This window comes from Pogonomyrmex barbatus, unplaced genomic scaffold (assembly GCF_055798465.1).
Source record: "Pogonomyrmex barbatus isolate J1 unplaced genomic scaffold, ASM5579846v1 scaffold1, whole genome shotgun sequence".
Taxonomy (NCBI): Eukaryota; Metazoa; Arthropoda; class Insecta; order Hymenoptera; family Formicidae; genus Pogonomyrmex; species Pogonomyrmex barbatus.
The window spans coordinates 25,194,032-25,770,747 of NW_028297098.1; the positions used below are offsets into that span (position 1 = coordinate 25,194,032).

Here is a 576,716-nt window from a genome sequence, read left to right on the forward strand (position 1 = left end):
CTCGAGATAAATTTTCAATTTGTTAATATACGTCGCGAGAATAACTTGAGAGATTATTTCTTACTTGCGATTGAAAATTAGAAGTCGTCTTCAATCGGCGAAGAATTCGCATGGTCGACGTAACGTTCGAGGCGATTACTACATCAGGAGACGGCGATCAATTCTCGGCGGAGAAAGTCGTGGGAAGAAGTGCCGAATGGATCTCCCGAATTTAACGGATGAGAGACGATGCTTAGAAATGAATATGACGACACCATAGATGATCGAGTCGAGAAATAATGAGATTTAATTATCCACACTAATCACACATTGAAATACGTTGTAATTAATTACAACAGGAACATCTTTAAGACTTAAATTGTTACTGCGGGAAAGAAAAAAACGTTATTCTCGGGCTATCATGTATCTATGATAACAAATTGTACAAAAAAAAAACTAATGACCTGAAATAAAAGTGGAAAACGCATTTTATGATTCTCGCTAAAAACGACTCTCTTCGTATTTCATAGTATTTCATAGTTTTACGTTAAATGTTGATAAACCGGTGACTCGAAATCTGCTGTAACTTCCGGCGCGGAAGCGACAAGGATTGCACATGCAAATTCACTTTCGTGTAAACTAAAAATTAACAGTGTACTTATACAAGCAGCATTAGCTCCTTTCGTTATCCTAGCGCTATTCGCAGCAACCTCCGGTCGCTGCAAACAAGTGTACGAATGTTACGATATCGACATCAACGCTTAGCGCCCACGAATAATCTAAACAATCGTATATTTATTATAACGATAACAATTTGATCGGTTACAACAAGACGCATTACATCTTTTAGAGGAGGAATATCGTCGCCGTCCTTGTCGGGCGCATAACGACAATAACGATGACAACGAAAAAGGAAGGAATAAGAAGGAGTGAAGGATTATTGACACGGGAGGAGGAGGAGGCATATGGATGTGTCTACAGTTTCTGCACGATGTCGAATTTGTCCTTGAAGCCGATCGTCTCCTTCTTCGGGTCGTACTTTTTGCGCTGCGCCAGCATCTCCCTAAGTTCCTTCGCGCTCATCGTCAGATTCAGGCCCTGAGATCGGGGAGGCTCGCTGTTGTTCGCACCATCCCCGACCCCCAGGCTACCGTTACCCGTGCCGTGCACGTGATTCACGCCGCCGTTGCCGTTTTCCCGCATGTTGGACGATTCTTTGCTGCCGGTCGTCGTCTGCGCCATGACGGTGCTGTCGCTATGCGCCGTGTCGTTGGAGTTGATGGACTTTTGCGTGCTCTGAAACAAAAGGAAAAAAAAAGAGATACGAGATTGTTAAAGGGAAAACTAAAATTAAACAATTATTAATTAAATACTTAAATTAACAATTATTAATTCATAAATTTGTAAATACAATTTATAAATAAATATGAATGTATAAAAATATAATTTAAAAATACACATAAAATTAATAAAAGTAAAGAAAAAAATGTAGAAAAAAATCAATTTTAAATCCGAACAGTCAGTTCATTAAATAATAATGCGTGAAAAATAGAAAATTCTGTATAATAAATAATTTTAAATGTATATAAAATAAAGAAGCAATATCTCTATTATATATTTATCCGCCAAGTAGTATTTAGACATCATAACAAGTATAAGTAGACATGAAAGTAATATGCGATTATAATCAGAATTAAGATAGATAGAAATCGAATTTCATTACGTGCATGTTTCAATTTGTGCAACTTTGTTATTAGCGCTAACTTTTTTCAATTGGCGAGTCGCGATTGTAACTTACTGGAATGATATCCAGATAAAGATCGCTCGCGCCACGTCCGCGTTGCGAGGCAGGCAGAAACGGAACGAGACGAGATATTTCTTTTAAGCCGAATGACACTGCGGTTTTTTGACGTTTCGCTCGTATTGGTGCGCAACCTTCTGCGGCGCGCAGCAAAAAACTGCACGCCGCATAATACGGTCGGATTCACAAACGCCTACCGTACCGGCTTTAACGAGATAGCGAGTTTCCGCCCGTGATATTTCGCGATCGTATCGCGCCACTTCTCAGCCAGCATCGCACCCGGCGAGTACGCCAGTTCGGGATAAAGATCGCTGCCCGCGGAGGGATACTCATAATGACCTTGGATCCTGATGCAACTCTGAACGGTACTTAAAGGAATTCCATTACTCGGCGTCATGCACGACGATGGAGAGAGAGAACCGGTTTTCCCCGTGCCGCGCGAACCGTTTAAATCCCTTCGAAATAATGTTAGTCGGCTATCGCCGCGGCCGCTACAGTCCTACATACTGGAATTTCACGTACGATTGGCTTTCAGTACTCCGAATTATCGTCGCACAGCTGTGTGATTATTTTATTTCGCGATACGAAACTATCCCGTGACGTACCCCTTTGCTTTCCTCGTAATAAACTGCCCGTCCCGATAATTAAAAGCGAGTGTATAATTAAACTAATTGGTGTAACAACTAGACACAAAACGAAGACAGATAACAAAATTTATTTGTGTAAGAATATTACTAAAACGTTAGTGTAAAATACTGAAATGTCACATCATTTAATTTTAGAACTTCTCTCAATTTCAATATCAACAATTTAATTGTAGCAAAATTTAATTGTAACTTTTCAGGTTTCGTTTTATCCGGATCTATACAAAAATGATATTAGATATTAAATATTGAAGCGCCTAACATGATTTTTTGTTCCACGATATATATAGAATGTTTCCAGTAACTTAATCATCTAAAATATTTGCTTTTTTAATAATACAAAAAAATATCAAAGGGAAAATTTCTTCGTTTCAAAGAGACAAATATCATGATAGGCGGCAATTATTTTTAGTGCTTATTATTTTACGAGATTTCGAGAACGTCAACATTTTTTTAAATTATATAGAAAACATCCTACATTTAAGAAATCAGAGTCAAGATAAATAACAAGGTCGATTCGTAGTTACTTTTGCACACGGTTTCTGCATAGAGACTTTATGTGACATTATCGCAATATCTTCGGTATCTTCGCTCACGAGACTTTCGCGCGCATTGCACACGACGTTTTTATTCCTCGCTGCTATTGACGCAACGGTCCTATAAAACTGCAGAAATCTGTGCCATGAGACAGCGGCGACCATGAACGAGCGCTTCGCATGAGTGACATTTTTTTTTTTCTTTTGTGAACTCAACCGAAACACTCAACATAATTTTCTGTCAAAGTCCATATTTTAAAAATCCACGGGATTTTACCGGGATCATACTTCAAAATCTTTGAGTCAAACATAGAGCACCGTCGTAATCGTACGCTGTTCTATTTTTAGTACAAAAAAAAATAGTAATTATTTTTGCGACTACCGCTAAGTAGAAGAATAATCGGCGAGTTTTTGCTATCGACTATATGAATTCACCTGTGCTCTTTGAAGCAAAGCAACGTATAATTTTTCGCACGTACACGCTGACGCAAGAATAAAAATCGAGGGGGGGGGGGGAGGGGGAAAAACTAGTATCGCGCACACATATCGCGAAAAAAACCATGCTTTTATCGCCGCAGACGAGTATTTAATTATATCTACACGCGCGAGAAAACGTGGTGCAAAATGCTCGTCAACTCGATTCCTTCTCGAGAGAGGAATCCCCCGTTATCTGCATACGTATTCAGGTGAGACGTGCGCAGATTTTTGGCACGCTTTCCTCTAAAATCGTTCTAGAACGAGACACGGAAATCGAATAAGATCGAGTAACGGAATTCGATATGTCTCCCTCGCTGTCGCCATTGCGTTATACAAAATTTTATTTTCGATTTGTATGTTAAAGGGATAAATGGTAACTTGTAAGAATCCAAAAGGGATGATTGTCGACAAAATGAACATTACAGATATATCTCAACTGCTCGTTAAAGTTGAACAAAGAAATGCTTATATACATCACAAAAGCGATAGATTTACATTGGAAATTGGAATATAGCACATTATTCTGCATTTGTGCTGGTCGTATTACGCAAAAAAAAAAACAGGAAATGTCCCATTTCGGTATGGGAAAATGGCAGGATGGCTATTAATTGTGTATCGGGAGCACAATTTGCAATATCACAATTTGCAGTTGTATATAAAGTTCCTCGAAGCCTCTATTATGTAATCGATCCGCGCATCATTGGCAAGAGTCCTTTTAACAAGATGACATATAAAACACGTAATAGACGACATTTAGAGAGAAATGTTATTTTATAGATAAAAATATAAACTTGTAATTTCCATAAATAAGATAAATGATTCTGATTGTTGATGATGATGTTAAAATAATTCCAATTATTAAGAAAAGTATATAATTTTTTATTTAATAATATATAATTTTTGTTTAATTGTGTTATGTATATCATAAAATTTAGATTTTTCTGAGAGAATTTCACATAAATTATAACTACCTACAATACAGGGAGAATCTCTTAATCGTTTGCCTCCCACACATTCCATTATCATAACTGGTATGGTGTTAATTTCATGAAAGAATGAAGTTTTCTGTCATCCGTTGTTTACATATTCATATCTTCACCTAAATAGAGGATAATTACCTTGCATTATATCTTTACAAGAATTATAATATATCAATAAGAGAGATTTTTTTTCTCATAAAAAGATTACACATCATGTAATCTTTTAAATAACGTAAGTATAAATTTTTTTTAAATTTTAAATAATCCTGCGTATGAATTTTTTTCTTAAATTATTGATATTTATAGTCAAATTGCTATATATTAAACACAATAGTCTCTTTATTATTAAGAAGCGTTATTTTTTTTCTACAAATTAAATCTATACGTAATATGATCGTGACGCATGCGATCATATCTGAACGAATCGAACATGAATGCAGAATTTACGTAACATCGTAAAAATCAACGAAAATGGAAATTCGTTGGGAAAGTAGAAGAGCTTTTTTTTTTTTTTGAAATGTGCGCGCATTTATTTGATAACTGTTGAAAAAAATCTTCGGCTTACAAAGCTCGCGGAAATTAACAAAAATTAATCAACGTCACGAAACCGTTGGCGCGTCCTCCAAAAACATTATTTCCTGCGATTATGGCGTAATAGCTCGCATCCGAGAGTCGCTATTGTTACACACGCTGGTGCAGGTGCACCTGTATCGATAACTACCTAAGCAAACAACAAAGATATTCCCGAGCGTGTAACTCCTGAAACGCGAAAAATAGCGTTGTTGAAATTTGCAAGTTTATTGAAGAAAAAAACCGTACAAAAATATGGCAAGAACCGAAACAGAGAGAATAAGAAAGAGAGAGAGAGAGAGAGAGAGAGAGAGAGAGAGAGAGAGCTTGCAGATTAAAAAGCCGCAAAATCTAAAATTCTTTTTATTTGTTATCTTTTTATCTCTAATTTATGACACTTGTCATCTTGAAAATATTTTCCTCGAACGATAAATAATTCTTGTATTTCCCGATGGAGCAATAAACGCGAAAAAGATATTGACTATTTGCACCGCAGGATATTAATATTCTGCAAAAAAAAAAAAAAGCGAACCATCACCGGCTTTTTGATGCGAGCTCCCCACGGTAGCTGGAATGACTCACTCCCCACCACGTGGTACGATAAGACACGTATATAACTACCATGAATTCGTTCCATTCGAGCGATTCTTTTCCTCCTTGAACGCAACTTTGCTGCTATTATTGCATTGCGTATCAAGACGGGGATTTTCGCATAAAACTGAGAGTTGTTGAAATTACCTTCCCGAGATCGAGAATATCTGCGTTGTCCATATCTTCAAGGAACAAATGGAAAATTCGTCTATCAGATAACGTAATTTACAAATTTGCTCCAATACTAAAGGCAGAATTTTTTTAACTATCAATTTAATATCGCTAAAATTAAACGACTCTATCTAAATCGACCCTGCAAAACTCATAATTGATATACAAGAATTATAAAACGATATGTTAGATTTACGGCGGTGCCGGATAAGATTAAGCACCGTTCGATCGTCAAACGAGCGAGTTTTTCGCATTCAAATCGACCGAGATTTTCATTAGCTGGAATCGAATGGGGCGTTGCGAGGGAAAGCATCGTGTAAGCATTGTTGGGATAAGATTGCAACAATTGTGAAGGCTACGATAACGATATCAACGAGAACGAGAGATAGGGGAGATACCGGGAGAGACGTCGTCTCCGGCGACACAGAGAAAGAAGACAGAGGAAGTTTCTATAAAACGAACTTTACGCATCTCGCATGTCCTCGTGTTCTCACGTAAATACGGGGGGAATCGTCACAAGTCGTTTCATAATTATGTCGCTTTAATTAAAAGGGAAAGGTGTTTCGCTATAAATCATTTATTTCATACTTGCATCACTCGAGACGACAGCGTTACTTTAAATGATAAAATAATTAGACTTTAAGAAAGATACATTAATGTTTCGCATTAAATAAATGTTAAGTAGTATTTTGCAAGTATTTTCTAAACACATAATGTATTCCGATTATTAATTTGATTTCATCATTTCCTGAATATCATTTCCTGAATATTCTTCTGCTGCAATGCTCATCTGTTTGCGATTTAACTTGCAGGAAAAATAGCACTTCGAATATATCTCACGAAAATATATTCTACTTTTACAAAGTGATTATTCTTGGCAGAACAATGTTGCTGGCAAATCTAAAAATTTTGCCAGATCTGAAAATAATTTTATCGAACCATCAAAATTATTATGTAAGTGATGATATTGCAAAAATTTTTGATCTTTTAGCGATCAATTTAAACATCTATATAATAATTTTGAAAGCTCAATAAAATTATTTTCAGATCTGTATCGAGCCAAACTTTTATTTGCAAAAATATTCTTTCCATGTAGACACTTTTAAATTCAAGGCATTAAACTCTGAAATCCGATGACGTGTACTTAAAAATCAGCCAATCTTACAACGCTCTTTCCTTTGTATCCCCTGCGCACTGTGATGTTGCCAATTCCCATAAACGAGACGAAATCCCCGAGTGATGTTCAAGGGTTAAACGAAGCGAATAAACTGCGACTCACGAGCGATTGCCTTTATATAAATGAATCACTGTCTAGACAACAACGCGTATACAAGCGATATATTAATAACGTACACGTCGTCACTTTCGTTTCCATCTGCAGGCCGGAATTGTCGATTCAGACGTCACGGATTTAATATAGCGATTTGCGAAATGCTGATTCCTACGCTTTTTAAAACTTCAAGCATCACATGATGATCTAATCCGCATTGCAATCATTCGGAATGCATTAGATGCGTGAGTGTATGGAAAATATTTGTAAAATATTTGCTCCTCCGTGTGAACGACGTTTTAATCATTGTATGTTACGTACTTTATTTTATGAATTTTAATATTTAATCGTATTTCAAAATTTTTATATTTCTCGATGATAAAAACTTCGCAGCAATTAGCATTTATTAAATTTTATTAGAAGCTTTTATAAAAATATTAAAAAATAAATCTAAAAGAAAATTAAATATTTCAACAAAATAAAACAACATTAAATATTTCAGTTTTTTAATTGAATTAATTTTTAAAAAAGTGACTCTCTACTCTCGACTATTCTCTCGAATATTCTTCAATCAAAACAATGATTTATCCAAAAACAATAAAGAGTCTCTAGTGTTCGCTAAAAGTCAGTCATTACGCGCGATCGGAAGCAGGAAATATCAAACGATAATTTTTATTGTCATGTACAGATCGAGAGTCCGTCCGTTGGCACGTGCAAATCAGCAAAGCTTCCGCTTATTCAGCATGATTCAATCACATTTCATTCATCCCCGTGGCACAGTTACACTCGTGAATATACTCTTCGCGAAGTGGCATGATGCCGGCTCATGATGATCATTTAAGCACGTGCCGAGGTATAATTGCGTATTACTTTAAAACGTAACGATAACGAAAATCATTATAAAATGACATATAACGATTGCCGTAAATAACAATTAGGAATTGTCAGTAAATACATATAAATACAGAAGACACGATCTCTAATAAATTAAAGGAGTAAAACTTAACTTCTTTAACGGGTTAATTTATTATTAATTTATTCATAGTCTAATACCAATATGACAATGATTATAATATAGTTGACAATTAATGGGGAGAAAAAAATGCCGATGAAACGCTTCTTGCCACATTGGAATGACGATGGATGGCAACGTTCCGTCAATTGAACCCATCTCATATTCTAGAGAACGTGATAGGGGTTATTCGCATTCTTTTCACGTAATAAATACACGCTTACGACACGCGAGAACGCACACGTACATGACGTATCACCTGCTAATTAAAACGACGATGCGACGAATCGCGAACGCGTGAAAACCAATCACTAGATTTGCGACTGTCGATTGTACCACTTGATATTTCATACAACGTATGATCGATATATAATGTAATTTCCTTTCCGTTAATGCGCTTATTAACTACTGAGAAGTTCAAACGTTGATAATTCACTCGCGCAACTCGCAACAGATAACGCGAACCGATAGCCAATGTTACCAGCAGGTTATAACGAGAACATGTGTGATTCAGTGTGGCCTAGAAATAAAAGAAAGGGTATGCCACAAATACGACACGTTCGTCCTTCAGCGCAATTCGTCCTTCTACCTTCAAGTTGAAATACAATTGATTATGTCCTCATTCTAAGATACTTATCGAGTGCAACGCGATGTAACGCTCTTCTATTACGAAATGAGGAAAAATGATCGATGAAGAAAATCACCTAGAGAAAACGGCAAACGCCGTTTCAGACACTACGTACATTGCACGTTTTATACATGACGAGTCTTCTTCGCATTTCTATCTTACGCGCGATCCGAGCAAATACAGATGTTACCAAAGGTGTGATGGCATCATCAGCTCGGTTTGAATATACGGAAAGAACACTTTTACTGGCAAAACTAAAAATTTAGTCAAATACAGATCTGAAAATAATTTTATTGGATCTTTAAAATTATTATGTATTCGAATTGGTTGGTCAAAAAGATAGAAAAATTGTTGCAATATATTATTATGATGCTTAAGCATTCTACATAATAATCTTGATGGCTCAACAAAATTATTTTGAGGTTTGTATTTAATCAAATTTTTGGATTTGCTAGAAAAATTGTTCTTTCTGTGTAACGTTTATTTATGTAAGCATAGGGTAAATGTAATAAAATTTTATTGCTGACGACACAACACAGATAGACGACGGCGAAAATGACCTGACGCGAATACCGACAGATTATTTACCAAGTAGCAATTTATATCAATTAACCTCTTTGTCCCCAATTAAATCAGCTTTAGTGGAATTAACACGAGTCACGAGACAAAGACAATTACGAACAATGTTATTGGATTTTAATAATATAAATTCTTATTAAAAATAAATGCGCATTTTCAAAGAATGAATAGAAAAATGAAAATCAAATTGTGCAAGATAAAAAGATTACATAGACAAATTATGGTATAACAAAAAAAAATCGCAGTATTAAAGATTAATTATTTCTACAACAATGAAATAAAAATATGGTTTATAAATGATGATTTATGAGAAAATAGTGTCATAATCATATCTTGCAATGTCATAAATTTATACTCAATCTTAAACGAAGATGCACATACTTTTAATACAAATAACGACTTTGACATCCAGCCGCCGTATATAAATTAAGAATTATAGCATGAATTTTTACTTTGACATATTTATTTATCTCTAATCGATAATTGATACCAAATCATAACTACAATCACATAACTAATATGAATAATTATCTTACGAATATTTCCAAAAAACATGTTAGAGATATATGGATTATATTCTAAAGATTTTTCGCAACATCTAACTTTTGTAAAGTGAGTCATTTGAATTAACATAACTTTATCTCTCGATCGAGGCCGCATCTTTTCACATAACTGATAATAATGAAAGAGACGTGACGCGACGCGCGGTGAGAAATCAGCGCCGAGATAATCGCACACCACATTGGCGAAGGAAATAAAAATCGCGATTTCTCATTTTATTAGTCAGCTGATGCGCGCAAAGAGACGCGTCATCGCCGAGAGAGAATGCATCGATGGGAAAATAAGTCAGATGTCATTACGCTTGCGCAACCGTTTCCCCTGGGAAAAAAAATTTTTTTGACCGATCTCAAATTATTTCCTGCCTCGCGTCATCAACTTCGCTCGATAATTCTACGCAAAAGCACGACCCGGTACGACGTTTCTTATCGTCGTAACTGTCATGATTACCGCGGCGCAAATCGCGGCAGAACCGATTACGATCGTAAAAATATTTATGAACCTGATCTCCGCGCGATCAGCCTTCCATAAATATCAACGCAAAAATGGATATTAATGCGCTCACATAAATTGAAATCAATCGCGCGAAGTAAATATAATATTTAAGGATTGTAAGGTTCGTCGCGCGCGTGCGCCATCGTAAAGTATTAAAGAAAGTAATGTCATATGAAGTAAGAACACAAACTTTGTACGATTATACCGTTCACGTGACACGCGTGGAACTTAACGAGACAACTTTACGAATAAATTATCTGTCAAAAATAAATGTTAAAAAAAATGTTAATAAAATTTGCAACAATTAACATTATGTATAAGTCGTGTTATATATTGATTTTCGCAAAATATCATAAAATAGCCAACGAGGGAAAGCAAGAGCACATCTCTTTTGTACTATATTATACATAGAATTTCTATTCCGACTACTTTTACTGCAACACATCGATCATCGAAATAGCTAAAAGAGCACAACGACGGCAAGACTGTTCCGCGGAGAAATAACTAATTATGACACGATGACGCATGTGTATTCAATAGCGCGCACCTGCTTGTATTTTATAAAAAGTCTGTACCGCTATAAAACCTGAATGTTGCACACGGCATAAAAAATAATATGACGAATGCGGCGTTCAACAAATAATTATTAATTCGATGTATACGAAAAGAATAATTTTGCTAAAAATTTAATCAGATGTAAAAATAAATTCATTAGGCCACCAAATACGTAAACCATTCAAATCAAAATCAACTATTAAAGTATACAAATTTTTTGCAGTATTATCATCATATTTAAGCGTTTTTCTGTATCTGGTCAAGTTTTTAGGACACTTCAACACAACCGTTCTTTTTTCCACGCATCTCCGAAATAAAAACACTTAAAATATATATCAAATCACACATGTCAAGATATGAAATACAAGAAAATGTATACAAACAAAGTAGCCTTTTTTGACAACCGCGGGGAGCTAAATCGTGAAATCTTGAAGCAATATTTCGTTTTCGTGCACCCAATATAAAGTGCCTCGTACTATTAAACAGCTGCTAAGATTATCGATAGCGATGCACGCGTCGCATGCGTGTCAGGATACTTTCTAGCGTGGACGAACGGACGTAAACATGCGGCGGCGGCGGCGGCGGCGGCGGCGGCGGCGGCGCGACGCAACAGCGATGGCGACGACGAATCCAACAGGTAGACCCATGGCGCGACTCGGATAAATTCCACGCGAATGCCACGGATTCCTTCGATACGGGCGCGTCGTCTCCCGGGAGACTTTCGCGGCCGAAGAAAACGCCGATTAACGCCGAGGCGTTCGCCTTAAACACGCGCTAACCACTTTTCTCCTTCCTTCCTTTCTTTCTCTCTAATTCGCCTGAATACATTTCACATGTTTTCACCCACGGCGATAAGAACCGAGAAAACACAGGCAACGAATTGCCGTCTCTCCGTCTGGAGAATTTTCGTTTCGTTTTCAATTGTTATTATATATATATATATATATATATATATATATATATATATATATATGAAAGTGAGAGGAAAAGTAGGAAGAGGTTTTTTACTCGCTATTGTAAATCTTGGTGGATTGAATTGTAAAAACAAAAGTGACGTCCACAAAAGTGCTGTCCACTGGTTGATTCCCTCGTTCGCAATGAGATTCGCACTTATTTTCGTATATCTTTATTTCGCGAATTTGAATATCAATGCTCGCATTTATGTTTAGTCAAAAGAACCGCCTGCGATTTGCAAAACGAGTCATTCAATGCCATTCATTCTTTTTACGACTCGAATTTCGTAATTTGATGAATATCGACATACGCATTTATTCCAAATAACCTTGGGAGCAATAATTATCTCTCTCTAGAAAAAAAAATGTTGGTATTCTGCAAGTACCAAATCTTTTTCATTGCATCTCTGAAGAGAATCATTTATTATTTAACATTGTATATATTTGCGAATCCATTTACCAAGTAAAAATTAATGAATCCTAAGATAAGATTAGATTAAAACGTATTGAACTATTCGAGAAATGCTAAATCCCTTCCATCTATATCATCAAGGCAAAAATAATTTATCGTTTACGCGTATACACAATAACTTGCTTAGCAAATTTAAACTAATAAATCAAAGTCAGTTACGTGACATAGCGCTTAAATTGTTAAGAATGATCGAGATGCGTTTGCAAACACGTTTCATCGTCAGTATATCTTTTTATAATTTATTTTAGTTAAAAGTTGTATTCTCTAAGAGAGGCGGATAGTTGTAATTTTCCGTTAGAAGAATAACATTATGCAACAGGAAGGTTTTCAAACGGCTTGTTGAAAGGCATCGATTTCGTTATATATTTTTTTATCTCTCGATTCGCAAGATTGTGCAAATGCAAATTAAGCAATTAATATTCTTACGCGAATTAAAAGCAATCTCGAATTTTGGGTTATAGCTCACCGCACATATTGTGACCTAATAAACGATTAGTTTATCTCCGCAACTATGTACATTTCTGTAAGAGTGTGCCTTTATCTGAATATCTACGCGTTTAAATATCGTTTGAAAATTCTGATATCGAATATTTAGCTTAGTCAAGGATATCCATTTTTACAAAAGTAGATTAGCTTTATTCTCGCTTTAATTTACTCTTCCTTTTTCTAATTTTCACTTATTTAATTTTTATTTCCATCAATTAACTTAAATTTCAATTTACTCTGTTTTTTTTTCTATTTTTTTTATGTCCCTCTCTACCTCAATTTAAATCAATTTTAATCTCGGTTTAATTTATTTCTTATTTTTTTCTAATTTTTATGTTCCTTTCTACCAAAGTAAATTCAGCTTAATTTGTTCTTTATCTTTTTCTAATTTTTATTTTCATACACACACATTTTTATTCAATTAAGATAGATTTTAATTTTAATTTATCTCGATATAATTCTTAATTTCCTCTAATTCTTGGAAAAAAAATTAAACCAAGATTGAAATTAATCTACTGGATCTACATCTAATAGACATAAAGTAAAAGGAAAACCGGAAGTAGTCTTCTCTTACCTCGTCTGCGGAGCAGTTGCTGCCATCGGAGCGATCCTCCACGTTGTTGGGATTCCTCTCGGGCGTCTTGATCACCTTGATATTCGGCATGGTGCCCTTGATAACGATGTTATTCTCCCTGAAATAATCGTCGGCCTCCTGGTCCACCACGAGTAACTTGGTCTCGTTGGCGAACGCCTTGATGCGCTCGACCACCTGGTTGTGGGTCTCGTTCGCGATGTCGATCTCGTTAACCTCGATTATCCGGTCGCCCTGGCGCAAACCGGCCGCCTGGCTAGGCGAACCCTCGTCCACCTTGCCGATGAACTGGCCGTTCTTGCCCTTCTGCGCGTGCAAATTGAACCCGTAGCCGTTGAAATCGTCCCACTTGACGATGTGGCAGAGTCGGGCGCACGGCACCTTATCGTCCTTGAAGGAGGACATCGCGTCGCGTCACGTCGCGTCGGTCTCACTCTCGATCGCGACAAGGAGGATTATAAAGATGCACGCGAATCCGCGCCGCTGCACCACCACCAGACAGCACCACTGCACCGCACCGAGGAACGCGCGAAACGCGAGAGTCACGCGCGGACCGTGACGTGACGTGACGTGACGTGACGTGACGAGATGAGACGAGACGAGTCGAGACGGGCCGAGGAGAGCAGCAACAGCAGACGCGCGCGCGCACACACGCTCACACGGCTGTCGAAATACGTATGCGACCGAGTCACGGCAGGCGCGAGCATAAGGAACGACGAGGCACGCCGAAGGCAGCCGAAGCGTCGCGAACGGGCCTCTCGGCCTCGGGCCGCCGACGAACTGCCGAGTGATCACGAGGAATGCCGAACCGATCCGAACCCGATCCGACTGCCGGAATTTCGATGATTTTCGCTCAATTTCTCTTGTTTTCCTTCTTATTCGTTTTCATTTATCCGTTAATGCGATAAAGTATCAATTCCTGTCGATACTCGACGCTCATTTTTAGCGTCAAAATAGATCACGTAATTAACGCAGATAGTGAAATTTGAATTGATCACGTGATCTATTTTAAAGTTAAAAAGGTACGTCGAGAGTCAACATGAATTGATGCATACCTTTACTCACATAATAGAATAATCCATCGATTGAATATCATCCCTCCTGAAGTTCTCCTCTTAAGTAAAATTTGAATCGCGCAGAATGCTCCGTTCGTCGATCGCGGCTCTCGATTCGCGTTCATTTCATAAATTCCACAAAATATATCTCACTCGATGCACAATTTATGTCTATCAGAAATCAGGTCCGTTGATGCGTTTCTCAAACACAAATAGCGAAGAAACCCGAGCAACGCGCATTGAATTATCAAAGTAAAAAGCGCGAAAAGATATAAGGGTACAACAGCGAGCACAGGTGAATGGCGTAAACTGTCATGGCGGCTACCCCTCGCGGCGAACGCACAAAGCTATGCGTGCTACGCCAAGGCCGCGTCGGTCAACAAAAAATGAAAACAAAACGGGCTCGCTTTCACGATACATATTCCGAGAAGTAAATCGTCGAAGTTAGTGTTTCTAAACTACGCGTTTTCGCCGGACGTGTTTTCTCGTACTTTTATTCAGATAATATAATGTTGAATATTATAATTTCTATTATAAAGAGAGTTCTCCGCACAATGAAGAAAATATTAGGTACAGGAATAAATATTAAATGTTGTGTAAAGAACTATGCACAATAAGCAACGAAAAGTTTCGTGTTAGATTTTTGTGCCTGTTTCTTACTCCAGATAATTTTGATTGCACGTAAAATCTTGATCTCGAAAAAGAGATCCGCGAAAAATATCAACGATAAATGAATGCAGCAATAATCGTCACGAGAAGAAGCAGCGCGTTAAATCGAACATAACGGCAAGTCAACCGTTACATTTTCTGTACATCCCGAGATTTCATTGAATACGCAAATGCATAAAAATATACGAGAGCTCTGCTGAAACGCGAAATGCGCGGTCACGTTTCTCCCAACGTGGTTTTGTGATTAATTACCGACGCGCGTCCAACAAGTATGTTGATTTGACTCTTTTTCCACGAAACGCAGACGATTGAATCGCGGACGATCGTAACGCAAGAGCATGACGTAATCGCGTCGGCGTAACACTGTGCGATTTGCGCAGACACGGATGCATCACAATAAAAGATGAGTAAAATACAACAGCGCGACAATAAAAGTGGGCGCGCCATCGCGCAAAAGAGATTTTTTTTTTTTTCATGAAAAGTATAAATAAATGTCAAACAGTTAACGTGTTACGTGTCTGTTGTTTATCAAGACATTTAGCCAAATATGCTGCAAACAGATTTTACAAAGCATGTGCCACAACTTGTTAGACAGAATCTATTAACAAAAAAACAATGATAAATCGACTGCGAGAGTCTGCTGTTTTGTAATCATTTGAATGATATAATCCGTTTGATTGTTTACGAAATAACAAATTCCGCTCGGTTTCTATTGGCACGATTATGTTAACTCTCTCTGTTGGCAGAACACAAATTTATAGAATACAACAGCCAATCTGCAATATTTCGCTTGAATCTGCTGGCAAACTGTTGTTATTATTTTGCTCACTGAAAAAGATATATATATATATATATATATATATATATATATATCTTAGCTGACAAAATTGGCAAACTAAAATTATATTATAAACTGAAGTATTGTATATTCGATTATTATGATTTTATATAAACCTGTGTGGTCCCTCTTTTTTAATTGTACTATTAATAAAAAAATATATCTTTAAAAATAATATGAATTGTTTAAAAATTGTGGTTGAATAAAATTATCGTTCCGACAAATTCTGTCTTTAATATGCTCGATTTGGAACGGTTATGTCACCTTTATATTCTTCACAAAACAAAAATTGGTGTCGATCGAAAATGTACCGGCCATTTCGAGCCGAAGACTTTATTAAATGATTACGAAATGACGAGCACAATAGTGCACGGCAATTATGGTGTGGACTATCACCTCGCTACTTCCGTTCTTCGGCAATCTTTGCGGGCAATCGCGCGGAATGTCGTAATAAGACGTAATAAAACCGCTTAGTGCAGTTTTGTAACCGCAATCATCTTCTCTGAGCTCTCCACAAATATAGCGGACAAGCCTAACTTTGCATTGCAAGACTTATTAATTTAACGACATACGTCGATTAACAGAATAATCTCGAAATTAACCGATCCTAAATTGTGGAGAATTCCGCTGTTTTGAGGCCAAACATTGCCATGTTTATTACGATTAATTTATATTCGCGATAATAATTAAAACAATCATTTTCTACGCTAATCGATCACTGATTATATCAAATGTTAATTAGAAGTACAACAGCGTTGTGACATGACCGTCAATGACGTTACAATCACTTGTCTTAGCATATTCGTATTACAAATCTATGTCAATGAAGATAGATATTGCACAAAGATAAACATATAATGTGAGATATGTCGAAAAAATATCAGGTAACCATTATTTCATACGTGGATACAAAACTTTACGTCGATAATACGACAATTTCGTCAAGTGAATTTCGTGCGACCATAGTTGAATCCGTACGATCATTTATTTTTTAAAAAATAATTATTCTTATTTGATATATCTTTTCATCGGTCTAAATCATCGGTTTTTAACTATAAATGCAAAACGTTTTAATAAAATAATTCGTTATTTAGATTCTCAATACTAAAATAAAACTGAATTCTAAGAAGTTAACTATTGCTACGTATTATTAAGATTGTTGTCACTCTCATTGTTTTTCGATAAAAATCGTGCCGCTTATTGTACGGTTATTATTATAATACAAGAATCCGAGACACATGAAGTGTTTCTCAGGATTGTGATAGCATTTTTATCGACGTGGCAATCACAGTCCGCGAATAAGTTAATTAACGCTTTATTCAGGATATGGTTAATTAGACGTATAAGAGATGAATGGGAAATCTGGTACGAAGGTCAAAGCTGTGCAATTAAAACTAATACACGTATATATTTTAATATTAGATAGTATCACTGTTCTAATACTTTTTTTCATTATATACAATTGTCGATGCAAGGGCGGATCTAGTTATCCATCTCTATCCAGAAGAGAATGTTGTAATATAAAAATTTCAATTTTTTTAATTTCTTAAAAATTAAATTATATGCTACAGCAGTTCATTATTCAATAAAATGGAACAAATTAATTAAATACAGAAATGTTCAGTAAATATCCATTTTTTTTCAAAGTTTAATTATGATTTTCATTTTATGAGTTTAATTATAATGATCAATCCTGATTGAGGATTTTTATGAGCAAGCTTTGAGCCTATTTTTATTCTTTCTTATTTTTTTTCTCCTTCTCTCTTCAATTTCCTATACACATTTACTTAATTTCAAACGTGGTAAATCGTGTGGAGCAAGTATAAACAGACCAGAAACGAACACACAACGGATCCCGTACGATCCGCACCTGGCGCGCGTCGATCGCACGGCGGACGCACGTAGCGGTTGTTGTTCGAAGAGGTGCGGCGGCGGCGCGACGGCGGCGCGACGGCGCACAGTGCGGCGGCGTGGCGGACCACATTACAGCGAAGCACGAGGCGCGAGAGACGCGCGGTGAACGTTCGGCTACCGACGTGACTGGCCGTGGACTTTCGGTTCTCGAGCGAGCGAGCGAGGCAGTTGGCCGTCAGTCCGCGAGACAGGACCGCGTGATGCGAATGTGTCGTCGTAGTCCTCGTTCGCGTAGGAAGTTCGAGACGCGCAACGGCGAGTGTCCCGAGTGATTCGGTGAGACCGAGCGACTGAGAGGGAAGCCGAAAACGTCGAAAATGTGGAGCCCGACGCACGTCCAGGTGACAGGTGAGTGAGAAACGATCGCTGTTGCCTCGATGAGAAACGACGTTCCCTCTCCCGTCCCTCTGCCCGTCCGTTGCTTCGACAGGTGGTCGGACGCGCCGCGATGGAATGCGTAGCCGTAACGCGATTATTATTGCTCCTATGCGTCGCGCGCGAGCGCGATAGATGTGTGTTCGTGTATGTGAGGTTACGTGTCTCTTTCGCGGAAAACTAGGCGAGCGAAACCCTCGCAGCCTCGTCGCTGTCCTCGCCGTCGCCGCTCAGGAATGTATCCGCGGCCGTCCGAGCCCCGTTGCCGAGAGGCGGAAATCGGAATGTCACTTTGTATTCATTTACCGCACGGCGGACATATGAACGCCAAAAGCGTAATTATAACGACATTAACGAATTCTAAAAAGAAAAAAAAAATTACGTACGGAACTTGATAGATCTTCGAAAAACATCCTGTTTTTTTTTCCTTTAAAAAAAAAACAATTCCTCGCAGGAATTTAATCTTGCTTCTTCCAAGATCCCAATCTTATCGATAACGTAAACGCGATATCGCGATTTAGCGTCGTTCGAGGATGCGTCATGAGAATGATCTGGTTTATATCTCTCGTTATCTTAAATCGGGGAAGACGCGTATACAAAGCGAAGGAGCGTGCACACGCGAGAAATATACCGTCCCGCTGCTTCGTGATGTGTCATCGTGTCATCGCGCCATTGCGCTGCAGTGTGCGTATTAAAACAAAATAGAACGAAGAAAGATAAATGTGTATTTAAGGATCATCTAGAAATGCGTCGTTCTGTCATACTCCAAAAATTTCTCTTTTCGTTCATTATATGCATTATTTGAGATCTTTTGTTTAACAGTTAATTCTCTTTAACTACATCTTTTTTCCTTGTGACAAAAATTATGCGACCAGTAAATGAGACGTATTGATTAAATTATTGAAACTTGAAATATATGATGTGTCATAATTTTTAATTAACTTTAGTATTAAAATTTAAATGTAATGTAATTTTCAAGTCAGATGACATTAGAAAGTTAGTAATGAATATCATAATTTCTAATTAATTTTATATGACTCATAATTCATGTCATAATTCACTTATTTTGTATATATTTACTATTTCATTTATAATCTTACATGTCACATAAAAAATTACAAATAGATGCGCCTAAATTTTAAGATATTAGTTATTTTTTATTATAAATATTTTTGTTATAAAATAAATATTTTATTATAAAAAAAATTATCTATCAAGATGGAATCATGGAATTCTATCTAATCTAAAGTGGATTTTATATATTCAGATAATATAATTTTCCATAATGATAAAAGAATGTTCTCTAAACACATACACAGAAATCTCACGATGTTAGATATTTTTATTGTTGATAATTTGTAAAACATTATTAGTGCTAAACAGATTAATGAAAGAGATATATTATTTACCTCTTTTATTTTTATCTCTTCTCCTCTCTCATTCCCTCGGGTCCTCGAGATTATCGTAAGAGGATCATAACTTTTTGCGCGATTCGTAACGACTTCTAGTGGTAATTTCAATTAACTCCGACAGCAATTAAACGCGATACAATTATGCGGACGTCTCGCGGTGTTGCGAATAAATATTAGCTCGTAGAATATCCTGAACAATAACAGGATGTTTATCTGGAAAAATCTGGAAAACTTGGGATTCTCAGGGAATTTGTTTATGCCTTGAAAAATCAGAGAATCCATAAAGAATTTTATTGAAAATTAAGAAATTTTTTTTGAAGTTGCTTTTTCTATATAATATTTTGTCTTTTTATTATAATTGAAAGTTTATCGACTGAATTATTTAATTTAATAATTTAATAATTATTAATGATAAGTAGCGTTATGATATTGCTACTCAAAATAGTTGTGTTATTTGTTGACTATATCTGTTGTCGGTTTTTCATAAACATGTGTATATCGTTTAAATTTGGTATTTTGGAATCTCTCCTTTCTTTCTCTTGTTATCTTTACCTTGTTTCTTCTGCGACAATTTGATCGCCGGTGATTATAGTTTTCTAACTTTCTTTAGCATACAGTTTGCACAAATGCAAAAAAAATTTCAAAGTCAATGCTATTTTACTGTTTAATCTATTATAAAATAGGCTTGACATGGAAATTTTTCAACTTATGAATAAAATTATCTTATACGTGCGATAAATGTTGTAATGTCAGTATCGTAAGGTTTATTCTAAACATAAGAATATATGAGCTTAAACTTATTATATTATTTTTGTATCGAAACAATAAATTAATCTTGTTTAATTCCAGGGGAGAGAATAGGAATTATTGATTCAATATTGTTTTATTTTCATATTGCGTGAAATAATGATATAATGATTTAATATGTCAATAATATTTTTGGTCTTATCAGAAATTCTTTAGTCAGCAAAAGTTATGACAAAAAAAAATTAGACTTAAATCAAGACAAAGACAGTTCTCATACATAAGCAAGAATGTCTTAAAAATTTTACTTTTGATTTCATTGAATTTATATTAATGTAAGTATTACTTTCCTCAACTCAAGATTAAAAATCTTCTATATGAAGATTATAATAATCTTGCTTATATAGAAAAATAATTATACTTGTATCCACACAAATTAAAATTAAAATTTTTCTAAGAAGGTTATGATATTCTTGCTTGCTATATATATATATATATATATATATATATATATATATATATATATATGAGAATATCCGTCTGGATTTAAGACTAATTTTTTTTTCTACACACCGTTCACCGCGAATTGATCGTTAGATAAAAGCCGTACCTTGTTACCAAGAGCGCAACTTAATTTGCGAAAGCGTACTCGCATTAGAGCACTTGTCCTCTTAATTAACGAGCGCGAAACTTTTACCTTCGGGCATTGGTGGGTGTCAAATCGAGAATATCTCCGCTGCGGCCAAGTCGTGCACAGATGAAAGAAAAGTAGAACGTCTCGAAATACCAGATGCGAATTTAGAAATATCTCCCCAGAATAATTCGCGACATTTCCCGGGGGAAAGACCAAAATTAAAATAAGTTTTTATACAAAAAGGCGAAGATAAGCAAACCTGTGAAAATAAGTTTTCATTTTTCGTCTTATAAAAACACGTAAAAGATATATGTTGCAAAATTTATAATAGGATAAAAAATAAATAATTCTTGTGCCACATACTGTGCCAGATAATTATAAATCCTCGTCTCGCAATTTCTTCAAGTGACAAGTTCTCAGCTCCTTCGATGCAAAATAGGCAACGTGTGAAAGGATGTTTAGCGGCTATTTGATGCTCCCCTTTTCCCCTGCTTTTGCGTGTTTCTCTAACCGGACCGAATATGCTTTCGAAGACATTCAAATCGACATTCAAATAAATAAAACTTTATATCCTAAATCTGTCCGATATAAAATTTACAGAGTTACTCAAAAAGAACAGTTTTGTTCAGATATCTGCATAAAATATATCTGAAAATTAAAAGATATTTAAAAATTTGGTCAATAAATCCGAAAATAATTTTAAGTCATTGAAATAATTAACATAAAACATTTAAATTGATGATTAGAATATAAAAACATTTTTGTAGTGTTATTATGAAGCTTAAATACATAATTATCTTGATAGATCAACAAAATTACTTGCAGATCTGTAGATCTGGCCGAATTTTTAGATGCTTTAGCAAAATTATTCTTTCCGTGTAAAATAAACATTCTTATAAAATTAATACGGCACGAAAAAAAAATTCAAAATGAGATTTGGAAAATCTTCAGAAATATTTATCGAAGGATCGGTCAAGAAACTTAAAAATCGCATGTCGTCGGATCATCGCGGCCACGTTGCTGAGACTCACGAAGCGTTGAAAAATGCTCCTATCAGTTACCTAAATGGTATTTGACTGGCTTCATGTCAAGGGCCTCTAATCCAACCGTGAAAAAGGATGCAAGTTGGTTCTCTTCGATGCACGAGAAATCGAGGAATACATTACCTCATGCGTCCATTACAGTTCATCGCTATTGCGCGTGTGAGAACGAGGAAGTGCTTCTGACAGTTATTCGGTAACGCTTCGTGTTATGAACTAACGGATTACGGGATGTCGAGAGAGAGAGAGAGAGAGAGAGAGAGAGAGAGAGAGAGAGAGAGAGAGAGAGAGACATGCGGTTTCTTTCCCTCCTTTTCTTTTATCGCAGTCGTTCGTTCAATAATTATTTTACGAGATCTTGCCGGGATTATTATGTGGATTCAGATTTCAAGTTCGACAAACAATGATTTACACATTACTGTAAAGGTCAATGTCATGATAACTTGAAGCAGAAAATAATATCGAGAAAACAATCAAACAAATATTTTTTTCGATTTTCTGCTTCAAGTTCTTGTCTTTAATTTTGATCTCGTTGAAGATGAGAAAAGAGTTGTTTGTAGGGCGATGAAATTGCCGGAAAATCTGAGTCTGAGAATGCTGCAATCGTGTGATTTTATTGTTTAAATTCCATATTTCGGTTCAAGGTTTCATAGAAATTGCACGAAGACTTAATAAATGATACGGTGAATCTCTCTCTCTTGATTTCAAGCAAATTTCACGATGCATCAATTTCCACGATGCATCATTTTGCATACTGATGCATAATGAAATCTAATAAAATTTAATGACCAATCAAGTTCAATTATTTATTAAAAAGTATAAAATAAAATTCTTGATCTCTTACTTCATTTTCGAGATTTATTTATTGTGATTGTGAGATGTTAAACAAGTTGTAAAATGCAACCTGAATGCAAACTGAATATATCACTCATAACAATACATCACTAAAATATCTGCTATATTTAAATTGATAATCTTTATACTTAACAACACTATTGTGACGTTAATATTGAAGGCGTAAACGATGATATAAAAAAATAGATGAGGATGGCAAAACGATGACTGATTTCTTGCTATCGCGAAATCATATCGGGGCGGTAACTGATATATATATATATATATATATATATATACGTGCAACGTAGCTTTTACTCTGATATAAGCAAGAACGATTACGCGTGAAAGCCATAACATGAGATTTTCTCGTGGCCACAGGTCGAGGAAAGTCGATTGAAGAAGAAAAAAAACTAGATGTGTGAGAGCTGTTAAAGAAATCTGTTTTCACGTTTGGCTTACCGCCTCGTTTTACGGCATTAATATTTAAATGCCAGCATGCGATATAAATGATTGAACATGCAACATTTTTGTATGCATATACCTGTTTATCTATTTGTGAGTTATAAGCACGTCGTTAATCTTAATGAAATCTTTACGAAACAGCTCGAAACTGAAAGATTAATCCCAACTAAATTATCTTATTCAGTTGGCAATTTATGTCGCAAGTGTCTATTTTACGTGAGCTTGTTAGATAAAAGTAACATAAATTTCAATACATCTAAACGACACCTCACTCGATATTTATTCTGTATTCATCTGCTGACATTTTATTCTCTTTATTTACAGTTCAGAGGGCTAAGGACCTGCTGACTAAAGGAAAGCACAGTGAGTATGATGCTTTTAACTTAATTGCACTTGCAAATTTTTTCTTACTAATACTCTCTTTCCTTTCATTTATAAGAGTATAAAGTTCAAGTTTAAAATATCTGAAAATTATTTTATTAATTTATAAAAATCTCTTCAGCCTCCTAATATCCCGTGCGTTTTTTTGATGAGGCACTCTGCACTCTGCACGATAACATCTCTTAAGATCTCTCGATAACTCTCAACTGTCATCCATTTTCTCTCATTTATTGATACGCGTGCATCGTCACGTTTCTTACCTACCTACACGTTGCTCGCGTGTTACGCCGATACCACGAGTGACCTCGTATTCCGCGGCTATTTTAGGTCATGAATCATCCGATTTTCGCTGGCAAAGTGATTCGAGTTTGCAAAACAATGCGCACAAAAATTTTCATACACACGTCGTCATATCAACAAACACATTGCACCAAAACCCGAATATCGTTTAAGGTGATACGATACATGATCCCTCAGCAAAATCAAAGTAATGCGATTCGCTGCAAAATCTTGTGCCACTTTATGTGCCGATTACGTTTTTTACTGTAATGAATACGCGTCGAGGTTTTTTTTTGAAAAGAGTGTAAAATGAAGATGTGATATTCATCCAAATGAATTCAAACGCGTTGAGAAATAAAAGTAAAAATAAAAGGATTTATTTCATACAAAAGATTTAGCAACCAAGATCCTGCTTGCCGAGAAACCGACTATGTTACTTGCTGTTATTTGTTAAAAATAATAGGTTTATGACGTAAGATAAATTCTAAAGTCTTTTTGTTGAATTTTCTTAATTGAATTTTCTTAACTTCCATTGATTTAAAAAGAAAATGATTGAGATGCAGGACTTTCACGCGCGTGCACATTTTAAAATTTTTACAAGTTGGCGCTTCAGCCGCAACCGATATACGACGTGAATGCGTATGCTATCTCCTCGACCTAATAATCAATATAATTGCGAGAGGAGTTAATGACTTCTCGATGCGCATTCGCGCTGTATATGCGTTGTGACATTACTATATTTATTAGCTGCAGCGGTAAAATAAGTAAACGCAACGCTGCTAACGAGAGAACGTACATGACTAATGGAAGGTTTGCATCTGTGGAAAGATATAAATTAGAAGCGCTTCGATAGTCGTCATATGTTATCAAACTAAATTACGTTCCATTATCTGCACCTGCGAAGGGGAATTGAATTATCCCCATTTCATATATCAATCTCTATTTAAATAATAATTGAATTCTATCGTATGTATTATTAACACGCGAGCCAAAGGCGCGCAAACCGATCAACGTTTTTCAATTAATAGCATTTTCGAGAGATTAATGACGTCACATGCTCTACTTTAAGTTCTAACATCACTTCGGATTGGGTTTAAACCCTCTACAGGGTCGAAAACGCTATCAGATGAATCGAGCTCGAAGCTTCTTCTTCCTTTTTTTTTCTTTTTTTTTTTTCTTTTCACCGCGAGCTCCCACGCGTTTCTCTACGGCGATTGAGAGCAGACGATGTCATATTCCACCGGGTGAGATCTCTCTAATTCCCGTTACGCACATCTCGTTAATCTTCCGACCTGGTCGACTGACCTCTCGCCCACGTCGTGACGCGACATGTGCCAAATTGTAAAACGTGTGTACGCAGAGAGCAACGACTGCTTCGTGACGATCGCGCTCGGTAAGGAAAAGTACCAGACATCGGTGAAGGAGAAGGCCACCAAGGACGTGGAATGGCACGAGGAATGCGAGCTGCTGATCCCGGAACAGGGGAACACCGCGGAGATCGTCCTCACCGCTCTGCACCGCAACTTCCTGGGTGTCGACGAGTTCCTCGGCACCGTCAGCATACCGCTCTCCAGCTTCGACGTGTACGAGAGACCTAGGAACAGATGGTGCGTCCGCGATAGCGTTAATTGCAAATTGCGTTTCATGCAAATCCCCCGCCCCCTCCCCTCCGCTTTCCCGCTCTCCTACACTTCACGCCCACAGAAAAGTCGCTCGGGAAAGAGAAAACATCGCGTTTTACGGTGTACCGCCTATCTCACTCTAATTAGCCACATTCCTTTTTGGATTGTTGCTGCGCGATGCTATGATCGACCGTTCGCCTTGTGTGGCAATATTTTTTACACAGTTAAATATGTGTACTTTCTTTTGGAGTTCGCACCTTTTATATAACTCATCCCTGTCTACGCATACTATTTCGCGTATATTCATTTTTTCTTGAATTTCGTTTTTACATTTTTGCAAACAAACAAATTCACGATATTTTACACATTTATGAAAATGTCACATATGCAACTGAAGAAAAATAATCAATGTTACAAGAATGTGAAATTTTTTTTTTATGACTATACGTGCGTTTTGCTCATTGTCAATCTGAAAGAATAAATGCGCTTGTATTATAGGTACGCCCTTAACAGTAAACCGGGCAAAGAAAATACAAAGGAGAGAGGCGAGCTCGAAGTGAAGATCGGTTTCATCGTGAAAGCAGGAAGCTTGACCGACTTAAGTAAGAAAGAACGTCACAAAAGCTCCTTGGGACAATTGTCCACTGCTGCGCAGTCGATTGGTGGCAGTTTGCTCAGTATCGGCAGCCTTGAAAAACGTAAGGGCCTCAAGAAGCTAGCCAAGTCGATCGGAAATAAAGTCAAAGGCAAGAGCAAAAATCGGCTCGATGGAAATAATCTGGATGAGAAGGAGGAACGCGAGTTCAGAATTACGCGGCAGGAACCGGGTGAGGCTGATCCCGGAGTTATTAGTGAAGACGAAGATGAATTCACGGTAAATGAGAGCAAGCTTTATTCTAACGATATTATCGATATTTATATTTAATGAAATCGTATTCAATATTTGTAATAACGATACATTAAAATTAATTAATGTGTATTAATTCTGGGAAGCTTGACGAGTAGGAGACTTGATTAATTTTATTTTTCATTTGATAAACTGTAAAAGTATATAAAATTAGGGGATGTAGAAAGGGGATGTATTTTTTATTAGATACAATCTCAATAATTTTAATCTGTTACAGTTCGACGATTTGTCCCACAAAAGCTCGGCTTCATCGTTAAATGCGCCTGTGCATCCGGCTGTTAATAATGGCAATGCAAATAGCATCTCGAATGGTTCGCAGAGCAACGTCTTTAGCGAAGTGAACACACCATCCGCGCCAATCAATGCCGCCCCAAGTAAACCACCGCGATTTGTCATGAGCGCGTCTACTACAAATCTATCAAAAGTCGACAATTTAACGAAGGATGACGAGTGGGGTTTGAAGCTCTATGGCAAGCAGGCGAGCAGCGTGCCTAAAAGGTAAAATGTTTGTCTTTAAGAAAAATAAATAAATAAAAATAGAAAAAATAAGAAAGGATCAGTAACGCCTTTTATGATTCGGTAAATTCTTAATAATGGAATTGTTACATTAATAATAAAAATATAATGAATAAATTTATCAAATGAAACATATAAGCAATGAAACAATGTTATATATATGTTCATCAGATGGGAGAGCAAACCTAAAATTGTGGTGGACGAGCTACAGGATAAATGTGATGTATCACCCATTCGTTCGCCGTCACCAATCACATCGAGATTGAAAGATCTTCCGGAACCACCCAGTCCGGCACCAAGAGAAATTCTTCATCCGAGGAACAAAGATGAGAAACTCGTTGCGAGCAAAGAAAAACTTTTCGCCAGTAAAGAGAAGCTCGTGAAGGATGATAAATTAAAAGATAAGAAGGATGATAAACATGGTCCGTTAAGTCTCAAGGAAGAAAAACACGTGAAGAAAGATAAGAAAAAGGACAAAGATAACAAATTCAAAGATATTAACGACGAGAATCACTTGTCTTCCGAAAGAATAATCATTGGCGGTGAGGACGCCGTTAAAAATGCCGCAAATTCTCGTTTACCACATGAAGTTCTCAACCAATTTGAGGGAAAATCAAGAGAAGTAAATATCGAAGAATAAAATTATTTTTTTAGGTTTAATTAATTGAAACTTTTATTATTTTTTTTATTAAGTACATTCATACTCATACGCATATATTTCATTTACAGGATCTGATAGAATTGGCATTGCAATTGCAAACGCAAGTCACAGAAAAGAATAAGAGACTCACAGATCTGGAGGATTATATCGATGCGTTGCTGTTACGCGTGATCGAATGTTCTCCACGATTACTTCAAAATCCGTATCAAAGGCGATTATCATCTCCTGGCAATCAGTAGATCGTTAATGTGCGATGATGAAATTTTCCTATCTCCACTTGGGAGTCACTCTGTTTTAATTCCTTAGTGATACTTTTATCTAGACATGACTGACAAGTGGCTATTTGTTATTAACATCGCTCTATAGTCTAATTTATTTTCTTTTGTATATGTTAATTTGAAGAAAAAGTTATAACGTTCTCGCAGTAGCGTTGCACGAAACCCCGTATTTATTTATAAATCCCGTGAGAATAATTATAAGAAAATGATAATAAGTAAATAGGAAATCATTTACTATCGGAGATCGACTTATCAATATGAACAAAGAATAGATATGAATGCCAATGAAAATGATATGCATTTCACATAATTGCCCGTCTTCCCAGTAAATAAAATCGTCAAAAATTTGTGTTCGTTCGCGATTGAGATTTCCGTCCAATTGACGTTTGTAAGAAAACATAAGCGAACACGACTGTATCTCTTTTATTACTATCTACTATAAGTTATTTATATCTAAGAATGCATTATAATAAAATAAGTAAAAGTCCTGAAATAGCGAGATACTTTGTGAGATGAAATACAGGAAAATACGTGCCTTTCGCCTTGTACATGTATGCACTCGCATTAAATCCAATCATGCCTTATTAATTAGGATAGTTATATTTAATTACAAACATTATTGAATAAAAGTAATATATGAATGTACATTTCAAGTAATACATATAAAACAATGAATTTTAAATATTTAAACGATTATGCGACTTATTTGAAAATATTTTTAATTAAAAATTTCCAATAAAAATAAACTTCGATTTTTATATCTTCCATGCGTTTTGCTATTTTAATATCTCCATCATTACAAAATTTTATATATTGACAAATTGATTAATTTACCATTTTAAATGTTTCTACTATTGATTAAAATTGATCGCGGCATACATTATTATTCGCTAAAGAAGGAGAAAACAATGCTTAACAATGTTCAACAAACGTACCCTAAATGAAACAGTAACTGTATGATAACAGATTAAGTAGAAGATATTTAATGTCAATGTTCATCAATACTTTATTCTACAATGAAAAAAATTACACAAACATAAATAGATGCGTAATTGATAATTAATAAGCATATTGTTGATCTACGAATTGTAGAAGTAGCACATGTGGATGGACACATATCAGAATGGGACTCGGTGTCAAAAAATGGAAATGACTTATTTAATTCTAAGATGCTAAAATGAAATTTGGGAGCTCTAGTGAACGGAGATAGTGTACATCGACGAGGTATTGTTAAAGACGGTCGATCATGGGAAAATTTTTGTGACTGCTAAGCGGGTCTGGAGATAATTGAAAAATAATAATATTACCGATCGTTTTGACTGAGAATAACAAAGGGAGGATAACGTTTATTTATTACTGTTATTATGACGGATTTAATTTTAAATTAATAATTCCTTTTACGACAAATAATAAATAAATAAAATAAATTTTAAAATAAATTTCTAAAATAATTCTAAATAAATAATTCTAAATAATTCTAAAATAAATTTTTAGGTGTACAAAAATAATTGTAAAATGCAAAGTTATTCTAATAATTTATTTTTAGTGTTTTATTTTAAATAATTTAATTTTCATGACATGAATTTCGGAAAAAAATGTAAGAGAACTGCAAAAGTTTTAAAAATACTTAAACTGAAGCAAAAATAACATTGTTTTTTCGCAGAAGTCTCCATTCTTTGCTATTTCACTTTTTTTTGCGTGTTATTATTAATAATAGAGTATTATAGCTCTTTTGCATATAATAAAATAATCGTGCATCATGCGTATACTAGCTAGTAAGACAGAGAACGTGTGCGTATTAAATGTTCTGTGAGCTTTTAATTTCTGCAAAAATAAAGTACAGAAAAACAGAAAAAAAACAAAACATACTTTTTTGATATCAGTAAAATATACTAAAAGGGAAATATTTTAGTTTAGTTTCAAATAAATCTAAAAATCTGCGGATAAAACAAAATATGATATTTTATTTAAATTAGATGCATTCCTTAATTTTACTTTTACTTGACTCTAACAATAAGTAAACAAAAATTGAAATGTGAATGAAATTGTCACATAATGATGAAATTCGCCGATGAAAATCCATATACATATCAGGGATCCGGACCGAAAAAAATTTTCCATCGGATCCATCAGTCTGCCCAATATTTCAGTTCGGTTTTCAATTTTCGACTAAAATGACGATTACGATCCGATTATTGGTTTCGGTTTATGTCCGGTTTAGATCCCTGATACATATTGATACATTCAATAGTTATGTAGTTCTCTGATCCATAAATTTATTCCTTTATTGTTGTAGGTTGCTGATCTAAATCTTTGTAAGTTTTTCTTTCACTAAACTTTAAATACATATTTAGACCATTTCATTGTAAGTGCAATGAGTATACACTAATTTAGTTACAAAAAACATTCCTAAATGTTGTAAATAGGCCTGTCTTTTTTAATTGAATTTCTTATTCCTTTTCCTTCTTTATCCTTACGCATTAAAGAAAAAAAAAAAGAGGAAAAACAAACTATGTAAGTTCAATAAAAAACCTATTGTCACATTTGATTTGTCATTCTTGAGAGAGAAAGAGAAAGAGAGAGGGGGCAAGAGAGGGGGAGAGAGACAGAGAGAGGGGGAAGAGAAATTTTGGAAGATAACGTGATTCATCGATGATTGAACAAATATCGAAGCAAAAAAGTTCAAAAGAAGCTTAAGGAGCTAAAAGAATACCATTCAATTTTTCAAAAGTAAAAATGAATATAGGAAGAATAAAATAAAACATGAATAATTTAAACATTTATAGATTAACATTAAATGTTTTAACAATAGAAATGAAAAGAGACATCCCCACTTCTTAAACGGATTGAGAGATGGAGATAAACGGAAAAGAATAGAAGAAAATTATTTTAACCACTTATCCATGTGACAAGGTTGACAAATGTAGTTGGAAAACGTGCAGAGAAATTTATAAAGTAATGACAATTGCTCGCGTACTTATTTTAATGAAAATAAAATCGTTATTTCATTAAATTCTATGATATATCTAAATATTAAGTTGGTGCAATATTAAATATTAGAACAACATTGTCTTATAAATATAAATATTTGTGCAGTATTTGTCTATTGCTAAAGATATGCATTAATTTTGGGCAAGAATAATATATTAATGATTCAACGATGACTCAATCAATGTAAAACGAGAAAAATTATTTGCAGAAAGTAAAGATAAAAGAACACCATTGAATTTTCAAAAAGTAAAAACTGGACTGTCGCACAAGCATAACTTTTTAGAATAAAAATATAATAATTTTAAATACAATAATAATTATATATAATAATTTTATTTATAATAAAAAATTATTATAAATAACTTAATACGTCACACAATAGTGGCACATAAAAAATCGACCAAATCTCCATCTGTCGACTATATGTAAAAAGACTTTTTCTCTAACTCAATATTTTGTTATATTAATCCTTGCTCTTTTTTACGAATGTACAGATATTATTATATGGATGGAAGCTGCGCGTACACTTGTGACATGGCAAACTATACATTGTATCTTTGAAAAGTTATTCATGTACGAAAGAAATAATTTCGTTTGTATTTATTTCCCTGATATAAATGTATAGGAATTTCTGATGTTTGATAATAAAAACGGCATCAAAATTATCTTCTTTTATTTTATTTATTAATTTAAATATGATTTCTCGAAATAATTGTAAAATAATTGTTTAAGCTGTAAAAGTGTTAAAAATATTCCGTTTATAAGACATATATATAATAAATTTTAATAATAATATTAAGTAATACCAATCAATCAAAAAATCCTATAGTCCCTATGTTGATAAAAAGTAACGTAGCTAATAAAATAAATTATAACTAGTTCTTATGACAAACAATAAGTTGATTTTCTCTCTTGTTGTACGTACACATTCGTAAAATTCATTGACACGGCTTGCCTACAAAATCTGTCTCTAAAAGATTGCCCCCACCATTATTCCCACTTTTCAAACATAAGAATGGAAAAGTGGGGAACAGAAAAGAAGAAGAGATTTAGCTTAACATTTGACTACGCCACATGTTTCAGAAATATAAGCGACAGTGCCGTGATATCATTTATTTTAATAAACAGAAATATTTTAGTGTGCAATTATATTAATTGTTATTGTTAATTATCCGAAAGTTGACAAGTTTTAAAGAGATGGAGATAGAAATGGAGATAGAAACAGTAACATTAATACTGAAAGGGATACGATTCAGAGTCAGTAAGCAAAAACTAATTCACAAAAGTCAATTTTTTGCCGTGCTTCTATCCAAAAATTATATTGATTATCATAAAACGGAACATACTATCTTGTATGATATTCCTGTAACTATAATGGAGGTAAGTTAATTCAAATTTCTCTTTGTATAATATTCGTATTTTTTAATTTAAAGTTAAAAATCCGTCCACGTGGTTCTATTAAAGATTGAACTTAAAAGATTGAATTAAATAGTAGATTAAATACAAATAATAATCTTGATGCTGTAAGAACATAAAAAATAGATCACAAAATTTTATTATATTTACGGTGAATTAAATATCTTTTTGAATAAAGCGTATGCCTTACTTAAAAATTTCAAAAATTTCGTAAAATATTTCATTTTAGAGCAACTTATTTTAACTATATAATATAAACAAATAAATATATATATATTTTTTTTTATTGCCATTTTTTTTATCTATAATAGAATATACTAGATCGGATTCCAAATGTATTTTGTGTATACATGTATGTGTATATGTCGTGCGTTTTGACATGCGGACGTGCATGATAGAAATGCTAGAATATGCTAGAATATGCTAGAGTCAATAGAGTATGGTAATTCAGTTGAATGATGCATTTTTTATATGACGTGTATGTATGCGCACATGCACGACATATACACTTACACATTTATGCATATACAACATGCATTTGCATTAGTTCTAACATATTCTATTGTAGATAGAAAAAATTAGTATAGTCAAAAATTAATATAATATTAATTTTATATATATATATATATATACACATAGATTCTCTAAATTTTTAAATTTTATAGATTATATGAAAACGCTAGAATAGTTTTGTATCTGTATGTGTGCGGGCGCGCGCGCGCGCGTGTGTGTGTGTGTGTGTGTGTGTGTGTGTGCGCGCGCGTGTGTTTCGTGTGTGCGCGCGCGCGCGCGTGTGCGAAACATTATATTTTATTAAAATAAATTATCTTGTTGTTCAATCCAAATACAGAGACAATAATTTTGTAGATGTTTCTTCATTGGATTGAGTATAATCACCTTCCCTCCCCCCCAAAGAGAGAGACTAAAAGGAAAGTGTTTAAGGATTTATATATCTTATTGGAAATAAGTATCTTATTTGCAACAGATGAACTGATAGAACATATAACATACATTTTTGAACAACGATATATGACACCAGAATATCTACTTGATATTTGGTTACGTGCTGAAGAATTAGGAATTAAAATTTTACGAGATCTTTCTTTGTTAACTAGTTTAGATCGTTTTGTAGAGCTACCTCTTGATTCGCTCTTTAAATTGAAAAAGAGTGATTTTTTGAAGTTAATTGGTAACATTAATATTACATGCACAAAAGATTATTTAAATCAAGTTTCTAAAGAATGGGCAGATTATAATAAGGTAAACATAATGATTACATAAATAATATTTTATAAATTTTATTTCAATATCTTAAAAATAATATAAAAATTATAATAATTTTTTATTTAAAGTTGTACATATTTCAAATTATAAGACATAAGTTTAAAATATCCATTTTGATCTGTTTGATGTAATATGCCATTATATTTTATTATGCATTAACACACTTTTTATAACTGTCTCTTCGTATAATAAAAAATTTTTAATACAGGAGGAACTTCTTATAAATATCATAAAAAAAGAACAGAAAAATACTTTTCAAGCAATTATAACCTCAGAAAATTCTAATATAAACAGCGACTTTTCTATATATTGCTGGGATGGTAAAGAATTCTTTAAATTTACCTCTTTCAAATACCCTAAAAACATTATTGGAATTTGTAATCGCACCCGCCCGTTGGAAGGAGAAAGGATTGTTGCTAGAGGTATGCTATCTTTTATCTTATCCTGTTTTATCTATCCTATTTACTACTTTACTTACTTTACTTACTTTAATATTTTAGGACATAATTTGTATCTTCTTGGAGGACAATATACTTGTGACGGAAGTTATAACAAATACATATGGCGATATTCTTTGATTTCAAAAAAATGGTTTCGTCAGACAGTGTAAGGATTCTAACAATAAAATAGATGAGAGATCGGTGTAATTATAGATAGATAGATTTACTAAAAGAGATCTTCTCTTAAAACAATTTTCATTAATATTTTAGAATGCCAATTAACAGAAAAGATATGATCGCTACATTTGTCAAAACTAAATTAATAATTCTAGCTGGTATAGGAGAACATGGAAGAACAGTTAATCATGTGGATATTTATGATGTACATACAGGTAATTTTAATATGTTTGAATATATTATATTAGTATATTAAGGATATATTAAGGACTAATTTGACTCTCCTTATTTCTTTTATTTAATTTTTTAAATGGCCTTTAACTTTAAATAAGTTAAATAAAAAAATGTATGTAGTATTATAGTGAGAGTCTTTAATGATTTGAATATACATAATAGTCCGTAACAAAGATTATTATGTATAATTTTTCAGATACGAATTATATCGGATTTTTACTTTTTATAATTATCTTTCTTCGTGAATATATTCTCAACTGAAATTTATCATAAGAACACAAATTATTTTGTTATATTAACATAATTAATTAAAATTTGTTTTACCAATGCACAGATACATGGATAAAAGATGAGTTTTCACATATTTGGAGAAGTAATACTAAACATTTTGTTATAAATGGAACCTTGTACATTTTCGATAAAAATGAAATTGATTTTTACATTAGTATTTATTCATCTGAACTGGGTTACTGGCAATACTTAAATTTCTCGATAATTAACCCTTTATCTTCATTTATTTATGAACTTGACATTCCAGAAAAAACCCCGTTACTCACATTTGACAATGCAAGGTGTCATCTAGGTAAATATTATTATACAATTTATGCATTACATGAGTGTAAAAAAAAGTAAAAATTTATTATGTATTATATTTCTTGTTGCAGATACAAAGAAAAGAGTTTTAAATGTTGCATGCAACATGAAAGATTGTAAACACGTCGATTTCAAATATATAAATAAAATGGACGAGATAAGTCCTATTAAGTTCCCTTTCTGGTTATGGCCGAAATATATTGTAGATGATAAGCACAGATTAAATATGCACATGACATATGATATAGACTTCTTCGAAGTCAAATCATCAAATAACGAAAAATGTATAAAAGAGACTCTTAACTTACCGATAATAGCATGTTGCAATAGTATATTCGATTGGGATTTGTATAATAGGATTGAATATTCATTTGATAATTTGCATTTGCATTGCATTCCCTTGCATAACTTACCTTCATTGTACTGTAAATCAGAATTTTTCGATCTAATAGATCTAAATCAGCTGCATACATCATTATTAGGATTTACAAATTGATTTATGTTTAATTAAGAAATAAGCTTTACAGTTTTATTGTTTATTACTACTGTATTTTAAGTTTGTTAATAATAACAACGCAATTGCGATATAAGAAATTGTTTCTAATTTAATTTAGATAAAGTCAAAAATATTCAATCAACATGATTATTAAAGTTTTTATTAGCATATATGATTTACCTTAAGGATAATGTATAATACTTGAGTTATACTTTAAATAGGTGCAACATATATACAGAACTTATGCTATACTCTATTACCAAATATAAACACTTATTAATAATTTATTAATTATTAATGATTTTGAAAGCAATTATAGAATTTGAAAAAATAATTTTCAGAAACTCATAGATATATGATTTTGTTAAATTTCAAAGTCTTTCTGCAAATCTTTCTTTTTTTTTTTGATGTGCAGTCTTCTTTGCTATTGTTATATTATTAAATTTTATGATAAATTTAAATAGGTGCAGTCAAATTTTATTATTTATAAAAAAATTATTGACTTAGAGTGTTAAATTATAAGTCAGATACTTTTATTGTATACTCCTCGCGTATACTGGCTCGCCTTTCTCGCGGAATATAAATTGATAATTATAAATTATTAATTCACTTTTATTTAAAATACATTATTTTGTATTGAAATCTTTGAAAGTTTATTTTTAATTTAAATCCTAATTTAATTACAATTATAAGTGTTAATAAATTTTTTTTATTTACATTATTTATTGAATTTATTGTTACTCATATTATAATTATTATTTTATTAAATTATGTAGATACAATATCTAGTATTTAGAATTTATATCATAACAATTTATGTAATATTGGCATGCTGATTATGCAAGAAATTTATTATCTCGTTTGAATCTCACGTCATTCATTTTGAATCTTTTACACGAATCGTTTTCACCCGATTCAGGCTGAGAAAAAGATTTCTTTAGATTTAGCAATTCTATTTGTTTGATTTGAATTTATTTAATTTAAACAACGTAATTTTATATTAAAATTGAGTTTGTTGAATTAAGAGTTTTGTTGTTTTGTTAGAATATATTTTGTTTAATAGAAAGAACGTCATTATTTAAAGGAAATAAAATTTATTTTTGAACTAAATAATACTTTGTTTGGCTAGATTAAATATTGTTTTAATGAAAGAAAGAGATTCTTTAATATTGTTAAAGCATAAATAAAGAGCGTAATTGTTTTCCAAATAATTTATTAAATAAATATTTTATTTAAAAAGAAAAAAGCTGCTTATTATTTGAAAAGTCGAACAATCGAATTAATAGAATTAGTAGAAATAATAATTGATTTGTTTGTACTATTTCGAAAGATAAATTTCCTTGAATCTAACAAAATTTATTAAATCTAAAGAAATCATTCTTTCTATGGTGATATTTAAATAAACAGTTTCGATCATACGCGAATAATACGAACGAATCATATGGGCCTTAGATTTTTTTTTCTCATTGAATATATTTTTCTTTGAATATATATTAATTATGTAGATCACAATATTTTTATTTTTCTATTTTTATTATTGCAATACTTTTATTAGTCCATTTTCTTAAGTTCTTTTTATCATATGTATTTGATTTTGATTTGCAATTGATTTTCTTTATTTTAAATCGAAGATTAATCACGCGTAGTGTAAAAAAAACGCGGTATTATTAGTATATAGAAGTTATATTACTTCAAAAGTTTTATATAAATTTTATAAGATTTTATCATAAATTTTAATATTTTATTAACATTAAATAGCCCTCGCGACCATCGTGCGCGCGTCGAACAAAGAATCTGTCGACATAATTAGCCGGTAATTGAAGGAGTATACCTCTTTTCTTATTTCTGGCTATATGTGGCCAAAAGTTTTGACTATGTGGCCAAATCGACGATGGAGCAATGTGGCCAGGAGCAACGAAAGGTAGATCCAATCTGGTCTGAAGACTCACAAAAGGTTAAATGTATATATATATATATATATACATATATTAATTAACCAAAAATAAGTAAATAATTAATAAGATTTTTATATGTGCGTTTGCACGTAATTGGGGGGAATGATAAAGTGCTCTCTATGTCTGCACTATAAATAGTACTGTACTATCTATAGATAGTACTACAGTATTATAGTACAGATAGTAGACAGTACTACTGAAGTACTATGAAAATTCGGGTGGGAAAGAATTAAAACAATAAGGAAATGTTATAATTTCAAAATTAATAATTCTATGATAAATTTATTTAATTTTATTTAAATAAATTCATCATAGAGTTATATTTACAATTACATTTTTTCATATAATTTAATATAATTATTTCATATAGTTACATTTAAATGTAATTATAAAAAATTAATAAACGATAATTAAAAATAATACGGATAGGTAGGAATACTAAAAAATTCCGGTTAATAAAAACATGTTAAATTAGGAATTAAAGATAAAGCTACATTTCAAATGTTAATTATTAAATTTTAGTTGAGAACAGAATACGGGTAGGTAGGGATATAAATCTATATAAAATCTTCAAACGAGTAGATAGGAATATTAAAAAATTCGAGTAGATAAGATAATAATTTAAGAATATATGTTTCAGTCGGGTAGGGATGCTAAAAGATTCGGGTAGGTAGGATAATAGTTTAAGAATTTGTTTAATTTAATAATTTAAGAACTTGTAAATTTGTTCAAAAGATTAATTGTAAAAAGAACAAAATATAATAAATAACATTTGATTGGTACTTTAAACGCCTATATCTAATATCTTTTTTTTTAATTTAAATTCATGACATAGACACACACACACATTTATTCCTTTATTGTTGTATTAGGTTGCTGATCTAAATCTTTGTAAGTTTTTCTTTCACTAAACTTTAAATACATATTCAGACCATTTCATTGTAAGTGCAATGAGTATACACTAATTTAGTTACAAAAAACATTTCTAAATGTTGTAAATAAGCCTGTCTTTTTTAATTGAATTTCTTATTCCTTTTCCTTCTTTATCCTTACGCATTAAAGAAAAAAAAAGAGGAAAAACAAACCATGTAAGTTCAAAAAACCTATAAAAACCTATTATCACACTTTGATTTGTCATTCTTGAGAGAGAAAGAGAAAGAGAGAGGAGGGCAAGAGAGGGGGAGAGAAACAGAGAGAAGGGGAAGAGAAATTTTGGAAGATAACGTGATTCATCGATGATTGAACAAATATCGAAGCAAAAAATTTCAAAAGAAGCTTAAGGAGCTAAAAGAATACCATTGAATTTCTCAAAAGTAAAAATGAATATAGGAAGAATAAAATAAAACATGAATAATTTAAACATTTATAGATTAATAAAATGTTTTAACTATAGAAATGAAAAGAGACATCCCCACTTCTTAAACGGATTGAGAGATGGGGATAAACGGAAAAGAATTAAAGAAAATTATTTTAACCACTTATCCATGTGGTTGACAAACGTAGTTGGAAAACATGCAGAGAAATGTATAAAGTAATGACGATTGCTCGCGTACTTATTTTAATGAAAATAAAATCGCTATTTCATTAAATTCTATGATATATCTAAATATTAAGTTGGTGCAATATTAAATATTAATATTAAATAAGAATAATATATTAATGATTCAACGATGACTCAACCAATGTAAAACGAGAAAAATTATTTGCAGAAAGTAAAGATAAAGGAACACCATTGAATTTTCAAAAAGTAAAAACTGGACTGTCGCACAAGCATAACTTTTTAGAATAAAAATATAATAATTTCAAATACAATAATAATTATATATAATAATTTTATTTATAATAAAAAATTATTATAAATAACTTAATACGTCACACAATAGTGGCACATAAAAAATCGACCAAATCTCCATCTGTCGGCTATATGTAAAAAGACTTTTTCTCTAACTCAATATTTTGTTATATTAATCCTTGCTCTTTTTTACGAATGTACAGATATTATTATATGGATGGAAGCTGCGCGTACACTTGTGACATGGCAAACTATACATTGTATCTTTGATGAAAAGTTATTCATGTACGAAAGAAATAATTTCGTTTGTATTTATTTCCCTGATATAAATGTATAGGAATTTCTGATGTTTGATAATAAAAACGGCATCAAAATTATCTTCTTTTATTTTATTTATTAATTTAAATATGATTTCTCGAAATAATTGTAAAATAATTGTTTAAGCTGTAAAAGTGTTAAAAATATTCCATTTATTAGACATATATAAAATAAATTTTAATAATAATATTAAGTAATACCAATCAATCAAAAAATCCTATAGTCACTATGTTGATAAAAAATAACATAGCTAATAAAACAAATTACAAACAATAAGTTGATTGTCTTCATTATTGTAATATACATTGTCATAAAATTTATTAACACGGCTTGCCTACAAAATCTGTCCCTAAAAGATTATCCCCACCATTATTCCCACTTTTCAAACATAAGAATGGAAAAGTGGGGAACAGAAAAGAAGAAGAGATTTAGCTTAACATTTGACTACGCCACATGTTTCAGAAATATAAGCGACAGTGCCGTGATATCATTTATTTTAATAAACAGAAATATTTTAGTGTGCAATTATATTAATTGTTATTGTTAATTATCCGAAAGTTGACAAGTTTTAAAGAGATGGAGATAGAAATGGAGATAGAAACAGTAACATTAATACTGAAAGAGATACGATTCAGAGTCAGTAAGCAAAAACTAATCCGCAAAAGTCAATTTTTTGCCACGCTTCTATCCAAAAATTATATTGATTATCACAAAACGGAACATACTATCTTATATGATATTTCTGTAACATCGATGCAGGTAACTTAATTCAAATTTCTCTTTGTATAATATTCGTTTTTTAAAGTTAAAAATCCATCCACGTGGTTCTATTAAAGACTTAAAGGATTAGATTGAATTAAATAATAAATTAAATATAAATAATAATCTTGATGCTGTAAGAACATAAAAAAATAGATCAAAATTTTATTATATTTACGGTAGATTACGGTGGTTTAAATATTTTTTTGAATAAAGCGTATGCTTCATTTAAAAATTTCAAAAAAAAATCTCGTGAAATATTTCATTTTAGAGCAACTTATTTTAATATAATATAAGTAAATAATATAAATAATAAATATAATATAATATAATATAAATAATATAATATAAATATAATATAATATAAATAAATATATATATTTTTTTATATAATATAAATAATATAATATAAATATAATATAAATATAAATAAATATAATATAAATAAATAAATATATATTTTTATTGCCATTTTTTTATCTATAATAGGATATACTAGATCCGATTCCAAACATATTTTGTGTATACATGTATGTATATATGTCGTGCATTTGTGTATGCGATCGTGCGTGGTAGAAATACTAGAATATGTTAGATCCAACAGAGTAAATTCAGTTGAATGAAGCATCTTGTATATGACGTGTATGTATACGTGCATGTATGACATATATACATGATATGCATATATTTGCATACAACATGCATTTGCAATTAGTTCTAGCATATTCTATTGCAGATAGAAAAAAGTAGATAAAAATATATCTAAGTATATAGATATATTTTATCTATAAGAATAGATAAAAATTAATATCTTTTTAATGACTTATTTTTTTCATAAATGCAACAATTAAAAGATTGCAATTACGATATTTCTTAAAAATATTTCTTAAAAATAGATTTACAAATTTAAAAAAAAAAAATATATATATAGATTCTCTAAATTTTTAAATTTATATAGATTATATGAAAACGCTAGAATAAATTTTTTGTATCTCTCTCTCTCTCTCTCTCTCTGTGTGTGTGTGTGTGTGTGTGTGTGTGTGTGTGTGTGTGTGTTTGCGTGCGCGTGCGTGTGCGTGTGCGTGTGCGTGCGAAACATTATATTTTATTAAAATAAATCATCTTGCTGTTCAATCCAAATACTGAGACAATAATTTTGTAGATGTTTCTTAATTGGATTGAGTGGGATTACTTTCCCTCAGGAGAGATTAAAAGGAAAGTGTTCAATGATTTGTATGACTTATTGGAAATAAGTGTCTTATTTGGAACAGATGAACTGATAGAACGTATAACATATAATTTTGAACAACGATATATGACACCAGAATATCTACTTGATATTTGGTTACGTGCTGAAGAATTAGGAATTAAAATTTTACGAGATCTTTCTTTGTCAGCTAGTTTAGATTGTTTTATAGAGCTACCTCTTGATTCGCTCATTAAATTGAAAAAGGATGATTTTTTTAAGTTAATTGGCAACATTAATATTACATGCACAAAAGGTTATTTAGATCATGTTATTAAAAAATGGGCAGATTTTAACAAGGTAAATATAATAATTACAAAAACAATATTTTATAAATTTTATTTCAATATCAGAGAAATAATATAAAAATTATAATAATTTTTTATTTAAAATTGTACATATTTCAAATTTTAAGACATAAGATTCAGAATACCCATTTTGATCTGTTTGATGTAATATGCTATTATATTCTATTATGCATTAATACGTTTTATAACTTTCTCTTCGTATAATAAAAAATTTTTAATACAGGAGGAACTTCCTATAAATATCATAAAGGAGAAACAGAAAAACACTTTACAAGCTATTGTAACCTCAGAAAATTCTAATATTAACAGTTTTTCTATATATTGCTGGGATGGTAAAAAATTCTTTAAATTTACTTCCTTCAATTATCCTAAAAGCATTATTACTTGCAATCACACTCGCCCGTTGGAAGGAGAAAGGATTGTTGCTAGAGGTATGCTATCTTTTATCTTATCCTGTTTTATCTATCCTATTTACTACTTTACATAATATTTTAGGATATAATTTGTATCTTCTTGGAGGCCAATATACTTGTGACGGAAGTTATAATAAATACATATGGCGATATTCTTTGATTTCAAAGAGATGGTTTCTTCAGACAGTGTAAGGATACTAATAATAAAACAGATGCGAGATAGGTATAATTATAGATAGATAGATTTATTAAAAGAGACCATCTCTTAAAATAATTTTCATTAATATTTTAGAATGCCAATTAAAAGAAAAGATATGATTGCTGTATTTGTAAAAAGTAAATTAATAATTCTAGCTGGTATAGGACAACATGGAGGAAGAGTTGATCGTGTGAATATTTATGATGTACATACAGGTAATTTTAATATGTTGAGAATTATGCTCTATATGAATATATTATATTAGCATATTAAGGACACTAGCTTGACTCTCATTATCTCTTTTGTTTTATTATTTAATTTTTTTAAATGGCCTTTAACTTTAAGTAAGTTAAATAAAAAATGTATGTAGTATTATATGTGAGAGTCTTTAATGATTTGAATATTCATAATAGTCATAACGAAGATTATTATGTATAATTATGTATTTATTATGTATAATTTTTCAGATACGAATTATATCGGATTACTTTTTGTAATTATCTTTCTTTGTAAATATAATCTCAACCGAAATTTATCATAAAAACACAAATTATTTTGTTATATTAATGTAATTAATTAAAATTTGTTTTACTAATGCACAGATACATGGATAGAAGATGAGTTTTCACATATTTGGAGAAGTAATACTAAACATTTTGTTGCAAATGAAAACTTGTACATTTTCGAAAAAAATCGCAATGGTTCTTGCATTTATATTTATTCATCTAAACTGGATTGCTGGCAATTTTTTAATTTCTCGATGAATAATCCTTTCTTTTCATTTATCCATAAACATGACATTCCAGAAAAGACACTGTTACTCATATTTGACAGTGCAAGGTGTTGTGGTAAATATTACAATTTATGCATCATATGAGTGTAAAAAAAAATATTTAAAATTTATTATGTATTATATTTCTTTTTGCAGATACAAAAGTAGCTGTTTTAAAAGTTGCATGTAATATGAAAAATTGTCGATTACACATCGATTACAAATATATAAATATACCATTTAATCATATAAATAATTTTAAATATTACTCTTTATGGTACGAACATAAGCTTTTAAAGAACAAGTACAGATTAAATATGAACTATAATAGTATAGACTTCTTCGAAGTATTATCAAATAAGGATGAATGTATAAAAGAGACCATTAGCTTCCTGATAGCATGTTGCAACAGCACATTTGATTGGAATTCATATAATAAAATTAAATATTCATTTGATAATTTGCATTTGCATTATATCCATTTACATAATTTACCTTTATTGGATTGTAAATCAGAATTTTTTAGTTTAATGGATCTACATCACTTGCGTATATCACTACTATGATATACAAATTGATTTATATTTAATTTAGGAATAAGCTTTAGCTATAACCTTATTGTTTGTTACTGCTGCATTTAAAAACAGCGACACGATTGCGATATAAAAAATTGTTCCTAATTTATAGAGCCAAAAATATTTAATAAATAGGATTATTAAAATTTTTATTAACATATGTGATTCATCTTAAGGATAATGTATAATATTGAGTTAAGTTTTTAAATAAGTACAACTTATCTATCAAAGTTACATACTCTGTTAAAATTAATGTACTTTATTATCAAAAATATTCACTTATAGATAAGTAAATATGAAGTTAATGTATTCTACCTCTATATAATATGAAGTTAATTACTCTGTTACTAAATATATTTATTTATTAGTAATTTATTAATGATTAATGATTTCGAAAGCAATTATATAATTTGAAAATATTAAATTTTCCGAAACACATAGATATATGATTTTGTTAAATTACAAAGTTTGTCTGCAAATCTTTCTTTCTCTCTTTGATGCGGTTTTCTTTGCTATGTTATTAAATTATGATAAGTCTAAATATTAGGTGCAGTCATCAAATTTTATTATTTATAAAAAAAATTGTTAGCTTAGAGTTAAATTAGAAGTCATACATATATCGTATACTCCTCATTGCTCTTAAATTGAGACTGATATATAAACAAGTAATTACATTTAGTAAGTTTTCCAAAAACAAAACATAAATAATTTAAATATTTTAACATTTAAACATTTTTATAGACTGACAAAGTATTTTAATATTGGAAATAGAAATCTCGATCGCGCGCGCACGCGTATGTGATCTATGTGATGTTTGATAATAAAAACAGCATCAAAGTTATCTCTTTTTATTTTATTTATTAATTTGAATATAATTTCTTGAAAAATTGTAAAATAATTGTTTAAATTGAAAAGTGTTAAAAATGTTCCATTTATAAGACATATATAAAATCAATGCTTTTAATAATAATAATAAGTAATACCAATCAATCAAAAAATCCTATAGTCCCTATGTTGATAAAAAGTAACGTAGCTAATAAAATAAATTACAACTAGTTCTTATGACAAACAATAAGTTGATTTTCTCTCTTGTTGTACGTACACATTCGTAAAGTTCATTGACACGGCTTGCCTACAAAATCTGTCCCTAAAAGATTATCCCCACCATTATTCCCACTTTTCAAACATAAGAATTGAGAAGTGGGGAACAGAAAGGAGATCTAGCTTAACATTTGACTACGCCACATGTTTCAGAAATATAAGCGACAGTGCCGTGATATCATTTATTTTAATAAACAGAAATATTTTAGTGTGCAATTATATTAATTGTTATTGTTAATTATCCGAAAGTTGACAAGTTTTAAAGAGATGGAGATAGAAATGGAGATAGAAACAGTAACATTAATACTGAAAGAGATACGATTCAGAGTCAGTAAGCAAAAACTAATCCGCAAAAGTCAATTTTTTGCCGTGCTTCTATCCAAAAATTATATTGATTATCATAAAACGGAACATACTATCTTGTATGATATTCCTGTAACTATAATGGAGGTAAGTTAATTCAAATTTCTCTTTGTATAATATTCGTATTTTTTAATTTAAAGTTAAAAATCCGTCCACGTGGTTCTATTAAAGACTTAAAAGATTAGATTGAATTAAATAGTAAATTATATATAAATAATAATCTTGATGCTGTAAGAACATAAAAAATAGATCACAAAATTTTATTATATTTACGGTGAATTAAATATCTTTTTGAATAAAGCGTATGCCTTACTTAAAAATTTCAAAAATTTCGTAAAATATTTCATTTTAGAGCAACTTATTTTAACTATATAATATAAATAAATAAATATATATATATATATATATTTTTTTTTATTGCCATTTTTTTTATCTATAATAGAATATACTAGATCCGATTGCAAATGTATTTTGTGTATACATGTATGTGTATATGTCGTGCGTTTTGGCATGCGGACGTGCATAATAGAAATGCTAGAATATACTAGAATATGCTAGATCCAATAGAATATGGTAATTCAGTTGAATGATGCATTTTTTATATGACGTGTATGTATGCGCACATGCACGACATATACACTTACACATTTATGCATATACAACATGCATTTGCATTAGTTCTAACATATTCTATTGTAGATAGAAAAAATTAGTATAGTCAAAAATTAATATAATATTAATTTTATATATATATATATATATATATATATATATATATATACACATAGATTCTCTAAATTTTTAAATTTTATAGATTATATGAAAACGCTAGAATAGTTTTGTATCTGTATGTGTGGGTAGGTGCGGGCGCGCGCGCGTGTGTGTGTGTGTGTGTGTGTGTGTGTGTGTGTGTGTGTGTGTGTGTGTGTGTGTGTGTGTGTGTGTGTGTGTGTGTGTGCGTGCGTGTGTTTTCGTGTGTGCGCGCGCGCACGCGTGTGCGAAACATTATATTTTATTAAAATAAATTATCTTGTTGTTCAATCCAAATACAGAGACAATAATTTTGTAGATGTTTCTTCATTGGATTGAGTATAATCACCTTCCTTCCCCTCTAAAGAGACAGACTAAAAGGAGAGTGTTTAAGAATTTATATGTCTTACTGGAAATAAGTGTCTTATTTGCAACAGATGAACTGATAGAACATATAACATACATTTTTGAACGACTATATATGACACCAGAATATCTACTTGATATTTGGTTACGTGCTGAAGAATTAGGAATTAAAATTTTACGAGATCTTTCTTTGTTAAGTAGTTTAGATTGTTTTGAAGAGCTACCTCTTGATTCGCTCCTTAAATTGAAAAAGAGTGATTTTTTTAAGTTAATTGGTAACATTAATATTACATGCACAAAAGATTATTTCAATCAAGTTTTTAAAGAATGGGCAGATTATAATAAGGTAAACATAATGATTACATAAATAATATTTTATAAATTTTATTTCAATATCTTAAAAATAATATAAAAATTATAATAATTTTTTATTTAAAGTTGTACATATTTCAAATTATAAGACATAAGTTTAAAATATCCATTTTGATCTGTTTGATGTAATATGCCATTATATTTTATTATGCATTAACACACGTTTTATAACTGTCTCTTCGTATAATAAAAAATTTTTAATACAGGAGGAACTTCTTATAAATATCATAAAAAAAGAACAGAAAAATACTTTTCAAGCAATTATAATCTCAGAAAATTCTAATATAAACAGCGACTTTTCTATATATTGCTGGGATGGTAAAGAATTCTTTAAATTTACCTCTTTCAAATACCCTGAAGGCATTATTGGAATTTGTAATCGCACCCGCCCGTTGGAAGGAGAAAGGATTGTTGCTAGAGGTATCTTGCTATCTTTTATCTTATCCTGTTTTATCTATCCTATTTACTACTTTACATAATATTTTAGGATATAATTTGTATCTTCTTGGAGGACAATATACTTGTGACGGAAGTTATAACAAATACATATGGCGATATTCTTTGTTTTCAAAAAAATGGTTTCGTCAGACAGTGTAAGGATTCTAACAATAAAATAGATGAGAGATCGCTGTAATTATAGATAGATAGATTTACTAAAAGAGATCATCTCTTAAAATAATTTTCATTAATATTTTAGAATGCCAATTAAAAGAAAAGATATGATTGCTGTATTTGTAAAAAGTAAATTAATAATTCTAGCTGGTATAGGAGAACATGGAAGAAGAGTTGATCGTGTGAATATTTATGATGTACATACAGGTAATTTTAATATGTTTGAATATATTATATTAGTATATTAAGGATATATTAAGGACTAATTTGACTCTCCTTATCTCTTTTATTTAATCTTTTAAATGGCCTTTAACTTTAAATAAATTAAATAAAAAAATGTATGTAGTATTATATGTGAGAGTCTTTAATGATTTGAATATACATAATAGTCCGTAACAAAGATTATTATGTATAATTTTTCAGATACGAATTATATCGGACTTTTACTTTTTATAATTATCTTTCTTCGTGAATATATTCTCAACCGAAATTTATCATAAAAACACAAATTATTTTGTTATATTAACGTAATTAATTAAAATTTGTTTTTCCAATGCACAGATACATGGATAAAAGATGAGTTTTCACATATTTGGAAAAGTAATACTAAACATTTTGTTATAAATGGAACCTTGTACATTTTCGATAAAAATGACATTGGTTCTTACATTAGTATTTATTCACCTGAACTGGGTTACTGGCAATACTTAAATTTCTCGATAATTAACTCTTTCTCTTCATTTATTTGTGAACTTGACATTCCAGAAAAAACCCCGTTACTCACATTTGACAATGCAAGGTGTCATCTAGGTAAATATTATTATACAATTTATGCATTACATGAGTGTAAAAAAAAGTAAAAATTTATTATGTATTATATTATATTTCTTGTTGCAGATACAAAGAAAAGAGTTTTAAATGTTGCATGCAACATGAAAGATTGTAAACACGTCGATTTCAAATATATAAATAAAATGGAGCGGATAAGTTCTGTTAACCGTTTCCGGTTATGGCGGAAACATATTGTAAATCATAAGCACAGATTAAATATGCACTTGACACATGATATAGACTTCTTCGAAGTCAAATCATCAAATAACGAAAAATGTATAAAAAAGATTCTTAACTTACCGATAATAGCATGTTGCAATAGTAAATTCGATAATAGGATTGAATATTCATTTGATAATTTGCATTTGCATTGCATTCCCTTGCATAACTTACCTTCATTGTACTGTAAATCAGAATTTTTCAATCTAATGGATATAAATCAGCTGCATACATCATTATTAGGATTTACAAATTGATTTATGTTTAATTAAGAAATAAGCTTTATAGCTTTATTGTTTATTACTACTGTATTTTAAGTTTGTTAATAATAACAACGCAATTGCGATATAAGAAATTGTTCCTAATTTAGTTTAGATAAAGTCAAAAATATTCAATCAACATGATTATTAAAGTTTTTATTAGCATATACGATTTATCTTAAGGATAATGTATAATACTTGAGTTATATTTTTAAATAGGTGCAACTTATATACAGAACTTATGCTATACTCTATTACCAAATATAAACACTTATTAATAATTTATTAATTATTAATGATTTTGAAAGCAATTATAGAATTTGAAAAAATAATTTTCAGGAACTCATAGATATATGATTTTGTTAAATTTCAAAGTCTTTCTACAAATCTTTCTTTCTTTTTTTGATGTGCAGTCTTCTTTGCTATTGTTATATTATTAGATTTTATGATAAATTTAAATAGATGCAGTCATCAAATTTTATTATTTATAAAAAAATTATTGACTTAGAGTGTTAAATTATAAGTCAGATACTTTTATTGTATGCTCCTCGCGTATACTGGCTCGCCTTTCTCGCGGAATATAAATTGATAATTATAAATTATTAATTCACTTTTATTAAAAATACATTATTTTGTATTGAAATCTTTGAAAGTTTATTTTTAATTTAAATCCTAATTTAATTACAAGTATTGTTAATATATTTTTTTTATTTACGTTATTTATTGAATTTATTATTACTCATATTATAATTATTATTTTATTAAATTATTTTGATACAATATCTAGTATTTAGAATTTATATCACAACAATTTATGTAATATTGGCATGCTGATTATGCAAGAAATTTATTATCTCGTTTGAATCTCACGTCATTCATTTTGAATCTTTTACACGAATCGTTCTCACCTGATTCAAGCTGAGAAAAAGATTTCTTTAGATTTAGCAATTCTATTTGTTTGATTTGAATTTATTTAATTTAAACAACGTAATTTTATATTAAAATTGAGTTTGTTGAATTAAGAGTTTTGTTGTTTTGTTAGAATATATTTTGTTTAATAGAAAGAACGTCATTATTTAAAGGAAATAAAATTTATTTTTGAACTAAATAATACTTTGTTTGGCTAGATTAAATATTGTTTTAATGAAAGAAAGAGATTCTTTAATATTGTTAAAGCATAAATAAAGAGCGTAATTGTTTTCCATATAATTTATTAAATAAATATTTTATTTAAAAAAAAAAAACCTGCTTATTATTTGAAAAATCGAACAATCGAATTAATAGAATTAGTAGAAATAATAATTGATTTGTTTGTATTATTTCGAAAGATAAATTTCCTTGAATCTAACAAAATTTATTAAATCTAAAGAAATCATTCTTTCTGTGGTGATATTTAAATAAACAGTTTCGATCATACGCGAATAATACGAACGAATCATATGGGCCTTAGATTTTTTTTTCTCATTGAATATATTTTTCTTTGAATATATATTAATTATGTAGATCACAATATTTTTATTTTTCTATTTTTATTATTGCAATACTTTTATTAGTCCATTTTCTTAAATTCTTTTTATCATATGTATTTGATTTTGATTTGCAATTGATTTTCTTTTCTTTAAATCGAAGATTAATCACGCGTAGTGTAAAAAAAACGCGGTATTATTAGTATATAGAAGTTATATTACTTCAAAAGTTTTATATAAATTTTATAAGATTTTATCATAAATTTTAATATTTTATTAACATTAAATAGCCCTCGCGACCATCGTGCGCGCGTCGAACAAAGAATCTGTCGACATAATTAGCCGGTAATTGAAGGAGTATACCTCTTTTCTTATTTCTGGCTATATGTGGCCAAAAGTTTTGGCTATGTGGCCAAATCGACGATGGAGCAATGTGGCCAGGAGCAACGAAAGGTAGATCCAATCTGGCCTGAAGACTCACAAAAGGTTAATCAATATATATATATATATATATATATATATATATATATACATATATTAATTAACCAAAAATAAGTAAATAATTAATAAGATTTTTATACGTGCGTTTGCACGTAATTGGGGGATTGATAAAGTGCTCTCTATGTCTGCACTATAGATAGTACTGTACTATCTATAGATAATACTACAGTATTATAGTACAGTTAGTAGACAGTACTACTGAAGTACTATGAAAATTCGGGTGGGAAAGAATTAAAACAATAAGGAAATGTTATAATTTAAAAATTAATAATTCTATTAATTTTATTTAAATAAATTCATCATAGAGTTATATTTACAATTACATTTTTTCATATAATTATTTCATATAGTTACATTTAAATGTAATTATAAAAAATTAATAAACGATAATTAAAAATAATACGGATAGGTAGGAATACTAAAAAATTCCTGTTAATAAAAACATGTTAAATTAGGAATTAAAGATAAAGCTACATTTCAAATGTTAATTATTAAATTTTAGTTGAGAACAGAATACGGGTAGGTAGGGATATAAGTCTATATAAAATCTTCAAACGAGTAGGTAGGAATATTAAAAAATTCGAGTAGGTAAGATAATAATTTAAGAATATATGTTTCAGTCGGGTAGGGATGCTAAAAGATTCGGGTAGGTAGGATAATAGTTTAAGAATTTGTTTAATTTAATAATTTAAAAACTTGTAAATTTGTTCAAAAGATTAATTGTAAAAAGAACAAAATATAATAAATAACATTTGGTTGGTACTTTAAACGCCTATATCTAATATCTTTTTTTTTAACTTAAATTCATGACATAGACACACACACACACACACACATTTATTCCTTTATTGTTGTATTAGGTTGCTGATCTAAATCTTTGTAAGTTTTTCTTTCACTAAACTTTAAATACATATTCAGACCATTTCATTGTAAGTGCAATGAGTATACACTAATTTAGTTACAAAAAACATTTCTAAATGTTGTAAATAAGCCTGTCTTTTTTAATTGAATTTCTTATTCCTTTTCCTTCTTTATCCTTACGCATTAAAGAAAAAAAAGAGGAAAAACAAACCATGTAAGTTCAATAAAAAAACCTATTGTCACACTTTGATTTGTCATTCTTGAGAGAGAAAGAGAAAGAGAGAGGAGGGCAAGAGAGGGGGAGAGAAACAGAGAGAAGGGGAAGAGAAATTTTGGAAGATAACGTGATTCATCGATGATTGAACAAATATCGAAGCAAAAAAGTTCAAAAGAAGCTTAAGGAGCTAAAAGAATACCATTGAATTTCTCAAAAGTAAAAATGAATATAGGAAGAATAAAATAAAACATGAATAATTTAAACATTTATAGATTAATAAAATGTTTTAACTATAGAAATGAAAAGAGACATCCCCACTTCTTAAACGGATTGAGAGATGGGGATAAACGGAAAAGAATAGAAGAAAATTAATTTAACCACTTATCCATGTGGTTGACAAACGTAGTTGGAAAACGTGCAGAGAAATGTATAAAGTAATGACGATTGCTCGCGTACTTATTTTAATGAAAATAAAATCGCTATTTCATTAAATTCTATGATATATCTAAATATTAAGTTGGTGCAATATTAAATATTAATATTAAATAAGAATAATATATTAATGATTCAACGATGACTCAACTAATGTAAAACGAGAAAAATTATTTGCAGAAAGTAAAGATAAAGGAACACCATTGAATTTTCAAAAAGTAAAAACTGGACTGTCGCACAAGCATAACTTTTTAGAATAAAAATATAATAATTTCAAATACAATAATAATTATATATAATAATTTTATTTATAATAAAAAATTATTATAAATAACTTAATACGTCACACAATAGTGGCACATAAAAAATCGACCAAATCTCCATCTGTCGGCTATATGTAAAAAGACTTTTTCTCTAACTCAATATTTTGTTATATTAATCCTTGCTCTTTTTTACGAATGTACAGATATTATTATATGGATGGAAGCTGCGCGTACACTTGTGACATGGCAAACTATACATTGTATCTTTGATGAAAAGTTATTCATGTACGAAAGAAATAATTTCGTTTGTATTTATTTCCCTGATATAAATGTATAGGAATTTCTGATGTTTGATAATAAAAACGGCATCAAAATTATCTTCTTTTATTTTATTTATTAATTTAAATATGATTTCTCGAAATAATTGTAAAATAATTGTTTAAGCTGTAAAAGTGTTAAAAATATTCCATTTATAAGACATATATAAAATAAATTTTAATAATAATATTAAGTAATACCAATCAATCAAAAAATCCTATAGTCATTATGTTGATAAAAAATAACATAGCTAATAAAACAAATTACAAACAATAAAGTTGATTGTCTTCATTGTTGTAATATACATTGTCATAAAATTTATTGACACGGCTTGCCTACAAAATCTGTCCCTAAAAGATTATCCCCACCATTATTCCCACTTTTCAAACATAAGAATTGAGAAGTGGGGAACAGAAAGGAGATCTAGCTTAACATTTGACTACGCCACGTATTTCAGAAATATAAGCGACAGTGCCGTGATATCATTTATTTTAATAAACAGAAATATTTTAATGTGCAATTATATTAATTGTTATCGTTAATTATCAGAAAGTTGACAAGTTTTAAAGAGATGGAAATAGAAATGGAGATAGAAACAGTAACATTAATACTGAAAGAGATACGATTCAGAGTCAGTAAGCAAAAACTAATCCGCAAAAGTCAATTTTTTGCCACGCTTCTATCCAAAAATTATATTGATTATCACAAAACGGAACATACTATCTTATATGACATTTCTGTAACATCGATGCAGGTAACTTAATTCAAATTTCTCTTTGTATAATATTCGTTTTTTAAAGTTAAAAATCCATCCACGTGGTTCTATTAAAGACTTAAAGGATTAGATTGAATTAAATAATAAATTAAATATAAATAATAATCTTGATGCTGTAAGAACATAAAAAAATAGATCAAAATTTTATTATATTTACGGTAGATTACGGTGGTTTAAATATTTTTTTGAATAAAGCGTATGCTTCATTTAAAAATTTCAAAAAAAAATCTCGTGAAATATTTCATTTTAGAGCAACTTATTTTAATATAATAAGTAAATAAGTAAATAATATAAATAATAAATATAATATAATATAATATAAATAATATAATATAAATATAATATAATATAAATAAATATATATATTTTTTTATATAATATAAATAATATAATATAAATATAATATAAATATAAATAAATATAATATAAATAAATAAATATATATTTTTATTGCCATTTTTTAATCTATAATAGGATATACTAGATCCGATTCCAAACATATTTTGTGTATACATGTATGTATATATGTCGTGCATTTGTGTATGCGATCGTGCGTGGTAGAAATACTAGAATAGTTAGATCCAACAGAATAAATCCAGTTGATTGAAGCATCTTGTATATAACGTGTATGTATACGTGCATGTATGACATATATACATGATATGCATATATTTGCATACAACATGCATTTGCAATTAGTTCTAGCATATTCTATTGCAGATAGAAAAAAGTAGATAAAAATATATCTAAGTATATAGATATATTTTATCTATAAGAATAGATAAAAATTAATATCTTTTTAATGACTTATTTTTTTCATAAATGCAACAATTAAAAGATTGCAATTACGATATTTCTTAAAAATATTTCTTAAAAATAGATTTACAAATTTAAAAAAAAAAAATATATATATAGATTCTCTAAATTTTTAAATTTATATAGATTATATGAAAACGCTAGAATAAATTTTTTGTATCTCTCTCTCTCTCTCTGTGTGTGCGCGTGCGTGTGCGTGTGCGTGTGCGTGCGAAACATTATATTTTATTAAAATAAATCATCTTGCTGTTCAATCCAAATACTGAGACAATAATTTTGTAGATGTTTCTTAATTGGATTGAGTGGGATTACTTTCCCTCAGGAGAGATTAAAAGGAAAGTGTTCAATGATTTGTATGACTTATTGGAAATAAGTGTCTTATTTGGAACAGATGAACTGATAGAACGTATAACATATAATTTTGAACAACGATATATGACACCAGAATATCTACTTGATATTTGGTTACGTGCTGAAGAATTAGGAATTAAAATTTTACGAGATCTTTCTTTGTCAGCTAGTTTAGATTGTTTTATAGAGCTACCTCTTGATTCGCTCATTAAATTGAAAAAGGATGATTTTTTTAAGTTAATTGGCAACATTAATATTACATGCACAAAAGGTTATTTAGATCATGTTATTAAAAAATGGGCAGATTTTAACAAGGTAAATATAATAATTACAAAAACAATATTTTATAAATTTTATTTCAATATCAGAGAAATAATATAAAAATTATAATAATTTTTTATTTAAAATTGTACATATTTCAAATTTTAAGACATAAGATTCAGAATACCCATTTTGATCTGTTTGATGTAATATGCTATTATATTCTATTATGCATTAATACGTTTTATAACTTTCTCTTCGTATAATAAAAAATTTTTAATACAGGAGGAACTTCCTATAAATATCATAAAGGAGAAACAGAAAAACACTTTACAAGCTATTGTAACCTCAGAAAATTCTAATATTAACAGTTTTTCTATATATTGCTGGGATGGTAAAAAATTCTTTAAATTTACTTCCTTCAATTATCCTAAAAGCATTATTACTTGCAATCACACTCGCCCGTTGGAAGGAGAAAGGATTGTTGCTAGAGGTATGCTATCTTTTATCTTATCCTGTTTTATCTATCCTATTTACTACTTTACATAATATTTTAGGATATAATTTGTATCTTCTTGGAGGCCAATATACTTGTGACGGAAGTTATAATAAATACGTATGGCGATATTCTTTGATTTCAAAGAGATGGTTTCTTCAGACAGTGTAAGGATACTAATAATAAAACAGATGCGAGATAGGTATAATTATAGATAGATAGATTTATTAAAAGAGACCATCTCTTAAAATAATTTTCATTAATATTTTAGAATGCCAATTAAAAGAAAAGATATGATTGCTGTATTTGTAAAAAGTAAATTAATAATTCTAGCTGGTATAGGACAACATGGAGGAAGAGTTGATCGTGTGAATATTTATGATGTACATACAGGTAATTTTAATATGTTGAGAATTATGCTCTATATGAATATATTATATTAGCATATTAAGGACACTAGCTTGACTCTCATTATCTCTTTTGTTTTATTATTTAATTTTTTTAAATGGCCTTTAACTTTAAGTAAGTTAAATAAAAAATGTATGTAGTATTATATGTGAGAGTCTTTAATGATTTGAATATTCATAATAGTCATAACGAAGATTATTATGTATAATTATGTATTTATTATGTATAATTTTTCAGATACGAATTATATCGGATTACTTTTTGTAATTATCTTTCTTTGTAAATATAATCTCAACCGAAATTTATCATAAAAACACAAATTATTTTGTTATATTAATGTAATTAATTAAAATTTGTTTTACTAATGCACAGATACATGGATAGAAGATGAGTTTTCACATATTTGGAGAAGTAATACTAAACATTTTGTTGCAAATGAAAACTTGTACATTTTCGAAAAAAATCGCAATGGTTCTTGCATTTATATTTATTCATCTAAACTGGATTGCTGGCAATTTTTTAATTTCTCGATGAATAATCCTTTCTTTTCATTTATCCATAAACATGACATTCCAGAAAAGACACTGTTACTCATATTTGACAGTGCAAGGTGTTGTGGTAAATATTACAATTTATGCATCATATGAGTGTAAAAAAAAATATTTAAAATTTATTATGTATTATATTTCTTTTTGCAGATACAAAAGTAGCTGTTTTAAAAGTTGCATGTAATATGAAAAATTGTCGATTACACATCGATTACAAATATATAAATATACCATTTAATCATATAAATAATTTTAAATATTACTCTTTATGGTACGAACATAAGCTTTTAAAGAACAAGTACAGATTAAATATGAACTATAATAGTATAGACTTCTTCGAAGTATTATCAAATAAGGATGAATGTATAAAAGAGACCATTAGCTTCCTGATAGCATGTTGCAACAGCACATTTGATTGGAATTCATATAATAAAATTAAATATTCATTTGATAATTTGCATTTGCATTATATCCATTTACATAATTTACCTTTATTGGATTGTAAATCAGAATTTTTTAGTTTAATGGATCTACATCACTTGCGTATATCACTACTATGATATACAAATTGATTTATATTTAATTTAGGAATAAGCTTTAGCTATAACCTTATTGTTTGTTACTGCTGCATTTAAAAACAGCGACACGATTGCGATATAAAAAATTGTTCCTAATTTATAGAGCCAAAAATATTTAATAAATAGGATTATTAAAATTTTTATTAACATATGTGATTCATCTTAAGGATAATGTATAATATTGAGTTAAGTTTTTAAATAAGTACAACTTATCTATCAAAGTTACATACTCTGTTAAAATTAATGTACTTTATTATCAAAAATATTCACTTATAGATAAGTAAATATGAAGTTAATGTATTCTACCTCTATATAATATGAAGTTAATTACTCTGTTACTAAATATATTTATTTATTAGTAATTTATTAATGATTAATGATTTCGAAAGCAATTATATAATTTGAAAATATTAAATTTTCCGAAACACATAGATATATGATTTTGTTAAATTACAAAGTTTGTCTGCAAATCTTTCTTTCTCTCTTTGATGCGGTTTTCTTTGCTATGTTATTAAATTATGATAAGTCTAAATATTAGGTGCAGTCATCAAATTTTATTATTTATAAAAAAAATTGTTAGCTTAGAGTTAAATTAGAAGTCATACATATATCGTATACTCCTCATTGCTCTTAAATTGAGACTGATATATAAACAAGTAATTACATTTAGTAAGTTTTCCAAAAACAAAACATAAATAATTTAAATATTTTAACATTTAAACATTTTTATAGACTGACAAAGTATTTTAATATTGGAAATAGAAATCTCGATCGCGCGCGCACGCGTATGTGATCTATGTGATGTTTGATAATAAAAACAGCATCAAAGTTATCTCTTTTTATTTTATTTATTAATTTGAATATAATTTCTTGAAAAATTGTAAAATAATTGTTTAAATTGAAAAGTGTTAAAAATGTTCCATTTATAAGACATATATAAAATCAATGCTTTTAATAATAATAATAAGTAATACCAATCAATCAAAAAATCCTATAGTCCCTATGTTGATAAAAAGTAACGTAGCTAATAAAATAAATTACAACTAGTTCTTATGACAAACAATAAGTTGATTTTCTCTCTTGTTGTACGTACACATTCGTAAAGTTCATTGACACGGCTTGCCTACAAAATCTGTCCCTAAAAGATTATCCCCACCATTATTCCCACTTTTCAAACATAAGAATTGAGAAGTGGGGAACAGAAAGGAGATCTAGCTTAACATTTGACTACGCCACATGTTTCAGAAATATAAGCGACAGTGCCGTGATATCATTTATTTTAATAAACAGAAATATTTTAGTGTGCAATTATATTAATTGTTATTGTTAATTATCCGAAAGTTGACAAGTTTTAAAGAGATGGAGATAGAAATGGAGATAGAAACAGTAACATTAATACTGAAAGAGATACGATTCAGAGTCAGTAAGCAAAAACTAATCCGCAAAAGTCAATTTTTTGCCGTGCTTCTATCCAAAAATTATATTGATTATCATAAAACGGAACATACTATCTTGTATGATATTCCTGTAACTATAATGGAGGTAAGTTAATTCAAATTTCTCTTTGTATAATATTCGTATTTTTTAATTTAAAGTTAAAAATCCGTCCACGTGGTTCTATTAAAGACTTAAAAGATTAGATTGAATTAAATAGTAAATTATATATAAATAATAATCTTGATGCTGTAAGAACATAAAAAATAGATCACAAAATTTTATTATATTTACGGTGAATTAAATATCTTTTTGAATAAAGCGTATGCCTTACTTAAAAATTTCAAAAATTTCGTAAAATATTTCATTTTAGAGCAACTTATTTTAACTATATAATATAAATAAATAAATATATATATATATATATATATATTTTTTTATTGCCATTTTTTTTATCTATAATAGAATATACTAGATCCGATTGCAAATGTATTTTGTGTATACATGTATGTGTATATGTCGTGCGTTTTGGCATGCGGACGTGCATAATAGAAATGCTAGAATATACTAGAATATGCTAGATCCAATAGAATATGGTAATTCAGTTGAATGATGCATTTTTTATATGACGTGTATGTATGCGCACATGCACGACATATACACTTACACATTTATGCATATACAACATGCATTTGCATTAGTTCTAACATATTCTATTGTAGATAGAAAAAATTAGTATAGTCAAAAATTAATATAATATTAATTTTATATATATATATATATATATATATATATATATATATATACACATAGATTCTCTAAATTTTTAAATTTTATAGATTATATGAAAACGCTAGAATAGTTTTGTATCTGTATGTGTGGGTAGGTGCGGGCGTGTGTGTGTGTGTGTGTGTGTGTGTGTGTGTGTGTGTGTGTGTGTGTGTGTGTGTGTGTGTGTGTGTGTGTGTGTGTGTGCGTGCGTGTGTTTTCGTGTGTGCGCGCGCGCACGCGTGTGCGAAACATTATATTTTATTAAAATAAATTATCTTGTTGTTCAATCCAAATACAGAGACAATAATTTTGTAGATGTTTCTTCATTGGATTGAGTATAATCACCTTCCTTCCCCTCTAAAGAGACAGACTAAAAGGAGAGTGTTTAAGAATTTATATGTCTTACTGGAAATAAGTGTCTTATTTGCAACAGATGAACTGATAGAACATATAACATACATTTTTGAACGACTATATATGACACCAGAATATCTACTTGATATTTGGTTACGTGCTGAAGAATTAGGAATTAAAATTTTACGAGATCTTTCTTTGTTAAGTAGTTTAGATTGTTTTGAAGAGCTACCTCTTGATTCGCTCCTTAAATTGAAAAAGAGTGATTTTTTTAAGTTAATTGGTAACATTAATATTACATGCACAAAAGATTATTTCAATCAAGTTTTTAAAGAATGGGCAGATTATAATAAGGTAAACATAATGATTACATAAATAATATTTTATAAATTTTATTTCAATATCTTAAAAATAATATAAAAATTATAATAATTTTTTATTTAAAGTTGTACATATTTCAAATTATAAGACATAAGTTTAAAATATCCATTTTGATCTGTTTGATGTAATATGCCATTATATTTTATTATGCATTAACACACGTTTTATAACTGTCTCTTCGTATAATAAAAAATTTTTAATACAGGAGGAACTTCTTATAAATATCATAAAAAAAGAACAGAAAAATACTTTTCAAGCAATTATAATCTCAGAAAATTCTAATATAAACAGCGACTTTTCTATATATTGCTGGGATGGTAAAGAATTCTTTAAATTTACCTCTTTCAAATACCCTGAAGGCATTATTGGAATTTGTAATCGCACCCGCCCGTTGGAAGGAGAAAGGATTGTTGCTAGAGGTATCTTGCTATCTTTTATCTTATCCTGTTTTATCTATCCTATTTACTACTTTACATAATATTTTAGGATATAATTTGTATCTTCTTGGAGGACAATATACTTGTGACGGAAGTTATAACAAATACATATGGCGATATTCTTTGTTTTCAAAAAAATGGTTTCGTCAGACAGTGTAAGGATTCTAACAATAAAATAGATGAGAGATCGCTGTAATTATAGATAGATAGATTTACTAAAAGAGATCATCTCTTAAAATAATTTTCATTAATATTTTAGAATGCCAATTAAAAGAAAAGATATGATTGCTGTATTTGTAAAAAGTAAATTAATAATTCTAGCTGGTATAGGAGAACATGGAAGAAGAGTTGATCGTGTGAATATTTATGATGTACATACAGGTAATTTTAATATGTTTGAATATATTATATTAGTATATTAAGGATATATTAAGGACTAATTTGACTCTCCTTATCTCTTTTATTTAATCTTTTAAATGGCCTTTAACTTTAAATAAATTAAATAAAAAAATGTATGTAGTATTATATGTGAGAGTCTTTAATGATTTGAATATACATAATAGTCCGTAACAAAGATTATTATGTATAATTTTTCAGATACGAATTATATCGGACTTTTACTTTTTATAATTATCTTTCTTCGTGAATATATTCTCAACCGAAATTTATCATAAAAACACAAATTATTTTGTTATATTAACGTAATTAATTAAAATTTGTTTTTCCAATGCACAGATACATGGATAAAAGATGAGTTTTCACATATTTGGAAAAGTAATACTAAACATTTTGTTATAAATGGAACCTTGTACATTTTCGATAAAAATGACATTGGTTCTTACATTAGTATTTATTCACCTGAACTGGGTTACTGGCAATACTTAAATTTCTCGATAATTAACTCTTTCTCTTCATTTATTTGTGAACTTGACATTCCAGAAAAAACCCCGTTACTCACATTTGACAATGCAAGGTGTCATCTAGGTAAATATTATTATACAATTTATGCATTACATGAGTGTAAAAAAAAGTAAAAATTTATTATGTATTATATTATATTTCTTGTTGCAGATACAAAGAAAAGAGTTTTAAATGTTGCATGCAACATGAAAGATTGTAAACACGTCGATTTCAAATATATAAATAAAATGGAGCGGATAAGTTCTGTTAACCGTTTCCGGTTATGGCGGAAACATATTGTAAATCATAAGCACAGATTAAATATGCACTTGACACATGATATAGACTTCTTCGAAGTCAAATCATCAAATAACGAAAAATGTATAAAAAAGATTCTTAACTTACCGATAATAGCATGTTGCAATAGTAAATTCGATAATAGGATTGAATATTCATTTGATAATTTGCATTTGCATTGCATTCCCTTGCATAACTTACCTTCATTGTACTGTAAATCAGAATTTTTCAATCTAATGGATATAAATCAGCTGCATACATCATTATTAGGATTTACAAATTGATTTATGTTTAATTAAGAAATAAGCTTTATAGCTTTATTGTTTATTACTACTGTATTTTAAGTTTGTTAATAATAACAACGCAATTGCGATATAAGAAATTGTTCCTAATTTAGTTTAGATAAAGTCAAAAATATTCAATCAACATGATTATTAAAGTTTTTATTAGCATATACGATTTATCTTAAGGATAATGTATAATACTTGAGTTATATTTTTAAATAGGTGCAACTTATATACAGAACTTATGCTATACTCTATTACCAAATATAAACACTTATTAATAATTTATTAATTATTAATGATTTTGAAAGCAATTATAGAATTTGAAAAAATAATTTTCAGGAACTCATAGATATATGATTTTGTTAAATTTCAAAGTCTTTCTACAAATCTTTCTTTCTTTTTTTGATGTGCAGTCTTCTTTGCTATTGTTATATTATTAGATTTTATGATAAATTTAAATAGATGCAGTCATCAAATTTTATTATTTATAAAAAAATTATTGACTTAGAGTGTTAAATTATAAGTCAGATACTTTTATTGTATGCTCCTCGCGTATACTGGCTCGCCTTTCTCGCGGAATATAAATTGATAATTATAAATTATTAATTCACTTTTATTAAAAATACATTATTTTGTATTGAAATCTTTGAAAGTTTATTTTTAATTTAAATCCTAATTTAATTACAAGTATTGTTAATATATTTTTTTTATTTACGTTATTTATTGAATTTATTATTACTCATATTATAATTATTATTTTATTAAATTATTTTGATACAATATCTAGTATTTAGAATTTATATCACAACAATTTATGTAATATTGGCATGCTGATTATGCAAGAAATTTATTATCTCGTTTGAATCTCACGTCATTCATTTTGAATCTTTTACACGAATCGTTCTCACCTGATTCAAGCTGAGAAAAAGATTTCTTTAGATTTAGCAATTCTATTTGTTTGATTTGAATTTATTTAATTTAAACAACGTAATTTTATATTAAAATTGAGTTTGTTGAATTAAGAGTTTTGTTGTTTTGTTAGAATATATTTTGTTTAATAGAAAGAACGTCATTATTTAAAGGAAATAAAATTTATTTTTGAACTAAATAATACTTTGTTTGGCTAGATTAAATATTGTTTTAATGAAAGAAAGAGATTCTTTAATATTGTTAAAGCATAAATAAAGAGCGTAATTGTTTTCCATATAATTTATTAAATAAATATTTTATTTAAAAAAAAAAAACCTGCTTATTATTTGAAAAATCGAACAATCGAATTAATAGAATTAGTAGAAATAATAATTGATTTGTTTGTATTATTTCGAAAGATAAATTTCCTTGAATCTAACAAAATTTATTAAATCTAAAGAAATCATTCTTTCTGTGGTGATATTTAAATAAACAGTTTCGATCATACGCGAATAATACGAACGAATCATATGGGCCTTAGATTTTTTTTTCTCATTGAATATATTTTTCTTTGAATATATATTAATTATGTAGATCACAATATTTTTATTTTTCTATTTTTATTATTGCAATACTTTTATTAGTCCATTTTCTTAAATTCTTTTTATCATATGTATTTGATTTTGATTTGCAATTGATTTTCTTTTCTTTAAATCGAAGATTAATCACGCGTAGTGTAAAAAAAACGCGGTATTATTAGTATATAGAAGTTATATTACTTCAAAAGTTTTATATAAATTTTATAAGATTTTATCATAAATTTTAATATTTTATTAACATTAAATAGCCCTCGCGACCATCGTGCGCGCGTCGAACAAAGAATCTGTCGACATAATTAGCCGGTAATTGAAGGAGTATACCTCTTTTCTTATTTCTGGCTATATGTGGCCAAAAGTTTTGGCTATGTGGCCAAATCGACGATGGAGCAATGTGGCCAGGAGCAACGAAAGGTAGATCCAATCTGGCCTGAAGACTCACAAAAGGTTAATCAATATATATATATATATATATATATATATATATATACATATATTAATTAACCAAAAATAAGTAAATAATTAATAAGATTTTTATACGTGCGTTTGCACGTAATTGGGGGATTGATAAAGTGCTCTCTATGTCTGCACTATAGATAGTACTGTACTATCTATAGATAATACTACAGTATTATAGTACAGTTAGTAGACAGTACTACTGAAGTACTATGAAAATTCGGGTGGGAAAGAATTAAAACAATAAGGAAATGTTATAATTTAAAAATTAATAATTCTATTAATTTTATTTAAATAAATTCATCATAGAGTTATATTTACAATTACATTTTTTCATATAATTATTTCATATAGTTACATTTAAATGTAATTATAAAAAATTAATAAACGATAATTAAAAATAATACGGATAGGTAGGAATACTAAAAAATTCCTGTTAATAAAAACATGTTAAATTAGGAATTAAAGATAAAGCTACATTTCAAATGTTAATTATTAAATTTTAGTTGAGAACAGAATACGGGTAGGTAGGGATATAAGTCTATATAAAATCTTCAAACGAGTAGGTAGGAATATTAAAAAATTCGAGTAGGTAAGATAATAATTTAAGAATATATGTTTCAGTCGGGTAGGGATGCTAAAAGATTCGGGTAGGTAGGATAATAGTTTAAGAATTTGTTTAATTTAATAATTTAAAAACTTGTAAATTTGTTCAAAAGATTAATTGTAAAAAGAACAAAATATAATAAATAACATTTGGTTGGTACTTTAAACGCCTAATATCTTTTTTTTAATTTAAATTCATGACATATAGACACATACACACACACACACGCACGCACGCACGCACGCACGCACACACACACACACACACACACACACACAAATCTATTTATTATATTTTGTTCTTTAAATATATTCTTGAGTTAAAAATATAAAATGTAAAAGCGCTGTACTTATTTTGTACATAATTATATATTTTTTATTTTTCTTATATTTTATTATTATATAAACTGATTTTCAATATAGTATATATGATATTATATAAAATATCATATAATATATAGTACGATAGATTTAAATATAAAATAACAATAAATTATAAAAATAATTGTACAACATATAATTATGAAGGATTTTTTATAATAATAAGAAAATATTTATCATACATTGTTTTTATTGCATATGTATATGCATGTATATATGAATATGAACATGTTGATAAATGTATATTAATATTAATGTTCACCAATACTTCTACAATAAATAAAAAACGTGCGCGAACGTAAATAGATGCATAATTAATAAGCATATTCTTGATCCACGAATTGTGGAAGGAGCACGGAACACACATCAGACTGTGATACTTTATCGGCAGGTGTCAAAAAATGGGAGTGACTACTTAATTCCAAGATGCTAAAATAAAACTTGGGGGCTCTAGTGTACGGAGGTAGCGTGCGAAGGATGAAAAAGGCCGGAAAGGACGTTCTCAGGCTCCTCTTTGTTAGTGACGAGCGCCGCGGCGGTATTCGTGTTCGTTCGAGTATGCACGCGTAGCGTGGCCGAGGAGTTTCTTTGTGCGTTTCGTGTGCGATTTTAGGACCAGCTCGTCGTCGAAGATCGCACGACGATGACAGACGGCACCGGGAACGAGGACTCCGCCGCATTCAATTCCATATCCGGTGAGTGATCGTAATTCCTCCTTGATTGAGCCATCTCGCGCGATACCGGCCTTTTGAGGTTAAAATTGGTTAGAATTGTCACGGAACAAGGCGTTTCAGATAAACGCGCGCGTCTCCCGAGAGGGTTTTGGCCATCAGATAATGTCAGTTAATTAATTCAATTTATCTTTCACTGCAGCAGTAATTTCAGGGTGATTTTCATTCGCGCTGAATTCACATAAATCTGCGACGATGATCGCTCGTTGGAGCGAACGTTTTGAGTTACATGGTTATGCTATACCCGATGTATTCTTTGTTCGTCGCGATTTCATTTACGCGTAATCACCGCATTATTTCGTGACAGTACCTCATATCTTTTCTCTTTGAGATGTATTTTGAGACTAACACATTACAGATCCAAGCAAGACAAATACGTACAGCGGTACAGCGGGTGCAGTAGTTTTGTATTCAACCGCACAGGCATGGCGAGCCCAATTCCACCGAAGCCTCACATGCTCCAGCGTTTCAGAATCGTCGGACGAAGAAGAAGATCTGTCTCAATATCAATTCGAGGATGATCTTGAATATCTTAGATCATTAGATCCAAGAGATTGGAAGGATCAGGACCATTATGCTGTACTAGGCTTGAAAGATCTCAGGCACCGAGCAACCGAAGATCTCATTAAAAGAGCCTGTACGTAAAATATGCTTTGTAAATAAATATAGAGTATAACATCTCTGGGTTGATAGTAATTAGGTTAGATATGTTTGCCTGAATTGCAGACAAGCTGAAGATATTAAAACATCATCCTGATAAGCGCAAGGCAATGGGCGAGGAAATCCGACCAGACGATGACTATTTTACATGTATAACTCGCGCCTGGGAAACCCTTGGGAATCAAGCAAAAAGACGAAGTTACGATAGCGTGGATCCTTGCTTCAATGATAATTTGCCGGACGAGAAGGATTGTCGGAACAATTTCTACGAGGTGTTGGGTAAAGCTTTCAAAGAGAATTCACGGTGGTCCGTGAAGAAACCCGTACCGCGACTGGGTGGACCACTGATGCCACGAGAGAAGGTAGAACAATTCTATTCATTCTGGTATGACTTCGACTCCTGGCGCGAGTATTCGTACCTCGACGAGGAAGACAAGGAGAGTGGTCAAGAGTAAGTACGACGAATCACATCAGGGTTTTCTTCGAGGAAAATTGCAGCATAGCGTTTTACGACGAAATTAATTGCAGCCGGGACATGCGCAAGTGGATCGAGAAGAAGAACAAAGCGACGAGAGCGAAACGGAAAAAAGAGGAGATGGCGCGAATACGTACTTTAGTGGATATGGCTTACAATATAGATCCTAGGATAAAGAAATTCCAACAAGAAGATAAGGAAAAGAAGAATGCTGTAAAAAGAGCGAAGCAAGAAGCGGCAAAAGCCAGACAGCAGGAAGAAGAGAGAATAGCCCGGGATGCGGCAGAGAAGGAAAGATTAGAAAAAGAGAAAAGAGAATCCGAGGAGAGAGCAAAACAAGAAGCGTTGAAGCAGGAGCGTGAGGCTCAAAAGAAAGCGTTGCGCAAAGAGCGGAAGGCACTTAGAGATTTCTGCAAGGCAAACAATTACTTTGCTGAAAGCTCGGAAGAGAGTCTTCGACATATGGAGAGCGTAGAGAAAATCTGTGAACTGTTTAAGCTGATGCAGCTAGAAGAAGCAATGAAACAACTTCAGACCAATGGCAGAATCGCATTTTTGGGCATCGTCGAAGAAGCTGAACGGAGAATCGAGGCAGAACGCCGCGTGAATGTAATCAATAATGATGCGAGAAATATGCCCGATAAACAAACCAAAACTTGCACCGCACCCTGGAGTGAGAACGACTTGCAACTTTTGATAAAAGCGGTCAATCTATTTCCCGCCGGCACCAATCAACGTTGGGAAGTAGTAGCAAATTTCATCAATCAACACAGCAGTTCTACTAGCGGAGCTACGCGAGACGCCAAAGAAGTGTTGGCAAAGGCCAAGAGTTTACAATCAATCGACTTTAGTAAATCGAGTCTGAAAGAACAAGCGAATAAAAAAGCCTTCGACAATTTTATTGCCGAGAAAAAGAGCAAAGAAGCTATCGAGGAAAGAATGCCAGCTGTTACAGAGCGTCTGGACCATCCAATTGCGAACGGCGTCGCCGTTGAACCTAAGGAAACGAAAAAAGAATCGGCACCGTGGACGCCAGGTGAACAAAAACTCCTGGAGCAAGCGCTAAAAACTTATCCCACGACGGTCTCGGATAGATGGGATCAGATCGCAGCGTGTATACCCACTAGGACGAAAAAAGAATGCATGAAGCGATATAAGGTAAGCATTGAGAGAAAAGATATATAACCGATATTGTTATAATCGTATGATACTTTTGAAATTTTATGTAATCTCAAGATAAGCATATATAAAAGAATTTGTCAAGATTTTTTTTAAATAGAAAAGAAACAAACATTTTAGATAATTAAATCAGACACAGTGTTATTTAATGGATAAGGAATCAAACCATGTTTGTTTCTCTTTGTTGCAGGAACTAGTCGAGCTCGTAAAAGCGAAGAAGGCGGCGCAGATGACGAAATAATATTAACTGCACGCTAAGCTTGAAATTTCCTTCTAACTTATTGAACTTTAGTTCAATTTCGCGATTCCAATATGATGATTGTTTCATTCCCTGAAACGGAATTCTTCCCTAGAAAATTATAATCGAAATTTAAGACTGGACGAAAGAACTTTAGCTTATTCATTGAGTGCCAGCTCGCGTGCATACTTGTGCCTTGCTACAGCCTATACGTGCACGAATTAATTGCACGGCATACAGAAAAATTCGACGTGTTTCGTTCAATCGACTCTGCGACACATTTTATTCCTACGCGCTGTACATTCTGAATGTACCTTTGAAGTCATGCTACTATCCAATCACTTCCGTGATGAAGCTTAAAATTTAGGATCTTCTTTCCTTTGGCAATATGAATATGTATTTCATGACCGACTTACACTTCATATTGTAAGTACTGTAAAATAAAAAGGAGTTACTGCCGTCGTAGGAAGAGACAGTGGCCAGAAGAGAAAGCCGGACTTTATAAATAAATGAGGATGTTTTGAAAGCGGCTGTTGGATGGAAACGCTCGTCGACTAAAGTGTTCCCATAATCCTCCACTTTATAAGTACGTATCCTTCATTTATCCTGATTATAATTCCTTCATTTGTCATGAAATCTTTTGAAAATATTATTGAATCCGAAGAAAAGGAATATATTTGTTAAATTTAATTATTTTTCTTATAATTTATAAAAACAATTTTATCTCTGATATATTTGTGAATGATATTTTATGAATCTTTATATAGCTATAAGATTTATAAAATATCACAAAAAATATTATTTTTCAAGGATGATATGATATAATTGGATTTCACGAAGAAATTTTGTTTCAATCACCACGCGCGTGCGCGCACATTTAATTTTATTTCCTATTTTTCTTGCTCCATATTCCAACATTTTAACTCCCTATTTTGAAACATACCGTTTCTTATATAAATTTAAACGAAAGCGACGAAATATAATCGAGATACGTGTTTTTTCGACGAATCCGCAGCGTATGGACCACTAAAGTCTACAACAGGTAAAACAGAATGACGAATGTAATTATTGTGCGCTTTGTTTCATTACTACATACTAAATTTTTTGTTTTTATCAGGAAAGCATTCCTTGTTACATTATCCGGCGTTATTATTATCAATTAATGTATTATTAATCAATAATTATTACTATTAATATTAATTCCCGACTACTAATGCCAATTTTATTTCAAACGAATTCGAGCATTATTCATAACAAAATAGATCGAGAAACTTTAATCACAGTAAAAGATTGGTCCTGCTGAATTCTGCATCCCCTCTGCACATTTTATAAGATTAAGAAAAAATATTTTGGAGTAAATTCTTTTTCGCAAATCTTATATCTAGTTTTCAAATTTATCTCGATTGATTGGAATCACGGTTTTTTTTTTTTACAAATTTGTAATTTTTCTCTTGGTTTTAATTACACTATTCTTGGTCATCTTCCCTGATGATTTTTTAGTATTACAAAATGGAAAATATTGGTCTTTCTATACACGAATATTCATATTTACGATAAATAATCGGTAATCCGATATATATTTCTCGTATCTTCTTTGATTTATTATAACTTATTATTATTTATCGTAAGTGGAACTCTATGTATTTCATTGTTTTTGTTCCATTGTTAAATGATACAAAAAGATGTTAGAACATTGAAAGATCGAGCATTCTATTGTACATAAACGAAACCGCGTTTGTTTCGCAAAATAGCCTCTTCAATTTTAAGTCGCAAGAAAATCAGTTTACTTCTCGCCTAATTATTTTCATAATTTAATCGCCAAATGATCATCTTGTAAGATCCAACAACGATATTTCTCCTGAAAACTATTAAACTCTAATGAAATATACGCATGTGCGTGTCTACATATACATGCGTGTATTTATCGTCGAACGTAGATAATGAGCGAAAAGAACATAGATTGCACGGGGGAGGTTTTAATTGCTATGACAATTTTTATTCAGACATCATAAGATATAAACAGACTTCGGATTTTTTTTAAACATTAGTGGTTCTGGACCGTGTGGCGCTCCCTTTACTTTTTTTTTTATTTTATATCTCTTCCGTCCGCGAGAGACGAGAGGAACAGACGGCGATCTATATCACTTTACAGAGCGTAAAAAATTCTGCTGCTACTTGTGGTCGTGTTTACGGACCCATAGTCTCTGTAATTTACACTTACTGCTTCAGCATCGTCCAACTCTTCTCTAAAAATTTGGCATATATATGTGTATATACATATAGTATACATATAGTATACATATAGTATACATATAGTATATATATATATATATATATATATATATATATATATACTATATACTATATGTACATATGTACTATATGTTTCGTAATAAGGTTCGTGTTATTACTTAAAGTAAAGAAATTAAATGGAAGGAAGGACAATTAATATATAGAGCGTCAAACGTGGGATATGCAATGCAATCGACGATTAAGGAGGGAAAATCGAAGGTGAGGGACGAGAGAAAAAAAAAAATCTTCGATCGTAAATCGCACGATCTACGAGTGGATCGTCGGTGCAAAACGAGAGCACTTTGGCTTACATTGTTAGGACAACGCACCGTAAGAAGCAACATACGGAAGAAACGTAAGGCGAGAAAAACGGCAAATTTGCCATACATGGAAAAATTCACGAAGAGAAGATGTGTGAGAGAGTGGAGTTCGCATTGGTCGTAGACAAGCCGAGAAGGCTGCCGAGGAACGTGGTTCTGAAAGTATTCCAAACTAGTAATCCGTATAACAATAAACCGATTTGTCAATCGCCCGATGTTCGCCCGAGATCGGCGAAGCTCTAAGTTCTGAGGTCTCCTTCGTTAAAGCATTAGATTCTAATTGGTTCTACACGTTCTCTCCGCGTTAACGCTCGTTTTTTTTTCCTCCTCCTTACTACTCGACATATGTATACAAATGGAAAAAAATCGAAGCATTACGCGACAAATCTCCAGAACCACGCCGATTGACGAGTACTTATAAAATTTACGAGAGCTTAAAAATTTGTCAACGTCTATAAGTTAACATTTACGTAATTAGTTTTAATGTCTATTATCATCCTCCGGTTCCCAATCTCACGTTTCTGCGTACCCCAAAAGTCAGTCGAACGACACACAAAACGCGATTTCTACATATTGCGATCGGGTTTAAAAGTCTGAGATTGCATTGTTGCGGCTGTTGCGGTTCTCTGTCGATTGTATTCTTTTACGAATAAACTCTTTGTGCGTGAAAGAGGACCCGCGCTATTTCCGAACGATTTACTCCAGAGATTTCTCACGGAGACGGGTCTTAAATTATCTCGAGCAACTTTTCACTTCTACTGTCTTTCATATTTTACCTCAATTTCATACCATTAATACTTTCGATATATCCAATTATACATTATATGTAAAAGCTGAATAATTTCAAGTTATTTTATAATTTTTATTTTAATTGACTTAATTCCGTGAGTAGATTTTGAGTAGATGTGCTAAACGTCAAATTTTGTTTAGTGTTATTAATTTTTCACAATAGACAGAATATTTTACAACAAAATATTTTCAAATATCAGCCGATTGAAGCGAAATTTTCGGTTTATCTCATTAATTAAAACCCACCGTAAATTTTTCGCAAGCGACACGCGTCCCCGGAGATGAGATTGTTGGGAATCATGAAATGGCTTTTTATAAAGCCCTCCGTATCGTTGAGCATGCACCTGAGTGGATGTAATCGTGGGTTAAGAAAGAGAGAGAAAGAGATTCGTGATTTAGATCCTCGCGTCGTCACGTCCGAGTTTACATTTTTTGTAATAAAAATCATATATTGAATGGCCGCGTTGTTTCCCCAAGGGAGAAAAGATCCGCGTGCGTCCCATTTACTCACCATCCCCGTTATGTCCCCGCCCACCCTTACTCTCGTTTTGTATAGAGATTGCCATCTAGAGATATATAATATATATATATTTTTATATATATATATATATATATATATATATATATATTAATATATAATCTCGAATCTCTCGCAGCGCTAGTTTATTGGCCATTCATCCTCACGTATCTCAGCGGAAATATACGCGCGCAACGGTGCTATGTACACAATTACAAATACGAATAATAATATCTATATATCGTCACAACATATCGTCAGTAGTGTACAACACACTCGACTCGCAACTCTCTCTCTTCGCGCAATAATAATTCGCAATAATAGTCATTTACTTTGTCTAAGTTGATAAAAGTCTTTCTCTGGTCCAAAAGAAGTTATAGATACTTAGGCACTTGTTATCTCATCTAGAATCCATATACGTACGAGTCATGAGTTGTAATCATCGTGCTAGTAACCGGTAATTATCAGAACAAGGGCAACGAGATTAATCAATAATGAGAACAATAAGAGCGATCATCCGCCGACGTGTTATTTTTTTTTTCAACCTCCTTTAACCCTTTACGACTCGAATTTTTTATTATAGCATTTTTTCATTCGACTCCCTCCGTTCGCGCTTATTTGTATAGAAGAGAGATTTTTACTATCCAATAGGAAATTGTGGTAGGTGTTTGGTAAAAAGTTCTCACGTCAGATTACACTTATAAGGTAATAATAAATATTCTATAAAGTGTCGTAAAGAGTTAAAACAGGTAATGAGTCTTGTAAAAGAAGGTATTAGATCGCTATAAAAAATAGACGAATTAAGATAATTGAATAAGAAATTCACTTCTCGAACTCTCGATTAATTATTGCCAATTGTATGCTTCTTATGTAGATCGTTAAATATTATTTCTATAAATTATGAAGCCAACTTAATAAGATTCACAGTGTGAGAAATTTACAATTTCCCACGAGTTTCTTTTATTTTAATTCGTCTACCTTTTACATGTGGTACACGTGGCACTCGCCCTCGGTCAAGACGACTCGAAAACCGAAAAACGGAGATCAACGTTAAACGGGAACAATGGTGAATCTCTAGAGGACTGTTTCTAGAGAAATAAACTCAATTCCGCCGGGAGCTCTCAGGTCCCAGGATGCTCCGTCGATCTTAATCTCGCGATCGTTCGTAAAACGACGTTTCACAAAACAAAGCTCCGCGCCGCGACGACTCCTGGATCGTCTTGACCTATCCACCCATCGCGGCGAAAATACATCTCTTAAAGCCTAATATATTCTTGTACCTAAACGAACAGCAACTTGCCTCGCTCGATCGCGACTTGCGCGCAACCCGCGCCAAGTGATGATCGCGAGCGATTCGCGTGACTGAAAAGGATGCCGGGTGAACATCCGCGCTTGATTAGAAAATATCCACTCGAAACGAAAATGCGCGTTTATTGGGTTTGATCCGAGCGTGTCACGCGGAATGAACATCTCGACGCCGAGCGGTCGCCCTTCGCGTCGCGACTTCGTCCCGCTACTTCCTCCCCCTCTAGACTAAACCGGCATTTTGTGCTCTCGAGTGGCATCTCTCGGTCCTAACTACGTATACGCTATACATATTCAGAACAGTTTGTAAAACGTCCTCGTGCTCCTCGAGCAACAACAACAACGGCGATCGAATCCACGCATGGGTCTGAATCCATCGAGCTCGCGATCGATTCAGATCCCGTCGGTGGTCCTTCAATGGTGATTCCTCGCAGTTACTTCATGTTAACTGGCGACCTCGATCATTTGGCGACTACTCCCGACACGGGGGAGTAGGGAGTTTTCGGGTTACGTCGTGGTGGACGACGTGGTTCGCGCCGTGGCGAGTGGCTTTTCGTCCTGCTAGGACGGCGGTTGTCGCTGTTGCTGTTGTTGCTGCTGCTGCCGATTACTGCTGCGACGACGGTAGCTGGAAGAGTGCAGCTGACGGTAGACCGGCTGACTCGGTGGCTGCTCCTGCAACGGCTGATAGCCAATGCCGGTCGTGGTCTGATGTTGCTGCTGGCTGCTCCACGGGTGCAGCTGTTGCTGCTGTTGCTGCGGCTGCTCCGCGCCCTGCTGCAGCTGGTACGACAACGGTTGGCCGCGTCGCTCTTGCAGGAGCAACTGATGCGCGGCCTGGTCCATCTCCTCTCGCGTCATATCCAACGCTTCCTGCATCTCGCGCGACGTGTACCGCACGAAGTCCGGGTCGCAATACTTGCCCAGACCTTGCTCCACTAGAACCTAAAAAAAAAAAAAAAATAATGCGAGAGACATTTTTAGAAAGATGAAGCTGGATCCATCGTTTGTTTAGTGTTATCCTCGTTCTCCAACTCACCCGACCGACAAGGCTCTCCGCGCTTCCGATGACCTCAAAGTTCGGCTTCCGGTCCGCGGGACTTCCGGGCATACTGTGGGACAGGCGCTCTGCGCCGACGCTTCCGTTACTCTCTGTGGCCCAGGCAACTGACGAACGAGGAGAGCCGTCAGATTGTTAGCTCGAGTCAATCACGCCCTGCCTCTTTATCGCTTTCGATTCGCTCTTGCCGAAAAGGCATTTTTGCATTAGCGAGCATAGCGCACACCAAAACTGATTTAGTGACATACTGTGCCTCCTCTCTCAAGCTTAGCGAGATTACTAATGTGTCAATCGAATTGCAGTTAAGAGTAAAGCGTTAGGTGATGAGACCGTGTTAGGATGTTAGTTCGAAAGCTGACAGAGCGCGTGCTTCGAGCAGCGGTTGACCACCTGAGCAACACTTTGCTTCGTATCCACGTCTCTCTTCGTATGTTCTTTGTATGTTCTCCCTCTCGGGAGATTTCATCGTGCAGGGATTACTCGAATGAAAAATGATTACCTCACATGTCAAATTGTCTGATTTCGTAACTAATGTCAGGTACACTCAATTTTCATTCGAAAACTATTTTAGCTTGGACATCAAGATAAATTTTGATTACTAAATTAATTTTTTAACTAAGACAGAAATATATCTAATAACTTTGTGCCTTGATAAACATTATCTATAAAAATTAAAGGATAAGAATAATCAGTGAAACCAACGTGAATATATTTCAAGGAAATGAATTTAACAAAATCTTGAACATAACGAAACAAAAGAATTGTTGCTCATATTTGAGCGTGCATCAACGTACTTTGTTGATATCAATCCTTTGCGATCGATAACTTTTAACTATTCGACTTTTATTTTTATCTTGCAAAATATTGGCTGATGTGATTCCGTGTATAATTCATTTGCAAAAATTAAAATAATTTGCAAAAATTTGAAATAGACAGGATTTAAGTCGGAGCGCATTTATATTATGATTACAATTTTTCAATTTACAAATGAATCTCGTTCAAATTCAATCGCAACTTGTGTCGATCGCTTTAAAAAAAAAAAAAAAAAAAAAACTTCCAAATATTTTGCAATGTACGATCGCAAAGGATCGATTTACGCTTTAGTCACCTCTGCCGTGGTAGGATGCTCGGTGTGACAAGCAGGAGGCGCAGACACGCCATTGCCGCGAGTCTACGTCGGCGAGGAAGCTGGCCACGGCGATCGCCTGGTTCTGTGCCATTTTAAGGCCATTAGCAACGGTGCACGTACCGGTCGCGGATCCCGCCGGCTGGCCCGCCGTCGTGGCGGCCGCAGCGGCTGCGTCCCGCGACCGGAAGCTCGCCGGAGCCGATTTGCCGCCGGCGGTCGCGGCGTCGCGACGAGCCTTAGCCCGGCGCTTCGACGACCGGCCGCCCAGCACGGTGACATGGGGTTTCCCTGTCGTGCCCCGCACCACGCCACCCTCCGAGTGCGGGTTCCACCTGCCGGAATCGCTCGATCCGCTTCCGGTTGTCGTGTCCTCGTCGTCACAATCATCTACGGCTGCGTGCGAGGACACGGGGACGTTTTATCAATGGGGTGCAAGCCTTGATCGCGCCTATCTTCTCGTAAATCAGACTTATCGTGCTGGCAAACGCGACGAAATTTTGTTTCAAGAAATGTACGATGTATAAAAATAATTTTGCCTTTTTACGTCGCCAACTTTGTTTTAATTTTTCATTATTTATCATAGGTTTTATCTTTTTATAATTTTGTGAATTTACTCATTTTCGCACGATGCTAATCATCACAACAGTTTTAATACGTAATACGGAAAGAATAATTTTGCTGGCAAATCTAAAAATTTGACCAGATGTAGATGTCTGAAAATAGCTTTTAAAATTATTACAATGTACAATGTATTCAAATTGGTTGCTAAAAGATCAAAAATTATTCATGATCCAACAAAATTATTTTCAGGTATTTTCTGACCGAATTTTCAGATCTGCCTGTAAAACTGTTTTCTCTATGTAGTACTAACTACCAATTTTTTTCACGACTTGTTTTGCTCGTAAATATTATGTAATTCAAAAAAATTTTACTTTAGATTGAATAAATCCTAAATGAATGAATTAGAGACTGAGAGCAAAAAGTATCGAGGAAAAGTCTCCTTGTTGATGCCAGCAGAGCGACGGCGGGGGCTGTTTTTGCGTGCGAGTGAACCGACGTTCCCGTACCGTGATTGCTCCAGACTGCGCAATCAACGCAGCAACCCCGCGACGCATAGGTATAATAACAGTTCGTTCCGTTTGACGAGGAAGCGGGGCTTGAGCTCGTCGCGGTGGTCGAGGTGTTCGCGCTCGTGGTGCACGACGCGGTGATCGTCGTCGTCGCGACACTCGACCCGCTCGTCGTGCCGGCCGCCGCGGATGCTGCTGCGGTTGCTGCGGTGGCTGCCGTCGCTGCCGTTGCTGCCGCCGCTGTAGCGGCGGGGACGTGCACGGCGGTGCCGGTGCTCGGGGTGCCGGTGGACGAGGACGGTGGATTCCGTCGCGGCGGAGGCGTGGGTGGCGTCAACTGCCGCTCGATTCCGTCCTGAAGACTGCACGAGCGTGCACACGCACACACGCGGGGTAGGACGGCGGGGAGAAGAAAAGAAAAGCGTAACGGCCGATCTTAGTACATTAGTGCGTATACGCATGGCAGATCCACGCACCCCCTCAAAAGCCTCGAAATATATATATATTTTTTTTTTAAGTATATAATAACAAGGATGCTCTGAATAAAAGTCTAAAACGAGGCAGACAGAATTTGTCATCTACAAGAGCACAAGCATTCAAGAGAGAGAAAGAGAGAGAGAGAGAGAGAGAGAGAGAGAGAGAGGGAGAGAAAGGAAGAGATAGATATTACAATAAATTTATTTAACTCAAAATGGTAAGTAATAGTTGTGTCTGTAACAAAATTTCTCCCTCTTATTATTTCAGATCTCTCGTTTATTATTTATTTTACTTTTAATGGATTTAATTCAAGATTAAAGAGAACGTGTTTCGTTCAGTGAAATAATTGAAGATAATTTGAAAAATAATATCTCGGAGGAATTTAATATTCTTTATGAGTTGGCCTAAATTATATTTTTATCGAGGCGTTTGGAGGCGCTCAACAAGCATTATCGTCAACGTGTAACGAATAATCTACGATTATTAGTAGTACAAACAACATGCGATCAGCTGAAACAAGAATGTTACCACACGCGGGACGCAAACGCATCTCTCTCACATCTCGAAATGCGTGTGCGACCCGCGCGTCTAATTTTCCTCGCAGCCTTGCAAATCGATTCCCGTTTAACTGGAACGGTTATATTTTTTTTTTTTTTTACGGGAACATTATTCTCAATTCCCTGTAAAATCATTCAAACTGGTTGAACGGGATTCCGACGGCGTGATTAATGAAAGATACATGCAGCCGCGCAGAGCAAGCAATTGCGAATCAACAGGAAGAAAAAAAATGAAAAGCCAGCTACTGATCGCCCTAACTTGTCTTACCATATTCGCTATTGGGATGGAGATAGTTACCGCTACCCGATCCACTGAAACGTACGATAGTAAACAGAAAAGCGAAAGGGACAATGAGAAATGATACGAGTCGGCGATGATACGAGTCTAAGAGACGAAACATAACTTGTCGCAAGTCGCAAGAAAAACTTAGCTAAAATCGACAAAACGTTCAAAGGCCGCGTTATCTGTAAATCGCGTCGCGATTTTTATCGTTCTGTACTCTATCACGCAACTACAACAATAACAAAAAAAAGAAAAAATTAAATAAAACGTGACGTAACTGCAGCGTGTTTTTCTCGAATTTACTGAATTTACGATCACACGGCCGATTAGAAAGTCAAATCGATGAGCGTTGTGCATGCACTATGACATGATGTACCAAGAGAAAAAAAAAGAGAGGGAGAAAGAGAGAGAGAGAGAGAGAGAGAGAGAGAGAGAGAGAGAGAGAGAACGAGATCATCGTAGAAAATAATAACTATCGATTACACACGGACGAGTAGTAGGACATGGTAATCTAACAAAGGGATATTCGCTGCAATTTGTCGCTCGCTCGCTCGCTCGCTCTGTACGCCTTCTTGTACTTACTCGACCACTTTGTACGTGCTCTGCTGCGCCGGATTGCCGAAAGCAGCGAGCGGCCTTAGGGGTATGTTCTCCTCGACGCCCGTCAGCCGCAAATCGGTTCCCATCTGGTTCATCGCGCCGTCGCTCAGACCTCTGTACGATCATTTTTTTTTTTTTTTTACGAGACGGTATTAATTATAACGTTACTAACGTCCTAATTAATGGAGCTATACGGCATAATTAAACACAGTTTGGTAAAATTGTCGAAGGCACCAGAGAAGGTAGCAACACTTTAGATGTCGTGAGATTTGAAAACTTCTAAGAATAAATATTCTTTTTATTTAATGTCTTTTTTATGATTGGATCACGAAGTTTGCTATATGATTAGAAATTACTTTAATTCTCTCTTGTTTTCTCTTAATACTTTGATTATCACAATATTAAAATTAAATTTTAATATTTATGATAAAATAGACGCGTAAAATTTTAAGATATATATAATTATTTCTTGAAGATTTCAGACATTTTGCAAATAGAAATAATTGGTAAAGATATTAGAAAGTACAAAACAGCGTCATAGAGAAATTAATTTTAACTTTGCTCATGTACTCTATAAATTAATTAAAATAATTAATTATTAAAGTAATTACCCTGCTATATTTGGCACAAGTTGGTTAGCGATTTGTTTAGTGGCATCCGTGATGGCGGTCCTCCGTAACGAGGCATATGGTAGAAAATCTATGGAATTGGTCGGGGAAGCCTGTAAAAAAGTTTTTAATCAGAATTTAATTCATAGGGGAGAATTTCGCGATCGAATCATTACGTGCCTTTGCAGCAGCGGAATTAACTTTCAGCGATTTCGCCCTATGAAAACCGTGGTGCCCTTTTCGCATGCTGGACCACACACTGCCAAAGAGCGAGTGATTTCTCTGAAAATGTCAAATAATTTTATATGCCGTTATGGAAATTATTATTATTTGAAAAGTTTTTCGAATATAAAATACAATGATCTCACCCTGTGCATAGGTTCCGGATTGTCGTCGAGGAGTTCTTCCAAATTACCAGAAATCGCGCGTTTCAATTCGGGGCCAGCTTCGTGTAACGTTCTCAATCCAGCCTTAAAATTTAATTAAGATTTAACATTTAATAATTATTTAACGAGATTTAACAAATTCGATTTTTCACAAATCATTTAACCAACAATATTGCATGAGAGCATGATCCACACTAGAATTCTAAGTACGATTTCTTCTAAACTTTCAATGAAATCACCTGAAGGGTCACAGTGTTGTGACAGTCTCTGTCACCATCCTTCATTTCTTGTTCCTTGCGTTTCTTGAATCGACGGAAATAATCCTGGATGAGGAAGGTCGCATAAAACTTGCCGACCGTCACCTCGTCGTCCACTGGACAGATCGATCCCAAGTGTAAATTTAATTTCGCGAGAGAAAACAAATTTCACGATGGTTTTTCACGATGGAGGAAACGCTTACCTCCGGGCGGTGGTACGACTTGATCCAAAAGCTTCGGGCTGGTCCTCTTCCAGATCTTCTTGATCACCGCCCTGAGCTCGGCGTTCGCGTCGTCGATGTTGCCCTCCGTCTTGATTCTCAGTGACGTTCTCACGACGGCGAACAAAGTCGCGTTGAATAAAACGGTGCCGTCGCTGTTCAGCGGCATGTTCATCGAGACGAGTCTCTGAATTTTTAACCCCGAGATTAGGGAAAAAAAAAAAAGAGCGAAAAAAGAGCGATTCCGCTAATTTAAACTTTACAGTTCGAGTTCTTTTTGTTCGTTCATTAAATTTGAATACGATGTAACAATTTCTCCAGAATCTGACACGAACGAAACGATGTCACTCATTAGATACGACGGGAAAGTAAATTAATTTTATAGATAATAAAAATTAATAGATTATAAAATAAAAATATAAACGTACGCAAGCCATTTATGGGAAAATAATATTATTTCTTGTGTCAAATATAAAATTGATGCGCTGTTATAGATCGACAGATCTGTAATTATATAATTATGTTATTAGTTTTATTTACAAACCTTGCAAGCTACTCTGTGGGGACACAACTTTCCGAAGCCCAACGGCGGCGATATTTTTCTTAGTAACGTTACCACGTCGAGATGCTTAATGCGCCCCTTGGCGTCGGGATCGTACTCGGACCACAGGCGAATAAACTCGTCCAAGTGGTGCGGCCCGAGAATCGACCAATCTCTCGTCAAATAATCGAAGTTGTCCATGATAACGGCGACGAAAAGGTTGATGATCTGTTTTTCGCGAGGTACGCGCAATTAAATTTTCCAAAAATCCAAATAACAAAATTAATGCGAAAGGAAAGTAAAAATAGATAAACTTACGAGAAATGAGCAGAGCACATAGAAAGATATGAAGTAGGGAAATGCAACGTCCGATCCGCAGGTGTCCAACTTGTGAAAATCGTCACTCATGGGATCGCATTTGACGACGTGCGGTTGCGCTGAACAAGCCATCATGATTTCTTGCCACGCCTCACCTACGGTCGCAAACATTTGATCGATCATGATTCTTTTCAGTGATAATATCTTAGCTTATCCTTGACGACTGTTTGTATAACACGTTACTTGCATTTCCATATAATAATATCGTTAAAGGTTATTATTGTAGTACATTTCTGCTAAAACGAAAACTAATCCGAAAAAAACTCGATTAAACTTTCCATCTCTAACATAAATATTTAAGGTTGTCAAATAGAAAGTCAAATAAAATTGGTGGTACCTGTCGCCGATCTGAACAGAATTAACACGGCTTGCGGAAAGGACTGGAAGTTATTGTTGCGATTTATCTCCGTGTTGTCATCTATCGCGATCTTTCCGAAGACCTGAAAAAAAAAAACGCTCCTTCGAATCATTGTCGTTTATGCGCTTTAAATGCGCGTCTTTCCATCGATCCATCGGCGTTGCTTACCTGCATGCCTATCACAGCGTAAATGAAAAAGAGCATTATGATGAGAAGGGCGACGTAGGGCAGAGCCTGGAAGGACTTGATAAACGTCCATAAAAGGGTTCGAATGCCTTCCCCTCTGCTCAGCAGCTTGACCAATCGCATTACGCGAAACAGCCTGAAGAAATTGATGGAAATGATGCTGGATCCAGGCTGCAAGGATGACAAAATGGTTCACGCTGACCGTTTCACTTTCCGCCCCTTGAATGTAATCGCGAATATTGCTCGCTCGGGTGCTCGATCAAAGTCGAGCGCAACGGATACTCACGTTAACTTCCGAATAAACGATATCGATGAAACTTCCGAGCACGATAATAAAGTCAAAAACATTCCACGCATCGCCGAAGTAATTCTGCAAATTAATAACTTCGACTTACGGGCGAACTTCACTTACGGGCGTAATTAACACTTAAACGCTACAAAGGTACACATGGTAGTGAAATGTAGTGAAATTTTAAATGAAAAAAATTCATAATAAACCAAGACATAAAGATAATTTTTGCACCTTAAATCGAAATGCGGCCAACTTGAACACAAACTCAAGGGCGAACACGGCGGTGAAGATCATGTTGAGAACGTCCAGGGCGTCCGTGTATATCTCTGGTTGCCGATAGAACTTCATTGCGAGCGTCACGGTATTGATCATAATTAGGGTAAATATCGTGTACTCGAACGGTTGGGAGGTGACGAACCACCAGACTTTGTACTGTATTCGATGCTTTGGTATATATCGACGCACTGGCTTAGCTTTTAGCGCAAACTCGATGCAATTTCTCTGCACAAGAAGGCTATTGTTAGCTCCATAACATCGCGATTCTTGTGTGACCCCAAGATACCTTTTTAGTTCTGGCCACCTTTGTTCTCAAAGGAAAATATAATTTCCCATTTTTGTTTTTAAGTTTATTATTTTCTATTAAATTTCAGTCATAAAGCTAGTAGGTACTGCATTTTCCTCAAATACTTAAGTTTAAAGCACTCCTGATTCACTCATCCGATTGATGAGAAAACACACGATAAAAATTCTTGCAAAATATATACTTAAATAGAAATATTTTTCAATTAAACAACATTTGCAATTAATAGAATAAAATAGATTTATAAAATATATCGAAAACTGTTTCTTTGTTTTAGAGAGAGAAATTAAATCATTTAATTCGACAATTGTTATAGCTATGAACTTGGCTTATTTCGTTTATGCATAATTTATTTTCAACTTATACGGATATTTATTAATTAATGAAAAGGAGAATTTATTGTATTTTTTACAAGTGATTCTAGGATTCTAGGATTTAGAAGTTGTAAATGTTGCTTTATTGAAATATACTTCCATTTTAATATATCCTGCAAGAATTTTTATTGTATATTTTCTCATTTCTAATGAAATAATCTCAGATAATACTGATGATTGATCAAGAATCTTAATACGTAATGTGTTTTCTAAAGCTTTCTTATTCTAAAATAATCTCAACTTAATTGAAAGATAAAAATATCCTTGGGGTCATGGTCTCGTTATCAATAATACTATTATAATTTAATCGTAATAGCTAAGCTACTAATTCGTGCGACAATTCACCTGATTTTTATCGAGCTCGCAATTTTTGTACTCTTGCTCTCCCTCGTTCTGGAAGGTGACAATAACGAAACCGACGAAGATGTTCACCATGAAGAACGCGATGATGATAATGTAGATGATGTAGTAGGCGGCCACTATCGGCCGAAAGTTATGAATTGGTCCATGATCCTCTTGGTTCGAGTCGATTGACCATTCTAACAGTCTATTAAACAGAAGCAACGTTAATCCGATATCTTGTATAGAGAAACAATATCTATTTATTCCGCTAACATCTCGTTATCTAGCAGAATCGAGCGTTTATTGAAATAATTTACAAAGGATAAAATGCTGGTCGACACAAAGAACAGTAGAAATAAAGATTCGAGAAAGTAACGAGAAAGGAGAAAAATATAAGAAGCAAGTTCCCAAATGAAAATTTTGTTGTACCGACACTGAAATTGCTGTAAAAGCAAAGTTTGCATAAGTAACCTTCTGTGCTGCATTTAATGACCCACTAGAAATCCCATTAGAAATCTCGGAACAATATTCGTTGCTAATGCAATACAAAATGTACTTACGATGGCCAACCTTCGAAAGTCGAGACCGTGAAGAGAGTCAACATTGCCTTAGCAACGTTATCGAAATGAAAACGTTGCTGCTGCCATTCTCTCTGTTTTACAACCGGCCTGTTAATATTACCGTCCTCGAATTCCAAATAAGTACCCCTGGAAAAGAGAGTTTCTTGTACCGTATTCAAGTGATCTGTTCGATTAAGTTACTGAGAATTTTCGTTAGAAAAATTGTCCTTTTATCAAATATATATATTTTTCAATTATATTTTTAAATTGCACATTCTATCGTCAGCAGATTATTATTACATGCAAGGCTACTAAAAATTTTGAATATTCATAATTTGTATCGCACTTCTTAAAATTCAAATTAAGGATGTATTACGTGTTTCTATAATTTTTATATATACAATGAAAAAATTATGAAAAATTTACAGATTATTACAGATTAAATTGCATTTAAAAATAATACAAAGATTTAACAACGGTTTAGAATCTGAAAATTATTTAAATAAATAAGTAGAAGTGTGCTCTAATGTAAATAAGAAATATAATTAAGAAATAATGACAAAAAGCTTATTTTTTTTATATAAATACTTTAAGTATTCAAGATTATTTATGTAATTTTTTGTATTACTTTTAAATGCGATCTAGAAAAATCTAATTTTTTTCAAGATTTTTTTTTATTAAAAATAAAAATAAGTGTAATATATCTAAAGTTAAATTTAATATATAATTGAATTTTCAATATATAATATGAATATTTTCAATATATTTCTTTTATTAATTTATAAACATAATCATAACTTACTGGCACGTCGCATTCGTCATTTTCGATGCATCGGTACAATAGAAAAACTTGCCCTACACAACACAAGAAGTCCATCAGTTTCGATCGCCGTTAACGCGTCCGTAAATACAGAACTAGAATTTACGCAACATATTAAAGCTGCGGACGACACGCTAGCGTTCTTGAAATTCAATTTGACGCCGTTCAAGTTAAAGTACGATTACTTATCTCGCGAATTTGCGTTTACGTACACGCATACGTATGACCGTTCAAACGCGAGATCAGAAATACGAAATATGTAAATGTGTTTTACACGTCGTTACACAAGGCTATCTCTGGGCATGTCGCACGCGCGAATTAAAATCTCAAAGATCGCCAGCATGACAGGTCGCACATCAGCTGTGAATCGGCCATTCTTGCAATAGCATTGTCAGCGGCAGCAACAGCGAGACGTGATCGAGCAAGGTAAGAGGGTGTTAACGTGAGGCAAAAACGTGGTATGGAAAAAAGGTACATTCCTCGTCGGCACGTGCATACATATGTACAACAAGGTACGGAACGATGCGGGGGATTGTTCTCCTCGACGATTTTCGCGACCACGTCCATGTGTATAAATAAGCCGTTTTCGTCGCACTTGGTAATTGGCACACGGACATTGAGTGCATAAGCACGCTGAGGGAGAGGTGTCGGTGAACAGGTCCTTCGCCCTCCCCTCCCCTCCCCCCCTCCCCCTTCGCCATGAAACCTGCGTCGCGACCATGTGGACAGAGGGAGGCGGTGCAATAAATGCGGGGAAACACCCTCTCCAACCTTCCGAATTCTCGCGTTGATCTTAGGACTTGATCTTTCACGCGCGTTTCACTTCCGTAATTTTCGCAGAGATAACGATATGCAAGAACCTCGCGCGCAGCTTTGACAATGTCAAAAATATCTTCGTACTGCGAAGATTATCAAATTTAACTTTCAGGGCTCTCTTATTTAAAACCAATTGAAACTAATTGAAAACTAATTACAATTAATTAAAATTATTTTCTTTTTTTTTTAGATTCGTAAATATGACCGCAGCTTGCGCGAGGGAAGGTAAATAATAATATTAATTCCAGGTAATTTGATTTCGGACAATTCGCGAATTCGTCCCTTCGTAGAGACGACGCGTCGTTTTTTCCGGAGAAAGAGACGCTCGGAATGTACGGCGGAGGTGGTGTATTTCTGGCGGGCGCTATTATTGCACCTCGGCGGTTTAAACAGCCGCCGAATTTCGTAGACTTGCGCGATGTAATAACGCGCCTCGTCACGTAATGCTCTCTTGATGAAAATCGTCGTTGTCTACGTGACCGCTCCATTATCCGTCGACATGGGCGCGCTCGCGTGGGCTCGGACACGACATGGGAAAAAAAGCACGAACAATGGGCCACCGTGACGCGCCAAATTGTACTAATTGCCACCTACGTAACACGAGCTGGTGCGGGCCAAAAATAACGGAACAGATCGGAACAACACAACACAGCCCACCCATTCTCCCGCTGGCAACAGCTGACGATTTAGCGGATCTTGCCTTTCCCCTCCTCTCCCCTTCCTTCTTTTTGTCCATAATTGCTTGCAAGTAAAAAAGCACAGGCGTCGTACGTGGCGCGGCTCGTGCAGAAGCATCGCTATCGTCGTACTCGACATATATATCTTCCTATTCTCTTATCTCGGTTACGTTAGCGTTAATTATTCCTGTACGTCATATCTACTGACTCAGATATCGTGCTTCACGTATCTTTCCTGTTTTTTTTTTGTGCATACGTTTGATAAAAAGCGACGTTTACACGTGAGAGAGAATATTTCCATAAAAACGTTCCTGCGGCTTGTAGAGTGGACGATCATTATAAGGGACATGAAAATATTCATCGAACATTGTCAAACGATATTTATAATGCTCGAGAAAATGCCGACAAATTTAATTAACTTCCATAATGTTACTCACTCTCTCTCTCTCTCTCTCTCTCTCTCTCTCTCTCTCTCTCTCTCTCTCTCTCTCTCTCTCTTCTCTTTAATGATTACTAGAGAAACCTAATGGATCGTTAATTTTACAAGACTATCTGCTCCGATATTAATTTATTTTTAGAGAGGATATTGTCTCGCTATCGTTTTAACAAATATTTTTCCACGTTTCAATAGTTCCCTCAATTTTCGTCTTCGCGGCAGGAACGTTTCGATACATGTGTATAATTTTAACGAGAAGACGATAAAATATGAAGTGGCAGAAATTCGTGAGCGTGAAATACTCGCGAATAATTATTATTCGAATGTATGCTAATTAATCTCGGCACGTGACGCGTTAAATGTTGCGTCCAACATCGACGACCCAGTGCTCCGTTTCGTACTAAATTTATCGCCTTCCTAAGAAATATTTAACTGATTGTTCCATCCTGCAAAAATGTCATATTTCCGTCGTATATTTTCCGCCGGATGTCATTTAATCAATACGGCTTTGTCATCAAATCGAACATACTGAACATATTTTATTTTTTTTCTAAATAACAATTTTTTTCATACAGTTAAATGAAATACATGAAATATAATTCGTATTCTGGCAAGATAATATTCTCGTGGATCACTCCACGAAGATCTGGGAAATCATATTCGCGATCAAGATAGACAGGAATGTGAAAATTCCGCGACTTGTAAATCCGATTATCATCACAATCGCCTTCCTCGCCTCGTATCGGAACGACCGTTCGCGCAGTTCGGAAAGAAAGAAAAGAAAAGAAAAAAAAAAACAGGTATCCGACAAGTCCCATGCAACATGTTGGGCGAACCGTAACCACGAGGTATCTGACTTCGTCATGTCTCTGTTGAATATCTGCTCTTCCTGTTACATCGCCACGATGCAAGCAGACTCATTTGTCACTGTTAATAAGCTCGGGGGAAGCAGAATGAACAGAATTTCGTTCGTCGCGTTTAATCGCGAATTTCAATGGAGTCGGCAGTTTCGCGAAGGCGGCGCGCGATATCGATTTTAAATCCGTCTACACGGCAGTCTCAGGCGAATCTTATTCCTGCTTCCGCAGTGTGAATATGAATGTATGTAGCAAAGTCGGCGGAGTCTCTCGCGCAAAGTACACGGAAGTACGTCGGCAACTTCTCTCTGCGTACATCCCCAAAGGGAGCCACCCGCTAATGCATCTCGAGTCTCGTCCCGGGCCGCGCCGTGTGTGTGTAACTTTAGCGCTATTTCATACTTTGCGATTATGAAACACAACGCTGTCTTGCGAACATCTGCGTGATCTCTCTACTACTCGAACAATCTATCTTTCATCTAAACCCTAGATTCCAGTACAGTCTCTACGCTTCTTCGTGGAATCGTGTGAGTCGTGGAGAAAACTGATGTCCGGCCGTGGCAAAGCGAGACGATTGATTTTCCACTTTCGCGAAAACGTAAAAGAAAAGAAAAAAAGAAATTCGCCATTTAAATGAGAATTTTAAATGAGAAAGATCGAAGATTGTTGCAGATACTTACTTGCAATAATTTTTATAAGAATATGCGTCATTAGTGTCTTTTTATTAATTATAAATGTGAGGTAAATTGATAACGAATTCGATGATAACAATGGGAATCTTTATAAATCCACTTTCGCTATTAATTTGTTCTATTCCGCCTCGGAAAGGCGTGCCGTGAACTAAATTCGCCTCGTTCTGTCACGTCGTCGCGTGTAACTCGTGGTTTCGGTGCACGTGGACGGCCAGCATGCACTACGATTAAAGCTTCATTCTCACATATAGCGAAACTGACATGCCTGGTTAAGGGGTATCTATAATAAACGAGGAGGGTGGAGTACGATATATGACGATATATGATATGCGTATCGTTGGTTGTGTGACGAATATAAATAAAATAGATATATGTATATTTATATATGTATGTATACACACACACACATATATATATATATATATATATATATATATATATACATACAGTATATATAATAATTTGCACGTTGACGATAATTACACGACAATCTCGCCTGGTTTTTCTTGGTTAAAAGCGTTATATTGTTAATAATAGCGTTACCGTGCTCGAGGGTGTGTCGTAAAAGGACAGACAAAGAGAGATAGAGAGACAGAGAGAGAGAGAGAGAGAGAGAGAGACAGAGAGAGAGAGAGAGAGAGAGAGAGAGAGGGGAAGGGGCAGGGGACGGAAGGGAGAGAAGAGAGATATCAACAGCAACGAGACACATGTGCATATGTCCGTAGGATAATCCGTCATCGTTTCCACGTTCTTCCGGCCGTCAGAATCGCGCGCGATACCACGATAATTAATGATCGACGGCACGATGATCGATACGCCGCGCGGATAATCGGATAACACCCGTTCCACGCAGAGGCAGAGATATAATTTCGCGGCGGAAGGACCCTTTCGGAAAGGAAGTTTCCTTCGTTGGAACGTGTCCGCGTAATATCGTTCGTCGCGTTATTGCATTAGAAACTTCGCAACGTGTTCTGAGTAGCTTCCGATACTGTAAAATGTACCTTGCTGCTGATACGTTCCCTCGCACGGTTTGGGGTGAAGTTAAAAATAAAGTGAGACGAGAGAAGGCTCGCGGAGCAGGCTTAGGCAAACTTTATGAATGTGTTAATCTTTTCCAAATGATAAGGCAAATGTAAAAAAGGTAGTGTTGTAAAATATGCTACGTGTTTTTTTTTTTTTTTTTTTTTTTTTGCTAAAGATTCGTAAAAAAATTGAAGATTGGGAATCACGATATTGTAAAATGCCGTGAAAAATTTCCACGGTGAACAGACAAAGGAAATTAATTTTCTATCATTATTTTTAATTATATTCTCTTTTTTATTTCTTTTAACAAATAATAATAACTCTGATTTTAAATTGAAATAATTTACGATATATATGACAATATTAATATTATTTCAGATAAAATTATTCAAAAAGTGACCAGATACAATTCAATATTATTTTGTGGTAAAAAATGAGACTTATTTGAGAAAAAAAAACATTTAATATTTTTTATAATTAATTAAGATTTTGCGTTACTAGGTGACGACTATCTCGCACTATTTTCCATCACTTTCCGTATTTCGTTAAAGAAAATTCGGTCGACGAAGGTGTTCTGCCGGAAATTTGCCGTCAGGCGACGGAAGTGAACGTGAGTGCATGGGAAGGAAGATAGACAGAAGATAGGGAGGAAAGAGAAGACAGAGAGAAAGAGAGAGAGAGAGAGAGAGAGAGAGAGAGAGAGAGAGAGAGAGAGAGAGAGAGAGAGAGAGAGACAGAGAGACAGAGTGTGGTAACGCAATCTCGTTCTCTTAGTAAGCTTTCTAAGTGGATGGCTGGATGTCTCTTTACCTTAAACAGCTGTACCCCGATAACAGCGAACATGAACTGTAGGAGATAGGTGACCAACATAATGTTGCCGATCGTTTTAATGGCGACAATCACACACTTCACTACGTACTTTTTCACGTAGCGTTTTCGGTTGCGGACGAGCAGGGCGAGCGAGCACAGCGGGGAACACGTGGGGTGGTGAGAGAGTGAGAGAGAACAAAAAAAAATAGAGTAGCATTAATTTAGGGTGGCCGGGTATCGTCACTCCAAGGGGCTGAGGGGGGGGGGGTTGATCGGGTGGGCGGGGCGGGCGGGTAGACAGTTAGGGATCTGTGGGGCCATTTGGGTGATGGAAGTTCTCGCCACGATTTCGATTTCTACTCTCGTTTCTATTGCACTTAATCGTCTCGTTCGCGCTTTCAGTCGCTCGTTTAGCGTTCAGCCTCGCTAGCTCGATTATACTCTCTTGTGCGATGCCTGTGTTTTTTTTTATTCTACAAATTGCTTACGCGCGGCGATACACGACTGATCAATCACTTTGGAAGCTGCGCAGCGTTTCTCTGCTGCCTCTCGATTCTTCTCTTCTCTTCGGAGATCTTCGATCTCTCGTTCTTTTATCTCTTCGGTTCTGTTTTTTTTTTATTCTTTTTTTTTTCTCATCGTGAACTAAGCCCTCGCCATCCATCCAACCCATCAGTGCTAGATGTTTTTTCTCGGCAATGCACCTATGGGATTTTTTTGAGCGGGAAACCTCGATGTTTCCTCGAAAGTTGATTTTACGCATAATCAAACCGAGTATGCTTGGTAAATCGGCTACGTTCGTGGATCATGCGGGAGATCGCTCGTTCAAACTGCTTCTTGATGAAACTTGCATTTGTCGCTAGTAAACAGTTTTCATTTCAAATACATATCATAGACCTCGAAAATTGAAAGTTAAAGTTGAAGCAATCTAAATGAAATTCTACGAGGAAACCAATTCAATAATGTCATAAAATTATATTTACATTTTTAACAATTCCATACAAAAAAAAAATCTATGCTCTAAATTCTGCAAAATGTATTCTGCGGTGCGAAACACATCATCTTGCCATAAATACAATTGTCAAGTATTCTTTCTCTCGTTCGAGTTTAAACGTCGTCGTATATTTTTATACGGAAGTCCGACATGAATAGGAATATGCTATTCTTAATTTTCGAGGGTGAGATCCCGATCTCTTCGTGACGAAGACCGCGTTTTGGCATGTGAGACTCTTTGCGAAGATTCTTACTATATCGTAAAAGTTTCATCCCGGACTCGCCCAGATATCAGGTGCCCGCAACATTTATATCTTTTCTCACGCCTGCACATTGTAATCGTAGCGCGCACCCTCTTTGGGCGACGCATTGTCACCCTCTCTCGTAGAATGAGAACTCGAAACCAGGCATTCGCGAATTAACTCGCGGGGCTAGCTTGCTCTTAGCTACTTCTGTGACACCCAATACTGCGTCGCATACTTGTGTGTGTAACATGTGTGTGTGTGCGTGTGTGGGAGCATGTGATGGTAGGGCGATCGATACACATGAAACTACGAGCGATATATATATATATATATATGTATATATATATATATATATATATATATATAGAGAGAGAAATATATGTATATATATATATATATAGTATATGTATATAGATATAGATAGATAAAGAGAGATAGAGATAGATAGATATATAGATAGATAGATAGATAGATATAATGTCGGGCTGAACGACTTATCTCCGCTTAAGATTAATATATATATATATAGTCAGAACAAGCTAAAAAATATACAGAGATATTCTAGAATGTCAACTATTCTACCATCTTCTATGTGTTACTTTATGTTTTCCTTTATCGTTATACTAGTAAGCGCCGAATTCCACATTCCGATATCCTCGATCAGCTTCGCGAATATTATCTTTGTGCGTGTGTCTGTCGTTCGTGTTTGTTGACGAAAGATCGTATCCTTTATCGAGAACTTTAATATCTCTTGCGAAGCATCGCGATGCTCTTGTTCGCGAGCGTTTTAAAAAGCTCCGTAGTCTCTGTACTTGGAAAATTAATAGCTATTTGAGGAACTTCACAAGGAAGAAGCGAGCAAGTTCGATAAAGGATTTACCGTGATTGCAGAACGATCGTCGCAGAAGTTTTGCGGTGGATACGTAAATAAAATTGAATGCAATTAAATTCGATTTGCAACGCCGGATTTAGCCTGACCGACATTGATTCGCCTAGCCGCTTCCATCGAGCTCGCAAATAAGCAAGTTTACTCTATCCGACTTCACTCGAATTTCCTAGTTCCATCGATCTCGAGTGTCCCGTCAAATAAATATTTATTAAATATTGAGTTTGAAAATCTTAATTTCATTTTTGATTTTGCACAAATTTGCCCTTAATAATCATCATCAATTTTAAAATATAATAGTCCGCAAAACCATTTTGTATTCCTTTTTTTTTTTTTTTTTTCATCGTTTTAATAGCGGAATGCCTTGTGACAGCAATCGTAGCGTTTCACATTGAAAGTGAAATGAAATCGGACAATCGGGATCGACGATCTCCAAGTCTATGAAAACGGACGGAAAAGGAAATTGCCGTGGTGCTTCCTTTTGCAGCAATTATGGGTCTGTGCGCGCTTGTAGGGACCGCTTTTCGTGATCTTTTCCCCTTTCGATTGTCCGGCGGCGAAAGTCCCGCGACGAGTGGAGAACTTACGAGAAAACAGTGCCCTTTTTTCCTCTTCTCCTCCACCTTTCTCTCTCATGTTAATGCAGCGGCACACATCACTGCAATGCTTAACCGGCACAAGCATGCAAATCTCAAACATCCTCTACTACCAGTCTTAAAATCACGAAGTCTGCGTGAGTCTTTTTTTTTTTTTTTTTTAATTTCTTTTTTGGTAGGTGAGTAGATGTGTGCGTGTAAAAATATAAAAATCAAAGGAATTAGTATACTCTTGGAGGACTGCTTGTATATCTCGTGTAAATGCGAGTATATGTGTATGTATATATGTGTGCGTTTATATATGTAGGGAAGGCCGGCACCGCTCGGCAACGTTGAAAAATTGCCTTGAATAAAAGCAGCTATATATTTTTATAAGCAGATTCTTCAGTTTATATTATATAGTATATACAAGATCTAAACGCTAGATACTAACGTCATTAGAATCATTTTGCATATTTTTCTAAGCATGTACGAAACGTACATCTCAAAAAAAGATGAAAATGTTTCAAATATACCGAGACAGCATATATTCCTCGATTTTCTGTTAATTTAATTTCATAATTTCAATTTTCAGAGTACCGATCTGCCCCTTAAATCTATAGTGCATCAAAAAATATTCACATTCTCATACAAAATCATATAAGCAATTAAATTTCTTATTTATTTAAAATAATTCTTATAAGTAAACATTACGAGTGCGATCAAATTCTCAAATTAACAACTATAAAGAGTAATTAATTTTCAGACTTGTTTTTATTTCTGTAAAAAAAGTTAACTTGCAAATATTTTATGGTAGGTTATTTGAGACATTTATCACTTTGAAACTTATTTCATTCATATCGCCAAATCTTTGTTCTTCAACTTTTTTCCAAAAAGAAATCACATGAGATGACGATCAGATCGCACGATTCTTTTTCTTTTTTATAATTGTTAATTTAACCCAAATGTTTAACTTTACATAAAAATTTCCGGGAGTAAAGGTCGAGTATTTTTCATGCACTATAAATATGTGTGATGTGAGAAAATTGACATGTGAATTTCTGTGCATGATTGTTTCGTGTCGTCTCAGCAGCGATGTAATCTATCAAGTCTTCGAGCAGCAAAAGTCTCATGATGGCAAAAGGGAGAAAGAGAGAGAAAGAGAGATCTATAATATATAATATAGGAGGTATATCGTAGGTGTCCAGTTGATGGGAGTAAAAAACGAAGAAACGAAAGCCAATGCCGAAAGAGCAAAGGCATGTTAGGTTTTGCGTAAAGCCGCTTTTCCTTTCTCTTTTTTTTTTTTGTTTACACTCGACGATCCTCTGATCTACTTTTGAGTTACTGTCTCATCTCCCCCCCCCCAGTCACTCGTTCACTATATATGCATTTGTATATTAAATTACATCGGCGTGGCACGAGATTTATCATAACGAGACAAATGGAGTAATTCAGATAAATAACAATTGGATAAACGCGGTCTGTCATCGATAACATAATTATCACAGAACAAATATATAGTTTATAATCAATGGAAAAATATGAAAACAGTAGTTATCAATTTTTATTTTCATTAAAAAAATCATCATCTTGCTTATTTTGCTCAAAAATTTTAATTGCTTCATTTGATCTTTTATTTTGATCTTTATGTATATCAAATTTTTGCTTTTCGCAATTATTCGCTGCATGTAAACTATTTCTTATTGCTACAATTATTTTTGCTTTGCATATAATTATTTTTTTAAAATACAGAATAATTTCTCACAAATTGCGTTTATTAAAATATTCTAAACAAGATGCAGAAGTTCTGAATGCAATAGAAATAATCGAAATTAAACTGAAGCGATAAAGAAACATATACATAAAAAAGTTTTGTAATTAAAAATTGTATCAATAACAAAACTGTCCCTTTAATTCTAAATAAAATCATATATTCTCATATATATTGAAAAAAGTGTTATGAAGTGCTGCGATATTTCTCGGATCGTTTTCATTTTTGTGGATAACAGTTCCGCGAAAAGGATATTTGTTTTTCTTTTTATTTATTTATTTTTTGTTCTTTACAGATTCAATTTTAATGCAATTTCTGAAAACTTGTTCGAAACAACATGTGTGTTGAAATAATTTTATCACAATTTCAAATTATAGAATCGTGCATAACCAAGGAAACACTAGATTACATTTCACATAAATATCGGTGAAAACTATTATTCCAAATTTGTTTTCATATCAAGCCAAGGAAGAGAGAGAGAGAGAGAGAGAGAGAGAGAGAGAGAGAGAGAGAGAGAGAGACAGAGACACACACGTTATTTCTACTATATTTAAACATAAATGCAGCACCATAACGTGTAAATAATCTGACTGACTCGACAAAGTCTGTCGGATAAATTTTAAATGAAACTCGCGCGTTCGTCCAAAGTTTTAAGGCACTTAGCCTTGGGCTAAGTACTTGATGCAGCAAAATAAAATTCAATGAAAGTAATTAGGCATTCAAAATTACGATAATCTACATCGCATTTTATTGTAAATTTTATCGTATACTCTTATAGCGTGACACACTTTCCATTAATAAAGAAAAAAAAAAAAATAATAATTTTCTCTCCTCTATTAAATTTTCTAATTTTAAATAGACGTCGATTTAGATTTTTATAAACATATTATCTAAAGGAATAACGTAATGGCAAAATAAACGATTCGATATCGGCGTCGAATCGAGTCGAACGAGCTACGTCGATGTAAAATCGATTTATCGGATAACAAAGGCAAACGGTCAAAGCTGACTTCCGGTAAACCGGGAGCTTCGACACAAAAGATCTTATGTACAGTGGGAATAAAGAAAACACAATCGTGGTCTTAGTGAGGGGTTTCGGGGAGACAAGGAGTCTAATTATGAGTAAAGTTACACGCAAAAGACAGCTTGTTTCACAGGGGAGGTACCCAGAGGTGCATCTGTCAGAGAAAACAACATTCGCTTTGCACTCGCGCCCCTCGACGATTATTTTCCACGTGTCATTCCTGCGCGCGCGCGCCCGCGCGCGCACACACACGCATCGATCGTTATCGATGTGTCGGAGATATAGATGTTCTCTTAATTGGACGATGCGTTCGTTAATTCCGCAGCTTTGCGCGGAGCGTCACTTCATTCACGCGAACCAGCGATCCATAACGATATTGCTGTAGCAACGAAATAGGTTCTCTACGAAAAGCTTTCTGTGACAATCATCATGAGATGAAACTTACGCAAAATATACACACACACACACACACACGTGTGTCAGGTGCGGAAAACGGTGATAAAAATCGTAAAAATCACGTGCGCGTGTTAAAAAAATCTGCAAAACCCAAGGAGCGGTGCAGGGGATTCATGGGAAACACATAATTATCGATGATGAGAAGATTTAGTTCTAATTATTAAGCGGAAGCTTGAACGCGCGTGTCATCAGTCTTCGATGTCCACTCGGGAAACAGTCTTGGAAAATCTTTTCCAGTCACGTGTCTTTCTCAGCGGAATTACTCCGACAAAAAAATTCATGCGAATTTGTAACAGCTTGTAAAATTAATCGCGCGGTCCGTGAGATGTAACCGCGCGTCTTTTGCAACAAGGGCGGAAATAATCGTCGAAGAAACTGCCGAGCAAAGGCGTACCAAGAGTACTAGGCAGTAGTCGCAGTAGTAGTGATGAATTTGGTGATGGTGAATTAAATTTATGGCTTGGCTGCATTTGAAAAATGTGTGGATAAACGAATGAACAAATACCGAAGTCGGATCTTGAAAAAGAGAAAGAGAAAGAGAGAGAGAGAGAGAGAGAGAGAGAGAGAGAGAGAGAGAGACAGAAAGACAGGGGTGGATTAAGGCTGAGATTTTTAAGAGGGTTTCTGAGGGGGTGTTTGTAGGGTATCGACTGGTAATATTATGCCACTCTAGTATATACTATATAAGAGGCTCGGAGGAGAGTTTTTCTCGGGGCCGTGTCAGTATCAGGGCCCGATAATCCTACCTTGAAGAGCTGTACGCCAATGACGGCGAACACGAACTGCAGGAGGCTGGTGACGAGGACTATGTTTCCGATAGTCTTTACCGCTACGATGACGCACTGTACTACGTGCTGGGTTCACAATATTAATTACAATATATACTCGCCCTTTGTGATAGAGAGATGGAAATTACAAGTGTCGCGCCGCGCCTATTTTCATATCTCGTCATCTCTAATACTGTACATTGTCGCCGTCAAATTCGATTCGTTCTCTTCGTTAGAGATCGAACGAAATATGAACTCAAGATTTTAAACAATAACACATAAGTTTGCATACTCGAGATAAATTTCTTTATTAAATCTATGAAGTACGTCTTTTGATATCTTTTCGCAACGTAGAAATTTATGGAGGTATTGTCGCATTAATTTCGTATATATCGGTCCGGGAAATAAATTAAATAAATAATATTTCATCGATTTTTTTTTTTTTAGTAAATAAATTCTCGCTTCATAGGTCGACTCTCGCGTAACAAGAATTCTCGGGATGAAAATATCTCGCTTCGTCGTTAACGCGATTTTTTCGACGTTATCTCGGCGCTCTTCCGCCATTTTTTTTTTGCGATCAACGTCGAACTAACGGGAACGACTCTTTAATCTAGCTAGCTGTGGACATTACGGTACATTATGCCTCTGTGGCGTTATTGTTACGAACTACGGTAGGGCGTATGCTGTGAATTGGGCCAGTTTTAGCGGACTCTTAGAGATAACTGAGACAAAGATGAAAGAGATATACCTTTAATCCCTTGGCGCGATTGATGGCACGCAGCGGCCTCAGTACGCGAAGCACTCGAAGCACTTTGATGAAAGAGAATGCGCCGCTGCTATATACAATAAACAACAACGCAGTCAGATATGATAAAAAAAAAAATTATACCTCTAGAGCGAGGCTCTTTGTCTTTTGGACACTTAAACTCTTTTTAACAAAATTCTGCTTCTCTAACAACATTCATCTTTCGTTCTTTTTATACAAATGTCATGAAAAGTAGCATGATTATAATTGATCGTAAAGTTGTAAATCTTAATACTTGATTATAATTATACATTATATAATTATTATATACTACCATAAGATAAAATGAATATTATACCTGACTGTCATGGAAATGAGAGAGGAGCAAACGACGAGAAGATCGAGCAGATTAAAAGCCGACCGGCAGAATGCGCCCTCGTGGATAATGAAGCCGTATGAAATCATTTTGAGGCAGATTTCGATTGTGAAGACAATAGTGAAGAAGTAGTCAAAATAGCTCAGCATCTGTAACACAAATCAGTTATTTCACATTATCTATCTTAAAGATTTAGTTAGCTAAGACAATCCCTTGAATTTTAACGCGAACTGAATACCTTATTTCTTTCCGAGGAAGTTGACAGTGGATCCTCGGCGGCCAACATGGCGGAGGAAATCATAATGCAGATCAGTATCACGTTGCCGAAGTAACTGTGATTGCAGAACCAATGGCAGAATACGCGAAACCTGCGAAACGCAGAGTAAGAAGAAATACGATCAAGAGAGGCTGATTGCAAAGCGACATTCGAGAAATATAAAGTTTGATCAAATTATTTTTTATCTCGGCGACCGAGATGAAATATACTTCAAAAGGCTTCTGTACCTATTCGTGTTAGAAAAAATGAAGAATGCCGAACCGGCCGGGATCGGTTCCTTTTTGGTGGCCATGTTGTACTCGGACATTCTTCGTGGTCTAGCTGTCACTGTCTGTCCGTCATCTGGAAAAGAAATCAGTCTTTTTCCTTGTTTTTATAAGTATCGCATTATATCTTATCCGCCTCATAATTCTGTTAATAGGAATTCTGTTTATCGAGATCTTAAGACGATAAAACGAGATCAGTTTTTGTTATTCAATTCCTGAAACATAGAAAAGTCAGACTAACGACCATACCTGGCATTTCCTCTGGCTCAGTTTCTCCTTCCTCCTCGTCTTCTCGCCTCTTTTCTAGCCACTCATCCTCCACTTCCTCCTCCTCTTCGTCGGACTCAACGTTGAGTCGCACTTTGTGCGTATTCATATCTTCACTTTTCTCCGACCTGCGTAATTAGAGATAATTGTTCAACACAAATGCTTTTTTTACAATAAATGTCACTTTACGGACTTGGCCCCGCCAATATAAATTTCTTAAAAATATGTCGGAATATAGAAGAGATAATTAAATTATTTAAACAAAACATCATCATGTATTTCAGGAGAAAGAAAATAAAATTATTTTTTCAAAAATATAATATTTAATAAAAATATTGATTATTTTTAATAACATAATATTGAAATCTAATAATATTGAAAATCTGATATAATAATATTGACTAACCGTCAATATTATTAAGCTTTCAAACGAATTTGGCTTAAAGATAAAAAATAAAAAAAGAGAATGCATAATTTATGTAGTGCATAGCAATAATAAATCACAAACGCTGCATGTTTTTAATCCCTGAACCTTCCGTATCCCCTCGAGCTTTACTTCTATTAAGCTGGAACCCTTACTATCGCAAATCAAATTTGCACTCATCAAAATATTGAGTATTATTTATGTGCTACTTTGTTGTTCTAATTTGAATTTTATTGCTCCAGCCATTTAGCAGAAAATCACATTCAAAATTGGAGGGCCAGCTGAACCCCTTATAACAAAGTGTGTGTGTGTGTGTGTGTGTGTGTGTGTGTGTGTGTGTGTGTGTGTGTGTGTGTGTGTGTGTGTGTGTGTGTGTGTGTGTGTATTGGCGGTGGTAGGGGTTCCAGCTTAACAGAGGTTCAAGCTTTACAGGTAATAATGTTGCATAAGGAATGATGGTAACGTAATAATCTCCAATCTCGTTAATGTAATAACGCATATAGTTACGTTACAACTTCTGTCGCGTTATGACAGAGGCTTACGTTTCGGTATCGAGTGCGGCCTCGTAGTCCTCCATTGTTTCGTTAGGGTCGTGTTCGAGATCTGTGCCGGCACCCTCGTCCTCCCCACCGGTCCCCTCGCCACCATCGTCGCCAGCTTCACCGCTGACTTCGTCCCTTGTCGGTGAACCGCTACGAGACTTATTCTTTTCCGCCTGCATAGAATAGAGAAGGGTGGTTATTTGCCAAGTGATTCGATTTGATCAAAAACAATAGTCGATTGCACAATTAGTAGCAAGATGATAAATCAGCAGTAAATTTCAGGAAATGGAATAATATTTAACGAAATAAAATAATTTATGTATATAAAGCTGTAAAATTAAAAAAATTTTTCTCCTACATGTTTTCTATAAATTCTTAAAGTCCGTAAATTCTTAAAATTCTATTATAATTTATGAATTACATAATTTCGTAATAATAATATCAGGATATTGTCTAATGTATTAAAAATCAGGTCTATATATTTAAACTAATTGATGAAATTTTTAATTTGATGAAATTTTTAATTTGATCTTAATTATGACTTGAAAAATTTATCGAAGGATACAAAATTTAGTTTTGGATTTATGTTAAATAATGTTGATTAAACTATCTTTCTCGGACTAATTACATTCTGTAAGTAGCGCATATTGTTTTCCGACGATTAATATCGTTATTGTGTAAAGCTCTTTCTACATTGTTAATGCATGCATTCGCAAATGTTAACATAAATTAGTACACACACAAATATTTGATTTATTATTATATCGTAGCACATTTGCCAAATTTGCGAGTTAATTACATTTCGTCATTGTAAGGCCAAATTTGTTCATTGTTTACAAGGAAACATTTCATTAATATCACTTTCTACGTTTTGTAAAATCGAAAGACAAACGCGATATTAATATTCGCAGTAAAAAGTTCGATGTAAGCGAGAGAAAGAGGAGAGGGGAGCAATAAACTTTTTTATTAGCATGATCCGATTGTAACTCGAAAGTGCAGCTGCTGTTATGATGAAGCTATAAACATTTTTTACTGCTTATAAAATTGGCTATTGGTAAATAATTTAATTTTGTATATTCAATTTTATACATCAGCCCCATTTTTATCACCAAAAAGGGAAATGTCGAGAGAAATTATATATTTTAACATTATAAACATACAGTCCGGCAGTTTTCGGTCAAGGACCTCTTGATGTCTAATAATTATATATATATATATATATATATAAATTCAAAAAATAATTATTATGATAATTATTATCATGACCAAATAAATCTGTTTTGTATATTTCTACTGTTAAAATTTTGTCGGCCTGTAAATGTTTATATATAAATTATATGTTCCTCTATACAATTGTGATAATTACAAAAAAATATTTGATATATAATAATTAAAAAACTGTTAAATATGTGCGAAAACTGTGCATATTAGATAACGCGTGAGATGTATTTATGAACGGAACGGGCTGTACGTTGAGAAATACACGCTTGAAACGCACGCGACCATAATTTTCGCCATGCAATCAACAGTTTTTCCACAATGTTGTTTGGTCGTTATATACCGGTGTGATTAATCAGCTTTCGAACTTCGCTGTTGCGGTTTTAAACTATCTTACGAATAAAATTGCGTTGCGTAACTTCGTGAATTGCAACGGCTGCACATTCGATGAGGGAAGCCCGGTGTTGCACGTTCAATTCTCGAATATCTCCGTGTAACGTTCGTACTAATTTGTCCACTACAATTCGCTCAGGTCAATTTTATGGCCTTGGGATAAAATTAGAGCTCGAGATTGATGAAGTTGTCGGTCGTTAAAGGTAAATAGGATTCTATATACTTGACTCTGGACATTATTAGGGTGTCTCTCGTTACAAAAGAACTATGTCCCTCTCTCGGCTGAGATTCAATATTATTATATATTATTATCGGGACGATCACTCTCGCGCGGTGGAGTCTTGTCGAAGAGAAAGAAAATCGGAGCGGCCCTCTTTATCGCCCTTTATATCGCGCGAGCGTTAAACGCGCGACGTTCATTTACTCTCACTCGAGGATAAGCGCCGTCCTGTCGACATCGGCCTTCAGCGTTCATTCGAGCGGGCTCGCATTGTCCGCAATACGTATATCGCGATATTCATTTCTCGCAAATGTCTTGCACATAAAGACGCACTTCTCTCGAAAGACCGAATTAGCCTGATCGTCTATGGAAATCCCGCGAGAAACGACTCGCTGACGAGAGAGCTGACGCGATTTTGCAGTAAGGCGATGCGCACTCGAATTCATCGCTTTCCACGGCCTTTGATATCAAGATCCTTCTTACATCGAGAGACAGCGCGATTATGTTTTTTTCATTAATTTAATGGAAGGAGCGGAAAGTATGTCACTGGAATAAAGAAAAAAAAAAAACAAGCTGCTATATAAAGAACATTCCGATACGTTGTTATTACAAATAGCAGCGGGAGTTATTAAACGTACTGTCTCTGAAAAAATATAATTTACATTTTAAGAATATGTTTTTGTCAATGAGAAAATCCTTATCTGTCTCGAAAAATGGAGAAAAAATAATTTTCTTAACATTTTGGCAAGCGAGTAAGGCGAATCTAACGAAGCATTGTATAGATATCAAATTTTTATTATGTCTGGCGCTCACAAAATTATCGGCAATCTACTACATTATGTGTCTATGTACGTTATCGTATGTACGATCAAACTCACCTCTTCCTCGGCCTCCTTTTCGATGGCAGTCAGGGACTCCGCATCAGCGAGATTGTCAACGGCGATAGCCAAGAACACGTTCAAGAGGATATCTGCGTTGCTATCTTCGTCAAGGATCGATTAAAATTTATTAAATCAGACCGAATCGATATATTACACTGAGCGAGTTGACGCTCGCGAGACTTAATGCGAGAGGGGTAGGGAACGGGGGAAGGGTTGTTTCGTCGTCTTTTCGATAAAGGATACAATTGCCGCATATGAAGAGGATAATGAAATAAACGCAGGCGAGAACGCCGATGCTGGCGACGCCGCCGTAAGCTCGAATCCCGACGTACATCACAGCGTTCCAGTCCTCGCCGGTTAATATCTGGGGATGCAGAAGCCGAGCGTGTTTAATTATTTTTAGAGCGAAAAAAATAGGGACGCAGAAATAAAGGGGTGAAGTCAAAGTATCTGTAATAAATCAGAAGGGCGCAATTTCGCGAACGCGATTTTATAGACTCGCGTTCGAGGTCCTCCTCGTCGACGACGATTACGTACCTGAAACACGGTGAGCAAGCTCTGCCAGAAACTGTCAAAATTGTGACGTGTCTTCTCCTCACTGTCACTGAAATTGAACTTTCCACCGAAGACCTATTTAAAGGATAGATATCGAAGAATAAATCGAAGGACGTTCGTTACGTCGTTACGAATGTGCTTCGCGCTAAAATCTACCTGCATGCCCAGAAGAGCGAAGATCACAATGAAAAGGAAAAGCAGGAGCAACAGTGAGGCGATCGATTGTATCGAGTTCAGTAAAGAGGCCACTAAATTCGACAGTGATCTCCAATATCTGCAAGTAAAAGGATAAACACGACTCGCACATTTTTTTATCGCGCATTTCCTCTCGAATATGAAATTTTATTTTGCTGTTTTCTTTTTTTTTTTTTTTTTTTTTTTTTTAAATATTGTGTCCACTGTTACGTGATGAATACTGATGACTCAATCTTGCAAATTACGTCTCGAAGAGATTTGGTTCTCTACTTACTTTGTTACTTTGAATACCCTGAGCAGCCGGACGCAACGGAGTACGGAAACGCCAAGAGGCGGCATCACACGTGAATGTGTAAGTATCATTTCGGTGATCGAGCCGATCACGACGAAGCAATCGAAACGATTGAACAACGAGACAAAATAACCCTGCGAAGTAAAAATTAAAGAGGCCTCAGAATTAAAAGATACTTAAGACAGAGTGTTATGTGGTTATCATGTGTTATCAGGTGTGTTTATGTGTTCTTTTACTCAACTTATATATTACATTTATTCTAATTTTTATATTTACAATGAAAAGATTATGAAGAATCTACAGATTATTTTAAATCACACTTAAAAATAATACAAAAAGTTTAAAATCTGTATCGAAAATTATTTAAATAAATAAGTATAAGTGCGCTTTATAATGAAAATGTAATTAAGAAATAATTTTTTAAAAAAATCTCAATTTTTTTTTATATAAATAGTTTAAATATTCAAAATTATTTATTAAAGTTTCATTGCGAGAGTTAGTTATTCTATAAATAAAAATTAAATTTTTATTAAGGGTACAAATGAACTGAGTGGTGGTACAAATAAAATTAAATTTTTATTTGTAAAATAAACTAAAAAAAACTAATCTCTGTATCGCAATAAAATTTTACATTAATCACCTGGAATACTAAAAATACTCATATATAAAAAAAGTTGAGATTTTTGCCATTACTTCTTAATTATATTTCTATTTTATATTTAAATAATTTTTGATCCAAGTTTTAAACTGCCACAAATTGTTTGTATTTCTTTTAAATGCGGTTTAAAATAATCTATAATTCTTTCATTTTTTCATTGTAAATAAAAATAAATGTAATATATCCTTAACAAAATATTCACATTTATTCTTATCAATAAAAACATATATCATGAACATGAAATTATAAATAATGTGTATGAATATCAATTAATTCAATAATGTCATATCGATGTTTATTGATTTCACCGATATTCCAACACCAAAAGGAATGTGTATATATCGCTCACCTGAAATCCTAAACTGTACATTTTTAACATCATCTCCATGGAGAACAGTACGATGAAAAACATGTTCGTGATCTCTGGTGACAAAAGAAAGAAACACGCGTTACGAAACGCATCGCTAAAGGGACGGATTTATAATTAAAGGCGAACAACAAGTCGGTATTATTTCCGCGGAATAAGGGGGAGACGATATTTACCTTGAAAGCGGTCCAACCAATGCGGCTGATTGTAGTGCTCCGTGGCGAGAACACCGGTATTCAAGAAGACCAGAACTATGATGAGCCAATAGAAGACCTGGGACTTCACAGCCTTTCTGCAGGCTCTTCGCATTCGCCTGTTCACTCTGCGAATATTCCCCCGTTACAATACGTCGCGTAATTCAAACTTCACACTCGCTCGTATACACAAACGCTTCGCGAATCTCCGAATAATCTTGTCAAATAAATGACGCTTTGATCTCTACCATTTCCTTGATACGCGCAACGGTGCTTCGATGAAAGAGCTTTCTGAAGTCTATCATTGAGAACTCGTCGAAATATCCGCGACCATGACCATCGCGAGAGACTATTTGTTTCTTAAAACGGTAGATTTTGAACGATTCTAAGACCGATCGATTTTAAGCGATTTACGAAATCGCGATTACCTCTCCAAGTCCCGTTTCTTCTTCTTCCAAACGGATTCCTGTTGGATTCCTTCCTCGTCACCCTCCAATTGGTCCGTGCTCTCTATTTCGTTTTGCTGCTTAACTATGTGATATTAAACGTTTAAACTCTCAGTCAATTAATTAGATACTTTCAACTAGGGAGGAAAAGTTATATCATCGCGTGAAATTGGATTTGGTGTGAACTTTTCAAATTTAATTTACACACTCCCACATGCGTTTACATAATTGCACGAAATATGTCGCAATTAAACCAAATTCATTTCTTTCACCAAAATTATTATATATATATGTATATGCTTATCTTCATATTTTCTCTTCCTTACACGAAAGAAATAATTTTGTTACAAGATCTAAAAATTTGCCAGACAAGGATTTGAAAATTATTTTTGTTGGGCCATTAAAATTATACGAAGCATTTAAATACAATGAAAATATTGTAAAAATTTTTTATATTCTAATAATTAATTTAAACTCGAACAACTAATTTGATAACGTAGCAAAGTTAGTCTTTCAGATTTATATTTAGCAAAATTACTCTTTCCGTATATAAAAGAAAAGTATCATATAAAATTGTTCCAAACTATCTTCATTGAATACGCTTAGCTTCAGCTCTCTTACTTCTCTCTCTCTCTCTCTCTCTCTCTCTCTCTCTCTCTCTCTCTCTCTCTCTCTCTCTCTCTCTCTCTTTTCGCGCATACATACTTTTTCCATCTTGCATTTTCGGCTCGTCGGTTTCCGGCTCGATGTCCTCGGCCTGCGTTATCCAGTCGAGGTAACCCCTGAGATCGTCCTCAATCTGCTGTTTCTCCCTAAGCTTGTGAAAGTCACCACGCGCCTTCGCCTTCTCTCTCTCCTTGGAAAATTCACTGCACCAAAGCGGGACAAGTGCATGTACAATCGCGTCGCGTCGTGATTAGAGGTACGGCGCGAGAGACGCCGCGTAATTGGAACATTCAAAGGCAATGAAACGGAAATCGAGGCGGGCGTGAAAAGGATCTTCTTTATTTGCCCGCGCCTCTTCGATCTCGCTCGAACGAGGACGAGCGCGGTGTAAATGCGTGTCTATTCGTATCGAGAGACATCCAGCGAAACGCGACGACGTTTGTCCTCTGACGTTCACAGTTTTTTTCCTTTTATGTTATGACATGCAGAATGGTAGCGATCCGCGATGCCACTAAGGATCTAATTATCCTGGGACGCTTCTTGATGAACGACTATTTCGATAAAACTCTTTCTAATTCCAATATGAATTTTGATCGTGATTTTACATGCAATGTTATATTTTCGTTAAATTAAAGATCATTTTTTTGAAGCGCACGATTAAACAGAATTATTTTTGCAACGTTATTATTATGCGATTTTTTTTTTTTTATCAAATCAAGGTATTGAAAAACATACGTTTTTATCTCGATCAAATTCTTTTCGATTTCAATACGAATTTTAATATATAAAATATTGTACTTTGTTAAGTTAAAGATAATTTGAAATGCATCCAAAATTATTTTTGAAACGTGATTTTTTTAATCTTTTTTTAATCGAATCGAGACATTGAAAAACATGTGCTCTCGATCAAATACCTTTTCAATATGAATTTTGATATGTAAAATGTTACATTTCATTATAAGTTAAAAATAATTTGAAATGATTATACAGAATTATTTTTACAGCGTGATTATTATGCAATATTTTTTTTATCAAATTTCAAGGCATTGAGAAATGTGCGCTTCTATCTCGATCAAATTTTTTTCTTTATAAATATAAATTTTGACGTGTAAAATGTTACATCTCGTTAAGTTAAAGATAATTTGACACGCGAAATTCATCAAAATTTGTGACTGCTTTTTGATTACTATGCGATATTTTTCTATCAAATCCCGAGACATTGAGAAACATACGCTCCGCTGTTTCGTGGACGTTTTGACGACTCGAGCAGTGATCTCGAGCAGAGAAATGTATCTCAAACGTGCATTTTGCGATGCTTCTGATAATGAGAGTGCTTGTGCGCGCGGCGTTCAGCGGCGGATAAAACGTAAAAAGGGAAGGAAGTTAAATCGCGCTTGTCATCGATACCGTTTTCACGCCTCGATTGACCATGTATCCTTTACCGATACGCAATGGAGTGTGTGCGTGTGTATATGTGTATCAACCTAAGAAAGAGATATTTTTATCTCGTCTCTCCCTCTCTCTCTCTCCTATTATCGAGGATTGCAGAACTCCGTCAGGATAGATGTCATAAGCCGCTTCATCGGATTAGAGCGATCCTTCAAGGATCGCTCTAGGGATCGCGGAAATTCAAAAGCTTGTTATCCTGTATCGGTAAATGTCGCGTTTATCTATATGGACAAAGTTTGTGATTTTCAACTTATTATTCACAATATTTTGCGAGACTTAACTTAATCAAGTACGAATCGCGAGCTACAAATTTCGTTCTATCTTTTTTTCCACGACGAAAGCCGTCCGTAGAAGAGAATGTTTCTCTCGACACTTACCCGGACAACACACCGAGAATTAGATTCATCACGAAGAAAGCCCCAAGGATGACCATCGAAATGAAGTATATCCACTGCCACGAACTTCCCATCGCATCCTCGATCTAGATAAAACGCAATTACAAAGAGACTTAGCTTCCCGAAGAATTCTTATTTCTTCGCGTCTTATTTAAAGTTAGCGTGTGTCTTTGCAAAAAAAGAAAAAAAGATAGAATAACCGGGTAAAGAAAAATAAAATAAAATTGGCGACGTGCGCAACGAACAGAAGTGAATAGCGTGACGCTATCGGAAGGTGCTTCTTTTCGTTCGGAATTTGATGATTGTTGCGTGAACATTTACGCGCGCAGTGACTTTACGTTATAAAGCACATCCGTCCAGCCCTCGAGGGTGACGCATTGGAAGACCGTGAGCATGGCCAGTCCGAAGTTGTCGAAATTCGTGATGCCGAAGTTGGGGCCCTCCCAGAACCTATTGCTGCAGTGGAAGTCGGGTCCGACTCGCGAGCACTGGTAGCCCCCTGTGCCACAGGGTACAGGATTGTCCATCATCTCGTCTGCGATATAAAGGGGAATCGAATCTTTTAATCCCTGGCTAGATAATCCCTGGCGACCACGGAGGGATAATAAGGTCGGCACACTCCGCGGTGTTTCAAACTTCTAATTAGTTCGCTCGAGCCGGTCGAGCGAACGGCTTTGACGTGTATCGTAATATCGCGTTAAAATGTTTGCACATTTTTCTACGTGTACCTGTGTGCAAAGCGGCTGGAGACTAGTATCTTTTCTCACCAGCACGATTTATCGGCCTCTTCCCCGATATTGTACCTACATAGATTGATTAAAGGGGTGCTCTTTTAAATACGCGGCACCATTAAACTCTAAATTACGTTAGGCCAGCGTGGCAGTTCACGTATCTGCATCTCTTATCAAATTAAAATAATAGACATAATTGTTAGCTATTTGGCTTCCCCCGTATTAATGGCGCATAAATAGGACAGAGAGAGAGAGAGAGAGATATTGGTAGAGCGCAGCTAAAATACTGATTAATTAATATAAATTAATTTTAACTTACTAAAGTAATTATTCTAATTGATTATTAATATTATTAACATTGGTGCTTAATCTCTTCGTGCTTTGTCTAAATATATAAAAATGGTATGACGTAATATACACACACAAGTATAACCGAAGTATTAAGTAATTAATGCTGAAATGAATTCTACGTAGCTAAGACAGTCGCTTCTAATTGTCTGATTAAAATCAAACTTGGAAGGTTTCTGCGTGCAGATATAAAAACTAGGACGGATAAGGCTTAGAAAGTTTTAGATTTAGAAAGTTCCGGGTGTAAAAGAGCAAACTTTGATGAGGACATTGCGAATTCTCTTTCTTATTGCTCTCTTTCTCTCTCTCTCTCTCTCTCCCCCCCTCCCTCTCTCTCATCGCCCGGGCTCGACGGCATCCGCACGCTATTTTACGCATTCCTGTGAATCAGCTGTTTGTCGCGCGAGGGGCACGCAAGTCGCGCGCGCGCCTCTCGCGCTAATAATAATTAGACGTTAGTTTCGCGTCCATGTCTCGGTTGAATCATATCTAAAATAGCCGTCCCGGCGAAAAGTGTGTTTCGAGGCTAAGCCTCAGGAGTTCCCCTCGGGGAACTGCTGCCGTCAGATTCTTCTTCTCTCTGGCTCCGACGCATAGTCGATTTTTTTTTTTTTTTTTCAATCGTCAAGAGATGACGCTTAGAAATAACTACTGAATTGCCCAATAATTCAACCTGTCCCGCGACATCTCGCATCGCCGTTCTCATTAACTCTTTACGGCCACCTGATGGCGAGCAAATGCGGATAAATTTCTTGTAATTTCAATTAATATAAAAAGATCTTGAGGTAAATAGATGTTCTCATAATTATTTAAATTATTATAAACGAGTATTATCTTTTAGATGTACAAGAAAGAAACGATCATAGTTTTTCTTAGAAAAGTCACATCATATAAAGTGACAATATTTTTACCCATGTATATGTACTTGTCTGTTATTAAAATGTATATATAAAATCTTTCGAGGATAAATATTTGTTTTAGAAAATAATTATAGCTTAAATTTTAAGAGGAATTTAATAGAACCACGTTAAATGCAATGCACAATTAATTTTTAAAAATACCAAAATTAAATTTCTTTAAAGTTTCAAGAGGTTCAGAAGATAATAAAAATTTAAAAGCATCGATTCGCGATATGTTTGATGGAAGAACGTTGTTGTCAGGCATATCGTCCATAAAATTTTTCTCGGAGAATTCTTGAAACACGCACTTACCAGTTATGTTGTGCCTGCACGTTCTGTGCATCTTTCCGGAAAACAGCTCGAGGCCGATGATGGCGTAAATGATGATGACGAAGAGAACTAATAAAGCAATGTGCAAAAGTGGTACCATCGCCCTCAAAATAGAGTTTAGGACCACTTGAAGACCTAGACAGATGAATTTATCTCTATCAATTATATAATTATTACTAGCATTAATCTTCTAAATAATACATTCGAGCGAAAAAATGACTGTATGATTTTATTAACATTTATATATTTTAATAACCTGATCTTTAATGAATTTTTAATCTCCCTTATCTTGCGTAAATGAAAAAAGTTCAATTACTTTATATCAATGTTTTGAACGGAACATCTTACTTGGAACACCGGAAACCAGCCTGAGAGGACGCAGAACACGAAACGCCCTTAAGGCCTTGACGTCAAAGCCCTCCTTCATGAGTATCGTCAGCACCGTGCTTATCATTCTGCAAGGAGGAACGCAAAAAATGTTTCCATGCAACAGACGAGGATTAATGACTCGACGATAAAATGGAGACCTGATAGTAAAGGCTGCAAAAGTCATTTTCCCGGGACGTAATTTGTCCCTGAAGAAAAGAGCTTTATGTATCAAGGCTAATAGCACTATAAACACCGTGTGGCGGCATTTACGAGAACATTTATGAGAACACGTAAAAAAGGATGGGGAGGAGGAAAAAGAAAAATTTTCCCGTCAGCAAACGAGACTTTCCCGTTAAGAAGGAGAAAATACGGTATCTTTTTGTCTCCGACGCGTGCAAATTTTTCTGTATCGCGCAGACGCAACGTTATCGTAAACGAGCCGAGATGAAGGGTGAATCGTCGACCAGAAGGAAACGATCGAATCCGACGAGACAATTTCCAATATTATCGGCGACCGCCTTTTCCACGTACATTAGACTCCGTGTCATTTGAATAATGGCCCCCCCACGTAATGGTCGATTCGAAGGGGAGGGGGAGGGGAAGGATGGATGTGCCGCATGTTCTCCCTCGTGGGATATTAAGACGGATCGATTCGCCGTGTCGTTAACCGACAACGATGAAATTATCGGACGGCCGAGGAAGCCGAAGTGTACGTGAAACGCCCGTTTCCGAAACAGGTAATTACGCCTGTCGATTCGAGCCCGCCGTGATTCGGGGTGGATTTCGCTGGCGGAAATAAACTCGCGTCGCGGATCATTAACTGGGAAAACAACGAAGGGTTGGCCGATATGCTCTGTTTATCAAACTCCTTGGTGTCTTACACGCGCGTACGTGGGCTTCCCTTTATTCCATAAAAAAATCAATGATCTCGCGTAAATAGGGTACCATTATTATATATAGCATGCCACGGGTAGTATCGTAATAGTAATAATTGCGTAAAGGGGTGCCGGAATCCCTCTTCCCCCCTTCCCCGCGCCGACGTCCAATTGGCTTGTACAATAACGCATGGCAACGAATGTTTTGTAATCGCGTTTAATGATTTTTGATACCCTTCGTCAACGCAGCTTCCGCAATCCTTTTTCTCTCTTCCTCTTTTTTCCACGTCGAGGAGGGGTAATGGCGTTATTTTCATTATTTTCAAGAAGGCAAAGCGTCATTTCGTAAAATTTCCAGCGATAATTAGCGGCGTATAACGGCGTGCGCGTGTTAACAATGTAAATTCCACAGTGTAGAAGCAATCCGCGAAGTACTAATTGGTGGTGGGAGTTGGGGGCGTTCGAAACCATGCGAAAAGGGTCAGGACCTATTGGGGCATTATCGACTTAAGCGGCACTCGTAAAATTTCAATTCCCGATTCCCGCGTTGTACACGGGATTTAATTTACACGCATGAGCCGCGACATTATGCCAGCCGGTTGGAGGTGGAACGCGTGCGCGAGCGCACGGGATTATGTACCGCCGATTTCCCAGCCATTACGTGGCCTTTGCGATAATTCGGGGGCCGCCGACGAGGAAGAAATTTCCGTGTAATATTTCCTTCCTTTCGGCGCCGCCGCCGTCTTCGCTCTCGTTTGCGCGCCGTCAATTTCACTTTATTTACGCTTGGCGAAATACACGGCCGGACCGACTCGGTTCGTAAAAAGCTCGGCGCTTAAATCAATTTTATTCCCGCAGCTTTAGACGCTACTCTCCCGCTCCCGTCGTTTTTTACGCGAAATAAATACGACGCGCGGTGTTTGTCTCGTGCGGCGCGCGAGCTTCACAATTTTCAGTTCGCTTTTTTTTTTTTTTTTTTTTTAATATACTACACGAAAACACGAAAATACAACTAACTTCGCGAAGAACAGTTTCGCTCAGGTGCCCCCGGTACAATCGATATATAATAGAGCGAATGCGAAGGGGCTTTATTATTTATGAGGCTCGCTTTTAACTCCCATAAATATTAAAGGTCCGTTGATAAAAGCCTTCCTACATTATTGTGACAAACAGCGGCGATATTCGTTTTATTCATTTTGTTCTGCGCATCATAATATTCATTTATAATTATAATCAAACGGTATATTAGATTCCGCGGGTGGTGTAACGCGTCTGTCCGTTATGTTCAATGCTGTATCTACGACAAGGAACGTCAAACTCGAGTTGCATCACTTATCGCTCCGCGTCTTGGCGTTCACCAGTGAACGTCACCGACAATATGTGCACTGGGAAGATATCACCAGGTGCAAACTATCCGCTACCGAAGTGTATATGATCGCCACGCATTATCGATTACGTCGGCATTCGGTCCAATTAACTTGAATCGATACAGCTGCTATATCATCAGCTGCTATCTTCGTCAATACTCGCCCACCAGATTCCACTCGAATTCGGGGAAAAATAGTTATTATTAAAACGAGACGTTGTAGGTATTACGGTCCTACAAGGACAGGGTGATTTTCTTCCCATTCATTAGAAAATACAGATGGGAAGATAAATCTGAGGTGGGACTACCGAAGGTGGTTAATATCTCTCCGGAAATACGAGAATAAACATGTAGAAAAAGTTTTACATTACTCGATTTTGTTATAATTTAATGTTAAAATTTATACTATTAATAATTTAATTAAAAAGTCGGGCGGAATTTTTAGCATCTGTTAATCTTTTAATTTTAGAATTTATTAAATAAATTCAAGAGACATATAATTTTCGATCTTTGGAGTCGAAAGCTACCTCTTTCTCCCGTTAATTCAATATTGATTAAATTTTCTCAAAATTAACCAATAAAAGTTTAAACAAATTTAGTTGTAGACCTGTAAACATTGTAGATCTTGTTTGAACCAAAAAAAAAGATTATTTAATTCTGTCGAAAAGGAGACCATATCACGAATCTATTTCGGTTCTGGTGTATTAAAGTCAGCCCCAAAAAAGCCTAATTCCATTTATAGACAGAAAGGGATGCAAACGTGTGTGTAGTGTGTTTCAAGGTTGACGTACTCACCCAATCACGACTATCGTGAAATCCAGCAAGTTCCAGCCGTTGCGGAGGTAAGCTCCTGGATGCGCGACGAAGCCGTAAGCTATGATCTTCATCACGCACTCCACCGTAAAAATCACAAGAAAAACGTACTCTATCTTCTCCTGCAACACCAGAGGAGAAGTCGCCGTGAAAAATATGAAGGGAGGTGCACTGGCGTAGTAGATCGATCGCCACTAAAAGAGCCTTTGAGGGAAGTTAACAAATAGAAAGGCTCTCCTCGCGCTGTCGGCCTCGGCGTCTCGGGGAGGCCACGATTGATAAGCGTCAGGACGATAAGACACTTTCGCAATTTCGACTGTGTCCCCTGCGACACGTTCGCTCGCAGGGACGTCAACGAGGAGGCAATTAAAACGAGCGGCGGAAACAAATGGCGGGCGGGTTGCAATTAGAAACGCACAGGACGACGAGAGGACAATGTTTCGAGCGCACGTACGCGAATGTCTTCGTTAAACATTTAAAGCACGAGTGTCGCGGTTGCAGTTGGATTACGGCGAGTTACGACGTGAACGTGATCGCCATTAACCGCATTGGGGGGGGGGGGGGGTGAAAGGGGTGTCGACGCGCACGGCGCGATATTTCCTTCCGGGGACTCGGATGTAATATTTTTTTTTAATTCACACAGAACGCGGCATTGCGTAACCTGTTGCTCTCTTCTTTTTTTCCCGGAATTTACCCAGGCACAGTTAATTAGACGCTGCACAGCAAGAGAGTTACGCAATTCTTTCCCAAATTTCGAAACTTTGACCAACTCATTACACGAAATTAATTAGCTACAAGAAACGCTACAGCTCCCCGAAACTTTTCTTACTCCACGCGGTTCTTTTGAATAATCGATTAGGAAGGATTAACAAAATTGACAATCGAAAATGAAGTGAAATGAATCGAAAAATGACAATCGAAATGGAAGTGAGAAAGTAGGATTTATTATAATTTTACAGAACGTATAGATTTTACAAAGCGAAGAATATAAAAAAATAAAAAAGTGCACAATACGTTATACAAATAAAATAGAACATTTTAATTAGAAGCGAGAGAAAGCGCGAGAACAGATGTGCGTCTTATAAAATTGGTATTGACGAGGATAGGATTAATTTTTCGATCGCTTCTTATTTGTTGGTATCAGCAACACAGCCGACCATCGCGCAAAAGGGTTAATCGACGCATGGGATTTGCGGCGGGCAAGGCAAGAACGGCGGCACAGGCCTTGGTGAGAAAAACAGGCGAAACAAAAGGAAGAAGCGGCGGGTTAAAAATAAGAGCTGAAGAGTGCTCGCTTCTCTCGTACACATTAGAGGGAAAAAAAACCGCCGCGCGGAGAGAAGCCGCGCAGGATTGGTGGATGTTAAAAGGGAAGTTGAAAGGAACGCGAACGCGCGACCACAGAGAGGGCACGAATCCTCGTCGCCTCCACCTTTCCCCCCCCCTCTCGCGCGGCATCCATTACGTTTAATTCCCGAAATCGATCGATTATTGGCCCGCTGAAATAGGCTCGAGCGCGCATTATATCGCCGACCGCCCGTGTTGCTCGGCCATGCGTGACACGTGGGCGCCGTTACATCACTTTGTAAGACATGAAAGTAGAATATAAAAGTAGAATGTGAGGAATCTTTCCGAAAGTTTTTTTTTTTTTTTTTTTTTGATAGTGATCTGTATTCTTCATTACTATTGCTCTACTGCGAATTTATCTCCCTCTGGGAACATCAACACTGTTATCTAGCACTTTGAAGGAATTCTTATCGCGATCCTTCGAGGACTCGTTTTTGGCAAATTTTAACCTTATTTTTTACTTTCTTATCCTTTTTTTTCACTGAGAAATATGTGCCGCTTGTTATTTTATTGAGCGCTCAATGAAAATAAATAAATCGTCAGTTGTCCGATTGATAGATTAAATAAGCTTCGTTGAAAAAAGATATGGAAGGAGAATATTATTAATAAAATTATAAAAGGAAAAAAATGGAATATTAATATAATCGTACTTCTCATCCATCACTCATCACTTTCTAAATTCCCTCGCAATAAATTAAACCCCGTTAATTAATTGTCTATCTCTTCTTCGAATCGTACTTCTTCTATACACGTTCCATTACTGCGCGGGTATTTCTCATTAGGGAATGCATTGTAGTGCATTTGTATCGCGTGCCATTTTCTACTTGGTCACACGAGGGTTGATACGTACGCCCGTCATATGAGCGAAATATGAGAAGAGCAGATGGTAAGGCCAGGCACGTAGGTATTATGCAAGTGTGTTCGCCAAATAATAGATTCGTCGCTGCGATATTAAGTGCCAGATCGCGTTCGGATTAACGAATATTTTATCGCGTGTGAGAGATGAGACCGTTCGATTTATCCCGCACAATTTCGCAATTGCCATACTAAGTGCCATTTTAAATATAGCAGCTATAGTCGGAGAGAAAGAAAAGAGAGGAAAGAGACGGAATTTTTGAGATATCCCTTCTAGGTGTCTCCTTATCGCGATTACTTTATAACGAAATGTGAGATTGATTGACGTCGTCTGTCTCGCAATCATCGAAATTCATCGCAATTAAAAAATAATATTTATATGAATGGAATATCGTTTTATATATTTTTTTAAATTTATGCATAAATTAATGCGGACAGAGAAAAGTTAAATCTTTTTATCGAAAAGGTACTACATATATTGCGATTTTCATTCTAATATAGCTTCATAATCTTGTGGTGATAAAAGACATTGAAGTTACTGGAGTTTCATCTCAATTGAGTCGAGAGGCGAATGAAAAAGTTTTTAAAGAAGTAGAAATCGATCTTAAGATTTGCGACTTTTTGGAGTTGGCGACTGAATTCGAATCTTCGAAGGCGTTGTTTGCCGTTTCCCGTTTCCCTGATGACGTTAAGAGAGTGACATGACAGTGTGTAAAAAGAATAAAACGTAAAAAACAGATTTAATAGAACGTATATTTCCGCAAAATCTCGATACGATAAACAATCGCTTACAAAAAATTGGCTTTTAATTATTAGGAATAAATGCCACGTTTTATATGCGCAATGTTAATCACTTCGGAATCACGTGTATCATTTATTGTTTATGTTTTTTTTTTTATATTCTCCATTCGTTTTACAAGTATATTTATTCTCGCGCGGTCTCGGCGGGAGCTTTTTAAAAAACTAAATTAACAGACGTGTAATTAATATTTTTATATTTGATAATTAACAAATGTTACAAATTGTCACGGTCGATTTCGAGTTTGTACAGGCAGCTTTCTGCGAATTTCTCGTTAGCCTAATCTCGACAAACTTTCCTCCCGGTATTAATTAGCGCGAGGGATGCCCTTTGAGTGACGCAAAACGAAGTCACACCCTTTGGCGAGGCACGGCACTAACGACGGCGATCCCCACTTTAGCACGCGCATAATATGACGCAAAACTGAATTTCGAGTCGTTATCGAGCAGCCTCTCTATGTACACAGACGAGTGGCAATCCCTACGTAAGTTCTGTCACTGCGCCCGAGTCCGAATCCCCGGCGAGTCTTATCTGCGAACGAGAGCTCGAGCAGCTCCCGAACATCCGAGCTGCAAATGACTTTTGAAGTGTCCGCGATCGGGGAGGGAAGGGGATTAGTCTCGATTAATTCTCGCGCTAAAGCGGCCTACATGTGAATTGTGCCTTCCAATTATAGTGCGCTGGGGCGCCATACACGCCGATGTTGAGCAAGATTGAACAATTATTGAACTTTCAGCTCGAATAAGTTTCATGCCACCAACCCTACATGCCGTCTCGGAATCGATAACTCGATAGAGGTTTGTGTGGTTCGTTGAACGGAATCGCCACTCTTATTGTTGCAGGAGGTACCCTTCGGATTAGACACCACACACACATACACACACACACACACACACACACACACACACACACACACACACACACACACATATGAATGATGAGTAAAATTGCTTTATTTCACATTCGAAATCGCACAAAGAGTTTCCCGACAGTGTTATTCATAAATTCCTATTCACTCACAATTATTTTTAACCTTTTTCGGGATTTCTATTTTTGCACATACAAATAGATGTTAAAATGATGTGCAATACATGGAATTTCTGATTCTCTTTTATTAAAAAGAGGAATTTTATTACTACCAGAGAGATCGGTACGGGTTTATTTAAACATTCGGAGCAATATTGAATATCCTTAAAAACGAGAATGATAATGGCGCATAAGCTTGCTGAATTACTCACCAAGTACTGATTGGTCAAATTGGAATCGCCAGCTGGATACGGCGTGTAAACGGCCAGAGCGACGCAGTTTGCAAATATCGTCATAAGGATGAGCCACTCGAAGGGTCTGCGGAGAGTGACGTTAATAAAATCGAGTCAATTAAGGAAAAATAGGGTGTTTATTCGTGTTAACCCTTACATGTGTTAACCCTTTCGTCGCAGATCGCCGCCCTATATTGACCCTAATATCATCAGCGTACCAAACTGGAATTAGGGGTCAATTTCGAGAAGAACGATTTAATGTCAAACGCGTTATTAATGTCAGGTTCGCAAATATCGTTGATATCGGACGCGATTTCTGAACTTTGATCTTTAATTCTCGGCGTCTGGCCGAGAAATTATCTCGAGGCCGGGCAATTATCTCATTAATTGCAAAAGAAGTGTACGAGAGAAAAAGGATACTTCCACTCGACGACGCTGATGCACATCTTCCTAAGAGGGTTGGTGAGGGCCAGACAAAAGAGCGCCCGTACGGGCCTGTCGGGCGGCGGCTTGCCCCCCCGTCTGACGGGTCTCTTCTGGGCCGACTTGGAGGCGGCGCCGACGGCTCCAAGGCCCGTCTGCGACGGTGGCGGTAGCTGATGATGCGTGTTCCCCAGCTGCGTCGCATTCGACACACCACCGACATTAGGTTGCTGGCCGACGATGGGGGGGGTCGCGATGGAGGGGGTCGCGGTAATCGGCTGGGCCCCCGGCAGCCGAGCGGGTGGGCCCAACGCCGAGCCCCCATCCCCCCCCGCGCTCATCGGTCGGTGGTGTCGAGCTCCGTGCTTCCTGTGCTACGACGACGATCACACGTCCTTCTCCTTCTCCTACGACGACCCTCCAGAGATTGGTGCCTAGCCACGCAGATGGCGGCGATCGACGCCGATCGACGCGGTGTCTCAGAGGCGCACCACCACGCGCTGCAGCTCGCCGGCATGCTACGGCACTCTGCTGCTACGAAGCTCCCTCCGTGACCTGCGACGAAAGGTCGGGGTTCATAAGAGAGGACGATAGAGATGGAGATAGATAGATAGAGGGAGGGAGGGGAGGGGAGAGAGAGAGAGAGAGAGAGAGAGCTCTTTCGACCGCGAATGAGGAGTGTCCTATAAATTGTAATTATTCATGAGCTAACACCGCGATGCATTCGCGAGCCAATGTGCGTTCTCGCGAAAGCATTTCCGAAACGCACACGTAACCACTGTACTTTCGAAGATTTAGTAATATTTAATTTCGAGTTCTCGTGTTGCAATGAAAATAATTGTATCACTTGTATGCGAGTCAAGAGGAAAGGGGTGGGTCTTTTCGTAATGCACTTTGTCACTTTGTATTATTTTATAGAGCTGCTAATAATTATCGCAATTATTGCACTATGACTTTTTTGGTACGAATTGCATTACATAATTAATTAAATTGATTCAATCCGAAAAATCGGATAAAATTTCAATTTTCTTTTTCAATATATTTCAAAATTTGGTCAAAGACAGAAAATGATTTTGTTATTATTTAGAATAATTATAGGATATTTATAAGCACAACAATAATACCATAAAATTGGTGATTTTTTTGACAACTAATTTGAACATCCTAAGGAGAAAAAGTCGTTGGTCTTCCAAATCCACTTGCGATATTTTATATTTTATATTTTTCTATTGGACATTAAACGTGGCAAGAAGAAAGTAAATTAAATAGAAAAAGAAGAAAAAAATAGGAAATCTATCATATACCCAAAGTAGTCGGCGACCATCTCATGCGTTTTATTCGGGAAATGCGAGATATTCCAAGCAATTCGAGAATCCTGTTGATCTCAAACGACGCAATTATATCTTTGACTGTGCAAATCCGCCAATGGAAGTAGTATATACAATGCGTCGGGGGTCGTGCAGCTTTCGCATCCGATGCAGGCGGATATAATGCATAACGGCGCGGGCTTTCGATTGCACCGCGGGTGCAATAAAAAGATAACGGGGGACTGCCGAATGAAAAGAACTCGATTATTTCGGGCTCAGCCTTCCGATATCCCGGCGCTGCCTATCAGCCGCGGTATTCTCTTCAGAAAAATCTGATCATTTATTTCCCTCGATTGCGAGGAACGTTGCGAGGAGCGGCCTGAAAATTTGTTACGCCCTTAATAGAACAATAAGATTAATTCGCCTCCGAGATTCACGCGATTGTATCTTTGGTTTCCATATTTTCCCCAAAGCAATAGAGATTATCTCGTTTCGCTTTGCGTCAGAGCTGCTTTATGTCCCAACGACGACAAATTGATTATTTTCTTATTAGACTGTGACTAACTCATAAATCCTCTCAGCGTATATTATTGATTACAGCGAGGATGCAACGAAAATTAATTTATCTCCGAGATTCACGCGGACATAATCTTCGGTCTTCATATTTTTTTAAACAATGGACAGAACATTTCAATTCGTTCCATATGCAATATGTTCTACATATGTTTTGCAATATGTTCATTTCAATGATGACAATTGATTATTGGACTACAAAATTGTAAACGACCTGTACCTGTGTGTTACTGATTGTACAGTACGCGAAAAGACGTGAAAGAGGATAGGTTGTCATTGTTGTTAGACGGACGTGGCTGTAATGAAAAATTGCGAGGCGCATTATCTAGAGGCACATTTATTTCACCCCTTTCAAGTTCCTCCGCCGGAAACGGCAAATCCCCGCGTAAATTGGATCGCACGCGGTAACACGACAATTACTCGCGATAGAAATCTATTGTAACGTTCGCGTTACGATACGAACCGGTCGATGCTTTCTCGTGGTCCCGCTATCGCGCCACGATAAATCGCTCGTTGCGGCCGGAACCGTCGGTTGCGGTCGGGCGATTTTTCGCGATTTAACGAACGTTAGCGTTAGCTTTCCGAGCAATTTTCTTCGTCGCGGCATTTAAGGTCAGCACGATCGGTTCACGATCCGATCCATAATCCGCGGCCCTCCGTCGATCGTCGCCGTTCATTAATCCATTAATCCGCGCCGCGCAAAAAACGCGGAAACCCTTTTGAAATAGGACTTCGGACTGATACGGTAATTCTACCACAGACGACTATATCTCTTCGGACGCACGTGGCCACGTTAAAATATTTGCTTAAAACCTCGGGAAACGATGAATTTCAGAAACGGATGCATTACTAAACATCGGTGCACGAGTGAAAAAGTAACGACACAGTTGGAGAAGAGATTTATAAAAATATATATAATTAAGAATATATAAATATAAATACGTTTTATTTACATATATATAAAAATATGGAATAAATGTTTATGATTTCTATTAAAATGCTTGATGGCATATATTATTTTCTCATTGTGTTATTTTAAAACTTTACTTAGTACGTTCTCTCTCTCTCTCTCTCTCTCTCTCTCTCTCTCTCTCTCTCTCTCTCTTTCTCTTCTCTCGTGAATCAAACATATATTATACACTGTTATTTATTTTACCAGCGTTTTATAGCAATATTATTTTGCCATTTTATATTGTAGCGTATTTTGTTTTATTATTTGTGAATCATTAAATCTCTCGACTTTCCGTTTGCTCCTCTGTCAAAAGTCAAATTGCAAATGGCACTAAAAAACGTTTTACTGTTGGGAAGTAACATGTTACTTTTTTTTTGGTAACGGACTAGTAATGGCATTACTTCTTTTTTTAATAACTATAATGTAATTACTTTTATTATTTTTTTTCAGTAACGAATTTAATAGTTATTTTTATCGTTATTTTTTATATTTTAAATCTATTTATGATTTTGTATATTCAATGTTCGATATACATAGTCTGTTGTTATTTAAGATTTAAGAATTTTTTTAAAGTCTGAAGAATTATCGTAAACCAAACAGATTTTATAAGTACCACTTTTTACAAATTTGTAATCAGAGAATTGAGAATTAAAAAAATATAAATTTGATATTTATGAATTTAAGGAAAATTACAATTTTTTTTATTTACATTTTTAGTATTTTTAAAATTCTCTTAAATTTTTTTGTAAATTGTCTTGCGAATTTAAGATAAAAAGGCTTATTGTTTTTACATCGATAATTTAACAAAAATATGAGAAAAATTAATTTTTTATTTAATCTGATCATTTTAATGTCAAAAAAGTAACGGAAAAATATAATGATAACGGTATCGGGTTACTTTTCAGAATCAATAATTGATAACGGTAACTAATTATTTTTCTCACTTGGTAACGAATAACGGCAACGAGTTATTTAAAAAAAAAAAATAACTTTCCCAAACCCTGCACTTCACCCCCTCATGTCGTATGTCGTATAGCGGATACAACCTTCGTCGCCGAGCGAAACGTTCATCCGAAGGAAAATCGTCGCTACGGCAAGCGAGAGAGACCGGGGGCCTGGGATTTATAGCCGAGTCCGCGTGCTATATTTAGTGAGCCTAAATACTAGAAAGCTCTAACCTACGGGCGAGTTTCTCGCCTCGTCCTGCCTCGCGACACGTCGTGAACTTGTTTGTGATCTAATCGTCTCTACCGCCTCTACTTTGGGCCACAATGCGGACTCCGCTCGGAATTCCACGGAATACCGGCGGTAACGAATTGTACGCCTCGCGTACGAAATATTCCCACGGCGTATCTCGTTATGGCGTTTTGTTTCGAGCCACTTTGTCCCCGGGGCATTGTTCCTGGGAGCAAACGGCGCATCTCGGCGGCATAATTCCTCGCAACTTCGCGAAAGGGGAAGGCAGCATGCGCGTATCATCGTGGAAATTATTTAAACCACGCGGCAGGAGATCGGTCCGCGCGTGGAGGGATCTTTATCTGTCGATCGATTCGACGATCCCTGAAATTTGTGACCCGCGTCAAGAGAATCCCGTGGTTCAGAATGACGAAATAGAGTGCGATAGGCATGCCATTTTGCGTAGATTTATAGATAGCAGGCACACGTAGCTAGAGATGAGTCATACAGTTTCCAACGTTTGACGTAATTCTACAAAACCCACGTCGACGTGCGCACCGCTAATTTCTTGGTTTAATAGTTTTTAATTTTTGAAATCATTCTATCGTCATAGAATCGCATAGTCGCAGAATCGAGAGAGATGGAGAGGGAGGGGAAGAGTCAGTCCAATTTTTTTATTAATATTTAATTTATATAAAATATTTATCTCCTCCGTAATTTCTATTTAATAATATTATATTTAACGTTTTATTCAATATAGCGGGTCAGATAAATCCAGTTGTAAATATGTAATTTAAGCGCGTGAAAGCGCATAATTAAATCAGCATCAGATTAATCTCGCGATTAATTTAAGCGCGACATATTTAAAAACTTAAGACTATACTTTGTAACGAATTACGACAAATTACTTTTTCTCTTTTTTCCCCGCTTCGCGACCAAATTACTTACGAATCGGGAATAATTTATACATATAATTATACGCATATATAAATCGGAAAGGCGAAAACAAGTTTCGTAGTAATTCAATGCGTCAAGATAATGTAGGATTTACATGGCCTATATATGTTCCATATCATTAAACATTAACGTAGATACACGCAATCAAAACTGATGCATAATCCGCGTCCAAAGTGCGGGGCAAATCTTGAAAGCGTCATTATCCGACCCTTCCAACTTGCACGCTCGTAGCATTTAACCAAGATTGATCTCGTTAGATTTTCCGTTATTCCCTTGATACCGGCTTCGTTTATCCGCATCACTGCCATGATTCCGCATTGTCCACTAATCCTATCATCCGCGTCTTCCGTACGCGGTTCACGATACGTATTCTGTGTGATACGTGCGTGTGTGCGTGTGTGTGTGTGTGTGTGTGTGTGTGTGTGCGCGCGCGCGCGTGTGTGGGGGGTGCGCATGCATGAGTCCTACGTGCATATACATCTCGTTTTAAGTCGCTTCTGCGAACTTAAAACGGGCGTTTGCTGAATTATGCAGCGGGAATTTTCGGCCGTGCGAATAAATGATTCACGGAAAATTTGCGAACAGTTTCGGAGTCACCGAAAACTCTCGCAGCTGTCGGGGCGTGCGAATTTCCCGCGGGCGCATCGACGACGCGACGACGATGCGATGCGACGCGACGCGGTGTAACGCGACTCGATTTGCATGCGACACACGATCGGGAGTACGAACGTTCGAAATTTGCGATCGGATTTAGATGCGGCTGCACAGACTTGAGTTAAAGTTTATCTCCTGATTTATGCAGTTATTCTCTTAGATTATAAAAAACAAGCGAAAATAAGTATTCTTTTTTTACAACATATGAAATTTGTTCTCTGTTTCTGCATTGATCTGTAATAAAATTCCTTTCCTCGCCATCACCCAACTTCAAATCTATCTATTTTATTTTGAATACATCAAATACTAATTCAGCTACAGAAAATAGATCTCTGATTATCGTAATGAGGTTATTATATCAACTTGATTATGATTTAAAAGACTTTTGAGATATTTAAATATTGCCGTCAGCAAAATCACATGATTAAGGAAAGTTTAATTTACTTGTCAAATGCACAATTTATTTCGGCTTTGATCTCATTTTAATATTTTGTTACATTGTGATTATGTCAATATTATTTTACTTTATCATAAATATAATAGAAAACCGTGGAGCATTTTGCATATTTATTTTACATAAACATCTTGATTGTCATGGGCGTATCCAGAGAAAGGTTCAAAGAGTTCAATCCCCTTTTCGAAATTAAAAAAAAAATTAAAGTTATAATTTACAAAGCCTAATATTTTTCTCATTCAAAATCAAGAAGATATTGTAAAAAAAAAAAAAAAAAACGAGGAGATATTCTAAGCTTCAAAAAAAGCTATTCAAAGAAAATGAAAAGAAGAAAGAAAATATTCAAAAAAGCAATTCATTAATGCAAAAAACTGTTCATGTGCTAACAGAATTGATAATCCCTCTCCGCCCCCCCCCCCCAAAAAATCTTAGATACATCGGTTGTAGTGATTTATAGAATAACGATTGAATTGCGGCAAGTAACCCCCGGAAGAAGCTACCTGTTAAAAGAGAAATGCGGCGTGCAATTTTCGTCTGGCGGCGAAAAAAAGTCTGTCGCCCGAAGCGGCGGCGGCGACCGATCGATCGTCTTTGCATCCGCGAATAATACGCTCCGAATGAAAATCACTTTAACGAGACGCTGTCAATCGCGGTCGAGTGTCGTTCGATATAGTGTATGCACTTGCGTACTCTTCTCTATCGATGTGAGTTGGTATATCGCGTTAGAAGTTCTCTCTGAAGCGGCACTCCCGGGTATATTTTTACCTCTAGACTTCGTGTCCGGGCATTCGTCAAGATCATCGAACCGCTCTCTTTTATCTGTCGCTCGTAATGCGATTTATAATTCATTTTCTCTCTCTTTCTCTCTCTCTCTCTCTCTTTCTCTCTCTCTCTCTCTGTTGTTTATTTCTTCCTCTTTCTTTCCCCTTCTCTTTCCGTCACGTATAACAATCTCTTTTACTGCTTTGACGTCGCAGTCGCAATCAACAACACTCGGAATAAATGCGCATGCAATGATTTAGTAAACTTGATTTACATTTAATTCCGATCATGTAATTTTGAGTCCGAGGCGATTTTAATTAACGTCGTTGATGGCTTTACAACATTTCACGTGAACAGAATGTATGAATTAATCATCTGGAAAGAATGTAAAAATAATTCTTTCTATTCTCGGAGAATTATTCGCTTTGAGACCGCGCGAAAACAACTTCATAATGGTATTACATATAAAATCCCATTTTTGAATTTCAAATAACTGATAATAAATATAAATTGTTATAACAACAATAATGAAGCAATAATGAAGAAGTTACGTGACGGCGAGCTGTGGCAAAAAAAGTCACCGTTAATTTTCTACAATTTTATTTTTCTGTCAACCGAAGCGCAGCGCAGAGTACCGTGACATTTGCATTTTATTTAGATAAACAAAGTAAAAGGCGTGCAATAATGATATATTATAAATAACCATCGGCGTATTCCTTCACAGCCGCAAAAAGATCGTGCAGTTGTATATTATTCGCATTATGGCATCATACGCGCGCGCGCGCGCGCGCGTATGTGTGTGTGTGTGTGTGTGTGTGTGTGTTTTGTGTGTGTTTGGTGTGTGTGTATATCGTGATAGGTGCGTACATATTCCCTGTCATTTTATCGGAAAACTCATTCGAGGATCTCCGTTTGTCGATGACGTTTATCCGAGGCGATAATATGTCACGCTGATACCTCTTGCTTACGTATACATAAATAGCTAAACACTTGACGATGTCGTACCTCTTTGCAACGCGAGAAATTTATTCCATTCATTACAGTTTTATTAAATCTTGAACTCCATTTATAAAACATATATAATTATAGAGGAATTTGATATTATTTGTAAGTAATATTAACAATTTTATAAATTAATCAATAAATGTATTTTAAGAAAAATACTAAATAAAAAAGAAAAATGATATTCTTAATCAATTATATTGCTAATTATGTAAAGATTAAATTTTCTAAATCTTTTTGTTTTTTCTAAAGCATTTTGTTTATTATTAATACTCCAAGTCTCGCAAATTTCATAAGTCTCTTGGCGAGTTGTGCGAAAATTTGATTAAGACTTCCTAATAAACGGTTAAAGAGAAATTATTTGTCCTAATAAACAAATCCAACTCTGGATCTAAAAGAATGAATAAAAAAGATCTAACACCGCTTCTGAGAGAAATATCTATAAAAAGCGACAGTGTTTGTCGTGAACGGGTGAAATAACAGGATGCCGATGGCAAGAGGGGGGATCGCCTATGTGCACGTACAAAACCGAGTGGGAGGCATCTAAAAATAGCTCGAACTCTGGGTCACGAAGCCGAGATCATTTGGGACGATCTAGCCTGCGATACTCCGAGAAATGGGCGTTTCGCTTCCCTTCCTAAGGGAGAGACGCACGTGACGACACGTAGGTGAGTGATTGAGTTTGCAAGGGAAACGATTATGGACGGAAACCGAGAGAACTATGGATGACGTCAAATAAATCACAAGGCGGCGATAAGATCGTTAATTTGCGTGATTGAGTGGGATTTTTTTTCAATCCTAGCAAACAAGTAAATTATATGCATTAACCGTTCCAAACGCGGGGGGCTTAATTTTTCCGCGATCATCCCTCTTTCGGAAGTCGTGAAGGATTGGCACGTCGTTAATTTAATGTTTTTTAAATGAGCTGAATAATTTACATAGCCAATCTATTCATCTTCTTCGTACATATTTATACATTCTCTCAAATTGCAATTGAATTAAAAAATTTTATTTATTTTCTCTATTTGCCCAATTTACTTGACTTTTTCTAATTTTACTGATAGAAAAACTCATAAAAATCTCATAATTATTATCTATTTATATATATATATATATATGTGTGTGTGTGTGTGTGTGTGTGTGTGTGTGTGTGTGTGTGTGTGTGTGTGTGTGTGTGTGTGTGTGTGTGTATTCTTAAATGGTACTAAAAAAATTTCGCTTTCTGACGGTTTTCCTTCTAAGGCGACAGTCTTAGCCTGAAAAAAGGAGAAAAAAATATAATAGCACAGATCCTATCGAGTTCGCCGAGTGAACGAGCAATCGATTATCTTATTAAGCCCGAGAAAATCTGTGTCACGTGCGCGATACGAGCGCGATTTCGCGTCGAGCTGTGGAGCGCATTTAGGCGCAAGTAATTCGCGTTCGCTCGGCACCGATCCCGAGATCTCGGGATTTCGGCTTTCGGCTTTCGCGAGCGGAAGCTACGCGCGCGTCCAACCGAGCGGAAGAGTACGGGATTTAACTTGGCTATGAAGTTGAAGCCACGGCGGAATTCGTGGCGTTTCGCCGATAAGTGCATTCCATGCACTCGCGCTCTCCTTCGCCGTTCGGGCCGATGAAGGCCCCGACGTTATATTTGCCGTCGCCACTTTGTAGCGAACATTACTACAAACTGCATTTTGGCAACCGACATTTGCATAATGTTGGCTCGCGGAACCAGATCGCGCAAATATACACGCCTCATGGCTTATTTCCGAATGACATCGCCTAATCCGTCGAAGAAAAGTCCATTTATCAAATTTATATATTAGCGCGATGATGTCCTCTCTACTTTATTTCTCTTACGTTTGCGAAAATAAATCTCCATGAAAAGGATGGTTTTGTTTGAGGGATCTAAAAATTTGACCAGATCGGAAAAATAATTTCGCTGGGTCAAGATAATATGTAGAACGTTCAAATTGCTAGAACATAAAAAAGCTTTGCAGCATAGTTATTATATAAATTTTTTAACAAAACTATTTTTTCTGTGTATAGAGCGAGTTTTTCAATTTGCTTAAGCAAGAGAAAAAGTTAAAAGTCAGTCTATAGATTCGTAACAAATTTTTTAATATTTTAATCAAAATTATATGTTAATACGAAAATTAATTATACCTTTCAATTTGTGATTTTTGCAAAAACAACAACAAGTTTATTATAAAGTTCCTCTGCTTCAGTAAAAAGCAATCTTGTTGAAATATCTAAAAATCTGATCAAATACAAATTTAAAAATAATTTTATTGGATCATTAAAGTAATTATAATTAAAGAACATTTATATTGATTGTTAGAACGTTAGAAATTTTTGCAATATTATCGTCATATTTAAACTACATAATTATTTTAGTGATCCAATTAAATTATTTTCAGGTTATTTAAGAGAAGCTTAAATTTTTAGATATTTCAACAAAACCATTCCATGTGTCTTTAATGTTTTTTCTGAGAGCGTGGCTTTTCCGCTTTTTGCCACTAAAAAATTGCTTGTTTTGCAATTTTTACCATTTTTATTGGATCGATCGGGTGTCAAAGTGCATGATATTCTTTTTTCCCCCTTGAGGACAATCAATCCTTCTTGCCATTTCCCAAACGGGACTACCTAAAGTTCATAGACGATGCGCGCGTTATCGGAATGGCTTGACCTTGCTTCGAGAGTCTTTTCCTCCCCCTCCTCCTCTTTCTCCTCCTCCTCATTCTCGCCGATCCAAATGTCGGTTCTCTGTCTCATTTTCCCATTATCCACATTCCCATTTATCTATCGTGCCAGCCGAGTTCAGTTAAAACTATCGGCGTACTTTAGCTTAGCTTTGTCTTCATTCCAAATTTTCCTACGGACACGGAATTACTTTTTCCATTACATTCCGCGCGTTTCTTGAGAAACTAAAACGCGAAAACAGTACAATGGGAAAGAGGAATTGCGGGATGTAGAGAGTAAGAGTAGATTTGGGAAGACGAAGGAGAAGACGTGGCTTTGCGTTCTCGCAGTCGCGGCCCTGACAGCGGTTGTCAACCCTCCGAAGCATCGACCTACTTTGCAAAGTAGGCGTTGTAGGTCCTCCCGTATCGAGAAACGGAGTTTCGTCACGTTATCTTCCGGCGGAAACGCGGCTTTCGTATTCGAAGCGGTTTGTAAGATAACTCGCAAGTTGCGTAGCGACTTGAAAAGGTCATTGTGGAGGGAAAAAGGTCAGACGAAACTTCATTGCGTAAGGACCATTTGTATTAATTTCTTCTTTTCCTCACCCCCTCTTATCGCTCTTTTTATCGCCATAGAAATACCCGTTTCTTTACGTAATTGGCACGCGGAAGCCCCGCACGCATTTCGCCGTGAAGTTTTCTCCTTTGCTTCTTCAAGTGGTCTTACGTATTAATTTAAATTAAAAACATTCAACATTCCATTTGCCACTTTTGCCGCTCGGCTTATCATCTTTAATCGCGAAGACTTGCTCGCTATACGATTGCATTGTATTGATAGCATAGCTATGGAAACATCGATTTATAGTTTAGCAAAATTTAATTTCTTAAGCTCAAAGTCAACTTTCGAACGATTTATCTATCCTCCCATGAGTCACCTGTTAGCTATGCGAACAATATGAAATTTTTTTAACAAGAATTTCATAAACTTCTCGAAGATAAAAATTACGCGGTATATGCGGTGTAATTTAAAGGTGCGGATTAACAATTTAAATGCGACTTCTTTTTCATTTTGATTCGCTATTTTCTCAGCAGAATTAGTCTCTTATATTCCTCTTACAAATTCTATCGTCGCCCACCGGCGATTCTCCGGAATAGAGCCGCGAGAGCTTCCTTCCGCCAAAAGTCGATCGATATCTCCAAGGTGAAATGTCGGCGGTCTCGAGGTAGCAGATCGCGCTGACAGAAAAGGAAATACTATTTCCTATTCGATTAGCTCGTCGCGACGGCGACGGCGGCCGCAGGTGAAAGACAAGCAACATCTTCGATTTTATCTGCATCGAAATTTGGCTGGCATTGAATTCGTTTCGTTCACGGAAAGTGGTGGCAGTAAAAATAACAGGACACGCAAGCGTCGACAAAAACGATTCTACATAATATTTTTCTGGAATATCAATTTTTTTATATTGTAAAAAGTACCTCCCTAATTTTTAGTTATAAATCTATAGTATCACAAATTTTGAAAATTACGTCATGAAGAAGATATATAAAAAAAAAAATAGAAATTTAATAAATTTCTAACTAAATTTCTAAAAACCAAGTATTACAATTGTTAATTTAAATTTCCATATATGTATCTTTCAAAATAAAAGCTTTCGATCTCTGATTTTTATGCGACAAATGTATGTGTCTCGTTTCCAAGTTTACGATGCAACGATAATCCAAAGATAAACGGCTTGGTAAGGCGCATCAAGCGGAAGGGGAGGACGGAAATTTATAATCTCCGCATTATGAATTTAATTGTTGCGCAGAATTTCCCGGGGTCTTTCAGCCGCTTGTCGTACGATGACATTTAGAAAAAAAAAGTATGTAATTCCATCCGCATAATATCGCGGATCAGGCCTCCGCGCGCTCAAGGATTATGTTAAAACGTCGCATCCGTCTAGGTATCATATTTTTCCGAGACTTCATCGAACACCGAGTTAAGATATACCGACGTCGCTTAATCGGCCAGTTAGCCGAGCTATTATAAAAATCCCTCCATTAACTCCGCCTCTCTTAAATCATGCTGAAATTGAGCTTAACGCGCGCGATATCGGTTACCGTCGTGATAAGAGAACATTCTTCCGATACGGTTTCCGCGCAAATCAGAGCAAGTCCCGATCATTAATCTCGCCCGCCATTTTCTTACAATCTAATCTAATTCAATTAAAGTCTCCCTCTAATGATGATTTTCAATGTAGGCTTAGCGACAAACGCGTGGAAGATTAAAGTCTTTTTTCTCAGCGGTAAAAGGACAACCTCTTATTTATCGATTTAAGAATCTGTTACATCTTTACATTTTTATAATTTTTATTATTTTTACAACGAAAAAATTATAAACAACATTCAACTTACATTCTAAAATCATTGTAATTTAAAAATACCAAAAAGTTTAGTGGCCATTTAGAATCTGGATCAGAAATTATTTAAAATTATTTAAATTATTTTGAATATTATTTTGAATACTTAAAGTACTTTAAAGTACTTATATAAAAAAATTGAAATTTTTATATAATTATTTCTTAATTTTGTATTAAAACATATTTTTATTTAATATAAAAATAATTTTTGATCCAGATTCTAAACCGCTGCAAAATTTTTTGTATTGCTTTTAAATGCTTTTAAATCTAAAATAATCTACAGTTTTAACTTTTTTATTGTAAACAAAAATAGGTGTAATACATCCTTAAATCTCAGGAGACATGATTTTATTTGTGCTTGAAAAAAGGTATTTAACCGTAAGAATTAACTGTAAGAATTGTGACAGCAGTTCTGTGAAATATTAATCAGAGATAGCCGCTGAATATATAAATTTTTATTTAAAGTTAACAGTTTTCGTACCATGCAGCTTATCATTTAAATACGCGATTTAATTTCTAATGATATTCATTAGATGGGAACTTTTTACGGCGTCCATGTCACCGCCGTCGACATGTTGGCAATTAATTTGTCAAGAAAACAGAAACACGGGTGGGTTCTGAAAATTCTATCGCCGTCGCGTGTCCGACTTACGTATCACGCCTTTTTACCACCCCATGCAAACGGCCGCGAACGTTATGCGAACGCTTTTTTAGCGATTCCCGCTGTCAGCCACGAGGATAAATTCCCATTATTCTCGAAAAAGCTCCTCCCAACCCTCGGCCGCGCGTCGCGCGAATGCGCGTTTGCGCAACGAATTTTCGCGCGAATGAAAAAAATTCGTAGTTTTAATGACGAGGTCGTTTCCGCACTGCGTCTTAAAAAAGACGCCCATATCTTTCTTTTTCGTATCATTAGATTTAACAGCGGAGCTCCCTTCGAGACGGTCGCGAGTTTACTCGCCGTTTCGCACGGAAGAGCGCGCCGTCTGATGGTCGAGCGGGACGTAAAAATCGCGGAAATTTTCGCTACTGTAACAATATTATGCATGCGAGGACGTAGTCGCGATCTACATGCATAACACGTACACCCTGCTGGCGCCGTATGCGATTCGCGATTCCCGAGGTCAACAGATCTCGCTCTCGCGACCCCGAGGATATTGTTTGGCGCAAGACGACGTCGAATAATTTACTCGTTCAATTAACCAATTTAATTATTAGACTTGCATTACATTCGAATAAGCGGGACGTTATCAGCTACGAAAAGATTGATTCTTAACTCTGATGGATCTCTTGCGGTGAATCCGTTGTCTCGGATCGTCCGCGAGCCAGCAACCGGTATAATTTTTTTGTTGCAAATGTAATTTTTACTCTCTTCATCGGGACGGAAACATTCGCATTCGAAACAAAATTCAAACGACCGTGATTCTCGACTAAATTGGCAGAACGATGCGGTTGACACGGCGATCCAGTCCCGATCTCCGAAACAGCTCAGTTGATTGACCTCGAAGCTAAATTTGCCTAGCGATCGCAAACTAAACAGGCGCGTACCTAGTTACTAGACTATCGACATATTTTGGCTCACACTGTTATTAGGTAAATCTGAAATGTGTATATATACATAGTACGGACAGTTCACTAAAATCTGCATCAAATAGCTATATGAAATTTAACTTTAATAGCCACTTTCGTTCGCCCCGGAAGAGGAGCCTCTCTCTTTAAATAATCCCTTTGTTCTCTCGTTAAAACCCAGGGCATTTTTCCCATCTATGAAATGTACATCCCTAATTTACATAAAATAAGTTTCTGAATTCTTAAAATTCACTTGGAATTCGTTACGCTGCGTTTTAACTATGTGGAAAGTCGATTAAGTCCGAGGTCTACGTGCCAAGAAATTTCGCAGCTAACAGTCGCCACTGTTTTTACAATGTGTGATGATTATGCAAACTCATTTTCATGAGTGAAAGAGAGGGGACAACGGAGAGAGAGACAAAGGGTAGGGGGGAAAGGGGAAATCGACCGAGTTTTCTCGGTCCTTTGTGCCCGTTTCGCCGCATCGCTAATCGGAAAACGGATGCAGCCGCACTGACGGGACGGAGTTTAGCCGATGAATCAAAACATAGTTTGTGTGCTGGGTAATGTATCGCGCGAGGCTCGCCGAGTATGTAAAGAAGCTGCTGGCATCGCACGTAGTAGTGGTAGTTCGAACAAACTGCATATTGATAGAGCGCGCCGTGCCTCTCTCCGTCTCCCTCTCTCCCTCTTCCTCTCTCTCTCTTTCTCTCTCTCTCTCTCTCTCTCTCTCTTTCACGGCGACACGTGTCGGCGGTGCATAGCGAGCCGAGTAAATGCATCTGTCATTAGAGCGCAAAATAAGCGCTACCATCATCGGCGAGCTCGTCATTGGCTCGAATTGGCCGAAGAGACGCTTCTTCTCTCTTGGACTGGCGCAGGCAGACCGAAAGAGACGGAGGATTGAAAATTAATTCTGTTTCTCGGTCGAGTATAAACGAGAGAATAATTTTTTTCATATCTCTTCCTCCGAAATTGATACGTTATAAATATATTTATTTAACGCACCGGTGAACGCTTTGAGTGAAATACCCATTCTCTGTTAGAGAATATTTTAATCATCAGTTTTTAATTAATATTTATTAGTCTCCTTGTTATCGTTAAGATGTTATTATCATTCTGTGCGATCTCTTTTAGGTTGATAGAAATTCAATTTAGATGGAAGTTATTAGTATATTAATTTGATATGCGTCAACATTACATGTTTAGCCAACGTTATATACGCATCTTTTGATACATCTCGTATAAATATCTTCGGGACATGAGCAAATACAAGTCAAGGAGGATGCTGCGTCGGTTCTTCATAATAAGTACAATGAGTACATGTTCTTTATTCTAAAGGACAGTTCTTTTTAGGTTGTTTTTTTTTTAGATTTTTTTTATTTTCTCAATTTTGTCCTTTATTTTAACCTTTTATTCTTCATTTTACGGGAAAATTTTTTCTATTTAGCGTTTCAATGCGTAATGTCATAACAAGTAAATTTTTTAAATAAAATACATAAAATATAAATATATATAAATATAATTTGTCATGTATTAAATTTTTAACTGAAATTATTCAGATTAGATTCGTCTTTATTTTTTATCATTTCAAACTATCAGGAAATTACACAGTATCTCATTTTTTGATGTACTACGTAAGAAAATTTCATAATGAGCAGATTTCTGCCACAAACTGATTTGGAAAGTATGTAGAAATAAAACTCTAAAATTTCAAATCTATCTTTCTAAAATTCAAACTTGCCCTTTATTTTCTCAAAGAAATATGGATATATCACCGTAAGACAGCCACGCGTCACCACCGTGGCCAAGTAGAAAAACACGAGAGTCTATTGCGTCCTGTTTGTGTGCCTGTGATATTGAATTATCGGACACACTCGGATTTTGGGAGATGGAGCGTAATGAAATTCACAAATTTGTCTCGAGACCGCACAATCCCCTTTGCGAGGGCGCCTCTCGGGCCGACCGCGCCGCCGACTTAATGAAATTCATTAATCCAGCCGGCGCATTCCGCGAGGGAATTCGCAAGGTCACTTGGGCGATCTGAGCTCGCGTTTTCAATGGCAAAAGAGAGCTCCTTATCCCTTTTAAGATTAACTTCTTTTAAGCGGCGATGCCATTCGTTCTCTTTGAAGACGCGACGTGGACAGTTTTATCATACCTGATCTTGCTTTATTATACCGTCCTTGCATGCTGGACCGGCGTGGCTTGGCGTGACGACTACAGATGGCATTTCGTATGAAATGTCAGTATAAAAAAGCATAAAGGTAACTTTGTATGTGATAGGAAACGAACGCGAGATGCTGAACGGTATGGGAGCTTGCGCTTTGAAAAGTAGAATATTTGCGTATTCCGAAAGATTTATATAATCATTAAACACTGTTGCAAATATTGTTTATAAATATAATTATTTATTATGATACATAATATATTTTTTATTATTCATTATAACGCACTTTTTGCACTTTGAATTACAACTCTAATTTGATTGATTGAGAATTATCGCGCCGTTAATTAATTCTGTCGTATAAAATATGATGTCATATCTCTTCCCTTAATGAAAGCTGGAAATCCCTTTCTCTTAGTATTGCTCAGCTTCTTCTAGCTATATATAATTTGATGTGCCACGATCTTGTGATTCTTAATTTGAGTGTGCCTCTTTAATTTTTATGGAATTTGTTCCACGCAAGAAATCAGGGATTTCGTAATGACTGGAGTGTCCGAAGAAAATAGGAAATCGATGTTGTATATTTCGTCGAATTCCTCTTCGTTTTCTGATAAATTATAGCTTTTAGTCGAATTAATTGAACGCGCAACGAAAATATAGCGGACGTCTCGCCGACGCCAGCAAACGCGAGATTCGGCAGAATCTAGTTAAAAAAAAAAAAAAAAAAAAAAAAACAAACAAAAACCTTATCTCGATGTAAATTTCGCGGTATAAACGAAACGTTTATCGTAAAACCGGCGCGCGAAACTTCGGAAATGGGGCCGATGCCGTTCTTCTCGGAGCTGCAACTTTCAGGGCGCTTTTTCGCCGAGCTGTTTATGAAACGAGTGTATTTGGCGAGTGAACATCTGCTGCCTGCGATCCAAACTCTTGAAATGTGCTCGAGCCCAACCCTGCACACGTCGTTCGATTGTCTTCGTTAATGATCTGTCAGTTAACAATCGCGAGATATTATCAGGAAGGAGAGTTCCTTGCAATTGGAATTTTTTTAAATTTATCTATATTTATTACTTTATAATTTTATAATTATTTAAATTTATTATTTACAATTTCTCTAATGGTCCGTTAAAGTTTAGGCGATGTTTAGAAATTGCTAGAACGTTAATTTCAATTATAGTAGTATAATTGAATTAAAAGTTCTAATTGTTTCTTCGAAAGAGCTGGAGGTGTTTTGGACGTGATTGTTATACTCCTGTCTCAGTAAATGTTTAACATTACGAGAAAATGGAAATCGACGCTTTTACATACGTTTGTAAAAAAAAACTCATTTAACGTGTACTTATTTGAAATATTCTTATTATTTATAATATTTCCTGTCTTTACGAATAATTCTACCTTCTTATCACGTTATGATTGAATTTGTATAACGTGTTGCTATTCAATGATCAATAAATATTTAATATGCAACGAAATTAAAAAACGGAATGTCGATATTGAAATTCGAGGATCAGCGACCTACTTCATGTAGTCTAGTCAAATTAAACAATTTCATAAAATGTTAGAGAAAAGATACGATGGTCTTACATAATCTCACGAATTTCTTTTGGACGATGCAACAATCGAACAAAAATGACCGAAGGAAAACGGGAATTTTTAACAATTTTTAAAAATCACAAGACAAGACACAGAGTCCCTCGTGTTCGCATCAATGAAAAAGCAGAAATCATCATTCCAAGATGAGATTGATTTTAATCAATCTTCAATTCCTCCCGAAACCCACCGAGATCCTCATTATTTTAAAGAAAAATCGAGTCCAATTCTCAAATCACATCGTCCATATATAAATTTGTTAACGTGCTTTCTGAGCATGCTCATTTGTGGGTCACGATCTTCGCGGATCTCGAAATTGATCGATTAGCATGTTCCTCTTTGCGCGTCTCCTCGAGGCGATTCCAACGCATGTAGTCCGAAATCAGCATCGAAACGACACCTCGTAGAGTCTCGTCGATCGACGTCAATGATCCCGCGATGATATTTTATCGCTCTTTAATTTTCATCAGCACTTCCGTCGATCCTCGACGCCGAGAGAGCTATCCCTCCGTCGATCTCCTCGAGGATGAGAAAAGACAGAAGAGGGGTGGGAAGGAGGGGAGGGGGAGGAGGGGACGGCGGGATCGCACTTACCACATATCTTCCTCGGCGGCGGCGGAGCACGGCGGATTTCGTTGCGTATCACGTGAGCCGCCGGGCGTATCCGCTCGTCATATCCGCGCGTTCACTCGCACTCGCACTCGCACTCGCGCGCGGCCCCGCGAGATCGCTCACTGCTGCCGCGCTGCCTCGCCGCGAGAGGAGATTCGCCCTTTCCCTCCGGCTTCTAGCCTCTGCCTTCCTCCCGGCCCGCTCGCGCCGGCCCCACGACCCGGCTCCACTTCCGCGGCTTACGCAGGGCGCAACGCACCCTCTTCGCGTCCGCGAGGCTTCGCTCCCTCCTCTCCCGTTCCTTCCGCACGCGCGCGTCGCGCGTGTGTATCTCGCCTAACAACACCTCCCTCGTGGCCGCTCGCTACCTCCTGGACACAGCGCGAGAGCACCCACTGTACTACAAGACCAACACCACCATCGCTAACACCACCACCATCACCACCAGAGGCAGCAGCACCGCCACCACCACCACCACCACCACCTCCACCACCACCACCACCACCACCACTACTACCACCACTAACACCAGGCACGACGACCGGTACACAATTATGACGAAAGACGTGGGGAAAACCGAGCGCGGGCGCACCACCGTCACACGTTCCGCCACCACTCCTTTTCACTTTTTCTATCTAGCTCGCTCTCTCCTTCTGCTTATTTCTCCCTCCCTCCCTCTCTCTCTCTCTCTCTCTCTCTCTCTCTCTCTCTCTCTCTCTTTCTCTTTCTTTCTCTCTCTTTTCCTCTTTACGGGCTTCCCTTTCCGTTCCTCTTCTCGCCAACGTTCTATCTCCGTCCCGCCACCTCCTTCTACTATCGCGGTCCCTCGGTTCTCTCGGCGCGGCCTCTCTCGCCTCGTGTAAACTTATAAATAGATATCTAGGTGCGTTCTATTATATTTATATATATGCGGCCTCTCTTTCTCGCACATACGCGCCGACGAGAGAGAGAGAGGGAGAGCGCGAGCGCGACACCGCTCTCTCGCGAGAGGTAAAGACCGATCCCGCGTGCGTGCGTGCGTGCGCGTTACGCGCTTCCTCTACATATACGGCATCTTCGAGATGAGCGGCACGCACCCTTCTCAATGTAACGGACTCTCGGTGCACGCAATTCCCGGTAACGAGACTCCCGCCCGGCGCGCTCGAGCGCTTCCGGCGCGCGCGGACACCGAGAGGAAGAAGAGATGTTGTCGCGCTTGACGACGACGTCGTTCGACGTTCGAAAGGCGGCGTCTACGATCGTCTCCGAGTCGGATCAATCCCGGATTTCCTTCCCTTCCTTCGGACGCCGCGCTTTTCTCGCCTTCGTGACGCCGGGAAACGACGAAAACAACGATGCCGACGACGGGGAAAGAGAGATCCTCGTCTCTTCGAGTCTTCCTCCCTCGCGCGGCGACCCGACCGCTTCTCGTCTTTCTGCCCTCTCGCGCTGCTTCCCCCTCGGCCTCGCCACCCTTCGCGGCTCACGGCGAGCAACCCCGATGTCACTGCACCGCTTTCTGTCTCGCTCGAGCACCCGCACGGCCAGTGCTCCCTTCTCCTATATATACGCGCATTCCACCGTGTTGGGATTTCGCCCCGCGTACACGTTTCTTCTCGGTGGCGCGCGCCGGGGTGGTCCCAAAAGTCCGACGAACGACTCCCCGCACGGGGAATAACGACGACGACGACGACGACGGCGTTGTCCGATCGGGGCGGGCGAAGAACGGGGAACCCGTTTTCCGCGGACGCGACGCACAGGCTGGACGGCGACGGCGACGGCAACACGACGACAACGGCACACGACGGCACTCCACGCTCTCTGCACTCGGATGATATGCCGCCGGCACGACGCCAGCGACGCCTGGCGTCGCGACGCCCACCCCCGCTCCCGGAGTCCGGTGTGCGAGACGCCGCGAGACGATGCGAGCGCGTGTGAGCGATATAGCCGACCATACCGAGGGTGGCGGTGGTAAATGTGTTGCCAGAACCCCTGTGCCGGAACAGTGGCGGATTTCAAGCGGGGGGTACTTGGAGAAAATTGACGAGTCTCTCTCTCTCTTTTATTTTTATGTACATTTTACTCGCCAAATTTACATCGGGATTTATTATCAACAGGTTTTAACAATAATTTCTAATTGCGATATAAATCCTTTCTCTCTTCGCTATTTTCACATATTGACAATATCAGTGATTATTGCTGATATAAATCAAACAAGTGGACAAAATTATGCAAGGAAGAACGCTAGTAGTATGTGATGTTCGTAGTCAGGCATAATGCACTTCAAATGCTTGCTTTGTAATTTAAATTCCGGATTTTTTTTTTTTTGCCATTTCAAGAGTCCAAATTTTTATTGCGTTTGCAATATAATTGTTAGTTGTATGAATTATAGAGATATAATTATTAGAAGATTAATAAAGAGATGTTTGAATTAAAATACATATGAATGAAAAAGAGATTCCAAAATTTTATTGTGAAGCAAATATATCAGCTTTTACTACTGCGTTATGTCTGACTATTAGTATCACGTGCTACTAGCATTCTTTCTTTTTACCGCTTATTTGATTCTTTCTAGTATAAAAAAATCAATATTTTCACTTATACTTTATTTATTATATTTATAAGGATATTCTTGTTCTAGAATTGATAATGATAATTTATAATTGTTTAATAATAACTACACGATATAAATCTCTTCTTTTTCCACTCTTTTCATATTTTAATACTTCTTTTCTTGCATCTAATATATCACCATTGTTACTAACTGCTAATGGCATCCGATAAGCAGTAAGGATTATATAGATAAGAATACCAGTAACACATAACATTCAGTAGTCAGACACAAGGTAGTAAAACTTCATATATCACTTCGCGCAACTCGGCGTTTTTCATTTTTTTCATTTTTCTATCTAGGCAGACTTTTATTACTTGTTTAATATATTTATGAGATTAATTTTTGCCATAAATGTCAAGATCAGTGAAAAAGTTTGAAACAGAAAACTCTAAATTAAAAAGAAACAAAAATTTTATTTTATAGCTATTATTTAGATATTATATATATATATATATATATATATATATATATATATATATGTATATTAATGTGGTATGAGGTCAGATGTATAGATTATATAATTACAAAATTGTATAACTTAATGCAAATTGCATAATTACCCAATTAACGTAAATTTTTCCTTGAGCCAGTAATTACCGTTATCAATATCATTGTCGTTGACAAAGTTGCCGGACAAAGTTACGTTCGCACGTTATTCCACAACGTTATTCGTACGTTATTCGCACGTTTCTTCACACAATTTTCAAATTCCACATCTTTGATATATCTTGACACGTTCTTTTCCGCTAAACTAATTCTTTTTAAAAGGAAAAAAGAATCATAAAAATCCCTTCGTGAGATTTTTATTAATTAGTTTGCGTAAGATTGGTGCTGAAACGAGAGGAACGTGAGAACGAGACAGGAGGAAAATCAACGAGATACGTACGAGATACGAGACGATGGACCACGCGTGCGAGAGAAAACGCTTCCTCGATGAAACGACGACGATGATGACGGCCAGCGGAAAAATTTATTTTCGACCCATTTCAGCCGACCCACTTTCCCGACGTCGCGCTCGCCGCGTGAGTTTACTCTTCGTGATTCGCGGGGCACAGAGGCGGATGATTTAGCAAAGAACTTCGCGCTTTGTCGCGTCCACCGTCCACTGGCCATCCTCTCGCCCTTTACGACGAAACGCGAGCCTTCGTACCTCTCAAGACGGAAAGAGAGAAAAAACGGCAAAAGTAAAAATTAATTACGTATGTGGGCGATGATATGGAAATTAAAATAAAGTTCCTATGTTTATACACGGAGAGAACAGTTTTGCTGGCAAGGCCGGATACAGATCTGAAAATAATAATTTTGTTGGACTATTAAAATTTATTATGTAGGACGCTTAAGCATGAAAATAATACTGCAAAAATTTATAATGTTCTAGCAACCGATTTAAACGTCGTACATAATTTTTGAAGGTCCAACAAAATTATTTTCAGATTTGTTAGCAAACTTGTTCTTTCCGTTTAAGTTCTCGTTCGTAATTGTTTTCATATGGAATATGAGATTTAAGTAACTTCAGAATTTCTTTTTTTTATGTATAATTAAATATAAAATTTTTTGTGTCTGCATAAAAATATTTGGATTTTCCAAAATGCGACCATTGCTTTACGTATGCGATGAAGTAGGATGAGTTTCGTAAAAAGATAAAGTTGTAACGACATAAACATTTACGTTTTTCTGCGAGTTTTGACCCTTGTTTGGGTCCGATCCATTTTAAGGTTGTAAATTCCGATATTTAACGTTACACGAGAGGGAAATTTATTTGCTAAATGGGGGATCGAAAAGTGGATAAGCCTCTCGCTTTGTTTCCACCTCACGTACCAATGCTTCGTTCCTAATCTTCTTATGTCCCAAAAGAATCGTCCGAGTCTGAAATAAAAATTCTATTAAGCAAGAAATATTATTAGAATCGGTATCAAATAAAATAATTAAATTAATAATAAACGCAATGTGTGAGATTAAATAAAAGTAACAAAATAAATTTCGGAATAAGAAGTTTATTTACAATAAATCTTTTTATCTTTTTATTATAAAATATCAATTTGAATTTTTACATGAAACATGATCTTTTATTATATTACTATTAAAAGTTATCTTATGAGTAAGATGATAAAATTGACATGCTCTTAAAAGCGTAAATTTTCAAAAATTCTAATTTATTTATCAATTTTTCAACTTTATAAATTACAAGACTTTAATAATTCTGAAAATAATAAATCATTACCTTTATGGCATAACAGAAATTAAGAAAAATTGTTAAGTCTTATAGTCATTATCTTACTCCACTTTTTCCTACTAATAATATCTTTTTATTTGAAATAGCGCGCTGTTCGTGGCGGATTCAAGAAAATCTGAGGAGAACGTTGAACGTAAAGTGAAACATAACGTGAAAATTAAATGAATTTTATATAAATTTTCCAAATAAAATTTTATTAAATGATAATCGCTCGTAGGAGATGCACATGCATTATGCCTCAGGGAAATCAGGCTAAAACGTGAAAAACATTGTAACGTTACGTTTATTGTCGCAGTTACTACGTAACATCATCGCGTATACGATGGGATGCGTATTTTTATAGGGTGTGCGATCGATCATGAAATTACGCCGTAAGAAATATCAGTTTATACGGACAGTTTAAGTCCCGCCTCGACTCCGCCACACGTCATCTTCTTCTCCTGATATTATGTAAAGTCGCGGGGACAGAAATATTATCTGTAAAAAAAAAAGAACATTGGCCACGCGACAAAATAAAAATCGTCTCGCAACCAATATCCGCTGCGAAAGAAAAAAAAAACCTGGGGCGGATAAAATATTAATAATTGACATTGAATTTGATTGATTAACGTAACGGTCGGGAAAAACTTCCAAGCAACGTATTACAAAAATAAAATACGAGTATGTTAATTGTAATTCGAGATTGTGAATTACAAAACAGATGAGGTATCGCTGTATATGATAAGGGAAAATATTTCCGCGGCGGAATGATTTAATTAAAATCAGCGTGGATAATTGCCACGACGTCATTTTCAATGTCTCTCTCTCTCTCTCTCTCTCTCTCTCTCTCTCTCTCTCTCTCTCTCTCTCTCTCTCTCTCTCTCTCTCTCTCTCTCTCTCTCTCTCTCTCTCTCTCTCTCTCTCTCTCTCTCTCTCTCTCTGTCTAAATCGCACAAAATATTGACGCCAGCGTTGCTGATCGAGCGGCGGGACGTTTGTTTCATTTTGATTAGTTATCCGATTCGATTTATCAATTCAGCGCGTTCAGGAAACAATGACGTACGTTAATGAGTTCGTCAACATTTCAACGTCCGGCCGTGCGGCAATTATTTCTAGGAGGACGAGCCGCGAAAGTTGCGGGTCGGTCCCCGGTTCGACGAGCGTGCGGTTTACAGCCTCTCCGTGTTTTCCCTAAATATACGATCGGTCGGCGGATAACGTCCCTGAATGGCACGCGGGGCACCCGCCGCCGAGATCGACCCTCTTTGCGCGCGACCCTCGTTTATCTGCGACACGACGGTGGTACACTTGCGTCGCATAATGGGATATCATGTAGGTCACACCCGACGAGACGTGTGTGCGTGTCGACGCAACGGCATTCGCAACGCGGCCCGCCGCGGCAGGCCGTCACGCAATAATAGGCGTCACACAGACCGGGGATTTAATATTATCCGACGACGAGGCGAGCGCCGCGCCGCCTCCCCCGTCTCTTCTCGCCGGTGATTCTCGAATTTCGATCCTCGCGCAGAAAAAAAAAATATCCGTCTATTAAGTCAAGACGAATATTCTCATACATAAATAAGAATATTAAAAAACTTGATAGATCGACAGTTGAACTCGATATATGCACGAGCGAGGAAGAGTTAAGGCGACAGTCAAAAGCGAGCTAAATAAAAGATCAAACAAATTTTTAAAGAATATTATCTTCTTAAAAATTGTTCTCTTGGTTTGATTGAATTTACATTGATGCAAGTGTTATTCTTGCTCAACTCAAGACTACGAATCTTCCATATGAAAATAATATTCTCACTTATTTACGAGAATATTGATACTCAATCAATATAAATTCAATATAAATTCAACCAAATCAAGATTTGATTTTTCTAAAATTTTTCTAAGAAGATTATAATATTCTTGCTTATATGTATATGAGAATATGTATATGATGTATAGTTTCTTGATTTAACACTAATTCTTTTTTCTATGTGAATTGACGCTGAACGAACAGCCGGAGAGCGTTTCCAATCGCGTTTCCGCGATTCTGACGGGATTAAAACCGACGGGATCCGATCGACCCGACAACGCGAACGGAGGAGGAGAAATTAATTTACCACGCTGGCTACAAACGAATTTAAAATTTATCTCGATCAGAAGGATCGAAGCTGTCACTTCTTTTCGCTTATATAACAGAAAGTTTGCGTCGCGATATCGAATCGCGTTATTGGACCAGGGAGACGTTACTTTCTTCAAATCGCGTCGGGAAACTTGAAATAAATAGAAACTCGAAACGACGAGGGATAAGATGCAACTTGGAAAAACTTAAATGGATGTCGAACGATTCTCCTCGCCGGACGCGTTCCTCCCACGAGATGACTTATGCAGAGAGCAAAATTAGATAATTATACAATGTTGTACAAACGCCAGGCGTTTTATGCGTCAACTGGTGTTTCTTGGAAAGCGTTCGCGACATACTCTCGGCGTTACACACGCGATCGCTATTTACTGCGAGGATGATGCATGTGTAACGCGTTCCCGGTTCGATTGGCGACGAGAGAGAGAGAGAGAGAGAGAGAGAGAGAGAGAGAGAAAGAGAAAGAGAGAGAAAAACAAGTCCCCGGGAGCCGCGTTAAATTCCGCTTTCCGCAGCATTCGCACCCGCAGAATGCGCGCGCGGCATGCAGACATCGTGGTTTATTCCCTATCTGATGAGCAGTCAATTCGTGAGAATGAGTCCTATCGACTGGTCTCTTGTTCGCGCGCTTTGCAATAATAGAGGAAAAGTTGGTCGAACTGTATCGACTTTCCGGAAAGCCGGTGCGAGCCGTGTATTTTAGTAGATGACGATACATTGTTACCGGGTATCCCCGCGAGTAAACATTATTTATCACTTCTAGCTGGCCCACTAATAAAGCATGATGATAAAATACGACGAACACCGCCTAAGTGGCGTCAAACATATCGATGACTTGATCGATTGAGTCTAATTTTGAGCAAAGTTTATTGTCAGAGCACTCCCAGGAAATATTATGACGTCTGGAAGTCATTTAAGAGACGTCTTAAAATTTCTAAGATAACTTGTAGACTGCTAGAAAGAAGATATTTATATATATATATATATAATCTTTAAGTCGTCTTAAGTGATTCTGATTCACGACATCTTTGACACTGTTTTAAGATGTCATGAAGAAATCTTAATTGGAATCGCTCTTTTAAAAGAATATAATCTCGATCGGTGTGATACAGTTTTAGTAGAAATATATCTGAGCGGAAAGAGAAGCTAAAAATTGCTTGGGAAATCAGAATATCAATAATTTTATATTGCTGCGGACGGAAAGAACAATTTTGCTGGAGTATCAAAAATATGACCAGATAGAAATATGAAAATAATTTTATTGAACCATTGGAATAATTAGGACATTCAAATTTATTGCTAGAATAACAATTGTTGCATTATTATCATCATGCTTTACATATATAATTATTTTTTGCCTGACAAAATTATTTTTAAATTTATATACAATTTTCAGATTATTAAAAATTGTGTACACATAACATTACAAAATAATGTTTTTATAATGAGAATCGCAAAGCATTGCAGAGTGATCGTCAAAAAATCCTTAAAATTTTAATTTATATATTCAACTTACAATTAGATATTATTTATTAAAATCACAATTAGATAAAATATAATAACGTTTATGATTTTCTATTTAATAAATTTTATTATTAGCAGAAAAAATAAATAAACTTATGTAAACATAATTAATAGAATAATTTTTTGATTTTTGGAACTTAAAAATTTTTTAGAGGCGATTTTTTATTGTGAACTTTTTTGTGTTTTTTATTCGTAAGAGAAAACTTACTTTTGCAAGAAGTTTCCTCAAGAACATTGCTATAAAGGATAAATTCTTACAATTTGCAGATTACAATTTACTTCACCTTTCAGATAAAGATTAAATTGAGTATAAAAGTCTTATGCCATTTAATGATTTTTGTAATATTATTAATAAGAAAAGAAATTAGGATCCACAAATGCATCTGCGCGAAGAAACAGCTCGGTATTACACATATTCATAACTACATAAAAAAAAATGTTCTTTTTTTTTCAGAAATTATTTTCACATGTAAATATGCTATATAAATATTGAAATAAAATATACATATAAATATTGAAATACAATTATAGTGTTAAACAAATATAATTCATGCATCAAACAAATATAATTTGTTTATATGAAGAAATTTAATATAATTCTACTAAGAAAAATATATTCTTGTTCAATAATCATTTCAAAAGAAAGAAATATTGGAGAAACAAAATATTATCTTTAAAAAAAGAATTATACTTTTCAAAAATTAAATTTAAATTATTTGTGTTGGGCTATATCTTCCTTTTAGAAATAGTTTTACATCATTGATTTAATTAATAATTGATTTAATTAAATTATTAAAAGTTTTTACAACGATTTATCGAATTAATCTTATTTCAAATAGCTTAATATCATTAGTGTCACTAATAATTAAAATTGTAATTAATATTTTATCAATTCTACTGCAGTAAAAAGAAAAATTTTTATATTGTTGGAAAAAAAACAATCTAATTTTATTTTTAAATTAAATTTTATTTTTAATATTCTCTATTGGACAAAATTAAAATCTTAATAATCGTTAAAATCTTTAATTTAATTCTTTTATGTACGATAAAAGAATTTATAATCTTAAATTTTTAAATACTTTAACACAATTAAATATCTTAAATTTATATTTATATTTTTATTATAATTGAATTGTACTTTTTATGTTAATTATAATTGTCATTACAATTACATTACAATTACAATTAAATTATGCTATTTCCATGATCCTTTGAAATGTCTGTAAAATTCATCTTTCTTTCACTCAACAGAATCAAATAAAGAACTAAATAAAAATTCATATTTTTTGATATTTCCAAAGAATCATTAAAATATATTTCTGTAAATTTGCAAATACTACAAGAAAAATCAAATTTTCGATTTGAAATTTTGCATTTTTTTAGGTAAAGTAACTATTAATTTTACTAATCATCGATAAAATCATCAGTGACTTTATTTAAAAGTTACAAAATTTAAATAAATTTTAAACCAAATTTAACAAGAAAATTTAGAATAAGACTCAAAAATGATATTGATATGTATGATCTCTCATTTAATTCTCTTAAAAAAAAAAAGGATAAATTAATAAAAAAAGATTACTATTTTTCAAATGTTTCTTTTTATTAACAAAAAATGGAGAATGAATAACTGAGAGGATGTTATTACGTTTATGCGATTCATTTATTATGGTTCCTTAATCCGTAGAAAATAATAATGACAATGTACATTTCTATATATCTTTCGCTCAACAAATAAGGTAATATGTATAATTACAATGTACGCGCCGCGCGCGGTCGCGAGTCTTCTATGAAAGAAAAGAAACTCATCTTTCTCTTTCCTTCCTTCCTTCCTTCCTTCCTTCCTTCCTTCCTTCGTTCCTTCCTTCCTTCCTTCCTTCCTTTCTTTCTTTTTCGGGCTACTCTCGGAGGAGACTCACAAAATATCGTGCTCCTCAATTCGTGCCCGAAATTCGTCTATAACAATGATCGTTAGGAGTGTCTCGCGTAGGGGATGCGATTTACGACTCTTCTTATATTCCGTGCTCTCACAAACGATTAATCCAAACGTACGAATTAACATCATTGTCCTAATGGCAGTGAGACAAAAATTCTGCCGATAACGAATGAGGGTTAAAGCGTTTGCTAAAGGGCTAAAGGAAAAGAAAAAAAAAAAAAAAGAAAAAAAAAAAAAAAAAAAAAAAAAGAAAAAATGAAAGAGAACGACATCGACGCTGGTTCGGGAAATAAATCGCGACGCAGAACTTCTGTTACGAATAGAAACTCTTCGAAAAAAAATTTCCTTATATATCCCAGAAGATATCCGTTCTCTTTTTTCCTTCATCGTCTCTTCCTCTTCCCTTCCCTTCTGAGAAAAACAAAGAAACGTTTCGAGTCGATCGCGTATCGACTCGTCGCGTATCGCAATCACAATACAAATCGCGAATAAAGAGAAAAAAATATCGAGTGGTAATTTTCCCTCGTGTGCATCTCGTAGAAAATATTCTCGAAATGGGCCGCTACAAACATGCAACAATATCGTTAACAAAGCATCCTTACGATTACACGATGAGTGAAGCTACGTCGGCGAATAATCTTCGAATAATGTCGCGCTTATTAAATAATAATTATATAATCATTTATAAGTCCTTGACCTTTCTGAAGCGATTTTTAAATTATATTAAAAGCAATTTCCATTATATTTTGTTCAACTTTAATGCGAATCAAGGAATCAATTATATATAATACAGATAATTACTTTTTAAAAATTTTAATCAAGAATCAAATAGTTCAAAAGAACATCCCTTTTTTTCTATTTATTGTTAATTAAAAATTGATTCAGTTATCAATTGCGATCAATCGTTTAGTGATATAAAAATTAATCAAATGCACCAATATTCTCTATTATTAACAATTAATTTTCTTATCAATTACTATCAATTGTTTCATAATTTCCAGTCAAATTTTAGATTCCGAATAAATCAAGCAATTATTAAATTATTAACTAACATTACGCATTCAATCCTGAATGTTTATCAGAAAAATTGCAATTTGGCAAATGCAGCGTTTATTTTTTTTTTTTTAATTATTTTTCTGATATAGAGGTATGTATGTATAGTAGTGTATATGTGTGTATAGGAAAATAAGATTAATATCTTCTTTCTTTGTAGAATCTACAAACAATTATACAATTTCTCCTTTTTTCAAAGAAAGGAAGATTTGATTCAACGAGGAGAGATTAATCGTTCAGAAATTTAGCAAAATAGCATATATTATAATTAAAAAAACAATAATTTAGATGGATATTAATTAAAATTAGCTTAACTATCATGCACTTTTAACCTCATACAATTAATTTGTTATCGTTAAATGAACAATAAATAATCAATTTATAAATAATTTTTCTTGCGTTCTGCGTGTCTAATCTATATCGTATTCGAGTAATTTCCTTTAGAAAAAAAATCAATGACCTGTACAATCTATGTATTTGTCTTTGCGGTACGTAATTTTCATTGCTATATACAACACAATGCAAAGTCATTTCTAATTTTCCAGAGCTCATCCGACAAACGTACCTGACAAATTTTCTCTTTATTATTACTTGCAAATAATTCGCATACCAAATAATCGAGATTGAACACGAGTAACGGCCCATTCGACAAAATGAGAGTTTTAACTAAATCTCGACATACAATGAACAAAGGTGTCGCATAACTCTTACTTCATACAGAGCTCCTTTCAAACTTCTGCGATATCACATTTCAGATTTTGAAAACTTCAATAATTTCTACCGTGAGTGTTCTAACAATATGAGGAATATCCACAACGGATATCAAATTGGAAATGAAGTAATATCGTTTTGTAATAATTTTCTTGAACAGCGAAGATTAATCTCGATTGTATTATCACTTAGGACTATTTTTATTCCTGAAACTTTTGAAAAGGCAATACCACTTCCTTTCCAATTTGATAAGAAGCAAAACTCGTATTTTACATTTTTCCATGTATTGAATTAGAAAAAAATATGATATTTTTATACTTGATATGGAATAAAATTGCGTTTCAATTTACATCGATCAAATTTCAAATAACGCGAGTTTCACTTCTCTAATCCTCGCGCATCGTACTTTCGTTCGCGAACAAAAGTGATGTGGAACAGATGGCAATGTCTTATGCACAAGGGTCATTTCGACTCCTCATTTGCAATGGACATTCGAATTCTAATGGCGTGTAATATAGCGAAAACGATGTGCCGCGCGAATGAGACCCTCTTCCTTATAATATTTTACTACAGTATCGTGTGACCGGTGTATTCCGTATACAATGATATATGCAATGCGATGCCTGCCTGCAACTCGCATCGAAAGACATTGTAATACACCGAAATACAGAATATATATATAATATAAATTTCTTATAATATATATATATATATATATATATATATATAAGCAATATTTACAAGGTTTTCCACATGATATTTTTGACCCTTTGTTCGAGAATAGCGATTATAATATAATGCTAACTAATATTTAGCTAAATTTTTTTCTTTTAATCAGTTAGATAATTATTATACATAGTATAAGTATAGGGATCTCCTCCTCCTTCGTCCTTCTCCGTTTTGGAGTACCACGCAGAAAGTAACGATAATAAGAATTATCTTACGAAATGATTCGCTACTGAGAGACAATTTGAGATACAGTTTGTAAGAGTTAACTCGAATACGCTTATATCTCACGAAATACGAGATCGATACAATCTGTTGCATATACGGTATAGTTCATCAGGAGACAACTATCTAAAGGAAAAGAAATGCGAAAAGAAATAGAATTTTTGAAAATTCTGTAACTCGATATACTTCTTCATCATAGATGATACTTTAAATTTCGAAAAATAACAGATACACTCAATTTGGCTCCAATAAAATCAATAAGAATTATCTATTTAGAGTACGCTAAAGCACTTTATCAATCTCTATGGAATTGTGTACAACGTTTGGATAAGTATTCACGTACTATAGCTCTGATTTGTACGATATTTTACTCTACAGGAAAAACATGTACTCGATCTAAAAATTCTTCCATCTACACGTTTTTTTTCTCGTTTACGATATCTCGATAGGCCCTCAGAGATTCGTTGTTATTAGAAGAATAAGATATTACTAGAAGATTTAAATAACGAAGATTACAAGAGAGGAAAAGACAGGGAGAAAGATAGATGAAAGAGCGAATGAGAAAGATAAGGAAATAGTGATACTAGCTCTAACACTAAATCAAGTTTCATCGTGAAAATTATCTTCAAGTTCGATATGAACTCGCTGTCACATGTCGTAGGACGAGGAGGCCTAACTTGTCCTGGATGATCTTCAGTTTTTAATTATATTTAAAAAGATAGTCTATATATCGTAATGAAATTGATATTACACGCGCGTCATGACGATGGGGGCATGTCGAGGGAGGCGGAAGGAATTATAGCTGTTAAGAGTGCGTTAGATCGATGGTGCGCGTCTCGTTGCCGAGAATCAAGCGTAATCTTTTCATGGGCGGCGGCGGTGGATCGAGATTCAACTCGCGTGACTTCTTATGCCGTCTTTCGCGGTCTCTGCTCTTATGCTTCTTCCGGCGTTTGCGTCTCTCTAATCCCTCGACGCGCAACACCTCGTATTCAGGCTCGTAACTATCCTCGCTTAGACCGCTGGTGCCGGACTCAACGATGTCGTCCAGCACTGGCGATCGCTTCATGCGCAACGTCAACTTTAATCGACCGCCGGTTCTCTCCGGCGTCACCGGGCAAACTCGACAATCGCTCGAACTGCTTGTTCGCCATTGGCACTCGGACGGGGTTGATTTTCGCGTACTGCCATTATTTTCGTAGGCTGTCAATCTGAAAGAAATCCCTTCGATTTAATTTCAACTTGACTTAAGAAAGATCTTATCAAAATACAGTATCTTAAAATACTAGAAACTCTTAATTCACATCAATATTTTAAACAATGAAAATAATTTTTTAATGCAATGAAAACGTATTCATCACATACTTACCGTTCCAAGCTCACTTCAACATCACAGTTTATTTTAGACTGAACACCGCTGTTGGATTCTGTGCCGTGTTCGCTTTGGGACACAGTTGGAGGCCACGGTTCCTCCGGAACCAACACCGGTGGTTCGGCTTTATTGTACTCGTCATTGCATTGCACCTCTTGCACAGGCGACACGGTAATCGAGGCGTGACGGGAGTCGTGTTTGCCGCGTCTGATTATGGATAATATGCCGATATCCTCTAAATTGCTCTCCTTCTCACTGAACTCGTAGATATCGCCCTGGATACCCGAGTCGTCGTCGGCTTCCCCTATCTCGGCTGTCGCCGATCTCTGTCGATCCCTTCTCTGGCTTTTGATAGATTTGTTCTTGCTTTTTCCCTTGCTATGACTCTTTAAATCATCCTGAACACCTTCTGTCAACATCCCATATTTCGACTTGGCGCTTGAAAGTCTCTTCTGTGATTTACGAGACGATTTCGAAGATGTGTCTGAAGCGTGATCTTTCCGTCTAGATGTTGATTTCTTCATTGATGCAGAATCGTGATTGTCGTCTAAATTTCTATGGCCGGTTAGATCGCTATTATAATTCATAGTGTCTACGTTATTGAAGATCGCTGTGTTATTTCCATCCGTAATATTTATTCTGGAGTCCCTCTCCGTCGCGCATAACATCGCCATTCTGGATCTGATGCCAGTATCGATGCTCGCGACACACGCGTCACTTTTCGTCACAATGTTCTTCTCTTCTTCCCCAAGATTTGAAACTGTATCATTATAACACTTTAACACGTTCTTGGTATCATCTTTCGCCTCTACGATTCCTTCAGAGTTTAGTTCACAAAACTCGACACTGTCCGAGCGACCCGTTGCCAACATGATCGGACTTTCGCAACCTTCACTTTCCACTTCCTTCTCCATAGCGTACTTCCGCACTGCAATTACCTTCGTAGAATTTATATCGCAACATTCGTCATCTGATCGGGAGCTCGTCTCATGTAAGATATCGTTCTCTTGGAATTCAGATTGCAACGTTTTCTTTTCTTCGACTGGCAACGAATCGTCGTCCTCGAACTCGCAAGACGACTCTTCGTTTGGCGTCTTACGATCATTTCGTTCGTCCGTCGAGGAGAGTCGTTTACCGTGGGATCTGGAACGTTTGTTAACGCTACTTGTCCGCTCAACGGTATCGCAAAGATTGTTCTCGTTTTCCTTATGCCGCACGGGCGATAAAGAATGATGATAGTCCCTCGAGTGACAATCCGTGTCCTCGGGAATCAATTCCGCGGTATGTAAGCGTGATACATGAGCTTGAGAACTGGAACTTAATCGGATTGAATCACAGGCGTTTGTACTATAATGTCCTTTTTTGTAATTGGAAGAATTAACGTTATCTATTGCCTCAGGATCGACTTCCGCGGTGAGATTCGGTATTCCCCGTTCGTCTTCCGCCGAGTCGCCATCACCGTTCAACTCCCCGGTATCTTCCACCTCCGTCAATCGCAGCGGACAGGCATTTTCGTTCGATTCCTCCGCCGTGGTACACCGTGGTTGTTCCACGCAGAAATCGCGGTCTGCCTCCGATGCGTTTGGCAGATGATGTTTTTGTAATCGCGAATATAAACTTTCCTTATGCACTGGTACTCTGTCAGAGTCATCCTTTCGATGACCTATATCCACTACTTCCGTATCTTTCACAACGGGATTGTTGAGACAGGGTGATGCAGATTTCATACCGACTTTTCCTTTCTTCGACTCCGTTCTCTTGTGAAGTCTACAGAATCAAAAAACATAGAATCGGTTTAAAATTAAACATGTGTAAAAGTGAAACATAATCGCACACAACATAAGAATCAAATAAATTACCTAGACGCTCTGAGCGATTGAGTATTCTTCATGACACTTCCGTCACCAGTACTGCCGTCAAACTTGCACATTTGTTTGTTCCGGAGACTCCTCGTGACAGAAGTCGCGATCGCAGAGGGATGTGGTCGAGTCTGCAGCATATTCTCGCCGTTGTTGATTGTCGGCTGCTGCTGATTGATATCAGAAAAACGGCAGCCTTGCGCAATCAGCAGTTCTGCGTCATATTTGGTGAGCCCTTTGCGTCGCAGCTCCTTCATACTGAGAGACTGAGGCGCGACTGCCGCATTTCCAACCAGAACTGCATTTCTTTCGGTGAGAGCAGTATCAGCTTGCTGTTTGTTTCTATTTAATGGCTGCTGTCGATGTTTAGTTCGATTGATTCGATTATCTGTTTCTCTCAGACGATAACCTATAAAAACGGAAAAGTAGATGAGTGATGAACGTTAGTATTTTTTTTTTCTTGTAAATAAATCTTCAGCATACCAGACGACAGTTCTTCGCCCGGTTTTTGACTCGCGAAAGCGCCGGTTCCTCGCCTCTCGCAAGTCTCACATTCACAGTAACAATTGCCATCGCCGAAGAAATCTTCCCCATAGAAACATGTGATTTCCTCGCCCACCTCGATATCACGCAACACCTTGACACATGCTGTGTCTCGTCCCGTCGCCACAAACTGCAAAGTTAACATTCTTGAGTTTATATAATAATTCTTACGCAATCACGTTTAAATTTCAAATGTTCATATTATTACTTACCTTACAGTTCGCTCTACAATCATGGTTTATATATGCGGCTGGTCCTAACCACAATTGAGCGCAATTCTTTCGACAACTAAACATCACAGAGAAGTCATTTTTCCCAGGATGCAACAACGCAGCTTCCTCCTAAAAATATTAAAAAAATAAAGATGTGTATTAAAATAAAGAAAAAAAAAATAGAAATAATGAAAATACTACTCGATAAAATTTTCCTTTTTTTATATGTTTTGCAAACTCCTTTTTCACCTTTTCACTAAGTTCTGCTATGCAACCGACCAGGCAGGAAATTTTATCATGCTTCATCCATTTCCGAGTGGCACAGATTTTAGCACCCTTTTGTCCCTCTAGGCTGTATCTATAGCATGGCTCTATGGCAAAGCCGGAATCCTTATCGAAAACTCGCAGGTATCGTTTGATCTGTAAGAAAGGAAAGAACTATTACATACATTTAAAAATTGTTTGTATAGTGATAAAAGATCTTTGTAAATGAAACAATTTAATTTCAAAATGAGATCACATATGATCACATATTATTGTACATCTATAACTTACGTGATTTTCTAAATTGATCTGCTGTTGTTTGGATTTTGTATGGGGAAGCCGTGCACCCCAATCTCCACCCATTAATTTCTTGTATGTTTTCTCATAATTTTGAGTTTGAATAAATTCACAAATAATTTTCCGGAGTTCTTCTTTGTTTGCCTTCAATGGTCTGTACCTGTTGGATAAAAAAGAATTTTAGTAAGTAGTTGCATATAACTTGTGAAGTGATGCGTCAATTAAATCAAATGATTCCGACAATACCTAATGTTCATTTTATGTGTGGTAAATCCTAGATAGGGATCCAGTACGAGGGACGTTGCCAAGTCATCATTGTCAGAGAGCTCTTTGGGTGTCATTCCACATCCTCCACCTCCACTGTTGGGTTGCATCTTTGCACCCACTGTGCCACCTAACCTTCGCTCCTGCTTTCTTACTGCAGTTGCTGAGGTCTGAATCGACAAGCAGTAATCCACCACCATTCTGCGACGCTGACTTTCACTGAAAAAGACAGACACGACAAAATAGAATGATGATAAGAAGATAAAGAGCGCTCAGAGAAAGATAAGGCGCTTCTCTTTAATTAATCGCGTTAAACAGATTTGTTCCCCACGCGTATTTAGGTTAATGCATTTCATTAGAGGTTAATATACCCCAGCGCAACTCTATCGAGACTTCAGGTTTGGCGAGTTTGCACGTTGCATCGCTATTATTCCACGCAGCTCCTCGAAGCGACCAAGCTGATCAATCGGAAGAACACCATCGTGGTCGTGCTCCAGTCGAGGCCTCCGGATGACTCCAGATTCACGAGCAGAGGACGCAAATGAAACACGATCCAGAACGCTACGCGTTCGATTGCACAGCATTGTCTAATGTTGCCTCGAGCGACGGCTCTATCCCAGAGAGATCTAGCGACGTTTCTCAAAGAGACATCGCTCCGCGCCGTCCGATAACATCGCGCCTCTCCCAGCGTAAAGATCTCAGCTGTTACTCAGGTGTCAGAGACACCCCGCTCGGAAGACCCCCTCCCTCCCTCTCCCACCTCTCGAGCGCACACGCCCGACTCCGGGAGGGCGAATAATCCGAACAGGCTGAACCTGAACCTGAAATCGAAGCCGAGGACGAGCCAAGCCCATCGAAACGAGCCAAGCCCATCGAAACGAGCCAAGAAACTTGCCAAGATAGAGGGGGCGCGGGGAGGAAGGAGAGGGGAGGGAAACGTGCGGCGTGCCCGAGTCCGCGAGTCGCGGGGAGGATTTTCGCTGTCTCCCGTCCCCGATCCCGTGGGATGCGGCGTCGCCTCACCTCACGATCGGGGGGCATCGGGGAACTGTCCCCTCCTGTCGAGAATCAGCGCCACGGAGACAGCGAGACGGGACGGAGCAGCAGCCTCGTCGGGTCCCTTCGTATCGACCGGGCGGCCTATAGGTGGTCTATAGGCGCGCGTCGACATAACGGTTCTCTCCCTCCCGGAGGAGGAGGCCGACTCTCGTCGCGGCGTCGTTCCTCGGCGACAGCGACGGCGAGCGTCCGCGAGAGCACTAGGCCCTAATGGCGGAGGCGGAAGAAGGTGCCAGGCATGCCAGGCCGATGTTCCTTTTTTCTTTTAGGAATACACAATTTATATATATATAATTGTGTATGTATATATATATATATATATACACACACACACACACACACACGCACACATATCATGCATATATGTGTACATACATGTATGTATATGCGTAATACATAGGCGCGCCAGCTCACATACCATATACACACACACACACACACACACACACACACACACATATACCAGGGTGGGTATCGTCGTTGCCGTCGGCGATGACGCGCTACTTACCGCGAGGATGCTCTCCCGAGAACGGACCTCTCGCATCTTGCGGTCGGTCGGGCGCCGAAAGCTAGAGCGGTGCGCCGACGTGCCTCGCGCGTCGCGGCGGAGACGCGCTCGCGGTAGCTATCATGGCTGGGCAGTATCCGAACGTGGAGGCTCGGGAGGATCGCCACGGCACAGCGACGGGGCACAGCGCGAACACGACACGGGACAGCACGGCACGGCACGGCACGGCACAGAACCGAACGACGACACACAGCGCGATGGAACGCGACGCGACGCGACGCGACCCACAACGCACACTTTCCTTCTACTCCGAGACTGCCGTGTGCGTAAGCAACGTCGAATATGCGTTCGCACAGTGCCCACACTCTCGTACGTGCCCTCTCGCGATTCGGCGACAATGAACGACAACGACGACGACAGCGACGGCGGCGGCAGCGGCGACGACAACGACGACGACGACGACGTCGGAGCCGTCGGCTCGCGTCTCCGGCGACGCGCTCTCGATTCTGCTCCGCTTCCTCGTGCGAGAGATGAAAGAGAGAGGAAGAACACAGAGAAAAATAAAAGGAGATAAAAAGAGAAAGAGAAAGAGAGGACGAAAGAGAGGCCGTGGGTATCAGTCGCGGCCGCGAGGCGAATTCATATTTTGAGGTGTCGACGCGACGTCGTGCCTGTCGTCGGGATCCTGCGCCTCCCCGCCACCCAGAACTACCAGTGAATTCTAAGCTAGGACCCTTGTTGTACCTTTTTCCTCCGGGCGTCGCGACGTTCGTCGTTACAACCCGCGCGTATCCCCGATCTCGCGGAAAGTTCCGAATTCCCGCATGAAACGATCGCGGATCGTCGGGATTCCGAGATCATTCTTGACCTAGGGAGTCGGCTGAAGGGAACGGCCTAGGGATTTTTACGCGCGATAGAAAGGCGGTCCTGCGTCTCCATGACGACCAGCCGCGTATCCTGGCAGCGTTTTCCATCTCTTTTACACTTTCACGTTACCTAGCAACTAACGTCGAGATGCTAATCGACAGATTTTCCATTTGTTTCGTGGAAGAGAACCGATTATTCACGCGGTTAAAACACGCTTCTTTTTTTAACCGTTTAAAAATTTTACACTGTATTAAAATAGTAACAATTACAATAATGTATTATTTTATTTTACACTTTATTTTATTTTTTACTTTAGAGTTACAAGAATGTTTTTCTTTTATATAAACACATGAAAACAATTTTATTATTATTATTAATTATTTTTTCTGAAAGATTAATTTTAATTTCAATTTGATTTAGTTTTTATTTTTTTTAATTTTAAGAATTAAGAAAAGAATAAATTAAGATTATAATTTATAAAGAAAGCTGTGGTACAAATAGACATCTGCTTTTACTGATTTATTGCAGCCATTTTGAATTATGATGTTGGAATCGAGAAAACATATAATGAAAATTCTTGCAAACTACATTAAAGTAAAAATATTTTTCAACAAAATAATATTTGCATACACAAATCGCCATGGAACAGATTTATAAAATACACCGAAAACTCCTCTCTTTATAAAAATAACCATACGTATATATTGCAATTAAATTATGACTCTGATTAGGCGATTCATTTTTATTGCCGTTGCAAAAAAATTCATTTTACAAATTATCATACATCATCTTAAAATATGAGATGCAGAAATTTTCTATTTCACCTAGAAACACGGATGAAAAATAAGACTCCGAGTCACGACAAGAATTCTTCCATCAATGTGCAAGGGCTCCGCGATCCCTTGAGCCGGACCTACTCATCGATGACAAAACCGCAGGCCGACGATGTGCCACTTCTTTCCACCTCCACCTCCACGATTATATAGCGCCTTGCGGGAGGCGCGATCGCCAGTATTGCCCGCTGCGCGTGGCTGGCTGGTAGTTTGTGGTGATTGTCATTTATTTTATCGCACGAAAGAATCACGTGGCCGTGGTTGAAGGAACGTGGTTTGCCCCCCCGCACGATGACGAAAGAAAGCGCCGGCGGAACAATCGGCGCGGAAATGATCCACGTGCCGAAGAAAAGCGGTCGTGGAAGCGTCAAAGACGGCGCAATCGACTTCATCGCCGGTTCGCTCGGTAATATCCGAATGTCCACCACGTGGTTTTTCCGTATCTTCCCGTTTATATATTCGCGCACTCACCCATGCCGAGATAACCGAGAGTTCCCGGACGAAATAAGTTTAATAACGATTAAACTCTGATCAATTTAATCATCCTTAATAGCATGATGTAGATTCTTCGAATGTTCAAGACGCCATAAAAGAGAATTGCTCATGTATTTTTAAGATATATGTTATACATAAAAAGTGTATCTACTGAAAATGCCTGAACCTTTGGAACTGTGTTTCACAACTTTTTTATCTAAAGAATATTTACATTTCAGTATATCTAGGTTGGATAAGTTTTTTTTAACTAAATTAAGTTAAAGTTAAATGGTATATAAAATTAATTCAATTACATTACAAATTAATTAACTTGAATCAAAATAAGATGATAATTACATTCTATTTGCACTGAAATTTTGTAACTCAATCTAATATTAAAATAAAATCCCAGTGTGTATTAAAAAAGAAAAAGTTGGATATATTCAGTATAATTATTTGTACAAAAAGAATGTGATATGAAAAAACGTAATCTACTTTTGAAAATCTTCATTTTCAGAATCAATACAATAATCAATATATATATATATATATATCAATACACATATATATATATATATATATATATATATATACATATATATATATACATAAATATCAATACATATAATAATTAAGTTAACTGATAGAATAGCTGTAAAGTTTCTAACTGCATGATATATTGTTCTTTTATTCAATTTCGGAATAATTTCGATCAAATTATAATTAATTTGGACAATTATTTTTTAAATTTATTATCATTCTCTTAATTCCTCAATAAAATTAATTCTTAATCGTTTGATAAACAACAGGAAAAACTTGGAACAACGGATTACGTTGATTGATTGAAAATTTTTCTATAATTTTCCTTTGAATTAATTACTGATTAAATCACGTTTTAATCCCAGTCTCGATTTAATCTTAATCTCTTTGTCTATGTATTAAATAATCGATTACTTTATAAAATCAATTACTTTATATTAATATTGATTGATAAATTAATCAATATTTAATTGAAATTATTTCTATTTTTTTCATACATTAACAAGAAATCGATTATCCAAACAACATAAACAAAATAATAATCCAAAAGAAAGTGATCAGAAGTTAGGTTAATTGGAGTTTTGTCGAAATTACGAGCATACAAAATTTTCAGACAGCATACAGGATTTTTAATTTGTGATAATTATTATTAATTATTCTAAAATAAACAATAAGTAAAAAAATAATAAAATCACAACGATCTTAAAAAAAAGAAAAAAAATCACCTGTAGAAATAAAACGCGTGCGAAACGTGAAGATTGACTAAATTTTGTTATGGTATAGTGCGCATTTTTTACATACGTGCATTTTTATATACGTAACACGAACTATAGATAAATATGTACATTGAAAGATGATCATTGGAAGTACAAAAGTATCTTTGCAACTTTAAAAAGTTGTTTCAAATCTTGTAAAAAATTTCTTAATTTTCTCTGAAATTTTGAACAAGTAAATTTGAAAAATCCGAAAATCTTTAAGAAATTTGTTTTAAATAGTTTTTCAAAAATTAGTTTTTTTTTAAACAAAATTTCTTTGAATCTTGATAAATTTTAATGAGATTCTTTGATTTTTAAGAATAAAGAGAATTTCTGAAATTACAAGTTCTTTCAGAAAATAAACATCTCTTAAAAGAAAATTTTTCGTTTCTTAGGAGAAAGCATCTATTTGAAATTTGTCAAATTAATAAAAATTAACTTAGATTATTATTGATGTATCTGAAATAAATTCGATTGCACTCTTTGATCTGCTGCAGTTAATGACATTGTTTGCCAAATTTATCGCTATTTATCATAAAACTATATTTTAATATATTTAGATAAATAATATATAAACATTTATCTGTAATAAATTCGATGAGAAGATAACGTTAGAATTATCAGTTCCGTTATCTCTACGTAAATAGCAGATTGATAAACCACTCAACTTTTATTCCGAATCGCTTTAACTGGCACGAGATCGTATTCCTATGTTTCAAGACTGAAAAGCGATGACTACACTTTACGTTATCAAGAACATTACATATCTATTTTTGCATTGCAATAAGCTATTTACAAACTATAAGCAATTTCTCCAATATACGAATATACAGTTTATATTTTTCATCCGCTTCGTCAATATTATAAAAAATGCTCACTTGCTGATAAACTAATTAAAATAGATGAAATTTTGTAAGAAATGAATATTATAACAATAATTATCTATAATATTTAACAAACTTAGAATTTGTATCAAGATGAAAATCCTTATTCTATTGACAATTAATTAAGCAATTCTTATCTCGGATATTTTTTTCACACATTCGACATCCGCTGAGTAAACGCATTGAAAAATATTATAACAAGTATCATTAAGCTACTTAATTACTCAATCACAATTTTTACGAAAACATCAGATTATTTTATTTGACAATGTTTCTGTTTTCATGCACAAACAAGATTATGCCATTTTTATTTAACAGGTGGTGTAGCTCTTGTTTATGTAGGCCAACCACTAGACACGGTAAAGGTAAAGATGCAGACCTTTCCATCCATGTATAAAAGCATGGTGAATTGTTTTCTGCGTACGTTGAAGACAGACGGTATCGCGAGGGGTTTATATGCCGGAACGATTCCGGCAGTCGTCGCCAATGTAGCCGAAAACTCAGTACTGTTCGCAGCATATGGTGGATGTCAAAAGGCAATCGCTCATTTATCAGGTAAATCGCGAATGGTATAATCCGTGATTTTGTAAAGTACTGTTAAAGAAGGTTTCTATTACTGATTTCTAATAGATCTAACATAATATGTATATAACAAAAATTTTAATTCAATGATTAATATTCCTTTTTTACAGGTGTACAAAACGTGAAAGACTTGAGTTCCTTCAGCAACGCTTGGGCCGGCTTTTTTGCCGCATTCTTCTCTTCGTTGACGCTGTGTCCAACGGAACTGATAAAGTGCAAGCTGCAAGCGATGATGGAAGTCGAACAAGCTACCGGGAACAAATCCAGGGTGAATAGTGTCCAATGATGGCAGCTCTTACTTAATACATCATTTTAAATATTTCGATGGTAATTTGTGAATGATACCATCGTTATTTCTCAGAGACCTCGCGTAGGACCGTGGAGTTTGACGAGGCAGATTCTTAGGGAGCAAGGTGTAAGAGGCCTGTTTACAGGTCTCTCATCGACGATAGCCCGTGAAATGCCAGGCTATTTCTTCTTCTTTGGTGGTTACGAGGCCACGAGGAAATTGCTGGCCGCAAAGGGTCAAAATAGGGATGATATCGGGTGGCAAAAGACGATGGTGGCCGGTGCAGTCGGTGGCGCGTTGCTTTGGCTAGCAATATTTCCAGCCGATGTCGTTAAGAGTAGAATACAGGTATGTTTTCGGCACTAAAAAGATGCATATCATAATAAAGCTGTAGCGCAAAGAAATGTTTCTCAATATTTCTCATCTGTTTTACTCAGGTGCAAAACATAAAAACGCCTGCCTTGATAGTTTTCAAGGATATCGCACGACAAGAAGGTATCGGTGCACTGTACAATGGATTAACGCCAACTTTGATAAGAACAATACCGGCGACTGCAACACTGTTCGTTACCGTTGAATATACAAAGAAATTTATGTACAATTATTTTTAAAATCGACTTTTAATACTTTCTATCGAATCATTTATTCTGAATGATATATGAATCATGCATGCGAATGAAAACTCAATGTAATATAAATATAAAAGGATAATGTATATATATATATATATATATATATATATATATACACACTGATAATAATACATTATAGGAAGTATTTTATATTACAAGAAATATTTTTCCTAATAAAAGATATATAAGATGTCCCAGTTTACGATGCATTTTATGCACTATTACCTGTTGGACGATTCTGAAGCAATATTTTTTCGAAATACAAGTTCTTTAATGTAATTACATCGTTCCTGTGGTGATTTATCATTCCACATAAAATATGGTATCTGTAAATTTGTAAATTTATTTTAATATTTTTATACTACACTTCATTATTTTAATTAATATAATTTGATTTATCTCGATCATTCTAAGAACATTTAAGACCAATTCTACGAGTGCCAGTGCCATTTGTGATTAGCATTATACTTGCGTTATAATTGTAAGGAATTTTAATAAAATTATAATAAAAATTTATTATAATAAATTATAATAAAATTTGATTAATGAATTGAAACTTTGTATGTATTCCAACGTTCAAAAAATTATGAAAAATATGAAAAATATTTACGTTTTTATTTTATGAAAATATTTACGCATGTATTATTTTTTCTAATAGATTATGTTTATTATCATTTCTTACAAAACTTACCATGATCGGTGTGTAGCCAATTATGGATAATTGCCTCAGTTTTGCGGCTAATGCTCCAGTAGGTGTCTGATAGTTTGTTTTCTGGCAATTTCTTATTAACTGTCCATGAGCAGCCATGACAAGAGCAATCCATCTGTTATTCGAATTTTCTTTGTCTACGCGTTTAATAGCATTTACTTCAAACTGCGAAAAAAACTTTTCTGATGGCACAAGTTGATTTTGCTCATCTAGACAAAAGACGATATCCTGTGGTGTATAATGTGGTAGTGGACGAATTTGTAATATGTCCGATGTGGTATTGAATAATTCCTGTTAAAAAGAGATGCTCATGTAAGATACACGTGCAAAGGAAAAGATTATTCTCAAGACGATATATATGTACCTGGCATGTTGCCAATACGGTTGTGAAAAGGACATTTGTCCGTGTAGATTCCGTTGAGGTTTCAAGATGAAAATCATAATATTTCTGTAATAATAAAATTTATTAATATATCTTTCCTCGAATTGTTGCATATAATAAGCGATTCGATATAAGTGATTGTTTCTTTACATACCTTCTGTAGGAAATCACGTATATTAGGCTTAAGGAATGGTCCGTCGTACTCGGGTACTTCTATTTGTAAGCTGTAATCCAGTACACAATACTCACGCGAGATATAATGATAGTTACCACGACACGTTTTGATTACAAATTCAGGTGCCATAACACGTTTGATCAGATCTATGGGATATATATTTTGTATCGACAGATACCCAAAAATACGTGAAACTACATATGGAAACCTATCGCGAGAAAATGTCATAAATAGTAGGAAAAATGGAATATAACTTCTAGTTCAAATATAATTTAACTCTCTATAATATTTTAATTTAACTCTGTAGTCACATGTTCATATATTTTTAAATCTCATTTCACATCATACATATTTTCATCATAATTTAACGCAGTATTTTCAATATTTTCTTGTATCATTCTTTGGTAACAAGCAGTTTGATTTTATAATAAAAAAAGATCAGAAGACTGATTTTTATAATAAAATAAAAATTTTAAAAATGAAAATTGTTAGTTTATATTCCAAGACCAACGTTTGCTAGTTATATAATTTTCTTTAAACTGAAAAAAAATTTGAATTACAGAGAGTTAAAAATCGTTTTATAACTGGACAATAATTACTTTGCTATCTCCTTTGCTCGACTGGTGTCCCAAGTAGCTCTCAGATCTTCGATCACGTTCTGGTAGACACTATTGCTCGAGTCGATATTAAGAATAGAAAAAGTGAAAAGCAATCTCTCAAAGTCCTTCAATCTCGCGGTTTTTACTTCCTTATTTAATCTAGTAAAAGAATTGCATCATTCTTGAGCGTTACTTATTCTGATTTTTATTATTAATAAAAATTATGGATGCAAGAATAAATTTACCTTCTGATGACTCTCTCCGTGAGTTCTCTATCATACAAGGCAACTCTTCCAGCTGCTTGCATGATATGCGCCAGAGACATTAGTGTGTAACGCGGCTCATATGACGTTAGAGCCTTCAGTAAATTTTGAAGACCTTTAACTTCGGTAAGTTGCATGCTATACCTGAAAATAAAACATTGAAAATGGAACAAGTGTTTTTCAAATTAAGAAATACTCGGTATATTGAATTCACCTTACTAATTTAACAATTGCCGCGATGCTTACAGCATTCACCATGTCGATCTCGGCTATAGTCCGTTTGATAATATTATCTAGGAAATCCCTGCTCTTGATTTTCGTGCTAGTCTTGAAAAAACCTAATGATGCTACAGCCAACTCATTAATCGACAATTCGTTCATACACTGCTCCAATTCATACTCTAGCTCGTACATATTTATAGGAGGCTTCCGGTATATATTTAGGAAGAACAGAATCTGAACTAGTTGCTGAGGATGCAGTTTATGTGGTTTATTGCCTAACTTCCTAATAGAATGCCAGACATATTGATAATTATATAATCCATATGAATTCTTGGGTGTTATCTGATATATTATATCACAGAGTAACAATGTATTTTCTATGGACAACTTTGGGAAACGTATCATACATTCTCTATCTACTCGTACACAGAAATTGTTGTAAAAATCGCATGTCTCTAGATGGTTGCTGAATGGTACCAAGTGTCGCATTATTGTCATCAGTTCATCATTTGTCAACGATTTCAAATTCAGTGCGTTGAAGGCATCCGCATATTTAAATGGTTCAATCTTCTTTTTGTTACGGCAAATGTTATAAGACAACTTCTTGATGGCCGATACTATCTCGGTACCTGTCATCAAAGACCAGTTCATCTCCAAAAGCGCCAAAGCCTCCTCGTTCGAGACCTCGGCGTACGTTGTGCTCGGCCGCAGCACGATGTTCTTGTACTTCATCGAGTTCAAAAACAGAGAGTGAGCGTACTTGTTCTCCGAGATTCTCTCCGGCCTATCGACGTCCGTGTCGAAGTTCGCATCAACGTAGTCAACCTCGTTGGTGACAACGGTGGCAGCGGGCGTTGTGTAATTCTGGCTTCTTTCCGATTTGATCCACGCCGTGCTCGGGATATTGTGTTCACATCTCGATGACGCGCCGAGCACAACCCTGTGCGAGTAGCTGCCGTTATCGCAACCTAACCTCAACAGCGACAGGTACACTCCTCGCAGATGATGAAACTTCCGCACGAGCACGCTCATCGTGAAAAAGTGGGCAGTAAAAGATACCGCGGATCCTCCCTGTGAAGAAATGTTTCGATTAACACATCAAAAGAGACAAACTCTATTTGAAATCTGAATCTTTGATGACTGACGATCTTTCCTTCGTTTAAAACTTAACCTCAAATTTTACATGTGCTATTCGCTCTGACATCTTCTACACGAAATATGAAGCTCGTGATGATCGCGTATTTATCTTCCTTTGCGGATAAATTACTGTTTTCATTTTTGGTTGGTTTTCTTTTTCTAACAAGGATGATTTTAACTCCTGCTGAATCGTATTGACAATCAGTTAACTTAATTGACGATTTATTTTTAATTTAAAGTAAAATTTCTAAGTATATTATTTGTTCTAATTTACTTCCTTTCCACATAAAAAAATGATAAAAAAATTAATAATAAATTTTAGATTATAGAATTATAATTTTATTTAGAGAAATATTAATTTTATCTTATTAATAAAATACTATAGACATTGTTTGATAAATTAATTATAATTTAATTAATATTTATAAAAAAATACCATTGATTTTTTTTTATTTTAATTCTAAGAAAATAAAATAATGTTAAATTTGTAATATAATAGTCCGTAGAAATTATTAACAAAACAATCTAAGAAATCGTCAGAAGAGTTTTCTAATAGAAATCACAGATTTCTAAAGCAAATAAAAAAGTAATTGTTTCTTTCATAAACAAAACTTATTTTTCCGAAACGACATTACTTTTTGTGAAAATATTTCCACTTACTTTTCTCTTTAAAAAAATGTTGTTAAGTTAGAAATAAATAAATGTTTCATGAAAAAAATAAGTGAATAAAAATAAATTGTATCGTAGACTCAATCTCCAAGTTCAAACAGCATAAATTACGAATGAAATATTGTAAAATTTGCTTTCTAGCTTATTAATCTTTAATTTATTATAGAAAAGATAAGAAAACAATTTAATAATCTAGATAAAGGTAATGGCAATAGCAACATGGTGAAATCGTAGGCTTCATCTTTTTAAAAAGACTCACAATTTTCACAGCAATAAATATATCGATGACGTGATCGAAGTTTATTGGTTGTTGTGCGATGCAATTAGTACGTCTTTTAGCTGCTGCTCAAAAGTATACACGCATAATGTAACAAACCTCTTTTTTTATCAAGTATATACATATACTTTATTTGAAATGTTAATCGAAACAATTTGAAACAACATATATAAACATCGTTTTACATCTCTTTATGTACAATAACTCGATTGTGGCCGATCACGTGCGGATTATCTTATTATGCATGCCTTATGTATGGATGCGCATACATATTTAAAGGCAATTATAACTATAGACTTCGACCCTTTCAGTATGAAAAATAAATATTCGCCAGATAACAATCGGAAATTTAATAACGCATGAATAACATGAAATTTTATCTTGCTCAATTTAACTTTGCTCAAATTATTAATAGATGCACACGTGTTGAAATATTACAGTGGATGAAAGGGCAAGAATTAAGAATAGATATAAATCTATCATCATAATTACTTTTTGTAAAATTAATCTAATCAACACCGTCCGATACTATTTAAAGCGTTTGTATTTCTACGTTTGCGAATATAACACGGTGCTGAAAGGGTTGACGCGAAGGGGCGTCGTAATTAATTCGCAAATGTTGTAATTATATCTTCTACAAGATCAAGAGTAAATTGGCATCCTCCGTTGTGCGATTCAGGTGTTTATTATCGAAAGATCAAAGTGCTAACAACATGCGTGCATGCACGTAATTTATCACTGCCTATTCTTGCGAGAGGAAATGAGAAGAAAAGAGAAGAGACGATATTAGAGGAAATACGGCGCAATTAAGCCGGATATAATAATAATAAAAGGCAATCGAACGGACGAGATAATATGTTTGAAAAGTTGTCGATCGGTCAGTCATTTCTGTGCGAATCGCGTCGACATAAATTTTGGTGATCGCCAAATCAATAGTCGTCCACGTATAAATCCTTCGGCTCCACCCGTATTCTATCCTTGCGCGAATGGATGGAGTTGGATTCAGAATTGGAAGGATGAGCCTCGTTCTTAGAAGGAGTCTGAAATAAACGAGAAAAGGATCTATTAATTAATTTTATTTAAATTAATCCGCATCAGTCGAAATTCTACTTTAGCTTTAATCAATTTATTCATTTATCATTTTCCTTAATAGGCATGATTCTTATCGAAATTTATAAAACAGAGGAAAATTCAGTAAATCTTAAATAATCTTTAGCGGAGAAACGAAAATGAGTGTGAGAGAGAGAGAGAGAGAGAGAGAGAGAGAGAGAGAGAGAGAGAAATAGCTATTTGATTTTATAATTTATAACTATTCTGGATTTGATTTTAATCATTTATTGAATTATTAATAAGTGAAACCTTTAATATTAAACAAATTATAATTATAATTAAATTTTAATTATCTCTGTAAAAAATTAAACGTCAATTATATTTTTACATTTTGATAGAAATATTATAAACTGAAAATTAAATCGGAGATAAATGATTAAATTAAATTCTCTTCTTTTTTTTTCCTTTCTCTTTCTCTCTTTACTTACTATAAATGCTAGTGTTTTATTAATCTGAACGAAAGATTCTACTTACGTCATCGAGAATTGCAATCAAGAATTTCATTCTGGGGAATCTGCAGTCACCTTCTTCGCAATTTACAGCGCGCAAAACGGGCAAGGGTGTTAGGCGTTTTCTCAGCTGTGAACCTCGGCACGAGGGATGATAGGGTTCTTGTCTAAAACAGGGCAATCCCGTTTACAGTTTACGCGATTTCATTTCGAGAAAGAGAAAGAAACTTAAGAATGCGAACACTTACTCGCAGTCCACTGCGCTAACCCAGGACTGATAGTAACAGAGAAGAACGGCGAAGATAATTATGGATCTCTGCACAAATGTCTGAAAAAGATCAAGAAAAAATATTATAAAAAAAAAATAAAACAAACCAAGACCGAGCAAAACATAATTTTCTAATTAAATTTATTTGTACAAAAAAAAATCAACGGGACGTTTTAAATTCATTTAATTCCAAAATTAAGATTACACCATGTACTTTGCGTTTGATTGTGTGCAAGAAATTATGGATTTGTCATAGGAACTTGCAGTTCCACTTTGCTCCTTAGCTCGATCCTTCTATTTATTAATAATTTCGAAGTTATTAATTATTCGCTTAAAAGGTCACGGTACACGCGTCCGTACGTAAGGATAATAATCAAAAGTGTCGAGAACGATTCGTGCGAAGTTAAAATCGATAAAATTTTAATGAACTCATAATGAGCTTGTAGAGGAAAGTGCGGCAATCAACGCTAAGCCGATTTCAAGCCGGATCGACGTGGCCAAATTGACACGCGGCATCGACACGGAAGTGAGAGGACCGCCCTTTCCCGGAGGGAGGGGGGGGGAAACAGCGGATAAAATACGATCGTTTCCTCGAAACGCGGAAAAGCAGCTCCTTACGAGGTAGCAAAAAATAGTATCCTTACGAGGTAGCAAAAAATAGCACACGTCCTAACGAGTGGTCGAAAGGTCAGTTTGTTTGGTCCCAAGATCGAGTCGATGGACCACGCTCTCTACCACAATTTATCTGCCGATGCGAGCGGAAACGATTGCGGAACCGTCGCCGTTCGCGTCGACCAATTTGCAGTGTTATTATTTCTTTCCGAAGACACATCGACAAGAATTCGCCTCCCCCTCTTCCTCGGACTTCGCTCCCGTTTTCCGTTCGCCATCGCACCGGGCTGAAAGGGGAAAGGTCGAAAAGGGGACAAAGTCGCCGAATGAATTTTGAAGGCGCGCGCCGCCCGCGCACAAAGCCGTGTTCCAATTTTGAATTACATTTATCAGTTAAATTATCGGTATAATATTCGCGCGGATATATCGCGTATTCCAACGGTATCGTGTTCGGCCGCGTCGGAGCGACGTGCGCGTTTTACCCGCGTTACGCAATCGCACCGCGGATGGGCCTTGATCGTTGCGTAAAGTTCGCCGGGAAAACTATTTCGTTCTCCGACTTTGTTCCTTCGCCGCGACGTCGATGTAATCTATATTTACGCGGGCTACGTGACTCCGGGCCTCGTTTATAACGTTGCAGCTCCTTGCAATGGAATCCTTATCGCGACGCGAGCATACATTTATAGACGTCAAATAGACTTGAAATAATTTTCTGGATTTTCCTCCGTCAAGAAAATTCGGTCTCGTTGTAAAAAAATCCACAAGACCTCGATTTGCGATTTTGCAAATTTGCAAATCACAGTTGAGTGTCGAGCGCGATCATTTTTCAAAAATTTTCCTCAAAAAGGAAAATTAAGCGAATAGAATTCTTAATTCTTAATTCCGTTGTAGAATGTCGGGAGGTGTTATTTCTGAAGAAAAGAAATACGAGTCGCTTTGCTTTTATTTTTAATTCTTCCTGATTTTCCGAGAAAACTACTTAAATTAATGATATTCGAAGAAAGAAATCTACAAGTGGAGAGTGTAATAGAAATAAAAAAAATGCGACGCGCACGCGATAAAAGATGTTTTTTCTCGGCGTAAATAGGAATTCGGTAGGATTCGGTAGGTTACCGCTTATTTACTTTAATATATTTTCGCCGTCCTCGATCAAGTTCACGTTATTGTCGGTCCTCAACCGTGATTGAACGAAATTGAACGTACAGATCACGTAGCACACACGTCATAAAGAGGTCTTCTCTCGTAAGAGCGTTTTTAGAATATGAGAAAACGATTTTCCCTGGTTCTCCCGCTTAAAGCCACGGCATAAAATATCGCCGTCGATATTATTTCCCGATACTCGCGTTTATAGTCGAGCAATGAATAAATATGTTGCATCTCGCGAGCAGCTCGTATTAATTTCCCTTTCTTTTCTCTTCTCTCTCTCTCTCTCTCTCTCTCTTTTTTTCTCTTCTTGTCTGAATCTTACAATGGAACATTTCGAGCGCGAACGTTTTCCTTTCGATCGCTCTAAAGCTGGCGAAGACATATTCTTATTACTTTGCTTTTGCCAAAGTAATTTAGAAAAAATGATAAGTGAAAAGATTTTCATCATTGAGCTTTGCGTGTAGAGATTAAAAATTTTTTTTAAATTACCCCTTAACGAGAAAGAAAAGCATGTTTCATAATTTTAAATGCTTGAGAAATATAAGAAAAGCAAGAAGGGTAGGCATTTCTGTCGTGATGTTTTCTCGCTATAGAAATCCGTTCAACACTCATACGAAACTACATGTACACGAATATCGATAGGTGATAAACGGCAATTAAGTCATTTTCAATCGCGTACAAATCAGGATATTGCTAGAAGTATTTCAAGCCAAGACGCGAAGGATCGGAAGGAATTAATCCTCGCCGGTAAGAGAGTTTTCGGCAACTCTATATATATCCGCAAATTTATAGTATTCCTTTTCAGACCACCAGAATCGAAATTTTTCTTCTGTTTTCGATCTCAATTAGAGTTTTTACATTTACTTGGATTCTCTAACTAATCATACCGTTTTACTTATTGCCTAACTCCTACTTAGAAGCTAAAATTTCGATGTAAAGACAAATTTAACAAAAGTATAAATTACTTAGAATAAATTATAAATAGAATTATTGCAGGAGGAATCGAACATTATGAACAAGTTGTAAAAGATTTTTTCACGTTCGATAAATAAAGCCGAAACTTTCCCCGCTCTGAAATTACAATTATCTAATTAAAATAACTTTGATTAAACGTGAGTTGCGTCTAATTCTGATCTCTCGCCATTCCGGCTGATTGTAATCGATGAATAGTATCGTATAATCTTCGCTTAGGGGATGATATGAAATATATTTCAAAGTTCGCATTCTTGATTACTATCGCACAAGAAGTTTCCACTATATAACAGTTTAATGTAAATGATATGCGAGATGATTCTTAATATTCTGATAAGAGACGCGAGATAATGTCTTAATGTCGCTTTCAGGTATATTCTCCCTGTTGTCCCTGTGGCACATAGTACATAAAATGCCATATTGTTGTAATAGACGTTAAAAGCATTTTATAACTTCATATTTAACACTAGAAATACCGAGCATTTTTGGCCGTTTTTATTTGTTGAAATTGATATTTTTTTCTAATAACGAAATTAGGATGAAAAAATTCTTTTATCTTAATATTCCACTGGAATAAAGAAAACAATTAATAAAATAATTAAATAAAATATTTTATTAATAATATTATAATAAATGTAAATATATTTTATTAATAATTAATAAAAAGTTAAAAAATTTAAGAATCACATCTTTAATGCATGAGATTTAAAAATTAAAATTAAAATGATATCTTTCTCTCTCTCTTTCTCTCATTTTTATAGTTATATAAATATTCCAAAAGAATATCTTCATGTAAGATATAAATTTTTTAATAGATTTAAAATATTTAATTTTCCGTGAAAACCGCTTGATGAATTATAAACATTTCGCAATAATTCCATTCCTATTCTGAATCTCAATCTTATTAAGTAAATCATAATAAAAATCTAAAAGCGATGCACGTTCATTCATGTTTCTCTCTACGAATGTGTGGGACATATGTGTGGAGATATATGTGTATCACTTGATGTATTCGTGCATTAATATAAAATTTATCAAAGGGCCCACTCGATGGGAATAGGCAGCATCGACGACGGGATAGGCACGATAATAATGTCGCATTCAGCCGATTTTAGTTAATTGGCGGCCATCGTAATTGCGGAAATTGTGCAAATGGATTGCTGTGCGTTTAATAAGTCTCGATAACTCGACAATCAATTCGAACATGTACATTCTTGATACCTCGAGTATCAAGAATCGTCTCTTCTCCTAAGAAAATCCCAACTTTCAAAAAATAATAATAAAACATTTTATATACTATTATTCTATCATTAGCGATACCGTAATATAAAAATGTTGGTTTCATTAAACAACCTTCAAGAGAATGTAAGAGTCATAGTTGCAATTAATTTCAATAAAACTCTAAATCGTCAGCGTTATTCCATATAACACCCAAAGAATTCGAAGAACGAAACGTGGAATGTGGATCACCTATTGTTGCAAACGAGAACAAACACCACGTGCATTGTCAAATAATTAGACAATGATGTTTGTCAAAAGATAACATCTTTATTAAAGAGCGCCGCGTTATTAGGACTTTCAAGTACGACTGCCAAGCAAACGAAGACAAATACAAATTAATACGGCGTCACGTGATCACGATATTCGCGCTTCCATCCTTCAGCCATAGTTCAGCCTTGAAGATGATATTAATTATTAAACAACACACGTTGTGCGTGGACCACACGCTGAACTCGCATCTGTCTTGGTTTATGCCGCACGATGCCGAGTGTCGACCACTCATCCTCATTAATCCGGGACGTGTGATCCTATTTTTTTTTTTTTTTTTTTTTTTTTGAAAACAGCGTTAATCCCCCGCAGTCTTGTTCGGCTCATTTGCGAAACATTTTGCTACGCAGAACGCTAGCGTAGGACGCCAGATTTGGGACGACATTTGTTCTTTGTCAAAAGGTCACAATAGTCACGCGGTACACGGATATCTTTCAATCACCGGGGAATAATTTATGTTCGTTATTCGTCCAAGCGGCTATGACAATTATCGAATGGGCGAAATACGATCGTAAACTAATAATGATTTCAGCGGTATAACGGCACATCGTACGAAAGCAGGTGTTCATGTTTGAGTTTCAACGCGATACTGTTATCAATTCGTAAAAAGTACGACGCGAGTAATAATAGTTGGCCAGCAATCTCTCCCCACGCTGCCATCATCAATTTATTTAGTTTTTACGCATCTCTCTCGTTATTCTAGCAAATGATAAATTTTTACAAAGCCGGATACGTATGATAAAAGGAGGCATCTCGAATGTGAAAGACATTCGGCTAATAATTATATTATTACGCTTTACTGGGAAGAACAGCTTTGCAAAAATACCTAGACTTTGATACAGAGATATGAAAATAGTTTCGTTGAGCCATAAAAATAATGACGTAGGATGTTCAAGTTACTTGGTAGAATATGAAAAAATTTTGCAGTATATCGTCATGCTTAAGCGCATAATTATTTTAATGGCTTAACGAAATTATGTACAAAATGATTTCTCTGCGCACACATTTCATCTCGCCGCATCATATTGATAATGTAACACAACAATTTCCTTTTATTTATGTATTCCCCCGGTTATATTATCAAGTCGCAATAAATCGTGTCGCAAAATTAAATGTGTATCGCGATGAGGAGTGTCTTGTGAATACGAGAGGTACGCGCTAATAATTATTTACGATACTACATTTTCCATCTCGCCGCACCGTATTAATAATGCAGCGCGATAATTTTGAAAATGAGCCAAAAAAGTGCTCGATACAAATTCGATCCTACGCGAGTTCATTAAGCCATTATTTAATCAAGTATCGTCGAAAGGCAGCCTGATTAGATGCACTGTAAACAGCAATATATAGAATGATGCGCGAACCCGAATGAATGTAAATACATAAACAATAATATGCATATATTTGGCAATCATAAGCGGCGTCGCAATAAACGGCGAATTAAATCCGCGGATGATCAAACATGACATATTAAGACAGGTGAAACGAGATGTATTTGCGTATTTCTGATTTTTCCGAATTGCGCACCGCAGAGACGTGAACATTTTGTCCCGAAGCTTTTTTTGCTAATAGAATAAAATAAATTTACAAACGACTGGAGCTTTCCTTTTATCGCGACGTAGCTTTAAAAAGTCCCGCGTTCCCTCCGCTTCAACGATATATGCCAAAAATATACTCTGTCATTCAATTTGCGATTTTTCATTCACGGGCGTAGGCGAACAGAAAAGTTAATTTTTTTTTTTTTCACCGACGGCTCCATTTTTTTATTAATCGGAGCATCTTGCTCCGAGGTATGCCGACTTATCAATATCAGGGGATGGATGTGTGTACAGGGTGTTCGCTCTTCCTTTTTTCTGTCCGATGCTTTTTTTATTCGTCCTCTTATTGTTTCTTTGTGCCGATATCAATTACCAAAGTTTGGGGGGGGATGATCGGAACGCCGAACGAATATACTCGTTATTTTCGAGGGAACCTTATCCACTGTTTGTGCATGCTAATGGCGGGGGCGCAAGAGTGGATTTACAAAGTAAAGTGTCGTGTGTGTGGAAATTGACACAATTTTGTGCGGCTTTCAGGCTTATCTGCCCGCGATATTAACGCGGACGATTTTACGCCGGCGCGTCCCACATCATGGGGGGGGGGTGGCTCTCGCGCCCCGCGAGTAAGTTGTATTACATTTTCCTCCCCCGCGACGCGTATCTCTCAGCGCCAATATTGTTTCGCATTGCAGCGTAATTTATGAGGCCATTACGCCCGTCTTTCGTCGCGATTTATTCTTCTTGCAGCGCCAGGGAAATAAATTTTTTTCCCCGTATTCCGTATTTTCGAAAACAACATTTCCTCCCTTAAGTGAATTTAATCGTTTCGCGGAAGTTCGCGCTGCGGTAACAAATTGGTGTTTCCACCCCTTCTGGCATGGAGCCGGCGGCTCGCAATTGTGCTCATACGCGGGCTGTAACTTACGCGATGTAATCCGCGGATTATTCCGCGATGATCGCATCGTCATCGAGATGAGGGAGAGCGCGAGCGAAATTTGTCGTGATGCGGATTTATCGTAATACATTTGCCTCCGAGAGAGATTTTAGAAACGTGCCTTTTGATAAATTTAAAGACAATTTTATGTTGAAGACAAAGAATGTTCGAGGTAAAAGAACATTGGCAGAGATCACGGTTGGCGTAACGCGAAACGGAAGAGTCATCGCGAACGATCACGTTTACTTTTATTTTGAAAATTTGTCAAAGAATCGACCTTTAAGATATCATTCTGCATGTTCGCTATAAGAAAACGCAGTCAGCCCAATCGTGAATCTATCTTCGTATTCGTTATATTTCCGCAAACGAAAAGGGCAGAAGGCTCGTTCGAGTTTTCAGTCTTCGCATGAAAGTGGCATTTTGCATCACCGAATATGCATAAAGGGGCAGGGGGCAGGGGATATAAAGAGATAAGTACGACGAAACGCTATCCAAGTACGTACACGCTTTCCGTAATTCATAAATATTTTACAATTATTCGTCGTCTGAAGTTTCCCCCTTCGGACAGAGTGAGACGTCGTCGCGACTTTTTATCGACTACTTAATGCCGTCAAAAAATTCCGACTCAATTCAGCAATAAATTCGCCCGTGCGTTCAATCGCGGTTTTATTAGCGAGTTAATGATACGCGTTTTCGAACTCGTATCATCGAGAAAGGGGAGGGAAACGAGATAACAGCGAATAGCAGCGAATAATGTGAGAGTGAAGAGTTCGAGGGAAGAGAAACACAGGGAGCCGGGGTCGGAAGCGGGACAGGTCGGAACGGCGGGGTGCGAAATACTCCCCTTTCCTCGAGGGTTGCACGCGAGGGGAAACGAGAGGGACCGACGGATCGCTTGCGGTTATGTCTCGGATGTGGGACATCCTGGCGTCTTTCCGTCTGGTAGAAAAAGCGGATCTTATACTTTTTGTTCCTCGCTAATTCACTTCCGCTTCGTCCCCAATCGTCATTGATCTGTCGAGTTCGATTCATCGATCCGGTTTTTTTTCTTCGTCGTTTATCAACGCGACATGATCAAATAATGTCGCGTAGCAGCAGATCCCGTTTCTTCGTTAATTACCTAATAATCTACCGAGCGATATGCCACCCTTTCTTCTACGATCCGATTTCGTTCATATGCGATAAAGGGTTTGCCATCGTTCTTCGGCGGGATGGTTCCCCTAGACGCGAATTATTGAGCCTTACAGTGGTGAGAGAAGGGACGATTATTGCTCCAAAACTTGCCTCGATGTGGGATTATTTTTCCCTAAAAGTCGATCAGTCGAATTAAATCGGGGTATTTTCTCGTATATCTGTTCTCTCGAGACGAAATGTCAGACATCATTATTTCCCGCATAAAATTTTAGTCACTTTCGTTTGTCATCGTCTACATCGTTGCACGCTTTATCGTTTCACTTTAGCTTATTGTCAGTGCTCAACTTCCACTCATGCACGCACGCGCGCGCGCTCGCGCGCGCGCACACACACACACACACACACACACACACACACACACACACAATGACAATAACATAGACAATAATACATATTCCACAATTAAAGGATTAATGCGGAGAAAGAACGTCCGCTAAATTATTATCCTAGGAGAAACAGCCGACGAGGCCGTATCGTCGGGAATTTAACGAAAACGCTTGTCGTAAAATCACGAAATGCCGTTTTCGTTCACGGTCGCTGGCGATACACGTATATACATATACACTTAACTGGCAACGAGTAAAGAAACTTTATGCATTCTCTGGCGACTACTCGGACCAGACGTAATGTCTCCAGCATCCGCAACGGTTACATTTGCCCTTTGATACGCGTATGCGGTTCGTTAGTTCCGGTCAGAAATATACACACGATATCCAACTTGCGAAACTACCTCGCAGTTTTGATACGTGACCAAGAAACATAAAGGACAAAGAGATTTTGACGACAAACGTTGATCTTCACGTGCAATCAAAGTACTCGAGAAATGTAAAGTTATCTCCCGACAGCATTATAAACATGTGATTAATAATATATAATTAACAAACAACTATACTTTGTAATATTTCAAATAAATGAACTTAATGTTAATGAATTTAATAATTAATAATTAATATACAATGTGGATTTTTAGGATAATTTGTTTCACGAACTTACAATTTGTTTCACGAATTTACAATTTCAACTGTAATTGCACGAACACACCCACACACAGAGGTATGTTATTTGTTATTTTATATAGAGAATATTTTTTGAAGAATTGTTTTTTTGGATGTTACGTACTATATTTCTTGATTGGAAATCGTTGATTCATCATTTTCAATTGTGTTTAGCAGGTTTGCGAAACGTGACATTTCGCGTACCATAGGACATATTGCTATAGCCGACGATGATATGTCAAGTCCCGTAGTCTATTCGACAAACTGTTGCTGCGAACGCGATGACACACATTGTCAGAAGTCTTGCCCAATCAACATCCATTTTACGTCAGATTTTCCCCTTTGACGTGATTCAATTCACAAAAGTGTCGCGAGCTCCATGACAGAACCGTTTTAATGTGTGATCCCCTTTCGATCGGAAACGTAAAGAAACGTCCCAGCGGGGCGAAAGACAGATTCACTTTGTTCTGAAAGCACGATGCGCGATACATTTTTTTTTTTTTTTTGTAAAGTCAGTTTCCATTTGTCAAGTGTCAAAAGATAAATGATACAGAAATATTTCAACCCACGTCTCCCGCTCGTCTCGTCGCGAGTGCAACGTGAATGAATGGAACAAATGGATGAGATACGATAGCCCCGCGCGTAATCAGAGTAAATTTACTTCGGCTTCTCGAAAGCTCGCGTGCGTGTACTTTTACGTAGAAAATTATCTAGTTAACAACCCTACTCTCGCGGAATGCCATCGATATCTACTCGATCGGTCGGCGAGAGAGATGGCAATTCGTGAGTTTCGCGGACGCACGTTACAAGTGCATCAGCGGAACGAGATGCACTTTTCCGGTTTCAATCGCTTTCTCGCCGTGAATGTAAAACGAAAATCTAAAAGAGCGCATCTCGAGGATCGTATATATCCCGCGTCCGGTCCGCAATGCGATCGACTAATCTCTCAATAAACTAGCCGCTCCGCGGACCTTCTCTCCGCGAAGCTCTCTACGATTTCTGCCACCAATACAATTCGATATTGAAGATTCGATTGTTCACAGAAATTTAATGTTAAATTTAAAAGGAAATTATCCGAATTCTCAAAGAAAACCATGAGCACAAGGAAAGCATCGCGCCGGAATTTCTCTTACTTCGCCTTCAAGACATTTCTTCCTTTTCTTCTCTGTTTTACAGAAATCAGTCTCTTGTCGCAATGACAGAATTCAAAAACGAATTTTTTTCCATTTCATTATGCAAATTAAACTCATTGCAAATTAAACACTTGGCCAATATTTACATTATTCTGTTATCTTCGCTCGTATGAAAAAAACGAAATGTGTTAAAAGAAGAAGAACAAAAAGAAACGAACGATGGGAAGAAACAGCGTGAAAAAAAAAAAGACGCGTTTCAGTTGCGAAACGGTATTAATTGACGACTTTAATTAACTTGTAAATGATACTCACAATCGTCATTTTGCTGATAAAGGTATCTTCGTCGATTCTGTGTAACCACGATATCACTGGTCTTGTCTGTCTTCGGGGGCCTTAGCCTTCTCTTCCTCTTCTTAACGAGGCGCGGATCTCGTTACGAGTGACGGCTATTGCTGGACGATCGGTGGACCGTGGAGCGGGGATAACGCTCGGCGATGGTGGTTGGTAGCAGGGGGTACGTTTCGGTACCGCGAAACAGTCAAATGAGACCAGAAAGAGCTCTGAGACTTTCGAGGTCAGAGGGCGAATGATTGGTGGTACTCGCGCGGGCTACATTTATACCGCGGGCTCGCTCTCTCTTTCTCTCTCTTTCTCTGTCCCTCATCCCCCTCGCTACTCTTTCCCACCCCGTGCTCTCTCTCTCTCTTTCTCTCTTCTACCCCCCCGGTTCCTCATGGAGCTCGTGAGAGAGCAAGAGCGGATCGGCTCTCTCTGGTGGGCGCCACGTATCCACCACCACCGTCGCCAGTGGACGTACGCATTCCTCCTCTGCTCATCCGAGGGTGCGTATCCTTTTACGTCACCGCGATTTCCGAAAGGTATAAGATCTCAGGGAGGGGACGGGAGAGAAAGAGGAAGGGGTTGAATTTTCGTTCGTGCAAAACTGAAATGAAAAGTTGCGACCGAAGGATAGAGAGACGTGGTTGTTGCAGCTGCGAGGGCGGGCGAACATACGTTTGGACACAAACGGCTCGTAAATAACATCTTCCTGGGGGTTGCAAGGATTTTCATTATCGTAGCGTGAAGAGTGAATCCGCGTTAAGCAGCGAAGTATGTTGTTTCCTTCGTTTCCATCGATACCCCGAGGCTTGTCTTTTTATCTAGCTGTTGCGAAAATTAGGTATTCCCGTGTCTTTGAATATTTTCCTATTGTCGAGAAAACCAAGATGAATTTTATGGTTTTGACTTTGACATTTTTGTCTGATTACGATTAAAATAGCGAGGCAAATATTCGCAGTCAAAAATTAAAGCAGTTTTATTATTCGGTTCTTTTACGAAATGAAAAAACTATCTCTTTTACGAAATGAAATCAAAACTATTTCTTTTACGAAATGAAAAAACTATCGCTCTTGTTGCAAGAAATTTCATACTTTTTTTCTCCACATTTTCTATCGTTTTAATATTTGGAAAAGTGTTCTTTTTTGATATGCTCAAAACATCACGCCATAATTATTTCTAAATTACAATACAAAGCGATAAAACTTAGCTTTTTGCTAAAGACAATTTTTCGTCTTATAAAAAATAGATATTAGATAATGTGAGAGAAAAAGACAGAATATATATCTTTGAAAAACGGATATTTCTTTAAATTTTCTTTTCCATCTTTAACTTCAGACATTTTCCATTTTTCCACTTTCAAAGATCGAAAAATCCAATTATTTTCGAGTCTGTTATCATAAAATTGCGATACCCTCTTATCGGGGTCACGCCGACGTAATGGCCCGCACTGTCCGGGTTTAATCGTAGTAATTGCAGGCAAAGATTATGATAGATCATAGACTTATCTTGAAGACGTATCGTATACTTCATCGCCGAGACATGCGTGATGGCCGTGAACGCGCAATTAAGACGCGACGAAGAAAACGCACTCCCACGCATACGCAGTGGCAGAAGATACCCCGCGATATCGATGCGATCCGCAAGCGGAACGCAAAAGCTTAAGAATCGCAATCTCTCTGATCTCTCGCCGTTGCGAGATTTGTACACACAAGCGAACGTTGATTTCACAATGTATACGTACGTAATCGCAATTCCATTCACCGCGACGCAAGAAAATACAACGAGCTCTCTGCCAAAGCAGAAGCGTTTCCTATTCTTTTCTCTTTTTTTTTTCCCCTTTTCTTTTTTTTATTTTCACCACCGTCGTGCGACGTCATACAAATTTGCCAGGAAATTCACGAAGTATTTTGTAAGCGTGCATACGCGACGGGATGAGATCACTCGTGATCTTCTACAGCGAACCGTGATCTACATCAATATTACTGTTGACGGATACATCCTCATTATTACGGATTCGGATTTCTTTTGACTGTCCTCGCAAAGGATCCGCATTAATAACCACGAGAATCTGCTCAACAATGAGGGTAATTAATATGCATTCATGTGAATCTTTTCGAGTAGCAAGATTTGCAAGACAAGTGTCGATGGAACGCGAAAGATGAATTCACGTTCACGATTTGTATCTGTCTTGTCTCTGGGAATATACCCCAAGTAGTACGAACAAACGTATACGCCGACAGGTAGTACGGCACACGAAACTATATTGTAATTGCGAAAAAATTGCTACGTATACAAATTCACAGGGATTACTATTTCGGGACGAATTTCGCAACAACGTTAGAAAGAAGATGGAAAGGAAAATGCACATTATAAGACTCTAATATAAACATCAAATAAAAAATAAGACAAATGAGAGCCAAGCGGAATAAAGAGGACGTAAACGTTATTTCTTTTTTTTTTAATTTAATAAGTAAAAAATGTTAAATACGAAAACTCGGATCGAAACATTTCTATGCAGATTTCTATTTGTTAGTGTTACGCTGTACGTGTGTGTGTGTGTGTGTGTGTGTGTGTGTGTGTGTGTGTGTGTGTGTATGTGTGTTGTGTTATTTCTTTTTCTTAATTAATAAGAAATGATTCGAAATTGAAAGATTTTGACAGTCGCGCTTTGAAAAAAACTAATTTGCTTGACACAATGAAATTATTGTTTTTGTAAACATAATTTCATTTGCCTATCTCACTTTTTTATTGTATATCGACTACTACCTCATTGATTTGACAAGTTATGATCGCAATAATTCAGGCATTCTATCTCATTGATTTGACAAGTTATGATCGCAATAATTCACGCATTCTCCCAATGGCTAGCTGGGTTAATTAAGATAAGAGACCGTCTGTGTATTAGGCTTTGTGATCAGACGGATGGGATTTTTAGTACCAAGGTCCTATCGCATAAGGCACGCATGACATGCAATTGCATTTCGATCATAACGACGATTATAACGAACAAAATCGTTGATTTTAATTAATTTGATAAACACATCAATCGTAACAATAAAGCAATAAAGTGTAACATATAATTATAATTGAAACCGCAAGACAATTCCATCTATCTATGAATATATAAAAAAATATGTCACAATTTCGGTACAACACGTCGCCAATAAGGCATCACGATAAAATTATTAATTAGAAATGTAAAGCAGTTTGTATTTACGAAGGTATAATCACGCAACGATTCCGTTAGATAAAAGACATAACTAACCGGTCGCTGGATATATCAAACGAGACTGTTTATCGTTGCGAAATTCGTTTTTACTTCTCACATCGTCCGATTTGTTATTCTTGTCGATGGAATAAGTCTGTTACTATGTTATGACCTACTATGTTATGTTATTAGATGACAAATAAAAATGGATTCGTATTTTTTCGCGAATGTTCATAATTTCCACTTTGATTTTAACAATACCGAGTTTATTTTATAAAACTGCTGTTGATCTTTTTCTTAAAGCAAACTAAATTATTTATTTATAAAATTACAAATACTTTTTTGTTATTACATAAAAGACTTGGTTTACAAATAATTATCAAGAGAAATATACAATTTAATTATCTTTTCTATATTTAAAATTACACTATTTATACACTAAGCAAGATTTATATTGATATTTATATAAATAGACACATTAGAAAAAAATTATTCGGTCCTATGAATGCCTCAAAAATATCCGATGTATCAAAATAAGCAGCGGAAAGAAATATATCGGCGAATACTTAAAATAAAATAAAAGTAAAATAAAATAAAAGTCAGTTTTATATATCGTTTACGATAATCTTGATCTCAATTCTAAATGTCTTTATTCTATTGTTCGGTGATAAGTATCTCTCTTTGAATGCCATGAGAAATTGACAACGAACAAAGGGACGATCATTAATAGCGAATTGCGTCCCCGACAACGCGAGACGGGAAACAGACTTCGCGGCGCCTGTCGTTTCTAATTCCAACGAAGGATCCGTATATAATTCGATATTCATAATCAGAATTATTAGGTGCGGAGGCGCTTGTTCTCGCGACAACACGAGTACAATGCCTTGTCAAAGTGTTTCGTATCCTTTTACAACATTTTCCCGATTCGCTACAATACGCCGGCGGGCATTCCGGCAGCTTGCCGATCCGATTAATATCGCTTTATGCCGTTTTTATCGTAATTATTGAGAAGACGCGCGCTCTCAAAGAGAGGCTTTCCTACCTCGCGATGTTGCTCCGCTTGTTTTTTTATTAAATGCCGAGCTGCATAATTGCAGCTCCGAGACAGAGCGACTTATAAATTTACATGCAATTAGTAACCATACAAAACGAAAATGGCCGCACGTAAATTATTACGTGTCGCGAAGTTTTTTATAGACACTGAAAAAAATCTCGCGGATAGTCATAACGAAAATTATCTTAAGATATGAAAAATTAGCTAAAGTGGAGCAATGACTGGCAAGCGCTGCGATATCGCATATGTTTTGTATCTAATCAATATAGACGATGGAGATAGAATTTATATCTGAACAATTTGTCAAATTTAGTAAAAACATCTCTCTACGGTCAAATAACAGCCACTCATACTTTTTTTATAAAAGTGATTTGATTACGAGTGATTTGATTGAAATTTTTTTGCATATATTGTTGTTGCTATAAATTTTGCTATAAATATGCGACAGACAATTTTCTAGCAGATACAAAAAACAATGATACATTTTAACTGTAATATTTAGACCAACAAAATATGTTTTTGAGTGAACATATCGTTATAACTCTCTTGTCGATTTTTAAGTTCTACGAATCCTTGATAAATAATTCTTCCTTCATTTATAAACGTCAATAACATAAAACTTTTTTGGATTAATACATCGATTTTAGAAAATAAATGGAGATATTTTTCTGTCTTTTACAACTCCGTTCGCATCAATATCGTTTTACTTCGCCGTAACCAAGAGGAATTATTCAGAAATATTGATAGACAACATGAATGTCGTACCGCTGGTTTTGTTTCCAAACTTCCGCAAATATCTTTTGATTCCACTTAATATGCGAAGAATATTCCTTTCCGCAAGAAAGCAACTTGCTTCTGTCTCTTATCCGTCAAACGTTAGAGTTACTATGCTTACAAACTTCATAATTTCTATACTAAATTCGTACAACGATATTAGATTTCTCAGATACAGCAAAAGATGTTGTCACGATTCAAATTGCGAAAGAAATTAATATGCAAGATACATATCTCTCTTATTAAAAATAAAAAAAGAGAAAATATTATGATGATTTAAAAACAATTTTAAATTTATTAAAATTTTAATTAATAATTTCAATAATTTTATTTAATTAATAATTTCTGACGTTATTAATTAAAAAATTTATAACGTTATTAATTAAAAATTTAGGAATATTAATGTATTGTGGATTAATCAATGACTAATCTGTGCATAACTTAATATACAATAAAGAAAATATTTAAATAAATAATACATAAAATTCTATTTAAAGTTTAGAATGTTTTCTTCGTGAATTTGTTTATAATGAATAAATAATAATAAATAAGGTATAAAATCATTCATTTAATCTTATTTTCGGATTTAATGTACATAAATGTTCATATTTTATTGTAAATTGCAACAAACATTCCTATTTCTCTTCTTTTTTTAATAAAAATTATATTTTTTGTTTCCCCATGATCCATAAACCGGAGCAAGAACAAAAATGCAATAGCAATCGAAATGTTAAAACTTGAGCTGCTTTCGTGATTGTATAACCACGGGATAATTTCGCTCTCCGGACTTTCGTAGCTTCTTTAATAAGCGAGAGCATTGTAACACGCCCGCGATTTTCGTCAAACGCTGGATTCAGCATCCGATCTCGGTTATGTAACCTTTCGCCAATCAATAGACCGATTGACAATCAACTGTTGAATGACTGCCGATTACAGTACGCGCGATAGAAACGCATCGATCGCGAACCTTCGCCTTTCCTTTATCACCTCTATCGATGTACTTGTCGCGAAACTTAATCGGGATTATTATATAAGGCTGTAATACGGGATTATTATATAATGTTGTAATGTTGTAATTCTCCGAATCATCGAAGTTCGCCATTTTAAACACCTTTCGCTCTTCTCGATCTCTTAATCAGAATTTTGTTCTTCCTCTCTTCTGAGGAACTGAGAAATGTCAAACTTGCTAAATATCAAAAATCGCAATTAACAGATGTTGACATTAAAATGGCAGAGATTGCCGGTGTTAAATAATTGTATCTTTTAGAACGATAATTAGTGTTAGTATTACAATTAATTCTCTTATAAAGCGACCATTTTGGAATAATTAAATTATATGATAACGTCGATTAAAGTGCAATTCTACTAATGTAGATTAGCTTTAATCACGGTTTAATTTACTCTTTGTTTGTTTCTAATTTTTGAAATTAAAAACATAAAAGTTGAATTAAACCCAGATTAAAATTAATCTATATTGATGAAAAATGAATATAATAATATTATAAATTTTTATAAATTAGTAATATTTTAGGTTAAAAATTATATTAAGAATTTTGTTTCATTCGCTACGCTTTAAATATCTTGATTTTCATTTTTATTCGATGTTACGTTTCTCGTAGCCTTGAAAAAAATTTGTCATCGTGGCCACACAAAGGATTTCCTTTCCTTGACGTCCTTCCTGTTTCCCGATGAAGCAAATAAAAATTGAAAAACGAAGAAGCCAGGATATTTTTTCAATGGAACGAGGATCAATTCGCAGACTTCTGACAGATAGTTTATGTGTGTGTGTGTGTGTGTGTGTGTGTGTGTGTGTGTGTGTGTGTGTGTGTGTGTGTGTGTCGCGTGTTTATAGCTGTGTGGCTGAGCTTTGCGTGGGTGTTGGCGCCGGCCGTTCATTCTATGCGCATCGTGAACTTTATAGATTCCCGGAGCCGAACGGTTCCTACGTAAATCCTGTGGTTTCTATGTAGATCCTCGTGTCCTCTAAAAATTGCGACGTCACATTCGATCCTCCTTCGGTTCCATTATCTACCGAGAGGGATTGACAAAAAGATGATTACGGCGGCGCGATCGCGCACGGCGCATGACAAGGTCGACAAACTCGATACTCATGATCGTGATAATAACGATGGATTCCCGTCGAAAATTTACGACGTTATTTCGCGTAGCGATCTTTTATTAAGAGACTTACGAGAAACGCCGAGACGAGAGTGAAAATTAACAGACTAAAGCTGATAGTCTTCACTCAAAAAAAAAAAAAAAAGTTTCGCTGATCCAGCTGGAATTTTAAATGTTACAGTTGAAATGTGTCGTTGTTTGTTGAATCTGCTAAAAAATTATTTGTCATATGTAGAATTTATAGTAAGTAGCAACATTCTATGCAACATTCTATGCTAACATTCTATGTTTATATGCAAGAAAAAAAATTTAAGTCTCATAATCAAGTCACTTTAAAAGAAGTGTGACTGGCTATTAACTGATTAAGTGTCATAGACAGACTTTTTTGCTAAATTTGACAAATTGTTCAGATATAAATTCTGTTTCTATTATTTATATTGATTACATGTATATTGAGATAATAAACTATATGCAATACTTGTCGTCGTAATAATACGCAATGCTTGTTAATCATTTATCCATTTTCATTAATTTTTCTTATCTAGATAATTTTCATTATAAATGTAGGATTATTTTTTTCAATGTTGCATCTTATAACTACATTTGAAAAAATTTTCGACACAACCCGAGAACAACTTTGAGCTTTTCATCGCTCTCTGAATGTTCTATGCTTTTTTAGAAACTGAAAATTATCGTTTCGGGAAAAATTAAGAAAATTTTGTCTAAGATGATTTGATAATCCTTGCTTTATTTTTTTATTTTAGTTTTTAATTTAATTTATATATCTTATATATATCTTATATAATTATATCTTATATAATTTTCTTTTATGTCGAAATTAATTAAGTAATAAAATGTCCCAAATTCTCTATTCCTAAGTAGAGGCACGGAAGGATATCTTACATGAACCCTCTTGCAGGTCAACGTTCAGAGACGTGAATCTACAAGTCAAACACACTGCAGATCTCCAAATGTGAGTGAATGTCCCGAAAAGAATGACACACCCTCTGTGAGATACGTATGATGTCGGTTTTTTAATTTTGATCAGATAATTTAATTTTCTTTATTATATATTAGATAATTTTTCTCTATTATCAGGAATAGGATTTTGCACGAATTTATATCAGTGGGAAGAAATAAAGTTTCACAAATAAAAAAAAAGAGCAAATCAATAAAAAAAACTCATTTAATTATTGTTATTGATTAAATATTCATACAAATAAATATATAGGAAAATGAAAACGTAAGCAATTAATAAGATAATATATAAAATGCGCCAAAAAAATCGATACATTCGAATATCTCGTATTAAATAAAGCAATGTTGAAAAAAAAAATTCAAAAGTTATAAAAAAAATAATAAAATTTTAATTTTGTAGTTTACAGTTCTCTTTGTTTATAAAAAATTCTAATTTTTGGTTATTATTTTTTTTCCTATATCTAATTGTGTAATTTAAAATTGTAAAATTACATTTCTTACTTAATTTCTTTCTTACTTGCTTTTGTATTGTGATTTATGTATTATAAATTTTGTCCTTGTTACATTTTAAAAATAGTAATCTAGTATATAAACGGAATTTTTTAACAAATAAGATATATGAAGAATATATACAATTAATGCCACGAAAAGAATAGATTGACTTTCTTTTAGTTTTTTGCTGTGATTGATTTACGTGTTGTATTCCGTTGTGAATTTCTGCGTAATAGGACATCAGTCTAAAATTATATCAGGCAGTCAATTGTGTATTTTGAAAAGATGAAAATTACAAAAATGAGGAAATAATTCACTAGACCATTTGCAATTTCATATGTCGGAAGCTAATTTTGAAAGTAATTTTGAAAGTAAATTTTTCACTTTTGTAATTTTTATCTCGTTTCAAAATACAATCGTATCCCAGATTACAAGTTGTCAATTACGATATCTTATTAATGGTTTTACTTTAGCCAATCATAATACTAGACTATATTCCAAAATTCTAGGGTGTGATCCACATGCTGCTATAAATAAGCATTCGAAGCATTTGATTAACTAATCAGAATAAAAAATATTATGAATTGATCGATTTAAAAATGCTTTGAAGCATTTTTTGTACCAGTAGATCGCACTTTTAATCGATCGGTAGAACAAACATAATGCCGGTATTCATAGTCAGTTCTTATGTTAAAGATTATCTTAATATTCGAATTCGAAATGTAATACGGTCATTTCATTGGCTGAACAGGATCTTAAAGGCAACCTGAGATCTGACTTAAGATCTTAAATATAAGAACACTATAAACTATAAATACCAGCCCATGAGTATTCTCTTCACATTTGACTATAGTCAATTTCTTGAAGCTTAAGGCAGCGGCACACGATGCTTTTTTATCTGCTGGTTTGCTAGCGGAATTTGCGTGTTTGCTGAGCTCTTGTCTTTGATTGGTATATTCTTTTAGATCTAAAAAAATATACCAATCGAAGACAAGAATTCAGCAAGCATGCAAATCCAGCTAGCAGGAAAAAAAGCATCGTATGCTGCTGGCTTTAAATCAGCTATTGTGAATCGGATTTAAGTCTAGCTTCAGCCCCCAAATACCCGCAGATGGCATATCGATCGAGGAAAAAAACCGCCATCTCGGGTACTGTGAGTCGAACTTCTCCCTTTGCCGTCTATTGTCGTCGTCACAACCAAAAAGAGAGGAGGGACGCACCTGTATATGCGTAAATCAAGGAGATTGGGGATCAACGCGGACACAATCGTGCGAAGAGGGAGGAAATTCTCGTGGCGAAGAAGAAGGGGCAACGAAGGAGAAAATTAGAGAAAACTACGAATTCATTTGACTTCACTTGGGACGAGAGACAAATTGTGGTGGACGCTTTCTCCAAATCGACCTTTCCGTAGCTGCGATCGAAAAGGTGAGCATTCTTTCCCCTATTCATCTAGATTATTTAACGATGTACGCGAAACAAAGGCGCCGATCGATCGACTGCTTCGAGGATGTGATGATAAAATCAGGTTGACGAAACAACGAAAATAACAAGTAATAAAATGGCGAATCCAAGTCGCACAAAGAGAGCTAGGTTAAGTCGGTATCGTCAACGGTGAGGCTCCACTCGAAAATATTTTTTGCTCGAATCAGCAAGGGGATAAACTCGCTCTCACGTTAATCGTTCTCACATGTGCCGAAAAACGGAAGTCGATTTCAGATAGATAAATTCTTCAAAATCTCGCCCATTTCAACATTTGTTTACTTAAATGATCTTGTGTTTTCTTTTTTTATATTTTTCGTTTTTACACTTGAGACTTCGGCCACGTGGAATTTCGGACTATCGTCAAATGATTTCGAAATGGTTTTTGTTTTATTTAGATTAAATCCATAATTTCTACCTGATCAACTTCAATCTTGGTTTAACCATATCTTTTTTTCATCTTAAGAATTAAGAATTAAGAAAAAAAGAGTAAACTAATTCGAGATTGCATTTAATCCAAATAGGCAAAAAGAACATTAGAGAAAATCAAATTTATATTCTCAGTTGGAGACAGAATAAAAAATAAGGACTAAAAATATTCTAGAACATTCTAAAAATATTCTAGAACATTCTACAAATATTCTAGATCGATTCAAGACAATACTTTGATGTATAACCAGATTTGTTTCTATACAGATGCCTAACATAAAACTGCAGAGCTCCGATGGTGAGGTGTTCGAGGTCGATGTCGAGATAGCTAAATGTTCAGTCACCATTAAGACTATGTTGGAAGATCTCGGCATGGATGAGGATGAGGAAGAAGTTGTGCCATTGCCAAATGTTAATTCTGCGATCTTGAGGAAGGTTATACAATGGGCAACTTATCACAAAGATGATCCACCACCTCCAGAAGATGATGAGAATAAGGAGAAGCGCACTGATGATATCAGCTCTTGGGATGCTGATTTCTTGAAGGTGAGTTTTGTTGATCTTGATTAAAAGTAACATCAAATGTAATTAAATTACCAGTAACATGATATTAATGATTATAATAAATATTACTAAATGTAATGATTTATAATAAATATTATATTTTTTATAACATGAATTTAATATGAGTTACTTTATGTGATTAGGTTGATCAAGGAACTCTCTTTGAACTGATCCTGGCAGCTAATTATCTCGATATCAAAGGACTTCTAGATGTTACATGCAAAACTGTCGCTAATATGATCAAAGGCAAGACGCCTGAAGAAATTCGTAAGACATTCAACATCAAGAATGATTTCACGGCTTCCGAAGAGGAGCAAGTGCGCAAGGAGAATGAATGGTGTGAAGAAAAATAGATGGAAACGCAATCTCTTATGACCATGGAAATGTTACTTGAATGTTGAATGACCTATTTAACTCATTTGTGTTCTTAGATCTCGAATTTTACCGGCGTCTCGTTAATTTAATCAATTTCTCTCCAATGGTGAATTCCTTTTTTTTTTTGAGGAGAGATAAAAATTATAATTGTGGTCAAAATCAAATAACAGTATCCTAATTTGTACCTTCTATTATGTAGGTTCATTGTTATTTATTTCAACTAAATAAAGATAGATAAATAATTGTAAAATATTTCATGGAGTATACGTTTACACTCTACTCCTCAGAATCTAGAATGACACATATATTGCGTATTCTTATTTCGATTTATCCCAAGCAAGCTTCTAGCGCACGATTGTAGGCAGCGCTGATTTTATATAGTGATAATATTATAAATCTGTATTTAAGAGCATATTGTATACATATGGTTTAATGATATTAAATAAATTTAAAAGTGACTTTTATATTTTGTCTTGTAAGTACTTCAAAAATCAACTTGATTTCAAATATAAGTATAAAGAATTATTCGAATTCGAGCAATTTAATTTTATATTTTCATATCTTTTGCATTTATATGCAATTGAACAGTTGATAAGTTGAGAACCTTTGCCTCTTAACCTCGACGTCAAAACATAACCTGCAACGAGGCTTAATTTGGATAAATGCTTAATATTTCCTCGTTTTATTTGTTTCATAAAAAAATTTATTTTATTGCGTATTTATTTTAAAAGTTTATTTTAATGCATATTTAATTATTGGAAATATTTTATTTAAATGTATTAGTGAATATGTTAAATATATACGATGAATCAAGTGAAGCAAGTGAATATCAATTTAATTTATACGTGTTTGCATTAATTTATCTTATTATTTTATTATAATAAAATTAATTTTTAAATGTAGTCTAATCTAGTTCTTGCTCATCAAGTTTTTTTATATTGTTTCAGCTAATCGTAACAAAAAGTTAAAGGTACAAAATGATAAAAATAAGCAAACTTTGCATAATTTATGTGATTGGCTTTATCCTGATAAAACAGCTATTGAATATCATGATTTAGAAAACATTAAGATTATAAGCTATAGAGAATTGCGAAAAGCAAAAGAAACAATTTTGAATCATTTGAAATGCATAGGTCATCCTGAATTTATAGGTATCGATTCTGACATTTCAGAATATTGTGTGCCTTCTTTAATGCTTGGGTAAGGCATATTTATTTATATTAACTATATTTAATTAGAATATTTATCATGAATTTTTTTTTGACAGAATTCTTGACAGCGGACATGCTTTCTTTAATATACCTGCAGATTCACTGGTATATGCAGAGATATTTACTTCTTTGAATGTAAAATATATTTTTACAAAATGTGTGACACCTAACAAAGAGATCATATGTAAATTTAATATTTGTGAGCAATCAGTGTATTTAGTGAAATTAATGAACGTCCAAAAAAGTATCATTAATAGAAAATGGTATCATTTTGCATATGCAATTACTACTTCGGGATCAACTGGAGCACCAAAAGTAGTCAAAGTTCCTCATACATGTGTATTGCCTAATATTACAGATTTAAAGAAAATCCTGGATATAACGAATTCTGATAAAATTGCACAACTAACAAATTTTACTTTTGATCCTAGTATCATTGAGATTTTCTTGAGTCTTTATTGTGCTGCAACTTTATTTATGATTTCAAAAGCATTAGTAAACGAGACTGGAAGGTAAATATCAATAAATCCGTGTAATAAATGCCAAAAGAAAGAAAAGATGAGATCTGTAGTATAAAAATACAATTTTTTTTAGACTTTTAGAGGAAATGTTCCATGGTTGTGTAACAGTTCTTCAAATCACTCCATCGCTTCTCTTCCACAAATGGTCCACACAACGTTTAAAAACAACAATCTTAGGCAAAGATTCTAAGTTAAGAATACTTTTGTTGGGTGGAGAACCGTTTCCTAGTATGAAATTGCTTTCGGAAGCTAGTCATCCACAAAATATGACACAATTGTTTAATATCTATGGTATAACCGAAATATCGTGTTGGTCTAGTGTTAAAGAAATTATTAAAGACAGTGTAGATGAATCTTGCCTAGGCGAACCTTTATCAGAAACTGTATTTCAAATAAAAAATGAAGACAATGAAGTAATAATTAAGGGCGAAGGCACACTTTATATCGGTTAGTCTTTAATATGAATATATATGTGAAATATTTTTTGAGAAATTTAATCTTATATTACTTTTAATTATTTTATATTAATCACATTTATATTAATTATTTTTGTTTTATACGTTCAAAATAGGAAGTAGTACTAGGATCTGTATTGTTGGGAACGAAACAGAAGAAAATTTGGATAAACTAGTTTTTCGCAATACTGGCGACGTTGTTTCAGTAAGCTCTATTTCCAAATTCATTATTGAGAAAAAAAATTTTATTAATTTGTCCAAAATTTTTAAATGATAGATGAATGATAGATGAAGAAATGATAAATGTGAATCTAATAATATTAATTCTTGTTTCAGATAGACGACCAGCGTAGAATACGCTTCAAAGGAAGACGAAACAATATCGTAAAAAGATTTGGAAACAAGGTGAACTTGCGAGAGCTCGAGAGAGTCGCTACGGAATTGAGTTTCGTACGAAACTGTGCTACGTTCTGGAATGCGAAGAGCCACAAATTATACTTATGTTTGTCTATCACAGACACGAAAAGAGAAATTTCTAAGTTGAAAGATGACATAATGTCGCATTTAAAAATATTACCAGCGATCTATAAACCTGACAAGATAATTATAGTAGAATGCTTTAATTTTACTACTAGTGGAAAGATCTGCCATGCGTCACTAAGACAAATATGCAGGGATTCCGAGACGGAAGTTATTAGTGCTAATGATTTGAGTGCTGACGCGGATGAAATATTTGAAAATTTGTGGAGTAATCATATGAAATCTAAAGACGCTGGTTTTTTAGCATCAGGTGGTACGTCAATAACAGCGCTTCAGATTTCAAGCGCTGCTGCTGAAGTCTTTAATATAGAATTCCCTGAATTAGTTGGCATGTTGCTAAGAGATTGTACATTCGACAAGTGCTTCGATTACATAAAAAGTACTTTAATTAGCCGAAGTTGCGACAAAGCTATCGATCGATCTATCGATGTTTCTCTTCATGATCTTTCTAAGAAGATAGTTAATACAGAAGATTATGTAATAAAACAATCATCTCGAAATAGTTTTCCATTATCTTCGAATGAAAAACATTCTCATCAATGGTACAAATGCAGAGGAAAAATTTACGGTGATGAAAAACACATTAAATCTCGTCTAGAACATATATCAAATATTGAAGTAGTAGCAACTTACAATTTGCAGAAATGCGTTGATGCTTCACCAACTATATATCGTTATTCTCAGTAAGAACAAATAAAATTTTTTAATATCGTTTTACCTATTATCGACATCTAATAATTGATAATTCGTTAAATATTGAATTAAGATTATTATAAATGAATTAAATTCAATATTAAAATCTGAGTATTTTCGTCTTCAATATTATGGATTTAATAGAATTTTAAAAGGAGAATAACAATAAGAATTAACAATAAGATAAATATTAGAATAATTGTTCGTGTTGATTCAATAGAGTAACTTTAAAATAAAAATCAATTATTTAGTAAAAAAAAAAATTATGTATTAGGAAATATAAAAAATTTGTAAAAATTAATTTTAATATCCACGTATACATTTTTAATAGCCTATTATTGTCTTTATATATGGAATTTAAGTTTATTGCATTTATCAAAATTTAAATAGAAGGAATTTCTCATTGTATATCTTTGCATATTGATACTTCAAGAGATACGGATCTAAAATCCAAAATAATGCATACACATATAATGTTGCTTAATTTTTAGATCAGAATTGTATGCAACAGTCGGTTCACATTCCGGAATTATATGTACTATTAATCTACTAAAAACCGATAGTATCCCATACGAAGTAAAACTACCAGACAGGATAGAAGCTTCCATTTTAGTTTTAGCTGATTTTCGCGGAATTGTTGGTAAGTATTGATAATCAAATGCTGATATTTAATAATAAGCGACACAATGAACATTTTTAATTGCAGGCTGTTACGATGGATGTATTTATTGTATCCATTTAAAAACTGGTAATATAATATGGAAGTTTCAAACACAAGATATGGTTAAATGCACGGCGATAATGTGTATGCAAGAAAATAAAATATTTGTAGGCTCTTATGATTTGCATGTATATTGTCTTTCCATAGAGGTAGGTGGCAGTATTGAATGCAATATTTTAAAATTAATCTTAATGTTATCTCATATCTTAATTATTAGTTGAAGCATATAATAAATTAAAAATTCCTGCTTTATCTGCGAAATATATCATTCCACAGGATGGTATTCAAATATGGAAAACTAAAGCGAGTCAAGGTGGAATCTGTGCGACCGGCTGCTTGCATCAACAATCGAGTTCGGTTCTTTTCGGAACGTTAGATGGTTCGTGTCTGGCGCTAGAACAATCTTCGGGACGTATTATATGGAAATGCAAACTGCAGAACCCGATATTTGTTGCGCCTGTGGTTCTTCAGACTGGATACGCTCTATTTTGTTCAGTCGCTGGAGCACTGCATTGCTTCGATATCGAAACCGATTGCCAGGTAAAGCATATTTTTTTCTATTATCGCTCGATATGTTCCATGAATTTTATTATTACAGATGTGGCAATACATGATATACGGCAATGTGTTTTCCTATCCAGTAATATGGACTCTTGAATCTACCGGCGATGAGTATATCATTTTGGCTAGCCATAACAAAAATCTGTATTGTCTAGAAACATCACGGGAGATAATCGAAAAAAACGAGCCGAAATTGAAGTATACATTACAATTGCAGTCGTCAATTTTCGCGACCTCTTGGTGCGAAGATGGATATATATTTGTAGCGTGCACAGATGGAATCTTCAAGATATATGATCTTCCGGAAGGCAAATTGTTAGCGACCAAACAACTTCCCGGCGAAACGTTCTCCTCGCCGGTTGTTCATAATGATATTGCTGTCTTAGGATGTAGAGACAATAATCTGTACGTTTTGAAATTTGGATAAATGTAATATAATATATGAAAATTTATACTGGATGCGATTATTATATTAGATTCCTCGCAATCTTCGAGCTTTAAGACTGGTCGGAATTGCAAAGGTACATGGTTAATACAATATCGTTTATTCCATTCAGCTCTCGTGTGTTACAAGTTGATGGATAACGACGAAACGTATCCGTTGCAGTTGAGACAAGTGTTCGTTATCTGAGTGTACCCGCTTCCCATCGGATTTTCGTATGCAATGTGAAATTGTGTGCGCCCGTCGTAACCCATGCGAGTGCAAGCAAAATGTAAATCTAAGAAAACGATGATTCATCTCTTCTTCTCCGACGATATACATACGCCGTTCGTTAATTGATCGATGTGCTCATGCAAACGTTCGCGCGCTCACTCGTCCTTATCAGATATAGTACGATATAGTAATGACGCCCATGTTTATTATGTAAATGAAATAGTCCGGATCTCAAGCTCACACGAAACAACAATATTTCAACGACTCCATTTTCTCATATTTATATATATATATATATATGTATACATATTTTCTTTTTATAATATATAATATATTTATATACTATATATAGATCTATAATATATCTATAATGAAATGCTTGGCCGCTCCGGATATCCTTCTTCGTTTACTTATACTTCAATATCGATCTTTTCATTTATCTTTTTTCCTTTCGTTTCTTCTTTTTCTTTCATCTGCTCTCGATTTTGTCTATTTTGCAAGCGTGTATGAGCATGCGACTTTTCTATTTCTAATTTTGTTTCTGAACGCACGTTGAAGATACCTGTCTAATCGTGCTGTCGCAACAGTTACGATTCGTTTCCTAAACGAATATTATTTTAACGGGAAAAACGGATTTGGAAGATGAAACATAATTACAATTATATACGCGAGTACACATCGAATAATGCATTTTACATCTCTGCTATGCCTAATTTTGCTACACAGACAATAAGCAAAGGAAAAGTCAATGGAATATTTTTGCCCGCCATTTGGCGATTCGTATAAAATTATATCATTGCTCGATTACTTTGTTCGAAATGATAAATGCAACTTAGACAATCTAAAAAAAAAAAGTTTAAATACAGATAAACTTTATCCAGATTCACATTAACCTCTTCAGAAATTCTTCAGAAATATCTCGTCTATATCTGTAGGAATTAGCGGTGCTAATCTAAACAGAGATATGACTTACATTGTATCATTGTCAGTTTAACAATTATATCGTAGCTATTTTATAGCAACATAATGACATTGCTACAGTACCTGCAAACTTTTTCTGTACAATTTTAATCTGCCGATGAACGTTTCTCTTGTATTTTGATACGTTAAAATATGATACATAGGTATTGTATATACGCATTGTATGACAAATATCTTGGTTACCTTTATCTTTGTTTTTTTTATTATAATTTTTTGTTCAAACGTATATTGGCAGATTGGATTCACATTTCGTGTAAAATATAAATTTATAAGAGGATGTTACCTTATATAATCCGGTGTTCGAAGTCGTAGAAATAGAGTCCGAAAGTTTTTTCATGTGAATGTGGAGGATTCGTGCGCTTTGGACAGGACTGTGTCGCAGGAACGGCAGGACGAGATTAGGACGAGATAAGATAATAAGACAGAGAGAGATTAGTAGAGAGGGAATTTAGCCAACTTTGCCTTTGTTTCATCCTCTATCAAAGAGAATCTACATAATTAGGCACAGGTCTGCTCGCAGCTTGACTTATTCTGTGGTATCTGCCTTGAGACACTGTCGCATGCCAACGCAGTCAGCAATCGTCGAGCGATGTTTTCCCCTTTTTTTTTTTACTCGAATACGTTGACGTTTCGATTTCTCCATGTGATGTATATAATGCATGCACGCATTCTGTGATTACGGTTACTGATCCTCGTCGCCGAGTTCATGCTTGACCTTATTGAAGTCGAACTCCTCACCGGTGGCGCGCTTGAATATATCGAGCACATCTAAGCAGGTGGTTTCAAAATGAGTAGTGGCATCATAGCTAGTGGATATGAATATCTGGCTGTTGAGACCATCGTCCACTGGAACCATATAATCGGAGATGCTGACAAATTTCTGCCTAATCGGACCGAGTAAGTCTAAACCGGGTTTAATCTCGGTTTCCGGATTCTTCGTTTCCACTGTGGTCGAGACCATGGCGATGAACCAGCCTTTTGCCGCAACTTGATGAGTATGTGATACGAGAGATACATATATATCAGAATTGCGACCGACCTAAAAAACAAAATTGTTTAATTTAAATTATACAAGAAAAAGCTTACAAATATTACAATGACACATTCACATTTATGTTAATAATGTCCATTTAATATAGATTAATTTTAATCTTAATTTTTTAAGTTACTTTGTTTTATTTTTTTTCAGTTCTCATAATTGAAGAAAGATAAAAAATAAATTGAAGTACACGTTGAAAAAATTAAAATTAGTATTATTAAATTTAAATAAAATTGTTATTAAATTTATTATTATTAATGTACACATTGATAAAAACGAACATAGGTAACTTGAATAAACTAAATGAAAAAGTTTCGTGTTAAGTCTTACAATTGAGAAAAGTTTTTATAATATGCAATTTAGGAAGAAAGAGATTGAAAGAATTTGAATCATCAGAGTTCGAAAATTACACACATGAGATAAAATCTATTGTCAATTACCTGCTTTTGAGGAATGATGATTTGTGTAGATAATGCGTCAGCTGTGTTTGGTATAGGATGATCCATGAGACATATGCATCTTATTACTTGACCAACCTTCTTCACGCGATCAGATACGTATGTGGGATCGCAAAAAACTTGTTTGCATTGAGCTACCTCATCGCCGGAACGAACACCGACCACCTGCGAGACAATAATTAATTTCAATGACTTGTCTTAAGTTTAATGGCAGAGATACGATAAACACAGCCACTCACCTTGCCGTCCTTCATGACGATTTCATCAATCGGCTTGTCCAGCATGTACGTGCCACCATAAATGGCGCTAAGTCGCGCGAAACCCTGAGGAAGTTCACCTAGACCGTACATCGGATAGAGATATGGCGATTTTCCATATCGCGCTAAACTATCACTATATAGCTTGATCCTTCTGATGGTAGTTATCGCAGTTTGGCTTATGTAGTCATCGTCCCTGATTAAAAACGCAAACATTAATATTCTTTAACAGACGGATATAAATATTTAACAATTTTATATCTCTATAAAAGACATTTTAATTACTTGTTCTACAAAACCAGCCTTCCTTATTATTACCTGTATAATGCTAACGCGTGACCAGTAAAATCCTGCGTGTTTTTATCCAGGCTAAATTTGCTGTATAGAGCGCTCATGCTGTTATTGAACGGGTCAAAGCCATCCCACGTCTTTGGATCGTCCTCCTGCATATTCTGCACCCACATGAGGAAGCTGCGGAATCGTCGCTTCTCGAATAAGCCCATCAGATCGCTGGATAGAGCCTCTTGCTGATCGATCGGTACCTTCGAGATCTTGCCCGACTTGTATACGTACGAGCCCTCCACCGATTTGAACTCCAAGTAACGTGTCACGCCCGTGTGAATGAGCAGCTTGACGAGAAGACCATTCGCCATCAGGAATTTTGGTATCAAGTCAACGTTCCAGTCTCGACCCCGGCCATAGCTCTCGTCCGGCGATGGGGCCTTGAACTTGCTAAATAGGATAATAAACATGATAATTAATAGCGAATATCTACACGCAAGCGCGATATTTTTTAATTAATCTACCTAAATTATAAATGTATACTATATTATGTCATTTTGAAAAAACATTATGGTAAATATAATAAGACTTCATAAAGCAAAATTAAATTACATTTAATTAAAGTAGTTGCTTTTTACATGGTAATTAGGGACATTAAAATATCTCTTTCTGCTTTTTAATTCCCTTATGGAACTTGTTGCGAGAAAATTTTGACCTACAAAGTCTCAGGAGAAATATGTAAAAAGGTTAAAACTATAAAATATCGACCAATTCGACGGTTTTCGAGTTTCCATCACCCGTAATTAAAAAGATCTTCAGCCGGACTTCCGTTTCCGTGTTATTTTATCTGAGAATTTTATCTGAGAAACCGCAAGTGAGGATTATCGGCGAACATTATTTTTGCATTCGGTTTCGCCGTGTCGAGGCGTTAATGTTATTTGCGAATATGAATCCGTTGCATACGCTGACAATTCGTTGATAAACGATGATTAAGCGATATCGCGGATTACACGACGCGAATTCAAGGACGTCAATTTATTGACAGTGATAGGTAGATTAGCCGCGTGCGATAATTCATGAGAGAAATCGTGGTGGTCGCTTTTCGTTATTGGCTTCTCCATACCAGTGTGAGTTCGTAGAAGCGTTACAACATAAATACGTTCCGCAGTCATCCGACTATATCCCTCGCCGATTATCCTCCGCCGATATCGATTAATTTTATTTCCGTCCGGATTCATCCCAAGTCTCGTTTAAATTCGTCGTTAAAATTCGTCGATACGCGGAACGAACGTCTCAATCGCTTCTTCTCCCACTTGTTTGGATTCATTAAATCCGCGATTCGCGATTGTAATAAACGGAAAGCCACCGAGGACTCGCGTGTCGCGACGTGCGTTTCTCGCGTTATTTTTTTTTTTTTTTTTTTTTATGCGAGACACGTAATTACACGCAATCTTCGGAACGGCGGTCGTTCCGCTTTCCATCTGCATTCGGCACGAGTCAAGTCCTCCTTCTCTTCCTCTGTCTTCCTTTCCTCGATGGACTTTCATGCTCGCGCGGTTCTGTACAAGAGAACTTAACGGAGTGTCGAGTGTCAGCAAAATAGGATATCCGCTTTTCAGGTGACACCTCGGTACATCTCGGCAAGATATAGTTATGTATGAAACACAGAGAGAAAAAAATAGATAGATACTGTTACTTGTTAAGCATTCTAGAATTGTATCTTCTCATTGCGCTACAATAGTATACATAATGTACAAAATGTAGAATATTGGAAATCAAATTCATGTAATGAATAATGAAAAATTAATATAAATAGAGAAATTGAGAAATAATAGAGAAGAAATAACGAGATAACAGAGAAAAATAAATATAAGACAAAATTTAACAAAGATGCAAATAATAAATATAGAAGTAGGATTTCTATTCAAATCTATAAAAAAACTTTCTGAGAAAATCCACATTTTTTAAATATTTTGTTTAAAACAAAATTGTTAAATATAAATTTAAAATAAGTTTGTTTTTGTGTGCGCGCTTTTTTGTTTGATCAAGGAAAATCTCTTATATTTAAATATTAAGGCTTGTCACTCTATACATATAGAGTATATATTTTTTATATATATTTTTTAGATATATTTTTTTATAAATATTAAGTTATACATAAATAAACACAATGTACGCATGTATTATTAACTTGAACAATTGATGAATTATCAACAGATTTATTTTAAGAGAAATTATTATTAATCATAACATTTTTTTCTAAGAGGAATAAAACAAAATTAAATTGAGAAATAAAATTTCCAAAGATCCATTGAGTTGCAATAAAGCTCTGTGAAATTTTCAAGAATAGAAAAAAAATTTCTTGAAATCCAAGTTTTTCCAGAGAGTAAAGATGTCATGAAAAAAAATGTATTACTGAAAGTGTTCGCAAGAGAGGAAAAAAAAAGAGAGAGCTAAGAAGCAAAAGACTCTAATTACGAACTTTTGACACTCCATTGCATCTTTTTTACATGAATTATCGTGAAAAAGTGTCGCGAAAGAGTTCGCGGAATAGGAAAAACGGAACAATGTTATCTCGAGCATTATCTTTTTCCTTTGTTATCCATCGCGATGACGTGGCGAAATAAAAAATCCTATCTCATGTTCAGCTGTCTATAGAATGTCATAGAATGATCAGCTTCCACCGCAGAAAACTTCCATAAATAAATAAATAAATAAGAGCTAGCGAACGCGTACTGGAATATTGTTGCTTGCTGAAATATTCAACATTAAATGTTAGAAAGCAATGATAAATAATAGCTTTCGCCACGAAATTAACCCAGGCTTGTTAATGGCCGAGCGATTGGAAGCTGGATACTTGGCGCAACGCGGAAATTACGTCGCCAAGAAAATTGCACGTGAAACCGGAGGAGAGAAACGGAGAAGGACGATGAAGGTAATTGGCACGATGATCTGAAGTTCGTGTTTCCTACGTGATTAGTAATGATAAACAGTAGTATTTTGCATGGAATCGTTGACAATTATGGCAAAATATCTCTGACACGCGCGTGGACACGATATTCTTGTGAAACGTGATCGTTGAAACGTACGTTGAAATCAAAATCGTCGGTTTTGTTGTTGTACACTGTTACTTATCGTGAATTTTTCAGTAGTCGAGGATAATGGGACAAACGTCGAAACAAACAACGCGCTCTCGTGTATCGATGGGAAATGCAAATTGACGAATTATCAACAACTCATAAGAGTAAAATTGTCAAAAATTTTTTGAGGGGTAGAATTTAAATTTAAAGACAAAATTAGAAAAAGATTGATTTTATATATATATGTGTATATATATATATATATATATATATATATATATATATATATATGAAATCATATATGTATTAACTGTATATCGAGAACCAATCTTACATAGAACAATTGAAAATCTGCGGTAGAAAGCGCACAAATATTACTAATATAACTTTAACAATTTTTTTCTATTTTAAAATGACAGAGAAAATTAAATAGAAAGAGGAAGTAGAAATAAATGCTCTGATGAGCAAATAAGAAATTTATTGATTAGTAATCTGTATTTTGGTGCGGAAAAGAGAAAAAGAGAGGAATAAAAAGTGCAGCTGAGAAATGTCAGTGCGAAATACCGCAATGAGGCGCGGAGGAATTTAGAATCGGGATGAAGATCGACGGGGATCGCCGATCGCCTTCGACGAAAGGTAAGAAGGAATCTCTTCATCAAGGTGAGTTTAGAATTGAACGCGGGATCAAATTATCGCGTGGCGAGTGTAGAATCGCAGACGATTTCGCGACGTTCGATCGAGCGGTTCTCTCGGAGGGGGCGGACGCTCTCTCTCACCCTCCCTCTCCTTTCTATGCTCGAGTGTAACCGTCGCGAAGGCCGACGGTACCAAACTTTCCGCTGTTCGTTCGACTGGGGTCGGTAGCAACGACCGGAATTCGCAATTAGCGCCGGAGTTGAACGCGCAGCGCTCTGTTGTCAAATCCCGACGTTTATCGCCTCTTCCTCTTCCCTTTTTTTCCCATGTATTTTTCTATTCGTTTTATTTTTATTTCCGGATAGGAGGAAAATAAGTAAAAAATTCTCCTTAATTTTCTGCGCAGCACTCTCTCTTTACTTTTTGTCTTTCAAACGTTTCCAACGTCAACGTCTAATATCTAATTGCGAGTGCAGAGAGTGTAACGCGGTGCAACGCGCGTAAAAACGGAGAAGTCGATGTCAGAATGAGAATTTATTTCGCGTTCCCATGGGAGGTGTGCGTGCTCGCGAGAAACGATCCCGTTGCGATTTTCAGACGGACGCGCGCGCGTCCCGACGGTCGATTCGATTAATCGTAGAAGGAAAAAGAAATGAGAGTCAAACGTGACCACCGCGTTCGGACGATTCACGCGCGCGGCGGGAATGCGGGCTCGAGAATCGATACGTCCCCCCCCCCCTCCTCCCGCCCGACCCGCCGCGCCGACATGTGGCGCACTTCCGACGGTACGTGATGCCGTTTTCCCCGTACATATTTCTTCCTCCGGCCCTCCCATCTCCTCTCCCTCTTTCTTTCTTTTTTTCTTTCCACGTTGCTTCCTGCGGGTGCCGATCGACATGATTTTGATCGCGGAAGAAAGGGAGATCGATATCCGCAATTGCGTCGTGTCACGTCACCCCAGCTGTCGACGATGACGGTTTCCCGCCGGGGGTGGGAGGTGGGAGGGGGCGGAATAGGAAGGCGGGGAGAGAGGGAAAGTAAGATGGACTCGTGTAACGTAAAACGTTCAGAGATATCCGTTCGGAGTCCTTTTCCGGAAACCTTTTCCCTCTAATTTTCTGAACTTTCGTGTTGCTTTAAGAGAGAAACAGGAAGGGGAGAAGGGAGAGAGAACGGGTGCTCACCTGAAAAGATCCTCGAGGGGCGTGATGGAGGCCGACTCGCCGCCGTAGTACTTGTTGCGATCGATGTGAAGCACTCGTTTACCGCTGACAGACAGCATGCCCGAGAGGATGCACTCCTTTAGGCCGGTGCCGAGGACGATCGCATCGTACTCTTCATTCATGTTTGCGCCGGGGTGAAGAAGCCGAGAGACGAAAAGAGAAAGACAGAGAGAGATGAGAGCGGTGCTCGATTAAACGGCGATCGCTTGAACGCCCTGAAGTCTGCTACTACTGGCGAACTCGCCGTTTCTTTCCCTCGCGATGTGGCTCTTCTTTCACCCTAGAATTCTCTCTCGCTTGTCGCGTGTCCCTGCGACGACGCGCGATCAAAAAGACGCTGCCTGGCGCGGTTACTACGTGACACGACACGACACGGCACGACACTGCACGGCGTGGCGCGCGGAGCGGAAGGAAGACCGAGCTCTTTCTCGCTCTGTCGACGGCGACGACAACGACGACGACGACGACGACGGCGGCGGCGGTGACGGTGACGGTGACGGCGACGGCGATGGCGGTGGCGCGGCGGTGACGTCGACTTTTCCCCTAGATTTGCGTGTCACGCCGACGCATTGCGAAGCGGCTCTAAAGAGAGCCTGAAGCCTTTATTTAATCCGCGCGATCGATAGATGTAGGATTACTTGTTTTTTATTGCAATTTAAAAAAATATATTTTTTATGATTTATATTTTAAATCCTCTTTTATCGATAAAAGTGTCTCTAAAAGTTTTTAAGCCATTTTTAGAAACACTTTTATCAATAAAAGAGAATTCAGAATATGAGTCTATATGTATATTATTTGAAACGTTATATGAATAAACTCGAATTATAAAGCAATTAACGTGTAAATAAAATAACATAACTTTTTTCTAAAAGGAAATATGTGTAATTAATATTTTTCATAATGAATAAATAACTTTTGATCATAAATATTTCTCGACCACAAGAAAAGAACTTGTAATTTATAGAAAGATTTTGAATTATGTTGAGTATCGAATGTATAATTTAAAAATATATAAAATATAAAAAAGTTAATAAAAAATTAATTATACGCATCAAATTAATAATTTTAAAACAAAATTTAAATTCTAGATATATTATTTGGCATTTTAATATTAACAATACATTGTTTCTCTGTATAAGAATTAATGGAAATTTAAAATTAAATAATTTTCAAACCGTTAAATTTTTGCTTAGCTTGTATAAATAGTTAGAATAATGACAGAATAATGTATATAATTTGAATGTATATCTTTTTGATAATGTTTTGATATGTAATACATTCTTAATATATATTCTTAATTACAATTTTATGGACGGAAAGGTATTATGGAAAAGGGAATTACGCAAGATAAGAAAAATCAGAATATCATCCGCAATTACTGCGATAACGAGCTTTTTTTCAGTTATTTATAATGAAAAAGTGAAGAAAAGGAAGATTTATTCTGTCTGAAGATTTATGATGTTTATCATATTATCTATTAGCATTGCATATCGCGAACTAAATTTACTTAATTTAACAGTCAGCTATCAAGGTGTATAAATTCGTTACATCATAATTGTAATTGTTATATATCTTATTTAAAAAAGATACTCTCGCAAATCTATAATTAACTGAAAAAATTAAATGGTATAATAAAAAAAAATATTATTTAGAAGAAAAGAGTGATGCTTGCGGAATTTTGTCAAAAGGTATAATACATTTAATAATAAGTAATCCTTTATTATATATTAATATGTAGGATTATAATTTTTTACTGCATAGATAAGATAGATAAGGATAGATAAGCGACTAACATTGGGTTCGACTCCAACCAATCAAATTTCGAGTTAAATGTCATTTTTGACGAACGCGGCTTGCGCTTTTTAGTGATATTTCGCATCTACATCGTTTCCTAGGGCCGTTTCGTTCGTCATATTGCCCGTTCTGTGATTCGCGTCGCTAGATGTCGCTAAGTTCACGGTAATTCACAAGCTCTCGGCTGAGCTCGGCACGCTGGTTGGTGCGGACGTCAGTACGTGCACAACGATAGGGTGGAATAGGTGCTTTCGTCGGTCATCCGGGCCGTCGAACTTAACGGAGCGACGTCTGACGCGATCGCGCTTATCAGTCGCGGCAAATTGGCCGCGATAACGCGCCCGCGAAACGTCGAGGTGAGTTCGCTGATACGCGAATTTTGAAAATTACTAAAAGAGAAGAGAAGAAAAAAACGAGAGAGAGAGAAAGAGAGAGAGAGAGAGTGTGTGCGTGCGTATGTGTGCATGTAGAGAGGAAAAAAAATAATCCCACGCGTATCCGATCGCGTTCGTAAGTCGTGCCTCCACGGAGAGAAGATCTGCGCGTATGCGGAATCGATTTTTTTTTTTTTGCCAGGTGTTTGTCGTCCGCGTATGTGATTCATTCCTCTCGCCGCGGACTTTCCCCGACGGGCGCGCGGAGAGATGCGAGAGTGTCGAGGTGGCTCCGAATGAATTCGGAGCAAGACGTCATCGGCTTTCAACGGGGCCACGTGGACCACGTCGGGAGCCAGGCAAAATGTGAGCTCTCTCTCTCTCTCTCTCTCTCTCTCTCTCTCTCTCTCTCTCTCCCTTCCTTCCCTCTCTCTTTGTCTCTTTTCTTTTTAACCCTTCCGCGCGTTACGCGGCCGATCGCGCGCGCAAGCGCGCGCGCGCGCACAAACTTTTCCCTCTTTTCCTTCTACGACGTCTTTCACGGGAAAGTCAGCCGTGCTATGGGGCCGCTGGTTTCCGATCATTTTCCCCGCGAGCGAGATCGCACGATTTTACCACGTGAGAGTGGGAAACAGGTGGGACCACGTCGATTTCGGAAAGATCGCGATCGACGATCAAGCGCGCTCGCGCCCGGTTTTTGAGTCGCGAGTCGCGACAAGCTAGGAGTGAAAGGTTTCCAGTGAGAATTAGTGATGGATCTAGCTGGGATTACGTTTAGATAATTAGCCTTTGTAATAGACGGCAAGGATATTCCGAGGAAGACACGGCGTAATTTGAAGTGATTCCGGACCCCGGTCTATTCCCTTTAAATCTCATGGAATTTAAACGAAGTCGCGGCGGGATTGGTCGGACTGAAAAGGCAAACGCGGCAGGGAAAAGCTTAGCAGTTTGCAGCGTCGTAAAGTAACGGTTAATTCGCCTGAATGCAATCGCGTAAAATTGCCTGTCGGCTCTCTTAGCAGGACGGCATTCTTTCGCGTAAATTGACTCGACTGCTGATCGGGGCTGATTCCACGCTATGTGCCAATCGATCCCTAAAATATCTCCCGACAGTTTTGCGAATAGCTATATAATGCCAAGCGCAAATATAACGTAACGTTATTCATAGTGCCTGACAAATGAAATGAAGAATTATCTAGGATTGTCAGCAGTCAGGGAAAACCGCGGGAGAACTCAGGGGATTAAAATATAGTCCGGGAAAAGAGAATTAAGAAATTTCTTAATTTAACATAAAATTAAATTAATATCAATTCTAAATTTAAACTTTACATCTTTGAAAATTAAAATTTTTTAAATTATTTAAAGAAATATTGTAAATATTTTTTATGATTTTTCAGTTTTGCAGTGAGCGATTTATAAAAAGTCATTAGCAGATATAATCAAAAGTTTCTTTTATTTTATCATTTTCCATTTATTTCCTATATTTGTAGTTAGTAAAAATTTTAATACCCCTTTTTTATTTTGTTAAGTGCTTCTTTAACACTTCAGGGAATTCTTCTAAAAAGGGGTGTAGAGACGAAATAAGTAGGAAAAATCAGAATATTTTTTTTCTGTTTCACGTTAACAGTATTGTTATCGTCAATAAAAAATACGACAAAATAATATGTAATTAAAAAAATAGTACACATATCCGGAAAGAATGATTTTCTTTGAAGTTTCTAAAAATTTGACCAGATACAGATCTGAAAATAATTTTGTCGATCCATCCAAGTGATTACGTAGGGTCTCCAAATTGACTGCTAGAATATCAAAAATTTTTTCATCACGTTTAAACTACATCGTACAACTTTGATTATCCAACAAAATTATTTTCAGATCTGTATCTGGTCAAACTTTAGATACTTAAGCAAAATCTTATCATATATTATGATAAATACAGATTCTTCTCCAGTTTCGTGCCACCAGAGAACATTCATTTAACTCTGCATCCTATTTTATAACATTTGCCTCGCGTAAAAATGTCGGTTTTATTATTTCCCAAGAGAGAGAGACGCCTCGTCGATTTATTTCGCTGACAGGACGTAATAATACATGCGAGTAATGTTACATAGTTTCGCCCGAAAAAAAAAAAGGATCGATTATGTACTCCAGTAAGATTCCAGCAAATTTCATGTTGCGTGTACACGTTTCGGAGATCGTATTAGCATGCTTATCGCATACGCTCGTTATCAGTCGACTGATTGAAACGAATGTCGAAGAAAATTGCGATATTACCTGGAACTACGATGTTATTGAACACTAAATTAAAAAATATCTTTAGCTTTACATACGAACGTTCGTTCAAGTTTAATAAACAGCGTAAGGGAGTGTTGCATTATTGACGATTAACTATCGGCTATTAAGACTGTTCGGGAATTGTTAATGTCATTTAGACAGGTCCGAAGGTTATATAATTTGAGTTTCCAGTATTTCCCTCACGTACGTAATCGAGTAAACACATTAAGTCCAACGAAAATTTCAATAAAATACGTTACTACCGCACGCTATGGGATATGTCTTAGGGATCCCATCTGGTTTCCGTTATGTATTTTATCCAGAGGAAAAGACGGGAAGAGAGAGAAAGAGATTTTGCTACACGTGTTGCGTTTATTTCAATGTCGATCAAAAAAGTCACTCTTCCGTTTAACCGAGGAGAGATGACTTGATAAATCTCTTCGTATTATCACGTTAAATATCTGGATATCAAAGTCGCAAAAAAAATAAACTCGTGAGTAGGATTAAAGATCTCTGATCTTTAATTTTAGATCTCTCTTCGGAACGATCTTGTCAACTTCCGTTCTTTTAATATTCTTGGATAACCGATGTTATTTTTCTGAGAAAATGACCTTTTGAAGTTTCTTCTTCGAAAACACGTATCTTCAAACGAAATTTAGATTATCCAAAAAAAAAAAAACCTCGATTATTAATACATTTTCAAAAGCAAGATTATTTGGATTGTCAAAAAAAAAAAGCAACTCGGCCATCTTTACGCGAGAAAATTTAAATGCTGCGGAGAATCTTGATCGACATATACATAGACAATGGATGTATTGTTTAAGATAATTGGTAGTCATTCACGCGGTAATTAATCTCGATTTCGAAATTAATCTCGAATAATCCTCGGTGATCGATAGGCGATACCGCAATTCTCTATTCGCTCCGATCATCATGATGACAACAAACGGCGCATAAAGCGTGATTAAAGGAGGCGGTAACGCGAGTAAACGGGTGACCCAATTTAATAGCCGCTCGATTTTTTTCTACCCTTGATGCTCTTCGTTTACATTCGGCCGATAGCGATTTGCGCGCACAGAAGAGAAGAAGGGTGCTGCCCGCGCCCATCGATCGTCCACCGGAATCTCGTTCATCGCACTGCACGCACATGCGATCGCGCGATTGCGTGCATTAGCGCATGCACGCGTGAACGCACGAGGGAACGACAATCCGTGACACGCATCTCCTTCCCCCCCTCCCCCCCTCCCTCCCTCCTCGCCTTTCTTCGAACTTGAATTAGACATTACATGAGCGCGATTTAAAGCTCCCCGGTGAACACAATAAAAGTAATGGAAGTTGGATGCCAAAGGACGAAAAAAAAATCAAATTTACCTGAAATATATCTCCAGATGTATTTGTAAGATTACGTTGTAATCTCATTAATCGTGAAAAAAATTCTGAGCTTTAAGTATTATATTGCGTTGCGATAATATCGTTACACGGCGCTTTTGTATAGCACTGCTTTTGTACACGGAAAGAATGGGTCTGCTGGAAAATGGCATTTCATCGGATACAGATCTAAAAATCAATTTGTTCAAAATAATTATGTAGGACGCTTAAGCATGACGATAATGTTGCAAGAGTATTTGATATTCTAATGTAATCAATTTGAAAGGCCTACTAATTATTTTAATGGCCCAGGAAAATTATTCTCAGATCTATATCTGGCCAAACTTTTAGATACTTCAGCAAAATCATTCTCTTCGTGTAGAGGATTTTTCCTCTACACGAAAAGAATGATTTTGAATGACGGTACCCGTTTGAGCTTGGAAGATAGATGGTCGAGATAAAGATCGGAGACTGGTGGGAAATAGTTCAAGAGAACGGAGTAAACGATGTCTCTATCAATCGAAGCCAGCTCGATCTATATTTCTACATATCTATAAGCTCATCAAGCGCATTAATCTGAACGCTGTTCTCGTGTCGTGCTGCAGTTGTTCAATACCGATGTTCGAGGTCTTTAACGTCAATAAGAAATCAGGGAGAATGACGGAGCCTATTCTTTGTGTTAAAATCGCGAAATCGATCGCTTATCGAGCGCTATCGACGGCAAATCGTCGGAATCATTAGCAAATACATCGGGTGAAGGATACATCTTTACATTGGACGCGCAAATGAACGATAAGCGTTCATCGGCGATGTTCCTCTTCATATACGGGGTGTGATTGTATTATTGGATATAATTTCACTTCCTTTTCGGCGAATACTCGAATACGCAAATCTCGAATCTACCTTTCGAAGTGGATGCTATACCTCGATGATTTTTGAGTGGGAGGCTATTAAGATTAATCTCCGAGTGCCGTACCAGTTACGAAACGGAATCTAAAAATAACGCGATATTTCGGAGAGCGCTCTAAGTTTCTGCATCTTGCAAACTTTGTAAGGTTTTTCTCTCGGCTAATGCACTCGCTGCGCTTTTTATTTACAAATATGGTTTACTTTGGTTATCTCTACAGGATATCCGATATGCATTCTTTACACGTATGACGTTTTCCATGACCCGCGCTGCTCGAGAGAGATCCGGTGTCTTTCGTCGTCCGAGTAAGAGTTACAAAATTATGCCGAAACCATAAATCTTGATAATAAATTCCGGATTTCGATAAAATAGGATTTTAAGTCTGATTTTACGCTTGTTTTCGATCATGCTGCTGGGTTCTCGTGTCACGGAATTTATCATTTATCTGGAAATTACCAAATATTGTCGCATCACATTACTAATAAAACAGACAGGAATCGATGAATAATAAGTATAATGTATAAACCAATAGATTGTACAGAAATATCTGCTCGATAAGATCGATTTGATTAAATAATTATTAATACAGGTTCGACGAACGTGCAGCATGTGATTTGTGACATCTGATTATGATATATGAGGGCTGTGATGTAATTCTGAGCAAACGTTACAATGTGCCAATTTTCCACATTTAGTTTTAATATCAACGGATATCAACGTTCTTAAAGGTTCGCGCCGATAGAGAGCTTAGATAAAATTTCGTTATCATTCTTGTATTAATTCCGATATTTGCCGATATCAGCGTCATCTAAAACTCCTCCGCTACAATGGTATAAAATATACAAAGTAAATTAACATACTAATATATAAGAATTAAAATATTAAAAATTATTTTATTCGATGTTTATATTTTGACATTTGACACTTTGACGTTTTAACATTTTTGTATTTTTAATTTATCCAAGTGTCCGTTTTTTTTCAATTCGAGGAAACACACGCCGCGAAATAATTGCGATACGAAACTGCACGATTGCGTCAAACACGATTCGCGATTATATTTGCGTTTTCTGTTTGGAAGGAACACGCGGCGATGCACGTACGATTGTTATTCCGGATACGTATAAGCGCGAATGATTCGTCAGTCGTGGGAATAAGCAAACTCCCGTGAGGAATAATACGAACGTATGGACTTCGAGCCGAACAGTTGCGCTGAAAAATACCACGTACCATTGGAGCGAGGACACGAAGACGAGTTATCTTTCTAGTACCATCGAAGATTGAATACCTGCTATCGTATTGATTCTGATTACAATACATTTTCACCTATAGTCGCGGAGAAAGATGTGGCAGAATATTACATCGTGGGCTAGACCGTAAATCGATTACCAGCTGTGATAATCCTTCACATGACAATCTCTCGTATGACATTTTATTTAACGATGTCAATGATACGCCACTATTTTATCATTAATGTGTCAACTATACTTTGTGTTAGTATTTCGATACCAAAGTCCAGAAAATGCAAGTTCAAATGCAAGTTTTTAAATATTCCCAGATTTTAAGAACTTTAATTTCGAAAAATGTTCGTGAAAAATATATATGCTTTGAGAAATTTAATGAATTCGTAACGATTATATTTTTCCTTCAAAAACTATATAAAATGCAAAATATGCGAAAAATTCTTGGCATTATCTACAGCTTATCTGTGAATTCATTATAAAATTGTTCATTTCTATTCTAGACTTTCATTGCGTTTTTTTACTTAAAATGAAATAATTCCGATCGAAATCCGAACGGTTTCGTAATTATTACGAAAAACCCTTTCCCTTTTTTTTATTCGCCAAGAATAAAACACACATTTTCCATAAAATATAAATTAAATTCAAAGCATGTATCATTGCTGAAAATCTGCTCAGGAGAGTCAACCGGTTCTCGCTATACCTTGCAGATATTTGCTCTGCACTTGTCTCACACGGCCTATGAATATTTTTTTTCCGCATCGCGGTATGTACGCAGATGTGCCAGCATGTCCGAGGACGACGCGCAGGAAGCAGCCAGCGAGGAGATCGAGAGACAGGGATCCCTCTACGTGTTCCCGAATGCAAGCCGTCCGAGCTGCACGACTTCGTCGTCGTCGTCGTCGATCTCGACGGCGCCTCTCCAGCCGCCGCCTCCGCTGTCGTTCCTTCACGATGGCACGAGCACGGCGAGCACGGCGAGCACGGCGATGACGACCAGCGTTACCACGACGGTGACGAGCACGTCGACGAAAAACAGCAACGGCGACGAGGACGAGGACGCCGTAGAGGAGGTCACCTCGCCGGCCAGGAGGAAACCCTTTCCGAGGACGCACGCGAGATCGGCGAGCCACGGTGGTGTCCTGGCGGATTGCACGACCGGATGGCAGACCTACGGATCATTCCTGGGCCGGCCGTTGACGGCGGTGGGAAGCGCCACGTCCGCTGGCCGACCGTCGGCGTTGAAAAAGCCGGGTCACCAGAGAGCCTTCAGTCAGGGTCAGGTGGCGGACGTGACGCAGGGCCAATCGGCTGTAACGGGACATCACCGTGTCGGCTCCAGAACGGACTTCATCCTGCCGCCAGGCCACAGGGAAGACGGCAGACCGCCCACTGCCGGCAGAATGCCTTCTTTTCGCGGCCATTCCCGTCAGGCGTCCAGGTACGAAGCGCGTACGAGAGCACGCGATTTATTATTGCCCCGAGTTGATAAAGCACGATCGAGTAACGGAATAATACTAACAATAGATAAATAGAAATCTACGAGGCAGATGTTACACTTACACGCAAAATCCAAAGATAAGCTCTGTATTCAGCCGATATGTTTTTTTTTTTTTTTTTTTTTTTGATAAAAAATTGAAAGAAATTTAATCGTTGGTAATCAAAGTAAAGTTTTAAAAGTCTTTGAGAATCTTTTATATTTAGAATTATAAATTAAAAGAGAGATAATAAAAGATTTTATTCATCAGTTTGATATAATATAAAAATACATATAGAAATATTTGAAGAATCAGGCAATAAAGAAAAAAATATGATTTCTCTGAAAAAAAGTTTTGCTAAAGTATATAAAAATGTCACCAGATATAGATATCTAAAAATAATCTTCTTGGGAATAATATTAAAAGCTTTGACAATATCATCATACGTAACAGCTCTTCAGCAAAATCGTTTTTTCCGTAAATACAAATTGCATGCAATCTTACGCTGCATGATCATTAAAAATATATTGAGAGATAATTTGCATTTTTCATCAGCAATAATTAATCTATAATAGTATCGACCGTTTAACTTTTAAAGAACGATCTCAGAATCTTTTTTTTTGAAACCATCAAAATTTTGCTCCGAAAAAGATAAGTTTAATATATAATAGGATATAAAATATGACATTAATTCGAGACATTAACACTAATTCTCGCAAGACTGATAAAATTTTACAAATTCAATGAACGGCACTTTTTGCACAATAAAATGCGATTTTTCTTTCGGAATATACTTTTTGCACAAGAGGCAAGACTTTAAACGCAGACTGTCGTGACTGTTTGCAGATCGGAGTCTATCTATACGATAAGACGTAGCGTCGCGCCTCCCTGGTGGAGGAGACTATGGGCTCATTGTTTCGGTCCGCTGCCGGAGGAGCCCCGTTTAAGGACAATAGTGCCGAATCACTTAGTTCCCCCGAAGACTCCGAAAAGACAGCATCCCAATGGAGACAGGGTGGACAACAGGTGAGAGAAGCAAGAATCATTTGCCCCGATTTACGACGATCGATTATTTCGCTCTTCCCCTTGCACGCTTCCCCTCTCACGTTTCTTCTTCAGGGTACGCACAACGAAGTACACGGCATTGAGCTTCCTACCTCGTAACCTGCTAGAGCAGTTCCACCGCGTGGCCAATCTGTACTTCATCTTCATCGTGCTGCTTAATTGGGTGCCGGCTATAAACGCCTTCGGCAAGGAGGTCGCCATGATCCCCGTGGTGTTTGTTTTGGGTGTCACGGCGCTTAAGGACTTCTTCGAAGATCGCCGGCGACTCGCCAGTGACCGACGTGTGAACAATTCCACCTGCCGCGTCTACGTTAGGTGAGTCGAACAAGCGAGTATAACATTTGCAGCCGTATATACGGCAAAGCCGTAGCGTACGGATCGTCTAAGTACGACCTGCCCTCCTTCTTCCCCTCTCGAAACTATCGTGGAAAAGCATATAGATATAACTCAAGTTTCACGAGTATCGTAAAAAGAGCTGATATAACATTACGCGTCTGCTGCGAATTATTTGAAAAGTTCGATAAGAGATGTTAACGTCGAACGTGCGATGAAATGCGTGGAAACAATAATGTGTCTATTACGTGTCTGTTATAGGAAAAATTTGCACGGAAACAGCACTTTTGTTAAAGCATATACAATTTTGGCTAGATATAGAAAATAAATGTGTTGTATCATCAAAACGATTATGTACGACACTCAAACTAGTTGCTGTTAAAAATTTTTCTACATTATCACGCTTAAGTGTTTTACATAATTATTTTAACGGTTCAACGAAATTATTTTCAAATCTGTGTCTAGTCAAAATTTTTAGGTACTTTAGCAAAATATTCTTTCCATGTATAGATGTGATTTAGAAAATTTTTATAAATATGATTTAATAAATATTTTAAATGAAAAATCTGAATTGTAGCAGGATTAATGTTTAGCAGGATAAAAAAAATAATTTCTTCCGCAACATTGTTTAGAAAATTTGAAATTATTTTTTATGGTGCTCTGTGGAAACACTATAAATAATTCTTTATATCATGTAAAAATTCTTATCTTCTTTTCTCTATTCTTATATCTAAAAATTATATTTAAATTGCACTTTCTGTCTAATTATTGCGAGTAATTCTCAAAGTAAAATCCGAAGAGTGAAGTAATAATAAGTAAATCCGTAGGCTCCAGCTCTACTATCGCATTATGCACGGAGAAGCTTCGTTGAATGAAAAGTTGAACAGGGACGTTTAATTTTTCAATCGGTATCGGCCTTGCTCGTTTATCCTTGCTCGTGTTGCCGCGCGAGTCATTCCGTCGCTTCAGTTAGAATCCTTGCGGCAACGGAATCCGATAGATCGATTCCAATAAAACCGACAATTCCAGATATGTAGGTCATGTACATGCGAGCTCGCGCGCACCAGCGAGCGAGCGAGCGAGCGAGCGAACGGTCGGCCGGCGGTTGCATTGCGGTCGAACATGGTTAAAGAAAGTGTCCCGTACCGTTCTTTTTCCGCGAGACCGCTCCGCCTGTCGCACAATATGTCGTTCTAATATGTCGTTCGCGTCAACATTGTTTACGTTTAATGCCGATCGACGTCGCCGCGCAGGTCGCGAGGTTGCGAAACCTGGCTGCAACGGGATCGCCATCCCTGGCGGGCGAACGGCACGCTTCGGATAACGCGCGTGTCGCGCGTTTGACAAGCGGTTAACGTTTGTCGCACGTCAAGTCGTTCGCCATTCGTCATTCGAATAGCCGCGCTCATTTTCGCGGCTCGCGCACGTCCGAAAAAAATTGTCCCGGCAAACGATCGCGTCACGAAAGCCGGAGGCTTTGCCGCACACGCGATCGAATCAGGGAGAATTCGTCGCGGCCGATACGCTTGCGCCGATAAACACCGTATGTACGCATGCCACGTGGGTTAGTTGCAGCGTAACGTGAGGATGGCCTGAGTACAGGCCATCCGAGAGGGGAACGAACGCCGAAATATCCGTCTCGTGACTTGCAACAATTTCGGAGGATGATAACTGGGTCTATTAACGCTAATTTGAATTCTCTCCTATTGAAATGAAGTCTCTGCGTTTTTCAGACTTGTAAAATGGGTAATTCAATCAAGGAATAATTGGGTGTAAAAATTATTATAGGATCTTCGTCTGGAACAACCTGGGAAATCTGGGGATTCTCAAGGAATTTATTTATGCCTTGAAAAATCAAAAAAATTCTTTGGGAATTTTATTAAAAATTAAGGAATTTTTTAAAATTGTGTTTTATAACATTTTGTTTTTATATTATAATTGGAAATTTACCGATTGAATTGTTAATAACAGTAGGACTACCTACTAGAATATACTGATTTTATGATTAATCCAATATTCAGTATTGAAGACGATTTCATGTTAGATATAATTTTGTTTAACAAGATGAATATTTATAAAAGTTGAATTTTCTATCAGTTATATATTATGTAATTATTTGTTGTAGCTTTCGAAAATAAAGTTTGAAAATTTTATGCAGTATAAAATATTTATTTTTTTAAGTTCCTTAGTTTCAAAATTTTTCAAATTTAGATATAGAAATTTTAATGATACTTAATTTTATTTTATAAATTATAAATTTTTATAAATGGAAAATATTAAAGATTTTGCATTATAAATATTTAATGCATTATAAAATACATGTAAAAATACTTTCATTTTACTTAGAATTTTTAACAAATTGCTTTACAAATTAGAGAATTCTTAGGAGATTTTTTTTTGTCAGGTTTGAGTAAACATCCTTTATACGATCATTTTGATTATTTACAAAGATTAGTGGTGTACATATTTTTATCCATTTACATCAAGTTTGTTTTGATTTATGTAGATAGAGAAAAATTGAGATATTCGTAAAACATCGAGAAAAAAATAATTTCTTCATAGTTAAAGTAACATTCTTAATTTACGTTCTGTCCGTGATTTCATGTAAAAATTAGCAATGAGTTTCCTCGTATAATTATGCTCAATTGCAATTACAAGTTGGTCTGCCTAATCGTATTTGTTTCGATCGTTCATGCGAACGTGGGCAGTTTCGCGATCGTCACGAACCCTCGTTCATAATGCAACATAATCGGAAAATTGATCGATGACCTGGCAATTCCGATACGACGTCTTCCAACAAAGATTTCGTCGGTCGACCTTGCCCTTCGACGTGTCCTCCTCGCGTCATACACGTCGATTTCCTTTCAATATGAATTCGTATTCCCGATCACAGCTCGCGATACGATATCGCTTTTATAATTTGTACGATGGTCTTGATTTCGGCATGCAAACCGACATCGAGATATGATAAAAAAAATATCGTTAATATATCACCTTATCGTATGACAATGAGATAAAATATTTATGCGTTTACGCGTTTTTAAGAGAAAGTGTTCCGATCTACATATATCCGGCGTGATTATTACATGGATCTCTGCAGGCGCGACGTGTTACTTTGCCGATGCATTTGCGTGTTCTCTATCAAAGGAACGATCGATTCAAAAATTACGTTGGCGGCTGTTCGGCGACGGCGATTCTTCGAGTCGTGACTACACGCGCCTGCTAATCGTTCAACTCTATCGTTTCTGAACGTAACGTATCCGCATAATAGTGCGAACAACTTCGTTCTCGCTTTCTCTCTCTCTCTCTCTCTCTCTCTCTCTCTCTCTCTCTCTCTCTCTCTGCCCGTCTCTCTTTCCCTCCTGCACTCACGGCCAGGTCGATTCTAATCCGTCTCGTGCACCGAAGGCCTTGACATTCGTATTTATTGCCATTACCCCTTTTTATCTCGTCTCACGACGAGTGCCATGCAATCTGTCGATTCCGCTTGTTAGACTATCGGCGACATTTTTTTTTATTGCAATTATGTGCCTCATCTTTCACGCCCTCGACAGTAATATACCATATTTTTCGGAAATGCTTACGCATATATACATATATGTGTACAACTTGAATCGGAAATTATAGTTTTCTTAACTCGCGAAATCAAATCTATTCTATTTTTTTTCGTTAATAACCGATTTAAATAATTTGCCATTTAATATAAAATTTCTCTCTCCATTCGCATGATTTGTTCAATGAAACTTTTAACAATGATTGTATAATAATTTATTACATAATTTACTACATAATTGTTATTTAATCTATATCTCTGTTTAATTCAACTCTTGATTTAGTTACTTGTTTCTCTATATGATTGGCTTCAAACCTCTGAAAATGAACTATTCTATTCCATAAATCCAAATATCCACAAATCAAGGGACGTAATAAGGTTTCCGTATTCTATTTCAACTTCATTAAGATTTTATTTTTAATTTGATAACAAAAATTGATAATGAAATACTCTCTCTCATGTCCACTTCTGCGAATGTAGATTAATTTTAATTGCGATTTAATTTATCTTTTATTTTCTTTTAATTTTAAGAATTTAAATGTAAAAAGGTAAATAAGGAAAGGAAACAAAGAAAAAAGGAAAAGAAAATAATAAATTAAATTGAATTTAATCTACATTGATAGACATAAACACGTGGAAAGAACAGTTTTGCTGGATATAGATTTGAAGAATAATTTTGTTGGGCCATCAAAATAATTATCTAGATATGTAAATTGATTAATAGGATATAAATACAAATTTTGCAATATTAAATACATAATAATTTTTATAGCCCAACAAAATTATTTTTTCAGATCTGTATCTAATCAAATTTTTTTTCCTACAAGAAAACTGTTCTTCCGTGTATGACTCCCTTCGACTTATGATCGTTCAATTAAATTTATCACGATTTAGCAAGAATGGCTTAAAATACTATTCCACGAACGGATCACCAGAGAATAAATAAAAAGAGATGAAAATTTCTCCGGCTATATCGGGACAAATGTTGCAAGCATTGAATGCGAGCCGCTAATCATCGCACATGCCTCGCCTATTTGACATCGATTGTGCGAAATGTACAACTATTGACCTTCGCTGATAGTTTCATCGGCATAACAGACGCTGAGTATGCCATCACGTTGGAACTTCTCCTAAATCCGAAGCCGTAGGACCGCCTACTCAACATCCCACTTTAGAAGCCTTCCTCCCCGAGAATTATTGTCGAAACCAATATATATATCCGACATATCCGACCGATATACCCCAATATATATTTCGTAACATAAACAACTCTGGAATATCATCCGACATAGTGATCATGTTCTCCCGGCCGTTCTATTTGCGTATTGTTACCACACAGTTGCGTGCAGGATTTCGGTCGAATCTGAGACAAGTCTGGTTAAAATCGAGGCGAAAAGGCATTGTATTCGACCCTTTTTTTTTCCTTTTGTAAAGCTTTCGGAGCTTGCCGTTAAACCGGCGAATGATGTCATTGGTTACGTCATTACGAGAGAGTATCGCGATGCGGGTGTGAACATATGTACGTAGTGCGTATATGTTTGCATCTTAGCTATCGCTTCTCTGAAATGCGCTCGAGGTCCTGAAATATCGATGAGTGACAAGCAAATCCGTATATAGACGTGATTTCGTCAGATATTCCGGACTTGAATGCAGCCATTCGGCGGAAAGGAGATAATTATAAATGTTTGAACAACGCGTTTTAACTGCAAATATAATCTCTTCCGCTCTCCAGCGCGTGAAACAGGATGAAAGATTTATCATAACTTCTTTCATTAAGCTGGAGTGAATTTTTTTTTAATTTATTCATAAATATTAATAGTTTGTCATTTGTTTTAATTTAATAAATTTTAGACTTATCAAAACATACGTTCATAGCTTTTAGCCAATTTAAAAAATTGTAATTTAATAATATTTTTTTAATTTGGAAAACATCTTGCAAAAAAAATAGTTACGTGTAAATATAAAAGATTTGTAACAAAATTGTTTCCATATAAAAATTAAATTTAAAAAAATTACAATTGTTATAGATAGATGTAAGAAATCTCGTATCACACTGATTACCTCATGATCATTTAAAATCATAATCGTACTCGAAAGTCGAGTAACAACAATATTAAGAGAACGGCAAGATGCTAAATTGACACACTTAAAGTTTTTCCGTCAGGAAATTCTGCGAATTTTTTGATAAGAATGAAATATGTAATATTGCTAAGTCCTTGAGTGACTCGTTATCACTTGTAATTCTGGCGCGGTTAAAAGTTGTTATCCTGAAATTATTCTGCGGGCAGCGATAACAAACGCGGTGCCACCATACGTGATGCGTACAATTGACAGAATACGTACAACTGGAAAAAAATATATATGTATAATCCGGGAAAATCGGCAAATTTATTTTAGGAATTGCTAAATACGGCAAATTACAATTACGGCGAATTAATCGCTCCGCTTGAATATCCTGAGAAACGCAGTTATGTCGCTTACGTAACACACGGCATCGTGCAGAAAAACCTGTTATGTATTTTATCAGCCTGTTACGCCGGATGAACATGGTTTTTGCATGGTTTTGGCATTGTCATATATCCGCGGACGAATTACATGGAATCAGAAATTAGATTTCTAGCTCGCCATTTCTACATCGCGTATATAGCGATGATTATAACATCAGACAGACGTTGCGTATGTAATGACATAATTAGCTCATTCGCGCCACGAATGCCCACGTCGTTCTCTCGCGAGGCACAAATCCATGACAAAAAGGAAACACCGTTTAATCGTGACACCGATACGATACGCGATATGCGTAAGACGTTCATTTACAATAATTTACGTCATACTCGACAAAAGAGCAAAAGAGCGAGAGCGAGAATGACGGGAGTCTCTCTCTTTCTTCCCATTATCCTCCAAGGCGGAAGAATTTGCATTATTTAGTCTTGTCTAATGTCACACGACCTTGCGAAGACGAGCGATATTCTCTCGAAAGAAATTCCGTTCGCCATCGCGAATTCATCGCGTTTGAAAACGTCGGAAACGATTTGTCCTCTTCAAGAATCTCGCCTCGCGGCGAGGACCGACAGGCTCTCGAAGGTCATCTTTCCGATGATCGTCCCGTCGTCGTCTCAATTTCGTTCCGATCAAGCGAGAATGGCGTTCAAGGTCGCCCAACCTTGGGCATCATTCCCTCCGTGTGTTTCAATTAAGGAAATACCGTAACCAGCCGTTTCGTCACACCGAGAGCGTACTCGAGAAAGAGATGAATCTATCTTTTGAACACTCGAATTAGTCATGCAAGGTCGCCCCTAAGCCTATCCGTCGCCGACAAGAAACTCGGAGAATAATAGGAAATTATATTTTCACGAGGTTTTTTCGTAATTTGGTTTCGTTTCGCGTATCAATATTTCGTGTATTAATCCTTAGTTATTTAAGATATATATAGAAAGTCGGTTGAAGTCTAACACAATTCATAGACAATTCATGGTTTAATATTCGATATGTTCAATTAAATCAAGAGAAAGGTCAACAAAGAATTTTTTATTAACTTTTTAATCTTCCGTATTGTTCGTTATTCACGATGATATCAAACAGATCAATTTTCCGTTTCGGTCGATGTGTAAATAATAATTACTTATTGCTAAATGAATTGCATGTCTCACTAAGCAAACGAAGTTTGTTTCGATCTTAACAACATTTGCGTTCGAAGCTGCAATGTTCATTTTTGCGGTGACGACAGCAGCGTAGCCTTACGAATTTTCTTATGCGATACGAGGATTTGTCGATTGCTTTCGTCAAATAAGATCTTGTGTATAACTTCACTCGTCGAATTTAATTCCGTCTCGTGCAAAAAAATAGATAATTTTTATTTTGTTCTAATAATGAGATAATAATATAAAAGAATTATTTGAAATAAATTATAATTAAAACGAAGAGATTAATAATCGTAATAATAGAATAATGAAAAAATAGTAATTATAATAACGAAACTAAAACCATTATTGTTATTATATATAATAAATATATATAAATTTTTTTATCTCACATGTAACAATATGTATAATAAAAAATAGATATCAAAATTGCTTGATCAGTTTAGTGAAAACTGGAGCATATTAATGAGACACGCGCAAATCCAGCATATTAAATGAAACAAACTGCGTTCTATTAGGGAAAATTTACAGTCTCTCTCTTAGTCATCGGGCGTACAATCAGATCTTTATTACGAAGTTGTGCCGCAAAATGTAATTTACGTAATAGCAAAGTGATGAAATTGAGAAGTATCACAGAGTAATTTATTTATTCGTATAAACTTAAACTTTTTAATTGTATTATTATTTAATTGCTCGTCGCAACGCTGCAGAATTAATCTTTCAGCGTTCTCCGACGCTAACGTTTAAAACTAACCGAGTAACGTTTAAAACTAACCGAGTCGCAGTTTCTTGACGAGATTTCTCGCGGTTTCGTTGTAGCGAGGGCGACAGATACGTGAAGGTGGCATGGAAGGATGTCAAGGTGGGTGACCTGGTTCACCTCTCGAATAACGAACTGGTACCGGCCGATCTCTTGCTTCTGCGAAGCAGTGATCCTCAGGGATTAGCTTACCTCGATACGTGCAACCTCGACGGCGAGTCGAACCTGAAGCAGCGCCAGGTGGTCAGGGGTTTTCTCGACCTGCAGGATACCTTCCAGCCTTCCAAGTTCCGATCGGTAGTCGAGGTCGATCAGCCAAGCACTAGAATATACAGGTAAATACTCAACAGTTATTTATTCTGACATGTATTAAAAAAAATATAAAAGCTATTTTACTTTTTCGCCAAATTTCCAAAAGGCCACTTTAAACAAGTCGTCGATTTCGATAAAACTAATCTGGCCGTTTTTAACACGTTTTATTGTTCGCTCTTTATAAGGGGAACCTTTGATTGGATGTTTTCGCGATTTATTTGACAAGTGCTAATTGCAAAACGCCGTTTATTACCATGATAACGTTTAAACGGAATTAATCAGATTATCAGAGTGATCCCATTGACGCGTCTGTTAGGTTTCATGGCGCCGTGGTGCACCCGAACGGCGGCAGGGTGCCCGTATCGACGGAAAATCTTTTACTCAGGGAATGCGTTTTAAAGAATACAGACTTTGTCGAGGGTATAGTCATATACGCCGGTCACGAGACCAAAGCGTTACTGAACAATGGTGGACCCCGATACAAGGTAAGCGCCAAAGGAAATGAATAATTCAACTGACAATAATCAAATGATTGAATAAATAATACACATAACAAACACTAAAAGTATCAAGCAATCTCATTTCTAATCATTTTTAAATGCTTTCAAATGCTTCCTTTTTTTCGTATTAAAGATACGATTTTGGAATATTCTGGAGCTTTACTCTTTTTGACCTGGTTCACCTCTCGAACAACGAACTGGTACCGGCCGATCTCATAAAAAATATTGAAGTTTGAAAATTTGGAAGTCTTATTTTCATTACCAGAAAAACTATATACTAAAATTACCAAGCAGTCTCTGATTATGAAGCAGTTTCTGATTATTTTTATTCCTTAAATTAATATCTTTTATCGTATTAATAATAAAATTTGGAAGTCTTATTTTCGTTATCAGAAAAAATTAATTGATTTAAAAAAACTGAAGATCCGATTAAAGATGAATCAACAAAAGTTTGAAATTCGCTTCTAGTATTAAAGAGATGTCTTTCTAAGATTTCAACGCACGCATTTTAGCGTTCCCGTCTGGAGAGGTACATGAACAGGGATGTGAAGTGGTGCGTGGTGATACTGGTGATTCTGTGCGTGATCGGCGCGTTTGGCTGCCGATTCTGGCTATCTGCGTACACAGGTTTGCCGGCGGTGCCGTTTCTGCCGGTGCTGCAGGAGCCCACTTACGAGAGCTTGCTGACCTTCCTGACATTCATCATAATATTCCAAGTGATGATACCGCTGAGCCTGTATGTGACGATCGAGATGGCCAAGGTGGGTCAGGTGTATCACATCGGTCACGATCCGGCCCTCCACGACACGGAAACCGGCCGTAAGGCGGAATGCCGCGCGCTGAATATCACGGAAGAATTAGGCCAAGTGAGTGCGGCAATTTATATTAAAGTGAATTTTGCACGGGGTAAATATTTCATATATACGATCGATATTATGAAAATTCTATTTTCTCTCTGGAGAAATAATATTGCGAATTATGAAGACAACTGTATATCCTAAAATTAACATTTCTCTCTTTTATATTTGATAAATGACAATCGATTTAATTATAATTATATTTCAAAAGTATAATCGTACTTTATAATTCTCAGCATTTTTTTTGCATTGTTTTCTTGAACATAAAAATTTTGTGGAGAAACATGCAATGTATGAGATAGATGAATTAATAAAGAAAAGCATAGAAAGCAAAAAATACTTTGAAAAATTAAATGTTTTTCGTTTTTAGAAATTGATGGAACATTTTATAAATTACTTAGAATTAAAAAATTAATAATAACAGTTAAAGACTCTGTGTAAAAATAAATCAAGAGTATAAACAATAGATTATTCGAGCCGAAGTTAGATGGCAAATATGTTAAATATATTTTAATAAATATTAATTATATTTTAATAAAAATTGATAAAAATTATTTTTAATTATTGGATAAGATGTAACCATACGAAAATAAGTCCAATGGAATGAAGACCAACCGTGAAATTTGACATGGATGGGAAACCATTCTCACATCCATGTCAAATTTCACGATAACAGCTCCTGAGATATTTTACTTTATATTGGTTGGTCTTCATTCCATCAGACATGTTTTTGTATGGTCACATCTGATCCAATCGTTAAAAACAATTTTATCAATTCAATTTTATTTAAGATGAATATTGTGACTCCTTTCTCATCTACTTTTATTTTATGTCTTGGACAACTGTAAAGCGCTTCGAATTTTTATTAACCAAATTTGACATGTATCAGGAATAATGTTTTATTTATTTTTATTTAATTTGTCTTTAATATAATTGTTTTCGAAGATGATTACATTGAAGATCGAAACGTTTGCGTTGCGGTAATGAATTTTTTAACGTTAATATTTATTAACATATATTTATAGTATTGTCATCTAGCTTCGGCTTAAATAGTCCGTTCTTTACACTCTTGACTTATTATTTAAAATATTATTATTGTGAATGACAGGTACAGTACGTTTTTTCCGATAAGACTGGTACCCTTACGGAAAACAAAATGCTATTTAGAAGATGCGTGGTAGGCGGCCAAGATTATTCGCACATGGGCGACAACGAGAATCTGCTTCCGTGTTCGCGACTTAAGGAGGATTTGCTCATAAGTACATTTCGACATCGCTTACAGGAGTTTCTTGTTGTCTTAGCCACGTGTAACACAGTTGTTGTAAATTCTCAACCGCATCACGATATTATGAACTCTAGCGGAGTCATCGAGGAACCGCAAAAGAATGGAACTGGTTCTATGAGGTTCGTATACGTTAGATCAATGACAAAATAAAGAGGGATAAAACAAAAATTCATTTTATTTTTAAAAGGAGGACAACTAATTATTAGTTAGACGTGTGTGATTATTGATCATATTTAATCTGGAGAAATTATATTAGTCACATTTCAAGTATTCCTTCACGAAATTAATACTGAGGTATTCGACAGAATAATGGAATCGGATGCGAGCTCATTTCCGACTGCGAATTCTCCACCGATACCGCTGTCTCCGAGCAATAGAGCTATCCGAACCTTATCTCCAGTATCACCTGTAATCAGTACGGTAAACACGTTTGACGACACTTCGAAATTCCCGTTTAAAATTTCCAGGTTGGTAACAACAATAAACACACGAAGATACGCGTGACATAAAGATATTTAACAAAGCGATGTCTTTGCAGACCAAAATTACTGAACGTAACAGCAATACCGAGTCTGGGGATCGGACTGGGGATGTTGGGGCGGAAATTTTCGCCAGATGGACCGAAAAGACGCAGTCCGGAAACAAAGAACGGAGACGAACTGCTGCAGAGTCCGGCGATCTACGAGGCGGAAAGCCCGGACGAATTGGCGCTGGTTCACGCGGCGCGCGCTTACGACGTCAAGCTGCTGAAGCGGACGCCTCGTAGCGCGATTGTATCCTTCCCGGACAAGTCGACGCTCGCGTTCGAGATACTTCACGTAGGTGGTTATGAGCATTGCAATTCATTCGGACGGATGTAAACGTGTTCACTCGAGTTCACGAGTTGTCGCTTCTTGAACGCTTGCAGGTATTGCCGTTTGACTCGAACAGGAAATGCATGTCAGTGCTGCTCAAGCATCCTCACACTGGCGAGATAGTTCTGTACAGCAAAGGCGCCGACACGACGATGCTTCCGGCACTCGCGTCGAGCGACGAGAACGCCGTCAGCTCGGCGAGTATACGACACTACTTGCAATCGTACGGACGTCAGGGTCTGCGCACGTTAGTGATGGCGAAGAGAACGCTGACGACACAGGAATACGAGATCTGGCGGGAGAAGCACAACGAGGTGGAGTTGGCGACGGAGAATCGCGAGCGTCGTATACGCGACTCATACGCGATGCTGGAATCGCACTTGACATTATTGGGTGCGACCGGTATCGAGGACAAGCTTCAGGCCGGTGTGCCCGAAACAATGGCCGCTCTGATCGCCGCCGGGATTGTCGTATGGGTTCTGACAGGTTCGTGAAGAATCGCTTGCTTTCTCATCGAGCGTGCGAAACAAACCATCGGTTTGACATCGGCACAACATTATTTTTAGTACGATCGTAGAGCTCATCGTAGAGATAGATCTACGAGGCGTTTCGCATTAAATCACAAATGAATTTCTTTAATTTCTGTAGCCAGCTATTTCCACTTATTATTACATAAATGCTGTTATGTAAAGACGATAGATAAAAAATGACGGAGGCAAGCGTATCGAAAGCCAATGAGAAGTAAATATCCCGTCGGAACCAGTCCGCGTTCTTGAACGTAATTAGCGCGCGTTAATGCGAGTCCCACGTCATACCATACGCTCGCGTTTTCCGTTTCAGGGGACAAGCCGGAGACCGCGGTGAACGTGGCGTACTCGGCACAACTCTTCTCGCCAGCCATGCAACTGCTACAGCTGCAGGCAAGATCGAAATCTGTGGCCGAGGCGCTCATACACGGCTATCTGGAAACAGCGCGCAAAGAGAACGTAAACGGTCATCCATCGCAGCCAACGGACATGATGGGCATCGCCGATCCTGCCGGCATGTACAACCGCGATTCCGCCGAGAGGGATGCGCACAGAATCGGCAGTCCGTGGCCACGGCAACGCGCCCTCGTCGTAGATGGCAAAACGTTAACCGTGATCCTAGACCCGCGATCGGGCCTCACCGGTCCGTTCCTCGAACTCACGAAAACTTGCTCCAGCGTCTTAGCCTGCCGCGCCACACCATTGCAAAAGGTAACGATGATCGACGAAATCAGATTAAAATAAATTGTAATTTGTAGCTGAGCGATGGAGGATTAACATAATTCGGTTTACATTGCAGGCATACATAGTCCGCATTGTTAAAAAGCAATTAGGAATGAGAACGCTGGCAATCGGCGATGGTGCGAACGATGTTAGTATGATACAGACTGCCGATGTGGGTGTCGGCATCTCAGGGCAGGAAGGTACGCAAGCGGTAATGGCAGCGGATTTCGCGATTTCTCGATTTTCCATGCTCAGCCGACTCCTCCTTTTACATGGACATTGGTGTTACGACCGCCTCGCCAGAATGATTTTATATTTCTTTTACAAAAACGCCACCTTTGTCTTCCTCATATTCTGGTTTCAAGTAAGTATCGAATAAAAATGAATATGTAAAATGAATATGTAAAATGAGTATGTAAAGAGAAAGCACGTAAATATAAAAGTAAATAAGCGACAGAATGTACATGAAAATAAGAGAAAGAAAAACTGCTTTCCGCAAAATAGTTAGTAATAGATAAAAAGTTTATCGATATATCAAGCAGAAATGTCTATAATAATATCGTTTTTTTCTCTTTTCCCGCAGTTGTTTTGCGGCTTTTCCGGCACCGTAATGATAGACCAAATATATTTAATGCTATACAACTTGCTGTTTACTTCGCTGCCGCCTCTCGTCTTGGGCATTTATGATCGAGTTGCCAAGGCTCGCGTGTTACTTTCAGCGCCGGAATTATACACAAGGGTACGCCTAGGATTGGTATACCAGCAACATTCCTTTTGGCTCACGATCATCGACGCTTTTTACCAAAGTATCGTCATATTCTTTATTACCAAAGAGGTTGGTGATATTTTACTCGCTAGAAATGATCGTCACAATGTATCGTCTCGGTCTAAGTATACAATAAATGTTTATTGTCTCGCTTCTTTTAGGTTTATCACGATTCAGTTATCGACATATGGGAGTTCGGAACGACCATCATGACAGCGTGTATTGTCGTCATGCTAGCTCATGCTGGTATAGAAATTAGGTCTTGGGTAAGACGAAATAAAGATAAATATATATAAGAGAGAAGAGAAATATGTCTCGGATGTTATCGTGACGCTATTTATTTCAGACTATAATCCATGTTGGTGCCATCTTCGGTTCCTTGGGCGTTTTCTTCGGATTCTGCTTATTTTATAATGCCGTTTGCGTCAATTGCATGGGTCTACCTGGATCTTTTTGGGTAATGGAAAAGGCCTTTACACATCCTACATATTGGCTGACAGTGGCACTTACTTCTGTTCTTGCCTTAATGCCTAGGTATATTTGTCTTATATGACTAATTTCTGCAATTGTGTAAACAATATTAATTCAAATCTTAATTCAATATTAATTCAAAGATGAATCTTCTGGTTCTCCAGTTTTTATATTTAATCGATTTTAAATTTATCTTCTGTTTTTTACTTCATTTTAAACTCTATTTAAAATTCCGTATGTTTAAATTATTATAAGTCTTATATATATTAGTCTGCATAATTTTTATATAAATTTTTTATAAATTGTCGTATTTTTTTGCTATATATTCCGTATAAATAAATTATTATAATTCTTATATATCAGGTTGTATAATTTTCGTACAAATTATATAGTGTTACAAAAAAAGAAATAGCATTTTATTGCTATTTCTTTTTCAATAATTTAACAATTGATTTCAATGGATATCTCACTGCTTTTTTTTTATAAATTAAGGTTGGTATATAAGGCGATACAGTCCACTATCGTACCAGATAGTATGCACATTGCCTCACGGCGAATCGACGCAAAAAGCGATGACCAAATTCTTCGGCAGCGTATTAGCAGTCAGAGAGGCGAAGTCAACTTCATCGCTGGATGGTCGCGTTCTTCGCAACACGCTACTATCAGGTATACAGCATCACTTATGCCTAATTATTCTAAACAATATCTATGAATTCCGCATTGTTCGCTCGCTCAAGTGTCACGTTATCATTAATTATTCATTACAGACCCGGCAGCTACAGAAGCAAAAGCAACGCTCTCACAACTATTGTCGCGTGACAAGTACAATCACATCGAGATGAAGTATGTCCATCTCATTAACCCGGAGAATCGACCCAACCGATCGCCGAAAAAAGGGGGAAAGGAACCGCTTTTCGCCCTTTCCCTCGAAAGCCACGCGTTCCTTTACCGATTAGCAAGGGAATCTTCAAATCTCTCAGAGCCGTATGCATTGACAATCTTGATTAATAATTAACTATATTAACTATCTCTGGTTGACGATTCCCTTTGTAAGATCATAGTTGTAGTTCTAATGTACATATGAGAAAAGAGCTAGTTAAACCATAGTTCGTGTTACTGAGTGTGGAAATTCACGCTCATCACCACGGAACCAAACGTAGATTATTAAAAAACGAAACCTCATCGTTCATGATGCAATGCGCATCATCGCTTGCCCATGATGGCGTTCTCGTTATCGACATCGCGATAACAACTAACATTACATTGCCATTTTTCGGGTTCGAGTTATCGTGGTTATCGCTGATTTAAAATCCAGTGGCCTTAAATCTCAGATCGTTCGTTGCATTTAATGGCTGTGACTTCTAGGGACCAAGACTGTGCGTTATAATTGCGTTGAAGGGCGGACTGTGCGTTGTAATTGCGTCAGACAGGCCGGATTCGAGTGAAAGTCTACGCTGCGCTACTTCAAGTATCTCCTCTTTAATTTTATTTTTCTTTTCAATCTAGAACTTCACTCGAACACAAACCGCAATTTCTACTTTCGCGAACATACCATATGAAAGACCAACGTTAGACACAGGCAAACGTATAAATATCATTTCTAATTTGTTCATATATCTTTAAAATAAGTGTACAAAGATGTTGTAAAGATGTTGTAAAAAGAGTAAAAAGATGTTGTAAAAAGAGTAAAAAGAGAAACGTTTATATGTATATATCTATATATATTATTCCGCGATGCGTATTTTATGACCGTTATAAAGAAGAGACAGATTTTATATATTAAGCCGATTTATTTTTTAAGTAAATTTTTGGTTCATCGTCGTTTTAGATATCGCATCGTTTGTAAAATGAAGCAGGAAACAGGCGCGGATGCGTAAAGAATGACCGTGCCGAGTTTATCCTATTTCCGGTCGATCGACGAAATCACCTGGAACACCCCGTAAATTATGACATAACAATGGTACACATATGTTTTTGTTACACTAATTGTTATGTCATTACCAGTTATAATATCAGAGAAAATATGAAATAATGAAATCTTTTAATTTGGATAATGCATATTAAATGTTACACTGATAACACGCTACCCGTGCTATCTTATAGTATTTTGATAAAGATCGGATTATTGTTGTGTGCGTTTACCAATGTAAGGAGAGTATTAAAAGAAAAATATTAAGAAAAAAGTCAACTATCAACTTGTCTACATTTCGTTTCTACTAATCCATTACTTTTTTATTCAATCGTTCTATACAAAGCTAATCAGCGATCCATCATCGCTTAATTAATATATACAGTAAGTTCCATCAGCAAATTTGACGAGCCTCGAGTCAGAGCAAACGAAATGTTTTTGCATACATTCCCATGTCCATATATAAATATTTTTTAAATAAAAATGAAAACTGAAGATACAACGTTACGATCGATTATATAAAGAAGTCTCTTTAACACTCAACACTCATTTTTATCAAAATAGATCATGTGACCATTCAAATTCTACAACCTCGATTATGTGACCTACTTCGATATGAGCGTCAAACGTCGATATGAATTGATATCTTTGAAATTCAAAAGGTCTGTTCTTTTCTTTTCTCTTTTTCTCCAATACAGAAAGGAAAAGAAGAAAAATAAACTATGCAAGAAGTTCAGCTAAAAAGAATAGATCAATAAAAAAAACGAATAATAAAAAGAAAGAGATTTTAAAATAAAATATCTGCAAAAAAATTTTTTATATAAGAATATATATATATATATAAAATTATATATAAAATACGTCGATATATGTTTATATACGTCGACATATGTTTATATTATACGTCGACATATGTAAGATTTTTGTTTGGTGTAAGAAAAATAATAATAATAAATGAGAAGACATAAAAAATAATTAAAAAGATTTTAATCATAAATTACTTTTAATCATAAATATATATGATTATAAATGGGCAATTTTTTCTAATATCTTCAAATTTGATTCTTTTGTAAAAGAAACAATGCGGAAATTATCCTTTTAATTATTTTGTCTTCTCATTATTACCATTACTTTCCTTACACCAAATAAAAATTTTACAAAAAAACGAAAGAAACTAATACGAACATATATGGACATATTTCGTATGTAATTACATATGTTCTTATGTGGAAAATTTATTATGAGTTTGAGAAAGAGATTACGAGCGTGATTCGCGGAATTAACTTCACTCTAATTAACTTCGCGTGATCGTACAAGATAATCGATAAACGAAGCTATTTTACTCTGAGAACCGCGTTTGCAAACGACTGGCACACAGAGGCGTTTCACAAAGGCAGGGTCAAAACGAATAGTCCGACTGTGAGCACCACTGACTCATGCGGAAATACGGGACGACGGAGGGGATGGACTGCGGAGGTTGAAAGAGGAGGGTACAGGGGATGTCGTTGGCGTGTTGCGGCGGCGGTTGGTTCAGTGCTGGCTGGTGGTGCCGGATAAACGTTTGGTCGTTTGTGTAACGACACGACACGTGGAAATTCCCTCGCGAACCGTGCGTCCGTTTAATCCGATCCGAAATCACACGCGTCGTTACGCGCACCGACGTACAATAAATCCGAGTTTCGTAGAATAAAACCGAGAGTGAGGATTGATCCCCAGAAGGCAAGTAGAGAAAGGCCGAGAGGATTCTAATGCTAAGCCCCAGCTGCGTTACAACTCGCTCTTTCTCTTTGTTACCTGGAAATCTTCCTATTGGTGCGAGCGAGGAAGAAACTTGCCTTTTTTATATTGGCATCCGCGTTAGTACTTGGAACGCTCGTGGTGTATAATTTGTAATCGGTTTGTAATCGATTATTATTGTGATTATTAATCTAGGAATGTGATATGACAGCTGATTCCAGCGAAGCGCACGCGGCGCGCGAATTTTATGACACGATAGATATCGTTACACGCGAACCAAGGTCGAAAATTGCCTGACAGCACTCGGAATCGACATATGTTCTCGTTTCGTCGCAAAGAGTAATTTTTCGCGAAATGAAATTTTATTTCGCAACGTCGGGATTTAAGCTGCGATGATTAAACGCGCGAGGAATGACGTTGACGTCTAGTAGGACGTCGGCGTTTAAAGCGCACGATAAGACATCGTTTTGCAAAATGGGAATCGACTCTGTAATTATCTCTGAAGCCGCATGTAACATGTAAATAATATTACGTTGCTTATTTCCACGCGTTTTTCCTCGCTTTGCGACTCGCACTTTTATGACGCGCTGATGACAGTCGCGTCATAAAAAAGTTTTAGCCGGTGGATCTAGATTACGCTGGGAGTGAAGTTTAATTTGCTAATTAGTAATCAATCATGAGTAGGTAGCGTTCTCGGTTCCGTCATGCAATGACGTCAACCAACAAACCCGTGATACTTCCGAGGATCGACCGAGACTGGCGGTCGCCGGTACGGAATGTACCTCGGTATGGTGCAATACATACTCGTGGTGATAACGACATATGCATTCGAGGCCGAGTACTGTAAGACAGAATACGCCCCCAAGAATGTAGATAAATTGAAAGAACTCGAATTAATTATTTTCGCGAATGAATCATTACTCCGAGAATCAGATCCTTTAGGCGGTAAAATAAAAAAAAAAAGTGAAATTGTATTTTTATTCTTTTTCCGTACTGATCAATCTACACCTACACATTTACAGAATTCTACATACATATCTATCTGAATCTTTCTTATTGATCGTTCCCGGTCGAACTAGTGCAGTTACAAATGTGAAATGTGGAATGAATTCAATTCGAACGTATTTTAATTTCTATTAAAGAACTAATTTTTGAAAAATCTTATTCATCCTTATGGAATTTTTTAATACCTTAAGGACAAAATTAATTTTCTAAATTAGAGATTTGTAAATTAATTAATCTCGAAAAACAAATGTGTAATTTTTCATAGTGTCTTTCTTTTTACGTGACTTTTATTAATTGGTCTATTTCTTGCAGATTGGGAATCGATTTCAAGGAAGTTGAAGACACGGAATCGCTTAATAAGTATTAGCATGCAACTTATCGCACGAGGAAACATCTATTCTTCAATTGAGAAAATTAGAGAAGCTTGATATCTACAGAGAAACCATTTAACAAACGACATAATTACTGTCCTTGATGCGGACGACCTTTAATATTACATGAAATATGTCTTAAGAAATTTCAAACAAATTTCTGTTAGTTTTGTCAAATATTTATCTTCGAGGAGACCTCAGAGATATCGTGGGAATATTGAAAAGACATTTAGTTCCTGTCAGAGAGGAAATCTTTCTTCTCTCTCAAGATAGAATCCTAAGAAGATATAATTTTTAATAATATCTGGTTTGCAGAAATAATCATATAAACAGATATAATCATATAATTCTGTAACGTTAATAAATGTTCATGCTTCAAAAAAAAAAAAGCAGTGATATCAACAAGGTGACAATAATTCAGAATTTTCTGAAGTTATCTCTGAGATAATAAATTCTCACGCGATTGTATTCATAACGCTAGACAAGTTATCGAAAAAAATTTTCATCAAAAATTTACGAACTTGTATGTTGGCCTGATAAACGTATGATAAAAGACGTTGATAACAGCACGTAATAAATTTAAACGTGACGAAGCGAGGAGAAAACTATGCCAAATTCATGCCACTGTAGAAGATTAATATACCGAGCGTCCGAAACGAAGAAGAGTCACAAGCGAGAATAGATTTTTCAAACAATAGCTCCATTGACAGTGGCGATTCTCGCGAAACGCGAAAAGTGCGTCTATTGAAGCTAACGAGTTTGTCCCGCCTCCGCCGATACAGCTTACATAATCGCGTCAGAGGCGGTCCGATCGTGTGTTAACGATGACCTTGATGATCTCTCACCGGTGGACCGGCGGCTCGGCTGCTTCAAGGAAACGGAGCCGGAGATGATGCCGAAGACGAGCTGACACCGGTCATTCCGACGAGAGGACGAGACCTCTCGGTACTTTGGGAGATGCCACGGGCTTTCCCTCAGCGAAAGTGCGAGCGTAGCACGAAGAGTTGAGTAAGAAAAAGAGGGTCACCACGTGGGACACGATTCACGTGCCGGATGAGAGATGACGGTCAGCTACACTGCCGAGGTAGCCACTTGCAGGGGCTTCGGTTGCTTCCTCAAGTTGCTGCTCAGGTGAGAAACTGAGGATTTGCTGACATTTACGAGATTGCTTCGAGCCAATTATAATTAATTCGAGTGTTTTATTTGTCAAAAATTTCGAGCTGCTCTTTATAGAGATTGTGTCATTAAAATTGTTGGGATTATTACTCATCATTATTTCTTTCTCGATATTTATATCTCTCTCTATATTTTTCCTTTTATTTATTTTAACATGAATTATTATATATAAATTATTATTTTTGAATTTTTATCCCTCGTTTCGACGTCATTATTATTTCTCACCTCATATTAATATTACAACTTCATTCATACTTACTTTTTTTCACATTTCTTTTTTTTATTTACAATTTCTTATTTGTAACACAAATTAATGTAACGTAAATATAATGAATGATTGTGCTTTCTCATTTTATTAATTGTTTCGCGTAGGTTTGATAAACGTTAATAATAATATTCACGAGTGAGCCGCGAGTGTCCCTGAAAATAGAATCGCGAATTACATTGGAATATTTCCAATCGCAAATAGCGGGTAACATAACATATCTCCACCTCTGTGTTTGCAAAAAAAAAATAGTCAAAAATAGTCTTTGTCACGCAAAATTGACACTTCAAATCGTAATGCCGCTGCCAGTAGCGAGGAGCTAACAATAAGCGAAGGTACATAGCAAAATTATGGACTTTCCGCTCGATAACAACACGCGAGCAACATTATCGCGTTTTATCGCTATGCGGTTTTAATATCTCGTCAGATCCTAAAGCGCACTATTATCATCGAGATCTTTGTCATACCGCTAAGAGATCATCACTCGTTCGACAGATGGGTCTGCTTCCAATTTACGAGCCGCGCGATTTGTTTCAGATGGCGGGCGAGCGTTTACAAACTCGTCTGGCTCGATTTGACGCTCTTCCTCTTCCTCTACTATTTCCTGTCCGGCATCTACCGATTGCTGCTGAATGAGGAGCAGAAGAGGGTGTTCGAATCCGTGGTGGCATATTGCAACGAATACAGTGACCTGATACCGCTGTCGTTCGTCCTGGGTTTCTATGTCAGTATCGTCATGACCAGGTGGTGGAATCAATACATGGCCATACCATGGCCCGATTCCATCGCGGTCTTCGTATCGGCCACTATACACGGGAACGACGAACGCGGTCGTCTAATGCGTCGTACGATCCTTAGGTATCGTGTAATGTAAAGTTATGCACATGTAAAGAGGTGCATATAAACTACAACCGATTTAAGTTTCAAAGGAAAGCATCTAATGTGTTATAATTCTAAGTTCTTTCTTTCAAGTGATAGAGAAAAAAAATCAATTATTCTTCTAAAGTGTACACATTGTTTATTATAATATTAAGTCAAAAATAATTGAGTCATAAGTATTTAATTTTTATACGTCCCGTAGATAAAAGTAGAAAAAATTATTAAAGTAAAGTTTACGTAATACCGAACGGTTCGTTTTGAACGACTCTGTACATATGACTTTAATTCTAATAGAAATAAATTTTTTGCTTTCCCCTCAGGTACGTGTGTGTCTGCCTGACTGTGGTCTTAACGAATGTTGCGCCGCGCGTCAAAAAAAGATTTCCCACTCTGGAGCATTTCGTGGAGAGCGGCCTCTTATTGGAGAACGAGCTGTCGATATTCCAAAGTCTAAACGCGAAATTCCCAAAGCCGAGCAAGCACTGGCTGCCGATAGTCTGGGCTTCCAGTATCGTAACGCGTGCCCGGAAGGAGGGTCGAATACGTGATGACTTCGCAGTTAAAACTCTCATCGATGAACTTAACAAGTTTCGCGGAATGTGCGGCAGTATATTACACTACGATACGATTAGCGTCCCGTTAGTGTACACTCAGGTACAGGGCTAGAATCTATTTGAATCGCGAGAAATAATGTTATCTAAAAAGAAATGCAATAAGAATATATAACATTTAATTAAATAAAATAAAACGTTTAATGCGCATCTCTATCAATGTAGATTAAATCGAGAATACAAACGAAGAAGACTATTCGAGCCGAATCTCGGGTTTAACCTTTTTATCTTTTTTAATTCTAAAGATTAGATTAAAAAATAAAGAATAAATTACCGCGTATCGAATAAATAAACCGAGATTAAAGTTAATCTACGTTGGATTGAGAAAGTCGCGTAATTTATTGCAGACTTACCGCGATCAAATCGTACATTCTATTTTTATAGGTTGTAACATTAGCCGTGTATACATATTTCTTAACCAGCGTAATGAGTCGTCAGTGGGTTCAAAAATCAAACACGACGATCGATCTGTATTTCCCGATATTCGCGACGTTGCAATTTTTTTTCTACATGGGCTGGTTGAAAGTAGCCGAAACGCTAATCAATCCGTTCGGTGAGGATGACGATGACTTCGAAGTAAATTGGTTGATCGATCGCAATTTACAAGTAAGAACTCTTTTCTCTTATTACGCGCACCTTTGCTCTATTTCTTTCTCTCTGAAAATAAATTCAGAAATAATGCCGCTATTTTTTTCGTTTTCAAGGTAAGCTATCTGATTGTTGACGAGATGCATCACGAGCATCCTGAACTCATACGCGATCAATATTGGGATGAGATTTTCCCCACGGAACTCCCGTACACTGCTGCAGCACAGCCCCGCGAGGAACCTCCTGAACCCTCAACAGCCGGTATACAATTGTCTGCCGCTCAACAAGAATTGCAACCGTCATCGGTCAAAATTGACGATATGGTACCGGATGATCAGAAATTTCGTTCCGACATCGCCGACGATGCCGCGTCGGGGATACATTTCACCGCAAGTGGAAAGCTGTCCCGGTAAGCGCAGATTATATAATTTTATATATCTTAAATAAATATAATTTATATTCTTATATTTATATATAATATAGAATATTCTTTATTTCATTTTAAGAAAGAGACATGTATTTATTTACGCATTATAATTTTTTTAATGCAAACTCAGAAGCAGCACAGAGAGTACTGAGAAATTAATAAGGTAGCTTTTATTTATATCTTTCACGACATAGAAAAGTAATGTCCATTTCTACCAATATAAATTAATTTTAATCTCGATTTATTTTCTTATCTTTTTTTTTTTAATTCTAAGGATTAGAAAATAATTAAAAAGTAAATTGAATCGAGATCAAGAGATTAATAAGAGATTGATAAAAATGGATGATAAAACATAAAACTTAAAGTTCAAATATATATACTTAATACAAAGTAATAATATTTAAATTTTTGTTTTAATAGTAAACTTATTTATAATATTGGTAATATTAATTATCGGAGTTTTGTAAAAAAATATAGTTAAATCAAGTTAAATCTTATCTCTCCAATTCTAAGTTTCGCTAATTTTTTAGAAGCGCCAGCAGAATGAGTAATCGAGATCGCACTATTAGTAGCGGTTCGACCTCTAGCAATTTGGGTGAATCGCTCACGAGGGTAAGCAGCGTAACTAGCGTACTTAAACGATTGTTCAGTAAGGATGATAGAACGGACGGAAGTGCCACGAATATCGCCAAAACATCAGGAAAGATGCCGAGCTCGAGTTCAGCGGCATCATTGCAAGTACGACAATCCCAAGGTAAGTCTTTTGTTAAGTCTTTTGTCGCGTTAGGACAACATGACTGCGAACGAACACGTGGGAATTTTGTAGCTGCAGGTGGCTCCATGAGAATAGGCGTCATCGAGGAAGTCGACGAGCAGATGACACTTACATCGTTAAAACAATCAAACGACAATAGGCCCCATGTACAAAGTATCTTTGCGCAAGGACCGCCACCACCGAGTGATCCCGTTGACGTTCCAGGTGTCGCACAATCTTACAAACGTGAGACATTTTCTAGGAGTGCACCCGCACGAGCAGGAACTTTGGCTGCAGCGAGTAGTATAGAACCTTCGCATGAAAGACGAGATTTTAGGTTTGTAATAAATCCGAAACCGATCCGAAGAAAAAGATTTTCGATAACTGAAAATGTGCAAAATGATCCAAATATGTGGTGATTTTATGACACAAAATCAGTCGAAATGATTTTTTTCTCGCTATACAGTCGATATACATTTCTAAAAAAAAGGACTTTAAAAGTCGAGAGGAACAATCATTTTTACATTTGAAAAGACAAAATATACACGAAACAGTTCGTTCTAATTTAATTTCCAAAATATATACACAACTTTGTATATAATAAGCCAATATTTTCAATATCTCAACTAAATAAAAATATTGAAAAGAAATAAAATTATTTTTTAAAAATAATCTTATTTATTACTAGTTATATTTTTTATTTAATTAAGAAGATCGTAAAATTATATTAAATATCAGTCAGACGCATGCATATTCAATTCATTTTCAAAATCTTCTTTTTCGAAAAGATCTTATTCAAAAAGAATTTACTTTCAATCATTTTAATAGATTTAAAAGTTTTAATGCAATTAAGTTCCTTTAATAATATATTTTTTTAGGTCAAACTCGATTAGAGGCTTGAAAGCTATATTTCGCATTGTCACGGGATCATCTTCCTTTTTCATAAAATTCTTTATTTTAACCGTAGGACACAGGAATCTACACAGTCGATGAGATCGAGCGCTACTTATCCGGCGAGTTTTCCTGGTAGTGGAATAAACGATGATCTGTCCAGCATTACGAGCTCTTCGACAAGTTCCAGCGACAATGCCGAAAGCGAATTTACGAAATTGAAAACTGAGAGGAAAGAACAGAGGCGTAACCGTAAGCTCGCTCGAAGTGCTAGTCGCTTAAACGATGACGAATCGAGAAGTCTTCCCGATTCGGAAACTCTTTTACTAACGGAATTAGCAGACGCATCGCGACTATGTATGAAGAAACGCGACGAAAGCGATCAAACTTAGAAAAACCTTACCTTTATCTTATCGACGATTCACCTAAACAAGCTTTAATTGCAACAAAAGTTGTTCAATCGAAGTAAAAAAATAATATGATGATACGTTATCGTGCAAATGGTGGATTTGTTTCGCGCCTTCGATGTACTTATAAAACATTATATTATGAAACAAATAATAATTTATAATTGTCATTATCAAACGATGATGATTATTATACGCATATAATATTATGTGCAACAACGAAACGTTTATAAAGGATTAGAATATTTTTTACATGAGTATATACGCCGCATAACGCCGCAATATCGTCGTGCGAAAGTTCTTCGCGAAAACCAGTCGAGGAAAAGTTTCAATTGCAATTTAATTATAAGTGAGGAACACAATTTTTTTTTTATTTTTTTTTAGTAAGAATTTAAATACAGCGAGGAATTTAATTAATTTTGATTACAACAGTTACGCACAAGATATTTTTATAATTTTTCTCGAGCAAAGAAGAGGCGTAAGATCAGACTGAAAGATGTTTATTAATGAAAACTTGTTAATGCTCAATCAAAAATATTTAATCCAACCTTTCGATTCGAAACAAAGCAGATAATAAGAAAGTGGCTAGTTTCTGATTATATTCTAGTTTTATATCGAAGAAATTACGAGAACTTCATCTTTCGAAATTATAAAGATGAAGGATTTTTAATGTACACAAATGAAAAGAATCTTTAAGCGAAATTTATATTAAAATACTTTTATATTTAATTTTTATTTCCTTCACGCGAATTCTCGCGAATTTAATTCTCTTAATATTGCACACCACTGTGTCTTATAGCTATACGCATAAACGACTTGACTGTTGCTGGTAATTTTCGATTAACATTCCACGATGTACACGATTTGTTACGGTGCTCGTACGTAAACCGTTTGTTTCGCAGTATTATAAAGAAATAAAGTATTTTCGATAAAATATAATTGATTTTTTCAATCTTACGAATATTGAGTCTTCATTTTGTATATTTTAACTGTATTACAAAATAAAAGTGATACAACAAAGTGATACAACTTTTTAGTTCATTCTATGCTAGATCGATTCATGTTAAATCTATTTATATGTATTGCAAATACATAGATTTTCTGATACAACAAAAAATCAATAAAAATAGAAAAAATAAAAATTTAGTAAATAAAACGTTACTATATTAAAAAAAAAATGTTTTCAATATTTATTAAAACTTATCAAATATTTAACTCGATACAAAAGTTTATCGTATTCTAGCAACTACGATCGCACGAAGTATGCTTGATGAAACTGTCACACAAATGACGAAAACTATATCTTCGTACAACATGACGGTTGTCGGATTTTTTTTTTGACATATTTTAGATATTATCTTCATCGAAATTTATTTTCTTATAAATTAGAAGTCTTAATTTCCATGCCAACCTATGAGAATTTCAATATACGTCAGTACTTCATTCAACTCAGCATTATCGTTTGCATTTATGAACAAAAGAGGAGGTCGTTTCCCGAAGAAGAGAAATTTCCCGATCAAAAATTAAATACGAGACACTTCTATCAGTATCGGTAATGCAGCTAATTAGAATGACATACATGTACTTAGCGTTGATCGTTGAGCATTGCTCCTGCTTGCGACGTAATTTGGTGAAACATGCGAGGAGAAGGATCGACGCCAGATACAGACACAAAATATTGAAGCACTGGTACACTACGTAAAGCACTCGCGATGTCGCGCATAAAGTTTATTTTTAGATGATAACATTCACGAAAAACACGGAACGGCTCTAATGCAACTCCGTGAGTCGCCATGGTGCGTTCGTAACTGACGCGATTCAAATCTTATGGCGCTGATCAACGTCGCAATCAATTAGAGAGGGGATTCTATCAATTTTATTAATATACAGACAATAGACAGCAATTTTTGCGTTAATGAATTGCTTTTTTGGATATTTTAAAGCTTAAAATATCTCATCGTAGTTAAACGACAATCATTTCGAAATTGCGAATTAATTAAAAGACTGCGATTCATTATAAGAGAGAAATTTAAATACCGCGATATATTTGTTTCTCGATGGAGTCGCGAGATGTCACTGAGTGTCCGTCGAACTCGTTGCATTCAGACGCAGAGATCCGCAGACGCACACGATGAACATATCGCGGAATGTTTTCGAGATTATATATTGTATAATCATAATTTAATTTTATATCGAAATAACGAGAATGAAACGAAATAAAAAAATATGTAACTGTAATTCGATAATTTATCATTCAAGGAAGGTTAAATGTAAAAAAGGAGGTATTATAAAAGGAGGTATTATAAAAAATTACGGAAAATTTTTCGAAAATTTTTGAAATAAACAGAAAAATTAAAAGCTTATAAAACTGAATGATGAACTGATTTTTTAAAAGAAAAAAGTGATGTATATAATATAGATAAAAAACGATACTATAAAATAATAACTTGATCAGTCACTTTTAATTAATGTTAGTAATTTCTCAAAAGACGAGTAAATTTAAAAAATGAAAAAATTAAATTTTATCAATGACAAGTTAAAATTAATATTTGCAAGTCTTTTAAAAGTTACAAGTAAAACTCAAGATAATTAAAAATAGAAACAAAAATTATAAAATCTTATCAAACTATAAATATCATTAATCTATTATAAATCTTATCAAAGTGAATGAAAATCTAACTTTGATATCTTCATAGTAAATTTATATTCATTAGAACAATTTAAATACATATATCAATAATGGCATATAACCTGCGAATTCTATCAAAACTAAAAATACAAAAACTAATGTTTTAATATTACACTATCATCTAGATTTCTATTTTTTTTTTCTAATCTGTACTACTTTTTTTTATTTTTCCGTTTCTTCCTAAAAGTTTCCAGTAGTCAAATTCGACAGAACATTTCGCAATTATTACAAATTTTCTTTTAGATCTAAAACAGTTATAAAATAAACATTCTACGGAAACCGCAGCAAATTTTTTTTGTAAATTTTAAAACTTTGTTTCCGATGTGTCAGACGTGGGGGGGGGGGAACCTTTAGCCGGCCGCGCGTTTGCGCTCGGGCAGTTTCGGACGGCTTCGGGCGCGATCGCGCTCGGACAGTTTCGGGCACGGTCGGACGTCGTCGGGGTCAGGTGGGACGAGCGAGCGGCCGATAATACGGCAGTGCCTCGGCGAGAGGCGCCGCTGTCGTATTGTTACGTGGAGTGGGAAATCGAGAGGGGCTCGCGCGGCTGCGAGCCGAGCCGAGTCGAGCCGAGGCCGAGAACCGTGTGTGCGCTGCCGGATCGTAGGCGCGGAGGAGCAGCAGCGCGGCCCGTGCTGCTCGTGTGTGCCATAGGGGCCACTGCCAGACACGATACGACACGGACACGGACACGGAGCCACACGACACGATCACACAGTAGCGCGCGTTCGTTTACAAGATGGCAGACGACGGCCCGTCCGCGGCGGAGGACGCGACCGCGGCGGTGGTGACGGGACTGGGGGACGGTGATTCTCGCGTGACGACGAGGGAGCGGCACAAACGCGCGGACGCCACCAAGCCGATCGTGACTGCGGGGCCGTTCCTCACGTCGGTACAGGACGCCGCCTCATCCGCGAAGCAGCGCGTCGTTGGGCACGAGGACGCCTCGGCCGTCGCGTCGTTCCCGCACGAGGCGGACGATTATCATCGTTCGCACCACGAGTGCCGTGTCCATCGTCATCAACAGCATTCTCACTGTCTCCGTCACTCTTACCACCATCATCCATCGCCTCATCATTATCATCATTACCATTTTAATCCCCATCGCCATCAACTCACCAATCATCGCGACAACGGCGACGACCGCGTCGGCGGGGATTCGCCGTCGTCCGTCGACACGACTGGGCCGACCGTGACGAGCGACGACGACGAGGAGGAGAACAGCAACAGCAGCGTCGTCGTCGTCGGCAGCGGCGACGACGGCGGCGGTGGTGGCAGCGGCGGTGGCGGCATCGGTTTCGGAGCGCCCTGCGGTGGCGTCGGCGTCAGCGTCAGCGTCGGCGCCGACGGCGGTGGCGGCAATGGCAGTGGCAGTGTCGATCCGTACCACTGTGATGTTAGAATCGACGAGATAGTCCGGAGCGTCGTGGTGGAGAACCGCGATCGCGACCGCGACGACGACGGCATCGGCAACGGGAACGGCAGCGGCAGCGTCGGTAGTGACTGCGACGGTGATAGTGGTGACAGTAGTAATAGTATTAATAGTAGTAAAAGTGGTGCTGGTGGTGTCGCGGGAATTATGACCGGGAATAATCATAATAATAATAATAATAATAATAATGGTAACATCGCGACAACGCGCATCGGTGTCGAGGATGCCGACGGGGCGGCCGACGGCACGTCGTCGTCGTTGTCGTCGTCGCCGTCGCTGCCGCCGCCGCAGCAGCAGCAGCAGCAGCAGTTGCTGCCGCGATGCTCGGCACCGAGCGCGGACAGTGCACCGGAAGTGAACGACCGCGGGGATCACGACGGCGGGAGGAGAGCGAGCATCGCCGTCGCGACGCGGGAGATGGAGGAGAAGGAGGCGGCGACGAGAGTGACCGAGAACACCGCGGTCGCGTCTGTGAAGACGGACAACGACGGCGTCGCCGTAGCCAGACACCAGGGCAGTCCGTTCAAGGGACAGGTTAGGATGGCCGAGGATACCCTCGTCGGGCCCTGCGGCAAGAAGCGGTGCGCGGATCGATACGACAGCTCCGAGAGCTCTGACAGGTGAGTGAGCGAGACGATAGAAAGAAGAGAGGCGTGCGGAACATGAGAGCGAAAGGGAGAGAGGAGAAAGAAAGAGAGAGAGAGAGAGAGAGAGAGAGAGAGAGAGAGAGAGACATGGTGAGATAGACGACGCGAGAGGGAAAGAGAGGGCGGGAAAAGGTGGGAAGGAGGGAGGACATGGTAGATCTAATAGATTCTCACGAATCGGGGACATACGAGTCTGCGAGATTCCGAATCGCCGATCGTACGAAACGAACGATCGAGTGAACGAGCGAGCGAACGGATGAATGAATAATGTATCCGCGTACCCCGGAACTTCGAGCGTCGCGATCTCCATATCGGAACGCGCGACGAATTTTGTTTTGATAGGGAACAAAAAAATGGAGAAACACAACAGTCTGAGCCGAGATTTGTACTAGCAGCGAGATTTGTAAACAAAGCGCCGTACGAGAGGCGAGCTCGTAATAACAACACGTAGCCGCGCGTTCCGCGAACGAGCGACTTTTTTCTCTCTCTTTTTCTCTATCTTTTTCTCGTTCTCGTTCTTTCGGTTTCCCCTCGACTGCGTTCCGCGAAACAGAACGTTCGCGAACCGAGCGTCGCAGAATCGGATTCGCGCGACTCGCTCTCGATTCGAGCTCGTCGCGACTCGATTTCGTTCGCGATGTCGCTCCACGACGGCATTTCCCGCCCCGAGGAGAACATCGTAATTGGCGCGAAGCCGGAGCAGAGGAGAACCTCAACGGGGGTCGTTGTACCGCGGTTACGCGACCGACGGCCGTGTCTGCTGCTGCTGGCTGTTCGATCTCTCTCTCTCTCTCTCTCTCTTCTTCTTTCTCCGTCTCTCTCTTTCTCTTTCTCTCCCTTCCCCTCTTCGCATCTGTGTGCGTGTCTGCCGAGCGTGTTTATAGGTACGTAGATGCCTGCGATCTTTCGTCTCTCTTTCGCCCGTCGCTCCCGTTTCTCTCTCTTCTCTCTTCTTCGACCGAGCTTCCGTCCGAGCGACTGATTATTTTGGTGCATCGCGCGTATATCGAGCGCGTCGCCCACTGTTTTCAGTCGCTCGCTGATTAACGCGATGCCAACTATAAACAATACCGCGCGGTTTTGCAATACGAAGAACGTTAAGGTCTCGTCATATGCCGATTAACGTGAACGCGTCACGTTCCGTAATCAGTAATGCCGTGCCTTCGTCGTACCGAGAATACACGATTGAATCGTGCTCTTTATACTCGCTGTGAAATCATCATGGATGATATTGTAAATTTGCATTATGATTTCGAAAAAGTTAGCTTTCAGTTAGGCAAAGTTTAATCCTTGGTTTTTTTCTCTCAACATAGATTAACTTTAATCTCGGTTTAAGTTATTCTTTATCTTTTTCTAATTCTCAAAGGTAAAAGTTGAAAAGTTCATCCGAGAACTAAATTAATCTACATTGATAAAAATAGACATTTGTCGAGTAATCCGAAAATTTATAATATCTTCGAGCGAGAGTAACAAATTTTTGAATTACATTTTATATATCATTTCTTTTTTTCTGTGTTGGAATGAGATTGGCATTTCTAATCTTGGCATTACATCGCGTATTAGATAATGCAATTTTTTGCACCCATGTTTTACAAATTTTTGTTATGCTTTTTTTATTTTCATCTTAGATCAATTAATTCTTATTCATGCGTTTCTCAAAATGATTCGCGATTCAATTTCTAAAATTAAATTAAAAAAAGAAAGACAAATAGTCGATTCAAAGTTAACTTCGCGAAGAGTTTAACATCCAAGTCGCGGCTTTCTCGCCTTCCTTGCGCTTTTTTATTCGAAGATCTCGCGCGCTTTTATTGGCCGCGGAAAAGTCGGCGTGATTAAAGCGGCGGAGAGAAGCCGCATCTCTCGAGAGTTCCCGATTAACGAGCCGACGTTGTTGGTCTCGCGGGTTAAGGTGATGCCGATATTCCGCCTGCGAGCGCGAGCGAGGGAAAACGGGTCGCAATAAAAGTTTAGTGTCCTAACGGTGCTTCGCCGTGGTATACTAAACTCTCGACCGTCGTGTCTACGTAGAAAGTCTTGGCTCCCTCCTCGAATAACCGCGTTATTGTTCCTCGGTACGCGCCGACACGGAGCGGCGCGGTAGCCGACGTCTTCCGGCGCGACGCTACGCCACGCGCCAGCTTCCGCGTATCTCGCCTCCGTGCGAAATCTCGCGATTGCCTCGACGATGCTCCTCGTACGAGGCTGACACATTTTTCGCGACCTCCGTAACCCCGCGCCACAATAGATTCCGCATACATAATCACGTAATGGCCGTACGTTCTTTATCTTAAAGGATGGTCTTTTACATTTTTTTCATTTTCTCGAAACTCACCCTTGTCTTTTATTTTATGGGAAATTCCTTTTTAATTAACGTTCTGTAATGTTCGGTGTCGCACTAATGAATCAATTTTTTAAAAATAAAATATATAAAATGTAAATATGAATTTTCTTGCGTTCATCATATTTTCAATTTTTTGAAGTAAAATTGTTCAGGCTAGATTTGTTTTTATTTTTTTTTTATTATTTCGAGCCTATTTCAAATTTAAATCAAGGATTCTAACACAGTCGAAGTAATTTCAAACCATCGGAAAATTGCCAGTATCTCATTTTGGTATATAAGAAAATTTCGTAACGTGCAAATTCCGACGGCCACAAACAAAGTTTGGAAATACGTAAAAACAAAGCTCTAAAATTTTCAAATTTGTCTTTTATTTTCTCAAAGAAAATACAGTACGCACCGTACGCATGTGCATTTCACATACTGTAAATACTCTCAAATTCTGTTTCGTCTTTTGTTTTCTGATGTTGGATATTAGAATAAGAAAGGATGTCTCGAGGGAAGAAATTCTTAGAGATAAAGAAAAAGTTTTAAATTAACAAATATGATATATCTTTATTAATATACCGTTTTAAGTTTTTACATTAATTATGTTACCTGGGTTAGTTTTCCTTTTGTGCTTTCAGGTTGGATCGTGACGTATCTCTCACGAGAAGTCGCGATTACGATACATTTTTCTCTCGCGGCATATCGCCGCACGTTTTCGTCTTACTTTACATATACAAGTTTGCGAGCTGATAACCGGACTCATTCAGATAAGACAGCCGACATAGTATTTACATTTAAAATAACGGTTGAGTCAAGTTGCTCATGTTTTGCATTCCTAAGGTACGCAACAGTGTTCACTAATGTCTTTTCCTTTACAACAAACAGATTTCTCTTAGATCTCTCCTCTCCTCTCCTCTCCTCCCCTCTGCCTCCATGTTTGACAGACATTGTCTGTCTCTGTCATTCTCTTCTCGCATACATTATTCTCTTTCTATTTCCGATTTAGAATCCAACATACTATTTCACGCGTAAAATAACGTTTACAATAAATTTACATTTTACCTATAACTTTATATTTTATCTTGTCTTTTAGAACACTTAATTTTCCTTCTCTAGTCGAAGCTTAAATATGTATTAGTTTTACTTCGCATGCAATAGGCAGTAAAGTGCACGCTGTCGCGGTGCTTTGACCCCGAAGAAACGAATTCGCATAATAAATTTGCTCTATTCGCAAATTCCGAAGGGTCACGGCAGAGTTCCGTCAGTCCATCCGTTGTTCGTTCATTCCTTCTTTCGTTTGTTCGATCGTTTCGTTCACTCGGCATGATGTTTGGTCGGCAGCGTTCGCGTTCTCTCGTCAGGCGCGCATCTCGCGACGGGTATTATTTTTAGAAGAATCCAAGTCCGCGTTCGTCGGTCGGTCGGTCGGTCGGTCGGTCGGTCGGTCGGTCGGTCGGTCGGTCGGTCGGTCGGTCGGTTCCTCTGCCGGGTTTACGCGCCGTCGATTATGCGTCGCTCCCGACTTCACCTGTGCCCGTAACTCGACGATGGGATACCGGTTGCAGCATCTTCCTACAAATCATTCTTCATCTCGAGTTCCTCTCCGAGAGGCCGCGAGAGTTCTGCTAATCTCAGCCTTCTAGAGCGACATGACGTTTTACGAACGTATACTTCCGTGCATCTCTCGATCCACTTTATCTGGTTTAGTTACCATTAAATTATTTAAATATATAAACATTCTTGGATAAAAATTATGAAGAGTGAAATGTCACGAAACTATCTCTTTGTGAAATGAAGGGGAAACGATTCTTCGCGGAGAAAAACTCTTATGTAACTGAGAAAGCTCAGCGTGTAGTTTCGGAAAGAAATATCTGAGGGAATTTTTATTTCAAAAATTTTGTGAAAGACGGTCATTAGTAACTCAGAGCCACTTCACAGTTGAATGTTCACTTAATAGTTGTTACAGACCTGAAAAATCTGAAAAATCAGAAAAAGTTATAAAATCAGGAAATTCAAATTGCTCAGGGAAAAATTAGAGAAAGATATAAAGAAAATCTAAAATTTTGAACTTTGCTCTTAATTCCTTTAAATATTCTTTTTTATTTTATTTCTCTTTTCTATCTTTTTTCAATATTTATTTATTTTTTGTTGACTTAAAATTTGCAGGATTATGTTACTAGATTTCTTTAAGATTGTATCGCATCTAGTAATAAGTTTCTTTTATTTCTGCTTCTAGATATTAAAATTTAATATTGATCATGAAAAATCTACTGTCGTCTATATAAAATATGAAAAAGTCAGGAGTTTCAGAATTCATTTTCTGTGTCAACTCTGCTTAACATTTTGCAATTTTCTTCACCACAGTCCGATTAGTGATAATTAATAATGATATGGTAACATGTTTAATTCCGCATGATATCGCAACGAGGTCAAATCGATCCTCTTTGTATATTTAATTCAATTTCCTCGTTCTCGGTCGTGTTTCTGTTTTAGGCAACTCGGGCTATTAGACGCTGGCTCGATCAATTCTTGGCTCGTACGCGCTGGCCGTTCCGAATAAGCTGACCTATCGCCCTGTAAATCCGGTGGAGCTTATAAACACATCGCTTGTAATAAGCGCCATTAATTACGATGCCGCAAACGCAGAAATCGAGCCCGAGCGGCGCGTCGCGTCGTCGCGCTACCATAATTCATAATCATTTTCCTGCCATCTGCTTAACCCGCACGGTTCGAGCTTTCGACGGCGACCTGCATCACCATGCAAATGTTTTATGCCAGATTTTATCTCTTCTCTTCCTTCCCCACCTGCGTAAGAGCCACGACCGATGCTAATTTATTCCTTCTTCGTTGCGTGCGTTAACCGCGCGTCGCTTTTACGGTCTGCTTCGCGATGTAATTTGCATCAAAAGCAAATCCGTTTTTTCGTAACGCCTTTCGCGAACGCATCATACGCAAATACAGAGTTGCACGAAACGTACGTGCGAATTTCGTAATATCATAATATCATTACGTACGTTTTATACTAGATAATTGAGTGCGGAGTGTTATTATCGTGTGTGTGAGATACACTGAGTGATGTGTAAATGTGTGTTCAGTGATCCGCTAATAATCTGCGATAATTGATCTGTTTTAATTTCATTTACCTCACATTATTTGCAACTTTTTCTATTTTTGTACTTCGTCTTCAAATGTCCGGGATGTTCGAATCGATAGTCTACATAGGGAAAAAGATTTCCTTTGCAGCCTGCAATTCTATTCGTTTGATTTGAGTTTATTTAATTTAAATAACATCATTTTATATAATATAATTAAATACCACTTTGTTGAATTAAAAGTTTCATTGTATTATTAGAATGTGCCATGTTATTTAATTATTATTTAAAGCAAACAAAATTTGTCTTTAACCTAAATAATATTTAAATTAAATATCGTTTCAATAGCAAAAAGAACTTTTTTAAATTGTTGAAGCATATAAAAAGCATATTTTTTTCAATAATTTATTAAACATTTATTATTTGAAAAATCAAACAATTGAATTTATTGATTGGTTTATTTGGACTATTCCAAAAAAGTTTTCTTTGAATCTAACAAAATTTATTTTTTATTAAATCCAACGAAGTCATATTCTCTCTGTGATACACGCATATATAAAGTTTAGCTATGGTGCATTTTTTATCATCACTCTGCAGTTTGCGAAATAATAACTGATCCACGTTTATGTCAATTTTCTCCGGAAAATTACCCACGGCAATCGCTTTCTCGCGCCGATCGTAGCCTTGCTTTATGGCGGAAAGTCCGTCGTCCAGCCCAATTCTGTGCATGCACACGCGGTCGTAACACGTCGTCGTTCGTGTATGACTTAACGATGCGGTGGCCGAGAAAATGGAACTAATGGTCTTAAGCTTTCTAATCGTCGATTACGACATTCTTCGCGAAGACCGCAAGGCAGCCAGGCAACGTTCGCTTACAAGAAATCTTAACGCCGCCTCCGCGCGGCGTGTCCGCCTCCTCTCTCTGTCTCTCTCTCGCTCTTTCTTCCTTTAAATTCCGTCGTTTTATGCACCGTTCGGGACTTGCCTATTTTTGCTCGCCCACACGAGACATCGTAAAGCGCGGCTAAAGCTGGGCAAAAATGCCGGTGTTCGGTTACAGCCAGACTCGATTGTAGAATCGGAGAGTGAAAATGACACCTCGCCCCGTCATCATTGCGCTATAATAAGATCGAAAAATACAAAAACATCGGGCATATACTTTTACACGTATTTAGCGCTGAAACAGTATATTTCTCAGCTAAGCACAATAAGCTTCAAAGTAAATTGAGCCACTTTGAAAAAATTCCAAGATTCTTCATTATTCGCGCATATTTTTTTTTTTTTTTTTTTTTATATCTCCCTTTATATTTCTTGATACTTAATTGAGTGGGTTTTATTTTCGCGCGTTAATTAATTGCTGGCGCGAATCGGCGTAGCCACTTCAGATTGATAAGTAAGTCCCGTTAAGTTTGACGGATGCCCGGAATTGGACGCGTCTCTCTTGTGTTTCGAGTTGACTTTCACGCGGAGGAGACGGTGCCGATGACCGTAGGAATCGCGCGAGAGCAGAGAACGCGCGATGCGTAAGCGGTGCCGAATCGGCAACAACCTTTACCTTCACTTCGGCCCGCCGTTCCGGATTGTTCCGCACGTTCCATTCACGAATTTCACTTTCACGGCCACGGCCGCGCGACGACGACGTTCTCGCATTCGTTTCGAGTCGCGCGCCGCGCGCGATGTGCCGAAATGTTAAGTGCGAACATTGACATTCGCCGTGCTGTTCGAACAACGCTATAAATATTTTGTGCGCGCAGAACGCGAGATAACGCGAGCCTTGGCCTCTAGAAGCCAACCGCAGCAAGTTTCGATATCTCTCAGATAGTTGGCTCGTATTCGGATTGTAAATTCAATTAAAATCTGAGGCACTTTTATATCCAACAGTTAAGATGAAAAAATTATAATCCTAAGAACTATTATTATGAACTCAAATTTTTATCAATTAATCTACTAGAAATCAGAATCGTCGAGAAAAATATTTTAGAATATATATATATAGAAGGATATAAAGAAATACTATTATAAAATACATAATACATTCTAAAATGTTTTATATGGATTTTTTATTTTTTTATAATCTTATTTGTGACCACCTTTTCCATGTATTTGCGAGATTTAAAGTCGCTAACTCGCGATTATCTACCGGCATAAAGTAGTGTAGCGCCGTTTATTACGCTGACCCGTAAGCGAGTATGCCACACAAGTACGTTGCAGTTGCGGATTTAGCAACGAAGTACAGAAGCGTCGGTCTCTCGAAGTTTAAATCACTGTGCAAAGCAAACTCGCATCACGACAATTTTGTAACGTAAACGTACAATACGCCTCGCGTGCGCCTCGCGTATTGATTTTCCTCTCCGTATACGCGGCTCGCCCATCATCGTTTTTCCTATGAGAAAACTTCGGCAGCCGAATACACACAAGCCCGCGCCGCCGCGATCTAAATATGCATATATTCCAGGGTTAAAGTAACAAAGTCCGAGTCAGATTTAAATATCCCTTCGTGGTTTTCGTGGACAAACAAGTATCCTGTTGAGGATACTTAGGGTAACTCTCCGCCAGTTTATTTGCCGAGACCTGAGAGAGAGCGAGAGCACAATAAATCGGTATCGTCTCTAGAGACGAGGCTCTAGTGTTTGTCTCAAATGTTTGTCTCGAGAGAACGAGATTTCCGTGTTCTTCGCGGGACAGATAAAATTAACTGGTGTCCAATTACGTGACGTTATTCCGATTCAAGGTACGAATAATGTTTATATTATGTTTATATCTTCGTAATTTGCCATCGAAGAAAACAATTTTCAATATTTTGATGAATCTTTGTATTTTTTAATTCGAATACGCTGAAAATGTATAACGCGCAATCTGCAAAAAGAAGTTTAGTAAATTCATCGCTAAAGTAGTCATAAATAAAATTGTGTAAAAAAACAAAAAACAAACATTTTATAAAATACACAATATTTTAATTTTTACAATATTTTAAAATACTCTTTAATTCTAGCATTTTAATTAGTTAAACTTTTTGAGGATTAAACTTTCCATTTTCTTTTCTACTTAAAAATAACGAAATACGATGTTACTAAATACACGCGTCCAATATTGAGCGTGAAACATTTCAGAACAACTCGTAAGTCTCTGCTTTTCACTCCGTTATACATGTACGTACATTATTACAGTCCGTTTCTACCTACTCAGTATTTGCGAATTTGCCGGAACGAAATTTTACCTAAAATCGCTATTCTCCCAGCCAGTCTTTTTTTCTATCGACGATAAATGGCCCCCCGTATCGCCCCCTCCCCAGATTCGATGGAAAAAAATTCAGCTTTCCTCGTGATGGATACGCGCGATGGATAGATAGGCGGATGCTCGTTGTTGGCGATAGCCGGCACAGCAACGATGCACGTATATGCATCGGTCGTGTTGTTGGATCAATACGCGCCTAAGCCACCGTGCTTACTGCCGCGTTTGACCCTCCATCTGTGCAGCAACAAGTTCTTCGGGCTTATAACGGGTGTCCCGCTGCGGTCTTCACCCTAGCGACGGACGGGGCGATCGCACCCCTCCGGCTCCCAATTAAGGCCCGCTTCTACTCGCGCGGCGAGCGGGCAACCCCCTCGCCCAATGCAGACGAGAGGAGGATCTCTTCTCTCTTGTCTCCATCTAATTAAAACGATCGCGCATTAATTGCAATTAAGGGCAACTTAGCGCCGGCCGGAAGCGCCGGTGGACTATCATGTGTGCCGTGCGTGTTCGCACCGCCCTGCTATTAACTGCAATTGTGGCAAACGCGAAAGGAAGAGGAGAGGCTTTTATAATTACAACGTTGAGTTGTGCCATTTTGCCCTTATGATTTATCGCTCGTAATATTCATAATTGGTTTAATATCTTTATATTTAATGTTATCCGAATTTACATCCGCACGGAGGATTTAATATTCTTTTTTTTTTTCTTTTCTTACGAATTGAATTTTGCTTAAAATGTTAATGTCTCGGAAATCAATAAGAAAATGCGATATGCGATTACGATTTAACATAATTTATTTTAGTACAGCTATTGATCGTCTTATTTATTAATTCCTTATTACGTCTCTGTATTGGTTGAAATATTTAAAATCATAGATCGATGTTAATTGCGAACGAAACAATTCCGCGAGAGCGTTCTTCATTGAGACGTTTAGCAGGAAATCGTGCTTCGACCCTCCTCGTCAGGGACTCGAGCAATCTGTCTTTCATCCCGTTTATGAGAAAACGCGCTTTCGCGATGTCGCGATTTCGGGAATCTCGCGTAGAAAAGCTTTCGCCTGGGTGGCGGCCACGTGGGCAGTGATTAATTGTGACAAGGCGCAAACACACCATACACGCAATATACACGCCTCTCTTTCTCTCACGCATCTCTTTCTCGTCCCCGCGAAAGGCCGGGCGCACCCGCATACGAGACGGACGCATACGCACAGGCACACGCACACGCGAACGCACACGCACACGCGTACGCGCCCGGCGGACTATGGATTACGTGTGCGTGCATGCGCGTGGGCGTGCATCGACGACGCTCTCTCGCTCTCTCGCTCTTTCGCTCTCTCGCGGGCTCCCTCGATTAGAGAATAGCGCAGTCGCTCACGAGCTACCGCGTCGCGTATGCAATCTCGAGAGCGCGCGGGAGGGCCGATCTCGAGGGCACGCGAGGGCAGCCAGGCGGAAACGGGGGCAGAAATGGAAATCGCTGCCGAACCTCGAAGTAGCAACTGCTCGCCGAACGATTGCATCGGCCGCAATCATCCGGGTGGCGCTAATCTTTTACCGAATCTTTCCTTCGCTTGCGCAGGCCTATGTGCAGCCGTAACTACAATGTAGGAAGGAACGCGCGATGATTAATGCTTTTTTGGTTGCATAACCCGGAACGTCGATGCGATTCCGCTCTGTGGATCCCGTGGCTGGAAAGAACGCGAAAAACCATCTGGAAAACCATCTGTATTTTCCCTACCTTTCCACGTACCACGAGTTTTTCATAGGAAACTTTGTTTTTTCGCATTTAATTATTTCGCGTGACTGGAAAAGAACCGCCTATAAATAGCACAAAATTATAATTACAGATGTTATTCTCATTCATGCGTTTGCGTCGAATGGTCTCATTAGAGATACGTGTCGTTTCTAACGGACAATGTATTAGTCTCCGCTTACTCTTGTTCGTCTAATATTGAATGTCAATGTTAATGTAAGATGAGACTTAGACGGCGGCGTTTAGACGCTAAACATTGCGGCGTGGAACACGACCGCCTGTTATCGATACCGAACTCGCAACTGCCGATCCCGTTGCGCAGTTGCTCGGTGCGGTTTCGTTAGTCGATCATTTTGCAACGGCTCGTAGGATTACCAGAGAGGGAAAAAAAAAGAAAAGACGAGAACTTCGCGGTGCTCCGTCTCTCTTTCTCTCTCGCGGGAAGAGGTTGTGTGTCGAGCGGCTTGCCTCTAGATCCCTATCTCGCCTCGAACGTCACGATTAATGTGTCTTACACGTGCACGAACGGGATCTGTATGTACGTACTGTATATATATATATATGTACGTATTATCACGTTACTCCCAGCTGCAACCTAGGCCTAGGCCCGCGCGCCTAGGTCCGTTCTTGCATTTTGCAAGACGCACGTTTTCGCAACCGACTCTCTTTCACGGACGTTGTCCAGCTCGCTTCTAGTTTCCAGCTCGTTCGCCTACTTCTATGTGCATATATATATATATATATATATATATATATATATATATATATACACACACATGGGCGCCGACAAGATTTTTTTTGCATATCTCGACGAAAATATTCTCGTGGACCCCTCGAGCTTGTTATTATCGATCACGAAATTTTATAGAAAAGAGAATTTTTCACAGTTATATGTTTTAAAATGAAATATGTATCTTCTCATAGAGAATATTTAATAGAAACAAATATTGAAACTTGTTCCGATATCTAGAATATATTACTTATCGAGAATGGTAATTATTATGATCGATGACGTCTATTACGCTACTAGAATGTAACTACTATTAAAATCTCGCCGTTCAACGAGTTTCGTTATTATAGATTGCGTATACGACGCTATCAACAAGTTTGCTCCACAAAACCTTCTATTCTGGAAGACAATGCACTTCGTTTAAAGCTCATTGCCCGTCCTGGAGAGTAAACGAGTCCATCGCGGCGCCCATGCGATATATCACCGCTCTCAACACGGGAATGACCCAGTATAGCGTACTACGCCGCGCGAGAATTGCCCGAGCGATTTCACTCTCTAGGAATGAGATGAATACACTTTGCGATCGAGGGAATTGAACTTTCACCGTTACCGCAGAAATGTTTACTCGATGGATAACGCGGATTATGTATCGCGCTCGCGTACGCGCCACCCACGCGTCCCGTTATTCCTCCCGCTGTGATTAATAAGGTAGAAATGTAATTTTAACCTGCACGATACTAGAAATAGACTTCGACTTGATCGAAGAAAATTCTCTCGGTGGGCGTTTAACGCTAAATACGTTGCGCGTTTTATATCTTGGTTGCAATTTGATTTAACTTGAACAATTCTTATTTAAGAAGCTTGAATCTTATTTATGTCTTTTTATTTCAAAAACATAATTTTATTGAAGTATTTAAAAAATTTGGCAGATACAGATTTGAAAATAATTTTATTGGACCACCGAAATTATTACGTAAGACATTTAAGAATTGCGAGAAAATTTCAAAAATTGTTGACATTTTAGCAATTTGAACGTCCTGATAACATTCTGCAATAATTTTTATGGTCCTGTTAAAACTTATTTTCAGATTTTTGTACATATCAAATTTTTGGTTTATTTTAATAAAACTGCTTTTTCCACGAGTAATTACATTTTTTTTTTAAACCAGTATTAACAAATGTATTTTTTTTTTCATACATTTATGTGAGACATTTTTCGCGCAACGCGCTTCGCGGCTCGCCCAGTCGCCGAGGCATTTGGGATCCGCTGGATTTGATCGTGAAATCCTTTTCCAAGCGCGATTCACGAACGCGAATACGGGAACGAGCGGTAGGATCGGTATTGCGCGGCCGTTGCGTAACAATCGGAAATGGGAGCAGAGGCGATGTAAATGCAGCGCGCGCTGCGCCGACGGGAAAAATGTGGGTGAGCGTTTTGCAGACCGCTGCTAACTAGACAAAGGGACCCGGCCTCTCGCTTCGGGAATGTCGGCCGCGCGGCTGAAATCTCCGATCCAATTAACTGTATCCCTCCCGCCGTCCCCCTCTGGTTTCCTCCCGTGTCTTCTCTGTTCTCCGATGGCGCGCCTCGGACTCTCGTTGCGCTGCTCGCCCGATGCACGTCGCGGAATATACGTGCTATGATAATAACCAACTTATTTTATCCCTCTCTAGTTTGTTCCGAGTAGTTCTTTAAAAAAAAAATGACCATAGTTGTAACTTTTACTTTATCGCGTGGCTCGTGCAATACAACGTTCGATTTTTCTTTTTTGTGTTCCAGGTAAGTGAAACTCGCCGTGGATATCGTAAGTTGTATCATGCGAATTGAATTCGACGAATGTTATAAGTGGTATAATGCCCACTCGGAGGTTTAATATGTTCCGCGCTTTAGAATTATCTGCGATTTCTATTCTATTTATCTATTCGGATTTTTTTCGATTCGTCGACAATCATCATCTCGCACCTTGAGTTCGCCTAAGTTACGAGTTAGAGTTTTTCGATTTCTCGCCTAATATTATTACGAATTTCTCCTCTTCGATCGCTCTCGTATTTCAGCTCTCGTATCGAGCTCTCGAAAATCGTCGCAGACATTCGAAGATATCCCTTGCGGGATAATCCGATATCACTTCCCCATTTTTCTGCTTGCCTTGCTGCCCCTTTCTTGCCTCTCCCTCTTCCCCTTGCTTCCTATTGATGCGAAGATCGGAAGCATCCCGATAATCTAAACCGAGACGCCTTTAGATGGAGACTGTGGATGCTCTCGAGAAGGAGTCTGATCTTCTCTCTCGCGAACGGCAGGACGAAGAGGATTCTAACACAAAAATGGTGGGAGGACCGGTAGGGATGCAGGATGGAGGAGGAAGGGAGGGATCCCTAACACCGCTATTTATTCTCCGAGAGAGTCTCCGCGTCTCTCCCGGTCCGGCCTCTACGCTCGATTTCGCGGTCAGAATTTGCGGAATGTCCGTAGCTGGAACCCGTCCATCCGGTTTTTTAATTGCAAAAAGGATCCGCCGGGACTGGGGGGGCAGCAAATCGCCGCCATACAAACCCGCTCTCGGGACCTTAAGTCCGCCGACAGGACTCGACTCCTTCGAACGCGCGGGAGACGAGTCCTCTGAAATCGCACAAGCGACGTGCTTCTTACGAGAATTTTTCACGATTATCGCGTTGTAATCATACAGACTTTGTAAAAATCAAAGTACAATCTCTTGACACTTCGTTTTAGACCTATTTTTCTTTACACAATTATTTCGAATTATATATTTAAATTAAATCAATATATATTCTCCAAGAGACATAATAATTTATTTTTACGAATACATGTATTAATATCATAATCGAAATATCGTTGACGTTTATACTAGAATTATGTTTATTAGGGAGAGCATGAATTTTTAATTAATATATTATTATTTTAGTTAATTATTATTTTAGTTAAAGAGGAAATAAGAGAAAATAGTTTGATGATCCGAAGAAACATGATTATAAGATTTACGTAAATCATAATTCAGGGTTTTAGTGAATCTCGTTAATCCGCACGGACATGGGTAATAATTAATATTAACAAGTAATAATTATTCCTGTGAAAACATTATTATCATCGCGGCGTTGTGCGTGGGCGTGAGATGAGGTATATAATAATAATAATACCAAAGATAAAATAGTCGTAAAAAATTATCTTCCATCCATGGGCGCGCGTATATAACGTGTATGAACATGTTATAACATATTTGTAGATTTTAATTTTATAGTTTTTTTCTCTCCTTTTCCCGTTTTTTTTTCCATTTTTGTTTTTTTTGCTCTCTTTTACGTGAAATATTACCGGTACATACGTTTGCACTTTCTTGCAATTATTGTTTTTCAGGGGTAGATTTATATGTGTTATTAGTATCGCGTGTCCAAAGGGATTTTGTCACAAGGCATAATAAATCTGCCGTTTCTCTCCACCTTCTGCTTTCTTACTCCTTCCTCCTTTTCTCGCTATCTCTCTTTGTCGCGCTCACTTCTTACTTTGTATCTCTTTCGAGCTTGGACGGTTTAAGTGTTGCGGTTCGGTAACTCATGGCGATGGTTCATATACCAAAAGGATATCACCAGTGGATCGCGCCGGATCAGGTTCCCCGACACTACCACTCTTACGCTCCCCTAAAACTGGTTTCGTCATTTAGATCCGCCCCTTTCGCGAGTCCTTTTGCCTTCATCCGGCCGTTTCCTTCGGCGGCTCGGCGGAGATCAGCACCAGGAAGGATACTTTAAATACCCCGCGAGAGGCGAATGTTATTTCTCGGACTGTTCTGCTCTTAAATCGTCATTTCACGGCGTAATATATTGTTCGTAATGATCGCGCTGAGATATCGAGTTACTAAAATTTGTGGTTTTGCTCAGTGCATTAATTATCGACCTGATAATACCCCGTCGTGTCATTAAAACTTCCATTTTATCCGTTAATTATGCATACGAAATATCGTAAATTATATGTCGCTATTTTTTGATTCGGCTATTTTTTCATATCGACAAATACAACTGGAACCAGTTTAACTTAAGATAATTTAGCAGAGCGTTAAAAATTGTTTCTCTCTTACGCTATATTAGAATTGCATTTGTATGAGTATCATAATTTTATTCAATATTCAATTTATTATCTCCTCGCAATATATATATATATATATATATATATATATTGCGAGGAGATAGTAAATTGAATATTGAATAAAATTATGTAAATAATATATAAAATATATTATATAAAATATATAAAATAAATTTAAAAAAATATATATATTTTTTTAAATCTTAGTTTTCCATTATTCTTGTATATATCAATTTCGTATCTATTTTATCACAAGGATGTAGAACGTTCCAATATTTGAACGTTCCAACAGAACAAGCAAATATAATAATTGTTACACGAAGAAGAGAAACAATACTTCAAAACTTCAAAACATTTGGCTTCGAGAGATTATCATAATTGTGACAAGCATGAAAAACAAGCAAATTTAAGAGGGGCGGAGGGAGGAAGGAGTTGGCGCAAGCGATGCGTCGCTCTTTGGGTGATTGAACTTGGCTCTTGGATTTGGACAAACAAGCCGAGGCGAGACGAGATGAGACGAGCATGTGCATGTGCATGTGCATGTGCATGCGTGTTTTGAAGGGTCTCGTGCGAGAGATGTTTCGTTCGCAGTATCGATACTTAGCTCGCGGCGATACATCGTCGCCGACGTGCTTTTTTTTTCGCGAATCGGCAAATGGATTATCGCGCGCGGTCGTAGCCCTTGACAAATTTCGTTATCAACGGCACACGTCGTAAAATTCCGAGCACTCTCGCTTTTTTTTCTCCTCCACGCCGCCGTGACCTCGCCGGCATCTCGGCGTTTCGTGAGGTAGTCCTCCTTTCGGCGTACAACACAAGTGCCCCTTATCGCATGCACTTATCTCAATTCGTGCCTGCGGCTCGTCAGGTCTAAATTATCGTCACGCGTATGCGTCTTCTTGCGTCCCTGTGTGTGTGTGTGTGTGTGTGTGTGTGTGTGTGTGTGTGTGTGTGTGTGTGTGTGTGTGTGTGTGTGTGTGTGTGTGTGTGTGTGTGTGTGTGTGTGTGTGTGTGTGTGTGTGTGTGTGTGTGTGTGTGTGTGTGTGTGTGTGTGTGTGTGTGTGTGTGTGTGTGTGTGTGTGCGTGCGCGTGCGTGCGTGCGTGCATGCGTATGCGTGTTATACGTTTTTTTTTTCCGTTTCGCAAACGTGTGCTCGCGAGCATCGGAGTTTTCGTGTCGCTACCATCTAGTTTCATTTTACGGGTATATCATCTCTTTGTCATCGTGACATTTTATTTTCTCACTGTCGCCCACGCAAAGAAATATGATCAAGATTGTACGCTCGTAAGAGCTGAATGTCCACGTCAGTTCGCTTCCTTTTCATATGAAAGTTATTAAATATATATTTATCGAATTATAAAAACTGCCAGTTCCATTAATAATTTTTCTTTTATTCTCGTGTAAATGTACGTGGCTCGTGTAATTTCTCCTTCTAGTCTTAGTTTCACGCGTGCTTCTAGCCCGTAATTTGTCGCCTTTTATTAATTATTCAATTACCACACGTCAAGCCTGGAAAATGGGTCACAGAACTGATATATATAATTATTTTAAATAATGTATTTGCGTATAACCGCAGCCCACCGTTTCCGATTCTTCTACGTCAAATTGACAGGAGAAAGAAAACACCTGTCATCCGCGAGTAATTGGACGTGAGTATTCTAAACATTCTCTTGCAACGTGCACTTGTGCGATATCCGCTTTTTCGACCGCAAACCTAACAGCAACCTGTCGGTTCTTTCACGAACTATTATCTTCCATTGACCATGCCAGTTGGTCGATCTCTACAAAAGTGCAGCATCCGGCGAGAGATCTGAACAGGCGGTCAGTAAACGACAACGCGAGTTTACTGGCCTGGCCACTCCTCGAAGCGTAAAACGCGGAAAAAAATCTCTCGTTTCTGTCTGATTGCCACGAAAAAATGCGAGTCTCTCTTATAACGTTTAGAATACAAAAGCTCTTCGGCGGGCCATTATATACTACGTATAAAAAGAAATTACATTTATTTAAAATATTTATTTAAAAATATTTATTTAAAAAATATCTTTATATATATAGGATGGGTTTATTCCACCTTTTGGTTAAATCTTCACTTACTCTCACTCTCTTTGGCATTCTCTTTTTCTTACTCATAGCTTTATTCGGTAAATAAATTTATGCGAAAATGGAATAACCAGCTCTTAATGTTGTTTGCAACAATAATCTTTTGTATTCTTACGAGATTGTGCAAGCAATTATCGTGTGATATTTTATATTTTGATTATCTGAGTTATAAAAAGATTATCTATTTTTAGACAATTTTTTTTATCAGTCGAGTATTCCTTTAATTTATTGCAACTCCAATATTAAAGTGTAATGAATAAGTACTAAGTGTAATGAAGTTGTATATTAAAGTGTAATGAATAAATAGAAATTATTTAATGAATATAAGTGATAGTCTTTAAATACAAATTTGATAGATCATATTGTTTTAATTAGTAATAATAAGTGTATTATAATAATAATAATAATAGGTAATCCGTTTGAAATTACATTTTGACTCTATATTTTTTCTAGTTTATGTCGGTTCATCATGTGAATTATAATTTTTTTGTAATCACGGTCATGTTAAACGTTCTCCGTCTCTCATTGCCTTGTTCTCTGCCTTTTATCTCAGAATCTGCTTCCGCAGGAATTTAATAAACCGCATGCCACCGAGGCGCACGGAGATCTTATGAATTTTATTCAGCGCGAACATCAATATGATAATTATTAATGTTTTAATTAACATTGCTGTTAACGTTGCTATTCCACATAGAATATAATTGAAATTAATGTTCTAACGATCTAAACAAGCAAACTGAAGAATATATTTAATTGCAAAATTACGATGTATACGATATCCAGTCAATCCGGTTTCTTTTTTATAATCCGGACGGATAATGAATTACTAATAGACCGGCCATTTTTCACCCAATCTAACCGTCAATAATATTTAAAATTTGAATTTTAAATGTAAATAAGTAATAGAATTGCATGAAGTGGGCATTAATGCTGACTTATATATTCTCCGCGCCATCATATATTCCGAAATCATTGGAGCGTCGATTTAACGTAAAAACCAGACGAGAGCACATTTGATGCCCAAGATTGTGTCCGGGAAGCATAAAAAATTACGTCACACAAGAACGATCCATCGAGCCTGGGATGTGTGTACGATATCACGGCACCCTTATCCCCTGCTTTCCCTCTCTTTCCCTCTCGTGTCATTTTTTTCGTTTTTTTTCGCTCTTGCTCATGTAAGGCGAGTGGAGCGGACGTGCAGGAGAGAAAAGGGGCACCCTCTCGCCCTGAAAAGTGTTCTGCCCTAGGAGGCTGGCCTTTGGACACAACTAATCGATATAGGCCGTTCGATATGGACCTCGGCATAGTACAGCCGAACGCAAAAGTTCTCCCAGCCCCCGTTCTCGATACCGTCGTTGTCGTGCAATATCGAAGTCGGCCATCGCAAAGTTGTTTCAGCAGCTTTGTCCCGTTTGTCACCGACCAAAGCCTCGGTTTTTAGACATCCTTATTTTGCTGTCAGACGAAACAAATTAATGGAGTTATCTGTTTAGTTCTGCCGGAGACAGAGACAGAGAGAGAGAGAGAGAGAGAGAGAGAGAGAGAGAGAGAGAGAGAGAGAGAGTTAAGAAAACGTAAAACACGTGAAGAAGGTAAGATCCGATCGATTTCTTGCCTTTTCTCTAAGAGACACAAGAAAATGATCATATTTATATTTACAATCATATTTATATTTCTTTGAAATCAAAATTATAATTATTTTCTTACATCTAAATGTCTCGTGTTTCTGTGCACTTTCTCGACTTTGCCTTTTCTGTCTTGTATCCGACGACTTGTGCCAGCATTATTAGTTTTCGACGGGATTGACGTTTTAGTTGCAACGGAATCGCATCGCGATGTAATTGCGATCTATCATTTATTAACGCCGCGATCTCGCGATCTCCCGACGAGGAACAACGGCCATGTGCTTGCGTTGAAAGTGAGATCACTGACAATCAAATTGCAGGTACCGAGTAATAGCGAGTAGGCGAGTAAAAGAAAGAGAGAGAGAGAGAGAGGGGAGAGGGAAAAACACCGTGATATTAAACCGACACCTGGCCTCGCGCCGCACCTTGCAAACCCGGTCCCTTCCATTCTCTTCTTTCCGGCCCCCGCCTACCCCCCTTCTGGGCCCCTTCTCGCACTCGCCTAGCTCCTCGCCTCGTTCCGCACCTTCGTAATCCCGTATGTCGCAACTCGCGCCAGATGATTTCCGAGAGGACGATACCTGCATCGTCGAAATTTTCGACTTGTTACGTACGTATATATTCGCGCACACTCGTCCCGGGCCCCGCTATATTGCGAGGCCGTACCCTGCGGGCGTCACGCAAACCCTAAAAAATGATCGCGCATAATTCGGTGTCTTATGGCGAGCGGGCGAGTAAGCCACAGGTTCCGAATTCGGTTTCTCTGGTTGTAATATTTTTTCGCTCTCTTTCATTTTCTTTTCATCTTTCTGGATGCACGCGAGAGATCCCCCTCTCCCCCTTCCCCTCCCCAAGCTTCCTCATGGTTATTCCTATATGTAAACTTTATACGAATAAAAAGGGGTTAAATCTCACGTAATTTTAGCGATAGATATAATTTGATGGTTTGCTCTTGGAAATATTTCTTTGTATTTTTTCGAAGATATAGATTTGCGATTCAATTCAAACATTACTTTCCTATCACGTTTCTTCTGCAGAGTTCGTATTCATAGGATACGCAAGTTGAGCAAAGATTTTTCTAGTCCATGATCCCTCCGTATCTAGAGCGCACACGAACGCCGCAGGACATCCCAAATGGGATTTCGAGTTGCTGCCTGGCTATCGTCACTCATCGTTAGCTGCGCCATGAGATTCGGTCCAGAGGCGATGGATTTGAGGGGGGGCTCCGGGTACAATGCACTATATGAGTCATACGTGACGTGCGTACACGCATATAAGCGGAGAGAGCCCCCCTTTCTGGCCATCATGGTTTCGCCCTACGATCGAACCTATCGTTGTAGTGTTGATAAAGTTAAATGTCACCTCTTCCGTTCTCATTCTGTTCTTACTAATTCCAATTTTGTGGAATAAAAGTGATTTTATTTTATATGTATTATTTTGGAAATTTATATAGAAGTAGAAAAGATAGATGATCGAACGTATTTTAAAAAAGATATCAAATTAATGGATAAAATTCTCAACATTAAAAAAATCATAGATTAATTAAATATAAAAATCTTGCGCTAATATTAATATAGTGATTTCGAATTAATCAAGATATTTTAGTCTATCAGTCGAGATAAAATTCTACTAAATATTCACATAACAACAAAAGGATAAAATGAAATTTTTTTTTTTTAATGTTATATTTATTAAACGAAGTGCATTTTCTGCAATAATATACATAAAATACAATCTCGTATGGGGGGGCGAAACCTACTTTTATGGTTGCCATTTCGAGTACCGAGCGTGTGAGGGATGGTCCGGGATGAACGAAAAGAGTATCGCCCGGTGCATCTCGTCGTCCCTGGAGACACCCTGCGACAAAAGGGTTGCAACCAGGGGTAACACAAGAGAGGGATTTGTCAGTGGGATCTGCAGCTTGGGAGAACGAAGGAGAAAGAGAGAGAGAGAGAGAGAGAGAGGGAGAGAGAGAGAGAAAGAGTGAAGGGACAGGGAGAAAAAAGAAGCGGTTTTAGGACCGATGCTGCGAGGAAAATGATGTGCGGGCGAGGGGAAACGACGTCACCGCAGGGGGTGGCTAATTTAATGACTGCCGATTGGCTATGCATAGAACACGCGGATGGGTGGGCGCCCGTTTATTCGTGCGTATGCTCTCCCCGCGTGCGTACATTGCGCGCGCGCGCGCGCGCGCGCGCGTGTGTGTGTGTGTGTGTGTGTGTGTACGCGCGTGGGTGTAAGCGCGCGCACGCACTTGCATCAGCGATGTCTGGGTTTCTGATCTGCCGCTTGCACTTCGTGGGCGAACAATGACGCAGCTTTAACTGGCGATCCACATGTTCCCGCACCGGAGTGCAATCTATGAGAGTTCCACCTTTGATTGACATTTCTATAACACGATTACCTACGTCAGGTTTGGAGTGTACCGCATTATATATGTTGAGTAGCTCTCTCAATGAAATTTTTATGAAAATTTTATATATATATATATATATATATATATATATATATATATTTGAAATATCTCTGCATTTTGCTAGAGACATACTAACCTCATGACTTTTATGACTATTTTATCATGCGAACGTCGTGCATTATATTTATAACGATCATAAAGTAGCCGGGAAGTTCGTATTATCTGCGCCGGGAAAATGTCAGCGTTATTATGCCAGTAGTGGTATTATTCCTCTCGGTAGAGGAAAGTGTTATGATAATGATTCATTCACGGCTTCCGCGTTTACGTCCTAGTACACATAACCGCGTATTTGTAATACATTTATATCCCACCTGCGCTCATAATCGAACGACATCGTTGCGTGTATTCATTATGCACGATTATATACCGCCACTCGTCTAAAATAAAAAGCTCCTTGAACAGTGACTCTATTATCATTCGAAATGACACTGATGGCAATCAGTTTTTGTTTCAAGCCGGGTATTTCTTCGATCAGGTATATTACCGTGAGTCATTAGTTATCTACGGACGCAAGAAATTTCCCTGCTGATTGCAAATTGACCGGTGATCTTCGTGGAATACACGTGCGTGGACATTTACATAGATATATATTTTTGCGTAACGGTTGCAACATCGTTTTCCTGCGTATTTTCCTACCTTGAAAATTAAAGAGTAAAACTATATGATAATCAAACACAAGTTGACGATTTTTAATATTTATTTTATGTTTATTTTACATATCTGAATGACGTAGTGACTGAAGACTTATTTTTTAAAACGAATATTCTGGTATTACTGACTAAGCTTTGTCGATAATATTTAAATAAATTTGATTTATTAGAAGAATATTAATATAGAAATGACATGTATTAAGTTAAATTTACAGGATAATAAGCAAGCGAGAGATAATAAATAAAAATGAGCAATTTGTTTTAATGAAAGTCAACAGTCGCGAGTGTTTATTGAAGTAAATTCCAAATTTTCTTCTCTTCATATTTGTTTATTTCCAGATTTGACTTAACAGCCGACAAAAATATCGAAGATTAACGGGGATTCTTGTTTACGGGGATCTCGTAACTCCATATCGTGCATCGGAAATGACGTGAATTATTTAAAGAAACCAGATGTATAGTGAGACAAAGTGATGGCAACGGATTATTTAAAAATGCAATGTTTATGCTTACATCATGCCTTTTTCTTCTCGCACGCGTCGTCAGAAAAGTTTCACGTTTTATCACTCTTTTTTTTTGCTTTAACACGTGTTCACAGCTGTCCTCTTTAATCGCCGAGAAGTGTACTATACAGAATCAAACGCGTTATGCAATTCCATCGATCGGCGTTATTAATAGCCAGTGTCGTTCCTTCCGCGGAGTTATTGATAGCGAGTTATTTTTCACGTAATAAAAGTTTGTCCCATGAGCCAATACTTTAATTATACTTATGTATTTTGCTGGTTTTATCGGATGTTCGTTATCAGGCTTGTTAGTATAATAAAGTAAGTAATAAAATATGAAATAAAACGCGATAAAAATGCGAATAATTTCATTAAAAGTTTCATCGACCGTGTTTTTAAACAGGCAAGCAAGCGAGTAAAATAATGTTTCTTTAATTTATTAACGAATTATTTTAGATATTAATCGATAATATTATACATAAACATAAATACTTCACAACTTGCAAGCTTAATTTCTTAATAAATATTCCATTTTTTCTTAGCGTGAATCAAGACATTAAGAATTTTATATAAATCTTATAAAATCAATAAAAAAATTTTTTATGAAATAAACTTTAGGAACAGAAATGGCTGACAGAATTGTATTCATTAATTATCTTAAAAAACTTTTTTTCATAGCGATATATTTCGTCTACATATTTAATCACGAAGATATGTCAAAAGTTGAAAGATTGCGATAAATGATAGTTTCTCTCGATATCTTTGTCGATAAAAAAATAGATATCAAATTGGTCTAGAAATCTCGTAATTAAGATTCTTTTCATGGAACATTCTATAAATATACGAGTATACTTGAATAACGAACAATATCGATTAATGTCTATTTTTACGCCGTTATATTCAGTTTGAGCTATTTCGGGGATGAGGGAGACTGTCAATAATCTTCTAAGATGTATAAATATATACAAATTATTTGCCTTGGTAACGAGAGAGTCACGTTAATTCATAGAGATTTATCATAAATCTTATATCGTTATACCACCGTCATTTTGATTCAATCGTCAATTTGTACGTATTCACAATTTAAGAGGGCCGACAATAATTCCAGAGTCACCCTGGGCTGTCGATAACACTGGTCTCTAATAAGGAAACATAAATCACTCGCGGCTCACAATACCGCTAGTTTGGCCGAGTTGGGAGCGACTGCGTTGCTATTAACAAAAATTCGATTTGCGTCGAACATTGATTATCAATCACCGTTTCGGGAATCACGGCGCCGATGGTTGTTACCGTACCTCGATGCACTTCCATTATGGCGGTGCTCGGGGATTAACAAGCCGAGATTTCCCACACGTTTTTGCGAGGGGAAACACACCCGCTCATTCCTCCCTCTCGCTCTCCCATTCGGGCGAATTATTTTAATTTCGAGGGTTGCGTTTACAAACGCAACGCTGTTCCGCGACGCACAGGCAGCGTCACTTTTCTTCTCTTTCATCTTCCATTACCTCCCTTTTCCCGCTGGATCTAGCGTTCGATCGCATCTCTCCGCTCGCGCGATCATGCTTATTTCACTAATGTGATTTATCCGTCGAAAATCAGGAGCGCGACAGGATACTAACGTATGCAAATCCAATTATTTCTCGGAGTCGATACGTCGCACGACCGGATTACGATTTGAATATTAAGCACTTCTGTTTTTCATAACGCGACATGATATGCAATAATATATTGAAATGCGTTAGGCGAGTACTCGCAATTCTCTCGCGTTACATCCAGGAAGAACCATTGTACGCTGGTGCTTTTAACATATTTCCAAAAAACCGAATTTTTTTAGACCGAATTATGTAATTACGCACGTAATTAGGGACATAAATATCCTCGAGACATCCTCGTTTAATCATCCGCGTTCTCGTCGTCTCCGTGCGTCCTCGGAGGATTCGTCATCCCACGGACGCGAAAATCATTCTCCGCTCCCATTTTTGCCAATTCGCCGATGGCGGTGTTCTTTTCACGAGATACGCGTGCGGGGCTTTATCTTCCCGCGCCATGTGTCGACGACGTAATTTCTGGGACAGGTTTTGTAAGGGCGGACACGTGCACAGCAGCCGGATCGTGCAGAACCCCTCGTGATATTCGTCCTCGTTCGCGTGTCGCACATTCGCACGAGCGTCACGAATGCTTCGCTTTGTTAACGTTCGGTGTCTCAATCTGATATATTCTGCCCAAATTCTGCTATTTTTCACATTCCGAATGTACTTTCAGAAGGGATTATTCTTCCTAAAGATTTTCCGAAAAAGAGAAAATCGATTCGTTGTCTTGATTTATTGTGTCTCACACATACATACACAAAGTCTGAAATTATTTACAATATAATGGAATTTTATTATAATTAGAGATATTATTGTAAAGGAAGAGATCCGTTGTGTACGACGATAATTCTATATTATTCCGCTAAAATATTTCGCAAAGAGGAGCCGCGTGTAGTATGCAAAATGCTAACGCGGCAATTATCTCTGTATGATGTAACACGGGGGTATTTTTGTCGCTCGGAACAAATTTTATTAGTTCGGAACATAGATCGTTCGCCGATAGGCATTACCATATAGTAACACAGGGCGAGATTTAATACGAACAATGCGAACGGATGCGCGAGACGTGGAAAAATGATACCGGCAGATACGCGGAGGTGTATGGAAAGACGATCGGGGCGGGGAGGGGGAGAGGAAGAGAGAGGCGCCTGGTTTCTCTTACGACGAGACACCGGTCAGTCATTATTCCCGCACAATTGTAATTCCGATGTAATGTGTCGCGGGCAGCTGCGCTTCTCGGCGGCGCTCCTTCGAGCGCGCTTGCGATTATCGTCCTTCGATCGTACGATCGCGTAATATCGCGGCGGATCTGCCGTGTTCTCTCCGAAGCCGAGCTGAGGGAACAGCTGGAGGAAGTGTCATGCGCTCGACCGGCCGCAAGAATGCTGGTAATCGTGCGGCGGGCGGCACGGCCAGACCGATGATAACGATGACGAGGATACCGCGATCCTCGGTACGAGAGCTTATTTAATTGGCCCATCGCACGATAAATAGCTTCATTAACGCTGGGAAAGAGCGAGCGGAGTAAATGGAACTTTGTCGGCGCTTTATCGCCCGGCTCGTCGTAAACGCTCGATAAAGTTTGCGAGAGGGTTTGCAATTAGTAAAATGCGCGAGCGACATAAACAGAGCACCGGGGGAGAGGAAGGAACGGGGCGTTCTCCAAAGAGCGAGAACGATGAGCGGCGGGTCCTGGTTACGTTAGTGAAAGTAGAATGGATCCGGTGTTATATTTAGAATATATATAAGGCATATCTATCCTTTTACTTTCAAATCGTAGAACGCGACGTCGCTCCGAGCCGTTCATTAAAGATGCACGAGCCGTTAAATATTCACGACAATTTTTATAACCGTACTTTGTAAAGGGTGAACTGTGACGTTTGGCGGCTTGTAAAATGTGCCGTGTGTCATCCGTCTGATTAGAATTTGCACGCGGGCTTTATCGGGACTTAATCTACAAATTGCGAATACACGGGGAGAAAGTGATTGTAAATTGGGATGGCGTCTTTTTCTCCCTCTTTGTTTTTTCTATCTCTTTCTCTCCCTTTTCGGACACGGTGGGATGGCGGTTCGACGACCGTGTATCCGATCTGCGTTTGATATCTTATTGCATGCCCGCGTGCATGCGTGCGTGCTCGCTCACGATACGAAACACGGCAGGAAGCTGTCGGTTTAGATAAGATCTGGAAGAACGAACGAACGGGGGCCCCTATAAGTACCTCGCGCACATCCCTCCAGTCGTTACACCCCATAAAACGTACCCCCGCGCGCAATAAGCGACGCCGACCCTCCTCTCAGCGGCAGTGATTTCGTCAGGTTGCGATGCCAAGAGCACACCCGGTATACGTGACAAAAAGATAATTATTGCGCGTTACGTGATTAGCAGCAATGTCGGTTACTCTGAGTTGTGTAAACAAAAAAGTCAAATTATACATTCAGACTTTAACCGTGTGTCATTATTTATTAGCGATAATCTGAATTTATTTCTACGTAGATTTTGTTCTAGTATAAATGATTGCAATTTGCAAGATAATGACAAAACATCTTGTAAATTCTATTATAATTTTGGCTTTTAACGATTTCAGCAAAATTATGAGAAAAAGTAGAATTATCAAAGATTTTCTATTTCTGCGTCAATTTTATTATTTCATATCATTTTTATTAACAGCGTTACTCTCACTTTTGTGAAATAATAATATAAAAAAAAATATCGTCATCAATGTATCACGAAATATTTTTGTACAAGCCATTAAGTGTCATCTGAAAATATTTCACAGCGGGAGAAATTAAAAGTGAAATATTTTTCTCGGCGCGTTTGAATATTTTTTTGTAAACACACTTTGGCATAGAATTGAGCAAAAGCTGCATTGGGTGAAGCAGGGCCGCGAGTCTAAGCGCGCGTGCGCGAAATGCGAGATTAGGACGCTGTGTAGAGGAGACCAAGAGGAAGCCAAGAGAGGAGACGAGGAACGAAAGGGAGGAAGGTGAGAGCGATCGAGTGAGAGGAGGATAGGTGCGAGAGAAAATGAGAAAGATACGTGGGTGGACGAGCAGGCAGGGGTGAAAGGAGGAAGACAGGGGAAGGTGTGCTAGACGTATCGATCAGACCAGGGGCGGTAAGGTTCTCGTCGGGAAAGGTGGCGGACTATAGGGCCCATGAGAGAGGAAAGGGGGGGGGGAAGGGAAGCATCCTCCTTCTTCTCTTCCTCTTTCTTCTCCCGCTGTCCCCGGAACGAGAGGAACTTCTTCAGGGCTGATGGGTGCGGAAGCGAGACGCTAAGAGATCTCTTTTCCCTTTTGGTTCTTGTACCTTCCGTCCGTTTTTTGTCCCGGAACACCCGAGAGAGTCTTTCACTTCCTTCGTTGCGACGTCGTCATTTTTTGTCGACTGCTTGCGACAATTTTTATGCGTAATCTTTCGAAGTAACTAACGAAGAATTATAAAGGAGTATCGAATAAGCAATAAGCGTAATTTGTTATTGTACAAAAAAATATATATATATATATTTTTTTTTCATATTTTTAGACAGAATTGCTGATTTTTGCAATTATTTCTTAATAATCTTGTAACAATCGATCGTTATCAAGTAAGGTGAGAAAAGTAGAGTTGAAGAAATCAGAATGAAAGCAGTTAGAAGGACAGAAGTAAACTTGAGCGTAACACGAGGATGCCATTTGCCGTGTCCTTTTAACGGGAAATCAGAAACCAGTCTCGCTGGAAAGAATTAAGATCGTCGCACGTGGCTACTTTCGACTTACGGGCGCGCGACGCATGGGTGCACGCTTGCTTGTGGCATAACTTGCAACTTGTCGTAAGTAACAGGTGGTTTCGGCCGCTGACGCCTGCAATTATCGGCCACGAGTGGCCGATAGCGATTAAACCCTTTCGCCGCATTTACGATCCGCCCGAAAACCGCTTGCTCTTGATTCCCTGATTATATATTCACCGAAATATCTCGCCATTTCCGTTGCAGGCACTCGCGGGAAACACGCCTTTTCTTATCCCGAGCAAAAAGAATTTCTCTGTCCCATTGTACAATTATTAAATTCTCGAAGCGGTTTAGTACCATGTTTCTGTAGTTTTTTTTTGCTTGTATCTGATCACTTTGTTCTTATACATTATGGTAGTTGTTACATTTATAAGCATTGAAAATCTGCGATATCTGTTTGCATAAGTTCACTGCAATTAATTAGCAAGAAAATTATACATGTTTATTTTTTTTTTGTTTCTAATGCTCTTTTTGTTATTTTTAAGTAGGTGTCACAGAAAAGTCTGCATTCCTATTTTTTATTTTCATTTCCTGCGAATTGATAAAAGTAATAAATTTGGGAGTAGAGCGATAAATTAGCTCTAAATTAGCACTTAATTATTCGAATTGTTTTTTAATGATGAAGATCCAAGGGGATTCACGGGGATAATAATCAGATATAAGTGCTTTGAACTATGAATCGCGCAGAAAATTTACGCGTGCATCTAGATGCGTATGGTACGTCCCTTCGCGGCGGAAAGCCACACCTTTGCTGCGTGGGCTGATACGTTTCCGGTATGAGCGGGCGCGACGTTACGCCGCCGATTGCGACCTCATCTCGAGGCATGTATTACATTATGGTATCCCATAACATTCAAGTTCCACATTTCTGCTCAGAGTCCCTATTTCATCTTGAAAAGACTAAATCTCCTTTCCATCAGTATATAGATTAACTTTGATCTCGCTTCAATTTTTACTTTTTATCTTCTCTAAGAATTATTTACAGGTAGAAGAAGGTGAATTTAACCGAGATAAAAATTAATCTACATTGGTCGAAATGGAGATAAGAATTCTCCCGATAGTTTATACAAAGAGTTTCCGTTTATCTCTCGAGACGTGCGCGTTATATGCGCGAAATGCCGCGCACCGAACGCGTATATCCGACGCGAGATATCGCGATATTCTAATCCGGTAGTGTCGTGTGACCGGCGGTGTCGTGTGTCGTATAATAATAATATTGCGCGAGGTCGATCGTAATCCCGCGCGTGCAGCCGTATAATCGGCGTATCGGCTACTCGATCCGCCGATTCGATTAATTCGCGTGCTTATGACAGCGCAATTGCTGCTCCGGCGCACGATGACGGGAAGCGAGCCCCTCTATGAGAGGCAGAGATTGAAAACGATGCAATTCCAATCGTGACTCCAATCTTCGATGCTGTCTTTGAGTCCGCGTATCGAGTCCGCGTATCTAATAACGATGCATCCGTAGCGATCGTTTGTGATAAATATATTGCGAGCCAGTTCCGCTCTTCAAAGAGACCCGTGAGACCTCTCTCGTTGCGAGATAGAGATCGTCTTCGCACGCGACGACATGGAGATCCGGATCCCGAAATTATGCCGGTTCGCTTCGTTATCTGTCGCGCGGAATCGATACGCCGCAGGATCGTTTCCTCCGTCGACGTTCGCGTATCGAGAGGCGGCTTTACCGTTAGCGTCATTTCGATTCGCGACGATGCTCGTTTTAGGCATTTCCGATCGGAAGGCACTCCGAATGCTTGCCTTCTGGCTGCTCGCCATCCCGTCGATGTTCGTCACGCACCGACATTTTACTGTTACGCGTGGCACGACGACGCGGTGTACGCACAAAGAAAGACAATCGCGATGCGGACTATCGGATCTTTTTTATTCCGCGACGTTCTACGATAAATACAAACTACACAAAAAAACTTAAATGGAGAAAAATATTGTCACATGTAAGCAAGAATATATTATAATTTTCTTGAAAATTTTAATCTTGATTTCATTAAATTTGATGCGAAAATTATCTTTGCTCGATTTAGGATTAAAAATCTTTTATATTTTAGAAGATTATAATATTAAGATTAAAATCTTCTATATGGAAATTATAATGTTCTTGTTTATATATGAAAATATATAGTTTTTTTAATTTAAAATTGATATTTTTTCTGTGTAATATTGAAATAGAAATTGAGCATTTCACATAAAACACGTAATAATATATCGCAATGTTTAAAATAATAATAATAATTGTAATGGTTTTTATTATTTCTGTACACATGATATTTCTGACGCAAACGTATTTCGAAAGCAGATCAGAAACTGGTAAAAAAGATTAGGTAACACATGAATAGCGACCGAACTTGCATAAGAAAGTCTTAGAATAAATATGTGTATACAAATAGGAAGGTCTACATTTCGATTATGCAGTTTAAAACTCTTTTTTTATATCCATTTCTGTTAATGTTAACTTTAATCTCGATTTATCTTTTAGTTCTTATCTTTAGTTTATCTTTTTTTAATTCTTAGAATTGAAGAAAGATAAAAAGTAAGTTGAATTGAGATAAAAGTTAATTTATATTGATAAAAATAGATATTAATTGTCCTTAAAACATTTTTAGAATATTGGAACAATATTTTGCTTCTATTTACTAATTTATTTACTTTCGATCGATCCAAAATTAGAAAATTTTCTCTTATTGAGTTAAAGTCCAAATAACATGTATCGTGTCGTGCATGGTTATTATAAAATATTATTAAGGAAATATTGAAATAGCATACAGCTACTTCTAATTCATCATCATGTTAGAATAATTCTTTTCCATTAGAATTATCACTTTTTCATTATTCTTACTTAAAATGTAATTGCTTAAACGCAATTTTTCCAGAATAATATATTATTTTTCTGATACAGAAAATTGCATTGTATATTCCGCGCAAATTCTGTGATTTTGTATTGAGAGTAAAATATGCATTATATTCTTTATATATTTACAATAAAAATTTATACATATCTATCTATCTATCTTTGAAAATCTTTCTCTTGGCTTTATCCATTGACGGTTTATGGAATTTATAATCGATACGCAGATAAATGCAAAAATAGTTGATGTTATTAATAACTTATCATCTATTTATAGTAAAGATTAGATTAAGATTAAGTTCTGAATTAACTTACTAACATTGTCATTGTGGACAGAGCAAAAAGTGTTTTAAAAAATCGCTCCGTTGCAAAGAAAAATTTGTTACTTCTTTTCTTTTTCTTTTATCACCAGGCACGCTAATGCCCATTTCTCGCATTTCTTCCTTTCCCCTCTTCGAGTATTTACATGAGAAAAGCATCGTTAAATTAGGCGAAACCCTCAGTTACGTTTCTACTTGTGTTCTTTATCCGCCGAAAATTTTTCTCTTCCGCCCGGCCTCGACTCGTTGTATGCAGCTTTCCGAGGAATTAGTGTCCAGAAAATTATCATAAATTATTCCACGACATGCGCGACGTATCCCTAACGCCTCAGCGAGTCGTCCATAGTCGTATTTACATATTTATGCGTCGAAAGGGGGAAAAGGTAAAGATACGGAAGAATGAAGAGAAGACAAGCGGAAAAGGAGATAGCAGGGGGGGAAAAAGCGGATGAACTGCCTCCCTCTCTTTCTGTCATCTTCCTCCTCCCGATGGCGAGTTAGTCCTTTCTTCAAGGCGATTTCCCGGATCGAGTGCTTTGCCGGCACTCTGAATAATTCACCAATTTTTCTTGCCTTAATTTCGTGCGAGACGTGGCCCTTCCGGTATCGCCGCGTTTTACCTTTGTTTTCCCTCGTCGGCATGCGAGACGTGCGAGATCTCGCGTTTTTTATCCGTTGATTCTACTCAAGAGAGAATAGGAAATTTTACTATTATTTATAATTTAAATATTTCAAATACTCCTATTCAAAAGTTATCGATTTCAAATTGATAAAAATTTAAGAGTGAAGGAAAGACAAAGTTGGGACGTCGAAAATTTTTTACTAATGGTGTGGTTTGATTAGAAAAATATTGAGAGAGACGATTTCGCCGAGAAATAAGGTTCCGTTGTTTAAACTTTCGTTCCTCAAAATTCACTTCTTGAAATCGCCGTCGTTTATGTCGAATCGAACATTCGCGATCATGGACGCGCGAGTACCGTTTTGCTTTGCACGCACGCATTTTTTTTTTTCCTTCACGTCCTTCCGCTCTCTCCCCCCTTTTGCGTTGATATTCCACGGCGAAACAATGCCTTTGTCCAAGGTCCTCGGTTATGCAAACGCGTTTGCACCTTCTGTTCCGAAGGCGGCCGCGGCGACGAGCGCTCATGCGCGCGGTTTTGCATCGCGCACTTCTGAAGTATTATGTAAAAATGACCTTGGACGAGTGCAGAGGTTTGATCGGAGGCACGGCTCTCGTCATGGCGATATTACGCGATCGCAATCCTCGGCTTCTTGACTCTCTGACGTAACGGACCCGTATCGGCGCCGATTAACCGGCTATCGAATCGCGAACATCCCCGCTCGTATATATGTACGCGTTCTCGGAGCAGTTGCTCGTACTTTCTCCGAGCAGGTCGTTACGTGATACACACAATGAGAATTAAAAAGACGAATAATAGGCTCTACTAAACTAACTAAATTTTCGCTAGTTTAGTAGAGCCTATTATTCGTCTTTTTAAAATCTTATGAGCGAGATCTATGCATTTATTATGCAAATGCATAATAAAGATAGAAAATTTTCTATTTCGTCACTATGTTACTATATACGACAAAGAAGCCTTTTTTATTTCTTTTAATAATTTATATAACATTCTTAAATAGAAATACATGAATCATAATTACCTGCTGTAATCTGAACGATTAGATATCATTCGTTTCGATAAAAAAAAAAAAGACGGTAAAGAAGATTAAAAATTGACAAAATGTTTATTTCTATTTTGTTTCGATTTTCTATAATAATTCAACACAAATATTTATCCTTTCTAATTGTCACAAAAAAATAATATAACAATATGTATGTCGTGATAATTGTACTCCAATTTTAAAAAGAAGAAATAGAAGGAAATTGATATTGATAAACGATGATATTGGCGTTTGGAAAATAGGTCGCCCGGATAATAAGGGTTGTGGCGATTGTATACCTATGTGTAAGGCATCACGCGTTTCGTTCTACGACATAGAGCGCGAGAACGGCTATTCGGCGTTGCATCGAGCTTATGAGAAGAAACGTTCTCCCTCTGTCGACGTGTCATTAGGCACAAGGCTAGAGTGAATGCGCGACTTCGTTGCACAAAGGCAGCGGCGCGCGCGACGGAGACGGCGCGACTGCACGCGGTAGGGAGAAGGAAGAGCGGGAGAAAGAGAGAGAGAGAGAGAGAGAGAGAGAGAGAGAGAGAGAGAGAGAGAGAGAGAGAGAGAGAGAGAGGATATACCGCGCCGTTTCGTTCTCGCATGCGGCGTATCGTCAACCTGGAAGCAGCTGACATTGAGTTAGATGACGATTATCGCGTGGCACGATACTCGTAGAATCGTGAAAGACAGGCGAGAGATAAAAAGAGAGAGAGAGAGAGAGAGAAAATGCGCGCGAAGGAGGGAGAGAGGGGAGGGGGAAGAGGAATAGGAGGCGACCTTTGTTAGAAACAGTGCCTGCTCGGACGACTAGTGGAAAGTGCATTTTCAAGCCAAGGCTGTCAGTCCCGCAACCGTCGTGCCTGCATTTTTGCGTTCCTCATTATCGCAATGCTCGCCGCACTCGCTCGCGGTCACGTCCGATTCGCCTCGATAATCATCGATATATCCATGCGTGATTAGATCGGGGCCTTCGCTCGATCGAGAGACCAACTGCACCGTCGTGGCCTTATTCAAGTCTTCTCTTTGTAAAAATAGAGGCGATTTATCGAAACCCGTTTCAAACGCATTTTAAAGCCTAAAACATTTGAAAAATTATCATTTTTGAAATTACACAATCGTTCGAAAAGTGCGATATAAAAGGCTCGACTCACTGCTGTTAAACTTAAAAATTGGACGTTTCCGATTCATTTCTTTTCTTTTCTAATCGAATCGGTCTCGAACAGTTTGTAGCCGTCAGTTGTAGCCGTAGGAAAAATATACTAACACTCGCGGTACAATGGACCTGTATGAGTAATCATCCTGACGGAGAAATGAATATGATATTCTAAGATTAATGGTATTTCTATCTCAGTGCAGCTATGCGGGATAATAAGCAAACATAGGCGATAACGAATAATGTTAAACTTCGCTTAATATGTTTGCTATGATGACAGCAGTACGATAAAGCGACTTTAATATCGTCACTTGATATATCAATCTCGTTGAAACTGGTAAGGGATATTCGTTATCGCGAGTCGATATCAGGTGTGTGAAAATTGAAAGAAATCTCTCCGGGAATTGATTTCGCGCGATTTTTTGCTTTTTCTCCTTCTTTCTCGCGTTAGCAAAAATATTAAGTCAAATTCCCGCGAGAACACCCTGCTGAAAAATCGTCGTCGGAAGAGATAGACGGAGAACGCCGGGCTATTTATTTCGATCTCTTACAGCGCGGGCTGGAAAAGTTTCGCAACCTTAATTTCAGTAAGTGCCAGGAAGTGTAATGTCCCGAGCTTCCTAGGTGCACACCCGCGCAACGTATCTCCATTCAAGAGCTATGCAATTTTCTAATTCTCCCCGCGGAGTGCCGCTGCATAAGTACGGCGATACGTCCGATTACATTATCGCCAGGGGGGAAGAGAGAGGGGTGGAGGAGCGATAAAAGGGCAGTACGATGTATGATCGCAGGATTCTTATAGACGATGAGAAGCGAATTCGAAGCGCAGCGTGGCCATTGTTCATTTCTGTCGAATTTATTTCTCGCGTCTTGAAAACGTCAGGAGACATTGACATGTAACGTAACTCTGACGTGTAACGCATTTTTTTTTTATTACTTTCGATTTTTTTTTATATTTATGAAACTATGAAAATTATGCTACTGGAACTGTCATTGTTTTTTTTTTTTTATTTAAAACTTAATAAAGCGTGTCACGGACACGACTTTATGCGTGAAAAGTAAGAAAATTTGTTATTTTGAAGTTTTGTAACTTGTCACGTGAATACGATTGCACTTTTCTCTTGGATTATCGAAAGTATAACTCATCGCTTGGTTTTCTTCTGTTTCAGGTAAGAAATGGTTACACAATCAAGCGAGCAGGAGGAGGAGGAAAAGGGGAGGAGGTCGCGCATCATGGCATTCTGCATTTCGAACATGATTCGACTCGGGCCGACAACGCGAGCGTGATCGATTAAGTATGTCGTGCGCTGTGAATCGCGTTCTCCAGGTATGCATTACTGTCATATGCGTGTGACGGACGTGTGTGACTCACGGACACAGAGACGGAAGTGTTCAATCGATGGTGCGATTGATGGACATACACTACTATGTACACGTACGACAGACGAACAGATCGCGACGAACACATCAATTCCGCACCTCGGTACTTGCGTTCCGATTAAAGGTTGTCCCGCGGCCTCGACATTTTCCTTTAAGGAAATTCCGTCTGCGTTGGAAGAATTCCAACATTTTATGAAAGATAGACGAATCAAGATTGATAGTACGTTATTTTCTCTACGACCCCATTCATCATTCGTAGGAAAATTTCAACAAACATCTTAACGTTAGTTATTTATATATATATATATATATATATAAAACATTTGAAGATGTACGTTTTATATATATAAAAGCAAAAAATGCGACAGAGTATCTTTGTCCTTTGTGATATTCACAATTCGAATAATTGAAATCTAACTTCTGAAAGGACGTCGGTCCAATTTGTTGGAGGGATTTTCGAATGATTATCCTTAACGTAGATTGTTTGCTTGAGATGGCCATCATGTTTTTCCCTTTCAAATCTTGCAACAACCGTTTCGGTGACTCGATGAGAATTACCGACGAGTCGACCTTAAGGCTCCGGTGACGTGACAAGGACTTTCAAGTCTTTCGCGGAGCCCGATTAGGCGACCCCCTTGCCGAGCTGCCGATCTTGGATCTCGCGAGGGGGTAGAAGGGGAGGAATAAGGTCGTCTCTCGATCGCAATCGCGATCGCCGCGATCCTCCGCGGTCTTTCTGCATGCCAAATTAGTATCGCTTAATTTATCGAGATTTACGATCGCATTTCCTTGATCGAGATTGCAAGAGTCACCGTTGCAAAAGTCACCAAAACGCGTGTCTAACAGATTGCATCGCCTGGTCGTCACAAAAAAAGAAAAAAAATAACGACACGAGTTTGACGTCGACGAGAATCATTGACGCAATTCGCTAACGTTGAATACAAGATACATATCGCGAAGTTATAAATAATTCACTTCTACAACGCTTTTTGCAACTCTTTGAAATTCTAAATTACTTTATAATTCGTAATTCATTAATAGCAAAGGATATAATTCCACGAATTCTTAAGATTGCTTAAGGAAAAAACGATAACTATCGCTTTTGCAACTTAATGAGATACGAAACGTTTATATTATAATGGAGAAATTGCTCTGATATTATGTTGCTCTGGTATTATGAAATTCATCAATGCGGGCATATAATAGGATTTTAGAAAAAGACAGTGAAGTAGAAATTCAAACATATATATGTAGATATATGGCTAATCACGCAAGTAATCAAAGCTATTTTTCAAGCGCTTTATTGCACCAATAAACTTGACGTAAGTTATGAAATCCACGTGGCAGTTACGGAACCAGTAGTTATTAGTCCGACAAGAAAATGTTTCCGCGGCCCCTAATGGAAAATAAACTGCGAGAAAAACAGAATTGATATATTTGAGATTACAATTGTCTTATTCGATAACTACGGTACTCGTAAATACATTCCGATTAACATATCCCGGCGCTGTCTGTAACTTGTTAAGTAAGTGTTTTCGTTATCTTTCTATTTATCTATCTCGCGAAAGTTAAGTAGTTTTGTTCGAATTTGTAATCAGCATTTTTTAATTTACGCGAAAAATCCATTGAAAACAAATTAATAGTTTAGTGTACATCTTATATATCTTATCGATAATAACAGTTAATTTTTAATTATCAATTTTTTTTTATTATCTCACAATCAAATCAATTTTTGATAGTATATATTCTGAATTTAATACTAGAAGTACCGAGCAATTAATTATTTCTAACAACTTTTATTTTCTAGATTAATATCTTTTTTTATGAGTTTTATAAAATTGTATAAACACAAAAAACACAATTTTTTAATTTTCCAACTTTTTATCAATTATTCTCTTTTTATTGTGATGGAATATTAAAGCCAAAATATTTGAAAATTCTCTCTTTAATGATAGGAAGGAGTATTAATTTTTATTTTTAATCACTTTTATTTTTTAAATCAATATTTTTTTTATTAATTTTTAGATAAAATTTTTAGATAAAATTAAAGATAACAATTTTATAAATTTTATTAATTATTCCTACATGCTGATGGAATATTAAAAAATAAAAAAAATATTTAAATTCTTCCTGTAATACTAGAAAAAAATATAAAAATAAAAACGATAAAAAAAAACCACGTGATGCTCTAAATGTTAACAAGTTCGTGAAATATGTTGTTACAAAAACTTTCTTTTTCTATATTGAAAAGTGGTGTAAAAAATGTAAACTATATTAAAGCAAAGAGGAGGGAGTTGACCGGAATTTCAGAAGATGCACGAAACATCGAGTTTCCGGTTCTCTACCGGAAAAAGACCGAGAAGATCAGATTTTCCGCTTTAATTTAACAGTTTCACATTTCGGTCGGCTAGGTTCCACATAACGAGCACCGTAGAATTCTTTCTAAATCGAGTACACGGCGGAAGTGACCGTGCATGCCGCCACGGCGAATCGTCGTTGTGTGTATCGCGTATACAAACAGTTTGTACATGACGAAACGACGGTAATGGTATCGCCGTTAATATCATTATCTATTCCGCACGATCTTCTGCTCCGGTCGATGCGACCGACGTCCTGGACGTCGTCCGCGTTCTCTTTCTCTTTCATCCTGCCGTCTTTCGCAACGCGCCGTGACGGCGGCTCACGATGCGGGCACGATGTAATTATCTCAATCATAGCTGCAACAATCGTTACGGCGACAGCCATTAAGATAAGCCGCGCAGATAATCGCTAATAATTTCTTTCGCGCGGAGCGCACCGCCAATGTCATTCTTCCCGATCTCGATTCAGTCCTGATAACGCGACATAACAGATCGCGCATCATCGCATAATAAAGATTTCGATACGTCAGATTTTTTTGTTGCAAACTACGTATGAAACTAATCTGCGGATGAGATACGGATAGAAACGAGAGACAGACGGACAGACAGACAGACAGACAGACAGACAGACAGAGAGAGAGAGAGAGAGAGAGAGAGAGAGAGAGAGAGAGAGAGAGACGGATGTGAGACGTGATAAATATAATATTCGCAATCCGATAAAGGTTCGCGTTGGAAATCTCTTTCGTAACGGAAAAATTCTTCTCGCATATAAGATTATCTTCATAAATAACTCGAATCACACGTGCGTGTATGTTAATAAGCCGATCGCGATAAAGCGATCCGATGAACTTTTCCATTATCTCCGCTACGAAAGATCGGTAATTTCTCAGAATTATAAATACGTATATATATATATATATATATATATATATATATATATATATATATATATATATATGTGTGTGTGTGTGACATCACGCCGATAAGGATTTTAAAATCAGGTCCGTTTGCACAGAGATAAGGTCTTTTGTCAATTTGCCCTATTCTCTTTGTCCGAAATGGGACGGCCAGGGTCTTTCTCTCTCGGCAAACGCGAGAAATTCCGCTCGTAAGTTTACGTTAGCCGGATGGAGGCGGCGAGATCCCTCGCGGGAGACCTATCTGAGCCTTTTTAGAGCGTTATCGGGAACCTTCGTCGCTCGTCGGGCCACGCATGGGGCCGCGTGCAAGGGGCACGTAGGGCCGCGGACAGAAATAAAACTGTCTCTCGCCCTTCGCAATGGCGATCCACGTGGGACGTGGAGCGTTGCTCCGCAACAGCTCGTTAGTCGATCTTTAAAGCTCGCTCGTTAATTACTGCCCGCTCGCCCCTCCGCTCGTCACTGCCGGTGACTTCTGCCAGTCGGAGCGATCGCGACGGTGTATCGCGGGTCCGATCGACGCGGCGCGGGTAATGACGGCGTGGATAACGGCATGAAGCGAAAAGCTGAGTAAGTAGGCAGTGATTAATAAAGCGTTAGGAAAGCGCGATTCACGCGCAAATGGAATTCTCTCGCGCGGCGCGCACTGCGTAATTTCTTTCTTTTCTCCCTCTCTCTCTCTCTCTCTCTCTCTCTCTCTCTCTCTTTTTATTCTTTCTCTTTTTTTCCCTCCACGATGATCGCGTAATTGCATTTTCCTTGTATATTCATCGCGATATCAGCATCGCTGATATGTTAATCATTGTGCAAGGGCTCGTTGCACGTTCATTGCACCGACAATGCAGGAAGGAGCTTCCTTTAATTACAGTTCTTGCTCCTTCCTTTCCGACTCTCGTTTCAACGTCGATCTACCGTCTCATCGGAGAACAATGAATGAATAATTTAGCTAATGAGTAATTCGTATGCAAAGATGGAACTCGGGAATACGTGAAACTTCGGTGCAGTCCTCTCTAGGAGAGAGGCTAATCCCAATGCTTCTCGCATTTCTCAGAATGAAATGTTTTTAAATGGAGTATTCAATTTTACTCGTTTTTTACATTTTAAGTATCGTGACAGTGACTGATAGTGACCGATGAAATGAGAAAATTTTGCCGCGATCGTATGCCGGCATAAAGCAGATATCGGGCGTCCGGTATGCGAATTTATCGCGGACTTTCCCGCGTTCGCACTCGCACGATCATTGCGGTTCCGTTGCGTAAGCGTTGCATATCTCGCGATGTGCGCGCACAGAGTTCCGTGAGATAGAAGGAGAGACACGTGTTTCGCGAACAGTGGCGTAGGATTCTTGACCCTCAACAAAAATAGCCGCTTTGAAACTCCTTAACCGGTTTAAAGAATTTAATTTTCCGTTTTAAAATTTTGCATCCGCAAAAATTTTCCGGAAAACTAATTGTACGCGAAAAATCCTATACGCGTCCTTTTCCCCGTTCGAAGTTTTCTTTTTTTAACTTTCCTTAATTGTACGTGTGTTGCTCGTATCGCACAATTATGAGATCTTTCGATTTTAATGTGAAAAAAAGGTACTGATATCAAAAAATCAGGAATTAGAAACAAAATGACTCGGCACTTTTAATGTAAAAAAATTTAGTTACACATTATCTCATCCTCCATTAAATATTCTACAGAGTGTATAGGAGGAAAAAAAAAGTATCTCATACATATGTAGTAGCTTGAGTACATAACAACGTGCTATTGAGTACACGTATCGTAATTTCGCGATAATTTTCGCGTAAATAGCTTCATTGAAAGGGCAAGAGTAATGAGAAAGAGTGAGGAAGATCCGTATTTGCTACCAATTATTTGCTGTCGGGCAATGTGATTTAACAAAGACGCACATACAAACACACACAAACACGCGTATACAGAAGCGGATGAGCACTTACCTGGGCCAACCCGGCGCGACTTGCGGCGCGATATCACCGCTTTAATTAAATTCACCGGCGCGTATGCGTGTTTCGGCCGCGTGCTGCACATACACACAGACAACAGCCAGCATTTTATCATTTCTGTCTCTCACTCTATCCGTCTCTCTCTCTCTCTCTCTTTCTCCCTCTCTCTCTCTCTCTCTTTCTCCCTCTCTCTCTCTCTCTTTCTCCCTCTCTCTCTCTCTCTCTTTCTCCCTCTCTCTCTGCATTTTTAAAAGTACGGCTCACCTGTCGCCGGAATGTAGGTCGCACGTCTGCCGGCTTATTCGCGCGGACATTATCACCGATTTCTTTTCCCCTCCACCCCCTGTCGCTCTTTTATGCCGCCTTCCCCCTCGCTTCCGCTTTGTTTGTCCTCCTCTCGTGCCCTTTGTTCCTTTTGTCATCGCGTTTATCTTCGTGTGGTACCCGGTTTTCTTTTCTTACCGCTGCTCGCTCTTTTTGTCCGATCTCCCGACATTCTCAAACCTTTTCACACTCCGCGAGTTTCGCATATCGTTGTATGATATTCTTTCTTTTCCGCTATTACAATTGTCGTTATCAATAGGAATAATACTTCTGCTGCCTGAAAGTCTGAAACGTTCCAAAAACTTTCCATTAACGTGTGATATATTTTATTCTGCTTTCTCCTTTCTCCCCAATATTTTTTTATTGACACGATATAAATAACTAATTGCTGCAATTGTCAATTTAAATATTTTCAAAAGTTCTCTCTCTCTCTCTCTCTCTCTCTCTCTCTCTCTCTCTCTCTCTCGCTTTCTCGCATCTGTCCATGTACCTGTATTCGAATTCGATTAGTGAAGTTCTGGTTTCCGTGAAGACGACGACCACATCATTTGTCATTATACTTTATGGTTCTTGTTTTCGTAAATAAAGAAGAGCCGAATTTCCTTCTTTCGTCCCCGATGGACAGCTGTTTTCAGGGTTGTGTCGAGCATCTGCGAAGCCTGAGGCACATTCAATAACAAGCGTCGTTCTCCAACGCAGTAGATACCCGCGAAATTGGACCGGAAGAAAACACGTTGGACCGCTAGGCGGTCGGCATTTCGATTATAAAACAGACAAAGGAAAAAATTAAACAAATTGACACAAAAGTGAGGAACAAAGAGAGAAAGAAAGTAAATTGAAAATAAAAGTTCCTTTGTTATTATTATTCTGCTTCTTATTGTTAAGTTCGAATATAGGAAGTAATAACAATTTGCACGTTGACGATGATACGAATACGGTCTCGCAATTGCAATTCGCATGTCGTTTTGATTTCTTACGATTTTCCGCCGTGTGCTATTGTTCCGTGATTGCGATTGGATTCAACAAACTTTTTCTCTTCCTGAATTGACAAGCGCGTGTCGCAATCGACATTTCATTCGTCGTACTCTCTATTAACTCTCTTTATTGCTATTGTATTTTACTCTTCCTCCTCGTTTTCATTCTCTCTTTATCTTTTCCATCTTCTTTCAACATCGAGTCAATAATACCGCACGCAGATTCTGCGCATGCTAACACGGCCGTACGTATTCCACGTTTGTATAACTTCCTTTACAAAATTGAAAAGAATATCTAAAGTACGTAGAGAAAAAAATCGTACCGCTGGTATAATTCGATTTTATTACCTTTTTCTCTGAAGTTGTCTTTTACTTCCTGCGTTTCAAGGGAACACGGAAAGAATGGTTTTGCCGAGGCAAAGTAATTTTTTTGGACCATTAAAGTAATTAAGTAGTAGGACTACTCAAGCTGATTGCTGGAATATGAAATATTTTTTTTCAATATTATTTTTAGGTTTAAGTGTCCGATATAATTATTTCAGCAAAATTATTTTTAGATCGTTTCTTTCGTGAAGATATTACGTGTAAAACGAGCAAACGCGAGAAATTGAATATTTGCAATCACGTTTTGCAACTGTTTATTAATATCCTTAATGTCCCTTATTAATATTCGATGCATCGTAATTGCATCGATCGTTAAAATGAGCGTCCGCAAAACGCGATGGTAAATGTTATCTCTTTTGTATTTGTCCTGTTTTGCGTGGAAACATCTTTTATTTGCAATTGCATTGAATATTAATTGCGCCGAGGGATCTCCTCGTCGTTAAGCTAGGTGTATTTAATTTATTTCTATTTGATATCGTTGCGCGCATTGTGCATGCGTGCCACGCATAATGTAGCAGGCGTATCCCCTCGGTTTGATATCGGATTGCGATCGCTGAATCCTACGACGTTTGTTCGCGGCTAAGCCAGTGGTCGACGATCATTGTAACCGAGAGGGCCGATTGACAGCTCGCGCGTACACGTAATGGCCATACGTCTCTATGTCTGATTATCGTACTAGTTACACGATGCTCTCGATAGTCCTATAAATAGCATGCGTTATCGGTTAGCGGACGGTCTCAGCCTGAAAGTGGCCCGCATGAACGTGATTAAGATCACGGAATTAAAACGTGATATCCCGATCTTGAGTTCAAGAAAGAACAGTTTTGCTAAAAATTCTAATAATCTATTCTAAAAATTTGCCCACAGATCTAAAGATAAATTTGTTGGGCCGTTAAAAGATTTTTTGTCAATAAAATTATTTTTAAATCTGTCCCTAATCTAATTTTTAGATATTTCGGAAAAATTGTTCTTTTCACATAATATAAGAGCTAATATCTAATATAATGTCTATAAGAATTTATAAAAAAGAAAACATGAAGAATTATAATTTTGGAAAATTCGATTCTCGTATGATGTATATAAATACATTTTTGACGTTATTCATTATTTTTTTTTTTTTTAACTGTATCGCATTCGTAGACAGAAGAGGCCTTTGCGTGTTCTGAAATTTGAGTCCGATAAAATTTCTATGACTCCAATTCGCGCTCACGGCGATGTAAACCTATAGGTAGATTGCAAGTTCGTAGCTTCCGAGTTTCCGTGTCGCGATTAAATATTCAGGGCTCACCATCAAGTCCGCACGTAGCAACGACGAATATCACGGGGTGTTTAAAGATGGCGGATCCGATGTTTACCGCGTCGTGGGCCGGGTGGTTCCCTTCTTCCCGTTTCACCTTCCCGTCGAGGTGGTGCAGCTTACGTCGTTTTCTACCTGAAGGTAGAGACCCGGCAAACGCGCGTAAACACAAAGAGGAGCCCTCTCGCACACCTACGAGCACCACCACCGTCGTTGCCACCACCATCACCATCATCATCGTCACAACCACCATCACGACCACCTATGTCCCTATATGCGCGCGTTCTGCAAACGGTCGTAGGCACCAAACGCGCGTGTGATGGTGGTGGCTGCATCAGCTGTCGGCCTTGGTAGGGTGCAATTACCCCGGCAAAGAGCACGATGACGACGACGAAGAAGAAGAAGAAGAAGAAGGAGGAGGAGGAGGAGAAGGAGAAGGATGACGGAGGAGAGAGGAGAAGAGAAATAGAGAAAAGCGGAGAGTGAGAAAGAGAGAGGGAGAACGAGGAGGAACGGTGCGCTCCAATACCGAGACCACGCCGGACTTCGAACCCAGGATGGACCTGACTACTAGTCTATCCATTCTTCTCTCCTTCCTTTTCTCCTTCCCTTCCCCTCCTCTCTTTCTCTTTCTTTCGCTCCTATCTTTCCTTTTCTCTCATTCTCCTTCCGTCCCTTTTTCGCGCTCCTCGTTCCTCTTCCCGCGCATACACGCGACCGGCTAAGGAACTCTCCCAGCGTGTGCTTTTCACGCTAGATTCCTGCGGTTGATCCTCGATAGAGCGGACCTCGACGGAAGCCACCGAGCGCGATTCCATCGGCGGAATTTTGCGGCCCGTGTCGTCTCCTCCTCGTCTTGCGCGCCGTTTGTGCAGCGGTGCGTCCGATGTCGCGATCGCACGAGAAACAAGTACCGGTTATCTCCCCTCCCCCTCCCTCCCTCCCTCACCCCTCTTCCGCCGCGGTAGCGCGTTCGGCCCTTGTCGCGATCTTTCAGCTGTGGAACGATCGGTGTCATTCCGTAACTCAGTAGTAGAAAGGTAAATACTCCACATCTGCGAGAGCGTGCGTTTTACGTTTTGCCTCCGCCGAGCTGAGGATCAGGTTATTCCAGTTCCGAGATATTAACACGTCGTACAGTTTAACAGTTTATTGATGCTTTATATTAGAAAATCCCGCGTTTCCTTTATTTGTTTACGGCTATTCTTATTAAAGAAACGTAGGAATGCGATTATCGCTTCCGCGTATTTTATTTTTCATTTATTCCGCCGCGCGCGCTAATACGTTACTCTGTACTTGGTGCGAGTACCCTCGTAATCGCGGATCGCACTTTAATTACATTGTTCGCAAACGGCAAGTAGCCGTTGCCATGTGATACCGCGCCGGGGTTCTATCGTTATGTAAAACCACGATCGTTAACTTGTAAATTTACGTTGCGAAACTATGCAATTCGACGAGAAAGGCCGGGGCGATACGCACATTTTTCGTTTCGCTGAAAGCTATCGGAGTATTCGGAATACGTTTTCGCCTACGGCCTCTTCCCATTTTTTGATCGATAAACTTCGCGAGTACACATACTCCCTATGCTACATTCAGCGGCCGATTTTTCCGCGAGACAAAATTATTCTCGCAATGATACAAATCGCGTGCGTGCTTTTATCTGAAAATGATAGAAAAGAGTCGTAACCGTTTACTATATCTTGCATTGATCTATCGTGTCAAGATTGTTTTACTTCCTTTTTTACCTCTAATTAAATTCGAAGATGGACACGACTCGCATTATCGCAAATGTTACAGTTGACAGCTGATTTAGCACAGTCTATTTCTCCAAGAATTCGAAGAAGTTTATTTAAATTTAATTTTCTACTTTAACAATTCCAACTCGTCGAAAAAGTGAGTTAAAAGAGAGAGAGAGAGAGAGAGAGAGAGAGAGAGAGAGAGAGAGAGAGAGAGAGAGAGAGAGAGACTGGCACTTTATCTAAATTCTCAATTTTGATTATGACTTTTAAACTTGTTGAACGCATCTTTGCTATCGTTCACAATCACGCTTTGTAATTATTCTTCGCCGAACGGTATTCGAGATTTTTCGATCCGAGATTCTTGCCTCCTTTTCCAGTGCTCGCGAACACAGTTTCCTTCTCGCTTCTTAACCTTGGCCAACGTCACCGGGGATCGGCACGGGGTCACGACGGGATCACCTGGACGCACGCACACGTAGACGCTCACGCGGGTTAAAGAACCCATGGCGACGAAGTGAGCCTCTATGTTGCTCGTACACGAGCTAGCCCCTAGCGGCTAGCTCGCGCGAACCGCTTCGGCTGGTCTCTCGTCTATCGACTTGTACCGCGAGCATACACGGCGTTTCACAAGACTATTACTTGAATATTCCTTGATGGATTTTTAATCGACTTCCCGCGAAAGTTGTCAATTAGTCACATTCGTAAGGATTTAACATGAAAATTGGAGCTGTCTGGTAGATAGCTGTCTGGAGATAAGCTTCATGGACCGGAAATTAATGACAAAAGGTATTTTGATTTTATCGAGCTGTCGCAACGGATTTTACTTCAAGGGAGATCTAATTTGATCATCAAAATTGTTAAATAAATGCCGAGAACTTGTAAGAGCGCGCGAGAGAGAAGCGCCCGTGCGGAAAGTTAAACATGGTTAAGAGACTTCAGGGACCAAGTATTAATTAAAAGTCTTAGTCCACTTAGCCGCGTTTTGACTTAATTATGAGAGACTGAACGGATTTTTGTTGGAGTGAAATCCAGGGTTTGTGAAATGTTCTGTAGCTCTGTGTCGATTTTTCTTGTCGAGAGAAAGGACTTGAATCCGATGATAATATCGGCGATGACACCCACGCTGGGCACGTAACCCGCACTTCTCTTGGGGTTGGACACGCAAGGGTGACCGGCCGTGCGTGTACACACGCACGCACGCACGCACGCACGCACGCACGCACGCACGCACGCACGCACGCACGCACGCACGCACGCACGCACGCACGCACGCACGTACGCATATATGCGCGTATCCAGGTACTGGGGGAGGTCCTAAAATAGCAGAACAAACGGCGACAAAGCTTCTGTTCTGGAAAAAATCTGGGCTGATATTCTTCTAGCGCGAATGTTATACGAAATTTTTGTTAATGATATATAATATTTTGTTTCTCTGCACAGAAAGAAAAAGGTTCTGCATAAAAAATTTGATCGGACAGATCTGAAAATAATTTTGCTGACCATTAAAATAATAATAATGTAGGATGCTAAAGTTGGTTGCTAAAATATTAAATGTTTATGCAGTATTATCCGGATGTTTATACGTCCTATATAATTATTTTCATAGTCCAAAAAAATTATTTTCAAATCTGTACCTGCTATGTTTTAGCAAAATCATTTGCGTAACTTTAAATATTTGGATTTTTAGTGTAAGGATAGTATCAGGATATTCTTCGCATTAAATAATACTATTTAATGTTCATAAAGATAAATTTTAACGTACCAAATAAGAGCTAAAAATTTCTAGAAAGGAATCCACTAAATAATACATAATCCTAAATAATATAAAATAATAATATAAAAGAATATATATATATATATATATATATATATATATATATATATATATATATAAATTGCTACTTTACTAATCTTTTCGTGAATTCCTCTATTTTATATACTACCATAATCTCTCTCTTTCTCTGACAATGACAAATCGCGCTAAGCAACACGGTGAATACGAGCCTGTTACTTCTTCTCGCCACACCCCGTATACACGTATATTACCTCGCGCACGCACAAATTAGTCCCTCGGGAGTAGCGACGGAAAGAGAGAAAGAGAGAGAGAGAGAGAGGGGAGGGGAGCGAGAGGGAGAGCGAGCTCGGTCGATGACGTCGATTCGCCGTTGCCTGTTACGACACGCCGCAGGAATTCATCCGACGAAGCGAACTCCCGCGTGTTATTCCCGCCCGATAGCGTTCCTCGCGCCGATAGCGAGAGAGAGCCTTCAGCTCCCTCGTTCTCAGGGCGAGATTAGACGCGGTTATTGCGCGATAGCCGGTCTCTCTTGTCCCGTCGAGACGCGCGTTCGGCATGCTCGTCGCGATCGGGAGACGCTCGCGATCGCGTCGAGCGGACGATCCGTCGCCTTGGTTGCCGCCGTGTCAACTTCTTGTGGCAGTATCCGGGAGGATAGCAGCGAGTGGAAAATAAAGCCGCAAAGTGGTCGCCAATTATTTTAATGATCTCATCTCTACAATCGGTGATCTTACGATGTGTGCTTGATATATTTTTTTTTTAAGCCGAGTAACGTGATGATTTTCTCGCTGGTAATTGTAATCACCGGAGGTAAAAGGATAATTGTTCGCGTGTTGCCGTCGCTCTTTCCCGTTGCTAATTAATTACTCTTGGCAATTAATAGTAATTGTATAAGCATCGCGTATCCTCCCGCGTCATTTCATGCCGAATGGAAATATATCAATGTCTTATTAAATTTAAGCGTCCTGTCCGCGAATCGTCGGCTCGCGATCGGTCGATCGATCGATCGATCGATCGGTCGTTCGCAATCAGTTTGCCGCTCGTTCGCTCGCAGGCTCGCCGTAATTACTAATTACACGGAACGCGCCTCTTCGTTAGGTCCGGTCGGAGATCCTGTTTACGCGCTTTTCGCAAACGCGCGCGCGATTCGCGCACTGGCTGAAACGGATATTTATGTCGTTATTACGCGGCACATTATCTCGTTAATTTCAGCTGCTTCCGCGGCCCATTAACTATGCATCTACTCGTTCCAGGATCGAATTTGACATATTCGCTTCCGATTCGCGATTACAAGGTAACAAATTGCGATTATATTGCGAAAATATCAGTCTCGTTTTCCAAATTGACACATCGACGTTGATACGTCAATTCTTCGTCGATTCTCCGGCGAAGCGGATTTATGCAAAACTAAATTACGAATAAATGCAAATGAACTAATCATGACAATTCACATGCTTTCGCATGTGAATAAAAACTTTACATTGACTAATGCTGAAGCGCGCTTAAATTCTGGACATACATTTTCAGAGTGGCAGTCGTGATGTTCAGGGAATTATTATTCTGTCGCAATCGAGCAATAAAACGTTAGCCATTATCCGCGACTTCCACCCGCGTCTGATAATTAACGCGAAAATTTAATCCGCGGTAATTCTATCTCGCGATCTTTTTCCGAATGTAATTCCCGATGAAAAAACACCGTTGCACGTACGTTATCAGGCTCGCTACAATTTTCGAGATGTCTATACTCCTGTGAAATATTTATTTTTCGTCGCCTATAGACTCTTTCACGAGCGGCTCCCCCTCGAGGGCTCTTCCTTCTCCTCCCACGACCTCCTCGCACGACCGCGTATCGCCGCCTTCATAATCCTGTGCGTATCCAACTCTAATTTCCTCTTTCGTCCCCCTCCTCCCCCTCCCTCTGTCCCTTAGTGGCCGCGACCCCGTGCGCGATACATTATTCATATCAGCATCCAGACAGAAGCACGTTTTGTCCCTGCTCCGCTCCCGCGCACGGCTGCGCGCGGTACATCCGTATCGTACGTGTACTAGAAAAAGTTCCGCCGGATACAGGGAAAAATCCGCGTATCATGCCGCGTGTATTTTCTGAATGACCGTAACGCGATTTATGCACCTTCCGTGAGAAAAAAAGAGGGAGGAGGGAGAACTCCCGCAATTTTTTCGGCTTTCGCGATATATCCAGCTGGATTCCTCTCTCTGTCTCTCTCTTTCTCTCTCTCTCTATTCCGATGGTGCATTATGTTTAGACAGGCATATCGAGCCGTGCGACGTGTATCTCTCTATCTTTCTCTCTCGTCAGATAATAACGCGCGTAATCTTGGTGTAGGCATTATCGTAACGGCGATACATCGTACGACTGTAATGTTCTTGCGCGCGGAGCGCAGATTTATTAGCACTAAATGCCGCGCTGTAAGTAACGCTGTAGTAAGGTGCGTGCAGTACTCTATAAAATCGCGTCACTTTTATTATGATTCGTACGAGCCATCAAAATTTCAATTGATGCACGTCCTTATCCGCGCGAACGAAGATTCTTGCGCTTATCCGCTATCTCTTCTATCGGCCGTCTCGTAAATCCCGATAGCGCTCGCTCGATTAAACTCGGAGCTATGTTTACTTCTTAAGCGAAGTGATACATACGAGTTTATCTTAGATCTGAGAGTGAACACCGTTATTTTAATGCCAATTGGCAATTGAAAAGAAAAAACTAGGAAGCCAATAGTAAAATTCTGTATAAAATCGCTATTAATTTATCACTACCGGTAATCATCATGCTGAAACTGTTACTAATATCGTTGCTATTACAATAATTACATTTAGATAAATGTTCATTAGTCCGCAGAATTTAGTCAAATCAAATGAGAGAGCAATATCGCGAGAAATACAGAGTTAAAAAAATATAATACAGCGAGATAGATATATATATATATAGTCGATATAAAACAAGATAAAAATATTTCAAGCGGACTTCAACAAAAATCGAAGGGAAAAGGGCAACGACGAAAATCGGAACCGGAAAAAAAATCATATCTGCTTTGGCAACCAAATATATCATGGTGGTTCTCTCACGCACGCGCTGCCGCGCGTACACGCACGCACGCACGCACACACGCACGCACGCATTTTTACTCACACACCGAACGCGCGGTGCATAGTTGCAGCAAGTGGGACGCGCGCGGGGATCGATGCCGTGCGTCAGTGCGTGGCCGCGTGCGTGCGTGCGTGCGTGCGTGCGTGCGTGCGTGCGTGCGTGCGTGCGTGCGTGCGTGTGCGCCGTTCGCGATGATTCGTTACGAGGGAGGTTCCTGTGTGTGGGTCTAGAATGTGTCCTTGGCCGAAGTGCGTTGACCTTCCGTCGTGGCCGCGCGATGGTGTCCAGACTTCTACTTAGAGCGGGCTAAACCTCCGCCGGGAGAAGTTGGATCTCCCTCGTTCTCCTCGATGGTTTCTTCTTTCCTCGGTAGAAAACGCGATTTCATATCGTCGAGAGGCGAGCGTTTTTAATTCGAGATGTGTATCGGTGAAAAATTGTCCACGTCGCGTCTACACGCCGAAGTTTGCCGTCGATGCGTGGTTGATGCGTCTTGGAGCATCCCGTTTCGTTTTCCAAAAAAGTTTCCTCATCGAATAAGTTTTTTGTCGAAGTTATTAGCGTAAAATTCTGTTTCGATTAATTAATTATGTGAGAGAAAAGAAGTTCTGTAGATTTATTCGTGAATAATTTAAGCTGTTATTGGTGAAACTGAATACCGCTTACAGATGTTAAATGATACCATGCATCGGAGCGTTAATATTTTAGTAAGGGTACTGTCTACTCGATAGTACTTTAGAAATGTTGATACTTGCGATTACTAATGTTACATGTAATAGCGAATACACACCGTATTATAAATTCTAGTAATATGGTATGGCGATAATATCCGCTCTGTAATAAAATATTAGTTATTGATTCAGCTGTAAAAAAATAACAATTATTCTCTCTTCCTTGTGTACATTAGATAACATTTTAAAATATTATTCGGGAGAAATATTTAACAAATAAACAATATAATCTACAATTAATGATTAAGTTAATGGTAATGTTAGACCAATAAGAAGAACCAGAAATGTGGAGAAGATAAAAAGTATTCTTCTTAGTATTGCACGGGGGCTGAGAAAAATCCGATATGTTTGATTAGCTCGCGTGCTATCGCTGATAGCGAATGCGATATCCGACGTGCATTTCGAAGGTCGATAACCTTCGTGAAAGTGAGAACGGGAAAAAAAAAAGAGTAAGAGAGACGTGGCTTAACATTCGATCGGCGCTATAGACATTCGCGGAACAACTTGTCTCCGCGAACAGTATGTCGCCTTGGACTTGAATTAAATCGAAAGTGGTCACGTAACGGGCATCCACCTTGCAGCCGAGTATCTTCGCCCCTCGTCGACTTGCGTCGTAACACACGGCGGGAACGTCATTTCCGTGAATATTAACGATGCGGAAACGATAATTCGTACGTAGTACACCGCGAGGTTTAATTAAAGCTACGAGTGTATCTCGGAAGGTACATTTTTTTCAACATTTTTCCCGATACATCACACGGATATTTATGGGCAAATATATCAGTAGATCGAAAGTACATTAAATTAACAAATTAAGCCCTTTTGTTGTCGTTTAAAGATGTATTACATTTATGTTTATAATTTTTTTATAATTATAAAAAAATTATGAAAGACTTGCAGATTACTCTAAATCGTGCATACATTTAAAAATTATACAGAAAAATTTTGCGGTTTAAAAAAATTGGATAAAAGATTATTTAAATAAATAAGCAGAAGTGTGCTCCATTGGAAAAGTAATCAAGAAATAATGACAAAAATTTCAATTTTTTTTATATAAGTACTTTAAGTATTCAAGATTATTTCTTAATTATATTTTTGTTAAAATATATTTCTGCGTTATATTTAAATAATTTTTCATCCAGATTTTAAACCGTTGCAGAATTTTTTATATTACTTTTAAATGTAATCTAGAATAATCTATAATTTCATAATTTTTTTCATTATAAATAAGAAAAAATAATACATTTTTAAAAACCGTACGTTAAAATAACTTTGCAGTTTTTTAATGTGTGATATAAAATAGATATATCATCGATCGAGTGAAAAGAAATATATTATTTCTAACGCCATTTATATATAAATCGTCGTTATTTGATTTTTCAAATAAGGATAATAAATTGCATTATGATGAATAAAAGATGCGTCACTCTTAATTATCATCAACGCGGATTATTAGAATAATAATACATATTAACCGCATTTTATATCGCGTAAGAAGTAAAGTCAAACGGAAACCGATTCCCAAGGGATGACTCGAAAGGATATTTGTCATCTTGAGATAATTTGCAAATTGCAGTAAGATTCGAATCGTGATGATTCAAGCGAGCACGAGACATAAGAATGCGGATTACAAGCGCGCATTGAAAAGGATGTTACGATATGTCATCAAATACGAAGATAATGGAATATCGTAATTCGTAATCAAGTATGATAACATTAGGATATCATCTTCCATTCACAATTTACTTATGTCGCGTAAAGATGAAAAAAAAAAACACATCCTTTAAATTTCACTTCTATATTGCGTAGTGAACTAATTGTAACTACATTTTTCATTACGCATTTATTACAAATTGTATCATATGTTTTAATACATAATATTTGCACGTCGCGTGTTACGTTCTACGACACATTCTTCGGAAATGACTTTACTGTTGTGCCAATCAGAGCGTCGAACGACTTGAACCGTAATATTATCAGGGGTTAAGTGCAGGAACGAGGAGAGGGTTTAAAACACCTTGTTAAAGTGTAGTGTTCCCACTGTTCGCGCGCGCTCACACACACACACACACACACACACACACACACACACACACGCACACACACTTGGGTGCATCGGCAGGTTAGAAATTCCACGGCGCAATTAACTCTCGCCGATCTAGAAGAGGCGAAACGAAAAGGCGAGCCGAGCCGATGAGATCTCGCGTCTCTCAAATCGCTCGAATCCTGAGATCGCGATTCCGGGAGGTGTAGCTCGACGTCTTGCATTACGTCGCCATAAATTTTCCGCGATCGAGAGGTTACCGCGGATTTGCATCCGGCGATGGGAATCGTCGTCGGCCATTAATTAATTTTGTTACACGCGCGCTCTCCGCCGAGGTAACGGAATTAAGTTACATAATTTATCGGCTCGTGACGACCGGCCGATCGGTCGCGGTTACGCATTGGCAACGCCACGAGTTATATACCGCGTATACCGCCACCGGCGTGAGAGCAGAGAAAAAAAAAAAAAAGAATCCGAGCAAAACCGATCGATCGTTATTTACAATCGACGAGAATTAGCGCGGAAGCAATTCCACCGGAGGTGTCGACACGTGCTTAACGATCACGCCGTCTGTACGGCACGTCGCATTCGATTAACGAACGGAATGCCGGCGATAAATTTCGTTATCATTCCGTTTGACGCTTAGAATTGTACACTCGACGATAGATAAAAATCAATATTAATTGAATTCGCATCTTTCGAGTAATCTCTATTAAAAATGTACACGATAATGGCCGATACCAGGCGTAATAACAATGCGCATGCATATAATTATCACGATCATAGAATGTAATTATTGTGTAATAACTCGTTGGATGAGAGAAAAATTTCTTTGGGTTCTCCGGCACGGGGAAAGACGAGGCCGCATCGTCCGCAGGTCAATCACGATCGCGTTGCGAGAAAATCAACGTTTATGACAGCGAAATTGAGAACGTGTTATTAGTTTACGGAGTAGTGGAGGCGAATGGAATTATAGTGACTCACGAGATTGGCTCATCGTCGATGATACGCTATCGCGAGTCGACAGGGATAGTCGCGGGGACGAGCTAATTCCGACTTATTGTGGAAAATCGAGACAGGTGTCGAAATACATTTGAAACGTGTCAACTGAAAACCGTCTTACTTCGCATTAAGTAATATCAACATTTATTTACTTTTTGCATCTCTGTATTCGTACTGTGTCGTCATTCGTGTTGCGTAAAATTCAGCAGTTTATGTACACAGAAAAAAATTAGTCTTAAATTAAGATTACTATATATTTTCATATATAAGTAAAAATATTGTAATCTTGATAGGAAAATTTTAATTTTGATTTGATTGAATTTGATATTGATGCAAGTTTTGATATTTTCATATATATAAGCAAGAATATTATAATTGTTATATAAAAGATTTTTAATCTTAAGTTGAGCAAAGGTAACATTGGTGCATCATTCCAAATTCAAAATTTCTAATCAAAGCTAAACTTTTTAAGAAGATTGTAATATTCTTGCCATAAAAATATTTGATTTGATTTAAGACTATTTTTTTCTGTGTACACTCACCTCGCGAGCGACGATCGTTTTTCCAAAGTCTACGTCGATCGTTTTTTCGACTAAGTCGAACTCTTTCAAGATTGGTGAACGCGACAAGGCGCGAGCGTGTAATTATCAATTTTTAATGGCGTGCAAACGAGAAACGTCGCCGAATATGCAATATCTTGGAGTTTTAACATTTCTCTTGCGCTCTTGGCTTGTCGTCGTGGCGTCCGTCCAAAAGGAGTAACTCGCGAATTTCACGATCCACCCGGCGGTGTAAAATTTCTCCGCGAGTGCAATAATTCTGCGAATCGCCGTTTCACCGACTTGTTTAAGAACACGTTGAATCCGCGGCGGTTAAGTGTTCAACGACGAAGGCAGCCAAGTATAGCCCCCGCGCTCGCGTAATAAATAATATCGCGAGCTTTAAAAGTGGCCGCGTGAACTTTCTAACGTCACGTCAATTGCGATCATTACGGCATTCCGAGCGTCAAAAGTATCGAGGAAGATCGTCTTTCCTCTCCGTTCGAATCCGACGAGCGATGGTAACGTTCGACGTTTCCTTTATTCGCGAGTTTTTTCACGGAGAGTCTTGCAAAAGCGCGCGTAATACGCGTGTATACTCTCCTTCGTCCTTCGTACGTTTCAGCCCACACGAGATGCCATAAAGAGCCGATACCTTGGAGCGACGACGATAACCAGCGTGCAAGGCAGAAATAAGGAAATATTACGCGCGCAAAATAGAATGTCAAGTATTACTAAAAGTAGCCGAGTAGTCATTGGCTGTTCTCGACGACGTGGCAGTCACGAGAGCTGACGCTCTCGATAACTAGCTCTTGTCGCGCATGTTTTTTTTTTTTTTTTTTTTTCCCCTACTAGATTATCGCGATCCGAAGGGAATTTCGAGGAAATTCGATTCTCTCGATTCGCAATTTCCTCCGCGCTGCAATTGCGGCGAGCTGCTGCACTCGCTCGCGAGGTATGGCGGCACGCTGGAAAATGCCACGGTTGCGACTCGCGCGCGTTCCACTATCGGCCGCGGTTACGCAATCGCGGATGGAGCTTACCTACGCTATATGGGCCAGGGACAAGCTCGTTTCACATTGTATCACGACTCGTGCGGCGCAGCAGCGACAAACGAGCGTTTCTTCGCCGCGAGAAGAGATTCTTCCTTCCACGTACAGACGTGATGGAAGACGCGAGTGAAGCAAGCCCATCTCGAGAGAAGGCGGGAGAGAAGGCCGCGATCGCGTGTTCGTTAATCACCATCGATAATAGATTTCCTCGGCGAATTTGGAATTGATTTTTTTTTTCTCAGAGCGACAGAATATCGAGTTCTTTATCTTTTATGTTAAATGCTATAATAGGTTACTAATCAAATTTTTATTGAAATAAAATCGTTTTTCAATTTGACTAACTAACGAAGAAATCAAGACGCTTATTAATATTTCAAAAACTCAATTCCCGGAGGGTTCTTTAATCTAAAGTAATTTAAGATACCCTCTTCAGTAGTTTTCCAGAGGATTGGAAAATTGAGATTTGTAAGGAATATTTTTTTCTAAGATGCTGATTGCGTGTAAGGAATTATTGTGTATCTTAATAAAATAATTTTATAAAAACTTTTTTATGTCACTGGATTGTCGCGATATAAATTTTTCGTCTACGGTATATTGCTTCGTTTCTGGGACGATAACATCGTCCAAGGGACAAACGCGGAATTCCGTTGTCGCCGTTAGCTTCTCCCGACCGGAGGAGCACGCGTCGAATTTACGAGTCACCGGCGGAAACGAATGACTTCCATATTTTGCAAGGAGCGCATTAAAATTCGCGCGTTAATTGTCGGTGATTATTAACGCGGCCTTCTGAAGCGCGCCGGCGGCGTCGCGACGAATGCCACATTACTCGCCGCTTCACGGGACATTTAATAAAATTGTAGTGACTTGCCGCGCACGTAGTTTTCCATTTGAAAGCGTCGTTAACGGCAAGATATCAGAATTTTTTTTCGGCGAACGCGTACACGCGCATGTACACGGAAGACGTAAAGTTGCGAGGTGAAAATATTTTAATTGAGAAATTCCCGGTGGGATATAGGCATTCGACAAACACAAGTTCTACAACCCCTTGACAATATTTTATTTTACGTATCATTATTTTTTTAATGTGGAAAATGTAATTTTACATAGAAAAAAATGTTAGTCTTAAATCAAGACAAATATTCTCATATATGGGCAAGAATATTATGATTTTTTTTTTCTTTTTAAAAATTTTAATCTTGATTTGATTGAATTTGTATTAATGTAAGTATATTACTTTTCCTCAATTTAAAAATTTTGTTAAGAAGTTTATAATATTCTTGCTTATATATGAGAATATATAGATTCTGACTTAAGATCAATTTTTTTCCTCCTTACAAGATTTAAATTGGATATTTAAATGGAAATTTAAACAAAAATTATTTTTTAACGTTCTGTAAATTGTCGCAAATATTTCTAAGGATAATTCCGTACATTCTCAAACGATCTTGTAAGCATGTCGAACCATTTGCAACGATCCGTACCTTGTCCCTTTCGCTGGTCTCGTCCGAAGCATCTCCTCGGATTACTCGTCGTCGGGTTGTCCGGAGGAGGAAAACTCGTTCAACGAGGGCGCCGTATCGGCGCGCGCGACGAGGTGGAAAAGGAAATGACGAAGAGTGAAAAGAAGCGGCGCGAGAAAGTCGGGAAAACCTGTTTCTCTAGGCGAATCTCGTTCTCTACGCGCACGAGAGAACGAGAGGAACGGAACAAATACGACGTGTCGTCGTTCCCGTCGGTGGCGCGGAACAACGGCGAAACAACGTTGCATTGTAACCCTCGGCGGGCTGTTAACCCAGGTCAGCGAGTGCATTCGCACACGCGACACATGCGCGTCCCTTCCTCCGGTTTCTTCCTCAATATCTCGATCCGCGCCACTTCCTCTTCGCCGTCCTCAAATCCGCGGACGACTTCGCGTATCGATCGCACGCGGCTTGGACAACCTCGGTGGAAACATCACGCGGCTGCGACCGAAGGAAGTTCGGCCTCGCGAGATTGTCGACTTTCTCGAATCGCCAACGTCGAGACGAGGAGTTTGCGAAGACCGCCGATTTTGATGGCAGTCTCTTTAAATTCAGTCTCTTTGGAAAATCATATGAAGAAAAAACGAAGAAAGAGCTTGCAGAGGAAACTCTCGACTCCATTTTTGACTCGTGATTAAGTCAGGTTTTCCGGCACGGAAGGGTTAACGTGAGTTAAGCCTAACATACGGGATTCCTCGCGGCGAGGCGTGTCGGAAGCGAAGCGGTTCGTCCGGGTTTCCTGTCGGTCTCACGATACGAAATCGCGCCGCTTCTGCACCTGCGCACCTCAACCCTGCTCGACACGCCGTCCGGCGCTTCCTAGTGCCTCCGAGCGCCCGTGCTCTCGCAAATCTTTTTGCTCGCCAAATAATAATGTCGCTATTAAATGCAGACAAGATTGCCCCTCTGCGATTGGAAATCTGCGGATTTTTCCGTGCGTGATTCGCTCTTTCGGGAAAAACAGGACGTGGCACCGGAATCGCGGCGGATTCTGTTGCACCCGATAAGATCGTCCACGTCGTTTTTTTTTTCCTCGACGCTCGTTATAATTTCTCATTGTTCCGCGCGCGATGCACTTTTTCCACGGTCTCGCACACCCGCGCTGTGCCTCCTGACGCGATTGCGAAAACGCGCGCGCGGCTGTATTCGCATTTAAGTGCGCCACTATAACGCATTCAAAGGGTACCGGTGTCGTAATCATTTAAAGCCATCGCCTGAGTTACGGTCTATGGTCAGTCGTATGCGAACGTGCTTAGGCCATCCGAGGAGTCTCTTCTTTTTCTCTCTCTCTCTCTCTCTCTCTCTCTCTCTCTCTCTTTCTCTGTCTCTCTCTCTCTCTCTCTCTCTCTCTCTCTCTTCCTCTCCGTCGTCCCTCACGCAGCCCATTACCGTCTCGAGCAAATTTACTAGGTACACGTATTCTCATTACGAACATTGCTATTCGGACGAGACATTAGTGTATCAAACGGTACATTCGTTCTTACGGACGATTCCGTCCGCCTGTCTGTGGAATTCCAGGCGATTATGCGTAGTAAATTGGAGGGACTTGGCAGTCAGAAGCAACGGTTAATCGAAATTATATAGCGTCTACGATCGATCGGAAGTAGATCTCTATCTTCGCGCAATTAGACTTCTGCAGTATCGTTGGATGGCTCTGGCTTCCGAGACCTTAAAATCTTTCGCCTTGGACTTTGAAGAACTCTGTATCTTAAAACCGTATTTTAAAACGTATCTTAAAACAATATCCGCGACTTTAGAATTCATATATACGTTGAACTTGTAAATCGTTGAAATTCTTAGGTAAATATCGGAATCTGGATTTTTCTGACTTGGTCACCTCTGGATTCTTAAATGCCTCTGACGTTTTCATGAAAGGAGAGAAAAGGAATCTTAAAATATGTATACAAGGAATACATAAAAAAAAAAACAATTTTGCTGGAGATCTGAAATTTTGTTGGAACATTAAACTAATTATAGGACATTCAAATTGGTCGCTAATATATAAAAAAAAATTTGGTATTATATTATTATATTTAAACATTCTACATAATAATACACAGAAAGAAAATTAGTCTTAAATCAATAATTTTCTTATAATCTTCTTAAAAATTTTAATCTTGAGTTGATTAAATACTTAAATTTATACAAGACATATTTTTATATAAGTATTTATATATTTTTGTATAAGTAAAACTATTATATTTTTCATATAAAAGAATTTTAATCTTGAATTAAGTAAACGTAATACTTATATAATATCAATATAAATTGAATCAAATTAAGACTAAAATTTTCCTAAGAAGATTACAACAAATTCTTACTTAAATATGAGAATATACAGTCGTAATTTAAATTCTTCTGTGTGTACATATTTCGATGATCCGCAACAAAATTACTTTTCAGATCAGTATCTGACAAAATTTTTATATTCAACACAACAAAATTGTTTTTTTTTTCCGCGTGGTGTATTTCGCTCTCCATATTTTCCGTGATAAATGCGCTTTCATGATACGGTACTTTCGATGGATGGCGTGCAGCTTCGCGTGGAGGTCTCGTAACAGAGAATCGCCTCATAAGCATTACGTGACGATGCACCAGTCACCTCGGGCCAGCCGGGGCTCTCTTAGCGAGGCAGCACCGGCACCGGCAGCCGCCCGGCTGCACGAGAGATCTTGGGGCAGAACTTCGGGGTCCATTGTCTCCGTTAGTTTCTCGCTCACGCCTGGGAAGCTCGACGGCGTGGGCCGAGATGCTCGCACGTAGTTTCTGTGTTGTGTGTGGGCGTCGACCCGGTCTCCTCTCGAGAATGGCATTTCCCGATATACACATACACATACACATATACATACACGCGAGCGCGAACGCCTTCCTCGTCGTTATCCTGCCGAACGAGCGGCCCGAGTGAGATGTTCCATTGCTCTCGAGAGGGAGGAGGGGCACTTATCGACGACTCCTCCTTAACCCTTCCGCCGGCGTTTTTTACGCGCTTCTCCGACTCCTGTTTTGCATCGTTATCCCGTAAGTACGTCCGTCGCGTCGTCTCGTGATTTACAGTTCTGTCCGGGTTTTATTAGCGCGAGGCTCTCGTCCGGTAGCCGCGGCGTCACGCTGATGAAGAAAGTAATCTCTGGAATAAGTCGAATCGGGCATCCCATGTCTTATTCAGGGCATACCTGATCGTCGCTGCATTTTCCAGCCAATTACGGAGCTAGCCGCATGCGGAGATGCACTTTGAAACTCGTTTCGCCTACGCACACTACGTTCATGTTGAACACGTTGAACAGTATCCCGAGGATTGACAAACAACTTGTACTCTCCTCGCCATGAAATTGTCTGAGGATGCGTTGCTCTCTATAAAGGTAAAATCGCCGTAACGCTAGTAAAGTATTTAGCCGTCTTCCTATTTTCACTTTGTTTAGTTAGTCGGTGGGTTAGCGCTGCGTTGGGTCTTCCAGGTAAGACAGCCTGCTGGTTCTATCTAAATACAATAGAAACAATTTGTACAAACAATTCAATATTTTTAGGAAAAATTTGTCAGCTGAGAAATTCACATTTTATGTGAATTTTATATTTTAAATTTTTCCCCGAAATAAACGGAACTCGCGAGCGAGTCGTCTTTCCACGAAGAGTCGAAAATTGCGGCAGGATCGAGACGACTTTAATCACTTAGCGCGAGGCACCCTTTTGACCCTTTTGGTCTTTCTTCCTCGGAGCTTAGCCCTCCTAGCGAGCGTCTCTCGGTTCACTTCTCTGAAATTTTAATCAGCACCACGAGCCTGCTCTCTCCGCGATTCGTCGTAGTCGTAGGGTCGGAGATAAAGGCCACGCCGAGACGATAAGAACCGACGATAAAGGGTTGATAGGGATGATAAAGCCAAGAGGAGAATCTAAGCTCCCTAAAGATCAAGTTTACGTTACTGCGCTTAAAAATTGTGCAGGTGCCTGTTGAAAATAGCAGGAACGTGATTAAATTTAGAATTGAGAGCGCAGATTTACCTTTTATTAATTAATCGTACTTTGAAAGTCAACTTTTTGTAAGAAATATGTTAAAATATTAAGTGACACTACAAGAATGACAATCGTTGAGATAACAAATTAGCCTTTAGGAAAGGAAGTCATTACCTACCCTTAAGACTGGATGCCACAACCAAGGAATAAAATTTTTTTATTCAAGAAAAATTCTGAGAATTTAAAAATAAACCCCTTAAAGGCATTAAGTCATCGACAGAGTTGAGGTTTTTTAAAACAATTTTCTTATTTAGGTTGATTCGTACTTCCGACGGGCAGAGCGAAATGTGACATGATTAATCGAAGGAAGTGAATACTTATTTTTATCTTCGCTACCTACATTTGGCTTTTCTGCGATTTCTGTCTTTCTCTCGTTCTTCAAGCAGAATGACTCCCTCCTAGCGAATATTCCCGATCACACACACGAGAGAGACCGTTTCCGTGACCGAAACAATTTCCATGCCAGCCCCTTTGCGAGGCTGTCCTTAAACAAACCGATTGCCTAAATGGGGATTAATTAGGGGGATGATTCCACAGCGAGGGGACAATACTGTTCACGCGCGAGTCGACATTCGCGTGCGTTAAGCGCTTTTCAGACGATACGCAAGCCGGATGTGACTGTTTGCACACCACGGCGAGTGATTTCCTGTTCTTGACGCATGCGAAACGCGCGGTTTTAATGCGCACGAGAGAGAAATCGGATGCGAGGCGAGGTGAAATGATCGTGATTGATCGGCAGTATGCGTTGGCAATTATTAATCCGCGGGACGCCTTGGAAATATTTATTCCGTAATTATCGATCGTCAATGCGCCATAAATAATCGGGAGGCTTTTATATAATTGCTTGCGCTTTTTATCGACTCGCCGACACTGTTCTCGACACCGCGCAGACGATCCGCGTGATTGATAATTAATTACGCAAGACAAACATCACGGTCGTAATAACGCATTAATGTACCTTCAATCTCCGGACTATATATATGTATATATATATGTATTTTTGCGATTAAAGCGAGTTTCACGCCCCGTTTTCGTATCTCGATAATCTTAATGAGAAAATCGAGCGGCGCATCTGTCAAAAATACAAATTGCGGCGACGGTGATTGTGAAGAGAGGAAGAAATATTGCGACTCGATGTCATCTCCTCGTCGGTGTATCGTCGAGTTTTCCTCTCGTCGATTAGTACATTTGTACACATTTGAGAGAGGAGAGTAAGGATTCCACGCGCTTAAAACGGCTCGTCGATATCGTTCCCCGCGAAGCCGGCAAACCCAGCCCGACGTGAGAGTACAAAAGGGATTTACCGGCGGGTGAGTTGCGGTTGTACACGGGGATGGTACTCCGGGCTTTCGGCTCTCCCTTTGTATCTCCTCCTCTGGCAGGGTGAGTCCGGAGGACGGGCGAATTATCGTTCGATTTGTAAATCAAACGATCTCGCGAGCCGCGGAACACTGGGAACGCTCTGACAAAATATTTTATTGTGATGCGACAAAGGCATCGCTAACGACCTCGGTAATCGAATACCCCTCGCCTGATCTAATCTAGTCTCAGAAGTGTAGGGTCTAAAGATAAACTTGTCGGTAATTATATTTATCTCTGTATATCTAATACGTCATAGACGTAATTATCGCGCCTTGAATTACTTTTCTACAATATAATATAAATGATATTAGAAAAAGTAGAAAAAAAATCATGAATGTGTGTGTGTGTGTGTGTGTGTGTGTGTGTGTGTGTGTGTGTGTGTGTGTGTGTGTGAGAGAGAGAGAGACAAGATTAAAAAATATTGCCTTATTTGCACGCAGTGCGAGCACGCCAGCGATTTTACAAAAACATAAATCAATTAATATATATACATTTTTATTTATGTTAATTCAAATATAAATAAATGTATATATAAATTAATTTATATTTGCACACACACACACACACAAGCATCTGAATTGTGAATCTCATAATGGACTTTCGTACGTGTGCTAAAACCTACAGATCTATGAATCTCGCGATCTACACAGACACGCGATGTTTCCTCGCTAAAGTCTGTGAAGAGTCAGAACGAGTACACATTCCTGTGCACTTCCTGCGAACTTCCTGCGGCCTAGAGATAGGATCGAGCATGAATTAGTACATCGATTTCACACTCTTATTAAGACACACGTTTTCCGATAAGCGCGCGCACATACACACACACACACACACACACACACACACACACACACACACACGGAAGGATGGATCTCTTGTCGATCGAGGTGTATGGACGGCGCGACGCGGCGATCGTCTATGCAAATATTATGCAAGCGGCGCGATTGTTCGATCTGCTTGTGTGTGTTATGTTCCGCGAGCGGCTTATGCAAATACATACAGTGGCGTATGCAAATCGCCGCCGTGGACTTAATGCGTGCTCGCAGCCACGCGTGTCCTCCTCGGCCCGCTGCCGGATCCTTCGTTCGTTTCATTTGTCGCTTTCGCAATTATCGATCGTAACGTCGCCGCTCGACAAGTGTCATCGATCTACCTGCGAATGTCCGCTCGCGTAACGTTGCACGTCCGCCAAGTACTAAGAAACATGAAAATATATTTCTGTGTTATATGTATCTTTTCTTTTCCCTTTTAAAAAACAGTTTTTTATATTGTCAAAGGAATTCGATTCGCTAATAAAGAGGACGCCAAAGTTTGTTCTCTTAGATTTTTCGCCGGGGGGGGATTGAAATATGTTATAGTGCTGTACTAAAGCCATTGTACAGCAACTTTACTAAAGCCATTTTAGCAACTCCCAAACATTCGCGAGAAAATCGAGTTTAAAGTTTTCCGTAATTTATATATCATGAGTTTTCGACATCTTTCGAGCTCAGTGACGTAACTGGATGCACAAGGCACTTGACTATTTTATAGCGAAAACATTACGTGCGATAGTTAGAATATTGTTGTTTCAACTTTGTTTGTTTTTAAATCTGAATGGACAGATTATTATGCAACATGTTATGAATAAATGAGCATTTATGTCTGTTTTTTATATTTATTTTTTATTTAACATTGCTGAATATGAAAGGAAATCGAATATTTTATATATTTGTCAATATTTGATATTTATTTTATTCAAAACAGTAAAAAATCATGAATTACTTAATATGTTATAAAGTTTTTATTAAGTATTATTAAAATTTTATAAGAGATTTTAATTATTAAAATTTATTCAAACACATATATTTTATTGCAATAAATAAATATTAATAAATCAGCGAAAATCATATCAAATTCTTTGAAATATCGTGTTGTTCCATGATTTTTAGGATAAATTTTAAGAGGAAATTCCATGAACAATAACAATATTACATTATTCATTCTCGGTCTCTTTGGAATATTTGGACGGATTATACGTTTCTAGATGATACTTATAAAAACACGTAAAACATATAATTTTTGTACAATCAAAATATTTGATAAATCTGACATTTGCACATATTTCTTTTAATATTGGAATTGAGAAATATACTTAACTAAAATTTAAAAACATAAACTTTTCATTAATTTATTGCGATGCGTACCATGCATATAATATCATTGGTTTAAAAACAAGAGCGTTTAATTGATTAAAGCACGAGCTTTATTGCATCCTCTCCAGTACCGATTTTGCATACTTCACAAGAATTCGAGCACATAGTGGCTATAAAATTTAATATTGTTTAATAAATTATGCAATAAATCTTTTGAAATCTTAATTATTTGTTCAACTATCTATAAATGTTGATTCTAAAATGGTTTTCCTGATGTTACTATTTCAATTTCTGGTAGTGCATATATAAAAGAGGACAAATGCTCATTTATTTACGATATGTTACAAATAATCTGTGCGTTCAAATTTAAAAAATGTACGTTAGTGAGGGGACAACACTAAAACCATACCAAATATAACTTGATCTACAATACATTTATCACTATACTATATTGTAATAAGCCAAAAAGTAAAAAGATGTAAAAATATTATTTTGCTATATTTATCTATTTTTTTCCCTTTTAAAGAAACAATTTCTGATTGAGTGAGAAAAGTTTAATTTATCGAACAAATTTCTCAATTTATTTACCATTAGACTAATTCTTACATCTTTTTGTTATCGTAGAGTTGGCAGCTCATGGAGGCTAATATAATAATTCTCATAATTATGTACGTGAAACTAACATAGTTATAATTTCATTTTTTTTTTTTAATCAGCTTGCACTCCGCAACTATCACGCACGCTGTAAAACAAGCCGCGCTTTGTGTCATCGTCGTATCATCTCGCGTCGCTCTCATGTCACTCACGCTACTGCACCGCGATATTTTGTGTCATTTGCTATCCTTGCTGCATCGCCTCGCCTCTCCCGTGTTATTCCTACGTCGCGCATCACGTCACGCATTGTTTAGTATCAATGCTGTGCCACTTCGCGATACTTCGCATGTCTCGCGTGTCACTTTATGTCGCTTTCGTGGCATCTCCTGTTACCATCGGTGTGATTTCCTGTCTCGTTACGTCTGTCCGCGCGCGATTCCTCTCCGTTGTCGTCCCGCAAGACGCTCCCGTCGCTTCCCTTTTCTTTTTCTTTCTTTCTGTCGCCTTACGTGTCGCTCTCAGCACCTCGCCTACTTTGTTCACATTATCATCGTGTGCTGCATGAGGAAAAAAGAACTGTAATATGAAAGTGGAGTTTACGCTGTAATAAATATAAAAAGAAGAAAACGCATAGGATATTGAAATTATACGTTGACATTTTATTAATTTATTATCATATTACACAGAAAAAGATTAATCTTAAATCAAGAAAAATATTCTTACATAATATATAAGCAAGAATATTATACTTAAAAACTTTAGTTTTGATATGATCAAATTTTTATTGACGCAAGCATTATTTAATTCAAGATTAAAAATTTTGAAGATTACAATGTTCTTGCTTGCATATGAGAATATTTATATTTGCATACTAAGATTTTTCTAAGAATATAATATTCTTGCTTATATGTAAGAATATATAGTCTTTCAAGCTAATTTTTTTGTGCAGTGCACTATTTTAATGACAGTGCTTTATCAGAGAGAATAATAATATTCTACAAGTTTGATGCTCGCAAAATGTTCTCGCTTTCCGTGATACTCCTGCGATCGGGAAAAAGATTGCCGAGCGAGGATGGATATTTACCGAGTATAAATCTTGCCCGACAATTACATCGCTCGATCACGTGCTCGAACTACCTTTTTCTCTCTCCTCCTCTTCCTTCCCCTTCGTCATTAATTGACCCATACCTTGGCATCGCAATTTCCGAAGGAGCGTGAGAGAGCGAGCGATAATTATAGGAAAAAAAGGTGAGGAAAGGGCGAGCGGTCGTCTAGAAGCGGAAGTGGCCGTAACAGGACGGAAACGCCCTTGCGTTACGTCACGTAGCGTAAACGTTACGTTCGACGATCCGTGCACGTGCGTGTGCCGTGCGTGTACGCGTGCCTGTGTGTACGTGTGGCAATATGTCACTTGTTACAAGCTACGTACAACGATACCATGTACCTACTTCGTCTCCGAGTCGGGGTACTTCCGCAAAGCGTGCCAACTCCGAATTGAATGCGCCCGATGCGCCTTATCCGCACGCGCGGATTTATTCTCGTCCTAACGGACCGTCATTATTTAATCGCATTTCCATGGAAACTTAAGGAAAATTAATCTCCTGCTTTTTTTTTCTCCTCTACTTGCTTGTTCATTTCCGCCAATTTCCCGTCTGTTTTCATTCCGTCTCTTTTTCCGTTTACTTCTGTCTTCATTAAGAGCTTTCCCTTGTCTCTCTTATCGCTTCCTTATTTTTTTCAGGCTTCTCCTTTTCCTTTTGCCTAATTGCATTATTTATGTATATCAACCTTTAAAGTAATACTTATAAACATCTGTCTCATCTTATTCTTCAGAGTTTCTTAAAAAGCCAAGCGTGAAATTTATCGGCGTTACAAATTGGGGTGATTAAGTAAAAATATTTATTTCTTAATAATTTTAAAATCTTTATTCGAAGTATTATTTCTTACTTAATTCATATATGGCTGTAAACGATGCAGCTAATCAACGTCTAATTTAGCATTTAAAAAATCTAATTTTAATTTCCACGTTTCGTGCACTGTGTGCAAAACATACGATTGACATCCTTTGTTCCAAGTGACTGATTATCATAAATTATCATATCGATGTCTTTAGTATTCCGATGTATTTCGAAAAAAAAAAAAATGCGTGTTCAAAGTCGCGACGCGAAATTAATTCCTCGTTCGGGATCGTGTCAACTTTAGGGATTATCACCGACCGCGGCGTTCTCGCATAAGTGAACGGGGCCCACGTGCACAAGGCGCGCGCATTCTTGCACCCGAACCCCACATTTTCAATGAGGCCGAGGTTGGGAGACGAGTTCGTTCCCCCGTCGCACGCGTGCACTCCTCTACCTGAGCCGTGCGCGCGTGCATACACAGTGACTCAACGCGAACAGGACTGCGACGTGACGCGACGAAGTGGCAGAGAGACGGGGAAGGGAGCCATCCCATCCTATGGGATCTCCGGCAGGATAAACCGACCCTCCGGTCATCGCCATCCCTGTCGAATAGCTCCCTTTCCCCCTCCTCTCCTCGTACCTAAACCCAACGCTTTCTCTCTTTCGTCCCCTCATGCGTTCTCTCTCTCTCTCTCTCTCTCTCTCTCTCTCTCTCTCTTTCGCTCACTCACTCACTCACCCCAACATGTATGCATCGTGTAGGTACCCCTACAATTCGGTTTCCATTCCAGTCTCCTCCGTGCCGGGATAGATATAGCACACCATGCGCGAGTCTACGAATTCTCGTTCTCTCCCTCCCTTTACACCCGGCCCTCGTATAGCGTTCGAACACGCTCCGATCGTAGCGGCGAACCACGTTTATATTGCACGCGCCGTGCAGTTTCCTGGAAAGTTAGCGTATACGCATAAATGAATTGTGCCGAGGCGCTTAGTGCACGGAATATCGCCATAAGCACGCGACTCGTCCTCCCGCCGTAAGCTAATTCCGCGTGAAACGCCGTGAAGCGATTTTGGTGGCCGTTAACGCACGCGTGCGATCGCGAGGCTCGCTAATTCCGGAGAGTGATCATTCGCGGTTCGCGGTGTGACGATTGTGAAAAGTGCCGAAAGTGCCGAGAAAGACTTCTGGGTGTGCGCCGTCGGTCGAAGTCCCGGGAATGACTCGCTTGATGCCGAGACAGGAATTTCGAGTCTCGAGGAGTTCTCCATTTGGGAAGCCACGACGATCGTTTACGACGCACGTGAAATTCCGAGGTCCCCGAATATCGTTTCTCCCGCGAGCTTTTCCGCGCTTTCCGCCCCACGCTGATGGATGACGGGAGCCAGCTGTTTCCGAGAAGGGTGAGCCGTTTCGAAAGGTCGTCGCAAGCTATTTCATCGATCGATTGCACGTTATAAAGGGTGTACAAAGCCGAAGAACTCGTCTCCTTCGAACCGTCTGTGGCATGGTGCAAAAGTAAGCGTTTTCGTATTTCATACGTGCGCGAATACGAATTGGAATTTCATATCGAAATACATTCCTCTATATTTACCCAGTGTTCGGGTGATCCGCTAAATTTATTTACGTCTCTAAACATATGTGACATGTATTTTAATTGGATTTCTATCAAAAGATTAATTCTAGAGAGAAATATTTTACGAAAGTGTTGAAAATTTAAATATCTTTTTGCTAAAATTGATGTACGCTAAGATATTGATTTGCCCTGCTTCACGTTCACCTCGTGTGTACTAATAAAGGATTTCATTATAGAAATAAACGGAAAAGTGTGAAAGAGGAGGATGATGATAACTCTAAGATTCAAGTAAAATCAGCTCTAATATAAAGTTGACGAAAGGCTTTTAGCTCTTATTATTTTTATCACAATAAAACACGCATTTGCTGTCGTATCGATCATAATGGTCCGACGAGTCGTCGTCTACCTACCGGCTTACAATTTTGTACCACGTTGCCTGAACCGGTGAGAAATCGAAATGCTGCCACGCCGCGGCTTTTTCAGCTACCCTAAACCAATAAAGCCACCCCCTCCTTTGGCCGGGCTCTGCCGTTTCGCTCTTAAGAGAGAGCAGCTGTCCCTGCCTGGCTCGACCTTTTTCTGTTTCCACCAACATTAGCTTCAAGAAGGGCCTTAGCTTTTTTCCCAGCAGCTTCCTTCGAATTTTGCTGTATTTTCGAGAAGAATGGGCGAACACGCCTTGCACTTGGTTGCACGTGGTGAATTTCCAAATTGTCAAATACTGTTCCTAAAGTAATAAAACGTCACGGCCATTGGCTGTAATATAATGACTTTACGACGCATTACATCTCTCTTAAGAAAGAAAGTTATGATAAATATTTCAATAATTAAATTTCTAATTGAAATTCAAAAGTCACATCCAAAGTCGACCGGAAATGGCATGCATAATAAATATTTCATGTTACAATATATTTAATTGTGTTTGTATGAAAGAGAGAGAGAGAGAGAGAGAGAGAGAGAGAGAGAGAGAGAGAGAAGAAATTATAAAAATGACAGAGGAAGTATAGAAGTAATTGAAGTGATAGAACACGATAGAAATCTTGTGTTATAAATAAATTATTATATAATTTTCCTAGGTCGAAGATCTTAAAAATTATTTAGAAATATTATTATCACAAAGTTATTGGTTTTTCTTTAGTTTAAGAGCTTTCGTTAAGCCGACGGCACGACAGCATTTGCATTCTCATAATTTAATTTTTTCCGTGCGACTCTTACAAATGCGTGTCATCTGGATTTCTCTTTTCTCCTCTTTTCTCCTCTTTTGTTTTCTCTTTTTTTTTTTTTTTTTTTTTGTATGAAAAATAATACCATTTCTTGCGGTGAATACCCGTGGTTTCGGACTCTTCTTTCGAGAACAGCCAGACGGGATTGGCATTCGGTGTTCAGGATCTCTCGGGGACTAATATCTACGATCTTCCGGGTCCCGACCTCGGCGTAATTTCGAATTCGAAATGCGTGCAGGTCGCAAAGAACGACATGCCTCGGTGCTCACGTTTTATCTTCCTCGAAATTGTTAACGAAATTACACGTCAAATGTTATCTCGTGTAATCCAGTTAGGATTCTTTTCCGCGAATCCCATATGGAACATTATGAACAGCTGTATACGCGCGCGCGCATACACATACGAACACACGCACATATGATACAATATGATACAAAAGCATTGATGTCATAATTGCCGCGCCCGCATCCGGAATTAATTATTTTGATGTTTATCTTTACTACGTCGTAGACCAGTTATTTGTTTTTTAATTATTTATTCATCACGGCGGTATATGTTAGCGTAATAATATTGCATAATGCAAGTATGCAAATTTGAAGTATAGACAGCTCATACGCGTGAAGCGGGTATAATATAGATCTTAATTGCACTTGTGATAAAAAGTTTATATCATATTTCTACCAGCAGATATTTTCGTAGATGCATATTACCAAGAAGACAAACTTTTTACATATTTTAGGTTAATTAGAAATTATGGAATTACAGGAACTGTAATAGACTGTAACTTTCGATCATTTTTTTTTTTTTCAAATTTTTTTTCAATTCAGAGATGATAAGCTGAATGAAAATTTTGTCGATAGGTCGAGGAGGTTCCGAACTATAAAATATTGCACGCATGAATTGTTTTTCTACACTTTAAAGTCATGTTTACAAGTTGTCGTCGTACACACAAATACGCAAACAAAGCGCTTTTTATCTTTTTCCTTTACTCGGCCATGGCAAAACGGCCAAGTGCAAGCCGCCGGCAAGGTTTCTCTTCAATAATGAACTTGCGCCGAAGTTTCGAAGTGACGACGATGAGAAGTGAGGCTCGAAGGGAGGCGGAGAGGTCCGACTACTTCGGTGCAACGAAACTGAGAGGGAAAAAGAGACACCTTTCTCCCACATTCTGTTCTTGTGCCTCTCGTCTTCCTCCTTCTTTCTTCGAGTCAGTGCTTCGAGTTTGAGACAAGGTTAGTATGTCGTACCGAAGCGCACTGCAGGATTTGGCAGGCCATAAGAGAGATCGACCAGAAGGATAACGGAAGAAGGGAGATTAAGCCGAATCGGAGGAAAATAAACGAACGTATAGCATATGAAACGACAAATGCCTCGAACGAAGTAAGATAGTACTCGACAAAATGGCCCTGCAGCTGGATTTTTCACCAATGGGCACGCTTCGACGCTGGATTGATTCCAGAATCCGATAGTCGTCTGTCTGCCAGTGATACGCGATGCGTTACTTCATTCAACGCCCACCGGATGTGCGCTTACTTCCTAGTATAAAGCAACATAAACGCGACTGAAACAATACTCGTTTTTTTTTTTATTAATTTCTAATTCGTCTAAAATATAGGAAAACCTCATTCTCTTAAATCGAAATAATTTTTCACATTTAAATATTTTACAATTAGTTAAATATATAATACACAAAAGTATTGCTAAGTAAAGATTGAAATAAAGATATCTTTCTAAGTAAATTTTCATTCTGCAAAAAAGAATAATTTTACTCACTTTTTAATATAAATAAATATCTTACAATAAATATCTTTATTAAATATCTTATTTGCAATGCAGAACGCAAAGAAGTATTACGTACTGAAGACATATTTTTGGACGTAAACCGCCAATTTGTGCAACAAGAGTAATTTCACTTAGTATAATTAACGAAGTAATATAAACGAAATTGAAATGATTCTTGTTTCCATAATTTTCTTAAAATCTCTAAAATATGAATAAATTTATTTAAATAAACAATACGGGATTCAAAGAAATTTTGTGCGCCGATCGAAGTGGGACGCAAATTTTTATTGCAAATTTTTACTTTGCAACGACAGGGGTAATTTCACTTCGGTAAACGCCACTACATTATGCGTTCGCGTGGCATTAATTATGGACAGTATGTTTCACGAAAGCTCGAGGGAAGCTCCGAGACAGCGAGGTCAATTTTCAAGCGAACGAAGTTATTCTTCTTTTTTTCCCGAGGGGAAGCGAGAATAACTTCTACTTCAACCTTCAACGAAAGGGGTAGATTTTCGTCGTTTTCTCTCGACGAGCGCACCTGTGTGTATTTTTTTCTCTTTCTTTACCCGGTAAAAGTGTTATATCGCACAGCGCGAAAAAACACAACTAAATTATAAATAACGTAGATAGTCGAAGTATAATTAACGCGATGAATGCTTAATCGTGGCGCACGTATATTCTTAAAATATCCCCTTTGCATATGTCGCTTTTTTACACGAAATCGAGTATGCAAGCCGCGATCGACTGCCGCATTCAGCCTGCCATACATATAATGTATATTTAGAATATATGGCAAAGATGCACACGGTGCGATATAAATATTTATAGTTTATAATACGTACAGTCGATATCGCGTTATCTATATTCGCTTCTTTGCGACTCTTAATTATTTTTCTAGCATTCATTACTCGTGATAAATATAAGTATCTTTCTAGTAAATTAGCGATCGTATAAATCTAACAAAGAATCATGAATGTAATATGTAATTTACGACCAACAAATTGAATTACTTATAAAAATTCCGTTTATTTAAGCTTCTATCTCGGAATTCTTTTTTTTTTTTTCGAATGCATTATTTTTATTAAACGATTACGAAAAAGATTATAGCAATATTCAATTAAGATTAATGAATCGAATTGTTTAAAAAGTAAGCCTTTTTTAAGTTTCTATCTCAGAATTTCTATTTTTCCTTGTCAAATATTATGTTTACAAATCTTTTTTTAATAACCTACGATCATGAAGAAAGTTAAGAATTATAAATACAACATTCAATTACAACTAACGAATCGAATTATTTAGTAAATCTTTTTTCAAGTTTCTATGTCAAAATTTCTATTTTTCTTTTACAGATGCATTATTTTTATAAACATATTTTTAATAATCAGTGATCAGAAGAAAATAAGAATCATAAACGCAGTGTTCAAGTATGAGTCGAATCATTTGAAAAGTAAGATTTGTTTAAGTTTCTATCCCAGAATTTTTCCCTTCTCTTCCAAATGTATTATTTTGTCACCCTTCGTGCGTCTTTCCTTTCCACCGCGAGGCCATCGCGTTTCTCGCATTTTTCACACGTCTACGGCACGTCTGCGCAACGATTGTACAACTTTCTCGGCCTTTTTGTTGTACTTTACACACACACACACACACACGCGTGCGCGCGCGCGTGCGCGCACGTGCGAATTGACGCTGGCAATCTTTTCCTCCTCCGTGCGTGCGTCGTGCACACGCGTCCAGTGCTCCTGAAATATTTACGACTTACGTTCCAAAGTATCGGGATCGCGTTTTATGAAGTAGTAACTGTTCGCGCGAGTAATTTGCGAGCCTATCGTGGGAGAGCCTCCCCTGCGCGAAATTGTGGCGATTACAGCCTTTGCGAGACTTCACTTTATGTCGTGACAACGGCACGACCGTCATCGCGGCAAACATAACGTTTGCCATGAAGATTCGTTATGCTCGACTCTCGTTGAGCCTCGTGTAAATATGACGAGTCGCCAAGTGCGACGCGTGCAACGCTCCAGCGAGTGCGGCGATTTGCGTTTTTTTTTTTCTATTCAACGAGAGTACAAGAAAGGCTAAACCTCAAATATCTCACGATGCGTGCGTATAAATAACGTTGCGTAATTATTTAATGCAGTCGTGGCGCTCGCTGCAAAAATTCCTTCATAAACGGCCTTGCGTAATGCACCCAGTACTTTCATAACGTACGCATAAAACATTCTCTTAATTTAAACTTTGCACGATGCAATTTCTCTCTCCTCGGCTTGCTCCGTTCGGTTCTTCGTGAATGCCCCGTGGATAGAAAAAAAACGCGCGAGTGGTATTGATTAATAACTCTCTATAGGAGCAATCAATCTGGCAAATGACTGGGAAATCTCGTTCGCGTAAGCATAGCCAATTCCGCGATCTGAATTCTACGCGAGGAGAAAAGCGAAGGGAGAAGAGAAATAAATATCAATGCTCTTCCCGTGGTCCCGAAGGTAGGAGGCGGCGGAAAGAAAGCAATAAAGAGGATAAACGAAGGAAAAAGAGGAATCGATAATAGGCACGGCGATTAAACGTTTAAACGAGAATCTTCTCGAGGTCATTTCGACACCCCCGTGCGCCCCCCTTCCAGGGATATTCAAATCGGATCTTAATGGCGTCCGATCACGCGATGATTTCTCTCGGTTCACTCGTGAAACTACGGAAACTCCACCCACGTCATGAAATTCCGACACGAGGGCCCGCGAAATAGAATCGCGATCGCGCCGGGATCCGAGTCCCGGATTCCGCGATGGAAATTGCGAGCGGCGCGGATGTAGTCGCGGAGGGAACAGGAAGTCCCGAAAGTGCAACGGCGCGTTCGCAATTCCCCGAGGCGTTTTTAGCTTCACGCTCCATCGCCCGTGACGCGGCGACCGGAATAAAACTGGCCGAATCGCGGCGACGCGAATTTGATTAGCGGCAAATCAGGCCGCGAGACCCGAGATCTCGCGATTACGTTAAATCGAAGCCGAATTATATTCCGACTCGACTTTAATCGGATCGAAATCGAGAAATTGGGCCGCGGACGGTTCTATAAACGGATCGCGAAGATTAACACTTCGGCTTCTCGAAACCTTTATGCACCGTGGACACATCCGTGAGAGAAGAGGACACGCGAAATCGCGTGGGCACGTAGACTTCTTCTAAGAAATGTGTCTCCATCCGTTATAACAAGTTAACAGGCTCGCGTACTTCGAGAGTCCGTTGCAGCCTCCTATGATGTACAACGACCACGAATGTACACGGGGTGATCCGCAAATACACGGATCTACGAAACAAGCGTTCTTGCTAGAAAAAAAAACAGAATTTTCTACTGAAGTATTTAAAAATTTGACCAGATATAGATTTAAAAATATAAATTTTATTGGGTCATTAAAATTATCATATAAGATGCTTAAACATAATGATAATATTGTCAAAATTTTTAATATTCTGCACCATGCTTTGAATCATTTTGAACATCCTAAATAATTAGTTCTGAGATTTAAGAAAATTATTTTCAAATCTGATCACGTCTTGCGTCTGCGAGATATGCGACTTAGACATAATATGATTATATGCTCACGAAAAGAATTACCTGAAAATTTGGCCAGATATGAATCTAAAAATAATTTGATTTGAAGCCATCAAAATTATTACGTGGAATGCTTAAGCATGACAATAATACTGTAAAAATTTTTTATACTTTTTTTACATAATTAGTTTGATGACTCGAATTACTTTCTCAAATCTGTAAAATCTCTGTTAAATTTTTAAATATTTCAGTAAAAATGTTTTTTTTTTTGTCCATGAATGAGCGAAACTTTCATAAACAGTAACAGAATAAAGACATACTAAAACCGTGAATAATAGGTTTAACACAAAAAATAAAACATCAAAGTTCACCTAAAATTAATTAAGGCATTTTCTGATCTTTTTTGGTTTAGTCTGATTTCTTTGATGTTTGATTGTGAACCTCGATAGCGTTCTGTTTGATCTGTAAGTTAGGGGAAACATACGACTTTTCTGGGACACCCCGCGTATACGCCCACTGCTTTTCATCATTTGTACGATATACGTGTGTGCGTGTAGGTGTGTGTATGTGTGTTACGTGCGAGTGGTGTGCGATCGACGTAACGGTTATTCGCCGAAAGTGAGTCTCCTGTGTCTTCCGAGTTACTGTCTCTTTCTTCCACCATCTCCGCACGATTCTCCTCGAGTGTGTCATGTGAGAATTTACTTTGTTTCTCTCTCTTTCTCTTTCTCTCCTTTCGATTCTTTGTAGTCAATTTAGAATAATGTCTACGTAAAGAGATTTCAAGATTAAACGAGCCGTTTACATATTAGCGACATTTAAAAAGAATATTTCATTAAGAAAGAGTTAGTCATCGAAAGAAATACCAGACACCTTTTTCACGCATAAATACATATTTGAAAACGCTGCCTTTCGTAACATTTCTATTGTTGACACCGTCGTTTTCAGGTCGAGTCCTCAATTTTTATCTCGGATTTATATTTTCGCCGCGTTTCTCAGTGTCTCATTGAAGAGACGAACTGCTTCCGTCTTATGGAAAAATTGTACACGCACGCAATTGTAGAGGTTTGCCTGCATCGAAGGAATGCCCGAAGGATAGAAAAAGAAAAAAACTAACTGTCGCACAAAGAGGCTGTCATTAAATTAAGTGCTAGTGACATCGGGACATTTTGTGTACGAAGGCTAAGGGATTTTACCGCAGGATTTTATTGTGGCATTATACGACCTCTCTCTTTCAAATGAAAACCTATATGTCGCGTTTGCCCTTCCCCTGCACTCACGCATTAAACCGTGCGCGGAAAAAGACGCGTAGGGCCGCGAGATGAAAGGGCAGCTTTCCGGAGAAGAAGCGGGGTAGCGAAAGTCGCATTCGATCCGGAGGGACTGCCAATCAGTCATCTTCCGCCCGAGGGTGATTTTGTTCGCCCGTTCAGGCAGGAGGAGGGTGTCAAGGGTCAGCGACGTATATATATTGGACCAAGTCTCGCGATCTATTGTCACTGAGAAAGGGAGGAAGGACGAAAGCAATACGAAAAGGATCCAGACTCGGAATGAGTCTCAAGTTTCAACGCGTTCGCGTACGAATTTCTTTCTTGGAGGGATAAAAACGAGGGGAAGATTTATCTTGCTTGAGAAAATGCTGCTTCCCGACGATAATTGTTCACAAATTGTAGCATCAAAAACTTAGGATTTTGAAGGCAATAAGCAGAATAATAAAAAAGTAAATATGCAAAAAATAAATATGTACAATAATGAAAAAGAATAATTAGAAAACAGAACGATAAATAATGCAAACTCAAAAATTTTCTCTACTGTATAATTCTGACGGATATCCAGAAATTTAATAATAAAACTTTCTGTATTTATAAAAGAGAGATAACGATGAATTTTTTGGCAAAAGATTTTGCATTTTATAAAATTGATGTGCTTAATTTATATAATTTTATTTTTATATCTCTAGATATATTGATTCAAATAAAATAAATACATTAGATATGTAAATTAATTTGGTATCTTCGGTATCTTCAATTTATTTATTCCCAGTGAAATAAATAAGTCATCTTTTTTGCATAGAAATTTAGCAGTTGATTGAAATATAAACCGAAGTTATAGAAGATAATGACGACTATATTAATAAATAAATATTTTCATATTATTTCATATTACATTTGATTCGTGAATAAAATTTGAAGAATTTCATAAAAGAAAGCGCGCCGAATTACTTTACACACCTAAACAATTATATTTTCACATTCGCAAGAAAGACCTATTCAGACACGTACGTTGACGAGCGGAATTAAATTTATATAATAATTATAATAAATCAAAATCACATGCGAGGATTATTCGTATCCGGTTGATCGTGTGATTGACGGCCGCGATAATATCGGAACGATATCTCGCGCGCGTGCCGTCGTTGCGTTACGTTGCAAAATGTGTCACCTGTGCCGATATGCGTCCGCATTTCGAACTGCACTTCATTCATCCCGCGCGCGTCCGTGACTTCACGGATTCCAGCAGCTTTCTCACGCACGTGAGCACACACAAGACGCCGGTCGCACGTGTGACTATTTTCGCCGCCGAGCGTTCGCCGCTTTTTTTTTTTTTTTTTTTTTTTTTCCAGGCGTTATGCAGCTCGAGTCACGTTAATTCGCTAACTCGCACGTACGCGAGGCCACGCCACGTCACGCCGCGCCACGCCGCGCCGCGCCACGCCACGCCGGACACATCGAGCGGCGCTAATACATTATGTAAAGCCTCGAGACGATTACCGGTTGAAGTCTAATTATGTACGGCGCGGCGAAACATCTTGCTTGAGGCCGTTGCCTTCTATTCCGGCAGCCTCTTTGCTGCCTGTCGTAAAGGGTATAAGTTAGGATAGGATAGTATTGGCGATCTCGCCAAATTTAGCGACAGCGAAAACCATTAGAAAAGTTAAACCGATAGATAAAATCTGAACAAACCCTTTTCTTTTTTTTTTACAAAGATTTATTTATTTATTATCTCTCCTTTTTCTTGCATTTCGTCATGATAAGAAAGACTTTTATAATTACACTTATTCTATTTGGATCGATAACCGTGTATCTAAAAATATATTAATAAAATTATACGAATTAAGTCAGTTTCAGTTCAAAAACGCAAATCTCTTGCTACTGCCTATCTTGATAATAAATCACGGCGTGAAATCGCTACGTGAATACAGTTTCTGCTCCGCTTGATATTTATGAAAGAGGTTGAAACTTAGAAAGCCAGCGAGAAAAAGAGAGACAAAAGGGAGAAGAATTCTTCACGGTCCTCAAAGTATTTTCAAACGGTCCTCCAAACGTGTCCGTCCGTCTGTCCATTCAATTTCCAAGTCGAGTTACATCGGACCCCGACGGCCCCGCGTCCAAGGAGCGACGGGCAGGTTGACGTTTTGTGTCGAGCCACCCGCTGTCGTGTCCCTTCCCAGCGATTTTCAGTGGAAAGGGCGAAATTCTATGTTACCTCGTCTCGTTGCGCGCGCGTACACCCGCATGACCGTGGCCAAGGGCCGGCGAAATGGACGTAGGTCAGTTATGCGAAAGCTGCTGCCGCGCGTGATAAAATCGCCCGCGTCCGCCGACGCCGTCTGTAAATATCATTTATTTCCGTCATTATCGCGCGCGCGCGCGCGTGTGTTATGCAATTAATTAGGGATGTATAATGCATGAACGTCTGCATTAACGCCGATGGCAGTCTCTCTTTTCGCACACGGCGCATGCGAGAGGAGCCCGCGATAAAGGCGGCTGGCTGCGTGAAATCAGTTTCGCACGCAGCACACGTTCATCTCGCAATCGCTATAGCGGTCTGAAAATGAGATTATGCTTATTGTCGTTATTGTTCTTCGTACCGGAAGAACGCGGTGTTACGCTTTTCCACGGAGAATCGCGTAGATGACTAGGAAAATGTATTTTTCAGAGGCCTATTAAGGTCTCGTTTCATTTCGTCATTTGGTTTTTTTTTTTTTTTTAAATTACTCTCTCTTGATAGATGCATCATTAGTATTTTATTTGTTACTGAAATTTTTTCCTACGTGAAAGTTTTGTGGACGAAGCTCTGTTTTCATATTCATTCGCTGAAATAGTAATCATAATGAAAAATTACATATGTATGAAATTCTTTTAGATTTTCTTTTAGATTCTTTAAATTTTTATTTAGTTCTTTTATTAAGTCTTATAATATACATAAATATATAAATATACACATGCACACATAAATGGAGAAAGGATATTTTTGTTAACAAATAAAAAATTTCGCTAGATATAGATCTGGTTTAAAATAATTTTGTTGGACCTTCTAAATTTTTATGTACGACGTTGAAATTGCTTGCTAATAGATTACAAATTTTTGCAGTATTATCATGTTTAAGTGTACATGATAATCTTAATGATTCAACAAAATTATTTTTAGTATGACCAAATTATTTGTTAGCAAAACTCTTTTTTCCGTATAATATTTCACCAGCGATGGATAGAGAAAGAGCAGAAAGGAAGATATTTTCATTTTTCAAAACATGTATTTGTAATTGTTATCTTATCCTATATTTGGAGTACTTTAGAAATCATTAACTTTAGATTCCATTAACAATTAATGAGAATGTAGTTGTCCCCAGGTATTTCGAAATAAGAATTTTAAGAAAACACATAATTGAGCCAAACAACATAAAAGCTAACTCAGGTCTTAGTACTAAATTTTGTTTATAATCAAGAATAAAATATTAAAAAGTACAGACATCGTTTCGATCTTACACCTTCAATGTAATTATAATAAACAATATTTAGCACCAAGGCACTCTTTTACGCTTTTAGCTTTTACGCTTTTTGATTCAGTTATTTGTTTTGAAATCAAATAAGCATTTCCTCTTTAAGAATTTTAATTTTACGCATTACACGTCAGAGAGAGAGAGAGAGAGAGAGAGAGCCTCTTTTACAATAATTTATGCGCGGGGGACAGTGCGCAGTCGGAACTCGTTGCGGACAGCTTGAAATTCGGGACGGGTGATTCAATGGGCGAGGAATGAAAGACGAGTCGATAAACGACATTGCGTTTCTCTCTCCGCCAGCGGGCGGAGGCCTCGAGAACTAACTGACTTACGCTTACGCGTTGCGTAAAACGCGTGCTATCGTTACGTGGAGAGGTCAGTGTCTCTTTCTCTCGACGGGGACATCGTGATTCGCGGCGTGACGGACGCCGCCCGAAATATCCACCAGGCGGAAAGTCGGGAGAGGAAGATCGACGATCGGCCGGCTTTATCCGGATCGCACGAGAGAACGCGGCGCCGGGGAATCCGTCGTTTTTTCCTCGTTTTCGGCCACTTTATAGCCGACCGGATAATTTACGGCCGCAGATACGCGCGATGAAACGGCCGCGAACGCGGATTTTTTGCGCGGAGACACAGCGGAGCTGTGGCCTATTCGTGAATGCGAGGTGGGAGACGCGTGCTCGACAGTTTTTAGCCCACTTTTTCGGGAGGCGGTACAATAATGCGGAAAATTACAGGATAAAACGCGCCATTGTTCGCGCACGCATTAAACCGCGTGTTTTTGTGTTCTATTTAGTCGTAAATCCGGCTGTTTGATCTTTGTCTCATGCCTAATGGCGAATGGATTCGATATGACAAACGTAAATTTAATGTAAATCAAAGAAGCTTTTATGCCCATTCTACCAATGTAGATTAACTCTTTAACCTCGGTTTAATTTATTTCTTACCTTTTCCTAATCCTAAAACTAAGAAAAAAGTGTAAAATGTAAGCTAAACTGGCAAGTCTTGGGAAACGTCGGACGATTTTTCTTAAATTTTTTAACGTCGGTTTCTTTTTAATGTCAAAACATGAAGAAATCTGTCATTAATTTTAGATTGACTTTTTTCAATTAAAGAAAAAGATTTTTCGGAAATAAATAAAAAAATATTTAAAAATTTACTTGTGAGATCAGTGTTAATTCTATGTTGGTATAAATCTATATAATTATCATTGTCTCTAATCACGTACAAATGACAATAAAATATTTATTAGCGTGATACAAGAAAACAAGAATATTTTTGACTTTCACTCTCGGACGCACACAGAACAGTGATAATCCGCCGTGAAAATTAAATTAAATTAAACCGCCGTTACAAAATTCGGAAATAAATTTCCCAAAATACACACCTTTGCGTCGCTCTGCGTCACTCGCGTGTGTTTCCTCCCGCATCTCTCGATTTGCCTGCAAATTGCCGAAAACGGGTCGTCGAGCCGCTGATACCAGAGCCCCCTCAAACGACAGCGAGGGGAGGCGGCCGGGCCGATTGCCAATGTCTGGGCCTGTAATTAGGTTTGCGTTGGTGTGTAACGTCATTACTCGGTAAGCTTGCAATTTCCTCGTGGCCGCTGCCGCCGCCTCTTGTCGTCTCCGACCGATTCCCTTCGTGGCGTTTCGCGGTCACCACGAAAGCTGTTTACTTGTAGACCGAGAGCAATCGACCGACCACCGGACTTTGCTCGCTTGGAGACCCCGGAGAAGGAAGAAGGATGCGCGTGGCGAAATGATGTGGACTATTCGGATAAACTGTGCCATCGTTTTGTAACAGAGCGGCGGGGGGTGTACGCGAAGTTTCTGCCAGCGTAATGATTAGCGGTTAGATATTGTACAACCTTCTTCTCGAGTGGAGAACTTAAAAGCGAGACATTACGCTGTTTTAAGTACGGTGTAGTAGGTGGGGATATCGCATTAAGAATTTACGTCGCCGTAACAAATCATGTAACGTCGTCTTGTTACGAACCGCCGACGGTCGGAGAATATTCAATTTCTGACAGCAGATTTAAAAGATACATGTATACTATGTATGGTTTTGCTAAATATATCTGAAGCAGGTTTATCAATTTTTAAAAACAATAATAGTAGTTTTCTACAATTAAAAAAAAGTTCCGCATTTTTTTAATAAAGTTGATTTGATTTCAAAAAAAATTGAAATATAAAATGTGTGAAGTTTCAAAAACAGTTTTCTCTAAAGAAGCTATCGAATTTACAATACGCATTTACTAAAAAATAAAAAGTTTTTCCACATTATTATTATGTTTAAATGTCTTACATACTAGTTAGTAACTAGTTTTCTGTTACAACGACAAATTAGCCTTCAAATCTGTATCTGACCAATCTTCAGATATTTCAACAAAATCGTTCTTTTTATATTTATTATCTTAATGATTTGTTATAAAAGATATTTTGATATCGCTAGGCATTAATTCTAGCTCCTGAGGCTTGTCCAGAAAAAAAAATCTCTCACATTTTTGTCCATTGATGATCCATGACATTTATTAAACGAAGAAATTTGTTATTTCTTGATTCTAAAAGATATAGTGTGATATAAATGTAATACATATTTTGTCGGTGTTACTAAGGCAGAGTTTTATAATCTAGGTATTGTGTAATAATGCGTAGCTCAGCATAAGAGTGAGATATAGTCGGCTAGATTCCGGATTCGATCCCGACCCTCGTCCCACATGTATGGGATTTTCAAAAGACTGGTTATTAATACCGTGCTTTCCAGATGATTAGCAGCTTTGGAAGTACATTAAATAAATATAAAAAAAAATTGAGTGAGACTATAGTAACAATCTTTATGTTTACAATGGAAGACTTTCGATATTTAGTGGGAGACAAAGACGAATGATTTCTATATCAAGTTATCTCTTACTGAAAGATACCTTTGTATTATCTTGAGAATATCTCGTAGAGAGATTATAATCTTCAGTATTGAGACATACGACTAGGGAAAACGTGCTATATGATTGAAAATATATATAATTAAAATCAATGTGAAAATAAAATTCTTTTTTTTTTTTTTTACAAAAAAAGATAAGATATAAATATAATCTTTCTCTTATAATTGCCCTATGTTTGTCTCTGTAATAAATATTATTTAAACGATCTGAAAATTTGATAATTTTATAATGATCTGATTTGAAAGTTTAATAATTTACATTCTATAAATTTAAATTCACTTAAAATATCCTTAAACTTTTATATCATTGCTTAAACTCTTAATTAAAATTTAATAAACCTTACTCTAGTATCTAATAATCATGCTATATAACGTTGATTTTTAAACACTGAGCTAATAGACGGCAAGATAAGTGGAAATTTCAAATTTCTGCTCAAGGAAAAAACTTCGACGTTTCGCGAAGGTGAATTTTCTCCCTCGAGGGTTTTTCCCTTACGATCTACTTACATTGTCGCGTCTTCACGTGTTGCAGTGGCGTCGCGGTGTCTTGCGGGGAATGCAGCAGCAGCGGCACCAGCGATATCACGGAACCGGGCTCGCCGTGCAGCACCAGCAGCGACGAGGGGGTAGCCGCGATACGCGGCACGTCCGCCAGTCCGCTGCCGTCCCTGCCCAAGCTGGCGCCGTCGTCGCAGCTCGGCACCAGGCCCCAGTGGCCCTGGACCCCGCCGTTGGCGGCGACCGCCTGCTCCACCACCGCGTACAAGAGGCTGAGGGGCGAGCCGGAGGCTGGCGCCCTTCCGCGCTCCGGCGCCGCCGATCCCACCTCCAGGGGGGCGGTCAAAGGGAACGGAAAGACCGCGGGCGGCCAGCACCACCACGAATCCCAGGGCAAGATCACGGAGTACTTTAAGACTCAGATTAAGCCGCAACAGCCGAAGGTTGGTACGAGGTGAAAAATAAAAGTAATAAATGTGTCAAGAGGACTACGAGTATTTTAGACGAAGTAATGGGACAGAGAAATAAGTCTCTCCCCCCCCCCCCCCCCGCCGTTCCCCCTCGTCTTCCCTTGATCAGAGCTGGAAAAGTCATGTGAAATGGATAACAAATGAGTTTTCAATTACCATAGATACCTAGCTTTCAATCTCTTTGTATTCGAAAGAAATTCTGTACGCTTTGAGTCACGTTTGGTTAGGTTTCGAGAAGTTCGAGATTTGACCTGCAGTAGTTAGTTTGTTTGAACAGGTCGGTACAGTTCAGTCCAGTAAGAGTTGTATCAAATTCTGAGATTTTTCATGGATTTCGCTTTCGAAATCGATAGAAGATGGCTCTTCATTTGATTTAAACTTTGGTAAAATTTTTAATTTAAGGACTGTAAAAATATACAAAATTGATTTTGCGCGGTGTGCAAGAATCCCCATTTATTTATTTATCATACGATATTTGCTTTACGACTTATGTCACCTGAAGTAAAAGTCTAAAGGATGCCCGCTCCTTATCTAATCGTAGCTTCGATAGAATTTTAATTCGAGATATACAGGAATATATAAAATTAACCGTTGTAAGAATATACAGTTAGCGATATCTGATTTGCGATTTGTGGAAATCAGCTGGACTTAAGGTAAAGCGACGGAAGAAAGTGCTTCTTAATTGATTAAAATTAATATTGTGACGGAAGTGTTGAAGATATCGATCAGTTTTGCTTCGCGCGAACACTTCAGATACAGGCTCGCCTTATCGGCGTTTATCGGATATTGAATTAGCCTTTTTTAACAAATCCACGTGTGTAAAGAATGGCCTTTTCCAATAGATGATATTAATTCGCGGAAACTGCTCTCATCCTATCGATCGTTAATTTAACGTGGCACGTATTCGATAATTCGCACTCACGCTGCATCGCATTTAACGCTAAATGTATCTCGTCATCCGTTTATATTACAAGAATAAAATTATTATATTCGGCAAAACAAATTGCTGCTTGCATCACAGTTGTGAAAAACAAGAGGCGAAACGAATTATTCGATTGTCTGAAAATTTAATTAGATGTAGAATGTTTAAACGTCACAAATAGTATGTTTAAATGTGACAAGAATACAACAAAAATTTTAGATTTTTTTATCAACTAATTCTACGTTGTTATTTCGATAATCCAACCAAATTAGTTTTAGATTTATGTCCAATTAAATTTTTATATACTTTAACAGAACCCTTCATTTCATGATTTTGAATAAAAAAGTAATACGATTGATCAGCAGTACGATTTTTTATCTTGCTAGATATCTATTTTAATTTTGTAATTATGAAATATTTAAGTTACGGCAATAAATGCTGCAATTTTTGCAACCAGTTTGAACCTTCTACATAATTAGTTTAATGACTCAATAGAATTTTTTTCAGATCTGTATCTGAGGAAATTTTTAGATACGTCAATAAAACTATTCTTTTCGTAAATTTAAAATTTGGGATTTTACAGAGTATTTTATAATCTAACATCTTACAATAATTAGACGAGTTGAATTCCTTCTGTCTGGATGACTTTCGGTATTGTTATTATCGTGACCCAAATAATAGATACTTTTAGCGCCTTTATTGGTTTTTTAACGTTATTAAAATGTTTATCAGAAACTGTCGATTGCGCCGTATAAATAATATCTATTATTGGCTTATATTATTTAATGAATATTAGTGAAGTTACAAAGAAGTTTAATACTTTTTCCATAAGAAATGAAAGACGTCTTCGTCGAACGATTTTTTATGAAATTCCTTACGGAAAAAATGAGTTATTATTTCAACACTTTTGACCTTTAATGTTTTAGTAAGATACCTGAATAAATAATACCGATGTGTCACGTTTCTATTGGCAGATAAAGAAAACGAACGAGATGGTGTTGGTGGCAAAGAATTCGTCAGAATTTCGTAGGCCACCAACGGTACAGAGGAATAAGGGCGGTCTCGCTAAATACTTGGGCACTGTATCGTCTAACGCAAATCGCAATACCATCACCAATGAGCGCTGGGAACTGAGAACAACGTCGTCGATGATTACGAAAAAAGTACCGCTGGTCATCGTGCCAAGGACCAATGGCAAGATAGATAAGAAGCTGCCGAAGCCGCTGCCAAGTCTGCCAATCTCGAACGAACTGAAAAACATACCCAAGATCTCATCCCTTAGGTATAGATACTTGATTCCATATTTGCGGCACGTCTTGCAAAAACGCTTAACTAATTAGTATAGTCGTTCGCTAACGCATATGAAGATTTCCCAAACGACATGCGTGTCTAAAAGACGTCTTCAAGACGTCTTTTAGACTTTTTCAGAAGGCGTCCTAAGGACGTCTTTTAAGACTTTCCGTGTAGTTTGGATTTTGTCTAATTCACCAAAAAGGTGACATTATTATGTTTCTAGTTCAAAAAAAAAAAAGAAAAAAGAAAATGGATCGTGGTAAGTAAAAGCGGTTTTCTGATTAATGGCCGCTTTTTTAAATTTTTGTAACAGACTAACTTCGGATACGAATATCAATTCGGCCAAGGGCAGCTCCCCGCCCGCCACCGTCGCGTCATCGCTACTGGGCGAACCGCTAGACTTCAAGGCTATCCTGACGAAACCACACGTGAACGAAAACAACAATTTGACGAACAGCTGTGAGAGCATCTTGGGCGCGCTGAGATCGCAGGGTGGTCATGACTCTCCCATCTCAAGGTTGTCTTCGCCGTCGAAGGTGGATAGTAAGGATGAAGATGGCCAATCGGCGCCAGTCGATGAGGATGACGTAGACGAGGAGGACTCCCGTGGCAGCGAATCGAAACCGTCACCTATTCTCTCAGCACCCACTACCATCCGGTTTCCGGCACGAGCACCCGAGAAGGACAGACCGCAGGCTACTGACAGCGGGATCTGCCGTTGGGATAAGTGCGAAGCCAGCTTCGAATCCGTAGGAGGTCTTTTAGAACATTTACAGGTACAGAAGAAAGATCTTTGAGTCTCCAACTCTGGCAGAAAATATCGTAGCGATCAATAACCTTGCATTTCTTTTTTTGAAAAACCTCGTCATTGTTGATGTTAGCAATATATAAAATTTAATGCATATCAGTTTATTATTTTCAAAACAAGTCATAATTTATCTTATTCTTTTACTCGTACTTTTCAACTTTGTATTCCTTATAAATATATACCTTAAATATAATAAATTAACTTAAATAGACATAAAATAAAAATGAAATTTATTGTTTAAGATTGCTTTTCCAAAAATTCATTATCATTCCGATTTTTTTATATTTAAAATCTAGTTTTCATATGTAATTTATATTGCCATTTTTTACAGGCTGATCACATTAACACGCAAACCGGCAGCGACAATTTCGTCTGTCACTGGCAGGGATGCAAGGTACAAGGTAGAACTTCATGTTCTCGACGATGGCTGGAGAGACACGTTCTGTCTCATGGCGGTAACAAACCTTTTCGATGCATCGTCGACGGTTGTGGTTGCAGATTCAGCTCTCAGGTAACGCGTTTTTGTCATTAGCTCTGTCATTAGCTCTTCCTAGCTTGAGGAAATGTTGGGAAACTAATCTGCTTTCGTTTGCAGACCGCCCTTGAAAGGCATGTGAATGGTCACTTCAATCAGCCAGAAACGAACAGTAACAACGGCAGACGTAGTTGTGAAAATGGCGGTAAACTCGTTAGGAGGAATGGCAAGAAATTAAGATATAGGCGGCAACCTTGGTCTGGTAAGTATCATTTCATCGCGTATGTCATTCTATATTGATTAAAATTTTCTTTCTTTTTGGAAACATTTTTTATACGTAGATTGATGTAAAAAAAAGATGAAACATTATTAATATTGCGATATTTTTACAGCGAGACTTTTTGATTACTTTGATTCGGGAGTGATGGAGGGTCTCCAGCACAGGCTATTGGAACTAGCAACATCGAGGACGCAGGGGCGACTAGCTGAAACGCCAGGAAACTCGATGGCACTAACTAGTCAAGTAAGTTACATGTTAAATTATTATGTTGCACAGTTAGCATTATAAAATTCCCAGAGATTTATTTTAATAAAATTTTTCTTCCAGGTTTTAGCGAGAAGAGTTGAATTGGATGGGAAGACAAAGGTACTACTACGATGGTATCCCCAAGATATGTAAGTTATCGTGTACAAATAAAACTTTAATACGCATAATATCCGCAAGACTCATGATTTATTCTTGTTGTTATTTCTTCTAGAGAACCGGATGAATGGGTACTAGAATCCGAAATGCAAAGAACGAAGCATGTAGGTATCCGTAAAGCGGCGGCTAGTAACCCAGAAGAAGTAAGTTTGGCTCTCTACCCCGCGATAAGCGGTCGCGCGCCGCCGTTGGCGCGAGCGAAGCAGCGCCGGAAGCCTGTAAAGAACTCGTGATAATGTCGGCCAAATCGGCCGGATACCAGAACTGACCTAACGAGCGCCGACACCTGAACTAGAGAAGAACAGAGTGCTGCCGCTGACACGAGCACAACAAGGTCTATAATCGCTTCCTGGTCGGTGAAGACAAAGGCCGTGACGATGCGACCTGAAATACCCGAACGTATCGAGAGAAAGAGAGAGAGAGAGAGAGACAGAGACCGCTTTAGAAAATAACTAATTTAGATGAACGACCAATTCTTACTCGGATCGATTAGAAAATAAGAATTGCAGCGTCAAACGAAACGGGAGATAAATCGCACGGGAGATAAATTCACGATGAATCATATAGTAATGAGAACGAGGGACACAACTAGGAGGAACAAATGGGAACGACTATCCATCCGTTTTGGGAACGGGAGCATTACTCAGCATTGAGTATATTCTTCGTCGTTATTCGTTGACGGGTACATCTACTAACGCTCTAATTCTACGCGAATCCCTGCCACGAGTACCTCGCATATTTCGACGCTCGTCGGCTTCGGAAGCGCTAAGTCTGGGCCTCAAAAGTGCCTCACCGTGGATACGTTTTGTACCGTCTTCTACCGCCGATCAAGATCCCAGGGATACGGACGCGTGGTGAAAACGGTAGACAAAGACAAAAAGCGGAAAAAAGAAAGAAAGCAGTAGAGGAGCTTTTACGTATTTGGTTTTGCCAAAGGAAACAGAGGGAGCGCACAGACAAAATATTTAAGCGGTAGTTAACAATTTATAAGGAGATAATCACTCTGGTGGCCTTAGGATTCAATTAATATCTAACATCGGCCCCTTGGCACTTCCGGGAACTGATGGTATCTTTGCGATCTTCGACGATGCCTCGACAAGAGAAAGAGAAGGGAAAAGAAGAAAGGAGATGCGTCTATCTCGATTTACAGCTCGGTAGAAACTCGCATCGGCTGTTGTCGATGACATCAAGAGGACGAGAAGAAAGAGACACGAGAAGAGAAGGAAGAGGGATCGTGGACAGCGCGGATGCGGAAGACTGTATCGGGACTGTATGAAAGACGAGAGAAGATTGGGGAATGGGATTTAGGCTGTTAAGTGAGAGCGCAAAAGTGTGAATGATGTGTATGCGTGTAAAAGGGAATGAGTAATTATGCTCCGAATTCGCCGTTATTTCCCTGAATGGGGTTGACAGTCTCCCAGGCTTGACAGCTCGGCAAATGAAATCGAAAGATTGCGAATAATTGGACGACATGTGTGTCACCGAGATTTCTATCGAGAATTATATCTCTTCGTTCTTCGTAAGGACGGAACAGAGAAGCAATGTACAAAACAAAATTAAGGAAGAGAGTGATTCTCAAGGCCCGAGGCATGCACGAGCCGGTTCTAAGAGAGACGGTCGGCGTCCAGCTTGCCTCGTTTCCGCGCCCGAAACGTGTTCGATTTTTCGTGTACTTCATTGTCGCGTTATTTTTATCTTTCCGCTGAGTTTCGTGCGGCATGTTGGCGTACGCTCGTTACGTTAAAGAGAATATCAGATTTAATCCAGTGCCAAGATAATCAAAAACGGAAGTAGGTGAACATGCTGCGCGACCGCAACCGATGAGCTGTTATCCTCAAAAGGGGTAAATTACGTAGGCTGTGTTACATTATCCACAGACTTGTTAAGCGAGGATCATCCCGAACGGAATGAACAAAGAGAGCGACGCGCGCGGCGTCGCTGCTCCTGCGATTCGCGCGCTTGGTTTATCGCGGTCGTAAATGAACGAGATGATTAATTAATCTCGCGACCGCGAATATTCTTCGCGGAGAGAAGAATCGCTGAGCAGAAACGCTACGCGCGCGTGTAGGGAATAGAACTTCATGTAATTTAAGGCATGCGAAGGAGAGACGGATATATGTCATGTCATGTGTGTTAAATGATTATGAGAGTGATGACGAAATGAATATGAGAGTTTGACGAAGAATGAACGAGAGAATAGAATGAGGGATCGAGCGCCTGAACAGAAATGGAGATTGTATGAGACACACAGACAGACAAAGACGGAACGTCATTACATACACACCAGCTAAGAAACACTGCCAATATGATTGTAATTAAGAGCTCTACGATATAATTAATCAATTAATTATTCTTATTATTACTATAAAGTACGATCGTAAGTGTGTAATCGAATAGATCTCTAGCTGACGCGCGAGGATGCATGTAATAAGAAGCGGCTGTTCCAAAAAACGTGTCGTCGTTGTTACGTCCACTTCACGGGATACGATGTTTTAATGAATGACAATTAATTTTCTTTAAACTGCTCGTGTGGGGGAGGGGGGGGGCCATGTCCCGTGGCGTGACGCATACACGACGCGTTACGAGGTCGCGTGTTGTAAATGTAAATACTTAGTTGAAATTATCGTAACGAAACGGCATATTTACACGAATCCTTTACTCGCAGCCGCTTGTCACTCATCGCCGCTGAGGCAAGCCGCTCGCGAGTACCGAAAGCTATATAAAAAAAAAAGTATATCCGTTGATTTTTGAGCACAGCGTTCCCGCGAGGGCGACACGCACACGACGGCGAAGGCGGTGGATCCTTCCTTTCTTTTGAAGGAGCCGAGAGATCGACACCGGAATAATGTAAACGCGTCACTGCCAGAATCACGCACTGCCAGCCCCCGTCGCTCTAACGACGCGCCTCTAACGTAGTATCTCTCTCTATTGCACGAGCATATATTCGTTCATATCGTGCTTCTAACAATCAACTCGTTCGTCGGCTCTTGTCTCTATACATACATACATACCTATATACATACATACATACATACATACATACATACATACATACATACATACATACATATATATATATACATACATACATACATACATACATATATATACATACATACATACATACATACATACATACATACATACATACATACATACATACATACATACATACATACATACATACATACATACATACATACATACATACATACATACATACATACATACATACATACATACATACATACATACATACATATATACGTACATACATACACGTGACACGGTCTAGCCACAGCCATCGTTCCCGGATTTACATTTTTCGAGTGTATATCGTCGTTCCTAAGGAAAGATTCATTAACATGATGCTTCGTGAATTTATTTGAAAAAAATTATATAACAAATTAAATTTAGTTTTTGCGTTTGAAAGACATTTGTGAATTTGTGGATTTGAAACAGATAATTATTCGCGTTCGTAAAGGGACATCAATGGGAAGAGGTCGTTTATTTTTAACTTAAAAAAATTAATTACTTAATTTATTAGAGCTCTCTTTAAGACCGGCGATATTCTCCAAGCGTTCATATATCGCGCACTGCCAAATTTCATAAAGCACGTTAATCCAAGGCACTGCCAGTGAGACGTACAGAACAGATGAATGTGAAAAGTGATATCACAAGCTCTGCCAAGGAATCCTGCCACGTGCGTTTTAAATCGATCCGAGTTTCATTGGGACGGCTCCTCAGTGCCATATGATCTCTCGTGAAAGGAATCGTCATGCGTTCTTCGCACGTGATCGGCACGTCCCGTTTTCGAGTCGAAACATAAAATATAAAAATGTAAGGTTCAAAAGAGACAACAGAAGTGAGTAATCCTATATGGAGAGTAATATCAATATATTAATATTATGATACACAAAATTTTGGAATGCATAAAAGCGTTTGAAATTTAGATTATTTTGCGAAGACTTTAAACATTTGTTGTTACTTTGGAATTAGGTCAAATCGAGTTTCTGGTATTTAATTCTTGCTTCTATTTTATACTTGATTGTCTCGATCATTCATACGTTTCATTATCTAACTTTTGTCCTTTCGTGGCGCGATTACCTCTTTCCCCCCCTTCCTGGCTGATTGTTACTTCTGTCTTTTAACCTTGCTTATTTCCTGTCACACGATCTCTGCTCATGTAAAACGAATCATCGTTGTCATGATTGTATCGATTAAATGAGGGACCAACTTTTTGCGCACATGAGAACTTATATTATTTTTGGCACGAATAATCATTTCACGAAATATGTATTCTTTTTTGCAACCGACCAAGTAGATCGTAATGTGATGCTCTTTAGTTGATACGGAAATATTTAGACATAATTAGAGAAAAAAACTGAGCAGAGATTCCATTAGTCATTAAGTAATTCGCGTTGTTTCTTTTTTTTTATCATTTTCGTTATGTTTCTCGTAAGTACAAAAAAGGGAAGTAGCAGCAGAAGTAACTTTCGGCTACTTGATCGCGCTTGATCTCGTGGAATGGAAGAACCGTGACAAACAATAAAGAGTGAGAGAGAAAGAGAGAGAGAGAGAGAGAGAAAGAGACAAGCATTCTTTAAAGGTTCTTCCAGTTATATTATTTACTTCTCGCGAATGTGAAATCAAATTCGTGCGGCTCAGCAATACAAAAATCAGAAAGAGGTACAAAAAATTAAGTTGCATGTTAATTTTTGATCCTATGCGATAAGTTTGCGAATATGTTTGATAGTTTTTGTATTGTATAATTATATAATTGGCGAATTTAATTCCGACAAGGTATTTTCTATTACGTTCCCTCATGCGTTATTTCTGTAATTAACTTTTTCTGTAATTAATCGCGGCTAGGATTTATATGTATATGCGTTCGTTATCACTAGCCAAGAGGACGAACCGACTACATTTAGTCGGAAGGAGTTTTACGCTATGGCGGCCGCGTTTTCGGCACACTCGAATTGACGGCGGTGGACGAATTTTTTTGTCAAAGATATTTAAAAGAAAAAAAATACATGTGGCCTAGCCACACGTACACACATACAGCTGTAGCGTCTCGTGTATTTATCATTATTCGTATCGGCCTGATGACAATTCTAAATTATTATCGATAATAAAAATCGATGTCGGATTTTTTATTATAATAATAATAATAATAATAATAATAATAATAATAATACGAAAGAGATGGAAGGCTGAAAAACAAGGGAGGCATGTGTAAAAGCAACGTAAAATGAGTTGTATAAGTTTTTCGAGTAATGAAGTCTGACCTGAAATCATCCCATTTCTTTGACATCAAATGTTCTTTTTTTTTTTTTTACACATGTTCCATGTGATTTTCTTTTTATAGTATTAGATCAATCCACGCGATGCTGCGCGATGCACTAACTAATATGAGTGTACGTTTAAAGAAAACGTTGTAAAGTGTTCTCTAAGTTAATTAGGTCTGTATTAACGTTGAATATAAGAAAGAGCAAAAAATATAACGAAGCGAAATACGCGAATGCTTGTTCTTTTTTTCCTTTTCCGCGTTTTTTGGAAAGAACTTCGTGGAACACACACGGGGAGAGAATGTAAACGCCCCCCGCACACATATACACCACATATACAACACATACATACACATTCATAAATATGTAGATTTTACTTTGAATGATGTGTATGAGAGCGTGAGAGAGAAAGAGAGATATTAGCTGTAATTAATATAGGACAGAAAATGGGCGCGAGAAAGGAAAAGAATGAAAGAGAAGAAATGCGAAAGAGGAATGAAGGAGGGGTACAGAAATTCTGTGGGCATCGTATTTTTGCAAAAAAATTAGAAGAAAGCGCAAACGAATGGAATACGAAAGAAATTCTTACCTGTGAGATTCTCCCTATCTATTTAACTAACGATTTAATCATAGACTTCACTGAATTAATTGTGCTAGTATATGCGATCATATGTAAGTATCCTTTTCAGAGAACGAGAATTTCATCTCTTTTTCTTTTTTCTCTCCGAATAAATTCACGCGAAAGGCTTGAGAAACATTCAGAATGCTCATTGCATAAATAACTTTAGAAAATTGATAAAGATAAAAAAAAAATCAAGGAAAAATATGAATTGCATTCATCATTCGGACGTTGATTTATTGGTACTTAAAAGTAGATGAGAGCACGTGTGAATGACTCTTTCGCGTGAAATTTTGAAGCGTCCTGGAAAAGGCCGAGAGTACGGATTTCTACGATCGCATGTATACACGCTTGAGGATCTCACACGGCATTGACGAAAAGAGGAACGGGCGAGAATTGACACGTTACAACGTGCCGAGGGCTTGGTGCGGCTTTCCATTTTTCGTCGGGCTCGAACGTCACCGTACGTGGATGTAGCAGCGTGTCGATAGACGTTACAAGGCTTGTAAATGTATAAAGGAAAGAAAGCAGCAGCACACCGAGATCGGGTGAAGCGCGGTCACTGGCAAATATTGCTTTGAGTAGGCAGAATGGTGATTGAGAAATATCATTTTCGACCGCGGCTCGGGAATTGTGTACATAATTGAATGTGACGCGATATACAAAGGCTCTCTCCTCCCCCGCCCCCCCCTCCTCCCCGAGATATGTGCATAAGTATAGCTTATTACAGATATAGTGTTTGCATTTATTATAAATTCTATGTAAAAGCGTGACGAAGAGTTCAAGCGATCGCGACGAGAGCCGCCTAAATTCTAGTTAGCGAAATGCCGATGAATTCACGTAATCAGTATTACAAACAACGTCTTTCTTCCTTCATTCCAAAGACCATTGTAAACCTTCGCGATTTTTTTTTTATTATTATTATTATTGTCCCGCGTAATCAATCTTATTCTTATTTCGATTTTTCTATAAATAGTGTACGATATACGAAATATGTATTAGACGTCCTTACCGTGCTTGCTGAGCCCTTTAACGATGAACGATCTGACATTTGATCGCGCGGCCCCGCGAGATCGCTTCGGTTAGAGAGAAGTGCTTGTACTTGTATAAAAGTAGGAAAATATATTGCATATAGTTTAAACTAATATGGTTTATTAGCGTGTAGCGTGAAACTCGAAGTATATATACGCGCGGGACGACGAAAACTGGCGAGCCCACCTGTCGATTTAGCTTCATTACCTCGCGAGCCCTACAGATTCTTAAGAAAAATAGGGAGAGACAGAGATATTTCTCACGCTACGGACGAAGCGGCGAGGATCGAGCGCAGCAAACCACTTAAGACACGCAGACCTGGCCTTTCGGACTTTCGGTCCGAAATAATTCGATCTCACGATTTCTCGCCGCTTCGCCGTGCTCGATGTTACGGTTCTCGTATATCCGACAAGACTTGACAAGACTCGAATTCGCGTAACGAAAAGGAGGGCGAAGGAGCGCGGTAGAGAGAACACGGTTGTTTCGCACTGCCAAATAACAATAAAAAGAAAAGACAAATTGCGTTTCATTGTGTGGATCGACCGATCGTTGAAAGCACCGCCGGTGTTCATTAATCCACATAGTGGTTCTACGACGAAGGAAAAAAAAAATGCGGAGTAATATTTAAGAGAGGAGCGAAGCGCGCGGGAGTTTTTCCCGACGTCCGAGCGAATGAGAAACGAATAATAAGAGAGAAATATCCAAGTGTCGAACAGTGCTTTGTCTTTTTTGGATACTTTCATGTACAAACACGAATGACGGTTTATAGCTCAAGAACAGAACATTAAAGAGATAGATATTGTAAGAGAATAATAATAATTTCACGGTTGCGATATCGTATTCTGGTTTCTTCATTCTGACATCCTTAACATCCTGACATTCCGTCATTCTGACATTTTTAACATCCTGAAAATGATGGCAGCTTCGTAATCTTCAATCAAGTGATGTAACATTAATCCTCTTGTATCAGTTTATCAAATCAGTTTATTATTTATTTATCATTCTATACAAGTTGAAGATTTTTCTCATAACTGAAATCAAACGAATATAAATTATAAGATTTCTATTCGAAAATGAAATTAATTCAAAATCTTAAATATATTTCCGAAAATTGAAAACGTGACTAATCATATTATTAATTTTTTTGTAAGTTATTTCTCGCAACAAAAATTAAATTTTTCGTTTTCAACTGAATCTAATTAGCGTATGCGATATGGATCAAAGAACTTTTATTATTTAGAGAAATTTATGGAGATCTTAAAAATATAATTTAATGATTAATAATTTGAATGCTTAGAAAAAAATGTTTAGAGAATTACCGCAAATGTCAAGTCCAATAAATTTTATATAAAATGCAGGACGATGTTGTAGTGAAATCTAAATGCTGTATATAATTCATCAACAATCTATCACCCCTCAATCTATCCATACATCTTTTGAAACACCAGGATGAAGGTGAAGACAGAGCCTGAGGCGTTTTTAATTGAACATGATTGATTATTATTCATCGTCGAAACATTGCATGTACTTTGCAATTTACAATACAATACCTATAATACAAAATACTAATAGTAATTGCCTGATAATAATATTAATGATAGTGATAACTGAAATATGAAAAATGACGGAGGATAGGAAAAAAGAAAGAGGAGAAGGATGAGCGAGGGAGCAAGATTAAACGTAGGAATGTTAGACGATAATAAAGAGTGGATCCAAAAATTCAGTCGGTCGCAATACAATTATCGAGTTACGGCTCTCGATGGCTCTTTCTTGGCACTTGCCGTTTTCACATCATGATGTACAGACTGTCTCGAGAAATGCATGTACAAATGTATTCTTGGTCTTCTTCATGAAATTTACCCCCGAAAGTTTTTTCAGGAAGATGAAATAATTGAAATTATTATTTGAAATTTATATATATATATATATATATTAATTAATATAATTTTAAATCGTCGAATAAATCAATCATTTCCATTCATCTGGAATTTAGTTGATCGTGATTTTACTATATAATGTTAAATATTAAATATATTAAAATCTTTCAAGAAATAAAATTACACTTATTTTTCGACACATTCTGTACCACACACACACACACACACACACACACACACACACACACACACACACACACACACACACACACACACACACACACACACACACACACACACACACACACACACACACACACACACCCAAGTTCCCGCGCGGATTAATCGGCAACGGGATTTGAATCCCGGTGCGCGAGGAGGTTCTCCAGAAGGAATTAACTAATCCGACAGAAAAATCGCGATGTTCCATGCTTTAATTCTTCTCGCGTTGAGTCCGCGATCACGCGAACCGGTGATTTTAACACTATCTCCCGCGACGTATCCGCGTCTGTCTCTCTCTCTCTCTCTCTCTTTTTCTCTTTCCCTCTTGAATTTTCCGCGGCCGATTAATCCTCGTCGCATGTAAGGAACATCCTTACGTGTTGCGCGTCGTATATATATATACATATACTATACATATATAAATACTTTATTGGTAGGTTTTAACAAGAAAATCGGGCCCGCATGCGCGCAGAACGATGATTCCCGGATCCCTCTCGTTTAGGATAACTTATCTTTGGATAACGTATCCTTTGCGGGTATCTGCGATCGGGTGGGATCTCAAGTGATCATACATCTGACGACGCGGGACAGAAATGAGGATGGAGGGAACAACTAGATTACAAAGTATGTTCTCGACACGCATCGTACACCTGTTACGCAACGTTAACTCTCTCTCTCTCTCTCTCTCTCTCTCTCTCTCTCTCTCTTTCTCTCGCGTGAATTTTGATATATAAGACTACTATATTATTTTTGGCAGGAATGTCAATTATATATATATTAGCCATGCAAACCGTGCGCATCCGGTGCACGCATCAGCCTGTGTCGTACATCCGCTTTGCACGGAATGCCACGTGGTCGTAGGCCACGTGCACGGCAGAAGAAAAATAAAGCCTCGTCTCTTTCTTCTTTCTCTCAACCAATCTCTCTGTTTGCTATTGTACGAGCCGTCGTGATGCACGTGTCATGTATTGCTTTTCACTGACCCGCGAGAATTTACGGAATGATCTTACGGAACGATCCTGCACAGCGTATATATCTGGTGAACATCATTAGGATGTGCAATTACTCATATTCATCATATACGTATACAAATGTCTTATGATATTTTGATTTTCTAATACCAATTGCAATGCCCGGCTCCATTTATTCCTAAACGAGTATTATTTTGTGATTAAAATTGGATCACGTTGTAATAAATTATATAAAATCTAGAGAAAGTTATTACTGTTCAAGAAAAGAAGTTAAAAAAGAAAAATATATAAGATATAATGCATTGTGTTATTCTTATAATTTTTATCTTTTTTTCCTTATAAGTTGAGTAATTTGTTTTATATATAAAATATTAATCCTTACAATAAAAAGATCAGACATCTGAATATTTCAATACTCATATATACATATGCATAAATATTCAAGAATATATTTACGCTGTGCCGAATCTCGTTGGAGCTTACATCAAAAAACGATAATGAAATATATCGAAGGAACATTTGGTTAAACGTTACGGTTGACTCTATCTTTTCTGTCTCAAAAACGACGACTCACGCGCGCTCGCACCTATGCTACACGAAATGCGACATTTTTTTTTGTCCAGCGTTCATAAAGAAACAATGATCAGGAAGATTCGGTGTCCATATGTATATATATATGTATATACATATTTGCAATTAATTTGCAAAAAGATGGGCCGCGCTTGTGCGAAGAACTCGAGAATCAAGTCTGTGAGCTTCATTAATTTCGTGCTTGCGAGGAATTTCTATGAGACTTTGATTCTTGAATTCGTGCGACAGTGATGCGCAAACGCAATGTTTCTGGGCAAAGAAAGCTATTCACATGAATGGAAGGAATACGATTTACTATACACAGGATGGAGTATGGTGCATTATAACGAAGTATAGTGCTGCACATCCTTTTTCATGACGCGATTAACGCTCTTCTCGAGAGTCTCGTCAGCGGAGCGTTATAGTCGCCGTATAACTATCGCAATAACAATGCTAACAATAATATTAATAATATAATATAATAATAAAATCATAACTAATATTAATATTATTAATATTAATAATATTTGCAATTACAAACTAGAAAGAATCTCTAATGACTTCGCGAGTACAGCTTTGTGATTAGGCGTTTGAGCAGTGTCTAGACACGAGAGAAACTAAAAGAATTGCGTTTTGTTCGACATTAACAACTAATCAGTTACGGTGATTTTCGCGCCATCGTCATTGAAGAAATCGTTGCCGTCGATGTCTCGCCGGCAACAGAGAGGGGGAGGGGGGGGGGGATCGAGAGTGAGCGAGACTGCTGTGATGCTCTTGATTAAAATTGATTTTACAAGCGACTTGCAAAAAGTACCTCGACAGTTCCGTGTTTTCGGGGCGAAGAGTGTCATATCGAGTGTCATGTAAAAGTATTAAAACACACCTCGTAATTCGTTAGAAACATGAAAAACAAACCGATATGCATCGCACATTCACGCGTCACAAATTCACGCACGCCGTACACGCATTTTATATGCATTTTTCTTTTCTCTTTCTTTTCCGTCGTTCGTCTTTCTCCTGTCGGAATGTATGTATGCCCTCTTTCTCGTGCCCTTAGGCCGCTCACTTTCTCCATACGACGCAGCGAATCGGTTTGCGGATCTGTCGGCTCACTCACAGACGGGGTGGTGATGGACAAACTTTATGATCGATCGTGCGCTCGTGTGCGACAAACCAATCCTCTATTTTGTGGTGCAATCGAACGTACACGCTCACACTCGTAAACTTACTTGGTAAAAACGCGCTCGATTATCTTCTCGGTATACTTCCTATGACTTCTAGACGCTCGAGTAGAATACGATTTACTCTTGGAAAAAAATTGTCCAAGCGACCGCGCTCTGTATACGCTCGCGCGGATCGTCGATCCTTCCTTATCGGATCGATGTAGTCTAACTTTAATACGCTCGTCGCGCGGTGATCACTACCGAAAAGGCAGAAAGCCTCTAAATATATTGACTTCGAAATCGCGATGTACGTGTTACAAATTCTCTTTTGTTCGCCTTGTCGGGAAGTAATATACGAATAAATCAATCATCCTGTAATTTCCTCTCTATGGCAATCGACCGCCCGACGCCTTCACCTGATTCCCGGCAGCCTTGGGAATCGCGCCGATTATCTTGACACGATTTTGCGCCGCGGTCTGCTGCTGCTGCTGTTGCTGTTTGTTATCGCAGAACTGCGGCGGCGGTGCAAATACCACTACTTCGTGGTCTTGGCCTCCGGCGGATGGGCCAGCGTTGAACTCCGGCGGTGGCGGTACGAACAGATCGTTGTTCTGTTCCTCAGCGTCGGCTTCGATCGGTGGTGGCAATTGTGCTAGGCTGACCGCATGCCTGGTCAGCAAACCGCTACCTCCGTAGCCTGGTCGTTTGGTCTGGTTGCTTTCCTTTTCAACCGGATTGACACCGGTCAGTAGAGTCGGGCCTCCCGGTGTTGAATGCTGATTGCTCTCCTGATTGGCCAGATTCCGCGCAGCGGTATCATCGAAACCCATCGGTGGACCCACCGGCACATCCTGATCCGAACTAACTCCGCTCGAGCTATTATCACCGTCTTCGACGAGCGACTGTTGCGTTTGTTGCAGTAGAAAATCGTTCGGGTGGCTCTTAGATGACTTTAATTGCGTGCGCACTTTCTGAATTTCTTCAACGCTGAACGAATGCGGCAGCGAGCCGCTGCCCGAGGAGCTCGAGCCAGATGTATTGGAGTTACCGGATGTCTCTCGCGTTGCCTCCAGTTTCTCGCGTGCCGCTGCCTTTTCCAGTTCTTTCGCAATTTCCGACTCGCCATCTTCGTCCGTCTCATCCTCGCCCTCATCGTTTTCCGATTCTGATAAACTGTAATCCGGCTCAGGGATCGGCGGCGCCGAAGAGGGCGTGGGCGTTCCATTCGTGCCAGACACGATCGACGAAAGATTCGTGACGGACGAGCTGGTGCTCACAACCGTCTTTTTTTTCCGTTCGCGAATGCCAGCCGTGCTGTGACTTCTGGTTGTCTTCAACGGCTGTGCGTACTGATTGTTGACTGAATTGTTACCGTTGCTGTTACTATTCATATTAATGTTGGTATTTAACGCTTGCTGACTGCCGGTAGGCTTGAACGTGGTATTACTTGGCGCGCTGCGTAGACTGTGAGACTTCCTCAGATGCGGGCGATTAGCTGGTAAACTACGCGAGCGATATCCGACGGTCTTCATGTCTTCCGGCGAGGCATATAGCTTTGCGTTGTTCGACGGCCGGAAGCTCGACATCACTCCGTAGCCACCTTCGACCGTGGCCGCCGCGAGTTCTATGTGTAATAAATAAAATAAAATAAAATAAAATAAAATTCATAAGGAATTATAAGCAAAGTTAGAAAACAATCGTTACCTTTGACTTGCTGGATATGCGCCATGTTATCGTAAACCGAGGCTGGCGTAACGACGTCCGGCACGTTGGCACCGATATTCACCTTAATGACTTGCCCGACCGGTGGAGGCGGCGGTGGATGATTCGGTGGTGGAAGACCATTTCTACCATTCAGAGCGTTTACGTCTTCCTGACTTCTATGGCACTTGGGCGCCAGAACGGACGACGCTTGCGCTTGCACGTTGAGATCCGGCGTGCTATGAAAATCCCTGTGAAGATCGGAACCGCCGCCCAAACCACCAAAGAAACGTACTCTCGATTGAGACTGCAAACGTAAGAACAAGAGGCTCGTACAGACTGCGACTCGCGAACATCGACGTCGTCGTCTCGCTAACTTTGAAAAACTCGGAGCGTGAAAAATTTACAAAATTGCGATTTGAATCTGGGTTCGTGAGGGCACGAGGGAATGAAGTGACACAAAAGATAAGGGGACACTGGAAAAGTGTGATTTGGAGGATGAAGCATATTCCTGCTAAGCGTGAGCTCCAAGCTACCGTGACCAACTACCATTACTGTTTCAGCGAAAGGTTATTTAAGTATTAATGCTGTCGAATGCTGCGAAGAACGTAGACAGTTACGTATCGTAGCCTTCCATGCTTATTAGAACCAATCCTGAAAAGCGACTTAAGGAACTGAAGGAAATGGCTAAACTCGGTTAAATGCAAAATGCGGCAAATCGGTTAATTGACACTTGAGGCGTGAACACGAAGCTGTAGGTGGGACACCTAACGTCCTCGCGGACGTCAGATTTCTTTTCATTTTAGCAAATAGCTTAGTCACCTGAAATCATGCAAGCCACGGACGAGCTAGAAACAAAGTATTTTCGATCAGTAATATAAGTAGTAGTCCTCGTCGTCTCGCCCACACCAGGACCGTCCTTTGCTGTGTGCTCGCACTGGTTTACGCGCAAACTATAACACACATGCAAAAGAAAAGAACCACCATTACCATTGCCCAGAGAGAGGAGCGTTCATCGAACGTCGGACGTCGCTTTAGACGCTGGTAGACTTTTCTTACGGAATATCCTCGACCGTCGAATATTATATTAACAAATTACTATCAATGGGTACAGTACGAGGAAAGTAAGTAGAGAAAAAAATGTGTCTATATTAGAGACTAAGGAATGATCAAAAGTTGTTGTTGAAAGGGAGTTGTCAGAAAGTTTAATCAAACTACTAATGAATGAGATGAACAAACAAACGAACAAACAAGTTAATGGCCATTATCTAGGGCAGCTTTCATCAGGGGGCTTATTATCAACTATGAATGTTAAAAAGAGGGGTGAATGTTAAAAAGAGAAACGCGAACGAGGGCGCGAGTGCGAGCTCGTAACTGAGTGGCAGGTCATCCTTACTTTGCCCTTGCGCTTCATCTCCGCCACGCTCGCGTACACCCTGCCGGTCTTGGCGGGCGACGACGGATGCGACTTGGTAGACTGACCAGTAGTCTGAAAGTGAGAGGAGCTCATCATGGACGAGCTGTACTGACTGCCGGCGCTACCCTGCTGCCGCTGAAATAGTTCCTGGAAGAGAAATTAAAGGTCGAAGCTGAAGCCTCGGTCTCGTCTCGTGCACACAATGCCATTCAATTCGAGGACAACGAGCGCACGGATTCTGTGATCGAGCGAAAGAGAGAGATATATAGAGAGAGGGAGAGCATGTTCGGCACGCGTGTCACAAGCGGACGGGAGATAGTTACTTCAAGTTCCGCGGCAGTGATTCTGCTGGAGGTCGGACGCGATCGGATACTAGCTGTTCTCGGTTGCACCGGAGTGTTCTGGCCGGTGTTCGATCCGGTCGACGGCTGCTGCGGCATGTGAATCGATTCCGCGCTGCTCGACTTCGCACCAGTCGACGCGATTTCGTCACGGTCGTCCCTTTCGCCGCCTCCTTCTGCGAGAGATATCACAAACGCATCACGAACGACTTTTCACGGTGTCTGCTTATTTATATATCTCTCAAGACTGATCTCTAATCTGTTACCTAGTCCCGCGACCATGGATCGTGCCCTCGCGCGTCCCACGCTTAGCGTGGTCTTCGGATCTCTTCGTGGCGGTATGGGAGCTGGAGATCTGCCGAGTGTACCGCCGATCACCACATTGTTATTGCCCTTGCGCGGCAAGGTTGCGTATTGTCTCTGAATCGGTTGACTAGTTGGCAACGCGGCCGCCGATTGAGAATTCGGAAGACTGATCACCGGAGAGACCACGGTCATTCGTACCAGCTCTCCCGATTTTCTTATCAGATCGACCACGTGTTCGTGGGAGGCCGTCGTCACATCCTCGCCGTTAATCTAAAATAATTGTAGGAGAAGCAGGTTTAATAAAGCAATTTAAGTCAAAGAATATAAAGTTACAAAAATCCCACGATGAGACGATTCTTATAAAGTGAATTATTCTTGTTATATTTTAGCGACAAATTAATATCAACATTTGCAACTTACTTGAATGAGAAAATCTCCTTTTCGGAGACCTGCTAAATCGGCCACGCCTCCTTGATCGACATCGTCCAGATATTGCAACGCCGGGTACTTGGCAGACGGTGTGAGTTCCATTAGCGGCGAGGTGGCCTTGGCGCCGCGCAATACGAAGCCGAAGCCTTTCCTCGAACGATGAAGAACAACAGTGCGCGGCTCCGACGTGACGCTGAGAATTCAAATTCATCATCGCATCTTTCACTAAGTACTGAGGAATGATGTGAAAAATGATCGAGCATCAAACTCACGGTTTCTTTAATCTGGGCGCGGTGGCAAAGTACTTGTGCTGTGATTCTCTACGGCCCAGAACTCGATTCCGTCCGTCTCTCGCCGGTTGCGGGCCTAGAGGTATATTCGTGTGACGTAGCCGGACCTCCTGAACGCAATGCGCAGGGAACAGGCCGGTACCCTGTCCGCGCAAGACTCCTTCCAAGAGGCCGCAGTCGGTGGCACCGGTGACTGTTAAAAATAAAGAAACAAAAACACGCTTGCTATCAGAAAGATATTTCTGCACGTTACCTACAAAACAGAAATCGAGAGAGACAGGGCGTAAAACAACTGTCGTCCCAAATTACGGAGCACGATGTTAATTATGATGTCAATCATGGGAAACAGAAAATTACGGGACATCGAGTGACATTACATCGTCGTCGATTGCGGAGTCAACGAAGCTAGACAAGGCGGAGAGAGAGAGAGAGAGAGAGAGAGAGAGAGAGAGAGAGAGAAAGACAGAGAAAGGAGTACGTTTTGCTGGGATTGCCTGATGGTGTACCTTCGAGGATGTCTCCTTGATTGATAGTCAGATGGCCAGTGATCCCACTGTTGTAGCTCTCCACGCAGACCACCGTTGTGCCGGGAATGGATAATGAATTGGTCGTGTCCGATTGCGAGGTTCCCACCCCGGAACTGTCGCTGATCACATCGGACGCCGTGTCGCCGAGGCTCTTGTCTAGAAATCGACAACGATCGGATATACTCAGCGTGATGCCTCATGTTCACCATCCCGCATCGCCTTACCGAACGATAAACGCCATGCAAGAAATCGAAACCCTTAAGAAAAACAGAGAAAGAAAGAAAGAGAAAGAGAGAAAGAAAGAAACGGCTAAATCTTAACGCTAAATCAAAACTTCAGCGCACCTCTCGAACTCAGAAAAAAACCAAATCAATTCGATTCGTCTATAAACTGTGCTCTAAACGACGGCAAAAGGAGCTCTAGAAATCGCCAGCCGCGTCACATTCGTCGCATCCTAAAAGGCGGCCGCTAATGAAAGTAAGCGCAACTTATGCTCTCTCTCCACGAGCGAGGGCCTCGCTCAGCTCGCTCGCTGGATTGGCAAGGACGAGTCACCAACACGGGATCTCTAATATCCTCGGGGACACCAAAAACGGAAGCATGCACGAACCATCAAAGCCATCGTCCGATTAACTCTCTCATCGTGTCGCCTGACCACCTTCGCGCGCCGCCGGTTTTTGGTGGTGATGGTACATACAACATGATGATGGTAAATTGCCGTCACTTTATGCGCGATTGTATTGTCAACAAAACGATAAACGACCGTCCGCTTCCTCATATATCTTTGGCAGTTGGCTCTCTCGTGGGATCTCCGGGGTTTTTCCGAACACGGCGTTCATGTTTCCGCAGAAACGTTGCTCGTTCGTGGATCATCGAGGAGCAGACTTCTTTTGATTCTGGTCCCCTCACCATCGTGGGGCGGGCACAGAGGGGGGGGGAGTTGAGGGGGGATAGAATGAGAAAAGAATAGTGTACCTGTAACGATGCTGGCCGAGTCTTCGCCGGATGGCTGATTGCTGCCTTCGGACAAGCTCGAGCTGGCCGAGCTGAAAGGCGCTAAACTCCTGCTGCTCGGCGACGGCGACGGTGGCATCTCCATCTGCGTTCTATGCATATCGAGGCGATGCTGCAGCTCGAGCCGATGCTCTTGCAGCCTCGTCAGGCCCTCCATTCTCAAGTTTGAATAATTCTCCGCGGCGCTTGGCAATCTTGAAATGGTGCGTACAACTCTTAGGGTACACCGGCGATCGACCGCGCTTTGCGCCGACCAAAACTGAGATCCGCGTGCGGCGCGACATATTCTTTTTTTTTTTTTTTCTTCACTTAGTCAGCCACACGCAGACCCGTGATCCTGGTCGGGGGATGAAGCGTCAGTGATCGCGCGAGCGTACCGAACGAATGTCGCTGCTTGCGAGTGACGACGGAAGCGAGAATTATCTTTGTCGAATTCTGATGAGTCTTCCCGAGAGAGGAGAAGACTCTTTTCCTCCCTCCCACGTCTGTCCGCTCTCGCTTCAACCATACGCGACTTTGTGTCGCGCTTGCTCCAGCGATCGGTGGCGCTCGCGCGTGGCGGTTTCGCGTCTATGCTTACCTCGCGTTAGGATCTCTCAAGGAATTCGGACTCTGGTACTCCGACGTCAGTCGGTGGCCGTTTTGTTCGGACGGTATTCTCGGTAAATCGTTTCTGCTCGACTCTACGGACGGTACTCTGCCGAGGCTTCCGTGGTGGCTCGACTCGGTCATCTGACCGACGATCGCGATCCCACCACCGGTGGAGGGATACTGATCTGTGGACGGTACTCTGGTCAGGCCCACTGCGGCGGTTGGGTATTGCTCCGTGGACGGTACTCTGATCAGCGTATTTGCGGTCGGGTACTGCTCGGAGGACGGTACTCTGGTCAGGGTGATGTCGTAACGCTCGCCGGACGAGGCTCTGCTCAGCACAGCTCCAGGCGGCGCGTATTTCTCCTCGGACGAGACTCGGACGAGCGTGCCGGACGACGGAGGTGGTGGGTACGGTTGTTCCGTGGACGGTACTCGGTTCAGACTCACGGTCGCCGCGGCGGTGGTGGCATACTGCTCGGCAGATGGTACTCGCGTGATACTCGAGTACTGTTCCACCGAGATGGTTCTGGTGAGGGTACCAGTGGCACCGCCACCACCGGCGTTAGACGCCACCGCGTGCTGTTCGGTGGACGGTATCCTGGTGAGGGTGCCCAGATTGCTCGCCGAGCAACTCGTCGTCATCATCGAAGAGACGCCGCTGAAGGCCACCGAGCGTCGCTTCGGGTTGTAGCGTGGCGGCCCTTTAAACGGTACTGGAAAATCGCAAGGGTTGCAAGGTTAAGTAAAGAAAGGATTACTTAGCCTTACAAGAGACTAGCCGCATCTCGATCGCGTGCGATGTATTCTGCCGTCTTCTTCGGACGAGCGTCGACGCGAGCGTCTTCAGGGGCGAGAAATGTGAGATCGTGTCAAGCGATTAATGTTGCACCTGGATTACGATCGTTCGATAAGAGTGCGAGAGCTAGGAATAAACCCTAAACAGCGTAAAAACTTGTCCATTTCGATAAAGAAAATACACTTGAAAATACATAAAATGCGAATTTGAATTTCATGTTTTATTACATTTTTTTATAGATATTTTTTAGCCAATTTGTTAATTAAATTGTCTTCGTGCCGATTTAGAAATTCCGAAATTATAAATAACGAATATCAGATGCCGGTTGTACTGTCTAGGGTTGAAAGGATTAAATATAGATGTATAAAGAGCCGCGTAATACACGACGAGGACAGTGTTTCGTGACTAAAACAGATATCGAACAAATCACTTAACCGGCGCGCGGTGTTAAGTATCGCGCATGGCATTTATACGCCGCCGTTGTTCGCGTTTAATCGACGCGCGAGTGTTAGTCGCGTGATTTACATCGCACATTACGTTTGTTAAAACGAAGAGTTATGCACGGGAGGCCGAGGGCCCCGTCCTCCACGATCGATCTTCCGCGGCGTTCCGGCACGGAAGATCGCCACGCGGGATTTTTGCAAAGCGATTTTACAAGCGGTCGCCGTGTCGCACACACAAGCACGCACGCATACACGCGCGCACGCACAATGTTATTTCGTGATGGCGACGATGATGGTTATTGGCTCTCCCCGGGTAACCCCGGACAACCAGATATTGCTCTCATCATTTTAGTGCCGACACATACAAGGTGTCTCGGAAACCGATGAGAGAAGAGTGGATATACGGCGTTACTTCTCGCGCGTGAGATCTGATAATCAGCATTAATTAACACGGGTATTAATAATTTTCAAAGTATAAGCTACTGAAACGGTTATCTTGTATTTAACTTTATAAAGACAGAAATATATTAAGGTGTTTCAAAAGTGGAGATCAACCGTTCGGAGTGGAGATGATGAATCCAGAAATGTATTATCACCATTTTGTGTTGAAATTTCAAATCGCTTTGCTTTCGAATTTTTTTGGTCAAAATTGAAAGAAGAAGATAGTCTTTACGAGTTTTATAACATAAAGTTAAATAAAAGCACGGGCTGCTTTTATTTGACTTTAATTATATTATAAAACTCGTAAAGACCATCTCTTCTTTCAATTTTTGACAAAAAAAAAAATGCGAAAGCAAAGCAATTTCAAATTTCAATATAAAAATGATAACTCGAAAAATAATAACTTGCTCATATCAACTTTCTTTTTCGTTTTCGAAAATCCCCATTCATCTGCCGAGTAATTGATCTCGACGAAACACTTCGTATATTGTCGTAATATTATATAAAAAATATTACAAAACATGAAGATAATTTTTATTTAAAGATTACAAAGTAAAAACATCGTACGTGTTGAAACTCGAGAAAAAAAAAACTTGATTCGAAAGACACTAATGTATCCACTTTTCATCAATTCCGCGACACCATGTACAGACGGAAAAGCGATAGAAAGCACACGCAAGGATAACGACTCCATCCCCGTTCTGTTGTATCCGTTTTGTGCGATACAATGTGCTCGAGATTACGGATAACTCTCGTCGGAATACGTCATGTGCACAAACGATCGACATCGCCGTCGCCGGGTCGTCGGAATGCGCTTCTTCTGGTTGTTCCTTCCAGGCTCCGGAGACTCCGACGACCCGCCGGGCCACGTCGATTCACAACGTATCTCGAACTACCAAACATTACTAGTCAAGACATTCTTGCAAATTCAATGCTGCCAGAAAGAAAAGATATGTTACAACCAAACGCGTCAATATAGCGTAAACGTATATGACTCATTATCAGCAGAAGCGAATAGTCATTAAAAAAAAAAAAAAAAAAAGTTTTTAGTAAAATCTAATATAAATCGAAAACAAATATAATGATAAAGTGTTTTTTAATTACAACGGGATATTTTATATAATTCATATATCTGACACGTTTCATTTTTAGTAATCAAATATCACCGAACGAAAGTTATTCGTTTAAAATTTGACGTTCGTCGCGATCTCGTTCGATCCGGCAGCACTGAGTCCATTCGACAGTGAACCAAAAATACAGTACCATTAGTTACTGGAAAGCAATCTATCAAGAGGTATAGTGTCGGTTACTTCTCCGCGGTTATCACAAACTGTACTCGACGTCATACACGACCATCACCACCAAAAGTCCCAAATGACAAATGATTGGTAAATCTTTACTGTTACTCGTCACACACAGCACAGACACAGGTAAATAGAGATACATTGGCATACGTACGTCACGCACACGGCACACGCCCTCGCGTGTAATACACAAATTCCAGAAGCACCCTCTAAGTGACTACGAACGAGAGAAGCTACCTACTGACGCCTACCTCTATATTACGGGAAAAGCAGCGTGCACATGCCCATGCCATGCTCGACTATAATCATGCCATACGAAAGCGTACGTGGTTTGTAGGCCGCGATCTCGTTTCTTATCAGATAACGCGTCTTTACTTTATCGGATCGTCTGATCGCGGCCATGCGCGACTTTGTTTCAGCAAACAAATCGTAGATAGTGCGGATAATCGATCTCGAAATACGCGACGGTAAGTCGCATAAGGCGATTACGCGATAACCAACCACTATTTTAAAGGCGCCGACAAGTTATTTCCATTTGTTATCGCGCCGATCGGAAATTATATCGAAAATTAGATCAGAAAAAGCCCCCGAAAACTCGTCGCGTTCGCCACCGAATCGGCCGATGCTCGGCGCCGGCTTTAACTTATCTAACAAATGTACGCGAGGAGAGGATTAGAATCAGATAGCCGATGATTTTCGCGGGTGTGGCGGTTGACTTGTGAAAAAATCCTGCCAGGTAACGAGATTACGGTTATCCGTCTTCCAAGCCCGTTCGTCCCATTCGTGATCCCGGAAGGACGATCACCGCTCGGCTTATCATCGTTGCTCGAGCCGCCGAGAACGACAGAACAATATTCAAGAGAAGAGAGAGAGAGAGAGAGAGAGAGAGAGAGAGAGAGAGAGAGAGAGAGAGAGAGAGAGAGAGAGAAGCAAAGAACGCGAGAAGAGCGAGGGCAGGAGAGGTAGATGATCGTCAACGTCTGTCGTTTATTCTTGCAACATCATGCCTCGACCTCTCCAAGCGAGTTTCCTGCCCCCAGATATTCGCGCCCCCGCGTATACCCGCGTATCCCCGCGTACCCCCGCGCCCCCCCCTCGCGTTTCCCTCTCTTCCTGGTCGCGAAAGAACTCCGATTTTTTTGACATCTCGTGCGACGTTCATAACTCACCGACTTCCTCCGACTGATAATTCTTGATGACCTCGGCGAGCTCCATGTTGCCTGCGATCACCGCGACTTGGTACGGCGTTTGGTTCGCGTAATTCAGCGCGTCCTTCTGCGCGCCCCTGAAGAGTAGCTGACGTATGCACGAGGCGTCCGTGTTATTCACCGCGCACACGTGCAACGGCGTGTTACCGGACGCGTTGCGCGCGTTCATGTCAGCGCCGTAGAAAAGCAGGTGGTCCAGATGCTGCACCAGATTGTTGCGACATGCCTGCGGGCACACGGCGTAGTAGGCGCGTATTAGGCGAGGGGAAATCGTTCAATGGAATTCGAGCCGTATTCTTCATTAACAACCGGTGCATTTCCGATCCGCGTGATTCTTTTTTTTTTTTTCTTTTTTCCCTTCGCAAGGATTCATGAATGAAGGAAGGCGCGCGTGACGGGTAAAGTCTTGTCTTGCGGGAAATTAACTTTATAAAGAAATATCGATTAGCGCTAAAAAGTATTTCGATTAATAAAATTATCGATAAAAGATTATCAAAGAACCCAATGTTGAAACGTCATTAATGGGATATTATTAAGGAGATAAGAAATGCTATCAGATCTTATCAGAATCGACGATTCGCACATGACAATGTTCGCGAGAAACGACGATTCTTCTGTATCTTCTCTATCGATTCTTTGATATCTTAATAAATCACTGTTTGCTGTTCGATAAAGAAGTTCTAGAAAAATGACAAAATGAGCAAAACCTGATGGACTTCCTGCCAGCCTTGGAGATCTTGAGCTCCTATCGTCGCGTGATCGTGAAGCAACGTCTCGCAAAGCATCGGGTCGGTCTTGTAAATGACGCTGTAGTAGAGCGGCGTCAAGCCCTTGGTATCCTTGTAATTTGGACTAGCACCCAGCTCCAAAAGTGTCTTCACCGCTTCCAAACTGTTCCGTTCGACAGCGCGGTGCATCGCGGTTAAACCCTCCTTCGTTCGATAATCCAGCAGAGCGCCGCCATTGACCAATGCAATTATTACCTTGGACGGCTTTTTTAAGGTCGTCGCCAAGGTTAGCGGTGTCTCTGAAATCAGGAAGAATCCAAATTTTTCACGACCGCTTTAGACGACACTTTTCCTATCGTAAAAAATGAAAAAAATATTACTATTGCAATTTTGCAGGTCTCGTTTCGCGATAGACTATAAATACCGCGTCGAGCCCCTCGCTAAATATAAACAACGACATAATTACGTAATAAGTTAATTGAGGATGGATATTTTCGTTGTGACGGAACTGATGGAAATCACTCGCTCTATCACTCGCGAGTCATTTTGTAATTTTCCCGCAATTGCGCACGCGAATTACCTCCCGTTTCCTGACAATGGAAATTAGGATCCAGCCCCTTGCTGCACATCTTCGCGATCTTCTCGACCTGGCTGCTCTGCACATAGTCCAATAGCCTCCGCAAATTCGTCCTGGTGTGCATAGCCTTGAGCTGTTTCTCGTCCAGGTGCAGCATCTTGTACACCCGCCTCTTGTACTTGAGCTGAAATTCATTTTCGGGAGAGGTGTGATATGCCTGCTACGTGCTTTCTAAAAACGCGCGGTTTAATTCGCGCGATTTACCGAACGGCTGTCACTTTCTCGGCGCGGCGTGTCACTTTCCGCCTCGTCGAGACGTAAAAGCGTGAAATTTATCGCTCGGCGCAACACCGCGCGAGTTAATTATTTCTATATTACACGCGGTAACTCGCGGCGGATCAAAACAAAACCGTAGATATCGATAGTAAGATATCCGGATATTTCGCTCCGTTCGTCGCGTGCAATTTGCCCGCGATGTAGATTCGCGGTAGCTCCGCAGTTACTTATGTAAATACATCGCGAGGGAACGACCGCGCATGACTATCGCGTAAATATATCGCCGGATCGCCGGATCGGTCTCACCTGGACGGTTATAATTGCCGCTTCTTACAATCTACTACAAACGCGTTCGTCACGCGTATTTCTCTGTTATCGATGCATACGCAACAAACCGGACGTGACATAAGATGCGTAAAGCACGGCTACGCCCTCCGAAGATCGAATCCGATTTACCTTGTCTTATTTTTTTCCATTGAAATTTCAATCCGAGGTCCATCCATTTTCCGCCCTTCCTACGTTATATTTTGTATTATTTTGATAAAATTTCCTCAAAAAATTCCTCAAAAATTAATAAGGAAATACAAAAACAATTCTCTTATTTTTTGCACTTTTGAGATTTAATTCTTTAAAATCTTCAAATTTTCACTATTTAATTAAAGAAGCGATTATCTGGAATTTATATATAAATTTAAAGATAAAGAGATTATTAAACGTCAAAGATTCTGCATTATCGAGAATCTCGATATTCTATTTTCCTATTAAACATATTTTCGGCTTGTATTGATTGGTAATTATTTAAACAGAAGCCGGTCTATTCAAATGTTTTAAAAAATTTCTCTGAAAATCCCAGATTTTTCAGGTATTTTTATACAAAATTTAAAAATTTTTAAATCAGAACTTTGATGTAAGCTTATTTTATTGTGTGCATTTTTCAACCTTTTAATCACGAAGGATATTAACGATTTGACTTAATCACTCTAAGAAGATTTTGAATTTTCTATATAAAAACTTGTAAGTTACATGTCAATGTAACGGCTCAATGTATATGTCGTATTGATCATTAAATGATTAGTAACTGTGCTATAAAAACAAGATTATCAAAAATCTCTTCTCTGAAGGGCAAAATTTAAATTTAAAGTTAAAATTTTACAAACATTACAATAAAATTCCACGATATTTCAAGAATAAAAAGATTCCTAGAAAAATCCAGATTTTCCAGAAGTTTTTTTCAAGAAGTCAGACATCCTGTTAAATAACACAATACTCATGTTTACTCGATTTATAAGGCCGTTGGAACACGTGATTTATTATTTTATATACCCGCGGATTTAGAGTAATGCGATTTCGCATGAGGGAGACAGCGCTATTGGAAACGGTGTCGCGAGGAATCACGTCCCGTTGTCCGTCGCGCGATTTCTTTTCGACGGCGACCGCGTGGCCGCATTGTACGCGACCAATAATAGCGAGATAAAGAGCACTGTGCCAACGTACATGCGTACAACAGTAACGTCGCGTAAATGCATCGCGTCGTCATCCGCGGTCATTGCATCGCGCACGCATCAGCCGGTTTTATCGCGTTATGAAATGCGGACGGACGCGCCGCGGCTCGCGACCTAACGGTGTCGCTTATCCCGGGCTTCTGGATGCCGACGGAGAGCGAAGGGGGACGGGGGATTCTCGCGCGAGATTCGACGGTGAAGGATGAAAATTGCGCGCGCGTCCCTATCTTCATCGCTACGAAATTCCGCCAGAGGAGTTCGTTTACACCGCGCGCGCGCGCGCGCGCGGGACCGCGACAGGAAGCGGCGAATACACAACGGACGGATAAAGAAAGCGACCGCGGCGAGAAGCTGCAAAGTAAGTTTTTACGCCGCTCGCGCGGCCAAGTTTATCCGGGAGATGAAATCGAGAAAGAACGCGCGTGATCCTGAATGGAGCACCTGAACTTTGAGATACGCAACGAAACTTGCCTCTCCGGCGTGACTCTCTCGTTTGATAATTAATTATTCCCCCGCCGCTCGGCTGACAGCCGTCGCGGCTGACACGCGACCGTCAATTTTCACTTTTCATTCACGTATTCACGTATTCGTCCAAAGTGACTCGTCGCCCACACGTCCTGTCCCGATTGTCCGACGATACGTAACTCGTGCAAAATGAATGGATCGTCAGGTGATCAAAGAGACACTGCGGCTTGAATCGAAGCGGCCCTGAAATTGACTTCCCTCGGCTTTCGTGACGAAAGCGAGTCTGAGATTGACAGCGGGATCGATTATTGTAATAAACAAGGCTTTATTGCCACAAGGCTAGCATTACGGCGAAATATCAGCGAGACGAGGCTTATTTCGTATTCAACCTAAATAATAATGTGTCCAGATACGTCCTGATGTATAAGTAACCTCTTACTTAACATCATTCATTTATTCGATATTATGCAAATCCTTTTAGTTCATTTTTATTTTATTCTTTCTCGTGTAACTTGTTTACTTGGATTTTCAATTATGAGTGCTAGTTTAAAAAGACGATCACGTAAACGTGTACTAGGAAGAGATTACGATACTAATTGTTTGCTAAATTAATAGATAACAACGCCATTGTTAATTGAACATAACAAGCAAATCTCAGGGGGAACGTGATACCCTTTAAGAATCCGCAACGCCTATGTTTGCGAAGAGAATGCGAAGTCCCGCTGCAAAGTTATCGAGGGCTCAGGTCCTTGCGACATATCCACAGACTTTTCAAAACCACGGGGCCCCATTGTCCGGCGGGGATCCCGCTGACAGGCGTTCGTTAAACGCGAGTTTTTCGCCGACGGGCCCCATGTAATTTGTAACTCGTGCGAGGTGAATGCGGCTTAAAGACGGTTCAAAGAAGCTGTATGAGTCAGCCGTCCCTGAAAGTGAATCTCCCGCGACGAAGCGGGGACGTGCAGCTGGCACGGTGGAACTGATCGGGATCGGACCGGCCGAAGGAGGAGGAGAAGAGGAAGAAGAAGAAGAAGAAGAAGAAGAAGAAGAAGAAGAAGAAGAAGAAGAAGAAGAAGAAGAAGAAGAAGAAGAAGAAGAAGAAGAAGAAGAAGAAGAAGAAGAAGAAGAAGAAGAAGAAGAAGAAGAAGAAGAAGAAGAAGAAGAAGAAGAAGAAGAAGAAGAAGAAGAAGAAGAAGAAGAAGAAGAAGAAGAAGAAGAAGAAGAAGAAGAAGAAGAAGAAGAAGAAGAAGAAGAAGAAGAAGAAGAAGAAGAAGAAGAAGAAGAAGAAGAAGAAGAAGAAGAAGAAGACCACGACGACGATGACGACGACGACGACGCAGGGAACTCGACGAGGTGGATGGTGATGAGAACTAGCACCGGTTACGCAAGAAAACCGCGGGACAGGATCCAGATCTCGTTAACCCGGGACTGGATTATTTGTTTTTCGCGAATCCCCGTTTCAACAGTCATCGCCGGTCGAGCTTTGAAAGAGCGTGGCGCGCGCGCGCGGGGATTCGTCGCACCGTGGCCACCAAGTGATTTATGTACAGCGAGAATCGAGGATCATCGCGATGATTAATTACGTAATACGTACTTCCGCTTCTCTTTTTCATTACGTTACACGGAACCGATCGCCGTTTCGCCGAGGTCTCTAACTCGAAATTAAAGACGCGAGGACTCTGCTGCACGCGCATCATCTTTTCGAAATTATCTCGCTAAAAAAATAAAAAAAAAAAAAAGAAAAAAAAAGAAAAAAAAGAAAGATCCAACCGAGTAACATTGTAGAAGGATGCAAGCGTCATTTACGAGAATATTATCGAGGTCTAAGATGACGAGACAACAATAAAAAGTATTATTTCAATCTTCTTCGAATGAATCTTATTTGTGAAAGTGATTAGTCAAATTTCGATATTTTCATTTTTTGACAATTACGGCTTTCGCTCGAATCTTTGCTCGATTTTGTCACATTTTGATCACACATCTGGCAAAAAATATTCTTATCTTCTTGCTATTCTGCGCTGAGAAACGTAATTAAATCCTATCAGGCGTAAAGTGGGTCTGCTGACAATCTTAATGCACACGCGAGGAAGCTACTTTAATCCTTCCGTTACTAAAACGAGAAGCCTTTGCCGTGCGCTAAAACCTACCTGCCATAACCATCCGACTGAAATAGACATCTTTGTACTGTTGTCTCCCGCAATTACGGTAACGAACGGAATTAGCATGATCGATTTTTAGATTGCTGGAAGAACGACTCGATAGAAACAAAGGGAGAGAAAGAACGAAGAATACGTTTCCTTACCTCCAAGTACCCGACAGGTCCATTGAAAGGATAATCGCCGAGGCGGCGTTCCTCGTCCAGGAATTTCCCGGCTTTTCCATTTACCGGCGGGCAGAAGAGGCCGTAATTGAAGCTCTCCTTCAGCTCCTGCAAGGCGATGAAATTTTCATATTAAGGCACAGATGAATCGCACAAGAGGGAGATCCAAGCGACCCGCCACCCCCACTTTTCCGATTGGCACATGCATGTAGCAACAATAACGTAAACGGGCAGTTTTCCGAGGCAAAATTCACAGGCATAGGATTTGATTCACACTTATTTCATAACGGGATTCTTCTTTTTTTTACAATAATCATGCCTATTTAATAATTGCGAAAAACATCGCTTAATATATATATACATAATGTGGTGCACTCAGTGTGTACATGTCGCAAAACATCAATAATTAATATTAATCAACAAACATTGTTAATTAATTAATACCTACTTGACTATAATTTTCTACATCGATGTTAAAACCGACGAATTTAAATATTATTAATTTATTTATAATTTTAAAACTAGAAGTTTATAAGTAGCTTATAAGATTAAGTATTTAAAGAAATACTTAGGGAAAAATAAGAAAGAAAAATAGAGTCCTATTATTTAATCTTACAAGACCTTATTTCTTAATTTATACACATATATTCCTTTTCTAACCAATTATATTTAAAAGATATTTTATAATTATAGTAAAATATTATGTTAGTGCCTCTATCTAGTAAGACGATAAATCCGTATTGCGCAAGCGCATATAACTACGATTCTCACGGGTTCACTACAAAATTCTCTTAGGCCAATATCTTTGGTATTCATAGGACGAATAATGCGGCGAACTACTCTTTGCCCATGAATACTAAACGAGGACCGGTGAAAATCAATTCCCGATTGTATTAACAGTATTTACGACGCTCGACGACGCCGGCGGAGCGTTCCTTTTCATATTATAATATTTAGCGGGTAACGACGTTCGAGAGATAGGCGAAAACTGATGTCGGGGAACAACACGCGTGCCACGCACATCCGAGAACCGTGCATTATCACCATATACATACTCTGCTTATGCCACGCGAAAGATCGGCGACGATGCGAAGGAAGACAGGCCAGGCCAAACCCGGCAATCATGGCAACAATAGCCAAGAGTGCAACACGTGCCAAATTAAAGGTTTCGTACGGAAAAGAAGAGTCCCCGAGTACCCGATGGGCGGAGGTGTGGTCGACTTGCGGGAAAGCCACGTGAGAAAAAAAAAAGGGCAGCTGACGAGCGAGAAAACGGATGTGGACATTTAGTGGCAGATGCTTCAACGCTTTTTTCTCTCTTTCTTTTTTTTTTTTTTTTTTCCCGTCATAGAAAGCATCGATCTAATACACTCGTGATCCGTTATAAATCCTCTCACGAAAAATGTATTATTAACTGCGGTGAAGAATTTTAAGATTTTCTTAATAATTTTGTATCTCTATTCGAGATTTTGGACAAATGAGCACTTGGCTGATAAATGTGGCACGATGTAGCGCATTCTAGGATGGATTATAGAACTGCGACTGTTCTCCGTCATTTTTAGAGGTTTCGTCCGACTGCATTCAGCACGCTTTTCTCAAGGTTTGTATTTACGAGTAATATAACGTCCTCGTTTCCCTCTTCGTTTGTTAAGCCGGCTCAATGATGTGTCCGTGACACGCTCGTCAGTGGTTTCCTTCGTCGTGCCAAGCTTCATCAGTGGTCGGAACATCGTCGAAATTGAAGATTGCAACGCGTATGAATAAAAAGACGGAGATGAAGTGGCGGCCTTGTGCCAGCTTCAGTAGAATCCATCTATTTTAACGAACTTCCTTTCGAATCTATCCTTTTATAGCGGATTTCTAAGCCATCTTTTCTCATCTTTCTCCATTTTCATTCGAGGAATTCTCACCTTGTTTGAAGGATTATAAAACGTGACGTGACTCCACAGAAGAAAAAATCGAGCATTATAGATATAAATCATGAATTAAATCAAAGAAAATAGGGGTAAAGGGGATAAAATATAATGATTTAAAGTTTGTCGATTTTTTCTGATTAGCCTGTTTATCATCTATAGACACATAAAGTTTATAAATAAATTAAAATTTTGTATAATTTAAATTCTTTTGATTGAAATCTTGCTTCCACATGTCGATTAAATGAAAGTTAAAACTAATTTTTTTAATGCATAAAAATTAGTTTTTGTAGGAACTTTTTATATTATTTTATTATTACAATATCTGAATAATACCATAAATAAATAATATTTATAAACAGAAAATATTATTTAATAATGCAACTTTAAGAAAATAAAATCTGGACAAAAACAAAAATAATTGCAACGCTTCGTTATCTTACCCCTCTAGACCCCATCTATTTCCTGTAAAACCAAGATTCGTACCTTCCTTGATTTATCGATCAACGCATAATTCGTCTAATTGAAGTAAATGGAGTAAGACGAGACGCGTAAGTGATTTCGCGGAGTGAAATCGAAAGAGGATCGAGACACGCAGGGACGCAAGCATTGTTCATTCGGACGAGTGGCTTGCCTCCGTCACTCACGATATCCTGGACAAAAATGAAGCAAGCAGTCCTGCCAAACCGGCGCTCGTACTCTAATTAGTGCCGCGGTAATTGCTTCATAAAGTCCCAAGAGGCGGCGGCATAATCGCACCATAGCGAAACGTGCCTCGCGTTTCTTCGATTACCAGGGGAACGGGTGAGAGGCAAGGTCACATAAGGACCGAGGGCGGAAAAGTCAATGATCGACGATTAAAGTAGAATCGAGTAGAATTGATTACCATTGATTATCATCCTGCCTCGGCTCGTAACCTTTTTCGACGGTGCTCGCGAGCTATAAAGAATCGACCCCTTCGAAGGGCGAAGTCTCGAGAACCTCGTTGTCCCATCGAATAAATTCCCTCATACGAGCGATCCCCTTTTGCGCGTCCTGAGAATTTCCTGATTTTATCGTCAACTTTTCTCCCTGTGTGATACATTAATTCTCTTAATGAAGATACGGTCTAACGAAGATACAGATCTCATCATCATCGAGAAAACAGCTGCTTCCCCTAGCGTGATATTGTTCTTTAAGGTGGCTCCTGCGTTGAAATTCCATCGATATTCTCGAGCCATTGGGTTGAAGGGCGAAAAATACACCCTCGACGTAGCTCGGCCGCATTTTCCCGCTTTTCCTCCCCGACACGTGCACGCGCGCGCACGTGCCACGACCTGGGCGAGATATGCGCCCAAGAAGAGGGTCGCCGCGTTAAACGGCGGGACCTTTTGTACGGCCCTGTATGGGAGAATAATGGCCGAACCGTGTCTCAATCGTGCTTTATGGGATGTAATTGCGGTCTGGTGAGGGGAGGCCAGCCTCGCTGATGTTTAAGCTCGGCCTGGCCAGGCGCCCCGCGTTCGCTCGCTCGCTCGCTCGCTCGCTCGCTCGCACACGAGCGGCGCGGCGACGAGCAAGGCGGATAGGAGCGTTACGGTTTTAACCTTCGCAACGAAGCACGAAACGAGTTTTCGTCTTCTTCGGGCGCGCCTTCGCCTTCACGTCGTGCCAGCGATCTCCGCTCGCTCTCGCGACCGAGCCTCATCGCGCCGTTGATTCCGCGGGTTTCTCTCTTCACTACTGACAACAAACATGCGGAGGACCCAATGGCAGGTCTTTCTAACTTCCTTCCTTCCTTTTTTTTCGCGTTCAGCGCGAGTGAATTTCGTTTGAGAACTCCAATCGCGGGAATCTCCCGCGGAGAAATGGAATAAAATCGGATCCCATTGAGGTCCGCGTTTGTTCCTTGTGGAAAGTGTACAATGAAAAAAATTAATATATTCCGAGTAAAAGACATTTCGCTTTTCGAGGTTTGGTCACTTCTCACGAAAGCGGGCCTTGATTCATAATAAGTATCTGGCAAATTTCGTCTACTGGATCTTGCTCCACTTTCCCCGGAGACGATCGGCGCGTACATCCGTTGATCCGCGCGATACGACAACGCCCGACAACGAGGACTTACAATCGCGCACGCAAAAAGGCGGCAGGCGGCAAAAGAGGGAAGCGAAGGATAAAGGACAGAGGGAGCGGACGGGGGAGAGGGTGAAAGACGAGCACAAAGGCGAGCGGAATCATCCGGAGTGCCGGACACAGCATCGGCGTTAAAAAGGAAATACGACCCATAAAATTTCGATCTACGCGCCGGCGAGGCTACGGAGGCGACGGAGAAAAAGAGAGGGAGGGACAGAGCAGCCATGGCGGAATACGAAATCAAATTGCGCGGGGCGCATCGAAAAAAGCAGTCATCGAGACTTTAATAGCGGTTCTTTGGACATCCGCTGGCTTACGTACACATGATCGCGCGTCACGAAAAAGATTCGAATAAACGTTTCGAACTCTGCGATCATATGCGGAGGGAACAATTTTGCTGATTTAAAAGTTTATCGGACACAGATTTGAAGATAATTTTGTTGAACCGTCAAAATTATTATGTGGAACACTTAAACATAATAATAATAATACTGCAAAAATTTTGGATCTTCTACCAGTCAATTTAAACATCATATATAATAATTTTGAAGGCTCAAACGATTATTTTCAGATTTGTATCCGGCCAAATTTTTAGATTGGCCGGTAAAAAGTTTTTTTCATGAAGCTGAAAGACCATGAGGTTGGTACATCGTTTGGATATTTCTAAACAAAAAAGAAACTGAAAAAATTAAAAATATAATATAGACTAATATAGACACTGTTCGATAGATAGAATATTAAGATGTTTAATTTTTTTTTTTATTAAATTTATATCCTATTCAAAACAATTCAAAACAATTCAATTGCTTCAATTGCTTATTCAATTGCAATGAAAAATATAATTTCATTAATCGAAATTGTTATTAAAGACAACCGATTCATGGCGCGCCATGATATCATTTCTTTCATGGTCCTTGACACTTACAATATGAATTTTTTATTATTAATAAAAAATCATTAGCGCAATTATTGCGATCCTAAATTTAGACCAGAAGAAACGTTTTCGTATAACCATCGACCATTAAGATTGAAGACGCCGGTTGATCTGACAATGCGCGATAAGGCCGCTGTTTAATTTGAAACGATCTTGTGGCTCGACAATGCGAAGGCATTCTACGAAGCGCAAATATTTATCTGGAAGTTTATTCAAGCATCTTCTCCCGCGTCCATCAAGCTGACTCACACCATTATCGCGAAAGCGATCGACGCACTACCATGCCGTATTGAGATCTCGCGATACCGAGCCCATAAGTCACGTGGATTTAACTATTGAACAAAGGTTAATGACTAATCTCGATAAGATAAACGATTTACCACTTGGAAAATATAACGAGCGATTTCTTAACGATTATCGACATAGCATTAGCTCTTAATTGAATATCTTGATAAGTCGATCGCTTTTGCGTTGTACTTCAAAAACGCATTAACACGCGTACACCTCCCTCCCCCCCCCCCTGCGAGCCATTACATAAAATATTCCACGTTACTCTGCCTGGAAAAATTCGAAGGTTAATGTGCGTCGATAATATTTATGCGTCCCAATTTAAAAGTAAACATTGTTGTAATTTCATATTTTTAATACATTGCAAGGATGGACACGGAGAGGACAACTTTTGAAATAACTAAAACCTTTAACCAAATATATCTGAAAATAATCCTTTTACGTCGTCAAAATAATTATGTAGAATACTGCAAAAATTTTGGATATTTTAGCAATCAATTTAACAATTATGTTGTACATAATTGTTTTGATGGCCCAATAAAATTATTTTTAAATCTGTACATGGCTAAATTAAATATTTATATTAAAAATCATTCATTCTGCGCAGTTAAATGTATTGAGAAAATCTTAAAAGAAATTCGCTCGATTTAATGTCTGTAAAATAAATTTTGATAAAGCTTTAGACGTAAAAGGGTAAATAGAACAGAGTACTTAAGGAATCGATAAAAGACTGCACAAATTATGTATATAAAGAGCTTCCGATACACCTGATTTATCACCGGAAAATGAAGTAAGAAAACGAACGAGCGATGAACGCTCGGTCGGAAGAGCGAGCGGGAAAGGGGGCGGAAAGGGAGGATGTATTCTTCCGGGAATATCTCCGTGGAACCGACGAGAAAGTCCTTTAGGCACCCTTTATTGATTCTTAAGTCCATCGTCGCGCGCTTTTTGTCCTACGTCAAACTGGTTATTAGAACTGGTTCCGGTTTCGTCATCGGTCGCTATTATTGACGCTTAACAACGATTATCGCGTCCTTTCCTTGAATCACGGTTGCAAAAAGGACACTTTAATTTCTTAACCATGTAAAAATCGCCTCTTTATTACTCGCGCCGGGTAAAAAGTGAACCCCGCGACGCCGAAGTCTCTCAAAGTAAGACGATCACATTACGGCGCTTACATCTCGACACAATTCGCATCAATTGACAATTTTTCCAACGCTTATTCGCGCCTGCGAATCAGCAGTTCCACAAAGTCCTTTCAGATATTCATTAGTCAGCCTAATTGGAAAATAGCAAACATTAAACGGTCATATTATTTATGGTGATTGATGATGATGATGATGATGATACGAAGTAAAAAGAACGACAAACCGACGTGACATAACACGCGTCATTAATGAAGCCATGTAAATTAGCACTCTTCGAGAACGGAGTCAATGTATCGCACACTTTCACCGTCCTAAATAAGGATTCTAGAGAATCCTTTCGCGCATCTTATTATAACGATACTTTATGGGTATCGCATTCATTAATTCATCACGCTCGATAATTAGCATTCATTATCCGTGAGTTACGACAGCAATTTTGAGAGCTCCGAAAATATTTCTCTTTAATCCGTATAGAAACGCGGCCGCGCCGTTCTCGCGGCATCGCGTCGCTCGCGTATCACGGCGTGAAGAAAAAGAAAAAGAAAAAGAAAAAAAAAAAAAGAGGGAAAAGACGGTAGGAATAAACTTGCAGGCTTGATTAACGTGACATCGCATTTTCGTCTCGAGACCGTCGCTATATTTGCCGTCGAATCGAGTTTCGTCAAGTAACTCAATTTTCTAGATCGCAGAATCGAGTCAGCGTCGTTCCACCGGTAATTGGCAATCAATTCCGGAGGCCGACGGGCTCCACGTGGCGGCGACGATATTTCGATCACTAACGCTAGCTATGAAGCGTGTTTTATTAAGCAAATTACACTTTCTGCAAGTCATAACTTTATCGCGTTGCGCAACAGCGATAAATTGTCGCGGGATAATTCTTCAGGCGGCGGCGGCGACGGCGGCGGCGCATGAATAAAATATGCGGAGTGAAATCTCGCGTATTCTCCTCTCCGAATTAATAGCCGTCCCTTTTCTGCATCGGGATAATGAAGGTACAACTGCAATTACCATTCGAAAGTTAAAAAATATTTAGCGAACGGTAAATTGACGCGGGCGCGAGAGAATAAATAAGATAAATGAAATCTCATCCGGGGTATTTTTATTTTACCCTTCCCCCGCTCCCGGGACTTTATACGGCGTAACAGCGGGCACGAAAGAAAAATCGCCGCCGACAAATTGCCGCACGTGATAAGCTTTTTGTGCCACCGTGTAGCCACTGCATTCAGGTTGAATTATAGGGCGATTATCGGACTCGTTTCGTGCCGCGGCTACGTTTCCGTGCTCCGGCATGGATTAAGGGCGGCGGCGCTTCCCCCCCCCCCTCCCGTCGCCGATAAAGGGACCAAAATTCCCACTGCCTCCGCGGAAATGGATGGATCTCGATTTTAATCAACCGTTAACTACGTCGTTAGCGGCAATTCGTACATAATTTGAGAAACGCGCGCGCAGCTCCGCGCGGCGCGCGTTTACTCGTTCGCTCCGCGGAGAAGTGTCGGCTAATCGAAACTGGAAATTACACCGACAAACTGCGCGCGAGAAACCTCCCCCGTACTGACCCTGGATCAGCGGAAAGTCAGCCGAGCGACTCGCAAATTGGCGGATATTGGCAGCCGGCGCGAAACGTTTGGCGGAGAATTTTTGTCAATTAACGACGGGAAGTTCGTTACCCGGCGCGGAATGCCGCCGCGGCGACTCGCGTTGTTCCACCGGCAATTCCGCCGCGAGATCGCGAAATTATTTTTCCAGTCCGTCAAAAGTCAAACGTAATACGAATAGTCCCGGCTCTCAAGCTTGATATTTGCAGAATATTGTGTGGATTGACGTTAATAAATGTTAACAAATTTTTCATGAGGAAAGAATTTTCAATTTTTAAAAAGAGGAAACAATTTTAACATGCCTTTCGTTACACGCGCATTCAGAAAAATACACAAAAATCGGCAAACTGTGGAGATAATTATTGAAAAATTTAGCATAACACATTTTTTAGCGGTTTTAATAATACAGCGAAAAAATATTTTTGCTAAAATATTGCACAAATTTAGACAGACCAAAAAAATAATTTTGTTACTACCAAAATATTTATGTAGAATATATTCAAATTGGATGCTAAAATATTAAACAATTTCTTTTTTGATAAAACGTAGATTTGAAAATAATTTTCTTGGGATATCAAAATTATTTTTAGATCTATAGATCAAATTTTTAGACGCTTCGGCAAAATCATCCCCTTTCCACGTAAAGAAAGAAGGCAACAAGACAAAAACTACAGTGGCAGTGTATCTTATAAAAAAAAGCAAATTGTTGATATAAAATCACCTTGGAACTTTATGATGGAATTATTTCTCACCAGACTGATACGAGATAATGCACGAGGGGAAAAGACGCGTGCATCGATTGCTGTTTGGCATAATTAATTGTGGCGACTCTATGACGAATGACGGCTCTCCTCGCAGCTTAGGACAGAGAGGTGGGTGCGGATCGAGGTTCTGACGTAGAGAGATTTATTTCTGTGGTACAACTCGATGTCGCTGCGGCATCCGGAGAATCGCATTTGTATAGACTATTTATAGCGACAGGGTATTTGTCTCGATGGAGGCCTGGACGCAGTGGATCAATCTTGCAGCGAGGCACGATCGACATGTGTACGCGAATCAAGGTCTCGAAATAATTGAAGTTCCAGAGAAATGTCAGAGCTGATAGAATCGTTTCAGTAATAGCGACAAATAAAAGCTACGTAAAAAAAAAAAAATAACAATTTCAAATATATCACAGCATAATATTTACTTACTGTAAATGGAATTTTTTAATTTCTTTTTCTGTCGCTATAATTAACCGTGTGAACTCATCAACAGAGATACTTTGACATTTAAAATATCTAAAATTTATAACAACTTCGAGTTTATATAAATGTGAGTAATTAAACATTTATATTTTCATATTTAATCTCATAACAATAAAATGTAAAGTATATAAATTAATTTAATTTATCAATGTAGAAAGAGATATATTTTTATATTTAGAGGAGAAATATTGATACACGCTCGCACAAAAGTATATAATGCAGTGCGTACATGTCTGATCTAAAAGGTTGAAAAATTTCTTCGTATATCGTGACAATTATTCTTTCAATAATGCTTGCTGCTTCGCACGTGTTTGCAGAATTTAATTTCTCACAATATAAAAATAGACTAAAATCGATATTTCACCTCGTAAGAATATTGAAATATGTCGTGCGATGCGTTGTCATATTATATGAAAGGTAACACGAAAAGCAAATGGATTATGGAATAATATATTTACATCAATATGTAATTAATATCATAAATTAATCAATATCGGTAATGAACGGTTCAATAACTCATAAAGTAGAATAAGATTATTTATATTAAGCTCCTGTCAATATTCTCAAGAATTCCATTGCTTATTAATCATATTATTAAACTTTTTATAAATTTTCAACTTAACAAACCTTTTTAACATTCGTTTCAGATCAAGCAAGCGAATAAACTAGAACGAATAACTTGTTGTTGAATTAACAGTTGTTCATTCACGTTTGTTCAACTTAACGGAATAGATTTTAATTTATTCATCTTCTTTTCAAGTTAAATCATTTTTTACTTCTATCTTTCTTCTAGAAAGATAGAAGTAAAAAATGATCTAACTATTTCTCACTATTTCTTGCACGATCACTCACAAAAATATATGCGCGGGATACAGAGGCATATATACATGTCCGCAATGTTAAGCCCAGATCCGTGAGTTTGTTAAGCTTAAATGACTATGCGAATCAATTATCCTCGCAGAAATCCTCGCTGGTCAATAACTATGTAGGTTGCCTACGCAGCTGCCAAACAGGATCGACAAGGCGCCTCACAATCGCGATACGGACTTTTAGACGAGAGATCAACTTCTGCTTCACTAAAATATCAACACATCAATGACTGTCGAGGAACCATTAAACGCAAGAGTTTCGAACTAATTAATTAAGTAATAAATAACCAGTCGGACAAACAAGTTCTTTTTGCCCACGCGAGTTCCAGTAGATTTTATCTTCTAGAATTTCAAATTTAACTACCAAAATATTTATTCTTTCGTATCATAATTAGAAATCGGTGGTAAATCGACGTCTTCCCGAAGATCCCGTTCCACGGAGATAGGCACATAGGAAATACCAAAGCTATAGCGGGCATAGGTATCCATTCGACGATTGCCTCGTCTATAAGTAATACGGATAACGATTTGCGAGGCCTGTAAGTATAAAAGCGGTACGTTTTGCATTTTCGATGATCACGCGCGTATCCCGATTGACGTCGAGCGATTTTTCTTTCGGTCGTCGGTTCTGCACGCGCGTAGAGATGCTCTCCGCGCACACGCGGAGTACACAAAAGAGGGACGGGCAGCGGCGCGGGGGGGGCAGGGGGGCAGAGGAGGCGGAGGTGGAGACGTAGGTGAAGAAGGAACGCAGGGAGGAGGACTACGTACAAGGAATTCATGAATACGAGATTGCACTCGAGGAGCCCCGGGTAAAAGGCTGCTGCAGTTACTGGCTACTGCCGCACGGTTAGATCCCGTCGAGACTGAAAGAAGCGACGTTATACACAAAACGAACCGAGGAACAAATCTTTCCCTCTTTTCCGTCCCTTTTTCCCTAAAGAACATGACTATAGTCGCGCGGCTGCGAGGACGAAGAGTGAAAAATAGCGCTTTTAATGTATCGCTCTGGAGAGAAAAACTTTTTACCATGTAATTAAGAGATATTTCACTTCTTTCGAATTAATATTTTCGCTTAAAATATACTCGGAATTATTCTCTTATCATTAAAATATTTTCTAACGTTTAATAAATATATTTTATGATAAGTCTGAAAAATTTTTATTTTCAGGAAACGAAAGAGATCGTTTTCACCACGTAGTAGAGCATATACGCTATGCGTACATTAATTAAAGTAGAGCACTAAAATTACCTCGCGATCTCGCAACAGACATTGTCATCAAGCGACGCGCGCGAGAAATGTATACTTAATAAGCTCGTCCTGCTGTTTCTTTTCTCTTTAAGCAAGTCGCTATGGGCGTTTCTAGTGGGAAGGTTAAATACTCGTCGCTAAATTGAATGAGCGGCAAAAATCATCATGTTTCAGGGATGAGGACGCTCCGCCAGCGGCGCGATCGAGCCTCGTCCGATCCGATCTGATGCGATGCGATGCGATGCGATGCGATGCGATGCGATGCGATGCGATGCGATGCGATCCGCGCGAATATCGCGCACATCCTCGGAAGAGTCTGCTCGCCAGGAACGCCGGCAATTACGCGAAATAAGTGACAACGCTTCGGGTTACCCCAGCGACTCGGTCCCATGACCGAATCCAGTTCCGACCCGCATCTCGCTCTTTTCAAGGAAGTCCGCATGGAGACTGCCCTCTCGCGTGTCCACATCCGGTTCCCCCCCCTTTCCCCCGGCGAGGTGGACTCCTACGATCGCACGATCTTCAACCGCGTAATTGGCACCGGCGCGTTTCTCCAATCGACCGTCCGTCCGAAAATCGTGGAATCTTTCTTGGGGCCGAGGCGAGATCCGTCCCTTAATTCGCCTACTTTCTCGCTCGGCCTCTCGTTTCGCGATTTTCGCCGACCATTGATTCTCTCCCATTCGCGTTCTCCCACTTAAGTTGTACATCCGCTCGGACAAAAAACGCGCTCGTCCGGTTCCGACGAGGTCGTCCCTCCCGCCGCCCGCGCGCTTCGGAAAACCTGGCCATCGATCTCCATTCGATCTATTCTCGTATCCAGTTCGCGGCGTACGATCGATATAAATAGATGGACGTAGTACTCGTTCGACGACTCGCGCGCATTTGTTCCATGTCGATCGGCGGGGCGGCGCAGGATTTGTCGAGCTTGACGGCGGAATCCTTCGTTCTTACCCGCGTTCAATCCCGCCGCGCACACGCCGAGCGTCACTCGAACGCGAGATCATTCATTTCCGCGTCGTGTCGCTTTATCCGCGATACCTCGGCCGATGGAGTATCGCGGACATAATCACGTACCGCGACTTGAGCTTGTTTGCGGAATCGATAAGCCACGTGCGAGGACAACCATGTCCGCCGCTGGAAATCGATCTAATGGTGCTATCGTCACTCCGAATATCTCCACTTAACGTAAAAAGTAAGATATAAAGAGGATATCGAGACGATTATTTTATAATGGCTAAAAAAGTATGGTAAATATAAATCGAGAAGTAAACTTTGAATCGATTTTAAATTACTTATATTAATTTTAAATTACTCTATCACATTAATAATCATCCGATCGCCTTAGCTTTGTTAGAATTTAAAGCTGAGCTTACGCGAGAGCGTTTTAACGGAGCGTTTCTCCTTTCAAACTTTTTATCCCGTATACGTTACAATTTAGGCATTTTTTTCCGCGATAGAAATTATCTCCCGATAAAGGTAAAGGGAACATTATTACACGGTGCAGGCGCGAGAAAAATATGCGTTACAAAGTGACGACGCGTAGATAGCCTGGAGGCCACTGGTGAGGAGGACGGGGAGGGGAGGAAAAGGGAGAGAGAGCGCGATCCTATCGGAAGTAAAGGATGATCCTGGTTCACACAATCGTGGATCACAATGGTCTACGCCTACGAAGTCCTTCTCGATCCCGCCACGGATCCTCTGGCGCTCAGGCCAGGGGTGAATTTATTCCGCGGCGAGATCCTTCCGCGGGATATACGGCGATATACTATCGCCATGCCGGTAATATTCGGTCTGTTCCGGTAGTGATACCGGCAGTGATATCGGTGGATCATGCACATTTGCGACGATAAGCACCGGGCGACCGCGACGCGATCTCGAAGCAATTGCTTCCAGGAGCTAACTATCGTCGCCCAATAATAAGATTTTATCGGGACGCGTATTGATAGCTTCAAAGTATCTAAGATCGAATTAATATAAATCATCAGCATTATATAATATATCGAGATATGAACGATTGTTAATATTTGCACGTTACACGTTTCGTAAGACGAAGCCATATAAATTTTAAGAGAACAACGCAGAATAAAGATAATACGAATCTTATTCTAGAGTGACAATTATGTGCGTTAGAAAAAATTTTTTTATATTTCTTTTTATTCATTTTTTTTTTCTATATCTACCTATTTCCGTTCTTTCTATTCTTTTTAAATCTTTGTCGAATCGTGTTAGGAGTTCCGTATCCCATTCTCGATCGGCGAAGGCGAAAGAGTACCTACGGGACGCGAGTAAACCGTAGAAAGAAGATGGAGGTGGAACAATTTTAACACGAGAATGGGCCCCTTAGGCCAAGGTGATCGAAAGCGATATATACGAAAGGAGTAACGACTGTGTCGTTAGTGGTATACAATGTATTTAGAGCGTCTGGAAGGTAACTAACAAAAAGAGTAACAAATTTCTTGGCCGACTCTCCTGTTCAAGAACATGCGGCACATCGCCTCGATATAGATCGATAGTTTCGTCAGGAACGAAGACGGAGACAATTTAAAAAAAAATAATAATAAATTCCCACGTAACTCGTATAGTATGTAAGATTTCTGAGACACTACTTTTATAAGTCGTATATAAGACAAAAAATGTAATTTAATTTAATTTGAAAATATGTCGTACATTTCGCTCGCGTAAAGAATAATTTAGGAAAAATTATAGTTTAAAAATTCTAGAAAGAGGCACTTTTCTATGTTGAGAAAAAAAAACAAATTCCTCAATATTACGATACAGATATCGAAAAATTTTAGCAATAAACAAAGTTCCGTATCTTTCTCGTAGATGTTTCTTGTTTTTTCGAGAAACATTCCGGAAAGAAGCTCGGCGTTGTAAACTGTATAAATAAACCCTCGCTCGTAAATTTCCGCAGAGTTATTCCGAAAGGTGTTCTCGGTCCGCGGAACGACGTTGGCCGGCGGGTGCTGCGTGCCGTCCGCAGGAACGCAACGCGGCAATCGATGTGGGTTCAACGGTTTCGTTAACCTCCCGGCGAAAACGAAAGTCACCGTGTACGGCAACGTCAGAGAGACACAGCAGCAACATTAGCAAGCGGCGCTGCATCGCGATGCTCGGGACGGAGTCTCGCTGGAGGAGGTCGACAGCATGGCGCGCGACCTCGATCGAGGACACTCGCCCGGCGAGAATCGCGGATATCCTCTCGGGCTTTCTCGTTACATCAAAACGCATTATGATGCAAAACGCACGGCGCGTAACGTCGCGCGTGCCAAAAAGTGCATTACGATGCGCCCCAAAACGTGTCATTGGTAATTATGGTAACGACGTACCTTCAGCCGGGAAAACCTTTTGCGGTCTCGCTGAAATGTCACACCTGAGTGAACCACAAACGTGATTTACGCGTGATCGTACGGCCAAGTGTTTCGAATGTATCCCGCAATTTCTGATATTTCGTCTAAACGCGGAAAGTGCGGTTTGCCCGAGTAACCATTCTATAAAACGATGAAAATATTAGAAACCGCGGGTTGCACTTTTACGGCACATAGCCGTTCGATTTACGTTACAAATCGGCGCATGCATTCGTGTGCCGCGATTATTTTTGTTAAACGTTTTTCAAGCAAACGAGCGAAACAATTTTCGACGCACGCATTCCGCAATTAAATAACAAGCACTGAAATGCGATGAGAACAATCGAAATAAATCATAAGAGAAGACCACGGACAGAATGTACATATGTGTGTGTGTGTGTGTGTGTGTGTGTGTGTGTGTGTGTGTGTGTGTGTGTGTGTGTGTGTGTGTGTGTGTAATAAATAAAATTTACATTTAATGCAAATTCAAAGTTTGATCTTCTCACAGTTTATCATCTATTACGATTATTCACATCGCGTTTAATACGTCACAACAACAATCGCGCTATCAACTATTATCGTGCAGAAACCAACAGTTAAGGATAATCATGTTGCTAAACTGCCTTAACAAATTACTTATTGTACAAGCATGCTGGTCGTCATTTCGCGAGAGTATACGCATATGAACAACCTAAAACTATGCCGCCTGATCTCCCCCTTCTGTATTATAAAAAATGGAATTTGCACAGACACAAGGAATGACATAAGAAAAATATGAAACCTTGAATTCTACACAAAATATACCTTTCTCATAGCGTCTTGACTCTAAACGAAACAAGTCGCTTCGTCAATCTCTAAATAATTTAACAAATACAAAAAAAGCAGGCAGGAAAATTAACTGTCGCTATGTAACAACCGTAGCTTGTTAACAAATGAATAAAAATAATCACTTTATGTAACTCTCTACTACCATAACCGGATTGTATAACAAATGCGCGACGTGACAGCGCTTTCTCTGCAAATTCACTAAATCAAAAGTTAATAACTCGACGTTACACGTATGTGTGACAAGCTACAGCGTCATTTGTAAAGAAATACGATATAATATCTTAAGGAAACCAATAATTTATAGGGAAATATATGTCGTAAGTTAGATCGGCTAGCTACATTGTTTCTGAATAATAATAAATATATCGTGAAAAAGGTATCATTCCCTTTTAAATCGTCGCGCGGGATTCTCTCATTTCACCATGCAAATCGGGGCAAAACGACAAATACAAAAGGGGGAGTGAAAACGATCGATCGGCGAGGAACGGAGGGCGTGGTTGCATGCTATTAGTAATAGTGAAGACGTACCCTGTACCAAGTGGCCACCTGCGAGGCGCTCGAAAGGGGTGGAGAAGCGGTGTTGGCGGTATATCCGTAACACAACCGGAAGTGGAGGGTGGTCGAGGCACATTTTTTTTTTTTTGTTCGCGCGATATTTGCGATATTCGTTCGTACGAAGGGGGGTGGTACGCGCGTTCGTAGATAGGGCCCCACAACACGAGACGATAGTAGCACAGGTGTGGCGGTTGGTGGTTGGTGGCGGGTGGTAGAGTATATTTCGCCCCCGTGCAGGGTGAGGCAAAAGCAAAAACAACAACAACAACAACACCACAGGTCAGAAAATACACGATCATCGACGATTACGCGCATCGCGAGACAAATACACGATATTTATATATATATAAATCTATACACATGAATAATAAACGATATGAATAATACAGGGTGCATATACATGTCGTAAGATGCGCTGCCTCTGGGATGAATTGGACGTGAAATCGCGAACGAGAAACGATTCTCTCCTCTCACGATGTAATAATCATGTCATCCATCAATGCGTTAATATTTAATTATTTAAATGATTATATTCCCAAGTGATTATCGAATTCGTCCTGAGTGCAGCGCATGAATATTTCAATGAATAGGCCATAACTGAAAATAAAATATTGAGTAGAAATCAAATTCCGTGAAAATACGGGGACGGAGGATAGAACCGGTATCAGTACACGTTCCTCCTTTTATAATTTTTCATGCAAAAAGGCACACAGTCCTCGTGTATAATACACACACACACGCGCGCGCGCGCGCGCGCGCACACACACACACACACACACACACACAAAATCGATGAGCCGTGTACTGGTACCGCGTGTTTAAATTGCTTTAAGTCTCCTTCACGTACTTGATACCTAGATTCAATATATATTTGTTGTCATAAAGAAATCTATAAATCGATTTGATGGAACGTGAGAGAATTAAAGAAGTTATTCGCAAACTCGGCAGATCGATGCGAGACTGCGAGGAAAACTGAAACGAAGTGAAGCGTGAAAAACGTAAAAAATGTCGGGTAAGCAGCTGATTGTTTTTTTTTTTTTTTTTGGTGGAGGATTTAACGGGAGTATATATATATATTAGGGGGCTCTGTGCTATACCTCCTGTGTTCCGGAAGGCAAGCATGTGGGGCAGAAAGACGACACGCGTGAAAATTCTTGCGTGATAAAGAGCAGAGAGAGAGAGAGAGAGAGAGAGAGAGAGAGAGAGAGAGAGAGAGAGAGAAGGACGAAAGACAGCGTGACGACTTCACAGAAAGCGAAAAGCCACACAATATTGATATTCTAGTCCCTATTTCGCCTAACGGAGACAGTCGCGCGTGTGCGCGTGTCCATTCCCGACACGCTTCAGCAACAAAGTGCGTCTAACATGTGCTCTTGTGCGGTCGTCAAAGTTCTCGAGAATCGAATGAAAGCATGACGAAAGCGAATACACGATGGGATTCAAAGGCGATGATTATCGGATCGTGCGGTGTCGTCGACCGAATCGAACGCGATTTCTTTCAAGTCGGAGATAAAAGGAAATCCAGCGAAATCAGCGAAAAAGTAAGATTTACGAGTGGGTGATTCGATCACTGCTACGAGATGAGATTAACTCTCTTTTTTTTTTAATTAAAAACTCGAAAAACGAATTAAATATAATTTTCTCAATTTTAACGAAATTAATTATCCAGAGTTTCTAAAAGAAGAGACTATATCGCGTCAAACGCTTCGATTACAGTTTTAATCAAAAAGAATACGTATGAATGGCTTTTGATCGCGTTGCAATGCGATGAAGCGCATCTGGAGAGTTCCGATGTTTTCCCACAAAGAAAAGCTTCGATACATTCGAACAAAAAAAAAAAGAGGAGGGGAGCGCCGATCCGATTACCGTCTTTGAATCCAACGTACTCTTCGTGACTCTCGGCAGTCCCATGGGACGGTTCACCACGAAAGCAGCAGAAGAGACTTGGAATCTCGCTCTCTCCTCGCCTCGAGAATTCGTCATTACTCGCTCTGGCGGCTCTTAATTTCGCGCTGTCTGCAATCTCGCGAAATCGGCATGTAAAGCGCGCTGCTACCTCCGCTCTCAGTGCGCAACATTGTGCACTGTATTTTTTGCCGCCCGAGGAACTACGAGCGGTTTCGCGACGACGAAGAAGGCGGGTGAAACGAGAGGAGAGGAGAGGAGAGGAGAGGAGAGGAGAGGAGAGGAGAGGAGAGGAGAGGAGAGGAGAGGGAGGAGAGGAGAGGGAGGAGAGGAGAGGAGAGGAAAGGAGAGGAGAGGAGAGGAAAGGAAAGAAAAGGAGCATCGAAGATAGAGAAACAGAGAAAGACAGAGAAGAAAGAGAGAAACAGAGAGGACAGACGAAGGGAGCGTCCTTCGAAAAAAGCCTGATGGAGTCCTTGGAACTTGGCATGGCGGTACGCGCGCGCGCGCGCGCGCGCGAGAAGCGGATGCACGGTGATAAATGACAGATCCGATGGAGTTCGACCGTAATCGGCGATTAATCGATACTCGGCGATCCTCGGTGAAATATACACGCGACCGCAATTTCCAGCGGGAACAAATCGCCCCGGGTGGCGCAGGTACGAATTATATTATACTACGTTCACGTACGAGAGAGAGAGAGAGAGAGAGAGAGAGAAAGAGAGGGGGGGGGGCGGGAAAGATCGCGGGTGAATTTCTGAACGAAACGCAGCCGGCACGGCACTACACGTACGCGCACGGGGAAAGAATGAGAGGATAAGAGAGGCTCAACACCGTTCCGCTTCTCTCCGTCATTCGTCTCTCACGCGCACCAACTCGCGCTAAAAATCGGGGCTACGAATTATATTACCCGGCGCTTTCGATCGCGGGGGAATTTCTCGACAAAATACGTGTAATTATCGTGCGAAGGACTCGACGCAGGCAAGTAAACGGGCGAGCGCGCTCGCGCTCGCGCTCTCTCGCGCACGTCCGATGGAGACGGCAAAACGAGAGAGAATCCGCCACAGGCTTCATAAATTTCCGACGTAAGGATCGTCCGGCCAGAAATAACACGCGGGTGAGGTACGCGCGCGGGATTTATTGCCGCGAAAGAGAATAATGCGTTCCGTTTTCAATTTCTCCCCTTCATCTTCCACCGGGCAACCTGCCTGCCTGCCTGTCCATCCATCCGTCCGTCCGTCCGTCCGTTCGTTCGTTTGTCTGTCTCGCGCTATCGAGCAGCCGGGAGATAAATTTTAATCCGGGAGAGTGAATCGTTCGATCTCGTCGTTAAGAAATATCGATGCAACTCCAGAACTCCGCAGGCTGTTTTCAAGGTTTCCCTCGGGATATCCAGGATTGTATGTATACGAGAACTCCTTCATTACTCAACATCGAAACGTCATTCATACCTTGGGCAAGGACGCCAGGCATTGCTGCTTTACGTCCCAGACTAGCTGATCCTTCGGGAACTGCAGACACTTGCTGACGTAAAGCTCGGGCACGTGGATCCGAGCGAGAAGAACACCCTCACTAACGGGGGTGTTCTCCGCCGCCGCGAGCGCGTCCTCCGCATTCTGCTGACCTTGACCCTGCGTTAGGCCACCCTGAGGACCGATAGTTACTTGGTTCTGAGCCTGAGTCGCACTGCCGGATGAGTTTTGCTGTTGCTGCTGCTGCTGTTGCTGTTGCTGCTGAGGCGACTGTTGTTGCTGCGGCTGTTGCTGTTGCGGCGGCTGCTGCTGCTTTGGTCCTGCCTCCATTGCGAGGACCTCACGGTTCCTGAGGATCCCACCTTCAGTAGCTCACATCTGCGACAAGAAAATATCGGTCCGACATTAATAAAATGTAACATACAATCGTGATGAATAATTTTTTCAAAATATTCTATTAAAATGAACGTTAAGAGAAAAATATATCCATTATTCGTTCGTTTCAACAAGGGGAAAAAATATATATCCTTTACATCATCATATTGAAACCTTGAAATAGAATATCTGCTAAAAGGTTGTGCAATCAACTCATGGAAATATACATTTTTTTACACTTTCATCTCGCATTCGAACCTTGTCGAAGTAGACGAGGTGTCGAAAAGTTATATAATCAATTCGTAGAGATTCGCAGACAAATCTGACGACCTTGTCTCGTGTATAATTGCCTAGCTGATAAATCGAAGATCTCCAAATTTGTGCAGCGTTCAATTTTTTGCCTCACAGGATCCGTGTTTTTGGACACGGATCCTATGAGGCAAAAAATTGAACGCTGCACAAATTCACTCATTCCCGTAACCTTCGTACGATTGAAATCCCTAAAGCGATATTTGCGAAATACACGCGTTTTCAAGCGACGTAATCTCACCGCGACGATGGAGGGAAGATAATCGCCTATCGAAGGAACGTATCTGGCGAAACGTGAATTCGTTAACGAGCGTGTAAATGCCATAAACGTTACGTACCCGATGGAACACGATGGAGGATGACAATAACGATGACGAAGATGAGACGGACGCGCGAGAGGGCAGATCGTAAGCGGGAGAAGAGAAGGCGATTTTGGCCCTGGTGAAGCCGAAGAAGAAATTAAAACGGCGAAGGATCCGCTTGTTTATGACCATGGCGAGAGGCATAACGGTAAAGGGACGACGGGGATTACACTGCGATGGAAATAAAGAAACGGCGCCGGGACGCCGCCGTGCCACGGCGATTTTTAACGCTCGTAAAAGACCTTTATGCCTCGTGCGATGCGCGCGGTTTTTCCTCCTTCGCTTTTCTCCCTTCGCCCTCCTCGCCCTTGTTCCGCGCCCCTCTCTCTCTCTCTCTCTCTCTCTCTCTCTCTCTCTCTCTCTCTCTCTCGCTCCCTCGCTCGCTCTCTCTTGTTCTCTCCATCCATCTTTTTATTTTTGATGCACCATTGTCAGTCTCGCGATGCGTAATCAGAGATCCGAATCGAGGTGAGGCTCAACCAAGCGGCGGGATTCAAGAGAGCTCCCCTCGGTTGCTACCCGCTACGTCCCAACAATATCACGTGAGCGCGCACCTCTCCTCTGGGTGAGACGACCGTAATTTATATAACGCCAGGAATGGCTTTTCTTCCATACCAGGGGCCGTCGGGAAAAGAATGACCGATCCGTTCGAGGCGCGAGACTCATCGTTTTGAATTGATTATGCAAATTAACCGCGCGCTCACCTTCGCGTCGCGACTCAACGTACGCGTGCAGGGCCGGGCCCCCGGTACACACGAGGTAATTCTCTCTCTCTCTCTCTCTCTCTCCCTCTCTCTCTCTCTCTCTTTCTTTCTTCCTCCTTCCCTCGGTGCTCCTACGCCGGGAATGATAAAAATATAATATCCTGAGAAAATTAATCTTGCCTTTAGGTCTGCAAAGTTAACGTATGTGCATATCAATTATATCCCGATATTTAAATAAAAAAAGAATCGCGCGCGCGGGACCGTTTATTAAACGAGCAACGTCGATGATTTATAACGCGGAGCAGTTGACGCCGTTGGAGAAAGCTTTGTAATATTGAGTAATAAAGTCATAAAATGCACGAGCGACGTAAGCCCTATTATTATTATCCTTCGAAAAAGCCTACCCATCCTGTGCACGAGGCTTCTTTCGAGTGCCTCGATCCGACCATGGATATATATGTAGTTATGAAGCAACATTGCAGGGAAACTTTTTTTCCACCTTCCAGGCATCCCGTGATTCCCGCTACGTATTTTCAAGCCGCGTTTACTATCATGACAAGCGTTTATATTAATTAATTAACTTCTGGCTTTGCATTTATCTCCGTTGCGCCGCTTTGCCGCTTTGGCAGCTTTCGCGAGAGCTGGCGGAATCTGAATCGTCTGCAATTCGCTCAAACTCGAAAGATAAGATGAAACGATCCTCGATAATCACGGGAGGATCCTTTGAATCATCGTTCCGGCCCCTCGGAAAGATTTCTATGAACGAGCCTCTGATAAATGGACTTCTGTCCCTCCTCATCACCGGTGATGAACCGTGCCCGGCGTGATATACGTATCGTCGCGAGACGGACGGAGCAGACCAAACGTATATTCGTCTTTATCTCGCGCATTGGCCGCATTTGCGCGCGTTTCGCCCGTTTTATAATTCCGCTTCCATCCTGTCGGATTAATCACCGACGATAGCTGACGTCTTAACAAGCGGCGCGCGCGCATGATCGCTTTCACTCGAAAGTTTTCAACGCGACTCGGAGCCGGCCGTTGCCGCGCCGCCACCCGACCACTTTTATTTCGTAATTTGCGTTCGCGTTGTCCCGCAAGGAGCTTTTGCATCGCGAGCCGTGTAATCTCACGATTAAGGCGCACGATATACTTGCGTCATCTTTCGGTAATGGAGTAACATGGAAACTTTATGATGCACCACAGCGTACACAGGGTGTCCGCGAAGTCGATCTATTTCTTCCTTTCTTTGAGATCTTCCGGGTTCGTGGCCTGGCGAAAATTTCATTCATGACCACTTTTGTTTAATATAAAAGAGATACAAAACTTATACATATATTTTATTTTTTGTTTTCAATTTTATATCTAATTGTCAAAAAATCAATCTATCGCTATCTTTTGAGTCGTTTGTAGAAAATTCATTCAATATTGTATGTAATTTGTTTTGTATAAAAATATTACTTTTATATGCATTTAAAGGAGTGTACATGATAGATATCAATGGTGTAAGAGAATTATTTTAGAGATCTTTGGAGGAGACGAAGGAGATAAAGATTTAAAAGTATTTCTTTATGCACGAGCAGGAAAAGAAATCAGGGTAAAAGGATTCCGCCAACCGAATGAGAAACGATGGAATCCTGAGGGATATAAGTGTGAGATGTCAGGTACTATGAGGAGAAGTTTGATGGGAAACCGCAGACGCCATTAAACATAACCCTCTTGTCGGGAGAATCCGGACTGCGTTAAAACTTTAAATAACCCACTGACCATGCTGTACACACATACATATAACTTCTGTTTCAAGAGGGAATGCAAGAAATATACAAAGAACCGTGCGAGGTTTATGAGGTCGCATCTGCCATGGCGGATTAACATAAAATTACTACCAAGTTGAAAATTTATTTAAACTCGACTTTCTCGATTTTTCATTCAAATTTAGTAAACTCGCAGAAAGCAACTGTGAATAAACTTTGTGTTACATTCAAAGTGTTTTATATCGCATTTACATTTACATTTCCGTAATCTTCTTCTATGACAAAATTAAGTAACTAAAATGTAGCACAGTAATGAAATTCTAGATATATAAATATTTAATCACTTAATGTTACATTATGTCTAATGGAGACTCACAGGATGCAAGGCGTGATGCAATTTTCGCTTTCGTCGCATCGCGTCGCTCGTCGTCGCGCATCTTTCGCACGCGATATTTCACAGTGGATTATAATAGTTGCGATGATAACGACACGCTACTTTTTCCAAGTGACGAATCGATCATCGCCGGCCCGATGGGGCTATCCGGCGAAACCAGTAAGGAAGAGGAGGACGAAGCGGCAGAAGAAGAAGAAGAAGAAGAAGAAGAAGAAGAAGAAGAAGAAGAAGAAGAAGAAGAAGTAGAAGAAGAACAAGAAGGGAGACTACAAGAAAGATAATAAGAGGGAACGAGAGATGATGAACCGAGGAAGAAACGAAGGGAGGGCTCATGGGTGCGTATATACGAACGCACGATGGACGAATGGATAGACGAACCCATAGGTGGACTGACCGACGGACGGACGAACGGACGGACGGACGGACAGCAAACGCATCAATGACAAGACGTAAATCATAGTTTTATGACCCGTCTTTATGTGGCCCTTATTCGTGGCACTCATCGGTAGAAGAGAGCCTTTCAGATTTTTCTGTCTGGCCACCCTGTACTTGTACGTCCAGGACCGCATCGATTCGTATCGGTTTGCGCAGAGACACTTGCACTTCGAAACGATCTTTCGCAAAGATCGAGAGAACGAAATGAATTTTATTCATTCGGTCGAAACAATAAACAATACTGCGATTAGGATGTCTTTTTTTTTCGAGAAATTATTCAGACAATTATTCAGACATTTAGACATAAATTTTTCACACAAAATACTTCACGCATTAAATTAATTTGACTTAATCTTATTGATGAATTGATTAAAATTGATTAAATTTTTTTAATTCTTCCATTTTAAATATGTCCTTATTTCGAGACAATAAACAATGTCGTGATTAAGAATTAGGATGTTTCATATATTCGAGAATTATTCAATTATTCAACATAAATTTTAAGCAAAATATTTCATGCATTAAATTAAGGATTTAACTTAATCTCATTAACGTGATGAAAATTAATTTTTTTCAATTTTTAAATGTATTTTTTCTTTCGAGCGAGAAGAAATTACAAATTACAAGAATGTTAAATAAATGTTTTAGGCAGAATTATATTCTTTTTTACTTTTCATTTAGCAAGCTTTTGAAGATGACAAACGTTACTCACGTGTTTCACGTAACAAGTGCATGATTAAAATATCCAGAAACGACTTCGACAAGATTCGAAAGTGCGGACGATGCAACCATGCGAAGATAGCAGAAAGTCTTCTGTTCGCTCTTCGATTCCGTTCTTCGATCCGCCCCTGAACGCACGTAAGTGCGTATATAACAGGTACCCGCTGCGTGGGCGTCGGTTTACGGGTTTACTTTTAAGTGACCGTACCTTAATTCGCGCTGCGGTTAACAGTGTGTCGTGCTTAACGGTGATCCCGCGAGGGAGGGTGAGGAAAAGAAAGAGAGAAAGAAGTAGAGTGGTGGAGCAATTAAAAAAAATTACCCGGTAACTGCAACCGGTGAAAATACAACCTGGCGACAAAAAAGGGGGAAGGTGGGTACACACGAAGGCAGCGAAGGACAGCGCGGGGTTAAGGTACGACCCTGACATTCTGGATCTCGCGGACGTGGGTGTACGCAGCACTGCGCAACTTTGTTGCCGCACTTTTTCGAGAGCATCTTCTCTCTCCAACTCCGCTCCGGGGCCGGGGGGGCCGCTCCGCGGGACCCCCGCGCGCACCGGCCGCATTATGCGCTCGCGCGCGCATAAAGGGAACGGCAAACGCGAAGGCCTTGGCAGAGAGGTGGCGTACGACGAGGGTTATTATTTTTCAATGACACACGCTACGACGCCGCGGAAAGTGAAACGCACCAAATAGTATAATCTGACAACGACAACGACGACGACGACGACGACGACGACGACGCGCCTTTACGCTTTCCTCTTATCACGCGATTCGCGGAAAAGCATGTTGATAATCTCGCCTGATTAATCCGAATTTTAATCTCACCCCGCGGTGGCGAATCTTCGCGTCATGCGGACGTACGCATGATATACGCTGGCGAAATTAATATCTCTCGGATCTGCGTGCGAAATTCCGTCGTCATCTACTCGGCTACTCTCGTAATGTGTCAACCACACGCTTCAAAGAGTATTCTTCAAAGATAAAACTGAAATGATATTAAGATTGGTTACGTTAAATAAAATAACATAAAATGACATGGCAATGGAGGCACACGCATTGGTGCCTCTACAAATATCAAGATAGTTAATTTGCAAAAGGATAAACGGGTATTCTTTACAAATTATATACTCTGAGACAAATTTCTACAAAATTGATTTAATAGCTAATTTCTCTAATGATTTGCTTTCTTTAATAACAGAAGTCGCTACCTAAGATAAATGCTTTACAATATGGCGTTACGCTTTTTACATTCGCATGTCGTTCGTACGACAAATGTACACAGTTGTTATAATTCCTTCTCATGCGAGAATATCATAAGTTCTACAAAAGTATGGTTTCTACAAAAGTTTCTACAGAGGTAACTGGCTTATCGTCCACCTAACATAATCATCTTCATTTCTTCAAATTCTAATAACAGTATTCTACTAAACATTTATTTGTGATATTAATATTCGATGAGAATCGCTCAAGCGGTGTCCAATTTTTATTTCACAAATGTTCGATGTTTTTTTTTCTCTCTAACATACCTCGATTTCATTTATGGCACCGGCGTCGCTTGTACAATTTGGACGACATGGTCTGTAAATTAGCGGGCGAAAATCAAATAAACTCTCCTTAGAATGCCAGTTTTAACTACGTGATCGTTCAATGTTGAGCTTGATTTATCTATTGAGAAAATCGTATTTAATGAAAATAAGATGAGAAATACTTGACACACTTAACGTGTGAAACAACCGGTGAAGGAGGATGAAAGAGACAGCGAGGATATTTCGATCCCTACGTTATTATAGCTCCTTCTTTTTCTCTTAATCCAAAAATTGCTTTCCACAGGAAATCTCTAATTCTAGCCCCGCGTGACGCATTATTTATGACCATACTTATACAGTATACTAGCGGTTCGTTCGTAGGCAATCACGATAGATTTCATGGATGTGGAACGACAGATATGTACATTAAATCTACATGTGATAAGGAACGTCCCTCATCTTGCGATCAACTACGATACGGTCTCTCCGTCCAAGGATTCGATTTGCCGAGCGTCTCTTTTCCTGCCGCAATAAAAGATACTTCCTGCGCTGTAATTCGCGAAGTTAGGTGCGGCATAGACACTTTCGCGACACCCACCGCTTCTCCGACGATTTCCTCGTTATCGGCGTGCTCGAAGAAGTTTACAAGATCATATACGTCCCAAAACATAAATAATACGACGAAATAAAATATATCTTTTTCTCGTAGATCGAGTCTCGAGAGTCTCTCTCTCTCTCTCTCTCTCTCTCTCTCTCTCTCTCTCTCTATATATATATATATATATATATATATATATATATATATACTCATAAATCAGAAGAAATAAAAAAATCGAGAAAAATTTACAAAATTGTTTACATAATTGAAATAAGTTTGTCAACGCTGAGTTTTAACATTTCAATGACGTACCGACATATTATATAAAAATAAATCAGGAGGCTGTGGATGGAACGTCACTTTATGCAACAATAAGCGTGCATGAAGATAAAATCCACGCGTGAAACTTTCAGATTGAAAAAGTTTTCTCACATAGCTGGACTATTATCTCCCATGTGCTCGCGGAGAATTTCAATAATCGTAAGTGTAAGGGATATCTTCGCAAAGTCTGTGGAGGCGGCAATAAGATGATAACACAATTGATATTGAAGGACTTTGTTGGTCATGACGTACGTATAACGACGCATAACGAATCGCGTCGTATTCGAGTAATAGAATCGCGAAAGAGGGAAGAAGGTGCGGCAAAAAGGAGAATCGATGTCGCGATTAAGAGAAAGAAGGACGACTCCTACTTTTCTCTCTTTCGCTCCCTTAGCTGAAAAACGCCCGCTCTCCCGGGAATTTGTCTGTACAAATAGCCCTTTTCCGTCTCGTATGCCCAGTCCGGGACAGGAAGTTTCGCCGCCACGATTTGTTCACGTCGCCACGTCAGAACATCGTGGGGATTTGACACAACAGAGATTACATAAATAATTCTTTCGTCTGTGATTTATATCCGTTCATTAAAATGACGGATGTGATTTAAATTTAATTCATTTTATTATAAGATCCGCGAAATTTTACTCATTTAAGAATCGCTGAAGCTTGTGGTTTAAAAATATATTTTAAAATAAATTATTTTTTTTTTAATTATTTTTGAGGCTTTACAAGTTTTAGTGATCTTTACGTGCAATATAAAATTTACATGTATACAGATGCATTTCTGTTGTAAATGTAAAAAATAAAAAGAGATAATTAAGAAACGCTGACAAATTAAAATGTGTTTTCGTTAATCGATCAACTTGTTACGCGGCTCGGAAATTATCTAGAATAGCACGCCAATATTTTATTTTAAGACTCGATCGGATGCTCTTCTGCGAAGTTGACTAATTGCTAAAAATGTCGAAGGCCGTCGCTTGTTATCAGCGACTCAGGAGGTGACGGTGCATTAGAGAAAAACACGAGGGTGTGGGTGGATTATGACAGAAATAGCGGGAAATAATTCCATCATTTATCGGGCGGTCGAAAGGTTAAGAGGGCGGCGTGTCGGGATTAAAAGGCTGCATAAATTAAATCTAAAAACAACATCGATATGGATATCATACCGATGTTATTGAGTATTTGCCCCGATTCTTTTATTAGCGGAGAAAGAAATCCTACACACATTGATCCATCCTATACGTTGTTATTGTTTCAGGAGTATATTATTAAACGTTTCGAATATTTCTTTCATAATGTCGAAAGTTCGAATACCGATTTATATCGCAAAATTATCAAATATCAAGTATCATCAAGTGTAATCAAATATCATTTATCAAGATAAGAGCAATTATTGCTTCCTCTTTGGCTTCTATGATCCGCATAGAACATAATGATGAAATCATTTAAGAAACTAGTGCATTATATATCTCGTAAATTAAATTAAACAATAACTGTGTAATCAACATGTGATGAAAATTGTGATTTATGATAAGAAAGCTAAAAAGTCATCGTATTAATTTCTAATTCAACGAAATGATATATCCTAAATTTTATAAGAGATAAATTGATTTATAATACATATATAATGATAATCCTAGATAATAAGATTATTTTATAAATTTTTAAATTTCTTATTTTTTAAAGATTTCATATTTACATTAAATATCTAATATAAACACGTCTTAAATAATGTCCACGAATCTCTCCCTCTTCAATCCCTTTTGGCATCCGTAGAAAAATAGCAAGCCCTTGAATAGCATTCAATTGCAGATCCGATTCGGACAACTAAATTAGAAGTCTGACAACAATTAGAGAGTATTCGGGATTTTCTCTGAAAGCACGTGTCAATACAGATACGTCTGGTGACTTACCCCTAGTTCAACGACCCTCGCAGGCACGAGCGCAAGAGAAAACGAACGGGCGATCCTCCGCGATGCCGGGGTTATCGCGCGATCTCGCTACCGGCGGCCATTGTCAAAAAACAACTTCGGAACGTACGAAACATCCACCACCATATCACCACCGCACCGTATCGTTGCACTGCACCGCGTTGCGAAACGCGCTTCGGGATGGTTGTCGTGTCTCAGCAATATGGCGACGACTCGACCCCCGAGATCATTCGTCGCGTATTCCCAATTAGGAAGAACTCGCGAGCGTCATCGGCTGGACGAGATCCTCGGCAAACAAGGTGCTCTTTGTCGGGACTCACCGCCACCCTTCGACCGCCAAACGTATCATCGGGGTAGGACAATGCTCGACGAAAGCGAAACGTACGACGACCGGCGGCGCCTCCGAGTGCGGGACCGAGCGTGGCGGGGTGCATCGCGCGACTACGGTGGGGTTCGAGGGGGCACCCCCGAGAGAGGGTGAAGCATCCCGCGGCGTAGATGGCGCCGTGGCGCCGGTTTTCAGGAATTACGCTCCAGGGCTTAGGCGCGAGAGGGGACGATAGCGAGCCTGGTGGTGGTGGATGTCGGTCGCCTGGCAACGACGAGAGATCGACCGAGTGCTCTTTCTGCTTCCCTCTCGCCCCGCCGCCTTAGCGGCCACCGAGAGAGGGTTGGACACCACCCTCTCGTTCGTCGTTGTTTCCGCCGCTTGTGCTGGTGTCGGCACCGATGGTAGTGGTGGTGGTGGTGATGGTGGTGGTGGCCTGCGGACGTGTGCGAAAGCGACTACGTATCGAGAGTCGTGAACGATTAGTCGCGATCGAGGATGGGACGTCAAGGGTGGAAGGTCAAGAGGAAGGTGGGCGCCTTGAAGGACGTGCCGATGGTATATAAATACATCTCCCGTTAGGAGTGGATCTTTAGAGACGGTCAGAAGTAACGAAATCGTGTACGATAATAAGGGCACAAATAAAAAAGAACAATATGAATTATAAATGTCTTATTAAAGATGGTCAATATACACTGTTACATTTTAATTATGAATGTAACAATTAATTATGATTATTAAATTGTATTAAGCAAAAAGCTCATTATCCGTTATTTTTTTCAACTTGCGTGCAGCTATGTTATCACTCTACAGATATTCATTAGCGTCCGACCGCGTCATAAAGAGAGATGCATCACAAATCGGTACCGTCACATTTATTATTTATTTATTTTTTTTTTTTAACATTTCATACGGAATAGGATGGAATAAAGATATCGCGAGCATAGAATAGCGATAAATATCGATGACAGGATCCTCGATATTCTGTCCACAGGTATTCTATTCGAGTATTTTGTGAAATGTATGAAAGGGGTCTCGATCGTTCACGTCCATTCTCGCCGGCAAACATACCGAAAATGGCGTGTGGTATTTCACATTGTTGTTTTAAGACAGCTCGATCGATACCTTCATCGTGCGCGATATCGGCGCACACTCGCATTGTTGCGTATCCCTTCGCTTTATAAATAAACGATCGCGCTGCTCTCCGAGGTCCCGTGGAAAACTTTCGCCACGCTTTGCTTCGCGGGGCCGTTTTATAACGTAACGAGTCTCATTAGGAACGATAATAGCGCCTTTTCTGGTCCGCAACTCCATTTTCTGCGAGGCTGCAACGTCGCCTTAAAAGTCCTCGCACATCCTACGGAAGCGGCGAGTAATGAATGGTCGTCGTGAACGTAAAAATGCGGCGATCCCGTCGATCGTCGTCCGGTGATTTATCGCGGCTCAATCGCGCCGTCAAAGAGCCGCGATAACGCTTTCGTCCGATAAAGGCAAGAAGGGGAAGATCGTCCTACTATCCATTCTCCCCGCGATTATGGATAGCACAAGGACATGATTCATGCATGTTTGTCCATTATTGCGCAAACCGTGCGATTATTGTTATTTGATAATCGTATTTGTATACAACGAAATGCTTTCACTTACGAGATATGATCAAACATTGCAAACGACAAATATATCGGTTAACAAACGTCGCGTTCTTCGATTATCAGAAGATTATCTTCTTCTTTGAAACTGAAAGTTAATTCAATAAAAATCGCGCGCTAAAAAAAAAAAAAGAAATAATAAATATAATAAATTCATTTGCCAACGTCTTTTAACAAGCGTTTGACATAATTGCACACCAGGAAAGACCAGTTTTGTTAAAACATAACAATTTTGCCAGATACTCAAATTGGGTATTAAAATATCAAAAATTTTTGTAATACTATTATCATACTTGAGTATATTACATAATTATCTTGATAGGCCGACAAAATTATTTTCAGATTTGGCAAAATTTTAGGTACTTCAGCAAAATCGTTCTTTCCGCGTGCAAGTTAATTTACAACTCACAATTATCGCTCTTGTATCCCACCAGGAGATTTTAAATGATTATTAATTGTGTAATGACTAAGCTTTTACAAAATTAATAAACCGGATCTTCCATCCGGAAAAACGGGAAGTTTCATGTCACGTAACGTCACTTCCTCGGCATCATCGCGCGGATGCAGGCATTGACGGCTTTTTCGTCGCATGTCGCAGGGGGAGGGAGCGAAAAACTAACGAGCGCAAGGTTCACTCAGATTAGATCGACTCCAATTTAGCTCACTCGTCGTTTGACCTCCATTCCAGATCGGCCGCCCTCTCTCCGGCTTTTAATTTGCGGAGGATGTGACGTTCCCTCGATGAATCTCATCGGTCGCCCCTCTTGACGACCGATGCCGTTAAACCGGAACAATTTAGCATCGAGGGCGACGGAACGATCACCCCCATTTTTATCGGCACTTCACATTATAGATTTAATTGTAACTCAATCAGGAGATAGGAAGTTCTAGAGTACAGAATTTTTTTTTTTTTTTTTTGCTACGATTCATCGTCGGAATCCCGATTGCATAACTCGGAGAAATTGCCATTTGATATTCGAGATGTTAATCTGCGAATTCATTTACGGAAATGTGAAGTAGAAGCAATTTTATTTGACGAGCTTTCTTGCGGCAATTTCCTGAATAAAGCAAACGTTATGCAACGTGTTACTGGATATTGCTTGGGAGATACTTAACGTCATCGAAATAATATAAAACGTGATATGAAATACACGTGTAGTTTATAAAACAGCTTATAAAAAAAAATATAATACCGTTTCTGACTATATCAGAGTATTATTTCAAGCGTCGCAAGGTGAATTAACGTGAGAGAGTAAAAGTGCGCGTGTTCTCAACTTCGGGATCTTTGGAAACTGATATAGGGAGAGAGTTCGAAAGGTTCCAAAGTTGATCCGTTTCCGCTTTCCGAGCATCGCCGGTCCATTAATTTAAAGGGATAGAACGAGGGACCAGGGCTCAGCAGGCCAGGGGTTTAGGTGAAAGACGAGTTCCTGACGTATATTTGACGTTTGATCGATTGATCACGATGCACCTATCGCAACCTTCTACGCCCACCAAGAATCTTTGCTTGTCAACAAATATAGAACTCTCTTGATCATATTGTTAAGACCTTTCTATCGAAATACATTTCAAGGCGACAAATAAAGATATGTAAATGATACGTATATTATTTGATAACCAAATATTCCATCAAAATATAATTTAATACAGAATGTTCCATAAACCAATCATTTAGGAGATGAATAGGAACTCAAAAACAAGAAAAGAAGTTGATATGAACATAGATCTGAAAATGCATTGTTTTCGAGTTATCGCCATTTTTATATTGAAATTTGAAATTGCTTTGCTTTCGAATTTTTTGTCAAAATTAAAAGAAGAAATGGTTTTATGAGTTTTATAACATAATTAAAATCAAATAAAAGCTGCGGGCTGCTTTAGTACTGCTCAGGATATAACTGCGGAGTCCTGCTTTCTACCAAAAGATGCTAAGCCAGCTGTATCTCCACGTGGTGCATCCTGTATAATGCTAAAGCAGCCCGCAACTTTTATTTAATTATGTTATGAAATTCAAAAGATCCTCTCGCATTCTCAGATCTATGTGCATACTAACTTTTTTTTTGTTTTTGGATCTTCAATTACCTCCCGAGCGACTTACTTTTGAAACACTCTGTATGTTGTTTATTAACACGTAACGGTAATTTTTAGATGTACTTTTCGAAAATAACGACGCGTTTCGGTGTGATTATTCGTCTATTACTTCCAAGCGATCCATCGATGACTGCATTCACCGTTACGTGGGGCTTTTCACCTCGCATTTGCATCTGTTTAAACGAATAAATAATCCCACGGTGCCGCGCGCGGCGATATTCCTCCGCCGTGTCGGTCCCGGATCGGTCGGAGTCTACATTCCCCGCTTCCTCGGCACGAGGAAGAAAGAGCCAGGAAGTCAACCGTGAGACAGGAAGGTCGTACCATCTAAGTTTAGAGTGCGTTTAGTCACCTACCGCGGCTACCTACACTTTTCCACCTACAACTCCGCCCCTTTATCTGCCACGGCGGTCCGCGAGGAGTCGTTAACGACCTCCGTATGCGGAGGTGGTATCCGTATGTACCTATGTAACATGCAGTGGGACCCTTTCGACGATAATCCTGGAAACTCGGATCTCGCGATCTACTATCCTGCGGATTGGTATGCGGGAAAGACCGGAGTGTTGTTTGATTTTACGCGCGACTTAATTCCGCCGCTCTCTTACGTCATTTTGGAAAGCAACCAAATTATCCTCCATCTTCCAGTAAAATTTTTAATTTCATTAAAATTTTGAATTTTTAATAAAATTTTAGGAATTTTATATACACAATCTTTATTTGCCTTCGGAGGAAATCGCACGTTTTAATTTCGCACCGCAGCATCGTGACTCGACAAAGCCTCCTTTCGTCTCTCCGCCGCTTTCGAAGCGCGGCGGAGAGACGACTTCCGCGAAAAACGCTCCGTGAAATTCCGTTGTCTAAGAGGAGTATTATGATACGTACGCGGCCTGTCTGCCGGCTGTTTCACAGTGTTAATATATATCTCCGCCGGTTATTCCAATATCCGTTGTCTACTCTAGACGATGATGCAAGCGTTTGCACTTCCCGCGCGCGCGCGCGCGCTGGCATATACGTTCTCGTCTATCTGCCGCCGTCGCCGCCGTCGCCGCCGCCGCCGCCGCCGCCGTCTATCTATCGTGTCCCGAAGGAAAACCTGAATCACGAAATCCTCCGGGTGCTCTCTCAAAGAAAGGCGGAGCAGCTGCGGCGGCAGTTCTCCGTATAGAGCTGGATATACGTACGCGCGTACGTATCGTTTACACGTCCCCGTATCTGTTCGGCATGCGTGGGCGTTAAGCGGGTGCAGGAAGGAAAGGTGCGGGGGCAGACGAGAGGAGGGGGCCAGGATAAAGGAGTAAAACCGCGATGTGTGGATGTGGGTAAGCGAGGACTGTAAATATCGCGTCGCTCTGCTGCCTACCTCGCGCGCAACGGGGAGGCACGTCCGGTGTATATCGCTTTATGCGCGCCTCTCGTCCTATCACCGGTGCCTATGGAGACCGGACAGACGGACGGACCATTGGATGAAAAATACCCCACTGAATTGATAAATTATGGCCGCTTTAAATCAGCCAGATGCGGGATCCGTTCTACCGGCGCGGCTGCTGGGAGAGAGACAGCTGGGGCCTGATTTAGGTAGGCCGTTCCGAGTAAACTCTCGATAATAACTCCATTGTAAATCGGTAATCGGGAAACTTTACGATGAAGTTTTTAGTGGCCTCTCTAACAATCGTTAATACGGAATTCTTTCCGAGGCGGCTTAAAAATCGGCAAGAATTACGAACGAATTTAAGGAGTGAAAATTAAAGCTCTCGTATATACCGAGAAGAAATTTGTCGAGATCTCTGAGAATACGAGAATCGGGGAAAATTATTGTGATATTTAAACGGCTGAGTCTGATTAAACTTGAGAAACAGGCAACATTCTATATCCTCCTTATATAAATTTTTTGCGATTGATATCTATAATCGCCGATCGGAACGGACATAAATCTCTGAGTCGGTGGGGCGCGATCGTTAAATCGCGACCGCTCTATCGAAAAGCTCTTTGCGATTTGTCGTTAAGACGAATCCGCGCGTACATACAAATCGAGATTTACGGCGGCCGAAACTCCCGTGCTCTCTTGCGACACGGACAATGTAAGAGGTTGCGTCATCGCACCGGCCGAGAATCGGCTTCGAGGCAAATCGAGGCCCGATCCGAAGAACTCGGACTGACGTTCCCGGAGGGGGCGCGGCACTTTCTCTCCACCGGAGAGCTCCAGAGCAACGTGGAATCGAGGAAATCCCTCACGAATACCCACACTTCGCTCCACGTCGCCGTGGCCGTCCCGACGTCTGGCGGAGTTACCTCGCCTCGCTTAAAATTCAATTTAACCAAAGTGGGAAATATATTCGTAGTCCGCCTAGAGTGCATATAGCGTTGCCGGGTACATAAAATATTTCACTTTACGAGAATCCGTAGGATAAGAAATTACACACCGTCCCTACTATTTTTTACGGCGTTAACGTTTAAACGAGCAAGTTTGAAATTTAAGACCGATGTCCAGATCAATCGCCATCGGTAAACTTCTCCTTAAAAAATATATAGATTTGTCAAAATTTTGTAACATTAAGCTCGAAAACGCGTTTGAACAATAAATATCTGTGTAAAACAAATTCAGATAAAGAAATTATAAATAAAATAAAAATAAAAAAATATTTAATATTTTTCTTCGATTATATTCCTCATTTCGAACCAGTCTCCTCAAAAACTTGTAGGCATCTCGATGCGCTCTCGATGTCGATCTCTCAGTTTTTATCTGAACTGAAAATGCAGACGAGGAAACCGCGCGTACAGAAAGAGAAAATTAGGAACATCGGGCAAAAGCGACAACGGGCTAGGCGCGGTATGAAGAAAGAGGAAGGACGCAACGACCGAACAGAAATTCCATCGTCAACCGGTCGGGAACTCGCAATAGAATCGGGGGGTTCCTTTGACCGGTTGCACATTCGCGCGAGCCTGCCTGACCACTTGTGATTCATTTTACGCAATAAGCCTTCGCTCGCGCCATGTATGCAATTCCATTTGTTTTCTGTGCGTCTCTTTTCCAAGTCTTTCGCGAAACGCGCGCGCGGGTTTTGCCGCGGCAAAACTCCGGAGGAACGTACGATATGCCTTTTCCTCTTCGCCTGAAGGAAGGCAAAATCCCTCCTCGTGGAGGGATCCTTCCAATTTTAACGCGAATCTTAAAATACTTTAAAACATCTTTTCTATTTAGCGAGATGTAGATACGAGATTTATATAAACGCAAAAAGCAAAAACATGCTTCCTTGTTATACTTTTATTGTTACTGTCGATGTTGCGTGTCAATAATATTACGGAAAATTTAATATCTTTCGGTTTATGTTAGAGAAGCGTTACTTTCGAAGAATAACAAGAGAGATCCCGCTGCTTCATGATTTTGAGCTATGTTGCTCTTGATTTGGTGTAACTTCGTGTGTGATTTGCTCAATGAGTCCACGAGACAGTTCTATTAAAGCATTCACGTGTCTGGTCGAGACATGTGTTACATCATTCGTACCACAAATCGCATCGTTAAACGCAATGAAGAAATGGCTCGAGTACTTTAGCAGATAACTAGAAATCTCGTCTATTCGCGAGAAAATGATGACGTTGAATTTAGCAAAAATTCATTTGTAATCCGCACCGCAACGAGATCGAGATTTTTTCACGTTGATTTAATCCTCTCCAAGATTGACTGTGCCGTGAGATTAAAGGTGCTTTCCGACAATCAAGCCGTTTCGATCACTAGCGAATTTTTGGCAACGGCGAGCAGACGTGCATGGAAGTCAAGAAGGCTTCGACCTTATTCCTGTCACGTATTTGGCAACCGCCCAAGCCTTCCTGGCTATATCCTTAACCAAGGAATAAGGATCGTCTTAAATGTCGGGCATTCGTTGTCTGTATCTTGGCTCGCAAAAATACTCAGCTTCAAGAAGTCCGTTTTATGAGTTTAATTTTTTTTTTTCGTTTAGCGTGTATTTCATTCTAAAACAAAAGTCTGTCAGATAGTTCAAGATCGATGCTACGCTTTTTCAAATATATTTGAAAATTATATGATAAATTATTGTACAAACGTATTAAATCACAAAAATATTATTTATTTATTACACAATCTTTAGTTAACACTTCTTATACGGAATTATATAAGATATTATATTGCCTGCTCAATATGATTTACTCGTTGTATGTAGTTTTTTAATGGAATTTTTTTTTTTAAACTATTGCACCTATGTAAATATTTGAAAAAAGCTCATATTTTCAATTAATATTCAGAAATGTTTCGAATCTGACTATCACTTTTCAATATTGAACTCAACAAAAAATTAAAAAAAAAAAAAAAAAAAAATCGTACCGCTTACCATATTGAGTTTAATTAGCTTAATTAGATCAGAAGTCTTAAATATTACGTTACATTATTAATATCATAAGCGTTATATTTCAGGGAGATATTTTTATATTATACTCTAGATTCACGATCATCGCTACGTGCGACTATTAAATTCTCTCGAGACGACCGCGGTATCTCTATTGAACGAATACTATCGCGCGAGAGTCCTTTTGGAGTATCCTCGAAAATACGCTTCTCTCCGGCTCTCGCACCGACGTATTCTACTTTGTTATACCGTGGTCCCGACGAGCGCGTTATATTACGCGATGACCGAGCGGCGCGCACACGCGGCTACCTATTACGATAAATACCCGGCGCGCGCGATCCGACGAGATCGGCACGGGGCCGGCTCCCTAAGACGGTAAAATATTTCCGCGATAGCCATAACCTTTTGCCATGGCTTCCCACGCCTCTCGACGAGCCTGTCTCGCCGCGCCTGTCCCGCGCTTGACCACCGGGCGAACGAAACACATCCAGGTGAGCCGAATCGCGATGGGGGTATATTTCCCTCGCTCGCGTTTAGGCAGATCGATCTCAGCCGGATCTTAAACGGAACGTTATTTCTCGCATTTTCGGCACACTGTGCGAAACATTAAATACTAAATACTGCCCCGCGATATTTCCATAAAATGTAATTTGCTTCATAGAACAGTTTGTAAGTGTAAAAGATGGCATTTGCAATATTTTCAACTTGAGATTTCAGACGACCGAGGTGGATACGGATTTAGTATCGCGTGTGGTCTCAACCACCCGAAATATCACGTATTAGCGAACTAATGATTTATAGATAACGCCGTAAAAAGAATTAACCGTCGTCTCTCGCCGAGCTCTCGCAAGACAGCTTAACTCCTCTTATCAACCCTGCAACGTCCGTGTAAATTCAAGGCTAAGTTCGACCAAAATACTCTAGCCGGACCGCGGGCTGCGGCATTATCCTAGAGGATTTATGTGGCTCCTTTCCCAAATGCATTCATCATTCCGCGGTGTCAGCGGCTCGCTTTCAGCCTGGTCTTCGTCCTCCTTTTATCTCCTCGCTCCTCCGATTCCTCGCCGTCTCTTTCTCTCACGCTCGCTCTGCCTTCTCCCTCCCCCTTCTCTCTCTTTCTCTCTCTCTCTCTCTCTCCCGGCTTTTACCGAACTCCCGGCCTTCTACTTTACACAACGCGCACAAACACCAACGTACAACGCTCACTCTCACTCTCATCCAACTCCTCCGTCTTTCTCTTCTCTTCCTCCACTTCCCACCGCGCCACTTCCCAACGCGGCAGTGATTCTTGTTCGTTTTTGGCATTCACGTCCTCCTCTCCGCTTCCTCATCTTTTTCTTTTTTTTTCTTTTTTTTTTACTTTTTTTATTTTTACATCATCGTATAGTGGCGCGGCCCTTTTCGGGCTCGGGCACAAACGGCCGCGTATCGGGACCACCCCGTGATTCTGGGCTCTCCGTGATTCTTTATAACGCTTGTAACGGGTGTTGTGACGCTCCTCGGGACACCCTCTTTCGAAACGTGATATATGAAGGCGAGACGATAACGCGCGCGTACGAATGTCGACGACCCGAGCCGCATCGATTTGCATAAACGCAATCGCGAAATAACATTCTTTAAGAGCCTGTCGAGAGAGAAGAGAGAGAGATTACTCAATTAATTAATAAATGTAAATCACGCAATTCAGTTTTGCGAATGCCATGTAATTGCGATAACCTTGTGCCTCTGATTGAAATTCAACACTCGGCCTTGCACATATGAAGTATCATGTATTTTAATGCATTCGAGTAATCCATATCTGAAGGAGAAGGGTATAAAAATAATTGGAGGAATCGTATCGCTTTGCGGCAAGCGCGGCACGGGTGGAGGCGCGGGGGGAGGCGCGGGAGAGACGCGAGCGCTCGTTGTTAAATCTGATCGTCATTACGACGCCCGGCTCTCCGGACACGTTTCTCTCTCTTTCTCTGGTAATTGCAACGCGGTTCATTTACGGGAGTGAGTTCATGCAACCGCGAATCATTTCGTTCTGGCCGTCCGTCTCTCGCTATTCTTACGCAAATCCGATCGCCGGGACCCGTCCGCGCCCGGGCGAAACTCTCGACGGTCAACGGCTCGTCCGTTCGGCAGGCCCGAAATTTGCATTTAAAACCATAGCTGCGGGCGGCAAAATGAAAAAGGCCGCCTCTCGCGCGGTTTGACGAGTGCAGACGCGCCAGGCTAAAAAGAATCGCAGTTTCGACGGAGAAAAAGACGAGGGAGCAGGCCAAAGCTCGTGTACAACGACGGGATAAAGAAACGCCGCGCTGTCTTCAGGGCTTTAAACAAAATCCGATATAGTTCCTAGGACAAAAGGCTAAAAGCTGCCAATACGAACGGAGCGATGTATCGTTAGGACGCGTAGAACGAACGATATCGTTGATGAAATCGTGCCACTTTTTTCGAGTTCTAGGGACCAAATCGAATTAGAACTGACGAAACCTCCCGAACGTAATACATTACGATTACTTGACTCGTAAGTACGATCGAAAAGTGATAAAAAAGATCACGACGTCGCGAACGAATGTTCGCGCGGTGTAATTTCCTATAACGGGGTATAAATCTTTTATCTTGTCACGAGTGAAGCGACCCACGTACTCTCCGCCGGGACACCGGCGCAATTTCATTTCCGGGTTCTATCAGCGCGCCTGATTATTTTAAGAGTGGGAACGGATGGAGCGCGCGCGCGCGCGCGCGAGAGAGAGAGAGAGAGAGAGAGAGAGAGAGAGAGGGAGAGAGAGAGGCGCGCGGGAAAGGGGATAAAAATGTGACAGGAAAAGGCAGCCACGTACTCTCGTGAAAAACAAAACGCAGGGACCGGCGTCTGGCGACGTGTCTTCGAATAGATGAGGAGACGGCGGAGAAGAACGGCGAAAGATAGAACGGAAGAAACGAGGCGAGATGAGGTGGGGAAGCGGGGCGAGAGAGGGAGGGAGGACAGAAGTTCCGGTGGAGGGTTCGGAATATAACACGCCAGCGATGCTGGCTCGACACCGCGATGTCTTACAACCACGAAGAAGGACCCGCGCGCGATTTATTGGCCGAAGAGTCGAGAATTTATGCGGAGATTCGCGCTGGCAGGTGGTTCTACCCGCGATGAAAAACCGAAATTTCTCCCTAACCCTTCTCTCCCCCTCGTCGCTCGATTCCGGTCTTACTCCCTCGTCTCTTTCTCTCTCTCCTTCTATGTACGCGACTCGGGTGGATTGCAAGAAACTAGAGAGGCCAGCAAGACGTCTTGTTAAATGCGATTAATATCTAACACGACTCTGCGACTCGTGCGTTTGATTTCTCGGCTCCTCTCGAATAAATTTATGTCTCGCCGAATACAAGAGTGGAGAACGCCAAGAACTTGCGCTTCGTCATAACCCCCGTGAATTCTCATGTCACGGAATTGAATTGTAATTTAGATAAGAGTAGTATCTGTTATTCTCACAATAAGTTAGTTATACCGTACGCGCAGTTAGATTTGTTATTCACATTTTTATTTATTGCAACGTGTTATCGATCATTTTTCTTAATTATCGCAATACTCGTTTAAAGGACCGTACAAAATCGGATGAGAGTTTCGGGGATGCTGTGATACGAGCTGATAAGGAACGACGTCCCGACGCGTCCTCGGGGTGGCTGGGTGGCCGCGGCGACGACCGCAGGGGAGACGCAAAAAAACAAGACCGAGCGAAGGAAGAAGCGGCAGTACCAACGGTAAGAAAAGAACGGAGAGGAGAAGGGGGGAATTTGGTCTCTATCGTTTGCACGGTGCTCACCTTGTTTTCCCACCCGTGGTATTCATTTCAAGGACAGGAGAAACATTTCGATCGGTTGTAAGGGAGATTCCCGGCGAAGATTTTCTGCGGGGCAGCTAGCAAAAGGATGCACTAAATCTTGCCCGGATATCTCGCGAGTATATCAGAGTCAGTGTGGCAGCGGGGTGCCCGATACAGCCACTCTCGATGCTGCGCGCTCCGCGCATCGCAGGAAGGGGAGAGGCTGCAGAAAGACTGAGAGAAAGAGAGAAAGAGAGAGAGAGATGTGAGAGAGATAGCACGAAGAGCGAGAGAGATGTGAGAAAGATAGCAGAGAGAGAGAGAGAGAGAGAGAGAGAGAGATATGCTGGTTGCGGTCGCCGCTGCTGCCGTTGCACCGTCGTTCCGTCGTCGTTACATCCCGTTCCTTCGCTTCGATCAGGTATGTATCGACCGTTACCGAGACGGCCGTCGCCTCTCGTACACACGTTATTACGTTCTGGTCTGCAATGCGAAAAAGATACCGCTGCGAAAAAGTTATATATAAAATAGGCCAGGACGGCCGAATCGCCGATCGAGCGGGTAGCGCGGAAAAATTTCGCATTTTTACGGTGGACGTCGTCTTTTCCAGGCTAATTTATTGCTCGGATCGAGTTATCTACCTTTACGATAAGTTGGACAGTTGCGGTCTTTTGGCGTCCGTTATGTTTTGCAAAATAAAATCATCGAACGAGCTTTCTTTTTAGATATACCGTGGCGTATTTGTCTGGAAATAATAATTAATTGTTTTAGGTATTGACGTATAACAGGAAAGACTACTCGACGTCAAGCAGTGAGTTTTGATACGGCCCTGAGTTCAGTGCACCGAGTTAGAAGCATTCACCGATACAATGGAGCTGTGACCCCTCCTGACCCAGCCGGCCGAATCTCAGGGATAACACCACCTCGTTGCTAAAGCTATCCTAACCACCTTGCTGGCAAAAAGCTAAACGAGATCAAACCAGAAGAGTAGAAGAGATATGCAGTGTTATATTCACATTTATCTTGTTTAAAATAACAAGATCAATTTTTCGTGTATTCCATTGCGTGCATTAATAATTGTTTCAGCAAAATAAAAATCTTTTTAATAAAAATACTCCAAAAATACATGTATGCGAGAACATTTCATTTTTTTGCAATATTCGTTAATCAAAAATTGAATTATTACTTAAAAAAATTAAGTATCGATGTCTAACTAAAAAATTAAAATAGGCAAAAGCGAGTTCTCGAATTCATATATCATATATACAAATTTACATTTAACCATGCTTTGCCAGCGCAGTTTCATCGCGGCAATGTGAGGCACGTCTAAAACGTAACGGCTATCAGTTGCATCGATAGGCACGAGACCGCAGGATATCGTCGCATCGACCTTGAAATTAAAAAAAGCCAGGCATGCGAGAAGGGGAGAGTGGTTTGGCCAGAAATTTAAATTGTTGTCGCCTCGTCGCCTGTCTTGGCGATCCATCATAACGCGATGGAAGAACACACACGTGTAATTCGTACGATGTGAGCGCGAAAAAAAAAATAATAGCAAGAGTCAAATAATACATTGATCGTGATAGATTCGTTCGTTGTCTCAGCGCTAAAATCATTTCTACGTTACGGTTCGGAAAAAAATATTGTCTACATCGTTCCTTCTTTACATCGACACATCGTGGCAGGTCCTTTATACAGAACAAATGGCCTTTTCCTATCTTCCGCTGGATCGCCATCCCAAAAGTCCATCCCTTCCGGAATCTTATCTCGCCAGTCTTTTCGTGCGCGCGCGCTTTCACAATCTTTCCTCCCGTTCACTCTTCCCTTTTTTTTCGGCCTATTCGACAGGGGTCTCTCGTTTGATCGTGATCGTTTTATTTCGCGGTTCTCGGCCGACCTCACTTTGATTCCCCATCTCTTTCATCTGCACATCATGCCTCTCTTCGCCATCGCGCTTTTCCCCATGGGATCTCTGCACTTTGCTATTTTATCATACGCTTCAAGTATTCGAATCAAAAGTGCATAAAGCACTTTTATAGTATTATATTTTACATACGGAAAATAAAAATCGCGTTATGCTAATCTGAATTAAAACTAATCAAGAGACGAACTTTTTTGCAATATATTTCCAAGCGGAATAGATTACTTAATAGATTACTTTATTTTGCTCTAACAATTTTTATTGCGTGTAAAATTTGTGCGCAAATTATTCCCTGAAATTATCCACCCAGCGTTAACAATCTCGCCTAATGGCCTATATGCCTCGTTTGGCAGCCCTGCATAGTTCATTAAACTTCAAAAAAAAACAATGATAAACATCGATGGAGAAATTAAAAAGGGGACGAGAGAGAGAGAGAGAGAGAGAATGAACGACGAATATACTACAATAACGAATATATTATCAACGTGTCCGACAACTTCGCTTAGCGAAAGACCACCACCGACATAAAGAAATTGTCTCATCCTACTCTCCTCAGCCGATCTTCCATATCATTGCGCTCGAGTCCCCAAGACGGGCCTTCGTGGTATCGAGTTTCCTTCTCGATGTTCAGCCCAAAATAAGAAAAAAGAAAGGCAGCCTTTCTCGATGGATCGCGGAGGATAATCGAGAAGGATGGTAAATGGCGTAACGATCACGAGATCGATGCAGAATGGATGATTTTTGATGGAAAGGGCTTTTTTGCCGATACTCGTTACGACACTTAAAAGAAAAAAAAGAAGGAAAAAAAAAAGTAAACGTGAAGGCATCTCCCGTGGAATCTTGCGCGCGAGCCATCTTTCCTTTCAACACATCTCGCGATATCTTCTTTAATATCCGAATATCGATAACCAAGCGAGATTAGACGCTATTTTTATTATTATCCATTTGACAAATTGAAACGGAAATATACATGCAAAATGCAAATTGGATGCTCTAACAATTAACTCGCGAAACCGTAATTACCATTTTAAAGTTTTATTAAAAGTAAGAAATCCAATGGATTTATGTTCCACGCAGGGCACGTTGCATGCATAAAAGCGAAGCAAATCGAGCCGCGCCCTTTCCAGCAGTCGCAGGAGTTACTGTGACAGAGAAACCGGAAGCGTGCCGGCGCGGCGGAAGTTCGGGGGGCTGAACGCGATCCTATTTCTGCAGTCGCGTCCCGGTGGTAGTATTACGACGGATGTGGCAAAACTGTATAGTCGTGACTCAAAAGACGCTAGCGATGAATTCTGCAAGAGGAGAGGCAACGAGAGACGCGACTCGTGAAATACACCGCTCGCGTATACTCAACTTTCCTGTCATACGTATCCGTAAAAAAAAATTTAAACAAATATTTTTTTTCACATTCACATACGCAAATAAACGGAATAAAACGACGCGGGTTGACTATTAACAAAAAACGCATACATGTGGATATAGAATTAATTTATTAGTGTTTTATTTGCATGCAGCAGTGCTGGTTTCGTTAAAAAAATCAAGACGCAATAACTTCACGATAAAAAATTAGTTTTAAAGAATTTTAAATCAGTTTCAAGACTCTAAATTGTCATATATAAGCAAAAATATTATAATTTTTCTTAGAAAAATTTTAATCTTGGTTGAATTTACATTAATGCGAGTATTCTCATAAATAAACAAGAGTAATCTTTATATAAAAGATTTTTAATCTTGAGCTGAGCAAAAGTAATACAAATTTGATTCAAATCAAAACTAAAATTTTTAAACGAGATTATAATATTTATATATACATGAGAATATTTTTCAGAAAATTCAAGATTAATATTTCTCCTGTATTCGAAGCGATGCGCGGCAAAAAATTTCTTGGCGATTAAGATAACAGTAATTTTCAAGTACAACTACGTAACAACGTAGAACGCATCGGTATCGCCACTTGATACCGTGTACGCCTACCAATATAGCACATCGAATTTCCTTAATACGAATTAGCCATTAGCCAAGTGTTTCCGCTGTTACATGCGTGCGTATAAAAACACGCGCGCGTGAAATAGGAGCACGAGCGCATACGGCGCACGCGGACATTATATCTTCCACGCATGAAGTGTGCTTAATGCAATTACATTTCACTCAGTAGCTCGTTTCCGTGTTACTAATTAACGGTCGTCGTGGCGTGCGAGATAGGCGCGACGAGTCAGATATCGCGTAAGCTCTCCTCCTAATAAGATGGACCGTGATGTGAAAAATATTGCAAATTACCCGAGATCCGCGCGATAAATTAACGCAAAGTGGAATAATGCACGGGAAGCATGAAGAAGTTCTCTTCTCCTGTTCCGCCGAGTACAAGAGCCATCGGCTCAGTGACCCGAGTTCAATCTCAGCCGTTCACCTTTGGATTGTTCTTTGCGATATGTAATACTATAGCGCTCGGAGATGGTCACCGCGCCGCTTCTCTTAAAATCTCAAATTATTGACCGTAGCTTTCAGCGTCGGGTATACGCGCGAACAATTAACGTCTAAATAATTGAAATTGAAAAACTAGCCGATTAAAAGAGAAAGCGCGTACCGTGTTTGCATGGATTAAAGAGATATCGATGATTAAGAATAGAAAGTTTTAAAACCACGACAACCGATGATATTTTACTAGTTGTGAGAAAATATTACACGCCGGATATGAAACGTTTGAGAAATTAATTGCGCTCCTGCCTCAGCCCACTTTTCCAAGATTCCGAGAAAATTAGTTTTAAAGTTGAGAAAATTGAATCCAGATTAATTTTCTCAAGTTCGTCAAAAAAAAAAAAAGTAGGTTAAATTGCCACTGTAGGAGACTTCGCGCTTCCTCTTTTGCCCCGCCCCGAGATACAAAACAGCATCGGCCTTATTTCCGGGCGTTAATATATGTCAGAGGGGCGAGCGAAAATTGGAAACCGTTCTCGTCGCCCGACAAACGCGGACTTTATGGACGGCCCTGCTCCGGACCAGACTATTGATCCTACCGGGGATGAGGGAGACGACGAAGAGAAAACCGAGAGAAAGAGGCGGACAGAAGTAAGGGGTGCCACTCCATATTATTAACCCGTCGTGAACTCGTCTCCGTCATATAAATTTCGCGGCATTCCATTTACGCGCAAAACGAGCTTCCATCCCTCGCGTTCCGAGTACGCGAATGGCAAAACGGCTTTTCGCCGGGGCGACTGATGGATTCTGGGTGCGAGGGACACGAGGGATTCCGCAAATCCATTCACGAAAGTACCGAATGTCGATGAAGGAGCTAATCCTGTTGTCGCGGGACAGATCGTATCGCATTCAATTACGTAGTCACGAAATCCAAAGCTCCGTCCATCTACATCCTTCATTTACGCTCGTTGAACTGATTACAATATAATTATGGCGACGATCCGTTGTCGGCGATCATGATTAATTACGACTGATATCCACTCGTGCCTGTTTGGCAGGTGTAACGAAGAAATATCGAATATATAAAAAATTAAATATATGCGAGATTAGGGTAGGAGCAAAAAATTAAGGAGCGGCAGACCTTTTTCGGATAACACATGTCCTTTGTGTTCAACACGTCGTGAAGGATAAATTACGATAGGAGGCCGACCGACTACCTGTTTCTTTTTCAATCGAGATATATAAATAAGAAATGAGGGAAAAATTTAGCTTTCGCTTTCTTAATTCTATCTATATTTATACTTGAGTTAGATTGCATCTCGTTTCCAATTTTCCTCAGATATTTATCGCGCTGTCGCGAAAACGCACACGAATGTATATGTATATATATATATATATATATATATATATATATATATATATGACGTATAAATACACATGAGCCATAGTCTATGGTACGGTTGTATTCAGCTCGGGTCCGTGGGTTCGCTAAGCCCAAATGACTGTGCGGATCAGTCATCCCTGCGGGATGCACTACTTGTCATACCAGATTTTAGTGCACGGTCATTTATGCGATTGACTTAATTTTCTGCTCATGTAAAATGTCATCGCGATTAACCCCGCTAGATTTCCCGGAGGGCGAAATAAACGAAGAAACAAAATCGATAGCAGCTATTCGATAACGTGACGTTATCAAATCACACAATATTTGTGACGTGATGAGAAAGTAAATTGAAAGTTTAGAAAACTCCTAGTTTCTACTCTCTTTCTCTTATAAAGTACTATAAAAAAAATAAGAAAAACAAGAACATTTTATATTTCTGCAAAACGTTCAACGAGTCTCGGATACCTCGAGTTTTCTGAATTTTATTTTGGACTAGCAATATGTTAAAGATACGAAGAAAATATGATGAACGTTCATCGAACTATTATCCAGCTGGGCAAGTAATATCTCGATCATTAACCTTTCCCGGGTCAAACAAATTTACACTTTTAGAAAGCAATTTCTTGCGGTTGATGATACCTACGCTAATCTGAATCTATTTAAGACTCTTTCTATAAACGCAGGGTAGTTAAGCAGGGTTAAAGTTATTTCACATACTCGCATTCATCAGTCATGTATCGCAAAATATGAAATAATTGCTTAAAAATATAACACATACTGCCAAATTAAGATTTACTTTGTTTAAACATTAACTTTTTCTATTCTATATAATACACTTTTAAAATACTTATTAATTTACAGAATATAAAGGAATTACGCGAAGAAAAAATAAAAAAAAAAAAAAAAAAAAAAAAAAAAAAAACAAGTTATAAAGTTTGATCAATAGTAAACTTTTTTAAATAAGAATATAGGTCTGGTCTTATTTTAATGATGTCTCATTCTTACATTTCATCATGCCTCGACTCACGTCATCGCGCCGGACAAAGAAGGCAACGGCAAGATCGTTCGGCAGGACAACCGAGGTTCGCCGAGAGATCAGACCGAGAACCTAATCCACCCGGGGGCTCCGGCCGGTACGTGCCCGAACTGAATTCTCATTAAGAACACCTCGATGCCTCGAGATTTATTAACGAGTTTATTCTACCCGCCTTAATACGCGCGGAGGCGCGACCGAGCCGAGCCGAGTTCGAGCTGAGCTGAGCCGAGCCGAGCCGAGCCGAGGGCCGTAGAGTTTCAATTAGATGTGGTCATAATAATGCGCGATCCCCCGGCCCGCCGTGACGGCCGATGGTTGATGACCCCCCCCCCTGAACCCAAGGAGGAGAAATACCCATCACCCCGCGAATACAAACGGGTCCCCAGGCTTTTCCTTCCACCTTCGTGATATCGAGTTGTTAGTCACGGCGTTTCCGGGTTGCAGGACGAGATTCTTTCTACCGATCACGACGTGTCACGCCACAGCCTCGCGTATCCTTTTCTCCATGCACCTCTCCCTCTTTCTTTTCCCTCCATCTCTTTCTCTCTCTCCCACTTCTGTCGCTCTCCGCCGCTCCGGTCCTCACCTTTTCCTTCTCCTCTCTCTTTCCCTCTCGCGCGTTTCTCCGCAGCGCAGTCATCTATTTCAAACGACTATGCTCGACGGTCGCCTCAGGTTGATCCGACAGCGACGCACGAGAGAAGCCGATCGATGTAATCAGGGGGATCGGTTCACGAAGGTGTAAGGACCGCACTTTTCCTCCCCTGACTTCTCCTCTATTCTATATAGATCTATTTACCTCCTCGACGGTTAGCGAAAGTAAAACGATGGATTATACGCGCGAATGCATATTGCAACGACGAGAGAGCGAGGGAACGAACTCCCAATATCTGGCCCACTTTCCGCGTTTCAAAGATCGACCGAGATCTCGCAAGAAGCATGGATTACACTGTAATTGCGCCAAATCGCACGCTGGAAGATCTTACGTATATATCGATTCGTTCCCGACAGCTTAAGCTTACTGTATCTAGGTCATTGGAACCGCCTGTATCGAAGGAACATGGAAAAAGGTCTTTTATAACTTTTCCCTCACGGGTAAAAATGTTATCTTTAAAGCGTGAGATAAAAATTCTCACGTTTCTTTCACAGGAAAATATTTGGATTAAAACCTCTCGATAAATTCAATCATTATCTCCCAAAGATTCTTTATTTTCTTATTTCTTATTATCTTTATTAACGTTTTCTTATTGCAAGAATAAAACAGATCAGAAAGGGGCAATTTTCCTACTTTTATTCGATACACGAAATATAAAAATAATTAATTTCTAATCTAAAATTTAACAAATGGGTAAACTCCAAGATCGCCGAAGTTTAAGCGATACAAAAGCAATAATATGCGAAATGTATTTGTAAATATAATTTTAAAAAAGAAATTCATTATTAACCACCGTGGAATATTTTGAAGGCGCAATGGGACGCCTCTCGAGTCGGATTTAATGAACTGTCAAGTATCAGAAACACGTACGATTAGTAGACACGCGATTTTCCAGTCGAACATCCTCCGCGCGGACTGTCCCATTGTTCGCGAATAATGGCACCCGTTGTACACGCGTGTCGTGCCGATTATGTCACGTACGGCAACGCGCGGAATGCATACAAACAAAAGCGTCGCGTTGGTCCCCGCAACGCGCGCGCTGGTTCCGCGAGAGAGAGAGAGAGAGAGAGAGAGAGAGAGAGAGAGAGACGCGTTTCCGAGGCAACGGCGTTTCTATCCGCGTGTCGAAAGTACCCGGCATTAACGCGCGAAAAGGAGGAAGTCGGCGGAAACACCGGGGCGGACGGTATCGAAATTATTTATAATGCGAAAAGCAACCTGTGCGAGCGTCTCGCTTTCACGACGATAATAGATTATCCCGGATTACGTAATAAGCACGCTGAAAAACGTGCGCGAGGAAACAACACCTGATGAAAGTCTTCCGTATTCGAGGGAACGAGAGTCTACTAAAGTAAGATCGCGCCTCGGTATGCGTGCAAAATGCACACAACATTGTTTGCTTTTTAATATAAACGTCCCTCCCTCCCTCCCTCTCTCTCTCTCTCTCTTTCTCTCTTAGCCCCTCGCTCCCTTACAAAACACGAATATAGAATATCGTGTATGTAATCGTTATAATTTCTCGGACGTAATTACTGCAAGATGCTTGACGTAATACAATTTAATTAGCAATAATCGCATCGCTTGTCTTCAAAACTGAAAGCGGCACTTTTACCGAGAACCGGCGCTGAAAAGAATTCGTTTTCACGCGTTGCACCATCGTTCGTTGCAAATTTTCTCAATATTGTGGGAAGTTGTCATTATTAGGCTGCTCTGCATTCTTCCGAAGACGTGCGAAATGAAATTGAAAGATGAATCTCGAAGAGAAATCAAAGCGCACATTATTAAATTATTATCACAACTGTGAGACTTAATAAATTATTACACTATACAAATCAAATCGCCATATTCTTTCCATGCGAATTTCCATGTCAACAATAATAAAGTTATAAGCTTAATAATTAGATATCGCAATTAGTGTAATAACGAACGTTGTAACAACTAATATAATTCGTGCGGCAAGAGCAATGCATTCGTTATTCTCTCTCTTTCAGTCCTGGCGATTTAGCAAAATTCTTTACGTGAAAAGAACTGTTATCGGAGAACAAAAGCGGGCAGGGTGAGAACGTTAATTGCCGGCGTTATGGCCGACTCGTATATCATCCCCCGGGATAGATTAGTGGAAAAGCGTGAGCAGGATGCGCCTGGCTGCGCGAACGAATATAGCTCTCAGTTCGAAAACGACGCGGCGCGTCGTTGGAGCGACTAATGGACACCCCAGGTGAAACCATCAATAACGCGAGAAATTCTTAATTAATTGCCGCATATGGTGGCTAATTAAATGCGATACACGCCACGACGCTGGCGGCGGACATGCCCCCCGCATCGTCCTTTTTCCTCCCCGCTTCCCTCCGTTCCTTTATTTCATCCCTCTCCTGTTTTCCAATTCTTCTTTCTTTCTTTCTCTGTCTTCTTTTTTCCGCTTCGTTTATATTCTTTGCTCCCGTTTTATCATCCGCGAGCGCAAATGCGCAATTTAATTCTAATTTTGATAACAATATGCTCGTTTAGATAATATAAGCGATTCGCGTAAAAATTGATATAATTATCTACATTTTGCCGCCGCGAAAATTGACAAAAAGGATTTATTTGCATTCGTGATGATCAACGATAATAATTAAATTAATATTATTGATAAAAAGAAGAAAGGTATACAAATATATTTACAGAATTAAATACAACTTAATTAAATTGTGTGTGTGTGTGTGTGTGTGTGTGTGTGTGTGTGTGTGTGTGTGTGTGTGTGTGTGTGTGTGTGTGTGTGTGTGTGTGTGTGTGTGTGTGTGTGTGTGTGTGTGTGTGTGTGTGTGTGTGTGTACGTTCCCCTTTGTCAATATGATTCTCTTTACACCTTAATTGCAATTCAGTAAATTTAAATATTAACATCAAACAAAATTAATAAATGCAACGCGTAAACGCCGCGCTCTGTTCGCGCGAAATCTCGTGCAACGTTTCCCCTCGGTATTTCAAATAATGATATATCTGAAATGTGGCTTCATCCAGATCCGCGTGCACCCGTTGCTACAACGTTATAGCTCGTGCCAAGAGCGAGAACATTGGCATGCAAACCTGACAGGTCACGACAGAATGTTCTTGGCATCCCAACGGCGGCAGATTGAAGCTGCGCACGAAGCAACGTCGCTGTCATGGCCACGGGGAATCTTCTAGCATCAAACTTTTTTGTATCTTGAATTCCTCCGACAGAGAGAGAGAGAGAGAGAGAGAGAGAGAGAGAGAGAGAGAGAACGCGCGCTATTGTTAGATATAACCGAATATCTTTGCTCGCAAAATATTTCAGAGGAGATTAACGACTTACGCAAATGTATCATAGATGTTTATATTTAATTGTTTTGTTCTTGATGAGAATAACTTTAAAATGTTGAACATCGTAAATAATTATACGTTTAAAAATACGCCGTATCCAACAGAAGTAATAATTAAAAATTTATATCAAGGAAAGGAATTCACGTAAATACGAAGTTGTGATATTTTCCAATGAATAAATAAATGATTGTACCTTTTTAATAATTTATGATAATTATCAAACAAATTATCGTCGCTCTCCGTAATAATTCCATGTTTATCTCTCTTTTCGACAGAATCCTTCCTCCCTTCCATCCCCCCCACGTTCGCGCGACGAGCCGCCGTTATCGCAAAATTATCAAACTGTTAACTGTACACGAGCCGGAGCTGTATTTCATCTCGGATTTCTTTCCGGTTCGATATTCATGTAGGACACACGTCGGCATCACGGAAAACGAATCGTCGCGCGCTCGGTCCTCGTCGCTCCGTCGCTCCCCGTGCACCTTTCCACGCATCAATGCGTGCATTCGAAACGCCGGAGAGACTTCTAACGCTCGGCGGCCGCGGCGAGCGTTACAGGGAGAGCCGTGCCCGGCCCCGGATGACTTGTTAATAAACCGTTCGGCTCGGTATCGCGTGTCACGAAATTCCATTTGTCTGACTCACGCGCGCGCGCGCGCGCGCGGGGCGAGAATGCACGCGCGTTATTATGCACGCGCGCGCGTGTCCGCGTGCAAACGCGCGGCCACGTTTATCCATACGCGCGATCTACGCGTATGCGTATATATATATATATATATATATTTCTACCGTGCTCACGTTAGCGGCGATTAAAATCCCGCGTCGATACTCGGATCGCTATCGTCGTGCTCGAATCGCGTCGTCCCTCTCTCTCGGACTCACGAGCATCGGACGCAAAAATTTTTTGCATATGTACACGTGCACGCGATCCCATTCAATTTGGCTTGCTAAATCGCAATAAAAATTACATATAATATATCTCTAAAATCTGCCAAAGTGCATTAATTTATTATTCATTTGGAATATATGAGAATTATAATTAATCGCATTTTTTTTAATTCTCTACTAAAAATGGTAAATATACGCGAAAAGGACGATTTTGTTAAAATATTTAAAAATTCGTCCGGATATACGAATGTAAAAATAATTCTGTTGAGCCATTAAAATAGTTACGTCAAGCATTTCTGAAAATACTACAAGAATTTTTTTATATTCTAGCAAACAATTTAAACTATACAATTATTTTGACCGTTCAGCAAAATTATTTTCAGTCTGGTTAAACGTTTATCTCATTAAGATTGTTCTTCTCGTATATATTTATTACGTAATTAAATGTCTTATATAAATCATCATTAGATTTCGAAGAATAATTTCAAGCTAAGGGTTAAACATTTAATTCTTCAAATTATGGTGAAGGCTGTTATGATCTATAATTTTCGTAACGCCATGACGCGGGCAGACGGTGATAGAACCTGTCGACCGAAAAGCAATCAGTGCAATCAACACGCGGTAATGATTGACCGGCTTAATAGGACCAGCGCGTGATCTTAAACACGTGTCTCGAATGCGAGCGGAAGGAGGTGAACGTACCTTTACGTCGTGGATACTGTTCTTCGGTCCGTTCGTTTGCCGGTATAGCAGCACCCGTCTACGAGTTACGTTCGTGTGCTTTTCACTCACGTGAGCGCCGCGTAATGCTTAATATTTCACTTAGGAACGCGCGAAACGCGAACTGCTTTTCACGATTATATACTCGTCAAGCGTATTCAAAGCCATATCGCTCCTTGCGAACCGTAGAAAAAAATATGCCATAGGGAATTTAATATCCGCGAGAAAGGCGACCCTTATATTAATCAAAATTATGCAAAGCGTTTTGAAGAGATTCGCGATATTTTTTAAATAAATACATGTATTTTTATTTAAATATCAGTATATGATATGTGTAGGTATAATTTTTTGCATATGCAGTTTCTACATGGAAAAAAAACATGATAATATCGCAAAAAATTTTAACATTTTAGCAATTAAATTAAGCATCCTAGGCAATTATTTTGACGGTCCAACAAAACTATTTTTAAATCTGTATTAAATTTTACGCTTTAAGCAAAACCGTCCTTTCCGTGTAATTACACGTGGGCACGAATAATATAAGTGAGTCCCGATTGGTTATGCAACCGAGAACCTTTCGTGTTTGAGAGGGTATACAGTAACGTATGTCACGAAAAAGTCAGAAAATAATGTACATACAATATCCCATCTGCTTTGAAGCGTTTATTCCCCATTAAAACGTTTTCCGTGTCAGCAGGGAGCATAATCGCACGATAAAACGGCGGTTATATTTCTATGAAACATAGCATGGTATACTCGCGTGACGGCTGCTTTTTACACGTTACAATGTTACGCAGAAACTGAGTTAGCTGACAAAATTAAAAAGAATGTGTTATACATCGTTTACGCCGGCAGCATAAAACGGCGCGCTTTAAACCTAATTTATTCAAAACTGCAGGCTCCCGTCGGTGGGCTAGCTCGTTTTTACATAAAGTCTGAAATAAAAGAGAGAAATGCGAGGAAGCACCAAAGGAATTATGACGAGCAGTTAGTCATTTACATCGTTATCCTCGTAAAGAAGTTACCCACGGTGCACGCCCTTCGTAGCGAAAGAGCTAATTAGGCAAGAGCATACCGGAAGATTAGAGCGACCGCCCGAGTCTCTTCTTCCTCCATCTCCGCCAAGAAGTAACGGTAAATCGAGATCAGTCAACCTCCGGGCGAATCGAACGACGACGACGACGACGACGACGACGACGACGACGACGACGACGACGACGACGACGACGACGATGACGATGACGACGACGACGACGACAACGACAACGAGAGATCGCGTGTTACTTCTACGCGAAGAAAACATTTTTGCAAATTTAAAAGTTTGATTCGAATACAGATTCGAAAGTAATTTTGTTGGATCATCAATATGTATGAACGTGGATGTATCCAAAGAAGAAGTTTGGATTCAAATTCTATTCGAAATTTGAAAAAATTTAAAATTAAAATTATAATTTACAAAACTTATAATATTTTCCTCATCAGGAAAGATATTCTAAGCTTTAAAATATCTAAAAAAGTAATTAATATAAAAAATTGCTATTTATGTATTAATAGAATTGATAAAAATCTCCCTCCGAAAGATCCTGGATACACTCATGATAAAGAATACTGAAATATGATATTAATATTGTAAAAATTTCTAATCTTCTGAAGCAATCAATTCGAACATCGTACATAATTTTGAAGTACCAACAAAATTATTTTCGAATTTGTATTTGGCCTAATTTTTAGATTTGTCAATAAAAGTGTTTTTTTCCATAGACATTCACGCATTTATACAGGAAAAAATTAGTCTTGAATAAAAAAAAAAATATTCTCATTTATAAGTAAGAATATTATAATCTTCTTAACACTTTTAGTCTTGATTTGTGCAAGTATTATTTTTGCTCAACTGAAGATCAAAAATCTTTTATGTGAAGATTATAATATATTTTTGCTTACATATATAAGAAACTCTAAATGCATCAATATTACAATTTTTCTAAAAGGATTATAATATTTTTGCTTATATAATATATAAGAATATATAATCTTGAAAGTTTTAAGATTATTTATTGTCCATGTACATCCTCGCCTAAAATTGCTGCTTCGATATCCGCGAGTAGAACTGAATTTCTCCGATTGTATACCTCGCAAACGGTGGTCAGTCCTAATTTACAGATGACAGTCAATGGAGTGGAATCGGGGACGTATTGGCCCGCTCGATACCTAGATACGGCCAGAACTGGTGCGATTACACAGCGGGCCATAATTAATATTTAACAGTGCCGTGGGTGAAGGTTTGCACAATGCGAGCGCGCGCGTTAACGAGCAATCGCGTAATAATCCGAGGCAATGATATAACCCACCGTGGGTTGTCCCAGTTTCTAATGGAAAAAAAAAAAAGGAAAAAGAAATAGTTGCGTTACTATTCATTACAAAGCAACACCGGGCGCGCAACGCAGATTAGTTTTAGGTGGGTGGTGATACTCCATAATGTATAGAACGCGATTACCATATCTCGGCTGTCAGGTGACAATGAGCGTTCCTTGATATACCTTGCAAATTTCGCGTCACGCTTTATTATACCTCTTCCAACGAGGAAAACAAGTTTGAGGCGGAATAAAAAGAAAAGAATAGAAACTGTGACGTATCCGGAGAGACACTGAGAGAGAGAGAGAGAGAGAGAGAGAGAGAGAGAGAGAGAGAAACATTCCTCTTAGTCAAGATATAGAAGGACGTGCGGTATAAAATTATAATAAAAAATCAAAAACTGATCTGCGTAATTGAATTTTTTGTTTTTCCCAGCCTTGAAGTTTGAATATGTAAATTCTTTTGACAGCTTCTCGAAGGGTGTGCGTGGAAAGTTTAAAAGCTAAATTTAAATCTATCGGCATATTCAAGGAATAATAAATTCGTCGTGTACGAACAGAGAATCGATGCGCGAAAAGAAAAGCGCGAATCCGCGATAAGAACGGAATGCACCGTTACGTTTTCGTTCGCGCAAATTCATAGAAAAACGATCGATTCCACCGTCTCGATAAATCGATACCACCGACGGAGCTCAGCGTGCGTCATAAATAATTTATCTCGCGATGCGCGCTAGCGCGCGGATACGAAGGGCGAAGGGAGGGAAGACGGAGGGACGGGGGCGGGGGGATTTACTCACCATAATCGGAGCGCGATCTCGCCGCTCGGATGCAGAAGAAGGTGATCCGCCGACCGCAGCATCTGCAACGAGAGAGAAAAATCTCTTTCATCCGCGCTAATTCACCGTTAGATCAATCGGCACGATACGCTTCCGGCACAAGGCACCGCGCACGCAAACGCGATGATGCTCGCCGAGTGTGGGGAAGGGGGAGAAAGGGAGGGAGAGAGGGAGAGAGAGAGAGAGAGAGAGAGAGAGAGAGAGAGAGAACAGAAACGAAAAAAGCAGGAGAGATCGGAAATATCATAAATTTTAAATGCGCAGGCGATAAAACTGGAATCCCTCGTGCGAGGAAAACGCGCTATTCCACGCCTCACTGTCGTCAATAAAATCGCAGAAAGGACAACGCTGACCTCTCCGGTGGCGCCGCCGAGCGTGGGGGGGGGAGGGACGACGCGATTCCCCGAGGCTCCACCGCCACCTCGGGTTGTTAATGTGGGGATATTTCCACGGGGAAATGGTCCCGCGTGGCGTGTCTTCCCGCGAGGTTATCTCTACCACGGGATCATTGAGGATCGCATAAATAAAGCGCAATTCAAGAAACGAGCGCACAGCACTCGCTATACGCGGTCGGTGAAGAGGGGGGAGGGGGAGGGAGGGAGAAAAAGGACGCGCACTAGGGTGGAGCGGGATCGAGAGGGGTAAAAATGAGATCCAGATTCTGGCTCCGATGCGTCTCGAGCTCGCACAAAACACGCATACCACCGGGAATTTCTTCTTCACAGAAATATAAAATGAAGGAATAATTTCTTATGGAAAATACGAGACTTTCGTCAGGAAAAAATTAACGTTAATTTGAAAGATCCGCGGATAAAGGTAAACGCGAGAAAAACCAAGTGTGTCGGAATTTGCAGGTGCTTGTTATTTTTAAATTGCCGAAATTTTTACATTAAAAATACATTAGTCGTTGGTTATTTTTTTCAAACGGACGAGAGTATCGCGTTAGAAAAGAACGTTATTCCGAGCCCTTCGCCTTCGTTTTGTAGAACGATGCGTGCCGAACGAGACCTTTTTCCGAGAATCGTTCGGGAATCGTGCAGGAAATCGTAGTTCGTAGGGAAGGATCACCAATTCGTTCCGAATAGTCGGAATTACCGTCGTTTATTTTTCCAGTCTCGAAAATCTTAAGTTCAGGCTGCAGCATGCTATCGCTCCTTCGCACAGCCGCGAATTAGTAACGCTATAATTTGGCCGTGGCGTTACATTAATCTTCTTATCGTTCGACAAAGAAATAAACCAATCGCCGCGCCGGTGCGCCTCCTTGTGGAATATCTCGCCGCAGTATCGCGTGAATGTGTACATATTGTTAAATAATTACGTCCCGAAACAATCGTAAAGAAGCGTGTGAACAACGTCGCTCGATATCCTAGTGCACTTTTTACTTCTTCGTTATTATTTCTTTCGACACACACCGCGCTTCGAGTTTCCATTCGCACGATCGTTAAAGATCAGACTCGAAGCGTTCCACGGCAGGTTCATTTGAAGATTTGCCGTTCCCTTCCGATAGAAAATCAACGCATTGAGTAAGGCTCCGCACAGTGGAAGAAATATTGAGGAGAGGAATAAATATTAAAATAACATTTTTGCTTATAATATATGAATGATATCTATATCTGCATCGGTACAAATTCAAAACGACTACAATTTTTCTATAATTTACAATATTCTTAAATTTATAAATGTAAAATTTTACATTTATAAATGTAAAATAAAAAAATAAATAATAAAATTAAATTTAATATTTATAATATTCCTGCTTATATATAAAAATATACAATCTTGACTTACGACTAATTTTCTATCTATGTGTTTGTTTTTGTCAATTCATTAAATTGATACATCAACGGTTTTCGATAGAAATCTGCGCTATTCTCTATTACCTTATTGTAGACCTCAAAAGCATACGGTCGCGTGTACGATTCCACTAAACGCGGCGAGAGACACTTTTGAGAGAATTCCGATTTAATTTGCGAACAGCGCGAGCAACGTTACACGATACGATCATTATCGTTGCGAACTTTTCTAGACTGTTAAACGCGCGCGACAACGTAATAAAATCAAAGGGGGATAAAAAAAATCATCATGCGAGACGGCATACTAGTGTCGAATGATAAGAAGATAAGAGAAGCGTGCATACTGGGTGTCAAGTTTTCGTATCACATGCCTAGTTGGATGGTCTTAGATTACGACTAAAGATACTTATGGGAACTGACGGAGTCACTTTCTAGGCGGTAGAAATTAAACGCGCACGCAACAAAGAGAACAATATACACTCGACGAAATGCTTAATGAAATCCTTATGGGACGTTAACCATCTCTCTGATACATAACGAAAGCATTATATTACGACGACGAAGATTAACGATCCCGCGAGAAGCGCGGGCAAAACGTACGTTTGCAGCGCAAAACGTACGTTTTGATTAAATTTTTGTATTGACGTAAATGTAGATGTTCTCATATATAAGTAAGAATACTGTAAACTTCATATACAAGATTTTTAGTCTTGAGTTGAACGAAAGTGATATTTGCATCAATACAAATTCAATCAAATCAAGACTAAAATTTTTAAAATTGTAATATTCTCGTCTATATATATGTGTGCCTTGATTCAACATTAATATTTTCTACGTAAAAAAGCAAAGCGAGCAAAAAAAAGATATCGTTAATTATAACGGCGAATGCTTGAAAAAAATGACAAACTATTTTTGTATACACTCGGAAAGGGGACAAGACTGATATAATATTTATGAAGTTGCTTTTATGCGGCGCACGAAATTGAAGAGATGTTCGCCCTTGCAGATACATTCGGAACTCTATCATGTAGGTCCAACCAAGTTCCCGTTATGTCAACACTTGTAGATCGTTATTATCACCATTGTTATTACTGCGGTGTCGCGTAACAATAGTCGCTCATGCATATACAGGGAAATCGTCGAGTAATGGCTTCAATTTTAAATTAGCATACGCGACCGATGGTCAATCCGCTTACGGTGTCAAAGTTTACGGTAACGCATCCGTCGATACCACGCTTTTAAAACCCTTTCTCCCTCCCCTCCCCCCCCCCCCCTCTCTCTCTCTCTCTCTCTCTCTCGACATAATTTAATAACAGATAATAATTACTCGAAACTTACTCTGTTGCCACGAATAACAGCCAGTAAAAGCTCGTAGGTGTTTCAATAATTACCAAACGATAATACGCGAAGCGTAACAAAATTTCGTGATAGCAAATGTCATCCACCGCAAAAGTGGATTGACCTAAATTACAAATCGATTCGGCGCGCTGCTTTTGCGCCGCATATACTTTTCTCACCGGTTTCATACGTGCTGCTGTTGTGTTAATGGCACACGCGGGGGCTTATCGATCTCTAAAATATTAATACGCATCATTACCAAGCAGAGCGATAACTGAGCGGACACGGTATATAAACCACCAGCGAGCCCCGCGCGTCGTCGTCGTCGTCGTCGTCGTCGTCGTCGTCGTCGTCGTCGTTCGCTCCTGCGATCACGGTACATCGCGCATCTTTGCCGATAAACGACGAACAACGACGGCGACGACGACAACGGTAGCGTGTAAAATGCGGGCGTGCTTATTCGCGGGGAGGGGAAGGGGCGAGGGGGGGGAGGGGACGCGCGGGGGGAGATTTGATCTGACCGGCTATTATATACGTGACGTACAATAACGTCCGCTCTCTCTCTCTCTCTCTCTCTCTCTCTCTCTCTCTCTCTCTCTCTCTCTCTCTCTCTCTCTCTCTCTCTCTCTCTCTCTCTCTCTCTCTCTCTCTCTCTCTCTCTCTCTCTCTCTCTCTCTCTCTCTCTCTCTCTCTCTCTCTCTCTCTCTCGGCCCGAGCGCGCACGGTGCTTACGGATCGAGAGCGAATAGAGACGTTCGAGCGTGCACAATCGCGTTGCTCGTGTGATGCAAAATCGATACTCTTTCCTCCCCCTCCTCCACCCCCCTCCCGCTCATCCGAGCGGAGCCGAGCGCGCGGCCCTCGCACTGACCTATCGGGCGCATCGGGTAACTGGGTGAACCCCCCGTAGGAAGGCGATAATAAATTAATCATCTAGTTATCATGCACATGGGCGTAATAACTACTCTGCAACCTTGCTGCAACAACAACACGCAGGTAGTTTCCTCGATCGGCAGGCACGCGCGCGCGTGCGATTCCGACTTTTCTCTCGTCTTTTCCTGGGAACCACCGCGGCGCCGCGCAAGCAGATCGAAACGCGAGGCGCGAAATAAGAGAGTCTCGGCGCTCCCTGCAATTTACACGGGAGAATTGTTTATTATTGTATATGTAGCGCACCCATTATCATTAGCGGACCCGCACGACCGACGCGCGCGAGCGAGCGCGCGTACGATCGGAATTATCTAATAATTATAGCCTTTTCCTGATTTATGTGTGCGCTTTTCGAAATCGCCTTAATCACGCGAGACCTCGAAACGCTCGTAACGACGACGGTCGCCGCACGAACGATTTCCGCCGCGCGGTTCGCATGTGTGAATATGTCGTTCTTGTTCAATCAAAAAACGAGACGAGACACGTGATTAATTCCCGCGGAATTTTACGACAAATTCACGCGGACTTTACATGTCCCGTAAGACTTCGCCTTCTTATACAGTTTCCTACGCCGCTGGATACGCGATACTCGCCGCATACTCGTGCGTGTCCTTTTAAAGGCGCATCCACATCCGTGCCCCGGACCCGGGACCGAGAAGGCCGGAGGAAAAGAATCGGGGTTGCACGCGTGCATCTCGGAACAGGCTATAAATAGAAATACAGGCGCGTTATTTTCCCCTTAATCCGATAGAAATTGCGACGATACCGCGCCGTTCGCGCGAACGCCGCGAGTTTGGCGAGCCGACCGGTTTCCGCTTGCGCGTTTCCGAAGGCGTGCTCTTTCCGCGCGCCACACGTCTCTCAATGCTCTCTTTTAATGAAGAGATTCCCACGAATATCCTAATTATCACGCGAGATTATTGCGCGACACACATGCGTATGTCCGTGCTGTTAAACATCGAAACTTACTCCTTCAAACTGACCATCAGACCTCGATAAAATTAATTGCAAAGATAAACGCGAGCGAACGTCTTAATACCCCCCATAAGAATTCGCTAATTACCGAGCGACGGCGGGATAAAATACGCGAAATCGAGGTGAATCTACGATACACATTACTCCGATTAAAATCTCGTTCGTCGATCTCTCTCCGACGATAATTCACTTTTTTTTTTCTTTTTATTAATCGCGTTTCGTCACATGCCGTTCATAAGCCCGATACCCATTACACCGAAACGTACGATAATTCATCCGTAACATTCGTCTTGTGGATTTACTAATTTGGAGCGAACGAGTGAAAGGGGACCGGTCAAATTATTTTGCTGATAGTCGTAACCTGTTGTTAAGTGCGTGCGTTCGGCGAGAGGCCGCCGCTTAAATCGCGAATGGTAATACGACGGCGATCGTAATGCGATATTAAATATAATATACGATTTCCAAGTTAACGACGGTGCAGCTGGCCATCAGTCCCCAACGAGCTTAAACAAAGAAGAAGGTCGTCGTGTGTCCGGTTGGTATTATAAATTAAGATGCGCGATGCCTCAAAATGTATAATTCTATACAAGAATTATTAAAACAGGGATTATGGAAATAATGAAAATTAAAACATACGGAGCGACATTGATATAAAACCATTTCTTTTAAATCGCAAAAGCAATTGAAGTTTAACGTTCTTAAATTAAAGATCAATCTCTCTTTGCGTGCTGACGGGCAAAAATTTTTAAATGTTCAAAAATTAAATTTCTTTATACATACAGAAATATTGATGAAATGATGATCACGCAACCTTAGAGTAATCTTTCTTTAAAGTTATGAAGAAATCGAATCCCGACGAAAGCGTTCACACATATATATACAGACATTTTTATATCATATGACAAATTTCATATCAATTTTTTTGTATCATATTAGATATTTAAATCTAATTCTAAGAGCTCAATATTGTTTCTGTATATAATTTTTTTAATTTAACAATACTTCACTTTTGTAAGTACAGGTTGCAAAATTCTTATATAAAATAAATATTAATGTGACTTGACAGCTTTGATTACCATAATTTAACGTAACAAATGATAAAAAAGATTTAGATTAAAAAAATTTTTTTCTCGTTTTTAATATAAAGTTCATACGAATAAATTTTAATTGTGGAAAAGAATTTCCAAATCTATAAAATTAATACAAAAATAAAATAAATCAATAAAAAAAAAATCATAAAACAAAAATTCTACCCAGTAACACAGACGAATTCAGCATTCCTTTAATCAGATATATCATCTTTTAAACGTTCCTCACGTTAATCGCGAACGTGCAACTCATCGTCCTGTCGAGCTCTTCGATTCTTTGACATCGCGCTATTTTCACCCATTAATAATTTATAACACGACGTTTCGACACGTTGTACCTCGTGGCGCGGTGGGGTGGCACGGGGGAGACGTTTACGATATCTGCCGATAGTTTCATAGTTCGTATCCGCATTATTACGCGTGCGCGTATCGGAAGGTAGATCCGCGCGAGATAAGCCCGACGAGCGCGGGGAGAAAGAGAGAGAGAGAGAGAGAGAGATGGAGAGAGAGAGAGAGAGAGAGAGAGAAAAAAAAAAGAAAATCGCTCGCGAGATTAATGGAGCCCCGACCGGCCGTTCGCGCGCGAGGATAGGTCGAGGTTCTCAACACTTTCACCGAATAATACGTCGACACGTAACGACCGCTAATTGCTTCAGGTAATTTTAATTAATCCGCGTCGCGTACAAGGCGTGCCGGCAGGAAGACGGAAATTCCTGCAATCAGCGAACGTTGGATCAGGAAGGACGAGTGAATAAATGATACTTCCACGCGCGCGCCTTCCGCGCGAAGATTCATCTCGCGCACTCGCGAGTAAACAAGCTGCCGCGCGGTCTTTCGTAATGCCCTCCCGATATTTCATTGCGATTGCACAATCAACGCTAACGCGAGACATCGCCCGCGTTATGGAATTTTTCCGTTATGGAATTTTTCAGTTTGTCGCCGGGGCGAAGTTACAGTACACGACTAGCCGCGTGAAGTTTATCGTTCTATTGTCGCCCGGATAAGCCCGGGGTCGTTAATAAAGCATTTTCGAGGAACGCGCGAAAATTTATTACTTTCACGGGTACCCGCGAGTACGACGAAGTAATACATAAAATAATTATACCGTTTTGACATCTACGATTACATAATGGAGAAGATGTAAACGCGACTGATTGATAAATGGAAGACATAATTATAGCCCCTGACAGATTCGTGTTGCTGGCTGGCGAGAAGGTTTACGAGTAGATCCTCCCGACGTGTTAATGGGCAATCCGAAAAAAAAAAAAAAGTGAAGTGGCACGTATCTCATGGGAACGCTAAATTATGGATTCTCTCGTGAGAGACAATAGCGCGCGGAATGAAAGAAAGAATCGCGGAGCCATTTGCGGGAAGGAGATGCGAAAAAGGGCGGGAAACCCTCTCTCTTTCTCCTACGGACTAGTTCACGAGAGGATCCCACACTTACGCGCGCGATTCCTAATTCTTCTTACACGCGATCTCCTAATCCTCTCGATCGGATCTCATCGGTTTTGAAAATCCTCCCCGTAAAACATCGCGGATTTCCTCGATCCGCGACGACGCGCTGATCGATGAGATTATAACGAGAAACTATCCCGCCCGAAGCCAATGTCATGATGCTATGTCATCGTTATCTTTGGTCCAGAGCTATACTTTAGCCATACTTTAACGTAAGAGAAACTATCGATCTCGATTTACTTATCGTAATACTTCGAATCTAACTGACGCCACTCTAATGCGCATCGATAGCGATCGACTATTGCTATTAAAAATATATTTCTCATTAATTTCTCTATTCGGATTCAACATTCAGAAACAATCAGAAAATATTGTAAACGTATAAAAAAATTTGGAAGATTAAAATTCTTAAGATTTTTTTAATTTTTGCATATAAATTAAAAATCATTAAATTATTTTTTAAAATTCTTTCTATTAAGGCTACATTAACAAATGTATTTTGCTATTAAATGCAATTACAAAATTAAAATCCCAAAATATAGACAATTTGAACAAGTCAATAAAATTTCTTTCTCCTAATTACTTTCATTAAAATGTCATGAAAAAATAAATAATGCCAAGAAGATACTATATTATATATCTATTGCTTAATAACACGTACAGCTAAAGCAATAGATTTGAATCAGTTCCGTGTAAATCGATGTTCTATCTCGAGGGGCAGGGGAAGGGAGGGGAATCAATCGTCGATAGAGCACGTGGGCTACCGGATCACTCTGCCCACACTTTGTACGCGGTCCACGCTTCGCCGTCACGTAAGTTCGAGTGGGTTACACCACATACTTTCTTCGTTAACCCACTGGGAGACAGGTCTGTAGCACGCAAGTGAAAGAGAGAGATGGGAGAAAGGGAGCAACCAGTGGAGAGATCAGCATTATAAAGTTGAATATATATATATATATATATATATATATATATATATATATATATATATATATACATCGCTTTATATCGACGCACACGCAATGATGCCGCTCGCACTTTTACGTAATGCAGACTCATTCGTAAAGCGCAACGAGTTTAACTTCATGTTCTTCAAAAGATGACATCGCTCGCGATGAGCGATTCTCCGAAACCGAGGACAGGGTGTTCGATTTTAGAGAGGGATAATCAGGATCTGTTCTTCGCATTTTTCTCTTCTACAGACACGATCCCATCCATGCTCGTAAATTTCTTTTGTCCAACATCAAGATCGTATTCAATGATATCGATATCGTATAAATAAACAGGTAGTACGTAACGATATGGATTAATGTATTATTAAATATGTGATTTGTTTTTCAAATGTTGGGCGTACCCGAGTTAGTCGAACGCAAAGTTCTGTACGTGAGCGCGTACGATCCGCCCGTATGTTAATTGCGCAAAGAGAAATTTGCCGGAAGGTGTATCACTTTTTATCCCCCCTAATTTTAGGTCTGCCACAGCGGCGGAGAGTAACAAAAGCACTTCAAACTAGGACGCCGGCGAAATTATTAATTAATCCCGCTTTCGAAGCGAGTTTGACTAAGAAATTCACATATAAATAAATAAGTGAAGTGGATCCCCACTCTCGCGCGACGTAAAATTTCCGCTCGCCGAACAAATTCATTTAAACGCGAAAGTATTCCGGCGAAATAGAGCTAATAAATTAAAAATCGATATTACCGTGAAAAGAAACCGGAGCCTCGGGAGTGACTATTATTTTCATAAAAGAATAAGTGAAAATGTACTCACTTATCGGTGTAGAAAAAGCGCATTAAAACCTTCGCGCGACGAGTGTCCTGTGTGCGACATGCGAGAGGATAAATCTCATAAATCTCACATAAATCTCGACGTTGACGTATATATGTATATATTGCACCATGCATTTCCGATGCATTGTGCACTCGCGCTTCCCGGTTTTCTCTCCTCTTCTGAACGAGCGGCGCTTCCTCACTGCGTAATTGGGAAGTTTCCGAGAGGTTCGCTCGCTCGCTCGCTCGCTCGCTCGCTCGTTCGTTCGTTCGTTCGTTCGTTCGTTCAGATCGGTCGATCGATCGATACCACCGTCGCGGTAACGTCGTCACGGCACCGCAAGAACCTTGGAATTCCGCAAATTCCTGCGGTACCGTTTGACGCACCCTGCGTGTACGCTTTACACGCGAGAGCTTCTTTCGACACTACGCGCCGATCCTCCAGGGTCAATGGCGTAGACGAGGGGAAGCTTCTTCAATTCCAAAAAAAAAAAAAAAAAATTAACGACTGATTTCGCGGAGAAACAAGATGTATCTATCTTGCCATGTTCCTTTTTATCGAACGAGCGATGTAGATAAGATATTCAAGCATTACGCCAGAGTGTTAACGAATTTAACTGATATGGATTTTGAAGCTATGACGCACAAAATAAATACGCTTTTAGTTTACTCAACTGTTTTGTACGTGATATAAATCTTCAGAAAAGAAATTAGTCTTAAATCAATATATATTTTTTTTTATACATAAGCAACAATATTATATAATCTTCTTGGAAAATTTTTAATATCGCAAATATAAATATTCTCCTATATGTAACCAAGAATATTACAATCTTCTATAGAAGATTTTTAATCTGAGCAAAAGTAAGACTTACATCAATACAAATTCAATCAAATCAAGATTAAAATTTTTAAGAGACCTATAATATTCTTGCTTATGTATGAGAAATGTATTTTTCTTAATTTAAGACTAATTTTCTTCCTATGTTTCTAGGCGAGTTTCGTCGCTGCTATTATGGATAGTATAAAACATAAGCAACTTTAGATTAATCTCAGGGCTTCCACTTACGCTATTGACCTCGGAAATGTGGTCGTAGCCACAGAGGCCCGCGCGTGCACACATATCTTTAATATCTTCACGGCGAATCGACATTCATTAGGATGCATTGGCATTCTTTCTGGCCATACATACTCGGGATACAGGAAGGAACGAACGGATAATGGTAGAATCTCTTCCTCGTGCGGCCCTAACGACCAAGAAGTCTGCTATCCCGCGCGTCCCGCATTGTGCTTCCGCCGATTAGCTACGAACAACGACTAATAGCTCAAGTTATCATTTTGCCGACGTACATCCGCATAAATCAGATTGCTATTCCTGATAATTTATAGCCCCGCGAGGATAGAATTAATCAAGCTTAATATCTCGGGAAATAAAAGTAACGCGACACTTATTCACAACTACGACGGTCGGAGAAACAAATTTAATTAATTTCAAGTGGCTGCCGAGTGATGTTAATTAAAAGTGCAGTGTTCCTAATGCATAATATATAAATTGCGACCTAATGCATAATATATAAATTGCACCGGTAAAATACGCAGTCGTAGAATCAACTCGCAAAAATAATCCCTCTCGCGCGGCTCTAAGTATCCGGGCACCGGCGAGGCGCGTAATTTTTATCGGGCCGCGTGACAAATCGTCGGTATGCAGAAATAAATCGATTCATCGCGTCTGTGTGCACGCGGTGCAGCAATAAGAAAGAAGCAAGGGTTGCTGCGTTGGTGCGGATGACGTCAGCGGTGACGATTGATTAGGCGGAAATAAGCACCGAGAAGCCCATATAACCCCGCATTAGCCTAATGACCGCGAACGCAGGTGATCCGGTGATCTACGATCAATGCCCCTCCCCCTCCCTCCTCCACCGCCCTCTCTCTACTCTCCATCTCTCCCCTTCTCGCGAGGAGATATCCGTGGATCCTGGACGGATAATAACGCCACGGGATCACGGTCACGGATCTCGATCTTCGCGCTCGCATTCGCGTCCGTCGTATACGCGTGTTTCGCGAGATAACAAGTTGCTCTCGTATCGCTGAATGCGCGCACTCGCGAGGCGCGTACACACGCGCCTGTTTATTCAAAGTTAAGTAAGAAGGGGGCGAGGAAAGGGGAGGGATGAGAGGGGGGGAGGAGAGAGCGGCGCGGGCCGATAAGGTAATTTATATTCCGCGCTAAATACACACCGGAGCCGTTTTCTTCGGCCGCTAGTCTGGTAAACGGAGTAATGACGTTGCTTGATAAAGAACCTTAATCAAACTCGCGGATGATAAAGCGGGCCTAACGAAGATGTAAGCCCGGCAATTAACCGCCTTGGAAAATCCTGGCTGTCGGTTATCGGGGATATTGATGCGGTTCATTGCGTCTACCGCGAGCGTATTTGTTTTTCCCCGCGGTCCGTACATCACGCGGTGATCGAGAACGCGTACCGAAGATTCGACATTCCGAAATTATCCACTCGTAACGTGAATCTCTCCCTATATTTGCGGACACTCGGAAAATTCAATCACAGTGTATATTTATAATCTTTACAAAAATTAAAATTTATACATCTCATTAACAATCCCCTTGCATTCAATTTAGAATGTAATCTACTATAAAAAATTTTTACAAATCATATTAATGTACCACAATATATATATATATATATATATTTTAATATGCTCCGATATGTAAGTTAAATGAAATCATAGATCTGATGGATTCAACGTGCAATGTTGTTAATTCAGAGATAAATTAGCTACAATGAGTAGAACAAATGCGGAGTCATGCCGGCAGCTTTTGCGCGCGATCGATTAATAATTAAATGCCCGTAATGATGATCGGCGCGCGCGTTTCTGTAACGATTAATCGGTCTTGCGAAACACACACGGCTGCGTGCAACGAACGTACTTCACGATTATGTACGCCATTCCTGCGTAACGCCACTTATCTTTCCTTTTCGATGACGCGATGAAACGAATTTCCACGTTACCATGCTTTTCAAAAACAACGATCGGTCACGGTCTTCCATTCTCGATCTTGTTCGAACTGCGAATTATTCAAAGACAATGTAACTGCGTAATGATTGTGCCGCAAATACGCGCGATACATAATGCATCGAGGCCGAAATCGATAAGGCGCAGGCTTTGCGCGGCCGGCAGCTCCCGAAATAAATAAAATGAGAGAAATTCAATTAGGGATGCGCGCACGAGCGGACATACAGCTAAATCGATTAGATATGAAAGAGAGAGCGAGAGCTGAGTACGAGGGCTATCGCGGTTATTTTACGTTACGAAAAACGAGCGACGAATCGGTAAGCGGACAATTAATCGGTATTGGATCCAGTTGAATTAGCATTTAAAGGACCCGACGCCTTTTAAGACCAGAGGCTAAAACGCAAAACGGCATGGGAATTCATTAAAGGCAGAATTAATAACTCCACCGTCCGTCCATCAGTCTAATATGACTGTCTTTTACATCCCAGCCCCTTAGGCAGGGCAAAAATCCTTACGTACTCGTTCCATCTTCCACACTCCTCTCATTCTCCTGCCTCTCCTTCTCGATCGAAGCTCCTGCTCCTCTCTCGGATCGAAGAGAAATCAGATTTCCTTCGTCTCTGTATTCATCCCGCCGACGTGGACCATTATTATCGCTCCGCGTGTATTCGCAGAGCGATTTAGCAATACAAATCGATACGGAAGACGCGATCCCCACACGACTATAACTTCTCTCTCTCTCTCTCTCTCTCTCTCTTTTTCTTCTTGCACAAAAACCGCTCTTGAAATATTATCGTGGCGAGCCAATTAACTTTCAGCGCTACTTCAGTGCTAAATACCTCAGGAGGAGTAGAGTTCAAAACTAATTTCTTTTTTATGTCACTCATTTTCGCTTTCTACTTAAATAAAGAGCGAAAGTGTAAATCAGTGCCCGTCTATTTTACTTCGTTTATTTTACGAATTCCGTGACGTAAAATTGGCGCTTTTTTTTAAATATTCATCATGTATGTACATGCATACGATTTGGAAGTATTCAAATTGCTCCGGATTGTATATTCACGATACGGAATGCATTGCTTCGATGCTTCTGCCATTTATTACGTTTCCATCCGCGCAGGAAATAAATAACGGCACGTCTCAACTTCTATTTATCGTGTGAATGCAGTTTAAAGATCTATCGCACTATCGAATTTCCATTTGCGCGAATTGTCTGCTGGAAGTGCGATTGTCTATATGTCACGACCGCCCTTACATAATGCACCAAATTTGCACCCTAGGCTCTAATGTACGTAATAAAATAAAATTCCTAGAATTTTGTTTCAAAAGTGTGTCGCACCTAAGATACTCGGGACTTTATATTTTCAAACATGAAACAATTCGATTGATGCATTGTGATTGGAAATCAATTAATATTCGAAAAAGGAAAGTAATATAAAATGATGCGGAAATGCATTATTAAATGTATATAATGTTATTAATAGTAACATTATTAAACACCTTATTAATAGTAAAAATAAAGGCAATCAATTCTGCAAGTACAAATAATAGATTACTTATTCACCTTATAATAGCACCGACAGCCTACAATAGCTCTCTTCTTTCTCTCTCTTTCCACTTATTTCTTCGTTGCTGCTTCTTCATGACACTCACACGACACTCGCAAAAGTATTAATCAATCGCACGTGATTTGATAATCGATACTTAATGAAAAATTCTGTATGGTCGTATTAATTATCAGAAAATGATGATGGCGAGACACTTTAGATAAGTCGTTTCTTCGTCATACTTTATTTCTTTACTTCGACGAAAAGTAATGAAACATCTGTTTTCGATAACAAATTGATTTTAATATATACGCTTAAATCGCAAGAATTAATTACTCACGCGATTTCACTAATTGTCAAGATTGTAGAAAATGATCACATTTAATTTCGTGATTCGATTGCGTAACGAAAAGTAAAACAACGACACACGAAATAACTTAAACTTACCTGCCGCTTCGAGTTTCATCGCACGAATGATAATAAAGTGATCGCACATAAACAATAATGCGACAAACAAAGCAAAAACAAACGCTAAATATCAAGTGTCGTGTGTCAAATCGATTCGAAGAAATTTATTTATCTTATAAAGTAATGAATATTATGTTCTGCATATTTCACATAAATTTTGTGATTTTATGAAATTATCGTACAGGTTTTCCGTTTTGTTTTATGAACTTGTTAGCATCGCTTTAAAGTACGATTAATGAGCACGTTTAAAAAACTTAACTGCTTAGTATTATTTAAATTCTAATTCTGCTAATGTATTATAATTCAAATGCCATGAGATATTTAAAGGTTTTAATTTTACATAAGCTATACATAAATTATTTAAAATGTTTTATAAATTTAAACAATAAAAAAGATAAAAATACAATTTTATTAAATTAAAATGAAAAATATTCTTATGATTTAATTTTTTTTTATTTAATCGCGCAATTTTTTATTTATTAAATAAAAATTCTTTTTAAATAAACGTATATCAATGATGCATTAATATATAAAAAAATTGTCATGCGATATAATTCAGAATACAAAAAGATAACAACGAATTCTGAAAAGTTTCGTTTTTTTAATAATTTTCCCTTAAAGTTAAATTTATTATTAAAAAATAATAGTTGCACAAAATTATACGCAATAATTAATTAAATAAATTATATGCATTAATTATACCTATACTTCTCTCTGAGACTATTTCCACAACACATTTCCACGATATTCCATATACATAATTTTTTCTAATTTAATATTCAACCGACATGAGATTTAACTTAATTATTACTATATACATGTCTGATCCTTTCTTAGGAACTAATTATTAACTTGAAATTATAAGAATAGAATTCCGGCTGCGTTTCAAGAGAAACTTCAAGTGTTCTTCATGCTCCAAAATGCAATTAATGTAATGCAATTAAACTGTATGAAAATTGTTTCAGCTGAATTCTCCGACTATAAATACCAGCTCAAATAGTAAATGAAATAACGCGCGTGCGATTTGCAAGTTCATGTTCGCAAATTATAACGCATTCCATTTCATTTCGAACGATCTACAGCACTAAATGTATCGCATCTAAATGCTCTCTCTCTCTCTCTCTCTCTCTCTCTCTCTCTCTCTCTCTCTCTCTCTCTCGAATACGGAATTCGAATGCAATTAGAAAGAAACCGGGATACCGCAGCGCGGCGGGCGAGCAGGCAGTTATACGAACAATACTCGATTTATATGTTAGGCGATCGAAGCACGAGCAACTTTCTAGTCGCGTGTTGCCAAGTAGCTAGTAAATCGCTCTCGGCGCTCCGCGCCTAACAACTAAACGTAGACTGTGTGCAACAACAAACAACGGTAACCCAGAAAGATAGAAAAAGCGTGCGCTTATCTTGGAGAGCTCGCGCGCAATGCATATTCCTGTACAAAACACCGTGGCTTAAAGAAAACAAGACTGAATAATAGAAGTATCGTTCTCCAAGTACAATACGTGTTACATTTCTATTATCAACTGACCTTAACTCCGCAACAATGCAAGACCTTCCATCCTTGTTATCCTTTCAACAATTACGTTCGCGCGTATCGGTATAAGATATTAAGAAAGAAAAGAAATATATTATCATTCAATTGTTGATTTACGCGATAAAATGTAAAAGTCTTATATTTTAGCGATTATTCTCATATCGTGTATTTTGAGAATAAATTACGAAATGAGAACTCGGTAAAACGCCATGACGTGTCATGGCAGCCGCGAGAAATTTCTTGCTTACGCCAGACGCGGCTAATTAGCGTAATTTAGATTGCGTTTCGCGAAGGGAGTGCGCTTACCTGCCGCTACGTTTTTCTTGTCGATATCGCGTCGCATCACCACCTACACGCTCGATACGATCGCTTGCAAACAAACCAATTTCGTGTAACGAACACGAAAGGAGGAGGAGGAGCAGGAAAGTCTCACCTCGAAGAAGGAAAATAAAGAATGCGGGAGAGCCGCATCGTTGGCGTCTTTATGGTGTCGCTAAAGCGGCTTCGTATCGAGCGATCGCCGATCAACACCGGTGTGATTGTGGATCCTAAATAATGATAATAGCAACGAGAATGACGCTGGTATTATTCGCGGCCGAGAGAACCCTGAGGTCCTCGAGGTACGGAGAGAAATTCGCTCTCGGGTTCGATTCGCGTTCGTATTTCCCTCGCGTATGGGCGGACATAAAACCGGCGAATTGGCTGATAAATAAAAAGCACTTGATCTTCCGTCAAAAGGGCAAGACGTACCCTCGGCGCGAGTGAGGAGGCGTTAAAGTTTTATGACGAGGCCGGGAACGCATCGCGTTATCACCGATTTTCACGCCGGCTCGACTCGACTCGACTCGACTCGACTTGACTCGCGCGAAAGTAAAATCTGGTACGCACACGCGAGTGAAAATCGTCCCCTCGTAATGGTCGATCGAAATGTTTAACGCGTACGACTTCTCACGGTGTTCACAGCGCGATCGCATATACGCGTTTATCTGTAAAACGAAACTCGTTTGCCAACGTCACATATCGCATCCCGTCCACATATGTTATCGTAAATTCATCTCGTCTTCTTTCCTCCCTCTTCAACGACCATCGGTCTGATATTTTAATACGCTTTAGAAATAAATTTGTTCCTTTTGACATTCCTCGTTGAGAATTCAAGTACAGATAATAACTTTTTAACTTTGTCTCATGTTAAATACTAAATGTAATCACTATTACAATTATAAGATTTAATATTCCAGACAGAATTATGTAACGTGTATTCCTTTTTCCTCTCTCTCTCTCTCTCTCTCTCTCTCTCTCTCTCTCTCTCTCTCCCTCTTCAGCTCAGTCATCGACCTAATATTTTAATATATTTTTAAAATAAATTTGTTCTTGTCTTCCTTGTTAAATTTAACTTCAAGTAGATAATAAGTTTTTAACTTTATCTACATGTTAGAATATTAAACACAATCGCGATTATAATTTTAAGACTCAATATTCGAGAATCGTGACATAAATTCCCCACTTTCTCTCTTTCTCTTTAATCGATCACTCTTCTAATATTTTAATATAGTTCAAAAATAAATATTTTCTATTTTCCTTGTTCAACTTCAAATAAATAGCAATTTTTTTAACTTTGCCTCACGTTATATACTAAACGTAATCGCTATTATAATTATAGGACTCGGAATATCGTAGTCAGAATTGTAAAACCGTATTTGGAAATAATTGCATATCGATACGGGAACCTGGCGCCTTCGACGCGATTATTGCATATTATTCGAGAACACCTACATTCGACCATATGATATATGCGCGATTGTTCGAAAGATAATTCGATACCGGACATGATGTGTAATGAAATAAGATACCTCGATGTGTACGTCCGTAATATGTATGCGCCAGAATCGCGCGCGCAATGGAAACTTTTTGCAATCAGTCCGAATACCCTCGTGGGTCGAAATTGACTTCGCCGTCGCGTTAATCGCGCCTCGATCTATCGAGCACTCTCCCTTGTTCCGGACTCGAATCTATCGGACGGATCGACAGGACGCGAGAGAAGAGGCTGAGCACGAGAAATCGCCGCTCGTAAATCACCGAGTCACCCTGTGTATATATATATATTCCTGCACGAGCAGACTCACTGGAGTCACTTATTTTTTTCTCTCCTCCGCACGTATTACTCGCACTCGAGAGACAAAAATTAAAAAAAATAAAAAATAAAAATCTGGCCGGAAACGCACGCTTTTTCATTAAGCTTAATGATATTTTAGCTTCCAGATAATGTCGACGAAACATTGACGTATACTTCTATATAAATTTAAAACACTCATTAATTTTATATTAATGTATATTTTAAAAAATTAATACGAATATTTTATTACAATTTTAATATAATATAATACATAAATATACAATACAATGTTGACATAAAATACTGATATGATATAATAATTAAAATTGATACAGCTCTCATACACGCGTGGGTATTCATTATCATGTCGTTTAATTAAAAACGCTGAAGTTGAATTTTCGAAAAAGAAAGAGTCTAACCATCGTGCCTGTCGTGGAATACTTATCGCGCAGCTAATTTTCCATGATAAAAGTTAAACACTGGCAGCGACGATGCACACTAAATGATACAGCTCGCTTAAGGTCAGCGTGTTAATAATTACGGGCCTCGGAGCGTATCTAATGTCAGCCGACCTGCTTTAGATTGGCAAACGCAAAGTCAGAATAATCGACTTTCGTCGATAAACTGTGTGCGTTTCCGTGGCGATCGACGATGTAGGCCGTTTTTGTTGCCGTGCGTGAAAGTAATTAGATGTTTCAACGAGTATCTCCGAGAATGGCTATCTGACACGCGGTTTTTAATGCAAGCTATCGATTTTCCACGATCCGAGACCGCCTCGACCGGCCTTGACCACGACGCTTTAACGTGACTTATTTGATTTGCAATAGTACTCCTGTAAGTATTACGATCATAATTGACAATCGTAATTGCGCACGCCCCCCCCCCCCCCTCACCCGCCTCCGGAAGCCGTGTTAACAATGTGCATTATCAGAACGCGTCAATCCCGCGGGAAATAAAGGCGGAATAAATTAAGCGCATATTTTATTCACTCGCTTTCTCTCCAACACATACATACGCGTGTTACGCATTCCTTTTTTTATTGCAGAGATATGCAACACGCCAATAAATAACGTACGACACGCGCGAGTTTTTTTTCGAACCTCGTCATCAATCAGCAACAATAACGCAAAAAAAGGGTGAGGGGAAGGGGGATATCGCTACGCGCGCAACCGTGCCATTAATAAACTCGTCCCCACCTCTGAATGATAATCAAAAAATTCCGAGGAGCGATATTGAGGAGCGTTATTAAAGCGCGCATGCGTCGGCGAAGGGCTACTCTATGTCGGAAAAGTATGCCTTGCGGTTCCGCATGATCATTTATTACGCACCAAACGGACCGAACACGCGGCGCATTTCTTTGACAGCGCAAATCGAAGATGGGAGGACGAGGAAAGAGAGGGAGGGAGATAAGGAGAGAGAGAGAGAGAAAGAGAGAGAGAGAGAGAGAGAGAGAGAGAGGAGGAGGGGGAGGGGGCGTAACGAACCCGTGTTAATTATCTTTCACGGATTACACGATCGGGTACACGCGCCGGAAGTCACGCGAGCCGCCGTGTGTATTGGTGCATCTCTCTCTCGGAGAAATAAACGAGAGACGAAACCGGGACGAAATGAGACATAAGCGGATTCCACGCTCGAAACGAGTTTATTCAAGTCCGCTGGAGTCCGGGCGATTTAATCAATCCTCCGGTATAGTCGGTCATGGCTGATAAGATTATTACGACCGTTCATACAGATGTGCGCTGTCGGATTAACAATTTTAATGCTACGGAAGGTAAACACATATGTTGTAATGGTACACGCCCCGCTGACATTATTACATCGTTATAATTACCAAAACAATATCGAGATATCTAGATGGACCGAGATCGAGATAGATTAATTAGTGATAACAAACAAGCGATTACGTTTCGAACAAATTACGTTTTCTTATTAAGAATTAAATCGAGGTAAAATTGGCAGAGGGGAAGATCGCTTCGTCAAAATTAATACAGTCGATACATGTTATTCGTGCGAGCGTAACGCTACGCCGACACGAACGGGAAATATGATGTAACCCAACGATTCATCTTGCTTACGATGGCTCATCTATGCCTCGGCTGTATTCCTCGAATGTAGAATGGATTATTAACTAACGCTATAAAGGCGCCTTTCAATAGTTCTTAATGGCTATCTTCGTGCGATGTGCTGCCCCACTACACGCACCTTTACGATATTGCAATCTTCGAGGCACGGAGAATATCTTCTCTCGAATCATGACGGATGGACGACGCAGGAAATACCACTACGGCACATCACACCAGGCCAGGAAAACGTCGAAACAGCGGATGATTCTCCTCGCAGGAGGAGAAACCTCCGCGTGCTCCGGGACGTGGTGATAAAAACAGGTGATATGCGCCGTCGCGGTGATTCCTACGTCGAAGGAAAAACGTCTCGCAGCGCGAGAAAACGTCGGAAGCGCAAGCTCGCTGGGACGCACCTTTCCGCAGCTCTCCGCACTCGACCGCAAAAATGAAACGAGAAACAACGTGAAAATTGACAGCCGTCCTCTTCGGAAACATTCTTGCTACGAGATTACCAGGTAGCGGATTTTCTTCGCTTTGTGATCGGGAAGAAAGATTGGGGCGGGGGGGAAAAAAGCGAACGAAACGTGTAGAAAAAGAAAAGATAGAAAGCGGTAATTTTGCGTAAATGTCGCCCGGAGAGACTCCGGCAAAAAGGAATTGAAGATAATAGAACGCGGAGAACGATGCTAAAAAACGACGAAATGTCTCGCGGTGGGGTTTAGACTTTGCGAAGAAATATTAGTGCAGCGATAGGTTGTTAAGCGATAAGGGGAGCAGATAAAGCTGATAAAAGTGAGACGTAACGCCGACAGGATGAAATCGGAGCGCAAAAAGGGAGAAAGCAAAATAGAGTCACGCAAGTGATTCTCGCGATTTCTGTGACGTGCTCGGTTCTCCGAGCAAAAGCGGGACTTAATTGCGGTACGTGATGCGGAAAAAAAGGAGAGGCTAAAATTTGCTTGCCGCGAGAAACTCTCGAGCGACGGCGCGGAGGAAGGAAATCGAGGCACGAAACGCCGGGTGTCTTTGAAATGTCAAAATAAATTCAGCGGAATACAACGGCTGCGCATTTATACACGAGTTATTTATATTCGAGGTTCCCACAACACGACGTAGAGACTCAATATACTTTTATTATCTTATATAATCGCAGTCACGCGGCCAAGAAAATTCTACTTGCATATAATCGAGAGAGTGAGCGTTGAACTTCGCCTTCGATTTTTACGAAGGCGCCGATCGGTCGCCGCTCGTCTTCGCGGTTATGTGTGTTTACTATCTATCGACTGACTATTTGCGCGCGCAAAAAAATGTTACAAGGCCAACGTAATACGAGCGGAGGGAACGATCCGACTAGATCACGGAAAATGCATAATTCGCCTGAATTCGAAAGTGCAACTAATTAGATTTGCAGCCGTACGCGACGGCGACGGCGGCGATGGTGTATTCGACATACGCGTGTATTTCTGTATGTGTGTGTTACACGTTGCTGCGTGCCACGACCGTGCAAGATGTAACGAGAGGTAACGTGCAATCTCCGGTAATAAGTGCGGCCGGTGTGTGTGTGTGGTGTGTGCTTGTGCTTGGCCTGGTATGCAAACCTGCGAGCGCGCGCGCGAGTTCCCGCCATTCTCTATCGGAACACATCGGAATCGTCACGATTGGCGGATAACACAATGGCGAAGGAGCGTTCCTCTCGATCGGAAGCAGGTAGACGTAGAGCATATGTCATATTTATGGCGCCTTAGATTATCCACTTTCAGTGAATGATAAGGCGCTGCTTTCCGAACGCTATCGCGGCGGCACGACAGACTGGAAAATGATTCATTTATCCACGAGATAATCCGGCTTTCGTGAGAACATTACGTGACGCCTGCCCCTGCCTATCCTATATCCGATCGAATATCTTACAGTCCCGCGGGGGAGATGAACGTGCGCGTTAAGAATTTGCGCTGAGAAAAATTCCGATCACGTCGCCGACTGAGAGAGAGAGAGCTTACGTTGCCCCGTAGACAAAGTAATTATTTCGAACATCGGTAGCCGCGCGCGTCCGGGAAGCATGAATATGCATATACGAGGATCATTGGTATGCGCTTGAGAGAATTTCGTGTGTCGCCACGGTGAAAAGCGGAGAGAGGTGGGAGCCTTCTCTCACGAAACACGCTGTAAAATGCGGAGTCGTACACAATCGTCTTTCCACCGAGCGTTTAACCGACGTTAACTGACGCGCTCAGCTGACAGGCGTAGAAGACGGCGGCGAGAGTGGATTTTCATAAAATAGTAATCGACCTTTCTCTCTTTCTTCTACGCCGGAGAAAGGACGCCGTTACGCCGACGGTCGAGTCTCAATGACGGAATCACTTTCTTCCCGGTGGAGATCACGCGTGCGATTCGGACGCGCGTTTCGCATGCGTTTCGCGCGCGGCCGGTACCGGGAATTCGTCAAGCCGCCGCGGAGGAATATCACTCCCGAGCGATCGAATATCGCTTTGGCGGCTAAATTTCTTCGGTCGGCCCCGATTTCTTATACACGCGCGTTAAAAGTTACGCGCCGCTTAACGATCGTAAATTAGAAGAGTACGAGTTTTATACATCGGCGGAAAATAGCGTGAGAAGAGTTTCTCCTTGAAACGATGCTCGACGCGCGGCGAGAGGTACCGATCATAATTTTCATATTGCACGAGGGCGTTTTTATCACCGCTCGAGGGCAACTCTTGCGCAAAATCCTCGCGCTTTCTTTACGACGCGATTTTTTTTTTTTTTTTTTTTTCCTACAGCAACCAGAACTCGGAATCTGTCGCGTGTCCCTTTGCGAGTACAGAAATCGCGCGTGTGATGCAATTTCCTTCCTGGTAGTGCCGCGCTTGTGTGCGCGGAGATAAGGCCGTATCGAGCACGAACACACCGACGTGGCGCACAGCGTCGTAAAAATATCGTTCCCGCTCGTACGCAATGGATGAAAGAAAATATACGTCGCGTACTCGACTTGACGAGCCGACAAATATGCGGGTGTACCTTCGACACCGTCGCTTCAACCTACACTCGCCTGCGCGTCAAAGGTGACAGTAACGACAATGATTTGTTCGATAGAAACGCTCGATGGCTCTCGAAAACGAAAATATACAACGCGCGACCAGAGTCGTAAAACGCTCAGCGATTCGATAGTAAAGAGAGGAGGATGCTCTCAGCGTCGTATAAAGGGATAAAACGGCGGAGGATAAAACTGATGGAAGTTACCAGGCTCTCTCTCCCCTCCCTCTCTCCCCCCTCCCTCTCCGGAGAAACGCGAAACAATTCCCGTCGAAAAGACTATCCTATCGAATGATTTATAAATGACATTGTTCCGCATCGCGACTTCTCGGCTTTTCGCCCCGATATTTTTGCCCGGTGCCATCGCGCGGCGCGGCTTACAATACGATCGTTTCTTGCGCTCCGACATTCAATCACGAACGATCCGATCAGCTTCTTAGAAGCCATTTCGTTCGTTCACCTCGCGACAAAAAGCGGCGAAAGAGAATGAGAATGTACGTGCGTTCGCTTCTTTGCGTTACACACAATGCGATCCCGTAAACCTTCATAAAATATTAAACAAACACACGGAGAATACACAAAGTGGATACTCTTGCTAAGCAAATTTCATCGGTATTTCCCATTGACAACTTAATTAATTATCTTCAAACATTTTATGCGAGGAATGCGATCTTCTATTAATAAAAATTTCTTGTTCTACTTTGTAAAAGAGACAATTAAATTATCTATTTTTTTATCATCATATATATTATTTATATTGAAGAATTTAATTTTCTATTTGTTGTCGATAAATATTAGAAAAGTACTGGCAACGTATACATCATGTGTGTTTGCTCATAAGAGGACATGGAAGCTTAGAATGTGGAAGCGAAGACTACCGATTGCGCTGCATGCTGCATGATTCGATCCATGGATCATTCTACCGCGCTGCCCGAAGGAAGCAGAATCGCCGGATCGGTATTTAGCGGAGCCGTTATCGCCATTAAATATGGCTGAACGCACCGTATTACCAACTTCCAACATTTGTATGCGACGTGCATAGACGCTTCGCCTCGAGACCACCCTCTATTGCTTCCTCGTACAGTTATCGATCGTAATATCGACGTAATATCGACATAATGTATCGTGACGTCTATTCAGAGAGAAAAACGTACTTTGCATTTAAATTGCACGGGGCGGCACGCAAACGTTACTTTCAGCAAAATCGTAGACCGAGTTTTTGTCAACATAATCGCGCAAGAATTTTAATGACGTGCAGATAGAAGTAAGATTACTTATAAACGTATTTATCGCTTGTGGCTCAAGGTAAAACGTTACAGCTGATGAATTCCGACAACTAATTATCGTATGATGCCTCGTTAGTTTTAAGAGTCATGCGAGGGCTCGAGATAAAAGCTGATCTTTCCGATAGGATGACGGAGTAGAATAAAGACGGGCGAGGAGAGAAGTCAAAAGTATTATTAAGTTTGCAAAGATTTGTAAAGCTGATATGAGTGATTAGCGTTCCATAAGCGGGCAAGAAAAGCGAGGGAAAAGAGGGGGGGAGAGAGAGAGAGAGAGAGAGAGAAGACAAAGGAGAAAATACAGTTATCCATTCTAAATAAATTATATGGTATATTAATTTACTCTAACTCTAAGTCATAATTAATACCAGGTTTCTCTTGTAAAAGATTTACCAAAACAGAAAATTCTTACAGACAGCCTCACATTTCCAAAGACTTGCAAATGTTCTATCTTCCATCGTGACGAATGGTTCTTTTTCGTTGGGAGCTTGATCGATCGCACGAGTGAGTGGCTTTGTCTGTCGACGACAACGGCAAGGAGACACGATACCTATGCGGACGTGGAAACTACTCAGCACTTCCATTGTCGCACTATCGGTTGCCGAGAACGAAGCTTGAGCCTGTCGAGAATTAATTAAGAAAAGGGAAGCTAATCAGTAACAGTACGGTGGTACAATGGTAAGGAAGATAGATTCAATGCTCCTTCTTCAACCAAATAAAAAACGGATACCTGAAATGTAACGATAAATCCTATTATCAAACTGGATCTGCGAGATGACGGATCGATAAGATGATACGAGATAAATCGCTTTAGCACGACTATCGATGGAATCGGTCCCGAACAAATGGTGTCGGGACAAAAAGAACCGTGACGAACGAACTACTACGCTCGAGAAGAGAAGACGAACTGACGCTTTGGAACGTCTGCGCTCGGTAATTTTCGTTCGCGTTGAATCGTTTTTCGAGATCGTCTTTGGTTTCAAGTCGACGGTCAACATTGTCGCCGTCGTCGCCATCGAGCTTCGTCAGCATCGTTAGTGATCCGATAAGAGCGACAGCACTGTGCCTTAAGGCCTACTTAGAATGACATTCAAACTATCGTGTGAGAATAGTTTATATACGATTAGTGATTCCTTATCTTGTGGAGTCTTTTGAGAATTCACGTAGCCTCAACATATCTTTATCTTGCTTTAATTTAAAATCGCCACGCGAATTGTCACGATCGTGAAATTTTCACGACTTAACAATACGACTTAACGATACAATATTGTATCGATCTTTATTAAAAATGCCATATCAATAGGATCAGCAATATTTCAATACAATACAAAAATAAAATAAAATAAAATAAAAAAGCCAAAAAACAAAAAAAATTTTTAAATCCAAGAAAATCAAACAATTAAAAAAAACTATAAAAAAATCAAGAAATCTTTCATTTAAATAGACCTTCATATATTGCTAAGGATAGAAAAGAGACACAAATAGCGATGAAAGAAAGAGGTGAGAACGAAACCCGATACTCGCCTTCGTCGCAGCGAACGTAAGCACTTTTAATCTAACTTCGACAAAAGTGGAGCGAGTGGTGTTGCATAAAACGACCCGAAATAAAATAATACTTACGTTCCTATGAGTCTATAGAGGCCAAGGTCTACGTAAATTATCTATGAGAGAGGCCTGAGAAATTTTCGACCTTTCTCAGGAAATTAGATAAGGGTAGAATAGGTACGAACCCTCGTTCGTCTCGAGAATTTATCGCTGGCAAAACTCGGATGATTATTCCGGAGCGCGTGTGGCGGGTAAAGAAGTGTAACAAAGAATGTCATTACGGTCGCTAATGACAAACCAGAGGGGTAAAAATTACCGACGTATAAATCTCGAAGGCAGAAACGTCAAAATTACACACAAAGTCCCTTCGAAAGCGGAACGGAAGAATTATCGCGTCGTATGTCATGCTCCCGCGCGACCACCCGCGAATCCGCCGAAGGTTGCCTTTCCTCGGCGGTAATAATCGACATTCGCCCGAGTCAAGAGCGGCCTTTTCGCTCGATATTTCAGTGCACGCACACGACGACGACGGCGGCGGCTCGGGTCGGTCCTGCCAGCTCGCGAATATCGCGCTGCCAGTGCGCGCGGGGAAAGCGAGGAATGGGGAACGGACTCGTGAGAACCGCGACCGGTACAGTCGGTTAATTGCGTCGAAACGCGCAAATATTGCCGTATTACGTGCACGTTTAGTAGTTACGCCAATGTGCGTGCGCACATTGCCGCAACGCGGGCACCCACGCACGCGGGCTCGTTCACCCGACGTGTGTTCCGTGCGCTAATTACAAACGAGATACTCGCTCGCAGCTCGTACGCGCGCCGGTCGATCTCCGTTCCGCGCCCGCTCCGGCCGCAGTCGCATTACGCGAGAGGCTTTTGCAAGTGTGTGCGCGTTATGCGATGATAATCATACTAACCGCCACACAACCCCGGATAGGTTACACGGGCCTCTGTAACAGGGGCGTGGCACCCACGCGGTGGATGCACGCGTAATGCATACGACGCGCGCGCGCGCGCGCGCGCGCACGCACACATACACACGCCCGCGCCGTGTGAAATTTATACAACCGACGTGTTTTCACTTCAGACTATTCGTCGGCCTTCTTCTGCGGCACACGGCCGCATAAATTCGCGCGCGGTTCGCACGAGATTTCGTTACGTGCTCGCGCGTTCTCAGAGTTCCGCGCGGCGCGAGTATGCCGGCTGTGTTTGCCAGAATTACAATCATATCAGAATTACAGTCATATCAGAATCATATAGATAAATAAAAGCCAGAGTAAGGCTACAATGTAAATAAATTTCGACCGCAGTCGTTATCTGCATTTATATCAACATACATCCACATATTGTGTTTCATTTTCTGCGCCTTTGCACTTCATCGATTTCTTCTTGGTAATCTAGAATCAATTTGCCCTCAAAGAGAATACTAAATCATTGATCATTTGTATGTTATAGCATTGAAAAATTTGTGCACTGAAAATTAATATAAAATACTATAATTACATCTTTCTTTAATTCACAATTATATTTTATATAATTATATATTTTTAATATTTTGTAATCTTATACAGAAATACTTAAATCCTCTTTTATAAATTTTAGTTCTTGTTTTTATATTATTCAGATTATTATTATTATTATATATCTTACATATATACAACCGCGTAACCAAAAAAAAAAAAAAAAAAAAAAAAAAATATTACCAACATTACCGATAATTATCCGGTGTTCGAAATGACACGTTTCGTATACCTTCCAAAACAATTTAACCGAAAGATAAGGAGTTGTGCAGCCAGCACGATCGCTTGTACGACGCGTGAATTATAGAATGTACACGTAATTACAAACGAGTAGTATGCACTCGTGGTCAGCCACCGACTTGCGAGCGTTTATTGGTGTTGGCGCATACACGTTAGAGGGATAAGCGTATATCCATTTCCAGTTATGATGTTCGTGTAATAAGGGTGCGATGTTCGCGCGTGTAACACGCGCACGTATGCGCGTGTGTAACTCCTAACGAGCACGTGGCCGCGCACAAAGTTTCGCGGCGCTAACTATGCGGTCATTACGAGTACCGTTTCGTACTGCGGAATTCAGCGAGCATTTAACATTTTAACACTTGATCCCTAAAAGGACAGACGCGGAAAAAGAGACGTGGAAAAAAAAAAAAGGAAGACGCAGAACTCCGTTCTTTCAAAAGTACAAATCTCTCCAAACAGCGACTCAACTTCGTAATGGTTGTATCCGCAGCGCGATCGAGAAACGGAGTTTAATTGCAATTTCACGTGCGTTCGATAAAGACGCGATGAAAGATACGTATCTTTCGAAATCGCGATTCCTCGACATTGATACTCTGTAATCTGTACGATTGAAAACAGCAATCTTGATTAACGATTTAGTTTAATTACGATTTCAGATACGACTAATGGAGATATCCTTTTAAAATGGCAATTTTTCAATCGTGATTAAGATCGATCTAAGATCGATCTACATTACGTTTAATCAGAACAATTAAGTATAATTTTGAATTCCACGCTTTAGCATAATAAGATCACGAATAAGCACACGCGACGCGCACAAAATCGCGAGCCCGCCGCTAAGAGATGCTCTTTTTCACCACGTAAAGAACATACGGTCGCCCATACGGACACTTTCACGGCCGTTGAGCGTTCCATAACAATGATAATTAGCGTGGCACGCTAATTAATCCGGCTCGCGTGGCTACGACAGTGATCCAATATATGGTGTAACGACGATTTCGCTTCGGGCAAGGCGACTCGTAATAACATTCGCGAAAAGCAAAGTCCTGCCGGACGGGAGAACGGCTCGAAATTGACCCTTACGCCTTACGCTCATTAATTCGCATCGGACGTTGCAAAATCCGACACGCGATCGGGAATAATTGATTCCCGTACGTTCGCACGGCGAACTCGAGCCCGTCCGACTCTCGTCGATCTCGCGTTGATCTCGCGTTGATCTCGCGTTGCTCGACTCCGCGCATTCTACATGTCCACCGGTGTGCCTTTTTTGTGCTTTACACGAGCAGGACTACGTGCTTTCGATGGTCAAGGGGATACTCGGAGTGTGTCTTCCGTTATGTCAGGGTCGACGAAGGTATTTTCCCTGAATACGCTCGATTCGTTACGTTAACGTAACGGTCGGCCGTACGCTAATTTGATGCGCGGTTCACGGTTGGATTGAGACGAATGAAAATAGCGAAAATAGAGACAGGTATGAATTTACAGAATGTTTGATAACCCTGATAATCGGTGGCTTTGTATGCGCCTTAACTGTAATCGAGTCTCGGGAGTTTCTAATGAGTATCGAGTCCAGTTAGATTTTCAGAAGCTAATTCTATTCTTATGATTTTGTTAAATCGCTTTCAATCTCTGGTTTAAGTGGCACGGCGATTAAAATGTATAATCCAATTTCTGTAAAGTAAAACTCCAAAGGGATTATCCATGCGATTATTAATACTGTTATTCATTTCTTGAAGCAAGATCGCTACATTGTAGAGATATTTTAACTGAATTTTAAATGCCGATGAGTTTTAATGGAAAGACCATCGGTGTACATTTAAAGTAATGAACGATTCAAGTATCGTTGTAATTATGAAAGAAATTACAGCTATTACTCGCTTCGACCTATCTATTTAATCAACTCGTCATAAGAGAGGTCAAGATTTTTTATTTGTATTCTAGCTTATTAAAGACAATTGGCAACCGTATCGAGCGCGAACGTACACGATCCGATCTTTTTCCTACGCAAAAAAGTAGACAAATTGGAATAAATCAATTTTATTCATTATCTAGAAAAGCACTAACTCGAAAATAAAAAAAAAACAGTACGAGTAAATTATCTCTCTGCATTAGAAAAAAAAACAGTAAATAAAGAAAAACATTAGTAATTGCATTACAAAAATGATTCACTCTTTATATATAAGAACGACCTATAGTATTCATATTATTCGTACATATCTGGAATCTTTTTTCAATTAATTTCATTTAAATCGTATTTAAATTTAATTTTAATTAAATATATATCATTCGGAGTAAAGCTGTTTAGACGATCAACTCGAAAAATACAGACAACGATCGGCATGTCGAAGATAACTTTTTGCCGTCGAAAATCTTAAAAACACTCTCGAATCGCTGTCGGCTCTACCAATGCTACCTAATAGCCTTGGCAGAAAGCGAGCTATTAGTTCCGCAGTCGCGCCACGAATTAACGAGACCGCGGTGCTTTTCCGTGCGGTCGGCACGAGCGAAGAGCACGAGGAACGACCGTGCGGCGTGCAGCAGGAACGACGGAACCGTTTCTCAATCATATTCCTCTTCTGCAGTGCCGTAATGCGTCTCGCGGTAGGCCACATCGATTTGGACTCCGCTGATCGTAGGAGCCACGGTACTAATTAAAGCGCCGGCTAACAGAAGGTAATACGTAGGGCGCCTCTCTCTCTCTCTCTCTCTCTCTCTCCCCCTCTCTCTTTCTCGTATGCCGCACACACATACAGTCGCAGGAAAAGTGCACTGGCTCGCCACATACGTGTAGGCACTTAAGTGCACGTAGGATATATATCGAAACGGTTCATTGTAAGCCGAACAATGACCGAGTGGCCAAGTGTGAGGTTCAGGGACGCGGGGACGCGGGGAGAGAAAAGAAGAAGAAGAAGAGGCACTCCAAGCGGACGTGCACAATGTGTGGCGGAACGTGGGACCAAAGTGGGAATATCGTTGCGGCAACCGCAATGAGAAAATACCGCACCGCGTCGCACCGCACCGCACCGCACCGCACCGCACCGCACCGCAAGAACTTTTTATTTGCCTTTGTTTCCCGCGTGTGCCCGGACGATTAATCTCACATACCATTTCCCGCGAGCCGAGCGACCGTTTGCTCCATATTTCGAATACCTTTCCGACGCGTTTTATTATCTTCTCACATCAGACTTCATTTAACAATGGCCGAATGAACGGATAACTCGTAACTCGCAAACTTGCGTATATATCCGTTTAAGAGATAACGGGACGAATTATGAAAGTAAACTCGTCGAGGTTTAACGGCAAGACCTACATCATTTGTAAATCGCAAGTGCAACGTGTATAATACGAGAGAGATTGCGACATCATAAATTCCTCTCTATCCATATTTTCACGCAAAAAAGATCCTTATCCTTGTCCGTAATTATTTTTCAAAACAAATGCGCGTAGTGATGCAGCTACATTCCCTTCGTTGCCTGCCTCGAACAGTAGGGTACCTTCGCAACAATATCGCGCGCGATGCAGTTCGCTGAACTCGACTCGCATCCGCGAAACGCGTCGGTGCGGCGAGATGCGATGCGATGCGATGCGATGCGATGCGATGCGATGCGATGCGATGCGATGCGATGCGGCGCGACGCGAATTTGACACAGAAACATCGAAGTTTAGCTCTCTCGGCGCGCTCGATTGTACAACATCGACGATCGCCAAGATGATCGAGTGTCCAAATAGATTGACTGCTGTAGCGTCGTAGCGGCTACCAGTTCTACCTGCAAAAGCGAGCAAATAGAGAAGAACGAACCGTCCCAGCCGGGAACTGGAAGCACGGCCACCGCGTATATCGGCGCACACACTGTACATGGCTTTACCACGCGCGCAGAGCTATACGTGTATATGCGTGTATATGCGTGTACATGCGTGCGTGCGTGTGTGTGTGTGTGTGTGTGTGTGTGTGTGTTGATCATGTATTTCGGTGTGTCGATGTATACGCAGAGACCGTGCAGAAGGCGCATATATGTGTAACATGGAGTCTAGGAAGTACGTAAGGCGAGTGCAGCTCTTCTAACGGTAATTCCCTTAGACCAGTACCGCAACTCCTGCAACCCAGAAGAGTCGATGTTTCTGCCGCCGCCGTTGCTGCTGCACTTCTCTCTGCCTCGGCGAGGAGTCCGCGAGGCGCGGAGAGACGAGAAGAGGGATCTTACCCGCGGTAGGGAGGGAGGGAGGGGGAAGGATGAGGAAAGAGGGCCGCTGTTATATACAAGTATCGCGAGAGACGATCCGAATGTCAGTTCGAGGGCCAACTCTTTTCTCTCGGGCCGCGTCTCCCCCCTCCCTCTCCTCCCCCTCATCACCCTTCTTCGGCTTCCTCCTCCTCTTCCTCATCTTCACACCGCGTTCCATCGAGAGGATGGGGGAAGGAGGATAAAGAAGCCGGCGAACGGGCAAGAGAGGGACGAGGATGGAAGACCCAGGAAAAGTAACAGTAACCTTCTCGCGTTACGTTACCGTGAACTTGCTCGGCTTCGTGTAATTAGCGCGATAGTCGACGTGGTATCGTGATCAACCGCGAACGGTATTAATTCGCGGCCGGGTACATCTCGCACAAAGCGACGCCGCGATAAAACGCGCGCGCTCGCGTTTTACTCCTTTCCTTCGCGCGTAAACGTCCTGAGTCAACACGCAATAGCGCAACACATTTCATTTCACGTTCATGCGCTCAAGAATTTCCCCGGCGCAATTTACAAGTTTCCCTTCCTCTCGGATCTGTTAATGAGAAAAAAACGAGAATAAGCGCTCGCATTACGAATAAAGTGTCTCATCGCGAACGGGCTCACGCGATCACGGAACGATATAAAGATAACCGGAAAGGGTCCGTGCATCTGTCGATTCCGCATAGTTATGAGGTACGATAATTATGACGCGGTATTCTACTTCTCTCCTTTCTTCTTTTGACTCCTTCATATTCCTCAATTCTACTTCACAGCTCAATATAAATGAATTTCGACTTTTAGATGTTGATAATCGAAAAATTCTATCTATTAATTATCCATTACGAATTCTAACCACATCAATAGACGTAATTCATGCATGAACTCTACCTTCCTTAGGAATTAAAATAGACTCTACACCCGGCCGATTAAATCAAATATCAACAATTATTAACCGACCTGGAATTTTTTATGGCCAATGTTCAGAAATCTGTGGTATAAATCATAGATTTATACCAATTGTAATTGAATCCACAAACTTTCTTAATTTTAAAAACTGATTATTATTTATAACAAGAAACTCCTAAATTAATAAATCAAATTAGTTTTAATAAAAAAAAATATTTATAACGTTAATTTATTAATCAACTTTATATTTCAATTTATAAAATCTTTATAAATAATAATTATAAACAATATCTTAATAATTTTGCGCGTGGACTCTGATCCTTCTCCCGCGAAGGCCACGCTCTGAATAGTCTCGCAGGATTCCCGTCGCCGTGCATTTATCCGGCAATGGGGCCCGGGTAATAAGTCGATTATTTTTCGACGGTATAACCGCAGAGAGGCGCGTAAACGTTTCGATCGGGTGGATTAAACGGACGCGAATATAAGAGGCACGGCATTGGAAGCATCGGCGCGGTTTAAACGTAATTTGCTTCGCCGTAGAAACAAACTCGGTAAAAGACCGTCTCGGAACAAGCTTTCAGGGACCGGCGTATTGTCAGATCCAATTTCCTGTACCGCAAGAAGCAAACAGTTCGATCGCATCGCTTCCGCAGAGGCGTGTTGCGCGCGCGGCAAGCATCATAATTTTACTAGTCGCGCGGAGATGGAGCTCTCGCGTTGGATTTTTCTGACCGCGCGCGGCGTCTCGTAATGTAGAAAAGTTTATTATTTGGAATTACTGGACTAAACATTTCTAAGACTTAGAAATCTGAGGAAATATACCACGAGTCGTGCTGTACTACTAATAAGCGTTTCGATGATAAGCTTCAAGTTAAATATTTAATATTCCAAGTTTATTAGTATTCCAAGATGACGGTCGAGATATAAATATAAACTTTTTTTTTTTTAAATCGCGTTTATAATTTTAATCATTTGTATCAACGCAACCACGTATTAAAATCCAGTCGACGGGATGAATAATTTTTAGAATAACGTATAATTACAGACTGATTCCTGATAAGAAATTATCACGAGTGCGAATGCCTTATGTTTTTTCTCCCCTTTCCCGACATCGCATGCACACGCGTTCTTAATTCTCTATCGTGATCCGATCGATACCATTCCCCTCGTTTAAACGCCACTAGAAATGCACCCCTTACTCGCACCCTAAGTTGCCACTCTCTCGCGTTAATATTTGCCGTCTTCGGAAAGCCTTGATTTCCAGTTCTTTATACACATCCGTGCGCACGTGGAGTCGCCTGCACTCGCGAGCGTAAATATCAGCACGCGCGTGCATTGCCCTGTTTATAACGCGCGTCCACATTGGCGGAACGAAGCTCAAGTCAAAGCGACGGTCGATAGCAACGAACGACCTGACGAGTCAGCACTGATCAAACAGCAAATAGGCAGTGCGACATAGCCTTGCGTAATCTCCATCCGTGAATGTTTACAATGACCGAAGAACGACGTACATCGGGCATCGTAATGATAAACAAAAGAGTGAGAGATAAAATAATGAAAATATTATTTGCATTACTATATGTTTTTACTTTTTATATATATATAATCCTTTTAAGAATTGATTCCGATTTAAATTTATACGAGATAAATGTTATATTTTCAGAAAGTAAGAATTTTCTCCAGCGTCGAAAAACCGTGTCTTATTATTATACATAATTATATTATTATATAAATTATATTATTATATACGCTAGAATAATAAAAACTTTTATGTTTAGACGAGCAAATCCCGTATGTGTGCTCCACACATGGGAATATGTTAACGCAAGAGATTAGCATTAATCTCACCCTCGTGCATAAAATACAGGCGGTAATCTGTAATAAGTCACTCACCCTGCGCGATCGTGACTACGGGGAGAAAAAAACGGCCATCTACCTTTTATCATATTCACGGAACGAGTTCCTCCTCTCCGTCATTCTCTCGAAAGGCGTCAGACCAGATCGACGTTTCGAAAAAAAAAAAAAAAAACGCTGACAGCGACGCTGTCGCTCGGTGCTCGCGCGAGGGGACGCACGTCGAGAAAATTCGCTCCCGGCACTACCAATTGGCAATTGCATCGTCTGATAGTATAATGACGGAATAGACGGGCGGATGCGTACACGCATTTGACGCATCTGCCCGGTGCATTTCGCTCCGGCAAAGTGGACGATGAGCGATGCAACCCGTTTGCGCGTGCACGTTGCGCTACACGAAGAGAATTGTATCGCAGAAAAGCTTACGACGAGTGTCGCTAGCCTGCGCAAATAAATATCGGCGAAAACAATTTTTAGAAAATCACAAGAGCAATTAAAACTTTGAGAAACAAGTTATATTAAACAAATGCGAAAAATGTCTCGAAATTTTAAAAAATTCCAAAGAGAATTGTCCATAAAAAATTCGGCGAAAAAGCTCGTTTTGGATATCGAGTTGAAGTGATCAGTCAAAGTGTCACGTGTTGGTGCCATACGTGGTGGATTAAGAAATGGAGCAAACCTTTATCGTGTATTGCGATCGATACCTTTTGCGCTCCTATTCTGCAAGGTGTCTATTAATAGATGTGGGACGGATAATCGATAACACGACCTATATTACATTTATTACACAAGTTTTTACTCAATGTCAAAAATAAGCGCTTTCAATACGACGCTGCGTCCTTATCAACGTTCATATTACTTTTATCTAAACAGTCCTTCGTCCCATTCTTCGCGATCTCCTTAAGTGCTCTCGTCACAGAACGTTTCACCTCGCCTGCTGATTCGAAGCTGCTCCCGGTCAATCAATATCCAGCAAAGTGCGAGATAGCTGTGCTTCCACAGCTTCTTCATCTCGTCCCAGGAAATGTTATTTCTCGGCGTAGGAATACGAGGGCACTTATAAAGATTCGCAAATTCAAAGTCAGATAAAGGAATACATTGTAATGCAATGGCATTTATACAGATTCGCAAATTCCAATTTAATACATAAAAAAAATATAGTTATTACACATAAAAATTGGTTGATAAAAATATTGTTCTAATAAATTAATAAAAAATCGCTTATGTTGTTCGCTCTTAATTTCTATTTAGAGTTTAATCTAAGGAAATTGGCGGCTGACATCGATCGGCTCCCTCTAATCTTTCACGCACGCCGAATGCGCGCGATTTATTAAGGATCGGTGTCAAATGGCATGTTTAGCGCTCAAGTGCGGTGAGAAATATGGATCGACATATATAAAATTATTGATCATGATAGACCCTGGCTACGTCTAACATCCGCCACTTATCGGAGTACGTGATTCTCGTTCAATACCTCACACACTTACACGTGCCCAGCCCCTAAGGGAGAGAGAGCCTTTAAAAACATTATATTGAAAAATTCCCTCGTCGAGCTATTGTCGAGGGGAAAGCTTAGGCGATAAAGCGAGTAACAGGTCAATCTTGGAAAATACCGGCGAAAATCAAAAATTAATCATAACCTTATACGATTTATTCCCGCGTGCATTTCGCGCGTATGTTGTATATCTTTCTCAACGATCTGGTTTATGTCTTGCAATTGCTCGCTCAGCCACCCGAGAGAGGGAACGCGCCATCATCGGAATTATTACAACTTCCGGTGATGTTAAACGGATCTATAGGGAACATTGCCGCGGAAGCTGTAACTCGTCCTCATTACGTCACCACGCTATAGTGCGTGCACTTATCAAAAGACAAATACTCAGCATCATTCAACGTATCAAACAGAATCTAAAAGTATGTAACATACATATCTAACACCTGTTCCTTAGCGAAGTTAGAACGAACGTTACAGAGTTTTGCCACAGAGAAAAAAACTTTTTCCAGTCATAGTCAAAAGTAGGTATAAAATGTTATAAATTTTCAACAAATATTCCTACGCAATAACTTAACAAATAATTATAAATAATTATAAACAAGTTAATATTAATACAACATTAATAGAATTGATTATAATTTATTTCTTCCTATTTTGTGTGTTTTAAGAATTTTTCTCAGGATTTTTTTATATTGATGAAAACTAAGTAGAGTTCGAAACGTTCATCTTAAAATAGACTAATTTATTTATCATTATTTTATGTTTCCATTTTATTTTAGCTCGAAATTAGCTATTAATTTATTTTGCAAATTAATATTTTTCTTATAAAAAAATTGTCAGTATTACGACTAAAAACAATGCATTGTTTTCTGCAGCGAGTAAATTATCCAAAATTCTGATCTTGAGGGTTTTCGATCGATGCTCGATCGATTGCCTAACTATAGACATCGCCAATTTGGCAGTGTCCTCGGAACGACAAATCAACCTTAACCGAATCGAACGCATCCCGATGCACATCCGCATTCTCGACATGCTCCGTTACCTCATTATTGTCGCTGCGTTTTTTCCTAAAAGATAAGAAATCCTCTCCGCGCTCCTCGCTTTAACTAATGCCGACAGGATTTCTTATACGTCTTCTTATTCCAGAAGTGTCGCGGAAATTTCTCGCTGATTTTGCCGCGGACGCAAGTGTCTTACCTGTGTACGCGAGAGAGTGTACGCGCAATATTTACCTGCCAATTAACTTTATATCCTCAACGTATTGTACGCGATGCGACGTTACCGAGCGTAAAGATGGGAGAGTCAAACGAAAGTGAATATACAATATGGAAAAAGCGAAACGCAAAGGCGAAGGCGAGGAGTCGGGAGCCGCGGAAGGAGTTTCTGACTTCAGCGCCCGAGGCACATTCGTGGAAGGAAGCTTCGTTTTCGAAGGTTAGCGAACGAACAAGAATGCCACCGGTTGACAGCAGAATAGGAACCGAGAGAATCAATGATCGAGACCGCGATCGCTCGCCAAAGGAGTCGTTTGCTGTTCGTGCACTTCGCGTTTTTTCTCTCTCCTCGGAGGACAATGGAAATCGGGAAGAAAGGGACTCACCCCCCTGTTTAATTACACTGAAAATTATCGTAACTTTCGTCGGTGCCTCTCGTTTCGTGCACGTGCATGGTACATGCATAGTACACAGACACTGTCTCCTCTCTATCGGTCTAAGAAATTTATATACAAAAACACAACGCATCGTTTTTTAAATGCGTTTTTAAATTTATATGATGTAGTAAAAAAGTATTTTTTTAAAAAAAATTTTTTATACAATTTTGATAATTATATCCATTAAATTTAGATTATTTGTTACAAGATTTGGAATAAAATTTTTATATTGGATTGAACTCTCGTTTTTCACAACGTTATATAATAATTAATATATATCGGTTATGGCATAGATTACGAAATAAAATTTCCGTTATGTTTTCGCCGTTGTCTTCTGCTTTCTGATTAGAAAGGAGCAAAAAGAGTCACAATACGGAGATAAAACAAAAAAAAAAGAGTCGAGGAATAACGGCGCTATTAACGAGAGATCGGGATAGCGACTAAGAGCGATTAATTTCTCGCGGCTTCTAGCATTACGTTTAATTAATATAATCCGCTGGAGGATAGTCCCGCAATGTGTATTTTACGCGTGACACACACCTGCACATATGCTCGTACGTGCTGCGTGAAAACGGTATATATGCATATGCAGGGTCATACGTTGCGTAAATTCAACACAGGATTTTTCATGCAATCACCATTTCCTCTAGTTTACTTTTACGAATAAACACTAGAGAGAGTAATTGGAAATCGTTTTTATACAACTCCATTTTGAATCAAAACGAGTTCCATCAAAAGTTGCCTCAAGAAATATTTTATTGATCATATCAGATTTATTTATTTTCTATGTTATCAAATATCACTAATTAAACTGTAATAACAAATTTTTCGATTTATGCAATAATTTGTGCTTGTGAAAATTTATGAATTTATACGTTATATAATATTGAAGATTGTACGTGTTAAAGTTCTGCAAAAGACTATTCACACACACACACATTTTTTCTACCTTGACGTTACACCGAGATATTTAAATGGTTTCCTGCGCAAAGTAGAAATAACTTACAACGCCATACGTTGTCCTTCTTCTTTTTTAGGTCGGTTAGAACGAACTAATTCCGCTCTCAACAGCAATGACCGCCATACACGTGTGAAAGCAGCTTAAAACCGGTTCCACCCACATAAGAGATATCAATAGAGTGTGCGCAAATGTGCGCTCTAAACGACCGACAAAAATTAATATATTCCAATTACGAACGACAATGTTACAAACCCTCCGAGTTGTGCCTGCGGTGATGCACTCAACGCAAGAAAATTTATTTTTGCGCGATTGCCAGTCACAGAGCCTTAAATTCTTCAAATAATAATAAAAATATGAATTAATTCAAAAACTTAGAATGAAAAATGAAAATATGAATTAATTTAAAAAATATGAATTTTAATTAGTAATATTATTTTAAATTGCAATTCGTTTTTCTTTCTTTCAATATTATTTTACGTACATTTTTATAAATTTTAGAAATTTTATTAAATTCAAGGAATCATGAATATATAAAATTCTAAGGTACACACAGTGCGTAAACGAGACGAGACTTGAAAAATCAAATTTTTCATAGATTCGCGGAAGTTCAGAAACAACCGCGGCTTAACTTCTTTAAGCTGCAGTTTGCAGTGGATGCACGTCTCGCAAAATTAGCTATAAAGCCCGGGTTTCACCAGCGGTAGACTCCCAATGCTGTAGCACTAAGTGCGTGAGATTACCAGAGATTTACATTTAAACGGCATCTAAATCTTTGGCACGGTGGGAAAATTACCCATCGCGTTCAACGACGGTAAATCAGAGGGACCTCAACCGAAATGTTTATTAATTGTTATGAGCTTCCACATGCTTTGAGAAGATCGATGTCTTCTCTACGCTGCTATTAGTAAAAGCGTTTTATATCGCGAGGAATGCAAAAGAATGAAGAATTCCCTTGCGCACAATTTTGTTACGCCAACGGTGATCTCTACTCGCAAACTTTCGTGCAAAACAGCAAATGTAGACGGCCGCTGACTTGCTGAAGAAAACGTAATATGTTTTATTTGATTTTGCACGTATATGGCATAAATCATACGGCAGAGAGAAACGACGGAAAATTATTCCTTTCCAGTGTAATTCCCTTCCCGTCGAGGCGGCAATTAGGCGTCCGGCTCCGCTCGAGTGTTATTTGGCCGGCCGGGACAATTGGATCGCCTTTGAAATTTTCAATAATCGGGGAGGGCGTCGCCCCGAGCGATGAATTCCTAACGAATGAGACGGTGGCGGCGGCGGTCGTTTTGATCTTGTTTAGACAGCAGCGGCAGCAGCCGACATAAACAGCCGGTGGAAGGCCCGCGCCGAATGGCTATCGGGGCCAGTGATTTATTCAGGGTTATTGTCCTGCACGGGGTTTTTGTCCCGTCGGGGAACTGCGGGCCCCGACGACGCATCCGAAACGGCAAGAACGCACCACTTGGACCACTCGGCGCGTATACGACATTACGATCCCGACCGGCTCTCACTCCGGCTCTGCGCACCTTTTTCTAATGTGAACCCGGGTGCGCATACCGAGTATGTGCGACGGTATTACGCGAATTCCGAGCAAACCGTTAATACCGCTACGCGTCTCTCGCAACTCGTTTGAAACAACGCCCGCGAAAAAAGCCGCGGGTCATAAAATGACGATAACGCGACTCGAACTTTGCGGCAATTACGACGAGAGACACACGGCGACATTGCAATTTTGCATTCGTAAAGGGAAGTAAAAGAGTGGTATTAAAAAAGTTAATCTATATTAATCGCTTTTATCATTAATTAATACAGATTGTTGATGGTAAAATTTTTTATTTGTTTACTTACGCCAAAAAATTCGATATTGCCACTTTTAAAGTCGATTATTACTTTATTTTAGAAAATATATTTTGGAGATTTTGCAAATTTAGTTAATAGCTTCGTTTGCAGCATAAAATTGAATTAAAAAAAAAATTGATAAAAACTTCCATTGTGTAAGTTTCATTGCATAATTTCGAATGCAGTCTTATTCAAAAGGTATATTCTTGATACTGTTAACGGGTAGCTTTGAAACAACGGAGACCACAGTCTTCCGGGATCTTGATGACCTCATCACCGTTAATTAACTTAAGCAACAATTAGGCAGAACGTTTATCGTGTCCCGAACGCCGACGTTTACCGTTTAAGATACCATAGAACTGGTACCCGGTTTTTTCTTTCTTTCCAGGAAGAAAAAAATTAACTTCTGTTAATCAGATATCTTTTTCGCTAGATGTCAAGTTTAAACTTATCTATATTAAATATTAATTATTTTTCAATTTATTTAATATAATCGAAAATTTGTAAAAATAAATAAATAAATTAATTAATTAACTAAAGTAAAAACTATTGTGCTGATTCATTTAATTTTGCGAAATTTCGATTAACAATTGAAATTTGATTATAAATTATCAACTTATTGGAAAATTATATGCATAAAAACTTTCATGCATTTTCGGCACTTAGGTTCAATGAACTTACATATCTTCTATAAATGACATTTTAGATAAATCGATAATATACCTCTTGAGAAGTATTTCAGATATATATACGTCTATTGTTATCGATAATGTTAGCAATTTAATAGATGCTATTACTGATAAGTAATCACAATTAACTTTATTATATAGTAATTTTATTATACAGATAATTAAAAAAAAAATAAAACTCAAATGAATTAAAATAAGTTATGTAATTATTTATAATTTTAATCCGGTGTAGCATAGTTTATTAAAACGGAATTTATTAAATTAACTTAAAAATTTAAGTCATAAAAACAAAATTTTAGAATATAATTAGATTTATTCTTCTTCGAGCTAAATTACGCTAATAAAATTATCAGAATCATTTAAAAATTTCTTTTCATTACAATAACAAAACATAATTACAATTAATTTGTATTGGTTTTATTCTTAAATTCATTGATTTAGATCTTCGGTATCTTAACTCAATATTATTAATAATGATAACGAAAGTAACACAATGTTTATAACATCCGCAGTTTGTTGTAATACTCTATCTTAGTTATGCCGTGTTAAAATTAACAGTGATTTTAATTATAACCATTTGTTTAATGAAACAATCGCATTTCAGTTGAGATAATCGTATTAGTACCCTGAATACAGGAACGCCTCTCGACGCTATTCTCTCCTCGATTATTGTTATTACCGATCAACGCAGCATCGTTATTAACCCATTAGTACTCTCAAATGTAATCTATATGACGTATCATGAGACAGATCGTCATGTTTTTACGTGATTTAATATCACTAATAATGTCTTCTGTGTTTACAATATTGTGTAATCACTGCCTATTGTTATATATTCAAAAATTTCGATTTCAACTGAAATTTTCGTCGAACGTAGATGAAAGTATCATAAATGTGACTATTTAAATACAGAACGAAATTACTTTAATGTCACGCATAAATAATTCGATGCAATTGGAATTTCAATATAAATAACGTTTGTTCTTATCATAAACGAGATCGAATCTTTCCATAATAAACCAGAAAGATACTTGAAGAATTAAAATAAGTGAAAGTCTTGGAAGAAAGAGCGCAATCCTGAAAGAGCTGTTTTATCGTTCGAGTTTAAAGATGAAATGAACATAAATTATGTTGAAGTAAAAGATCCGCATTTATAGCCGTTTTTATAATCTCATTTCAAAAGATAAAATACTTATAAAATAAAATTTTATATTTTCAGACGCCGATGGTTCAATAATTACATTACTATCAGAGATCGATGAAGAAACAGAGCGATACGAAATGACACGCAGATCGCAACCGTCACAAAGACGAACGATCAATTCCGCAAATGCGAGTAACGAATAAATAATAAATTACCCTTGATGACTCCACTGTCGTCGGACGTCTTCGGGGATCTCCGCCTTTTCTCTCGTTCCATCGTCGCAGCTTCTTCATCTTACTCACACGACACTCATTTACAAAAACACGATTAAATATCGATCGCGCGTTATACATAAATCGCTTTCGATCTTCATCGCTCGCGATACGCATCTCACCCCTTCCGTCTCTCGGGAGGATAAACGCGAAATATCCATTTCGATAAATAATCCATCTCGATACGAATCGCAAAAGTTAATCACTCGCGAGCGCGCGAGCGCGGTCTCACACAGTCTCGCTAATCGTAATGATTGCGAGTGACTCGCACTTGGCACGTCTCACGGCACTCGACTCGATCTCATCTCGAGAATATATAATACTACGGACACAGCCCGAGCCACTACCCGCCGCTTCGAGCCCCGTCGCACGAATGATAGCAATGTGACCGCGCGTAAACAGTAGCGCGTCGAACGAAGCAAAAACCGAAGGTCAAACAACGCGGAGCGTCGCGCGCGCCGGCCGATTCTTGGAAATTCACGTACATCTGGACTAACTATACACCGAATATTACATTCCGCGTATTTCACGTGAATTTCGACGAATTATAGTATGTCTCGCGTTACGTCTTACGATTCACGTCAACATATCGTCCAAAATAACGATTGCTTTCGAAAGCACGTGAGAGATTTAAAGACGATATTTATATTAAGACAGATATATTTTAAGGCTGATATAATTTAATCAAATGATGATATATTTTTTAATTGTTATATTGTAAATTGTTTAATATGCTTTTTATTAAGAATTTCAATAATTAATTAATTATTTCGCATATTAAACGCGTATTTTAAGCAAATGAGCTATATGTTTCGCGAGTTACAATTTAACAATTTTTTTTTTCATATCACACCTGGAGCATGTTTGAATGACATGGAATTTCTCTGAATTTAATATTCAATTGACATAAAATTCAAAATTTATTAATATGTACAATCAAGAATCGATTAACAAACTATAAAAAAATAGAATCTAGACTGTATTTCACTTTATTTAAATGTTCTTCAATTAACTCATCATATAAATATATCAATCAAATGAAAAGAAATACTGTTACTTGAATTCTAAAATATTTAATATATTATAATACATTATAAATTAAATCACAGACTCACGATTCAAAATTTATTAACACATATCAATTAAGAATTAATTTTAATTTATAAAACTATAATTATTATAAAAACAGAATCTAAATTTTTAACAAAAACTTTATCTAAAAGTTCGTCAGTAAAATCACGATTACAAATATATCAAATTAATTCTTAAAATCTAATTATCAAACAATCCGAACTATTTCAGCTGAGTCTTTTATTAGTAATTCGTTACCACAAATATGTATTTAAAATTCATTTATTAAATCAAATTATGTCTCAAGACTGATTTCAGGAGATTTTCTCGACAGAAACGGCGATTATAAATCGACACGATACGATAGCCAAAACTGGGCGAAATTTACGACTCGCTACACGCAAGGCCGTAACCATAAACTTTTAATTTCGGCAAAGCTTTTGGCATAAATCAATGAGGCGTGATAGTATAAGAATAGAGAGGTAAGAAATAAAGTTGTCATACGATATTATTTATATGATCGTTACGCACGCCCACGAGATATTGATAGTGGCGCGATAAATCTCGAGGCAGGATCGCGGAAGATCGATCAACACGCCGAATCCAAATGAAAATAAAATAACAATGTGAGGATGCCGAAATTTCTCTCCCGCGAGTGAAATATGATAGATTTGGAGATTTGTAGCCATTATTGTACGACCGATTAATTTTAGCGGAATCGCGAAAACGACGATCATATATCGAGTGGGATGTGCGACAAGCTCGCTTAGCTGTACGAACATATCGCGAATACCAGATAGAATCTACAAACGCGCAAGGAAGATGGCCCATTGAATGCAATAGGCTTCCCCGGGGTCGGAACACTATCGACTTTTACATCTTTCGAATACGCACAAGGCTTCGGAGAGTCAACCCCCGAAGGATAACAAAGGCACGAATCGATGGGCACGCGACTATTAATATGAGAACCGCTCCGCGGTTTTATCTCCGTAGATCTCTCTTCTTAGACACGACTGACATTTTAATATTCGCAACAACTCAACTATATTCCCATTCGAAATAACATAGGCGGGGAAATTTATTATTTATAATTCAACGTTATATACGAGCGCAATTTGCGCTCGTTCTTGATTTCGGTTTTCCTAGTTTAAGCGCGGAAGTTCGAGCGTAGAAGCTCAGACCACCGCGACGACTAATTATTGTCGGGAAACTTTCGAGAAATCGACAACGCGGTCCTCACGGTTCGTTAGAGACCCAGCGGAAGTTCTCGTCTCTCGTTAAGAGAAATACGGCGGAAAGGATGGTGGAACCCTGACCAGAACGGCGTCGGTCGCGTCGCCGTCGTCGACGGCGGCGGCGGTAGCGGCGGCGGCGTCGGCGGCGTCGGCGGCGTCGGCGACGCCTATATTGATTTTGGGACCCGAGGAAAGCGTGCGGCGGAAACGGGGCGGAGGGACGTAGCGAACGATTCTGCCAGAATGCGGCAAGGATAACTGAATACCATGGGAAGCGTGCGGCATCGGCGAAACCGATGCGTTTTACAAAGGTAAAATGGCAAAGACGTATATCGTTTCGAGCGCAACGGAATAATAACTTGTGGTTTGCGGATGCAACCGGTGTCGGGCGTTAACCGTGCACGATTAAAGATTTAAATCCCGCCACGGTGAGTAGGCATTGCCACGGCGCATCAATTGCCAAGAAGTCAATCTACTGCGAACAATCCTTTATTTGCATATTCATGAGATTGTCACGCGAAAATCTAAAGGATTATGTCGGTGGAATTAATAAAGTTGCAACTCTCCGAAACATGTTGAAATACGTTGAGATAATCGATTTGTTTGCTAATAATTCAGCTCTATCTTTACAGTTCTATCAACAGTATCCAATAGTTCGTGAATTCGAATACTGATTCGAATTATATTATCAATAGATTTAAAAAAAAAAAAAATATATATATATATATATATATATATAAAATATATATATATATTTTTTTTTAAATGCTTTCGAGTATTTTATTGATTCAATTATGCATTAATTCAATATATATACATATATAAAAATCGATAAAAAGTACTCAAAAGCATTTTTATTTAACCCGATGTTATTAAAAATATATGAAAATATGCATAATTACCAAAAGACGGAATTTATTAAATTTCAACATAATAATATACATCTAATATTTAAAATATTTTAAATTCGTTCCTCAAATCCAATAAAATTGTGAAAATTATTTTGAAACTTTTTTATTAAAGTAATATAATATGTAGCTATGACAATAGTATTACACTCATAATACTCGTGGGTTCATTATATTTTAAGTAACAGCGAGTTAATTTTACATTGGCATATTTGAGGGATCTAAACAAAAGTCATTTCCAAACATATTAATAGATTTCGTAATCAAAGAACACACATCCTACGCAGTTTAAAAGAAAAAGCGAAACTCCATTAACTCGACGCGAGCGACCCGAAAAAATTAGACGTACATATGTAATATTTGCTCGCGGGAACAGATGGAAGTATATAATTATCGAAGAAAAAAGCGTTTCAATGAAATATTCAAAGACGAGAAAAAGATAATGAGGAACTCGTTACGCAATCAACGGCAGCACCAAGAAATTACATTTTCATTGAACGTCCGTGGGCCTATCCCGTTAAAATGTTCGATGAAAGACTTCGTAATATACGGCAAAAAGTTCTCACCGGGGCCTTGCGTTCCCAATAATTTAACCGAGAAGAAAATACGTGCGTTTGTTTTTGCATATCTGTGACAATAAATCACGTTCAAGCAACACGATGTTATATACAAATGTTATACGCGCAATTCCGTGACTGACATGTTCAAATATATTTCACGTCTCTTCGTATTTTGTTGTCGATTATGAATTGGATATCATTATAGCTTTGATTCCCACACGCGTTACAACAAATTTCTTTTATGTCGATACTATCACGCGGACCGTCCTTTGTATACAGATTATTAATTTTTATTTATTAACAAGGATATTTCGCAAAAGAAACGTACGCAACGTTAAAAGCTTAAATTAAATTCTCTGCAATAATATTTAATAGCATCCTTATTATGACAGGTTTTAAGTGATGCATGATGTAATATGTGCATCTATATAAAAGATCAATAAAATAAATGTCAGCAAAACATATTATTATAACAATAACAATGAAAATGAAATTATAATATGTTATTAAAAATGTGTTATGATAAAATATAATAAATAAATTTAAAAATATGTTATAATTGCGTGTAATAACTGCGTGATAAACTCTGACGTTTTTATTATTTAATATCTTGAAATAGATAAAAATAGTCGGATATGACGAATGAAATTAACAATCTCTAACGCTATCAGCAGATATAATTGTCGGAAACAGAATGATTCGCAGATGTTTCATCTCAATGCCGTCCTAATGTAATGCGGTGACAATGGGTCGCATAGTCGTGCAAGTACATTATCAACGATCTTATCTCACGATGTATTTAAATAGCATATACCTGTCATATGCGTGTACAATGCACGATACACATACTTTGCAGATACGCAATAAATGTCGCAATAATGCGTAGATATGACTGTGAAAACAGTCATAAAAAGCGTTAAACGCTTTCGCGATTAAATTAGGCGATTAAAAATCGGCTAAAAAAAGAGTTCCGTCTTCTTTGTGCGTCGGTTACGTTATTTTGCTGTTAAAAAATATAAATAAAATATAATTTCAATAGTAAAGAAATAAATATATAGAGAATACAAGTTCAAGATAAATAACAATCGTGAGTCTACTTTTACTTTCTTCCCTGATGACCCGGATTCTTCCTGTTATCTTTTTTCCCGTAAAAACAATGACTCGGGTGTGCATGCGCATGGAAATTAACGTTAATCGTTCCCCGGTACAATGGAGATCTTCGCGTGATACGGAATTTTATTTATCCACGCGTCGAGGAATTCAGCGAAAATGCAATCCTTACGCAGGATGCGACGAGGAGGCTTTTATTTCGATTCCCGATCCTATTTACATCGACCACGAAACACAATAGAAAAATCGCGTGTCCTTGGACGCGAGATAATAAAGTCTTGCGGTATTATGCGATTACGTTACATCCGTTTCGCGTTCGCGTGGAAAACCGAATGGCGTGAATTACATTTTCTCTAAGGCGCCAATTAGCGTGTCTCGAGGAGTTTAACTGTCACGATAACAGAAAACGTCGGCGAAATCACGTCCGCGCGCGGAATGTTTAACGTGGCGCGAAGACGGCATAAAGAAATGGTATTACGCGTGTTCGCTGAGGCAAGAGGCATTATTGATTATTTACGTCGATGCTCGTGTCGTTTCTGCAAACGACGGCAAATCGCTCACGTTTGTTAACGCACTTGCGCCCGCCGAAGACGACTGTGTCGTAATGTATTACGTGCCGCGAGATTGTAATCAAATTGTTACACTTTACCCTAATTTCACAAGCTCTCAAGCTGCTACAATACTGGTCACAATTATCGTTGTGTATAAAAAGAAGTGTACGCATTCAGAAATAACCCGAGTGCACTAGGTCATCATTTTATCCTTATTCAATACTCGATGAGCGACAAAGATGACACATTCGACGATTCCGAGACGCAGTTTTGTTAGGAAAGAATCAGGAGCTTCCAAGTCGCTTTTCAAACGAGGACCTCTAAATACCCGGCACGAGAGTCTTTCGAAGAATTTCGAGATTTACGTAAAACTGGCGGGATTATACCTGTCGACGAGGGGTCTCGAGTGTAACGCTCCCCCGAGAGTCGTTTTGCGCGATCGGGCAACCTTCGACGCGCGTTACGTAAGCGACGCGGACGCTTACGTGCGAAAACCTGTTGTCGAACGCGCGTCCAGGGAAAACGCCGCACGTGTCTGCTGCCTTTCTAGAAAACGCGGCCACGCTCCGCGAGGAAATTCGCGCTTTGCAACGCGAGTGACGGCGACGAGCCGTCCCGCCGAGCGAGACCGCGCCGACCGTAGCGACGCGATTTTCGAGGCGATAAATCTCGGTTTCGTCGAAATAAATACGGCGGATCGTAATGACGCGCTCCGAGTCCTAATCCTCGATCTGAATTACGACGCGATAAAAGGAATGTTTTATGCACAAAATGCAAACGGGTATCGAAATTTATCTCCGGATTTAAATCTCTGTTGCTTTCACGTCGCCTCGGAAATTTACTCTTCTGCATTATTCCAAAGTCAATTTGCACACGTACGCACACATATCCGGCGACCAACCTGTGTCGCTGAAATGTAGATATTGGAAACTGACTATAATCGCGGGACTATAATCTTCGATTTGTTAAAAGCATCTGCATTTACGAGTGCTATAGAGCGAGGATTCGATCGCGCGGTGCTTTACATAGAGATACGAAAGTTGTCAGGTGGACGTCTCCTTGGAAATAATTCTACGTTATAGTCGAGCACTTCGAAAGTGCATCGGGGATCGCCCGCGGTGCGTGCGCTCGAAATCAATTTCGTCGCGCCGTCGTGCGCGGACGTCGTCGGCACGACGATAAGAGGCGCAAAGCCGAGAAGATCAATCGTTTTCTCGCAGTCTGACAGCCGCGAGGGACGCGCCGCGTTCACGACATCGCGACGAAAACACACGATAGATAGATATTCATGGAGTACTCACCACATGCGGGGAGGTGCCAGAAAATCGACCCGTGCCTCGGGGCAGCTCCGGAGGGTTGAAGGCGCGAGCGGCGAGGGGTCTCTCTCTCTCTCTTCCGTTCGCTCCGGTTACTCCGATTCCCTCCCTCGTGGAGCGGGGAGACCGACTCCGCGTTGGTCCGACGATCACTTTATCAGCCGGCTGAAACACAACACACTGATACGCGGGCACTTAAATCACGAGTGACGATGGGACGGGAGGCGCGCGCGCGCGCGCACGGCACCTCGGTCGTCCGCGCGAGCGGGTCGCGGCGTGGCGTTTTGACGTTATACCGAACGGACGCGGACCCGGTGAACGCGACGGTCGAACGGCGGCCGGACGACAACACACGTCCCCACAGCCTGAACTCACGCTCCCGACTGATCCGTCCGCGCGCGCGACTCGAGCGATCTCGACAGCGACGCCGCTCTTGTGGAAGCCGACCGAACCGCGCTCCGCGGCCGCACAAACGTTAAAATTTCGATCGGCGCGTGCTCGCTACGCATTACGCGCGCGTACAGCTGGAGCGGGCGCTTCACGATGAAAAAAAAACGTAAAAGAAAGAAAAAAACAATCACGCAAAGATCACCTCTTTTTCTCCCCCCCCTTCCTCTCTCTTTCTCTCTCTCTCTCTCTCTCTCTCTCTCTCTCTCTCTCTCTCTCTCTCTCTCTCTCTCTCTCTCTCTCTCTTTCTCTCCTTCTCGTTTCCTCCCTCGCGTCTTCTCTCGACTTGCAAACGACTCCCGCTAACGTCCCTTTTACACACGACGGCACCGTCATATCGTTATCTCAATGAGAATTCCTCGTAGTACGATTTCCCAACGCGTGCGCGACGGACCGTTGAAAAATAATGCCATAATACAGCCGTTTTTCCCGTTCGTACGAGCTTTGAGATTTGATACTTTCCGAGAATCGCGCGGCGGTGCTGCGCACGTGTTGCGAGCAGCCGCGGGATGAAGGTAAACCTCTTCGCGAGTGAGGAATGTTAAAGTGACAAAAATCGTCAAGAATGGCGGTACGAGGAAATTTCATTAAAATGGCGATGATGCACAATAAACGTCTAACTTTGTTCAATCAAAACGTTAACGAACGTATCGGCTTCATATTCCGGGACATCAATTCCGACAAGTTTTTAACGTTCATCGATCACATGCAACAATAAATACTTTTATTTTTTAGTATCGAATACAACGTTTCGAAAAAGGAAAATTGAAAGAATGCGTGACTCGTTGTTTTAATAGAATTTTCAGATATTTGTACTGTTAAATAATACAAAATAAATTATATGTATAAATATGAAATAAAATTTCAAACGGCGAAAGTGTGTTATCTGATAATTATTAATTTTCATTTAAAATTCAGTAAAAGGAGTCTGGATATATCGAACATCTTATAATAGCAAAGTAAACAACTATTCCTCGCGTGTTGTGAAAGAGAAAGGGTTCATGTATGTGTACATTGTTAAATAAAAGAATTCTGCGTAAGAGAGAGAGAAGGTCCTCATGTTTCTCACGAACGTTCTAATGAAACAGGAGAGTCTAATAAGTCTTTATTAAGGTATGTTAATAAAGAAGATCTTGTATTGATGTGTACGAGGTCAGGTATTTTTCCATCAAACATCGAGTTTATATTTGATTTAAATACATATTCATGCTTAGCATTATCGTCCATCTTTTCAGTTCTTTTAGTGCCATTAAGATTTCATAATCGTAACTTTTCAAAAATCTTAGAGTATGTATTAGACTTAATATACACATTTTATAAAGATACGTATTCATCATATTGCAAAATAATATCTGACTTTAATTATAACAAATATAATATTTAATAACATAAATAATAATTTAAAAAGTTTATATCTCAATTTACATATTACAAATTAACAGAAAAAAAAATTTCAAAGAAATTATTTTAGAATTTGAGAAAGTTGAAAAATAATTTTACATAAACTTTAGGAATTTTCTTTATTTCAACAGAAATAATTTAATCTTTTTCTCCCTCGTTTTCCAATGTGTGTATTTGTATAAATGTTAATAATTTTCTAATTTCAATAATTTTTGCTTTGTACTAAAAGGATTAAATATGATGTTTACAGAGTTATATGCGGAAACATAAATATGTATCATAAGTGATAAAAAATATCGATATCATCGCTGATCAATCAGAATATGATCGACTGCGAAATCGATTGTCGACTAATGACAGTGGCGACGGGTCACTGATTTCGAATGTTAAATGTCAATGACCGTGAGAGACAAAAGTCCGAGCGCTTAATTCCGTCCCGGCATCGCATCTTGTCCTTAACTGTAAAGGAACGGTGCAGAACTCGACGAAGATGACGTTGAAGAAAATATCAGAAAGAAAAGAATGTTCGTACAATCGGCGTTTCCGACATTCTGTACCATTATCAGTACCATTACCATTCTAAGGTATCCTTTCCCCTGCCCCACCATCCCTTTCGCTTGTCTTTTCTATTCCACTGATAAACCGTATATCCAAGTCGACCAGGTTAAATCAACAATCGATCGTCTCCCGATTATGGAGTACTACTTTTTCCTATTTATATCGCTTATATTCTTTTCCGCATTGAGAATTAGTGAATCATTATAGTGATAACATTATTTCGATAACATGATTTCACGATAAACTGAAGATTAAAGAAAATAAGTCGTAAAATACAAAGAAGATTGGAGAAATTATTTATAATTATTTATCATTAATAAGATATATACATATCGTACGTTTATTTGAATATGTATAAAGAGATTGTAAGAGCTATTGTAATTATTAAAAATACACTCAATATCAGTAATAATAATATTAATAAATTCTGTCTAATATAAAAAAAAATATAAATTATTGCATAAAACTGAGAATACATATATATATATATATATATGTGCGTAATATGAATTATGAATAAATAATAAAATACAAAATATTACTTCTCTCTCTATTTCAACAGAAAGAAATGTTTATTTTGCTTCAGTCATTCATTGAGTCATAATTTAAACGATTATTATTCATATGTATGTTCTATAATTTATCAAAGTGTCTTTTAGCGCGTTTTAAGCGATCTTTAATTAATCATTAAAACTATTGACTTTAATCTTTCACACACATTAAAGTAAGCTAGATTTAAAAACTATTTAAGTATATTATTAAATATATATGAAATGCAATGAGAAAAGATATAATGTACCGATACTTTTTTCGACACTGTGCAAAAGGATTTCTTTTCGTGTAAGCGCGTCGCACTTAAAAGGCCTTCGAGAACTTTACGATGCCTGACGAAAGAAGAGAACCGTTTGGTGAAACGCACACCATAAAAGCGAGTTGATTATACCCAATTGCTGTATAAGCAATTGTATCAATAACCAGGCTTTTTCACTGCACCATCATCGTAACAGCGCATTCGAAATTATTCTTTGATGATGCGCTCGTTCGCAAAAACATTGAGCGATTAACGTATTAATGTGAAATTAAATAAAAAACAGATTTATTTATAATATATAAAATAGCTGTATACATGCTGAAAATTGTATTTTCAATGTTGCAATTTTCACAAACGCAATCTTTTATCTACAGTTGTACAAAGTTTTAATTTCTATGCACATACATGTTTTTATAATATAAATTATTCAACTTTCATAACATTGCAATTCAATAAATGACTGAAGCAAGATATAAATTTTTTTCTATATTTGAAACAGAGAAACAGGTATATGAATACAGGTAATAATTTTCTTTTTTATTTCATTATTTGTTCATAATTCTTATTATGTGAATTATGCAAATAAAGATGTAATTATCAAAGCATAATTCTTAATAATTATAAGATAAATAATGGCAAATAGAAGAACAGTGAATGATATTACATAACATGCAAATGTAATAAATTCACTCACCAATCGTATCCTAGATAAGTATGCCTTCAGCTAAACGTACAAAACATGAATGTATAATAATTATTGTAAATTTTATTATGCGTTTTATGTATGCCGATTATTACATATTATTTGATTATTTCCACTTTAATTATAAAGCGCAATTAATAATAAATATATTATTAATGATTTGTATAATAATACAAATAAATCATATGAATTTTATTTAAATATTTCAGTATTTAATTGAATATATGTTGATTATTAAAATAAATTTACCTTGAATTACTTCCGCCTCAATATTTTTCTCTATTTATACATTTGTTAAATTTTCATCGAAAAACTTATTCAGAAAGAATTTAAAATTAGAGACGATTGTCATAATTCATTATTCAGACAATAGATTGGAAATATATATAATAAATAAAAAATTTTCAAACTAATTTTTAAATTTAATAACATTGATTTTACAACATTGATTTTATCATAAATTCTTATTAAGTTATTATTATTGCAATTAAATATTTTTATTATTTTTTAATATTTAATAATAATATTTTTATAAAAAATATATAAAAAGCATTAAAATAAATATTTAAAAAGATAAAATTGCAATTGTATCATCAAAATAATATGTATAAATCAAAATAATGTATAGATAAAAAATTTTATTCAATAGCTCGGATATTGTAGTTTACTTCATATATTGTTCCATTCATACAAATTCCCCTTTAGAAATATATATTTTTCTCCATATTTTTCTCCATCGAGGGAACGATAAATATCGGAAATATATCCTTAATTATGTGCATCAAATGAATTTTAAAAGTTTGGTCGCGTATTTTATTTTTGTAGAAATACGAGAATCTCGAATTCACATCACGAGTTTGCCACGCAATTTTATAAAACGCGAAACACGAGATAAAACGGCACTTTGTTTCGCGACACGTACGTGCACATAATTGTTTCTTACCAGCTATTGTGACATGTGCCCGATGACGAATTTTTTTATTCAATACAAAATCTGTCACTAATTATGTTTATGCACGAGAATCTCGATATTTTTTTTAAAGTTGTTTTGTAAAGTTGTTGGTTTTTTTCTCTAAAATTCGAATATGATGAGACTATTGATTTTTATAATCATGAATTTTTATAACCATAGTATTAACTACAACAATTTCTAAAATTTCATAATTTTCTAAAATAGTAATTGTAAATAAAATAGAAAATAGAAATAAAATAGAAAATGTTTCGCAATCTACTAATAATAGACACATATCTCAAATAAACCATATAATCATAATTTAATAAATGATTGCAATATTAGCTACTGTTGCTATTGATTACAGTACTTACTGCACTATCGATTTACACAATAATTGAACAATAATCGCGGCCAATGAGAATGTATCATTATCACTGCCAATTACAATCCTGTACTTCAAATAATTTATGTATCTATAACGGTCACAACATTAACAGCTGCAGCATTATTAATTTATTGAACAATTAAATAGTGATCGTGTTAATAAGAATATATCGTTATTATTGCCAATTACTCTCTACTTCAAATAATTATAAATTTTATTTATAATTTTTCACTCGTAATATAATAAACATAACAATTATGTTAATTGTAATTGTACATTACTAATTTATAAAAACAATCAATAAATTTTTTGTGACTATCTATTATTACTACTGCGTATTTCAATTAAATCATGCGTTTAATTTAATTAATGTTATGATTACAATATTAACTGTAGATCACTGCTAATTAATACATGTATAAATATCAATTATGTCACATATATAAATCACGTGTAGTAAATTACTACATATATATATATATATATATATATATATATATATATATTCTATCAATTATTTCAAATATGTAAATAATTAATGATTGATATACATATAAACTTTTTTTAACGAGCTCATTTAAAGAGCTCGTTACATGAGCTCATTTTAGAAACGTAAAACATTTATCATGCAAGTTAATAATATAAATGCACAGAAAAAAAATTAATTATAAATCAAGACAAACTCATTCTCATATATAAGCAAGAATAATTTTCTTATAATCTTAAAAATTTTAGTTTTGAATTGATTGAATTTATATTAATATAAATATTATTTTAGCTCAAAAATCTTCTATAGGAAGATTACGATATTTTTAATTATATATAAAATTATATTTTTAATTACATATAAGATATCTTGATATAAATCTTGATATAAATCAATTTTTTTCTGTATAAAAGATAATGCTACAGTTACACGGATTTTACTTGATAAAATTATCGTTCACATTACTGATACGACATACCGTCTAATGACGCTACGATCGCACGAAGTTCACTTGACGAAACTGTGACACGCCCATCATTTATCATTTAAGAATACGACATATCATAGATCTGTTCTTTTTAGTTAAATTTTTTGCATAGTTCATATTTTTTCTCTGTTTCTCCAACATAGAAAGAAAAAGAGGAAGGATGAATCACGCAAAAAATTCAACTAAAGAACAAGCCTCACAACTGCGTTCCACTTGCATGCAGTGTTTACTAATAGCGATACATGCACATATAATTGCAGTTAATGAGAATTACGGCAATCAAGCGGCAATTTTCTCGTAGAATCGTAAGGATCACTTTCCCATTTCCAAAGACATTGGAATCTGTACTCACTGGAATTTACTCGCGATGCAGTGTCGGTTACGAAACGTCGTCGATCGCAATCGTCTATGATAACCGATATGTCTCGATGATCGCCCGTCCTTTCAATAGGCACTCCCGACAAGAATTTCCGTTCGTCATGCACTTTTATCGGATAAAATTACCGCGATTAATTATGGAGAGTCTGCGCTCCGTGTTCTGAACCGACACGCTCTGAAACTGTCATGGCGGCCATGCAAATGCGCGCGCCGTTGCAGCGTTCGAAATGAAACAATTTTAAGTACGGATGATTAGATCGCGTTAAAAATTCAGCACTTTTCATATACATTTCAGATAATTATAATGATGTCCTAGATATTTTCTATAAATATTTCGAGAAATCTAATTGTAAAAGACACGAAAAGCAACGAAATGAATTCAATATTTTAAATTGACTTATATATGTATATATATAGATGAGTAACTATAGCGGGATGTCACGTGATAATGCGTCGTCACACATCGTCACCGCGTCGTATCACGTGACGTGAACGATGTCGTGATATATTGAGATGTACTTGCTTCTAATATTTCTTGTAGAATAGACAGCCATATTGATATTCGCATTTAAGATATGCATATTATTTCATGAATCTATAAATATAAAAAGTAATTTTTTTCCGTTTTTCTTCTTGTGTTTGTCTAAATGAATTTTATTCTTTGATATATTGTTTTATTTGGATTCGTGTAAAAATGCGAAATAATTTCAATTTCTAATGATTAAGCACAATGACGTATAAATGGATTCTGTTTTTTAATACAGTATAATCAATATGTTTAATCTAATTAATTGTAATTTAATTACGAATAAATATACATTATGATAATTTTGAGAATAATACCAAATGTAAATGACACTTTTTCGTTTCTCGTCAAAGATATACATCTCTCGAAACGAAATAAATGAAAAGTATTATGAAATACAGAACTGTTTTAGATTACATGGCGCCATCTAACGAGAATATAAGTAATTACTTGAATAACATAAATTTAAAATGACCAAAAGATAAGACGAGTTTTTTAATTCATCGATTGATTAATCGCATAATACGCAAATGTTGCTGTTATAGAGCAAAGTTGCATTTGTGCATATAACGCGATTTATTTATCGATGAATTAAAAAACTCGCCTATGATGTAATAATTATAATAAGTCCAAAATCATCCACGATAAATTTTCTCAATAGATTAATAGAAATTAATATATTACAATATTTTATAATTTGTAAGTTACAATTATATCGTATTAATAAGCATATATTAATTATACATATGTATACATCTGCCGCTTAATAACATTTTGTATTTTTTGTGTAATCAAGCTTTTTTAATTACCACGTATATTTTATTTAACTTAAAACTTCTATTTCAATCAAAATGTAATTAATTTAATCGATCTGTAATTTAACATCTGCCATAAGGCAGAATTGTTTAAAGCAAACAATCTAATTATTTCCTGATTTAAACTTTTCTTCTATATATTTAAAAAAAATAAAGAATTCTATTTACATTAACTAAATAATAATATAAATATTATAAGACGTGTTGCTTTTAGCTGAACTACTTCTTGCACCGTTCAACTTTTTTCTTATTTTCTCCACGTTGGAGGAAAAAAGAGAGAATATAAATGATGCAAGTTCGTCTACAAAAAACAGACTTATTTATTTGACAGATAAATCAAAATTTTTTTATTCAAATCGAATTGTTTCTCATTTCTACCACACAATGTTCGCCAAGAGGGCATTAACGGCCAATTCTTTTCCATATAAACTCCGATAAGAGCTAGCTAACCGTCAACACCATTATCCCTCGGGTGAATCGGAGACAGTGAAAAAAATGATTTATATATTCGATACGGCATGCAAATATAGACGAAAGAGAAAAGACGAGTATGAGTCACCGTGCGCCTTATCTGTCGCGGCGTCGAGGACTCGTCGATAACGTCATCGCGCGAGAGCATTTATATTCGAGCGCGGAAATGCGCGCGGTGCGCCTATTTCCTCTCCGCGCGATCGCCTCGACCGTTTCCTCTTCCCTTTTCCGTCGAAAATTCGCGCGACTCCGCTCGAGGTGCGCCGCACGCGCACACGACGCCCGGCCGTCACGCGACGCCGAGGACATGTGACCCGTTTAAAGTTTCACTCGGTGCGCGCGCGAGAGTACGTTCGGAAACACCACCCGAGTGACTCCGTGTGTATCGTCTCATCCTTGTTTAACATTCGATGAACAACAAGGACAAAACGATACATGGAGTTACTCGGGTGACGTTTCCGAACGTAACCCGAGATCGCGATTACCGTGCGAGCCCGCCGTCGCGGTTCCCTGCGCGCAGTCGACTCGCGGCCTCCCATCACCGTCGTACCTGCCGCGGAAACCCTAGGTTATGTCGCCGTGTTTATACTCGCCGTGATCCCGCGGATCGACTGACAACGCGGTCTCGCTTCTGCTCGCGACGATCCATCGTCGAAACGGTGGACCTCGTGGGGGGATCGCCTGGGCGAAATATGAGAAGGATATACCTGGGACATCGACTGGGAAATCGGCAGCGGTGCTACTGCGTCGTGTCCGCGAGTTAATTCGATAACGGCCCGAGGTTCGCATCTTTCGTTTTTTTCTTCTTTCCCCTTCTCTCTCCTTTCGTTTCTCCGTCTCTCTTTCTCTCTTCCTCTCCCATATCTGGGCGACACATCTGGGACTCCCACGCAGATGTTTACGCGCAGATGATCGAACGAGAGCGAAAGTCGCGTTTTTTCGCGTCTCCGGAAAGGTGTGCCTTCGGTGATTCGGGGTGTGCGTCGCGATCGATTTCACGCGTTGCGTGTCTCTCTCTCTCTCTCTCTCTTTTTCTCCCGTCGAATAATCGTGGCGGCAGCTGCGAAACCTTGTCCTATTTCTGTAGGTTGCTTATATATGTATGTATACATAGAGATTTCTATGTATATGCACGTACATAGCGGCGCGCGATTACTCGGCTGACAGTCGCGCGTAATTGTAGCCGGTTACGAATCTCTGTTGGTGACCTTGCGTGGATGTGACTTTTGTAGCTGCGACGCCGCGGCTGGCAGCTGCATCATTTGTTTACAGCTCGTAGTAGCCATAGCAAAATCGTTGTTCTACTGTCGAAAAAAAAGAGACATACTACATTTCCTTAACGGTTCCTCCCTACGGTTTTAATCTATTTCCTCAAACACTCCTCGATCGGATATTATTACGGATAAATGCAATTTAATGTCGAAGATTATTAGCTGAATACTTTACACTTTTTTTAAATTTAATTAAATGCATTATATTGTTTTTAATATTTAAAATTTGTAAGATGCATTTGGATAAAGTTGACAGAAATTAGTTTAATACTGTATAAGTTACCTGATTATTTATTTGAATTTAATCATCCTAATGATTCATAATAAAGATAATATTGCAATAACATAAAGTAATGATCTAATTATCTGTGTGATAAATCAAGTTTTGATACTTGAGACTGACAAATTCTGAGTAATGATGGATGACTCATTCCTAATGCAAAGTATTTTTGTTATTCATTGACAGAAGATAGCTGTGTGTTATGAGTGTTGGTTTATCCATGTACGATGGCTTGGAGAGTGAGACTCCTCCTGATGGCCTGGAGAGCGCTGGGGGTACTACAAAAAAACTGGCAAGAGGCATCTCCCGTGCAACTGAAAATGCAGCAATTGTTTCCTATGCTCGCTCACAATTGGCAGCCTTAGGAAACATAGATACACCGGAATTTACATTTTCATTGCCAGATCTGTCTGTATATCCAGGTATACTGCGCTGTTCAAATGCTATATGTATCCCATTCTAAGTGCTTCACAGTGTATTAACATTTTGACTGATGTCTTTGTATTTAGACTCGTTCCGTAAATTCTTGGAGAAAGATCTTATAGAGAATGGATGCCTGAGTTCCTTAGAGGCTGCAGGTCGTTTAAACTGGTGGTACAAAAGTGGAAGCACCAGAATCCTTTGGCCACTAGCAACAACTGGAGATGGCAATTGTCTGCTTCATGCGGCATCATTAGGGATGTGGGGCTTTCATGATAGATTACTTACTCTGAGAGAGGCATTGCACAATACTCTGAAAGGAGAATACAGACATGCACTTTTTAGGTAATAATTTTTTCAGGTTGATCTTAAAGATAAATAATTCTATCCAGAATTCTATTCATAATTTTGTAGACGGTGGAAATGGAGACAAACGGGTCTCAACGCGGCAGCCGGATTATCATATACGGAAGCGGAATGGTTATCGGAATGGCAAAGTATAGTGGATATGGCCTCTCCCGCAATCAGAAACCCGACTGCTACCTCTTATCAGAGCCTTGAAGAGGTAACGCCTGCAATATCTTTTCTCGTTGGAGAAATATAATCAATTCTTATTTTACCATAGTCTGCATTCGTTACAGATACACGTTTTAACATTGGCCCATGTCTTAAAAAGGCCTATAATAGTTATAGCGGAAACTATGCTAAAGGATGCAGACGGAGTAGCTCTAGCGCCGATCCCATTCGGTGGAGTGTATTTACCTTTGGAAGTATCGCCTTCTCGTTGTCATCGAACTCCCTTACTCTTGGCATATCATTCTGCCCACTTTTCCCCGCTTGTAACTGTAGACGGATGCAACGATTATGGCAGCGCTTGCGGCGAAGGAGTTAGTATACCATTAGTGGATCCAGATACAGGCAAACTGTTGCCAGTCTTATTTGCCGTGGATCCTGGTCCTGACTGGGATTGGATTGACGGTTCACGAGAGTTGTTAACTTGTACACAGGAGACCGTAAGTATATCATTGCATTTATTATGAATTCTTAATAAAGACATTAAATTGTTAATAAGATAATGAAGATATTTCTTATCATTTATTTGCAGATGGAAATTTTATTGCGACAATATTTAGATTGCGAGTATCAAAGTTTTACGTCCGAAGATATTGATAGGCTTTCCGATACGGATGGTTCTCTGTCAAAGACCGCGAAACAATTGTTAGAAGTCGCGAAACAATTTGGTTCTATTGGCAAATCTGTCAGTAAAAAACTGTTATGGTCTATGACAAATAAAAGGCCAAAGAGTCCGCCTTCCTCGAGTGGAATTTCTACGGAGGGTTTGTTGTGTGTGAGAATAAAGAGTAGACGTCATGAGTATGTGGATCAAATGCTTCAAAATTATCTCCAGTGTGCCCATGCAAGGTATTTTAACTTTGGTTATTTGATGAATGATCGGAGAGAAATTATATAAATTTGTTGTATGTGCAGATATCTACAAGATCATCAGATAGACGGTACGGGTAGTGAATTGAATTACGGTGCTGGAAAGTCTAAATTTTATGCTGCCAGTGATCGTGGTAGTCATGCGAGCGTTAGTAAACTATTACCTACTAACACGAACAAAGATCATACGCTTTATCTTTCAAGGTATAGTGGCAAAATATAGATTATCTTTGTTAATTGCAAAAAATAAATTAATGTTCTTTCCAGATCTACATTTTTTAACGATCAGACTCCATCGAATAATACGGGGCCAGAGATTTGGAACAATAGTGACAATTTAAAGGTATATTCAATAACTTTCAGAGGCAAAATAAATTCTATGAAATAAAATTTGCCGTTTCCACAGGACACCGTGAAGGAGTGCCGCAGTGAACACTGCCAATTCTTTGGATCACCAGAAAACCAATATTATTGCTCGCAGTGCTGGGCTAATCGTTATCGTTAAACGGCCGTCCATAATCACACATGACAATAATCTCGATTTAATATATCGTTCGGAGTAAGCTATTAAATAATTTTTAGACGTAACGCTAGCCTTAAGATAAAGCTTATGAATGTCCCACCAACATATCGTCGACAACATCGCAATGTCGTTTTCAGTTTTGTTTCTTTTTACATTTTCTTGTATTTATTAACGTTTTCTATCGTCGAAAATTGCATATCAGATGCACAGGGTTCGATTAAATCATTTATTACGAAAAACATTTATAGCACGTACTTTATCGTTCCAAAATGAAAATTTGTGATTTGGCACTCAGGGAAAAAAGTTTTTTTTTTTACGATTTCGATATTGTGCCTTCTGTATGCAAACAAAAAATGACGATGATACATATCTTATATATTCTTATATCATCGCGGTAAAAATATTTACTCGCAACTACCTCTACAGTTCTTGATTGCAATGATCAATATAATGACTATATCATTTTATAATTTTTTTTTGTATTCATAAAAGATAATATGGAAATATTATGTTCATAATCTCATTGTCCTGTGCAATTGCTGTGTATGTAAAACTATGTAAAGAATAAAACATATTTTTATATGTATATATAAATGTCGCGTCATTATTACCGATGTATGGAAACGTCAATTAGTTAAGAAGATAAAAAAGGCCAGTATTTTGCCATAATAAAATGTATTTACACATATTTCCTCACATTAGCCTATCATCATGTGAAAAAGGTCGTAATTAATAATAAATGATTATTAATATTACCTGACACATTACCCATATTCGCTAAATTATCGATGAAGTATGTGTGTGGTAGTATTACGCTAATTTTATTAATAAATTGTACGAAGAAAAAAAATTCTCTTATATACAAAAAGAGGAGGAAAGAATTATGCGATATATAAATTATTAATGTTTCTTTCAGTTCACTTTGCATGTCTTCTATTATTAAATAGCTAAGAAAAACATGAAATGAGAAAAAAGTTTTACAATACGTCGAAGGAACTAGAGAATATTCACTTCAGCTACGGTAATACTACAAAGCGCAGAGTATATATTTCGCTATTGTAGAATTTAAAAATGCTCCTCCTGTACTTTTATTTTATCGTTTAAACACTTTCAACATTCGATATTGGTCTTTCAATGAAGTGGCTAATAAAGAAATAAGTAAAAGAGTACCATCTATATATTTCGTGTCTTTAAAATTGAGTTCACGTACTATTTACAATTTCAGTCATACGAGCATGGATATACTACCAGAGTCGATTAGTTCTGTATGCGATATACTTTTCACTTAAGTAGTAAGCTTACATTTAACCAATTTTATCTCTGGAAAGCTTCATTTCCCCGTGTGAAGGATGATGATTAATACGTGAAGAGATCTTTAAAAAAATTATAAGTTAAAGTAACTTTATGGCTGTAGCATCATGCGCCTATAAGGCTCATTACACAAGATATTCCTCTCTTTTTCGTGATATTTAATATCATTTAATCAAAATTACGATCCAGTCAAATTTAAAGTTTCTCGTTTCTAAAGGCCATAATTGTGTTTTTTAAATCCGCGAAGAAATAAAACCATGATTGTTATTAATTTCATTTTGTAATTCAATAAAATAATGCGACGAAAATAACGGTATGATTACATCGATATATGGATGCACATACATATATAAATATAATTAATGATATCAATAACATGAATTCTAGTGTGTGAAAGAGATGTGAAATTTACTGACAATTTTTAACAGGTCTTCTCGGCAGCTTATTTTCTCTTACACTAGATCGAATTCCTCTGACAGTTCTTTCTGTCTTTATCATTTTATCATAACATAAATAATTATCCAAAAACAACGCAAATTTTATATATAGATATATTATATTTAGGATCAATTGATGTACCCGTTTACAACTTTGAACAAGGCGTGAATTATGCCCAATGTAAAATTGATCATGTACGTACAGTACTTACATATGATCATTTTTATCGAACGTTTGTTATTGCAAGGTAAATCAATTGATCCGTTCCTATTTAAAAGATTAAAGTGCCAGCCACAACACAACAAGCAAAGTGCTCCTATCCATAGTACTTATATCCATATCATAGCATATTGCTTAAGTTAAAGAGCTTGTAAACACGGAATTCTCTATATGATTATTAACATTCTAATCTTTTTCTTTAACCCTCGCTAACCAAAATTGGACCATTTTTTACCTATGGTGGTTCCGTTAATTTTTTTAGAATATTTAGAATATTTTACATTTATGTAAAATTATATATGTATGTCTAATATGTTACACATACATTACATAAATGTGATAATTAAATTTTTTGAACGCGCACCATAATAACACAAATAAAAATTCATTACAAGATGATCCAATTTTCGCTGTTTAACAAATATTTCGATAATGCGAGAGTTAAAGAATGTTGTGTCTTTCGTAAACCATCGTCAAGCAGAGACAGTTTTATCTCACGATAAAATCTTGAAATTAAAGAGAAAGCATATGAGTTCGTATTTCATTTTCTTTTTTTCAAGAAATAGAAAATCATAATTGTAATAAGTAAAAAAAATATAAATTTATTTAACAGATATAACTGACGATGGCATAAAAGAGATATACTTAAATTTTTCTCGGATTTTTCTCGGATATTTTATGTTCTTTCTTTAAAAAAATGCTTACTTGAACATTTGTAGCGCATCCGGAAAAAAAAATAGAGAGATCGTCCGGTTTAGAAGCTCGTTAATTTATTAATCTATACAGAACTGATATATAATAATTAGCGATTCGCGGGTTTTTATTGTATTATGAAATGGATCACGATTCTCCATTGCCACTATCATCGCCGTCTTCGTAATCAGTCGCGCTCAACTGCTCATCTTCGTCATCATCCAGCTCGTATTCGTCATCGTAGAAATCCGTCATGTCTAGTTGTTGCTCGGCCGGCCTCGCTCGAGTCTTTATGCAATAATCCTCCAGAGTTACAGGCACGACAATACCTTCCTTTTCGGCTTCCATCTTGGCAGCTTGTGCTTGTTTCCTAGATAGAAAATGTATACGAAATATATATTGATAAAATACCTATCTCACGGACCTACTTAGCTAATATTTGTTTATTGAAAAAAATTTAAACCTACTAAAAAAAATATCTATATAAATCATTTTTGAAAATTCCGCGGTTTTCTAGACATTCTTATGGTCGATAACAGGTTACTCATAAAATAAGAGCAAGATCCTCGAAGGAATAATTTCAACAAAAAGTCCCAATAAATTTTTTTGAAAATTTCATGATTTCAAAGAATATGTATATAAATTACTTTGTTATAGTTTATAGAGAATGGAGTATTTAAAAATAGCTCAATGTTAAAGCAAGCGCCAATCAATAAAAGATCTTGGCTCGAATCGTGGATTTGTTTCGACCTCATATACGATACTAAGAAATGGTTTTGAATGGAAAAATATCCATATGAATTTTATTCTAAGGTAACGGAGAATAAATCTTAATACTGGGAGAACAGAAATCTCCAAACAAATAATAATGATAAATAAGTTAAAAAAAGATAAGCCCGAATGAAATTTCCATTTCATTCTTTTATGTAATAAAAAATTCTAAAACATTTTCCCATATAAAAATTGCAAATGTAATCATTGCTAGCTTTGATCCATCCAAGGCCACAGATATAATGAAACAAATAAATGAACACTAGAATTGTAATAAACACTTCACTTTGTAATCACTGTAAATTATTATTTTCAACAATTTACAATTTACAATTTTTTACAAGTATTAAGCACATTAAGAAAAAAAAAGATTCCAATTTTTGTCTTTGTAATTAAGTTTTTCTAGATAGATTTTTTTATGGTAAATATATTTTTACATTACCAATATTCTCGTTTCCATAGTCTCGTACAGTCTGTCTCGTACAGTCGGCATAGTTTTTAGCGCACTATGGATCCGGTTTAGTTTGGCAGTATAAGTTCAACGAGAACGCGCAAAGTTTCCTGCAACCGCGTGATGTCACGCAACGGCATTACTGACGATATCTTACCTTATGATATTTTCATATTCTTTGTCTCTTCCTTTGGAGTCGCGCCAGCGTCTATACATCACGGACGCGTCAACATTGGCTGGACTATACGTGTTGGGTTCGTTCAGCAACGAAATCACTGATAGCAGAATAGTCCTGAGACGAAAAACATAGTCAATTAATTATTAACTCTAGCAGAAATTACAATCCACGTTCCTCCCCCCAAAAAAATCTAGCATACGATTGTTCAATTTTAGGGAGAAATCTGAAAATCATAATCATCCCCATTGTAAACTTTATTACTTAGCAATTATTTGTCGATGATCACGATTTCTATTCTTTTTTTTTCCTCCAAAAAATTTAGTATAGAATTATTCAATTTTAGGAAGAAATCTGAAAATTATCTTTACTGTAAGCTTTAATAATTACTTAAGTCTACTGATGATCGTGATTTCTAGTCTTTTTTTTTTTCTTCTCTGACCTTCTTTTTCACGACGTTAAACCCACCTGACATTTTGCGTCGGATTCCACCTCTCACAGGGCAGTTCGCCACTCTGTGGATCATCTACAGGTGGATGCAGAATCGATATACACAGATCACCGTTCTGCGAGAGAAAGAAAGAAGCAATCTTTTAGATCTTCATTTCTCTGTTACTTCCGATTCTCCTAACCCTCTAAAATGCTCCCTCTTGTCGTATTTTTTCGTTCGGCTGGATTAATATCGACTACTTTGTCTCTATTGCGTGACAAATTGAAATTCATGTGTGCTATTTTCGGAAGTTTACTCAGCAAACTATGCGTTTGTGTTTATCTATATTTATATATAATAGAATCATTTGTGTGTATATATATATATATATATATATATATATATATATATATGTATATATATATATATATGTGTGTGTGTGTGTGTGTGTGTGTGTATGTGTGTTGAATAACTAATTTAGAAACTGAATCAAGCACGAGAATGTCAATTTAAAAGGATATTTGTGCACATTCCCTAAATTCCTAGATATACCAGATTTACATTAAATTATTTAACAAAAAAGAAATTAGAGCCGCGAGTATATGAGTGCGGCGTTCACAATTCTGTTTTCCTTTCGCGGCGACCTCGGCGCTTTTGGTTCCGCGTTTGTCGTCCCTGAGAAGATATCGTCCGAAGGACAAGACCTCCGGATGTACCTTTACGGTATGTGAAGTGAAGTCGCCGAGGACATCGTGCGTTCTATACCATATTGGGAAGCGAGAGATGATTTCTCTCGAGTTAAGATTATCGAATACGTCGTATAAAACCATTGAAGCGCGCGAAGTACGGTCGGTACATAAACGTGGCGGTAAAAAAGAAAAAAAGAAAAAAAAATGTAGTGAGAGAAAAAACGAAGATCTCGAACCATTCCGCAAACGCGTGTCGAGCATCGTGAAAATCGCGGAGGACTCGCTGCGCGCGTTTCCTCGCGAGAAACGCTTCTGTCTCTCGTTTCTCTCGCGCGAAGACGTCTGGCAAGTAGGACAAGGCGCATCGTGGTTTCACCGTGGCTCGACTCCGAACACCTCGTAATAAGCCACGAAGGCGAAGGCGAGCTCCCCGAGTAAACGCCCGGCACTTGACACGACCGCTCCGGCAGCGATAACATCGCTGTGTTCGTGCGTGCATTCGTACGAGCAGGCCGACGAGTGCCGGCGCACAGAATCGCGAGACGTAAATCAGCGGAGATGACCGGCAACATATCTATATATCGAAATCTTAGCGAAAAAAACGTGAGAAGCATGGAAAAAAATGATAAAAAAACCGATTCTAAATTCCATTTTAAAAAAAATTAAAGCGCCTGGCTCGATATAAAATCTCCTTATACAAAATTAACGTCTTTGTTACATCTTTCATTTTTTATCATCATAGTATCTAGAATTTTTTTTTTTTTTTTTCGGAAGAGATCTTTATTAATTTTATTGACATTTAAACAGCAATCTTTTTCATTGAATTGCTCTTTTGAATATCTTAGAGCTTAGAATATCTCCTCGTTCCGGATTTTGAATGAAAAAATATTAGATTTTGTAAATTATAAATTTAACTTTATTTTATCTCCTTTTTTTTTTTTAAATTTCGAGAGAGAGGTGTTTGAATCCCCAACCCTCCTCCCTGGATATGTCAGGGTATGAAATGTCGATTTGTATCGTAACGAGTGTAAATCAAGTCGCTTACACGTCCGACAAAGACCGAGGAAGATTCGCGTAACGTGCGAGATACACACGCGTACAAATAATATGAATTTCACGACGGGGAAAGTTGGCCTGCGAGAAGAGCGAACACCATGCACGTGTTGAGTCGCGTGGTATATATTCAGGTAGACCTTCCACGATAATCGGCTTCGATTGCGAAAGACCTCTACATATTGGAGTAAGTGCCGTTTCCACGTGGATTTGCGCAACGCGACGAGATTATCATCGAAATAAAATTTCACGCGGCGTGGAAAAAGCGAGACAAGCACGGCCTTTCTACGTACGATTAATTTCCTTTGTACAAACGAGAGTTGGTAGTCTTTTACGATTTGCCTCGTTGGACGTGGAGACGTCGCTGCATTTTCACTTTGCTAGTTAGTGACTCTGCCACGATCGCGCACGTGATATTAGCGCACGCGATGTAAGCAAGAAAAGTTTTCAACTAAATAGCTGGAATTTAACTGTAAATGAAACGGGTACCTAGTGATACAATTAACGTGATAATTGTGTTTGCGAAATAATTACAGTTATGTAAGGACGAGGCTGCTCGGCTTATCAATCGATTAGCGAACGAGTCAACCAGTTTTGAACACTCGAGACGAGATAAAGGGGAAATGCTTTAAAAATAGTCGATTTAAAAGCCATTCAATTTTACATTCGTATTTTTATACGACATATTATTTTATTATTCATTTTACCATATGCTACAGAGAAGAGAGAGAGAGAGAGAGAGAGAGAGAGAGAGAGACGCATTCTGTTTGCAACCAAGTATTCTGAAAATAACTGTCTGTAACAATCCACAAACTTTATCCTCTCTTCGACAGCGCAGATCTTTAAAAAAAAAAAAAAAAAAAAAAAAAAAAAAAAAAAAAAAGGTATTCGCGTTTGCCTCGTTACTCATAACACGTTCTCGTCGTTACCATCCCTATCGACGACGGGCGAATGGACACGGATGTCCACACGGGCTTTCGACGGTCATTGACTTCGCTTCGCTAGCCGCCGAAGGGTCATATACGGAACAGCGAGCGAGAGATGCGGCGGCCGAGGTCGATAAAAGCGTATGGGAATGCGATACTTTTGTGCAAATGCAAATGGTACTAGCGGCAACACATAAGGAGAACGCGGAAACGCATTCTCGATATCTTTCCCATTTCCATCTCGAACGAATATTCGGCCCGCGAAATATTTTGCCAATAATCCTAATCCTTTGCCCGTACTTATCGGCTACGCAGTTCGAGATAACGAGATGTTTATTCGACCCCGAAAAGAAATTCCCTGAGAATCTTCGGATTTTCAAGGAAATCTGTTAAAAATTTCAGGTAAAATGAAAGTACTTTTAAATGTATCTTACAAATAAATGTATATTATGTAAAGTCTTATTATGTAAAGTCCTTAACATTGTCCATTCATAAAAATTTATGAATCGTAAAGGAAAATTAAAAATCATTCGAATTTCAATTAAATTTGAAAAATTTTTTTTTAAATTAATTAAAAAATAAATATTTTATATCGCATAAAAGTTTCAAACTTTATTTTCAAAAGCTACAAACAAAAAAATTATATGATGCGTAACCAGTATAAAATTTAACTTTTATAAAAAAAAACTATTAAAATAAATATTGTTTTCAGAATTACACGAAATCGTTATCTTCAATACTGAATATTGGATTAATCATAAAATCAGTATGTTCTGACTGTTTAGAGTGGATGGATTCATTGTTATCGTTAACAATTCTCGATAAATTCTCGATAAATTCTCGATTACAAAATAAAGACATTGGCAAAAACAACTTCAAAAAAGTTTTCTAATTTTAACACAAACGAATACCCTGAAAATTCCAGGTTTTTCAAGTTTTTCCAAGTAATAGACATTGCGCGGACGTATTTTTTCTTCTACGAGGACAAAACACGAATGACTCGGAGAGAGTTGTTTTAACGTATCTCGTTTTAATCGATATCCCCATTGCACGTGGACGATATCAAAGCACGATGCTGCGAACAAATGGACGAGAATGAGATGCTTAAATGCTGCGACATGTAACGGACAGGAAACGGCCGTCGTGCTTTCGACGGCCTCTTAAAGTGGCGAACAACGCGGCGATCAGCTCTCGTAAAAAAGATCACCGGATTATCAGCGGTGTGCCAGTTCGCCTCGTCGGCCGAACTCGTTTTCCCGCCGGTCTAATCGCCGCGAATTCATACGTCGGCGAATGTGGTGAAAGAACGGGAATCGCGTACTTTTACAAACGTCGAACGTGACGACGCGTGCCCGCGATAAATATAGTAACGGCCGGCCGTTCCAAGAACGTGGCGGCGGTGATACGTCAATATCAATGCAACCTCGGGCGAGAAGTATTATGTAACGCGCAATTTTTCGAGTCGGCCGTTTTGTGCTTTCTTTTTTTTTCCCCTCCCCCGCGTCCGCCCGCCGTTGCGTCTCGATGGAAACGATGGAAACGGGGGGGGATGGTTCGGACGGCCCGGGTGGCTTCACAAGCGCTGAAAGTGACGATGTAAAAGCTGATGGTTGTAAAAGCTATGGCGGCGGAGGGTGGAAGATAAAGAGAGGCGGACGGACGAGCGGACAGAGCGGGATGGTCGTTATACAGGGAGAGGAGTGGGGTGAGAGCCGGGTGAGAGCACAGGGTGAGAGCGGAGTAAGAGCGGGATGGATGAACGGAAAAGGGACGCAAAGGGAAACGGGGAGGACACGCACGTACACATATATATGGGAGCAAAGGGTACCCTCCCGAAACGGAAGGGAAGGAGGGAGGGAGGGAGGGAGGGAGGGAGGGAGGGAGGGAGGGAGGGAGGGAGGGAGGGAGGGAGGGAGGGAAGAAGGGAGAGAGAGAGAGAGAGAAAGAGAACATGCGGGGGATCGATAATTCCCGTATATATTCACTCACCTCATATACATTCGGGTGCCAAACTTTTGTCATGAAACGAATGCTCGGTGGACTGTACGGATAATCCGGCGGGAACTTCATGTGTGCCTGCAACATACATAACGAATCGGGTTTTAGTCAAGATGTGTGTTCTCGACGTCCGACTCGAGTCTCGGGTCGTCGGGACACCCACGCGCGAATACGCATCTCCGCTCGCTTACTCTATCTCGATCGTGGACTGGAACCGTTATAATTTCGGCGAGTTCAATACCCAACCGCTACGCATGCGGAAAAATGCGCCTTTGCGAGGTCGTCGGTCCTATTCTCACGAGCAACGTGGGAAACGCGTTTCCGCGTATACGCGATACCGAAATCAGTGAACTCGCCGAGGTATGTACCGGTTCCAGTCCCTGCCCCAGCCCTCGAAAAATCGCAAAACTCCTTCTCGTGTTCACACTTTACACGATCAAACTATTTATCATTGGTCTCTCTTATTCTATTATTTCGTCGATCGACGTCATCTAAAAAAATTGGTAAATCGCGACAATCTATTCCTCGTATCTCGCCAAGGAGGGAATTGTAATTGAAATTCACGAAGTATAAATTAGAAGTTGATCACTCGCGCGAGCTGCGCGAATCGGCACATCGGAGTTCCCCGATGCCGCGAAAGTGGAGCAACGTCGCCGTAGGTTTAGAATCCGCAGCCCGTAGCTAACGAGACAAGATGTAAAATCAGGGCGCGGGCTAGGGACGTCGACGAGAGATTCGATATTTCGATCGGAATCTCCGAGGGAATTCTGCGACGATATCGATCCCCGTTCCAGAGCGTAAAAGGGGCGTCTTCGATGCAGGCTTCGCCGTCGGGACGCTATATTGATCGCGACCTGGTCATGGCCCAAATATCCACCTCGTCCTCCGGGATAACCGCGTTCTAGAATTAACCTACTTTCTACATCGACTACACGCTTACGGTGTCACGAAAATTCTACCCGGAATGGTCGCGCTCGCGCTTGCTCCACGTGTACTCGCAAATTGTCTCGTTGTAGCCGCGGACAATTTTTGCTACAGCTTCATTTCCCGAAGCTCAATTCGTTCAATTAAAATGAAGCTGATGGCCCACGGTCAAAAACATCCCTTCATCCATTCGGCCATCCGTCTATACCGTGGCGTTAACGCGCCGATCGATCCGAACGTCAAACGGAATTTTTATCACTGTTAGTCCCTCAGAAAAAAATTAAGGTTTATCTGTAATTCTTATTTATCGATAAAGAAATTATTCGACTAAAAAAATTCAAGCGCGAGCCAAGCTTTTTCCGATGCGATATCGCTATATCGATTGCGATTATCAGCGCGCGATCTTATATGGCACTGTCAGGGAATGTTCCGTGAATTATGTACGTAATGGCTTTGTTTTTATAAAAAAAAAAAAAAGCATTAGAGCTTTTATGTGTCACGATATTAATTATAATCACCGTAATAAAAGCTGCATTTGCAGAAGGGAGATCACGAATCGTATGGATTTTTACTGGTTGCTCCGGAATAGAACTATCACCTCGGCGTCTTTCGTCGCAACTCCACCGTGTGACCTACAAATTTTCGCGACCTACTTCGGCAATAAGCAACGCTGGTCATCGTAACGCGACGTTGTGTAACGTGAGCTAGGTGACGACTTTTAAAACTATCGAATCGTGTCACGCCTGACAGGCAGATCAATTTGATCGAACGTTTTCGCAAGTGAGAAATGTCATTTTATTTCAGAGGAGTTGGGAAAACTCAATTTTGAGAAAAGTTCTCGAACCTAAGAAAGAAATTGGGAAAAGTATTTTGTTGAAAATCTAATTAACTCAGCCTTATATATTTTCATGTATCATTAAAACATTAAAAATTGAAACATCAATTTTATCATTTCATGGAATGGTATAGCAGATTTATACATAAATAAAATCCATAAATAAGTAAATCTATAAAAATTTACTTATTTAAATAATGGTATATATTTGTACCACAAAAAAAAAATCTATAATTCAGATAAAATCCATAAATAAGTAAATCTGTAAATCTGTTTACTTCTCCAAGTTCAAATTTCCTCCTACAATGATCAAGCTCTTTTCACTTTGCAACTCTCGAGAATAAAGGAAAGTATAAAAATAACTTTTGGCTTCTTCAAACGAGTCAACATGCGTGAAGTATAACAAAAATACATTTTCTATCGGAATCGCAGATCCGAACGAATCGCAGCTTCCTCCTCCGCAGATTCGCGGAATCGTATTGACTATCGATTCCGCAGTCGTATTACCGCGGAAAGTTCTGGCACTCGCGCAGCGGGATGCTCGCCATCTCTTCGCGAGGTGAAAGGATAAAGTCTGATCGAAACGGACTTCGTGGAAAATGAAACGACGAAGTTGTTGCTGCCGCCGTCGCCGCCGCCGCCGTCGAGGATCACGGGCCCGTCAGATAGCGGATCGATTTTTCGATCCATCGACGACGAACCGGCGCACGATCGTCTCGAGCGGAATGAGATTAGGTGAAAGTTGCTTGGCCGTGCCGATCTCGGTAAGGCCTGCTTGCACCCAGGAATAGAATCGAGACAATGCTCGATTTTATGTAACTTGGCAGCCGTATCGCGCGCTCCTCGCCTTTTACCGAGTCGCGCATAAATTTCGATCGAGAGGAGAGGGAGAAAGAGGGGAAGGGAGGGGAGCTCTCCCGATAAGTGGAACGTGATCTTGCAAGCGGATCGTCAAGATCGTCGAAGAGTAAAAGACCACGACCGAGGCCCGACGTCACCGTCATACGTGCCATTAAAACGCAAATGGGGGGGTATTGATATTTAGATATCGCGTGCCAACGTAAGCACATGACTCCGGAGAGTCACACGGTCGTAAACCGAAATCAGATCGAAATTTTCCGCTTCATCTGAAAAGGCGGTGATCATTAAAAATGAATGAAGGAGGCGTGCGGATTCGATCGGATCTCGTCTGCATGCACAATTAACTCGGCGTTGCACTGTGTATCACCGATACGTATCGCGATGCCGCGTTCATTCTCCGATTTTGATAAACCGCGGTTACGTTACAGTTACGTGCCATAGCTTTCGCATTGTGCAAAGTTAACTTTTATATCTCCCGTTAAATAAAGCATGAAGAGTCTCTCTCTCTCTCTCTCTCTCGTCTCGCACATCTTCCGCGGCACGCGCGAAACACGGTTTAAACTCACAATTCGAAATTTCCGCGACGGAAAGGAATAATTCCAGATTGACTTGAAGAGAAGATCCATAAATAAAGGCAGGCGGGAGGCGCTGCAAAACTTTGCACCCTCCTTGCACAATGAGAGGTACGTAGAGTCATTCATTCACGAAGAATACTTGAAGCGCGGCGTGTAAGATGAAAGCGATTGTTTACCTGAGCAACGCGAGCATTCACCGGTTAAGGGCTAACGCGATTACGCTGAAATGGATAATAGATTAATCCACGAGCGGACGCAGTCTTTCGAAATAACCGGTGGAGGGATTTACGTGCACACCACGGTGTGCAGGGTGTGTGCACGATGCCTGTGCACGGTTCGCGAGAAACGCCGCGCGCTCGTTACCGCCGGGTTACGTTGTGGGAAGATACGTTGCGTTACGTGAATAGGCGTTCACTCGTTCACGACGAGGCAGAGAGTGGTTTAGAAAGCGGACGGGACATTAAAGAAAAACTTTACAACCGCGACGGCAATGACAGAACTCATTTTACAGTCTGGCGTTTAACCCGCTCGGACATTAAGTCTCCGCCGCCTCCTCGTTGCTTCGTGTGACGTCAGGAGCGAAAAATCATTCCGATCCTTTTCTCGCGCACACACGCGAGTGGACGCACGTTTATCGCGTTGTCCGACATGAAATTTGTGACGAGAAACTCGAAAGCCTGTTTTTTTATTTCTGCACAGAAGGAAAAAATTAGTCTTAAATCAAGATAAATATCTTTACATGTAAGCAAGAATAATACAATCTTCTTAACAATTTTAATCTTGATTTGATTGAATTTACATTGATGCAAGTATTACTTTTGTTCAATTTAAGACTAAAATTTTTCAAAGATTGTAACATTTTTTTCTTATATATGAAAATATCCGTCTTGATTTAAGATTAATTTTTTTTTTATGTAGTTAATTCTGAGTGCTGGTTTATACATTATTTTCTCTTTTTTTCGTCAATTGCTCATACATTGTTAAATATTATTTAAATTAGATAGGCAGTGATATACTTATTACTCAAAAATTTGACATTTCGAAAAATGGAAATTCAGTCTCTTTCCTTGGCTTAGTTTTTCATCTTTTGATTAACTTGTCATTTAGACTTAATTTGATAATAATATAAAAATTGTGTTTTTCCTATTTTTACAATTAATCATTAAACTGATCGTTGTATTGATAACTGTACTGATAACTGTAAAACTTCAGTCATCAATTTAGTAATTGACCATAAATAGAAAATCACAATTTTTATATTATCAGGTTAAGTTTGAACCACGAGTTAATCAGAAAATAAAAAACCGGGCCTGAAAAAAGAGACTGAATTTCCAGGTCTCAAAAATTCTTAAGTAATTAATACTCACTACCAACTAATTTAGATGATATGTAACAATGTACAAGCGACTAACGATAAAGGAGTAAACAATGACTGAGCCAGCACTGTCATCGCCTCTGGTCAAGGTAGTTTCAAATGACTTGCGCATGATTGTCAAAATTCACTTGGCAGGAAAACGATGAAGTTTCCGAGATAAACATTGGCTCAAGGATAGGAAGCAAGGCGCTGTGGCCGTATGCGGCGAACTCAAAATTCCGCAGTGTCACACGTGCAAACATTTGGCGACGATAAAGCAGATAGTTCAAATCGCTTCATTAGCCAATTATAGACATTGATTAATAGACCCGCATTGTTTTTCTTATAAATTTGAATTACACGCACAACATGACGATAAGATCCAAATTTGTTTCGAAACTATTATATTTTATATATATATATATATATATATTTTTTTTTTATATGATGAATAAAATTATTTTTTTTAATTAAATTTTTTTTCCGAATATGCTGCAACAAATATAAATATTTGATTTACCAAAATAAAAATTGGAATTTATCGCGTCATGATTTATTTTTCGAGTTTTCGGAAACGCTACTGACTATTTGCTTCATTAAAGTTGTTTATTATTGAAATAGAAAACATAACTTATATATAAACTTAATATCCAACTATATGTCATAGTGTTTATTTCTATCAAGATATGTAGATATAATTTTAATCTCGATTTAACTTGCTTCTTATCTCTTTCTAAATCTAAGACTTAAAAAAAGATAAATTAAATTAAGATTAAGATAGATTAAAAAGATTAAGATTAATCTACTATTGGAAATAGATACAAGATATTATAAATAGATCTGTCGAATCGTATGGCATTAATTTAAATTTTCCAACGTTCCTCGACATTAGATAAGGCACTTTTAATATTGGCAAATCAGAGATATAACATATTGCGAATCGCACGCTGACGATATCGCGCGGCGATAAGTATTTTACATCGTGTTACCAGGAATAGAATTCGTGTTCCCGACATATACGCGTGTATGGATTTACTGGCAAACCGAAACGGCAGTCAATAACATCGAGCTATGGTTATGCGCCGAGTAATCGCGAGTACGTATTATTCGCGTTTTATCATAAAAAGCAGAATATCATATATATATATATATATATATATATATATATATATATAGTGTGTGTGCGTGGCGTGTGTGTGTGTGTGTACATACATAATACGTATAAATGCAAAGTCGCCATGCGACATATTTAAAAGCCGCAGCTAGCACGATTTCGTTCTTTGTTTACGCTTTACAATGATGCGAGGACAGGTAGAATCATTCTCGAGGTGAATGATCAAAAAAACTCCCGATTCCTCCTGGAGAACTCCGATTAATCCCCGGTTGTTTTCGAAGCGAAAGGAACGGCGACGATATGACGCGACGCAACGGGATGCGACGCTACGCGACGCGACGCGACGCGACGCGACGTCGTTGTCGCCGCGACATAACCAAGACGGTGCGCGTATAAAACGTACGGACGCACCGTCGATACCGCCGTTGCTTGGCGCGACTTGCGTAAATATATAATACACACGCGCGCACGTATATACCGTAAACAGCACAGCGACCGTGGCTAGCAGCGGCGACAGGGGATACCTTGAAATATCCGCCCTGATAGAGCGTGTCGGGCGGGCCGAAGATCGCGACTTCCCACTCGAACATGTTGTCCTCGTTGACCAGCTTGACGCGGAAACCCTCGACAGGTTCCTCCTGCAGGCTCTTGTACTCCAGGGCGAGCGCCCGTAACGCGCTGCTCGTCGGCTGTGCCATGTCGTTCACTCGATATTTCTTTTTTTCTCTCTCTTTCTCTCTCTCTCTCCCGTTTGGAATATCACAAAGTGTCTGCCACTCGACCGAGCGGGCGAGAACGTCCCGTCGCGTCAGGCGGTCACGGACGCGTGGACGGACGTCTCCCTCACGAGGACGCACCTTCGGCTGAACTGTTGACCGATCTCAATCCGCGGGATCAATCCGGATCGTTCTCGTTTGAACGATTTGGATCCGTGGGGATCCACGCGAATGAACGAGCGAGCGAGCGAGCGAGCGAGATACACGCGCGCGTCCACACGACTTCTCCGTCGCACGCAGAATCGCCCGGAAACGCGCACGCAGTCTTTCTCACGCGCGCGTACGACGAACAAAGGTGCGCGGGGGCCCGTTACCGTGCGACGACGAAAGTTGCGCGAGAGAGAGATGCCCCACCAAGTCAACAATGCAGCACCATATCCGACGGCAACGGCAATACAACGACAACACTACGATTCCGATGACAACTACAACCTCCAAGACGACGGCGACGATGACTACAACGATTACGACGACTACGACGACACGACGACGATGATGACGACAGACGGACGGACGGACGGACGGACAGACAGACGGACATACACGCACGCACGCACGTCTCTCCGCCGCGAGAGTTTAACAAAACAGCTGACGTACTCCCTTGCGTCAGCGAGCTGCTTGTCGCGCACGCGCAATCCTCACTTCTCCGTTCTGAAGTCACCCAATTTAAAAACCTTCGACGGGGGAGCGTGATTAGAGATTTCTCGGAAGGCAAACGCGACCGCGTGTTGTTTTCGCGGCGGCTGTTATTTACATTAGATTAGAAACGGGGATTAACGGATTGATAAGATCGGAAATATTAAATTCCACGCTTTTCAAAAACGAGCAAAACGCGCTTCAAAATGTTGTCATCCAGCTCTGTTATTTGTACGACGACTTGTTTTAATCCGAGTTAACGGATCGTATTAATTTTATTTGACCGAGGAATTGACTTAAAATGGCGGAATATTGGCCGAGCGTGTCTACCGTCGATGGACATTTGCGTTACGTTACACGCGGCCGTTTCGAGAACCTTCCACGATACTATCGGAACGTTCACCTCGCGTATCGTGAAGGCAAACGGAGAGTTTCTAACAAGCGAGCGGACGATCATGTGTGTTTTGCGAAATGATTGGCCGGAGATATCAATTCGAACCGCCAATGGTGGACTGCGATCACTTGACGTCGTAGCCGCGACGAGGGACCAATTTGATTAGTCGATCCGACAGCACGTTTCCAATTGAGAACAACCGTTATTCGCGTTGCACAACTGTTATCTTTCCAAACGCAGTTTATGAGGATGATCTTATTGTCGAGCGATAGACGAGAGGTTGGATTAGATCAAGAAGAGGTTCGAGTAACCTTCTAACCTTTGACCCTTAAATATCGCTAAATGAAAAAAATGTGAACGTTTTCCTAATCTTAGATTGTACGAAGATTTAAAATTCAATATTAGATAAATATTATATATTAGAAAACGGTCATCAATCTCTTCCAACTTAGTCGTCCTTGACTAACTCGAGTTATTCTTATTTTTCAAAACTTCTTGATTATTCATGATTATTTTCTTTCTTGCAAAATCTAAAAATATATTTTACATGAAATATAACAGGTGCATCGAAAGCATAAATATTTATGATTTCTTTATGTAACTTACACATGTTTGCCCGAATGACATTTCGTGATGTAAATACTTAAGAATTCACTCAATGAATTAAAATACATTTAAGAAGTATTTTATAACGTTACGTGAAAAATTAATTGCATGTCAAAATTGTTTATGATATGAGAACATCATGAGCTGTCTGCTAATTAATAAATATATCCTGCTAAAAACAATAAAATATTTTTTTTGTCACACTTTTATTCGAGATCTTGATGAATTATCTTCAAAAGTTAAACGAAGATATAAGTAGATATATATATATATATATATATATATATATATATATCTTTTTGTAAATTGAGAGATAATGTGTGCGCATGTATGTGCGTGCACATAGCAGGAATTATCGAGTTTAAAAGTGTGTGCGTTAGTTGATATAAAGAATGCAACGCGTGGAAGGAATAGTATCTCTATTAACTGTGTGCTTCGAAGTAGAATCATCATCTACAGATCGTGAGAAGGCAAATTGAAAGGCAAAAAAGATGCCTGATATAAATCCAGAAGTACTCAACTCTTTCGGCTTTTGGGGCAGCATCCTGGTGCTGAAACTACTGGCGATGATGCCTTTAACTGCACGACTGCGATTTCGAAAGAAGGTATGTAATAAAGATGACGCAGCCATTTTAGAATCTTTTAGAAAGAGGTTAAATTGTTTTCATGCAGAGATGATCGTGTGAAGATGATCTCCTTGTCACAAATTGTTACAAACAAGAGAATATGTTTTTAATCATGAAGCAGATTATCTCAGTTAAAAATATGAGAAATTTTAAAATTATTTTGATTCTTGGAGAACAAATTTTATTTTTGATGTGAGCAATATGCCAATTAACAATTAAATTAAAGATTAGCAATTTATTAGCAGATTCGAATAAAATGTGACAGCAACAACTGTCGTTAAACATGTATTCTACTAATAGATCTTATTAATATAACCTAATAGTTGATTATCAGTAGAAATATATTAGAATCCATCATTTTAACCATATAAATAAAGAATATCATTTAATGGAAGAAATAGCACAGAAATAACGGATACTGCTTAATTTCTAAAGTCAATTTGCCATCATTCTACTAACAAATTTTGTCAGTATATATATTTGTCAATATTCCTTGATAAAATCTATGGGAAACTTTTTACAAAATCTTCTTTTGATTATCTAGATATGCTAATAACAGACGTATATTTTGAAAATATTTGAAGAAAGAAGATAACAGTAATGCAGATTACGGATATTCTTTTATATTCGAGATATAACCTGTATACACACACACACACAACACACACACACATATTTTATTTGTGTTGCAATAATTTAACTATAAGATATCTTTTGTACAGATATATCCTTTATTACATATATTTTATATTTTTCTTGTATACTGTTATATAAAATTGTACTGAAAATGTTTATTCAAATACATTTAAATTTTCTATTAATGGTCTAATGTATATTTAATTGAATATTCAACTTAAAAAATATATATATATAAAAAATCGATGTACTTCTCAGATAAAATTACTATATATTAAGATATATAGTAAAAAGAAACGAAAAAGAATACATTCAATATTCAATTTTTTATATAGTAATACACTTATATAAACCTATATATGAATATACATTAGATCATTAATAGAAAATTTAATTATATTTAAATATATTTAAATAAACATTTTCAGTCCAATTTTATATAACAGTTGTACAAGAAAAATATGAAAGAATATATGTAACAAAGGATATATCTGTACAAAAGATATCTTTATAGTTAAATTATTGCAACTACAAATAAAATTTTTAAAATAGGCTATTATTATTATTAAATGCTAAATTTGAAATACAAAAACAAGAAACCTGTTCAGAACTTTACTACTAGACTTATGATTTATGACTTTGATTAACATATGCACCCGACTTAAGAATCATTTGTGAAACGATATTTATATTTATTTTTATACTATTCTATAAATTTGTCAATCTTGTGTTGTTTATTGATATTGATGTTTTATTGATTTTATCAATAATTTATTAATAAATCAATTTTTATTTTAAAAAGAGATTAAAAAATATTATCCTTTATAAAATTAATAAATATTAATATTACATAAAAATTAAATGGCGCATCTTATTTATTATACAATTATTATACAATTGACTACAAGATATCGATTAAAAATATTTAGAAAATTTTAATGAAGAATTGACAAAATCCTTTTTGGATTTCTAAATATATATATATGTATAATATGTATATTTTTTTTTTATGAAATTAGTAAGAAGAGAAATATTCTAATGTTTTATTTTAATATTATGTTTAGTCTCTATTAACTGCAATAAGATTGATCACAATATATTGTTCCAGATATTCGCAAATCAAGAAGATGCTGATTATGCGGGCAAAACTGCCAAGGTGGTTTACAATGATCCAGATATAGAACGTGTACGCAGGGCACATCTAAACGATTTGGAGAACGTTGTACCCTGGTTCATGATCACGTACCTTTGGTTAGGAACAGGACCTGCACCGTGGCTGGCTAAAACCCTGATACAAACCTTTGTACTTTCTCGTATCGGTCACACTGTGTCATATGTGCTTTTTTCACAACAACCTATGAGAGCGATAACATTCTTTATAGCGTATGGAGTTATGGGTTACGAAGTAATTAAGACACTGATGTATTATTCCTAATATAATTCTGAAGCAGTCAAATATATATCTAAATACGTAAATAATAAAAACACGATAAAAGTTATAACAGCTTTTTGGTATCTGGGGATAAAAAATAATTTTTTGTTATATGTTCATAAAGGAATATTTTATATTTTACATTTGTAAAATATTGTTAATATATACATATATGTGTGTATTTAAGTACAAGTGACACGTACAAGTATTTTTATAGAAAGAAAGAAATCACAATGTACACTGTATATTAACAAGTATAATTGAAAACATTATTGAACATCTTTATAAGTGCCAATAAATGATGTCATATGTGTAATTATGAATGTTTTTTTCTATTTTCCTATTTATATCGCGGGCATGGATATTATTACTCTGTATAATTTGTGCATACCGGGTGTACATTTAGCGTAGGTTTCAATCGCGCAAGCGTTTTTCAGCGAGATTCGAGGGCGCATACGCGAACTTTATCACACGCCGTCGTCATGACGGCACCGCGACGCCGACAAACGCGGGAACGTCAGACGTCGCGACGCGTCCGTGACGTGTTAGTCGTCGTCGCTGTCGTCGTCGGTGCCGCAACGTCAATCGACCATGTCTTGATTTATAATCGCCGCGTTAACCGCAAAAACTTTTCAATTTTTTTTACGTGTAATATATTGATAAAAATGCTAATTTATAAATGCCATTTGCGGAAATCATCAATCGTCGCTCGTCGGTCCTCTCGCGCAATGGGAATCGATACCAAAAGCGTAGAGTGATCAAGAGATACGATCACAGGTGAGTGATTTATTAATTTTACGAAATAGCGAGAAATTCCAAAGAAATATGAAATACGAAAGATTCCAACGTTTATTTATTTATAAAATAACATTTATCAATAAAAAATATGTAGTCTAGTAAATTAATTTAGTCTCGAGATATATCATATTTTACGATATTTTTTTTTAATTACACGATTTTGTTGACAACTTTATACCTAATTTTATATAACGTTATTATAGCCTTTATATTTTTTCTCGCAAATTGCACATGCATAAAAGTGCATTGTGTGGAAAAAAAGCAGAGTTCAGGCGCCGGCGGCTGAAGAATGCAGGAGAAATTCCTTATCTTATATCCATGCAATTTTCTCCTTTGTTCCGACGACAAACACGGATCTCTGAGTTACACGCGAATAGAATCAAGCTCGAGCAGGTCATTCGTGTATCCGCACCTCGATTTCCGTGAGGATCATGTCTTTTTCTTTTAGCCCGAATAGAAAAGCCAGCTGAACGATTCTTTCTCACGTGCAACGGTTTGCATAGGATGGTAGGAGCATGTCTTATCAAAGATTGGAACAAGTTTTCAACTTCTTTATGCCAATATCTTGAAAGAGACGCAAGAAAATCTGTTTTTCTCATCAGCATCATTTGTATAAATAAGTAATAGCTAACTATTAATTATTTATATAAATGTTAATTTAACTCTTACGTGTTATTTAATAGTCTACAGTTCATTTCAACAAGCAATTTAAAATATTCTATCGAGGAAAACGATTTTATTTATTGGAAATTGAAATGTATATTAATTAAAAATATTTTCAAACTTTATTTCCACTTTATTTCATATTACCGGGATGTTTAATTAATTTCTTAAATTAACAGTGTGTTTTCGGTGCGCTGACACATTTTCCAACGCCAGTAACCCGTTCGTCAACGGTGTATCAATGTTTGCCTACTTTCCGGGGCTTTAGACATAATGAAATTTTCTCACGAACAGTGCATTTGGATGGAGAATACATGTAGAAAAGTTCCTTAGTTAAAAGTCTCCGCATTCTCTAATTAAAAGTCCTCGCGTTCCATGGAAATATCGATTACGCAATTAATTAACATTCCTACGGATACGCGAATATTCATCGTTTTATTTTATTTTATCGCACAATCTCTCGCGTATCGAGTGCAATATTGCGGTACGATTACAATATAAAATTATAAGTTTTTATATATATATATATATGTGTGTGTGTGTGTGTGTGTGTGTGTGTGTGTGTGTGTGTGTGTGTGTGTGTGTGTGTGTGTGCTGTGCTGTTAATTTGCAATAACATTGACACGAATAGACAAATCTCTTCATTGTTTCGTCAATACTAGCCGTGGTAACCGCATCTAGGACATACAGATTGCAAGCACAGTGCAAGCATGCAAACGTGTACGCATATCTGTGGTACACCAAAGAGATAGACATCTTATCAGAGAACTGAATAACGATAAGATGACCCTTGCACGCGATCGATCAATTAAACCAACGAAACTCAACTCAACTCGTTTTTTTTTATATAGTTCTAATCAACGTAAACTGTAAAACAGCTTATTTACGCTCGAAATGAACTACAGTTATGCACGCTGCAGGGCTTTCGCAAGCTCAGCCAGTTTACACAATATCTAGTCTTTTTTTATAAAACGCACGTAACAAAAGAATTAAAAAACTACAACGCGAGACATGGCATTTACTCGGCAAGCAGGATCTTGATTGCTAAAGTCTTTATAATATGAAAATAAATTCAATTAATTTTTATATTACCAACTACGTGCCGCTTCTTCAGCAGACTTTCAACATAGTGGTTCTATAATAATTCGATGATCAATATTATTGATATCGATTAAAATCCCTTTTATTATCCCCCCCCATCAGAAAAGAATTAAAATTTTTTTCCGCCTCGTTGAAATCTCAATGAATTTTCCTGCCGAAAAGCGGCTTTTTACGAAAGAACTAAATTTAGACTTATCTCTGCAATATATATACGCACGTAATTACCAGTCATTCTATTGTCCAAAGATCGTGGGTTAGTGAGATATTTTATTGAATATCGCAAATATTAATTAATTGATGACGTTACCGTATGCAAGCGGCATGCACGTGATTACAAAGCGGTGTATCGACCACGTTCCGGTCCCTAAAGGCAGTTTAAGCACAAGGGGCTGCAAGCGTTCACCCGGTGCATGCCTGAGGCGCACGGGGGTGTGAGAGAGAGAGAGAGAGAGAGAGAGAGAGAGAGAGAGAGAGAGAGAGAGAGATGCATCGCAGTGCATCGTGTACACGCGGTTATCGATAATCGTGTCAATTTTCTGTATCGCGTGGTCACGCCTTACACGTGCCATCCGAAATTGCATTTCTCTGTATCGGCTGTCACGGCGAGCGACGCGCGCCGGTGGCTACGATTCAATTTGTACCGGGATTACCGAGATCCTAATCACGTTTGAGGTGGGCGCTTCCCCTCCCACCCCCTAGAAGCGAGGGATGGCCGACAACGTCCGTCCATTTCCAAAGTTGTTCGTTGTTTAACCGCGGAACGAGATCCCACATGCTCTTCCTGCAAAGTGACCTAGTTAAAATCAGAAACCCTTCTTTTTAATCTGGAGTTATTAATGTAAGAAGTACGCACGATTATTAATCAATGAAATCAATTAAACCTCTTTTAAATCATAATAACGTAAGGATTTTTTAGAATATCTTAAAATCTGATTTTTCACGCACAAATTATACCAATAGAGTTGATAAAATTATTTGAAAATTGCTTTTATTACAATAATTTCAATAATTACAGTAATTAGAATAATTTCATATTATTATGTTTAGGGGTTTGCAATATTTCGCTTTGGTTAACGCCAGATTAATGTACAAAAACGGAGAAACTCTCCGTCTTCTTCTTCTTCTTCTTCTTCTTCTTCTTTTCTTTCTTTTTCTTTCTCTGAGATCACGCTTTCTGAAATCAGACTCTCCAAAAGTGACTTTCATAAATTTGGGAATTAGAAGGAGAGTCCAGAGTTACAGTGGAATGAATCGGAGCATAAATCGAGAACCACTGTCGATGCCTGCGTTTTAGTGTCACGGTCGTATACACGACGGGACGTATTCTTGTTGTACAAGAGCACGCGAGTTCTCGGGAGCGCTTTGGCTCGGAGTTGCTCTCAGATATTTATCACTGTATTAAGAATTCCCCGCGGAGACTCTTGATGCCCGATAGAGGAGGCGAAACGGGCTCGTGACATCATGGGCTGCAAATGCACGTTCGCGGCTTATCCCTGGCCAGACGACCCCGACGCGAAATTCGTGTGGCCACTTATGGTGTGCGCAATCAGGGCGCACTGGAAATGTCGCACTTGAAAACCGGGCGAGGCGAGATCCTTGAGGTGGAAGGTTCCGTGACGAACGCGAGCGTTTTGGATTGGCGGTAAAAAGGTACCGCAGAGTTCTGACGCTCGCTCGCTCGCTCGCCCTTGGAGGAAAGGCCGAATCACGTTACGAAGTACGAACATCGGCCAACGAAAAAACGAAAAAAAGAAAAAAAAAATAATAAAACGACCCGAGTCTGAAGGATTCCGCGAGGCGATTCGTAACGCAGTGCCGGAACAGTACATCCATTGTGACCCGGCGTGATTACACGTGCGCGCAAATAACCACGTATGGTTTCACATCCGATGACTTCATGGTGCTGATATAGCTCGCGTTATTCAACATTCGCTTCGTTCCGTTTGGGCATTAGCAAGCAGTCGAGCAGTTTACGACTGGCTAGTGTTTAGCACGCGATAGAGAGAAACTCGAGATTTTAATAAAGTATACGAGCGCCATTGATCATGAGAAAGAGTATCGTGCAGCTTTGGTCATCGGCGATCGCCGTGACTCCGGAGTAACCGGTGCAGGTTGTAGCACTCGCAGGAGGATTTGAGGGACTGTAATATAATAAATTTGGAGCAGTCTTAATCACTGGGAGGGCGTCACTTTTCCAAGACGCGCCGTCTAGTTCTCTCTGACGTCAACGTAACAACGCGTCAGCGAGGAGGTCAGGCTGCATCGCTTCGTCTTAGGAGCGCAATTACAAAAGTTTCCCTTTTAACGTTAATTAATGAGAGAGTCCGCCGTACCGTACTTCATTATGGCGCTATCCATTACGGAGGCGGCCTCTTCTCTCGAGTTGGGCATGCTTTCAATTCTCCCCCGGGAGAAAGACCGTGCCAAACTGATTTACGGAGATCGACTTTTTCTTCATCTCTGCATAAAGTTAGCCCCGTTAACCATAACCGTACGTGGCGATTCGTCTCGTTTTGCGAAACCCGCGATTTCGATACGCGGAGCACGCAACGCGCGTGACGATATAGTATTCACTGAAATCAATCGCTGTTTAAGGAATCCTGCCGCGAGCCTCCACCTGGAATTCGATCGCGTCCTTCTCAACGGAAAAACGTAAGTGGACCGATGCGTATTTTCAGACTGCGAGGAATGAATAATTGCTTCGTCCGTACGGTTTCGTTCGATTCCAGAAAGAATAAGAATAATTCGCACAATTAGGAATGGCTTTAAATAATTTGCGATTTAAATTAGCAAATTTAAATCCGTCCCAATCCGCCAGCTGCGCTAATTTGTTTGAAGAAAACCGCTCTTGTGGCGTGCGATCGAGAGTCATCTTGTACACTCGAGAATAAATTTGCGGGCGGGTGTGACTAAAGTCGGCGAAAGTTCCAGGAGCGTCAATCTTGAAGAACGCGCGGAAAATGATGACAGTAACGTTTGCGGTAAGCTCAAATGATACGCACAGAGACATTTGTTCACGCGGTACATGCGGATGACGCGTTCGTCCGCGGTTACCGGTTCGCCTACGGATTTCGACGCATTCGCCAAATACGGAGCATCGAAGCCGAACCCGAGGAGCCGCGCGCCGTCTGGTTTTCTGCCCACGCCGTGACCCGCCGTCGCTTTTTACGGAAAACGCGAACAGACGGGCGTGGTACTTTCGCTCCTTAAGTGAAATGGTCCACGGATGCGCTGTGCACGTTATTAATTTTTAATTAGCGGCCCGCCCGTAATAATCACCGTGAATGAATTTCGAATGAAAATCTGTATCTCGCCATTTAGAAAGTCAAAAACTACTCGCTCGATTCGAGATTTCATATTCATTTTCTTGTTCTGGAAAAATGCGGAATCACCTGATTTGATTCCCGCTTGATTCCCCTTCGTTCTTAGATGTGACGACTGTGACTGTAATGCAAATAGAGAGAAATGGAGGAGCTCAATTACGGTTACCGTTAGGCAAAGTTAGTGCGAAAGTTGCCCCGCAAGTAAATCAGTTTATGCTTCAATTCAATTGTTCAACTACGGTCGTCCGCATCTCTTCATGTAATATGGAATAGATCCCGACGTTATTTGTCATACGGTATCACCCTGTAGGTCACCGCTAGGTCTATAACGCCTCTATGATAATATCTTCGTTCGTGTAATGACGTTTCATTACACATGTATATCGCAATAACCATAAGAAACAGGCATTCATTAAAGTTAATAAACGTCTTTAGATATAAGTGTACGTGAGCATTTTTTTTAAACGACTGAGACACACCTCGCGTCTTTGATGCCCATGTGTCGACTTCACGTCACGAGTATATTAATATTTCAATCAAATAAGAAAATTATTCACCCGATTTATTTCCAAGGACGTATGCGGCAGGAAACAAACATTACACGAGCATAAATGACTTAAACGTCTCTGCTCGCGACGTATCTCTGTTTATTACTTTTTAAAACATTCTTAAAACGTTCTTTTTTAACTTGACGTGTAATTGGCGTAGTTTAAACGCGATATATTTTATCGCTCATAATATGAGCGACACTTTTACTTTATCGGACATAACAACAAAAAATACTTAGCATTCTTTGACTTAGCATTCTCTTATCGCAGATCATAATAATCATACACTTTTATTTATTTATCACATCATGACTATATAAAGAAGTAGAGTCAATGAAATTTTTTCACAAAAAGTTTCAACTTACTCTTGTCTCAATTTGACGTATAAATAAAATTAATAAGAAAATAAATATTTTATTAAATATCTATTATTTTAATTATTTTACTACGTAATTAATAATAATAATAGATCTAGGGTGAGATCTTCTCTTGAAGATCCGTCATCGATACTCATTGTCAGACGTAATCTATTATATCTCAGATATATAATTATTATCATCATAACAAAACAATTTACAGCAATTATTCATATGTCAAAAACAATTATTCTGATTAAAAAAGAGTAAAAGAGAGAGAGAGAGAGAGAGAGAGAGAGAGAGAGAGAGAGAGAGAGAGAGAGAGAATCTGTCTCTTCATTGTCAATGAATTCGTTTGTGCTAATCAGCGAAACAATTGTTCCTTTGAGTAGCTTGATTTGTTAAAAGAGCCTTATCAAGCTCAGTCACTAAATAATGGACATTGGTGACACTTGTCCGGAGGAAACACCGAGCTGCGATCGTCGTAGTTTTGCAGCCTACGTCATCGCTCGGTTTACATCGTGGCATCACGATGGACCGGTTCTGCGAAGGTGCCCCCACCGATTTCTCCGTCGCGTTCGCGGCGCTCGCGGTTCGCAATTTTTCCCGCTGCGAGATGTTGAAAGAAAGAACCTTGCGGTGTATGAATCATTATACGAAACCTTTATAGAAATGGGTATCAGGATGAAACTTTTGTACTTTTCGTACGTAGACTAACACGTGTTTGTAGAGTGTTTATCTCGGCCGTTCTTTTATTTATCATATTTGTGCCGCCGCCGATAACGATACGCCTATGTACATTACGAGTTACGTCGCTATTAATTGCAAACAGTAATAGTAATATTGCTATTAATTATAGTATTACTAATTGCCATTTCTAATGTGGTTAATGATATTTTGTGATCTTTTAACGCGATATCGATTTAATTGCGTTATTTAATTGCATTAAAATATGTTGTAAAAATTGATTGCAATTTACACGAGTTGATCTAGGTACGCTGGAATCCAGTTTGGAATTTTATCTGCGAGAGAGCAACAGGTGTACGCGTGCACACCGACACAGGAAAGATAAAAAGACTACATCCTGCGTTTACATGTGTGTTACGTAACGTGTACGTCGGTACATGTCATGTACGTGTGCGCGCATACGTGCATGAAGCGCGTCTACATTTACGAGTTGATGTAACGCTAAATGCCACCGAGTAATTTTCATTTGCGCGCAATGGAAAGTAGTAGAAAGAATAATCGCGATTATAAAATAAAATATCGCGATATTATCTCGCTTCGTTATATTACGTGCGTTTTTTACGCACGTCCGTCAAATTTAATAGGTAATATGTCCATACGTCATTCAATGAGCGATCATTTAATGAGAAGTAATTAATACAGAGTGATTGATGGATTAATATATAATGAAGTAGCATACGTTAATTCTCCTCTCGTTAAGCGTTTATAATAACGATGACGAATCCCCGTTACTTTCCGGCGCTGCGCGAACGTTGGAATTCGTCCATCGACTAAGTTTATTAGAATTCGACATTGACATATAAGCGACGCGTGTTATCGCTGTTCAAATACACGCATGAGAAGGAGAATTCGCGAGATAGGCTGCGCGAGAAGGAAAGACGGACTGGCGTGATCTGGCCGTACGTCGTAGCAACATGATACACCTGGCTGGGACGACGGTAGCGGCGCGATGTACGCGCGTGTTCACGGGTCACGCATTTTAACACGCGTTGTCGGTCGTGCACAATGCGCGAATACGTCCCACACCACATACGTGCAGACATACGTGTGGGACATGCGAGGATGGGTGGCAACGTCCCACGTCCGAACGAACGGGCCACGTACGGGCGAACGTGCGGAGAGGCTACGCCACGTCGCGGAAAGTAGGGGTGCCGCGGTGTTCTCCAGGCATAAAAGATCCATGGTTGGTGTATGTCAGTGTCAGTGACGGGAGAGAGGAACGGTGAAGAACCGTGTGGTCACCTAGACCAGCGGCGGCGAGTAACCGTCGACGCCACATCGACTCGCGATACCGGACCGACAGCATCGGTCCGCATCCTCTCACAAATCGCGGATTTCGGAGCCGGTCCTCCAGCGACCGAGAGTGAGTGAGAAAGAGAGAGAAAGAGAGACATCAAACTTCTGGAGTTTACGGGGCAAGCGAGCGAGAAGAAGCGCGCGCGAGGCTCGCTCCGCATACGCGAGCGAGAAAGTTACGAAGATCATATAGAAGAAACGAGTTTGTAAACGAGGCCGGTCACAGCCCGAGCTTCAGTTCGTCTGGGAGGCTCGGGCGCGTGCGAGCGAGCGGTGTGTGTAACGTTAAGTTAAGAGCGAGTAGCGATGATAAATAATTGCGCGCGCCGGCGATAAGCGGGAGCTTCTTCTGTCTAGCTTCTAGAATCTAAGACGATACGTCAAGTCGAAGTGATCGGAGAATTAACACGGTCGGTTAACAGTGTGCCTGATTTTAAAAACAATCTTGATTTTCATCGCGTTTACGACGATCACGAATCTTTCGCGTTTGTGTGAGAAATTATTGTCGAATAATTCTCGAGGAAGGAGCGATTGAAAACGCATCACGATGACTATTCACAAGAAGGGCACGGTGTCAAAGATGAAGAATGCGGGAACGACGAAGAATGAAGTGGCGACGACCTCGACGTCCACGGACATGGCGACAACGGAGACAGTCGAGGTTGTATCCTCGACCAATGTTGTGGAGGAATCGAAGCAGATGAAGGAGAGCGAATCCCGGAGTAGCACGGTGGAGGTCACGAGCGCCAGTCGCGAGGTCATCATGGATTCCAAAGGTAACGTTATCAAAGTTATCGAAACGCCTCCGCAGACCATCCAGCAGAGCTCGTCCAGCCGAACGAGCGGAAAGAGCTCCCAAGACTTCATAGCCGGGGAGCAGATGCAATCGATTAAGCAAGCGAGGAGGACGCACGATTTTCCACGCGAGCACGCGACATCTCTTTCGGAAAGTCGCGTGCTCCAAGGTGAAACGACCGAACGAGCCAGCCAGGTGCAAAGTCAGAGCGCGTCCCATTCGACGGTTCAGCAATCGGTCTCCTCGAGCACTTTGATCGAGAGTTCGTCGACGAGCGAAGATCGCAGCGGTCATCGCTCCATTGTCATGATTTCTCATGATACCAAGAATGGAGACCACGTTCCCGTAATTCAGACATCGTCAAGGTCGACCGAGAATACCCACGTGAGTAGCGAGACGAGCGAGGCCGTAACAAAGGATGGTCAGACGGTATCGAGCACCACTAGAATTCGCGAGACAGGTGAAAGGATCGACGACAACGGCAAGACGATGTCCACGTCGAGCCGGGAAGTTGACAGCGAGCGTACGATCACACCTTCCAAAGTGGCTGTCATTAAGAATTCCGATAACGTCAAAAAGACCGCCGACAAGAGTGGTCGTAGCGATTCGAAAACGGAAAAGTCAAACATCGAAATATCGACGCGCTGTAACAAACCCGGTCAATCCGCATGGGATGGCACGTTCGTTTACGAGAAACCGGCCACACCTAAAGGTAAAAATGCCGTCGACAAAACGGCATCCGTAAGTTCGAAAGTTCGCGACGACACGCGGGGCAGCGAAACGAGCGTTAAAGTCACTCGAGAGACCTCCTCGACCGACGAGGTATCGGTTATCGATCAGACGGTGTCTTCGAGTTCAAGCGTGAGGCGAGACTCGAAAAGGATTGTCGACGAGGGTCAACGATCCGCGACGTCTCGTCTTCGTGACATCACGTCGGAGAAAGTCGCCGTGGACACGACGGACTTCGCCGGCGACGGACATCCGAAAGGACCGGCTCGTTACTCGAAACCTGGCGACTCGGCGTGGGACGGCAGCTTCGTCGTGGAGAAAATTACGACGCAGCCAAGACGGCGTAACGACTCCGACGACGTGTTCCATCACGGTCCTAACGACAACGTCGTGGAAACGACGCAGAGGAGAGATTTCAAGGAGACGAGTGCGGATGGTACGTACGAGAAGGCATCATCCGAGACTGTGCGCGTCGTAAAAGGTGCCACGGACAGTACCAGATTCATTACCGAGGAGCGACGTGACGTAAGTAGAGAGAGTTCGATCCATGTCGATGGTAAGGAGGAACAACACCCTGCTCGCGTACCCAGCCCGCAGCGCAGACTCGCTAGACCCGGCGATTCCACATGGAACGGCGAATTAGTCTATGAAAAGCCGCGAGACGACGCGAAGAGACATCCTTCGGACGTCACCGTTGTCCGCCGAACGGAGAAGCGTCACGATTCCGTGGATGTTCAGGATGTCACCGAGGAACAGAACGTTTCGAACGTCTCTGAGTCGGTCTCTGCGTCCTATATCGTCGAGTACGCGATTTCCAGCGACAAGAAGAACGTCGAGAAGGTCACTTCGGTGTCCGAAGTGATCTTGGAGGAAGACGGTTCTGAAGATAGAGCCGCTCGTGGTCCTGCAAGTCCGGAGAGACAGACGAGAATAGACACGACCTCGCGCTGTTACAAGCCTGGCCAGTCTGCTTGGGACGGCACTTTTGTCTACGAGCGACCGGTAACACCAGACAATCGTCGAAGACCAGAGGACAAACGCACGGTAAAAACAGTCGATATTCGAGACGTTACGGAGGACAATTCGATCAATGAAGTGGATGTCACGAGCACCTCTTACATCGTCGAGCATTCATCGAGTCAGCAAAGTTTCTCAGATATCAGGGACGCGAGTATCTCGTCCACGGTGTACGAGACAGTCGTTTACGAGGGACGTCCCGTCGAAACTACGATCAGATTCGACGGAGATACATCGCGAAGCAAAGTTTCGACGACGGAACGTCGGACCAGTCCCTCTCCACGGCCTAGAAGTCCAGAGAAAACATCGAAAGATAGAGATCTGCGAAGTACCAAGCCCGGATCGTCGACCTGGGATGGAACTTTCGTGCTGGAAAGCCCTCAAGATAAAAAGCGGCCACCTAGTAGAGAGTCCGTTGAGAGTAGGCTGCCAGACAAATCTCGTCCAGTTGACAGCAAAAAGACCCCCGTGGATACATCGAGGAAACATGTTAGTGAAATCGCTATCGATCTACGAGATGTCACGCAGGATGTATCTAGCACGTCGGAGAGCGTGGAAAGTTCCGTAATTATGGAGCAAGCGAGGAGGCACGAAACTTACAGGGATTCCTCCAATCTCGATTTCTCGACGACTTCCGTCGAAACCGTCGTTATTCGCGACGGTCAGCCGGTAACGACGCAAAAAACAGTGACTATTCAAGAAGGCCCTCGCAGCCCCGCAAAGAGGCTGCCTGGTAGTGACGTAATAACTACTACCGACGTTAAAGAGAGTACTGTTAAAAGCTCTGAACGGAAGGAGACCCGCGCGGATGATAGAAGTTATCGACCTACGAAACCAGGCTCGTCGACGTGGGACGGTTCATTCGTGTACGAGAAACCGGAGGAAAGAAGACCAAGCGACAGAAAATCACCGAAAGATACACCTGTGGATAAACAAAGTCCGATTAAAGAAAAACCAATTGATCACAAGACAGTGACAATTTTGGACACAAAGGATGTAACAAGCACCGCTGATTATTCTACGAGCTCTGTCACGGTCGAACGAACGTTTCTCACGGATTCGGCGACATACGACTCTTCAAATATATCAACAACTTTCATCGAAGAAGGCGCAAGGGATAAAATCCGCGAAATCGATTATGACGGAAAGCCTAAGCCATCGCCTCGACAGCGCCCGGAAGATGCTAAGGAACCTAAACCTGAAAAATTGCAAACGAGTCCAGTAGACAGAACGCATCGTCCATCAAAGCCAGGCGCCTCCACCTGGGACGGATCATTCGTTTATGAAAAATCAGAAGAGAAAAGACCAGGAGATAAAAAGATATCAAAAGATACGCCTGGACCGGTAGATAAGCGAAGCCCAGTTAAAGAGAAACCGGATGACATCACTGATCATAGGACATCTGTTACGATCCTAGACACATCGAAGGATGTAACGAGTTCTGCTGATTATGCTACGAGTTCCGTCGTGGTCGAGTTTGTCACTGATTCAAAGACATACGACTCGTCAAATATATCCAAAATTTTTATCGAAGAGAGTTCAAAAGATCAAATATATGCCATCGATTATGAAGGATCGAAACCCTCCGAGAAACCTAAACCGTCGCCTCGACAACGTCCGGAAGATGCTGTGGAATCTAAAGACAAAAAGCCGCAAGAAAGCCCGGTGGATCGAACGCATCGACCATCGAAGCCAGGCGCCTCCACCTGGGACGGTTCTTTCGTGTACGAAAAACCGCAGGATTCGCGAAAAAAATCGATGGCTGATGGGCCGGCTGAGACGCCGAAAAAACCGACGGACGAACGAAAACCAATCGAGAAAGGAGAAAAACCGATGGATCAAAAAGAAAAGCTAGCGCCGACTCCGATTTCACGAAAACCGGCGGACGAGAAAACACAGATGGACGTCACCGAAATCCGATATACCGAAGATGTCGCGGATATCACACATGCGGATATCACGCGTACATCCGACGTGCTTCAGCGATCCTCTTATGTAATCGATCAGTCTTCGAGATTTACTTCCGTGCAAGACGTGCGCGATGTTAAGGACGAACGCGTCATCACTGAATTTACCACAGACACGCGCAAGGATGTGGTGAGTAATTGCGAGACGTCAAAATTATTTATTACTTGTCTGCAGGAAATTGTTATAACCACGACTCAGCCAGTTTTCTGGAATAATACTCAAGTGCAAACATTTACTCTGTTTCAATATTTATTTTTAGAAGTGTCGTCAAATATAAAAAATTTAAATTTCTACCGATACATTTAAATTTCCGATATTAATTTCTTGATAAACGATACCGACAAATGTCAGTATTAATAGTATTAATAAACTATTAATATATTTAAATTCTTTATATATTAACTTTTCAATAGTCGATTAATTAGGCAATGGACAAATTTATAAAAATTTTGTTAAGAGATTTTTTGCAAGATGTTAAGAGATACTTCTTCTTTATTCACAAGAAAATTATTAAATATTTATTAGTTCTTAGAATATAACGCTTAAATAAGCAACATTAATTTTCTACATCTATATCTATTTTCAGAAGTATAACTACAAATATTAAAAATTTTTATTTTTATTTTTGGTACCGGAATTCATTTAAATTCTCGATATTAATTTTTGCATCGTCAACAACGATCAAATGTCAGGTAATAAATTATTAATTTAATATACAAATTTTATCTTCATCTTTATATATTAACTTGTCAATAGAAAATACATCAATTAGATATCTAGAAATAAACAAATTTATAAAAATCTTGTCAAGACTCTGCCACATGAAATGCTTCTTTATATTATTCTTTATATAGAAATTCTTAAAACTGCAATCAGTTTTCAAGTAATATTTAAATGGAAAACATTCGTTCTATATTTATTTTCAGAAGTATAGCCGTACACAAATATTAAAAATTCGAACTTTTTTCCTTGATACACTTGAATCATCGATACATTAACTTTCTGATAGTCACCAAGGACCAAACGTCAGGCAATGGCCAAGGACCAAAACGACAGATTTATAAAAATCTTATCGAGACACTTTGAGCACAGTCCTTGCAGAAGAGGCTTGAACGATACTTTCACTTCCAAACCGGGCGAAGGTTGTAGGTTCACGTGTGTGGCGCCGTTGAAAATAAACGTGACGTAACACGGCGATTCGTAGAAGAACAGAAAGGGTTAATGCAGGAGAAAAAAAGAGCTGGTTTTGTTAAATCACATCTGCATTTGAAACAGGCAGAATATATATATATATATATATATATATATGTATTGCATTTCTGATATATCCAAATTTCTGCATGGCTGAGTCCCGATTCATCGAACTATTGCAAAGCGAACCGTGCGGAAATCGATATTTCACACATGAGAAACGATTTTGCCCGACATACCGTACCTCAATCGTTATATCATAATCGTCTTACACCGTCAATATGCTATTGCACAATACGGAAATTTATGACGACGCATTCCGTTAATATTATCATCGCTTACACGAGAAATCGGCGCGATAACCTTCCTATTTTCAAGTAAAAAGTGGACTTTGACATTTATATAAAAGCTATCTTTAATATATATATATATATATATATATATATATATATATATATATAGATATACACTAGAACGATCTCTCTACAGTTGAGATTAAATTAAAGGCGATATCTTTTTTTATACATTCTTATCTTGACATAATGTCGATATTATTTAATGTAATATTCTCTGAGTATTGCGATAAAAAAACATAGAATTGATTTAATTACTGCTATATTATCTATATCATATTTATATATATTTATTACAACAAAAATAAGAAAAAATTATTATAATCGTTTATATTTTTAGAAATGACTCGACGGAACAACTTTCACCGCGGACATATATAAGTGCAATCAGGCTTGATCGAGCGTATGCAGAGTGATAATAATTGCATCCAATATGAGCAAATTTGGCAGTGATGTCATCGCTCAATGTAGCCCGCTTAATGCACCAATTGAATTTTACGCGTGTTCCGCGTCGCTTATCACGGTCGCCTCGTTCGAGTGCCATAGAAATCTTAGTTAAGAGATGCCACGCTGACGGATACGTGTGTGTGTACATTGACGTCACATCATCGCCGATTTCCGGTGCTGATGATAACAACCGATAACGTTAAATAAAATAACAATATATATAACGGAGCAACGACTGTGCCGCTCGTCGTCCTATAGTAATTCCTTGTACAATTTCTGATACATTATAGTCAACTCAATATTGATTTCCTGTAATCAGTAAATACGAAATTGTGGTATCTAACTTTTTACGCGGGTTTTACACTAAGCCCGCGTCACTTCGACTGAAAAGTGTATATTGTACGTTTTCATAGAAATGTGGGTCGATATCGAACACAAGATAAATGTCACGGATGACACTTTCATTCTTTACCGCTATAGCGATACTAAAAAGAATAGTATTTCTAGAAGATTGAAATCTACAATTTCTAAAAACTTTTTAGAAATTCTCGTTCAGTTTTTTAAATTATTATCTCTTTATACATATGAGAAAACTTTTTCCGTTTTTTTTTTCCACACTCTATTTCCTCGCAGTTAGATAAGTTCTTAACGTTTTTGCGTCACGTCTGGTGAAATTTTATGATTAATGTACACGCTGCTTATTGAAGATTCAACGCGGGTACTTTTCACTGTTAACAGCGGTGAACTTCCTAACTGAAGATGCTCGGAACAGTCTGAAACTTCACTGTTCGCGTAGCATCCCACAAATATTGAGATCGGCACTTCGGAGTTCACGTCGTCCAACGTCGTGGTCGGAATACCCGACGCTTCGTGCTCAAGGATAATTCACAGACTGCACTGGTAAATTGCAGTAGGTTCGCACGTTTAAACACCCGCCGAAGGAATTAAAAATAGACATTCTTAACTTATTCCGCATCATGCGGATAGTTCGTTTCTTTAAAGTGGCTCGTTCCAATTCGCACAGCCGTGACTTTACTCCCGAGGTCTCGAGATGATCGATAAACTGCTTTAGTAAGCTCGCGCTTGTACACGTGTTTCCCCCGAGTATTACTTCATCCAGCGCTTTGTGAATGAATACATCCAACAGAGGATATCTCCTCTATTTATGAATCTTAAATCAGCTCAGACCACGCTCCGCGTGGAATACGCGTATTATAATTGCAATTTTCATTACGTTGCTATTCAAAACAATTCATCCCGATGCTACGTTACACATACGCCCCCGTTGTTTTTGATTGTTCAACATGCAAACAGCTATAAAGAAGCGTGGCCTACATTGGATCGAGACACGATGATATGCGGACACATGCGTGATCGCGTTTCCTCGGCGCGAATCGGTATTATTATTTTACGATGACGCAAAATGCGCGCAATATCTCGCATCCCGTGTCACACACATGACGACATCGATAAACGCGATGATATTTTATTAACGGCATGTAATCACGTTCATCAAACTTCTTTCGAGTCGGGGACCTTATTAAATTTCTAGTTACTACACGACGCACGGAGACGATCGTTTTTAATCGTTTAAGATCCCAGACGGACCAAATGCTCGTCATGCGAAATATGTAAAGTTCAAATTATGTAAACGAGTTTCATTACGAGCAACTCTCGATATGGTCGAGGAGGGGCAATCAGCTTAAAGACTCAAGCTGCTTAAACCGCTAATTAAATGCCAAAACTTCATCTGATGTGCTTTACGCGAATTACGTTCGAGCGTTAAAAACGGCGCAAAGGATTTGAGTAATAGTATCAGCAAACGTTATCTGCCTCGTAGAGAGTCAAGTTGAAGAGAGTGCGTGCTTGTGAGTATAATGAGTAGCTCCAACAAGTTGAAAATAGACACGTGAAATTTTTGAGAGCGTCTCGGATGGCACAATATCATTTTACTCAAGTAAAATTTCAATGTACAAAACTGAAACATCGAAACACATTTGTTGGCTCAAATATTTTTCTAGATTTATAGGAAACGCTTATTGGTACCAGTTACATTACTATTGATTATCAATTTAACATTACATTTGCAATTTTGTGATAAAATACTGTATACCAAGATCAAATACTAATCGATGCATGATTAAAAAAAGAAACCATAAAATCAAAATAAAGCCATAAAATTCATAAAAATTATTACATTAGATCCTACCCAATAATAAAAAAATGTCATGACCAAAAAAATATTTATTCTGCAAACAGATAGCAATTAATGCTTTTACGTTATTTTTACGAAATATAAAATATTGAAATTATTCGATAAAAATCGGGAGCTATGAGCGAGAGAGAGAGAGATTCCAGAAATGTCTGCATTTCGATAAAAGTAAGCAATTGTTCGAAGCACGTTTACAAGATAGACTTGTTTGTATAAATCCTTTGCGTTGTCGGTGGTACAGCTCACAGTTCTATTTCTGGGAGTGACAGCGACGTCGTTAACAAAACTAAATCGCAAAAGTACGGTTCGACGGTTCGACAAGCGGGTTACGCGATACGCTGTAAGCGTGAACATAAAAGCCGTATACACCGATCTCGTGTTACCTGCATTCCGTCGAACTAAGCATTACTGGCGTTCCTAATCTCGTTCATGCCCGCGGCGCTCATTATGCAGCACGTTTGAAGCTCGTAATGAACGCCCGCGGAAAAACGAAGTCGCATTTACGTCGTTATTACGCCTCGAAGTCTTTACTAACGTATCACCGAGGCGTTTATCGCGGCCGATTAGAATGCCAATCGAAATGGATCTTTGCTTTGTTTTTTTAAATAACTGTTGCGACATTGACATTAGGTAATATCGCGTAAGGTTGCTATAAAGCTGTCAACCATCACCGGGCGAAATAGCGCGAAAGGTTTGCAAGTGATAGCACGGCTATAACTGATAATTTATGTTTCCTGACACTTCGTAAGTTTATATGCCAGTTTATATGCCACATCGTTGCAATTACTTTTTATTATAGCACGAAGCAAGTATTATTTAACCGATACTATATTAATTTTATATGAAATTCTAGATATTATCCAGAATTATAGAAATGTGGTAATACTCAATACTTATAGTATACTCAACAATAATTAACATTGTAATTTGCACCGCGTGTAAAAGAGATATTAGCAATTGTTAGTAGAACGATAATCATAGCGAGTACTGACCGTATTACGGATATTAATTGACTAATTATCCTACTTCGACATCTTCGGATATTACTAATGAGAAAATTTAAAAGAAGTGGTTAAAAGGATGATTTTTGTCATATCTTCCAGAGAGATGTTACCGAATCGACGAAGGAATTTATCGACAAAGAGCAGGTGACTAGCATGGTAGCGCGGGATGTCGTTGACGACACCCGATTCGATACCGGCCCGGCACCCCGCTCTCCGGCGGATTCCACGAGGAGACCGTCGCCGGATCGGCCCGGTTATCCTCGTGGAATACCTGGGCTCAGGGAGGACGATCGACCGAAGCCAATTCCAACAGCTGGAAAGCCTAGTCGACCACCGCAACGCGAGAGGAGTCCTCAGCGACCAGCGGAACGTGGCAGGTGAGTGAAAAACTCAAATGTTTCTTCCTTCGCGAGGAATATTTGTACACTTTTCTCGAAAAATATTTAAATAACGGAAACAAAAAAAAAATAAAAGCAGCAATTTGCAATTCGTCGATTAATGTTTTCGCAGGCCTTCCGAAGTTCGGCCGAAGTCGCCTGAGAAATTTCAGGATCACACGTCGCCGACTAGGAAACCGCAGCCAGCGGCTGGAAAGCCGAGCCGACCCGAAGAGAGACCGGTAGGACCTAAAAGATCCGACGAAGAATCTAGACCAGAGAGACCTACGGAGAAGAAACCGAAGAAATTAGAACAACCGAAACAAAGAGATCAAAGTCCAGATTCTCTCGACGAGAATGACGTCTCCTTTAAACTAGTACCGATACCAGACGTATTGTCGAAAATTCCTCTGAAGGAACAGTGCATTTGCGAGCTTTGTACTTGTGGGTGAGTCTTCCTTACGGTTAAAAGTTATCTTCTTACATATGCGCAGAAAGATAAAAAGATAAAGATATTCGGAGAAAGATATAGTATAATTATAAAAATATAAAATTCAGATTATAGTCGTTAAGTCGGGATTAAGATACCATCGCATCGTTTTAATTACTCCTGCGCCTATACGTTACAATTTTAAGATATTAATAGACATTACATATGAAGTATAATTAACAACTATAGAGCCAGCACGAGTACGATTTAATTTAACTTATCTGCACGTTCGCAGTAGAGAGGAACACGGTTGACCCACTTCTAAACATTATTAACAAGATCAGAATACAAAACTTGCCTGAGTCGAGATGCAAATTGACGAGAGGAACGGGAGATTGTCTTCAAGGCCATATTTCCTACTCTATTAAATTCATTGCTGCGATCCATTCAAAGCTAGCTGAGTTTATTATGTACGAAATATCTAACAACACTTTAATGCCATTCCATTTTAATACCACTTTAATTCTAATATAAAATCTATCATATTATTTAATACGTTTATTATTTAATACGTATAGCCGTAATTTTTCTCTCAAAAATGTTCATCTTTTCCATTAAATTATATTTTATTTTTAAAAAAACTTATTTGGCTTAATTAATTCAACTCGTGTCATAAAAAGGTTAAAGCAATATCACACCTCGCAGGTTTTTTATATAAAAAAAAAACGCTATATATGTATGCATAATGTGCAAAAGTAGGACACGAGACAGATCCTTTTACGGCAAGTTGTTCTGGGCGATGGCAAGTCATCGCACGATTCCTTCCTTATTCGAACTTTCCAACCTACGTAGCTTTATATGACGGTGACGAATCAAATTTATCATACAGCTTCGATAATTGCGTTAGACATATATCATTTTTGAAAAATATTGATTGCCTTCTTCAAAAAAAAACTGACTTACTGTAATTAACGTTGAATTTAATTTTTTTTTTATTTCTTTTAAACAGCTTTGAAATAACGTAGGTTAATCTCTTTTAAATTTTTTCACAAAAATAATTTATAAAAAATTAAAATTAAATTAAATTAATCTTTCGATATCTAGACGAGATTTATATTTTTTATTTCAGTTTTTAATCTTTTCCAATAGCAATGGTCATGAGAAATTCTATGCACGTATACTTTTATATATGATTTATATAATTTATATAATGTTATATATAAAGTCAACACCCTGTTAGATTAAAAATCTTGACCTAGATAGAGACTCGTAAAGATAGATTCGCGAACGAGAGGGTATAAGTTCGTAGAAAATTAGTCGTGTCGTGGCCGTCTCAAGAAGTAATTGCGGTTCGTCTACTCGCAGGCGATTAGTCGTTGGAAATTTCTACGTAAGTCTGCTTAACTTTGAGGTCTGCTAAAAACTTCTCTCTTCTGGTTTAACGCGTGGTTTCTAAAGAGATCTTCATAATGTGTCACATAACATGGTTTTATCTAATAAAAAATACATGACGCTACTCGACTTTGACCAAGACTGGCTTTTGCCAGAATTGCATTTCGTAATATCCGACGGCGAAGAAGAAGAGCGAAAAAGTGCAGCGGCGAGCGGATTTTAACGTCGCTCGACATAGTTATATCGGAGTAGGAGATATCATGCGAGAAATCCCGTTGTCCAAACAAGACGAGCTGCTTTGCATAAAATATTGGCAAGGATTGCCGCGTTCAGTTTTCTCATACCATCTGCAGTAACTAACCGGTATTGCCGTCGCAATGTAAAGCATCATCAACGAGATGCAATTCGTGCCATTCAGAAAGGAGAAAGCTTTTCGCTAATTAATACGATCAATGCGAAAGGAATGTCATTCGATAAAATCTTGAGTATATTCTCATATTAAATTATAGACGATGGTATCTAAAACTTTCAATGCGATCGCATTGTAAAGAACTTAATTAGTATTCTTGTAATCAAGCCGAAAGAGTCTAATTAATTGCATTAATTATTATCGATAACAACTCGATTTATGTGAGAACACACGTCATTAATGCATGTGCTGCGTTGTCTGATTAATAAATGGTCTCGCTACCTCGCTTCGCGTGCATAAATCAAGCACGCATTATAGAATAATAATTAATAAAGTAAATATTTGGAATTATTTAAATTAGCTCTTAAACGAATGTATGATTTATTAAATTTATCATAATTCTTACGACATTTAAAAGCTATTTATTTTTAATTAATGATATGACATTAAGGTAATCGATATCTCGAAGTGCCGAATATCGAGCGAATTAATTACAATATATTGCAACACGATCGCAATTTCGCTTCGGTGTGCGGTAACGACGTGTTGCAAATACTAACTCTGAGAATAACAAGACATTTAAAATCACGACATAAGACCTTTATATTCATTATAAAAGGATTGATGCCCTTTTGCGTCATATTTAAATCTCTATATGTGCCAAGCCTTTGTTATGCACCAGCTTTATTCAAACGAATACAAAAGCGGATAACAAGAATTTTCTCCGAACGCTTTCCTCCCTCTTTGTTAATATTAAACAGGCATATACTGTAAATGTAACAAGAATGGATGGAGTTTCGTTTAATAAAATATGATGCTTTTAAGTATGATGAAGGCAAGTTCGAAGACAGCTGATTTTCCTTATATACGACGACGTCTCACAACGCGTACTTATTTCTCGTGCAATCTGAAAGATATATCACGATCGATATTATGATTGTAGTAACTATTCTTGAATACTGAAAAGATGATGACATTTTAGACGCCATCGCTGCCCGCATAATTGGCCTCAACAACATTTGGAATTCCTTCATCAACAAGAACCGGTGCAGATCGTGACATCTTATCGTCAGGATTACGATGAAAAGCGAGTGGAGAAACAGACGAAATACTATCACGAGGATCACTTACATACAGAGGGTGAATTCATCGGACAGAGACGGACCGACTATGTGGCTACCAAGGGCGAGAGGGCGCCGGTTAGGAAACCGCAAGATCATCTCAAACCTGAGGGTGAGTTTGTCAGAAGACCAAAGGAAGAGGCACCTACGAGGGGTGAAAGGGCACCTGTTAAGAAGCCGCAAGATAATCTCAGACCTGAGGGCGAGTTTGTCGGCAAGCCTCGAGAAGAAGCTCCGAAATACGGCGAACGAGCGCCAGTTACGAAGCCGCGAGATAACTTAAAATTCGAAGGAGATTTCGACAGTAAGTTTCGATGCTCGCTTGATTACGCTCGTGAACTTATTATTAATAAACTTGCTTCTTTGGTTTCAGTAGAATTATTTTAATATGTACTAAAGTAAATATATTTTCGTAAAATCATACTTGACAGAGGAAAGAAGAAATGAATTTTGTTAATTTCTAGCTACAACAACGACCGAATTGGTTTTCACCGGCACCCCCGGTGAACGACCGACTCCGATACGACGCAATACTTATACGAAGATAGAGGGTGATTTCACGACTGACGAAACGACGACGCGATCGCAGTACATTGATCATCGCAGCATCCAACGCGCCGAAATCATTAAACGAACGGATAATCTCACTGTGGGAGAGGGTGAATTTACGGTTAGTAGCTTTAACTTTATTTTCAGATTTCATTTTAATTAAAATATTTACGGTTAATATGTGCGGCTTCTGTTCTTTCATTGTTCGTCACAATTATTTTGCAGGGTACTTCTCATATCAAGGAAGATTTCCAAACTCATGTTATCGAGCGTGAACCTCAATGGCGACCGAAATATCCTGAAGACACTGATAGATTTTACAGCAAAACAGACATCACTGACAGTACTACGACCACTCAGGAACAATATCGAACTTTCGATCAGACAGATTATAGAAGTACCACAGTTATTAAAAGAGCTGATAATCTAAGACCTGAAGGATCTTTCGAAGCTTTACCTCATACAAAAGACGATTATATTACACCGGTATTGTTGCGCAGGCCAGAACCACAGAAACCTAAAGACAATTTAAAACCTGAAGGGCTTTTCGAAGGACGACCTAAAGATGATTTTAAACCCACCAGAGGCGAACGTGCTGACGTCAAACGTCCGGAAGATAATTTAAGACCCGAGGGTCCTTTCGAAGGACGTCCAAAGGATGATTATGTACCTAAACGCGGTGAACGCCCTGAAGTAAAACGGCCAGAAGATAACTTGCGGCCTGAAGGACTATTCGAAGTGCGACCTAAGGATGATTATAAACCTACCAAAGGTGAACGTGCTGATGTGAAACGCCCGGAAGATAATTTAAGACCTGAAGGACCATTCGAAGGACGACCTAAAGATGACTACAAGCCTACCAGAGGTGAACGTGCTGACGTCAAACGTCCGGAAGATAATTTAAGACCCGAAGGGCCATTCGAAGGACGTCCAAAGGATGATTATGTACCTAAACGTGGTGAACGCCCTGAAGTAAAACGGCCAGAAGATAACTTGCGGCCTGAAGGACCATTCGAAGTGCGACGTAAGGATGATTATAAACCTACCAGAGGTGAACGTGCTGATGTCAAACGTCCGGAAGATAATTTAAGACCCGAGGGTCCTTTCGAAGGACGTCCAAAGGATGATTATGTACCTAAACGCGGTGAACGTCCTGAAGTAAAACGGCCAGAAGATAACTTGCGGCCTGAAGGGCCATTCGAAGTGCGACCTAAGGATGATTATAAACCTACCAAAGGTGAACGTGCTGACGTGAAACGCCCGGAGGATAATTTAAGACCCGAAGGACCATTCGAAGGACGACCTAAAGATGACTACAAACCTATCAGAGGTGAACGTGCTGACGTCAAACGCCCGGAAGATAATTTAAGACCCGAAGGGCCATTCGAAGGACGACCTAAAGACGATTTTCGGCCAATTAAAGGAGAAAGAGCTGATGTTAAAAGACCGCAGGATAATTTGAAACCAGAAGGACTCTTCCAAGCACGTCCAAAAGATGACTTTACTCCGAAAACAGCGGAACGACCTGAAATAAAGCGACCAAAAGACAATTTACGATCTGAGGGTGATTTTACAGATCGTCCAAAAGACAAGTATACACCAGGTGAAAAGCGCACTCCAATTAAACATCCGGATAATTTATATCCTGAAGGCGACTTTGAAAGACCGGAGCCGATTCTTTATGGTCCCGGTGACAGAGCATCTATCGTTCGTCATCCGGACAATCTGTTTCCAGAAGGAGAATTTCCAGACAGACAAGTCGAGCCATTTAGACCTACCGAACGTAGAACACCTATTAAACACGATGATAATCTTCGTCCAGAGGGTGACTTCATAGGAAAACCAAAAGATGATTACAGACCGACCAAAGGAGAACGTGCGGATGTTAGGAAACCGGAAGATAATTTGCGGCCAGAAGGACCATTTGAAGGTCGCCCGAAAGACGATTATTTGCCGAAACGTGCAGAACGACCTGAAGTCAAACGTCCAAAAGACAATCTACGTCCTGAAGGCGACTTCCAACGACCAGAGAAGGCGCCTATTGGTCCAGCAGAACGACGTACTCCGATTAAACATCCAGATAATCTCAGACCCGAAGGTGAATTCGAGCGACCTCGTCCTGATGGTTTCCGTCTAGCAGAAAAACCAGAAGTTAAGAAACCAGTAGACAATTTAAAGCCCGAAGGCGACTTTGAAAGACCACGTCCTGGAAAATATATTCCAGCCGAGAAACGAACGCCGGTGAAACATCCAGACAATCTCAAGCCAGAAGGTGAATTCATTGGTAAACCGAAAGAAGATTTCACGCCTACAAAAGGTGATCGCGCGGATGTTAAGAAACCGAAAGATAATTTGAAACCGGAAGGACCTTTCGAAGGACGATCTAAAGACGATTACTTACCTAAGCGTGCTGAACGTCCGGAAGTAAAACGACCGGAAGACAACTTACGGCCCGAAGGACCTTTCGAGGGTCGACCAAAAGATGACTATAAGCCAACTAAAGGAGAACGCGCTGATGTTAAAAAACCCGAAGATAATCTGAGACCAGAAGGTCCATTCGAAGGTCGACCGAAGGATGATTATCGACCGGTGCGTGGAGAACATATGAATATTGTTAAACGCACAGATAATTTGCGTATGGAAGGAGATATAGAAACGTATAGATCTCGAGATGATTATACGGACTTTTTGATACGCGAAAGAACCGAAGTTACTAAATATCAGGATAATTTACGTATGGAAGGTGAATTTATTGATACAAGAACACGAGATGATTTTAAAGTCGTTAAAGGCGAGCGGATGGAAGTTGTTAAGCATCGTGACAATTTAAGACCTGAAGGTCCATTCGAAGGTCGTCCGAAAGATGATTATTCGCCGAAGAGAGCAGAGAGACCTGAAATTAAAAAGCCAGAAGATAATTTAAAACCAGAAGGTGATTTCATATACCGACCCAAAGAAGAAGCGCCTAAGAAAGGCGAGAGAGCTGATGTGAAAAAACCGAAAGATAATTTGCGGCCGGAAGGTGATTTCGAAAGGCCAGAAAAGAAACCAATTGGTCCAGCAGAAAGGCGTACTCCGATTAAACATTCCGATAATCTGAAGCCAGAGGGAGAATTCGAAAGACCTAAGCCTGAAGAATTTAGACCTGCGGAAAGACCTGTTGTAAAGAAACCACATGACAATTTGAGACCAGAAGGTGAATTTGTATCTAGACCGAAAGAAGAAGCACCGAAGAAAGGTGAAAGAGCGGATGTTAGAAAGCCACAAGATAATTTACGACCAGAGGGTGACTTTGAAAGGCCGGAAAAGAAACCGATTGGTCCTGCTGAGCGACGTACTCCGATCAAACATTCCGATAATCTGAAGCCAGAGGGAGAATTCGAAAGACCTAAGCCGGAAGAATTTAGGCCTGCGGAAAGACCTGTTGTAAAGAAACCACATGACAATTTGAGACCAGAAGGTGAATTTGTATCTCGACCGAAAGAAGAAGCACCGAAGAAAGGTGAGAGAGCCGATGTTAGAAAGCCACAAGATAATTTACGGCCAGAGGGTGACTTTGAAAGGCCGGAGAAGAAACCGATTGGTCCTGCTGAGCGACGTACTCCGATCAAACATTCTGATAATCTGAAGCCAGAGGGAGAATTCGAAAGACCTAAGCCGGAAGAATTTAGGCCTGCGGAAAGACCTGTTGTAAAGAAACCTTACGATAATTTGAAACCAGAAGGCAAATTCGTATCTAGGCCGAAAGAAGAAGCGCCGAAGAAAGGTGAGAGAGCCGATGTCAAAAAGCCAAAGGATAATCTCAAGCCCGAAGGTGATTTTGAACGACCGGAAAAGGCACCTGTTGGTCCAGCGGAACGGCGTACTCCGATTAAACATCCGGATAATCTGAAGCCGGAAGGTGAGTTCGAACGACCCGAACAGGAAAGTTATCGTCCAGCAGAAAGGCCAGAAGTTAAGAAACCGACAGATAATCTCAAACCTGAAGGTGAATTTGAAAGACCTCGTCCTGAAAAATATGCTCCGGCCGAGAAACGCATGCCGGTGAAACATACAGATAATCTTAAGCCTGAAGGTGAATTTATTGGTAAACCGAAAGATGATTTCACGCCCACTAAAGGCGATCGCGCAGAAGTTAAAAGACCGGAAGATAATCTAAGACCGGAGGGGCCGTTCGAAGGTCGACCAAAAGATGATTACCAACCAGTGCGAGGAGAACGGATAGATGTTGTAAAACATACGGACAATTTGCGTATGGAAGGAGATATAGAAACATATAGATCCAGAGATGAATACACCGATTTCTTGATACGCGAAAGAACCGAGATTACTAGATATCAAGACAATTTACGTATGGAAGGTGAATTTATCGACACAAGAACACGAGATGATTTCAAAGTCGTCAAAGGCGAACGAATGGAAGTTGTTAAGCATCATGACAATTTAAAACCGGAAGGTCCGTTTGAAGGTCGTCCGAAAGATGATTATTCGCCAAAGAAAGTAGAGAGACCTGAAATTAAAAAGCCGGAAGACAATTTGAAACCAGAAGGTGAGTTTGTACGTCGACCTAAAGAAGAAGCGCCTAAAAAGGGCGAGAGAGCCGACGTGAAAAAACCGAAAGATAATTTACGACCGGAAGGTGATTTCGAAAGACCAGAGAAAAAACCAGTTGGCCCAGCAGAAAGACGTACCCCAATTAAACATTCTGATAATTTAAAACCAGAGGGTGAATTTGAAAGACCGAAACCTGAAGAATTTAAACCTGCCGAAAAACCTGTTGTAAAGAAACCACAAGATAACTTAAAACCGGAAGGTGAATTTGTGTCTAGACCAAGAGAAGAGGCACCGAAGATCGGTGAAAGAGCTGATGTTAGAAAACCCCAAGATAATTTGCGCCCGGAAGGCGACTTTGAAAGACCAGAAAAGAAGCCAATTGGTCCCGCTGAGCGACGTTCTCCGATTAAACATTCCGATAATCTGAAACCAGAGGGAGAATTCGAGAGGCCTAAACCAGAAAAGTTCAAACCTGCCGAAAGACCAGTAGTCAAAAAACCACATGATAACTTAAAACCGGAAGGAGAATTTGTATCTAGACCAAAAGAAGAGGCGCCGAAGAAAGGTGATAGAGCTGATATTAGAAAACCGCAGGATAATTTGCGACCAGAAGGCGATTTTGAAAGACCGGAGAAAAAACCAATTGGTCCTGCTGAGCGTCGTTCTCCGATTAAACATTCCGATAATTTGAAGCCAGAGGGTGAATTCGAAAGACCTAAACCTGAAGAATTCAAGCCTGCTGAAAGACCAATCGTAAAGAAACCATATGATAACTTGAAACCAGAGGGTGAGTTTGTATCTAGACCGAAAGAGGAAGCGCCGAAGAAAGGTGACAGAGCCGATATTAGAAAGCCGCAAGACAATTTGCGACCGGAGGGTGACTTTGAAAGACCGGAGAAAAAACCAATTGGTCCAGCGGAAAGAAGAACTCCGATCAAATATGCGGACAACTTGAAACCAGAAGGCGAATTCGTGGGTAAACCTAAAGAAGAAGCTCCAAAAAAGGGAGATAGGGCGGACGTTAAGAAACCTGCGGATAATCTTAAGCCTGAAGGAGAGTTTGAGAGGCCTGTGAAAACTCCAATTCGACCGGCGGAGAAACGAACGCCTATCAAGCATCCTGATAATTTACGGCCTGAGGGTGAATTTGAAAAGCGTCCAAAGGAAAAGATACCTAAAGGCGAAAGAGCAGATATTACTAGACCAAAAGATAATCTGCGTCCGGAAGGTGAATTTGAAAGGCCTGAGAAATCATCAATCGGACCAGCAGAACGACGTACGCCAATTCGACACGAAGACAATTTGCATCCGGAAGGTGAATTTGTTGGTCGACCGAAAGACGATTTTGTTCCCAAGCGCGTCGATCGACCGGTTCAAAAGAAGCCTAAAGACAATTTGAAGCCTGAAGGAGAATTCGTAGGAAAACCTAAGGACGACTATAAACCGACTAAAGGTGAAAGAACCGAGATCGTAGTGCATCGCGATAACTTAAAGATGGAAGGCGACATAGACATTTATCGGTCTCGAGATGATTACGTAACTACGTCTAAACGCGAACGTGTGGATATCATCCATCATAAGGATAATCTGAAGATGGAGGGCGAATTTGTTGATATTCATCGACGAGATGATTATCGAGTTACGCGCGGTGAACGCAGTGAGATTATCAGGCACGAAGACAATCTTTATCCTGAAGGTGATTTCGAACGACCAGAGAAGGCACCGGTAGGTCCCGCTGAAAAACGATCTCCTATTAAACATCCTGATAATTTGAAGTCAGAAGGTGATTTCGTACAACGGCCAAAGGAAACCGCGCCTATTAAGGGTGATCGAGCAGTGATCAAGAAGCCCAAGGATAACTTGAAGCCTGAAGGTGAATTTGAGAGACCAGTGAAATCGCCCATTGGTCCCGGCGAACGACGATCACCCATCAAGCATCCTGATAATCTTCATCCAGAAGGAGAATTCGTTGGCCGGCCAAAGAAAGATGCGCCGCTAAAGGGTGACCGAGCGGATGTGAAGAAACCAAAGGATAATCTTCACCCCGAAGGAGAATTCGCGAAACGTACTCCAAAGAAAGTGGAACCGGCCGAACGAAGATCTCCGATCAAACACAAAGATAATCTTCATCCCGAGGGAGATTTCTACATGACACCTAAAGACGATTTTACTCCAAAGAGAGCAGATCGATCACCAGTTAAGAAACCCCAGGACAACCTTCGTCCCGAAGGTGACATGGAAGTATCTCCGAAGGATGATTATAAACATATAAATGGAGAACGCGTGGAAGTACGTCGGCACGAGGATCACTTACGCATGGAAGGACATATGGACGTTCATCGTTCAAGAGATGACTATAAGAAAATCACGAGAGTGGAGAAAGTGGATGTTAAGAGACGCGAGGATAATCTCAGAATGGAAGGTGAATTTATCGACATACGTCGCAAGGATGATTACGTGCACACGATTGGCGAACGCATGCCGATGAAAAAGCATCCGGACAATCTATATCCGGAAGGAGACTTTGACAGACCACAAAAGATCGTGATCGGCCCCGCGGAGAGAAGAACGCCGATCAAGCACCCGGATAATCTTAAACCAGAGGGTGACTTCGAACGTAGAACTCCGGGTAAGATTAGGCCCGGCGAGAGACGCTCGCCGATTCGTTATGCCGATAACTTGAAGCCGGAAGGTGACTTTATCGGGCGTCCACGCGACGACTTCACTCCCAAGAGAGCAGAAAGGGCCGAAGTCGCGAAGAGAGAGGATAATCTAAAGATGACGGGCGGTTTCGAAGGCACAACGTCTCACAAGTCGACCTATACGGTGGTTCGTGGCGAGCGAGCGGATATCAAATCGCAGGAAGATAACTTAAAGATCAGCACCGGTACCATGGAAACGAAAACAACCAGCAGAGATACTTATACACCGTCTAAACATGAACCTTCACCTGATAAAACGATCAATCGTCGAAGACACATGGAGTCGTCGATCTCGCTCGGTGACGATACTACCACGATGACCACGACGAATCAACGTAACTACAACACCTACACGAAGCGTTCAGGAAAGGATATCGCTGCCAAGCTGAATGAGATAGAAACTGATACCAGGAAGACCATGGAGTCGCAAACTCTGGCAGACGGGACCGTCGTTACGATCGTAAAACATACAACAACTTCCGCTCAATCCGATCAGAGAGTCGCCAATGCTCAAACTCATCATCAACAGACACAGCATGTTACGGATCGTCGTGCCACTCAATCGATTGACGATTCTCGAAAAATGATCTCCCAATTAGTGTCCAATCAGCATCACGAACAGCATCAGAGAATGCACGCAAGCGAGCAACACTTGCGATCGCAGAACGTGACGCAGAATCGTCGTACGATCGAGGGCAGATCGATCACAGAAGGACTGACTCATCGCGGACAAGTCGCGCGTGGAGAAGAGACATCTCGTTACGCGATCGACGCCACACACGGCGAGCATCATAAGCAGCAACAGCAGCAGCAGCAGCAGCATCACGTCGAGCGTCACCATCAGGAAGTGAGCAAGCGCGATTACGTGAACGCGCAGCACATGGAAAGCCGGCAGAGATCTGCGACGAAGCAGCACGAGCAGCACACAATCTCCAGTCAGGCGCGATACAGTTCGACCAGCCCGGAATTCCGGCAGACGATGAACGGGCAAACGATCGTAGAACGATCACAGATGGACGCGACCACGAAGATCGGCCACCATCGCAAGAGCGTGATATCCTCGTCATCGGCCGACGTCAGCAACGCGGTGCTCCACCGACGCGGCGCCACGTCGTCCACCGAGGCGCTCCACACGATCTCGTCGACGGCGGCGGATCAGCGCAAGAGCATCTCGAATCTGGCCGAGAGCGGGCAGTACATCAGCAACTCGACCCAGAGCAACGACAGGCACAGCTTGACCTCGCTGCATCGCAGCACCAAGGAGGTCAATCCCTGGGCGTCCTCCAGCTACGAACGCCCGCAGAGAATCGTCCGGCAGGACAACCTGACGGTCGGCGGGAAATTTTACTCGCAGAGCGAGGCGAAGAATTACGGCAATTTCTCGCAGAGTACGCAAAAGGTAGAAAGGGTCCAGAAACAGGCGAACGCGTCCCACATTAATTTGGGCGACGGCAATACTGTCAGTACTTCTAGCATGTACAAGAGAGAATTCGTTCCTAGACATAGAGGACCGTGTCCAGCTGCTCTTTTGGAAGCGAAACAGGCGCCCTTCAAGCATACAAGAGACACGCAGAAGCATAAGTTCTACATGCCTCTCGTGTCCAACTAAATCGACTTGTCCAATTTGATATTTTAGTAATTTTTTCACAAATTACGCCCAACGACGATATTGTAAAATATTCAAATCAAAATGTTGCTCGACAAAAAATAATAACTAATCACTAAAACTATACGCGAAACATTTATTATCGCGTATAACATTCTGAAAGAATATTCTGTTACATATCAATCGATTAAAAATAATAATAATTCATTAATAATTATTATATAATTATAATAATTATAATAATTAGTGATAATAATAATTAATTATATCTCATAATAATAATTAATTGTTATTATACTATTAATTATTAATTATAATAATTAAAATATGAAATTGTATATCATACAGTAAATTATTTATTTTTCAAAATGCTCAGATTTTTTTTATGATTAAATCATCCGAAAAGGATATTGATAATGATGCTGTGATGATCTCGCGCTGTTGAAAAATTAATTTATATTTTATATTCGTTGAAAAATCATGAATAGAAACAATCATGATATAATCGTTTCTAAACTATGATATCAACGGATGAGATTTGTTCTACAGTGATATAAATGTCTCTTGTATAGCAATATTAAATATAACTGTTAAAAAAAATACATATGCATAATAAACGCTATTTCTTTCTATAATGCAATCGCAAATGAAAATAATATAGTCGATATATAAATATCGATTACCGCTAACTCTTATCTGCCGATGAGCAGATAGCCACTCGTTATGCATTCCTTTCTTCTTAAAACACGTGTATACAAAGCAATAACTAGAGCTTAAATCCGTGATATGGTCGAATCTAATGGAACATTAGTTTCGTCCGGTAATTAGGATAGTAAGCGCATTACGTTATTCTATTTCGCTGACTTTATGACGTAAGGTTTTTATATGGCCATGAATTTCTCGCTTATGTTTTATTTAATTTCCAGCTTATTTTATTGTCGCACTTACTTAGCATTGTATTCTAAGAATATTTTTTTCAGCAAAATATCAAATAGAAGTATACGTAATTTCTTTTCCATTTTGTTAATTAATCCACCTTAGATGGATAGTGGTTATACTTTATGTTTATAAGTTTATTTACTTTATGTTAAACATTTATTTTAATTGAATAAAACTTATTTGTAATTATTTGTTACGTGAGTTTTATTTGTTACCATTATATTTATTTTATTAGCACACTATTTTCTTTATTTTATCGAAAGTTGCATACAATAGAAAAATATTCGGAATTATTATTCATGCAATGTGCTCATGTACATATCGATGTATAGTTGCAACAGAGATTAATTAATTATTAATTAATAAAAAGATTATAAATAAATCAAATTAAGAGCAATTAGAAATTAAGATTTAATATTTGACACTGTCTTGTTAAGTTCTAAATTATAAAAATAGTTCTGATGTCAATATTAAACAAATTTAGCCAAAGGATCTGCCATTAAAAAATAACGCAATGGGAATGTATATATGTAAATTAAAGTGACAATCGGATCCTTTCTATTAATAGTATTGATAACACATGGCCATGGGCTGTTCGCAAAAAATGTGAATGAATAAAGCTCTATCGGCCATTGTTGATGTAAAAAAGATCTCATTTATATTCCTAATTTTTTTCTAAACCCGGCTGCATAGACAATAATGACTCGGGTGTGTATACTAGATTTTACACACTTTAGAGGTATGTAAAACTAAATATATCAAAAAATAAATCGTATTTTTTACTATATTTTTACTAAGTCCTAAAAATGTATATAGTACATATGGCAGTATCTCTCTGAAATATATCTATATATTTCAAGTCGGATTCAGATCAAGCAAGTGTAAACTGCCGCGAATGAACAACTTGCTGCGGCATAGTTCACATTCATTGAAGCAAGTTGTTCATCCATATCTGTTTGCGTTCGCACTTGGTTTGGACTCGGCTTAAAATAATAACTTTGATCGAGTGGACATTTAATAACTTGAAATTATCATATTTCGCGCAATGACATTGACATTTTACACACATGTGTCGATCATTGTCGTTATGTAGATAGAAAATAGCGTAGGAAAATATATGATAAATGTAAATGACTGTACATTTAAAACACAATAAACAAAATGATGTATTTTATATTCTCTTCGGGTTTTCTAATGTAGGAAAATTTCACATTCTCATAAATTTTTTTTTTTTTTTTAATTGAATGTATCATTGTAAGTCATTTATATGTCATTTTTACAAGCCAAGCAATTAAAGTCCTATTCGTTCAATTAGAAGTCACGAACAAGTCACGAAGAATAGAGAAATATATTACTTTCGTATTACAAATGGTTGTATGGCAAATACATATCTTTTATTAATAAGTTATCAACGCTAACTTTCCTAGGTCATCTTAAGAAATATTGTATAGATATAGATAATTCGTCTAACAAGTGGGAATCTCATGTCACTTGCCAGACTTCGGGAACGCTCAGAAGTGCACGAAATCACGTGACATTTGTAACAGACATTAACAATTAACATATGTACATATATATACATATACGCAACCAATAAAACGTGACCGTTGTATTTTATTCTTTCAAAACACATATCTTGTGTAGCCAGTGCTTTTCCCTCGGCCCCCCCCGCCCCCCCAAAAAAATAGTCGCGTCTTTCTGTATTGATGAGATCAAATATTAATTACTTATTCAATGTGATATATACGTGCGCGAGATGAAACAAGATGGTTCGAAGCTGCGGTACCGTTACTACCTGTTTCCTCGGAGTATCTCTCGTTCTTTCCGTCTCCTTTTGCCTCGTCATCACGCTCTCGACGTCAAGAGAGAGGAACAAGTATGGTCCAGCGCCGTGGGCCAGCGACCGCCGCGTCTCACGCTTTTTTCCCTTCGCCCACCCTCTCGTGTATTTTTACACCGCGCTCCGGCGCCTCGTGAAATCTCAGGGTTGTTAATCCTCGCAACGAGGCTGTCGAAAATTTCGCGCCGGGATGGAGATTTCACTCCGCAACTTTCATGTCTCTCTCTCTCTTTCTCTCTCTCTCTCTCTCTCACGGAAATTATAGGCTGCCTCTCTAATTACTCGATCTCTCGTTCGAATTCGTTCGGCGAACTTTCGATGTGACCGATCAGAGGGAACGTTTTTTATTTTGACGACGTGGCGTTGTAAAATTTTCTTCGCATCGATGAACCGGTGTAAAATGAATCGCGATATCGCGAGCGGTAAAAACCGTGATCCTTACGGACGCAGGAAACGGGTAAAATTTCTTATTAAGCAGCCTTTTTCCCATCGAATTCCGAGTGCAACGGTACTGATATGCATCCTACATTCGTTTTTGTACATTATTACAGTTCCAGTTTCCAGTTGCAAAACAGACGTTCCTCTCGCAGCTTGTTATTGAATAATAATTTTTGCCTCGTCTGTACCCGCTGATTACACGTAATTACTGTTTATCTAATTAATGCAGCACTAAACCGTTATCAGCAATTTTCTTTTACGTTTCATTGCTGTTACATAAATAATTAAAACCGGCGGTCTAGTTGCACGCGATTCTCGAACGATTAAGATGCCGGCCTATTAACCGCTAATCGACGTCGATCGTAATTACGGGCGCCCGCCAAGTGGCACAATTCTAAGGAAGCGGTTCGAGAGCATTGCCCTCTTTTTCCCCGGCCACTCGCGACCTCGCGGCACCGCCGTGAAAAGCAAACGAGGGGAAGAAATATCTATAAAATCGAAAGGGTAATGTATTAATCGACCCACGCGATTACAGTTAGATCTGTCCTGTCGTGATTACTCCGCCGGGGAGGACACGCTTGTCGCGGCGCGCGTTACACAGTCAGAGCGAGCGCCGAGCGCACGCTTCCGCGAATATATGCAATGCGAATTGCATGAGGCGTGACGCGAAACAAGGTGAACAAAAGAAGTGGCGGCGACCCATTAACCGGCATGTCATCGTCGTCGGTCGTCGGCGTCATCGTTGTCTAGGCCTCCATCGAAGTGGTACGATTCGGAATGACCAGACACGCCGAGAGCGTTGTCCTCTTTCGCGCGGGCTGTCCAGTGACTACCTGCGGGCGAGTGTAGTCACCTGCCGCATACCTGTCTACCTCGCATGCCGCGGGCAATCGCCGTTCCTCTTTCCCCCCCCCCCCTCCTCTCTCTCTCTCTCTTTCTCTTTTTCCTTCTTCCTGTCCGTCGCGAAAAAAACATTCGCTTTCACGAAAGTCCCGGCCCTCGTAAGAGGCCTCCTCTACGTTCCTTCGATCGCACGAGGCGCGCGAGAGAAGCTGCGCCACACGCGAGGTACCCGCGGTGAAATCCGCGGTCTCCGCCGGCGTTTCTTCCGCGAGGAAACTTACACGCCGCCGGGAACAGACACACTCGTAAGTCGCCGACATTCGCGCCGAGGCTGGTACGCGCGCGTTAAAAAAAAAATATCCAAAGATCGCGGGACTCGCGATCTCCCCATTAAGATCGTAGGATGAGCCTCCTCTCGATCTCACGTCACGTGTGAAATTTTTGACACACATACTTCATTTTGACATACATCTTTTCACAGATACCGACGAAACGTACCAATATCTCCTGGTGAACGCTGGCTGGAACCATCGTCGATCGGAGTCACTCGGTAGAGAAGAAAAAAAAGTGGACAAATCAGTCTCCGCTTAGGATTTCGCGCTTGCGATCCTTTTCGTTTCACACTCGGCCGGACGATAATGCACCTTCTTAGGAATCCGTACCGGCGAAAAGTTATCGGACAATATTCCTGGCACGCGACCCCGTTGCACCGTTGCTCGCGCCGATTTGCCCGCCTCCGTTCCGAGTTCCTCGTTACGAGAATCACACGTCGCCGATCTGGCGGTTCTGTCGAATAGTTTTCGCGGTAGAATCGCGATCGCCATGGTCGTTGCCGTTAAACGACCGAATTCGATACGCCTGCGACCACCGCCCGGTCAAAGCCGTCGATTTTCTATTACGCCGATTTCACGCGCTCGTGCGTGAACGTACATTGCGATTTTGCAGTCGCGAGACCGTTCATTAGCGTGTCCCTTATTTGTGAGGCAGACAGTCTTTCTCATTGCATCACGTGAGTTTCACCTTTTCTCTTCTATTATAACATATCGATATGTTAAATTTTAAGATATTTAATATTAAGGAAACATCGAAATAACATTACTAGTATTTTTAGTATTTTAATTTTAATATGCATCTTACTTTTTAGCGAAAACGACGAAATGACAGACGAGAAACGTGAGAACAAATGAACTTGTAATTACGTGTTTTCTGTATGCGCAAGATATTAGTTAGTTAGCGTTAATATCTTGTAATTTGCATAAACAGAAAGTGGCATAAAGGATTTTCTAGCCGGCACGGCGCTCAGTTGTTCACGCTTGGTGCATAGAAACTGAGGAAAAACGCCGTCCTAGGCTGTAATTTTATTGTCGGCGCGAGAAACCAAAACGTACGCGTTTGCAAGCGGCGCTCGTTCCAGCAACCCAGATCTCCGCACGATGGAAATATACCGTTAAAACGCGCCACAGGTTTGCAGCCGTTACTCCACGTTCGACGAATCATTGACTGGCAGAAATCTCCCCGGTTCCTCCTCATTCTGACGATCGGTTCGCCGGCAGATCGTTTCGCCGTGCAATTTCGCGAGGAAGGATATCCGGAATTTCTACAGATACATCGAGATGTATCCTTCAGCGATTTCAGAGAGCGTTTAAAAAATTTATTTAACCCCGAAAAAAAAAAAAAAAAGAAAACTCCTAAAATGCATATTTTATGAATGACGAATTATTAGCAAGATTCTCAATAAAATGTTTAAATCAGAGATGTATCGCGTATTTTACGCCGGCCAACCACGGTCGGCGTTTTCCTTTCCTTCCTTTGGATCTGGTTTTATCCATACTTGGCGTACGCGCACCATGCCGTATTAGCTAAATTTCCGGCATAGCGCCTTCACACGCCCGCATATTTGCGGCGTTTGCACGATCCTAGCGAAAGTACTTTTAGCAGCGGCGAATTATCGGCACGGCGGTACGGGTGTGGGAAAGAGGATGGCATTCAATGACTCCCAGCGCGTCTGACAGATTCACTCGTTCCACTTCTCTGTTACCCGGGTTCTGCGGTTTTGCGAGGCAAGGCATTACCGCATGTCCGACACGTCTGATGAGATTACCCACGGAGTGAGGATATATCGGTGAGAAGCGCGCCGTTGACGTAACTGGAATAAAACTTTGTTTTCCTAGCGTTAATTCTCTCACGTCGCACGTGACTTCGGCTTCACGTCATCGCGAGCGATGCGATATCATCAATTCATTTAGCACAACTGCAACTTTCGCTCAAGCACTCAATTGCGCGAAATCAGCAACGACGCGTGCATGTGTGTGAGTGCGCGCGCGCGCGCGAAGTGTGTGTGTGTGTGTGTGTGTGTGTGTGTGTGTGTGTGTGTGTGTGTGTGTGTGTGTGTGCGTGCGCGCGAGTATTTTCGCGGAGTGCATTTCGTCCGACTATCGTAGCGATTTATTATTGAGTCCGTACATTATATTCATGGCAAAAATATACGGGAATCAAAGCCGATCGTTATCGTTTCCCGCGGAGCGATGGTCCGTGCGGTATGTCGGAGGCGTTCATGGCGCGATTACCGCTCGCACGATATATCGCGCTCAAATACGTATTGACGTAACTGGAGTAGCCTTCTTTCCTTTCCTGTTAGCTCTCTCTTCGTGATTGAAACGGCCACGGAAACGGCTATCCCCATCTTCGTAATCGGTTATTCCGAGAGCGATGTAAGCCAGAATTTAAGCGTAAAGTGGAATGAGGGTATGCGAGTCGTTACAATGTATTTACGTTTAAGAACTTTCACAAATCATAATCGCTAATAAAGTTATAAGCGACATTACGAAATAGAAACCTGGAGCACCGATAAAGTTGTATTTTCAAAAATTACGATCTGATATCTTCTGAAAGGAGCTGGTGAACTCCCGCTATTCGCTAGGAGTTCATAGAAGATCATTAACGGAATGGGGACGATGAGATATAAACTTGCATTAAACTGACGAGGAATGGATTTACATACGATCTCATACGCGGCATGCATGCGGGAGTCGAGATTTATTAGTCGCATCGGGGGGAACCGTCAGCGCCGTCCGGGTAACGTCCAGACCGAGAAAGATGATTTCATGACGAAGTAGGGAAGTATGATATACACGATGGAGAGAAGGCGTACCGAGAAGCTCGTCGCCGCCGGCACTTTTCTCCTGGCTAATCGTTATGGAAAGTCCGTGGATAATATGGGACGTTGTGCACCGCGGAATCTCGTGTGGAATCGAAGCCGCGCGCCGCCCGTCGTCGACGTTGCTGAAGCGAGGAAAATTATACGGGGGGGAGCCGGGATGAAGCACGAGAGAGCTTATCAATTGAATAAAAATACATATACTCGAAATACTCGTTGCTATGCCGAGCTATGCTTCGCATATAATAGGAAGACGAGCACAGAGACGCCGAGTCGAAGATGGTCCCCCGGTCTGCGGCCTGCGTCCGTATGGTGACATCGACCAAACCAAAAGAAGACAGAATTGACTCTGGCTGAAGAATTTCGCTCGAGCACTAACGATCTCGGCTCGAGCTCTCATTAAAAATCCTCTCATTAAAAATCTCTCGCGGATGATACAGGACGTCGGTAGAATCTCGTAGGATTGCCTCGGCACGTCGACGACATTGCTGAGGAAAGGAGTGGTACACCCGGAGCGAGAGGATGGAAGGAACGGTCGCTGCGCCAGTGTAGAGGAGATTGGCGACCTAACGGGGAGAAAGAGCGGGCGCGAGAGGAAGCGAGAGCGAGGGAAGGGAATGCGCGCGTGGAAGCGGGACGGACGAGTGGTGGGTGAGAAGGAGAAAGACGCGGCGAGGCGCGTGGAGCGAGCGAGAGAGGAAGAGGGACGGTGTTCGTAATCAAAGGGGCAATCCGCGTTGCGGCCGCGCCGTGGAAGAAAGTCAGCCTACCGAGCGGCTCATCAGTCCGGCACGGTGCGGTGTCCCGAATGCACGTTGAACCATCGATTTTTCGCGCGTTCCCTGCCACGTGATTCCGTTCCGAGCAGCACGCACGCACGCACGCAGCGACCGCACGAACGCACGTTCGTTCACCGGCACCGAGCACCGGAACCCACCAGTCCCGGACTCCGGATTAACTTCCGAAGCGATACGTCTCTCGATCTCGGCGGTTCCGCGACGCCGCGAAACAGCGATCCGTCCATCGAACGTCCATCGAACGTCCATCGAATCTCGACAGAAATATTCGCGCGCGTGCAAAGGGAATATTCTACTGGAGAACGCACGTGCGAGCTGTCAAGAGACACGAGTGCGCGAGAGGATTAAAAAAAAAAACGTGGGGCCGAGTCCTGTACGGAGTGTTGCACGGGCCGTGGTAACGATCGAAGGATTTAGCAATGCCTATGAATGGTACGTACCGCACGATGCTCATCTAGGAAATTGCGAGGAAATGCGAAGAAGAGATCGTCGTAATCTCAAGGATATTGCTTTCTTTGCGTTCGTTCTCCTCACGCGACTCGTCAGTGGTGCTAACTGCACTTTGAAAAAAATGCAAAACGTTGCGAAAACCGATACCGAGTGAAATATAAAACGATAACCAGGCAGAATCCAGAGAGGCATTCTGGAAAGCTGCTTAAACGTCAAACATTTCTTAATGTCAAACGTTTCTTAGTAAATTACGTTTATGAGAGGTTTGACATTTACTAGTTTTGAAACCTTATACGAAATCTATTAAATATGCTATGTGATGAGATTTTTTTTTTTTTATATATACACACTATATCAAAAGAATGTTCGCTTAATCCATTTAGCAATATTCTGTATGCATATTTTATACGGCTTCGGTACACGTCATAGAAAACTATTCCGCAAACGCTTTCAATAATTTGTAGCTAACGTACAATCAAAGTCCCGTTACGAATATCAGGCTCCAAATTAAAGAATTACCGAAAAGAGCAGCGATTACCTTACAATTTTCTGACGAACCAATAAATGAAAAACCGAGTCTTCAATTCTTCATTGAGCGAAAAGTTATCTTTCGCAAAATCAGTTTCAAATATAAATTTGTAATCACTTTTCGTGATTTTCTATCTGCGAAAATACATACTCCCTTGTTCATAAATAATTATTTTCAATCTCGTGAAAGTTTCAGCGCATGCACATGCTACGCTTCAGGTAGGAAGCGTACGTTGCAAAAAAAAAAAAATTATTATGCATGTGCTGAACATGATTATCTGTCGATCGAAGTGCAGGGGAAGTAGCGTTTCAACACCGAGGCGAGGAGGCAATTACCATTTCTGGCGGATAATGAGCATGAAAGAAAATATTAAAAATAATATAATATCACTCCGAATTATTAATTTTTAACACCCGAGAGTTATTTTCGCAAGATAGCGGCCGATTTTCATCAAGGAAATTTATCAGACGCCCGTTGAAAATCGATTGCGAAATTGCACTTCTTCTTATAAAAGGATTGCCCGATCGTCGTAGCAATCGCGCATTTTATTTTTGCAATTAAACGGTCGACTCTCGTGTAAACACGTATCTTCCCACGCGCGTGGTACAGTAACACATAAATCGACGTTGTTGTCTGTATCCCTCGCGCGAGCGTGTTCCGCGAGTCACCGCCGAGGATCGTCGGGCTCGGAATATCGTTTTTCCAGGACAGCTGGAGTCGCCGGCTGGGATTTAAATAATGAATGGAACACGTTGTCAAAATCCGCGGAGCGTGTCGGCGAGCGTCAGTTGTTGTTGCGTAACGCGGCGCATTGCGGCGTCGCTCGCGCTTGTGACTCTCACTGGGAAAATGCGGAATTCCGAAGGTTCGATGTAGTCCCATTTAGCCTTTGGTGAGCGCAGGCATTTCCGCGCGTAACACTTGTGAAGTAACTTTAATGGCCATCCCGGATGGATTCCCGAATGGGCTTCGCCGACATGCAATTTGTATCCATTAGAACATTCGGCCTCGTGCTTTCCTCGCGCCTAATTACTTCAATTATCCGCTCGGCATCGACGCGACGTCCGCGTTGCACGATTCGAATTTTGTACAACATTAATCTCGTATATCACAGCTGATTTTAGCGTGCACTCGATTCATTTCTCATTTATACGACTCGCCGGGTGGCCATAACGGTCACAGTATGCAAATCCTTTCCCACGCGAATAAATAGAATATATTAGAGGAAGAAAGCGCGACTCGGGTCCGCCCATATCTTCTTAAATTCTCGTCGGGAAGTGGTGCCCCTCCCCCTATTGAGGGAGAGGGCATTAGTTCGGACGGAGTGCACTGTCAGGTATAGGAGCGAGGGATTAAATTGACGTCACCGCGAAGCCCGATTCGTCGTCGAATATGCGTTCGGGTTATCGCGGTTCAACTTCGCGATATTTTTACGAGGTTTCGGTGCCCACGCTCGCTCGAGAGCCAACACGGCATATCGAGAATGTGGTGATCGGCCTGCGGCTACGAATTCCGTTACACGCACTTGTACGGCTCCTTGGATCTCCCTATACTCTGCCCACGACCAGATTTTTATGTTCCATCTATCTTGCGATTTTCGACACCGATCTTCGACGACGACGATCCTCGTCGACTTCGCTGAATGACATTAACATCGATCAAATATGCATCTCACTTGACACGTGTAATATAACAAAGTATCGATCATAGATTACCGCATAATAAATTACGGAGGATATGAATATACGCGCGTCGATGCACGCAGTGGTTCTCCCCGGCCGCTGCGTGCATCGCAGATGAAAGATCAATGAGCAAATATTTCATGAAAGTAAATCGACGCACGCTTCCGACAAGTAAATTAATTCCGTAACTGCACGCGATATGGAAAATCATCGCCGATGCACTCGATTAGTTTAATCATTGGCGTGGAAAATTTTTCACAAATCTCTCTACAATCAATTAACGAGCATCTTCGACTTCGAATACTGTTATTTCATATGCACTTTTACTGGTAAGGGATAATTATTTATTCGATACTCGCGTTATATTAAAGATATATTACACTTATTTTTATTTACAATGAAAAAATTATTTAAATATAAAATAGAAATATGTTAATAGAAATGTAATTAAAAAATAACGATAGAAATCTCAATTTCTTTATATAAGTACTTTAAGTGTTTGAGATGATTTATACAAAGTTTCATTGCGATGTAGAGATTAGGCACTGTGTGAAATGAAAATTAACTTTTTATTAAAAGTATAAACGAAACAAATGATAATAAAATAGAACGAAATTTTTATTTATAGGATAACTAATCTCTGTATCACAATGAAACTTTACATAAATAATCTTGAATATTTAAAATGCTTATATAAAAGAATTGAGATTTTTATTATTACTTTTTATTATTACATTTCCACTAGGGTTCTTTTCTACTTATTTATTTATAAATAATTTTTGATTTAAATTCTAAACCGCTACTAAATTTTTTAAAAATATGATTTAGAATAACCTGTAATTTTTTCATCATTTTTTCATTAATATAAAAATTATAAAAGAAGGTGTAGTACATCTTTAAACCTCACGCGATTATATCACGACGTCGATTCAATCGTTTTACAAAAACAATGGGAGACATAATATACAAGGAAGAGAATCGAATCTGGAATATATTTGGCAATTGGGATCTTCGCGATCAGCTGATTGCTCGACAGTGACCCCGGGTCAATCTACTTTCTACTTCTCACATTCTGCCGAGATCAGAGGTGATACTGGCGACGGGGGGCTGTGCACGATGCCTTCGAGTGGAAGCGGACATACTTTCACGACGAGGGACGGTATACATATCGTTAAATTATCGGGATGCTGATGGGTGAAAACGGATGGAGGCGGTGCACGTTGTTCACCTGCCAGTACGAGAGAAAAATAAGAAGGAAGATTTATTAGTCGGATGCTCGGAGAGACCCCACTCGGCTCGGAAGAATGTTTATGACAACCGGAGAGCCACGTCGCGAACTTTTCTCAATGTAAGAAATTTATCTTTGTAATTTGCCGACGTTCGCCTCGATACTTAACAGCAGATGAAAGCAAGCAATCATGAAAAATATTCGATTGAAAACCTTTCGAGATTTCCAAGAATCGCCTTTAATATTCGAAGTAATTATTAAACGTTACGACGACTGAATCGCATGAAAACTTACAAGAGAAAGGAAAGACGGAGATTCGATTGGCCATCGATCGTGTATTAACATTGACACGAATATAATTCTCGAAATATTTGCTGCCGAAAATGGTGGAATAAAATTCCATTCCTGGAGCGACGAGTCGTGACGAAACGAGATGTCGAGTATAACAGAATACAAATTACAGTTACAACGCATCATCAGGTATACAAATGTCTTGCATCGCAATGCAATTTATATCTACACGTGCTCTGTTTGTTTATAATTCGCCCGGCTGCTATCTATATATGTGTAACAGTCTAATCAGTAAAACGAGCAGGTACGACGAGAACATGAAAGTTCCGTATTAAGTTGGTCACGCGACTACGCCGACATCGCGTAGCCAAGATCGCTTAATGATCGTCCGCGATCCTCGGCACCATGTGACACGGTTTATCTGTCGGCGTTCGTTCGCTGAATTGATTCTACGTCGCGAGTAAATGGATATGATTAGAAAATAACCATCTGGCGACGACGAGGAACATTACAAATTTCCTCAAGGCAGATCCTTGGGTTTTCTGCGTTCGTCGTGATTTGTGTTGTAGCGTCTCGATTGTGTGTCGAGCCATTTTATTATCTTCCGTTCTTTCGAATAATAATAATTCCTTCTGTTGATTCCAGACTAAACAGGTCCCGATAAGAACCTGTCTCCGGATTACGCCACCGAGCGTCACAGAATTGTCGGCAATGATTTGATCTATTTTCAGGGAGTGGCCAGCATTCCAGTGGAGCGTAAAGATCAGCGAACTTGCCATGAATTAAGATCAACCTGGAAAATGGATATCGCCAAGGGCACAACGGAGGAGTTCGTGACGGTGGTGAGCGTCGGCAGCCAGCCGATGTCGGAGAATTTCGTGACCGTTCTGTCGATCGGAAATAGAAAGAAGGACGATGAGGAGTCGTCGGCGGCGAGTAAGAATCTGGTGAACGGCGTGGACGGCCATCTCGAGGAGGAAGTCGAGGTTTTCAGATTGCCCGGGGAACGTCTGGGTTTCGGATTGAAATTCGAAGGCGGCAACAAGACGTCCGAGAGAGTCAGAAGGCTGTTCGTGCAAAGCTGCGCGGAGCAAAGTCCGGCCAGTAGAGCGAAATGTTCGTGGGGCACCTTAGGCGAAGGGGACGAGGTAATAATGATAATCTGAAGCGCTAAATACATTCTACTTTAGACTTTTCCACTTATTTTCTCGAGAGCAATTCTTAGACGTACGCGAGCAATTCTGCTTTCTTGATCTTGTTTTCCTCGCGTTAACATCTCTGCTTTCGCTGACGTGATATGTTGTGCTGTAATGCACGTGATAAATTCAAGAAAGTAACATTCATGAACATGTATGATTTCATTCATTCATCTTAACGGTACGCGAAATCCTTCGCGCGTCACACATGTCGCTTTCAATTACGGAACCGGCAGGTTTCCTCTTGTAATGGATAAGGATCACAATGGCCGAACGATAGATTCCTACTGTATTTCAATGTCGATATAATGATTGATGACGATATAATTATTTGCGTGCATCGAACCGCGTATGCATCTGTGGCATAATGTTGGTATCTTGAATGGACGTGGAAAAGAGAGAAGTGGCGTGCTTAAACCGAATACAACGATGTTCCACATCTTCATTAGAGAAAAGTCGGCTTTACATTCTTCAGAGAGCATTCTGTCGATAAGATTAAAAGTGCAAATTGGGATATCGATGCGTTTTCATTTTGTGGGACAGCTGCAAAATGAGACGGCTGCATGTGCACTCTCTTTCGGCTCCCACGGTGCACTTCGCCGTCTATGATTTTCAAGACCTACTTCCTCCCTAATGATCCTCAAGAGAGGTTTCCTCTCACCTCAGTTGCTTGTTTACATTGCAAATTATCGTGGGCAATAAGCACTTCTCCGCGTCTCTTCTCCGCACTCGACAATCACGTTACATCTCTCGTAGGTACTTTCGATCGACGGTATACCGGTGACACACATGACCCGGTTGGACTGCGTGAGAAGATTGAAGGAGTCGCAATTGGTCATCAGGCTGATGGTGAGATGCCGCGGCGCCCTCAGACCGGAAGTGGTGAGCGCCGAGAGGAAAATTGAAAGAAATAAAGTGCCACCGAAATTACCGCCGGCACCGCCGCCGGTGCCACCGAGGAAGCTAAGACATCCTCGAGGATCTGCGGATGGCGAGGCGAATCCTAGTCCTATTAAAAAATCATGGGACAGTCCGAAATCGCAGAATGGAGTGCAAAATGGATCGCAGAACGGCTCGCCGGGCTCGCAATTACAATGCGTGACTAAAATAAACTCGTATGAGAGTTGCGAGTCCTCGCCGAGAAGTGTCAATGGATCGAATCAGGAAAGCCCGAAGGAATCTCTAAAGGACCGCCCGGAATTCGCGAAATCGAAGCAGGTTGTAATAATGAAAAAAAAAGTACATTAAGAGCGATATTTATAATTAGTTTTTATAGTCAAGATTGTTTTAATATTACATTTCAACCAAATGATATTACAGCTTATTTAAGGCAATCTTAAATATAAGAACAAACTATGAATATATCTGCTAGATCCTGGCACAATGAAGAAAATATTAGGAACAGAAAACATTAAACATTAAATTTTGAAAATGAAAATTCGGAATAAAGATTAAACGCACAATGAACATAAATAAGTATAAAATATGACTACGTACGTTTAATTAAATTTTTATTTTCAACATTTAACATTTCCTCCATTGTGCGCGGAGCTTTAGAATATTTAGAATATCTAAAAAAAAACGTATTAAATTGAAGATACAAAGAGATGAAAAGAGATGTCTTCCTGTTTTTAGGAACCGCCGGAAGCGATGGTTTATCTGGACGCGCGGTCGCAATGCGGTTCCACGCATGGCAGTACGTCCGACGACACCGGCAGCTCCATGTCCACCGTGATGGATAGATTCTCGACGTCCGATCGCGTGTCGACCATCTCCACGACTTCCACGGCGTCGACCGCCGGTTCCGAGCAGCCGAACGAATTCTCGAGCGTCGATCGCGATTCGGACCGGCCGTCCGATCAGGACGTGCTGCTGTCGCGAGCGATCTGCCCGCTCGAGCATCTCGAGCGGGACTTCTCGAATCCGCCCGATTATCTGCTCCGCCGTCTCGCCAGTTCCGAGGCAGTGACGCACGTGGAGTCGCGGGGCGAGGTCGAGCGGATCACGGCGGTCGTCGCACCGAACACGGTGCTGATCGAGGAGACGATCACCCTTCAGCCGCCGCTCAGCTTTCAGGACGCCCCGCTGAGTTACGGGCACGAGGCCAGGCCGGATCTCTTCTATACGGCCGACCTGGCCGCCGACTCGACGACGCATTTCAGGCCAATTAAGGACAACGTGGAGCTCGTGGAACGCGTCAACGGCAACCACGAGGACTTCCGCGAGGCGACCTGCGTCTCCGGCACGGAGAGATGCAACGGCGACAGATCGTCGCCGCCGCCGTTGCCGGCTAGAAATCACGTTAATAGGATCTGCGTGAATCAGACGCAGCAGGCGAGCGAATCGGGAAACGAGGCACATTCGCGAATCTCCGCGACGGTGCCGGTCTCCCCCGAGAGAGAACTTCCGGAAGCTCCTGTATTACCACCGAAACCGTTGCCGAGAAAAGACGTTAAGGCCAGACGGAAAAGACCACCTCCGCCGCCTCCACCGCCGACTATAACGCCGCGAAGAGAAGTTAAACCTTCGTCGTCGAACGAATCTAATCACGTAACGAAAAAAGAAAACGAGCATCTCTCTCAAGGTAAAAGCACAGAACACGGTCGATCAGAAAATTGCAATTCGTCGAATAAAAATAACGAAATTCTCGACGGAAAGAATAAAAAAATTGAAGATTTAAATAGCAATCTCGAGAAAAAGCCAGACGTGAAAGATGCTTGCCTTAATGAGAAAGACAAAATTGCAAAGGAAGAAGATACACAGACGAATAAAGTCTTTGAGATTATCGAGATCAGAGTGGCCAAAGGTTTGCAGTCTGATCAGAAGAAGAATATTGTAAAAAATAAGCCAAACAACGCGACGGAAACTGTAAATTACGAAAATAATAAAGTTACAGATCAAGTAACTAGTAGAAGCGAACAAGATCAATTGCAAACGACGAATAAAATTCTCTCGGAGCATCAAAACTCAAACTTAGAATCAGTCGGTAAACACATTGACGAATCAAATAATGAAGAGGAAAAACATGCACAATCAGAAAATTCTTATCAAGAAGAAACTAGGACAAATGATCAGGATACTTTTAAGGAAATATTTCCGGTAAACGCGGAAAACACTTTGTCGTCCGATAATTCTACAGTGCGAGAGAACGAGGATAACGAAACTTATCGATCGCTTGACGTGGTGAACGACGACATAAAAAATCAGACAAAGATAAATCGGATATTAGACAACGAGGAAGTGACGGAGGAAGAAGACACCACCGACGAAAGTGACGACGGCGATTATTATTGGCAAAGTAATCTCGCTACCATTGGCGAAGAGGAAGAAACTTCCTTGGAATATGTAAACGCGTGAGTTTACAATTAGAGATTTCTATCTTAACATAGATATTATTATTTAACAACTACAATACGAATGAAAAGAGATTCTAAGGCATTTTATTAGATCTGAACATAGCCTTCTGAAAGAAACGTGATTTATTTTCACTTTCGTCTAATATATTCATTTGATATCGTTAACTTATTATGTAACTGAATAATAATTGCAACTTATGTATATGGTGGAATTTTAATTAGAATATTTCCGCTTATTTTTAACAAAATAAGCGCGATTGCGAGATAAGCCGCTGGGAATTGTGTCGAGGAATAGATTACTATAAAACTCATTGATGGCAGCGCCACGCAACGAATGAACTTTAAAAAGAAATTAATTCACTTTCTTTATGGATATGAGTTACCTGCCGTGCGCGGGCACATGGAGAAAAGGTTAATTGACCGTTCTAAGAATAGAAAAGAGGGTTGTCGATTACCGAGAATCGAACGCGACTGTTCGACTCGGCCGTCCCACGGGGTGAACGCCTCCATGCAAATGCTCGACATTTGCTTATTGCTTTGAAAAGCGATCTCTCCTTCTTTGCATGACGCTGCAATCGCCTCTCAAATCATTCGAACGGCGATTGCTATTTATTAAAGCTTCCAACTTTCCTAACGCTTGAAACGCGCGAGCGTGTATATAATAAGTTACATCATTAATTATTTCATAATTATTCGCAATCGAGTGTTATGGGGAATGTAAGAAAGAACCGAGCGTTGAGATAAAGAGATGTAGCTGTTTCTCTTCTAAACAGTTAAAAAAATGATATCATCTCTGACCTGTTGCAGTAACGCAGACGTGAATGATTCCAGCGAGCGTACGGCGGAGCCGGAAGAATCGTCTCCTGCGATCAAGAAAGATGCGTTCGTTAAAAACGGTAAGTCCGTTTAATACGCTAATTAAGTTTTAATTAAATCTCAAAATACAATTTAAGTCAATAAAGCCGCAATTTATCCAATTAACGGAAGAATGCGAGGCCGGCGGAGAACGATTAGAGATCCGCTCGTTGATAGCAAAAGGCAACAAATCAGACATTTGCGTCGATTAAGACCTAGCTGCGTAAAAAAAGAACTAGTATCGTCATCAATCGGAGCGACCTTGAACCGCTAATTAAATAATTGGCTTCACTTTCGATCGCGTCACCAATCGTCTTTATTTCTTCCGCGATCGGGAGTCACTGTCATCAGCGGTCAGGATTGTTCTGCTTTCTGCTCGAAATGCGGGAAGAAAATTCTGAAAAAAACGCTCGAGTATACAGCGCACGACTGGAGAACAGCCCGGCCCGCGCCCATGCTACCACGCTACGTCACCGTCGAGTTTTATAAAGGTTACGCATTAATCACCTTGCGTTACGCGCCCATACAGTTCTCCGGTTTCGCGCGGGCGCGAATGCATTCAAAACGGAGGCAGGTCTCGCGAATCGAGACAAAGGCGTGTAGCGGCGCGCCTTCCTCGCCGGTAGAAATTCTTATTCGTCACTTCTACGCATTCTGCGTATTTTCATGCGGATAACTTGACGCGTTTTCTCGCAAACCGCGAGAATGCTACGCGCGGGGTGGCGCGGAGCATTTTTAATCGAGATGTCTTGTCGACGCTTATTCTCTTTCTCTCTCTCTATCTCTTTCTGTTTATCTCTCTCTTTCCCTGGCCTGTGCCTGTGTGTGTGTGTGTGTGTGTGTGTGTGTGTATGTGTGTGTGTGTGTGTGTGTGTGTGTTCGTGTCCCTTATAATTTATTTCAACTCAAACACCACCTCGAGAAAGCTCTCCACCATTTTCTGTGAACACGAAGGCACTTGTCTTCAATGAGATTATCTATTTGCGTAATACACGCTCTTCGCGAAACCCATTTAAAGACGAGAGACACGTTATCACATGCTCGTCTTCCCTCATCGCAAACTGAATAGAAAAAGATGTCCATCCCGCCAACATGGACCGATCGAGAAAACGGTAATCTCGCCGTGGAAATACCGGAAATCGAGCGCCTTTCGAGCGATAGTAATAATTCGCACATAATACGCACCCAATGAAGTATATTATCGAAAGCAATTCACCAATCGTAACGCGGTCTTTCTCGCATACTTCTTTCGTGCCCTTTTTCTCAAGGTAACGGAATCCACACCCGTCGGGAAAAAAATCTGATGGAAAAAGGCAGTTTCTATAATAGAAGGGATTATGAGGATGGATAATACGAAATAATAAGCGCTCATATAATAATTAATTTGCGCGGTATTTTTTTCAAAGATGCACCGATCACGCACGGCGAACGCCGGGCAACGTTACAAGTGACATACAATTTTCCAATGACGGAGGCTTCGCTTCTCGCGCGATTTCGACATCGTCTTCGCTACGTCTCTCTCTCTCTCTCTCTCTCTCTCTCTCTCTCTCTCTCTCTCTCTCTCTCTCTCTCCCCGTTTTCTCTTCACTTTTGTCTCTTCACTTTTGTCTTGTTCTCTTCTCTTTTTCTCCCGCAACGCGAACGGCGCAATTCCTGAAGCGAATTGCACGATAAGGAGTGTATCGGCGGATCTGCACCTGGGACTTTATCGCAGCCAGACGCTTTGTGCAAAGCGGGAAATAAAGGAAATTCCATCGACGCGGCCTCTAATCGACGCGCGGCCGGCGCGTTTCTCCTCGACTCGAACTCCTCCGCGGATTCCCGGCCGCCGGCCAGGTGTGGGTGTGAGAACAAAACCGTTAAGAATAATTCGAGAATCGCCTAACAGCCGATGCTCGCGCGAATCGCTAACGAACTGCCGTTCGTATTAAAACGCGAGACTTTACAGCCAGGCGCCTACGGGTTGCCGGAGTGCCGGCGACGTTTCACCCGATCATTTTTCCAACGGGCCCGACGAGCGGACTTCGCTCGTTCCCTCAACCCCGTTAAATACGAAGTCGTAAAAACTTCTTACGATATATCCATTACACTCACCGCGTTTTGCGCGAAGCACGTGAAAATACGTTGCGTCATTTTGCGTCTCGAGTCTTTTATCTCACGCCATTATATATGTACGTTGGAAGTCTTTCTGGGTAATAAATAATATTCTGAGCTGCAGCTATTAGGAAACAACACTCGTCGAAGCTATAATTCTTTTCAACTTGGAGACGAAATTGGCGTGCGGCTTTCGTGGAATTTCTCCAAAAACACGAGGTTGACGACGGCACACTTTATTCAAATCGTTGCGTCTCGCATCTGGGAGATAAGCGTAAACGAGCGTACCCATAGTGCGTATTAACATTGGCTCGGCGGATTTCCAAGTCCTCCAAGTTAATTGTCACGTATCCCCACATTGTTTCGCGACATTTACGATCGATCCGGCGCCGCTCGCGCCCGTTACGGCCGGCGGATGCTGGGGACCGATCAGGGGGTCCAGCGGAGCTTACTAGTCGCAACAATATGGCGATCCCGCGTCCCCAAGCCGCGGTCTTCAGCCTCCGTCGAAGCTCTCCTCCAGTGGCTGACCGCGCTCAAGGTCCCATTCCCCCTTAATCGCCTTCCTTTTCGAGATCTTTCACTTGGTTCACTTCCAATCGAAGAGACGGCGATCTCTGACGCATACTTGCGTACTGACGTGCGTCCGTACGTGCGCGAGAGATCGCAGAAGACGGCATTCAAGCGCGCCGGCACGGACCCCGTGTGTACGCAGTATACTGACCCAAAGATAACAAATGTCACACACGGCCGACACCTATACAAATCCAACCGGATTGGCGTCGATAGCTCTTTCTTCGAGGTAGAACCCCTGCGGGATTCTTTTCAAAGCCGAAACTCTATCTTGACGCGGGCGGTTTACTTTATGTTATTGCCAACGGTTTTCTATCAGTGTGTTTCCTCCTCGCGATCGACATCGGGACGTCTGTCCATTTGAATTTATTCAAACATTAATAGATCGATGATTCCGAGAAAGATACGACGACACGTAACGTTTAATGTTGATCGATTTTTGTGGTTTTATGTCGCTTCGAGTAACTCGGGGAATAAAAAAAATAGCGACCCTTGATGTAACACGCATGGGTTCCAGATCATCAGCACCGATCTGATATGAAGCGGCTCGGAAGATTTGCTTGCCTACATCGCGCCGATTATGTATAAGCTTAAAAACACACAAACGAAAAGCGCATTCCATCATTTCAGCCGAACCGCACATTAATGAGCGACTCCTAAGGGGATCGACCTTTCCCAGGCGATCTGACGCCCGCCTTTCAATTTGCGATTGCAAAGGGCGATGATTAGTATTGACCTCCCGAGGAAAGCTTTCGACGTCGGAGTAATTAGCAGATATTGATATCGAGTACTTTCTATTAAATGTTAATGCACATAAATTCCAGACAACGTTTTACCCGAGCTAATCTTGGACTTTATAGAAAATTACTCACTATTCAGAACTCAATGGAACGTTTGTGGATATGCATACTAAAATGTTACGATCGGCTTGTTGACACGGAATAGTGAACCTGAGTGGAATATTTGGAAAATCTCAGGATGTTCACGTAGAACTATTTAGCGGAATGCAAAAAGTTGCATTTTTTTTCATCAAGTCGTACGTTGAAAATTTAATTCCCCGGTGTTTCTTGAAGGATCGACGAGTGAGAATCGCGATATACTCTTGAAATATTTCGTTTTCGCTGAAATCTCCATCGCGCGGAAAAATCAGGTCACGTTTTGTCACGTTCGTGCCGAAAGAATCGCGTTCGATCTGACTCGCGAGGCACGCTCGATGCATCCGATCGAACGAGCTGCATTCCACCGCGCCGGCTCGAACGGTGCATGCGGTAAATCCGCCTAAAGATGACTCGCCCCCGTTCAAGACCGACCGGTATCAACGAATTCAACAAAGTGCGGCCGTTGAACGGAAAATTACGATCGGCGCTGGAAATGGAAACCAATCATAAATCACGTTGCGCGCGTTTATTAGAAGCGAATAGGCATTACATCTCAGGATCGGGTCGCACGCTTATGAATCGCGCACGAACGCCTGAGAAAATCGGTATCGGGGAGACAGTTATTGTTATTCGCATGGCGAGAAATTGGCCGGAGAGAAGGACGGAACCAGCTTGGTTCTCGCCGAGTCTCGGGTCGGCCGTGCTTGAAAGGATATGTCCACGTAGACATGTCGGATACGAGATCCGAGATCCGAGAGACGACATTCCGCCGCGGAATGCAACCCGGAAGCGCCGCTCCGCGCATGCACCGATGTCAATATAATTAGGTACGATGCATCACACTTTGAGATACAGATCGATCCGTGAGGATGACGAGCGGGCGAATCGCCTCGCGACCGGCGAGAAAACTCCAATCTCTCGCTCGGCTAATGTATAAATAAACGTGAAATTATATCTTCTTTCCGCGGCGCGTCTCGAGTATTGAACGATCGTTCGCGTGGCATCCAGTTTACACGGCGGCTTTATGCATAAAGCCATGGCATGAGCCATGAAACGTTTCCGTATAGTATTTGCGTTACATGGCTACGAGTCGCGGCTACCGCGACAGGGATCTACCGTGAAATCAAGCGAGATTGCGGAGAACGATAAAGAAGATCGCTTTTCCAGTTCTCTATTTTTATCATTGCTCTACTATTTCCATCACCCCGTTTTATATCGTTTTACATTTATGTCCGTCTTCGACAAAACGTCCAGTTTGAAAATATCTCGTCGCAATTATTCGAAAATGACAGGCTGCAACCACATTTCACCGCTGACACCTGACGCTGTAACCCGCGTTTACAAGTCAAGTCGAGGCGTTAAAACGCGAATTCTCGCTGTAACCGTCGTTGGGCAAATGTCACGACGATAGAAGCGGATTTTCTTTTATTCCCCTTAAATAAAATGATAAAGATCACGAAGATTCGATCTTGCTGCAATCGGAAACGTATGAACATATTCAGGAAAAATTTCATAATGATTGTTGGCTAATTAAAAGCTATACATGAGTTTGAATATTACTAAATAACTAGAATCTTGCTTCGTGATCTTGTGTTGCTAAGTTAGATGTTTCTGCCATTAAATTATCACTCCTGACAATAGACGATTTTAAACAATCGTACGAGAATCATTTGTGTAGTTTGCTATTGTTGGCTGATTAAAATTTTATATGTTAAATAAGTCATAAATAATTAGATTCTATTAATTTTTTTACATCCAAATAGATTCCCCTCACTAAACAGCATCGATCATGTTAATGAATAATTTTTAATTATCATATATATATCAAGAATCACTCGGATGAAACATGCGATGGTCGATTATTTAAAAATCAACGCGTACGTTTGAATAATTACTAAATAATTAGACTAATAGTTACTAACTAAAATTATGTTACCTTACAGAAATGAATACATTCGTTCCTCAGTCATTGAACTGTAGTAATCGCGATTGTGCCGAAGATGAACAACTTTAAGTTGCCATACGAGAATGAGTAGACCTTGAGGAACGTAAATCCAATATTATTATTGTCACGTTCGTCATTGTCCGCAATGTCGGCCCACCTCGCGCGGCATGCTAATGTTCCTCGGGTAGCGGTAATTCCCTACATGTCGTGTATTTACAAATAATGAGAAAAACGCAGTGGACTGGCGTTAAGTGTCTACGGAATAGATCGAAAGACCTTTCGACATCGAACATAAGACTCGTTTTTTTCTATGGAAATCTCGATTTCGCAAAGAGAGCAAGACTTCCGTTTTTCGCTTCGCGAAACGCTTAATGAATTCTTACTTCTTACGTTACATTACGTTGCCTCACGTGACCAATGTGTTAAAACATATAATCTAATACGTCGTTACGTAATAAGAGATGATGTTGCGATACGATCGAAATGTTCGACGTTGGCGCGCGCGTGTCGAACGGTACACGCGGTTTTCGTTAAATTCCCGACGATACTCTATAAACTTATAAATCTGATAACGAGTCACACTTCCGCGTCGGGGATCGCATCTCCGTTCATATCATACCGGAATGCTGCGCGCTCGTATGGGCGAGCAAGAAATAACCGAGCGTAGCGACGAGCTTTCATAAAGTGCGCTTCGGCCAGCTCTTTCACGTTTTACGGCAAATCGAAACACGCTGCTCAACTCCGGGAAATTCGAGCCCACAAAGACCAGCTAACTTCTTTTTAGCCACTCCATTCCCATGCCTTATGGCGAAACGATGGGCAGTGATGCTCAACCGAGCGGGAGGTCTCTTATGTTCTATGCTAAACTACCTACACATCTTTTGCGAGATGTCACGGTAAAAAATGATTTTTACGCCTCTCCTTTTCATATTCCGTAGCGTTGAAGAATCAAAATGTAAATTTGCGAGGTATGACGGGATAACTTTTTCTAAATCGGAAAGGCAACGCGGAAGTATCGTATCTGACTGAATAACAAAAATCCCGGCATCAAGATGTAATATCAAAATCTATCTTTCAGCAATTTGACTCGTATTGTGCGCACGTGACTCCCCGTGGATCGCAAAACGATTTATCAACGTTTGATCTATGATTTCGAAATGTACAATAGCGAAAAGACGGTCTTTTGTTCGGTAGAAATCGTACGTAGTGGGTATATCTTTTAAATCCTTGCGATATATATTTCATTCGTATTAGAAAATCGATGGATACATCGATCACTAATCACTACGTTGTCAATATAATATAATATAATAGATATCTGTGTATAATAAAAATTACATTTCCAAAATAATATGTCAAAATAATCAGATTATTGAATTATTGAATTATATAGGAAATGATTTTGCTTTTTAAAAATAGAATTGAATTCATACTTACGAATGATAATATTTAAATTAATATTAACAATAATAATATTTTTAATAACAATGTCGTAGATGTTAATGTCAATATTATTTTATTATAGTTAATACGTATGTAGATAAATATAGGATTCATTAATGAATAGCCGATTGGCTAAGGAAGCTGCGAGGATATTTTCAAATCATTACGATGATTTATTTGTCGACGTATAACGGGCTAATACGAAAGCGTCGCGTCGAGAGACCTGTCTTCGAGATGGAATTTCGGAGAAGATGACAGCATCCGAAGGCGACACGTCGGACGGTCGGTGTCACCGGCCGTCAGAGGCCGTGCTAATTAACGGACGAAATGCCGGGCTTTTCGCAATCCTGGCGAAATTTATCGGCTCAATTTACACGCGTGCGCGCATTTATGCGTGCGCTATCGAGTTATCTCGAAGGTAACCTATCGGGAGTAAAGGCACCTCTCCTCGAGACCGGTAAGGAAGCGTCCGGTCCCGCATGGTGGAAAGGGATGCCCGGCGCGACGTCTCGAGCAGAGGCAGAGAAACGTTCGCCAGTCTCTCGTCGACTCTCAAGTCAAAACGTTCGGAGAAACCTTCGCGTGTGTGCACCACCCTCGCGTGTCGAGTATGGTAATCGTCATAATTTCGTCTTATGCTCGAATCTTTCGTGCTTTTCTAAACTAGACTTCTTCCTCGATTCGGCCTACTGGCTGTTCCCCTGCAAATTTTATAGTATAGAGGCTTTCGACAATTTTCCAGTTGAAGTCTCCAGTTTTGAGAATCAGAATATTATTTGGCACATTTTCTCGCAGATTGGAGCATAAGCGAGTTTTGAAAGCGACAAGCGAAAACGAAAGCTCTCGCGCCGTTCGGTCTCCACTCGGTACGATTTCGACGAGTCGAAAACGTACTCTTTGTGCTCGGTGCAGCGTAGATTCACTTCTTCTTGCTTCACACCAAGAAATAATCATTTACAGTGCTCCGTTTTCAAGCGCGAACATGTGCCTTCGTAACGGAGTTTGAGAAGTGCGAGACTCACATATAATCGGTCTGCGAAACTTGAGGACTGTAGCACGAAAGCCGAGGCTCCGTTCGACCACGCTGCGAGAGGAAAATATTTGTTTTTCGAACGGTAAGACACTCATGAAACTTCGCCGATTCAATTTAATTTCAAACTCGCTGTTAGGCAAATTTATTAAGTTTTCTTTTCTCCATTGTTTTCCGCAAGCGATACTCGGTTGATTATCAAAAGAAATCAAAGCGAGAGAGCGTTTCGTTAAGCGTATCTCCTGCGGTGTGTACACAAGAAAATCGCTCTAATGCCGAAGGAAGGCCGATTTTACGGCGCTAATCGAGCCGGGTTGATTCTCGAAGCGCCTCGACTCCGAACGTTCATTAGACCGTAGCACGATGAGGTAACAATTGGTCTTCGCGAATCGCTAAAAAACGCAGCACGATCTTAGTTAATGTCAGCGGTAAATCCGACTGTTTTAAATGGATTAAATATGTCGTTTCCATGCAGATTTCAAAACCGAATTTTAAATCGCGTTTCGCTGCAAGTGGTGGTTTGCTACTTGTTTCGTGATCAAGTTGCAATCGGTTCCGAGTAGTAGTTTAATCGCGTGTAATAATGTAACCGCCATTTAAAGGCTCGAATAAAAGCCGTCGTTGTCACGGCTTCACTTTGATCTGTGCAGAAAAGTGTTCATTGTTTAAACACGAGAGAAATATATATCCAAATTAAAATTTGTTTACAAGATTTAAATTGTACATTGTCTTAGGAAATTATTAAATAATATTTAAATAATATTTAAATTAAATAATAAGTAAATTAAATATTTTTATAAATTTGACAACGATTTATAGCTTTATTTTTTTATAACAGCATTAATTGCAATAATAAATTTAAAGAGCAAATTGCAGCAAATTAAAACAAATTTAACAAAATATTAAATATTAAATGTCCTGACAATGCATCACACATTTCTTGTTATAGATAAAAAAAGATTCCCTCCTGGCTCGAACGTATGGGTTTAAAGAATCTAAAAGAATCTTAAAACGTGAAGGAAATTACTTTCTCCAAAATCCTAAATAATGCGATTGATTGAAATAAATGTTAATTCTGATTAAAACCCTATAAGCATTGGAATTTTCGATTTCACACGGTTGTATCGAGCTTAAGATGAAATAGAATGAAATTTATATCCGGCGTCGACCTCGAAGACTCACTTTCACTGGTCGCCACCCACAGAAAAATGCAGCAGCTGTTACGCATACGCCATGATATTTTCTGAATCTCAAGGGTAAAGCACGTTAAGGGCTCCATAAGAGGCAGCTGCAGGCATCGTGGATGAACTACACCTGCCTGAAAGTGTTTGTTCATTCGTCTACAATTTTTTTTTAAAGATCACACGTTTAAACACAATTGTGCTCAAATAAATCCTTAGAATGTCTGTTTAAAATCATTCCGAAATTGAGATATTTTCATGAGATTTCATATTACTTTTGTGCACCTCCCTTTCCCGCCCCACTTTGCGAAATGAAAAAAAGGTACAATTCAGAATTATAAACTATTTATGAGCTTTCAAAAATCCTGCTAATTAAAAATTTTAAGTTCGTTATTGTAGACTGAAATTTGACATTTTAAGAGGAGAATTTCTTTAGCTCCAAACAGCTCTTAAACTGTTAATTAATAGAATCCAAAAATCAAAACTATTAAAAGTTCTTAAACAGTAAAGATAAATCCAATATTCTTATTTTTAAGTGATGGGGGAACTAAGTGAATGTTCTCTCAGCCCCTTCACTTAAACCAAAATAAAAAACCAAATTTCAATCTACAGTAACGAGCTCAAAATTTCTTGCAGTTTGCAGAATTCGAAAGTTCATAAATAGCTTGTAATTCTGAGTTGTATTTTTTTCAATTCCTCAAGATGAGGAGGGAGGGGAAGAGACAGGTGCATAAAAGTCTTCATATTTCTATCTGAAGACGATCCTTTTATATGTGGATAGCATATAAAAAATACCTTGTAATACACTTGTGGTGTTGTGAGAGAGAAAGCAAGATTAAGAAAAATTTAAGAAAATAAAAAATAATTTTGTACATCTTGATATTTCATCATCGAAATGTCAATTATGTCGATTATTTAATAACGCGCGCGCGTTCTTTCTTCCGATATCGCGTTTTCGTACGACAGCCGGCAAGTGCGCGCGTACGTCATCCATAGCGGAAAAGAGATAAAAGAGACGACGGGTCTCGCTCATCAGAAGGCACAATTAGCTCATTCATCGTCCGTGTCTCTAGTGTCAGCGTACGCGAGCGTACGTATTAAACGTGTGCACGGCCGACAATCGTGCGCGAGTACAAGCCCGGGGTTGGTTTATCGGTGCAGGCGCCAAGTAGTCAGTCACTGTGACTCGCAAGATACATTCTGTTAGCCGTAGCCGCGCCGTTCAAGAGAGTTTATTATTACACTAACAGCGCGCCTTATACATCGCGCGCATCGAGATACACGTGTAGGTATTCGCGACGGCGGAAGATCATCGCGCAGAGGAGATCCGCCGCGGCTCGCCTCTTCTTAGATACATCATTTGCGGTTTTTGTACTTAGCTAAAATAAACACGGTCCGCCACGGCGAAATAAAAGACGACGGCAGGGAGCAATTTGAAAAATGCGCCCCGTCGACGCCGCGATGCTCCTCCTTGGAAAAAATGCGCTACCAAAAATAGGATATCTCGAACGGGGGAATAAAATGTCGCTCCCCTGCCTCGGTAAATTTCGTCGGTTATTTTTATTTGAGATCATTTTTAGGGTCTAAAAAGGACGAGTGGCCTGCGGCATTGCGGCACCGAAAACCGGCCTGGGCGCGATCACCGAAAGCAAACTTCATTGCTGCGTGCGGATGCAGGACGCGGGTATGCGAGAGGCTCGGGCCGTAGCCGCCGGGCTAAATTCCCGAATGCAACGCGTAATTCACTAGGTCGAGGTCGTTACTTAATCGAAATCGATGCATCTCCCAATCGCTTACACTCGGTATATCGCCTATGGAATGAAACGCGGCTTACAATACAATTCAGAAAAATCTCCGAGCTTATCGCCCTATATTTCCTAAAACAGATGCATGTTACGAAATTATCAGAATATTTCGTAAAAAAAAAACATAATTGCAATAAGGAGAATCCTTCATTTAAAATTATTTTTAGGATAATAAAATTTAAAAAGTGATTCAAATCGAAATGTTAGCTTTTCTATATGCGTGTTGATAAGAAGCAACATTTGCTCTACCGACAAATCAGTTAAGTATTGAGTTTCCAACTGCGTGAGAGATTGCAGACCTATGAAAAATCTTGAGCTTGACGAGCCTAGCCTCGTTCGCGCTAAAGTTAAAAGCCGATAAGAATTGATGAAACGCGCGTTCTTTTGCGCACGTGAAACGTGTCTTCCAATCTCGCCAACACGTCGCGGCCGCGAGAATGGATATGCCTATTACCGTTTGCGAGATTAGAGCAATTTATGGTATCGTCTAAGAGTACCGGCCCACATGCGGCGAATGCCGCACTTCCGGCCGAGCATACGACTTCGTTTGGTTACTTTTGTCGTATCTCAAACCGTGCTAAAGAGGAATGTTACGGGGAAAGACAATTCTCAAGTCGGTGATTTGAATAAATAAATTCCTGGGAAGGAAGAGAGAACCTGAGCGTTCCTGAAAAATAATACTTTACGAAAAGTTTATTGACAACGAACGATAATGTTAATAAAATTTACAACTCGGAGCTCATAACCACGGGGTGGCTACGGGTCTAAATGTGTTCCTCGATAAATCTCCCTGTTCACCCACGCTATCGCTGGCACGCCAAGTACGTTAAACGCGTTTATTCAACCGATACGCGTCGCGGCCATGGCCCGCGTACGGCCCGCTTCTTTCTCTCGCCTCCTCTCCGCTCGCCACAATGCTGTTTTCAGTGGCAGGCCTCAATTTGCCGTAATTATTATGTTTATCTTCCTCATTCACTTAAGTCCGCACACCGACTTCGACGATCCGGTCCTTCGTGCTCGTCGCCCGGCGCGGCAACACCGAAACGCCGTTGTAAGCGCCAGGCATCGTCGTGCCTCCTCTCACATGCGTGATTTACAACACAGATATTGACACCCTTTTTTTTTGTCCGCTTAGTAGAATTGAAATTCCGTGCCCACCGGGCTATAACTGTGATCCACTATGAGAGATCCATCGTTTCTACTCGTTAAAGTAAATTCTCTTCGGCATAATGAAGGTAAGAAGACTAGCAAAAATTCGCTTAGGAAATCGACAGTCGAGAAGCTCGTAATTGTTCGCTATGATAATAAGCGAGAGAAACTTAAGATTCCACGTCTACGAAACGCAACGTTCGTCTGTGCATGTATGCGGTATTCGCGCTCGTAAGCATTATATGCGTGGCTGCGCGGCCACGCGCCGCGATCGTTACGTCCTGAAAGGGGTGGGTCTACCACTGTGATCCGCTCTGTCAAATCCAATTTGCGTGATCCTTTCCCTCGGAAACGACATGAAATCCTCGTCACGCCCGGCAATTTGCAGCGCGCTCGGTTCGGCTCGGCGTGCACTTTCGACGAGCGTGAGAAGCGAGTGTCGGAATGTTGCACCTACGAAGAAAATAACACACGACTTAGCGCGCTTCTCGATCACCGGCTAGACGCGGCGTGTACAGAACACGCGTTAACCGTTTTATAAAATCCACCTCGGGGCGTTACAACTTTATCCGATCGGTCTGGAAATATCTCCCTCCCCCTTCCTCCCGCGCGGCTTGCGCGATCTCCGCGATCCGCCGGGGATGATCGCTCGTGTAACGTCCGGTTTCCTTACGTGCGCCACGTAGCCACGCGCCACGCGATCATTACGCTCGCGAGAAGGCGGTAACTACCACGCCGATCCAGTTTGTCAAACGCAATTTGCGTGATCCTTCCTCGCCGCGGAAACGACACGGAATTGACTCGGCAACACGCCCGATAATTTACGGTTTTTGTTACTCGGGAGCTCGGTGGCGCGTGCGATCATGAAAGCGGCGATATTACCCGATCGACCCCCCCCCCCTTTCCCCTCCGAAAGAATAATAGATTAAGTAGGCTCGGACGATGTACTTTGAAATAGCGCTCGGGACGAAAGAGAAATCGTCTCTCGCTATCGTCATCGTCCGACATACCTTCTGTAGAGGTGGATGTTTAGATTGGATCGAATTGTATGCGGTGTGCCTCGTGCATTTCTCCGAGCGAAAAAAAAAAAAAAATAAAAGTTGAAAACTTTTCTTGGTACGACTGGCCCTTGACTTCTCGGTACCCGTGATGTTGGTGCATTCACCACGTCGGTTCGCTTCGACGTGGAGTTAGCACGAACGGATTGTTTCTGCGGCCGAGCGAAGGCCTTTAGGAAAGTGTAAAGAGCGTCTAAAGCTAAAGAGAAAGAGAGAACGAGAAGGACAAGGAGAGAAAGAGAGGGAAAGAGAGAAAGAGGAAGAGAGAGAGAGAGAGAGAGAGAGAGAGAGAGAAGAAGTGACAAAGTAACTCTGGCAAGCCGGATGAGACTCAAGGAAGAGAGAAAGAACGAGGATGGAGCGAAAGAGCGTGAGGAGAAGAAAGGAGGAAGAGGTTAGCGAGGAGAGGAGATGGGAGATGGGAGATGGTGGAGGAAAGAAGGACGGTTCAAGGAGTTAAGAAGAAGAAGAAGAAGAAGAAAACGAAGAAGAAGAAGAAGAAGTTAAGATGGTCCAGCGCAAGCAGCATCACCACCGCAGCCGGAGGTGATGACCTGCTCAAGGCCACCCGCTCCCAACCTCTCGGACCGAAGAGGGGAACCACTCTTCTTTTTCGTTGCTCTCTTTTCTCTCTTTCGGCTCCTTGCAGCTCTCGAGCTCTCTCGCTCTTTCTCCTTCCTTCCTTCTGCCTCTCTCTTTCTCGCTCCCTCGGTTTCCGTGCATCTGCCTTTCTTGGGCTCGCTGAACTTTGCGTGGCCCTTTCACTCCTTCCTTCTCGTATTCTTCTCTCGTCCTTCCCCGTCCTCCCCCTGTCCTCCACATATTTCTGAATTTGAAACTCGGAAATAATTGACCACTCGTAAAAAATATTACGAAATGTAGAGAGTAATCATCTAAAGACTGCACGCTCCTGCTCTTTATTCTAGATTCTTCAATTTGATATTATTTACATTTAAATACATATTACAAAAGAAAGAAAGTTTTAGTCTTTATAGTTATAAATATTTGTTTTTTAACATTGCCGCGTCTGCGCATGTCAATTTTTCATCAAACGACTAATAACTACTAACGGCATTCTTTAAAATAAAATCAATTCACCTTTGAACGTAAAAGCAATTCGAATAAAATTCATTCCAACCTCGCATGAACAAGAAAAAAAAGTCGACCGCAATACAAGAAGTCGTAAAACGACTAAGATCGCGCGACTAATCCGCCTGCCGCCGCAGTAGCGTTCACCGGCGAAGAATGCGGTGCATCGTCGACACAATGCGGGAAAAAACATCGGACTTTTTTATTCCCTATCCGTTCAATTCGATCGGCCGCTTTTCGCGAATGTGATCATCCAAGCGCGCGAGATATGCACGCGAATTATGAATCTCGCGGAAGAAATTTCGAATAAAATGGAAGTTTCCTGTGTTACTTCTTTAAAATAAAAAAATTATCTTAAAGATAAAGAATATCGATCGCTCGCTTTTCACGAATGCGATCGTTCCAGCGCGCGAGATATGCCTGAGGAAATTTCGAGTGAAATGAGATCTTTTCGTGTTATTTTTAAGAAATTAAAAAATTGTAATGTCGATTTACGATGCGTTATATAGAAAAGATATATTTCTTAAAGACTTTGCGTTTGATGCACATGCACAGTGTATCTGATGTATCTGGCGTTTAATAGGCGCAGAGTCAACTGGAGTCAACGGTGCAGCTGTGTCCACCGACGGAGCAAACTATTACCTCGATTCATTATCAGTGACCTCTTTATGTACGTCTCTCGTCTTTCGTAGGACTCCTCTCCGCGCTTAACCCGCCGTTAACTTTTCTTAATTGAAATGTCATCCATAGGGCAGTTCCGGCGGTGCCTCATGCAGAACGCGTTTATAAAAATAATATATTCCACAAGTACGATCGCACGAATGACGCAAGGATACGAATTACTATACATTCCAATCTGATTTTTTTTCCCCTCTTTACCTGTCGCCTTCGGGCGGTCGGGCGATTACTTTCGCTGTTTCGACAAAATGACAGTGATTTCTCGCACGATCGTAGCTGGCGAGCAGAGTTGTATCCTTTCGCGCGCAGACGTGCTTATGCTTAAAGGTTGATACAGTAATGGCTAGACATCATGTATAATAAATAAAAGTACGTGCATTTGTTGCAGTGCGAGATGACGAAGCAGTCCGCGTGAGCAAGATTGCAGAATACACGGAGGAGGAAAGCAAGAACCCGAACAAAGGTAGAGAAACAGAGATCATTAGAGATCTATGGAACGTTTATTCTTTTCTCTCGTCGATCGAAATACCTCGAAACGGGCCTGAGCGATAAAAGCGAGTGTATATCGCGATTTTTTTCGCGCGATTGTCGAACAATGTAGGACCGCAAAAAACTGCTCTATGATCAGCATATTACTTTCCCGAACGATCTTATCGCGGGGACATTAAGGTATGACTCGACGATTTCAACAGTACTATCGCGCTCCGTGCGCAATGGTCCGTAGATTGTATTATTCACAAAGATAATTCCGGGTTACGGTGTCGTGTCAAAGTCGCTCCTTCGCGAAATGAAACGAAAATGTCAGGCGGGCATATGACGTACGCGGTCAGCGTGCCGAATCGGCCGCGAGATCGGTAACAATGGTATTAACTAAGCCGCGCGAATGCGCCAACATTTTACGCCGATCTCTCGTCCTTCGGCACGGTGAAAGTCCGCAAGAATTCGCCCTCGATCGTGTTGCGAACTTCACATTGAGATCCTCCTGACATGTCACGATCTCGCTCGAAACCAGTAACGCTGGATAACAAACACCTCACGCCGCCTTGTAAAACAGCAACGAGCAACGAGTCGGTCGTGCCCGCCCGAACGTCGGAGTCACGATTTTTAATCGAAATAGAAAGGAAACGAATGAAATTTATAATTCGTAACCTAATCGAATAGTCAATGAAGTTGTCACGGTATTAAAATGCTAACTGCTTTCGCAGCAAAAAGGAAACTATTAGAAATAGCCTGTGTAACGACGTTGGGGGAAGAAGGATCAAAGTGCGACAGGAAATTGAGGCATCTTAATCGTCCAGTTTTTTTTTTCTCTCTACGTAAGCTTTAAAGCCATTTGTTAGCGTGGCCTCGCCAGGGACTCTCGGGGATAATAACGAATGCCTTTCTCTCTTCGTCTTTTATCTTCGCACGCGAGGATACGCATCCTCGCAGTTTTGTCTCGACGCGACTCTCGCGATTCCCCAAGTGGATGCAACGAACGGCTATCAGTCCGCTATCAGTCTTTTTCTCTTTTTCCGTAAAAAATTAATTGGATAGGATTCTCGCGGAGTGATTCGCTTCCTACTCGTTTTACAGCCCGCTCCCACGAAGGCACGAGCGGAGTCGGCGATGGTAAACGTCATCGGCCTCTCGAAGCACGTACATCGGCCCGCCGCGTTTAATGCCAATGTTTCCGCATTCTGGAATCTTATTTTCTGAACGGGGAATATTCGCCGTCTAGCCGGTGCAGTGGCAAAAATGTACTGCCGACTGCTCACGCCGTGTCAAATCCTCTTGTGAATCCGCGCGCGAACACCGGCCGAACGCCACGTCGCGTCGCGCCATGTCGGGATTTTATGGTCCGCATATAGTCGGATTGCATACGCCAGGTAGTCCGAGAGATTCGTTCGAGAGAACTGTCGATTTTATCGGTAGATAGATACCGCGGATGGAATTAATCGTCACCGCGACGTAGCACTTCCGCGATGTAAGGCTTTATCTCTGCCCACGAAACACCTCGAGTTAGCACCTAACGGCAAAGCCGTGACGTCGAACATGAGTGAATCTCTCCACCCATTAAGTAGAAAGATTTCACCTTTGGAAATCTCACCTTTGGAGATTGATGAAAAAAACGTACTCCCGAAATTTTAGGCTACTAATTTCAGGCTTTCGATAAGAGGCTTAAGCACGTTGGGCAACCTCTCGTCCTGGGTCCCTTCTCACGAAATGTGGGAATTAATCCGCGGCATTCGGGGACGAATTTAAATGAATCCCTCGTGATATGACACTTCTCACTTCCGCGCGAGAGAGTGTCAGAAGTTAAACGTGATAAATGGACACCGTGCCCGGTATCGGCGCGATGTAACGCGAATCCGTGTCTTATTTAAGGACCTTTTAACCATTCGCGACAGCGCAATAATACCGCCGTCCACGATGGAAATGGTAGAAAGGTGATGTAACGCGTGAATCAGAGTGTGAGATTACCAAAGCAAAAGCGTTGGCGATTTCGCAACCGACGAGAATCGGCCGCATCGGCTGTCCCTTTATCCGAGTTCGTCGATCGTACGACACGGCCGTTCGGCACGGATTATCTAACACTGGCACGGCCGTTATTATGTCGAACGCTATCGGACATTTCTTCTCGTGCGAGCTTTGCGAGCGATGAGCTGAATACGAGGAGACTCGTGCGTATAGAAAATCAAATCGCAAAAACTAGGACGTTTACGCGGAATGGTCACGAATTGTGGGGCCGTTATTAATATGAATAATCTTCACCAGATAATAATCTGACGAGTATTGCGTGACGAAACCTAAGTAGGGGAGAGTATGAAGTTGCTCCTAATCTCTGCCACTTGAGATAGATCCTGTAATATTCGATGTATTAAGTTGCCCGATCTGAGCCAGAGAGCCAAAAGAAGATTACTTTTCCGAAAATATAAAACAAAATATGTACACGGGAAGAACACTCTTGTTTGAAGTATTTAAAAACTTGGTCAGATGGAAATCTGAAAATAATTTTGTTGTTCTGTACCAAAATATTTATATTTTTTTTAAATCATTTAAATTAGTTGCTAAAATATTAAAAATTTTTGCACTATTATCATTATATTTTATTGTTCTATATAACACATAATAATTTTGGTGGCCCAACAAAATTATTTTCAGATGGTAAAATTTTTAGATCATTTCGTCAAAACTTTTCTTTTCATGCTGAAAGATACATAATGCTTGTAAAATGTGTTAGAATAACTACAACGCTATACTTTTCTTAGAGGAACAATGAATCGAGCATTAAAGATGTTTCATTTGAAGATGAATTATTTATTCGCTGTACTTTAATTGCTTTACGGTGATACATCATTTAGGACATTTAACGGCGTGACATTTAACATTTGTCATATCGACGGATGAGGAAAGAGAGGGAGACTATTATTAGCGAAGACAAATACAATAAATTAATAATCGTGTTACAAGGTTCCAGTACATTGACGCAATACGAGCGATTCGGATCTCGTGCCAAGGACAAGCGACTTTTAACGACGGCATTGATTTTGCGGTCAGCCTTCTTTCTTTTCCAAAACAGTATTCCACGAAGAAAGCTATTCGCCGTCGATTGCGTAATCAGGCGTAATCTTCGCTTTGAAATTATATTGCGCGATGACGTAATTTACAGCCACAATTTGCGTAATTATTATCGTTATTATCATATTTCTATATCATCGGAATACGTACGAGCATAAATAATAAGACTTATTTTAATTTCAAATAAAACAATTACATCTTCGATATCGTTCACCAACTCATGCTATTTCTATGTCAAAGAATTTTGCAATTATAATATCTTTACAATTCGTAGGATAAGAAGAAAAATTTTTTAATGTGTATCAAAATTGATATCACATAAATTTTTGGAGATTTGCATCGTAATCAAGATTTAAAAGTCTTACTTTTGCGCTTGCATTATGCGTCACTGATTTCAATGTGTAGATCGATACATCCCGTTTCTATCGATGAATCATTTAATTGCTCACGGAATTATTATTATTAAGCCACGTAACTCAGTGGCTCATGACAAAATTATCGGTTCATATTAAAGCCGATTATATCGCATAGCGGTACATCCAGCCCAGCATAGAGCCTCCAGATCCGCGTCCTACGACTTCTCCCCGACGAACGGTTTCGTTTCGTTGACACATTCCGCAAGATTAATCGACTCACGTAACTGCCCGGGCGACACTCGCGAACTGGTACGCGGCACGCAGATCTACGCATTCCAGGAGAGATTGTCCCGTCTGGGGCAGTTAATTAATTCCTGACGAATATGCCTCTCCAACTATCTCGCGACTGTCCCGATCAATTAGAAATAAATCTCAGACGCGAATCGAAGAGGAAATCAAAGAAGAGAAGTACTGGCATAGAGGTCGAGGATGGGGGACAAAATGACGCATTGATTTTTCGTATACGGTATAACATCGGTGAAAGAATGCAATTCCAAGCGGCAAGTTAAAAGCGTGGCCGCGGTGACTGAAAAACGCGAGTCTATCCCTTCTCTCGTGCACACGAAAGCGCTTGATGTCGGCGCTAAACCGCGGAAGCTGGCCTCGCCGAGCAATGTCGCCCAGTCTTACGACAGCCTTCTTGCCTCGCGGTACGAACGAGAAACGTCCACCGTTTGTTACCTCTTTCATCCCGACGATACATCAACGTTCTTCTGAGAAGCCGCACCGCGAACCGGGCTCGGGCTCGGGCTCGCGCAAAACGCACAATGAACTTCTTCCACGTGAAAGTTTGCCATAATCGCGAGTCGAGTATGTTATGTACTCTTCGATGATTAAAATTAATTGCGCGCCGCTCGAATCGAATGCCCGCAAAGTGATTTGCAAGGCAAGACTGTTCCTCCGTGAATTCTGGATGTTGCACGCGCGCCGTATCTAATCAGGTATATTATTTCGCAAGGCGTTTCGTTTTCGAACGGTTGCTTGCAAATCTGACGCGCCAGCAAATGCAGAGCGCACGTTGTCCAGCTGTAATTCTTTATGCATATATTTTTTCCTGATTTCCGTTGTTTCTCTTCATAACTCGTAGAACGTAACACTAGTTGAAAAAAGAAAAAAAATAACAGATAAGATCTTCATTTACATAATTCGTTCAACCGACTAGTTATAACGATGTAATAATTATAACTTCATCACGAGTTCGTGATCAAATATTTGCCAAACGCAAATGAAAATATATGGTGCGATGCCCGACACTTGCGATTATATCCCGCTTTATCGTTTCGAGACAGCAGTTTTTATTTCAAAAAATTATTAATCTCTCAATTTATTCCGTTTTATAATATTATTCATTAATGCACCTGCATTATTTATCGAGAACCGAATGCGGATAGTTCCTTTTTACAGTTAATTGTGAACTAATAAATTTTTAGTTATGCAGAATGGATAACGATCGGATTCGTGATAAATTCATGCTCGCACGCGCACGCGCACACACACACACACACACACACACACACACACACACACACACACACACACACCACACACACACACGAAATTTACGCATACTCGAATGTACTTAAGTCTACGATGACACGAGCGTCTCTGATGCCGGTACAAATATGGTGCGGTCGTCTGCGATGTGCATCGAAAACCATCAAGCAGCGCGAAAGTTGCATCTGTTGCACGTGCATACGATCGGCGATTAGTTACGTCGTACCGCACTATGCCAGGAATGTTAATCAGAAGTTAGCGCTGCGCGCTTTATTAACCGTGAATTAAAGTTAGTCAGAATTTCGCGGTATGATGGCATACGTAAGCGTTTGACAATGCAACAGTATATGCAGCTTATGATGATTTGCAACTTATGACAAGCTGTACATTTGAAGAATTTCATTTGCATATTTCAGCATTTTTTTTTTTTTAGAAAAGAAAAAGGTCTAAGAATTTAGAATAGAAAAAATTTAACACATGCATACACACGCGCGCGCGCGCGCACACACACACACACACACACACACACACACACACACACACACAAATTTCGATATTCATCATGAAGAATCATATTGTTTACGGTAACATGCCAAATTTAAATATCCATACTTAGACTAGATTACGTGCATGCTTTATCAGTAGACTCGCGCTAGAATGTGGAAAACCTTGAGATTATGCAAATTTAGCAATACGAGCCAAATAATTTCGCTTTCGAATTTAACAAGAAATTCGGAGTAAATATTAATCTTGAGAGTAAATAAAAATGCAAAGTGAAACTAAAAATTCGGAGTAATTCTTCGAAAGAAAAATCAAGATTAAAAATGCAGTTCCTTTTTAAGTTTAGGTTCTTTTTTAAAATTTGCATTTTACGAATGGAAAGTAAAGTCTTAAAATTCAATAGACTGAAACTCTTTTTAGCATATTTTAGCGAACTTATTTGACAAACATGAAAGAATTACGAAATTGTGCGCTTGCGATTCGTCACACGGAAAGCATGGAAAATCGAAGAGATGATGTCATTTTTTTAACTGATAATGCATTCACTGCGATGTATAATGTGTTGATACGCACGATGAATCATTCAAGTGGTTTGCTTCGCTATTTAATGGTGCAAATATTTTTGTCGATGCACTTCCTTCCCGAAGGAATTCTTCAAGCATAGCATAATATATTCGCAGCGCATATTATATTAAAGCTAAAGAACGCTAGAATGAAATTTACAAGGTGTACAGAAGAATTCTTAACGACTTGGCTCTTCTTTCGTCGTAAATATGTAACGACGAAATAGCCGTACAAAGAATAAAGCATTTACAAACGTTTTACGAGAATCCACGCGATCTACGATATTTGACTGAGTAATGAGGATAGCTATTCAAATTCCATCAATGCAAATTTTGTCTCACCTTGAACTCGCTACTTTATCAGAAAACGAAACAGACATTTCATACAAATGATAACTTGTTAAAGCACAATACAGAAACGTCAATCATATAGATCTCTTATTACACTCTCTAAAAAAAAACAAATTACGCAAAGGAACAATTTTAGTAAACTATTTCTGCATAATTTTTTTTTTAATTTTAATTTAATTTTAATTTTAGTTTTTAACATATAAAATATCTTACTAGTTACCAATACTAGTTTTATATCGAAAAACGTTCGAAAATGCTGTTGTAGACACGGTAAATGGTAAGATGGAGAATTGCGGAGGCGGTCAGCGCCTGCCCCCGGACGGGGACGAATTTCCAGCTGCGTACCAAGAATTCAGCAACAGTAACAACCAGCCATCGTATAGATACATCGCCGCGACAAGGACGGCGACGATAACCACGAATATCGGAGGATTGTGCAACGAGAACGAATCGTTCCATGCCGGCGAGGCTCTTAAAATGCTCGCGAACGACAGCAACGTTGTCGGTTCGAGGAGCATTATTCTATCCGATAGCAAGATGACGTTCACAGGCGGTGAAAACGTGAGGCAGGATATAAACAAAGTCGCTTTGGCAAATATGGAGAGCGTCCGATCCGAGATGGGCAAGGCTGTGACGGCCACTGTGGATAATATATGTCAAGACGTGAAGTCCACCGAGATTACTAACGAGGAGAAAAAATCGTCTTATCACAGTTCGGAAGATAACGCGAAGAAAAACGCTCCCACCGTCACGGGCAGTTCTCTTTATTCTTGTCAGACCAACAGCAATTTAATGATGAGCGAGAAGAAAACGGAGATTGCCGGATATTGTCACAAGGACGTGGTGACGATCGACGAAGTGCCAAGCCACGTGGAAAAGGACACGCCTGTTGATATCCCGCCGCCTCTACCATTGACAGGTACTCATTACTTATCTAGCTTCGAATTAAGCCTCTCTTTCCGTTCTTTTTCTCCGCGAAACAGCTCTGACATATCAGAAACATATTATTAAATTATTAAATTCAATATTCCGGTGAGGTGATTGATTTTTCCTCCTCTTCCCTCATCAAAATCATCTCAATCTCGTCACGTTTTTATATCACCTTTGTTGTTCGCGCTTTTCTGCAAAGGCACGTTTATCGTTCGCAGGTCCACCGAAAATGGAGCAAGTGATTTTGCATGCGAGAAATGTTCCTACGATGGAATCGCCGCAGAGAAAGTTTTCCTTGAACGGCGATCTGTGGAGGCAGGACGACAAGTCCGAACGATCTGTTCGAGACAAGATCGCCATGTTCTCGTCGCAGAGCAGCCTTGACGCGCCCGTATTCCCCAATGTTATGACAGCGGCGGCAGCTACGAACAGCAGCAAACGTCTGTCCAAGTACAAGTCCTCCGAAGACGTTTACTGCGATGACAAGAGCAACGGTCAGAAGGAGAGGCCGTCCTTTTTCGCCGACAGGACGCAAAGCTCCTTCGACCTCACCGATTCGGCCAAGAGCACCACAGGGAATGATTCCGTGAAGAAATACAGCCTGAGAACGCCTAGTTTACCTCAGACCACTCTGCCTACTCTGTTGAGTCCAACTGTCCAAACTGCAAGAGTTCCAAAGACGCTACCGATCATTCCGCCGAAAACTACGTCGCTGCCCAGCCCGTTGTCATCTTCGTTCGACAAGCAAAATTTCTTAAATATGACGATGAAAAATTATAGTCCGAACACCACCGAAAATAGCAACTTGCCGAATTCCGTGTACTCGAATATCGATAAAACTGTAAGCCCTTGTAATAATTCTAACAACTCGATCAAGACAACGAGCACGCCTTTACTGACGCGAGCCACCAGCTTTTCGGCACCTTTCGCGCAAGATCGAAATACTCTGACAACCGATTCCATCAATAACTCACAAATCTCGAGAACGAATTCCTTGGCGTCCACCTTCAGACGACCCGGAGAAGACGCGAGGAGGAGCAGCTTGAACCAATTAATCGAGCAGAGACGAAGATCGATATCGAAACTACGTGGTCTGGTTATACCGGAAAAAGATACCGTGCCAATCGATCAACCTATCATCGATCTACCGGAAATTAAATCACGAGATTCGATATTATTACATCAGGTAAAAGATTTGAAATTTTAATGACACTTGACGTAAACTATTTTCAATCCTGGAATCTCATACTAGACTAATCTATAATCTCAATCTTATTTCAATTTATTTTGAACTGGTGACTTTTAATTTTTAAATTTCATATTAGACTAATCTTATATACTTCGTAATTTTATTTCAATTTATTTTGAAAAATTTATTATCACAAATTGTGTCAAATTTATATTTTTATATATTCTTCTTTTACGCGTGCATTGAGAATAATGCACTATTAAACGTCTGTTCCAGATATCAAAGGCAAACATTCAGGACAAATGGGGATCGCAAAGTTCCTTGACAAGCAACGCCAGCACGGCGAGCCAGCCCTTGAAGGCGACGACGTCCTTCAAGATGCCGGCGCCTCAGATACATTCCAAGTATTCTCCGGCTTTCAAGAGAAAGTCCCTGACGGTCTACGGCACGTCAGTGACGACAAGCTCCTCGATAAACGGCAACAGCCCGACTCTTAAAAATTCTCAACCGACCGCGACGTTTTCGGAGCCACCGAAAAGCCTGGAAAGTATCTGCAGCCCGACGAGAAGCGATTACAGCTTCGAGTTCGCCTCGACCACCAGCTCGCCGGACGGCTCGCGTACCAGACCGAGGACGATGCAGAGGAAGGCTCGCTTGGATTACGACGATTCCGACAACGATTCGGCCGTTAGTAGCTCTCAGAGCAGCATATCCCGCGGCTTCAGTCCGCCGATGTCTCCGGTACCGTCGGAAAGATCCACCATTTCGTCGGAGAGATCCTACGTTTCCACGGAATTAAATTGCCCGCGTCGGCCCTTGATCGCGGACAGTCTGAGCAGAATCTCGATCGCGCGGGATGTCCGAGATCCTATTGCCGCGTCCGATAAAGATCAATTCGCCTCCAGAATAGGCGTTCTCGGTGAACGTGCGTACTTGGCCGAGAGATCGTCTTCCAGCAGCAGCGGTTCGAATCCACGCTCGCCGCAGCCGAACGAGTTGATTTCGAGGAACTCGCAGATCCCTCAGAGACAGCTGAGGCGATCGAACAGCACCGACACGAACTGCAGCACGTCCTCGACGCTTACGTCCGGATCTCAGGCCAGCGCCGAGTCCCTGTCTCGAAGAGTATTGAAGCCGCAGAGTGTTGAGGCGATAAATCGGAAGAACATTTTGGCCAGCGCTAGATGCCGCAGCGGCAGAGATCTCAACGGATCGCCGCTGATCCAACGAAAGTTCTCGGATGACGAAGACGCCGCGAGGGGAGCCGTCGAGAACGGCGGTGCCATTCATCAGATGGGCAATAACTTTGAGAACGATGCCGCGAGCAAACAAGACATCAAGATCGCCTACATAGAAGTCGCGGATCCCTTCGCGGAGGACGAAGATTCGTTTCAGAAGAAAGAGGAGAAACCTAAATTGCCGCCGAAAATGAGCTTTCCACCACCGGCCGCTAGACCGCCCAAGTCCGAAATGTTAGAGCCGTCAAATGACCTCAAAATGTGGGTTCGAGCGGAGGCGAAGACTTTGGCGCGATCCATGGAAGAAAAAGTGAACAACAAGTACGACAAGAGTCCGTCCATCGCAGCTCAAAATTTGGAAATTTCACCCATCGTTCGCGCAACGAGAAACAGTTGTGGCTCTACATTCAACGAGCCTGTTAGTACAGCTTCCAATGGTGATTTGTCTTCAAAGAACAGAACTATGGTAAACGAAACGAAGATCGCCATGGTGGAAAAAATGCAAGGCAGAGCAAGTTTAACTCCCAGAAAAAACACGGAAGATCAAAACGATCTCTTGACAATTTTAACGACAAAGAGCCGCTCCAGATCAGCTATTCACGTCGACGAGGGCACTTTCGGCAGATCGAAGAGCCAGATGAGCCTCGAGGATATTCTCGGCGCTAAGTCAGATTTGAAGTTACTCCGCGCACAGAGTATGGAGCCGAAAGTCGAGAAGAACGGCACGATAACAACGAGCTCGCCGATAAAATCAGCTTGGGACGTGAAGGAAAATCGATACGGTCGAAGAGGCTCCATCACATCGAATGATTCCTGGTCGGAGGACAGAACCTTCATCTCGAAGATACCTACTTTGGGAAGAAACAAGGCTGTCGACAGCGGCGACGAGACGTCGGAAAGCGTGGAAAGAATGAGAAGCGTGACAGCGTCGAAGATCCCGACCTCCCGTAGCTTGAATCGACGCAGCGTCAGCGTTACGGATATGAAGAAGGCCCTAGAGAAGACTGACGTGAGTCCCGTGCATGGCCAGTTACAGCAGAACGCCGGCAGCAGCGCCCACAATCGATTTCCAAGTCTGGACAGCAGCGTGGACGAGAACATCGGCACGGAGACGGAGGCCGACAGATGCTACGGCGAGCAATTCGGCAGTATCAGTTCACTGGCCAGCAGCACCAGCCTGATCTCGCAGCAGGAGCTGGCGCAGCTCGTCGAGGAGGCGAGCTTGGAGGAGGCACGTGGGGCGCACGACGTCATAGTCGTTTTGCTGCACAAGGAGAACCCGACGGGCAGCGTCGGCATCACTCTGGCCGGCGGCGCGGATTGCGAGGTGAAGGAGATCACAGTTCACCGAGTACTGACGCACTCCATCGCGGACAAGGACGGCCGGGTGCAGAGGGGCGACAGGATCCTCAGCATAAACGGCCGTAGCACGCGAGGTCTCACGCACAGGGAGAGCATGGCGGTGTTGAAGCAGCCGAGGTCGGAAGTCGTGCTGGTCGTGTCGAGAGTCAGGATGGAGGAAGGCTGTAAGCTGAGATCGCGGACCGCGAGTGTCGAAACCATCGTTGAGGGTAAGGGAAACGTGCGTTCGTGAGAACCCCCCCCCCTCACGATTTTTATTTTGACGATAATGAAAACGATGTAAATGAGAGAATTCTCGGATTGCATAGGGTTAGAGACGAATGGAAACGTGGAGGACACCGCGTGGGGACCGCCGTCCACCGTGGCGGTCTACAAGGATGGAGCTGGTCTAGGATTCAGTCTGGAAGGCGGTAGGGACAGTCCCCTCGGGGACAGACCTCTGATCATCAAGAAGATATTCACCGGTAAACCTTTTGTAAATTTGTGTATATGATCGTGATACTTTGATGAAGGGTAACGCCGAGTCGAATGGCGAATGGTTCTTAAGAACGAAATGATAAATATATAAGGTAATTGGGAAGTATTAATTTTCTCAGATTTATCTTCCACGACAGGGGGTGCTGCCGAGAAAACGGGTGCCTTAAAAGCGGGGGACCAACTGCTCGAAGTAAACGGTAACGATGTAACACGAATGTCGAGGATAGAAGCGTGGTCATTGATGAAGAAGCTACACGACGGTGAAGTGAATCTCCTAGTCAGGCATCCTGCCACCAAATCCTCGTGAAAAATACGAAATCCCAATCGTATGATGATAAAGACGGAATGTAGGAATGTGCCAAGCAAGCGACTGGATAATGTTTCGATCGATATTTGTTACATAGGCTTAATGATTAATAAGGTATGTTATTAATTTGTTTTCTTCAAGAGATTTTTAAATGCGAATCAATATCACACGCGAGAGGCTTGCTCTGTCGAGCCTTGTAAATTCGAATGATGTCTCGCTGCTCAGTCGAAATCAGAACGCAATCTCGCCGATTTATAAATATTAGGAATAATTTACGCTAGAGCATTTCTAGAGCATCTATAAATAAACCGATAGCTATCACTGCTCTAATAATCGCATAGCTATCCGTTATAAAATCAACAGACAGCTTGTTAATTAACAAAAAATAAAAATTGGCAAGCCTGTAATTTACTGATTTCCAATCAGGTGTCTCACTTTCATCAAATATCTTGTGCTTATATAAATAGCGATAAAATAACATGCTTCCTAAATAACATGCAAATTTACGGTACATAACAGACGTAACTGCATATTCATTGCAATAAAATTCGTAGCGCAAGAAGAAATCTAACTGTTGCAAATTTCTAATCTAAATCGGCAATACAAAGTGCAATATCGTACTCGAATGCAGCGATTAAAGGTGGAATAATATCTTCGTTCTATAAATTTTATCGAGAAAAGCAGCGATATATCTTATCAGTATCAGCGTAATGTAGTTATATATTTTAACGGCAAAGTATACACGGGAATTTCGATGTATGCCATACGCAAGTGAACTAATGTTACTGAAATGAAATAGGTAGGCAATGTCAATAATCATTTAATTAAAGCGATACGTCATTGATGCGAATCGCTCATACGACATTAATTCCATAGTGCCGGCCGTGCAGTAATAGTTCGAATTAAGGATTTGCGACAAGCA

General features: G+C 39.1%; 23 protein-coding genes and 3 long non-coding RNA genes across 63 annotated transcripts in view; 15 read left to right on the forward strand and 11 right to left on the reverse strand.

The window, feature by feature from the left end:
- Positions 1-263: 263 nt before the first annotated feature.
- LOC105422669 (Na(+)/H(+) exchange regulatory cofactor NHE-RF3) lies at positions 264-14,099 on the reverse strand. The gene is made up of 2 exons (XM_011632149.3): positions 13,332-14,099; positions 264-1,275 (listed from the first exon to the last, which is right to left on the reverse strand). Exons 1-2 carry the CDS (start codon positions 13,752-13,754, stop codon positions 955-957), a joined length of 744 nt encoding a protein of 247 aa, XP_011630451.2. The 5' UTR covers positions 13,755-14,099; the 3' UTR covers positions 264-954.
- Positions 14,100-14,875: 776 nt separating this feature from the next.
- Rip11 (Rab11 interacting protein) lies at positions 14,876-28,738 on the forward strand. 2 transcript variants are annotated; one of them, XM_089085424.1, is made up of 7 exons: positions 14,876-14,974; positions 23,654-23,692; positions 25,350-25,596; positions 26,110-26,485; positions 26,736-27,016; positions 27,206-27,656; positions 27,764-28,738. In XM_089085424.1, the coding sequence occupies exons 1-7, from the start codon at positions 14,914-14,916 to the stop codon at positions 27,932-27,934; spliced, it is 1,626 nt and encodes a 541-aa protein (XP_088941550.1). In that variant the 5' UTR covers positions 14,876-14,913; the 3' UTR covers positions 27,935-28,738. The 2 variants fall into 2 exon arrangements, with proteins under 2 accessions (XP_088941550.1, XP_011630452.1); XM_011632150.3 differs by lacking the exon at positions 14,876-14,974 and adding an exon at positions 17,877-18,173.
- Positions 28,739-41,637: 12,899 nt separating this feature from the next.
- LOC148938296 (uncharacterized) lies at positions 41,638-42,864 on the forward strand. Its single transcript, XM_089082689.1, has 4 exons — positions 41,638-41,975; positions 42,207-42,414; positions 42,479-42,584; positions 42,689-42,864. The coding sequence occupies exons 1-4, from the start codon at positions 41,745-41,747 to the stop codon at positions 42,858-42,860; spliced, it is 717 nt and encodes a 238-aa protein (XP_088938815.1). The 5' UTR covers positions 41,638-41,744; the 3' UTR covers positions 42,861-42,864.
- A 2,446-nt stretch (positions 42,865-45,310) lies between these two features.
- LOC148938297 (uncharacterized) lies at positions 45,311-47,920 on the forward strand. The gene is made up of 4 exons (XM_089077060.1): positions 45,311-45,499; positions 46,476-46,805; positions 47,219-47,487; positions 47,592-47,920. Exons 1-4 carry the CDS (start codon positions 45,311-45,313, stop codon positions 47,752-47,754), a joined length of 951 nt encoding a protein of 316 aa, XP_088933186.1. The 3' UTR covers positions 47,755-47,920.
- Positions 47,921-65,317: 17,397 nt separating this feature from the next.
- On the forward strand, positions 65,318-69,487 carry LOC105427525 (dnaJ homolog subfamily C member 2). The gene is made up of 5 exons (XM_011639287.3): positions 65,318-65,611; positions 66,006-66,284; positions 66,374-66,758; positions 66,836-67,940; positions 68,152-69,487. The coding sequence occupies exons 1-5, from the start codon at positions 65,560-65,562 to the stop codon at positions 68,200-68,202; spliced, it is 1,872 nt and encodes a 623-aa protein (XP_011637589.2). The 5' UTR covers positions 65,318-65,559; the 3' UTR covers positions 68,203-69,487.
- Positions 69,488-70,173: 686 nt separating this feature from the next.
- Positions 70,174-137,092, reverse strand: Ca-alpha1D (Ca[2+]-channel protein alpha[[1]] subunit D). 9 transcript variants are annotated; one of them, XM_089078987.1, is made up of 44 exons: positions 136,598-137,091; positions 117,770-118,327; positions 117,329-117,434; positions 113,072-113,211; positions 110,015-110,121; positions 109,649-109,801; positions 107,697-107,893; positions 107,341-107,444; positions 105,554-105,717; positions 104,831-104,933; positions 104,385-104,530; positions 104,191-104,264; positions 103,166-103,317; positions 102,853-102,970; positions 102,679-102,771; positions 102,385-102,505; positions 102,139-102,230; positions 99,430-99,602; positions 98,446-98,591; positions 98,158-98,272; positions 97,892-98,021; positions 97,636-97,802; positions 97,281-97,368; positions 96,512-96,619; positions 89,813-89,920; positions 84,484-84,536; positions 83,682-83,828; positions 83,125-83,326; positions 82,057-82,326; positions 81,820-81,903; positions 81,516-81,704; positions 81,327-81,429; positions 80,930-81,084; positions 80,615-80,839; positions 80,053-80,257; positions 79,832-79,965; positions 79,575-79,676; positions 79,387-79,488; positions 79,210-79,319; positions 78,581-78,712; positions 76,679-77,043; positions 75,591-76,004; positions 74,462-74,550; positions 70,174-74,367 (listed from the first exon to the last, which is right to left on the reverse strand). In XM_089078987.1, the coding sequence occupies exons 2-44, from the start codon at positions 118,111-118,113 to the stop codon at positions 73,984-73,986; spliced, it is 6,714 nt and encodes a 2,237-aa protein (XP_088935113.1). In that variant the 5' UTR covers positions 118,114-118,327; positions 136,598-137,091; the 3' UTR covers positions 70,174-73,983. The 9 variants fall into 9 exon arrangements, 8 of the variants coding, with proteins under 8 accessions (XP_088935113.1, XP_088935112.1, XP_088935119.1 ...); XM_089078986.1 differs by having other exon boundaries at positions 74,462-74,589; XM_089078993.1 differs by lacking the exon at positions 96,512-96,619 and having other exon boundaries at positions 74,462-74,589.
- A 9,621-nt stretch (positions 137,093-146,713) lies between these two features.
- On the reverse strand, positions 146,714-156,546 carry Hmt4-20 (Histone methyltransferase 4-20). Of its 3 annotated transcripts, XM_089079027.1 has the most exons (10): positions 156,102-156,241; positions 155,558-155,855; positions 154,517-154,753; positions 154,265-154,430; positions 153,959-154,129; positions 153,710-153,838; positions 153,438-153,627; positions 152,955-153,363; positions 151,093-152,862; positions 146,714-150,934 (listed from the first exon to the last, which is right to left on the reverse strand). In XM_089079027.1, exons 3-10 carry the CDS (start codon positions 154,732-154,734, stop codon positions 150,529-150,531), a joined length of 3,459 nt encoding a protein of 1,152 aa, XP_088935153.1. In that variant the 5' UTR covers positions 154,735-154,753; positions 155,558-155,855; positions 156,102-156,241; the 3' UTR covers positions 146,714-150,528. The 3 variants fall into 3 exon arrangements, with proteins under 3 accessions (XP_088935153.1, XP_011637594.2, XP_088935159.1); XM_011639292.3 differs by lacking the exon at positions 155,558-155,855 and having other exon boundaries at positions 156,102-156,546; XM_089079033.1 differs by lacking the exons at positions 155,558-155,855; positions 156,102-156,241 and adding an exon at positions 154,906-155,551.
- A 22-nt stretch (positions 156,547-156,568) lies between these two features.
- On the forward strand, positions 156,569-163,152 carry LOC105427530 (mitochondrial ornithine transporter 1). Of its 2 annotated transcripts, XM_089079058.1 has the most exons (6): positions 156,569-156,710; positions 157,797-158,016; positions 160,773-161,009; positions 161,147-161,304; positions 161,398-161,673; positions 161,763-163,152. In XM_089079058.1, the coding sequence occupies exons 2-6, from the start codon at positions 157,914-157,916 to the stop codon at positions 161,934-161,936; spliced, it is 948 nt and encodes a 315-aa protein (XP_088935184.1). In that variant the 5' UTR covers positions 156,569-156,710; positions 157,797-157,913; the 3' UTR covers positions 161,937-163,152. The 2 variants fall into 2 exon arrangements, with proteins under 2 accessions (XP_088935184.1, XP_088935179.1); XM_089079053.1 differs by lacking the exon at positions 156,569-156,710 and having other exon boundaries at positions 156,949-158,207.
- On the reverse strand, positions 161,100-165,568 carry LOC105427528 (non-canonical pre-mRNAs endonuclease FASTKD5, mitochondrial). The gene is made up of 9 exons (XM_011639293.3): positions 165,453-165,568; positions 164,300-165,378; positions 164,068-164,229; positions 163,823-163,981; positions 163,203-163,431; positions 163,031-163,114; positions 162,649-162,957; positions 162,183-162,283; positions 161,100-161,687 (listed from the first exon to the last, which is right to left on the reverse strand). The coding sequence occupies exons 2-9, from the start codon at positions 165,337-165,339 to the stop codon at positions 161,657-161,659; spliced, it is 2,115 nt and encodes a 704-aa protein (XP_011637595.2). The 5' UTR covers positions 165,340-165,378; positions 165,453-165,568; the 3' UTR covers positions 161,100-161,656.
- A 924-nt stretch (positions 165,569-166,492) lies between these two features.
- LOC105427531 (uncharacterized) lies at positions 166,493-178,893 on the reverse strand. The gene is made up of 4 exons (XM_011639295.2): positions 178,602-178,893; positions 168,198-168,277; positions 167,975-168,116; positions 166,493-167,430 (listed from the first exon to the last, which is right to left on the reverse strand). Exons 1-4 carry the CDS (start codon positions 178,608-178,610, stop codon positions 167,320-167,322), a joined length of 342 nt encoding a protein of 113 aa, XP_011637597.1. The 5' UTR covers positions 178,611-178,893; the 3' UTR covers positions 166,493-167,319.
- Positions 178,894-188,392: 9,499 nt separating this feature from the next.
- Positions 188,393-190,563, forward strand: SkpA (S-phase kinase associated protein 1 SKP1-related A). Its single transcript, XM_011639296.2, has 3 exons — positions 188,393-188,677; positions 189,428-189,706; positions 189,868-190,563. Exons 2-3 carry the CDS (start codon positions 189,428-189,430, stop codon positions 190,075-190,077), a joined length of 489 nt encoding a protein of 162 aa, XP_011637598.1. The 5' UTR covers positions 188,393-188,677; the 3' UTR covers positions 190,078-190,563.
- On the forward strand, positions 190,467-195,260 carry Aasdh (Aminoadipate-semialdehyde dehydrogenase). 2 transcript variants are annotated; one of them, XM_089071292.1, is made up of 10 exons: positions 190,467-190,574; positions 191,047-191,299; positions 191,367-191,822; positions 191,905-192,278; positions 192,403-192,491; positions 192,623-193,509; positions 194,011-194,159; positions 194,226-194,389; positions 194,517-194,780; positions 194,839-195,260. In XM_089071292.1, exons 1-10 carry the CDS (start codon positions 190,532-190,534, stop codon positions 195,226-195,228), a joined length of 3,069 nt encoding a protein of 1,022 aa, XP_088927418.1. In that variant the 5' UTR covers positions 190,467-190,531; the 3' UTR covers positions 195,229-195,260. The 2 variants fall into 2 exon arrangements, with proteins under 2 accessions (XP_088927418.1, XP_088927421.1); XM_089071295.1 differs by lacking the exons at positions 190,467-190,574; positions 191,047-191,299 and having other exon boundaries at positions 191,434-191,573; positions 191,669-191,822.
- Positions 195,261-195,330: 70 nt separating this feature from the next.
- Gdi (GDP dissociation inhibitor) lies at positions 195,331-203,903 on the reverse strand. Its single transcript, XM_011639302.3, has 5 exons — positions 203,374-203,903; positions 198,510-198,923; positions 198,174-198,387; positions 197,917-198,099; positions 195,331-197,476 (listed from the first exon to the last, which is right to left on the reverse strand). The coding sequence occupies exons 1-5, from the start codon at positions 203,532-203,534 to the stop codon at positions 197,120-197,122; spliced, it is 1,329 nt and encodes a 442-aa protein (XP_011637604.1). The 5' UTR covers positions 203,535-203,903; the 3' UTR covers positions 195,331-197,119.
- A 1,500-nt stretch (positions 203,904-205,403) lies between these two features.
- LOC105427535 (phospholipid-transporting ATPase VD) lies at positions 205,404-230,687 on the forward strand. Of its 2 annotated transcripts, XM_089071275.1 has the most exons (19): positions 205,406-205,562; positions 205,783-205,946; positions 212,146-212,808; positions 213,692-213,871; positions 213,965-214,225; positions 222,257-222,532; positions 222,826-222,994; positions 223,522-223,875; positions 224,975-225,270; positions 225,457-225,618; positions 225,690-225,969; positions 226,059-226,491; positions 226,846-227,243; positions 227,332-227,619; positions 227,839-228,090; positions 228,183-228,287; positions 228,368-228,555; positions 228,985-229,158; positions 229,260-230,687. In XM_089071275.1, exons 3-19 carry the CDS (start codon positions 212,156-212,158, stop codon positions 229,309-229,311), a joined length of 4,521 nt encoding a protein of 1,506 aa, XP_088927401.1. In that variant the 5' UTR covers positions 205,406-205,562; positions 205,783-205,946; positions 212,146-212,155; the 3' UTR covers positions 229,312-230,687. The 2 variants fall into 2 exon arrangements, with proteins under 2 accessions (XP_088927394.1, XP_088927401.1); XM_089071268.1 differs by lacking the exon at positions 205,783-205,946 and having other exon boundaries at positions 205,404-205,562.
- On the reverse strand, positions 221,293-242,610 carry LOC148938298 (uncharacterized). The gene is made up of 2 exons (XR_016138044.1): positions 241,092-242,610; positions 221,293-222,519 (listed from the first exon to the last, which is right to left on the reverse strand). It is a non-coding gene; the product is annotated as an uncharacterized LOC148938298 (long non-coding RNA).
- On the forward strand, positions 231,895-240,532 carry LOC105427533 (bestrophin-4). 6 transcript variants are annotated; one of them, XM_089071318.1, is made up of 10 exons: positions 231,895-232,297; positions 233,456-234,645; positions 235,493-235,813; positions 236,155-236,488; positions 236,830-237,051; positions 237,150-237,442; positions 237,591-237,623; positions 237,991-238,214; positions 238,287-238,460; positions 239,182-239,353. In XM_089071318.1, the coding sequence occupies exons 2-10, from the start codon at positions 234,575-234,577 to the stop codon at positions 239,205-239,207; spliced, it is 1,698 nt and encodes a 565-aa protein (XP_088927444.1). In that variant the 5' UTR covers positions 231,895-232,297; positions 233,456-234,574; the 3' UTR covers positions 239,208-239,353. The 6 variants fall into 6 exon arrangements, with proteins under 6 accessions (XP_088927444.1, XP_088927434.1, XP_088927427.1 ...); XM_089071308.1 differs by having other exon boundaries at positions 231,899-232,297; positions 237,594-237,623; positions 238,287-238,551; positions 239,182-240,532; XM_089071301.1 differs by having other exon boundaries at positions 231,901-232,297; positions 238,287-238,551; positions 239,182-240,532.
- A 129-nt stretch (positions 242,611-242,739) lies between the features above and the next one.
- Positions 242,740-340,126, forward strand: jing (AE binding protein 2 jing). Its single transcript, XM_089071282.1, has 9 exons — positions 242,740-244,253; positions 327,711-328,119; positions 330,043-330,350; positions 330,675-331,137; positions 331,501-331,680; positions 331,765-331,906; positions 332,037-332,167; positions 332,252-332,319; positions 332,403-340,126. Exons 1-9 carry the CDS (start codon positions 242,941-242,943, stop codon positions 332,578-332,580), a joined length of 3,192 nt encoding a protein of 1,063 aa, XP_088927408.1. The 5' UTR covers positions 242,740-242,940; the 3' UTR covers positions 332,581-340,126.
- Positions 340,127-340,762: 636 nt separating this feature from the next.
- On the reverse strand, positions 340,763-467,319 carry Prosap (SH3 and multiple ankyrin repeat domains prosap). Of its 14 annotated transcripts, XM_089071202.1 has the most exons (19): positions 467,205-467,299; positions 466,894-467,073; positions 417,373-417,434; positions 380,215-380,614; positions 376,833-376,852; positions 360,751-360,876; positions 356,209-356,389; positions 355,608-355,927; positions 354,862-355,126; positions 350,695-351,421; positions 350,076-350,329; positions 349,080-349,256; positions 348,556-348,826; positions 348,275-348,476; positions 347,815-348,124; positions 347,531-347,724; positions 347,187-347,354; positions 345,794-346,097; positions 340,763-345,713 (listed from the first exon to the last, which is right to left on the reverse strand). In XM_089071202.1, the coding sequence occupies exons 4-19, from the start codon at positions 380,564-380,566 to the stop codon at positions 344,476-344,478; spliced, it is 5,109 nt and encodes a 1,702-aa protein (XP_088927328.1). In that variant the 5' UTR covers positions 380,567-380,614; positions 417,373-417,434; positions 466,894-467,073; positions 467,205-467,299; the 3' UTR covers positions 340,763-344,475. The 14 variants fall into 14 exon arrangements, with proteins under 14 accessions (XP_088927328.1, XP_088927343.1, XP_088927345.1 ...); XM_089071217.1 differs by having other exon boundaries at positions 376,833-376,850; positions 380,216-380,614; positions 466,894-467,318; XM_089071219.1 differs by having other exon boundaries at positions 350,076-350,308; positions 466,894-467,318.
- LOC148938299 (uncharacterized) lies at positions 390,218-402,969 on the forward strand. The gene is made up of 3 exons (XM_089071340.1): positions 390,218-390,550; positions 401,664-401,825; positions 402,659-402,969. The coding sequence occupies exons 1-3, from the start codon at positions 390,491-390,493 to the stop codon at positions 402,707-402,709; spliced, it is 273 nt and encodes a 90-aa protein (XP_088927466.1). The 5' UTR covers positions 390,218-390,490; the 3' UTR covers positions 402,710-402,969.
- Positions 467,320-475,653: 8,334 nt separating the features above from the next.
- On the forward strand, positions 475,654-479,863 carry LOC105427541 (OTU domain-containing protein 7B). 2 transcript variants are annotated; one of them, XM_011639306.3, is made up of 9 exons: positions 475,654-476,113; positions 477,070-477,305; positions 477,393-477,648; positions 477,718-477,868; positions 477,945-478,316; positions 478,409-478,725; positions 478,792-478,950; positions 479,014-479,089; positions 479,153-479,863. In XM_011639306.3, the coding sequence occupies exons 2-9, from the start codon at positions 477,086-477,088 to the stop codon at positions 479,249-479,251; spliced, it is 1,650 nt and encodes a 549-aa protein (XP_011637608.2). In that variant the 5' UTR covers positions 475,654-476,113; positions 477,070-477,085; the 3' UTR covers positions 479,252-479,863. The 2 variants fall into 2 exon arrangements, with proteins under 2 accessions (XP_011637608.2, XP_088934634.1); XM_089078508.1 differs by lacking the exon at positions 475,654-476,113 and adding an exon at positions 476,276-476,415.
- Positions 479,864-480,841: 978 nt separating this feature from the next.
- LOC105427558 (ubiquitin-conjugating enzyme E2 R2) lies at positions 480,842-495,910 on the reverse strand. Its single transcript, XM_089078526.1, has 5 exons — positions 494,611-495,910; positions 488,415-488,501; positions 483,796-483,893; positions 483,310-483,444; positions 480,842-482,300 (listed from the first exon to the last, which is right to left on the reverse strand). Exons 1-5 carry the CDS (start codon positions 494,782-494,784, stop codon positions 482,078-482,080), a joined length of 717 nt encoding a protein of 238 aa, XP_088934652.1. The 5' UTR covers positions 494,785-495,910; the 3' UTR covers positions 480,842-482,077.
- Positions 495,911-496,057: 147 nt separating this feature from the next.
- LOC105427542 (microsomal glutathione S-transferase 1) lies at positions 496,058-499,508 on the forward strand. Of its 2 annotated transcripts, XM_089078534.1 has the most exons (3): positions 496,058-496,192; positions 496,943-497,103; positions 498,869-499,508. In XM_089078534.1, the coding sequence occupies exons 2-3, from the start codon at positions 496,990-496,992 to the stop codon at positions 499,193-499,195; spliced, it is 441 nt and encodes a 146-aa protein (XP_088934660.1). In that variant the 5' UTR covers positions 496,058-496,192; positions 496,943-496,989; the 3' UTR covers positions 499,196-499,508. The 2 variants fall into 2 exon arrangements, with proteins under 2 accessions (XP_088934660.1, XP_011637610.2); XM_011639308.3 differs by lacking the exon at positions 496,058-496,192 and having other exon boundaries at positions 496,810-497,103.
- LOC148938300 (uncharacterized) lies at positions 499,184-507,638 on the reverse strand. The gene is made up of 2 exons (XR_016139623.1): positions 507,408-507,638; positions 499,184-502,535 (listed from the first exon to the last, which is right to left on the reverse strand). It is a non-coding gene; the product is annotated as an uncharacterized LOC148938300 (long non-coding RNA).
- Positions 507,639-507,888: 250 nt separating this feature from the next.
- Sdb (SAXO downstream of blistered) lies at positions 507,889-532,009 on the forward strand. Of its 2 annotated transcripts, XM_089078471.1 has the most exons (7): positions 507,889-512,663; positions 517,841-518,118; positions 518,252-518,566; positions 521,332-521,774; positions 521,935-522,140; positions 522,245-523,256; positions 523,350-532,009. In XM_089078471.1, exons 1-7 carry the CDS (start codon positions 508,572-508,574, stop codon positions 530,882-530,884), a joined length of 13,881 nt encoding a protein of 4,626 aa, XP_088934597.1. In that variant the 5' UTR covers positions 507,889-508,571; the 3' UTR covers positions 530,885-532,009. The 2 variants fall into 2 exon arrangements, with proteins under 2 accessions (XP_088934597.1, XP_088934587.1); XM_089078461.1 differs by having other exon boundaries at positions 522,245-532,009.
- A 10,564-nt stretch (positions 532,010-542,573) lies between these two features.
- bbg (PDZ domain-containing protein big bang) overlaps positions 542,574-576,716 on the forward strand; it is a 37,320-nt gene continuing 3,177 nt past the window's right edge. The window contains exons 1-11 of one of the 3 annotated variants that reach the window (XM_089078484.1): positions 542,574-542,904; positions 543,807-544,223; positions 545,028-545,489; positions 545,907-547,624; positions 548,435-548,523; positions 563,794-563,868; positions 570,557-571,210; positions 571,440-572,407; positions 572,687-575,219; positions 575,319-575,474; positions 575,607-576,716. The exon at positions 575,607-576,716 is cut by the window's right edge and continues 3,177 nt beyond it. In XM_089078484.1, the coding sequence (XP_088934610.1) occupies positions 542,761-542,904; positions 543,807-544,223; positions 545,028-545,489; positions 545,907-547,624; positions 548,435-548,523; positions 563,794-563,868; positions 570,557-571,210; positions 571,440-572,407; positions 572,687-575,219; positions 575,319-575,474; positions 575,607-575,794 (7,404 nt within the window). In that variant the 5' untranslated portion in view covers positions 542,574-542,760 and the 3' untranslated portion in view covers positions 575,795-576,716. Of the gene's footprint in view, positions 542,905-543,710; positions 543,730-543,806; positions 544,224-545,027; positions 545,490-545,906; positions 547,625-548,434; positions 548,524-563,793; positions 563,869-570,556; positions 571,211-571,439; positions 572,408-572,686; positions 575,220-575,318; positions 575,475-575,606 lie in introns of those variants that run through there. The other 2 variants (XM_089078487.1, XM_089078492.1) reach the window with 2 other exon arrangements.
- On the reverse strand, positions 566,685-570,632 carry LOC148938301 (uncharacterized). The gene is made up of 2 exons (XR_016139632.1): positions 570,512-570,632; positions 566,685-568,478 (listed from the first exon to the last, which is right to left on the reverse strand). It is a non-coding gene; the product is annotated as an uncharacterized LOC148938301 (long non-coding RNA).

Excerpts from the sequence above, each read along its gene's own strand:
- LOC105422669 (XM_011632149.3), bottom strand. The coding sequence starts at position 13,754 with ATGTCCTCCTTCAAGGACGATAAGGTGCCGTGCGCCCGACTCTGCCAC. Across the intron at positions 1,276-13,331 it reads GCAACTGCTCCGCAGACGAG|AGCACGCAAAAGTCCATCAA; the intron begins GTAAGAGAAGAC and ends CTTTTGTTTCAG.
- Rip11 (XM_089085424.1), top strand. The coding sequence starts at position 14,914 with ATGTTGAATATTATAATTTCTATTATAAAGAGAGTTCTCCGCACAATG. Across the intron at positions 14,975-23,653 it reads CACAATGAAGAAAATATTAG|TTCAGAGGGCTAAGGACCTG; the intron begins GTACAGGAATAA and ends CTTTATTTACAG. Across the intron at positions 26,486-26,735 it reads AAGACGAAGATGAATTCACG|TTCGACGATTTGTCCCACAA; the intron begins GTAAATGAGAGC and ends AATCTGTTACAG.
- LOC148938296 (XM_089082689.1), top strand. The coding sequence starts at position 41,745 with ATGACACCAGAATATCTACTTGATATTTGGTTACGTGCTGAAGAATTA. Across the intron at positions 41,976-42,206 it reads AATGGGCAGATTTTAACAAG|GAGGAACTTCCTATAAATAT; the intron begins GTAAATATAATA and ends TTTTTAATACAG. Across the intron at positions 42,415-42,478 it reads AGAAAGGATTGTTGCTAGAG|GATATAATTTGTATCTTCTT; the intron begins GTATGCTATCTT and ends ATAATATTTTAG.
- LOC148938297 (XM_089077060.1), top strand. The coding sequence starts at position 45,311 with ATGGAGATAGAAATGGAGATAGAAACAGTAACATTAATACTGAAAGAG. Across the intron at positions 45,500-46,475 it reads TAACTATAATGGAGGTAAGT|ATGTTTCTTCATTGGATTGA; the intron begins TAATTCAAATTT and ends ATAATTTTGTAG. Across the intron at positions 46,806-47,218 it reads TTAAGTTAATTGGTAACATT|AATTCTTTAAATTTACCTCT; the intron begins AATATTACATGC and ends GGGATGGTAAAG.
- LOC105427525 (XM_011639287.3), top strand. The coding sequence starts at position 65,560 with ATGACAGACGGCACCGGGAACGAGGACTCCGCCGCATTCAATTCCATA. Across the intron at positions 65,612-66,005 it reads CGCATTCAATTCCATATCCG|ATCCAAGCAAGACAAATACG; the intron begins GTGAGTGATCGT and ends AACACATTACAG. Across the intron at positions 67,941-68,151 it reads AATGCATGAAGCGATATAAG|GAACTAGTCGAGCTCGTAAA; the intron begins GTAAGCATTGAG and ends TCTTTGTTGCAG.
- Ca-alpha1D (XM_089078986.1), bottom strand. The coding sequence starts at position 118,113 with ATGAGCGCGGGGGGGGATGGGGGCTCGGCGTTGGGCCCACCCGCTCGG. Across the intron at positions 102,506-102,678 it reads GCTTGCTCACCGTGTTTCAG|ATATTAACCGGCGAGGACTG; the intron begins GTACGTAATCGT and ends CTGCATCCCCAG. Across the intron at positions 89,921-96,511 it reads TTGGCGTACAGCTCTTCAAG|TACGTAGTGAAGTGTGTGAT; the intron begins GTAGGATTATCG and ends TACGTGAAAAAG.
- Hmt4-20 (XM_011639292.3), bottom strand. The coding sequence starts at position 154,734 with ATGGTGGTGGATTACTGCTTGTCGATTCAGACCTCAGCAACTGCAGTA. Across the intron at positions 154,431-154,516 it reads ACACATAAAATGAACATTAG|GTACAGACCATTGAAGGCAA; the intron begins GTATTGTCGGAA and ends TTTATCCAACAG. Across the intron at positions 153,364-153,437 it reads GGGCGAAGAACTGTCGTCTG|GTTATCGTCTGAGAGAAACA; the intron begins GTATGCTGAAGA and ends CCGTTTTTATAG.
- LOC105427530 (XM_089079053.1), top strand. The coding sequence starts at position 158,093 with ATGACGAAAGAAAGCGCCGGCGGAACAATCGGCGCGGAAATGATCCAC. Across the intron at positions 161,010-161,146 it reads GGCAATCGCTCATTTATCAG|GTGTACAAAACGTGAAAGAC; the intron begins GTAAATCGCGAA and ends CCTTTTTTACAG. Across the intron at positions 161,305-161,397 it reads CTACCGGGAACAAATCCAGG|AGACCTCGCGTAGGACCGTG; the intron begins GTGAATAGTGTC and ends GTTATTTCTCAG.
- LOC105427528 (XM_011639293.3), bottom strand. The coding sequence starts at position 165,339 with ATGAGCGTGCTCGTGCGGAAGTTTCATCATCTGCGAGGAGTGTACCTG. Across the intron at positions 163,115-163,202 it reads TACGTGATTTCCTACAGAAG|AAATATTATGATTTTCATCT; the intron begins GTATGTAAAGAA and ends TTATTATTACAG. Across the intron at positions 162,284-162,648 it reads TTGGCTACACACCGATCATG|ATACCATATTTTATGTGGAA; the intron begins GTAAGTTTTGTA and ends ACAAATTTACAG.
- LOC105427531 (XM_011639295.2), bottom strand. Across the intron at positions 168,117-168,197 it reads GTTAGCGCAGTGGACTGCGA|ACAAGAACCCTATCATCCCT; the intron begins GTAAGTGTTCGC and ends GCCCTGTTTTAG. Across the intron at positions 167,431-167,974 it reads TGATTGCAATTCTCGATGAC|ACTCCTTCTAAGAACGAGGC; the intron begins GTAAGTAGAATC and ends CGTTTATTTCAG.
- SkpA (XM_011639296.2), top strand. The coding sequence starts at position 189,428 with ATGCCTAACATAAAACTGCAGAGCTCCGATGGTGAGGTGTTCGAGGTC. Across the intron at positions 189,707-189,867 it reads GGGATGCTGATTTCTTGAAG|GTTGATCAAGGAACTCTCTT; the intron begins GTGAGTTTTGTT and ends TTATGTGATTAG.
- Aasdh (XM_089071292.1), top strand. The coding sequence starts at position 190,532 with ATGATATTAAATAAATTTAAAAGTGACTTTTATATTTTGTCTT. Across the intron at positions 191,823-191,904 it reads TTAGTAAACGAGACTGGAAG|ACTTTTAGAGGAAATGTTCC; the intron begins GTAAATATCAAT and ends AATTTTTTTTAG. Across the intron at positions 194,390-194,516 it reads TATATTGTCTTTCCATAGAG|GATGGTATTCAAATATGGAA; the intron begins GTAGGTGGCAGT and ends ATCATTCCACAG.
- Gdi (XM_011639302.3), bottom strand. The coding sequence starts at position 203,534 with ATGAATGAAGAGTACGATGCGATCGTCCTCGGCACCGGCCTAAAGGAG. Across the intron at positions 198,388-198,509 it reads CACGCGTTAGCATTATACAG|GGACGATGACTACATAAGCC; the intron begins GTAATAATAAGG and ends GTTTTTAATCAG. Across the intron at positions 198,100-198,173 it reads TCGTCATGAAGGACGGCAAG|GTGGTCGGTGTTCGTTCCGG; the intron begins GTGAGTGGCTGT and ends ATTGTCTCGCAG.
- LOC105427535 (XM_089071268.1), top strand. The coding sequence starts at position 212,156 with ATGTCCGAGGACGACGCGCAGGAAGCAGCCAGCGAGGAGATCGAGAGA. Across the intron at positions 223,876-224,974 it reads TCACGGAAGAATTAGGCCAA|GTACAGTACGTTTTTTCCGA; the intron begins GTGAGTGCGGCA and ends TGTGAATGACAG. Across the intron at positions 228,556-228,984 it reads GTTCTTGCCTTAATGCCTAG|GTTGGTATATAAGGCGATAC; the intron begins GTATATTTGTCT and ends TTATAAATTAAG.
- LOC105427533 (XM_089071301.1), top strand. The coding sequence starts at position 234,575 with ATGACGGTCAGCTACACTGCCGAGGTAGCCACTTGCAGGGGCTTCGGT. Across the intron at positions 235,814-236,154 it reads ATGCGTCGTACGATCCTTAG|GTACGTGTGTGTCTGCCTGA; the intron begins GTATCGTGTAAT and ends CTTTCCCCTCAG. Across the intron at positions 237,052-237,149 it reads TGATCGATCGCAATTTACAA|GTAAGCTATCTGATTGTTGA; the intron begins GTAAGAACTCTT and ends TTCGTTTTCAAG.
- jing (XM_089071282.1), top strand. The coding sequence starts at position 242,941 with ATGGCAGACGACGGCCCGTCCGCGGCGGAGGACGCGACCGCGGCGGTG. Across the intron at positions 330,351-330,674 it reads CCCAAGATCTCATCCCTTAG|ACTAACTTCGGATACGAATA; the intron begins GTATAGATACTT and ends TTTTTGTAACAG. Across the intron at positions 331,138-331,500 it reads GTCTTTTAGAACATTTACAG|GCTGATCACATTAACACGCA; the intron begins GTACAGAAGAAA and ends CATTTTTTACAG.
- Prosap (XM_089071206.1), bottom strand. The coding sequence starts at position 380,566 with ATGGAGGCAGGACCAAAGCAGCAGCAGCCGCCGCAACAGCAACAGCCG. Across the intron at positions 356,390-360,750 it reads GACCTGTCGGGTACTTGGAG|CTCAAGTACAAGAGGCGGGT; the intron begins GTAAGGAAACGT and ends AATGAATTTCAG. Across the intron at positions 347,725-347,814 it reads ATCCATGGTCGCGGGACTAG|AAGGAGGCGGCGAAAGGGAC; the intron begins GTAACAGATTAG and ends TATCTCTCGCAG.
- LOC148938299 (XM_089071340.1), top strand. The coding sequence starts at position 390,491 with ATGGGACGTCAAGGGTGGAAGGTCAAGAGGAAGGTGGGCGCCTTGAAG. Across the intron at positions 390,551-401,663 it reads CCTTGAAGGACGTGCCGATG|GACCGTACAAAATCGGATGA; the intron begins GTATATAAATAC and ends ACTCGTTTAAAG. Across the intron at positions 401,826-402,658 it reads AAGAAGCGGCAGTACCAACG|GTATTGACGTATAACAGGAA; the intron begins GTAAGAAAAGAA and ends TAATTGTTTTAG.
- LOC105427541 (XM_011639306.3), top strand. The coding sequence starts at position 477,086 with ATGAGTGTTGGTTTATCCATGTACGATGGCTTGGAGAGTGAGACTCCT. Across the intron at positions 477,306-477,392 it reads AGATCTGTCTGTATATCCAG|ACTCGTTCCGTAAATTCTTG; the intron begins GTATACTGCGCT and ends CTTTGTATTTAG. Across the intron at positions 478,951-479,013 it reads CATACGCTTTATCTTTCAAG|ATCTACATTTTTTAACGATC; the intron begins GTATAGTGGCAA and ends TGTTCTTTCCAG.
- LOC105427558 (XM_089078526.1), bottom strand. The coding sequence starts at position 494,784 with ATGGCACAGCCGACGAGCAGCGCGTTACGGGCGCTCGCCCTGGAGTAC. Across the intron at positions 483,445-483,795 it reads AATCCGACGCAAAATGTCAG|GACTATTCTGCTATCAGTGA; the intron begins GTGGGTTTAACG and ends TTTTCGTCTCAG. Across the intron at positions 482,301-483,309 it reads GAATATGAAAATATCATAAG|GAAACAAGCACAAGCTGCCA; the intron begins GTAAGATATCGT and ends TTTTCTATCTAG.
- LOC105427542 (XM_089078534.1), top strand. The coding sequence starts at position 496,990 with ATGCCTGATATAAATCCAGAAGTACTCAACTCTTTCGGCTTTTGGGGC. Across the intron at positions 497,104-498,868 it reads GACTGCGATTTCGAAAGAAG|ATATTCGCAAATCAAGAAGA; the intron begins GTATGTAATAAA and ends ATATTGTTCCAG.
- Sdb (XM_089078461.1), top strand. The coding sequence starts at position 508,572 with ATGACTATTCACAAGAAGGGCACGGTGTCAAAGATGAAGAATGCGGGA. Across the intron at positions 512,664-517,840 it reads CAGACACGCGCAAGGATGTG|AGAGATGTTACCGAATCGAC; the intron begins GTGAGTAATTGC and ends CATATCTTCCAG. Across the intron at positions 522,141-522,244 it reads TGGGAGAGGGTGAATTTACG|GGTACTTCTCATATCAAGGA; the intron begins GTTAGTAGCTTT and ends ATTATTTTGCAG.